General features: G+C 40.5%; 3 protein-coding genes across 10 annotated transcripts; 2 read left to right on the top strand and 1 right to left on the bottom strand.

Moving 5' to 3' along the window:
* Nucleotides 1-58,184: 58,184 nt before the first annotated feature.
* On the top strand, nt 58,185-439,786 carry NCKAP5 (NCK associated protein 5). 8 transcript variants are annotated; one of them, XM_077181704.1, is made up of 21 exons: nt 58,189-58,324; nt 84,982-85,097; nt 104,396-104,524; nt 201,287-201,360; nt 239,713-239,776; nt 264,515-264,648; nt 308,168-308,258; nt 322,285-322,434; nt 345,436-345,504; nt 352,392-352,430; nt 357,742-357,861; nt 377,080-377,184; nt 380,610-380,798; nt 381,269-385,113; nt 385,807-385,984; nt 390,130-390,208; nt 408,410-408,724; nt 410,897-411,033; nt 412,342-412,471; nt 415,008-415,195; nt 438,164-439,786. In XM_077181704.1, the coding sequence occupies exons 3-21, from the start codon at nt 104,456-104,458 to the stop codon at nt 438,443-438,445; spliced, it is 6,258 nt and encodes a 2,085-aa protein (XP_077037819.1). In that variant the 5' UTR covers nt 58,189-58,324; nt 84,982-85,097; nt 104,396-104,455; the 3' UTR covers nt 438,446-439,786. The 8 variants fall into 8 exon arrangements, 7 of the variants coding, with proteins under 7 accessions (XP_077037822.1, XP_077037823.1, XP_077037818.1 ...); XM_077181707.1 differs by lacking the exon at nt 84,982-85,097 and having other exon boundaries at nt 58,185-58,324; nt 308,168-308,249; XM_077181708.1 differs by lacking the exon at nt 84,982-85,097 and having other exon boundaries at nt 58,185-58,324; nt 385,864-385,984.
* Nucleotides 439,787-440,636: 850 nt separating this feature from the next.
* LYPD1 (LY6/PLAUR domain containing 1) lies at nt 440,637-457,259 on the top strand. The gene is made up of 3 exons (XM_054636399.2): nt 440,637-440,994; nt 442,078-442,215; nt 455,379-457,259. Exons 1-3 carry the CDS (start codon nt 440,943-440,945, stop codon nt 455,612-455,614), a joined length of 426 nt encoding a protein of 141 aa, XP_054492374.1. The 5' UTR covers nt 440,637-440,942; the 3' UTR covers nt 455,615-457,259.
* Nucleotides 455,983-530,437, bottom strand: GPR39 (G protein-coupled receptor 39). Its single transcript, XM_054636398.2, has 2 exons — nt 529,570-530,437; nt 455,983-456,506 (listed from the first exon to the last, which is right to left on the bottom strand). The coding sequence occupies exons 1-2, from the start codon at nt 530,435-530,437 to the stop codon at nt 455,983-455,985; spliced, it is 1,392 nt and encodes a 463-aa protein (XP_054492373.2).
* Between the last annotated feature and the right edge of the window lie 916 nt (nt 530,438-531,353).

Here is a 531,353-nt window from a genome sequence, read left to right as displayed (position 1 = left end):
CTAGAAAAGGGTACAGAGATTGGTGAAGGGGGTGATGGGTGTAGGGAGGGACAGAGCAAGATTACAGTGTCACTATTCTGGTCTAAAAATCTCCAGTCACTGACTATTTCTTGTCTGCCTCTCCTGGTAAATGTCACTGTGCAGACACTGATCAGACAGTCAAATGCTTAGGAGTTTATTTTGAGTTAATGGGCTGGTGGAAGTTGAGACTGTGCAACATGATAAAGAAAACTATTTTTCTTTGCAGAAGTATCAATTGTCACAACGTAGCTGCACCTCAGGAAGAGAGGAGGTGAAATGAACACAATTTATGGGAAGCCCCTACACACAGTCACCAGGAACAAGGAGCCAAAGGAAAACAAGAGCAACTCTTATTTGGAGAATTGTGTTTTGATGAACCTTCTGCATCACAATGACTGTAGCTCAATACAGAATTGGTTACACCATGCATTTGAAAAGGAACCCCTGGAGACTAGGCATATATTTTTTGGCCAAATGTCCCAAAATACTGTTGATAAGGAACTTGGAAAAAGATTCTATATGCATCTCATCATGTAGGCACACAGTTTGTGGTAATTGGGAGTGGGGCTGGGGCTGAGCCTCATCCCCAATGGGCTCAGCTGTGAGCAGCAGGCGAGCAGCATTGACAGCAATGAGCCATGGAGTGCCCAGGGGCACTGACCAACCACCAGAGGGAACAGAGGCACACAGGTGCAGTGCATCAACAGGAGGGGTAGAAAAGGTTGGGCTAAAGAACAAGAAGGGTCAACACTGGAAGCCTTCTGAAGTTGTGTTCCTCTCTATGGGTTGAAGCCTTCTGAAACTGTATGATGATACTTTGTGTATTGTGGCCATCTCAACTGTGACCTGGGCTGTGAAACCATCCTCCTGAAAGCAATGAAATACCAGTGGGGATAACACAGTGGGAAGTGCAGCCTGAAAGGAGAAAGAACATTTCATTCAAAGCTTGTGAGATCACTTCACTATTTATATTCAGCCATTCCCAGAAAACAGACTGAAGGAGGAATCAAATAGAGTTTTATGACTTCATAACTTTTACAAGTCTCTTTAAAGCTCTTCATTATTATTCACTCTTCAAAGGCAGCCTGTGGCATTACAGAGTATTAAAGGAGCAGCGTGGAAAAAGCAAGCTTTGAGAACCAATTACTAGAAAGTGAGACTACAAAACACTGTTACCTTATCAAGACTGGATAAAGATTGATTTGGAGAGGAGTGTCTGCCTTCACAACATTCACTGCTGATAAATCATTTGTCAGAAGTCCTTGGGGAATCTACCTGTGACTAAAATTAGTGTACACCTCCTGGTACACATGTCCATGGCTCAGGTTGGTGAAAAGCAGTGCCCTTATCATTCTACATCTTCAGCATAAGTCAGGGTAAGTAATATCTGCCTCCATCCCCCGTAGTTCCAGGTTGCTCCTGGATGATGTAGTCTCTGCATAATGCCTTGTAACTTACTCAGCACAAGAAGACCCAAGGAGGACTATATGATATCTTCCTATTTCTCCCCTTCTCAGGGCCAGTGCTCTGCCTGACAAGTTAATGTGGGATATGATTTACCTTTCAGGTTTCAATAATTTAATTTTGTGTATGCTTACTGCAGTGTTCTAAGGTTTCCATTAAATATGCATTTATATTCCCTCCACCTTGCCTTTCATTGCCTCTTGTTATAGGAGTGTTTGTGTCTGGGAAGCAGGGATTGGTCAGTATTGTGGGAGTTGTTCTTGTCATTGAGTGGACTTATTTAAAGGAGAGCTTGTCTTGCTATCTTCTCTAAAGATGCCTGGACCCTGAAGTCATCTAATTTCCTTTGCAATATTCATAGATCCTTCTGACAGAGCATGGTCTATCCTTAGCTCTCACATATGTCACCCTGACTTCTGAAATCTCTATTCTAAGTCAGCCAAGTGTAATACCTTTAAAGGAGAGTTTTTAATAGTAAGAGGAGCGAGGTAAGAATATGTGTGCGTGTGCATGTATGTGATGTGGGAGACAAGGATCAAAGGAATTAAGGGATGTCTGGTCTCCATTAGGAAAAGCAAGCTCTGCATGACTCAGGAGGTACCTTCCAACCCTTCCCATATTCCTAGTTTGAATGGCAGCTCATATTGCAGTTCTTTTTTAAACAAACATTGGCATAAAATGATGTAATTTTTAGCACTAACACATTACCAGCAATCATAGTAGCAGCTCTGTCAAGAGCCTTTGCTGCAGGAAGAGCTGGTACATGCAGTTTGCTGTAGTGGCTGACAAATGGATTGACTGAAGTAAATAAACCTTGTTGGCAAGAAAGAATGTGATGTAGACTTTTATGTGGTCAAGTTATTAACAGCCCCTGGTGTGTGCCAGTGGGACAGGGAAGGCAGGAACAAGATGAGATGGCCCCAGTGAGTACTGGTAGCAAAGCCAGCTGCTGGGCTGTGGGGTGTAAGAGAATTTCTGCCCTGAGATTCAGGGCTAAAGCCCTTGGAATGCTTCTAGGCGAATGTGGCTCAGCTTGTGACCTGTGCAATGCTCTCATCTGGCTCACCACTGCTTCCCTGGAGCAGACAGGGAGCAGCTGAGGCAGGAGGAGCAGCCCACAGGGCTGAATCAGCCCCAGGCCTGCCACAGGGACAGGCACTCGAGTGTTGCTGCTGCTGCTAAGGATGGGGGGCTGCCAAGGACAACTCCGAGTCTCTGGGTGAGGCTGTGGAAGAACAGTATGGTGCTTCTGGGGATCACTGCTAGGAGGGCTGGGAAGGGAGTGCCCTGGGGTGGGAGTGGGCTTTGTGGAGCTCAGGGACAGACAGGTCTGCAGGTAGGTAAGTGGGAAGAAAAAATCTTCATTCCCAGAGCCTTAAGCTGGCCACAGAAGAGATGAAGGCTGAAATGCTCCCTCCAGTATCCTGCCAAATGTGCCTGAGGAGTCAATGTCTTTTTCCTCCTCTTTTTCCATCATAGGGGCTTGTCAGACCAACAATTATCTCAAGTAAAAAGGAGCTCCAGGGGGTAAGTCTTGAATGAGCTTTGGCTTCATAGGACCATTGGTTAAGAGACAGCAATGGATGCTGCCCCTCTGTGCACAAACTGTATGAAATTAGTAGGAATTAAGGATTTGACTCTGCAGGATTGATTTTCTGTGCTTATTACTTTACCACAATGTAGCCAGGTGAGGAGATTGAGCTGCCAGAATAGTTTCTGGGAGGTAGAATCTACATGACTTGGATACAACTCTTGTTTGGTTTCTGAGTATTTTTTATTCTGCTTTGCTCTGCTTGTACTTGCTAAATGCTGGACTGTAATTGTAACAGGGACTGTCACATTGGAACAAGAATTTGAGAGATTCACTGCAGATTTACTGAGAAGTTCTTGTGGACACTGTGCACATACAGAAGAAATTGATTGAGGTAGGCAATAAAAGTTGTTGTTCATTAAAAGTATCAATCCAAAACACAAATGAAAACTTCTCCTCTTCCATTTGCAGGCTTGGTTGGATAACTAAAATTGCTGAAAAAGATTTGTTTTTATCTCCTTATCAACAGCAATTTTTTTAAATGACAGTGTCCTGGCTATTTCACATAATTATTTGGATTTTTTCCCTTAATATTCCCCAAATATTTCTAAACCTTTGAACAAAGGTTTTGATTGTAGGCAAGTTTCAATAATAGCTCTGTACATTATGAACAACATCATAAGAATTAGTCCCATGAAAAATACAGAGCTCTCCATCTATTTTAGATATTACAGACTTATTTACAAAGTCACTCCTAATCCTTCTCTGTGTGTGCACACAGACACACCAAGTGTACATGGGTTGTAGGAACTTGTGTCTATCACCTGGCACCAGAGCAGGGCTGAACCCACAAACACTCAGACACTTGTAGCAACTTCAATCTTTTTCAGTGCATTAAATGGGATTTGAAAAACTTGATCTTTAATCTGAGAAAGGAAGGAATCAAAATTATCCTTGTTTCTCCTTCTTTTTCTCCCTCTGCTCTATCTGCCTCTTTCCAAGGATTGATATTCAGATTGGAACCATAAATGGTTTCATTCTGTCCTCAGATCTCCCTGCCCCAGAAATACTGTGGCAATTCAAAAAAGACTGAGATAAAGTGCTTGCATTGAATAGAGTTATGAATTAGTTATCCATGATCATAGTAAAGAATAAGGGATGTAAAAATGCATGTGTAAACTAGTAAAAATTTTGTAGTTCTAAGCTAAGTCCTTTTGCTTTGTACTTATTTTTTATTTAAACTGAAATTGTTATAGTTGTTTATTTCATGACCAGAATCTGGTGTGTGATTCATAGCACTATCAAAGCAAACAGTACTAACTTTGTGATTACTCCCTACCTTATTAAATAATTTAGAAGCCACTTTATTAACTTTATAAATTAAACAGTAACATTGCCTTCTGCAAATAGCAAAATCTATTTCAATTGCTTTGGGAATATTTCCCAAGAGTTTATCTTTGCTAGTCATTCCATAACAAAAAATGGTCTTTTACTTGGGTCCAGCTGCCACATAGAGAAACACTGAAAGCTGCTTCTGACTTTTCCCAATATTGTTTATTTACCAGTGACTGAGACAAAACAAGTGCTTTTGTGTCTATGTAAAAAAATCCCATTTTAGATCGTGTAGGCTATATATATATATATATCCATTTTACATAACAAAGATACATATTGCCCTGTCACATTTTCTAGGATTCAGACAGTCATATCTCTCCCTCTCTCTCCCATATTTCCAAAGGGAAAGTTTTCTCTGATGATTTAAATAGAGACAGTGTGCTTTCTGTTAAGATCATGTTCACCAAGGCACTAAGAATAAGCATTTGAACAGTTCCTCTAAGTTTTATTTGCACAACACACTTGATTGCTTTACAGAGTAGTTTCACAGTATTCATTTTCCTACATGTAACACAAACTTAGAGATTGTTGTTTGGCTCTTCAGCAGAGGCAATGCATGGCAATAATTTTCATTCCACCAAATCAAAACAAAATCTACTGGAATACAGGCAGTGAAACCAAAGTTTTCCAAGATCACTAGTCCTTAGCAGACCTCACCAGCTAAACTCTTTCAGGCCTGGCAACCCTGAGAATCCAAGCAGGAATTTTTTCCTGAGATCTCTGCATTGGAAAGTTTAAGACCCCAGTTCAGAGTAGCAGTAACATAATGCTACTGGGGGAAGAGAGCTTATATCATATATGAAAAATATTTTGAGTATTCCCTTCCATTAGATCAATTGCATCATCTAAGTCAGACATTCATTTCTTTCTTTGGATTCTTCATTAAATGCTCAGTGATTTTTTTTTTTCCCCTAGTGTCTTAAGTTTGGAATTCTTACATTTACTCAATTTCATGTAGTACCAGAGGGCTAAATGCTGATCAGTGTTCTCGTGACAGTGGTCACCTTATGATCTCTTGATTTCAAAATCTCTAGCTTTCTCTTTAGACAATCATGTTTTTCTTCTCTCCCCTTCTCCCATGACCATGAGCCCTGCATGCTCACCCAAAGCTGTCAGCCTGGGTTTTTCTTTTCCCTAGTGATGTAGAATGGGGATGTTAGCCCCATCCAAGAAAAGGTTGCTGCACTGGCCCTAAAGGTCCAACAGAGGCTGCTGATAACAAATTGGGGTCTTTTCTTAAAGCTGGCTGTTCCCATGCTTCTGTGGAGGTACAGTGCTGAAGAGTGGAATTCTGTCTGCTTAGTACAAGGTGCATTGGGTGTTGTGGTACCCAGTTCCAAAGAGCAGCAAGTGATTTAGTCTGCCAGCTTTCCTCAGCTGTCAAGAGTCAGACTTCTATACAATCTGTGGTGAGAAATAGTCCTGACACGAAAACAAAGCCAGCCAGACGTGGTGCTTAAATTAGGCACTCCAGAAATCTTGTATCTCAGCTCCCTGGTTGTGAAGGGGAGACAAAAATCAAATTCCTGCAGATTTTATTTGTGTTTGGGAGACTGTATCCCTCAATGCATAGAAATTGCAAAGGCGCAGTCTACTTCTGTAGATTGTGCCTTTCTACTTTGCCTTTCTACTGTACTCAGGAGAAAGGTTTGAGTACAGGTTTGTGAAGTCTTCTAAAATCTGTTGTTAAAACATTTTTGAGTATATAATGCAGAGATAAGAACTAAGAAATACTCTGTGACTTGTCATCTATTGTTTCAAGTTCTGGCATCAGTTCTGAAGCTCTCATGCAGGCTGACTTCTGAGAAGTGTGAATTCAAGTTAACTAAATGTAAAATGGTCCAACAATATATATTTAATTCAGTTCTTGAGGGAAACAATGCCACCTTTCCCACTGCTCTGCTTGGTACAGCTGCTGTTGCTGACTTCTAGTGGTATTTTGAGGTGACTTAGAAAAAAAGCAAGGAAAAAGAAGATTAAATTGTACATTAAAATTTAAAATAATTTGAAGGTATTAAAGTACAAATCATTAAATAATACATTCAAGTTTATCTTGAATTGTGCTCTAATCATGGAAACAAATAACAAGTGTGGGTTTGAGAACATCATGAGACCTGTCAAAAATACAGCCACTGAGCAGGAAACAAAAAATCATTCATTCATCAAATCCACTGTGAATGAGCTGCTAAATCACAACTAAACTGAAATTATTGCAGTGTTTTTTCTAATGATTTAGACAGATGTATCTAGAAATGGAAGCTCTATTTCCTTTCTTCTCTAGTAGCATAAATCTGTTAAAGATCCTAATATTGAAATCAGTGAGAATTTTAGTCTTGATTGTAGCAAATTTATGGATTTGCTTCTTGCTGCTCTAAAAGGAATATCAGTACTAGTGAGACCAGATGATAAAACTTCTCAGGCAGCAATGAAATGGAAAGTGGCAGCCCCAGATTTACACAGACTGTGGTTAAATTTTCAGTGGGGAACAGAGCTACAGAAAGCTGAATTTGTCTGTTCTGTATTTGCATCACCTAACCATCAAAGTCTGCTTCATATAAAATAAAGGAACTGAGGTTTGATCTTTTGATGGGGGGAAAACACCAAGCAGGAAACCACAAGAAACTTCCTGCTTAGTTTATTAAAGTGAACCCCCCCCCAAATAAAAACTTATTTCATTTGGAACAGGCCTACAAGAAATTTGTTGCTAGAAGTGAAGTACCATGGGAATCACATTCATAATCAAGGAACTAAAATTTCCAGTTGCTAAAGCAGAACAAGAAGCAGTTACAAGGACTGTGAACACAATGGTATTAAAAATCCTCTTTTGTGTAAGAGTTGTCCAGAATGCTTTCCCAGAGAGGAGAGAAATGTAATTGCCATAATTCCCATGCAGTGCATATGACCCAAATTATTGTGTTGGTGCTGCTACTGAGTGTTTCTGCTGGGAGAGAGTTTAATAATTGATATAGATCCAGTTTAGTAGCAGCTTTTATGATTCTTAGAATGTTATCACCTTGGTTAAAGGTTCAAGCAGACATTGTATAGGTGTGGAGTGAAGCACAAACATTTTAGTAGGATGTGTATAATAACCATCCATTTTGTTGTTTCCCATTAATACTTGGCATTGAGAGGAAGGTGGAATTCCAGGCAGTCTGAGATCTGCATTTATCGCCCAGGACGTTCAACGTCCATACTTTTTAATGGATAACTGGTTCTGCAGGTGTTTTACTGTTTCCAGGCAGACTTTGAGGTTTCCCGGTTCTCTGAAGAACAAACAATCGTGGCTAGAGGGGCTGACACGTTTACGGCAGGGATGGGTTTTCCAGTTGTGTTGGCTCCATCTGACAGTGACATCTGGTGACCAGTAATTTAAGTGCAGGTGCTTCAGGGTTCTGCTCTGCTTTACCTCCACTGTGACAAAAAGCCAGCAACCCGAGCCACTCTTAGTGCCTCTCTGCTCTCATGTCTGATGCCCTACAGAACAGACGTAGCAAATTGGACCAGAGCCGCTGAAGGCTTTCATAGCCTTGAGTGAAGTCTCTGCATTCTGCTTTCATCCCTTGTAGCACCTGTCTGGTGCAAATGCATTAAAGGAGCAGAGGAAAATCCCTGAGCATTTGTAATAATCTTCCTGCTTACTTTTTGTTTATACTGAGATGCTTAGAAGTAGGGACTTGCTCACCTTTTGTTCTGGCAAACATGATAGAGAAGACTATTCCCAATTCCTACACTATAAAACAAATGTCATGAAAAGGTTGAAGACAGTAAGAGCAAGTAAACAGGGAGAATAGTGTCCCGACATTGTTGGGATACAGATGTTTGCTTCAGACAGGCTTTTCTCAGGATAGAGAGAATGTGGATAAAGGCACACATAGGTTACAAACAACCTTCTCATTCAGTAAGCAGTTGACATCCCTTTCCAGGCGGTTCAGAGCCTGCAGTAGCTGCCCAGACTCCCCTCCTGCTCACCAACTCATCTTGCCTGTTCCTTGGGTAAAGCTGGGAGAGGAATCTTGGCTCTTTCTGAGCCTGATCAATAAAGTAAACTGTTCCTGCACTGCAGAAGGGGAGCAGCTTGTCTTTTGAGGCCTGCCTTACATTGCTTCTCCTTTTACAAGATGGAACAGAGAGATACAGGCCTTGACTCCAGTCTCAGATCTGAAAGTTCTTGAGTTTGAGATTTGGGCTGAAACTGAAGCATTCCTAAAGTTCAGTTTCATCCCATGAACATCAGTTTGTTCTTCAAATCAAAATTTTAGTCAGTGTCTGCCCATGTCACTGGTACTTGAGTTTGCAACTATTGTTTATCCCTTTTCCTCTTTAAAAGGGGCAGGTCTGGGAGTGTAAACCCAGCTTCCAACTTTCCACATGTTTTGATTTTTTTTTTTTCTGGAAGTCAATCAGCAGTGGAGCATTACCTGTGAGCAGCCCTGATGATCTCTGCAGGTAACTGTTTTGTCATTAACACTGCTGTCTTGCCATTAAGCATTCAGCTTTTGCCTTTTTCTTTCTTGTCAGCTTTATGTAATAATGCTCAGATTCCAGCAAAAAAATGCTCGTTTATTGCTGCAGGCCTGGCATTGTTGACTTCCCATCTCTGTGACTCTGCACCATAGGTCTGTGCAATTCTCTTTGCATGAAAATTTGTTCTCTTTAATTAGCATTACCTTTTTATTCTGTGTTAGCTAAAACTTCAGTACCATGCACCTTGGACCACCTTCTCCTTGGACCAAGGTTTTAACATACTAAGCAGAGCTGGGATTGACACAGACTAGAAAATTATGTCCTTCTTCCCAGTAGTATAAACAGTTGCAATTGCTGCTTCTTACCTACCTAACAGTTATCCTTTAATCTCAGTTTTCCCACTTAAATAATTAATATCCCTTGAGGCAGTGAAAGCAATTTTTGATTAAGTGTATTGAGATTAGTTCCAATGCATTCAGTGTGTCTAAAAATCCAGTTATTTTATTGAAGACTCTACAGATTACCACAATGCAGTGTGATAAAATCATGTGGAATTTTATCACAGTTTTCATTTATTTTTCCATCCTAGATTTACTCACTCTATAATAATGGTACTAAAGTCTTGCAAAATATCAATAATATCCTCTCAGTTGCTCCATTTAAAAATCCACATAGTATGTTTTCTTTTGCTCTGGATACAGAACCCTAGACAGTCAAAAAGATGTTGCTTGAAAAGAGGCATTTTGTGTTTTTGAGTGTTGAGTGAGTGATTCTGTATTAGTTTTTCATTTGAGCAGGTAAAATCCCAATTTTATAGACTAAAATCTTACCATTTGCTTTACTTTATATTTATATATATGACAAATACATTCCATTCAATTACATTTTAGACACTTAGAGATATCCACAGAAGTTCAATTCACAGGCATCATGTCAAGCCCTTTCCCTTTTAGGCAGCTGTTTGTGCTTCATAAAAGCAACAAAAAAGCAAACAAGAAGGATTTATTCAAACTTTTCAGGCTTCATCAAAACTTCATTTGCTTACTATGAAGTCTCACTGAAACTTTCAGGCATAATACAAATGAAGATAGTGTAGTGTGGGTTCTGACATATTTAAAAATTTCAAAATAAGAATGCAAACTACTGATTAAAGAGTATTTGAAATGTTATTTATTAATTAGCTGTCCATTGGTCATAATATACAAGAAAATTAAAAATTAGCTGAAGGATATTAATTAAAGAAGATTAAAATAAAAATGCTACTTAGCATGAAAGAATAGAATGTGCTCATTGTTGAAGTGAACTTCTAACACTTTAATATGTATATAAGCTTATGATGTGTGTTTCACTCATAATTGCAACATGTGGAATCTGAAACAAGTGCCCCAAAACCGACAATTTCTTACAGGTTTGAGATTCTTCTCTCAGCCACTGCTTTTTGGAGTCGCTAGTCAAATTTAAAGCTTGGACTTTCCAAATGGTTTCTTTAGCTCAAGCTTTTGAGAAAGAAAAGTTCTGTCTTTATTTGTAGTCCTTTAGGGAGATATGTCCGTTATGGTGGGGACAGTTTCTGTATGGGTTCTTAAATGTTACTGTATTTGGTAGCTTTCTGTTTTATAATACCAAGAAATAGCTGGTTTTTACTGTTCAGGAGCAGAAGGTCCCAGACATTCTACACAAGTACCCATTTGATTTTGGGAGGTCAAACAGACAAGGTGACCTCCCAAAGTTTTTGCTCTCTCCTTTTCTGTTCCAGTTTCTCAAAAAAGAAGGTAGTATTTGGAGCATGTAGCAAATGTGTCCTAAGTTTAAAGCCTCCCTGTAATGCATGAATGAAAACATTACTTCCTGTTAAAGGAGCTTCCTTTAAAGCTCCAGATAGTTTATGGGAAGGAAGATCTATTTTAGGAGCCAGCTGTGAGTGGGAGGGAGGAGGAAATGAGGTCTCTTGGGCATCCCTCCTCCATACAGCATTGCTGTAAACTTTTCTGAGAAGAGAAAGATTCCCATTTGTTTTTCATTCAAATATGTTTAAATGATTGCAAGAGTAAATTACCTCTAGTAATAAAATCTAATACCTACTATACCCGTATTTCAACACAAAACTCAAATCTTGAGTGCATTAGATAACAAGAGGAGAAGCTGTGAAATACTTGCAAAACTGTTTTTCTGCCCAGTTGTTTGGTGCTTCTGGAACATATTTGAAACCAGTATGCTCAGATGGGTGATGGGCAGGTCAAGCATTACAGCTTCAGTACTGGTGTGACTGTGGCCCCAGACTCGTGGAAGAGCCGCTCAGGAAGGCTGCCCTGGCTTCACCTGCCTGGTCTGTGGTGCAGCTGTGCAGAGCTGGAGTGTTTGCAGTGCTGTCCTGGATTTGCCTGGGACAGAGGTCACTTTCCTGTGGGAAGACTCAGAAATTGAAGCTCGTTTGACTGATGCTGCTGGTGACACTGCACCAGACATGGCTGCCTTAAAGATGGGCTGTTTGTTCCCCAGAAATATCAGAACACAGCAGAGTGTGTGGGTGAGAGCTGATGGAGGAGAAATGTCTCTGCTAAGCCCTGGCAGGCTGTAGCTGCATGTGTGCAGGGACCACTGCAGTGGGCATGAAGGATGGGCTGCCATGCCAGTGGTGCTCCTTTCTCTACCAGGTGGCCTCTTTGCCTGCAGTGCTGGCAACTGCTGGATGTGCTAAAAGGTTTTGCTGCTGCTAAAATTTGAGAGGAAAAGAAAAAAACAGACTGTAGTATGCAAAAATGCATGTCAGCTCCTTATACTGCATGTCTGCCTCATCCATTTATCTTCCAACATTTGTATGTTCTGGGTACCTAAACACCTTTTCCACCACAGAAGTGACATTTTCCAGCAAAGTGCTGAGAAACTGAGGGAATTGTACAAGGTCACACAAGAACTTGTGATTAAACACATAGTTAAACCTAAATTTCTTGTGTTAGGCTGGAGGTCTAACCAGTGCCATTGATGGAGGGAAATGTCCTGTAGGTATCACCCTCCATAACTTTAGGGGAAGGCACCCCTGAAGACTGGCACCTCTGCAGCTGGTGCTGATTTAAGTGTGCAAACTCATTTCTCCAAATCCAGCATCCCTTGCAGGGTGTGAGTTACCAGCAGTGTACTGAAGGGTTTGCAGTGAAGGAGCTTTCTGGGCTCCTGCAGCTCTTACCTGCAGCAATATATAGAGACAACAGAATGCCTGAAGTTTTTCCCATTTGTCTTTTTCTATGGTAATAAAGGGCTGAGAAGTGCTGTGAATCAAAAGGTTAGCTGCAATCATACAGCTGGCACAGTGAGCTGTTCTGCACCCTGCTGTGCTGGCATTGCTTTGTGCTGGAAGAGTGAGCTGTGATGTGCAGGGACAGGTAAGTGTGTTGTTGCCTCCAAATGAATGAGTGCTAGAAAGTGTGCATGTGCAGGATTTCAACATGTTTCCTGGATTCTCAAGGAAGGAAATGAATGAGCAGTGAAGGAAATATTTCCTACAGCATTTATGGCAGCTTGGAGAATTCATCTTCTCTAATGTTCTTATAATTGCTGTGACCTAGAGCTGGTTGAACATTCACCCCACTGTAATGTTTTGCCACTGAAAGATGTTGATTTCACTAGTCAAGGTGTATCTCTGCTTGTAAGCTTGTCTGTGAAATTCCTTTGAGGTTACTCATTTTGCTATGATTGATGCAAAATTACAGTTATTTGGCTATTTGAATATAGACACTCTCTATTCAGTATTTGGCATGCTACAAATGCTTGTCTCAAAACAAAAATAGAACATTTACCCAAGAATTTGGAAAAGTTTGCTTAATTTTTATGATGAAATTATGTCCTAAAATGTAAAATTTTCTCCACAGATGTTAAGTTCTGCACTTAGAACTTCCCTGTAAGTCTAGATGACATTGCTATGTCAACTCTCTAATAAGAACATAAGCATGGAGAATATTTGGCTTTTCCCAACCAAATGCAGGCTCTGTCTGTAATGCTGCTGTGTTGACATCTCAGAGCTTTGTGAAACACTAATTTGAAAGGTTTTGGATGTCCAGCTCATTTTGGGGCAAGAAGCTCTGTTTTATTTCCTCTCACCAGAAGGATCTATTGCCGAACTGTTTCAAAGCCGGAGAATGTACACTACTCAAAATTCTGCGGTGTTCCGGCTGTTCTGACATTTCCTTCCTCCAAACATGAAAAGCTTTGACAGCCAGCTCTGATCAAGCTTCTCTTTCTACTGACATACTTCATTAGTCTGTGTTTCCTACTTAAATTTTATCAGTAGACTACCATGGCAGGGTATGTTGCATGGTCTCACAAAAGAGGGAATGTGATATAGTGGGAACTCAGGCATGTATTTATCAGCATACCTACGTGTTTGGTGATAACGTGTATTCGCCTGTCTGCAGTTTTAGTTAGGAAGTGGTCTCAGATCAAAGTCTGAGTCTTTAAGCATCTTTCAGTTGGTTCTGCATTTTGGAGCCACTCTGTTCCCTTCCAGTTCAAAGAAAAGCTGGTTGCCTTTAACCATTTGTAGTTTGTACTAAAACAGAAGAGCATATAATGAACATGCAGTGACTATTTTTTGTGCCTATTAAAGTGTACAATTTTTGGATGGAGGCAGGTGTTGTACAGACAGCTCACCACTACAACAGGCATTCTCATTCCACTGCTCAGTACCTCTGTGCTTTCTTAGGAGTTTTCCCACTGTATTGCCTGGAAAGCTGGAGCTCCTCTGGGTGCTAGAGCTGCTGCATGTGTTGCCTGTTGCATTTTTCATGATCTTCCTGCAGTCACCTTGTGCCTCCCATCGAGTGATTGTCTTTCTCTGTCATGTTCTGCCAGTTGGTGGGTGCCTTTCCCAGCAAGGTGTCAATCTGACTCCCCCATGTCTCACTGTAATGATCCAATGTAAATGTTGTGAAGACATATCAATGTCAGAGGAGCTTTCTGTTCACAAAGTGCTTTGATGCTTTTGAAATATGCTTCCTTGCTCTCAGGAGATTTTATTCAAGGTTAAGGAGTTTTAGGAGAGGCTTGGAGCCATTTGCCATCTAGGTTGAAAGAAACATTTATGAGAGCAGTGGCTTCTATTCTCTCCTGGACTGGCCTAGGCTTAATAAAATCTGTACTTCCTAAATTTTAATGTTTAATTCTTAGCAGGATCAACCCCAGTAATTCATCATTTAAAATAATGTGAGACAGCATTTAGGCTCTGAAGGATGATTTTAGGGTTTTTTTCAGCTATTCTAAACTATTTCTCATCATATCTTGTTTTCTTCTAGCTAGATGAATTGTCCTAGTTATTCTGTTCTGACAAGGTCTCATAAATTACTTATTATTTAACAAATCTAGTGTTTGAAGCAATTGCCTTTTAATTTTTTTGGTACTGCTTTCACAGTGAATGCCACTTCCTAAGGCAGGGGAAGCAGCACATAATTCCAGGCTTTGCAGTTGGCAACAACAGACAGAACGAGAGGACACAGTCTCAAGCTGTGCCAAGGGAGATACAGGCTAGAATTAAGGAGGAAGTTTTTCACAGAAAGAGTGGTCAAATACTGGAATCATCTACCCAGGGAGGTGGTGGAGTCACCATCCCTCGATGTGTTTAAAAAAAGACTGGATGTGGCACTTGGTGCCATGATCTGGTTGAGGTGTTAGAACATGGTTGGACTTGATGATCTTAAAGGTTTCTTCCAACCTAGAAATTCTGTGATTCTGAATGTCTCACACAAGACTCCCAGAATGCTAACACACGGGAGCTCATGCCCTGTTGAACGTGTCTCTTTGCTCTCAGCAGCTGTCTTGTACTTCTGTTGCAGCACTTCTGTATCCATTTTTTTTCATGTTAAAAAGTTTGCACAACAGTGAGAAGGGTACAAAATTTATGCAGCAGCAGTGGTAACTCCAGTCCTAAATGAGCAATTACACTTCCTAGTGAAACATGACCAGCTGGCCCAGCCATCTGGGTCTGGCAATGCTTCCTAAGCTTGTTTTGACTGATTTTGAAGGTGTCTCTGTGGAAGTGCCAAAAATGAACACAGACTTTGCTACAAGGGGACTTTCATCACCTGTTTGATTCTTCATTACAAAGACACAGGAACTAAAACAAAGATGGCTGTTTTCACCTCTAATTGGGGACCTCAGTTGAGTCAATCATTGAGGTCAATCATTGGGTAATGATATGAGGCCATCCCAGGCTGATTTGCCACTTACTCCATAGTAAAACCACCAGCAAGTAATAGGTTTAAATAAGAGACTTATCTAACACTGCAGGTGCTATTTATGTCTTCTGCAGAGAGCCCATATTTGTTCTGGCATTGCTGTTTTGCCACAATTTATCCCAGCACTTCCTCTGTGTGTGCATTAGCAGCAATAGAAGATGGGACACGTCAAACCTCTCTTGACAGAAAATGCCTTTAAAAATCTTTCCAGGGAGCATTCACTTTACTCTAAATCCCGTTCTTCCCAGTGAGATGCCTGGAAGAGAACATCATATTTTAACACATTCATCTCTTCTTTAAAATTAATTTTTAAAAGTGGAAACTCCTTGTTTGTGTCTTTGCTCTGGTGCACCTGCACAGCGTTGGATATTTCTTCAAAGTAACATGCTTGAGGGTTTTTCCCTCTGTTTTTAATGTAGCAAAATGCCTCATTTCAGCTCTGATCTGTGCCTTGCCTCAGTGAAATTGCCATTAAGATCCTACTGCTGCTTTTTATCCTAGTGGGCCTCAGACCCTCACAGCTGTGAGAGCTGCAGCTTTGCAGGAATCTGGCCCAGAGAGGAGGGGGGAGGCTCAAAGTTCTGATCCTGGAGAGCGGTGTGTTGGCAGGTCTGTAGCAGCTTTCAGTGATGTTGGACTCATCTGAAAAAATACAGTTAGGGATAATCTTGAGAAAAGAAAAAAATACCAAAAATAGTTTGGAACATTTTTATTTTAATAAACTAAAAGTCTTATATTAGAAACCAGGAAATCAGTCCAGTAGAAAATTCTCAGTGTTTTCCTGCCCTTACTCATAAATTAGCCACCTTTCTTTGATTCCAATTATTTTAACCATTTCAAATACCAAACCAACAGTGGCAGACTACTAGATTTATTTCTTGGTTTTTTGGTGTGTAGAAAAATCCCTTTTCAGCTTTGTTTACACATGTACAGATATTAAAAAAGGAAGTCAGAACTACTTTCCCTTGCCCTCACCCTGCTGGAGCTGTTTGCTTACATGGGGATGGGTCTGCTGCCAACTCGGGGCACTCACCACATTATTCCTCTTGAGTTCCTTGGAAAAGTGCTGCCATTTCTCACAAAAAAAAAAAAAAAAAAAAAAAAAAAAAGGAGACAGCAAAACGGAAAGCTGAAAAAGCAAAGTGTGGTTAGTTTTAAAGGATAGCACGGACAGTAAATGAAAATTGTGACCGGTTGTGAACAGGAGAAGGACTGACACAAATTTATCCTCTTCTAGCTCCCTTCCAAATGAGAAATGGGTGTGAATCCCTGTGTGCGCTGATTTGCACGCATGAGGAGAGGGACTGACTGGGTGAAAAATAACCTGTCCTTCCCACCCGCCACTTGTTGAACCATCCAAAGGCTGGAGGGAGATTCGCTGCCGGCGTGTGTCGGAACCCGAGCGGCTCCTGTGCCGCCGTCCCAGCCGGGTCAAACCCCGCGGCGTCTCGGCTGTGCCCTGTTCCGAGCCTGCTCCCGGCACCCCGGCAGTCGGAAGGGCCGGCGAGGCTCGGGACAGGCCGGGGTTCCACAGGCGGGGCAGGAATTCCGAGCCTGCTCCCGGCACCCCGGCAGTCGGGAAGGGCAGGAGAGGCTCGGGGCAGGCCGGGGTTCCACGGGCAGGAATTCCGAGCCTGCTCCCGGCACCCCGGCAGTCGGAAGGGCAGGAGAGGCTCGGGGCAGGCCGGGGTTCCACAGGCAGGGCAGGAATTCCGAGCCTGCTCCCGGCAGGTGTCAGCAGAGCCCCGCGAACGCCGCGGGCTCCGAGCGGCGCCGGGGAGCGCGGGCAGCGCTCCCAGAGGGAACGCGGGGTCGGTACCGCGCTGAATAACTGCAGTGACACGAGTAACCCCAAATGTTTTCATAGCCTAGAGGCGAGGCGTTACCAAGCTGGAGTGACCCTTGCTTCGGAGCTGTGTATGCCCACTGTAAACGAGCTCTGTAAAATTCCCTGGCATTCTTCCTCGCAGTGCCAGAAATGCTGTGCCGCCTTTAAAGTGCCGTTTTCGTGTTTCCCTGCCTACTTATTCCTAATAAAGCACATGAATTCATCATGTGTATTGAGATAATGTTAAGGTCTGCAGGAAAAAAGTAAAATGGCAAGTACTTGGCCTTTGCTGATAACTTAGTTGGTTGTAAAGGGAAGGTCAAAATTCATATGCTTTACAATGAATTTCTAGCAGCTCTCAGCTGCTTCCCAAACCTTATGTCACTCTAGTTACATGTGATTTTTATATTTAAGTTCTAAACTAAAAAATTTATGAGAGCTCAAAATCTCCCTTTGTTAACCAAGTGTGGTGATGTGCTGTTTTACGGCCATTTAATCCATGGATATCAGTCCATGCTTTTCAAAATCTGTGTAAATAATTATGTATTAGCATAAATGTGCCTATTGACTTTCTGTGACCTAATGAGTGCACTTTTGGAGGCTGCACTGAAACTAAGAAATGCTTTGTTTTAAGAGATGTTCTAATATATGCCTTGCTTGTATGTTTCTAGATGGTTTTAGAATATTCTATTGTTTTTTAACAAGGAAAGCAAAAATTTTACCCTGTACATACAATCAAAACTGTTGAAACTATTTTCAGAAGTTGCTTGGCTGTCTGGAAAGCTGTCTTATTGAAAGGCAAAGATGATGAATAACCACTGTCCTGTATATGCACTTCTGTGTCAAAGCATTTTCCATTTGCAGATCTCAAAATGCTTTATTTTCTGTGACTTGAGCACTTCCCTGATCTGTCTCTTTCCTGGACAGTTCTGTCAGATGAATGACTTCTTGTTAATGGCAGACAGAGCTGGTAAAAAATCCTCCTCATGACACTCTAGAGTTTAGGAAAATAAATTTATCTCTTTTGAAATGCAAGTCCATCTTACCATTGTCCTTAATGGAAAATTTCTTCTTTGAATGTGTTCATGTATAATAAATTCACTTATTTTCAGTGTTTCCTTTTCCCTGACTAGAGCAATGGGGAAACCCTTGGGCATTACAGTGGATTGTCCTCCTTTTCTTCTTGCCCAGCTATCTCCAGCCATGGGTCATGCATTGGAGTGTGGTACACAGCTGTGTGTGTCTAAATGGGGAGTGGTTCAGAGGGCTCCTCTGGGATTAACAAAGTGAAAACAGGCCCCTGCAGGGACAATGTAGATGGGCTGCCCTTGTCCAGGTGCTCCTGCTCTCCCTACAGGGCTTGCTTTCCATAGGGAATATGTAAGAAATCATTTGATTTTGAGATTTTGTCTTAAATTAGAGAAAAATTTGATGATGATCATCTTTGTGTGAGCAACAGGAACAGGACTATAGTCTGCCATTCTCCTGTTCAGCTTCTATATCACATCTACTTCAGTAGCATCCTCAAGCACAATCTCATTTGCCTTTTGTACATATTTTTGAATATTTTTTGCTAAAGAGATTTTCTCATCAATATTTGAACTCCAACAGAGAGTTAGTATCGATTCTCTATCAATTCTCTCCAAAAGATATTTTACCAGTGAAAATGGATTGAATTTTACTGGAGTGGCAGAAGATTTAGAAACAAGATACAATGAAGTCTCAGCCTTTTTTTTTAATTTTAACTTTCATTTGCTAAAATCCCAATAAATTGAGCATAAGTGAGAGAAAGTAAGATGGATAGGAAAAGGCAAAATAATATGGTAGAATTAGTTTCAATTTCCTTTGCAGGGCATGTATGGGTCATTTTGACATCTTGCTGTGTACATTTAGAGAATTGAGTACTCTAATAAGCTGAGCTTTTCCCTCTTCACATTGATCTGCTCAGGTTCAACATAACCTATCACCTGGCCAAAAGCTCATTATTTTGTTAAGTGAGTCAGCTGCATAAGCAGTTCTCCTGCTGAACGTGCTGATCCTATGAAGTTATAAATTATTTAAGACTATTTTCTGTTTTGTCTCAGCCAGAGAAATAAGGACGCCTCATCACTTCTGCAGGATCATGTGTTTCTTGGGGTTCACACAAATCAGTTTATAAATGACAGTGTAAGGGCAAGGCTGGCTTTGCTGAATCAGCAGCACTACCTGTTTGTGCCCAGAGAGGAGCAACAAACACTGTTCCAAGAGCACAGAAAGAAGGGGCAACTTAGCAGTGGTACTGCGAGGTGGGAACAACAAGGGGACAAAAAAATCTACCCCCAGCTTGTGAAACTGTCCCAGCTTGTGACTGGCTCTGGCCACATCTGTCATTTGCTGTGTTTGACCTTGAGCAGCCCTCAGGGGGACGGTGGCCAGAACGTGCAGGGACCTGTGTGCCTGGGCACAGCTGGCACTGGGGAAGGCATCTGGCAGGAGTAGAGGGGCTCCAGCACAGCTGGGCTCTCCTGGCAGCTGCCTGAGCGTGAGGCTGGCTCGGAGGGCAGCCCTCCCACAGCTGTCCTGCTGTTTGCTTTGTGCAGTCAGCCCCAGCCCTGTGCCTGTTGTGCTTCCAGAGCTACAGCATCCTGGCCTCGGGACAGCCTGTGAGCTGAGTATCCTGAAAGCAATGGGGAGTCAGCACTTCTCTAAGCATAAAAGATCTGATAACTGACTTTTAAAGGGCTTCCTGCTGTGTCTCTCCAAAGAATCAAATAATGCCTGATGATACATCAGTTTTCACAGGGCTTTGAGGTAGATAATCACACTGCTCAGAGACAGGCTGTTCTGATTACTTCTGCAGGGAATAATATACATTTGAGCTACCTTTCCACCAAGAAGTTTCAGTGGAGAACTGCATGGATGATTGACAAACTTGTGCCAATGGAAATTTGTAAGACCTTGCCAGGTATTCTGTACAGGACAATGGCATTATTCAGTCTTGTGGCTCCATGTGGTGCCTGCTAAAAATGAAACCCGACTATTCAATTAAAATGATATTAAATGGTATTCTCAGGCAAATGCTTGTCCTAAGCAGAATTGCAGCTAGGGGTCTCTGTGTACTTGTAGGAGGCAGCAGAATGCCAGGCACAAAGTGCCTCAGAACTTGTCACTCTCAGAAGTTTGTCTTGCAGTGCACTGGAAGGAGTTTCAAGTTCCGGGTAGGTAAAATACAGACTTTACAGAAATAAGTGAGACAGACTCACTCCTGCTAACCCCATTCCTTTTTGTGGGATTGTGTTCTGCATCTGCCAGCACATTGATGATTGTTGCAGGCACGTCTCTCTTGGGCTTCTCTGGGATTTAAGGTGCTCCCTCATGGGCTACCTGGCAAGAAAGGCAGGGTGTGGCTGTGTAGCTGAGTTTGTGAGATGCCAACAACAGCTGCTGCCCTCTGTAACTTTGCCTGGGAGTGTTTTACCAGAAAGAATAATTTGACATGAGACAAAGAGCTTGTGTTTAGCACTCTCTTGGTGTAAGCTCTTCCTTTTTGCAGGTCTCCATGTCCTTTCCTCTGTGTGACCTTGCAGGCATGACAATGGCCACAGGTAGTGATGCTTCCTCTAAGAAAAAGAAATTGTCTTCAGGAAAAACTTTGGCTGACCAGAAGTGCAGTATTACTGATTTGGTCCCTTTTTAGCAATGATACACAACATTAAAAAAATGGCATGCACTTGTGTACGATGAGGAGCCCAGCACTGAAGCCATTTGCATAGATCTATGGCACAGCCAGGAACAGAATCTTACTTTCTTAATCCAGATGTCAGTGGGGGTTTGGATGCAGTCTCTCCTGCTAATGTCTGTTCCATAACATCCATGTTTTTCAGAACAAAATGAAAATGAATTGTTAAAAAGTGCCTGCAGTAGAGAATGTGATAAGTACCCACAAGTGAACACAGAAATCATGTAAATCTCCTGGATTGGTTTAGTCCCCAGTGGCTGAGATTTTTTTAGATCAAAGAAATGGGAAAGAATACAGAAGTAGGAACATGAGAGAGCCCCAAATGTGGCTGCCCCAGGTTTGTCATTTTGCAGGGGAACAGACTCACAATGGAGGGAAGAGGTTTCTGCCTTCATTCTTGCTGTATTTTTGGACCTGAAGATAGTTATTCTCTATTTGAAGAGTTTATTTGATAGATTCATGATGAGCTGCAAGTGACTTGTGGAATCAGGGTGACAATCTATATTAATTATGACACTTTTTGCTGACTAAGAGTGTCTTTAAAAACTAATTGGTTGATTAATGCGCATTTTTATTAATTTTATTAATTCTCAGCCTATTTTGTATATGGAACTGACCTGGAAGAAACTTGTTCAAAAAAGCATCAAAATTTCCCAAGTAGCATAAAGTGAAGTAGCAGCCATCTCTCTATTGTGTGCAACCAAAGGAACAATAAAACTTAGCAGAACTGGAAACTTCCAATTCTAAAATTAACAGCAGAATTCTTTTGAACAAAGTATTTGAGGAATAAATGGTATATGTGTAATGTATGCCCTAGCTCATAATAGCAGTAAAAGTTATCCCTTTTACTGGTACAGAATGTATATGAGAAAGTGCTGAAAGAGTAAGAGGGGACCAGCCCATCACAACAGGCTGTCTCTTGCAAAGTGCTTGTATTTCCCCTTTTCACCAAAGTCCACGGGAGTTGAAGGCATGCTGCACTTAGCACATCTAATATAATCAATTTTTAATGTGGCTTTCACTTTGGGGCATCATGCTGTATATGAAAACCCAATCCAGCAATGTGAAGCAATTGCTAATGTTTCTAGATGCAGTGAGGTCAGAAAGTACAAAGTCTTTGAGCACACAGCTCCTTTACTCTGATGACAGCTACTGAAGTTAGCTAGATAGACAAAGTGGTTTGACAATTTTCAGTATGTTAACACTGTTTGAAATTCCCATTTCCAGTTTGCATCAGCAGGGTAGAAAGTAGACTTGACCCTCTTCACACTGGCATCAAAAATTCTTTTGTTCTTGATTTTTCTGAGGACATTTTGAGCCTTGTCTCTGATTTTTCTAAAAGATGAAATTAAGGGACATATATTTATAGGGGGAGGTTGTGGTTGTACAGTTGGACCCCTTCTGTTCACACATCAAAGTACATTTGCAGATTATGGAACTGTATTTTTCCATAGTCAAAGTTTGTTCCCTCTGCACAGTTGGGATATGTCACGTAAAAGTGTTCTCGATGTCCTCAGTCATTTTCTCCTGTGTATGTAGGGCATGGAGAAGTGAGAATAACAATGCAGCCAAAGAGGGACTTGCCACTGTGATCCAGTCCTGCTGCTGACCAGTTAAGGATGCAAAGGTTGCACGTACACGGAGTCAAACGTTAGAGGTCTGAATCTCTTTGGTGTCTGGCTGGCATGGCTTTGTCCTGTGGAGTTCCCTATCCAAACACAGTTTGCTGTTCCAGTTCACTGCTTCATGATGCTTTGAAAAAACTGAAAACAGAAGCTTAGATAATTATGAAACATCTCATCCTTACTTGGTTGTTCATAACTTTCTGGGTTAGCTGCATCTTCCAGCCTTCTTTATTGGTTAGAAAAATATTTGGGCTTACCCTGTATCAGCTACAGTGATTGTGATCATTCCTTGATTTGCAGGCTGCTTCCATAGAAATAAAAAGGGCTCATTTTCCTTTTCCACATCAAAGCACACTAAGCTTCTTGTCTGTGCCTCATCAAAGGAATGATTTCAACACATGTATTTCTCAGAAGATGACAGGAGGAACTAGGAAACAAAATTGAAATGAAACATTAATTTAAAAGAACACAAGCATCCTAATTGGAGCTTTACTTTAACAGATTTCCCCATGTCTGAAAAATGATGGTTGGGAGCATAATCGGGCTTTCAGCAGGCACCATCTCTGAATTGTTCCTAATAACTCCTAAATCCGTTTGCTGTGATTTTAAAATGAATTTAGAAACCATCACCTGAGTGGGTAATCTAAAGGACCACATCTTGATCCTTTGCTCAAGGAAGATATATTCATTAAAACTACTAAAAACAGCAAAGAACAGAAGGCACATCAAGGTCACTGTGATATTCTTATTCTGAAATTACTGCTATAGTCTGTACAGCATAAATCATATCTGGGCCAGCTAAGTTCCCCTGATTCAGATAATGTTACATGAGGGATGAAGTGGAATAGAGTATCACTGCTGCTGTGTGAACCCAAATACAGTGGGTCTCCAAACCACGCTCAGCTCATGCAATTAGAAAACCACTGCAAAAGTGAACATCCCAAATTCTTATCACTAAGGATAACAGTGGATATACAGACTATTCCCTGAGACTGGGAAGTAGGCCTGGCACAGAGCAGTCAGCAAAAAGAAGCTGCCTCTGTGTCCTTTATAAATTAAATAATTGTCTCATTAATATTAACAAAAAATACCCAGCCTCATTCACTGGGATAAATTCAATCAGGTATTGTGAATGATTGAATAAATTGCAGCTTACATGTGCAAAGACATCCAGTACTAATTCTTTCAGAATACCCCAAAGATGGATTTTTGAAGGTTTCTAAGCAAGAGATTAGAAAAGCCACATGTCAAGAGTGAAAGGAAGACAGACACACAAATACAGCCTCTGGGATGGAGGAGCATTTATTAATAAAGAGAGACATCCATACAGTGCTGACTGCTAGCAAGTGATGCACACCCATGGAGTGGGTGTGAATTTCCCATGGAATTAGATTAAGTTCCATTTAATCCTGTTTATTATTTAATTAAAAAGCAGGATAGTGGGAGACCTGCATCTCCTCTGTTGGAGCCCTTCATTTTTTAGCGCTCAACTTTGTGTCAGGCAGTATGAGATGGAAAGCAGCTGCCCAGGCAGTGTCCTGGCTTTCAGGGCACAGTGACAGCACTGTGACAGTGTGTTCATTGAAAGGATGTATATTATTGCATCTTCTTCCTTCATGACTAACACTCAGGAGAAGAAAATAAGGGAGGCAGGCAAAAGACTTTTTGATAAGATGGACATACAGTGTAATCAAATTTTTTTTTTACTGCTGCTTTCAAAAATCTCTTGTCTCACTTTGATTTTCTACCCTTGGGCTATGCCTTGGTCCAGATTTGCTGCCAGCTCTAGATCTGAAATGATGACTGCAGCAAGGCTTGAATGAAGCTCTAAATGATAAAACAATTAGGAAAAGAAAGGCAACAGGTTATCCTGACTCTACAGGAGAAACAGAGGAACTTGACCTGGGCCTCTGGAGATAGACAATAGGTGATGGGATGCATGTGGGATGACAGAGCACAATATAAGTTGGGATGGTAATTCTGAGTCTCCATCTGCTTCTTTTTGAAACTCTAAATTTTCTTAGGGAAAGTGATATTAAATATCTGTGCTCTTTGGTCAGGCTTCTGATTAATTTCAGGGTCTACTGTTTCATAGGAAGTGATTCAGGAATCTTCCTACAAACTTGCTACTACTGCTGCAAGTACTTCAGCAAGGTTTTGCATTAGATTTTCAAGTGTTTGAGTTTAGAAAGTTAGCAAAAGGATTATCTTCAAGTTTAGTCCCTCAGGAGAGCCTGTTGTACAACTTCAGTGTGCATACTACGTCTGTGGTAGACAGCTGTAGATTCATGTAAGTGCAAGTGTGGCAGAATGGAATTTTGGCTGCTGATGGGTGCATTTAGGTCCAACTGGAATGCAAATACAAATAGCAGGATGCTGCAATAGGCAGTGAGATACCTACCTGAGCAGCTGGGTACCCTGATCCATAGCATTCCCCTCAACTATGCAGGCTTGATGCTTTCTCAACACCCAATTTGGAGGCCTGCCTAAAAGCAATCTCTTCCAAAGATTAAGGCAGACTAGGCTGAGATGATGCTAGACAGCAGGAAAATGGGGTGAAAGGGGTATTTTTTTCCAAAGAAATCCCTTTGGTCAGTGAGGCCAGCAGCTTGAGGGGTATTTTCTGTTTGGGAGTGATTGGACTTTCCAGATTCCTAGGGCAGCAGAGGCAACTTGGATAATTGGTTTGAATTTGTTTGTCTAGGAATTTGCTGGTTTTTTTGATGTAGACCATGTGAGAGCTGCTTGTGTTTTGTTTGACCTCAGGGCTGAAGTTATTCTGGGTGACCACTTTTTGTGTGGTGCATCTCTTTTTTTCCCCCACTGCTGCGTCTCTTTCCAAACACAACGGAAAACGATGACTAGTCAGCAGAGCTGAAGCTACCTTTTGGACTGTCTCTCCCTTTATTTGCCCTCTTGAAAGAACATCTGGGACTCTTCTTCCAACACTGCTTTGATATTTTTGCTCAGGAGGAATGGGAGCAGGATGTTCTCTGTGAATCAGTCCTAACCCCTGTTGGTCTGACAAAGCAAACCCCAAGTTTTTTGACCTTTTTGGCAAGTCTTTTCTGTTTATTCATGAATTTTACTGTGGTCAGGACATGGGAAAGATTTTGGCTTTACATGTTTGCACTGGAAAATGCTTCTCCTTTTGTTCATTCAAATGGAGAAAAGGCTTTTGTTCTCCTCCTTGTATTGCAAGTCTAAGAGGAAACTGCCTGTATTGCCACTGCTGTTTCTACATTGCCATGGGAACAGATTTGAAGTGCTGCATCCATTAAGTCACTTAGCTGAAAAGCAGCACAGTTTACCCCTTCAAACTGCACTTTTGCCACTGCTCTGTGTACATCAGGCTGTTGCAACATGGATTTTGCACCACCTTGGTCCCAGAAGAAATATTGCTGCTTTGATGGCTCTTGGCTCATGGTTTGGGGTGGGATAAATGGCACAGTCAGAGCATTGTGCTCAAATAGTTGTGATGCCAGCTCATAACCTTAAAACTTTCAGTATCCAGGGTTCTAACATTTGTGTGAGATGGTTTAGAGATAGTGCAGGTGTCTACACTGACAGACCATGACCCTGGCACAGCCTTGCATTTCATTGCTCAGGACTTCCTCTTAAGACTTCTCACAACTCTTCACATTCAGTCGCCATTTAGTGGCTCAAAGAATTAATATCTTGCCCACTTTTTGTTCCCTTTGAGGTTTTTCTGGGTCTGGAATGCTAAATCAGACTTCATGTTACTGGAATGTTTCTAAAGCTTTCAAATATAACTCTTTTGTGGTATAGTAATTGCTGCTTGTTAAGCATGGCAGAGTCAGGAGAGAGTGAGGAACAAATTGAAGCAAAATGAAGCCTCCTGGAGAAACTACAGTGCTTATGTTGTTGACTGCACAATGCTTAATTGCTAAAGAAATTCTAAGCATATATTAGTATGATAATATCTATCAAAAACTGTATGAAATTGCATATTCTTACATAGTGTTGATTTTTTTTTCTTTTCCCTTTTAAAACCTACTTCAAAAGTGAAGAATAGAGGAGAGTAATTGTTGAATACATTCATATGTCAAATAAGATCAAACTCACAGCCTTTTTACCTCATCTACAGGACCTGCTGGTATGAACATTTTTTATGAGGAATAGCATTACTCTTTCAGTTTTTATATTTGAAGAGACACAGAATGTAGAATATCGATTATAGAAGTTTACAAAGGGAATTGTATGTAGTTGATAAATGCCATTGGTGTTCTGCTAATTTGTGCTTGTCAAGCCTGGTGCAGTAGGTGCTGCAGATAAGATTGTTGGCTGGGTTCAAAAGGGCAATGAGTCTGCAATGGGTTGGAGAAGATGGGCTGCTAGCAAATCATACTGAAGTCACCACAGGAGAAAGGGAAGGAAGGAGTGAGCAGATTTTTTTTCTTTTCTATTTTTTTTTTCCCTCTGACACCTCCATCCTTAGTACTGCCAGACTTTCCCCAGCTGGGGGAAATGTTATTTTGCTTTATCTCTTGCACAGACACATGTAGGCTAGTTTCCAAATACCTGCCAACAATAAATAATTTAAATCTTTGCTGAGAATTCATGATGTTTAAAATCTCTTTAGGCAGTTACTTGACAGTTTATGAAGAGGAAGCTGGGTGCAGATGAGAAGCCAAGTGGTAGTAGCTGAGTATTGGAAAAAAATGAAACAAGTTCACAAGGTTCCTAGAATATAAAAACATTAAAAAATCTAACTCTGAAATGGAAGGTGAAATACTTTTACTCTCCCTACAGTTCTGTGGTAAAAATTATTTTTTACATTGCTTCTAGAGAAAATGGTGCATTTTGAACTGCAAGGAAGGGCATGGTTAAGTCTGAGCTTTGGCATTTGAAGAACAAGGTGCAGGTTAGAGTGACAATATACAGTGCAAAAGACTCCTTTGAGCTTTCTGCAGTGGGTTCTGTGTGAGTGGAATTCTGTTTGGTAGCTGATGAACTGCTCTTCAGGAATCTCTTCCAAGCTACTTGACCCACAGATACTTACCAGTAGCACAAGAGTGAGCATTTGGAATATGTCAGAAAAAAGGTTTTATGACTTAAAATGAGAATTAACCACTTAGCTGAGTCTAAGCCATGCTGGTCTCATTTAGTGAGAGAAGTTCTGGATGTTTTGCTTGCAAAGTGTGTAGAAGATAACCAGGGGGTTCTGTGAATATATTTGGAATAAAGAAAAAAGAACAAAAACAAAGGAAGAGAGGAAATGAAGGGTGAAACAGACAGGACTGGACCAGTCAGTGCCGTTTTTGTTTTGGTCTTAATTAAGTTAATTATGACTAGACACATCATGAAGTTAATTTTAAGAAGGGGATAGTTGTACAAGGAAAGAGTGAGTTTTGTGCTTTCTTGTTATAAGAGCTCAATGGACCTTAGGCTCATTCTAGAGTACATCAGGAGTCCACTGGAGTAATTTTTCAACTATTAGTGTCTATCTGTAAGATTTCATCAGTTATATCCCAAGGGAGAAGAGAAAAATTAGCCCAGCCATTACCTTTTCAATGAGAAAGTGTGGAAGGTCCAGTTGATACCAGAGCAGCCAGTCAAATTTCAGTTCCTTGTGGTTCTGTGTTAAGACAACCCAGGCTTTATCTTGATATAAACTATGGTTGTGGCAGAATAATTGAACTACCAATAGGGTGGAAACAATGTCTTTGTCATCTGAGAGATTTTAAGTACTTTTTAGATAAAGATTTTTTTTTGACAGTCCCAAATGCCATTTCTCATGGCCCATTTAGGTAAGCGACTCTATTGCCATAACAAAATGGCTTTTTTTAAAAATCAACTGTTCATCTGTGTGAGTCCTAAGCCATGGCTTAGTATGGAACTGGGGAGGCTTTTGAAATTGAGGCAGACCAGATGGGTCTGTTGTATGCTGAGTTCTAGTCACCATTTTACTTAAACTTAGATAATGAAACAACCAACTCAGTTACGAAATTTGTTATGACTCTAAATGAAGAACAGGAAGGCAATGAAGCATCCTGAAGGATGGCATCAGAACAGAGACTAAAGTGAAAATAAAGTGCCATTCTATTTTTGGAAATCAAATACATATGTACCACAAGGCATTGACTAGTCAGCTGTGTGCCAACTACTTGATGCAGTTGCTAAAAGGCAAATATAATTCCAGAATGTTGTAGGAGGAGTGTCAAATGTAATTACTCTGCTCACCTCAGTGCTGTTGGAACCTCAGCTGGAATCCTGCCTTCAGCTCTGGGCACCACACTTCCAAAAAGACTTAGAAACAGCTGAGAGTAGAGTAATGAGAACAGCAGGTGGTACAGAATACATGAGATTGGAGATAAGTTCACAGAAAAAAAGGAATTGCTTAAGTTGTGGCAAATATTTGCACAGGATTTGAGGTTTCTAATTGGATTTACAATGTCTGTCTGAGAAGAGACAGAGGCAGAGTTGAGGTGGTGAAGCCTTACTGAAGCACCACAAAGCTCCACATGGGATAACTTTGAACATGCTTCTGAGGAATTTGTGTTGGGTGTTAGTGTGTCTGAATATACTGGGCTAAAGTTTCTGCAGCCCACAGTCTGCTTCCTAAGCCATCCTGAAGTGTGGCTGGGCCTGGCCTCACCACTGCAGTGCCTGGCTGTAACTGTGAAACATTCAACACATTCCCATGGGGAATGGGATTTTCTTGGTGTTATTCATGTTATTCTGAGCTTTATTTCCCCATGACTACTCTATTTTTTTAATACCCTTCTAATACCATCTGACTCTCTTCACTTTCCATATTTTTCAAGCTTTTTGCTTGCTCTGGTTCTGTCAGCCATGTTCCTGGCCTTTCTTTGCTCTTCAAATTCTTGCAGCCCCAGGACTTTTTCATGGTGTTGGTGCAAAGTATGAGAAAGAATTTTCTCACTAACGGTAACAAAGTGGTTGCTTAGACCTTCTAAGTCAACCACTTACACGCTGAAACAAAAGCAGTATAATATGGAGGCCCATTTCACTGTGATTTTGGTGGCACTTTAAAGGACACAAAGCCTGAACAACTTACCTAGGGAAGATATAGTCTTGATTTTTTCCCATGGAAAGATGCCAGGCTTTTCTCAGAAAACATTTTCTCACTGAAATTGTTCAGTACAGTGTAAAAAAGATGTTCTTTAACTGTTTATATGGAACATATAGGATTCATTATATCTAGAGTTTTCAGGCAGTACCTAAATTCAAATTTATGTATTTAACCTGGAAAAGGACCTTGAAAGTGCTTCTCTTACACACATATTTTAGTCTCACTTACCTATCCCTTTAGGCTAGGTAGGCTGGTACTCTTATCTCAAGAGTTGCCATGGAAACAGTTCTACAGTCTCCTTCCCTTTCAGTCTCTCTCCCAGACAGAATCTGTCTTTTTTTAACTGTGGCCATGCTAAAATGGAAGTAATACCTTAATTATTGAATACCGAGAGTTACCTCACCAGCTGATATTGAGCGAATAAATTTCTCTAAATTAGTGAAGCAGTGCCAAATGACAAGGTGAGAAACTGTCCCTGGATTTTTCAACCCTTTCACTCCTCATTTTCTCCAAAATTAAATTTCAAAATGCTTTGGGGTTCAAGCCAGGTATTTGTAAAAGAACGGTCTCTTTTCAATGGTGTGCATGTTTTTCATCCTGTTGCAGCTCCTGGGTAATGGCAATTGCTTATGCAAATATAATTGACAGAAAGTGATAATGATTTTAAGTTTTGAGGAGTTTTCAATGGAGTCTTCAAAAGAAAGATGCTCTCCTTCCAAGTACTGGCATATGGGTATGATCTCCACATGGCAATCAGATAGGAAGGCCATTCACTGAATTAAAAAAATGTCAGAAATGTTGGTTTATAATGTGTATACATCAAAACAATCATACTGAGCAAAACAGATTGAGGTGGATGTGACTTGTCACATCCTCAAAGCTCAGATTTCAATAGGGAAATTGAAGCTAAAATGAAAGAATCAAGAAAGCCTGTATTCCTGTGATCCTTTATCTTGGAGGGGAATTTGTCACTGTCTGATGGAAGAGGCTAAGCAGCACCCCTAGAAAAAGGTTAGGATATGCTTGCAAAGTGAGCTCCTAACTTGGAGGACTAATTGAAAGAAAGGAACTGTGGTAAATGTTACCATCCAGAAAATGTCAGGCATTAGTTCAGTCAGTGCCTGGTCTCAGCAGATTGACATTTATGTCTCATGTTTTCTGACCAGACAGTGGTGGCATGATAGTCAGTTTTAATTTCAAGTTAATGGCAGACAGGAACTCTATCAGCATGTTTCTGAAGTAGTACCCCATGCAGCCATTGCATGGTCTAACAAAAAGTGGAGACACCACAAACAATTTAGACTGAATTTCCTTTTCACAGAATAGAATCAGAGAATAAGCTGAGTTGGAAGGGTCCTCCAAGGATTATCAAGTCCAATTCCTGGCCCTGCACAGGACCATCCCCAAGGATCACACCATGTGTCCAAGAGCCCAGCATTGTCCAAATGCTCCTTGAGTTCTGTCAGGCTTGGTGCTGTGGCCGCTTCTCTGGGGTCCCTGTTTCAGTGCCCAGCTGCTTTCTGGGAAAGCACCTTTCCCTGATATCCAACCTAAACCTCCCCTGGCACAACTTCAGGCCATTCCCTCAGGTCCTGTCACAGTCACCACAGAGAGGAGAATCAGTGCCTGCCCCTCCTCTTCCCCTCCTGAGGATATTGAAGACTGAGATGAGGTCTCCCCTCAGTCTCTTCTTCTCTGGGCCAAACAGACCAAGTGCCTCAGCTTCTCCTTGTATGGCTTGCCCTCAAGGCCCTTCCCCATCCTCATGGCCCTCCTTTGGGTGCTCTTTAATAGTTTCATGGTTTTCATTATGTTCTGGCACCCAACACTGCCCCCAGCACTCGAGGTGAGGCTGCCCCCGTGCAGAGCAGAGTGGGAGCCTCCCCTCCCTTGCCTGGCTGGCAATGCTGGGCCTGAGGCACCCCAGGACACAGCTGGCCCTCCTGGCTGCCAGGGCACTGCTGGCTCATATTCAAACTCCTCTCAACCAGGACCCCATTATTCATTTCAGAAATAATTTTCTAGCACCTTTGAAGATGAGTGGTTGATACAATCCTGGGCTGAGAGTACAAATCATGGTGTAGAGTACATGTAGAACGAGTCTGAATGAAGAGCAGGGGGCAGAGCTGGATGTCAAAAGGGCTGATGAGGTAGGGATGGATACAGGGCAGATGTAAATTGCCATTTATCATTGGGATAGCATTGAGGAGAGAAACTTGAGCTAGGTTTGGGACTGGAGCTCGAGTTGTTACTGACTTCAGAAAGGGTGTTGGCTCAGTGAGGTATCTTCAGGTCATGCAGCCTTTTATGTGAGCATTATTTCAGGCAAACCAGAGACTGCGGCGCTTTTTGAGAGAGTCTGAAGTTCAACAGATCCCTCACAGATGCCTTGTCAGGATGTTGTCAAGGAGATATAAAATAAATCTCTGCCATTAGGTATTTATTTTTATTTCCTTTATGAATCCTTTAATTGCAATGTGACCACTTCGGGTGGTTTGTCTGCAAAAGTATCTGAGCTTGGCTGAAGTCTATTCATTTCAGCTTGAATATCTCCAGTTCTATAGCTGCAGCTGACTTAATTTCTATAAAAATCTTCCTGCCATACCAAATCCTGTAGTGAGGATACATTGAAATAAAACTATGGTAAAAGCTATTCCCACACTCCCTACATGGTAATGAACTAAACATCTGCTGGATTTCAGCAGATTTAGAATGGTGTTTGTGGTAACACATCTTTTAAGGCAAGATGATACAAGTTTTGAGGCCATGTTATGTATTCCTATAAAAAGGGGAATTAAAAATTATTAGTGCAATTAAAGCTTGTCAAAATAATTACAATAATGACAGCAAATATGAGAATTTACCTGCTTATGCATAATATAAATGACAAGAATAGGTAAGAAAATCAACACATGCAAAAATTATAAAAGTTAATACTCTAAAAAACCAGAGGATCTATCATTAAAGAAAGTTTCTTTCATCTTCTTATGACTATGTCTATTCATTTGAACCTGTTTTGTATTATACAAACTCCTTTGTATGGTTCAGTGTGTCTCAATTAGGATTTTACTGCCCTGTCATAAAGCTCATCACAGGCTAAAAGTTTTCTTTTATTTCCCTGTTTGTGAAGCCTGCCAAGTTCTGTATAAGCTGTCACTCACTGTATTACACTCAATGGATGAATAGAAGTTTGTCCACAATGAAGTTGTCCCATATTTCTCAGGGGTTTTTTAGACCATTTACAGTCTATCCTATCTTCCTAAATCCCCTGCACAGAGCCCTGCCAGTCAGAAATGCACCAAAACATCACACAATGGACCTGAAAAACCAGCAAGAATATCTATCATTTAAAAGGTGTTCCTGGCAGGCTTTCTTACAAGTAATTTATAATAAAAAAAGTATGGTATGTTAATGAATAAACTGATTCACCACTTTAAACTGTAAATGTGAAATGTTAGGATTGCTGCTAAGAGTGCTGTGTCTGCAACCCAAGACAAAAGGAGTCAGTAACAGCTCCTTCTACTTGTCATCCTGCTATCACTGCAGTGGTTACTCTCATAATATGCACATGAAACCTGTCACAGAGGCATCACCCTCCCCCTGCAGAACTCTAAATAGGCTGTGCAGTGTCAGGGTACAGATAAGGGACACTGGAAATGTCTGCTTGCTTCCATGCACATAGATAAGTGCCTTGCAGAAAAGCTCACACCAGGTAATAGGTCTTTCCAGTGTCTTTATTTCTGAGGTAAATAGCATTTAGTAATGAAGCCCAGGCTCTGAATGCATAATGGAGGTATATTTGGTGCTGAATTGCATGAAGATATTAAGCATGAGGAGCAATTTAGAGTATTCCTAAAGAATTTGCATTGATATAAAAATGAAAAGATCAGAGGGAGTTTTTGATAAAAGGCTCACAAAAGGTGCTCACAGTTCTCTCCAGCTACAACGGGATGTGAGTGCCTCAGCACCATTGCCTTATATAAAGATGCAAAAAAGTAGATTAAAAACAAAATAGTTTTTCAGAACATTCAGTGTTCAAAAAGGGAGAGAATTTGCAAAGTGTCACCTGCATCTGCTCTGTGGCCTCTATTAAGGTGGATGAGAATGGAAGGAATTACACTTTGCTGACTGAAAAGGATGGGCAATCTTTCTCCTAATGCTGCATTACCTTACTGTACCCTGTGTCCTGAAATAAGTCTTGTCTCTGATCCCTTTATTTTTTTGAGTTTTATTTGGGTTTGCTTTGTTGGGTGCACATATACCATGGGCTAAAATGAATACCCTTACTGTCTAAGTTAAGCCATTTACAGTATTTCTTTTATCAGTTCTCCTTTCCTAGCATTATGCAGAACTGTGGAAAAGAGCTGTTATTGGACTGTTTTGACCTGGCTATCTGTGAATAAATTGAAATATGGTTTACAATTGCAAAGTAACAGGAATGAAGAAGAGTGCTGCAAAGATCATTGCTAAACTTTTCTGAGGCTTTCCTGCTATCTCTGTCTGGGTGAGATATTCTGGTATGATTCACTCTGATTTCATCTGGAGGGCACTGATTTTATTAGTTTTCAATTCTGTAAATCAACTACTTTTAGTATTCGTGATCTTTTTAGGGTAGACCTTGGTGTTGTATCAGTGTCTCAGTGAGATTTGAGCTAAAATCCTGACCCTTCTGAAGTTAAATGGCAGGTTTGGCACTGATGTCAGTATATCCAAGATTTTCATGTGGTGAAAACACTGTTCTCATATTCTACTTAAACATCATGAGGCACAGCCAGATTTCAGAGCTGAGAGCTCATTTCTCTGGAGTTTAGCAGTATGATTTTCAAATTGGAAAGGACCATAATGCTCCAGCTCTAAGGGTTACCTATTCTTCTCCTTTACAGGAAAGACATGAGGATGTGGTGCTGTGCATGTGCTGCTGTACAAACACACACAGAAAGCTTTTCCAACTGTGTAATTTGTTAGCCAGGTCTCCAGGAACTGGGATAATTCTTGGACCTCAGCAGACTGCTGAAGTTTACATGGTGATTGAGGGATGTGCTAAATAAACCAATATTTATTTCTGCAATAGCAGGACAAGATTGTAAGCCCAGCTTTCAGGGACATGCCACACTGAGCTACAGAAAGCCACAGCACTCTTTAAAGAATGAGTTTCACTTGTCACTGGCACTTCCAGCCAATATTCGCAGTAGAAGTAACTCAGTTAAAAAGAACAATCAACAGTAACATTTCACATGCACTCTTCCAAAACAAAACTGTTCTGCTGTTAAATTGCATGTCCTGCCTTTGGTTTTAAATGCTTCAATGTCTCCTCTCTCTGGATTCCTTCCGGAGGAATTATTGGACAATTTATCATTATTTCTGTATTATTTCCCTTGTGAAAATCAAATGCCTGGTCCGGGCCATAAAACATGAGTGTCTTATTTTTAAAGACACCAGACATTTGCTTAGGAATGAGAGCTTGAAATCATTTGGAGAGAGATCCCTATTCAATATTGAACCTTGCAAGCCTTCAGTGAGCCACACCAAAAAACAGCCACGGGGATCCACGCACAGACTTGGAGGATACTTGGGTTAAAGTGGCCAGCTGGGCTTTTAAGGTGTCTAGGTTATATGGAAGCCATGCCATGAAATTCCACTGAGTGAGGGAGAGGTCAGTTCATGTAGGGGAAGGAACATTAACTCTGAGCTCAGGGACTGGAGATGCTTTTCCAAGCAGGCAGTCTGTGTTTTGTGCTCTCTCAGGAGCTGGAGTTATCATCCATGGGGAGTTTGGGATTCTGTGGGGGCAGCTTTGTCCTGGGCTCTGTCTACAGAGGAAATGGTGCTCTCCTTGGCCTTGGGTCCAGGCAGACCACTTAGGAGGGGTAGATCTCTCTGGTAATTCCATCTAGGATGGGAAAAGCTTTGTGAGCTGAAAATGATCCAAAAAATCCTCCAAGATGTCTATAATTATATGTAGTAGAAGTCTACTAAACTGAAAAAGTGTTATGCAGGGTGAAAGGCTGTTCACTGGCCCTGGAAAAGGACTCAATAATTTGGGTGGAAATTTTGTCAAGGAATCCATGTCTTTCATTCAGCAGCTAGAGATCTATTTAAATGCAATTATTTTTATTTTAATTAATGATTATGATAAATGAGAGGCATCTCTTGCTCATTTTCCTTGGGCTTTTATGCTTCTTGAATTACATTTTTAATAGCACTGAAGTACCTAGAGAGGTGCAGTGTGTTACCACTCCCAAATCTGTTGACAGGTCTGAAAAAAATATTTGAAGCTGTGTTTCTTTAGTGGGGGATATATATATGTATGTTTTGCAAGAAAGATGATTTTGCTGAAAGCTGTTGATCTTGTATATCTATGACTTTATTCTAGTTTTTGAGTGTGAAAAATGTGCCATTTTTTGTATTTCCACAAATATCATAAGAGTATAACTTAAAATATTGTAAGTTTTTTTTAATGGCTTTTTCTTGTAATTTTAGTTGTGTTTTGAACACCTTTAAAGAAATTTAAAGGAAAAAAAGCACAGGAAAAAGCTTATCAATAACTAGAAAATGTAACTACCTGTTCTGGAAACATGCAAAATAATGTTTCCACACATCAAAATTCTTAATAAAAGTAAATTTAACCTTTATCATATACAAATCCTCAGTGAAAAATTTTAGAGAGCAGCAGCACTGACATTTTTTCATATTTACGTCTATGGTAGATACAGCCTGCTTTGTCTTTACAGATTTTATGTACAACTGTAATTCTAAAAGTAATCACATTCACATAAAGACAACAGTAGCACCAGAAAAAGCACTGTGAAACACATAAGGGATGATTAAAGTACTTCTCATTAGGTGTTACCTCTCATTTGTACTTCAAGAACACTGAATTCTATTAGTAATAATTCTTTGCTAAAAATTAGGACAAAAGTGCTATTTCTGTGGTTTTTGGCTGCTGAAACTGACTTAGTGTTTAAAGTGCAGCTTTTGAGGAGTGCTGTGAATAGGTTTCCAATATAACATATATTTTTAGAACTCTGAGATAAGAAAGATGATGCATCTTAAATTGATTAGAGAAAATCTTTTACACTTAGAGATGCTGCATGACCACTGTGAGTTGTGCATAAATCTTATTTCTTTTTGGCAATGATTTTTATATGTGGTTTGATTTATGTGATGAGGTGGATGCCAAGAGACGAACAACATAAATCACAAAAATGAAGGAGCCTAATATGCAATAGCTAGTTACAAAATTCATGCTTGGTATTAGATGAAATAAATTGTAAATACTCAGGAGATGATAGAGTGCCTTAATCTACAGAACTCTTAATCCACCTCTGCATGCAGAAACTTGACAAGATGACTGTGTTTGTTCCTTTGGGCAAAGGAACCTTTGGGCAAAGTTTGGTTTCCTTTTGATGTTAATGGCCACTTGTCTTTCCTGATGCCAAGATCTCACCTTGGATCGTGATCCTTCACAAAAGCATTTTAACAGGAGGAGCAGAGAGATGTTGCAGTCCCTCTAACCAGTGGGAAAGAGGGAGCAGAGCATTAGAGAAGAGGTTTTGCACAAAGGCTTTCTGTGGCGAAGATTTTTTATGTTGTGTGGTGCTATCCACCTGTAGCAGTTGGATGTCTGAGGAATCCTTCTCCAGGGTTTATTACAGGAGGCTTTTTTTGCTGTCAGCCTTGGCACCTCTTTCCTGCCCATGGTCACAGGTTATGTTTATTTAGGGTCTGTCTGAGGGACAGGGCTTTGAAAGCACAACAGACTGCGTTCACCAGAAATCCAGCAAGTAGTACAAGCCAGCAAATTTCTGTGTGAGAGTTTATATGAGCTTTTTAGTGCTTATATAAATAAAGAGGAGGCATCTCTATCTATTTTTCTGGTAAGGATAAGGAAGATTGAAATGACAGCATTAGAGGAAATCAAATTTGAAAACATGACATACATGACATACAGGCAAACAAGCATACAGGCTACAGGATTTATGGAATTGTGCAGCTGCTATGAAAGAGCACATAATAAACCTTGGGGATAGAAATATCTATGGAGAGGAGAGGCAATCAAAAAAAAGTCCTGGGATTTCTAATTTAATTTTGAGACTATTGAGGGGGATGAGCCTGGTGGTAAGCCTGAAAGCTGCAGATAGCTAATTCCCAAGAGGATCTAAACAGCAGGCCCTTTTGTGAGGTAGTTAATGAGAGGAAGAATGTGAATTCGAGGAAGGATGATGGAGAAATTGGCCAGTGCAGCTAAAACCAGCTAAAGAGGGTGTGAGTGGTAAAGGCTACCAGTGGTAGGTGATGGAGTGTCATCAAGGAACAGTCAGCCCATCTGAGAATATGAGAGGAAGAAATGAAGGAACTTCTGCAGGCCGTTGTGTACAGAAGCTCAAGGGTGATCAGTGTGAAGTTCCATTTAACATAGTTTTCAAAAATATTGATGACATCCTTTAGGATAAACTAAATAATTTCCCTCGCAGCATATGGAATGAGCAGATGAAATTGTGTGGCCATAGCAGGGATGTATAGTCAGTCTGTAGGGAGATACCTCGGCCTGGTTTTCAAACATTCAGAAGAGGACAGGAGAGAAGCCTTGTGCAAGCACAGACATGTTGTTTTGTACTCTAAAACTACATAAATTCTTGGATTTTGAAAGAAAACTATTTAATGAGATTGAGGCAAGCTTGAATTTGGAATAGCAACAGAAGAAGATGAAGATTCTGTGTAGCTGTTTAGTTCCAACAGTGCTTTTTATAAGGAGATAATTCATACTAAACAGTTTGCTATGTTCATCCTGTCTCTAAATATACTTGAGGTCCTTAGCTCAAAGGACACAAAGAATGACACTTGCTCTGTAGTTAACACTGTTGTTTTTTCTCTGTTACCTGGTCTAAGACAACTGTAAAGATGGCAGTGACACCACACTTACAGAAATGTGCGTTAAAGCTTAGCATAAATACAGTTTGAATGCCTAAGACTTCAACCCAAGTAGGTTATCCCCAACACTAAAACTGTGTCAAATCAACACAGTGAAAATGCTATCTTCTGGATTCCTGCCAGCTCTCTTGTCACATCTTGCTCTTTCTGCTGCTCCACCTCCTTTTAGGGCATAACCTGAAGACTAGTAGCAACTTGAAATCCACCAGACACTAAAGAGTATTTGCCAGACAGAGAGATTTTTCTTTCAATGATGAGATTTCAAATGATGGGTATGGGAAATATCTTCCCCTCTTCCTTTCTCCTCTCTTTATTTATAACTGTTTCATTCCCATTTCACCACTAGATTAGCAGGCTTTGTGTCAGTAGATATATGTTTTCAATATATAAAATTGAAAATACTGTGGTCACTGAATGAGTGAAAAAATACCCTGCATGTGGCATGTGAAGAGCTCTCCATGTGCCTTCTCTGGCTGACCTTGCTGGTGAGACCTGCTAGCATGGGAGCCATTGGGAAGGGCAAGAGACAAACAATTACAGGTTTATGTGCCTAATCTTACTGGCAGACAATATCCTGGAGAGTTAATAAGATGTGAGATCACAAAACATCTGGAGAAATATCAGCTGACAAAACTTACTAGTTCTGATTCATAAGGAATAAATTGTGTCTGACAAATCTGGAGATGGAGAGAAGCTGTAAAAATGAGACATTGGATTGGCACTTTGGAAAGACTGGGAGAGGAGTTGTGGCATTGATGCTATGTGTAAAGATTTGAAAGTAAAGCTGTAGAAATGACTTAATAGCCATGCTTAAGATGACAGGCACTTGGTCTGGAGAGTTCTTTATGAACAGACTATAATTAACCTTTAATTAAATTAAAACTTTAATTCATCTTTAATACACAGCTGATCTGTGCTCAGTGAGCTCTGATCACTTCACATGAACTATAATATTTCTAAGAGGGCAATATAAGAAAATTAACAAGTTAGAGAATGAAGACAATATGATTTTAATTCTTTAGCTGAATACAGCTCTTCATGAATAGGGGCTTTTTGTAATTACTTGATCTTCAGAACAGAACACTTTCCCCACCTGTGCCAGGATCTTTAAAAGTGATCATTCCTTGTATTCCCAATAGTAACAAAATCTTCTCTGTGTATCCGTATCTTAGAAGAGATGTAACTTCGTATAAACCACAAACTTCTAGTCAGAGGAAAAGTTATGTAGCTAAGGAGAGGAGATTATTCTGCTTGTATACAGTATCACATGACAAATTGCTGTTCTGCAACTGGAAACAGTTTAATATTGATGATCCATGTGTGTATTTTTGCAACAGGACTGAAATGAACATTAAGTTATTCATTAATTTGGCTAAGTAGCTGATACTGTACTAGAGGGAATTAACTGTAACCACCTACTTGCTATTTTATCTTCCTAGAAGAGGCTGTGGGAGATTTTCTGCAGTGTCCAGGAACCCACAACACAGTTCACCATCTATTCTGTCTGTTTGTCATGGGCTGTAGTTTATTAAATGCTTTGATACCCATTGAGATTTCAACTGCCGTGCATGTAAATGGGTTAATGTGATCTGGTTTATCTTGTAGTTGTTTGTGGGGAATAATGATGCTGTGTGCAAAGTACTGAGCTGCCTGTATGAAGTTCTAATGCAGGAACTGCAGAAATGATCTGTTTAGTACTGTAAGGAAGCAGTATCACCCTGTATGTTGTCACAGTCATGTTCCTAATGTTGAATCCCTAATTTTATACTAGTGACTTTCTCCAGGTAGCACCTGATTTTGAGCAAGATTTGCTGCAAGCCTGAAGTCAGCACAGGCTGTTTAGAACAGAGTATGAACAGTGGCAAATGTGTATCTGCTTTCTAATTTCCTAATAATTGACAGACATTTGGGAGCCTGAGCTGACTCTCGTGAGAAACTCTTCCCTCCCAACTGTGGTCCTAAATCAATAAAGTACTTGAGCACATATTTAGCCGTAGGTAGGTGCCTCAGCCCTGCAGATTTTCACAAATTCCAAGATTTGTTTTAAACATATGTCTTTTAATTGCAGTTGCTTTCCTCAAGCTACTTCATAAATCCTTGTGTCTGAGCTTCAATTCCTCTTCCACTCCTGGAGGAGACTGGAGTTCATCTTATGCCTGCCAGTGTTATCTAGTGTTTGAGGGATGCCTCCCAGTGGAGGCATCTGAAAGCAGAGCACGATGCTATTTTTTTTTCTAGCTATGAAAGATGAAGGCTTTTCTATAATGATGAAGTTTCTTCCATAAATTATAGTAAACCAGTAAATCTGTTTTTTTTCCTTTTTTTTTCCTCCCAGAGTAAAAAACATCTGCCTATTGTAAATGGTTAGCATAGTTTTTCACACAGGAGAAAGCTTATGATGATGCTATGCAGAGATAAGAAGGCTTTGTGGTATAAAAGTTCATCTATATTTGTCCTTAAGAAAGTCTATGTACATCAGTGTTGGAGAAAGCCATTTCTCATGCATGACTCAGGTGGGTGGTGTTTGAGGATGAATGGATTTTCCCAAATTATTAACAACCTGTGTTTGCAAAGTACTTCCTTAACTTTGGATGGGCAAGGATGCAGATTCAAAAGTACTTGCAGTGGTTGTTCTGAAATCCTTACAGCTATTGTAGATAAACAGCATAAACTGGTGAGTGGGACAATCTCTCAGGGAAGAGTGTAATTTGGGAAGATTGTTTCAGGTGTCATCATCCTTTAGCTCTTCTCTTGGCAAAACTGTTCACAGCAGACAAAACAGAGCTTGCATATTAGAGCCGTTTATGAGGTGTCACATCTGACCCTGTGCAGGCCAGTCCCACAAAAGGTTGTTCCCAGTGACCCTGGCTGGACAATGATTCAGTGCCACGTCACATGTGCACCCAAACACAAGCCTTAATTGTGCTGACTCTGCAGTCTGTGGCACAATACCATTTCAAAAGCCCTCGTTCCTCCATTTTTGTTGGATTTATTCCTGGTTAAACTTCTGCTTCTCCTTTTATCTCCTCATTATTTTTTATCTTTTTTTTTTTCTTATGAGGACAATGGATGTCATTTTGTATTACCATTACAATTTCTCTCAAAAAGGCAGAAATGTCTTTTCTTCTTTATACTGCGGGAAGCCAGCATAGCTATACAGGCCCAGAGCCAAAATAATCATATGCTGATAAATAGAGAACAAAACTCCAATCTGGATTTTTCCCCAAGTGGGAAAGGTTCCAGCAAACAAGGGTAGGCAAAGAACGTGTAAAGAATTATAAATGGGAAGTTCTAGCAAACTGTTCAGTAAGGTGGCATAATGTTAAATACATAAGATATTAACATAAATTTTCTTTGGAAGTTATATGCCAGTGTCAATGATTTTTGATATGAATATCGTAAGATATGAATTTATTAGAAATTTAAAACATTTTGTAACTTTTAGACAAATATGTAGTGAAATAAGTTTTCTCTGGCTTTGTGTTTAAGAATTATTTTTATGAAATGAAAAAAACAAGGTTTCTGCATAAGCAGGGGAAACATAGGAAGAAGGTCTAACAGCTGGAGTCCTTTGACTTTACAGATGAGGGTAAATCAATGTAGATCAGCATCAATCAAAACCTGTGTCCAAATTCAGGCTTAGGCTGAATACCCACAGAACATATGTCCACCTACACATTAAGCACAGTGCAATTACTGATGGGCAAACTGCAAACTTTATAACAACTTGGCTCCTAAATTACTAAGATGTTCAATATTGCACAATAACATCACCCATGAGATGTAGGATCTGCATGCACAGGGAGATTTGAGAGATACCAACACAGGTACCAGAGCAGGGGGAGCTCATTACTGGGAAGGAATTTTTGAGATATATAATGTAGTTTTTTTCATAGAGATAAAAACACAGGAACTGCTGAACCTGTTGAATTGAATCTCCATTTCTTGATGGGCGAAGGAATGACTTTGTGGAAGATATTTGCTAAGTAAGCACATTTTGCTGACTGTATACAGAAGTGAGTGGGTGAAATTCTGGGGGTTTTCTTGTCTTGTTCTATTGTGGTGTGGGCTTGGCGTTTTTTTCCTTTTTTAATGCAGGTGTTAGATGAGATGATCTAATGGTCCCTTCTGGCCCTAAGGCAAAGTGCAGCCTCCACTTGACAATATTCATGGAGCTTTCTAAACCCTTTTTACCAGGCCTTTGGGGAAGGAGGTTTCTAATAGGGAAGAATTTTATAGAGCAGAAAAGTGTTTGCCAGCAGAAATATTTGCTGTTGGCAGTCGATTGTTTTGGGGAAGAGGAAAGGTTTGCCAGGGTTTCCATTTGAAATGTCTTGTAAATCTTCATTAAAGGTGCCTGTGGTAATGCTCAGGCATGTCTTTGTATATTTTTCCCTAGAAAAAATAAATAGCTTTTTCTTCAAGACAGAGAAACAAGAGTTTACATATTATATCATGGCAAAGGTAAATTCAGTCTCACAGTTGTGTGTCTCAGGGAAAAAAAATAGAGAATATGACTAACATCTGTCTCATGTCACCTTCCTCAGAAACAATGCTTTCCAGCTTTATAAATTCATCCATCTCTTCAGTAAACTGTCAGAGATTTAGAGGAGGAGGCCTGAACTTTGGTTAGCTCTGGTTCACCTAAGAGCACTGTGGGCTGCTCACTTTTGAAAAACAATGGCCACTTTTAAAAAGTAGGCCTAGAAACATTTATAAAAGTAGCAAAAGGTAACAATGTGCTTTGTAACCGTGGGTAAGTGATCAAACAAACAACTTGCCAACAACCAAGGTGTCCGACAGGTCATTGCACAGGCTATGCACAGCAGGCGGCCTGCTCCGTGTCTGCAAACAGCTGGGACAAGTTCAGACGGTTTGTGGGCAGGAGCACTGACAAAATGCAAGTTTATCCATCCATAATTTAGAAATGGTAATAACTGCTGCGAAAACACTCTGCCTTGGACCTGCTGCCTTCAGGAGGACCCTGGGAGCAGAGGCCAGGGCCAGGAGCCCATGCTGTGCCGCACAATCTGTCACGGGGCCGCCTGAATAGTGCCCACGACAACCTTTTGTCCCCACCACAACAGTGACAACTGGCCCTGCAGCTCATGGGTGCTGCTCAGGGTGGGGTGTCCTGCAAGGGGACAGATGTCACTAAGGAGAGATGTACAGCAGGCACCGTGGCTTGTGGGGCACACAATGCCTGCAACATCCAAAGGCCATATGTAGTGATCTCATTAGTTCCTTGATTGCCTCCTGCACAGGCTGTTGGAAATGTTTAAAAGTGCAAGTTCAAAAGGGAAAGTGATGTATCATGTTTGGATTTTCTCCTTCAGTCATACAAAACAAACAGAGAACCTCCTGTGTTTGGAAGCCAGAATTTTTAGAGACCAAGGCATATCTTAATTGTGTCTCTGTTACGTGGCTTTGCTTCACACTGAATTTCACTGCTGTCTGCCACAGTCAGAGAGTCCAAAGAGGTATTGAGGATATGTAAAGTCCTTTGGGCATTTTCAACCTGAAATATTTATCTGCTTGGTTCTGTTTCAGTCCCAGCAGTTATTTATCTTCTGTTAGGAATTTAAGGGAGCCATCTGCAGAATTTCTGGGATGTTCATCTTTGGCTATGGCTGTGAAGAAAAACACATGACGTGGGTAATGTTTTACTCTGTTATTTCAGTTTTATTTCTCTGTTCTCTGTTTTAAATCAGTATTATAGGCAGATTCACATTCAGCACCTCAGTCTGGTGGGTTTACCTATAGCCCACTTTGACAACATTGGGACAAGTTTTGCTGTTGGTGCTCAGCAGCACATTGCACTGTCCTCATTCCCTGTTATCATCATTGGGAAGTTCCCTTCTAGTCCCCTCTTTATGCTGTTTAACTATGATTTCCTAGCTTCTCATAAGAGCTTGTTTCTGCCTGAACTAGGCAGCCCTTTTACAGCAAACATCATGGTAAAAAAGTTTTCTGGGCAAGATTTTTAACAGAGGCTATGACTGTTTTCAGAAGGATATATTCAATTACAATTGACAACTTTTAAACCACTGTAGACCCTTTAAACTTTAATTTTTAAACCTAACACAAAGAGATGCTGTTATATTTCTTACCTAAAATTGAGTATCTTTAAACTCATGCAAAGGCATCTTGGATGTTTTGGCAAACAAAGGCATCAGCAAAGATTTTTCTAATCTTACCTTCCTGTATAATTTACAAACTCTCTATTGAAATGCAAACTCTCTAGTAATAAGTGTGATTAGATATTATTATAGAAAATAATTAGTAGGAATTGCATTCTGCAAGAGTTCTTCTGTTTTTCTTTCACTGTCCTGCTCTCTCTGATTTTTTTACTATGGGGTGTAAAAATTAATCTGAAAATTAATCTTGATTTTGGATTCCCAACTTAATTGTTAATTTAACTCCTAATTCCCAGTTCAGCTTTTTTCTGAGCTTTGCTGTCTTCCTAGTTCTGAGTTCAGAATCATTGTGGTCCCAATTGCCTCACATCTAAAATCAATCAGCACAGCCCTTAATTACTCTATTTGTTCTCCACAGACAGTCTTTCCAGAAGGGATCATTAATCCCTTCACCCACATTACAGTGCATTGCATTCCCTCTGTCTCCAATTGAGAATGCCTGTGTAGAGTGAATTTGGGATTGGAACAGGAAAATGGTGTGGTATTAGTGAAAAATGGCAAATAGTTCTCTGCCTGAGGTATTCATCCTGTAAATATTTTACATGACTCTAAACTGTGTTTGCAGGCTACACTGGACTGGCTTTGAAAACCATCACTGTGCTGGGAACTCCTAAAAGGTTTGTGTCTGACTGAATGCAGTGGAGTGTCCAAATCCTGAGGGCAAGTCCACCTTCGTATCTCCCAAGTGGTGGTGGCTGAGGTTGGAGTCATGGCCCTTTTGTGCATATTAGATTTCTGGTAGGATATCCCGGGGCAGCACATTAAAATTGATATTAGAAATTTCCTGGCTGCTCTTTCCCTTTAAGGAAGATACTATCTATGCCTGTGACATAAGAATAAATACTTTAATGTAAATATTTTCCAAGTGGAATTACTCATTATTAACACAGTTCTGAAGGCAAATAAAACCACTATGTGTCAGCAAAAACATTGTTACTAAGGAATTCAGATTCAAACCCCACTGTGATTCATAGAGCACCTGACTGGGTTTTTTTCTTTTTGCTTCTTCTTTTTTCCTCTTCACTAAATATGAAGGTATCTTATGGGACATCAGGTTTTTCAGAAAGCTTGTGGTTGTGTCTGATAAACTGGAAGAAGGAAGGAAGATGCCATGGGTAACAAAGGTCTGGTGAAATTTTGTGGAGAAATGAAGTAGTTGGGGTGATGGAGAAATGTAGTTAAATTATGTTTAAGTAAATTCTGAATTTCCCTCTAGTTCCCCCTCAGTTTTTCACACTGTACTGAGAAACATTCTTGCAGGGACAATTAGAGTTTTGGTGCAGGTCTGAACTTACTGCCAGAGGGATAGAGCAGGACTCCTGTTAAGTTGCTGTTGCTCTAAACTGACTGCAAAGAGCAATTCTGATTTTTATTTTTTTTTCTTCTTTAAGAGTACTTTAAATGGAATCACATCAATTTAGTAATAGATTTTTACACTGTTTGTGATCATCTCTTGGAAGAAGAGAGGATGAAAGATATATAATTAATTGAAAATAATTGAGCTTATAATATTTTAAGTAACTAGATTTTAGTGGATTTAGCTGGTTTTTTTCTTTAATTTTTCATCAAATAAGTCTACTATGCTCTGTACCTTCCTTTCTCAGGTCTCTTAAATCACATCTGAACCTCTTTTATGAGGCCTAAGGGAAAGTCGAAGGTTATGTTCCTTACTTTCTTTTGTAAATATGTTACAGTCCATTTCATCTAGAATCTGGCTCTTTTCACAGCTGGTTGTTGACTCAGTTGTAAAGGCTCTGCTGTGATTAAAATCACTTAATAGCCTGTCTTTTTTTCATATTTTTTTCAAATATGAAGAACACTAATATTAATGTAGTTGAAGATTCAAAAGAGTACACCCTGGAATTCTAAAAGTGTATTATATTTCCTTTGTAGATCTGGTATGTGCAAAATTTAAAAAAAATAGTCTTCATCCTAACCCACATTTAAAAAAAATGACAGCATATTCAGTGTTAAGTAATACTCAGAGCAAATAATTCTTTCACTGCTTAGTTTATACAAAAAAATATACCAAGTTTTACCAGATTCTTTTCCAACTGAAATGAAGCAAGAGGACAGGAATGCATATTAAGATGAATGACACTTATTTCAGAGGAATGGATGACTGATGCACTTTTCATTGTCCAAAACTCATGTTCTAATCTCTGGGAAGTGGTTTTATTCTCTATGCTCCCTCAGACCTAATCAGTAAATCAGCTATCAGAGCTTATGTTGAGACACATAAATTTATCATCCTGATTTTGGTGCAAATTTCATTATTTGAGGAAGTCAGGAGTTTTGTTCTTTTCTGCTTTTTAGTAAAAATAATAATTTCCACAGATTTCACCGGCTCTGTCAATATGAATACAAGCATTTTGTTTACAGAACTGTGTTACAACATTTAAAATCATTGAAAACCATTGAAATAAAGAAGGTAATGAAGTCAATGGAAGGAAACAATACCAGTCTGCTTAATGGGGATATCCCTGGTGACACCTCTGCCTGTGCTTGGGGCTGCTTTCCTTCCATCACAAGTGCACTGCAACACTTGCTCTTCTCTCAGTTGGCCACAATCACTTTAAGGGCTTTGACTCTTGGGCCAAGATCACAGATTTAGGGAAACAACTACATTTCCCCGGCACAAATATAAAAAATTGGTACTTTTGCTGTTTGTAAAACAAAAGGAACACAGGCAAGCCCCATGGGCTTTTGTGTGAGGAATTTACCGATGTTTGTGGGAATGTTCTCAACTTTGCATGTTTTGCTGGCTTTATCTATGAAACTCAAATCAGGATCCTGTTTTATCTGCAGCTGAAGCTGACAGCTGGGAAAGGAGGATAAAAACCTTTGGGGTTTTGGCCCATCATTAACTGCTTTATAGTGAAAACTTTTAAGCGTCTGAGCTTAAAAATGTAATGTGCATCCTCCAGCAGTACATGTTTGTTCTTGATTCTGTGATCTCTCCTTTTCTTGCCAGAGGGGTAGGTGGATTTGCTGTGCTGTGGAAATATGACTAAAACTTGGCCTGAAACTTAACAAATTGTACACTCTCTGCTTATAACTATTAAACCACGGGTTAGCAGATCTATTTTTAAATCAGCAGCAACCCTGAGCCCTGAGAATCCTCTTTCTGCACTAGACATGAATACAGGTGATGGAGCAGAAAGAGCAGAACTCTTCATCATGCAACTCTGAGCAGCCCATTGTTCCTCTTGTTCATCTATCAAAGCTCTAGTTTCCACTCAGGTTTCTGGTTTTTGCTATAGCACTCTTCAGTGCTCCAAGATCTTTTTGTATAGAAAATTGCTTTTTCTTCTCTATCCTCTCCCAGATTGACTTTACTCTTCTATGACTCTGTCAGCTTTCCTGTGTTTTTTTCTATGAAATGACACAAGTACCACATATGTGCACTGTACTGTTCTTATACAGACAGAATAAATAGGAATGATAACAGAATCCCTCCCACAACACAGAATGGAAACAGCTCAGCCAACCTGGAAATCCTCAATATGGTGCAAAGCTGTGGCATTAGTTGTACAGTGATTTGTAGTGCTGGGGTCCCTCTCTGATCATTGACCAAATAAATGCATCCTCCTTCTGCTATATTTTCCATCCAATGTCTGCCTCTTCTATATAAAACAATGCTGAATCTCTGTAAATTCCCATTCTGTACCTGCAGACTACTGCTTTGATGCTGTAGACAAAAAGTATTGCTATCTTGGATGAATGTGACTCCTTATTCCCCTACAGCATGCCCAGTCAACTTCCATCTGGAGATTTTTAATTGGGAAGAAGGAGGTGGCAAATCTTTCCTTTTAATTGCAACATGACAGTAGAATAAAAATAGCATATCAAATATATTTTATCTGCTGGGGTTGTTAAGGCTTACCATCCTCATTTTCAGCTGCCTTCTGAGTCATGAAAAGCAGAACCTGTATGATTTTTCCTTGGAAGAAAATAACCAGAACATGGTGATGATAGCTCAGGAAAGAAGCCATGTGAGGCCATTGAGGCCCTGTGCAGCCCTGTGCCCAATTACAGTGGGGGCTGAGTCCAAAGAATAGTGGCAGAAGAAGGGAACAATGAAATGCTCCCCACGTGCTCCCGAGGTATAGACAAGTCAATCCATCATGAGTGCACAGCCTAGCATCTGGGAGATCCAGATGATACACACTGGAGCTTTCCTGGATCAGCAGTAGTGTCTCTATTGTTGCCTTTTAAAAGCACTTTTCTAGTGAGGCCTAGGGCATGATTGAAATGCTTGTTATTGCAATTGCTCTGCCTCAATCAATCTTCATGTGTGATACAAGGCTCAGGCTCTTTATCTGCCCCTTGTGCTTGCAGGTTTTAAGAATGCACTTACTGAGCTAAGAACTAAAAATTTATTTTATGTCAACTATATGTATCTCATAGTGAACAGAACACGTTCTAATTGTGATTCGAATTGCTCAGAGCAAAAATATTTGTTTTAACTGACTGGTTCCCAGACAAACCTTCATCTTGCTGTGTTTATGGCTGTGTCTTTCTAATGTACATTCCTGTGGATTATTTTGCAAGCCGTCCCATGGGTGTGTAGAGCATCCAAGCATCCTTGCAAACAGTTACTGCAGATTTATAGCTATAATTCAGGTGAATCATCATTCCCCTTGTTAAAGTTTTACAGCAAAATATTTGGCTAAATGCAAATGGGAGAGGTCTATTTAGGGATCAGATTAAAAGCAACCTAGGTTTGTCATGCAAGGAAGAAAATTGCCTTAGATATGCAGTTTATTTAGATTCGATAATTCCACAGCTGGGCAGTATGTTTAAAAGTTAATTGCTGCTCTACTGTCAGATTCTCAGGGTCTGATTCACTGTCAGTGTGTTATCAACACAAGACCCTCATACAGAGTTTCTGGGGTGGAAAGCTGATGTAAGCAATCATTTGCAGGAACCCTCTGCTGCAAGTGCAGAAGGGTTAACGTGACCTCAACACACATGGTGCTGACCTGGGTAGCTGGAGGATGCATTGACTCAGAGCATCACTGCTGGGGCTCTGCAAACTCTGGCTATAAACAAACACCACATTTGTTCCTGCAGACGTCCAGCTGTCCTTTCTCAGTCCTGCACCATGAATATGCTTAAAAGTGCTTTGTCATCAGGAGATGCTTTAAGTAATCCATTATATTATTTTGACCTTAGATAAAACCCATCTGTGGGCTGTGTGGTCAAGGAGGCACAGACCAAAAGCTGTGCTGGCACAAATCAGATTTGATCTGGTGAATGCTTATTGTTATCCTGGAAATAGAAACAGAAGAGCAAATTCAGCTGCCCACACTACAGCACCTAAGGGCCTCCAAAAATGGAGGAGTAATGTGAAGAAGTAAAAAATACCTTAAATCTGAATTTCAGGTCAGAAAATTGAAATGCCAAACTTACTGCTTTGTCCCAGTCTGGCTGTTTTATTCTCATCCTTTTTTCAGCAGCGATTTTGCTTTTTTTCCCCTGTTGTTTGCTGGTTCATTGACCAAAATGCTCTTGTTCTCGTTGGAGTGTTTATATGTGCTCATGTTCACTAATATGAGTAATTGTAAATAGCACCATCCTACAGAGGTCTGTTTGTTCAGAATTCAACCACAATTATTTAGTGGGGAAGAAGTGACCATATCATTCTCTGCTGTGCCCAGAGAGCTTCAGCGGCTTTTGGAGGAAAAGTGAAGCAATTGGAAGATCTTACAGAACTCTGTGACCTGCTTTAATTTTGTGACCTAAGAAAATTTGGATCTGTTTACTAGTCATGCTGCAACTCTTTGTCCCATTCTCTTTCCCATGCCCCTATAAACAAAGAAAATTCTGCTAAAAATCACCTGTGCTCGGGAAAATTTAGTTCGGCAGTGTGTCTAGAATAGATTTTAAAAAGAATGATGTTTCTCAAGTAATAATACAGTGTTCAGCTTCTGAAAGTGCTTTCAGTAGAGGATTTCATAGCTAAGTTCCTTGCCTCTTTCTACTATGGTCATTTGAGGAGAAAGTTATCCCATTCTGCAGAGCAAGGAACAGAAAGAAGAGACAATGACTAATTCTGTGCTGACTGGCAGATGTCCATTCTCTTATTTCCACCTCATGGCTGTGATTCCTGACCCAGCTCTGACTTTATAAACTGGGTTTTGCTTCTGCACCATCCTAGAACCCAAACCAACCCCTGCCTGGTGACTGCTGAGGGCACAAATCCTCTGCACGGAGATCCAGTCACTGGCACTTGTGCAACACCTGGTACAACCATTCAGAGCTCGTCAGCCAAGCCTGGACCACCTGTTATTACACTATTTTAGGTCATGTTTTAACACAGACCAGCTAGCTTTCAAAAGGAGTTTTTTGCCTTGTTTTAGGCCCTTCTTTAGTCCAAGGGAATAATTTTATAACAGCCCTGAAGCAGATGTAAAATTATCAGCTCTCAATATTAATGCAGCTGAGCCTTCTTGGTTATATTCCTTTGACAAAACCCTTGGCCCATGGACAGTTTTACCTGGTGAGGGCTCTGAGCAGGCAGAACTGCCCTTCCCTTGCCCACCTGCAGTGGAGGGGTGGACAGCAGAGACATCCAGCTCACCCCACCTGACTGTAGGGGCCTCTGTGGTAGGGCCCCTGCTGTTGGGGTGGATGTTTTCTGCTGGCTCTGGGACAGTATGGAAAATACTGATGGGTGGCACCTTTCCTTAGCACACTTTACCTTTAGCTCCTCTTTGGATGACACAGAGGAGGAGGTTGGTTCCTCTGGGAGCTTTCTTTGTAAGGCTTTCAGAGTACTTTTATTGCCAAACATCCTTAAGCAATGGAGCACAAATTGGAATAGAAGTAGGCAGAAAGAGTTCTAGAGAGCTCTGAATCAGTGCTTCAGGTTCAAGATGGGTGGAAGTTCAGCATGTGGCTCCATGTGGAGTCCTGACTTCAGCACGTGCTGCTGGTTGGTTTGTTTGTTTGTTTTCTTTGTCTGTTTTTGGTCTCTCCCCATGAATCACACAGGGCACTGAGGCCAGCCATCATCTCAGAGATCTCACACCAGACATAAAGCAACCAACACTGAATTTATACAGGGCTCATTAGTGTGGTGGCTTCTTGGATGCACTGTTTTCTACACCTACAGATGGTAAGTGGTGAGTACTGCCATAAAGAAAACCAGTTGTTAACCAAGAAAGCTATGTACCTTGCCCAAGGACACGCTTTGAAGTGGCTGGTTCCACCCAGGTGGATTTTTGTGGTGCACCACTGAAAGCAATTCAGTTTAGCATGAGCAGAATCACCCATACAATCTTTTTGCAGCAAGCTACAAAACCCAAGTTTTCTATACTAAGCTTAGTATCAGCTGACTACTGACTGCTTTGTTTCAAGGGGTTAGAAATTAGTTCAGATTGAAATGGGAAGAGGTAGAAACAACACTAATTCCCAACTGTCACTGTATTTCTCATTTGCTGAACTGAGAATCTACAATTGTGTAATTGTGAAGACAATCTTAGACTCTTTTGTGCTTGAGAATACAGTAAGTTATGTTTTACCTGTCTGTCTCTGGAGAAGAAAAGCTTTAATTAAGTCTTACTTTAATTACGTCCCATCTATACAGTACCTAAAAGCATTATGAGAACATGTCATTTACTATATCCCTGCCTTCTGGGAAGGTTTAGATGCTGAATCCTCTAATACTGTAAAGAGTTCCAATTGCTGTTATTAAATGGATATTTGAAACAAGTTTATTAATATAGGCATTGTTATAATAATTGCTAAGTAGTGGTGAAAACCTGAGTGATTAAAGTACAATCTGGAACTTTCTTCCACCAGAGGAAAATATTAGAATTCTGTGTTCAAATAGAAATTCTGCAGTGCTGGTGGTCCAGCACTGATGATCTGCTGGTGTGGCTGGATCAGAACCTTATTTCACAAAAATTAGTATTTTACCAGTGTCAGTGGTAACACTGTACAGTACCATTCTGTGCTGTTCCAAGACACACTTTAATTAAAACCACCTGCTCTTTTCAGGTTGTCTTATCCTAATTAAGCTAATGAGAATGTCATAATTTCTGATATTTATAGAAAATAATGTCCTTCAAATGAACTTTTGGGTATTATTTTGTTACAAGCTGGGAGTGCTTCTGAGGAAGATATTATTAGAAATGTGCATAAATAAAACTTTCAGTTCTGTAGAGGTCCTTGATATCCTTTGCCAAGTATCCATCAGTCTTCCTCAACCTAAATGTTAACTTAATAGAAAATTAAGCTGATAAAAGTAATAAGAATGACTAGTCATGGCCTTCCCTGTGTCTTTCCCACCTTTTGTAAATAACTTAATCCTCAGTGAAAAGTCCTAGAATAGCAGTAGGTGTTTTAAATATTTTAAATAATTTCAACAGGGAGCTATATGTTTTCCACAAGATGAGAGTGACACATTGATACCTTTTTAAAAGATATAATTTTCTTATAGTTTTTTTATATTGCTTTTCAAGTTGTCACAGCTTGACATGTGAATCTGCTTGGTTAAAAGGTAAACAAGCTTGCAGCAACTGAAAATGACATTTGTCTTTATGCGTCAAAGTAAATATTGTTCACTTGAGGATGACACATCTCCAGGGCAGCAGACTGACTCCCCTGAAGGTGAATGTGCATCCACGCAGGATGCATAATTTGGATTGTTTTTGCCCCACCCCTGTTTACTTTTGCCCTCCAGTCAGTTATGTTGTCCAGACCTGTTTGTAGTCAGTTGCATTATCCCACAGCCTTTGGTGTCTTCTGCCCTGAAAACTTGAACTCTGAGGCCATGCCCGTGCAAAGGAATGGTCTGGAGATTTTTGTACCAGCCAGGTTTGGTTTTATTCTCCTCCTCATGAACAGATCTCTGTCTTCTCTGACTGCAGCAATTTGCAAAGCATATGATTCCATCAATTCTGGATCCAAACTAATATTTAAAATATCTTTTTCCCTTTTTAAGTGAAATGAGGCAAGAAAGTCATGGTATTTTGAGGGGAAAATTTGAGAAGTTGTGGTAAGAAGCCCAGGGACACGAATACCACAATAAGCTTCCAAATTTATTTTCAGGCTGAATAATATGACTTTACACCCAGCCAATTTTGCTGATAGTATGGATTTAACCTTGGATACAAACTAATTGTTATTTTTTGAAGATTTTTTTCCATATTTAGCACTGAGGCCTACTTAAAAGAATGCAACAGTGCTGGAAATACCTTATCAGAGGAGTGTGTGTAACAGATAACAGAGCAACAATGCATGCAGCTTATCTTTAGGGAACTGATCTATCAAAGGGTGTCTGTCCTTCCAGCTCCTGGTATTCCCTAACACGCCCTGTGTTCCAGGTCCAATCTCAGAGATTTTGTTCCTTCAAGGGAGTCACAGACAGGCGACATTTGAACTCCCAGCACGCCAATGACATGGAAGCATTTCTCAGAGTGCTGCTTGCTGCAAGGGAGGGGGTTGGTTTCTAACATCTCCAAACTCCTTGCAGTTGATCTCAAGAAGGTGAGGTGTTAATGCACAGGGAAAGTGAATGTCTTCCTCACCTCTTCTACTACTGCACAGCATCAAGGCCTTGTAATCAGGTCACCACCATCCAAAAAGCATAAGATATCTTTTGTATAAATTCTTTTGTTTAGCAGGCCTCAACTTTGCTGTTCAGAAGCATAAGGCACATTCAAATTGGTCATGGTTTTGTTGAGTCTTGCTTCCACTGGGGATATGTCAGCATGGATAAGCAGTGCAGTGGTGCAGTGGAGTATAATCTTGCCAGGGACCTGGCAGCCATGCTGTGAGTTTCAGAGATTTTACACAGCCTTCATGAAGATACACCCTATGTGTATGTAGGGCTGAATTGGATCTAATTCCCCAAAGGAAGAGAGCAAGGGATGCAGAACCAGATTTCAAAAGAAGGTCAGGGAAAGAAATGTATTTTAATAAATATACATCCTTTCCCACTTACCACAGCATGGAGGGGAGAGGTGCATGCGCTGTGACACCTTTTGGGTGATACTTAGGAAAGTATTAGAGGTCAGTGGAGCTTAACTCTGCTGTTATCCTACACCTGTCTGTGCAGATTTGGAAATCTTGAAATGTACAGAAGGCAGATGGAGAGGCAGAAAATGATGTAAAATGTACAGAGATAATCCCACTTTGTGAGAGCAAAGGCTGCAATTTATTCTCTGTTTTCCTTCTGCCTTCCTATTTCAGTTAGGACCAGGGTGAGCCTGATCATCCAATTACTGCCCTTCAGAGTGTTTCACATGGGCAGCCTCTGGATAAAAGAAAAAATAATTGAGTGACCAGTGTTCTCACCTGGTTTTCAAGAGGTTACAATAAGCTTCATTTTAATACTTCCACTTCCTGGTTTCTGGCATACAGGCTAGGTGATATTTTATTCCTAGAGTCCTCTTCAGAAACACCATTTTTGTAATTTCTCATATGTTTCACTAGGACTCTGCTGGGCTGATGTTTTAATAAATCCTACATGCTTGTGTTCTCATCCCCCTCACCTCCTTCATTTTCAACCAGGTATCAGTTACACTAAAGCCTTATATGTCTCCTGGAGGTTGTTCTGTTAGACTGGAATCTGGTTCACTGATGCATAGAATTTGCATAAGAGCACACCAGCTTTTCATTCACTGTGGGGTGTCTCCTTTGCCACAGTTCCTTTTTGCTTGTGTGTATGACTGTAATGTGTTTTTTCCCCTCTAGCCTAGCCGAATTGCAAGAGCAGTTAGGGAAGGAAGGCAGCAAAGAATTGCCATTAGGCATGGTGGAAGTATTCTTTACTGTTTGATACTTCTGCATTTGAAGGATTGATTATCTTTCCTTTGATAGCACCCATATTTCTCTCTCTGTCTTCTATTTTTAATAGTTTCTGAAATTCAAAGAAATGCTTTTCCTTTTCCCTGTGCTTAGGGCTATTAACTGTCTTAATAGTAAAAGTGTCTTATGCTTAAGTTTTGTCAAGCCAAGGGTTTCCTTGCAGAGCTGCTACCAGAAAATTAGTTTAGTGTACAGCTTTTCTGAGGCTTATTGTTGCTGTGACTTGAATCTCATATAAGGCTTGAAAATAAATCAGTCCCCCTCTTTAGAAAATCACACCAGTACTGTTTCTTTGGAAACATTTGCCAGTGTCTCACATTTAAATAATGGTGAAGATAGATATTGAAGCTAAATAATGGCCAATTGTCTTCAGTGTCCTGGAAGAGTCAAGGACACATCAGGGCTTCATGGCTGTCACCACGCAGTCCCTGACAACGCAGGGGATTCCCAGAGTGACAGCATGAATAGTGTGCTGACCTTTCTCTTCCCAAGTTTGCTGCTTGCCCCTCAGCAGAGGCAGGGGGACAGGAGCTGGCTGCTGTCATTTGCCTTCCTGCCTAGAACTCCTCTTCATCCATCACACTGTCCTTACTGATACTCCCCTGGAAGTTTACACCCTAGTCCTTCTATTAGGCAGAGAGACTTTGTTTTTTTTTAAGCAAACATGTAAAATCATGTAGGCAACGCTGTGATGCATGAGTAAGGATTCAAATATGATGTATCTTGTTTGCTTGTAATGATACAGGATTTTCTTTTCATTTAAAGCTGAGGTCACAGATAGCTCTACAACTCTTCTTCTATCTGTGTCACCTTTTGAACACAGTTGTAGTTCTGTCATCTGTTTTGATAGGCTACAGATGAGACAAAGGTATGCAGCTCTTTAATCTTTTTCTGCTAGGACGAGGGTGAAAGAATTCTGGATTTAAGCCCCTCTTCTGTTTCCTTTGGCTTTCAGAGAGCTAAGATGCTTCTTTGTGCTTTTCAGCTGTTAACCTGAGTTACCTCTGATCTGGGTTGTGGCCACGAGTGTCTCTACATGGGACAATTATAAATTGAGGAAGGCATGTAGGAGCTGGGATCTTGTCACAGGGTGGTCATAGGCATTGTGCCTTCAAAAGGAGGAAAGCAAGAATATTTCTGTATGTCATGTATATATTTGAGGATGAAATACATTAAGTGAGTGTGGTACACTGGCTTACTGTAATAATACAGTCTGGAGAGCTGTTTGGCCCTCTCCCAGTGAAGTGTTATAAGGTGGTTGAAATATAACAAATTATTTGGCTTCTCATATTTTATCACCTGCTTTAGCAATTTCTACATGTTTTCAGGACTCTCTAAAGTATTTTGTTCTGTAAGTTTCCTTAAGAACTCAGTACACTATGGGTTTCCCCTTAGAAATATAAGCCAGTTAACTATGGAAACTTCCAGAGTTGGATGGAGTCAAATTTTTAAAATATGCAGCTCTTCTATGGTATAATGGTCTCTCTCTGTGGCATTAATCCTTCTCCTTTTCATACAATGCACTTGAAATGCTGCTTTTCTTTGTAGGTGGCAAGTATTGTCATAACTTCACTTGAAGAACTATTCACCTTTTAAATGCAGAAAACAGTTCTCATTGTACTTCAGCTAGAGAATAATCCCTTTTCTTTTGCTCCTTCATCCTCCATGGCACGCTGATGATAAGTGAACTCTCAGGCAGTTACAATTTCACAGGAGCTTTCATGGATTGCAGCGCTCTGGGTTTTTCAGATACCACGCGTTCAATCAGCACCACTTGGAATGTCTCTCTGTTTTTAAATCTGACCTGTTAATGTCACTACATTCATCCTAAATACTGCATTTTACAGTGGGATTTCTTGTGGTTCTCCCCTTAATGTCTTCTCATTCTTTTATTCTGAGCAGCTGTTGGTAGCTCTCCCTACTGCTGTCAACTCTTAAACCTCTGCATTACAAACTGCAGGCCAGGGTGAGCATACTGCATTAAATCAAGGTCTGCAAAGTTGGCTTGCAATACACATTAGGAGCCCAAAAATAAAGAGAAATGGAAAACTGAGCCATTCCTAATGTAATGTCCTAAACTTAGTTTATACTTTGATCCATGAATAGCTAGCAGATTAGAAACTTTTAAAATAATATTATATACAAAAATCCAGCTGGTGACATTCTTGCTGTGCTGCAAGTATAGACACAATAATACCAGTGTTAGGGCCACAGTGCTGCTACATCAGATAGAGAAACAGCACAAGAAAGGCCCCTCTGGAAAGACAGGGATGTTTGAAAACTAATGCTGAGTGCTGTAAACCTGAGAACACTCCCTAAATGCATCTGCTGATAATCCATTCTAGTCCCCAGTACAAGCAAAAACATAGAAGAGAATTATTAATTACATCACCACACCTATATAATAGGGTTCACTGTAGTTATGTAGGAGTTGAGGGTATTCAAGCAGTTTCTTTTGATGAAGTAATCGGGCTGCTTCTGGGGTCTGTTTCAGCTGCTAGGGGCGTGCTTCAAATGTAAATGACTGCCAAATGGATTCCTTCTAAATTCCAGCCAATTAAAATACATTTAAAGTGCAGCTCGTGGAGAGCAAAAGGCTTATAATTGCATAAGAAATGTTTGAGCATGAAACAAATCCCCGAAGTTCAGTGAAGAGTGATTATTAAATACTGCATTTCTGGAGAAGTAGAGCAAGCAAACAAAAGAGCCTTCCGAAAGTGCAGTCAGAGGCAAAGATGACACTTTTACCACCAAGTTAAAAGAGACAAAGCCGGGAGTGTGTTTGTTAGGGTGTCAGTTTTCCACCCTTGGCTCTTTAAACCATGCAAGTTTGGCAGCTTGCCCTATGTGGTGCTGCATACAAATATTGACAGAACAGTGTGGTATTTGTTAAACCCCTTCTTGGGAAGCAAGTGATTGAAACTCTGAAGGAAGATCTGAGAACTGCAGACATTATATTTTTTCTCAGTAGCACTATAATATTTACAGAATGAAACAGAAAATAGTGAATGGGGTGTAATGAATGACCTTCCTTTTCTGCTTTGCCTTGTAAGTAAGGACAGATTTTTTTTGTTTAATGCTTTAAATGTTATTGTAAAAGAGGTTTACAGCTAGTAGCACTGAAAGATGCCATTAACACTTTTGATTTAACCTCATGTTTTGGGAAAAAGCTTGGCTGATAGAACAGACCATGTAAATAGGTGAAAGACTTTGCCCAGGAAGTTGCTGTGTGCAGCCGCTGTGGATAATGTGTCCTATAGATGCAGGAACCTTGCAGACATTTTAATTCACATCTGTATTTCAATGTTGGTGCTTTCCAGACATTTTGTGCTCATGCCTGCATCTGCCTAGAAGTGAGATTTTCAATTATTCTGCCTCTACTCTGCTTTAGTAAAATTTAATCTTAAATCCTCAGTAAAATTTAATCTTAATCCTGTTCAATAGATCATTGTACTGATTTAAGGAATGGAAACAAAATTTTTATAGGCAGTTCAGAGAGGTTTTTTCTATGTAATATTTTATTGCCTTTAACCTTTTGGTATAAAACAAATAACTGAAATCAGGTGAATCAAAAGTGTTCACTATGTTATCTCAGGTTTTTCTTAATTGAATCAGGATTCAATGGAATACAAAAAAAAATGTTTTCCAAAATGAACAAATATTGGTTTCTACCTGTTGTATCTTACCACACAAAATTCACCTGAAATAATTTGAAATTCCAGATTGCTTTCTCTTCTAACATATCCTACTCAATAAGTCTGTTTTGACTTCACTTCTGTGAACTGTGAGTAAAGACTCCTGCAAAGTTTCTGGTGACAGATCACATTGCAGCAGTAGGGGTTCAGTTAAATGTGCCTTGTTAATTGTTAATGCAAAAGTAGCACAGAGCACGTGCCAAAGACAGCCTCATAAGAAATAAGCTTATTGCCAAAAGAAATGTCAATTCAATTATAAAATCAAATTTTAAAGATATTTGTCATGAAACACAAAGACAAGTGCACATACACTGAAAATAACTGAAATTCAGTTAATCCCAAAATATTAAAGAGAAGAAACACAAAAAATCTCGGAGTTGAGAGGTGGTTTTCTTTTTGAAATACCCTTATTGATTGACAATCATTACAGAGAGCAACACATTGAATAGAGTGAAACTACTGTGTTTCATAGTCCAGCTGATTCCCAGTCACTGTTGAAAAATGAGGGTCAATGTTAATAGCAATATGGAAGTAAACAAGTCTGCGTGTTTATGAAATACACAGTATATATAAAAATAATTTTTAGCAGCACCTGGCCTATAGCAGCATTAAAGGTTTGGTTCAAGCCCCACAGCAGTAAGGGTACAGGAAGGTGCAAATGACAGTTAACTGATTGTAAGACATATTTTTTATTAGTTTTGAGATCTATAGACAAGTAATGCAACATAAGTAATTTATTATTACAAAAGACCAAATAACCCCTTTCTAGAGTTGCAAAATGAGGAAGCTGATAACTAAATGTAAACTCACTGAAAAGCCAGCTCATGGTTTTTCTTTTTCTAATCTCAGGGCTAACAAAACTTGTTTCAAACTAAATCTCTGTCTTAAACAGGCTTGACTCAGTATAAATCAAAAGATGAATCTAGGTTCTCCTGCATAATAACATTTTTCATGTCATTTACTTTACATTTCTGCATATGTGCAATGATGGATGTATTCCCTATGCCCAGTGGTCCATGTGATATATCAGTTACCTTAAAGAAAGAGAGAGAGGTGCTTAGGAAGTGATCAAACAAACAGGTGCAGAGGATGCATTAGCCCTCTGAATTTCCTTCTTGATCTCATTGTACCAGCAGTGGGCTGGGGTTTGGATGCTTGCAAATTAGAGCCTCCTTTGCTGCACAATTAATCAGGGTTCGAGTGTCTCTTTGGGGAGCTCACTGGCCTGCAGGAACTGCTGCCTGGGCTCTGGACTTGGGGGAGCTTAGGTGAGAAACCTTCCAAACTGCCTTGCACTTCGGCACAGGTGTGGATGAAACACTTTGGGAACACTTAAAAATTTTTTAGGTGTCCCCAAGGCTAAATATCCTTTGGAAAACTGGCTTTCTGGATTATTTCCCTGGATATTAGCCCTTAAATTCTGCCAAAACACAGGCAGATTTCTATTGGGCTTCTCCCCAGGATGACTTGCTGAAAAGTTGTACAACTTTGGTGTGTGTCCACAGGGAAAATTACATAAGTCCAACCGAAGGGTCGACATAATTTATAATGGCAAGCAGATGAGAACTTGCCTGGAGTTTTCCCCGGGGTGGTTTTACTCAGTGATTCTGTACAGTAAAAGCCACTACTTCTTTATGCCTTTGGCAGGTCAAACTCTGAAATTTTTGGGTATCTGAATATATACCCTCCTTTATTAAAAGCCTCACATGGAGCCTACACTGGTTATACTGCCCATAGGACTGGGGAATGGCTGTTCTGCTGGTTTCCTGAACAGTGAAGTGCACTTTGCTTTCTACATTAAAACATCTATTAATTTTAGGTAGGATTTACTATTCCTTCACTGAAGATTTTTCTGGTGCTCTAGAGAATTCTGGAGGATAGAGCCTGGCTCTATATTTAAGGAAAGTGGTGCAGCAGTGGAGGGCTATCAAGGAAATTAGTGGATAAAGATGAAAGTTTGACCCAACCTGAAGCCTGGATAGTAGCAAAATTCCTCCTACCTGGGCAGAAAGGGGATTTTTTCTAAGTGCATGTTATTCTCCAATAGTTATGAGGATGGAGGCCTCTGTTTTTTACACGGTGCTGCATCTCAATCCTTGATAATGCCCATGTATGGTAAAGCACAAAGGAAGGTATTGGCCTCAGGGAGGTGCTCCCCTGTGTCAGCGCTGGTAGCTCTGAGGTTTGGCCCTGGTTTCTGTGACAGGAGCTGACAGGAGCTGACCTATGTTTCTCTGCCACTGCTCTGCCCTCCACTGTGCTCACTAGAGCTGGTCCTGGGCTCCACAGTCCTCCTGGCACAGGGACAGAAATTAACTGCTTGCAGTAGGAGAGTGTGGGAGGAGTGTGTTTGCTTGGAGTGCTTTTAGTGCACCTTTCACAGTTCTTTCCTAAACTCATTATCACTCCAGCACTCTTGGTCTGTCCTCACAGGTGAGGCAGTAGTGTAATGGAATTTGAATGCCAGCATTTTGCCTCTCCGTGGACAATGGTCTAATGGTCTTTATAGAGATTTTCCAAACGCCAAAATAACTTGGAACAAAATACCTTTAAAAAAGCCAAAAAGATAATGGCTGTCTTCCAGATGAAAAGTGAAAATTGTTGATGCTGATTAAAATAGAGTTTACAGTTTACACCAAAGTGGTGTGTGACAGTTTGCTCATAATCTTGTGACCTGTGAACTGAAAGCAAGTGCAACTACTGCACTGTCTTCATAGAGAGATTGCTGAAAACAGCTAGAACAGCTCTCATGTTTCTTTACCAACATCAAACAGTCAACTTTGCTCCTCAGTGAGGAGACCAATTCTTGCCTTATTTTTCTCTTACTGGTAATTTCTTTGAAGAGTGCAGCTGAAGAACATTTTATGTCCCTCACCGTTGGTATCATAAAGCCACACTGTGGATTGCTCCTGCCCTTTGGGCATGTTTGTTATTACAAACTAAAACCTGCTGTGAAAAGTTCTGGGGTTTTGGGGTTTGCAGAATTTTTAAAAAATAATTTCTCTTTTTTTTTTTTTGTTAGTTATTGATTTGGTTAAGATTTTCCATGTAGGAAAGTTGGGGGACAAATTGTTGTGAGGACAGATAATTGTTACCAAACATAGAAGTTGTGTAATAAATGAATGGAGGAAGAGAAGAAATACTAAAGTAGTATAAATAGTTACACATGGCCAGTGGAAAACTTAAATGAAAGAGTAATGTATACCAGATGTGTGTATCATGCTGAGTAGAATTTTGCTAGACTGATTTCCAGTAGGAAATAGTAGAGGGTAAGCAGGACAAATCTGAGTGTACTGCAGGAGATGTCTTGCTGGCAGAGCTCTGTGAGCACCTGTAAGTATTTGTGGAGCCAGTTCTTTGGTAAACATCCTTATTCCTTGTGCTACAGTTTTATGGCAAAAAGATAGCTGAAATGATCAACTAGTCAAAGAAAAATGATCAATAGTCAGTGATGAAGCATAAACTTACAGCTATCCTTGAATTACCCAAAATATGGGACTGGCTGTGCTGATTCAGGTTGTCCTTCAAATCTAGGAGTTTGTAAGAACTGAGCAGCCCTCTCTCTCTGCAGAACCTCACCACCATGGTGGATCTCTCTCTTTACAATCTTTAAAGAGAGAATTTCAAGCCTCACACTGTCTGTCTGGAGCCTGTGGATAAGCTGACATTAACCTTCCTGGAGTTGCTGACACATTTTGTTGGTGGCACGACAGGCAGCTCTCCAGCCTCCCACCTCAGCAATAAAATCATCATGCACATGGTGAAGTTTTAGTTTTCCAAAACTGGGCAGTTCAGGGCAGTAGTCCAAAACCTGAATTTTGTTGGGGTAACTAGAGGTGATAAATGAGGACATCACACTTAAATGAGATTTTTTAAGGCCTTGATGATCAGTGCAGGTAGCTGTGGTTCACAAAATGGATCCTGGGCCTTAATGAAATTATTGTTCCAGACATATACTGGTCCTGCCTGCAGGACCAAAGTTATTTTCCTGTCCAATGTCAAGGAGTGGTCCCCTTGCTGTCTTCTGTGGTAAGAACCATGAATCAGGAATTCAGATTAATTTTTATATGATTTCTTCTGTGGTAGCACATGTGAATGCTGTCTTTGTTACATCAACCCAGGAGAACTCTGCCTGGAAAGGCACCCAACCTCATTACCGTGTGCTCTGTTCCTGTAGGGTCAAACTGTGTCTCTAGATACCAATTTTTATAAATGTGATTGCTCCAAGGAAGGAATTGCCTTTATTTCTTTCATTTGTTGGTAGAAAAGTAATTTACTTCTGTTTTCCAGCCTCTCACCCACACTGGCTCAGTTTTCTGACTGGTCCTAAAGGAAAAGCCAATTCTTTACTCTTTTCAAATCACCCTTCTGGAGAAAATAACAGTAGCTGTGTAGTTCCTATTCTTTCCACCCCTCTGAGCCCATTGGGGATGTATGCAGAGACACAATCCAAATAGTGCCTCTATTTGAAGTGTTCCTCTGTTTTCAGTCTAGAAAGGCTGTGTACAGCTCAAAAATGAAACTGACCCACTGCAAAAATTATATGGGGGACAAAATGTATTATTGGAACCATGTTCATATCCAGAGCACCAGTTTTACCTTTGGCAACACTCTCTGACATCATGAGGTACAAGGAACAACTATTGCTGTGCTTGTTAGTGCAGGTAAATTTAAAAAAAACACTTCGTAATTCCCTGATTCTGCTGTGGAGAAAGACAGGGATGATTTTTTTTTTTCTTTCTTGCAGTTTTTGTTGCTAACAATTTACTTTTAATATTGCAACATATATTTAGCCTGAATTATTTAACATAAGTACATGAATTGTTATGCAGTCTTGTACCATAGGGATACATGTTACAAGGAATATTTGAGTATAAAATTTCATAGTTTACAAAATCCTGCAGAGAATAATGCAATCCTGCCTTCTTTTGCCATCTAAATCCAGCTGAGCTGTGTAAGTGCTCAGCTGGGAGGTTTGAGGGATCACCTGGGCTGTGCAGGTAAAAGGGGATGTGCTGAGGGGATATCTGTGCATGGGTGGGATGTGCATTTAGAGCTCTTGTGTGAAATGAGGTCTGGTAAAGGGCTTTGTGACTGCCTGGCCTGAGGTGGGTGATACAAATGTGATGTATCCCTATCGACAGTAAAAACTGAAAGGACACTTCATGGACTGCCTCTCAACAAGGGAGCTTTATGAGGGCAGAAAGCACAGCCCTGTGCTGCTGCTTGTCCCCTCAGGAGGCTGTGGTGGAGTGCCAAAACTGAATAATTTTGAAACTGAATATCTTTAAATGGATTCTTTGTTCATTTAAAGGAGATAGACTGAGGAGGACAGAGGCTTCTCTGGGGAATGTCATGGCTTTGTTGTGCAACACAAAGACCATGTTTGAATCAAGATCTGGGTACTTCTAGCTAGGTCTTTTCTAGCAACATGAGCCATGCACTACCATTTCTTCAGAACCCAGTTTCTTACTCTGAAGTTGATATTGGCTTTTTGAGATTGCCTTCTATCTCATCTTCTGAGCTGACTTCTTCTCAATGGAGGATCTGTTATGAGGTGCTCCTTTCATTGATCACTGAGAGCTCCACACAGGTTGTGCTGTGATCAAAGACATTTTCTCTTTTCTCTAATGGTAAAGCTGTTGATTTACTGCAAGGCAGCAGGCTGATCTCTATGCCAGTACACTTAATTGGAGGAATTTTTTGCTCTACAAGGCTATTTCCTTCATACACAAGAAAAAAAAAAGAGGAGATGGAGAGCAGAGAGCAGAGCAAACATGAGTAAATACTTTTATTTTTAATCATTGGAATAGATCCTGCTATGGGATTTGTTGAACTTACTAGCTGAGCCTCAGTGCAGCTGTGACAGTTGGTGTCATCCAAGAATATACTTGAGTGACATACTGAGATGGCTTTAGAGACTAACTTGTTCTTTAGTGTGATGTAAGACATTGGGATTTAGACACAGCTTCATTTGGGCTTTGTTAATATTGACAGGATGCAGCTTCATGCTGCAGGTGCTGGACACAATAGATCTCCCATGGTGGTACTGCAGGTGCTTGGTTAAAGTCCTTCTCCACAGGAGGTTTCATCCATCCCAGCCTGGCTGCTGCTCCTGCTGTTTCCAGTATTAATATTTTGACAGTCAAAATCAACAAACCTGGAAAGAAGTTCAGGTTTATTTCAGAGCACAGATTTGTTTGGTGGGTCAGAGAGCTGCAGTGGTGTGGCCCAAAACTCTGCCAGTTATTGAGTGATGAAGGGAAGAACAAGTAGAATTCTCTAGAGATTTACTCTAAAATTCCTAACACCTTGGATCTTTTCTTTTTCTCCTCTACACTATGTATTTTGTTTACCTCCCTTGGGAAAATCTTATAAGCTGTTTTCCTCTGCAGAACCCCTGTGATTACTGCTTAGTTTTTTTGTACATCGTATTTGACCATTGAAGAGGATTGCTTGGACCAACATGATCCAGGAATAAGTATCCTGAGAACAGTCTGCTGAGACCCCACAGTTTTATTTTATGCACTGCAAAGGCATCAAGACCCTGGCAAATAGTGTTACATATCTCAGTCAGATCATTTTGCCACTTTGCTCAATAGAAAACAATCAAATAATTATTCAGGAGGAATATTTGAGGGCTTGAAGAACTTTTTCTTTACACCAGAGCCATGACCTGTCAAACAATAAACAATGGGAAAGTTTGTCTTAGTACATAATTTAGCAGGATAAAAAAAGCTGGAATTCTTTTAACAAAGTGTGTTCTCTTCTTCTCAGAAATTTTGAAAACTGATGTCACTTGTAATTCTTCAGGAAAGAAAAAAATCCCTGCAGTTTGCAGTACATCAATGCAGGCATTTTTCTCCTGTCTAATCTGTAAAAAGACATTGTATACAAATGTTATTTTCTCTGCCAGAAATGCATTCCTGGAACATAATAAAGGCTTTTCTGTTGTTGTTCAGTAATTTGGATAATAGTTTCTCCATGAAGTCTCATAACATTTATTTACTCCCATAAATGATTAGACCAAGTGGTTTCAGCAGTCAAAGCTAGAATCCCTCTGCAATAAGCTTTCTTATTGAAATAATTCTGTAAACATTATGCCTAAAATAATTTCAAATGACAAATTTATATGAATAACATAATACAGATGTAAAGTAAATCTGTAGACCTCTTTGTATTAAGTACAGAACGTTTTACTGAAGAGTCATCAACCATGTGGATTAAACTAAGCAAAGCTTTTTCTAGAATTATTTTCTAGAATCATTGATAGCCTTGAAGAATTACAAATACTTCTTGTTTGGAACAACTGGATTGCAGTTATTGTGGCAATAGCTTTTTTTTGCTTTCTTGCAGCCCCATGGTCAGCCCTACTGGCTGCAGTTCAACGGAAGGGAATTTGAGGGGAGTATTCCTCTAACATGGTTTGGTGGATGTGGGAGGGAGAAGGAGAGGTGTGCCTCTGCTCACTGTGTAAAATAAATTGTGCTGCACCATGTGTAAGGGTTGAAGGGTCTGACTGTAGCAAGGCTGGGCTGGGATCAGCACTCACAGAGCCAAACTTTGGGAAAAGCACTTGTGGCCCAGCTTGTGTGAATCTGCTACAAGGACACCTTTGCCAGTCCTCATTGTACATAACACACTGGGAGGATGGTGGGACAATCAGCCATGCTACATCCTCTGTCACTAGAGCTGAAATTCTCCTGTCTTTTTTATTTTCTTTGCTTCCTTGGCATCTTGCCTTCACCCACTGGTTCTGCTTTACATTGCTCTTCTTGCATGCAGGAAGTAATAATCACTGAAGGTGACCAGAACAGTGCAAATAAATGTATTTGAATGAAAGCTGATACCTACCTGGTTTGGTTTTTGGGGATCTATTTTATTCTACTATTTCCTAGAGGTGCTCATTTCATCTGAGAAATGAATCATATGGATTTAACAGTCTTCACCAGGGTACTCGGTATCATCCCCCTTCAATGAATTAAAGTTTGAAGTTTAAATTGGATTCAGGAGGCATGAAAAGAGGATTCCTTTAAGAACTAATATATTAGATAGTCCTTGGGACTCTGTGATACGAGAGAAGGGAAAAAATAAAAGAAAGGTGAAAATACCCACAATTTGTGCTGTCTGTGGAGGCACCATTAAAAAGTTTAGTGTGGGGGTCCATGAATATGCTGGGAGAGCCCCTATCCTCTGCCACAGCTGCTTCAGGTCTGGAATTCAGGTAACAGAGCAAACCAGACTTAGCCTGACTCTGGTTTTCCAATCATCTAATGTATCTTATGGCTAGAAATATTACAAGTGTCATCACATATCTCTCACAATGACACCTTTTTTTAGCTGGAAGTATAAATTATTTCAAAGATATTGGAGGGTGAATATGATTTTTTTCAAATTTGCTTTTTTTTTTTTTTTAATAAAGCTTTTGCTAGACTCTCATTTAAGGCATACCTGTTTTTCAGTTTTGTGTTAGTTCAATAATACTGTCCCCCAAAAATACACTTTCTTCCTGAAATCAGGGAACTTCATGGGGATGTTTCATTTTTATGAGTGGCTTTTAGGCCTCACTGGGTCCTACAGGGCTGAGGTCCCTTTGCACTCCTTTGCATCTTCCTGCTGCCATCAGTGGCTGCTGGCTCTTGGAACAAAATTACTCCACGGAGTGCTGAAAGTAGGTTAGGCTGAAGCTCTCACAAGCCTCCCTGGAGGGAGTTTCAGATGTGCAAATCCCAGTGAACTATCATCTCAGCAAAATGTCACTGAGACATCACACAGACAGGGCTGACTCCCTCTGCTTCCTCCTGGAAACTTTTGGAAATTGGAAAAGGATCTGCAGTGTCAAGAGAGGTCAGAGTGCACGTGTAAAGTGCTCCTGTGTGCTCAGCTCGCCCAGCGCTGCTCCTGAAGTTTCCACTGGGACAACGGCTTCTTTTTAGCTGGGCAATTAGAATATGAAACAAAAAAAGGAGGTCATCTAAATAGGGCCCCTTTGTAATTTCTTACATAATACTGTGCATGGCAAGAATGACTTATTGACCCTACTTAGGGCACAGAGGGATGACAGACAGTTCATAATCCTTCCTAGGCAGGGATTGCTTTCAATTTGGTGATGCTGCATTTGTTGAAAAATATGTTCTTTATATGCATTTAGTATGAAGAAAGCTAAGGTTTTGTTAAAGAAACAAGATTACTGAGAAGACTGCTTTCACTTTTGTGAGATTTCTATCAAATCAGTCTAATAGTAATGAAAATCACTGGGAAATTTTGCAAGGTTAAGAATGGGCTTTGGTCTTGTCCTTGGTATGCAGGTCCTGTCACTTAGGCCTGTGTCCTTGGAAAGACTGGGGTATTCTAAATCCCACCTAAACCCCTTCTGGATGCTAACTGCACTATATTGCTTGAATAGATTTCAAATTTTCTTCACAGTGGTGAAGAATTAAACCTTTATTTTTCAGTTATAGGTTTCATTTAAAGTTTTTTTCTAAATATAAAAATTGCAAAATTCTCAGGTTTGGGCTTGTTTAACACACCTGAAGACAAATGACAGAAGAAAAGCCATGAAGTGATACATTTCCACAGCTAATTAAAAAAACCAAACTCTCTCTCTTTTTTTTTTTTTTTTAACCAAAGGAAGTATTTTATTAGAGACAGTAGTGAAAACTTTTGATCACTGAGCATTTTTTGAGTTTTTGGCTCATATCTAGTTAGGATCTTCCTCCAACCAACCACATAAGGATTCAACTATTGCAAATGTGCAGTGTTGACACCCTTTTATCTCTTTTCAACCTTCCCCTTAGTCTGTATGCACACATACATGCAAGCCTCTTTCTGTGGAATCTAGAGAAATACTCAGGAAATACAGTGTCTCATTAGTAGTGTCTCATTCTGCACTGGCAAAATGATGCAAGATCTCTTTGGTCAATCATACAGAGCTACAGGTTTTAATTTCCAGAATTAATATTCAACCAGGTTTGCAAAAGGTTTTTAATTTCCAGCATTATTAGTGGGTCAAATTTGCAAAAACAGTGTCTGGCTTGTCTAAATACCCTCACTGTGATGTCCTCTCGTTCTCCCTGAGCTTAGAAAAATATTGTCCTCTTGGTACTCACTTTGTGATCTATTTAACAAGTAAATGTCAGGGCCAGTGGGGGCTACAGACCTGAAAAGCAGCATTCAAAAAGACAACCCATGGTGCAGTGTCTGGGTTTCCTTTTAACAGTTACAAAGGGCACATTAACACCTGATAATAGAAAATCATTCTGTTTCACAGGTCTGTGTGTAAAAGTAGTGGGGATTCAGCCTACTTTTATTTATTTTTTAAAATAACACGTGAAACGGCCTCTCCCAACCCACCTGCAATACAAATCCCACAAAAATCTTTAAAATAATTGCTTATATTTCAGCCCCACCAGCTTTCATGCGTTTTCCACCTACCTGTAAAAACAGAGCACAAAACCATAATTAATAGATTAAATTCTGACTGAATTTACTGAGCCAAGTAACAGAATTTACTGAGCCAAGTAACAGTTAGGGTTGGTCTGGCTGTGCTGGCTGAAGGCTTTGGAGTATTGAGACTTTTGGAAAAGGACCTAATCTTTCCCTGCAAGGTGCCTGAACCAAACATTAAGGTATTTTGGTAATCAATCCATCATTGTTTTCTGTGCCCTATCAGTAAGTACAATGTACCAAATAACATACTTTTATCTCCAGTACCCTTAAAAATAGTTTTGCTGCAGTTGGAAAAATTATTTTGCAGTTAAATTTCCATAGTCGGAGGCTTTTCATTAGCAGAGCTTCCCATGACATTAGTTTATTCTGCATGTAGTTCAGTTCTATTATGGAATATCATAGCAGTTAAGTATCTAGGTGTACAGGTTTTTGTAATCAGCCCCTGACAACATCTGTCAAAACAATATGGGAAAATCCTGGCTCATGTTGTCATTACAGAATGGGACTGTTTGTTTATTCAATAGAAGAAATAAAGCATATTGAGGGAAGGCCAGAAGAGTCACTCTGACTCAGTTACTGAGACTTCCAGCTTCCAGCTACAGGATATTTTGGTTCCAGCATTTCACATCAATAATAAACAATCTTTATGGGAACCATTGAATGATGAAAATGAGATCACAAATTGAGAGCCAGGCTATATATTTTTGATCTGTTGTATGCTATAGTTTACATTAGGGTCAATCTCAAGATCGGAAAGAGGCAGGTTCTGTACCACAGCATTTCAAAGAAATGTTTGTCAGCTATATGAGATACTGTCAATAATTCATCACTGTAATTCTTCCAAGATGGTCTGTTGATGCAAACTGCCAGAGCACATGGTAATAATATGAGCATTTATGTGATTTACAGTTCTACAAAATGGCAAATAACTAGAAATTTCTTCCACTAAAAGTGTGCATAGGCTCTTTGGATGTCAGAAATAGTGTGTGTGACAGCTGCAGCACGTATAAATCATGGTCAACTGTTTAAAATGTTCTCTGTATATAAGTACATGCACTTATACTGGCATCTTCATAGTCCATTTCCAATATCTAAGTGACAGATTGTACTTTATATAATTGTGCAGTTTCCTATGTTCTTATTAACTCTTTAATCCCCCAATGAGTTCTGTGGTCACAACAGTATATCTTGGTCAGTAGAACTGGTAGAGCTCAAAATACAAACATTTCCCTACCATGCAGCATCGCCAGGGCCCGTGGGCTTTTTCAGTAGTTTGGGTATTTGGGAATACTTTAGAAATAGTATTGCACAAAGTGGTTTATAAAATTTTTGCGTGTGCTCTTGTTCAGAAAGAAACCAAGAAATGGTAATGTGGTAATTTATTTTTGTGTCTTGAAAAAAATTCAGGTGAGAGGCATTCTTTGATGGCAGCTGCATTAAGTGCCAGTAGCAGTGGGAAGACCTTCCTCATGTTTCAGATCAATTCCCATCTTTGCACCAGCCCTGGTTCCAGAGCTGCTCAGGTCTGTATATGCAACAAAGCACTGCCCTAAAAAGTGAAGTTGTTCCCACTTGTTCAAACCTTTCACTTTCATAGACTGATCTTTTATCAGTGCATGCTGATAAAAGCTAGCTAGCTAGTTTTTAACTGGTTCGGGATTTATCAGGCCCTGCACACAACCAGCTCATGAGTGTGTGATTTGGAACCCTGGATTAGAAAATGTATTTACAGTGAAAGGAGTGAGGACTATTGAGTTTGGGGTTTCTTTTCCTTTTTGTTTCTGGAATACTGTGTAGTTAGAGTTGAGCAAAATTCCTCTTTTTAGCACCACTGTGGGAGCTGAGTGCTGTGGAGGCAGAGCATTATCCTTTGAACTGGAAACTTGTGTGCTATAAGGATACTTAGCAGCTTCAAGCATTTCACAAAACAGAATTTCTGTGGGGAAGGAAGCTCCATTCTTCCCAGTGGTATGTCCACTCCACTGAATGCTATCATTCATACTTGTACAGGAGTGAAGGAAGAGAAATGGAAGTAAGGCATTCAGTTAAGGTAGGAGAAGTGGTGATACACTGGATTCCCCGTTGTTTTCCTCCTTTTAACCATATAGCCCCATGAAGGCATTTTTACAGTTATAAGGTGAGTGACTGGAAGCCATAAATGTTGGAAAGATTTGTGACAGTGCACACATGTTTGAAACTTTAAAAACAATCTGTGCAATAGAGTGGCCTACTATAAGACTCTTCAGTGGGTATCAGCGGGGTGGCAATGCCAATACTCTTGGCTCAGTATAGAAGGTAAATTTGGTTTTTGTATGAAGTAAGTTTAATAGCTTTTTCATTTCATAATTTCATAAGGAATAAAACCGATATACAAAAGTTTGGGGCGCTTTGTGCAAGTACAGCCCACCTCACTGCACTGAATGATGTGCAATGGAAGATCCTATAGCAGCCTTTTTCCTGGAAACCCACATGGATGTAACTTCATTTTAATGCAGGATAGCTGTGGCTGTGTGTGCCAGTCCATTTCTGTCCTACCATTTCCCATGGATTCTCTTCCTCTCCTTTTTGAGGTTTCTCAGAAGGGCATGTGTATCATTGTGGACAGATAGAATTCATGTGCATGAGCAGCAGGGATGATTTTCCTCCTGGGAGCTAAGCTGAGTCACCCTGAGCTGTGATAGGGGACAGGGGAGGAGGAGGGAGAGCATTCCTGGGATGAGGAGAGGGACTGTGGCTGCTGACAGCTCCCTGTGCAGCTTTGGGCTTGGTGGAAAGAGAACCAGTGACATGAGTGACTGTGGATTTGTGAAATCACTGCCATGCCTTGCTGCCTCTGTGGTTTTGTCCTGGAACAAACCTGGGTTTGTGTGGCCTCTGCAGAGTGCCATGACTGAAGTGTCTGTCTGCCTTTCCCTGGAGGCAGGGAGCTGCTGTTCTGGAGTCTGAGATGGCACTGCATGGCAGGGATGAGCCACAAGCAGCGTGAGGTTTGCCCTTTGGCTTTGGGTCTTGCTCAGGAGTGCTCTTGGTGGAGGCCTTTCTCCTTTGGTGGTGCTTGGTGTAGTGCAGCTCGTGGTATGTATGCCCAAATCCCATGGAAGTTAATGGATTCCATGGACATTAACAGCTTTTAATTGTGGTGTTAAAACCAGGGACAAGAGGCAGTTTTGTGCCAGTGTCTGTGACACAGAGGCTCGTGAGAAAAGAGCTGCACCCCCATGGGGGTCCTTGCCCAGCCCCAACATCTTGCAGCCTTTCCTGAAACTCTTGGTTGCAGCTCAAGATTTTTCAAAGGAAAGACATTTTGCCTAAGCAAATGTGTCAATACATGCCTGTTGGAAAGCTCTGCTAAATAAATAATTATACTGTTGCTCAGTACAATTGTAGTCTGTCAGTATCTTGCTTTTAAATATGTTTTAGATAGCAAAAAAGGTATAGGTTTTCTTTTGGGATTGTTGAGGGGAAAACCAGCAAAGCTGAAGGCAAAAATCTTGTAGACTACTTTAGGAGGGGTGGCAAAAAACCCGTGAGAACTACACTTAAATATTTATTAAAAATCCAGTGTTTTCAGTGAAGCTGCCTTTAGGAAATACTGTGATTTCATTTCAGTGATGTGCTAAGAAGAAAAACAGAATTTCTGAGCAGTTGTCTCAAGCTTTATATAGGTTGAAGGTTTATGTTCTGCTTCTGTTTTGATAAATTTTCCTTGCAGGCATAATGTGTAGAAACTTTCATTTAAAGCTTAAATTCTCGAGCAAGGAGTAAGTCTTGTGGTAAGGTGCAGGTGCTTGGTTGTTGTGTAATTCCCAGGAAAGATTTCTGTGGAGCTGAGGTGGCTGGTTAGAGGGCTTGAGCACTGGCAAACTCAGATGGAAGATATTTCAGGTGAACATCTTCTTTGGGAAGTGTCTCTGCTGTTGCCTTTCTTCCAATGTTAGTGCTGTTTCCCTCAAAAATGCTTCCAGAGTATGACAACTTGAGGACAGCAGCTTTCTGTAGGTATGTGTAGAAAAGGAATGCATCCTAGTTAGAAGGTGTGGCATTAATCATTCTGAGGTGAGTTCTTGGCATTTTCTGGAGAAGCCAAGTGCCACCCAGCCAGGCCAGGAGGTGTGGGACAGCAGAGTCGGAACTGGAGCTGCACTGCTTTGCCTCTGCTTTGCCATTTTTTGGGAAAAATGCTTTTTTAGTTCATAGCACACTGCCATTCCCTATGGAAGCAGGGCCATTCTTTCAGGTGTACAAGTCATGAAACCATACTGTTCTTTTGAGTAAATTAAACCATGTTGGCTCGAGTGCCTTGGTGCCAGACATCCCCAACCCAGCACACACGGGGCGTCCCGTCCTGAGCTGCTGCTTGGGTAATGAGCAGCTGTGGTTTCAGCTCCTGACAGCAAACATTTCTGAACTAAACCCACTCTGTGGGGATGTGGATCAGTGACCTGGGGTCATTTAGTGTCCCCATATGGTTTGATTTGCCACTCAGTTTAGGGAGAGCTATGCCTGAATATCTAAAATCAACATTCTTCCTTCTCCTTCTTGGGAAGTGATGGTAGGATTTAAATAAATACAGAGAACCTGAGTATGCAGACTAATTTGCAAGATGTATATAAAATGTATGTAACCTTCAAGGGAGTTGATGGACACTGTCACTTGCTGGGTTTGCTCTTCTAGGGGATAAAGTCAAATGGCTGCATATGTATTTAAAAAATTGTTGTGGCTGCAGGGAAAATATTGGAGCCATGAGGACATTTTCACTAGCTTGGAGATTAGAGAGGCCTTTTTGGCAGGAAGAAAATGTACTTTGCTCATAGCACCTGCATATACTTGCATGTCTATGATCTTTCAGTTTTACAGCCTGTGGTAACTATTATCTCCTCGATATACTTGCAAAATTCATATGATCTTCTTCTGGAAGTTCTGCTGGGTGGAGAGGAAATACAGTGCCTAGTACAAACAGTTCCTTGAGAAGGCTACATTCCTACATTTATCTGTCATGTAGAAAAAATGCAACTCAAGAACCTATTTTTAGCACAGTTTCTGACAGTAGTAATTAAATATATTTTTTTTTTAATTTGACCATTTAATAGTAAAGCAACTTCTGTCATTTTATTTACCATTTCTGGTACATAGCCCCCATCAAGTTACAGTAGCATTTACTGTTTATCTTGCCAGCTATGCAGTCATTGAATATTTCTGAGGAGAGGAAGGGAGGAGGGGAAGGAAGATACCAAGCTTATTTACATTAATTTCACTATATTTTAGTATCATTCAGTTCAGTCTTGGTTGTAAGTTTCTCTTTTGTAATGCATCTGGGCAATCCAATTCTGTCTTAATCTGTTTCAAGTGTGATGGTCAGGATGTTGAGTTTGGTGGAAATTTCCAGGTATGTTGGGCAGCAGCTGGAAACCACAGTTAGTGAACAGTCCAATGGATTCAGGAAAGATGCTGAGAGTTATTGCAGGAGGCTCCCAGTGCTGCAGGTAGAGAAAGAGAAAAAGCTGAACTGTAAACTTCAGTGTCATCTTATCATTTGCCCAGAATTGTTAAATATTCAGTCCAATCTTCTAATACCCAAGTAAAAGTTAAAAAATTTCAAGCATTCATGGAGGTCCTGCATGCTGAATAAGCTATAATTGAGTATTAATCTGTGATTATTTTGTAAATAAAGTTTTAAATTGTTGTCATTTTATGTAAAACCTTCTGAAAGGCATAAGCCCTAAAAATAGAAAGCTAGCTTTAGGGTTTTGTCTACTAAAATTAGCAGCAAAACACTACAAAATAGCTATTCTAAACCACTTCTCAGTGCAGATATTTCTAATGCTACATGGTAAGGTTGCACAGAATGACAGCTGTCCTGTCCTGTCTTATTTTACAGCAAAATAAGAGACCAGCCCAAAGCCTGTCTAGCTCAATATAATTACTCTAATTTCTCTAATTTGCAACTGTACTTCACATAAGGTGAAATGCTGACCCTGCAATGGGAGTGAGAAAAGTCTTTTAGAGTAAGCATTTTTTGAATACAGTGGAATACCCAAGTTTCCTATAGAATGACTATTATGTTGATATTGGTTTGGGTAATTACAGTTAGATTATATCATAAAAGCACACATCAGCATTACAGTTCTGGCTGAAATCCTGATATCTTAAAATCCTTTGAGTGGCAGAAAGTCAGTATTAGGTATTAATTGGGCCTCATTACAGAAATAAAAAGAGATCCTGATATGACCTAAGGCTACATAACAGTAATTTCCATCTGCTGAAAGGCATGTGCCAAAGCCAGAGCACAGCAGAAATTTCTCTTGTTCAAACTTCTGGGATATTTGGAAGAGCTCTGAAATGGAGACAATGTGCACAATGGGCCTTATTTTAAATTCTTTGAAATTGTCCATTTACCTGTGGCATCACATAAACCACATAGTACCACCCACTCATATAGAGTAAGACACACTTCTGCATGCTGAGAACTGCTGTAATCTGTAAAATCCCTCCAAAAGGAAGAATAAGGAAACAAGAACTGGGCAGGACAGATGTCAGAGAAGCTCTTCCAGGTGTCTGCCATGACTGACCTCTAGGTCAGCACACAAGACTTGACCCAAATCATTCAGCAAAGCAACCTAGAACATAAAGTAGAGCAAGAATATCTGAGTTAAAGTTGTAAAGGCTTCAAATTTTCAGGATATTCCAAATATTGTAAGAAAGTCTGGTTCTGGCTAGTGGCAGCTAATCCCTGTTATTAATACATGTATATCCATGGGTGTATGCATGTTACTTGGCCTTTGAAAACAGGCATTGCTCACCTGAATTGCTAAGATTATTTGAAATCAAGGGAATGTGGAGCAGACCCCAGCAGTGCTGGTCAGTGTGCACTTGGGTTTTTGCTTCTTTGCAGGCAAAGGCCAGTGAAGTGGCTTGAGCCTTAGCCCTTCATCTATCAAAAACCAAGGATGAGTCTTGCTTCATGCTCCCACAGACCATTTCAAAGGTGGTACTCAACCTCAGAGTGGCTTTTATTCATTCAGTTAAGAATGGTGTTCTAGGATGAATCAAATGAGCTCACACCATGACTAGGAAAGCCTTTTCAGGTTGTGATTTATGCTGTGAAGATAAAGAATTTTCCTGCCTTTTTCTGAAAGCAAAATGAACACTTCTATTACTTCTGTGGTCATAGGGCAGTGTCGTGTGGAGATCCTGAGCTGGCTCTGCTCCTGGGCAGGGGCAGGACTGTAACACTCCCTTAGGCCTCTGCCAGGGTATCTCCTGCGCTGGACTCCATGCAGGGAAATAAAGTGGCCAAGTTGCTTTCCAGAACCAAAGTAACTTATTTAAAGCTGCTTCAAATGTCTCTGCAAAGCCTTGCACAGCCCTGTGTGAATTCACCCAGCACCATTGCCACGTACTTTCCACAGCCACATATGTTGGAACAAGGGGAATGGAAAAAGCAACTACATTGGCTTGCTAGTATGCTACAAGAATTTATCATGTTCAATTCCAGATGAGCAAAAATTTGTCACAGATCTATTGTTTCCTGTTAGTCATGTTTGTGTTTATACCAACATCACTGAGCCAAAGTTGGATCATGGGATTAAACTGAACAGGGACTGACATACATGCAGGACCTGTTGAAGGATTTGAGAAAAGTTCCATGTAAAAAGAGGCAAAAGTTGGACAATTATTTTATTTAGTTCTGATTCACATGGAAGTCAGCATCATCTGATTTTATTTCCCTGTTGGGATTGTTTCTTTTAACCATGAATTCCCATTAAAACAGCTCTTTGACAACAAAATTAGTCAGTCATTTAATTTTAATGTGTGGCATTAAGTAAGCTGGGTGGCAAATTGTCTTCTCAAACAGATTGACTTATTTTACCTGTGGGAAAGGAACAGCTGAACAGCTAGGAGGGAAATCTGCCAGTTCAGAAAATTTACTGTAACTTCCTCAGCAGAGACGAAATTGTTTGGTTTTGAATGCTAGTTTGCTTTTGATGTTTTAATCTAACTGAAGTTTTTGTCATACCATTTGAAATTATCCTCAGGGTTTGAAGCTATCACTGGAACTTGCAAAAGTAATTGATACTTATTCTGTGTTGTTCACTATGTTTATATGACTACAAGATGAGTTTTTCCTCTCTTTATAGCATGCAATAAAATCTTCATCACTGTAGTGGAGAAGGCAGTGTGGTAAACCAGAACAGCTTTTGTTTGATATACCTTTCCTTTTCTATCCAGAGGAACAGGATGGAGGCTTTTTCTTTTTGCAGGAAGACTAAGATAATTTTCTGCTCACAAAAATAATTTTGTGCTTTTCCATCATCTTTTTCACAGAGAAACTTTTGCCTCTTGTCCCGAAAATTGTCTTGCTAGCTGTTATTAGTTGTAATCACAGCATACTGTTGAAATCCCAGTGTGTGTACTCTATATTAGTACAGTTTCTACAACCCAGGATTCTTCCAGAGAGAGCTGCGAGGCCTGAGGACTTGCACTGAGTTACTTTTGAGTAAGACTTCATGGTATTGTCCAGGACTCCACTGACAGTGCTGGGAGCAGTAATTCCCAGACTTTAATCTGTTGGTGTCTTTTCTTGGGCTTTAAGCAAGCAGCTTAACCCTTGAACATTTTACCTGTGACATTGAACAACTTTCTGCAGATTTTATGAGTGTTAAGAGACAAGAATACTGGCAATGCATTTCAGATCACTTCTTCTTGATAACAGTCATTCATTAAAATGAGACAGTTTTTATCAATTTATGTTGTGTGTCATAGTATGGAATTATATGGTATTAAAACCAGGCATGTTGTTACAGCTCTCATTTACTATGTCATCTGCTGGAAGCAATTCTTGCCTGCCCTGCTTTGGAGATGAAATAGAAAGACTCAAAGATAACCTTAAATTATAGTAACAAATCTCAGAATGGTTTGGGACTGTTTTTTTCTTACTTCCTTTAGGACAGGATGGTGCTGGGTGCCAATTATGGTCACTCTGGATATGTGTGGCCTGGTGTGGTTGGAGCCCATGGTGACATTGCTGTATTGTTTCCACAGGCATCATTTTGGTCACTAGAACTGATTAACAGCGCCTGTGTGTGTGTGTGTTTGGCAAATAGTGGGTGATAGGACAGATCAGCTTGTTACTAGGTCCTCATCAAGCCATTAATGGAACACACCAAGGGAGATGGCAGGGAAGATTTGTTCCCTCCTGTCTCTGTGGCAGGGGCAGGAATTGGCCTTTTTGTGTATTGTCTCTCTTCTGGTGAGTGTGAAAATAGGAGTATTTGCACCCCACAGAAAGAGCTTCAGATAGTAAGCACAAGAGCAAAGAGTAAAACCCTGCCAGGGGAAAATGTGGCCTGTCCAAATCAGTTCATTACTTATTTTCACTCCACAAGCAACAGTACATAGGAAAAAAGGAGAGACAGATTATCATTTAGAGTGAAAAGGTGGAGGTGGCTTACAAATGGCTGAGAGGCAGATGACAGCTTTTGATTTTTGTGGTATCCCTGTGAGAACTTATTTTTAATACTGCATTATCACATTAGGTGTTAGTAGTGCCATGTGTTCATTTATTCGAGGAAATTACTCAGAACTGCTCGTTATGTTGTGGATTTGCATAATATGTTTAAAGGCAATTTAAATAAAATTTATTTCAGATTTATGGGACCTTCTCTGAAGATTTTTTTCTCTCAGTAATCTGATATGCTGTTACCTCTGTGCCACACAGTGTAAGGCTAAACCTTCCAGCCAGATTCTTATCTCCATCTGGTGTGTGCACATGGGAGGACAGTTTATAATGTCATCTGAAATAAATAAATGGTATTTCTTATTTGATCTGAATTCTGTCTTTTGTACAAAGCAGGAGCTACGAAATCCAGGAAATCCTATGACTAAAGGATGAAGGATGCTGTTCTAGTGTTTGCTTTCAGTTTGGGAAGACAATGTTGGTGTGTTAGGTGTCAGGACGAAGCAGGACAAGGTTAAGCATGGAGTCAAGAGTTCAGGGCTGTAGGGCTGGCAGTCTCTGGGCAAAAATCTCTGCTCTGACATGCACAGAAATGTGGCTGATTACTCCCATCCAACGGCCAGTTCATTGATTTAAAGGGCCAATGGGCTTCCGTCCAGGAGTGCAGCAGGAAAACAAACAGCTAGGCTGAAAAACAAGACTATTTAACCATCTGAAAGAGCATGGGGCCATCCCAGCTGCTGCAGAACCTGTCACGACTTGGCTGCCAAGAAGCCAGATGCTTGCATCAGAGGAATGTGTGTTTCACAAGGCGCTACCTCTGCTGCTGACACACAGCGACATGTCCGAGGAGGCAGCAGCAGAGTGCAAATTAGTCAGCCTTGCCATTAGCTGCCAGCCCTGCTGGATCACTGACACCTGTACAAATACATGCTTTCATCAGAAATAGATTATGGGAATAACCTTGTCCTCATAATAGAGACCACTTTCAATATCCAGCAGGGACCTCTGTCCATATGTGAAGTTAAACACTGCAGGACTGATTTAATGGTTGGATCCACTGGAATCTGAATTTGCAGAGGTTTACTCGTGTGATTAAGGATATAAAAAGCCCTTCAACATGCATTGGTTTTGGGTCTGCTCCAGAAGCCACTAATGCCATTGATTTCAATTAATTCCAGATAAGGTCACTGGTGGTTGAATCAATTGTTTGATTCCAGAAACAACAGGAAAAGCAAAGAAGGAATAATGACTTAAACCTTTGGAATTAAGGAGACCCAGTCCTATTTTGTAATCATATTTACAATATTTCTGAGATTTCTGAGTTCCCCTGTGATTCAAAAATTCAGCTTCTGCACACTGATTCCAGTTTCAAGTGGCAAACACTCAAAACAAACTTTTTATGATTTGCCTATCATCTTTTACAATGAGGCAATTTGTAGTGAAAGGCAATGTCCTTTAAAGACATCCCATCAATTTTCTCCAATGAATGCTTTTCATAGAATTCTACTGAAGCAAAAATTATGGAACTGAAAAAGATTTAGAAATTGATTGCAAATCACTGCTGTGTCAGGAGCAATCGTATATGCTCATTTTAGCTCTCAGCTCATCTGAAAAGGCTAGATTAAACATTTCATTTTAGACTTTCTTTTTCCTATGTGTCAGAATTGGGTGTCAAGGCTTCATGCTGACACTTATGGACAGGATTTCCCATAGTGTGGGATGTGAGTTAGAGTAAAGGTTTCCATATAAAGGTGCCCTTCCAGGAGGTAGAATATCATATTTTTTATCTGCAGCAGTGACAGGGACTGGGGAGCAGGCAGGTTGTTACAGAAGCTGTCTGGGAGCTCCTGGAGAGGACAGCAGGGCAGTGCCAGGCATGGAGAGCACAAGTGGCAAGGACAAAGCAGACTGATGATAGCTCCAACCCTGCATGTAGCAGAATGGCCAATCTGAACACAGTTACTGTTATATGTTATTTGTTGCTTTCTCTGAAGCTTAAATTCATAAATGTGACAGAAGAGAGAGCTATAGTTTGTTCCAGCAGTAAAACCTGCCTTTGCTAAGGACCTTTCCCCTATTCTTGACATGCAGGGGAGGTAAAAAGCTTTGAAAAAATCACCTGGCAAGGTTAAAAACCAAATTATTGTTGTGATCAAAAGCTTACCAGCCAACCAAACTGCTTCAATTGAAGGCCAGTTTTTGACAGTGAGTATCTGAGGAGATTCATTTACTGCCATCACATCCTTCCTTTTATTCTCTCCACTTTTGTAAGCTTGTCAGTTGTTTATCTGCTTGGCCAGCTACCCCAGGAAAGTGTTTACTGTGTTAACTTGTGGCACCTCACGTTCTTGTAGGTACATGTTTAGTAAGACAGAGCTGTGTTGGTAAAAGTGAGCATAATAGTAATTTTCAAAGAACATTTTGCTCTTCAGTACACTGGAGAAATTTCCATGATATTTTAGGAACCAGCTCAACACTTCCAACCATGTGCAACTCCAAAGAGGGCAAATTCTGCTGCCTACAATTTGTTTAATTTTTTTAAATTTATACTCCTGTGATCTAAGTATTTACTGTGGGATTAAAATATAAGACATAAGGATTTTATATTCTATCGTATTACAATCTGTTGGGATTTTAACATCCTGCAATTTTGCCCTACACTAAACTGCTCTTCAGCCTGTCAGCTTGTCTGTCCTTGCCCCAGCAGTGGTTAGAGATAAAACAAGGCTTTTACATGGGCTGGTTGTCTGAGGCTGCACTGAACCACACAGGACTCTCAGCACTCTTGGAAATCTCTCAGGCAAAAAGCTCTTAGCTCTTCCCACCTGCCTTTTAACTCTTCAGGCTGTGGGGCTGACCACCTCTGCTGCAGCTTTAGGGGTCTGTGGTGAGAGACTGAACCCTAAGACACCTGGTCCGAGCTGTTTTTTGCTCCTGAGCTGATAAGAAGTGAGCAAGCACATCACAAGTTCAGGGATTCTGGCATGCTTCAGTAAAGGTGCAGTTTAGGTGACTCAATCACAGCCAATTATTGCATTTTCCAAGAAGATGTCCTTGTTTTGGATTCTTCAGTGAGGAGGAACTTTTTAAGTTAATAACAAAGTAAAGTCAAAATGTGGATGGCAAACCTGAAGTAGCATGGAATTTGTGTTAGTATGAGACATGGGGTCTTTAAGAGATCCTGGCCATACTGTGAGAGGTTAATTGACAAGCTTTCCTAATATCTGTGTGTCCTTAGATCAGTTTGTGATGTCTCATCTTACCTGTCTGCTCATCAAAAATGAGGCAGTAGGAAGCTGAATTATTTCCTCAGATAGAAGAAATAATCCTTTCCTCAGTTCAGCCTACTGCACATCAGGCCAGGAGTAATGACTGCAGCCCACGACTTTGACTTCTTTATCTTTTCACTCAACCTGCAGCTAGTCAAGGACTGAATTCTGCTGTTAATTTTGTTCTACCAAAATCCATGGCATTCCTGCCAAAAATAAGTTGTATCTGCACAGCCAGCAGCTATATCTTATGACTTAGAATAGAAATTAGATGGATAAGTGCACTGACAGGGTGAGCTAATGGCCACTCCCTTAATAAGTGCTGTAATTTGAAGAATGCAAAATCTGTCTGTCCACCCTCATGGCAATTCTCCTCTTGGGAAGAATAAGTTGCTGGTTAAACCCACAGATCTCAGCACTCTTTTTGTTGTGTATTTATTTTTACAATAACCACACTTCTGAAAAAGTCAGAAAAAACTGCTTTCAGGCAACTCAAGTCAGTGCCTCTGCAGTGCTGCCTGACCAGAAACATGTGAGGTGTGTGTGCTGTCCTGGTCCTGCTCACTCAGGTGTGCTCAGCCTGGAAATGCATTAACAAACCCTAAGAAATGAAGTAAGTGCTAACTTTTGCTAAATAATATAAATTCTTCCTGGGAACAGGCTGCAATTTTCCTTAAGGCTTGTCCTTTTTTATTTCATTAAGCACTTGGCTTTTTCAATTAAACCAGTGGTTTCCTTCTTTTATGACTCTATACTCTCTTCCTTTCTTCTACACGTGTTTGTCTGAATTAGTGTCTCAGAGAAAACCAGTTTGGTCATCAAGAGAGCTTCTATGTAACCTTCAATGTGTTTTGAAATTTTATAACAACTTCTAATGGCAGAAGAAAAAAATTAATTTCATCCTTTGTCATGGATTAAACAAAATCTAACTCTTCTGCTAATCTTATGGGCTTGTTTCTCATGGAAAAAGCTGAAGCCTTCTGGAGCTGTGTATCCAAGCACAGGGCCTTGCTAATGTTTGCTTAAATGGCCCTTGTGAAGCTGCAACTAAAGCTCTATGGTTTGAAATTGATCTGATTCAATATGATGTGTTAGTACTTATTACTCCCACAGCCCACTTCATCCTCACAGTATTTTGAAGACTTCCTGGATCAGACTGGCAAGCTCTTAATGAGAAAGATACCTTGCTGAGTGCAATAGAAGAGGAGCACAGCCCTGTGTGTTTGAGCCAGGGAGGTAAATATAACCCAGAGTTACACAGTGTGGTGTTTCTCACGTGCTAGAGGCTGATTAGCCACAGGAATAAATGCAGGGGATTTACAAAAGATCTCCATCAAAAGTACAAACTTATATTTTAGAGGCAGCAAGTGGCAGAGGTAGCAATTGCCTGCATGAGCAGTTGCAATGAACTCAGCACCACTGTGCCAGCAGGGTATTGCTGCCACTCAGGGCAAGCACCAAGAAAACCAGGCACTCTGTTATTAAGGTCACACAAATGTTTTTAATGGCACTCTTTCAGGCTAAAAGCAGGATTTTAGCTTGCAGCTGACTGCTCTTGTTCAGGTGTGTAATTGCATCTAGGCTGATTTACAGCAGCTGAGGATCTGACCCAAGATTGGTTTTCTCTCTGTAAATACAGGCAGAATTTGGGTTGAGGCTTTTATGTGTAGCAATTAAAAAAGCAGTGAAAACTTGGCTTCTGCTCATCCCTGAGCTCAAGTTTCACTTGTTTTGTTGTTTGTGGAACAGTTTAGGGTGTTTAGATGTGAGTGGCCAGGTGTTTCCAATATTGAACCTCTTCGTGTGGAAACGTGCACAGATAAGAGAGCTCCGTCTGTCACAAGCCTTGCTGGTGCTCTTTCAGCGTTTGAAGTTCTGACTTGAAAGGACTGACTTCTGAGAAATCGAGGCACAGAGTCCCAGCCCCTCTCTTTCAGCAGGAGCTCTGTGACAGAGATTCACATTAGGAGCTGGACCAGTTCTCCAGTGAGTGCCCCGTGCCTCGCTGGGAGCTGAGTGTTTGAGCTCCACAGTGCTGCTTGGGCTTGCACCTCCCCTCTGAGAAGGAAAGGTCAGTATTTGTGCCCTTAGCACCTTGTGAATAATCATGTTTGATGCAGTTTCTTGCTTTCTTGTATTTTCATCTTTGGAAAGTAAGAGGGTTTTCTTCAAAGTGTGTTGTTACTGAAGTTGAGCTGTCTTAAGTCTTGCAAAAATTATAGTTTGTAATTCTGTAACTTTTCAAGTTTGGAATGACTTGAAACTTTTATTTCAACCTACTAAAGTTCTCTGCTCTGTGCTTTAAAATCCAGGGAGGTTTGTACCCCTATTATTAAATAAACAAAAGAATTAGGAGAATTCAGTGATAAATTGTGAAAAAGGCAGCTCTGGTGTTGGCTTTTTTTTTTCCTTTTTTTTTTCTCCCTGTGCTCTTCACGTGGTGAAGCTGTTTAAGTTGTTCTTACTTTTCTGCTTTCCCTGCAAACACTGTTTATTCATTCTAGAAAAACATCAGTTGGGTAAACAGAAGTATTTATATGTGTAGCACTGCAACTCCTACTAAGATGCAAATCGTGCTGCAGGGAAGATAGTTTGGGCTTTTCTTTCCTCCTCGCTTTTCTTTTTTGACAGTCGGTTAATAAAGACTCAACAATAAGCAGCTGCCTGTGATGTCATTTGGGACTTTGTCCACAGAGCTTGTATTTACAAGTACTGAGCAACTACACAGCAGCAGCAAACCCCAAACTATCAGCAAACTTCATGTCTGCTGTTACTGAAAGACTTTGGTGCTGTGCAGGGTGTAGAAAGCTAACTCTGTTCTTCTAACCACAGACTTTTAAAGCTTGGTAAATAAACACTGGATAAACTCAAGAGAATTTCTGGACTGCAAAGACTTCTTACGGTTCTGAGTTCTCCAGGGCTGGCATGTTTTGACTGAACTGCTGCAAGTAAGGCTTTTGCTGTTTTGGTGTTTTTATCATCTCTGTAAAGCTTATTTTCTCTAGGAGTGTGTCAGCATTGCTATTTGTAGTTTTGTTTAATTAAAAGAGCAGCAAGTATGTAGTTGTTAGGAGTAATTACAGCCGTGTATCTGACGGTGGTTAAGGACAAATGAAAACTTCACTCTGGCTTTTGTTTGTATGAGATTGCACTGAAGTGGCTCTCTCTTAATTTAAGTGATGAAACTTTAATATTCTTAAAAGTCTCCTGAGTGCTGTCATTAACTGAACAAAACCTGGACTGTCTGAAGATTGTTCTCTTGTAATTTAATTATTTTTATTTGAATATTCTTATATTTATCTGAATATATTTATTTGAATATATATTTGATTTTTTGATATAAATTCCTTGTAGTTTTTAGTGCAGTTTTCTTTAAAAATGATTTAATTTCTTATGCAGGCATTTATTTTGAAAAACAACTTGATCATTTTTCACTTTTAGCTCCTGTTCAAGTTCTGGAGGTGTATAAGTTTAAAAGAGAGAATCATACAGTGCTTTGAAATGTGATACCTTTTGGATAGAATGAATTCTCAATTATATGAGAAACTGTATTTTTTGTTTTGAGTGTTTATGTCACTGAAATAGCAGAAAAACTACTATTCTGGTAGCTTCTGTGAAAAAACTTTGTGCTGCCTGCTGTTTGTGGGACACACCTGTGTTTCTGACTAGAGATTAACTAATTTTCAGGACAACTAGCTGTGGTTGGCATGGAATTATCTGTGTTTGACAGAGGAATAAACTGGTCCATAGATGTGGTCTATTAAAATATAATTTACCCACTTCAAAAGCTGGTAACAAACCCCAGGTCTCTTGCTTCTCATTTCAGTCTTTCACCAGAAGCCCATTCTAAATTACCGTAATTTCAGTTGTAGAGGCTTTTTCTAGGATGTAACCTAATCACAGTACTGTGTATGAGGAACTTTTTATTACTGTTTACCTCTGTTTAATGATCTGTCTTTGTGAAGACAAAGCACATTTCTGAGGACTGAAATCAGAAAATGATGATTGGCAAGTGTATGAGGGTAAGTCAGTACAAATCAATCAGATAGGAACTGAAGGATTCCTCATGAATTATCACTGTTTATTTTGGTGTGCTTTGCTTGCTACTGACTTTATTTACAAGGCCTCTCAGTCCCACCCAGCAACAGATTTTTTGGGGCTTCTTACTAAGGTCAGCAGGGCTACAACTGCAGATGCCCCTCTCAAGTGACCCTGTTTCTATAGCAGATCAAAACTGTCCAGCTCTTCTTTTTTGATGCTATAATGTGGCTTGGCATGTCGAGATACTGTGCAATTCAGGAGCTGTTGTTCTGCCTTTGCAATGGAAGCATATTCTCCTGGGGGGTGGAGGGAACCAACCTAAATTTAGCTCTGCATTAATACCATGGGAATGGCAAAGGCTTTTGGTGTTTCAAATGGGTGTGTAAATAAGACCTAACTTTTATTCCTCAGGTGTTCATCCTCATTTTTCAGAAAAAATATTTAAAAAAATTATATGATCTTTAAAAGATGCTTTTGTAGCTCAGAAACTTCCACCAAGTGCAGGAGTGAAGAGCAGAGAGTTGTGATAGAGGCTTTGTTTTGGGGAGATGGAATGGGTTTGATTATTATCAGTGAGAGCAAGTCTTTCCTTTCCTCTGTTGCCTTGTGGTCAGTAAAGATGATCTACAGTTGTAAACTGATTATTTACACTTGTGAAGTTTATTTATATTGTTGGCAAATATACAAAGAGATTGTATAGATCTCTTTGTATATTTGTATAGATTGCACATATGCAAAGTTTTTTAACAAAGGTATTGTTGGCAAATAAACAGCCTGTGAAATCTTAGAAATAATTAGAACAAAGTGAGACTAAAAATCCCTACTTGGGTTCCAGTTATCCTTCTCACTTTAATTTTAAATGCAAATTCTAATGTGAATTTTACTGCTTTTAAAGAAAAATTCATGGGTTCCTCTGGTATTGTTTTTGTACATGAATTGTGTATAAGTGTTTAGGGGGTTTAGATTTTGGAAGTAGAAATCCTGCCCCAGTAAATGTAAAGTAGGAGGGTACAATTCCACTTTAGTCCTGAGCTAATCTTCAGCTAATTCCCTTAAAAGCAGAAGCAGACACTCAAAACCTGATGAACCCGTGGGCATCCAGTTTTCATTTTCCTCTTTTGCATTTTCCTTCTCACATTTACATTTTCTTTCTTATATTCCGATGTAGCAAATTAGGATATAGATTGAGCTCTCTTTTCAGCCAAGGGATCCCCTGGTTGGATTCTTCCTGAGAAATCTGCCCAAAGATACAGAGCATAATCTGATAATATTCTGGGATGGCATTAAGAGGGACAATTGCCAAGGGAATGTCAATTCTTTGGGCTTTCTCACCATCTGAAAAGAAATGGAATAAGAGCAGACTCCAGCCTGTAATCATCTGACAAGTGGGATTGGGGTTGGATAAAAGCCAGGGAACAAAGGTGTCGAAGGGAATCTCAGCTGGCTGAGGAGCTCAGCACGGTGCAGCCAGGGCCCAGTGCAGCAGGATGCTCTGCAGCTCGTGTGTGCCTCTGCACGTGTTCAGCTCCTGGCAGGACTGCAGTGATGCTGAACAAAAATCCATGCCAAAGCTGCCAGAATACCTTCAGATGTTAAAGCATGTAATATGCTGTTTTATTACTGAAACAGGATAAATGTACAATGTAAATAGAACATGAGCCATTAACGCTTGTAATTCTCTGTTCTGTAATGTTTACTGATACTGCTTGTGCAGCATGCAGGAACCTGAATTACATTAGGTTTCCCCTGATGGTTACATGAATTAGTCATGATGTTTTCAGGATGAAAAGTTAGATAGCTATTATGTGAAAAACACTGAGAAATCTTTTTTGTGCCCATTGTTTGGCATTGAGGTGGATCAGATAAATGGGGTTTGTACAGTGGCAATGGCTTCTGGAAACGGGCTGTGACATTGCCTATGGGCTATGAATAATGAAGACCCTGAAAAGCAGGTTGGATTATAAAGCAGTGGATAAAAATTATGTTGCTGAAATATGGTCTATTAATATTGACACACAGCAAGAACAAATGCCACTGTTAAACTGAATGTTTGATAAGCTTTCCACAGGACAACCCTATTTGTTTTCAGAGCCAAACCAGCCTTGGATAGTGTGTGCACACAATAGGTCTGGACAGAATCAAATGCATGTCACAAATTATTTTCTTTGACAATGCTAATTGATTATTATAATTCATCGTTATCTAAATTGTTAAATTCAATACTTTACCGTATCCTTTTGTTTCTTTGTTGCTCAGACATAATACAAAAAGGAAGAGTTAATTACCACATGCAACAACAGAGGCAAATTTCATTGTCTGCTTCACTTTGATTGAAGCTGTATTGAATCACCACTGTGGATTTTCAGCAATGGTGGAGAAAAGAAGGAAGCAGGAATTCTTTTGCAGTGAAGTTGCTTTTGGTGGTATTTAGCATTTGTGTTTCAAACAGTATCCTTTTGGCAGCTGGGCTCTATTCTGCTTGTTTTGCCTATACTAAATATTACCTAATAGTGCAAACTGAAATCACATGGATGCATCAGTCCTGTGGGGAATCAGTGGCAATCCTTGAGGAACACAGCACAACTTGACACAAGTAGAAGGATTGCATTTGTTTCTAAAATTACTTACTCCTCTAGATATGAGCACTTGGCTTGTTTTTTCAGTGCTCTGTTGATGGCCAGAGCTGCATCTGGTGGGAAGTAATGCTCTCCTCAAGGGAATTCTGGAGAGATTAAGTGATGACTTAATTTATGCAAAGTCCTAAAACTCTGCTCTACTCTATCTTGTAAGATTTGGTTTGACTGCTGTAAAATTCAGGATCTTTTCTGCTGCTCTGAAGTGATCTGATGAAATGGTACATTGTGGTAAGATTTCGGGGGGTTATTTTGCCAGTAGAGGGCCGTGTTAAACTGAATAAAACACCTCCCTCTTGGACTCACATTTTCAGTGAGGAACAGCTTAGAGCATATGGTTGTTTTCAACAGCAAAATGAGTAAATAATTAGATCTTTTAGAAGCTATTCCATGATTAATTATTTAAAATCAGAATCACATCACTTTTACAGTGTGATGCAGTTCTATGTCAGTGTAACCAGACTGAATTCTGGCCTTTAAAATACATCACACCTACCTGTTTATTCTGAATTGTTCAAGGTTGATAGATAGGGCCCTAATAAGTCATTAAGCTGACGTGATATACAGCAGCAGCATGTGCTTTTGCCATAATGACACAAATGAGAAAAGAATTGTTTTTCAGAGGTACAATCACGTTTGGTTTTGATGTGGCCCATAAACTAGAACTTTTATTCAGGCTCTAGTGCTGCAGGAGTTGACCTTTGGCAAAATATTTTGTTATCCTCAATCATTTATACAGGCCTTTTGTGAACTCTGCTCAGCTCTCATTTTGCTGATTGCATTTAAAGTCATTTATTGCACAGTGTTTGCCCTTCTAGCAGATGTTAAAGGATTCACTGCCTCCCCCTTAAAGGCTACTCCTCCTCAGCATCTAATTATAACCTACACAAAAGATTAACAGATGTTATAATTGTCTTTACTCATTGATTAAATAGTTTCTGCATGATTTGCTCTCTCTTCCTCTCATTGCTGATTTGTGAGGTCTTTCTGGATGAGTCTCATGCATCTGCAATTTGTTAACAGTGCTGTCTTCAGTTTTTAACTTTTTGTGAGTGTGGCTCAGTTTGAGCAGGTTACTGCTATTCTGCTGGACAATGTGATAGAAAAGAGTTAAAAACAGGTGCATGAATACTTGCTTTGCACACACTCCTGATCTTCCTCTTCCTTTTAACCACTCAGTCTAAAATATATGTAAAATGCAGACTCATTTTAATGGATTTAAACTGAAGGCTGGAGGGGTAAATGCTGAGTTGCTTAGCAGTGGTTTTGTCCCTATATTTCAGTTGCCACTTGCAGAGGAAATTAGTAGCTGAGAAAATCATTTTAAGAAGACAATTCCTAGGAGGAAATTGCTAGTAAGACTTTCCTAGTAGGACCATTAGAAAACTGTAGGGGTTTTTTTATGAGGTTCATCTCTCTCCCTTTTTAACAAAATTATTACTTTGTTATTGAGCTAATTAATCTCGTCTGTGTTGTGTTCCCATGTTGAGGTGGAGGCTCTGTTCTTGGATGGATCCATAGTCCTTCCCCTACAGCACAACAGTGCCAACTTAGCAACTGTTGTTTTATGTTCTTATGAATCTTGCAGCATCTTGAACAGGGCCAGTCCAAATAATGCTCCTTTTCAGAGGGGTGAAACATCTCGCACTGGGGATTGACTCTACCAAAGTGTCCTTCCCTGTTTGGATTCTGTACAAGGTTCTCCTACTTTCCTTCATTAACAAAGATGTGAATAAATGATTACTCCACCAAAGCTTCCATGATAGTCTTGGGAAGTCTCAGTTCTGTGGAGCTGCATCTGCCCCAGGGCCTAAGCCTGAAGAGCTTTGATTTGCTTTGCTCCAAACTGGTGGAACAAGAAAGAAAAAAAGAAAATGAATGGAAAATATTTTGTCACGTGTTCTCGGACAAAATCTCTGAATGGGTTAAAGAGAAACAGGTTAAAGCCTTGAGGCTTGAATTATGGGCTTGGTTATTCAAAAGCCATACAGTATTGTGATGTTTCCCCAGCCCATCCCCCAAATCCTCCTCAAACACAAAGCTCTTTCCTTGATTCCTAGCCAGAGAACCACCTCTTTGTGAGGTTGGGCTCACCTTCTCTGGCCAAAAACATTCTAGCATTTTTTACTACCAAAAATACTTGAGTTCTCTGTGGATGTCTGGGAATATTGATTCAATTATTGTTGGTTCGTGCATATGTGGGACACCCTGTATGATTCTACTTTGTTGGCTCTGTGTGTACTCTTCTCTTTACAGTGAACACCATACATGGTGCTGGCTGGGAGATTTTGATAGAGAACCTACAGCACTTTAGGTTTTTATTTGGTTTTTAATGCTGATACCTAACACGTAATTAATGAATTTTAATGCTGTGATTGATAATCTTTGCACTGCACAAAAGCATTTGTCCAGGGACTCAAAACTGCTCTAAAAACAGAAGCACTTTGTGAGATTAGTAAAGAACACTGTATTCCTCCTTGTCTTTAAATGACATCTCTGTGCCCCTGAATACTTTGAATTTATGAGCTGGGGGGAGCAGATTATAGATTCTTAATAAGAAAATTCCAGGGTGCCAACTGTGCTTGCAAAGTGTATTTTAATCATATAGACACCTGTCCACTACCAACTTGTAATATTTCTCAGAGGTCACTGAGCAGCCAGCCAGCTGATGGAATCACTTTTATTCAATATCAACCTTATCTGAGTTTGAAACACTAATCCAGAGGTAAAATGCTAAAATCCCAATTATCAATAGTGAAACCTGTCTAATCCCCATATTGTGCTGGAGGTAAAAGGCCCAGGTTCTCATTGTAGTTACATATGAGAAAAACTCTAGAAAATATTAAAAGTTCTGCCAAGTCATTAAGGATTTTTAACACCTGCTGCTATGAAGGAAAGCATTAAAATGAAACCTGGTGTAACATTTTAATAAACAGCTCTCTGTTATGTCACTGCCTATTAGCTCTAACTTTTGAGACCAATATCTTCATTTGGATTTTGAGGCTGCACAGTAAATGAAAGAGAGCACCAAAAGACTGACAAGGGTAGCACAATCTACAAGGCCTCAGGTAGACCATTCTGCTTGCCTCTCTTCCTGACAATCTGTAGACACATCTGGAATTTCATGATGTGCTTTGCTAAAACTAGTAAATTCCTTCCCCTAAGCTGGAATTCTGTCCTGATGTTATTGATTGGGAATGCATCCTGATGTTCATGACAAACCAGTTCTGGCATTTATAGTTACCAATTTGTCTTTAATCAAGTGAATTGCTTTTCTTTTTGATAACCAGAAAATTCTCCCATCACAAGAAAAAGCTTTAACAAAACATTGCCAAGAATTTATCACCTAGATGATAGTTTTGGGTGCAGGGCTGGGAACAGAATGGTTTGTAAGCCACAAACCCTAGGCAGGGTTTTCCTTGCTCCTGGCAGGGAGCAAATCTTACTGATGGGTCCTGTCTCCCCAGAAAAACACTGAAATATCACTTTTACCCACTGGCTGTTTGTTTGAAAACAAGTTATTCTTTACCTGCTTTACTTATTCCTTTTTCCCTGAATTCCAGGTTTGGATCCTATGTGTCACTGAGGATTCTGAGCCTGGATGCAGAGTTCAAGATTTATTTTTCTGGGAAGCAGAACTGAGACCCCTCCTGAGGTCTCTGACTTAGCCAGCCCCAGTGAGGGTGGATCCCTTTAGCTCCTGCCATGCTCAGCTCTGATGTGGTGGCTCAGCCAGATGTCAGGCAGAGCAGAGGTGGGGATTTAACTCACAGGATCCTCCTCCAAGAAGGGAGGAAGGATGGGAAACTTGTGTGTTTAGGGCACACCTTTAGGCAAGAAGTCCTGTGAAGGCCCCACCTGGCTTCTTCTTTTCTTTTTTCTTCCCTTTCCTGGAGTCCCACTCAGAGTTTCTCTTCTCTCCAGTAGCTGCAGGTAATATTCATGTGAGCCAGCAAGGAAAATCAAAGGTGAACAGCACTAAAGACTGCAGCAACCTACTTAATTCCCCCACTATTAAAGAAAAATATGGGCCTGCCCTAATTATTTTTTTTTAATGCTGCTTTAATGCTTCCTAGTTTCTCCTGCAGGGAAGATGGGTTTAAATCTGTGGAGGAAGTACAGGATATCTGTCTCACCTATGTAGCTGCTTTTGGTGGCAGAATCTTTTCTTTGTTGCCTTTAATTCAGTTCTAGCTGAATTTCTCCCATCAAATTAATTTTGACAGAGCAGCAAAGATGTGAATGAAAACTGAGTGAATTCCACTGCACAGAGCTGAGTTTGGAGAGAGGATTATTCCCCTGTTTCAGTTTATAGTGATGTGCACATCTGGTAGATAGAGAAGAGTAATGACACAGAGAAGCAGCACTAATAGAAAGTTTCACTATTAAAGTCTTTGACAAAGAGGATTTATTCAGTAAATGACACATATATTACTACCTTCACAGGGCAGTGGAGAAACAGAGACAGGAGAAGTCACTGAATTTTCTAAATCTCCAACTTAAAACATGGGCAAACATTTTGGGTTTTCCTGAAATGAACCAAGCAGATCCCTTTCTTCCTTGCTAATACTCAAAACAGTTTTTTTCCCAATCCACCCTGAATTAATAAACTTTATGTAGAAAAATCCCCAAACTTTTAAAGGTTTTATTTAGTCTTCAAATTCACAGTGGATCATTTAGAACATGCAAGTGTATTAACACTTTTCCATGCTAATAATACTTTTTATTTCCCAGCTGAATTTTGAGCTAAATAGTAATATTGAATAACTTTGGTTATTGTAAGCCTAGAAAGGTGCATAAAGGCTTTATTTAAATCTGTATAGCATTACTTCCAAGAAATAATCTAGGTAAAAATTTTCCACTTGGAGTCATTGCTTGAATTCTGTAGAAAAAAATGGTTGAAAAATTCTGTGCCAACCCAACTGTTGCTTCTAAAAGCAAGGACATCTTTCAGATTTTAGTGAATAACTGACTTAAAAATTGCCAGTAGTTTTGGTTTGGTTTGTGTTCTTTTGTTTTGTTTTTTTCTTTTTGTAGTTGGACTGTTTTTATTTTGCATTCAAAACGAACAGATGCTTGAGAGAGAGATTAAGGAATCCTAATACTATAGCTCATTTCTTTCTAATATTTTCTGGATAGTATTGTATCCATAATCTCAGAGTGCTGGATTATTATCTGTGATGGCAGTCTGTATTGGCACTGACATTTCACTTGGTAGAACTGAGCACAGGTGAGCTAAAGACTGAGATAATGACATAAAACATAGAAGAGCTATGAACCTTTTAAGTAGGAAATTCATTATTTTCTTTTAATTTACATTTTTATTACATTTCTGGCAGACAGAGAAATTAGAGATCAGTGTGTGACAGTCTTCACACTGAGGAACTGGAATAAGCACTGCCAGCAGCTGATGGCATGGGGAGGAAGGATGGAGTAACATTTTTTCAAATGCAAAAGCCCTTAATTGTCTTTAATGTGGATGAACTACAGCAAAGTACAGAGATGTTGAGAACAATGGCTTTTCTTCCTCATCAGGTTTTTGGACATCTCACTTCTGGCAACATTCTCACTTTCAGTGATTTTTTTTTTTTTTTTTTGTACTTCATCCTGCCCAATTTTTTTCATATGACAAGTGTTCCTTTGATTCTCTACATTGGATTTCACTTTAGGTAATTTATTCACGTACTCAGCATCATTTCCCCTTTATTCTTTTCAGCCTACTGTCAATAAACCTAATCAATTTCTCACTGTCCCTACTGTTAATATATGTCCCTCAAACTCGTGTGGATGGTCATTCCTTGACATTTTAGTCTCCTCTTTGTCATTGTTTAAAGCTGCTGTGAAGGGACTGGTTATTCATTCCCTACCAAGTCAATACTTTAATCATCTTTGCTGCAATTGTATGAATTCCATAAAGTTTGTCTCTATCCTTTTTGCTCAGACTGAATTCAGCAACAGAGATGAGATTGTTCTAAAATTGCAGGGATAAGAGGTGGAGGGCTGTTTGGTATGCCAACACTGTGCACTGTTCTGTCACCATTAAGAAAATATGCATGAAGACAGAACATCATTCACTTTTAATGTTTCCATGATAGTTTTTTTGGCCATAAGCTGAAGGTGGATTTAATCAATGTGTATCAATTCCTTTCAATTTTATGGTCTTGATATCCCACAGTCCTACATGCTCTGCTGTGTAAGAATAAAGTGAACTTATATTGGCTGGGATATCTCCCTGGGGTTTTTCTTTATGTATTCTCATCAGTGTATAGAGAATACATCCCACAAAAAACCTGAAGGTGGTAGAGCTGACTTGTACCCTGTCACCTTTCTGCTGTGACCATGAGGCACAAACACTGCTGAAGCATGCATGAGAGTTGGAGCTGAATTCTTTCAGGTCATCCTTAGGTGGTGTTAGGTCAGCTGAAATGTGAATGGTCTTTTAGCTTCTGCAAAGGCTCAAAAGGTGGGCAACCAGCTGAAGGATTTCTATGTCCATCCTTATAGGAGCTAGAATAGTTCTGGCACCTCCAAATTCTGCCCTGGTACCACATCTCTTGTGTATCTTGTCCATGGCAGTGAACAGAGATGACTGCAGAGTCCAAGGACCTGTAGCTGTCCTAACTGCACAGATTTACAGAGCTCTGAAGGCATTTGCACAGAAAAATAAGTAATACATGATTTTTTCCTGATAGAAATATGCATGGTGTTCGGTGTGGGAAGCACCTGGAGCTGCTCAGCTGACTGGGGCTGTGTGTTCTTGCTATGCTCCCTGCTCGTCCATCCCTTCAAACCAGGGGCTCAGTTCTGGTCTGGCTGGAAGAGATCAGTGCTCTTTCCCCTCTTGTTCTTCCCCAGGGTGGACTTAAGTCATGGTGGGGTGGAGGAGCTACTTTCACATTATGCAAATAGTAGTGGAGCCCTTTCTCAGCTGCCCCTTCCCAGGTCACAGAGGGTTGACATGCATTTCACTGTACATTATCTTCCCTTGTTTTTCACAGGACAGAAGGGGATTATGAGCTTGGTTCACCTTCTTTTCTGGGCTGTTATTGAACTAATACCTTCATCATGAGGTTATTGCCTGTAATGTAAGGACAGCCCCTGGCCCACTGGGAGTGTCTGTACAGCAAGGTGAAATGTGAGACGCTGTGTTACAACCCACAAAGCCCCAGATTCATTAGGAGCAAATTCTGCAGCCTAGACACTGACATTTCCCTCTGATGCAAATGAGTTTGGTTATCTAAGGATGCACAGGGCTGGATACTGAAAGTGTTACTAGTAACTAAGGAAACATTTTTTACAATACTTACTTTCTACAGGGAGTTTTCCTTTGAGCCATGTGAACGTTTTGAAGTGTTACCCAGTGCTCAGAGGAGTAAAACCAGATGTCTGAACACTATGTTAAGATGGTTTAATAATTCTTCATATCCTCTGAGCTGGAATACCACACTAAATAAATGATCTTTTATTCCTTTAATCTCTTCTGGCAAGGAGGACCAAAAGGAGTTGCATTTATTTGGGATACTGTGGCCATCACAGACACCATCATCTCTTTTAGCAGTGCAGGTGGAAGGGGTGGAGTGCACACAATGAACTGATGATTTTTAGTGGTCCCTCTGGACTATGATTACAACAGATGGGCAGGCAAAAGAGATGCTGACTGAAGTGCATCTGCCTCAGAGAGGGAGGGATCTTGAGGCACGTTTCAAAAGCTCCTAGTTCCAGTTTCAAAAACTGAATTGGCAATCCACCATTGCTTGCAACAGAGACCCTGATACAGATCTTACATGTAGGTCTGAAATTCTTGGACTTTCTTGAGCAGTGCCTTTATTTATACCAATAAAAGAAAAATGAGAAGAAAACAAAAATCAAACTGAGCAAAACTTAGAGAACTTGACTATGTGTTCTAAATTCTTTTCTCCATCTAGTTGTCTATCAAAATGATTCAGACGCTGGATTTAATTTTTCTGAGTATTGGAACATATTAGATGAACTGGATGTCACTGTCTCTAAAGAAGATTTGTAATTCAATGTTTGATGAGATTTTTGTTGAGTCTCTGCTGCCAACCAGCCACTTTACCATGAGAAATAACTAACCTTATTAATGATGCACTAGGTTAGAGGTTACATCTAGTTGATGTCAGAGGAGTCTTTATTGGGATATAAATGGGGCATTTGCTTTTGAGCCTTGAAATCACCACATAACCCTGTAGGTCTGTGAACAGTAACAGTGAAATTTCCTCTGGTCCTGGAGTTCAGCTTCTGCGGGTGGCTGGAAGTGACTATTTCTGACTAAGCTCAGCTGTGGTTCCCAGGGGAGACAAATGTGTGTTGAAACCCCCAGAGGCAGCTGCTGATGTGTTCAGACCATGCCTTTTGCAGGTTAATAGCCTTGCATTGCTGAAAGAGGCTCAGTGACTAAGGGAGTCCGTGTTTACCACATAATAACCTATTTCACATATTTTATAATAGTATTTGGTAATAAATAATATATAATAATAGGTGGTTAGAAGCTGAGCCAAGAAATGGGAGCTTTGGATCTAATGTTTCTTTCAGCCTGAATAGCCTCAGTCATGCTTGGATATCTGTCTTGGTTACAGGTCTTACAGTGTTCTGAAGGGTTTGATTTCAGTGCAGAAGCTAAGGATACAGAAACACCATTGTCATAATCTGTTTTTTATTGATGATAACACTATAATATCTCCTTTTTCTTCCCCTGCTGTCCTGACTACAGATTCATGCATTCTATCTACTTATCTTTCATCATTTTTGTCTTGATAATTTTATTGCATGATATGAATGCTTCATATGTCCCATAAAAGCAAACAGGGAAGGGTAATCCTTTGACCTTTCAACATTCTTTGGTGTAATTTACTGGCGATTCCTCTCCTCCCTGAGGCATGGCCCTGAAATCCTATGATAAAAATGGACAGCCAATCCAAATAGAAAACACTGAAAAGGTTAAAGCTTTGATTATGTTAGTCTATAAATGTTCATAGTCTTTTTTCTTTTCTGCCAGAAAGAAAATGAGAGCTGAAAATGGCAATGGATGAATCATGCTTATTACAGAATCCGGAAATGATATTGGTTCAACCCGTTCCTGTTAATGCTGAAAGAATATAATCTTGAGCCCTCTCATTTTATGTCACTGCAACCCACCTTATCCTCTTAAATGAATGCATGCATCCATTTAATTAACCTGGTGAGATACTGAGATATAAATCTTTTAAATGCTTCTCATGCAATTCATCTTGACAGCTGTCGTAGTAATAGCATCCTTAATGCCACATTCTTTATTTTCTCATGTATTGAAATTCCTGGTATTATTTTGAGCACAGTGATAGGTTTGCTGGATTTAAGCCCTTAATCTTAACTTGTTTAAATCCTCAGAGCAGTGCAATAGAAAGCTTTACTGGTTGTTTAGTTTGCTGAATAAATGAAAGATTACTTTTCACGAAGAAAGCGTAAATACGTTTTGCAAACTGTGGCTGAAACGTGGTGGAATTTGGAGCTGGCATGCTTTCTTTCAAATGTTTCTAGAACATGCTATTCAGTCTCTTCTTTGCTGCAAGTGATCACCAGTCAAAAATTGCATGAGACCATCCTATGTGCTCTACTGATTCCCTTCTGGGGGACGGAGTCAGGGCAGGAGAGATCGTTTGGCTCTGAAATGAGTCCACCCTTTGTAGACTGCCATGTGTCAATGTAATTGTACTTCATTAAAATCACAAAAAATCAAAGAATCTTGGAATAGTTAGGAGATCATCTAGTTCAACACCCTGCCGAGGAAGGATGAAAGATGATGTCTAGCTCTGGCCCTTCCCACACTTCTTTGGGGGGCTCCTTTATCATGGCCTGGTATATGATGGGCAGATAGTGGTAGGACAAGGGGAATGATTTCAAACTAAAAGAAGAGAGATTTGGGTTAGGTGTTAGAAATCCTTTACTCAGAGGGTGGTGGATAAGTTGTGGTTGTCCCATTCCTGACAGTGTTTGAGGCCAGGTTGGATGGGGCTTGAAGCAGCTTGGGTGGGATCCCTACACATGGTGTGGGGGTCAGAACAAGATGATCTTTAAGGTCCATTTCAACCCAAACCATTCTGTGATTCTATGACTGCTGGAAAGTTTTCAGTCAGAACTATAGGACTACTGGATTAGGGAGTGTTTTGGGTCACAAAATAACTTGCAGGGCACAGTTGACTCTGGGTGCTGCCTGTACAGTTCCTATAAACTTTTTAAGAACTTTAGAGACTGTAAGATATTTAGGGTGTATGAAAATTAATTATTTCACAGAAAAAAAACCCAACAAACAAACAAAAAAAAACCCAAACCAAACAAAAAACCCCACAAAGAACTGAAAAAGAATATTATTCTGCCCAGATATTTCAGAACTACTTGATGAATTTTTTAATACAAGATTCCAAAGCCAGTCAATATCTAGGTATATAGGCAGAATGGTACAGCAGGGCTTGTTTGCTGTCTTGTAATTCCCATAATATTTTACTCATCTAAGCATTTTAGCTTCCTGCATTGGAATTTTTCTAATTAAATTAACTCATTAATGCTGGCACATGGCACATTCTCCTTCCCTGTCTGCAAAAATGCAGCTTGTTAATCTAAATAGCAACCTAATCCACTGGGTGTGAGTGCATGACATGTACATTAGTGCTAATGAACTGCTGACCAGCCTCAGCAAATACCTGGCAGTATTTGGCATTAGGCAGGGCCTGCCCACAGTGCTGCTGTGAAATACACTGGGCACAACAAAAGGCATTTAGCTAAGTGTCAGGTTGCAGAAGTGCTGATGTTGCTTCAGTTTTCTATTTCCCAAGAACTGAATTTTGAAGCACCAACTCAAGGGAGAATTTAGGAATTATTTTTCTGCTTTGTCACTTAAAGTTGTGACCAAGCTAAATACCACGGTGGGGACAGATAAGGGTGTGGAAATGAAACCATGTTCACAGTTGCCTTTTAATGACTAGGCAGAATGGTTTGAATACTCTGCTATTAGAGGAAGAAAAAAACTGACCCGACCCCCCCCGCAAAAAAAAAACCAAACAAAAAAACCCAAACAAAAAAAACCCAAGGGAAATAATCAAATTCACTAGCATAAACCTAATATATTTTTACTGGCCTATGCCTAGCAAGATAAATGTAGTGATTTTATAGAGCTGGACATTGATCTGTTAAACAAACATCAACTCTAATTCTGGAATCTTTTTTTTTCCTCCCAGTTCTGGGAGGCCCTGATAAACTATACTGACTATACCTTCCCTGCAAAGACCACAACAAACACCAGTGAATGCACATTGATGTTAACATCAGAGGTGGCAAAAGAAACCCAGCTGCAAAATGACAGACTCAATTCAATTAGGTTACTAGGAAACTGAATCACTCCACAGATTGGTAATGAGATATAAAATCTTTCACCTTTCGGTTACCTGTTCATTCAACATTTGCTTTGATGGCAATCTTTACTTTCTCATTGCTGCTTCCTGACCTATGCCAGTGATATTATCCTCTTTGCTGAGGGATAATACCAGTTCTGGTTGTTTTCTCTCAGTCTTAAAGTCTGGCTGTCAAGCAAGCAGGGCTAACAGAGTAGAAAAAGCATTTAAAGATGATCACTGTATAACTCTGGCCTCATTCTGTTACCCAACAGTTAGATTTCCACAAACCACAAATCCTCTCCTCTTGTTAACACCTGAGAAAGACAAGCTGGCTGCTGAGAGGGAATACCTTGCTGCCCCAGGGGTGTTTTGCCTTTTGGCAGCATTAAGTTGTGCAAAGCCAAGAGTGGGGAGGCTGCATTGTATCTACCCTGAATTTAAACAAAAGGGTGCTGGTTTGCAGAGATGTCATTTTTGTCATGTGTCATAACTGTTAAATTTATACATGTTTGTAAGAGAAAAATAAATACAGTCCTTTTCCAGTTACCAAACAGATATACTGCATGCTAGTTCCCAGCTGGCATATGTTGGCATAACTCTGTTGAAATGTGACTGCAGTTTCAAACTGCCCGAAAATATCTTGGATGCTTATCCGAGGAATATGATGTTGTACGTTTTCATCAGCTAAAGCAATATACATCAATCATCCTTTGTTACTACTAGAAATGAAGAGGGTATTATAATCCAAGAAATTTCTCTCATAGAATCTAGAGAGTGCTTTTCTGTGTTAATCACACTGTTTCTCCAGGGCATACTTTTCAAGCCATCTCCTGAAATAATGAACATTCTTGTACTGAGTACTAACAATACTGCACTTTAGGATATATATCAAGCTGATGCCTCTGGCTTGCTGGCTTCCTGAGCAGTGAGGGCAATATCCTATTGAAGCAAGATCACACTTGGGTCTTCCTCTGAGAGTTTTTTCTGTGTCCAAAACCTTGAGCCCTGAGCTCAGTGCAAACACTGGGCACACATCTGGGACCTGCATTCTCTTAGCCTGATCCTCATACACTTCTTGGGGATACAGCCTTCATCCCTGAGTGCTCTAAACCAAGTGCCTGCTCCCATATGTTGAACATAGATGAACTTCCCCTTAGGGAAGAGTCCTACAGCAGAAACACTTCCTGCAGCACAAAGAACTGGAAGATGAGCCCCCAAAGACTCAGGGATATACACATCTGAGTGCAGTATGGGTGAAGACACCATAAATCAGATGTGACTTTGAAATAGTTCACAGTTCCACCAAGTTAAATGCGACTATCAGGGTCTGAGTGCTGGTCACTGGGGTCTTTGCTGTGAACATATTGACAAGCAAATTGGTTAGGGAAGACAGGTAAATTTCTACCGTCTGTTCTCTTGCTAGTACAAAAAGAGTATTTCTGATGTTTGGGCAAACTGGTTCTCAGCACTTTGGCATTCCAAGACTGTTCCATCTGGACAGCTGTTCTCTTCTGCTGAGCCTCCCAGTGGACATGTTAGCTCAATTTAGAGTTTTTGTTAGTCTTTTGTTTGGTCTCAGAGGAAGAGAGATTTACTTGGGAGGGCCATTTTTTTCTTTGTGACAAGCAGTATGATGCACAAAAATGACCATTCCAAGATGGAAACTTGCTCTGTTTTTCCTAAGTGCATCACTCTGCTGATCATTTTTCTTTAAAGGCCTCCTGAGATGGGTACTTTGAGGCATCAACATATGTTGGTACAGGTGATGTATTGTATTATCTTGTCTGATAATTACCTGTGTTTCAAAACGTTGTGTGCGTAGCCTTAGGTGGTTAACTCTTCAGAGAGATAGATGTGTGACAGCCTGCTCAAGGTAATGGGCAGAGCTGGGAGCTCCCATGGTGTGTGTGGGGGAAGCAGTGGAGACAGCAGGTCTGGAGTTGCTGCACCAGTACATGAGCAGGTCCTTGTGCTGTGCTAGTTATGGCTACAGTAACTAGCACTTCAAGTGCCCAGGGCAACCTATTAACTATAGGAATAATTTTTATAATCCTTCCTGCTTTTACTTCTGAACTAGAATTTGGGGTGGCTCCACCAAGTACCTGCAGACAGAAACTTCAGGCACTTAACTCATATTAAGTACTTGACCTTCCATGGGGATTACTGGCTCCAGCTGTAGCTCTCACTAGCTCATTCCTGAGTGCTTCTGTGCTCAGCAAAGTCTCCCTTGGTGGAAGTCATGCTCTTCAGGCATGATGCATGCTCAGGAGAATGACATAATGATTACATAAGGTTGTTTGCTAATTTCTGGCCTAATCACACAAACTGTGTAATACATTGTTGCTGTTTTTGTTTAAATCTATTGCAGTGTTTCTTTTGCTCGCTAATAAGGAAACAATAGGAATTATGTGATATCACACCATTGAGATTCCTTATTAGCTGAATTAAATAGCATGTGTCATTTTAGGGTTGGAGCTATAAAAAAAGCAAGCAAGGGCTCGTAAGTAAACCTGAAGAAAACCCCAAAAGGCTGCAATGAGCATGGTGAAGTAGCAGATTTTCTTACTTTTGTAGGCACATGTTCTCATTGCATGTGTTCCTTAGATGAATATAGAGTAGTTAACTTTTATCTGTTTGGGAGAAAATGCCCTGAATTCCGGTCTTGCATGAGCATAAACCAGAAGTACAAAAGAAGTGTAGGAACCACCAGGTGCTGTTCAATAGAGGGCTGGATTCAGCACTGCATGGTTTGGTAGCTGGAGCACCCAGGGCTTCCCCACAGGAGGTGCTTTAAAACAGCAGTCCCAGTGTGATGCCCACGCTGTTCCCAACGATCCCAGTGTGCCTCTGGGAGCGCTCTGGATTCCAGCTGGCTTCAGCAGCTGGGCCTGGGGCATCCTGCTCTCCTTGCAGGCAGCCTCTGCTTGGCCCACGTTCAGGCTCCCGTGTGCCCTCATGGCAGAGCATTTGGGGTCAGCTTGAGGGACGAGCTGTGAAGGTTTTATCCGCTTGATATCCCCACCGCGACAGATGGGATCGTTCACAGGTGCGTGAGAAGCCGAGTCTATCCACAGGCATGCAAATGTGTCTGGAGGGCATGTGTGAGGCTGCTTTTGGGAATGCCAGCTGTGCTACCCTGCAGCAGAGGTATCTGCATCACCTGGCTGTGTGTGACCCAAGGTGATGCTCACAACAAGCACAAAGGATCAGAAACACACACATCTTCCCTTCCAAGTCTCGTTTTTCAGTCAATGGGACTGTGATACAGTAAATAGAATGGCTATGAGATGCAAGAGAAAACTTCTGTGCATGGTTCTCTATAAGTACATCTGCCTGCCTTAATTTAGGCTAGATTCTGATTTATCATTTTACTACTTCTGTACATCCCAAATAAATTCATTATATTTGCCCATATTCCTGTATCACAAACAGTACATGTCTTGAAATACAAGCTGAAACTTTCACATAGCAACAAGAACATCTAGGAAGAGAACTGGTAGTTATTACTTGTAAGCTGTGGCTTGGCTTTAGTAGAAACCACTGGCCAGGAATTACCAAACCCTACAAAACTGGAAAGATTAATTCCCTCTGTGGTAGCTTTATGGGCTGAGTTCCCTGGCTGTTCTGTACAGGCAGTGGGACTGTCTGATTACTACAGCGGAGTCTTTGACCTTAAAACGTAAGGCAAGTGCTGAGGGCATTTCTCTCTCGTTAAGGATAATGGGAGTTGAAAGCTTTTAGAACTCTTCAGGATTAGGTCCAAAATTTGTACATCCCAGTAGCAGCACAGATGTGCCAAGAAGCAGGGCTTACTGAGGAGTGCAATTAATGTGAAACAAACTGTTTCCCTCCCCCTGCCCAGCCTCAGGTAATTCATTGGCTCTGCGAATTCAGCTCCCTGCCCAGTTCAAAAGACTATGGAAACATGGGTGTAATGCTAAAGGCAGTTGTAGCAGACTTTTTTTTCCCCTTCTGCCTTTGAGAAGTGACCCAAACATATTGGTAATATTTCTGTTTGGAGAGTTTAGATTTTTTGCCACAGAACATTTATTCCTGGAACACAGCCTACTAGAAACACAAAGTTATTAGCTGTTGGGTTATTACAAAGTTAATGATGAAAGACAGTAACAGTTTAGTAGGGTATTGGAATAAGCATTTAAATATTTTAATTTTTTTTTCTTCCAGTGATGCTGAAAGCAGCCTGACATTTCTAGTCGATCAAAAGGAAAACAAATAACTGCAGCTATGGAGAAAAAAAGACAGCTACAGAAAAGGGAATTTGGGAAAAGACTTTCTCTGGACAGCAGTCTTGTGGTAAGAATGAATATTTGCTGCATTTACTGAATATATCTTGTCATAAAAATATAATATTAAGAGACAATACTCACAATTACATGTATTTTAAAGGTGTTTATCTTTTCATCACAATATCACAACATTTTGTGATTATTCAGATTCTCCAACAAAACGTATTGGAGCAATTTGACAACATCCTAGGTAGAAACTTGTCATCATTTAGAAACATGTCCCTGAATTGGCACAAGGAAGGAATCCAGACAATTATAATGGATTTTTTATTAAAATACTACTCAGATTCTGTGGGATCATCCTGTGTTGCTTCATACTTAGTATATGAGGGCTGTAAGTGCTGAGGTCCTCTGTCAGAAATGTTTATCAGGATATCAGCACAAATGTGTTCACCATAGCAAATCTATAAACTACTCTAAAATCCACTGAAAGAGAAGCATAAATGCCACAGGCTGTCAAACATTTGCTTTTGCTTTACCTAGGATTTAAATTCATTGGAGATTGTATTCTAGATTTATTTTTTAGTTAATATTTTCAAAGGATGACTGAGACAAACAAGGAGTTTTTAGAGCTGTATGCTGAAAATGCTCATAGATGCCAGAAAATGCTCATAGATGTGGAAGAGTTGTGTATGAAGATAAAAGTGCCCATATCAGGTATTTAGCATGACAATCTGCAAATACTGAAACAGGCAAAGCTGAGAGATCTAAGGAAACCTGTGCCTTCTCTTTGACACTCATAGAGGTGGTGACTGTGGGACCCCAAAGCCCAATGCCTGCAATGCCACACCTGTGCTAACCCCATTACCTGAATTTTACACTGTATTACAACTAAGTTGTTTCCTTCATCTTATGCTAAAATTGTGGTTTGAGATTTTTATCCCCACAAAATATAAAGCCCACTGACATGCCAATAGCAGTGAGCATGGACTCAGCAGGTTTCAGTCTATCCACTGATGCTCTTCAATCACCTGCTCTGTTCTTTATTGGGGTCAGCAGAGCAGTCCCACCTTCCCAGGTTTCCACCCCTTTAAGGGCTCTGCTCCTCTCCCTCAGGCCTCAGCTACAAGGCACATCTCAGGTAATGTCAGGTGGCTGCTGAAGAAATGTGCAGAGAATGTTTAAAAAGGGCTCTGCCCTTTTCTTGGCACCATTTCTTATGCTGATGAATTACATCCCTTTTTTCAGAAAAATATAATTAATTGGAGAGAAATAAAAGTAGTGAAGAATAGTGAATTCTCTGAGCTGCTCAGGACCCTAAGGAAGAGCTGTTTAAGCTTCCCCTGTTCAGGCCATGCAGCTTAGGGCTCTGATACTGAGACGTGACTGTTTTCAGGTTGTTCAGCCTGCAACAAAAGCTCGGCTTGCATGCACTCAGCAGGTCAGGTCGTGCTCCCAGCACTTTAAAACTCTTTCTAGCTTGTGGGCAGAGAAAGGAGGTTTGGTATGAACTCACAACTTTATATAGTACACCTGGAGACAGACAAAATCTGAAAGGTTTTGTAGGCTCAGAAGTCTGTTTAGTCCCAGGGCCTAAACCTCTGTTATTGGTTCTAGGCATACACAGCCCCAAGACAGACTCCAGCCTAAATCCTGCAGCTAAAATGTACTGCTGTGATCCAAACAATCGACCACAGACTGTCAATATTTATCTGGAGAAAAGAATGTTCAAAGAAAATGGGTACTGAAAGCTAAGGGAAATGCTAGCAGTTGTGAATTTTGCACAAAGACATTGCTTAGTGTACTATTCTCCCCTAAATGTTCTCACTGATGTAATGGACTAGATTTAGCTTTACTAAATGTATTAAGATAGAAACTTTCATTTCTCTGAGGTGACTGTAATGTGCTGTGTGGATGGCAACAAGGAACCAGATATTTCTGGCTTCCAGTCCCACCTAGTGGAAATTTGGATTTGATTTATAGCCAAGGTAGGGGACTATGTCTAGTTCTTACCCTTCGCTGTGAGTACGAGGAGAGTAGAGAGAGACATTTGTCAATGACATAGGAAATACTGTGTGTGTGGCACCATCCAAAGTGCTTTGTGTTATAATCAATGCTATGTGCATGGTGAAGCACCCATAAGGACTTCATTGGAGGAGAAACAGAAACTGTGGCTGTGTGGGATGGTGATACTCTCTCCCTGCCCTTCAGGAACGGGTAAGTAGGGTGGGAGGTTGCACACAGCTGAAATCAGTCTTCAAGCACTGGCTTGAGGTCAGTGAATTAGTGCCAACGTGTGGCAGCTGAAGTTCTGTGGCTGATTTACCCGTATTGGTGTGAAAGTGTTGAAGGAAATGTATTGAGGGAAAGAAATATTGCAATACTTCAAAATTTTGTACGTCTAAACCCATCATGCTGTCATCACCATTGTAAAGCAGTATCTTTGGCTACAGGTGGCATTTACAGGTTGTGTCACCTGTTGAGTTTCAGGGCACACATCCATTTGCTGTACTGGGGTGTTACAGGTCTGTGTCTGTGAAGCTTTTCATTGAGTAGAACATGTGTAACTATATCCATACCTTTAATTAGAAACTTTTGAGTTCTACTTTTGAGTCGCCTACTCCCAGCTATTATTTCATAACAAATTGGAAGAGACATTCTGAGACTCAAGTGCCTTCAGAAGCCTGTAGTAAATCACATGGCTGCCTTGTGACTCCATGAAATTGAATCAGGAAAGGCAAAGCCCCTTGTTGTCCCCAAATTCTTGTTCTAGCATACCTCCTCTCAATTGTTGCCTCCATGTATGTTGCCTCCTCTGTCTTTTTTACCCTGGTATCATCACATTCTGTTTGAGCATTGTGCTTTAGTCCAGTCCTCTGCTCATCCAAGTTCTTGGGTCTCTCTTGTCCTCTCTCTCTTCCCAGATGTTATGTGTTTAACCTCTCAGGCATTCAGGGTTGGACACTCTGCTTGGGAAATCTGGCCTTGATTCTCTCAAATCCAGCTTCTCCTTGTTTGGTGGAGAGTTTAAGCATTATCATATCTCAGAAAGAATTCTAACTTCTGGGTGTTTAAAGAAAATATGTTTTTACTTTTGCGCTCTGGACCATGAGATACAAATAGGCGTTTCTGATAACATTCCTTACCCTGCCTGGCTCTGCTGCTTTTCCCATCTGCATCAGATTGTAATCTTCTGGAATGTTTTTCTCCATGATTTAATCTACAAGTATTGCATAGTGATGTTAAAAAAACCAAAAAAGGTCCTCTTGCTTCCTCCACTCTTAGACTCTGAATATAGAATCTGTGAAGGTATTTGATGGAAGAGTGAGAAGAAGAAAGAGGTATTTTGAAGAAAAGACATTCTCTCTCCTTAGGAGATGGATCTGGGCCTTCAAAATATGACCATAAATTCCGTCAGTGTTTTGTATTCAGGCCTTCCCATCAAACAATGAGTTTCAGGCTTCAGATAAGAAAGATCCATGTTAGGGACATCCTTCAAACAGGGAACAATTCCATAGCTATTAAACCACTCTTCCTTACACCACAGGCACAGTAACTACTTTTGGATCACTCAGATAAGCAGGGGTTCAGTTTTATTTCCTGTACTACTCTACCACTCACAGGTGGTGTCTTGGGGAAATAAGCTTTACAATGAGAGCAAATAAACATTTTAAAATTAAAAAAACATAAGTGCACAAATATGTTCATAAAAAGTCTTTCATAGGGCATAGTTTTTTAGTGAGTGATAATTAATATTTTCCTGGAAGTTAGTGGTTTGAAACCATGGAGTTTAACAAGCTCCAGAACCCTACCACTGTAAAGAAAAGCCAGAGGAATTGCTACTACTGCTGCCCAGGTCAAAGGGATATCTTGCTGTTAGCTTCAATTAAATTAGATCTCTATCAGTTTTTAGTCATAATATCACAGGTGATATTCCAGAAATCTCCAGTATAGCCAATGGCTGTTACTGCTCTGTAGGTTTCCAACACTGGCACCATGCTGAAGATTTGTTATACACTCACTTATTTACATTTGCAGGCAAATCAGGTAAGCCTGCAGTGACATTGATGTTTTATGGCTTTGTATTCAGGTGAAACAGTTAGAAAATATTAACTTCATAACAATTCTCACAGGTAATCCTATGAGATCAGTTATAGAAAATAATATCTTTGTAATTTCTGCCTGGCATTTAAAACCCAAAGCATACCATCCAAGGAGGATATACCTTTTACAGTTTCAATATAGTTTTATACTACCTTATTGTCTCATCTGTTGTACAAGTACTGCTACTGTATTTTGAGTTTATAAAGTTTTCTTCTGCAAATTGATTCCAATCAAAACACCACAACTCTAAAAATTGAATTGGCTTGAGAAAGGAGAACTAAAGATTGAATCTTTTTTGTTTTAAATAACAGATCTGCATTTGTCATGTTTTTATGACATTTGTAAGGATATTTTATTGTATATGTGGTTATAAGATGATAAGATAAACAACAGTTGAAGAATAAGGTGGAACTCTGTGTCCTTCTGGTTTGCTGTGCGAGAAATCAAGACTAAAGTCTTTGCTGTTATTGCCACAGCACTTCTGTTTAGCATGAAAACAAACTGCAAAATTCAGAATATTGAAGGAGTGCATGTGTTTGGAATATGTTGCTTGGCTGTCATGTAACACCCATGTCAGATTGTTTTCTGTTAAAAGAGAAACAGTTCTCTCTGAAGAACATTTTGCTTTGTGTGCCTTAAATCCTTAAATCCTTTAAGTTTGGTTAAATAGAGCAGCTTTACAAAGAATAAGAGTGTGAATATTTCATGGGTTTGATTTTTTCACAAATAATATTTTTCCAGTTGAATCTTGCATTTAAGCATAACTAGTTGAAAATAACTGGTGAAAGAAACTAGATAAAAACAGGAAGGAAAGGGATTTTTCTGTGTCTTTTATTCATTTCAGGTTGGAATATACAAAAAAAAAAACTAATACAAAAATGTAATGTACTTTGATAGAATTTAGGCACCTATTTTTTTTAATATGGGTAAAATGAAGACATATGAGAAGATTTCTTTGTTGATATTTGCAATTTATTATTTGGTATGTGAGGGAGGTAGCTCAGACAGGCAATGGTATTAAAAGGCCTCATGAAAGGATTGATTGTATTTCAGGTTTTCCCTACAAAAGTTCTTAAACAAAAAGAAAAATGGAAAAATCCCAAACCATAAATAGACCCAAAGCCAAGCTTTTAAGTAATTTGTGTGGGATGAGGGGAGTGTTAGAACATATCACTGCCACCAGGGCCACGTTGGCTACTCTATTCACTGGGGTGTTCTTTGAAAATAATAAAAGCCCTATCCTTTGCCTGATCCAAACTGTCCAGTTGCCTCCCAGGCCCTTTTGATCAGGAAAAAGTCAATGTTTCAAGCTGTGCTCTTTATTTATGTGGATAATTCCCAGCCTGACTACACACATGGTTCACCCTTACAGCTGTGGTGGCATTTAGCTGGGGAGATTTGAGAACAGAATATCTTTTTGAAGCAGCCAGCATTTATCAAAGCAGAAGTTTTTGTTTTATTTAAAATGAGGCTTTTGCTTCTGAAAGCAAGTTGTGGTAAAGTGCCTCAGTGGTGGCTGGTGAACTGTGCCCTGCTGCTTTCATTCTGGTCACACGCTCCTGTGGGGCTCTGTAGGATGGGCTTTAATGGCACCACTTTGTTGTAATAAGGGCAGAGTGTAATGTAATGAATTGCTCTGGGGCGTGGGAGGAATACCTTCAGCTGCCTGCAGCTGGATTGGTGGCATGGGCAAAACCACTGAGTTGAATTAGAGGCTGCTGAGAAGTGTGTATGTGTTATCCAGGGCTGGAGCCAGGAATTCAGGGGTTAAGTCTGACATCTGTCACCTCTAATCAATTCCTAACTCGGTTTAATAAATTTCTAATTCAGTTTTCTCATTAACAAAACTCTGATTCAGTTTTCTTGTCAATAAATTGGGTGTTATAGTAATTTCTTACCTCATAAGTATTCCAGGAATAGTCTGTTATTAGCGTGAGTCTGTGGCTTGCTTTGATATCTCCAGATGAAAGGTGTCACAGAGAACATGACGTTGGAGCAGAGCTGGGAAAACTGCTGCAGCAGCAAGGCAGGAGGGGAACCCTTCATGTCTGGGAATTAAATTCTGGGAATAGCTCTGAGTATTTTTTTTGCTAGTTGACTGTGACATTCACAGTGTGTCTGACATCACTGTGTGCCATAACATAATCCAGCATTTCAAAGTGAAAGGTGGCATTAAAAATATTGCCTTGTCAGATGTCGGCTGGCGCTCTAACTTTTGTAGCCTGAATATTTTTTCCCACCTAAAAGCTGCTGCCAAATTCCTTTGGAGTCTGCAAATACTTTCAGTCCTCTCAAAACTCGGATTTTGATTTGTGTGCTAATTTATAATGCAGAATTTTGTTCAGCTGGGTACACCATCATAGAAAAGCCCATGCCAAGGGTTGAATCTGGCACTGCAAAATTATGGTTCAGCATAGGAAAATGCACACAGAATGTGAGCCTCAGACAAATAGTTTTTGGTGTTTTTCAGAGGCAAGGTAAAGCATGCCTAACATCCAGTGCATCCAGGGGGAGAGTAAGTCAAGGAGAACAGTTTAATAAAGGTGAGCAGTGGAATTTTGAGCTAGAAGACAATGCAGGGAAGAACAGCAGTGAAGCACAGGTTGTGTTGCTGCCTGTAGAGGTGAAGGTTTGTACATTCATGAGGAAAACTGTAAGATTTGGAATTGACATAAGGGCTCAGTAAACAGAATTCTAAGGAAAATCTATTCATAGCATCATAGAATGGTTTGAATTGGAAGGGGTCATAAAGATCATCTTGTCCTTCCTGATGGCAAGGATAGTATCACACAATTCTGCAAATCTGCAAATAGATGTCAGTTAGGACATCTATTCCACAGACTGGGCAGATGAAGTGCTATCAACCATCTGCATAATAGACAGTCCTGGAATCTGACAGGAACTTTGTAGAAAAAGAAAATCCCAGTGGGGTCCGAGTGTGTAAAAGCTGTCTAAACAGAAGGACAGATTCTGTTGTGCACACCCAGAGCCTTTAGCACCTGGACTTTGAGAAAACTGAGCTATCTATAAATATAGTGCCAAGAGCACAGGCTGCTCTGCATTTGCATTTTTAATAAAGTGAAAATTGAGACAAGAGCTCTGGTGTGTTAGGCAGAAGAAAAGAGCCAACCAAATGGGTCAGTTTACAGCAGAAACTGCTGAGAGGTGAGGAGAAAAGAGAAACCACTGATATGGGACAGCAGTGTTTAGGCTTGGTGTTAGCACACCAGTAATACAAATAATGTGGGGAACTGTGGTCTGCATGGATTTAAGGACATCACTTACCAGCACAGCAGCACATCTCAGGTGCTAGGAGTAGAATCTACATCAGCTTGGATAAAGATCACAGTCACTAGTTACACTAAGAGAGATGGTGGCACTTCCATGTAGCAGTGGTGGAGATGGCTGGATTGGATTGCATTTGCAGAAGAGGGATTTGAAAATGAAGAAGTGTGTAGAGCACTGAACTTCTTGACAGCAGTTGGTTACTGTAAGTCTCATTTTTAAACTCTGGAGCAGCCTGGCAAACCTTACATCAAAATTAAGAAACGCAGGGGCTGTGAATTCCAAAGGACTCAATGAACCCAGGGAATGATTTTAGAAGTAAGTGCCAGGTCTAACATGAAGAAATGGTTCTGTTAGGTATTAGTGCCACAGAAAGAACTGAAACTTGTTCTTGTGTTGATATGGACAGTGGCCTATTGCTTTGATTAAATCTTACACCAATAGAAACCAGTGATCCTTTTCAGGAACTGGAGAGGTGGATAAACAGTGAGCAGTGGAGAGATGTTTGAAGAGAGACTAGAAACAAAAAACTCACAGCCCTGAAAACAAACAGTGCATGGAGCATGTTGTTCCTGAGCAAAACTTCAAATAATATTCCTACTGGAATATACCTCAATGGTTTATTGATCAAAAGCACTGACTCCAACACAGGCAGAAGTGCTCTCTGAGAGCGGAATTGTTTACCATTTGTTGCTGCACATCAAAAGTTACATCAATAGGTGTATAGGGTGACATGGTGACAGCTGAAACAGTACCCACATCCCCAGAGATCATGCTTTGACAAACTGCTGGCTTTTGCTTTCTCATGTCTTTGGCACATAAACTTAAAGTGACAAACACCAGGCTTGAAGGTTAAAATAGAAGCTTTAAAGGAAATTTGTGCAGCTGATCTACCCTTGTTCATTGTCACAGAACTGGATGCAAAAGTGAAGGAAAAGTAAGAACAGAGAACAGGAAAGATGGTTTTACTTGGGCCTGCAAATTAGCTGGCAGATGGACTGGGAAAAAAACAGAGGGCAGTCATATTCTGTTGCCATCTAAAAAAGCTGGGAAATTGGCCTATGTTGCTGCAGAATCTCAGTAATTTCACTGTCAGACTTTTGACATTAAAGTATTAAATTCTCAACAACTCCTAATAAGCTTTTAAAGACACTGATTTAGCTGCAGAGGAGGAACTAAAAATGAAAATGAAGGAAAAGGCAAGAGATAAATGCATGAATTTTGAGAGTTATTCAAGAATGAAAATTCAGCACGATACAATAGACAATTTGGGTGTTACAAAAAGAAAGGGTGTTAAGTGTTCAAGTTGACAAACTCTGAACTTTGAAACTGAACTTTGTGAATTTTGTGATAATTTATAGTTGCAGATGTCAGGGCTTGGAAGAAAAAAGTTATAGTTTTATCTTGGTGCAGGGGAGACAACTGTGCTGAGACTTGGCTTTGCTCTTTGGGACACATTAAGGAGGAGTCTTGCTGTGGAACTGCTTGCTGGTGGATTGTTATTTGAATGGAACCCCATGTTTTGATTTGGAGGAGTTTGATGATTTGCAGTGTGCACACCAGGCTCTGCTCCCCAGGGTTTTTGGGAGGGGCTGGCAGGTGCCTGCCCTCTGGTCCAGAGCCAGCTCAGCAGCCTCCTCCTGCTGCTGCCTTTATCCCTGAAGCACAGGGCTGCAGGCAGGGGACAGCAGCTCCAGGGCTGTGAGCAGCTCCTGGCTGTGATCTCAGGCTGCTCTGTCCCTTTGCCCTGCCCCACCAGTTACAGAGTGGGGCTGTGACAGATGTCAGCCCGGCCCCTGAAGAGGGGAGCTCAGGGAGAGCTTTGGAGTCAGGGGGAGTGTGCACCACGCTGGGTGTGTGCCACACAGTGATGTGCCTCTTGTGACATGAAGGCTGTGTGTCATCAGCCTGGCCAGGGATAAGCAGCCACCAAGGGAAATGGGTGTTCTGAGGACTCTTATCTAGCTCTGGTAAGCTCCCAAAGCAGCAGTGGAATTGGACGCTTTGCCTGCCCAGATGTTAAGAGCAGAAGGCTGCCTGTAACAGGAGATCTGAAGAGATTGGGGTTAACTAAATAGGGATTTTATTGACAAACCTTTTCAAATGCTTCATGCCTTCAGCAATTAAGCAGAACACGTATCCTGAGAAGCACAAGTCTCCTCTGTGTCTCCCAGTTGCCTGATTCAAGTGGAATACAATCCTAGGGAGAAGAGAAAGGAAAAAATTATGCCCTGTGTTGTTTTATTGTGTTGACATAATTCCCTACCCTGCAAGACCAAGAATGAATAGAGAATCTACCTCCTGCTAGGTCAGTTATGGCATCCACTGAAAAGTCCTATTTTGAATATTGTTGCATCCATAGAGGAATCTAAATTTCTTTTCACAGGCTTGTGTGCATGCCAACATACAAAGGAAACAAAAGAAATCTTTGCAAGGAGATATGTAGGCATTTCCAGGTTGTTTTCTTTTACAAGTAGGTATGGCCAACTTTCACTCATGTTCTGAATTTTGCTAATTTTGTCCACTTACAGTGAGTATGAGAAAACCTCAAGTCAAAATTATTGCTCTGAGTTGTTTGCAAACCAGTGTTTCCAGCCTGTGCTAAAAATTTTGAGGCTTTTATATTTTACTTTCAGCTGGAAAATTCTGGCTTTGTTCATATTTTATTTATATATATACATACACACTTCTCTTTTGTTCTTATATATAAATGTATATATATATATACACACACACACACTTTTGTCCCCTTACTCATTTAATTGCATAGCTGTGATAGATGATGCACACTAAAACTGATGATGTACAATGTTTTGCTTCACAAGTTTACAATTTTGATCTTTAGATAAAGTGTGCCTTACTGAAAAATTCAGTTAAATCGCTGTGTGTTTTGCCTTTGTGGAATAAGTGTTTCCTCATTAAAAACCAAGCTGCCAAAGAACAGGCTAAATCTTCCACATGGAAAATGTTCTGCTTCATGCTGTCAAGAGAGCCATGCAAAACTCTGCAGTGTAAATATGTATTTTGCTTGGGACCCCTGGAGGCAGGGATATTTGAGGGTAGGTACCCCGATTCCAGGCATTTTTCTGCTCTGAGGAGTCTGTAGGTGCTTGTTGAGCTCTAATTGCTGGGAATGGCTCTGCTGGCAGCTCATTCCCTCCTCTGCTCCTGCACCTCTGAGCCTGCCTGTGTGCTTTGGCTTGCAGGGCCTTGTGTGACCCAGATAGGAAATGAGCTGGGATCATTGCAAGGCATTTAAAATAATTGGGTATCAACAGCTGGCTTTATGGGAAGCTGACAGTGTAAATCCAGAGAGTTTTTATGATTTCAATGGGTATTTTTCCCAACGTATAAAGCAGATCCAAGTAATTTTGGCTGGGAAACAGTTTCCCAACTTATTTCTATAATGATACCTTAGAGTTTTTCATTATAGTGAAAATCTCTAGTAGGTCTGTAGGGAAAAATTACCTCCACTGTTTCCAGACACCCAATATGTTTTCTCTGTGCTTGAATTTATGAGTTTTGGCAAAGATAACTCACAATATGATCAGGTTTCAGGGCAGTGGTTTCTTGCACTGAATCCCAAACAAAAGTGTAACTGTTCAGAAGGCTCCAATGTGTCTTTGGTGATGTAAAAATACAGGTCATTGCTCTCCAAAATCCTGCCAGTCTGTTTTTTGTCTTAGTGTATTATTTACTACACGGTGTATTGAAAGAGCTTTCTGAAGCACAATTTAATTCTCAACTTCTTTCAAAGTTTTTACAGCATAAATTGCAGTCCTTGTCAAAAAGAGCAAGATATGACTGTTGAAGACACTTATTTTGTTTCTATTGCTTTGTAAGTAGATTCAAATATACCTGTTCATTAGAGATCTTTCCTGGAAGACAAGTGCTTGAATTAAATGACTGAAAGGTGTAGTGCAGAATTCCTCTTGGACATTAGACTGGATCAGAACAGGGAAATTTCCCAGGAATTTTCCATCCTGGGAAATTTGTTTCAATACTTCGACATTTTGGTCTCAATTAAATTTACATTTTTTTTTAATTTATAAATGTTGAAAATATCTTCTCTTAAACTGAATTTACTTTCTCCCCATCTTTGTTGCATCTTTTATGGCCTTAAATGCACCAAGCTTGAGAGTGCAAACAAAAAGTTTCTGATTCATAGTAAGAATGGGGGTGTGGGTGTGTGCATTGGAGTAATGTGAGTTGTCCCCAGAAATGAAAACTGTTCTGTTATCCCAAAGGAAATCTGTTATTTTTTAAGAATTACATTGTCATTGCCCTTCAAAAATTCTGATTTTTCATGTGTAAACTGCAGTCTCCTCTGGAGTAGTCTATAGAAAGTTCCTGAACAGCTTTGCTAAAGCTGTAAGAGATGCTGTTTTTACCTTTAGCCAGCCTATCTGTTGCCTTACTCCACTAGGAAGAAACTTCAGTGCCACTGATTAGAGAGATATTTCAGACAGGAAAGTGCACACTCCACGTATGTTAGGTGATAGAATCTGACATAGCAAGTACTTGCATCTTATCTCATTCATGTCTCTGACATGCCTGGAACTCTGGAACTCAATGGACTTGTTCTGATGTACATTTATATGAGACAAAAATCAAGCTAATGTCCTCCATTTATTCTGTAGGTATTTCCATTCAAACACTTTTTTAGTTATCAGCTAGTGTGTCCTGCCTGTTTCTCATGCTCTTACTGAGGGTTGGACAGGAGATTTCTCTCATGTTGTGTCTTTGTAGATTGGATTATCTTGTGATACTGAATCATGCTGGTTGTCACTGGCAAAGCAGCAGGTTCCTCCTAGCCCTTTTCCCTGTGTGGTTCTGTTTGATGGGATTCTTATATACTTTCCAACCACTTTGTAATCTCAGTTTCATCTGTGACTTCAAGCTTTCCTTTGAGCACCACATCAACTACGTTGTCAAGGCTTTCTTTTTTTTTTTTTCATCTGTATAGGAATCCAGGAAAAGCTCAGGTCTTGCTGTCTCAGCAGGACACAGAGGGTTTGATTTATGTCTGGATAACAGCACAGGTTGAATTATTGCAGTGGCTGGTTCACAGCCTCCTAGATTGGCTGCTACATGGTGTTCTTATGTTTGTGCAAAATTCACTCTATGTCCTAAAGGAGATCCAGTTAAATGTGTCTGAAATCAGCACACCACACCTGTACAAGGCAGTGAATTATGGTGGAATGTGGCATTGTTTAAACCTAAAAGGTTGTAACTGTGCTTCCTTCCCCATATGCCCATATCCTGGACTATCCCAGTGTCTGTGTGAGGTATGAATGGATTTAATGAATGTAGCACCTCACTGCTGAGGTTGTCTCACAACCCTCCCTCATTGTCCTGGAGGCACTTGGGCACTGCTGGTGTCCAGTGTTGCTGCTTCCCTCTGCTGCAGAAACTCTGATTTCCTTCAGAGTCTGTCCTAAGTGACTGGGGAATTTCCTTTGACAGAAGTTATGATTTTCAAAGGATTTTTTTTCTTTTTGCACTCACCAGTTTTATGATCATAATATTTTGATTTATAATTGCTTAGTTCTGCTGGCTGTTCATTGACTAACGACAGATGTATTACTTTGGGCATTCCAGTTTGGGTACTTTATTTACAGGAATGTTGGAAATCTTGAAACACAGGTCCCATTAAGTTGGACACTGAAAACTTTCAAATATCTTGAGTCACCAGTTCCTTTGAAAATCTTAACCAGTGTGCCTTCACTTGTCCAGAAATCTCATTTACAAAGATGTGCTTGACAGGGGGTTTGCTAGCTGCAGAAATTCAGCCTTACCTATAAAACTGAAGTAAAGATTCATAATTATGCACAGATCAAAGTATTCTTCATCTGTCAAAACTTTGCTAATGCAGATATAATAATTAAAATTACTTTTCTATCTATAAAGAAAAGTTTATATAGCACCAAAATTACAACATCTATTCTTTGAGTAGAGAATTAATTTTCTGAAAAGAGCAATTATATTAGTTAATGCATTTAAACATTAAGATTAATTAAAAACAGAATCCTTTAGGTATTTTAGAGATGTGAGATGATTTTAAAAATAGTTTAGAGGAGGAATGGTATTAAAATTTTAAAAAGTTAGGTTTACAGTAAGTACATTTAAATTCTTTTCACACTGTTTTTTGTAGCTACAGGTTTCTTTTTCAGCAGAGATTCTTCTTTCTTCCAAATGGTAATTACATACTCCATATTCTTCCATTTGCACAAAGGAGAGAGCACCGGTGCTTTCTTGAAAACTGTTCAGAGTAACTGTTAAATCCTAGGATGGGAGGAGACTGGAAAGATGCTCAGTGTTTATCTGAGTCTCCGCTCCCTGCAGAGGGTGGCCAGGGCAGGTGGTCAATCCCAGCACCCCTGGAGCTCACAGTGCTCTAAGGGCAGAATTAGTGAGGGCATCATGTGTGTCCATCTCATGCACAACACCAGCCCTTTCTAAGGAGGCTGCTGTGGCTGACTTCGCCTATTCCTGACTAGAGGTGTTGCTGATATTTGGGTAAGGACAGTGTCACTCACTGCTCCATCCTGCTGGTCAGGAACAATTTTAGGCCATGGAAAGGGAAGTCTAACAGAGGCTGCAGCTTTCTTACCCACTGTGTCCTCAGTGGCACTCAAAGATGTGGGCTTCTCTCAAAAAAGTCTTTTACTCCTTTGAGGCTGATTTCAAGATAATACCCTGCACTGTAATATGTCTCAAAACATAGAGCTTTGGAGATAGGCGTTTCCAGTTTCAGCCCAGAGATGCATATTATCTAAAAGTAGAAGGAAAAAAAATTGCAATTTTGTTACAAATAAATAAGGGGAAACCTTGTAACTCTTGTTTGCCTTGTTTGGACTGTGTGAGTTTGGAATTTCAGGACTGGAGACTGATAGGTACTTTTATCATTGCCTGTAATGCTCATTAAAATACAAAGCACACTTCTTGGGCTTTGAACTTGCTCTTATTTGCATTCATGTACAAACATAGGCAAAATTTTATGAAAATGTCAATCCCCACAGGCAAGATAGGGAACATATAAAGATGTGTTTAGACATAAGCCTGCAGGCACACACAGATGTTTGAGGGATGGTGTGCTGCAGAGTTCCTTCAGTCTGCTGGCTCTGTGGAGGTTAAGAATGGAGATCCAAGAGGCAGCAAAGGTACAAGGGTTGGGGATGTCCAAGAAACCATGAAAATGCCTGAAAATGGTCAGGTAGAAAGGTGATGGGATCAACAGTCTCTACATTGCCCACAGGCAACAAACAGGAGGAGATGGGAGCCACTGTTCAGCACCAGTGTGGCCAGCAGGGATTATCCCCCTGTACTTGGCACTGGTGGGGCTGCACTTCAAATCCTGTGATCACTTTTGGGCCATGGGCTAAAAGAAAAGTCTTGGGGTGTGCCCTGAGGAAGGGCAATGGAGCAGGTGAAGGGTCTAAAGTACAGCTCCCCAAAATGTTTATAAAGCACTGGAACAGGCTGCCCAGGGAAGTGATGGAGTCACCTCTCTTCCCTGGAGGTATTTAAAGGACAAGCAGAAGTGGCATCTGGGGACATGGTGGACTTTGCAGTGCTGGGTGGACAACTGGACTTGGTAATCTTAGAAGTGCTTTCCACCCTAAGGGATTCTTTGACATAATATACATGTATAAAATCCCTTTTAGTGTGCCCAGGGGCATCAGAAGCAACTGTGAGATCACATGCAACCTGAACTAGTGATTGTTTATTTGGAGAGTGGGTTAAGTGTTATGGTAGGATGAGACATGCAGAAGGAGGGAAGGACCATAAAGTTTAATGCTAACTAGCACACATCTTCTCTTGCTAATGTACATATTACAGAAGAATTTTTCTGTCAGTCTCCTTTTCAAAATTAAGCTTTCAACTTGAAGCTTCAATGTAAAGGAGAAACAAAACCTGATTTCACCCCCATATGCTTCAGAGTAAATCAAGCATCACTTTAAGAAAGTCAGTGAACCAAGCTCTTATGTGACATAAGTTGGCACTGATGATAATCAAGCTATTTCAGTTTATACTAAGTAAGAATCAGATGTAATTAAGAGCTGAACAGTCAAGTAGGTGTGACTAAAATCAGGTCAATGGACTAGAAACCTGAAATATTTCCTTTTGCTGAAGCTCTGTAAGGACAGCTTTGAGGCATTTCCATGAAGGGCAAAGTGGTGAGGTTTCTACAGATTGATGCTGGTCTGAATGAAGGCAGGAGCTTGTGAAATTTCTGTATTTTGTGAGTGGAAATCTCATCAGCATACTCTTTTCTCTGGTTTTCATGGATCTCCATCAGAGGAAGAAGTGTCAATAGCTTAAGCACTTAAACCTTTTCAGTGTTTTGAACAGATTGCTTGGTTTGTATAGCAACTTGAGAAATCAAGTGCTCAGTGTGAGTATCCTTCCAATCATCCTAGGGATTCAGTCTGGATTCAAATATCTCATAATCTGTAAGTATTGTAAGTCCTCTCATGTATCAGTCAACTGAGAGCAAGAATATTTTCATGCCTCAGTTCATGGCTACACCATTCTCATAGCAACTTATGGTATCTTATCTAAACATCCCTTCCTCTGATGTATGAGGATGAGTATCACACAAGATATAAAATGTGTTGTGTTAAAATTCCATTTCCTTGAGGGAAAACTTATACAGAGTGAAAATTACTCATAACCCATTTCTTTAACAACTGTAATATTTAACTAAAACTGAGGAGATTCCCTATAGTTTATTGGAGGAAAGCATTTATTAAATTAATGGTGCTAGGTGAAATCTGCAAAGTTGCTCCCTGATTTTTTTGTCTGCATTGGAAGGACATGCACTTGTTGGATGGTGCTGTTTTTCTTGACCAAAAGCTTGGCCTGACAAAACCATGTTCATGTGCAGTTTGCCAGCAAGGCCTTCTTGGGCTCCTGCAGGGGTAAAGAGAGAGATCTGTGGTGCTCTCACTTCCCTCAGACATCTCCCCTGCAGCAGTTTCACTTGTCCTGAGAGCCTGAGAGTTCCCAGGGTGGAGCTGGGAGCTAAACAGATGTCATGCTTTCATAGAACATCACGTGTTTGCATTGATGGGGGAAGCCTATTCCAAGGCTCAGAGGAATAAAACTCTTTTTGCTTTCTAAAGTTCACTTCAACAAGGCTGAAAAGTAAAGGAATAGTTAACTTCAGACAAGCTGTTTGCAGAACTCCAGGCACTGGTGTTGCTTGGTTGCTCAGTTGGTGTTAAATTTTCCCAGATTGGACACAGGATGTGTCAGAGCCATGTGGCAAGGAAGGCAATCAGTTGTGCAGAGGAGATAAGCCATGAGCTGGTGCTCTTTGTGTGTACTTAGGGAATAGCAAGGTACGATGTGTGCTGCATTTCCACCTGCAGTGCTCCTCAGAGCTGCTAATTTCTGTGTGCTTGGTCTGAAGGGTTCCTGAAGAGCCAGGCTGATTTACAGGCAGCCTGGATTTTACACATTGCATCAGAGAGGGAGTTTGCACAGACTGAAAGAACAAAGCACAAGGCTGTGCTGGATCCACTGAGCACAAACATGCCTCAGTGAATAGCACTCCCTAAGCTTATTTAGCACCATGTACTGCAAAATGCCCTAAACAAAGAACAAATTGCTGCTTTAAAGAGCTTCCAGACATAAGAGTCTGAATCCATATGATACAGTGAATAATCTATGCCAGATAAGCCTCCTAGCTGAAATGTTCAGAAGAAGTTCTTAATTGGAAGGAGCAAGGGGATGTAAGTGGGAGTTATGTGTATATCATTAGGAAGAGAACAAATGTCTCCAGCTTCAACTAATGTTGACTACAATAAATTCAAATAAAAAGGAACAAATTGACACTTGATTTGAAGCCTGAGATGAGTGTTAATTAGAATTTTCTTGATGTACATGGCTTGTTTTATAGTCTCGAGATTACTTAATTGGACACTTTGTGCTTTTTCATTTTAAGATATGTAAGGTTATTAAAAATTACAGAACAAAACAACAAAGAAACCCCAACCCTAAACAAAATAAAACATCAAATCCCTTTCAAGTCAGATACTGTTAGAATTTGATATTCTGTGACTCTGAATAAGTTTTGACTCACCCTATCAAACATCCCCAGCCTAGCCTGAACTTTTTTTCTATTCAAGCATTGCTTTCAGCTCCTCCTTCAAATAAGTTGCTGCTGATGAGTACCCTGTGATGCCTCTGAGGTGAAGATGTTTTTGAGGGTGACTTGCTGCCATGGAAGTTCAGCTTTTCAAAACTGCAGAGTGGGGTGGGGGAGAGGATTTGCTCGCCTGAAACTTAAATGCTGGTTGTTGTCTTAGGAATGTGTATATTCTCATTTACTGATTCTCAGCTTTGATGGGAGGGAGAGTTATGGAAGGCAGGGAAGGGAAGGCAGGGAAGGCAAGGCAGGGGAGATATATTTGAATTTGAGCCCAAAGTCTTGACTCTACAGTGGTCAGTATAGCATTGTATTATTGTGCTTTGTTGAGACATCTCAAGAGCCTCTGTGGCAGTGCTGCTTAGGCACCCGTTGGAATCTGTTTTAAGGAATGCCAGAGAAATGATAAGATGAATTATACTCAGTGAAAGTACAAGGATAGACCACTCAGAGTTTGCTTTTTCATATTCCAGTCAGGTAAGAAACCTCATTTTCTAGTGGGAAATAGAATTAACTTCTCTAAGACCTCTTGAAATCTCTTGTTCATTTAAAGTTTGTATTGTCTCTTCCTAATTTAGTGCTCTCTCATGCTGAAGTTCCTCTCCTGCTGTGGGGAGGAAAATACAGTATTTAGGGACAGAGACTTTAGATTGACTCTTAACTCTTTATGTTTGGGTAATTTGCAGGTTGAAATGCTGCCATGTGTAGTAGCCAACATTTCTCATCTCAGGCTTTTTCCTCACTGGAGCTGTTCTTACCTTTTCACCAGAACACATATTGCAATCATGCCTGATTGTGGGTATAAATCTCATGGCTGCTTTTCCCATAAGTAATCTGAGCAACTTGAATGTAAATAATGTCAAAAATGTGACCTTTGTCCCTAATCCTGCCATTTTGAAAAAGTATTTTGGGGCACGTTTTTAAACGCAACACTTCAGTATCCAACAGCATTGTCAAATTTTCAGTTCCTTGCTTCCATAAACTTTTAAAAGCAATAACATTGACAGTTGAAGCAAGCAGAATTATTCAGTTCTGTGCAGCTGCTGAGAGTCAATGAAATTATGATGTCAGAAAGATTCAAGCCATGCTTTAGTTCAACCAAAAATATTGACAGAAAACAAAATTCAATTTTTCTAGTGAACCCAGCCATTTTATCTCATGCATCTGAGCGTTCCTCTTGGACATGACAATGTGAGTTAAGAACATTGTTTTATCAAATACTATTCCAGCTGTAGAATCCCATACCCTGCTATTGAAAACACCTTTAATGTTCTGGTTTCTTGCAGTTTTCTGTGATGCCCACTGTAGGAAGTATTCTGAGGTAAAGAAGCAATAAACCTGTCACTGAATGAATTCTGTTTGTTCAAGGAGACAATGACTGTCCTTGCAAAAGCTGTACGTTCAGTTTTGCAAAAGATGGAACTGCAGAAAGAGAAATTGCACTCAAAATACATTTCTGTGAGCATTTGTATTAAAACTGAGTTTTTCCTCAAGTGTTTGTGACAAGTACAGCACTTTAGAATATTTTTTCTCTAATGATAGAGTAAATAAGTTAATGAGCACAGCTTGAAATTTGGAAGCTTTTCGCATCTAATTTATTTAATGTATTTATTTAACGTATCAATGTATTACATCTAAAACATGGAATGCTTGATGGAAATTAGTATTTGGATTCAACGTGCCTATAATTCAACTGGAATTGATGAGGTTAAGCCATATTGTCAATAAGAGCCATGGGAGGGCAAAATGATAAAAATTATGCCTAAATCCATCTTGTAGAGACAATGACACTTATTTGCCAGTAATTCTACTACAGCTTGAGAAGATATATTTCAAATTGAGCCTATTTTTTAAAAAGTTTTCAAAATATAAATTAAGTAGGGATTATTTGGAGAATGAGCTTCATTCTAAGGTGCACAGATGGGCTGGCACTAGAGGTTTTTAACACAAACTATTTTGCAAGCAGAGGTGACAGGTTGGCATGGGCAGCACTGAACAAAGCAGGCACTTACACATGCTCCTCACCTGGCATGCTTGGTAAGAGTTTAGGTGTGTGATATTTTCATTTAATCCATCAGCGTGTGGTTAACAGCTTCATGTGTGAAAGCAATCAGGATAAGAAAACAAAGCACCCAGCATCTGTGTGGGGCCTTTCAGGCAGCAAACAAATGGCCAATAAAGCATTGACCCAAACCAATTGCTGCCAAATGGGCACACACAGGGGGCATCTGCACAGCACAGGATGGAGAGAGGAAAGCCACCTTTGTCAAGCTGCAGCATTTCCTCACATATAAAGAAGGAGGGAACTGCAGTATTTTAAATATCATTAAGTTACAATTTCACGGAGGAGTACAAGCCTGTGAGTTACACAGGAGGCACATTTGATATGGGGGAATGTATCGTTTGGTCAAATTAGGATGCCTGGGGCATGACCAGTTATCATCAAGGCCCCTCTGAAAAGAAGTGAAATTAGGTTTTCTCAGGAATCCCCTGAGAAAGTAGGACTGTCAGAGGAACCACCAGCACTATCAGGAGTGGGACTGCAGGAGGATGTGGGACACCATGAGCCATGGGGTTTGGAGGATTTTGGTGCCTGGGCAGAAAAGGAGAGGTGAGAGCTGTGGGATTGTCTTGATTTCTTGTGGATATCCTCATGGTAGCTTTGGGATACATGGGGTGTTTTGGAAATGGACCCCTCTGCTGGTCCTGTAGCCAGCAAATGTCCCCAGCCTGGCCACGGTGCAGTGACTCAGAAGAAGCCCTCCAGGTGGGAATTAGGAGAGCTCTGCAAGAGAGGCTCAAAATTGAGGTAGCATCTGTTGCAATGGGCTACTGTTCATTTGCTTAAAATGCAGACAAATTGCAGCTTGTGGTGAAGTTCTCATATGATAAATTGGCCCTTGTTCTGGATAGTTTGGCACTGACACTTCTTTCATGTATTTTCCTGAAGGAAGGAGATAATGCTGTGGGTTTTACTGTGATTTCTCAGCTGTAAATTTGATGCTATTACTGTTTTCTTGTTTTTCATTCTGCTCATTTGGCATTGTTGAATTCCGATGAAGTAAGGATAAAAGTAATCTTAGAAGCAAGTTTTAAACATTGTTTTTCCAGTACTTGAGATACAAAAACCATACTAAAGTTATTTTCAGACTGTTTTCTTTCTCTTTGTCTCCCTTCCCTACTGATGTTTCTAGGCAATATGGAACTGTAGAGCAGCAGTAAGAAAAGGCAGTGTGGGCTGCACCCCCAGCAATGTTTTGATCTTTTGCTTTTTCTGTAACTGTGAATAACACACAGTTTACTTTGGTTGATGACAAACAGGCACCATGAGTTACCCTGGAAAACAGACAGGTGTTGGGTCTGGCCTGAGCACTCTGATAAACACTCCTCTTTATATGGCATTCTCTATGAGATCTGGAAACAGAATTAAATTCAAACGCAACTGTCAGGCAACCTTGCATATTCTATCAGTCCCAAACTGCCAAACAATGTCAGGAATTAGAGTAATTCAGAATGTAAGAGTGAATTCATAGGGCAGCTGGTCTTTGTCTCTGCACGAGGCTAACCCAGATTTCACATTACCACTTGAAGCTGAGATGCTTCAAGTCATATTAGAGATTTCTAACATCTTTATTCGGACCTTGCATCTCTATCAAAGATGCTTATTTGAATGTGGCCATCTGTGAATTGCTGACAGACTTTCTGAGCTCACAGCATATGTTTGTGCAAACAAATATAAAATAGAGCATGGAAAAGTGTGTATTGGAAGGGGGATGGTGAAATCATCTCTTGGTGAAGGCTCCAGGACTGGGCTCGGCTGTGGACTTAGGTTTGAGCAAATCTTCTGTAGAGCTGGTCAGAGCTCAGGGCTTTAGGGCAATGGCTCTGTGCATGTAGCCTGGGAGAGTTGATAAATGAGGAAAAGGGCTTGTAAGCAAATTCTGCCCATTTTTAAATATGGACAGTATAGAGTTAACCTAGCTTTTGCTGTCTGGAATGGAGCAGCCAGCAGATATCCTCCTTTTAACCTTACAACTGGTCTCAAGAGCTACTTCAGCAGGCAGAATCAAGCACCCCTTTTTAGTTCCCTCCTCTGACTGGATTACTGAATGAAATTCTGTGGCCTCCATTATTCAGGAGGTCAGATTTGAAGATAATGGTGGTCCTGCTGCCTATGAAATCTGGTACTTCTGCAGTTCTAGAGGGTTAAGGATCAGGAGCTGGATTTTGGTGTCATGCCCTGGCATTATCTGTCCTTGTTATTCAGCTCTGTAATGCTGTGAAGCCACACTATTACCTGTGTGATTCCCAGAGGGGAAAGCGATTTGCAGCATTTTATTATTCTTTGCAAGCCAATAACCAGAGAAAGCAAGATTTGGCATAAATTTTCAAAGATGATGGGCAAAATGGAAGTGAAAAAGGAAATCTGGTAAGGAGTGGTTGCTTTCAGTGATGGCTGTGTGTTTTTAGGGTGGCTATTTCTGTGTCTCAGTTTTTTCAGCCTGATAGTTTATACTTTTCCTGACGTGCTTTGCAATGCTGTGAGAGTGCTCTGGAGGATAGGGTATCATTATGGTGTGTCACTTCTATTTTCTGGGTAGAAGTGACTACCAGTAGTTTGACAAACTTCCATCCTCCCCAGTGGAAGGAGTGTGTGCAGAAGAGCTGAAGCAGCAAGTGGAACAGCATGGAGGGAAGCAGGGCAGTTCAGGGGAGAACCCAGGCACAATTGTTTCACCATCTGGGGCAGCAGCCACGTGCCTTGAGCTGCTCTCCTTTCCATGGCTTATGGGATGGAGGGAAGAGCTGCTGTACTTTTAATAGAAATGTACCAGCTTTACAATTACTTTGCCCTTTTGGCCAGAGGAATATGCTGTACTCCAAACACTAATTTAAAACCAAGAATTGCTAAAAAAAAAAGCATGAATAGTATGAATGAGAGGGCCGTTTCAAAGAACAAAGATGCTTTTATATTTATTTTGGGTTAAGCTTGTTTGTAGAAAATCTATCTGTTCCTGTTCTCTCTGGACTAATACATCAGACTGTGACTTGTCTTGTCTGCTTGCATTAATAGCACTGCTTTCTGATAAATGTTATAACACAGTGTGACTCAGATGAGTTTCCTCATGCCTTCAATGCAGGACTGTCACAATGAAACCTTAAAGGATGTGCATCTTTTGATTCACCACTCCATCAGCACTGAGCTGATCCTCCAGCCATTTTTAGAGCTATTTGTTTTATCTTTGCCATGTATTGCTTGGCTTTTGCTTTTAGAATCCCAAGGGAATTTTCAAACTGATCTATCAAAGGCCAAGGTGGTTTGGTATGAATAAAAGAAAAGAAATAGGAAGAAGAAAAGTGGGACATTCGAAACCTGTCATATTATTGTATCATGCTCTTCACATTAGGGCCAAAACTCAAGAAGAAAAGTTTTATTTTTAACAATGGTTTTTCCAGGATGAAGAAGTATTCCAAAGAAGACCTGGGAAACTCTTTCTGAGAACTGTCCCAACCAATGCAGACGACATTATAAATAAGTCTAAGAACAATGTCTTTATCTTTTTTTTTTTTTTGTATCCAGTAGAATAAGAAAATATAATTCCCTAACTCTCTCATACAATATAAAATACCAGAAAATTTTCTTGCTAAAATTTATCAGATTTTTATTTAGAAAGGTCTCTGGCATTTCCTAGTTCAACATAGGAAAATTCTGAAATGTGTTTTGAGACATTTCTTGCAGAATTCTGTTTGCAGTATTTACATTCACTGTGGAATATCTTGGATTGTGCCACTTACACATAATGGGGAAATTGCCTTTCTCTAGAAGTGGCATAAATGGTGGAACATCTCCTGAAATGGGAAATTTCTTCAAAGAGGAGCTATAGGGCATGAGTGGGGTGAACAGAGAAACAAAGCTAAGAGCTTGTTCTAGCTAGAACTTTCATATCCCAGAAATAGTAATACTTAACCCACCAGGATTTTTGAATCATATTCTAATGAAATTGCAATTTATGAATATTGTGCCAAATTTATATTAGCTATTTTGAAGTTATACATTTTTTATCAGCTAAAGAGTGCTAAAATTGTTCCTGATCTCCTGCCTGCCTGTTTAATTTTAACTAATGTTGACAGCAAGAGCTGGGAGAAGCACTCTGAATTAAATTAAAAGTCAGTACAGAAAAAACCCCAAATAACTTTTGTAAAATAATTAATTCATTTTGTTGAATGGACTCCATTTGCAACACACTCTAAGTCCTGTTAACAAAGATAACAATATAGTAGATCTCCACAACATCCAGACACCTGAGGCAGGCATTTCTTTCTAAAATTCAGGGACTAAACTGTCCTCTCATATTCTATCTCCTTCACTTTCTGTATGTACACACAGACATATAATTATAAATGACACATCATTTTTTGAGGGCAGAATTTGGTTCTGAGATAGGTACAGTGTGTTTGTTGAACTAATAGCTATAATATTTCTTTTGAAATGTTATATTCTGTCTCCTGTTTCTATTCTTTTTGCCCTCTAGGTAAGCAAATCCATTTATGGTCAACTGATATCGAGTGAGACATGACTGTAGTGATTGTATAAGTTAGGAAAACTGAAAGTTGGAGTTAAATTTTTTAGATTATCCTCTGCTCAGCAGTCAGTGCATGTACTGTTGACAAAAGAAGAAATCACTCTGCAAAAGGAGAGACACATATTTTGGTTAAAGATCTTGTATACACACAAGGCAAGCAATGAAGTGGCAAAGAAATTAATTTTAGTAGCAAAAATAGTAGTTTTGCCACAAAAACTTCAACATTGAAGTGATACCATTGCTCAAAAATCCTGTGTGTTAGACTGATAATGTTTCAGTAGTAATATCTAAGGCTGAAATGAAAATCAAATGCAAGTGTGTGTGGAGCCACTCTAAAGATCTTTTCCTGAGTGTGTTAGAAATGTGATTCTCCACATACTGAGGAAAATACACACCAGTGTCATTTCTGGTGCCCTTCATGCACTGAGTGTTACAGTGGGTAGTAAAAGGTCTCAGAACTGGCTGAATAGAAAATTCTCTTGTGTTTTACAGTCTTTGTGCTCTTCCCACTTTTAGATACAAGAATAGGAGAGATACATAATTAGAGAAAGAGAAACCAAGGGAAATCTTGGTTTCTTTGGGACTGTATGGCTCTGGGTGTCCCTGTACTGTACTAGTTATAGTCCCCATCTGCATCTGGGTGTGCTGCCTTTTGTATTTGTGCAGGCTAGAACAGCAAGTCACAAGCTGCTGGAACTCAGAAAACCCATTTTGGCACACTAAGTAAATGTGTTTTCTCAAGTGGAATTCAGCTCACAAGTGGAAGGGATGCCAGGCACTTGGAGATACTGTTCCCTGAATCCTTCTCTCCCCAGCTGTGTTTCCTTCAGATGAGTGTGGGACTAATCCACAGCACTGTGAGAGAGGAGCAAAGCATGTGTATGAGTTATGAAAAGTTCTTACTGTGCCTTTGAAGGGTGTGTGGAATCTTGTGCTTATCTTGACCTGTCCAATTTATTTACCAGATCTTTAAAAACTAATTCAGCATTACTTAGATCACTTCTCATTTGTGCTGGAAATGTCTGCATTTGCATTTGATGTATTTAAAAGATGTAAATCCATTGAATGCAGCAGAGTCTAATAGAGAGAGATGATTTTGGAATCAAACTTAAACCAGTCAAATATATTTTTTTCCTTCTTTATGATTATTTGCCTCCCTGAAAGTCCTTTTGTATGCAATAATTTGTAACTCCTGTAGAGATACACTGCCCATTGCCTGGGAACAGAAGGCAGAGTTTAGCAGAAGAGCACAGGCTGCCATCAGAGGCAGTGCAGCTGACAGCCTGATGCCAGGCCAATAGCCTGGGAGGCTAAACCTGGGCTGGAGCCTTCCAGGCCAGGAGAAGTCCTGGTCCTGCTCGTGTGTGCTGTGGCAATGATGTGCTGCTGCTCTCTGTGCTGAGGAATCCTCTCAGGGATTCAGGGGCTCAAGGCAGCAGCCATGATGTTGGCTTGTTCCCTGAAGGATAAACTCAGTCCCACAAAATACCACAGAAGCCCTTGTATTGGATTGGAGGCTTTCCACTGGGGTCTGTCAGAACTTTCCAGTTTCTTCCCTGTGGCTAAATATCCCACAGTGGGGTATTCCCTCAAAGAAAAGGAAATAGGTTTTGGAAAGATATTTTGTGTTGGGGGGAAGCTGTCCTTGGCACCTCAGCTCCAATGGCTTTAGGCTCCGTAATGATAAATTCAATGCCAGACCAGTACACACCACATTCACCTTCACTATCCAAATTCCTCTCTTTTAAACTCAGTTTGTTTAGGTCTTCTTTTGTCCCCCATTCTACTGAAAGATTCTGCATTTCAGAACCAAAATGTGTCAGGGGATGCCACTCCTGGCTTTTGCCCAGGTTCTTCACTCAAGTTCCTTTCTCTGTCTCAGTAGAAGGCAGCAGTGCTGTGGCTCCTTCTGTATCTGATATAAATTTTATCATTTTTGTTGCCTAGTACAGAATGAAAAGAAGCAACATGAAATACAGCAAATCTACCTCTTTCTGTTTCACTAGGAAATTATTTTGGAAAAAGCTCATTGTTGCTTATAAGAGAGGGGTAATGATTTGGTTGGAAAGATGCTTTTGACTTGTCATTTAAAAAAATCTCAAATTAACATGCATTTGAGAAACCCTTATTTTTTTATAATTTATTTTCTGCTCTGGATACAGATCCTGATACCATTGTTCTATTACAACATCATCTTTGTTTGGGAGATGTCAAGCAAGATATTTTAAATCTATATTGTATAACTCTTTTTGATGAGAAGGTGAAATGTGTTTTCTAAACAAATTTTTCTCTCTTAGATTTTATTTCAGTCGAGCCTACAATTAGGCAAACTATCTGCTAATTATTCTCCCTCCTGTGGGATTCGTTTCATACAAAATCTTATTTGTATTCAAATAGTAGCTTCTGGTGTATCATTTTTACAGAGGATTAAACTTGAATTATTAAGCCTTGGACTGTGAGAACATACATTTGAAGATATAATGCTGTAGAAAACTCCTACTTTAAAAGATAATTCTCACAAAGCTTCCCTGTAATAATGGGTGATATGCAGGACTCATGGAATTATCTCAGATCTAGAAAATGCAATGCCAAATGCCCTGTTTTTGTTACCTATCCTAAGATCACACAGACCAGGGAACACAAAGTGTGTTCCCCTGCCTACAGTCCTCTAAAGCTCCCTTCCCCCAGATTGCTCAGTGGAATGACAATATTTAATAATATTTAATACTTTTGCTGCTTAAAGATTTCTTCCTCTGGAGTGACAGCTTCTGTTTCCTTGAACTGCTGGTTAAGCCATGCCTGCTCAGCCTCCCAAACACTGATTTGGCTTGCAGGCTGGAAACCAGGGGGCTCTTCATGGCCTGGGAGGCTGTAGAAGAGGCTGTGCACAGGTTTAGCGATGCTGGGCATTGCTCCTTCCTGCTCTCTGGGAGGACAGGTTCTGTGCAGAATTCCTTGACACCCCCATGCAGCCCATCACAGCTGCCAGAGCTGCACAACCATGGACAGAAACTGGGGCTCTGACTTGAGAAGAGGCTGTCAAAAACATGGTAAAACTGCATTATTTTCAGAGAATCAGACTCAGTGAGGGGTCTGGAGCTGAGCTGAGCCATAGACTTCACCCTCCTGTGGCTTTCAGTAAACTCCCACCGAGGTTCTCATCACCTCCTCGTGTTTCTGATGCCTGGGTGAGAGGGAAAATATTGTTACAGAATAATGTGCTGTAATTTTTAAAGGAGAAACTTTGCTTTAGGACAGGGTGTGACATAATCAATAGCTCTGATGCACAGACTTCCAGATGATATACAGAGTTTCTGGAGCTGTGTTTGTAAAAAAGTGAAGGACTTGTGTGAGGAAACCACAAGGTTTAGAAACTGTATGTTAGAGGGGTAGAATACAGAAAAGCTGCAAAGTCCTGTCCTTTATTTCATTATACACAAATTTCAGGGGTTTACTCAATTACTTAAAAGAAAGGCAACAGTAATTTTAATTTGTAACCCAAATGGGAGAATGTTGTAAATTAGGCAAGATTTGATGTATGAAGAAAAACATTTCATTCAATTGGTGCTATGAAAAGCAAATAGCTTATTAGGGAGGAGAAATTACAGGAACCAATATTTAAAAAGAATACAAAATTGGAAAGCTTATAATATCTTTTCAGCTGAAGTCAGAATGAATCAAGCAATGGCCAGGAATTCACAGACCCATGGCAGATGTAATTTCTGGGTCAATTTGTAAAAAGATCAAGCTGGAAATGTGTATTAGTTTTGTGCATTTTCTATAATGGAAAAAAACCCCAAACACTGAGGACTTGCATCATCTCTAACCTGCCAATACAATAGTTGTGAGTGATGGGATTGGTTTCTAGTGAGCCATTTATTCATTGCAGGGACAGTAGCTGCAATTTTCTGTGGTTTATGACCTCTAAATACTCCTCTGCTGGCATTATTGGGATCTATTCTTCACTCCAGCTTAGCAGTTCTTATTTCACATGAATTGAGTTGCTCTTATGATCAACCCTTTTACTCTTCTTATTTAAAACCATATTCAGTAATTTCTTTGTAAATAGATTCAAAGCAGGAAAGCAGATGATATCTGAGCAGCTTGCAATATTGATTTAGCAGATTCCTGGCACAGCCACAGCTTGAGCCTGTGGTTCTGCTGGTGGCCATGGCTTGAAGGCAAGAAACACTGACACCAGTTGAGAAGGAGAGTTTGTTGAGCCTGATATTTTTTAAGTCAAGGCAGTTTATTTCAGAAATATTGCCCAAAACCTGATAAGCTTGAAAACCCATTTTTGCAAGTGAGCTCTACAGGATAGAAAGACCTGAATATTTTAATGAGCCTTTCTGTGGTATAAAATAATTGTGGAGAACTTGTGAAGAACATCACAACAATCTTTGTCCAAATGTATAAATTATCAACTCTTGGCACATAATTATTAAAAAAGTAATTGGCCAATGTAATTTTTATGGCTCTAGGGACTCTTCAAAATTTGTGAGCATATCAAATGTCATTAATTATCTCTGTGAACTCCTGGGACCTCAGCTGCTCTCGTGTCTGCAGGAATAGACTTCTAAATCTGACTGCTGCAGAACCAGGAAAACATATTATTCTTCAGCCTTTCACCCCAGTTTCAGATCAGTGTCTCCTAAATGTTTTTGTGTTATGGTTTAAAAAAATAATAAATAAGATTGATAATATAATTCTTGGACTCAATGCAGACTCTTCCTCCCTTTAGTCATTAGGAAAATATTTTCTCTAACTGATCCTGTTGTAAAACGTGTTATTTCAAACCACAGATATTGACAATTATTATAAATCAAGCTGGACAGACATAATTAAAATTTAATTTTAAGTTTGTCAAGGTCTTTGGAAGCGTATCCTACGGGCCATCTGTGTCTGGCTTGTGGCTTGTTTCCAGCTGACTTTGGGCCAAAAGTTGACATTGTTGTTGAACCCCCTTTCAAAAACAATTCCCAGGCACTTCAGAGGGTGAGTGCCTGTTAAGCTGAGTGAAAATTAAATGGAGTTTTCAGAATTTGTCATTGAATAGGTGTTGTGGGAAGAAATGGTTCTAAGAACTGAGTTACTTTTAATCAATATTGCTGCCTAATTGCTTCTGATTTCCTCTCCAGTGCTGACAAATTCAGTGTCTGGCGTTGCCATCGTGAGAATGATGACCCATCAGAGGGCCAATAGGACTCTCTGGGGACCTTGGACGTGTGCCTCAGCTTGGTGGTCATGTGGAAAGAGAGTGAATCTGTATTTGAGGGCAGGTTTGCATTCTTGAATTTGCCATGCACTTGTGCCATGAACTCATGCAGCTTTCCCGCTTTGTTCTGAACAATGAGGTTTACAATGTGTCAAATGCTCTCGAAGTGCACCTGGGAATGTACATTTCTAGTGAATACCAAAAATCTATGAGGTGAAAGCAGGAGGCTCTCCTCCTCCAAATCCTTATCTATATTTCACTTTTTATTCATTGTGTCTTTTCTCACAGACCTCAGCAGCCTGTTTGCAGTACACAGCAAAGCATGTGCTGCAGTCTGCAAATTCAAGGCTTTACTGACTCCAGCATAGTTGTACAGATATTCTGAGCAGGACTGGCACTAGGTCAAAAAAATACTCAAAGTGATTCATTGTGAGATAAGACCTGAGCTGATACAGCCTCAAGCTAGTATAGGTACATGCCTATGTCGTTACTATAGTGATTTATTTATGAAAATTAAATAAAGTCAAAAACCTTGACTACTTTCAACTGCATGTTTACTCTTGTCAAGCTGGAGTGCTGATGTAAATTTTCAGTATGAGTTTGCTTAGCAACTCTTACAAGATAGAAGTAAATTAATATTATTGTTCTTTCTTTTAATATGGGCACAATCTGACAGTTCTGTTAAAAGGAATTCTGCAAGCAGAGCAGGGAGACAATTGCTAATGTCAGTGCACATGACCAACAATATTTAGCAAGTCATGTCTTAATTATTTTTTTAACTTTCCTTTTGGTTATCTTATAATTGTTTATGACACAGAGTCAAAAAGCCAGGGATTACCCATGAATTAATAATTCTAATGACCCTGTTGTGATTTTGGTGGATAAAAAGCCACCAACCTCAGAAACCAAAACCAAATCCTCGAAATCCTTCGAATATCTCTGTCTTTTTGCTTTCAAATGTCTGAAAGCATCCAGGAGATCATTGGATGTATTTACTGCTCAGCTATATTTCATAACTGTATTTTAATTTTTTAAATGATGATTGCTCTAGGGCTGGTGATTAGATAAGTGTTCAATATGTTCAATATATTCAGATGGGAGCTAAGTACTACTGTTCACAGATGAGCCATTATAGTTACTATAGATAGTTTAATGAAAATGTCAGCTCAGTTTTCAGTAGCACTCAAGGAAGAAAATTGAATTTAGGAATTACTGGAGAAGAAATTGAGACTAGAACTGTCTGAAAGTGTTCTGTGAAAGCATGACAATATGCTTGCTATCCTCTTAACACTTTCACTTTGTCAGCTTCTGTTGGCCAGTTTCAGAGCCCTTGATCTGACCTAGTTTGGCTGTTCTTTCCTTTTCTGATACTTGAAACTCAGACTGTGCTTTGTCACAAATCACATTGCTCTAAGGTGTTTTTATCATATGGTGAAAGATTTTCTCTGGTTCTTTTTTCTTGATCTATTAAAAAAAAAAGATAAAGAATGCTGAATGCAAGGAGGAAAGGGGATATCTCTTCTTGAAAACTTATTCCTAAGTATCCTGTAGCAATTCTGGAAATGAAAAGCAACAATTGAATGAGAAGATAATTGTACTCTGTAATCAGCCTGGTGGAAGTGAATGAAACTTTTCCAGTGTGTAATGTTTGGCCATTGCTTGGATGTCTGTAGCTGCATAAGCTTGTAGAATGCTTTTCAGTTACTCACAAATAGTATTATATGCTGTTTAAATGAATTTGTGCACATTTTGTAGGCAGCAAATATATTATTAGCTGGGAAGTCATCTTGTAGTGATGAGCAGTCTTTACACTTTGCATTTAGATGTAAGTGCAGCATGAAAGATGCTCTAAAGCAAATGCTGAATTGGTTCCTTACACCCTGACTGTCCTTCTGCCCTCTGTCACAATCTGTAGAGCAGAATGTTTTTGGTAGGATGGGGTCAAACAAATTACCCTTAGAAGATTATACTTTAATTATTTTGATTGAAGATGAAGATTAACTCTACCATAACTCCAATTGTGTTTATTAATTGTGATAAAATATCATGTGGGATTAGGAACCAGTGGCTGCTTCTGGTTCTGAACCAAAAATAATGACTGAGTACATATTTGAAGATTGATTTCATTAATAATAATCGGTCACCAGTTTAGCATTAATGCTTCAGGAAAGTGAAATTGGTGTGGCACAATATGACTTATCCTGCATTGATAAGTGTATTTGTAACCTGAGAACTTTGTCAGCAGAATTGGCAACTTGTAATTACATTAGCATGGCAATTGGAGTGTTTGAGTGTCAGATGATTAGAATTGATGAACCCTGATTAATGAAAAGCCCTGAAGGCTAGTCAGTTGTATTTATATAATTGAAGACAATCTCAATTAACTGATAACAGTACTTTTATTTTTAAATTTCATTTTATTACTCAGTTAAAGATAAAAGTAAGTTTTCCCTTTTGTTTTCCATTCAGTGAAGAGTTTTATTTAGGTGGGATCAGTGAATTAGTGAATTTGACACTGTTTTTCACTCTCTCAGTCATCCACTATAGAAAGTTTGATTATGTCCTTGCTTATGCCATGCATCACAGAATGATCACCCTTGGACTTCTCTAGCTTGATGAAATTGTAAGTAAGAATATGTCTTCATAATAAGAATCCCAAACACCATATTAGCACAGCAGCTAAGCTGGCTGTCAAAGCATGGGGGTGTTTGAGGCATTTCATTTTGTTAACTGCTGCTACAGGAACAACAGACATGGAGACAGTAATTTTGGCAATTAGGATGGTCTGTATGTGAAGTGATTCATAATATGCTTGTTTGTATCTCATCAAAGCAGATACTGGGTGTTATTATCTATGAATGCTAAACACAGTGATTAATTACAGTGATGTACAGGAAAACAAGATAACTTGCATTTTCATGATAAGAAAATGCTGATTCCCTTTGTCACTATAATAAATGGTTCTGTCTTCCTTTGCTTGCCTGTTTAGATGTATAGAGATAATACTAATTACTTTATAATTAGCTATGTGTACAAATGAATATAGCCCAACAAATGCATACATTTCAAAGAATTGCATTTCAGTCTGCAGGGAGCAGGAATTTGGAGCTATTAGTCTGGATTCATAGTGAAAGAATAGAGAACCTAATACTTTTCCTATGGTGCACAGACTCCTGGCATATAATCTAAGCCCCTGAATACTGGAAAAATTAGAGACAGAAAAAATGTAAGCCACCTCCTGTCTTTCATTAAGCCGTTTAGAAGTGTTAAGCTTTAATCACTTTAATCCCAGGGAGCTGAATCCAACACAAAGTACCAGATACTTGTGCCAGGCTGGCAGAAGGCCTCTCCAAGGACCATTTGGGAAATCTGGGCCCTTCAGGCTTTTCTAGAGCTGCACTTTCACAACCAAATTTCCTGTGACTGAGGTAGTTCATGCTGCCATTGTACGGGGTTGTGCAAGTTCTGCAGAACTGGCTGGGACACTTGTGGGGAGCTAAATTATCTGGATGGGGAAAACAATTGGCATGTCTCTACTAAAGAGATTATGGGCCTTGTTAAATGTTCACCCAAGGAAGGGTTATTTTATTTTCCATTTCACACTGATACCTCTCAGATTGGCTGTTCAGCCTTGGCAGCCTTTGCCATGCAGTGGGAGAGGAGCAGCCCAGGCTGTGCCCATCAGGGTGCTGCACAAAGCCTGCCCCACACAGAAAGGGGCTTTTTGCAGCTGCAGTTTTGCATACTCGTTAACCGTGTAATCTTTAATTTATCCACCCTCTACTTCCTTTAAGAGGAATATGTACTCGAGCTGGTCTTTGGAAGGAATGCAGTTAATTCTATTCTCATGCATAATTGTGGATGTCCATGGGAAGCACTTTCATTTCTATTCTTGTGGCCAGATATGAGTTGGATGATTTTTTAGCAGCACATTGTCTGTGGAGGCCAATGTTCCTCGGGAAAGTGGACACTTCAGAATTTCATTGTCTCTTGGAAAGCAACTGTCTTCCATGCACATCAGTTTGAAATACATCTGAATCAATGCTGATCTTAATAGGCATTAAAACCTCAATTTTGGTTTTATAACTATGAAACTGAGGGGAACAATAAAGAAGCACCACAAGCAGCAAACAGGCTATTTTGGAAAGCGTGTGATGTGAGCATGTTCTGCAGACTATGTCAGGCCTCTACTGAAGATAAAATGTTTTTTTCAAAATATTTCTTTTAAAAGAGAGAGAAAATTATGCAAATGAAGTCTGTTAGCAAGATGACTAGCTACTAAATGCATGCTATCAATTTCTATAAAATATATGTATAGATTTACCATAATATACTTGCACTTGCAATAAAAAATAGAGTAGCCTGAAAGATGACTGAAAATAGAATATGATTAGGGGAGTTAAACCCTGACTTTTAGATGCACTAAAAAAATGTAGTGTATGCTCATTTATGTGCAAATGTAATGGAAAAAGGCTGTAGGTAAAGTGGCGAAAGCCTAAACAAAATAAACACTTAATTTTCTTTTATTGTACTTTGTGACTATTAATAATATTACGATACTAAGGCAGAAACATTAAACTAAGCAGGGGACCAATAAATGTTCCTAGACTGTGCAATGCTATTGATATTAGTGGCTAATAGCTCCAGAGTTCACATAAAATGCAGATTGAAGTACAAAGAAGATGTTTAGTGAAGTCAGCAGTGGCAGTGAACTGTTTACAGGTGAAACTAATAACCAGAGGGCAGGCACAGCAGGGTATTTTCTGCTAAAGATATTGAACAGGAACTTTTGGAAGTACTCAATCAGACTGTCTCTGTCCTCAGGGAAGAGATTTGATAATCCAAATTTATTTCTCTTCAAAACTATCTTCTGAAAGCATTAATTATCATGTGCCATGTTTCCATTTATAAATATCCTGAAAAACGCAAGGACTATAGGGTATGCTGATCTAAAAGAAGTTCACATTGATTTAAGAACATCATGCTGAAGTTATGAGAGATGATTTGATACCACACTGTTGGGTACATGAATGAGAAACTGGATTTGGAGTTAATGAACCGTAATTAAGTTCACTCACTGTGACACACAGAAGAATGTAAGACTCGGCAGTAGTCACACTGTGCTTTGTTTTGCCTTGCAAATCCAGACACAAACTGTTTCCCACATCTTTATCTGAGAGATCATAAAGAAAATACTGACTGCAGAAGAAATAAATAGCTGTATGTTTAATTGAAGAAAGGAGATCTCCTCCTCTCCTGTGCCCTGCATGCTGAATGGCAGGGGACAAAAAAGTACAAAGCTGACAGTGTTAGACAATGTGCATCTTAAGAGTGATGCATTTTACCAGTGTCAGTAGAAGAACTAAAACGAGGATGGGTCCCTAATTATATTAATGTGGAATAAGATTGTTCAATCCACAAAGGAAAAATAAATTTGAAGAAACATTTCTTTTCTGAAGTGTTTTTATTCAAAACAGTATATAATTATTTTCATTATTATTTTATTGTAAAATATATTCTGCATTTCTAGGAAAAGTTGAGAGATTATAGTTCTTTTGCCTGACTTTGATCAGCTTATATATTTATCTAATTCCCCCCCCCTCCTTGATTTGATTTATGATCGGAATAATATAATAGGTTAGCAGAGTTATTAAAATACCTTGTTTGTGTGCACATGGCACAGTAGATAATCACTGATTATGGTATCTCTCCAGGTGTCTGTTTCTTCAAGACAAAGAATATAGTTTGGGGATGGGACAACTAGCAATAACTCAAACAAGAATGAGAAAAAAAGAAAAAATTGTACTGTTTATTTATGGTTCTACCCAGTTCTGCAATGAGCTGCTCTGCTGGGTTTCTCAGTGCAAGAAGGGAGCAGAAGCTCAAGCAGGGGATTTCTTCAGTGAACAAAGAGCCAGGGTGCAATTATCCTCTTAAGTATCTCTGTCTGCATTCACATCTGTCTGGGAAGAATAAGGAAGACTGCTGGTAGTATTTGGCATATTTTTATCTCAAGGGCTAATTAACCTGGCTTTACCCAGAACTAGATGTGGATAGAAATCTTTTATTAAATAAATTGATTATGTTTTAAGGTACTGAAAAATTCTAGGCTTCTTCTTTCTGCTGTGGCATTGAACCTCAGGGTAAAACTGCAAGGCTTGTCTCCAGAAGACAATCTCAGAATTAACTTCTCAGGAACCTGAGACTCTCCCTTCCAACAGGAGCCATCCCCCTCAAATTCCTGAGGATCTGCTCTGATGGCTGAGCTATTGAGCAAACTCTCAGCGTGTATGATGGTGAGCACCCAGTAAGAGAGTAGAATGTGGGAACTTGACTGGAAGAGTTTTCCCTAAGCTGGTCAGAGCATGCAATGAAGGCCAACTCTGCTTTTCTTCAGTAACCTATTACCCCAGAACCATAGGATCTGTTAAGCAGGTTGGATGTAAACACCACTATTTTAACTCTGTTGAAGGGAGAGACTCATTTTCCTGTCTGCTCACTTGTCAGGTCATCTCACTTTGTGATCCTGTATTACCTCACCTTTCTTTCAATGCATTTTAGGAAATTTAGCTTTCAAGCCTCTTGTGAAGAGCTGATTTGGCCTCCTGACCCACCATTAGTATAAACTCACCACTCTGCTTGAAGAGGTGTCAAAAGACATTCTTACTATTTCCCAGGTCTTCCTCACTCTTCAGAAAAATGTGTCATTAATAGCAAAAGATACTGCTCTCCTTCAAAAACCTTTAAAATACATCATTAATGCACTGTGTATTAAAAAAGAAAAAGGGTAAGGTGACTCCTATTCTGAAATCCCTGCTTATTCTCCAGCCCCAAACCCACATTCTACAGAGCATCACTAAGTTGTCCTCCTATATCAAAATCCCAGCAAGAAGAATTAATTGTAATTTCATACAGCAGAAATGGAAACAAGATTCTAGATGGTGAGGGGAAGGATTCCCATCACTTTCAAGATCTGGATCAGCATCCTTTGGAGGCAGCAGTACATCCTGATGATCAGTGTTTAGTGTTTCTTTAGTGGCAGGGAACTCTTCCCCCCTGCCTTTCAGAAGGTGCTGGCTGCCATCCCTGTACCTCATGGTACAGCTGCCATCCATTAAGTTTTTCCAGCAGGGTAGCACGTAGCCTCTCAGAGCTTCCTTACATGTCCTGGCAAAGTTCAGTTGCCTGGAAACTGCCTGTGAATTTGGGTCACATTTTCCTTCTCATTTCAGGAAAAAAAAAAAAAAGCCAACCAGCAAAAGACCTCTATTATTGAGGGTGAAGGAGATGATTTTGTCCTGCTTTTATGAGGTTCAGTTCTCTCCTCTGCCTCGAGAGCATTGCAGCCTCCGAGCAATAGGTCATTTTGTTGCATGGGGCATTCACAGTCCCTTTTGTTGACTCTTTTCTACTTTGTATAAATAATTGACTGTCCACTGGTACAGGAATAGGAATCTAAATCTCCCACTACAGAACAAAAAAATCTTTCTGCCTAATTAATTATTCTGTGCAAAGTGAGGAAGCTTCCACACAAAGGGAGGGAGAGACCCATTCAGGAATCACTTATTTCAGACTCACTCAAACTGGCAGCTCCAGTGGCACCTCCTCAGTTCATAACTTTTGTCCAAACCACACTTGGGTTCCCAAGCATGGGATGTCTCCAGCATTCTGGATGTTATGCTTTCTTTTATTTTACTCAGGCTGTTGGAATGAATTTCTAGCCTCACTGTCTGGAGAAATGAGATGCTGACAGTTGTAGGCAGCTGTGATGAACTGTCACATCAGTACAAGAAAAACCCGAGTAAAATGTAATATTCAGTGAATATTCAACTGAAAAGCAAGTTCAGCTTGGCCAGCACTGTACCAAAAGACACTTCCTCAGGTCCCAGAACATGTTATGTCTGAATGAACTGGAAGCTGCTTGGCCTGGTATAGCTCAGGATTTCCGATGCTGTCAGTCTTAAAGAAACCTGTGAGCTTTGCAGTTTTTTATGAGCATATTTATCACCACATACAAACCATGCCTTTCTCTAGGTCATTCTTTCAGATTACTGAAATAATACTTTACGAGCAATGACTTGACTCTGCATTCATTTATATTCTTAAGCTATAATCCGTCTGGTATGGTGTATTTTATATCTTTATTTTTAAAATACCTTCTTATCCTGGTTGCATGATAGCACTTGAACTGAAGTATTCATAAAACCAGGAAGCATTCCAAGAACATTGGCACTCAACACATTACAGGTTACAGGTTTTGATTTTAAGCCAAACTGTTGTTTTGGGCAAGTGTGCTTTCCCCTGAACCTGATGCATTTGAAATATTGATGCAGAGGAATTAACTGTGGGGATCCAGATCAAAAGACTTATTCTGCTGGATCACCTGCCTAGAGGTGATCCTTCTTTTCTTATCTCATTAATGATGCAGGGCTTTCATGCACAAGTCAAGAGTTGCTTTGACTTTCTTTTGCCCTCAGCAGTGCACACTGAATTTGTGTAGAATCAAATGGGCACTCCATGTGAAACATAGATATTAACACGCTATTTCTATAAATGACACAAATACTGATAAATTTTAATGCATCTAGTTGTGAAGATAAAGCAGTGGTGCTTGTAGAGCTCATTGCATTCTGATACTCAAGCAAAGGATTCATATCTATTTCATCACTGTTTTCCACCATCAATTTGATCCTTTTGACAGCCTCCACAATAAATCGAATTTCAGAGCTGACAAATATGTGTCTCTGCAACAGGGACAAAAGCTACAGTTAAAATTTTTTTAGCAATTTTTTTGGTCTTTCAAAGAGAACAAAGTGAAATTCTTTCCTGAAGGACTGTTGGCCCAAAGAGTTAAAAATAATAACATACTTTTTTCTCAATAACTTAGACAAATGTGACCTGAGATTTAATAATTTGATAGGTAATTCTAAACAATGATTCTGATCATGAACCTGCACTTAGTTGAAACTTCTGTCCTAAACAGCTTTAGTGCATTCATTTCCCAAGTGCTCTCCAGGACAGAGTTTTGAAGGTATTTGACCAACTATAGAAAAAAGATAATTTGATTGTCTATTTGATACAATATATAGAGCCTAACAGAATAGAAAATTTGGAGAACAGACCTTGATTCTTCTTTTGTTTATGTTTTCATCTTGAGTCAATGTATTCATCTCTGAGTCCACCTGTCCGGTGCAGCACTTTGAATCTATAGGTGCACAGCTGTGTTTGAAAGTTAGCACAAGTGTGATTTAATATTTATTATCAGGTACAGTTTCTGTTGGATCTATCTCAGAACTGAAAATAGGTAGGAATGGAGACCAAAGCTGTGGGATATGACTGTGCTGTTTAAGTGAAATTCATCCCATGGTGAAGATGAGAGGTACAATGTCCGTGAGCCACTTACACCCTGCTGCTATTCAGATCTGAGGACAGAAGGGAGAATTTAAACACTTTCCTGCTGGCTTTTGTTATCATTCAATTTCTCGCAGCTGTGGACTATGCTGAACACGTTCATCATTTGGCTCACAGCTTCCCTCTCTACTGAGGCCTCTTATAATACCAACTGCAAGGAAAAGCACCAAGGGGTTAAGCATCAAAGCAGTGCAGTAGAGGAGGAGGAGGAGGAAAGAAGTCATGTTGGAAATTACAGATGACTGGAGCCTGGAAGAATGAGACGTAGCAGATTATTTATAGTTATGCAAAACTGGAAGTCAGAACATCCAGGACTCTGCTGTAGCTGGCTAGGGAGAAAAACAGGACCTGACCCTGCCTGAGCAGAGCACAGGATCCCATCACTGACTGAATTAATTCACATTTCTAGAATGTGGGCTGGCTGCAAAGTCTTTTTTAATTTTGCTCTTGGCTCTTGTGATGTCTTATGAGTCACAAGTCTTTTATTGGCCTTGTTTTACAGATCAGAGAGCAAGGGAGCCACAGTGTTTACCTGTCTCATAAGGAAAATGTGAGGCTTAATTAATGTTTGCAGAGACCTGGTGGATCATCCACCAGAAATGTTACATCTGTGCTGTGTTTTTCTTATCCATTGCAAAAAGTTCTACTTCAACCTTTTCTCTCCTTCTAATGACCTTTTAAATCCAAGGAAATATTATTGCAAATAGCTCAGGGCTTTATTTAATATGGATTACATATTTTTCAGGGCCAATGATTTGAGGACTTATGTCACTTAGGTGCCCAGTCAACTTCCCTTATGGTGCTTTCTTAACAAGTACCATAGGTTGTCCAGCCCTGCATGAATTGCAGGATGACACTTGGAAATGAGGACACAAATTTCAGGAAGCACAAACCTGTGACTTTGGGCTCACAGTGTACGAGTTGGACTCCAAAGGCTGTGAATGATAAAAGACATGTTTTCAACTCCTGATGTATCAAGGCTGAGCTTTTTTTTCCCAAAGCATAGTAGAAAACAGGAAATTTTCATTGATGGGAAGAAATCCAATTGACATTACTGCTATCTCGTGGAATGACTTGAATTATTTATGATGGTAAAATAATTGTTTATATTTAATAACTGTTTATATTGCATGCACAAAATGAAGGCAAGGAGGAAATATGAAGAACTGTGCTCCCGATTAGACACAATTGCCATCTATTTTTAGGGTTATTTTTAAAACTCAAACCCACAAGGTCTTTATATCTAAGCTATATTTATATATCCACATGTATGGCTCAATGCACTAATTAGCAAGCTCAGGAAGTGATGCAGAAGAGATAGGGATAGAGATGACTGTATGAAAAACCTAAAAATAGGGTGAGCTACTCTCTATACACTTGTTGGTACTGTACAGAAAGGAGAATTTTGCTCTTTTTTCGCAGCTGCTCAGTTTGGAATGCACATTCTGGGTATTTGTGGCATTCGGTGTTGTATCACAAGATTTTCTAAAACTCCCAGACCATGGTTTCCTAACCTCCAAACATCCCCCTTCCCCAGCATGAAGTGTGTCGATTTTGGATGTCATTGTGCTGTCATTAATTACTGTGTGGGCTGGGAGCTGGTGTTTGCCCACAGCCCAGTGACCAGAACCTAATTACATTCACTCTGCACAGAGCGGGGCCAGTGCCAGGGCTGCGTCATGTCAGTGCAGCTGAAAATTGTATCTCTCATGGATGCTGGAGTGTGAAACTCTTTTGTTACCAAGAAAAGCTGCCTAAACAAGCTGAGGGCAGGGCTGGTTGAACCCAGCAGAGGAACCTTCAGACAATGAAATTAAGCTCTTCCCAAGTGTTGTTTTTTTGTTCTGGCCTTACCAAGTCATTCCCCGTGACTGAGCAGCTAAAACCACTGGATTTGTGATCTGCCTCTGTAAATACTTGTATTGCAGAAGTCAGCCCTGCTCTTTTTTTTTCCCCCTAAGTGAATGAGCCCTCTGGTCCATCTCCAACAAAGCTGCCTGCGAAATTATTGGACTGTAATCTTTCCAGCTGGTTCTATGAACTGCAAATCTGTGAACTGCATCTCTGTGCACCTGCGTGTGGGCACCTCGTGTGCCCAGCTGGATTTGGGTGGACAGTGGAAGATGGGGAGCCCTCTAAAGCTGCTCCTTCCCCTCTGGTGACCTTGGGCAGGAGGAGCTGCAGGAAGGCACAGCCTGCAGCTTTTTTCTCTTTATTTTAGGTGTGAGCCTGTCTAATCCCTTTTCTCAAGCAGACTTCAGCCTTTTCTTGTCTTGTGGCTCTTCTCCAGGCATTTGTTGCCTTTCTGTGTTTTTCTTATAAGTTAGCACATCTCCTAAGACAAATGCAAACAAGTGGCTTAAAAGGGCACAGGTATAATAAAATAAAGACCTTTAGCTGAATCCATGTAAATGATCACTGCTGCTTTGTATTATTTAATAGGAAACACAAGAAAGGGTGTCATGGTTACAGACTGGGGATCCTCACACACTCAGGAGACCAAAAGAGAGTGCTGCTGTGGGGATGGGATTGCCCATGGACCTGTTTTTCCAAACCCTGAAAAAAGAATGAGCATGATCACACATTCATAGATTATTTAAGCAGATTCCCCCTGTGATTTACAAACCTCTCAGAAAGTTCTGATAATTAATAAGCTTCCAAAGAGAAATTGAGAGAAGTATCTGCACAGTGTATGGCACTTTTCATTATCCTAGTATTTCTTGGGATGTGAATGATGGCTTGCTTTCAGTGAGGAGCCATCAGAGATAAATTCCTCCCATCTCTGTGAGAAAGAGCAGAGTCTGTTAAGTAGAACTTCATTTCCCCAGAATGGCAATAAGGGCGTTTATGAGCTAATCAAAGGCAATGCATCTACTGCCCTTTATTGAAATCCTTGATAGCCTTGCAAAACAGATAAATTTTTCTTCTCCTCTTCATGACACACATTTTTCCCCATCCATTTGATGTAGGCAATTTCCCTCAGCACAGATGGCACTCTCTGAGTGTGTCCCCACCGGCAATGTCCATTAGGCTGTGTCCAGAATCTGGGCTCTGAATGAGAGGCTGACACACTCTTACTTTCACTGCTGTCACTGCTGGGTGAACAGAAAGGACCTCATCACGGGCAGATATAGCAAACTGGAAATGGGAGCAGAAAAATGCATTTTTTTATCTTCTATTGGAAAAAAAATCCCAATGTATGTGGCTGCTGTCAAACTTGGGGCTAATGTAGCTTTTGTCCTTTTGGTGGGGTAACCCCTTAGTAAATGGAGGCTGGAATTTGGTGCACAAGAGCACTTAAGGCCAGAGTTAAGTAGTCAAGGAAAACAGCAACAATAAAGGTTGCAGATTAAAAGAGGTGATTCTCTTTTCTGAGCCCTGAGGACTCATGATCCCAGTCTGTACTCATTAGGATACATCACAGTAAGAATTCTCAGTGAGGAACTTTGATCTGAGGAGGTTTTGATGGCCTTTGAATGAACAAGCAGTATTACAGCTAACAATAACATACCTGTCTTCTGTGATCTTCCAAACACCCTCTAAGGAAGCAAGTAATTAACCAAGACCTTTTGCCTTGGCTACAGCAGTGAGTGAGACATGATGAGAGCAGAGGATGGTACACTGATGAGCTCTAAATCAGAGTATGCAGCAGCATATCACTGACAGAGCCTGCAAAGGAGCAGAGTTCAATCCAGAGGAGCAATTCAGAGCCAACAAGCTCAGCATCAGAGAAAAGAGGGCAATTGCCCAGGATAAGATTTTTTCCAAAATTTGCAGCAGAGCTGGTATGCTGAAAGCAGAGTATCAGGATCAAGAGAGAACATGTTTCAAAGACAATTCAGATTTTTGGTGGCTGTAGAGATGAAAATGGATTGAAGAAATTAAATTCTTAAGTAAACATTTGTACTTTACTGTGCTTGTAGTCCCGGAGTAAGATTGATCTTATACATTTAGTGCAGAAGATATTTGATGCCTTCTCCTTGGTTACAGAAAAATCCTGTTACTATTTTAGTGTTTAAAATATGCAAATCTTGCACATTTTGCCATATTTTTGAAAGAATTTGACAAATGTTTGTGATTTGCCTTTTCTTCCTAAGTTCCTATAAAGCATACTTAGTTGGTCAAATAAAACACAAAGCTCTCAGAAGAGTGGAAGACAATTTTCACTTCAGGCATAGCAGTAAAGATTGATTTCCATTTCCTGAATCAGATAAATGACTTGTTTTTTGAGAGGAAAATGATTCTTAAATATTTTGTCCAGCTTTAGGTATGACTGCAGGGAATTTTATTTCTTGCATTTGTGGAGAATACTTACTAGTTTGTATGTGCTGCAGCAAGCATGTATAAAAACCAGATATTAAAAACCAAATTTTAAAGCAGCTGAGAAACCTTTTGACTCTATTCCTCAGTAGTCTCAAATAGAGCTGTCAAATTTGATCACATAAAGGTTGAAATGGAGGCCTTCAGGTGCTCTAAACTCAACTGGTTTGGGAAATGCCTCGTGAAAATTCTTGTTTAGTCCAGGAGGCCAAACACTGAGTCAATATTTAGACTGAGGGCTGGGTCTTTTGCTGGCACAAAACCACTTCTTCCACTGATGTGAGCTGGAGATGGGCAGACTTTGCAGCCACTATTTCTTCTGGTTTTGTTACTTGCCTTGTGGTGTTGGGTACAAGATTTTCCTTTCATTCCCTGTAACCCAGACTTGGGGAACTACATGCAGTCTCCATTTGCATGAAGATGAAGTGTGACTAAGTCTCTTGCCTCTCTGATGTTGGAAAAAGCCTGGAAAACAATAGCCTGGAGGCTCTTAAACTGTAAGGCAAAGAAAACAGAGTTATCATTTCAAATAGTATGGTTTATACAATGATGTCAAGATTTTTTCAAACATAGAGCTAAAGATGCTCTAATTTATCCCAGCGGAGAATCTGATCCTAAATATTAGTCAGGAGACAAAAATGAACTGTTTATGCAGTAGGGATAACCTCCCTCTCTCTTTTTCACTCTCTGTGTGTCTCTGAGCTGACTGTTCCTATGGAGATCACCAGTCCCTTCTACAAGCTCATCTTATATTCTGTCTTGGATGGCTACTTACAGTTGAGATCCACAGGATGCTGGCTCGTTCCCATTTGCTTTGGAGACAGCAAATTTTGGCAGCAGAACAGCTTCCAGTGCCAGCTGGCATCAGGCTTGACACAGCTGTAGTAGTGGGACAAGAATTTACTTACAAACAAATCTCCCTGTTTGAACCCTGTGTTACCATCCTGACAAACTGTGAATGCACTGAAATGTGTTTGCTGAACTCAGAGGATGCTGCTGAAGCTCAGGTTTGTATGGTTCAGAGTCCAGGAGGCTGCCAGTTAACTGCATCCCTTCTCCTCACTGCCCTTGACAGCCTCTACTCAATTCCCATTCCCCCACACAACGCCCTTCCAGCTTGCCCAGTGACCAGCAGGGAAACTGGGTGTTTGCTCCATGCACTTCTGTGGGCTCCCTACTGGAGGACTGGAAGAATCACAATTTCCTTCTGATCTCAGGTGCTGCTGCTCTTAAATATTTATGAGTTACTGGTAGGACCTGCAGGGGAAGGTGGTGCATTATCAGGCTTTGCCTCATGTGGCTGCATTTTGCTGTCTGACTTGGGTGTTGCAAAGAACCTGAGGTTTAAAAACAGAAAAGGAACTATTCCTGCTTAATTTCAAAGAATGAAATGTGGAAAGCAAGGATGCAAGTCCATACATGAGTGATCAACAAAAAGGCAAATATTTCCTTTATTAAAGTCAGTTCATATTAAGCTTGCTAAGTGTGTTCAAAAATAAATATCTGCTTTACCAATACTGGTATAATGCATGTATTTTCATTGCTGTGGATTTATCTCTCTTCTGTTGGATTTTCTTCTAGAAACAGGAGATTAAGAGAATACAGCCTTATTTAAAACCAATTCCCAGAGCTCAATCTGCCCCTTCTGCTTTTGCCCATTGGAAAAACCCTTTGTAATCTGGTAAAGCAACAAGAGGGCCTAAGCAGGGAACACTTTTTGTGTAAAACAGTATATTCCATCCTCAAAGCTTCTGTAGCTCTCAGTCATTAATCACTTTCAAATCAACCTTTTTCTCTGACTTTACAAAGCAACATTCCAACACCCACTTCTTGACGTGGTGGAAGCAGTCGTGCTGCAAATGTTCTCTAGAGATTTGCAAAAAAATAGAGTAGAGCCTCCCAAAAAGGAAGACAACAATAGAAGCTGAAGTATTTAATAAAAAAGGGTTCAAATTTAGGAGAACTGGATGGATTAATCAGTTTTCTACTGTATATCTGCATGGACAGGATGAGGAATAGTGATATTTAACATTACCATGCCAAAAATTATAAAATTTTTCTACGAAACATTTGTCATGTGTGCCTTGTTGCTCAGACCCTTTGTGCAGGGATAGTTTTATGTTTGCTGAGTCCTGAGAGTCCCAGATACTCACGTGCCTCCCCAGGAAAGCAAGCAGAGAGCAGAGAAAAGGCAGCTGTCACTACCCAGCTCCAAGCTAGGAATGATGCCATATTTGTGACGTGTGCTTCCTGTGGTTTTAGAAAATAGTTTGGTTTCAAAGTCTTCAAAGAGTTCTGAGTGGTCTTGATCTACGCTGCCATGGTAACAATAGTCTGCCAGCTGGAGCCCTTTTTATTTTTATATATTGGATATGCTAACAGGGAGACCTGTCAAAAGTCTGTCTAATGGAGGTCTAGTGGTTCCTCAAGTCCCAAGAAGCCCATTTAAAACTCTGTTTTACAGCTTCTTGATTCCCTTCCTCCCAAGGGCAGCCTAATGGTGAATGTGAAGCATATAATAATGGATGTTTTCCTTCAAATCCTTCAGCTTTAAATCCTTTCTTCCCCTAATTCTAGTGTGAGTTCATCTGCACTTCCCCTTTTGTGCTCTTGTCTGCTGTCTGTGGAGACCTAGATTTGATCTAGTAAGAAAGTGCTGTGTGTCACAACAGATACTTTACACATCCTTTAGGCTTCTTCTTGGCAATAAACAAATAAATAAAGTCAGCATCTGAAAAAACTTTGCAGACAAAACCAGCACTATTTTGCTTTCCTTTTAAGTTTACAAAGAAGCCAAAGAAGATAGTGCAATAGCAATATGTTCATAAATATAAACTGTTCATAAATATAAACATGAGTATTTATGTGAATGTACTGAATTTGGTAATTTCTGCATAGAGGCACTTTTCAGACTTTCATACATTTTTCCATCCTTCCCTGGGGCCAGGTGTAATAGATGCTTCTCAGTTGGCCAGTTTTGGACTTTTATGGTCTTTCCTACTGTTTGCTAGCCACGAAGGAATATTATTTCCCTGATAAAGTGTGAAGGAGTCACAAACTCAAACACTTTCCAAAGAAACTACTTTGTCCTCTAGCTATTCAAGTGCATGTCAGCATTTCATTTTCTGTAGCTATCATGGTGATTTTCAGCTCTGACCAAGAGGTTCAGCCTCCCTGAGTTTGTTTTGCTAGCTTGTAACGTTAAACCAATTTACGAGGTAGTGTTTATAATCTTTTGTCTTAATTATTGGTACAGAAGGCATACCTTGGTCACAGGCAATTTTGTCATGGATTAAATGTCTTTTTCTCTGTTTGATTTAAATCCAGCATATTTCTACTCATCCAGCAGTGGAGATGAGAAAAAGATTGGTATTTGTACTGCCAGCAAGCCTGTTTTGGTTCATGCAGGAGACAATGGTCCACTTTAGCAGATCTGTTTATTCAGAAGCTGTTTCATCCCCCAGTGACCTGATATGCTGCCCAGCTGAGGGTACCTGCACTGAGGTACTGCAGAGCCTCCTCTGCTGCCTCAAGGAGCTGAAGCCTTGCAGAAACAACCTCCACATCCCCTCCAGCTCTTGTCAAAGGTGACTATTCACAGTCAGCAGGCAGCCCTTTGACAGGAAGGAGTTTCACATTTCTTGAGCTCAGCTTACAAAAGCTTGCAAAGGATCCAGAGCACTCTAGAAAGTTTGGCCCTTTTATCATGTTTGTGCTGTGAGTGCTCTCTCTGGTTGCTGGGTAAGTGATATGTATTGACAATAGTCACTCCAATCAACAAAGAGTTTTTGTTGTTGTTTCTGGTAATTTATAGTCTGTTACTGCTTTGCTTGCATCGATCGGGCTCACCATAATACTCAGCAAATCCATTCTCCTTTTTTCAAAACAAAATATTTTAAATCTGTGTGGTTTCCTCTTAGTCCACCGTACCTCCTGCTGCTGAGTATCAGCCTTTCAGAGCAGCCTAAAGGAGGACTAAGGGACTTTCTTTCTTTAATGACCTTCAGCTGACCAATGTTTGATTTAAATTTTATGGGTATAACATGTTGTTAATCGCACAGCTATTTGCATTTATGGCCTGTAGCCATCCTTCCCTGGGCTGTGATCTCTTTCAGTCTCACACTGAGCCAAGTTTGGCTTGCCAATATTTGGATGTTAGATTTTCCAGCATTTCAATCTATGGATAGCACGGGAAATGGTGTTTGTAGCTCTTGGGTGACACACTCACCTCAGACCCACTAGAGAACCCCAAAATGAGCCAATACCCACTGCACTAGCTGGGCTGTTATCTCAGGCAAGATAAGGGAACTATAGGATGTATAGGGTGAGGCACTGAGGAGATAAGATTTTGCAAGGGCTGCTGTGACTGCTCCTGGGAAAGAGGGAGAGAGGCAGGGGAGAAGGGAACAACAAATTTCCTCTTCATTCTCCCTTGGCATCCATGAATGAAGAAGAACTGAAGGTAAGGTCAAAGGAGGGTCTTTTCTGCCTCAAGAAAGTTAAGTTGCCTTCTTATGGAAGGCAATGAAGGTCAAAGATTAAAAGAAGTTTCCACTCCTCAGGTTATAGCTTGGGGCAGGAGGCAGCAAAAGTTTGGAAGGGACATGGTGATGCTCTGAAGAGAAGTTGGCAGAAGAGGAAAGCAATTTCCTTGTTTTCTCTTCAGTTAAAAAAAGCTTAGTGACCTTGTAGCAAATGTCCTTGTACAGAGGGATGACCTTCAGGTCACTGGGAGCTGCACAGGGAGAGTGTTCCCACTCATGGGAGGGAATGCTGGGCTGCAGGACTAATTACCCTCTCCACGTTGTGTGCTATCAGTTTTATTAACAGTGCCACATTCAAAAATATTTGATGGTTCAGAGACCTTTTGTTTCTTTCTGAAAAGATCCAAATAGAGGATACAGAGAAAATTTATTTCTGGAAAGGCTGAACTGCTTAGCGCATTCTGTGAAAAGCAGGTATTTATTTTTTATCCCAAGGCCATAGCTGTGTGTTGCATAGTAGTGAGGGTTTTGAATTCTTTCATGCCTAAAATAGTGAAGTATTGTTGTCAGAAAATTCTCTAAACAAGATATTGGCTGGTCCTACTATAAGAAAACCAAAATATTTAGTGTATGTGACATGTAGTCAGTGTAAGTGATATTTTCACTTATGTGTTTTTTTCAGCCAAACATACTGAAAAGAAAACTTTAATAATTGATGAACATTTTTATTGTTTCTCATTAAAAAGTCATGTCTGGTTTGTTGTGTGATGGGGCAGACATGGCAGTGGTGGCCTGGCAGTTATGTCAGATTTTGTGTGCTGTACACTGTTCAAATTTTAATGAACAATTATAAGACATTCCCAGGCAAAGGAAAACATTATGAGCTTATAAAAAAGTTGTATCTTCTCATTCAGACTGTGGCACTGTACTCAATTTATTTAAGTGACACTGAAAAACAATTGCATTCCTTGAGTCTCTTCCAACATCTACTGCAAAAAATGCGTTGCCAATACATGCAATGGGAGAAAAAGGTTTATAACAGTGCCTGGAAAAGTATGTTGTCTGATATGTAAAACCTGCATACTTGGATCTAAAAATGCTTAATATGAGTTTAAATCTGTTCCCACTGAGGTCAATGGAAGTTTAATCACTGACTGATTTCATTGGGAACAGAGGCCAAAAGTAAGCACCTTTTACAATCCCACACAACAATTCCTGGCACACAAATGTGGCAGCTACCAAGACAGTTCATTTTTCACCCAAACATAGAGCATGGCCCACAGTTTTCTGGGGTTTTTAAATTTAATTTTGGGCAAATTTCCACTGGGGGCAATGGGAGTTTGACAGAATTAGCTCAGGGGTCCTCTCAGGGGTCCCTGAGAGACAGTGAGACCTCAGCTGACATGTCTAAGATTCAGAATGAATCTGTGAGTTCCATTTGTTGCAGTGTGTACCAGGAAATGTTCCCCTTTGCACATGCAAAGTCCTGAATGTGCTTAAGTGGGTTTCAAGAAAAGCATGACAAATTTTCACTGAGATCTAAAGGTTGGAATTTAGTCTCGTTCCCCAAAGAGTGCAGAATTTGAGCAACCTAAATATACCCTTTAAGGTCCCCATTTCACTTAAAATGCTATTTAAAAATGCAAAAATGGAGACTTGTGATGGAAGCAGCAGGTAACTCCTTGGTGAGCTGTGGCACAGGCAAGTTTTGGAGAAAATTCCCAGAAGCCACATGACCACTGAAACAGCTGCTTTATTCTGTGCTGAAGTGCTCCACAGACCCATTTATTAAAGAGCTAATTCTGCTCTATGTGAAATTTTTGCTCTTCAGCTCTGAATACCATCAGGGGAGACATCAGTTGGCAGCAGATGTGGAAAGCTATTCATGTTGGCAACCTGAACAGCTTGGCTGGGGAAATTCGTGCAATACTTAAATAAATAAATAATGGATAAGGAGTCAGAATTGCATTAAGTAAACAAAGATTTTCCTGTACCAGGTTTGTAGCATTTTCTTCTAAGGTGCATTGTATTTATATTACTTAAACTATTAGGCAGATTGTGATTATTCTCAGGTTTTCTGCACTCCTCTTTATGTTTGCAAACTTTGAATCTATTTGTTTTCAAAAAAGCAGAAAACACCCGAACTTGAACACAACCCTGAAAACATGAAGGACTTCAGCTTCATAGCAAAAACCCCCCACATTCTAAGCTTAAGAATGTAGTCTTTTCTAAGGACTTTCTGATGTCTAGCAATCTTGTTGAGACCTGCAGATTTCAGTTATTAAATATTTTTCACTGAAGTTACATCCAATGACAGTTTTTTGAAAGCAGTAACTCAGTCACACCGAAGGTGACCTCATGACCAATCTCTGTGTGTTATCTTGTAATCCCTGCAGCCAGATGAGCTCTGTCACACAATATCCCTGTGACAAAACTCCCCTTACTCAGTATCTGCTTCCTCCCTCTGATTGTGCTGACAGAGGTGAGTCTGCAGAGTTTCCCCAGTGAAGAATAACAGTTAATAAGGCATAATTTGAATGCTTCCACTTTTTCCCATTTTAACCAATTAAAAGGATGTTAAGAGCCGCATTAAAATCTTCTGTCAAGTGATCCCCAATGCATTTCCTCCTCTCCAGGCCACAGGCAGTAATCCTGTGCTTGGTGATCTTGTACTGGGTCTGAGCAGGAGTTTTGCAGTGGGATCCAGCTCACAGCCCCCAGCAGCTGAGTGCTTCTAATGATAGTGTCAGGGAAAACTTCCACTAGTTATGAAATATGGGTCAGCTGCTTTGGCTATGACTATTGCATGTCAGTTAATATTTATCAAAGACCAAAATATCTTGCTGCAAGAGAGTAGCATTTGTTCCACTGGTTTCAGAGGCCAGTTGTGCGTGGTTTGGATTTCAGAGTACGAAATTGCTTCTGACTGTTTGAAGCTCAGCATCTATTCCAGGGCAGGCTGAGGGTTTCAGAGAGCACTGGGGAAGGGGATGGGGAGTTAAGTTGCTCAAGAGATTGTATATGTAGGTTAAGAACCCTTTTCTATCTGGAATAACCATCACACATATGATTTCCCTGGCTGATAACTGTCCCCTGAGGGTTTGTGCCCATCAGGCTGAGAGGCAGATGGGAGCTCCTGCTTCTTTTGGTGATCTGAAATCCTGTCATGCCCTGTACACTGACCTGAAACAGAGAGCTTGTTCTCTTGGAGACAGAGGTATGGGAATGGAGCTAAGCAGCACTGAGTGACTCCTGTGCTTGTGTGCTGGTGGAGCCTGGCCCAGCCTGCAGGTCAGAGAATGGCAGGAAATCTTCCCGATTCTTCATCGGCCTTTGTGTCAGGCAGAGTGATGCAATGATCTTGATCTGATAACTTATTATGGGAACTCACTGTGTACATCCATGTGTACAGAGATATTTTCAGATCTGAATTAGTCATTAATAATAGCCAGGTTACTTTAAACAATGTCACAGGGATGTAAATGAACTGTATTATCAAAGACGTGGGAAAAGTTACCCAGCAGCCACAAAATTCCAGAAATTCACCTGGGGAATACAACTAGGCAGATTTCACCTCTTGTACCTCTACTGCTCCTTGCAGTAGAGTGGTGGGAATCTCCCATCATTTGCTTAAACTGGTTTCTTTGGCTCCAAATATAATCTTTTTATTTCTTTTTTCTTTTTTTTTCTTTTATTTTTCTTTTTTTTTTTCTTGTGTGAAAAAGCTTAGAGGGAGGACAGGGAAAAGAGATCTGTGAGGAATATTTGTATTTATTATTTTGAAACCTGTAGTTTTCTTCCATCCTGTCTTCTTTTGGAAAGAGCAAAGTTTATTTTTAAAAGTCAGCATTCCCTGCCCCAACCCAGTCCTCAAAAACCTCCCAAACAACAAAACACCAAACTAAGACATTATAACATTCTTTAAAAAAATCTAACTTCTGAGACAAAATGTTGCAGTGAACTGGTAATAATTGACTTTTTAATGTTAACTACTGTAGCTTGAAGCACTATACAGGTTTTGCATCATTGTTTTTGCTGCTTGGTATTATTAGTACCTCTTAATTTGGAAAGCAAAATTGTGTTCCATTGAGAACAGTGTTGGCAGATTGCCTGTGCCTAAGAGACACTCTTAACGTGCAAATAAATGTACATAAGTGGTGCAAAACATGAATTCATACGAGCTTATTCACAATAGTGGGTGGCTGCAGCTCCAGCAAGTCCAACTGAACTGGTTTGTTTGCAGACAGCAAAACCAGCTCTGGCCATGCTGGAGTAGCTGCAGGGAAAAGGCAGCTGCAGCCACATCTGAGGGTGAGATCAGCCCTAAGGAAGCACTTCCTTCAGCCTCTGCTTAAAAAAATGCCTGAGAAAACACATTATTTTATACTAGCTTGTTGAAAAGTGTGTATATATTGGAATTCCTCTCATTATTGGGAGTGATGTTCCCATTCTGCGGCCAAGAGTGATCGAGAAGTGCTGAAAATCCAACAAAGCCCTTGTTTTCTGTGGGTGTTGCTGTGGAACACAGAAATCATGGCTGTTTGTTCACCATGGTTGTTCCTCTGGTTTCTCTGGTGCATTGATTTGGCAACTGCATCACCTATACATGAAAATGCATCCAGGAAGAAACCTTCCAGGCCAAACAAATGGCTTTGATAAGATATCAATACATGACTAAGAAGCTGCCTTGGAAGCACACCCACTTCGTTTGAATTAAAGGAGTAGGATTTAGGACAGGAGATATAATCCAACTTGACAAACTAGTTAAATATTGACAAGAAGCAGAAAGGCAGCAGTGCTTGTGCTGAAGAGAAGAACACGCTTCTGCTTTTCTGATTGAGCACAGCCAGGATTTTCATGCCCACAATGGATGGCTGCAGGAACCCAAAAGATCCAGCCCAGTCCAATGCCCTGCATGGTTTATCATTCCTCCAGTTGTTAAAGGTAGGTTTGCCTTCCCAGGAAGCTCCCACCTTGTGAGGGAGCAGGGTGGGGACCTCAAAACTGCTTTAACTTCAAGGGGGTATTTTTATTATGGGTCACACAGTTGCATGCAGGCTTACACTATTGAAAATTTAATGACTGAAAACCAGACAGTGGAACATAATGCTGTACATTTTCTTCTTTGTAAATCAGAATGGTTATGCATGTGTGTATTTTAAAATGTTTATTTAGTTGGTAGAATTATTATAAGACTGTTTTAAACCAGCTATTAGCTAATGGAGAGACCTCATTGCCAGGGATATTAGGAGATTATGGCTTCATTTACCATAATGCACAGAGATAGCCCAAGTGTTCTGCTTTTTATTTGTGTTTGTTTAAATTTATATACATACTTTAACTCATTCCATAGCATTTTGTCTTTTGACAAAAATCCTCCTATAATCCAAAAGGTTGAGCAGAGATGCTGCTTCACATGATAACTGAAGAGCTATGTAAATAAAACCTGACATATTAACTGCCTTAGATTCCTGTAACTTCATATTTGGAAATAAGAAAATGTAGTGTAGATATGAGAAACAGCCATGTTTGCTTTTCCAAGGTAAATTAGTCAGCAGCTGGAACTTCTGAAACAAAAATACTGGAGCAAATCATCTCCTCTGTATTGCCCTAGCAGCAGTGAAATTAGGGCACGGAGGAAAATAAAAAATATGGTTGGGTTATTAGCACAAATGGTTTTATAAACAAATAAAACATAAACCAAATTGTAACAAGCACAGGAGAGAGAGAACAATAAAATATTGACTGTTTATTTTAGCATGTGGTCTCCCTGGGAGACATTTCATAAACACATGATGATGTACATGTCAGAAAGTGATTGTTCTGTACCCCCATAACTGCAGCATTGTTCTGTACAGTTCCGGGGAGCCATATGGCCTGAACATACCATACAATTCATTAGTGAACATATTACAGCTTTATATAGCCTCAGAGAAATGTGGCAACACGTGATGTAATGCTCATGGACAGTAGTTTGTTGGCTCATTTACCAGTGCTTTAAATAGAACTATGCTGGGCACATTAAATTTTATGGCTTTGCTTCTAAAGCTGGGAAAGTCCCTGCACTCTTTCTTGCTAGCAGTTCCTCTGTATGAAGTGTTGCAGGGAAAGGGAATTGTGGAAGGAGGAAAGCCTAACATTTATATGCAAGCTAATGTGCAATGGACATGACACTGGGAGCCATGCTGAACCCTAGTTGTGTTCTTAGACAGAAATCACAAGCACATTTTTGATAAAAAACTTGGATCCCGGACCATGGTGCTATAGCCAAGGTACCAAACAGAGAAGAAAGCCATATGTGATACTGTTTGATTAAGGATTAATATGCTGTGGCTTCATCTAATCAGGAATATTTAATCAATTTTGCCTCCTTACAACGTGATAACCTTTGGTTTCCCAAATACCTTCGTGTCCCGACGTGTATGGATCACTAACATTGAAATCAGTTCTCTGATTTTTGCTCTGAATGAGTTTTTCAAGTGTACCTTGGTATGCTGAACTGCTGTTCTGCAGAGTAATGCAGCCAGCATTTGGTAAGAAATGAAAAGCTTTCATTGATTACTCTTTGGGCACATCCAGAGCCCTTCCACATGCAGAGCTGCCTGGGTGTGACTCACTTTTGCATTACTGGGGTTTTCTGCTGCTGCAGCTTTATTGAGATCAGGGGAGTTACTGTGGCTTAACCCAGAATTGCACAGCGGTGACATCAGCCTCGTTAATCCAGGAGGGAATTCTGCACATGGAGAGGCATCCAAACTGAATACAGTTTTTCAGAAAGGAAAAATGGAGCTATGAATCCAATCCAATATAAGGAACTGAGATTATTGCATGTAGCACATAGTGGAATGGTATCTGGTCTACAAACAATTCTGTGAGAGAGAGAACATTCCTTCCAAATAGCACTTGATCGTTTTAGATAAATGGTTCAAATTTGCAGGCGTGAGGTCCAAATCCCTGTTTCTAAATAAAGGTGATTAAAGCAACAAAGGAATCAAGAGTTCACTCTGAGTTTGCTAGAAATGAAGGAAATATCAGGAGATTTGTGTCAGAGCAAGAATCTCACAATGAGCACTGCTAGGAACCTCATTCCATGCATACTTGAACGTTAGCTCTGATTTGGCTTTGAATCTGAATGCAGACTTCGTTCTCATGCTGAATCCAGAGCCCAAATATATTTTCTCTCTCCCATTTGTTTTCCCAGGCCTTGTTAATTAATAAGATCTGTGTGCATTCCAACCCAAGTTCCAGATTTTGACATCTTAAGGACTTCAGCTATTTAAAGCACAATTCCCATGCATAAGTCATAGTAAACAAGAGTCAGCAGGAAGTTATCTTTCGTTGCTCAAAAAAGTAGTGAGTGCTAAATTAAATAAATAGCATGTCTTTTTAATGTTCTGTCACACAGACTAAAATCAGATAGAGCTTTTATTGAATCTGGCCCAGAGGTTACAGAATAAAATAAATATAATGAAGTTGATTGAATTCTCCTGTTTGTTTCACTGTAGCTGGAGGAAATATTTGCCTATGGAGGGAACAGTTTGAACAAATTCAGAAATACTTTTATTTTGCATCTCAGAAACTTGTAAGAAGGTGTTGTACTGGGGAGGAAGTTTAACTTTGAATGATTAGACTTACATTATTTTTCAGTGCATTGTCACTTAATGTCATACTCCTATTTATGCAGTGAAACCCCTGCAGCTACTCTGTGTGATTGAGCTAAACCAAATGTTTGGCAGGAGAATGGGGATTTTCAAAATTAGAAGTTGCTTCTTTTGGTGTCTGGTTTTGTTTAACTATGGAAACAGAAGCTTAAGGGGAAGAAATTTTGCCATGTGATTAAATGGCTGGAAAAAAGTGCCATGTTAAGTCTCCTCTATGAAGCAAGGTAGCTGAGTTTTCATGCTAGTTTGAAAAATAATACATCTGTTCTGGTCATGGGTTTTGTGGTATTTTTTTATCAATTTAAATAAAAACCAAAGAGAACAACAAAGATGTAAGAACAGACTTCTAAGCCAAGTTCACAAATTGGCTTTAAAAGTGATTAATAACCACTCAACATAATCAGGCAGTATAATGTAATCACACTTGGGAAAGAATGAGGAGGTTCATCAGGCTCTCTCTGCAAATGCTGCAGAAAACAGTTGTTTAGTTACAGTTGTTAAATTTTGTGTTTCTGGTGAAGCTCCCTTTAGCAGGAAAGGAATTTTGCCATGGAAAGAAACACAGAATTATCCATAAGGCAGTGTGTGATCCTCATTCAGAACCTGTCACCTTCCCATCACTAAACAGGGATGTTCCTGGTTCTTTGGCAGTAATACAACAGTGATCCCGTTGCTGCACTTGATATTCCAGCACTGTGCAGTTCTCCCTAATGATAATATCTCTGTGTAGGATATACTTTCAATTCAGGCTGAATTTTGAAGAAAGAATCTTGCAACCTATATTTTCTTTGGATTGTGTTCTGATCCTTGGCCCTGCCTAGGACAGAATTGAAATTGCTTGGCAGCTCCTCCCTGAGACTTGGGCTTTAAAATCCAATTTAGAGATTTTAGATTTGAAATGTGACTTGAATCCTTCTCAAACTTCTTTACCTACTGTGTTCGTTTCTCTGTGTAATCCACTCCTCAGGCTCCAAGATGTGATATAAAATGATATTTTTAAAGACATATTATGTGAATATGTTGAATGTCTGCAAAGGATATTAATAGGAGAATAAATTCTGGAAATAGTTATGTGTTTATGGAATCAAGGACACAAATACAGTGTTTCATCAGTGTATAGTAAAAAAATATTTCTAAAAATAAAAATTATGGAAGATTTTATTTATTTATTTATTATTTGTAAATAAATCTTAGCTTGTACTATGGAATGACTTTGTGAATTATGGTCTAGTTCATGGGACACAATCAAGCAGCACCTTACAGGTACAACTGTTGTACAAACAACAGGCAGAGCCTGCCTGACCCTTCCCTGTGCTCACCCTGGATACTCATGTCCTTCCCATGTGCAGTTTGCTGGGATTCCATATGGTTCCTCTGCAGACTGCCAGACATGTGGGAAACGAAAAGCTTGGATTGCACACAGGATGACAGGCCAGCTAAAGCCTTCAGATATTCTGCTCTAAGGTCCAGTTGGCTCAAAGGGTTTGTTTTTCTCCCTGTGGCATTTGAACGTGCTGATGGTCAGGTGAGCACTGCAGGCATGTCCAGCCCCATCCACTCCTTACTGAACTTTTCTTTTTAATTCCTAGCTATTCAAAAAGCAGAGGAGTTATTTATAGTATACAGCCACAGGCACAGGAATCAATCTAGTTCCCCAATAATTTTAAACAAACAAACATCTGTTTGGCAAAATATTTACTGGTCAACGCCAGAATTTAATAAGGCACATACAGAAATCACTGATAGAAGGAATTAAAGGAAAAACAGAAGGAAAAAAGACACTCGGTGAATGCATCTGCTAAAAGGTGGATATTCCCTGTAACAGCTACTGGAGGCTGGAGACAGGATTTTAAATGTGTTTTGGTAGCTGGCAAATTGTCTTAAGGGTTCTGCTGGATTCCTGCTGGATGGGACTCTGTGACCACTGGTGCCTTCAGGAACAGCAGTGCTCCGTGTCCTGTGTGTGCTCAGCTTTACCTGCACTTAAGTATGTTACTTTTTTTTTCCTCAAAACTGAAATTTTGCTTCACATACTATATGTACATGTAGTCATGGAATTTGGTACCAATACTATTAATTTTCTAGTTCCTTCTACCAGTAGCAGTGGTTTTCAATTTTGTATGCAGTAAACTGAAGTAGTGTGAGGCACAAGTCTGTTCTACAGAAGCTTGGAAGTCCAGAGGAAATAGGTCAGGTAGAGAGACATGATCTGGGTAAAGGAACCCCCTAATTTAAAACATTTTTTAACTAGGAGAAAAAGCCCTTTGCTGGCATGTTTGCTGGAACAATGCTCAAAAGCAGACAAGTGTAATGCAGACAGGGAAATCTCCTCTGAATTATTTTCCGCTCCAGCCCTGACATGCATCTAAATCCTGGATTTGTTGCTGCTTTATAAAATGTGTTCTCAAGAACTTTGGTTTTTCTACTTTTCTGCCCTTGCAGTGTAACTTTCCCAGTGCTCCCAATACCAGCAGTTGTACCCAGACCCTGCTGGGTTTCTGGGTGTAGCAGCAGGGACTGCCCAGCACTTCCAGCTCCTGCTTCAGACACCTCACTTTCACACTTGGCATTTGCTCTCTTTTATCTCTCATGCTGTTCAATACTTTATGCTCTTTATTTTCAAGGACTTGGCTGCAGTTCTGTGGGATTGTTTTTAAAATTTGACATCCGTAAGTTACATTTCTGACATCAACAAAAACTCTTTGCCCACTATCACTGTCCCCACCATTAGCCACCAACACAGAGAGCTATGTGTATTTCTGTGAAATATTTTGTCATCCTAATCAGAACTTCCACATCTTTCCAGGGAGGTATTAGGAAACCCAGCAGATCTGCTGTCTGGGTATTGTGTTGTTTGAGAGATGAGTTACTGCAATGGCTTTTTAAATGTAATGACCTAAATACTCCTTCAGCTGACTGTAAAGTGAATGGAGAAATGAAGCACATTGTTGTTTATACTTCATTGTGTAATGTTTTAATAGTCTGTCATGCTTGGTGACAAGGACTTCATCTTAACCCATACTTTTGATGACTTTGTTGGAAATCTTAAATAGAATTTTATATTCCTGAGGAAAATCTCTCAGGTGGCTGGTTTGGGTTTTTTTTTCCCCCTAAGTTCTCTGAACCTGCCCACCTGTGGCAAAAGTCAAGGTAAAGAGCAGTTTGCTGTGCTGTGCAGTGCTCCCCAGTGCTTCTGCTGGGCCAGGGTAAACCAAAGCTGAGCTGGAGCTGCCCCTTTCAGCTGGCTCTCAGCACCCAGTGTCACCTTTCTGCCACCAGCCTAGGATGGTGTATGTTTGCTCTGCTGGTTCCTGGGCTAAAAACCCGACCCTCAAGAAAAGCCCAGCAGTGTTTCATGTCTTAGGTAGGGAAATGCCTTGTTCAGCTCCTGTTGCTCCCTGAACCAAGAGTTCAGCCACAAGATCCTACAGGGATTCATGAGGGCAGGGCAAACTCTGTTGGGTGAATTCTGCTCCGTTCTCCAAGCTCATAAAACTCTCCATGGCAATGGAGCCCAAAGCCTGGCACCCCAGGGGTGGGTGCTGCCTTCCTGGTGCATTTGGAGCCTTCCCAGAATATTTATTAATTTCTGCCAGTATGTAATGGGTACTAGGTACATTCTAGCTTGGCTTTGGAGTGTTTTTAAAATTCTGTTGTTCTCAAGCAAAGACTGTGGTCCACTCTATGCAGCAGAGCATCCTCCAGCTTAGGTCCTGCCAAGACAACCGTGTTGCACACCAAATTATTGTCAGACTGAAGATTCTGGAGAGATTGGTAGTTTGTGGGTTCACCTGTAAGTTTTAACCTTGGTAAATGCCTCATGGATTGTAGTGAGAGAACAATTGGTGTAAAAACTGTGGAGTTAGGGTCCTGCAAGAAAGATTTGTGTGAAGTTCAGAACTTCAATTGGAAAGTTAAAGATATATATAGCTATAGCTAATGCACAGCATTTATTGGAACATGCCTCAATAAATCTTCCTTTTATAGGATAATTAACTACAAGGAGAAGGGAGAGTGGGAAAATTATAAGTGGAAAGTCTTTTATTTGCCAAAGCTCTGTGTTTAAGACATCTTACATAGTCAGTTATATACTGTGCAAAGACAGACCAGGGATAGAAAATCCCACTGGCATCACTAGGGTTTTCTGTTCTTGCCTGACATTAATCTCTGCTTTCCTTACACTCTGATTAACAGTTTTCAGTTACTTTTTGTGGTTGCAATGTGGAATTAAATGAGACAAACCATGTTTAAAAATCAGAATGCATTCTGGCAGACAGATTGTTGGCACTGGTTACTCTTTCTGTGCTGTGCACGAAGCTGTGCTCAGGATCTCCAGTGAGCAGAACTAAGGCCACAAGTGGATCTGTGCAGAGGAGGATGTGAAGTTGAAGATACTGCTGGTTTAGGACCAGAAAATAACATGGCATATTAATTACATCATTTCATATTTTATTAATAGTTTCCTTGGTTCCCTCTTAATTCCACAAAATAATCACATGTTTTCTGATCCCCCACTCTGCAGAGTAACTTACAGACATACACTCTATTAGACTTCTTCAAACTCTGCTTCAGGAGTAAACAAATGGTGGCAGCTTTATAAAACCCTTGACACTGTTCCAGGGTTTAAAACCTCTGTTTATCCAGGATTCAGCAATGACAGAAATGACTTTCATAACAGAACTCTAGTAATGCTCCCTGCTAAAGCTCGAGTCCTTGAGATATCATTCATTAGCTCTCAAATTTATGTTTACTGTATATTGTCTGCAGGCAGAATAGTTCTCCTTTTAATGAAGGAGAACTGGATTTTGCTCCTTGATCCATGTAAGTCAGCATCTGATGTTATCTTGGAGATAACTAACAAACCTTGAGTTTAAAATAGAAGGGCAATGAGCTGCTCCCCCTGTGTCAGGAAGCCCTCCAGATCTTCCCAGGGTGCTGCTCTGCACCAGGGGAGGAAGGAGGGACTACACTTTGCTGTGAATGTAAATATATCCAGGGAATTATAAAGAACAGGAAGTTTGAATATAAACAAAATAGTAAAAACAGCACAAACAGCACAGTGAGCTACCAGGAAATGACAAAACTTCCGAAGAGAATTGGAAGGAAAGAGATGGAGAGGGCACAGATGAGTGCAGTGTGTCAGTGGACACGAGTTCCTCTGGGAAGAAAGGACAGGGTGGGATGGGAGCACTCACTCTGACCCTTCTGCCCTGCCCATTCCAGTGAGAAGCTCTGCACATGGAGCACTCCTGGAAGCCTGCATCCTTGCATGCTTTAGAGAAACTTGTTTGGCTTTGTTTTTACCAAGAGAACCCTCAAAAGGATGTGAAATGAAACCCTACGTAGTATCAAGCTCACAAAGTACAGCAGACTAAAATGAAAATCACAATTTATGGTTTTAGTTTTTCTTGGTTTGGAAGTCATCAGCCTCTTGCACATTTGGCAGTGGTTTTACCTTGGCTGAGGTCAAGGGCCTCACTGTAAGGACCTGTGTGTCCTGTCATTGCAAACACAAAATGGGATTCAAGATTCTGAGCTAACAGAATTGTGAGCATATCTCAGAAAGAAGAGATTCCACACTGAAGAACAATTACTACTTGTCATATTTCTCCTCACAGCTTGTATTACACTCTCAGTATTTTGCAGAGCTTGAATTTTTTTTGGCCTACAATAATTTGCAGTTTTTCTAACACGAAGGACAAGTGATAACTTACAAGTTACCTAATGAGGAATTGCCTTATCTGCATCCAGGGATTCAGCTCTTGCAGCTTCAGATTGCTTAGACCAGTGGGTTTGGCCACGTGTTTAAATTAATAGAATGTGCTGCTTTGGGTGGCCACAGATCCTCAGTGCATCACTGACTGTGGCAGTTCTTCATCCACCCAGTAAAGGAATTAAATACCAGGTGTTGTGTGACTGTAATAATGAATAACATGTACCAATTCAGATTAAATACACAAAGCTTGATTTGATGGAATATTTGGGTAGTGAAAAAGGAGCTCTTTTGTACCACAGAGTGTTTTGAAATGTGCCTTTACATGACTACCATATTGATTCATTAAAACATATGTTTTTATTATAGCAAGGGATGTATTATCAATCCATCTTTAAAAGAGGCACATTTACATATTACCAAGAGTTCTAACTCATGGACAGTGACTTGCTGACATCTGTTGAGCTTGTCTTCACTCAAGAAAGGGCATAACTAAGGTTTCAGGGCAGGCAGGCTTTGCTCTGGCAAAAAAAGGCACATCTGGATGTCCTGGCCATGTTTATCAGTTCACTGATCTGTTCTACCTGGATAAGGAGAGGGTACAGAATTAGACTGTCTTTTATAAAAATAAACTACTCCCTGATGAATGGATTCTCCCTCCTCCCGCTGTAGATGAATGTCAGCACAGTATCTGCAGCATATCTGTGTCAGTAAACACTTTACTGATGACATCCTATGGAGGCACTCACTGAGTCATCTCTGCACCTTTTCAAGCAGTATTTCACACACAAGCAGGCAGTGTAGTCTGTGTTACTGAGTCAGGCTTGGTAGATTATTTTCTGGAGTAAATCAATTAGACTGCACTGATCTGCAGATGAATTGTCATAGTGGGGCCTGTCTTAAGCAAACACTACAGGGAGAATCTCCTGGAGTGTGTTGTTGTCTGCACAAAAGATGAGACCTCCAGAGGAGCACAACAGCTCCACTGAATTTATTTAATCAGTAAATTTAATCAGCAAGCTCCACTTGCTTTTTTAATCTGAATTAATGTGACCAAGTATACAGGTACACTGAATAACCACGTAATACTCTCTTAAAAAGCTGTGTGCAGGTTTTGTCCAACTCATTCTCGTGTAGGATAGAGGAGGCACATTACTTTGGCTGTTCTTTGTGCCCTGGAAAGATGCTCTGAGAAAGCAGGTAGACAAATCAGAAGTGTGACAGAGCTTTAATCCAAATGCTGTTTGGATTTTTATGTGAAAAAAAGTTTGATTGGCTTGGGGTTTTCATTATTTGTGACAAACAAAGCTCAAATGCTGTAGTATCCTGCAATTGCTTGGCTGTCTTTATAGGGACATTTGTGAGCTTGGCACATCTTTCATTTCAAATGAAGTAGAAAATCTCCAACACTGTGCCTGGTTGGATTTCATCACATAACTTTTGAGCAACCATAATCTACAGTGAATTTTCACTAAAATAAGGTACATGTTTCCTCAGATTTAGTGAAGAGAGCAATAAAATGTGGATTAGCTGCTGAAAACTCTTATGAAAACATATTTTCAGTATGTGAAAGGGGAAGGAAATTATTTATCTGTCTTCACAATGAAATGGAGAGAAATAATTTTAAAATCAGCTCAGTCCCTTCTCACTGTCTAACATCTATGATGCTCCATGCCCTTTGTACTGGTGTCAGATAGAGAAAACTCATGAATGATGCACCTTTGTAGTCACAGCTGCAAGAGCTTCAGCCCTACACGTTTTCCTATGAAGGTTAAATAAATAAAACAAGCAGTCAGTAGGTAGTTCTTGAATTCCTGCTGAAAACCAAGATTTAACATCCTTTCAGCAGTGTAAGGTTGAATTTATTGCAAAAGAACTCCATGATAAAAACTCTCAAACTTTTCTCTGAACGACAGAAAATCAACATTTTTCAGTTTCTCAACTTCTTTTAAAGTTCTTGTCCATCTTCAGGAAGCACTGGGCAAGGTTCTGTGTTTCAGCTCCTTTCAGTTTTTTAGGAGATGTTGGATTATATATTGCACCTACCAGTTGTGGTGATGGTGGCCACATGGCATTAAAATAAAGCAGCAGCTCAAATCTGGGCCATTTCCCCTCACAAATCAGGTGTCAATCTACAAACAGAAGGTGAAAAGCCCTACTGAAATTCTTTCTCCTTTTCCTGTAAGGTTTTGTGGTTTGTTGTTTGTTTTTCTTTTTTCCTTTTCTTTTTTTTTTTTTTGTCCTAAAATCTCACAAAGCACTTCCCGGCAATGACAATACAGTTACACCACACTTGTGTGGAATATCAGAACAATATCACCAGACTTCTGTGTAGCCTATCAACATTTCCTCAGTACCCCTTTACACTAATTATCTCTGCTAATTCACTCCAAAGCATGGAATAATTGCACATTTCCGTGTGTCCTGATGTTATAGGTCACTACAATGCTCTTCTTCTCCCCAATGTGTTTATTAGCCCTTCAGCTCTGTTTGTGAGCAAATTGAACTTGTATCAAAAGAAGAATTCAACAAAGCTCCTTGGTGAAGCCCTCACTTGTTGTTTGTGAGTAATGGTTGTGAGCATCCCTGCACTGCAGCCCTGGCACCCAGAGGGCACAGAGGGAGCCTTGGCAGGGCTGCTCTGCTGCAGGACTGATGAATGCACAATTGATGCTCTTTGCAGCAGCACCACGACCTCTTCTTTCAGTTATTAGGGTCGATGGCTTTAGGACTTTGATTGTGTTTAGGGTGAGGAAAATGGTTGCAGTTATTATAGCGTATAGGTAGAAGTTGAGGAGGGTAAGTTTAGGGTTGTAGATGATAATGATTGCTATTCAGCCTAGGTGGGACATGGAAGAAAAAGCTAGGATTTTTTGGATTTGTGTTTGCTTGAGTCCTATTCATCCTCCCAGGGCTGCTGAGCAGGGCTGCTTTGTGCTTTGTGGGGAGGGCTTTCTAGCAGCTCATTTTTGAGCTTCATCTCCAGGCAGTGCATAGGCTGCCACCAAAGCTTTGGACAGTGCAGCTGGCCTAGGTGGTCTGAACATCCATGAGTCAAAATATTGATTAGTGCAGAACATTACATGCAGGAATGAAGCTGGACAGTGGAGTCTCCACTCCACAAGTGGAGTGCCAATCCACACAGCACCAGTATGAGATTGTGGGCATTATCCTGGTTCTCTGCTCCCTTTGCTGAGTCTCTGTTGAACAGACAGATCAGTGCAAAGGCTCAGCCCCTCATATTTAAAAGCCATCAATTGACTGGCTCCTGATACCTTTGAGATCTCTTCTCCTCCTTCCAAACACCTGCATCCCAAACAGACTCCAAGCAGCTGCATTCAAAAAAAAAAAAAAAAAGAAGATACATTTTACTGTGGGAAATAAATTTTTTCCCAGAAGTTGTGTAAAGTAAAAAGAATATAAAATAAAGAAAATATCAATTGTTTCCAGAAATGATGGTCAGATTTAGACTTACATCAATAATTCCATCCCAAATGTAACCTACTCTGCTGGCTCAGTTGAGTACACAAATGGACACACAGTAAATGGGGCTATTTCTCCTGTAGAATGAGAAGGGAAAAGTAAAATAATACTTTATTATTTCTTCTTTTATGTGCCCTAGGTTTCTTGGATAAGCTGATGGAGTGGACCATGTAGATTGCAATTTAGGGAAGAAACAGCTGCAGCTGGGTGATTTTCTTGATCCTACCTGTCAGTGGGCATATGTGCATGTTTGGGATGTGAATAGGAGATACTAATGAGTCTCAGCAGTTTGTTAATTTTCTCTTTTGTTCTTTCTGCTTGCTGTGATGAAGCAATCTGGCCTGCATCACTGAAGACAAAATTATCATGCCTTGCAAGTGAACTATAAATGTAATCTATTAATGTTTCTCAATTAACCCAAAAGACTGAACCGTGGCAATACTCTCTCCTGGTGACATTGATCCAAGAATACCACTACAGTCCTGACTAGCAAAAAATCTCAGTTTGGTTAGAAAATATTTAATATTTTCTCATCAATAAGATCACTCCCCTCAGATCCTCATCTCTGAGAAGTGCAGGCAGGAATCAGCAGGGCTGCCACCTCCAGGGTAGCAGGGCTGCCTATCACCAGCTGCTTGGTGCCACACTGCAGCTTCATGAGACTTGCTTTGAAAATGCCAGTCTTGGCAGAGTTGCCACTCCCAGAGATAATTCTGTTTGATATAAATATACCTGTATGAGGTAGGAACACAAAAACCCATGTGATGGGCGTGTGATGAGTTCAGTGGAGCTCCAATGTCCATTTTTGGGTTGCTGTGTTAGAGCTTTGCATAATTCAGTTGGAAACAGAGGTAGTGGGTGCCTGCATATTTTGAAAGTAGGGCGCATGTGTGGTGTAGGGCCTTGGCTGAGCTGGTGTGGCATGTGCAGTTTTCTTTGCTGTCAATTTGATACTCTGAGCCTTGGAAAGCTGGTGCTGAGGGAAGATGATCTATCCCAGAGTGTTTGCTCTGTCATGAACAAACTAAAAGTTACAAGATGTTATTAAAAGCTGTGATCACTTCCAGGTTGACTTTTATGCAAATGCAATATGATAGCCAAAACCTTTAGCTCCTCCTTATTGTGCTCAAAGCACTGAGCTGTGAAATAATGCTTAGAATTAATCACAGATCCATAACACAGTCCACCTAATGTGATAAAACTCCTTTAGGTATAAGGCACAATTAAACAGAATCTGAAGGCAAGCACATGATGTATGTACTTTCTAAATTGTATATTAAATTATTGTTCATTTTTACTTTAGGACTCTTTTGATATTCACAATGTCTATAGACATTAATGGAATAAATGTAGTCTGAAGGTGGAGAATATTACAGCTTATTTTGGCATAAATTTCTTGATTATTGGAAATTCCTATTAGAACTTCCTGTAAAGCTCATTTATGGAAGTAATTAGAAACAAACTCTTCAGATCCACTTTGCCAGACTAATCTCCTTTACAAATTGCCACTCCAAAGTAATTGGTGTCTCTCTGTTCTGAGAAACTTTATCACAAGTAAGAAATGCAATACTAGGTTTGAAAATTAATACACAATAATCTTCTGATAAGTGTTGGACAGCACATAATGAGCTTATGCTTTTGCAAGCAACTGAGTGAGGAGAATATTGCTGAAATGGAGGAGAGCTGGGATGGGTATGAACCTTTTGAATTAAATTTCTTAACTTAGAGGATACACAGAGCTGTGTTATTTGGTTAGCAGCTGGACAAGGCAAAAAGTGTTGTGACCCTTTGGAAAGGTATATTCATTTTTAGGGAACTGGGTTTCAATAGAGACAATCAGGAGTAGTTATTTTAGAGACTTGAAACAATACTAGAGTGCTGTACCCTGGCTCACATTGAGGTATGATAGAGCTGTAAGTGCAACATGAACTCTTGTCATCTGGCAGAAAACCTCCACAAAAGCAGCTAATTGGAAATGCTGGAAATGTAAATGTAGGAATTAAGTTCACAGACTTTGCCATAGAGGGGATGCTCATCAGCAATTTCTCATTTCTTACATTTTCTTAAATATCTCTCATGGTAAATAATTGCCATTTGCTGCACAGCAAAAGGAAGAGATCTAATATACTTCTTGACTGGAAGAGTTTCAAATATAACTGAATATACCTCTTGAGGGGCAGAAAAAATCAGCAACCAATATTGTTGCTCTGTGCCTTTTAGAGAATTCATGAATCTGGGAGGTCTCTCCTTGTTAAAAGAGTGGGTCTGTGATGGATGTCAGCTGGTAACATCACTGCCACTTGCACTGCAACTTAAAACAGACATTGCCAGGGGCTTTTAAATGTCATTTCTGCAGAGTCAGATCATGAAGCCCAATTCCTTGAAGGATAGCAGGTTGCCCTCTTCACTCAGCTCTGGTACTGTTGCAGTGTAGCTACTGTAAATCTTTGGCACTTCAAATTTAATATTTTGGATTTTTCCAAACCAGAGTTCACTCAACAAGAGATAAATATAAAATCCTGTGCAATTTGCAAAACATTTCACAGGTAAAGGTGCTCCAGAACCAAAAGCAGCCTCATATAAGTGTGCTGTCTGCTGAGACACACCAAGAGGATGGCCCAAAAACCTGAATTCACTCATCAGAGATGAGTGGAAAACTGAAGTTATCAATACACCTTAAATACCAGAGTTAAAAAAGGTGATGTGCAGGAACATTCCCCACACTGCCTCAGTTCAGACCCTCAATAAAAAGCTCACTTGCTCCCAGGGCTGAAGTGAGACCTCTCTTTTCTGGCAGCCCCAGTATCAGCAGTAAACAACCTGTGTGAAAACATTATTTGTTCAGGGAGCAAACACTTTGCAGAGCCACAGAGCAAATGGGTCCTGCAAGGTCCCCTCGTTTCCCACCTGCTGATTTCTGGTTTATCCTGGAGGCATTTGCCTTTCTGTCCTCACTCAGCCTGGAACAAACTTTGGAGCCTGGACAGCAGCTTCCCTAGAAGAGCAGAGGGTGAGGCTGTCCCTCTCACTTTAACTGGAAAATACTCCACCAAATGAACCTAAAGGGGCACTGAGAAAGTGGATGGGCCACAGCCTTTACCTGAAAATGACAACAAACATTTTCTGCAAACAGATGTTGGTGCCAATCCACACAGTTTTCTTATTTCCTAACTGTAGAACTACCCACAATTTGGGTTTCATTATTTCTAACCATCTGTAGATGCCTCTTGTTTCATAACTTTATTTTCTGCTCACAACTTACTCTTTTAATTATCTATTCACAGACTTACTCTTTTAACCATCAAGTGACCAGGAATTACTTGGAAATGCACAAATAGTATCTGCTGCTTAGAAAGAAGTGTAGGAGAATTTTAACTCATTACTTCATTTCTCCATTGCTTACATGAACGTGCTAAGGTGTAAAAATATTCTGAAGATATGTATATACAAGTTGGTTCCCTTTTGAATATTTATTTAACATTTGGCCAGTTATGAAGCTTTTCCTCAAGGATTTTTCAGTCCAATAAAATGACAATAATAGGATCTGAGTACTGGAAACAGTAGATCCTTCTAGCAGGCTTCCATGGGCTGCAGGGACATGTTTCTCAGTTGGTACACATGTAAATGATGGCTCTGTGCTTCTTAAAGGTTTGTGTATTTGAATCACTGAGTACTCTGAATGAGAAATTCACAATACAGTTCTAAAATCCTGAAGAAAATACAATTTTCCATTAAATTTCATGGTTTTTTCCAGAAGAGCTCATTTCTTAAATGGGGAGCAGGTCAAAGGAATAAATAGTGAAAGGGAGCATTAAGACCTCTTTAGAAAATTAGACTTCACAGAATCAAATATACATTAGTAAAACTTTAAATTGGCTTCATTAACTTCTCTAAATTATGCATGCATTAATGGGATTCTTATTATTAATTCATGCAATTGTTTATACTACTTTTTTTGATAGGGCTTTATTTATTTTTTTATTTATTCCTGCTATTCCAGCACTGCATTGATGAGACTCATTAAATGTAATGGCATTTGGCAATTTATCACACAGATTAAAAGCTCTTTCCAGATCACCTCTACTCACCCTTTCTTTTGGACAACATTTTTGGCATATATCTGGGAAGCAATGAATTGCACAATTTTCTTGTATGCAGCATTTCAAAACTTGCATGTCTGAGCAACATAGTTGAGTTTTTAAGCATCATTCTTTCATTTTCTCTCATTTATTCTTATTTTAAAATAAATCTTTCAGACTTCAGTGTTAATTCTAACCACAAAAAATATGCTTAAAAATGCATAGAGTAGTATAACAGCTTGGTTAAAGTCAATAATGGGCTTTACTTGACTGTATTTTATCAACTACATTCAAAAGGTGCTGTGTAGAAGAGCTTTTCAAATACTAAAAAGCTCTATTATTTAACACCATTGTAACATCAGCAATATATAGAATAATGTATTCCCAGTAATGCATAATGAGGCTGTAAATTCCTTCAAGGGTTCTGGCAACATTATGAACCACCAGAGCAAACTTGGATTTTAATTTTTTTTTTTTGTCATCAGAGTCAGAGCAATCAATTGATGCAGCTTTTGAAGCAGATTACCCCTTCAGAGCATGGTGGGACAGCAACCAAAGTGTTGCAAACCCCAGCCAGGCTGGATGGCAAGGGGGCAGTGCAGGGGATGGGAGATGTGAAAGAATCATCCAAAGTCCTGTTGCCTCTGAAATGTAAACCACTGAGTGAAAGGGTGTCAAGTGGATATTTTTTTTCAAAGGCTCGGCTGTAATAGTTTCCTACTGAAAGTCAGGTTTTAATTAAAGAGTTTCCATTTCAGATATATTCCTGTGCTCACAGGCAGCAGTCCTGAGCAGTAGGTTAATACAAGATTATGTGAGGAAGCCAGCATCAAGATACATATACCTCAGGGTGTGTTTGTCCTTCTGTTACAAGCTCATCTTAATGTTTTTCTTCTATTACTGGTGATTTGAGAATTGCTTAGGCCAGCAAAACATTCATCAGTAATTGCATAAAAGTAAAATTTACAAGGTGATCTGTAGAAGGGTAGTAAAAATGATGAGGGTCACTTATGAGGAATGAAAGAGTGGCAGAGGATGATGAATGTTTTGAAGTTTTTTAAGATCTAATTATTTTTCTTCCTCTGTAGTTTTTGTCCCTTCCTTTCCATCCAGCATTAGCAGGGTAGTAAAGGACATCACACCTGCACCTGCCACACAATGATGACCTGAACTGCAGAGTCTGTGACTGTCCAAGGCTTTAGATTTTATTTTGGAGATGTCACATGAACAGGCTTTTCTAAAACAGCTCCTTGGATTGCAGTTTCCTTATGAACACCTTGTTTCTATGAGTTTGTTTCTTTGCTCCCTGAATCTTGCTGGGTTTGTGCTCTGACTCTGCCTGAAACAGGAGGGATTTTCTACCAAATCCCTGTGATTTCTTTAGTTGGATCTTCCATGGCAGAAAAGCTTGGCATGTTCCTCTTTTCTTGTCCACTTGTTATGCAAATATGTGTGTTTTCTGGGACAGTCCAAGCCTGGGGAAGGAGGGAAGTTGCTTGCTGGTGTGGGGAAGGGCTAACCCATGACCTTGGCTGAAAGCTGTGTTAGCCCCTGGTTATTGTTCTCCAGGCTGGATGGGCTGAATTGCTTGTGACAGATGTGCAGTGATCAACCACAGTGAGCTTGCCCAGCTCTGAAAAGGACACAGAGCTAAGGTTGGAGAAGTTAAGTTTCAAAGAACTGTTGTCTACATAATTTTGAAAGTGCTGTCCACACAATTGTAACTTGTTTGAATTTATACCAGATCAGATCTCCTTCATGGGAAATCACAAACATTGGCTGGAGGCATTTTCGACAGAGGAACTTTATAGAAGCTTTAAAAATACCTCTGATTCATTCTTCAAAATATCTACATCAACATCATCCTGCACCGTTTCATATCCATCTGCCTAAAAGAGGGAACAACCTTGTCCTGTGTGCAGTGCACAAACTTCTGTGTTTATAAAACCTGTTTGGTTTGTAAAATCCGGGCAGGTACTTTCTCCTAATCCCTGGGGCAGTGGAGAGGAAAGATTCAGAGGTTACTATTGTGCAGAATTATCTCAAACACAATAGATTTTCCTCATGACAAATCACACATAATCTCCATAGCAACCACACATAATTATGCACAAGATTTCAATGTAGCAACAAAAATAAGTGTGGCAAGAATTGTAAAGAATAGTTATATAGTGTGAGACAGATGTGGGAGTAGATTATATATAGAAGACTGAAACACAACTGTTCTCAGATGTAAAAAATGAACAAAAGACAGAAAGATTGCCTACTTTGTGTTTTGGAGTGTGTACTATCAGTGTACTATCTGGAAATTGGAGATGATGGGCTCAAATATCTCCTCATAATATAGAAGTTCCTGGTAGTGCCACAACAGTTTGAGGAATGCCAGCAGCAGTATTATCCCACTTTCATAGGATTATTATAGCTATAAAAATGATCTCTGAGTTGTGATTTGGCATGCAAGAGTTAAACGTGGTAGGGTTTGGTTGTTGGGGTTTTTTCCCAAATTTTGTTTCAATCTGTTTGTACAGATTTATTAAAAGGAGTTTAAAAATATTATGGACAGTTTTGTCATCACCCTATTTATTTATCTACATTTATATAATCTATGTCTAATCTATTAATCAATCAATCAATCAATCAGTCAATCAATAATGAATCTATTTGTTATCTATCTGCTCTTTGGAACTCAAAGGCTGGTGATATCTACCACATGAGCAGATTTCTATGAAAGAAGGACATTCACAGCTTTTGTTTTCAAAACTGCACAGGGATTTAGGGAGAAAATACGGAAACAACTTTTAAAATATTTTATGCCTCATGCAGTGTTTTTTATTTCTCCCAATGCTCCTGGTACTTTGTACAGAACCCTAAATTAACAGCCAACCCACCTGTGAGCACATTAGCAGTGTAAATGCAACACACAGAGTATATATTCTGCTTATATGTTCCCATGCTGATGAATCCAATGATCTCATTGTTGGAGCCTGTCCATGTCAGAAATGGGAGCATCTCAGAGGCCCTGAGTATTTTGAGCTTCAATGGTATTCGAGGATACCCAGCAGCAGATTCAATAATTAAATTCACACTTCAAGGGCAATAATTCTGTGTCAAGACATATCTATGATTAAATCATTCTGATGGTGATTTTCTTTTAATTATCATGGCCTGATCCAGAGCACCACATTTAACCTGGCTCTTTTGAACTCAGTCAGGTTGTCTCCAGCTGATTTTGACTAATGCCACAAAAACACTGATATAATTACATTAATTAAATGTTCAGCAAAAAATATGGGAGAAGAAGATATATTAAACCAATCCATAAAATTTAATTCAACTATTTGTATTCAGTTAATGTTATGTGCTTTATTCAAATTCAAAGATTTATTTTGATACGGAACAAATTTAAGCCATAGCAATGGAGAACTTCTTACTTTCAATATTTTATGCAACTTCATTTCAAGTCTATCTTCCTCAAATACCAGATTCCATGGATAGTAGAGATAGGTTTGGTATTGCCAATGGTGGTTTTGGTTTTGCTAATGTGCCTTATTGAAGACTCCCAGTTTTGTTCATAGATGAGAAAAGATAGACCAAGGTCTGATCATCATTCCTAATCCATGAGGTTTTTTCCCCCTGAAACATTCATAATTTTTAATTGGAATAGTTTCTAATGTGACATGAAACTCCCAAGACATCTCTCTGCTCTTGTACCTTCCAGAGATATCCTCTTTTCCTCTTTGGATCTCCTGGATCTTTCCTTTATTTAAAAACTAAAAGTCTTGTCTTCCAAGAGCTGATAAATATCTCCACTGTCCTTCCTGGCTGATGGCAGGCCGTGGGACATCATTTTGGGCACCTCAGGAAAAAATTAGGGCAAAAGTCTGTGTGTTGTGATTCCTCCTGCTCCTGAGAAACGAAAGGTTTGTAGGAGTGAAGTGTGCAGTTCACAGTGGAATGGCCTTGGCTTGCCAATGATGAGCTCTGCTAAATCTAAGCAAGGTTCATCCCAGGAGTCTCTGGCTTTTGAGTGCACTGACTTGCACTGATGTAAATTAGTTGTTTAGAATCATCCTCAATAGAGCATTCAAGATTATATTACCTTCTGTTTTTAATTTATGTCACTGCTATTCAATTGGTTTTTTAATGTTAGGTATTAATGAGTTTTAGATTTTTTTCCTGCATTCAATATATCGCTTTTTCTTACAATACAATTAAAATCCTTTTCAAATGAAGCAAAGGTGACTACAAGAAAATAATTGAAAGTTTGACTAAGATTTTCTAGAAACAAGGAAGCAAGCACTGCATCCTGTTGAGGTCTATTAACATTTCCTACCACAAGATGTTCTGTCTGCTAATATAAAACATAATAAGATGATTTGTCAGTAGATATATGCTGAACTTCTTATCCCACTCTCAGTCCATTTTATTTGCATATAAAGTGGCACATTTAAACTCAACAATAACTAGTCCTGAAGGAATGATATTTAAGGGGAGAATATAATTAATCTATTCAGGTCATAAACATTTTCTTCAGGGCAATGGGCAACCATCTAAGACAACATTTATAATCATTCATGGACATTACTAAAACACTTTAGAATGAGCTGGCAAAGCTGAGCATGGGCAAAATATTGCCATTTTCTTCCAAGGACATCTTTATGTTTGTCTTATGCAGCTTTTTGAGGATTATATTAACGAAAAAATCCTTTCTATTTTTTGTATTTGGCTTTGTGTTGATGCTGCATTGTGTTCCACAGAGTGCTTAAACATGATGCAGTTATTGTGTTTCCCATCATTTTATGTCAGAACTCAAAAAAAGCATACAGGAATTTTGCTATTTTTCAAATATTATGACCACCTTAAATGGAAAATAGTTACAGAGCTTTTCAGCAGGTCTGCCAAATAAGAAGGCATTTTTCAAGTACATTTCCATGCTACTTTATCTTGGGTGTCTTGCCACATATTTTTATAAATTTCAACTATTTCAGAATTCTTTGAAACCTACCTGGATGGAAGAGGAGAAGGAGGAGAGGAGGAAATTGGACATTGTTTAAGGGAAGACTCTGGTCTGCTGAATATTGTAGCACCAGGCAGGATTCTGCTGTCCACTGAGTGTATTAACTGAAGGTGCAAGGGGGGGTTCACGTTGGTACCAAATGAAATTCAGAGGATGATGGTGGGTTAATATGCAAAAGCAGTGTGAGAAAATGTGGGGGAGCCTGTCCCAGCTACCTGAGTTCACACGTGCACTCATTGTGGCACAGTAATTTTCAAAAAATGAAAGATAAAAGGAAAACAATCCTAAGCAGTCACAAAAGGCCAAAGTCAATAGCATCTGCTAAACCACTCTATTGCTGTGGCATAGGCTCAAGCCTGTCTACTCAGCTCCTTTTAATACCAATACATGTTTTTAAGGCAGCTTTATGAAATAAATGTTTTATGTAAAAATATATATATTTGAAATTAGTTTTATTTTATTAGACGCAAATGAGCCAACAGATAATGTTCAAGCCTAGAAAGGAAGTACACTGAGACACTTCTGAGGCATGGTATTACCCTGATATAACACACACAGATGTCACAGAAAAGTAACAGTCACAAGAGAGAGCCTGAAATAATTGGTAATTACTGATCACAGTACAATGCAAACCTTTCTTATGTTGATTAACTGTAACTAATTTATGTGAGTTTATCATCTTTATAATTGATTTTATCTATTTTGTGGATGCTGCTAAAGAAAACAACAGCCCACATTTACAAGGAAGGAACCACTCAGTTATTGTAGGTGCAGCAAGTGATTCAATTTGGTCTTTAAAGTCCAGATTTGCTTTAATCTCTGCTTTAATTTGTTCCCAACAAATTCCAACTGCTCATAGAGCAGTGTCAAAGGACTGGCCACAGCAGATGATCAATTTGTCATGCTCTTATTATCACTGCACTTCAACTTGGAGGAAAGCAGAGTTTGGTTTGATCTTGATGGACAGAGGAACCAGGAGCTGCATATCTCTGTCATAAGGCAGATGGGTTGGTGTCAGTGTGTGCATTTTGCTCTGGGAGAGAGGGAAAAACTGTGCAGCCACCCTGCATGATTCACAGCATTTTCCTCGAGATTGGATTTTTAATAGTCAGACATCTAATTGGCCAAGCAGACGGCTGCTCAGACAAAAATGAGAAGGCTGTAAGGGCAGAGCTATCTTTCTGAAGGCCACACAACTATTTGGGATTTAGGTCTTCTCTGAAAATGTGTTTCTAATTTTGTCATATCTGTGGGAAAAAAATTCTCAACCTAGGCGGGAAGGAGTGAAATATTTTACTTTATATACATATATATATACATAGAGAGAGAGAGAGAGAGAGGATGAGAGGGTTCATGGCCTTAATGGCTTTTAAAAATGTAATCACATTTATCCTGTGAGCTCTTCATGTTTCCCCAATTTTGGTTATGTACTGAGAGCTGTTCAGCTGCGTGCTCAGCACCTCTCCCCGAGCAGGTGAGCAGTTCTGACACTGCTGATTGCCACCCATGGAGGGACTCCCCTTGTCTCATCCTCTCTCTGCTCTGCCCTCTGTGATGGGTTTTACCTTCCTGATGAGAAATCAAGCTCTCAGAGTGAATGCAGTGGGGTGGGTTGCAGGGAGCAAATGGCAGAGCTGGCAAGGAGGGGGTAAGAGGATTTTCCATTGGCTCCAGCTCTGCAAATTTCCACTGGGATAGAGAGCTGCAGCAGCAGTAAAATTCATTGCATCTGGAGCAGCTCTGTGGAAGGAGGCTTTCTGTCTGTGGTGTGACAGGAGAGGCATGGCCTGGAGAAAATCAATGATGAGGCAATTGAGAGCAGTGAGCTGTTCCTACAAAGTGCAAACTTTTCAATCACCATTGTAGGCAGGTAATAAGAATCTTTTCATTTATACTGTAGAAACATGTTCAAGGCAGCAGCAGAAGTGTAATAATAGACTTTGCTTCTGGAGCTGACAGCGGGAGATTGAGATAATCCTCAGGCAAATACTGGACTCTGTGATTTCCCCTTCTATTTCATGAAAGGTCCTATTTCTTTCCTTAAATCTGAGTCCTGTTTGAGCTTCCTGAAATCTGGAGCCTTCAGTGAAAGAGCTGGATGGAGCCAGGAGTTCAGGCACCTCCTGCCTAAAGCCTAAGCCTACCCCCCATCACTGGCAGTGACAGAGGTTATAGAAATGGGATTTTAGAGGAAAAGCCACCTCCCCTTTGCCAGCCCCAGCTCCCTGGATGGCAGCAGCACAGGCAGATCCAGTGCTGCATTCCCATCTACCCTGTTCTGGTCCTGCTGGAAAGAGACAGCAGTGCACTGTAATGAACAGAAAATGTTAAATGCTTGGATAAAAGGTAAAATTCACCTGTATTCAGTCTACCTTTTAAACATCATAAACCCTGAGAGAAATTGAATGCTTTTTTAAGGGACTCAGGTGTTTCCCAAAATTCTGCAGTAAAACTTATCTTCTGCAAGACCAGCACCACTGAAATGGGAGGACCCTGAGTTCTTCAGCTCTGTTCTCTCTTCATCACCATCTTTAATGGTTTTTTCCTCTGGAGAAGTGGGAAGACATTATCTGGTACATAATACTTTGGGAATGTAGGAAGAATAACTGTCAGGTTATTCTGCTTAGAAATCTGGGGACAGCCCAAGATTAAAAGCCTTCCAGGAGAGGTCAGCTGTGAAGGGTGTGCTCACTTGTAATGGGGTTCTCTTGAGAAAGATAAAGTCCCTCCTGGGACCCTGATGATCTGCCTTCAGTGTTTCCTTCTGAATGCCTGCACTTTATTACCTCCTAAGGAGCTCCCAGGGCTCCCAGTGAAATTTGTTCAAGTGTTTGCAATCACACCAACCCACCCACCCAGCCAGCCCCATGAAGTCATGCTCCAAAACTGCAGGATGTCAAGTGTCCTTGGCATTCCTTCATTGCCTCTGGAGCCCAGGATCCTCCTGCTAGCCCTGACCCCAGACCAGGCTTATTTATGACTTACAACTACAGCAATGTATGTGGTTTTTATTAAGCAAAAGCCCAGGGGACCAGCTTTTAAATGAAGCAAAAAAAATGCACAGGAGCCTAAGTATCAGTCATTTCTGTAACCTACCAGGCTCTCCAGCAAATCACAATGCAATTGATGCATAGCACAGTTTGTGCTACAGACTAATCATGTCAAGGTGACTGAAATGGGCTCTTCATTCATTTACAGCCTTTTCTGAGTTGTCAAGGATCTAATGCATTCATTTTAACTATAATAAGGATGAAATGCATAGTTATTTTAAATGGAAACCACTTTTATGTAATCAAAACCCTTTTGATAAAGTAAAAATTTTGAAGTGTTTATGGTCCAGATGAGCTGCATGACTATTACTACTGGTCTTGCTGTTTCAACCACTTTACTGACAGTGGCTGGTTACTCTTGCAGGTAGGAGGCTGCATTTTGCCTTACATCACTGGAGTTCACTCCTGGACAGTTAATGATAAAAATTTTACTGCAATAACATTGTCACTTGTAAACTAACAGAAATGTTCTAAGTAACACCCAACATCATGTGAAGGTTTGAGGTTAAGCACCCACTTATTTTAATAGCTTTATTTGTTTCATTTAGCCCCTAGAAGCCATCATTGACACTGGACCATTGCTTTTAATTGCCTCAATTAAAGAGCACATTTCAAAGTCTGTAATAGTTTATAGGGTTCATGATTGTTAAAACATTGGTTGTACAACTGATATGAAGAATTTTGGGTTTTTTTTACACTTTTTGAATTTTCAGCCTGGCAGGTAACAATAGGTAACACTCAAGTGAGCTGTCCCACGGAAAACACATCTCATAGTCAGTTTTCTTTTGCAGGGCAGAGGCAGAGAATAGCTGGGGAGTCACTGGTATTTAATGTGAGCTGGCAGGAGCACAGCTGGCCCTGACATGTGTCACAACACATAGAGCCAGCACGTGCATGGGAGGCAGCTCTAGTGACTGGGGAGGTTCAGCACTGAAACAGCCCTTGGCCTCTTTATTCTCTCTCTGTGCATCTGCTCTGGGCATGAAGGTGCTTTTAGTTCCCTACAGAAAGGGCTAGGATCCTTTCATGAGCATATTTTCACTCACTGCTCTGGGACATAGTCATCTCCTTCAGGACAATCCTGCTTTTTTTTCCCAGCAAAATCTATTCCCATACAAACCTGTACATAAACTGCCTTCATTTAGATACACAATCTCTAATCATTTTGCTCTGTCTAAAGAAGAATAAGTTTCTTTAAATAGAAACTTGTGTTTACAACATCTTGGATAAACTCCCTGCTTAAAAATCCCTACAAAATACACTGAGGTAATATAAACTTTTTCATTTCCATGAAATAATGCAAGTGGAAATTTCTTGATACTCAGTGTCAGGCATAAAATGCACTGAGGCTGCCAGCTGTGCACCTGCATCCACAGAGGACACCTGTGGATTGCACAGCCACTGAGATATGTCACTCCAGCTTTCTGTGGAATTATTTCCCCCTTCCTGGTACATGGAAATTCTGTTGACATCTATAATTTTGTGAGTGTTCTCATTTCAGTCCCTGCTCTCATTACTTATCACCATTTATTTGGGTAATTTAGCAGTAATTATGCAATGAAAATGGGTGCACTAGGTTCCATGGGTTGGGACAAGGGCACATTGACTGGGGACACAATTATCCTGAACTGGTTAACAAAAACCTGCCAAACACCAGCAGCAGGTTCTTGGCAAGCAGAATGGAGTATGGAGAACCACAAGGATGTAATTTATCCATGGCTTGTCTTCACCCTCAAAGGTGGGGTAGCTAGCCCTTGGTAGAACCACCATGAAGGTGAAGTTTGTTCCTTATTTACCCTGTTCTGGGCAGTCAGGCAACAGGAGGTGTGGTAAGAAATCCTCCAATAAATTAATCTTCACTGGCATAATGCTTCCCTGCTCTTTCATTTCTCCTCCCCTTTGCAGCCTGCTTGTTTCCATGTATGCAGAAGAGAAGCATTTATGAAATGTAAAACTCATCAAAGCTCATGCACTCCGTTGCTTTGGTACCTCAGACCACTAAATGTTTAACAAATAACACTGTGACACTGGTTTTTTTTTCCTTTTGGAAAATAATTATTAGAAAGTAAGTTCTGGTGAAAAGTCTCAGATATTTTGATGGACCAATACTTATAAGGTAATTTAGAGATGTAAAGAACTGTATACATTCTAAGTGTTATTATTCATGACTAATCAACCGAACAATTAACAGAAAGAATGGCAGTCCTCTTACTTGCACTTTTGATGTTAAATGAAGGGAGACCAATAATACATAATGAATGAAGATAAAGCCAAATGAATTTCTGAATTTTGTTTGTAGATGAGTACATACATCAAACGGCCATCTGCCCACAGAGAAAGGATTAGAGGTCTGCTACCACTTGCATTCACAGCTGACAAAGGAAGGGAAATACAGTATTTCTCTTCTGTAGTCTCAGTACAAATCTGTTGTAGATATGAGTGTGATACTTCTTGGGAATCAACATTAGAAGGCCATAAAAAGTTAGAAATTGAGGATACAAAGTGCCATTTCAAAAGCCATTGGGAACCTCATGAACTTTCACAGGACAGACTCAAAGGTCTGTGATTCACTGATCAAAGTGGGTGTAATACTGACTCTGGACTTAAAAGTCAGCTTTTCTAGAGAGTTTTAGGGAAAAAAAAACAGAAGAGAGACAGAATAGCAACAATGAAATGAAATGAAATGAAATGAAATGAAATGAAATGAAATTAAAATACATCCATATGCTATAGATGTTGGCAACTCACATCCAAAATGATTTGGAATGGAGAAAGCCTTGCATGCACATTATCACTGAATCTTTTGGTACATCTCAGCAAAGACCATATGCTGTATCACAGTTTAGGAAAGATTTTATAGGTCAAGCTGTTAAATAGCAATTTAGTTCAAAGGCTGCAATTTGGAACAGTTACCTCTGCAGAGTGTTCAATGTCATTAAAAAATAAAAGCCCTTGTTTCTAGCAGATCACATGAAGGAAAACATTTAGTTTGTTCTGCAATGTTCCTTCTTCACCTCAGATAAATTTTTGGCCAGCAAGAACTAGTGTATTTGGGAAAGTGTACACTGAATGTTCCTGCAACACTGTGTACACTTGTGGTAAAACAAAAGTGAAGAAAGGCTGTCCATGATACAAAATGGGATTTTTTTATTTTAGCAAGTGGCACAACCCTAGTTTTCTTCACACAGTTTTCCTTGCATGTTTTTTGTTGTATAAACAGATTTAAATGCTAAATTGCAGCCCACTATGGGTGCTGTACACTGTGTAATCCATGTCACCTGCAGCCTTCAGAATGGAGGAGGATTCAGGTCCTTTCTGAATCCTGCCAAACACTATCAGCAAGTGAAAAGTGTTTTTGTCTTCACCACTGAAGGCATTGCAACAGCAGGGTTGATGAGGGACTGGTTCTGAGCTGCTGCTGAAGGAGCAGCCTGCACACTGGGTCTGAGTGGGAAGGTGGTCAGAAATAAGGTCACTTATTTTGGGAATATTTGATATATATATTTGAGAATATAATCTCAATCTCTCTCTTCACTGCAAGTGCACTGGGTTACACTTTCCTAATGTTCATTCATTGAAAAATTGTTTTTTGTTAAGATAATAGAAGATGGCAAAAGAGTGAGTATCATTACCTGAGTAAAGAGATTCCAGACCCGTGTGATCTATCCAACATGGCTTGCATAAGACAGATACTTAGAAAATGCCTATAAATTGAGAGTTTTCTTCTAGTATTTTCATATTTTTCATTTGAAAAAATGGCTTTGCTGCTTGCATGCTTTGTTAGAAATAAAAAGATATATAAAGGTGTGTTTTCTTCTAAAATCCCACAGTTGCATAGACAGTGCCTCCTAAAGTGTTGGTAGATGATCCCTATTTTAAATGTTAAGTAACTGTTTAATTTATGTTACGGAAAATAATTCTTCTTAACTGTTTTTATTATTATTGGCTGGGATGATATTGTAAAAAAAAATTGAGAACCCTTTTCTTTTAATTCCTGAAATAATGCCCAGTTACTGAGACTGCTGATCCTTTCCCTACAACTGATTTGAGATCCTCTTCCCTAAATCTTAGGATGCTGATCAGTACTGTTAGAAACTTCCTTCCAGAATTAGTGGAAGATCAATTTTTTCCTTAAATTTAGTCATAACTCTGCCCTTTTCCTTTCAAGGCATTATATATGTTTTCTTCACTTCTGTGGGAAAAAATAATTTTTAAATAACAACAGACTCATGAGAAACAAACTTTGTATATTAAGAACTACTGTCTCTTAGCATGCACCTCTACATCCTCTTGTGTGTGTATATCTATATTTATATATTTATATTTATATACAGTTTGTGAGTTTGTTTCCTTCATTGCTTTTGGCCAGCTGCAATGTAAGAGTCCAGTTGTTTTAATTCCCATTTTGATTCTGAGGCTTTTTCTGTTTGATAACTGGAGATTGCACAGAGAAAAAGCATCTGACATTGTGCAAATAAAATACCTGTCCCTTTGTCAGACAGGTTTACAGCCACATAAAAACACACAAAAGGAGTGAAAACAACTGCTCAAATGTAGAGCAGACATAAATCTTGTTCCAATAAAGCTGAAAAGTATTAACTGACTCCTGGAGTAAGGGGGGAGAGGGAGAACATAATTTTTTGAGGTGTCCTGTGCTGGAGCTGAGCATTGTTCTCTTTTAATTTCCAGTGATCAGACACAGTTATGGGAAAGGCACTGGGGTTTGGCATCTTTCCCTGTGCTTAGCAGGCACTGAAGGTGACATCCAGGGGGATCCCAGCTGGGATTCTGAGTGTCTAACCACTTACACTGGCACTGGCAAGGATGTTTATATTTTTAAGCTCTAAAGCTCTACACAAATAGGCCGAAGATTTAGCGAGGACACAATAATTGCTTTTCTTTCAACAGCAGGTGACATATTTCCCACTGAGAAAAATATAAGCCTGCTGCTTTTAGTCATAACATGAGCAACAGGAGGAAAATAGATGAGAAGGTGGGAAATGTCACCAGTTGTGTCTTGGAAAACATATTTGCAGGCACAAGCGAGCCTCTAAGTGCACAAAACTAAAACATTAAATGACAGGTCTGTGTTTATTGTTCATGAGCCAAAAGTCCCACAATTTTACCATTTAATAATAATAATTACTTGAAATTTTTAGATTTCAGAGAATGGTGGGAATTTTTTTTTTGTTCCTTTTCCTTGCTGTGTGTAGCACACCTTGACTGAGCAGGGAGCATTTTTGTGTGTCTTGGGTGGTGTGAGGACAGGGAGCAGCCCCATGGGCTGGTCCAGGGAGGGAGTGGGCTCAGAAAGGGCTTTGGTGCTGCTCTTCATGTTTAGCAGTGCAGACACATCCTGCTCTATCATCCTCTCATGCTAATGAATAGCCATAACACTGCACTTCTCTTACTGAATATCTGATATTTGTAGCACACTGCATCCCTTTCCCTGCCATTTGCACTCCCCAAACTTGGAGTTCATTCACAAACTCAGTCCTCCTTGCAGCCTTGTTAGACTGAGACTTCCCTCTGACTTTCCAAGGCATGGACAGTAGGGTAGCTGGGCTCCACATCTGCCTGCCTCTCTGGGAGCTGATACACAGTCATGTAAAGAATTATATAAATTGGTGGTAGAAATGGTGAAATCCAGCCTACAATTGTGCTCAGGTGTCACTGGCATTGCAGTGCTATCCACTACAAAACTTTCCCAAGGCTTTAAGGGCATACAAATAATCATTGTGAGACAAATTAGTGCTCTCTTTAGATTATAGGTTAGTAAATGCTTCTGAGTTTGCAGTCATGTTCAAGAATTTCCTCTTGATGGATATTAATATGTGCCTCATGTCTTTTTCAGATAAAGCAGTTAGAGCATATTAGTGCCATAAATTCAAAATCAGATGTGGAGGAAATCCTCAGATGTCCCAGGAGAATAGCACATCTCCACATTATTCCAAATCCAAACTGCATTTATGATGTACTCTATTGGCTAAGAATTGAATGCTGCCTTTTTTAAAACAAAGGTTTTCCCCATGTAGCACTAATCATGGCTAAATGCATAAATATTGACTTGTGGAAATCAGAAAACTCTGCCATGATTAATAACTAAGTATTGGATTTGAAAGCAGAGCTTTAACCAGGAGCATTTTAGGAGACTAATAATCTAAAGGTCTTTTTCAGCAAAATTTGAAAGACAAACCAATTCAATATGACTTACCAGCTGATACATATTGGCACAGGAAATGTAATCTGCCAAAGCAGCAAAAAATCTCTTGTGCCTGAGATGTCTCTGGAGCTGATTGTGTGACTCCCTCATGGGAAGGGCCCCTCCAGGTTTCAAGGCTGTAAGATTAGGTCACAGGATCTGAACTAAATAAACACTTTTTGAAGTAGCTGTTTTTGTACATATGTGTGTGTGTGTGTAATGCACAAGCACACCTGGCATGTTTAGGATGTTGGGTTAGGATGTAACCAGGCTCAAGGACCAGAAGGACTGAGCTTGTCTTGTTTTCACCCATGGTCCTGCCAGGGTGACTCAGAGAATGGGACTTGTTCAGTGACTCAGTTTCCCCCAGTATGCAGATCAGTCCAATAATCTCTGTGAACTTCTTAACTTTTTTTTTGGCATTGCAAAAGAGCCTGAAAATTTTGCAGTCTGAAACAGCAGACTCGTTTGCCTTGTCTTAATCCTCCTGTGCACCATATTTACTTTGTGGCTAGACAGATACTCTCATATTCAGCATGTCCTTCTGGCCCCAGGCATGTGATGCATGAATGCAAAGTAATATAAGGGGGAATTCTGCTATCCACACAAGTGATTGAGTCTTTCAAATATGTACAGAGGGAATTTTTCTTCACCTTATTCAGTATGAATGCAAGGAAAGGAATTTATAAGCTTGGCTTCCTTGCCCTCCTCCTCTCAGAACAGGAGAAGCAAAGTAGTGGGATACACAGGGAGGAATGGGGAGACAGTTTTTAAAATTTACCAAAAAGTCAAGAGGCATTTCAGAAATCTCCAAGGAAGCAGAATGAGCACATTCCCATTAAAATCTCATCAGGTGCCTATCTATGTCTTTAACTGTTTAAATGCTCCATTAAAACTGTGTTGTTTTTATTCCTTTGTGATTTGTGCTTCTCCTTTCAACAACTGGAGTGACACAGGCAAAAGTGGCTGGACTGAAAGACTCAGGCCATACTGAGCCCTAAGATTTGTTTGTTTAAGTAAACACTGCAGGGTTAGGCATTGTCTGAAATCCTACCCCAGCATCCTCATCAGGAGAGGCTACACAGGAGAACTGATCAGGATGTCAGGTCACATCACATCCCAGGTGCATGGGGACCTTTCCTTTGAGGCTCTGTCCCATCACTGCTGCACAAAAACCTTTGGGTGGAACAGCTTTCTTTTACAAGACTCGGTCGTGAAGGGTACTTGGAAGAAAGGGAGGTAAGACAAGAGAAATGGCTTTGCTCACCTGCAAAACTTTTGAGTGCTTCCCTACAGGTCCTTGACCATGAAGTGTTGAGGCACCTTCCTGCTAAGAGCTCTTGCACTGCTCTCAGTGTGCCACTGTCTCCACATCCAAGCAGTGACTGTAGGACACGTGTTTGTCACAAAATGTCCACTGACTCCCAAACATGATATTAGTGCTGTCTAGTGAGGTGTTTGGTCTAAACTAAAAAAAAAAAATTGGAAAGGAGAAGAGAAGAAAGGTTGGTTTTCAGTGTAAGGACTTTTTCTTCAAGAGAGAAATTGCAGAAGTACCCATGATGTGCATTTATATAGAAGTAATTCAAGAATTTTACACTGACTAGCTTGCTTTTCTTCTTAAAGCTTTTGTAGATGATTTATGAAAAGTGTTATTTCTATTATTCAAGCATATGAAAAGAAGCAAATTAACTCATTGCATTATGTGGACAGTCAAAAGAAGAGTTAAATGGACCATACGACTTTCCCTTAAAACATTAATTTTCTTGTGTTGTCTTTGATTTCCTTCATAATAAAATGTTCACAATAGCCACTGGGTATTACTGTATGAAAGATAAATTAGATCATTCCTATTAGATGTAAATCCTTTTCTAGACTTGTCATCAGGACATGATTATTGTAAATTTCTTTATACATGTGAAATGTCTCTCCCTGAACACATTTCCTGTTGGAAAACAAGAGATTTTCTGAGTCTTTTCATTTAGATACTGTCAAGTTGATGGCTATGGAAATGCTTTTTAAATGAATGATTAAGGACTGTATCTAAAGTTTTGAAATTGGTTTTTCTCCCCTGAATAAGTTTAATTCTGCAGCATCAAGGAGACCTGCAGATGCTCAACACTTCTCACAGCAAAACCACACAACATTACACAGGCACAGCTCAGTGGGGACAGCAGCTCAGTTTTATGGCTTTGGATGTGTGTAACACCTGAAAACCACACTTATCTGGTGGGCCTCTCCTTATGTGAGGAGTGAGACGTGAGAAATTCCTACCCCTGTGATTTCTGATGGGAGCTGGGCATCTGGGAGACCTGCCCTGCCTGAGCTGTGGGGCAGGGCAGAGCCTTCCACTCTAATCAACCCTTTCAAAAATAACAGTTATGAAGGGCATGTTGGTGTAGATGATGCAGATTTGAAAGGGAAAGAAGCACAGCTGGAACCTCTCTTAACTGCTAAAGTTTCTTGAAGCTGTTGTTTTGGGGTTTTTCTCCTCTGATTTAAAGTGAGGTCAGAATTTCTGATCCAGACTATGCACGCAAACATCCTAAGGCTTAGGAAATGAATCTAAATCATTAACTCTTGTGAAAATCATACAATAAACTGCCTGTGAGTCATGCATGGAGCACCTACACAGTTCAGATGCAGAATTTCAGCCTTTCTGTTGTACATCAATTATTGACACTAGTTTTGAATACTCAGAAACATGAGATGCTTAACAAATGCTAGATAATAGCAGAGGCCAGTGCATTCCAGAGTGTTTGTGTACAATAATTACTATCCCAAATGAAACTTTTTAAAACCAGTGTTTGAAAACCTTTTGGTCCAATTACTCTAAAAATCATCCATTAACAGTAGAGAGTGAAACCTGATTACTTTCAGCATCTTGTCTATGTTCATTTTGGACTGATGGTGGCTTCAGTTAATTCCCTGATGGTCAGAGTGATTCCAGCTGAAGCTGGCCCATAACACCCTTACACACTGGAAATGGGATGCCACCTTCATGTGAAAAAAATGCTTTTAGGTACATGATTGATACATGGTGGGCTTTTTAATTTGCTCTCTCTGCCCCAGAACAATGAGAGCCAATGCTTCTGCAGGAAATTGTGTCTCTGCCTCTGGGTCCCAAGACAGAGACACTGTCTAAACATCACAAATTTGGCAGTAGAGTAGTGGGTAGGCTAGCAGGACTCATCACTGGTTGCCATAGATTTTCCTGTTGATGATGGTAAAGTTCTTTAAAATGTAATTCAGTTAAATAACACAAAGAACTTTTCCAGTAAGCTTCAGTTAACGACAAGATTGTATTACCAGAAATATAAAGATTTATGCTTATATTTCCAATTTTAATTCCTATTAAGTTTCCTGCGGATTAAAGATTCATGTGTAAGAAATGTGGACAGCTAAGTATATCACTTTGTATAGCACACATAAAATTAAAGGCATTTTTAAAGTTACATTTTGCATGCTAACTGGCAAGATGGTGTATAAAACAAAAAGCTATCATGTAATCTGAATTGTGTCTATATATCCTGCGTAGCAGCCAACAATGAATATTTATCTAAGCAAATATTTTCCAGCCTTTCATGCTACAGTTTGTGTTTGTTTCAGTCTGATTTGAATAAACAGAATGCTCTGCAATAACTGTAACTAATATCTTTAGGCACATAACATTTGAGATGGATCTGCAATTCAGTGCAGAAGTATTCAATTGCAGAAAAATTATTAGCATAAACCAGGAGGTAAATTACAGCTCTGATTTCACTGCTATTGCATTGTACCTGTGAATTCTTTAATGCTGAATGAAATGAAAGTTTCACTTTAATTTTTATGAAAAGGAAATAGATTCTTGCTAAACTGAGCAGCATCATTATGTTTGTTTAACATCTACCATACATGGCATAATGGAGTAACAAGTGTTCAGGAGACAGAGCATAATAGTGCACCACATCACTTATAAAAGCACAAGATAATAATGGTTATTAATACAACCATAGTATACAGGATTTGAAGAGGGAGCTTTTCTTTGCATCATAAGTTAAGGGGAAAACCTACCAATTCCTGTTTTATGAAAGGCTTTGTATTAGGCTCAGTTACCCCTACACATTAAATTCAACAACTGGCATTCAAATTCACCCCAGGAAATGCACCCCAGGAGCTCTCCTGCTGCCATTGGGCATCTCCCACTTAGCCCCTGGGTCTTTTAAATGTGCCAGTGCAAATTGCACCATCCCAGATTGTACCTATGGCTGGGAGTTTTTACAGCCTTGGTGGGGATGACAGGGTTGGAGGTACAGCCCAACAAGAAATTGTCCTTGCAGTGCTTTTGTTCTTTCTGTTCCACACAGATTTGACTTGGAATTAGTGTCTGTAACCAAAGGCACTGCTTTGGCTTAAGTAATTAACAGGCCTACACAACATAAGTGAATGCCTGTGTGCTGCTTGCTGACACAAATATTCCAGTTCTTTTTTCCTTTCTGGGATTTTACTGAACCCTCTGCTTATAGCTTGCCATTAAAGTGAAACATTTTCCTTCCACTAAATCCACTTTCACTAAATCCCTGATACACTAAAATTTTATCTCCATCCAGGATCACATGATGCTGTCTAGCCTACACACCACTTAGGAAATGCCAAACTTCTTATGATTAATCCCCTGACCCAGAAAGTCAGGTTCCATTGTGCTGCCTGCCTGTCCTGCATGGGGACTGTGAGCTCCTCACAAGAATCTGCTTTGCAGAACAGTTCACCTTCCTCCCATATGGAACTGAATAGTTACTTGCAAGAAAATATATTGAATGTTGCAGAGGTGTTTTTTTAAAATTTTCCTACCTTCAGATATCTACGAGCAGGGCCAACCCTGTTGCATTAATGAATGCTTTTATTTTCTTGGATATCTCATGAAAATCAGTCCATGAGTTGGACTTGAAGGGTTGAAGAAAAAGTGTGATCTGGGCAGCAGTTCACAACTGATCCATGCCTAGAGTCAGTTGTGTTCTACAATCAGTCAATACCCAAAGCTGAACCTGATGCAAGTCCTGGAAGTGACAATAAATATGTTCCAGGCAGAGCTGACAAAGCTCCCTCTGAGCACAGCTCCTGCTTTGTTTATAATAAACTATGAAAATTTAGAGGTATATTTTTGTGTTAGCTTCAGATTAATTTCTTTTTTTTTCCGTGCACAGAGTGAAAAATGAACATGGGATGTTTAGGAGCATATTTATTTGCATGTTCCATCATTTTTCTGTGTGTTTGTGTTTATGTACCATGCAGATGAGATGGATGGATGTAAGTAGTCCCAGTAAATTCAGCATACCAAGAAGGGGTGGAGTGCTGGAAGCATCTTCTGATATTTTCTGAGCAATGTCACATTATTAACTTAGAGACAATCTTTTCTTGACTATAGATATGCGCAGGCAAGGCATTGCAAACAGAGCCATCAAAACAGAGATTAATTTTCAAAATGTGCTATAACCAGTTCCCTCCTCTGTGAGAAAATATTTGTGGTTAGAGCAGAGCACTGTAGCAGGTGGACAAAAGAGGGGTGGTTGGTGAAAGCAAGTGAAATCTGTTTGGAAAAGAGGTCCCAGCCTGTGGTGCTGTACATCATCTGCTAATCTCCAGATTCCCTGCTTTCCATCCAGACAAAGGTAATTTGGGGTTTGCTCAACCTCAGGTTATCCTTGTCCTTAGAGTGGGGGTCAGAATCTAGAGATCCTCAGAACTTTTCCTCACCTTGTTTTGTCCACTGATGTTTGGACACATTTCAGCATCATGAGATTGATGTGCCTGTAACATTGTGTTGGATTTCCAACCTTATATTGAGATATTTTATATGTGGGAATGGAGCCCACAAGAAAGACAGAGATGGCCTTCTTCCAAGAGCATGGAGTGACAGGACAAGGGGGAGTGGATTCAAACTGAGAGGGTTGAGATTTGGTGTTAGGAGCCCTGGCACAGGTTGCCCAGAGAAGCTGTGGCTGCCCCATCCCTGGAAGTGTTCAAGGCCAGGCTGGACAGAGCTTGGAGCAACCTGGGCTGATGAAAGGTGTCCCTGTCCATGGCAGGGGAGTTAGGACTTGATGGTCTTCAAGGTGCTCTTCAAACCAGGCCATCCTATGATTATATACAGTGTACACTTTATAACTTTTGCTATTGACTTAAAATGATTGAAGGAATGAGCATCCACTCTGTTTGTTTATTAGGTTGTTTTTAGTAGAAATGAAACCATATGAAGATAGGCTTGACTTATGTGTATGTACATTGTTCCTCATCAGAAGCTGCCAGAATAAATGTGAGGACAAGTGATAACAAAGGAATTACAGAAAATGGTAGAGAAAACTTCAGGTCCTGAAGTTTGTTGTTGGATAGATGGCAGTGGTTCTTCCAAGAGAGTTAAAAAGTCTGATGCACTCTGAGAATGAAGCATCTTTATCTGTGAATCCCAAATGTCCCTAATACCCTCAGAGTTAAATTTTCCCAACTCTGCAATAGATCCCATGAATGTTTTTCTATCCTTGTTGTAACTCCTTGTCTTCTTTAGACAGTGGGAGTCATATGCAAGTGCCATATGTCTACATAAGTCAAATGCCTCCCACCAGCAGTTCTTCCATGTGTTGTGGTTGATTTATATTCATAAAAAACATTCAAGAAATGATTCAGAAATTGTAATTACTCGGTAATGTCAGGAATTGATTAATTAAATGCTCCAGTGTTTACTCTGCATTTTTAAGGCTGCTAACATTTCTGGGCATTTTCTTACAGCATCAGAGTGTTTGCTGGGTGAAGTTTATTAATGTAAATTGGATTTGACATAAACAAGAGTACAGCTAATTATTTCATGTAAATATACACACTGTGTAGCAGCAAACTCATAAAATCTGCACATCTTCCTGCTATTTTTTTTAAACTCTGGATGTCTGTTTTAGCTAAATAGCAAATTGTCTGTTTTAGCTAAATAGCAAATTCCTGTTGCCTTAAATAACACTGTCACCTTTTCCTTCATGGAATTGCTGGGCTATAAGCATTTGTATCTCTCTGACACCTCCTTAACTTACACATGGTCATCAATAACTTCCAGCAAGCAGGAACTCTTACATGTACCATTATGCTAAGCTTCACTTTCTCTGTTCATTTTCTATTTCCCTGTACAGAGAGATTTTATACTCAGTGCGGACAAGAACTTTCCATAAGCTGCAGTAATTGGGAGAGCAGCCCCAAACCTCCCCAGGAGAGACAGCCAGGATGCTCTGACACAACCTGCTTGTCCGTATTCATTCCTCTTCCTGACCAAAAGGCAAATTTTTCCCGTTTTCTGCTGAAATCTTTGGCTGATCCAATGGTCTTGTTGACTTTTTTGGTAGGCTAGAAGCTCAAAGGGTTCTTGGTGGTTTTTTTCCTCTGGGACAAGCACTGATGAGTACTCTGCACCATCACCTGCATCTGCTGCTGTTCCTGCTCTGTCACTCAGGGTCAAGCCCTACCCAGCCTCTAGAACCTTGGGATAGGAGGGTGTCCATGGAGGTTTGGCCTTTATGGAGACAGTTTTGGCTCCACATCCAAATGAAGGACATCCTTGTGTTGATGCTGTAGGGATGTATTGCTCAATGTCTCTGCTCATGGGTGTTAAAAGCTCCACAACTTAGAAGATGTAAATGCAAACTTTCCCACTATGATATCATCCTTTTCTATTTCAACATTACTCCAGTAAATTTCACGTAATGCTTTGTATTTGTTTTCACTGATTTATACTTTTGGGGGAAGAAAATCAGCCAAAAGCAGCATTGATTTGCCTTCTGGACAAAATGTCCAGTTTCCTCCTCTTCTACAGCTAAATGGAATGATTTGCTCAATATTTAGCAGAAATGACATAATTTACATAGCTTGCTATTTGCATAGGAAAAATATTCATTTGTCTGCAACTACCCAAACCAGCCAAGCACCTGGAAATCTGACTGGGGGTAGTGGTTCCTACCAAATCTGTTCCTCTTATGGTTTACTGGTCCACTGAGCCAGGGAAGAGCTCTGGCAGAATACTGGTACATACATGAGACAGGAGATTTGCTCCTAGAACATGTCTTACTGGAAAACAGAAGGGTTTATGAGCTGATGGAAAAAAGCATAAAACTGCAGCATTCTCTCTCCCCCCACTCTCTTCCCTGTGGGGAAAGAGCACCAGCACCAGTGTGGTGAATCTGAACAGCATCCCTCTGAGAGCTATCCCTGCCCTCAGAGAGCACAGGGTGCAGAATCTGCCTATCAGCCAATGAGCTTGTGCTATTTCAGGTTTTATTAAACTCTGCTGTGTCTGTGGATGGTGCTGGGTAATAGGGTGCAAAGTGGAAGCCAAGCAGCAGCAGGAGGAAAACCCAGCTGATTGTTTATGAAAACAACTGGCTTCAGATGAATTGGTAAATCAGTTTTAATCACTGCAGCTGAGATGTAATATGAACTGTTCACTGAAGCTTAAGTGATTTTGAATAATTAAGAAATTTGCTCAATATATTTATTAAAATAATCATTACTGCTTTTTCCATAATGGTGTAATGTGCACAAGGGCTCTTGCCAGCCCCCTGCTCCATTGCAGAGGCTCTCAATGTACACTTTCATGCCAGTTGTTAATAAAACTGACAATTAAAATATTGACAATTAAATCAGCAATAATGGCAGTTTTAAAAGATATTATTTTCTCTAAGCCACACGGTTTAGCTTTCATTGTTATTTAGGACCAAAAGTAAGTAGTCTAGCCAGGTATTGAAAGGAGTGAAAAATGACTAATCCTAAAGGGTTTTATTTTTTTATACCTGATTTCTTTTTAGTGTGCAACAGAAAGCTCTCTCAATTCTCATTGCTATTGGATATGAAAAACATTGTCTAGAGAAGAATACATATATATAAAAATATATATGTGTGTCCTCTTAGGCTGCTGGAAAAAAGTCTATTTTCTTTCAAGGGTTTATGCAGCAGGATGAAAACAAAAATAAATATTTTACAAAAGTTATAATATTCTCTGAAGTCACTCTCCCTAGATTTAAAGCTTTACCCTAGGGCATTCTTCCAAGATCCTTCAAAAATTACTCATGTCTCCACACTCAGCGTAACAGCTTAGATGTCCCCCTTGTTGCTCTGCTAACATCATTTCCTAATTGCAACAGTCTGCTGTTTAGCTGCAGACAGCTTTGTTGTTGTTTGATTTCTAATAACCTTTCCCTGTGAAAATGTGACTTCCTGAACTGCAGCAGATGATTGTGGGCTCTCCATGCAGTTCCCTGTCTCCAGGGCTGGATGGCTCCAGACTCTCAGAGGAACTTGTCTGGGCCCTTATCCCGTTGTTCATTTGGTTTCTCTCTGCTCCCCAGGGACCAACATTCTCCTCTGTGGAGCCCAGGAGCCGAATCCATGCTGAATCCTGCCTGCTTCCAAACAGAAATATTAGGGGAATCAAGAGGAAGTGTTGTGGAAGAGTGGGCTAGGGCTGTGTGCACAGAGTTTGTTCCAGCTGAGCCAGGAGTGCAATTCCATGTGCCATGTGCCAGGGGAAAATGGAAAGCTCTGGGCTGTGCAGGGCTGAATGTGATGTTTACCTCCCAGCCCTGCTTCAAAACTGACCTGCAGGAATATGAGTGCCAGCCTAGTCTCTGTCCCAGTTTCCCTGTTTCCTGCACAGCTCAGGCATCTCAGCTGTGCCTGAGGCCCTTTGCTGGGAGCTTGCTCAGGACAGGAGAGCGTTGGCAGGGGGACAGTGGCTGTGTCCCCATGTGCCTGGCTGAGGTGTGTGGGTTTGGGGGAGCTCAGCTGGGGTGTCCATGCTGCAGGAGGGGCCAGTGTCATAGCTGAGATGGTCACAATACAAAGCAACACTCCATTTTCAGAAGACTTCAAACCTGTTTTTATTACAGCATGCATGCTTTTTATACATTCTTACAAAACTCATAAGTTTACACTTCACTCATTGGTCATGAGAGACAAGCAAAGTGCTTATAGACAGTTGCAGGTTTCTCTTATTTATCCTCCTTCCTTTCTTGGTTTCTCTGTCAATGACCTTGCTAGAAAATTCTTTCAGGGGTAAGCATGGATCCTCTCATCAAACTTCTCTCTGGCTCACAGAAGTTGCTGTAAAACCTCTTCCACAGGCCAGTCCCACCCACGGCCCTGCTGCCCAGGGCAGCCCAGGCGAGCTCCTGAGTGGCCCTATTGAATTAAGTACGTAATCAAGTGATTTGCTGGTATCCTTAATCCTTTTCACATCTCACTAAGCTCATTAAACTCTCTTTGATATCAAGCTGTGCAAGTTCCTTAAGAGAGGCAGAGGCTGTGTACTATTCCTTTGGCTTGAATTTATCACCTCCAGCTTCCAGCCAGGGACTCCTGTGCTGGGAGCCTAAGGTTGCTTGAAGGGCTTGCTCTGTAACAATGGATGGGAAAATGTTCTGTGTGCAGGATAATTTTTGATACCCTGCCCAGCACAACAACAGGGATATGCCAGAACAAATACCCAAGTAACCAACCAAAATACCGAGCAGTGGATCCCGGGCCTCAGTGGAGGAACTTCATTTCCTTTCTCTTCTCCGTTTTTTCCTGACAGCCATCCAGCTAACAAAGAAAAGAAAGATAAAACCCTAAAAAAACTAGCAAAACAATTCAGCATTGCAAAGTGAGATAGTTAGTTCTGTCAAAAAAACCATATTTAGGTGTGTTTCTAGGCTTGTGCTTCAAGTCAAATCAGCAATAATCTGGGTGAAGCAATTCTCTAATGCTCTCTAAATTAGATGAGCTGTGTGTGACATTTGCATGCCATCTCCTCCTGCATGCCAGAATACATGCAGCTGCTAGAAAGATTTTCTACTGCATTTAAACATATACAGAAGGTTTTGTCCTTAAAACAGTGCCATCACAGGAGGATAGAGGGAGCAGTTAATTTCTTATGACTACAAGGCAACTACATCAGAAGAAAAGGGACAGGTTTCACTCATTATTCTGAAAAGAATTTTAAATTTTTGTTTGTTTAAATCTTGAACTTCTCAGTAATCCTGGAAGTTGTGAGGAATGGCTGGAGGTAGGAGGGGGACTCCAAGCAGAGCCAGCAGTGCAGGCTGCTGAGGTCTAGTCCAGGTGTGGACAGCAGCAAGGATGGCAATTCTACCACCAGCACAATTGCTATATAACAGTATCAAATGTACATAAATACTTTGATTTGGAGTCTCCAACTTCAGATTAAAAATGCTGTGTCATTTCAGAAATATTGGCTTGGCCTTACACAGCTTTATGCCCTCCTGCTCTGCAGTGTCCATTGTTCTAAGGTGAGCGGGAAGAATTGTGACCCCCTTTGAAACCCTGGGACAGCTGTGCTTTTACAGCCTTTCTCTCCCATTTGATTGGTCTGTCTCATTAGTATCTATTATGAGGACCATCATGTCTGCCTAAATGATTTTTATCCTTACATCAGAAAAGGAGGCTTCACATAATCTTTCACACTCCACAGTTTTCTGTGCTACTCAGAGCCTGCATGGCACAAGTATTCACAGGACAGAGCTCCAAGGAAGCCACAAAATACTTGTATTTCCCCTCTAGGTGTGATCTATTGGGCACTGTGAAGTGCTTTAATGAACTGTATACATTGTCTTGTTGAACAAAAAGTCAGAGAATCATTTAGGTTGGAAAAGACCTTTAAGGTCGTTGAGTCCAGCCATAAACCAGTGTGATTACTTTGGGGTTTTTACTCACATTTTCTGCTGTCACTGAATGTGCCAAGCTATTCTAAATCACGAAGTTGCTCTAAATCTCAAGTGACTGTTTGCTATTTCCTTCACACTGACAAAATGATAACACTGGGTCCTGATCCAGGGATGGCAGAATTTATCTTATTGGGACAGTTGATAAGAGAAGAGAGCAGAGACCTGGGCTTGGGGACAGAGGCCTTGTCTGGAGCAGATGGCTTGCTGCAGACACAGCTGGCACATGAATGTGCCAGGAGAAAGGAGGTGCTGCTAACCACCATCAAATCATGGCTGATTTTTTCACATCACTTTTGCACACTGACAAGATTACATACTCCCAGGTTGCTGGCTTTTAAAGAGAAACAGAATAATAATTCTGATCTGTCACAGGAAAACCTTAACATTAAGTCAGCAGTCATATAGGATAACCACAGGGTTTTCTTTTCCCCATTGTCCTTATTTCCAGAAAACAGTTTTAAGAAAATTGCTTCAGACTGAGGTTTTTATATTATCATGGTAGAATTTATGCAGAATAAAACTGCTGATCCCATCTTGCCTGTAGGGCAAAGTGCACTGATGAATAAATCAGGAATATTGTTTAATATTACATTAAAAAGATGTAAAGGTACTAATTTATGCCAGATTCATTGTAGTAAAAAATATAAACTAAAATAGGCAATTTGTTTTAAAGAACTTGGTACTGCAACTAATCATCATTATATATTTGTACAGTATATATTTGGTGAACTCTAATATATGTGTATTGCAGAATTTACTAGAATTAGCTTAGAAGAAGCTTCCTGTTTAATTGCCACTGAAGCTCATGACGTTTCTCAGGATTTCCATTATTTAATGTGTTCTGAAAGAAACAGCTATGTAATGCTTCTATTTACAGCAGTTAGAATGAAATTTAAACTTGGGGCAACCACAGAGTTTAATGGAAAGTTTTGCAATACCCAAAGCTTTTCAAGCCATGCAGTTTGAACAGGATATGGCTGAGATGCTTTTGCAGAGGCTCCTTGGGAGCTGAGTCCTACTCTTGCTTACTGTGGACAGAAACATGGAATCACTTGGAACAATTCCAGTCCTGAAAAATAAAAATGTACATTTATATATAAATTATGATCATTAAAATCAGCTAACACTTATCTTCACCTTGAGGAGACACAATGATGTACAGTCTCTGTCTCATAGTCCTGGTCATGAAGATAAATGGCTCAGAAGAACCAACCACTTTGCAACAAAAATCCATATTTGTACACAAAAGAAATAACAACAGTAAAGAGACAACTTCTAATACAAACAGGAACCTCACAAAGTGGTTCTGTGATGAGTCCAAAGGTAAAACAGTGGAGCTATAAAAATGGAGCTTTTGTCTCCAGAAAGTGAAGATGGATTCTTTACTCCAATACTTGCAATTTCCTGCAGTATGAGGTTTAAGGCATATTTTTGCTTTGGTGAGATATTTCAGGACAGTTATATTATTACTGATAGACTTTCAGAATAATAGTAATGTGACTGTGTTGGTACTACTGTCATCCAAATATATTATATCATGTTATTCTGTGGGCTCATTCTGAAATATTTGATATAAATAACGCTGATGTTGCCTTCCTCCTGGAAATGAGGTGGTGTATTTCTATTACTGACAGATTTCTCTGCTGAGAGTAAACATCATCTCTTTGCATTGAATTAAAGAATAGGCTTCAATAGGAAAAAATCCAAATTTTTCATCTGGTCAAGATTATTTATCAGAAGTTCTGTCTAGACACAAGTACAGGAGCTTTCATAGAGCTGATATTTCAAGTTATTGCCTCTGCAAAAGTTGGACTGGAAAATAATATAGGGGCTGAGTTATAGCTTCATTTTCAAATAGGGTGCATGCTGTAGTATTTTTCATACTGTCCATAAAATAAATATTTGAGTCAAATATTCAGTTCACTTTGATTAATATCTAAAGTAAACAAAATGTGCACCAAAACCAATGACTGCACTGCTGGGCAGTTATTTTTCAGTCTGGATCCAGAAATTATTATTCTGGGCTTGGAATATGGATATGAATTTATATGTAGACTAATTTATTTGTGCTGCTTGTGTATCCTCAGTGCCTCTTGTCTTCCCCTCAAATAATCTCTGAAGTGTGCATTAGGCTACTGCCCTGTTCATGTCATATAAATCCAGATGTGAATTTAATCTAGATTTTTACATCACTGTGATTTCTGTGTATGTGGGATAACTTTGGGAGCAAAATCAAAGAGCACGCCACAAACTGACTCTGACTGCTTTTTACTCAAAGTTTTACAAACCCTTAGAACATTGAAAAACTAATATTGTAATAATTTTTCCTTTAGGAATATATGGACTCCAACAAATACATAGAGCATTTAGTGACTCAGCTGGAAGAACAACGCTGGAATTTATGGAGGCAAGTACTGTGCCACACGTTTATTTATGTTGCTATTTTGGAAATGATACTGCAATCCACAGTTTCCATTTTTGAGTTCAAATGAATGATTGGCTATTCAGTTTCTCCATTTTTTAATTCTTTGCAGACTACCAAATCTTAGCTCATGAAGTAGCAGGGCAGCACACACGAGTGGAATCCTGCCTTTGTTAATCAGGGCAGCTGCACACATGCACAGGTTTATTCATGTTACAGTTTCTAGGCAGTGGATGCTAACTCTACTTCAGATTCCTTCAATTGGACTGAATTTCAGAAATTGTCTTATATTCTTGAATATAAATGTTTTCATTGAATGACACACAAAATCTAGCCTAAATACCACCATAGTAGCACGACCAATTGAGAGTTTGGAAATTAAAATAAACACAGGTTTACAATTTTGCTCTTGATAGTCTGGATTTTCTACGTCTTCTCTGTTCATGCTGCCCAGACTTCACCCTGGTTTAAGCAAAGCAGGGATTGCCACATGCTGGTGGGTGTTTCTATGCTGCCTACTGCAAATTTGGTAGCTGCTCAAATCCTATCTAACATAACATTTAATACAAAGGAAATGGAATAATAGCAGTGGTATAATTCCTTCAACATTCAGAGCAATTAATGCAATGTTTAACTTTTTTTCCTGAAGACATATGAACAGTGACAGTCTTTTAAAACACAATCAAATATAAATGTATCTTCAGGGAATAATTTAATGTTCATAGACTGAAACCTATTTCACCTTAGTTCTGATCAAGTGAGAAATAATGATCTGTCTGATTTTCCAGGTGAATGCCTCTCATGTACAAAAAAGGAGTAACTTTGCACATGCCAGTATTAGTTAGTCTGCACCTCACAAATTTCTTGACCTATACTACTATAAATTAGTACCACAGCATTTCTAGCTTATGATATTGACTCTGACTTATAGGCAAACTCCTAAAGTTTTTGCTTAATTCCCCCTTTTCTTAAAAAGTAGCCAAATATAATTGGCACAAAAAGTTGGAGTTTTCATTTAACATTACAGAGTTCAGGAGACTAACTTTGTAAGAATGAAGGTGATAACATTATATGCAGATGACACTACTGTGATTAAATATAAATGAATAATAAAAAATTAAAAGATTTAAAAGTCTTTGAAGAGTAGCAGGGGTAGTGTCTTTATTATAAACAGACATACAGTTGTGTTCTGAAAATTCAGTGGTTTCGAAAAACCAAAACCATTAATTTATTTTTAACATTATTTATTTTTATTATTATTTCTATGGTGTGTTGGCATAAAAAGTTAAGACTGGTAACGAGCACTACAAGAAAAACCCTTCTGGTTCAGCCAGTCTGCTTTGAACACTTTATTCCTCCCTTTTAAATCTCGGAGAAGTTTCATGGTGAGGATTATGCTAATAGCTGGCACTACACAGGGGCAGTGCTGGGCTGTCTACAGCCAGACAGATGTCCTAATAAATCAGCAGAGCCCTCTCCTCAGCCTTCATTATGCTCCTGATTTGTGACTGCATGCTCTGAGCCCAGTGGGTCAGTGGGCGCTGAACCTGACGTTGACCGATGACCCCGCGGCTCCAGGGCGAGCCCATCAACCTGACACACACAAATCCTGCCCATTTGGCTCCTGCAGCCTCGCTCACAGCCAGCACAGATTGATGGCCCAGGCTGAGGCACAGCAGACTAAACCCACTGCCATGGTGTGCATATCAATTTTACATTTCCTTTACATCTCCGCACGTACAATGGGACCCTAAAAGACATGTGGGGGCCAAAATTTCCTTTCAGTTTAGGGGACAACTGTTTACACACGGCATTAGCATCTGCTGTGGAACATTTATTGCTGTAATTGCTGTCCCAGGAGGACTGGCAATGGTTAGGTCATGTTTTATGGCTTTCCACTAAAGCAGACCTCTAATCCAGCTTCAGATTCCTTCTTCTTAAAACTTGACTATACCACAGTAGTTTGTGATGATGCAGATTTTATTTAACACAGCTTTTCTTATACTGAACATTTTACACTAGTAATTTTCACATTACTGGTAGCATATTTGACTTGTCAAACCTATTTCTCAGGTTGGAGCTCAACACATTTACCCAGTGGGAGACAAATTTGACCCCCATCAATGTAAATCACCAACATTTACCATTGGAGGTGATGCACAGTAATGGTTGTGCATCTCCATGTATCAGTTAAAAAAAAAAAAAGAAAATATTATATTGGATTTCTATGCCCTATCCTGTCTGAAAATAGCTTTAAACAGGACAGAATTGGGACAGGTGAGTGGAATCCCCTTGCAATATTGTTTTCTACTAGTCATTTAATGCTTTAGTTCAGCTAATGTATAATCTTTATGGCAGAATCACATGGACAATCAACATGAGAAGCAAAAATTTGCTCCTGCAGTCTTTGCTAATTGATTTGATGGTAGATCATAATTTTTAAGTCTTGACACATCGATCAGTGGCAGCAATTACTAATTCTCTTAACAGCAGAAAGAAGTCATAATTCAGCATAGGATGCTTGCCTGAATAAGCAAAGGTCAGATCCTGGTCTTGAGAACCTTTCCAGGGAATTTTATTTGTAGTGCTACTGGAACTGGGACCAACACTTCAGTCTGCCCTGGTGAAAGCCTGAGGACATGCTGCAGTTCAGACATGACTAATATGTAATAAGTTAATGAAGGTCAAACAGCACTTCCCCACCTTACTACAGAAATGTAAAAAACAGAGGGGAGGGACCAGAACTGCACATGAGGATTGCATTGCATTTCTCCTATGCTGTATATTCAAACCAGAGTTTGTTAAATAGATCTGCTCTGCTTTCATCAGCAGCATTAGCATGCTTCTGTGCTCCTGGTTTTAATGGCTGTGTACTAAAGAGGTGCCAAGTATTAAACAGGTTGCCTTTGCTGTAATCATGAGCTTCCATTGGGAAGCCTTAATTGCGAGCAAGCAAAATAGCTCAGTGAGAATTCTTAATGGTGAGCACAGATTAAAATAACAACCGTGATTAGCTTAAAACTGCTTGACTAGAAAAAGACTAATCTTAGGGGAATAAATTGCATGGCACACAAAGGAAAAACCCTGTGTATGATATTACAGTAATGAAGGCTGAGAAAAAAATCAAGTGCTACCCCACCTAAATAAGGTCATGCTCTGCAAAAGCATCTTTTTCTTGCCAGGGCTTAGTAACTTGGCCTGAGGGGAATGAAGGTGTAAGTAGCCAGGTCTTGGGGCCAAACCCCCATTTTAACCCATTCTGCAAGTTCTCATACAAACATTGCCTCTGGTCTATGATGCTAATGTGAGTTATAGGCTGTATTTGGAAAGAATTATCTTCCTAAATTGTTGCTGTAGTCTATGATTAGAGGTTGGTGTGGTGTGGTGAGGTGTGGTAAGAGCATGAGGCTTCCTTCTACTTTGCTTCTTGATCCACCTGTCTGGTCATACCATCTTGGCAACACACAAAGCCAGGAAAAAGGTGTTTAGTGCTATTAGCCACTAAAGCCTGCCTCTTGTCTCTTCATCAGTCTTTGGTTTTGCTGGGGTAGTGTTTACTTGTTTTTTTCCCTACATCTCTACAGCACTGCTAGATTCATATGATAAACTTGTAAAACCCCTGCAAACATTGATTCCTTTTAGTTTCCTTAGCATTTGAATGAGGTAGAGTAGAAGTGAATTTGGCAATTAGGAGTCATTCAGTCACCAGGTACTAATTCAGGTTCTTCCAACTAACATTGTAACATACATATCTCTCTAAAGCTGAGGTTCTGATTTGTGACCTTATGTGTAAAAAAAACACACAAAAATGTAGATAAAAAGCATGTAAAGCTACAAAGTTATGTTAAAGAGCTCACAGTACTGCTTCAGATGAGCATTTTAACAGAGGATTGGTGTTTAAATATTCCCATAAGGATACCAATTAAAAATGTATTTTATTTTTGGCCAAATGCGCTTTTCTGAGTATAAATGTGGATGGTTCAGTGAGCAGTGCAGATGTGGTTACAGGCCACAAAAAACACTGTCACCCTGTTATCTGTGAATGAGAACCCCTTGCTTCCTCTGGCTCCCCAGTACCATGCCCATGTCACACCACAGCTATCAAAAGTACTTCAGGACCAGATTGGCTGAGAGCCATCTGAACAGTGAATATAGAGAAAAGCAAGGTTTTTACTGTTTGCCTTTTAGATTGTGTTTTTAATAGGGTCATAAAAAAGTAAGAGAGGATAGTTTAAAGATTACAAATGAACCTGATGGACTATGTAAATCCACCATAAATTCTGAATATGTAAGCACAGGAAAGGGCTGAATAGCTGCTAGAACTCTTGTTGCAGTTGCAGTGGAAACAGTGCTTATTTGAGGATTGATCTCAATGTTCAATCAAGACTGATCACTGTCTTTCAAACAAATATAAATGCTTCACAGAAGTTTATACCTGCTCAGATTTTTTATTAGTTCCACTAATTAGTCATATAAAATAATTGTCCTCATCTGATTAAAGTTGATAGCAATTTTATGTGCAGCTCTTTACCAGATCAATAAATAAATCTCTTTCAGCATTTTAACTCCAACAGGGCATATTTTGGAGATGTATTTACTAAGCTGACTTAAAATTAAACTCAACTTGATGGGCCCTGGTAATGAGAAAGATGATTGGCATTATATATTAATAAAAGTATTAATTTTAAAGAACAGGACTCTCAGCCTGTTTCCTCTAATTGGAAAAAACTCCCATTAACACTGCTCATCAGTGCTGCATGAGTCAGGAGTGAAGTGTCAACCCTCAGTATTGAAGTCATTACATAAAGGACTGAGAACCATCTGAACAGAAAATAATCTTGATACAAGCAAATATCTCTGTATCTATGCTAAACTACCCAGATTTCAGAACTGCATGCAAAAGATGAAAAAGTGGTCCATAAAAAGTAACTTCATATGGCCGTGTTTATGAAATTAAATAAATTAACCAATGCTAAATTATAAAATGTTAATAACATTCTGTAATTAATTAGGGATTGGAGTAGTTTTGCACAGATGTATACTTGTCATAATAGCGAGACTGCCAGAGCCATGAATTGATTTTGTTTCTCTTAAATTATAAACTAGAAGGCCTTGAGCAAAATATATTCTTTAGATATATTTGGTTGAATAAGGATCACAAATGTTCCCTACCAAGTTGAAAGGAAAAAAAACTCCAGCAGGGAAGTATGTGGAAGGTCTATTTGGCATATGGATGTTTGTTAAAAGCAAAATGCATGAACAGCCCAGACTAAATTAGCTCCTCATTTGTATGCTGGGAAATGAAATGTATAATCCCGGCATGGTTCTGCATTTGTTTAAGATTTTTCCTAAGAACAAACTCTTTTGTGTATGCAGATATACATATTACAGTAGTGGCTATTTAGGGTTAGGGGAAAAAGAAAAACCCTGCTGTGAAGTGGTTTTGTCTGACACTAAGCGCGAGTGGCAGGGTTCTGTCTGTCCCCTGCAGTGCAGCCTGGCCCAGGTAGCAGCACTGGGCGCTGCACAACTGCTGCAGCACTGCATGGGGGAACAGCACTGACCCCAGCCCAGCCCTGCAGGGAAACCTCAGGGCAGCTGCTCCTGGAGCCAGCACCCGGAGGGGAAACCCAGATCACACCCACACAGGGATCCAAAGAAAGGAATACGCAGTTATTGGGTGCTGGTGCTCTGAGATGACCTTGTTCTTCTTCAGAAATCAAATGTTTCCAAAAGGAAACTGACCCCAGTCTCATTTTATTATTTGGAGCTGAATTTACTCTTCCACTAATGTCTGCACACAGCCATGGTTAGTCAAATTGAATCATATTTCACTCTTCAGATAATCCCAATTATGTTATTGGCTTTATTCACAGAGCAAAGAATAATTTCAATGAGTAATAGTGGCATTTCCCTGAAGTCTTCTCTAAGACTGAACAACTTTACACAGATCCCTGGCTCCTATTTGGCAGAGGAAAACCTATAGATTTACATCAAGGCAACAACTGAGAATTCAGGTCCTTATAAAACCAGGATGTCAAAATGTATTATAGAAATGAGTACTGCACAGTCACAGGCTATGAGATAGGGTTTTAGATGGCATGGTGGGTTTAAGAAAGAAAAGGAAAACTCATTAATTTTAAAGGAATGGTACCTTACTGATCTGTTTCACTGATGAACTCTACAAATAGGGCACTGCTGATGGCAGATGTAGAAAAGGTCAAGGAGAAATTGTAAATGAAGTTATTCAAGTCAGGTTAGCACCTTTCCTTGTGAAAGAGAAGTTAAGTAATCAAGTTTTGCATTTCTATTTCATTCTTTAATGCTCAACCTTTTTTTTCCCCTAAATTATATTAAAACAAGAGCTTAAGTCCCCAATTGAGAACAGGGCCTCATTGTTCCACACTAAGTGTGACATGGTTTTCATCTCCTCAGCCCCAAGGATGCAACAAGAGATAATATAATTCCCTTTTAACAAAGAAAATTAATGGAGCTTGTACAAGAGATCCATGTGTAAGGCAGAGCTTTGCTGTGCTCAGTCACAGCACTGTGCACTGTCTGTGCACTGTCAGCCTGTTCAGTCTGAGGGATGAAGTTCCTACATCACTTCTTGAATCTTTAAAAAACTCTGTGGCCTAAAACACACTTGGTGGCAGCCTTTTCCCATGCTGTGCAATGGGAGAGCATTTTCTTGTGTTCATACCATGATGAGGTGAGGAAGAAGTGACCTTTCTTTGGATGTCTCCAGCCCCTGTCCTTGGCCCTTGCCACTCCACAGCATAAACTACATTATGTCCCCTCTCAGGGGATGGGCAGTGGCAAGGGGAGCAGAAGAGAAGGGCTCTGACCTGTTCTCTTCAGGCGGTTCATTTTAAAGTACATGGATGTCCTGTGCTGATGAAACCATTGGGTTTTTCCCATAGAGAAAACCATGGATGTAGACCCTGTGTCATGTGGCTGGGCCTGTTACAAGACAAATATGGCTTGAATTGTAAGCAGGACACCTGTGCTGCTGTGACACCACTTATTCCTGCTATTTAATCATGTGCTGATCCATCACTATCGTCTTCCTGCTTTTTTCCATGACAGTCAGCACCTCTGACTGCAGCTCCAGGCCTTGTGTCACTGGCACTTGAAGATCCAGTTTCCCTAAATTCTGTAGGACTTGGCTGATTTCCAGTTCCCATGTGGTGCAGAAGATTCAGGGTACATTTTCAGCAATTCTGCCTGTTGTACGAAGGCCTTTTTTGTTAACAAATTATATTTTTCATTGCTTCATTTGTTAATAAAAGGGCATAATTGTGCCTATAGCAATCCAGATTCTGGGATATCACCCATTCACACTTTTTTTTTTTAATCAGGAGTACATTCCAACATATTCTGCTGTAGGGAAAATATCATGCATTTATAGCATGAACCTGTATAAACATTATTGTAATAGGTTCCACTGGGGACAAGGTTTCAAATATAAAGCAGCATTCATCACATATTAAAGACATGAACATAGTTCTTTCTTACTTAAATCTGTGTAGCTCACAATTTGCTAACTCTTGCTTATGTAGATACTCCCCGGAGATTTTCAAAATTTAATAAAAGCTTGCAAAATGCAGGGCTCTTAGTTTTATTACCACCTGATTAGCTAAGCAGAATTCAGAAAGTATAACTCAAACAAACAAAAAATAAAAACCCCAGACTGAGCTCCACCAAATGCTTTGCAGTAAGGAGATGCCAGCTTTTGCAGGTTGTTCAGTTTGCTGTCATTTATGTAGCACCTTTAAAGATGGCAGAGGGAGAAGCTGATCTGCTTCCACACCCTGCCAGAATCAGTAAGTGCTCCTACTGCCCTGTACTGAGGAAGTTTGATACTACCTTACAATTCTTCCCAGTCCAGTTCTTGATGGTGCTGTAATAAATCCATTAGTGTTCTTTATTCAGTAGATTCTTAGTCCTCTGTCAGACAAGCCAAAAGCCTCTGAAGCCCTTTTGAAAGTCATAAGTACGTATGTTGTGGCTCCTACTTCCTGTATTTTTATGATCTTCCACTCCTCCTGGTTGGGAGATCTTAAATGCCAAGGAAGTACCTATCTTCCTGAAGAGCCCCGGGAGAAACTGGCCTAAAAACACACCAGAGGTTGTAAACAGTATCAATTCCCCTAATAACAGCTGTAAATTTTTGAAAAAATGGCCAAATGCTGTATCCTTGCTGTGACAGTGAAGTCATGACTTCACTTCTGTTCTGCAATGTGGAAATGTGCAAGTGGCAGCACTTGACCCTTTATTCAGCCAATTCAAAAGACACTCAGAATTCCCATGAAGAATCTACATTCGAACTCCACTGAGCTCCAGAGAAAACTTTTATGGAATCCTTTTTGGTTTGAAAGTCCCCCTTAGCAGCAGGAGCTGATGCTAGCACACATCAGCACGAGGCAGCAGCCAGACTGCCTTCCTGGGAACTGCCAGCATGGTTACTGGGGACCACTTTGTTCTGCCACCTCTCCTCCAGTGACTGAGTTTTCCTGCCAGGACAGGGCACTCCTTGAGTGTCCCTGTCACTCCTGTTGCACAGCTTTTTGTGCAAGAGCCTGGCCTGGCAGTTTCCCCAGGCGTGGAGGCAATGGTCCCCAGAGCTGAACTGAAGTCCTCAAAAGGGCAGAAGTGCCCCAGGTCTCGCTGAACACTGCCCTGTGTCAGCCTCAAAGTGCAACTGTTTCCATTAATGATGTCAGCTCACATGATTTCTACCCTGCTCGTGTTCAACAGAGCTCCAGAACACCACTGGTGTAACCTTGTGGTAGAACATCTGAAAATCTGGTCCTACATCACCCATACACAGCCTCAGTCCTGTGCAAGCAAATGTAGAAATATTAATAGAAGGACAAGAAATGAGTGAAGTTTAATAACTGCATTTTGGGAGGTTTCTTTCCCCTCCCAGATTTTTGACCAATGAAGTTTCTCTGTGAAGCAGACACTGTCTTAAAAGTTCCTTTGGTTGTTTTGGCATTATTGACTACTGTGCAAATGTGTCACCTCCAACCTGCCAATATTCCTGTTCTTTCCCAGGTCTCTCCCATTTGGAAGAGCTGCAGAATGCAGCAGTGAGCAGAGGTACATCACCTCCACATAAATGCACATTATGCCAGCTGAGAATCAGAAATCATTTTAGGAAGCATCTGTCCCTTCAATGGTAGCTTGGTGTCTCTGAGAAAATGAAAAAAATCCCCCAAATCATGCATTTGCCCATGCCAGTTATTAGGTTGGTTAATTTAAAACTATGGCTAGCAGCAGTGTATTGAGCTAATGCTATCATCTACTTCATTTTAGTTTTTTAAGTATGAGCACTGCAGTTTTTTGTATCTCTCAGAAGCAATGGTGAGCCAAGTCGTGAATTTTGTTTGAAGATTGGTGTATTATCTTGTAAATGCCTATGCTAGACAAAAATGTGCAAGCCTAGGGACAAGAAATAATGATTTGGAACATATACTTGTTGCTGTGTATGAAACTGAGATACTACTAATCTTGAAGAGACATAGAAGAACAGTATCTCAGCAGTCAGATACAGTGCAGCTCCATATGCATAAAAAACACTTTCAAGTTGTAATTATAGCTTTAAGTTGTAGATAAATATTGGTTCTTTTCAATTCTAAATCACTTCCAGTTACAGAGGAAGAGACCAAGTCTGTCACTCTTGATTTCAGTGAATGTAAGTTTAGGCCTGAAAATAATTAACAAATGGCAATATTTTTATTTTTTTTTAATCCCTCTAGCTGCTGTTCGGTGAAACTATTCCATGTTTTCACTAGGAATTCAGGAAAGGAGAATCATGGAAAGATGAGGTCTTCAAATAGAAACTTTGTATGCAATAATTTGCAGACTTCATAGAAAGACTTGACCCTGAGTAGGATAATATTTTAAGATTAGCAGTACCACCCCTAGGAAGGGACCATGATGATGCCAGTGATTTTACTACATCTGGAGTACCAATTGCAGCTCTTGTTCCCCACTTCAGAAAAGGTGCAAAAAAACTGGGTAAGTTCAGGGGAGGACAGAAAAGGGTAATCATAAGCAGGAGTTGGTCTCCATTCATGGAACAGCTGGGACTGTTCAGTCTGAAACAGCAGGAACACAGGCAGGGGAATGACAGATAAAATGTGAGCAGCATGGAGAGGAGCTGCTTGTCCACTGCTTCTTTCAGTGCAAGAAACACAGGCTGTGGGATGAAAACAGGCAGCACATTGAAAAACAAATGAAAGGAAGACTTTTCATCTAAGCAAGCATCAGAGCATCTGCAACATGGTACCATGGATTTTAAGTGTCTGTGGGCTCAGTTAGGGGCTGGACAGCCACGAAAGGGAGCTAGTGAGATGTACTGAACACACACAGGGCAAGCTTGGGTCAGGAGATCCCTGAGCTCCCAGGGGGCTAGAGAGAGGTGAAGTGCTGGGTCTCCCCCTGGGTATTGGGCTTTGCCAGTGAAATGACACTGAATTACACAAACTTTCTGGACAGATCCAGTGCAGTCACTCACGTTAGCCAGGTCTCAAAAACCACACTGCATTTGCAGTCTCAATCACTAATTAGAAAGGAGCAACAGGCATTATCGGGTGATTACATTTTATTGGGTTTTTTTTTTATATTTAAACAGAAAATTAACATATCTTCTACTCAGTAGGCAAATTGGCTCTTACAAGAGTTGCTCAAGGTGTTTTTCTACACTACAAAGCAGTTAAAACACATCAGCAGACAGGATCATGGTTTAAATGATGAAAACATGTTTGAATGGAGAATAACAATCTTTTTGGAGACCCCAAATTCTACTGGATTTGGAGAGGACCTCTTGTATGCCATGATGCTTAGTTCCTGTCCCATGCTACTTTGCAGCTTTCTGTCACAGAGTTTTGCAGTATTTAAGAACATCACTGTATCATCTACTGTGATTCACAGTGTTTCACCTCATTACAGTTAATTAAACCCAAGATCTTTGACTAGCCCAGGACCCTAGATCAGCCCTCAGAGAATGGATCAATTGCGTCTTATTAGAAGAGATTAAGGTGTATCCTGGAAGGGACAAACTTACAGGTTTGACAGATTCAAGTAATTTTGGAGGTTCTCATTTCACATTGGAAAAAGGAATTGCCAACTTGGAAGAAAACCTGCATTAAGAGATCTGGCTATGGATTTACTCAAGACACCATAGCAACACATTTAGCTGAAAAGACTGTTTTCTGTACCACCACAGGAAGAGATTTCTTCTCAAACTTACTGCACTGTCTTCAGCCACAGCTAATTTATTAAGTAAAATCTGAGCATAATGCAATGATTTGTTCTTCTGAGATCCTCTGCTAAGAAACCTCCAAATTCAAAATCCAGAAAAACTCCTGCCACCTTCATTTTTGAAGTTCTGCTTCTCCACTACTTGTCTTTGATTCTGAGATAGAGCTCTACCTTTTCCTTCTTGTCTCAGCACCATAGATGAGGATTTACTTTGCACCCTGGTTCTTGCAGTCTCTTCACTCCAGTGTACCCACTGCCTCTCATTTGCATTAGGTCAGTTTTTCTCACCCTATTTCCATGATCTGTCACTTTCTCTCTTTAAACTGGGAAATCCTGCCTGAACTCTTGCTCACTGTTCACTTAGGTTCTCTCACATTTGCCATATCTTAGGTTCTCTTACACACACCATGTATCTACAAATAACTGGCTCAGGTACCACTTAGGTTTTCTTCTAACCAGGAAAAAAATTTGACTTGCTATTTTTGGATTAACAGATGCCAAAGATTTCAGCAATTTTTTTTGGAACTGCATTTTCCTATACCACGAGGTTTAAAAGCGTGCGGTGCACGCCTGTGAGTCTCCATCCATCAGAACTCTTTCACCTGTGTGTCACACACCGGGCCCTCAGCAGCCCTATGGGCACAGCCGCTGCCCTTTGGCGCATCCAGCTCACCCCTCTCTGCTAACTTTCGAGGATAGCTGGGACGGCATCAGCTCCAGCCGAGCATTGCTCCCGGGGCCGTGCGGAAGAAGAGCTTTCCCCAGGATGTTCCATCCCGCGGGCAGCGCAGAGGCAGCGCTGCCCGGCCGCGGTGCGGCCAAGCGGAGGCTGCGCGGCTCCCGGACACCCCGGGCGCCCCGGGCAGCCCCCGCCCGCCGCCCCCAGCCCGGGGGCACCCGGGGGCCGCCGCAGACAATGGCCCGGCCTCCCCCACCCCCCCGCCGCGCCGAGCCCCTGCTGCCGCCGCAGATTTGCCGGAGCCATTCAGTTGCGACCGATTGCGATCGCGGCAGATGGGCTGGATCTGACAGCCCCGCTCCTCCGCGGGGCCGGGGGCGGAGGGGCCCGGCCGCCGCGCTCCCCGCCCCGCCGAAAGTGCCACCCCGGGCAGCCGCCCGCCCGCCCGCCCTCCCCAGGCACATGTTACGCGTCCCGCGGCTGCGGCGGCAGCGGCAGGAGAAGCCGCCGCGGCGGAACAAAGCGGAGCGGGCGAGCGGCGGCGGCGGGGCGGCCGGCCCGGGGGGCGGCAGGCGCTCTGCCCAGGCGGGGGGCGGCGGCGGGGGGCTCCCCGGCCCGCCGGGACGCGCGGCCCCCGCCCGCCGCAGGATGCGCCACCGCGCCCCAGGTAAGGAGCGGCCGCTCCCGCGCCCCCATCCATCCATCCATCCATCCATCCATCCATCCATCCATCCATCCATCCATCCATCCATCCATCCATCCATCCATCCATCCATCCATCCATCCATCCATCCAGTCTTCTATCCCTTCCTTCCTCTCTCCCTCTCTCCCTCCCTCCCTCCCTCACCTGCCCGCCGCGCCTCCTGCCCGCCCCGCCGCCGCCGTCTCCTCCCCTTCCCCGGCGCCCCGCGCCCGCCCCGGCGGCGCCCGCCGCTCCCCCGCCCGGGCCCGCGGCGCTGCGCGGAGCCGGGCGCGGCCCGCGGGCGGGGGGAGGCACCTGCAGCCGCCGCATCCCGCCGCCGGCCCGGCCTCCTCCCCGCCCCGCCGGCCGTGCCGCAGCCAGCGCCGGCGGGAGGCCGGGTCCCGGAGCGCCGGGATGCTGCGGGCAGCGGGCGGGCCGGGACGGGACCGGGCCGGCCGGAGCCCGCACCGCCCCCTGCGCGCCCGGCCCCGCCGCGGGGCTCAGCCCCTCCTCGGCACGGGGGAGAAGGGCAACGCTCTTTTCTTGCCTTTTCCTCCCTGATCGGCATTCGAGCCCTGTTGCTTCAGAGGCAGGAGATTTTGCTCGCGTTCTCTGCCTCGCAAAGGAGCATCCTAATGAGTTTTATTTCTGTTTTAATTTTATTCCTGATTGTTTAAGGCTTGACCTCTTCACATTGCACTGATGGCTGGATGCAGACTGTCCCCATGGAAGAAGTCTATTAGGTAGAAAAGAAAATGAAGTGAAACTCGTTTCTGAAATGAGTTGAAATACACAAAGCTGTAGGGCGTGAGGTAAACACAGAGTGTTGAGTGACCCACTGCTGGCCATGAGGCTTTTAGCTGTTGATTCTTCTTTTTAGCTGTGGTAGGATATTAGCTCCACTATTTGTCTGCCGAGATGGGCTTACCCAGGGAATGACAGAAATAAGGTGGAATAAGTGTGAGTGGGCCTTGCAGCAGGAAAAATGCAGAGCCACATAAATACCATATTGTTGCAAACTTTATTTTGCATGTTAACAACTTTTTTTCTCCATGTAACCATGGAGTCCCTTTTTTGTCAGTGTCCACTGCCCATCCCTTAAAACCAGATATTCCAGATAAGCCCCCTGTTTATCATTAGGAAGCTAGCAAAGTTTTAACAAGGGAAGTATCCTGAAGTAGAGGAGTGATTTACATCGGAGGGGCTGGCTGTATACATTACTGGATTGCAGATAAGCTATGTAAGTAAACAGAAGCACAGTGCTCTGTTATTGTGCATGACTATGGAGATATCATGGGACTCTTTTGCTAGTTAATAGCATAAGGCTTCGTGGGAACTGTTTGATCTGCAGGACTTTTGCTTGGCAGTAGTTTACTTAAGGTTATTACACTCTGTTTGGAGACTTGTATTTGTTAGCCATTATTGCATTCTTAGCTCCAGGCTTCCCAGAGTGGCAGGTTAGTAGGTCAATAAAAATTGCACTGAAATGCTGGAATGGGCAGTCTAGAGTTTTAAATGTGGTTGGGGAATAACTAGCCAGTAATCAGAATGCTGAGGATTTTTTTGGTACATTTTTATGCTGGTCATTGGTGGTGAACCAAAAATACTTTTTTTTTTTTTTTTTTTGCCATGAATACCACAAATGCTTTTCCATTCCTTGTTAAGAGAGGAAACAAATCATATAAGCTAAATACAGAATTCCTTTTCAGCATAAAGCAATGAGTGCCCTTGGTTGAATTTACCAGGACTTGGTTCCTTTAGGTAGTGAACAGTGGGATTAATGCCACTGGCATTACATGGGGCTTGCCTGTAGCAAGAATAAAAATGTCATCAGGTTTCTGCTGCTATGGATTTACATGTTTCTTTTAGAACCTGCAATTTGCTGTGCCATGGAGGGAAGCAGTATGGAAAAGTACATTTGTGTTGCAAATGCTCCAATAAAATTTGGAGCTATCCAGGTTACAGAGCTCGTTGTGACCCGCTGGGTTCTGGGTGTGCAGAACGAGACTGAGCGGGGCTGGGCTGCCCTCTCTGAAGCCCTGCCTGTTCCCAGAGCATCTGCAGCCTGTGCTGTGATCCCCATTCCCACCAATCCTTGGGCCTGGAGGTTGCCTGTGTCAGTGGAGCGGTCCCACTCGTGTCACAGCACACAGTTTGCAGAGTTAAAGTGAGCCATGTGGTGTGTCCCCCCACCTCACTGGTGTGCTCATCAGGGAGGATGGATTGGATGGTCAGGGCAGAGCTCTGATGGAAAAAAAAAAAAAAAAAAATAAAATGTTCACAGTGATTTCAGCATCTCCCACGGACTTTCCCCTTTCACTGAACATCATGGACAGGAAGATTATATACTTTGGCTCACATATACTGTACATTATTGTATACATTTGTATTGTATACATACATATTGTATATATTGTACTTTTTGGCTTTTTCAGTCTGGTCTCTTTTCTAGAGTATTTCCTAGGACATTTATTCTCATCTGCATTTTTCCAGTTTATTGCATGTAGCATGCTCTTACTGACAGTTTTTTCTTGTTGATGTTTAAATGGATGCTTTGTAGCACTTCATGTCACACTCTTTCTTTAGCAAAAAACTTCCCTTTCTGTAATAATTATTAATGGTTAACTCTTCTATGCCATGTAGAGTTGATTACAACTGTTGTAGAGTGTTATTGCTACACCACTGCTTGTCTCCACCAGATAAATCCCTACACAGATAAGCCCAGCAGCAGCAGCAGCCAGGTGTTGTGCATAAATCCACTTCTTACACTAATTAATTTTCCTTTTAAGACCCTGATTTTGCCACCAGTTAGACACCTGCTTAACCTTGGAGTTACAGCACTGAAAGAGATAGGCTACTCTGCATGCAAAGCTAAGTGTGTGTGCTCCTGTTCACTTGTACCTTGCAAAGAGGTGCTGTACAAAAAAACCCCCACAACCCAATCCACTTTGCTTTGCTCTGGTTCTTAGGAAGTGCAATTCAATAGCTGCTGTTGGATTTAGCTAAAACATAATCCCATCAAGTGATGGAACTGACCTGGGACTGCTATTTAAGACACGAGAATGGTGTTTCTGCTCTTGGCTGATGTTTCCATGGATGTTCAAACCCTCTTTTTCCAACTGAAACTGCACCATGGTGAAATTGAGGCTATCGAAGCAGTGATACAGAATTTCCACTGCTCAGAAAGGAGAGAATGAAAGGGCAATTTTAAAAATATTTGTGTAAAAACATCAACCAGAAGGTTGATGGTAGGATTTGTGTTTATGCTTTCATTCTGAAGAAGATCTGAAGGGATTATTACAGCAGCAAAATTCCGTTTCTTGGTTCTAACTATTTGATATTTAGATGCCATATAATGGAAACTCCTAGGAATTATGAAAGAATTGATAGTGTTAGAACATTAGGTGATGGTTACAGTCTCAAGCTGATGTAAATGGAATTTTAAAGAATATACATAATAGTTTTGATATATTCAAATGATTTAAACCTTAAAAGAAAGTTATGCAGCAAGACTTATGTCAGAAACCCTCAAATTGTCTGTTTCTTTGAGAATTTATTTTTTCTTCTATACTTATCATTTGAAATGAAAATAGGAAGCTGCTTTTTTTTATTTTTTTGCAGAGACAATCTTGAAAGTACAGAAGTTAATGGCTCATAAAGGAGAATCAAGTACTTCTGCATCTTGCTGTGGTGTGTGCACTGACAGTTTGCATCTGAAACATAAATTATTCCTCAGAATAATCAGAATGAAAGTAAGATCATGAAGGAAAAACCAATATGTGGGGAAAAAAAGTTTGATATATTACAGAAGCAAAGTTCTCAACACTGCTGTGTGCTGTGAAAGAACAAAAATAAGTGTTCTTCTTTTCCCTGTCTCTCTTTATAGGATTTCTCTTAAATCCATGTGGTTCCACGTGCCTGAGCCAAACATATACCAGTTGCCATCCATGTACATCTTTTTTCCACCTTCTAATAACTTCCCTTGCTTTGTGTATAAACCCCTCTAAAAAGGCTCTTGGCTCCTGATGGCCTGTGTTGTTCTAAATGGACAATGCAGCTGCTCTCTCATTATGTCCACTTGAATCCTCTCAGTTCTCCTCTGTGCCAAGGTTTTACCCATGCTCTTGATCTGAGCCACTACAGGAAGCTAAAATCCTTATCCCATTGTATAGTTGATGATGATAAAGTAATTTGTGCCTGAGTATACCACATACTTGTTCTGAGTGGGTTTTTTTATTCTGAAGATGAGGTATATGCTTTAAGCATTTCAAATTATAATTTCAGGTTTCATTGCCATAAAGAGTAATTTCTGTGGCAAAAGACATCGATCTTTACAGAACTTTTCTTCCATTTCTTTCCCTTTTTCTCCCCTTCTTTGAATTGGCTGCCTGTGTACCTCTTCTGCATGCCCCCTGTGTATGTGTGCATTCCAGTGGATGTTCCCAGTCTCAGGCCCAGGGGCCAGCTGGCATTTGTAAAATGATGAGCTCAGAGACTTCCTGCACCCTGAAGGGCAGCAGTGTCCTGACTGAGAACACACCTGTGTGACATGTGGTCAGAGGGGAATGTAGGCCAAACCCAGTGCAATAAATGCATCTTTCTGTTGAGTTTGGGACAGGACCAGAGCTACCAGTGGAGCCACAGTAACCATGTGTTGTGTCCTGGCCTTCTTGGCATCTGCAATAAAGTGATTCCTGGTGGCTACTGAACATGAGATTGAATTGCAGTCATTCCTGGTGGTGTTAATGGGAATCTGACGTGCCAACCTTCAAGCATATAAAAATATTTTTTCATGTAAATAGCACATGTGGTAGTAGAGAAGACTGCTGGGAATGCCTCTGGTATCTAAGCTCTAGATGGGTGTTTGTAGTTCATAACACAGGGACAATTTGCTCTAAGTTTTGCTGCAGGGCTCTCTCTCAAGTAACACTGGCTTTACTCCTACTGCTAGAGCTTGTATCCTGGAGATGAGTAAGTTATCAATTTTCAATCTTACCTAATGGAAATGAGCAATTATAGTGGCATTGTATATGGCTATGGTTTGATTTTTTTTATTTTTTTTTAATGCTCACTCTTGTTAAATAACTTTATTTACATTTGCTATGGCATTGTAGTAGAGCCCAGACAAGGAGTATTGGTATTACCAACTGACATGGCACAAATGAGAAAAAACTTGATTATTTGCTGTGATCCCTGGTGGGTCCAGGACCACACCTCCAGTTCATCTCCCAGCTGGCCCAAGAGGTTGCACCAGCTGCTTGTCCTGGGCATGCAGCAAGGAGTCAGCTGCTGGAGACCTTGCTGCATCTGTGTTATATCTGGGGTGCTGAGGGTGCTGTCCTGGAGCACAGCTGCAGGGGGAAATCAAGGCATGCTATCATGAATGGTGGGCCCAAAACCTTAAGTGTCAACACACATCAAGTTTTTACTGAGAAAATGCCCCTCTTTACATTAAATTGGTACTGCAAATGCACCTAATGTCTTAAAATATGATCACAAAGAATGTCTGTCTCCCAAACTTGACATTGTATGTGTGAAACACAGCTCAGCACATGATGAGAGAGTTAGACTGCAGGGTACAAAGAAAAATGAGGAATTGTTAGTCAGAGAGCAAGAATAGATTTGTTTTGATGTCAGGGTTCTATTTGTTCTCAAAGCCTGACATTCTCACTAGGCTGGGTATCTGAAGAGCTGCTTCAAAACTGCTGAGCCTCTGTGGCTGGCACTGTGTCTTACAGGTCCAAATGTGACTGGTGGGTAACAGGAGACTACAAATGCTGATGTCTCCTGGTAACCTTGGGCTGCCTCTGCCCAAACTCCATATCTGAAACCCAGGAAGTCCCAGCACATCCCAAGATTTCCTCTTCTGGACTCTGTAAAGCAACTCCTGGTTTGAGAGGAGGAGGAGGCTTCACAGCTCCCTGGTGAGGAGTTAGGAGTTGGTTCCTGACATTGCAATTCACAGAGGGTCAAACTCCACTTCTGGTATTTTGGTAGGAAAGACATGGAGGAAGGATGAGGATGAGTGGCAGTGTAGTTGTTCAGTGTTCAGAGAATGAAGTAAAGTCTAGGATGTTTTTTTTTTAAGCCAGGAAAGACTGTAATAGACCTGTATGGCAAGGAACTGGAACCAGGGACAGCAGAACTCTAAGGGAGAGTAAGGAGACCAGGTGAGAGGAGGGACTGAGATATCAACATGATCTTGGCAGGTGAGGAGGAGGTAAATTACCTTCTTGAATTTTGATTTGCTTCCTCTTGGAAGAAAATGGGAAGTTGTGTTCAGGAAGAGAACTGCAGGTTTGCGCGCATTAATCAAAGGCAGAAAATACTTAACTGCAAAGGGATATTCTATTAAGTTTGAAAAGCTGAGTTAGGAAAGTGTCAGAACTAAAGGAATAAAAAAAAAATCAGTGGAACAACCTGTTCAGTCTCGAGATTCATGATACAGGTGTTGCAAGTTGTGACAGAAGGTGTGGAGAAAGATGATAAGATCTGCAACAGCATGCATTTCAGTGAGGGGTGAAACCAAACCATAAAACTGTAGGGAGAGTAAGTGTGGCATTAACAGGTGTTAGAAATCTTTTATTTTACTGTGATTTGTTTTCTAGGGTAGAGCTACTTGTGTCAAAGAAAGAATCAGATTTTTCATAACTACTTAAATATTTTTTTGTTAAACGCCAATGCTCTTAACTTACTGGTGTACTGTGCACTGTTAAAGCAAATGGTGGCAGTGGTCCCTGATGGATTTATTTCCTAGAGTAATGAAAACATGCTTCATTATTTATTGTGCATTTTTTTGTCTGATTCTGGGTTTTCTGCAAGGGTGGAGGTTGGGTAGTTTGGGATGTATCACTATGTGAGTTTATCTCTCCCTTGTCATATAAAGGCTTTTCTAAGAGAGATATTTTTAGCAATAGTTAGATAAATATTATTAGAGTCTGGATTAATCTCCTTAACATCGTCACTCGGCAGCGCGTAGCTGTGATAGTCTTAAGGACAGTAGGCAAGACAAGGTTTTCAGTCATGGGTGTCTCTGATGGGATTAACACAGGAAAAGATTCAGGCTTTTGGCACACAAACCCTATTGTCCCTCCTTTCAGTTCTGTTAATCTCCTCTTTTCTGGTGGCAGCATGGACCACGTATTTTTGACTCAGATCCAAGTTAGCTGAACCATAACTTGGTTTGTTTAGTAGTAGCTGGATCAAACCAAGTGTGAGGCATGTAATAAATAGTTCTGGTCTGTTTTGCTGCAATTTTCTGCTGATATAACCAAGTAAAGGTAACAGGTGAATTAATGAGAGCTGTTGTTAGATCTAAAATATAACCCACAGTTCCAGCCAGGCATGGATTTATCGATGGCACTGGGGGATCTAGGCATGGCATGATCCTCCTCCCTCCAGTTACCCCAATCAATATGTCAGATGCAGAGCTCCTCCATGACAGGATGAAATCACAGCCCTACAGCTGGGTTTCTCTTCCCATTTAAAGCAGTAGTGAATTTCCCTCTGGCTGCAGAAAACTTGCCCCTTTTTGTTGTCGGGTTATTGTTTTTGTTTTACAGTGCTATTACAAATTATCCCATCGGTGAGGTCTGGAGAGGATGTGTGAACGCTCCTTTTCTAAATGTTGAGGCACTCAGTCAATCAGTGAAATAGTTTGGATTAAGACTGCATTGAAGGTCTTAATTTATTTCTTTGACTGCCTAATAGGTAGTGTAAGTAAATACATATTTTTGAGATGCTGCATCTGCTGCTTTATAGAGAAAGCTGCTCAACACTGCTAATTTATTAAAAATAAGGAACAGGCATGTATTGTTAGATCTGCAAAAAAAACACAGCTTAGACATCTTCTTTTCTCTATAAGAGAAAAAAAACTTTGACCTGTAGAAAGTCATGCAGCACTTGCAGGATTGTTGAAGGTTGTGACTAAGGTTACAAGAAGACAGACCAGGGTGAGTGGAAAATAATGTTTGGGCTCCCCTGGGGCTGCCCCTGTGCCACCTCACCTAGTCAGCACAAAAGGTGAGGCTGTACCACCCTGATGAGGGACCTGCAGGGGTCAGGATTGGATCATTTGTTATGAGCAAGAGAAAATGCAGGAGAAAACATGGTCTTGACCCACTTGCTATTTATAGTAATTCACATTGGTTTAAAAGCCTGAAAATCACTTACTTTGCTTGAATTTGGGGTGAGCTGGGCAGTGGAGTTGTTGGGCAAAATGGGGCTAGAGCAGCACAGGCTGCTGTGAATGCAGCCTGCCTGCCTGGGTCCCAGCTCTTAGAGACAGATCCTGGTGAGATGAGGGGGAGATGGATCACAGCTCCTCAGTGGAAGCAGCAGCATGGGGATGCAGACATAGCTGAATAACAGCAATTGAATCCGTGTGCTAAATTGAATTTTAAAGTTGTCTAAATGTCATGTATTTTAGTACATGCCTTATTTTTTAGTTATTTTCTGCCCAGAGGCATAGACTTTTTTGAATGAGGCCACCATTGATTTGTGTCTGCTCAGAGGTTACCAGGATAACAGGCTGACAGCCCAGTGCCTCAGACATGCTCATGTTTGGTTTTGTAGTGCATGTCAAGGTCCCAAGGTTTCAAGTCAGATCATTCAAGAGGTTCCATTTGCAGAGCCCCCAGCAGACCCAGCCAGTGCAGTGTGGCACTGGGCAGAATTTGGCTCTTGACTGGACATAAACCTGCTCTGTAAACTCTGCCCTTCCTGGGTAGTCTCCATAAACCTTTTAAATAAGAATGGCTGGTGTCAGAGGAGGAGTTTTGCAGAGAAACTGGAGAAAGGGATCCACAGGGAGAGAAATTATCCACTAGAGAATGCCACAGAGTCACAAAATTGTGTGGTTGAGTGAAATACCCATCTCTGTGTATATACTTGATGTGTATTTATACTCCAGCTTTCTTCCTTATAAGTAAGTTTCTTATTGACTGAAATTTTCCTGCTTTTTGAGTACTGTTCTGGCTGGAAGACATATTTCTTTAAAGGTTTGAGTCTTATCAACGACCTGTGACTACATTTCCACAGGAACTCTTCTGTGGCAGGCAGTGAAAGTTGCCACATGCATTGGCAATAATGAACCTCTGGTTCCTTTGTGTCTTACCTTTTTAGGGAAAAATCCTTCATAATCTCTCAACATTCATAAAAAATGATGATTTTGTCAGACTGTATTAGAAATCACAACTTCTGTTCATGCTAGCTATATGGGATAAAACCCTTCAGAAAGGAGAAGTTTCAGTTAATGAAATGTGACAGTTAAATAACATCATTAGAGATTTCCTCTTCATCTGCAAGTATTTACCTGGGTATTTCTATCATAATAAATAATACAACATTTTCTGTTAAGTGATTGGATGGTTTTCACATGGATATTTTAGACAGCTATTTTTACATGTTTTTATGCAATTTTTGACAGGTTATCATAATCAGTATGAGGACAGTTTATAAGGCTCTGTGTTATCCAGATCTGTAATAGTGGTATAATATCAGCTTTGCTCCCAACAACATCAACCAATATTTTGCTGTGGCTAATGTGCAGCAACATCATAGATGTTGATAATTGTGACTGGTGCCACTGACTAACCCTCTAAAAGTAGCATTTTGATTTTTTTGTGCTGCACTGGGATGGCGGCCAGTTGGCCTCTGAAGATAGTTTCCATAGCTACTGTCCTACAGAGAAAGAAAATGCTGCCACAGCATTTTTCCTCTGCACCTTTATAGTTTTTATGCAAGCTGTCAAGACAATTAATTTTCATCAGATGTATTGGTTATTAGCTGTTGAACGCAGGGGGGCACGGGTTGGTACATATGATGAAAAAGAGCATTGAACTAAGTAAAACATCAAGAGATTTCTTTATGTACACAATATGAATGCATTTAAGATTTACAAAATCCCATTACTGCAGCATCTGATATGCCAAAATGCAATCTATGCTCAAATGACAAGGTCCTGAGACTGCTCAGCTTTATTTCTGAGAATAAGCAAACCTGGCACTGACTTCCACTGTTGTTTGTTGTTGGATGTTATGATCTAGATTTTTAATTTCTTTTTAAAATGAAGTAAAAAACAAAATCCTTGCCTCTCAGGAAAGCTCTCAAACTTTGCCTAGTTTAAAATAAAGACAATGTTACATGCTTCTGTACATAGAAGAGCATAAAAAGGGCAGTAAATAACAGAGCAGTATGGTGTGTAACTGAGCATTGAGTATGAGATTATTTCTTGGTTGGCATGGGTAATATCTTCATTTCTTTCTGCAGTGAGGCTCAAGGCACATAGTTTCAAAGTTGGGCTGGTTCTGGGAGTCATTAATGTGGTTCCATTACCACCTCAAACTGCACATTTCCTGTAGAGTGCTGAGGTAGAAATAAGTGTTTGAGTACTCAAATTGTAATATTTGAGCAATTTGTGAAAATCTGTGACGCCTTTTTTCATTTTGTGTAAAATAACAGGATCGGCTCTGTCAGTGTTCTGCAATTACTGATCCTGCTGCTTTAATCTCTTCAGAGATTGGAATGTTGGCTCTCCCCAGGTTTGTCCTCTTCTGTGATGTCCAGGGACAGTACACAGATGTTCCTGAATGGCTCTGTCCATAATCATTGACTTCAGGACCAAACCAAGTTTGCTTAGGAGAACCAGCACCAAACGTGTGTATTAGAGCTGGTGAGAACTCATTGACTTCAGCAGTGTTAAAACCCTAGTGAAAAGCAGAGTGCTTTGTGGGAATACAGAAGGGGAGGATGTGGAGGGAATTAATGCAGGTATAGAGAGGATGGGCATTGGGGGGTACAGTTAATAAATAGGTTAAAGCATGGCTCTTAAGTGGGACTGTTTGGTGGTTGGCCAGGGAATTCCTCTGAGCATTGAGGAAGGAGCAGATTTATAACCTAAATGAAAAAGTCCAGCCAGAGTGTGACAGTGGCTGGAGGTCTCTACTGAATAGGCTAAAAGTCTGAAGACTCAGAGGGAATTTTGCTTTGTGGCAGGGACACCATTTAATTCCCCTCCCTTTGCAGCAGATCTCTCCCTGTGTGGCTTTTGGCTGGCCAGCTGGGCCCTGGCAGAGGGATGTGTGTCCTCCAGGGTGGCAGGAGGTGGTGGAGCAGAGGGACTGTCATTGAAAGCCCATCTGGGGGATTGTGGCTGGCCCTGGAGGAATGTCCTGCAGGTCCTGCTGAGCCGCTGGGGCTTCCAGCAGGTGCCTGAGTTGTCCTGCTGGCACAGGGAGTGGGGCTGAGCCTCTGGCCTGCCAAGGGCTGGTGAGCCCCTGCCTGAAGTAATTTCTAAACCTTGCTGGTCTCCAGATCCAGATATCCCACTCCATCATTGTCCTGCCCTTAGAAATCCATGCTGCTTGTTTGTCTGGGGTAACTCAGCTGATTAAATGCATGTCAGTGGAAATGGGCTGACTGAAACCAGCCATCTGGCTGCCTGTTTAAAGTGTTAAATTACTGCTTGGTATGATGGGCATCATTTTCTAGTGGTCTTAAATACTCTTCTTCATGAATACTTTTGACTATCAGTACTTGTCTGCACTGAGAAACATTTTCCTTGTAGAAGAAAAGTTGATTGGTATTGTTGCAGGTAATGCTTCAAAAATATTGCTGCTTTTAAAGAAAGTATGTCTTTGGGAAACTGTGTAGACTGTGATCTGTGTATAGGGGAGAAGAGAAATTATTCCCCACCTATCTAGAAAAGAAATTGTTTCTTCTATCTGTCACTTGCAAGTCTGAGAAACTGGAAGCTCAGGGTTTTTAAACAAAGCTGTAGTTTTTATAGGTGCATACAGAAGCACTGTCTACATGAAGGCACCATTTTTCATAATGGTTTCACAAGACAGTGCTGGGTGAAAATATCTGTTGATAGACCTCATATACCTTGACAGTTTATCCTTTCCTTATCTTTATCTGAATCTAGGAAAAAGCAGCAGTATGCTAACTAAAATAAATTTGAATTTAGCATGTGGCTTTATTGCCATCTAACACACTGAGCTTTGCAAACAGAGGCCAGGGAAGTGCTGCTGGTGCTGGCTTTACCTTGGTAGGGTAAAGGCTTTGGCTAAGGGCAAGGCAACACCTCTGTGTCTGGATCATGCCTGCTCACCAAAAATGTTTGATGAAGGGATGAATATGTGGGTATTTTGTGCAGAAAGATATCCTAGCATTTCATTTCCATGTGAAATTAGATGATAACAGCTTTCAGTGTCAGCTGTGAGAACTGTTTTTGTGGGATGTGCAGTAATGAGCAGGTATAATAGGGAAAGATACACAACCTAAAAACATATGGGCTTTTTCTGCTTCACTAAAAAAATCCTTAACTTGTCTTCTAGATAACCTCCAAATGGCAGATGAAACTAATTAAGACAATATCTTGTTAAGGAAAATATGTCAACATGGAAGTGTCTCAGCGCATCCAGGTCTGGTGGTTCTTGCAGCCTAGTGAAAAAGGAGAAGCAATTCTATTTGGCTTTGGGGACTTTTGGGGAAGAAAGGGAACCCAAACATCTCTTGGATATTGGTCCCCTGAGTTCTGACCACCTGTATAACAACTTAGACCATTAGTAACATATATTTCTGTACAGACAAGAGCTTCCAGCTCTTTATGCCCTCTTGTAAATACTGTGAAAAGCCACAGTTACAATTTTTCTAATGAACCCAGAGAATGGAGGATTTTGTTCCTGTTGGTTTTCTCCAAGACAATTGCTGGTTATTGGGAATGGATGTTGAAGTAGGTGCTGGTTGCAGCCTCATTCTGACCCTTTTATTATTAAAATAAGGTAAGGAAATTAAGGTAAGCTTAGGTTTAAGCAGAAAAACCTCTAGGTACTGATGTATGAATTTTCTGTCAGTTTTGATCTTATCTACTAAAGGCATGGCCATGATGTGGGAGATTGACCTATAGAATTAATTACCTGTTTTATATGTGTCTGTTTTAATTCCTACTCTAATAACCTGGATACTTAAAGTGTAGTTCTACTTTATGATCTCTAATATCAAAGAAATTTAAAATCAAGATTAGGGTCACTTACTTAATTGGAAAATGCCCTTTATTGGATTTATTTTCTTGCTACAGCTTTTGACTGTGGGATTAAATTCTGAAATAATCAATACCTCGATTTGAAATGGAGCTTTTCCTGATTCTGTAAATGAAGTAATCCTTGTGGTGATGCTATGTGAGCGCTGTGTGATTTTTATTTTGCTTTCTGCCAAAGGTGATGTAGCTGGCTGTGGTGATGACTGTAATAAGTTATTTCAGAGCACAGTTCATTACCCAGATACAATGCATCTGCTGTGGAAAATGGCAAAGAGCTTTATTCAAACATCAAATGATTTCAAAACATGCTTTTTTTTGCTGAAACTGGAGAAATGTGGAATTGCCTAAGTGTCTGGTTGACATTTGAACTGCTGAAAGCATTTCTATTTTAATACTTCAGACAGTTAGTATTTCTTAATATACATTTAATATGTTTGGAAATGCCTGAACACTAACACATCTTAATCCTTATTCCTCCGTATCTTTTAAATGACTTGTTTTGTTTGCTGAAGTTGAACTTCCATTGAAGTTGATGCTATTTGAGCTCTGAGAAGCTGGCCTCATTCACTGAGCAGAGCTGGCTGCTGTCTTTGGGGAAAATGATTTAAAATGCCCCAAGAGAGTTTCATTTGTCTGGGGTTTCTTGAAGGTGTTTGCTTCCCTGATTCAGGTTCTAAACAGAAAGCCTTTTTTTCTAGATTGTGTTTGCTTGGAAAAGGATGACAGTACACTCTTTTGTAATAGCATTTTCAGTCACATCACAAATAAATGAAAAAGTTCTAAGTAACAGTTCTGGCCCAGCTTTGTTGAGCTGCTAGCTGGAAGGACAGACATAACTGGGCTTTCACCTGATAATGTTTTGTCATTTAATATTCAGAGAGCAGGGCTTGAGATGTACTAAGGCAAATTCAGGGTACCACATGCTGAATTTTTTAACTGAGCTCAGTAAAACAACTTGAGCAACACAAGTGGATCTTTGTGCCTGTTGTGCCTGTTGCTATTCAGTCTTCCCTGTTTTATTCCTAGTTGTGATTTGACAGTATGTGAATTTAAACACCTTCATAAATATAGGAATACTGCCATCACCCCACTGATATGTCTGGATTTCATTTTCAGTGTTGCTAAGTGTTACACTGGTATATTATGTGGTAAAACTGTCATTGATAACTTAGTTTCTCCATCTCTACTTGAACATGTTGGGAAGTGTTTTGCATATATTGCCATATGCTGCTTCCATTATTTAAAGTGACAGCTGTAATTTCTCTGTTGGAATTAGGCTGTGTGCAGGGCTGTGTGCTCACTACAAACGCTGCTCTTTGAGGAGAGCTCTCAGGCTGGGCTGAGCTCCCTGTAGAGCCATGTCCTTTCAAAAGCAAAGCTTTTCTTCTCCTCTTCCAGCTCTACTGAGACAGCAAAGCTTGGGTTTGAGGTTTCAGTTAATCATCTAATTTGTCAAAACACGTAATCAGCCAGAGGCCACTGCTTTGACTTTATCTAGTCTTCTTTTATAGACAGAATGATAGAAGAAACAATTATATCATTAGCATGGAACTGATTTTAGTGCTATAAGGCTGCATGAATATGAATTTGTGTGTTGGGTTCCTGAAGGATACTTCAAAGTGATTTTCAGCATACTGCTTGTTTTCTTTCTGGCCTGGTGAGATGTGGTGTAGAGAACATTATTTTTTTAAGGCACAGTGAAACTTAGTCTGGGGGAGGACAGTGGGAAGTCCAGCAGTTTATAACTTTTTCCAAGGAAGTTTGTGTTACAGCATCACTTTAAATTAAAAAAAAAAAAATCCTTATTAGCTTTCTTCTGTTTTTCTCTTCACAAAACTGTAGCTTATCCAAGTCCACAGAAATTGATACGAAAGTCTGAATTTCTTTCTCGTTTGAAATCTTTGCATTCAATAAACAGGATCACATTCCTGAAACTGAAAACTAAGTGGCAATTATTGCCTGTTGATAGATCTTTAATATGTTTGATGTAGACATTTAAGAAATGCTCTCAGAAAGTAATTATTTCATTTATTTTATCTGTCACTTGCTGAGAATCCTATTGGAAGGCACCTGCAGGCGCTGTATCAAAAGTGCTGTATTCAAAAGTGTAATCTCACTGTTCAGATTATTTCATTTTCTGTATAATGATGTGAGAAGAAATTCTCTTGTATCTCAGGTGGGTTGGTAGAGGAGAGCAGGGATGGGCTACAACTGAAAACACTTTTCCAAGGGCCTGATCTGAGTTTCAGCTTCTTTGGCCTTAAAATGTAGACAGTTCCCAGCAGAAACCTGTCCCCTGACTGAGTAGTACTTCTGGGTCTTACAAGAACAGTATTCTTGAGGGTGCAAAATGAGATTACAAGAAAAAACAAAAAGAAAACAATAAGTAAAGAAAATTATTCTCTCTGACCATTACTCTTTTGTATTTTTTCTGTGAGTGGAAGGTCATTGCAGATTTGTTAGTGATTTGTACCAAAATATTTAACTATTGAACAATTGTGTGAACACAAAAAAGTCAAGAGAAAGGGTTGTGAGCAGAGTGAGCAAAGCATAAAAATCACTTTGGTCTTGTTTCTTATCCACATGGTTTTTACAAGGTATTTCAGTGTTCAGTTAGAACAGGACATGAGTGACATCCAGAAGGTTACAGAGTGTGCAATAAATTTAGCTCAGAGAGAAAAAAGACATAGCAGATGCAGCCTGTTAAGAAACCCATAAGTCCTCATGCTGTGGGCTTTCTGCATGGATAGAAACACATCACACTGTGTAACACCTTCCTTTAAAAAGAGATTACAAAGGATAGCAGGAATTGTTGTGATGATCTGGGAACAAAGGAGTGGAAAACAGAAGTAAGAGGTCAACCAGTAATGAAGCAAAATGAGGTGTATTCTTTGAACTGTAACAGCAAAAGTGGAAAGCTTTGTAGAGAGCAGGGAGGAAAATCTTTCTGAGCATTCTCACAAACAAATGAGATCTGGGTGTATTTCTTGGGCAGAGCCAAAGGAAAGCTAGTTATGAAGAAAGCAGTGGGATCTAAAAGTTTGGTTGAGCTTAGTATCCAACACAATGAATTTGGGGTTTGTGCCTTACACCCATTTTCCTTCAGTGTTGGGTTTCATCCTTTTTTCTTTTTTTTTTTGGGTGTAAAAATGTATTTCTGCCTTTATTTCCTTAACATACAAGAGGTGGCTTAGGGGTGTGTTTCTGGGATCTCTGGTTTACAGACCCAGTTGCTTGTAGTCTTCCTCACTCTTTAGGAATTTGTTGATTTTCTAAATATGGTAATTTACTACCAGGATGTGGAACCAGTACTTTGCATGCATGTTACCCACAGAATGTAAAAGTAATTTAGATTAGGACCAAGCAAATTCTTTCTGGTTCTGGTAAAAGGTTTGTGTGGGAGGAATAGGTGCTGTGAGAAGTCACAGTAGTGTACTGACATTTCTTGCTGTTAGTTTATAAAAAAATGTTTCCATGATTTTCAGCTTTATGTGAAACAAGAGTTCTGACTTCATTTTCATAGAGGACAACCATATAAATTTCAGCTAACACCCTCTCAGACAGCCTCAGGGGATAAGACGGAAGGAGTGAGAATTCTTCCGTGCTTTGATGCATTGGTTGGGAAAGTTACACTCCTGTTAAGTGTGATGCATTTTATGTTAATAAACAAAAGATCATTAACTGAAGACTGAAGTGCTGCCAATCCTGAATCTTTCATGAGCAATAAATTCTCATTAAAAACCCCTTAGGGAAATGTATGTCCTTTCAAAAGAATTTCCACAGCACATCATCTCCATGTGACAAATCCCCAGAGAAAAAATTTATATGAGGAAAAGTGATTGGGGGGAATTTGTTAGCTCAACTTCCGAGTCCTTTGCAATAAGAAAACCTTGTTTGCTTGTTTCTTCATTTTTCATTTTCCAAGGTCGCCTTGTATCCAGGCTCAGTGAAAAAAATTATTCACTTCTTTTAGAAATGGCTGGAGGGGTTTGGGTCACAAACCAAAGAATTCATCATATAGCAGGAGATAGATATCTTCTGGATTCTAAATAGCTACTTAAGAAAAAAGCCCCAAAACATAAGTAAACCATACAGTAAAAATGGTATAAATCTGTATGCTGTAAGGATCTGACACTGCAAACTATCCATAACACCCCAACCAGAAACACAAGGACTGAGACTCTATCTGGTCTAGAGAAAGGCTTGACCCAGATTAAAACTGAACAGCAGACAGAGAGAGGAGAATTTACACATTCACAAGCTGGGAGACACTGCTGAGAGCAATGGCACTGAGGAGGAACAGCTTTGCTTGCCCAAACAGGAGTTCTGTGCATGACCTGCAGCTGTAGGCTGGTTTGAAATCTGGAGTAGAGCAGAAGTGCTGAACGATGTGCTCAGGGCAGGCAAGATGGGAGAGCTGCCCTTATAGAGTGGTTCCTATCTGGTCCTTGCTCTGTCTCTTTTTTCTTGAATGTGCATTAAAAAATACACATTAAAAAAACAAATCTTCTGATAGCTCTATGGGTAGAGCTTCTCCATTCACATATATGCTGTTGCTTTCGGTGTCACCAAGGCACAGAAATAAAAATCTGCCTCATCTAAAAGCAACATCTGCTTCAGCAGCACCTTCCTTGTGTTGGTGGCTGATGTGTCACCAGGCCCATGGCAGCTCTACTGAACAGCCCAATGTCACCAGCTTTGGTACTTCCAGCAAAGAGAGCAGGTGGTTTTGGGGGTTAGGACCAAAAAAAGCATCTTGTGGGCGTGTGAAATGAAGAGTGGCACTTTGTGTGTGTTGGGAATAAGAGGGATTTGAAGGTGGTGACTTACACTGTTGTCTCTCTCCATGGGCAATGACCCTGTGCCTCTTTCTTAACCCACTCTGAACTCAGCTGCACTATCAAGCTAAACTGGGAAGTTTGGAACAACCTGTATGGTCATAGCATCCCACTTCAAGAGCTGGAGCTCCTGGACCATGGACTGCTGAGGGAGGATCAGGTGAATTCGTCATGTACCAGAGGGACAATTTGCTTTTCACACTCACCTGTACTGGAGAAAGTCATAAGAATAATGTGGTGGCTCTGGAATGCCATCAAAAAGCAGATAAACACTACAATATGATTTAATTAGAAAAGTGCAAACTGAAAGCCTTGTGCTGTAAAAGGATTCTCAGGAAGAAATTTGGTACCATTTAAGGGCTTTGATTAAACATGCTTTTATTAATGTACAATATTTTTTTAAAAGTAGCACCTGAGACAAAGAGCAAGCAGTAATTCCCTTAGAAAAGAATGGGGATCTCTGTGCAACAGCTGCCTATATTGTGATGTAAAGTTTTCTTTTGCTGAATTAATATTCCATACTGACCTTTATTAGTCCTTTCCTTCTTTTTTTCTTTTTTGAATGCTGAGGTTTTCAGTGATGATAATTCTTTGAGAACTTGGCAGCTTGCCTAATTGTACAAGTTCCCACTGTATGCTTCTTGGATTGCAACTTATTGGCAGAAATAATACAGCATTAAATATAAATATTACTGTTTATGTAACATTAAAATTGATAAATCAGTCACTTAGGTCAAAAAATTCCAAACTACAGCAGTGTGAATTTGTCAGATTGCTTTTGCTCTATACTTTAAGGTGTGTATTTCAGAACAGAAGCAAAAAGGTTTATGGTTAATGTATCACTTTTGATAATAACGAATTTTGTGTGATGGACCCAGTGCCCGTTTATTTTTAGCAGTGAGTTTTAGTAGTTTTGCTGGAATATATTGAATCAAAAGGTTTAAACAGGGAGCAAATCCATGCACAACTTGGCCCTGCTAAAGCCTTAACTTTGCTTTCTGGTAAATGCAAGGTGTGTATAATGCATGGACTATTTAATTTATAATGTGAAAACTTGTACTTTACATGTATTTCAGGGTTCAGTATTTTGGTGCTGTTTACTTGGTGTTTCTTGGCACTTGGGTTTTGATGTTTCATACTTGAGGAGGTTGCATTCAAGTTGATAGCCAGGTGTAACTCCCTTGCCTGCTGCAGTTTACTGCTCTGTGTTGGGGCTGTTTTTTAAAATTCAGTAAGTATCTCTCACTACTCTCTGCAGACTAGACATGGTTAGAAAAATGGGGGGTATTCCCTCCATTTTTGTATTTCTTGAAAAACTCATTTTTGTCTTCTTTGGTCTGGAATCTCTGACCAAGAGAAAGGCTTCAGAGGAATATATCTGAAAAAAGAGTTGCAGTTGAATGCATAATCTCATGAATATTGGTCATGAAGTGAGATGTTCCAGGAGATTTGTAAAATGCTTGGTGTAATTCATAATCATCTCAATGATTTGGCATTGTATCACACAGACATTAGTCTTTTATTCTCCAACTGAATATGTACATAATGGGGGGGGGAAAAATCATTTTCTTCCTATTGTTTTCTTAGTCAAGAATCTGCATTGATTGTGATGGTTGATACCACACCCATGTCTTGCTTGGTGGCTCTTTTTCTTGTCATTCTAATTATTTTTCAGTTACTAATGAAAGTTATTTATTAAGCTTTTGCTCTTCACTTGATGTTTTTTCTGCATCAGCAAGGTTAAAAACCATTTCAACGTTCAAAAGAAAAAAACCCATTTTACAGTTTGGGTCTAGACCTCCTTAACTGTTTTTTTTTTTTTTTGCCAAAATAAGTACAAATTTTAAAGGTGGGCAGTATTGTGAAGCCAGTGCTAATAATGAAAGAAGACACTCCAACATTAATAAATAGATAGAGATATTTATAGATAAATAGATATATTTAAAATTTTGTCTGAAATACCAATGAATCATTAAAGTTTGCTGCCTTGCACTCATAATTTCAGTGCTGGAGAAAAAAATCAATGAAATAGTAAAGATTGCTGGTGTGAGAGAGGAAGCTTGTGTTAAAAATGCATTGCTGCCTGTTCCCATGCCCATGCTCAGAGGAGGGGGATTTCCCTGCTCAGGTGCCTGTGCTGGGAGAGCAATTTGTCATGGAAACAATTCAGGGATGATCTGCCATGGATTCCTGATAACCTTTCCTTTCTAATTTCTTTGTCATAACTGTCTCCCTTTTTAGCCAAAGACAATGTTTTTGCTTTTATAACGAAGGCTCTGCTCTCATGATGTTCCTCTCTTGGCCTCCCCCTTTCTGACCTGTTCTCCCCTGATTTCTTCCATGACATTACTTTTGTATTTGGTGTCTTGTTTGGATGCTTCTGGGAAGTGACTAGATGGTTGTCTTTGAACTTCTTCAGATTAATGTACATGAAAATCCACTGGAAATTGGTGAGGACCCCATGAGGATTGCTGATCCTTATTTTAGATTATAGTTATCATTTTCTTTTTTCCTGGCTGTTAGTGTCACCCAAAGAAAATACAGTTAAAGTAAGTTACTACCTGTTTTGCATGACAGAATCATGTCTTACAGAAGAGAAATTTAATTGTAAATTGTATTTTCTGTAGGCTTATCTTTTATTACCAATAAGTTAGCAGTGAATAGGAGCTGCTCCTTGCTGGTGGCTCATCCTATCTTTCCTGCTTCTGCCTGACAGCATTAGTGCTTCCATTATTGTAACTCCAGTCCCTGCGATTATTGTAAAAGCAGTTAAATAAAGCCTGTACTTCGCTCAGCTTTAAATTTGCAATGAATATCTTTTTGTTGGGGATGACTCCTTTATTGGCAGACCTGGCTAAGGCACTGAGGCTCTGGAGCCCAGTTCCACAGTGCTCTGACATTTGGAGAGCAGCGAGGAAGGAGAGGAAGGAGAGGAAGGAGAGGAAGGAGCCTCGCTGAGCGCCGCGCCCGCGGTCGGAGCTGGAAGAGGCGCGGGAGTTCACTGCAGCCATTCCACCCTCAGCTCTTCCCCTGTCACATCTCATCCATCCCATGGGGTCAAGCCTGGTCAGCACTCAGATGGGAAACTCCCTGGAAAACCAAGAGCTGAGGGAGGCTGGGCACAAACTGCATCTCTCTGCACAAAGCAGCACCCTGCCCCTGGGTCAGTTGTTAGCACTGTGCTATGTTTAATCCGTGTTTGATGGGGTTTAGTTGTGTTTTTTTTCTGGTTCATTGGAAAAACAATGGTGTGGCTATAAATAATGATATAGGGGGAAAAAGTTAAGGAGAAATTATTTTGATAGGTGGTAGATAAGGAGTGGTTACAAGGCACAAGGAGGCTTTGCAAATTCAGGTTCTAAGTCTCTGTCAGTCTTCTGCTTGCTTTTTCTCCATGAGAACAAAATATTTATTCACCTTCTGAATCTCACAGCAATAGTGTAGAGTGGAAACTTGGTTGGGATTTCTCTGCTCCAAAATAGCCTCCAGAAAGTATGGAAGGACTCGCTGGAATATGGCTTGGCCACTGTGCTTGGCCACAGTCAGCAACAATAAAACAAATGTTCGTTGTATTTTCAAAGCTTGACTTTGTCAGTGGTGATTTTATGGCTTTTCAAATAGTGAAAGTTATAAAATGACAAAGAAAGGTGGGCTTCACTTTGTGATGCGTAATGCTTCTAAATGAAATTGCTTCAGAGTGAAAAATTCCAAGACAGGATGAAACACGAAGAAAACACATTCCTGTTCTTGAATAAAAAAAAGTGGGTAGAGAAACAAATTAGTCACTTGGGAGCTTCATACCTATTGAATCTTGTTGTGCAGAGAAAATAAAAAAATTACTTAGAAAGTAGGGAAAGTTTGAAATCTTCATCAGTGTTGACACTTATTGAAAGTGTAAGAGCTGTCAATGCATGCTGGAAGGTTGTGGAGCTGATCAGGACAGGAAAGGACAATGTCAGGGTAGATGGAGCCCCTCTCCCAGGGCATCATAGGGCTTAAAGTTTGCTGAAGCATTAACTTAAATTTCAGATGATGGTTCTAAAATATTTCCCATTCTTTTTGAGTCTTGGCTGTGTTCGTCATTAAAGATAAAATTACATTTCATCAATAAAACAGTACTTAATTACTATTTACCACTGAAAATACATCCTGGTTCTGTATAGCTTAGGTCTTGGCAAATGGATATATTTCAGCACAATTTTACTTTATTCAGAAGCTAATTTAAGTAATATCTTTCTTTGTTAGATGGAGGTGCAAAGCCCTATATCTGGGGTTTTCTGAATCTGAGGTTTCCAAATAAAAATGAAGATCAAAGTTTGGGAAGCTGAAGTACACTGCTAGAGTTTTTGGGTTTATTGTATCAATGTACAGAAGCAATACAAAGAGAACTGAGAAAAATGGAGCCTTTCATGGACCCAGTGTGGCTTTTATTGTGCTGCTTGATCTGAGGAGATGTGTTACCATGTCAGGAAGAGCATCAGCATTTGTTCAGAATCAGGAGATAATTATTCTGATAATTAGGTAGGGGCTTGGGCCTGAATTGACTTCCCTGCCTCTGTCCTGGTGGATGGGGAGAAGCTGGAGCAGAGCTCTGTGGTGGAGCCCTGAGCTGTTACTGCCACCTGATACAGGCTTTCTTTTGTCTGGCAGTTGAATGAGTCAAACCTGGTGAGAAAGGAGAGTGAAGAAGGAATTTTAGTCTAAAGAGAATTCCAAATATGCAGAATTATTTAGCACATTTGTGTTTTTCTTGGACTAAATGGGCTTTCCTCAAACTGTTGTTTTTTTAGAACAAGCTACTGCAGTATCTACCAGTGATACTGAGATTTGAAATGTATCTTTCTTCCATGCACACACTGACTACTTTTGTGCTTGGTTCCATCTGGAAAGGATATAATTGAATCCTTGTTTGGCTTCTTTAATTATTTCTTTGCAAAGTCCTTGGCTGGGAATTTTGCCACTTACAATGCAAATATTCAAACCTAAGAGCATAAACTGTACTCTCAAAGAGCATTTTTGTAAACCTTTTATCATTTGGAGGTTTTTCAAAAGAGAACATGAGACCTCTTCAATGAACATGTTTTAATTTTTTAAATCCCCAGAGAAGATTTTGTTTCCTTGTGGGTTGGCTTTAGTTGCTAATTAACTTTGTTAATTAAACATGCTATAGGGATGAAACATGCTTGATTAAAAATAAATAAAACCATATAGCAACAAAGTGATGCTACTGTTTTTTTCCTATTTAAAAGCTAAGATTAAAAAATGAGATTAACTTTGAAGCTGCATGTCAAATGTTCTTTGCATTTGAAACATCTGAAAGGCTAAAGCAGCTAAAACCTTATGGTTTTTGCAACTCATCATAGTAAAATGTTTATTCAGTCGTAACACCATGTTAAAAATGGGGGCTGAGAGTAGTCACTGAAGGTGCTGCCTTAATCAGAACTGACTGAGATGGGGGACAATAACCAGAGGGTGTATTTGGTCATCCTTAGACATGGAGGTCCTTGTTTTTTCCTGTCATCTATCTCATATGGAAACTTCCAACACTGCAGATTAGTTTCAAATGCTGTACAGGGAGTCTGAGCACGTTCCTTGCCCTGCACACCGGCGTGTTTGTGTGGAGGTGCTGGGGAATGGCTCACAGCAGGCAATGGGCCAAGTGCATCCCTGACAGAGCTCAGGAACAGCCTCAGGGATGCCTGTGGTCCACAGGCATGCTGAGCTTCTGCCACTCATCCTGCCCAGAGGAGGGAAATCATCTGATGGTCTGGCTGTGAGTCCACAGCTCCTTCACCTGGGGAGTGCAGGTGGGAGGGGGAAGCAGGAGCACAAAGTTTGCTTGCCTCAAAGCTGACTATTTGTAGACACTGTTGGAAAAGTTGGCTCTTCTCTACCCACTATGGCACCTGTTTTTCCCCGTCCTCTACATAATAGTCAGGTTTCTTTTTCATTTTCTGCTATTTAAAAGTGGTTCTGTTCCTAACAGCAGCAATGCTATAAACAAAGTTAGAGAATGCCAGTCTTTGCCATCCTTCACTGGGAAAATTGCTAAGAAAACCCTTTGGGAATGTCAGCCAGGATCTTCACCCAGACAGGGAATACCTGGCATTGATGGAAGAGCCTCCTTTGTGAATGGACCTTGAGTGAAATTTATTCTCATAAAATTCCAAAAATGTGTAACTGATTCCATGTTGGAGTTAACATGGAGTGAGGGAAGTAGGAGTATTCCTGATGTAGGAAGCATAGCTAAATAAATCTCTCCAGACCACTGGCAGGAAGTGTATGGAGGAGTGGTTTGTGGGGGGGTTTGTTTATTTTCCCCAACCCCCCACATATTTTCTCATAAAATATCTTTAGGCATTTGTTTTGCAATTAAAAGGTCAAAACCTCCTCAAAGGGAATACTTGCTTTTTCCACTAGAACATATTAGGGCACTGAAGCAGTGCAAAAATGCAAGGGGCTATTTCCAGCAGATGAACTAAACCCTAAAAATAGGATTAACCAGTTTTATAATTTGCCTGTGATGGTATCTGAGCAAGGAAGGTGGGAAGTGGTACGTGTCTTTTAGAAGATGAGTTTAGGACACCTTTGTTAAGGCTCTTGACTAATGGCACTTCTCAATTTTCCGTAATTTTTCACATGTGCCAAAGAAGGTCTTGATATCACACTGGAGAACACAAACACAATTTCTACAAGGCTGTGGCTGTATCATCTTCAACTTTTGCTGACATTCAGTGGTTTCAGCATCATCCCTGTGTACAGATCAGGATTTTGGCAATGCCTGGTACCTGATACCCACAGTTGTTGGCTGTATGGGGAATGCTGAGGGGTGCTCAGTGGCAGAGACTCAGCTTAAACAGCACATCTTCTGCTGAAATGGAGAGGGGGCCTGGTGCACTGACCCAGGCATACCCTGAGCTGAGGCTGAGTGACAGGAGAGCTGCCATTCCACAGGAATTAGGCAGGCACGTGCAGATTTTTCTCATCAGGAATGGTTCCTGAGAAAAGGTTTAAAGGCTACCTTTTTTTCTGCAAGTTTGGGAATGAAATACCATAGAGCAGTTAGTTTTCCATGCTGGATGAGACTGACCCATTCAATGATAGGAGCATTTTCCAAGCCTGGGTCCTACTTCTGCCCTGGCTTGGCACTTCTGCAGGTTTTTGGGGGATGGAGTTTCCCCAGGCCATACAATGGGAAATTATCTTTCCTTTTCTATGTATGCTAATCACTACCTTTCATTTCTTTCTTACAACTTTTCAGTGTACTTGAAAATGTGTTGTTGTTGCCAAACCCTTAATTAAACAAATTAACTATTAGTTGAGTCGAGCCAAATATTTGTATAAGGATCTTATATGAAGAAAGGCTAATTAAAAAAAAATCTAATAATTCAGTAGTTGCAAAATGCATCACAGTGTGTTAATATATAGAATAGACGGTTTTAATTTCAATTTTATGCATATATTTATTGACGATGCAATAAATCTGGTGTGTGTTAGTATGGTGCAGAATAAAGCTGATGTGCAGGGCTATAGGAAAATAAATAACACAATCTGATTTGCACAGTCTGTTTCCATATCACCAGCATGATGAGCTGCTTTGTTGTTTGAATGAAGCAAATGATGTTTGGATTCAGCTGATTTATTGACAGCTCTGTCAAACTGCCACAGAATGAAATAATAACACAACCAACCAAATACTGCAGGGGAGCACAGGGAGGAGACTGGGGCCTGGTGGGGGTTACCCCAGCGATGTGCAGGAATGCAGATGCAGGATGGGGGAGCCAGGGGAGAATGAACTGCTGCTCACAGGCTTTTCTTTCCTCAGGGAGAAGCTGTGTGTGGCTCGGCTGCAGCGGGAGGTTGCCCAGAGTAAGAGCGAAGGAGCCATGGTAAGCTGTGCCTACTCACTGCTTTGCAATCCTTGTCTTGCTCACCTTTGGGCTGGCTGAAGGTGCTCACCAGAGCATCCATGTCTTGGACACAACAAAGAGTTGGCATAAATGTGAGGAAAATGTTCATAAATGTGAAGGAACTCAAGGCTTGGTTTCCTTGGAAAAGCCATGGGGGAGGAAAGCCGCTTCCATTCCTCACTGGAATTAGAAGCAAGGCAAGCACAGAAAGGCAATTTCAGATCAAAAAGTAGTAGATTTACTTGCCTGTTAAATCTTAGCTAATCACAGAAAAATGAAAGAACACAAGCCTGGAAGCTTAGAAAAACCCCTCAATCTGATAATTTTGTAAATCTTGTAATGCTCCTTGTGTCTTCATTTTTCGTGTACCAATTCATGAGATTAGCCTTGTGAGCAAAAGATGAAATGGCAGATTTTTAGTTGACCACAAACCTCAATTTATAGAGTGCCTTATCTCTTCAAAACAATTTTCTTTGGGAGCCAACATGTGCTGAGTGTGCTTAATTACTTAATATCTGAGGAACTGTTTCCATCTGTTAAGGCGTTTGTTTGTCCCTGTCTTCAGACAAAATGTCTTAAGCTTCCTTGGGATAAAGCAGACTTGTTCAAAAACCTTAAAACCCAAACTATCCCCTTGAACATACGTGGAAGTGCCACTGATCTGAGTGATTGCACAGTTGGCTGTGAAAGACTTTGGTGGTCCCAAGTTTGTTTAACTTCGTGGGGAGCAGCTGCAGCAGGTCTCTGGGGAGGGGATGCTCTGTGAACTGCGTGATGCAGGGTCCTTAATTTCCCACCTGCCTCCAGTGAGTGCCATTGATAAACCCTTAGTGATTAACATGGTGAGGTGAGGTTTGGAGGGACCCAAGTGACAGGTGGGAGAAACCAGCTCTGGGTTTATTGCTCTCACCACAGCCCCAGATGTGCCCAGCTCAGCTGTGAGAGCCACTGCCCTCTCCCATCCCAGCACCACCCCCTGTTCCTGCCCTTGGGGTCTGCAGCGTGGCTGGGCTGGCCACAAGGAGACTTTGAGATGGGGTTTAAGCAGTTGGGAAGCCTGGCCCATGGGTAATTTATGACAATGGGCACAGAAGTCCTGGAGGAGCTGAGGAACAAACTTTTATCAGGTAAAGTTGCTACCCAGGAGTCCGTGACTGAGATAAAACTCCTGCTGTCTCCAGCAGGAATTTTGCCTCAGGAAGAATGGCAAAGATCAGGCATTGGATTTGCAATTGCATTTTAGTTTTCAGAGTAAATAAATGTCAAAATCTGGGAAGAGCTGTTTACTCTATTTGAAATATTTCCTTCGTTTTTTTTAAAACTAACATTCCCTTGGAGGTATAGCAGTAATATAATATATTGAGTGTAAAATATACTTAGTGGGATAATCCAAGGCTCTATGAAATGAGCAATACTGATTAACCTTCTAGAGCTGCTAAGGTTTTTGGTATGTGCACCCATGTTGTGGTCTCCTCTCTTGCCTGTCAGACACTTCTTGTGCTTTTCACTATGGGTTTGTGCATCACTTCTCTCTGTTACCAGGGTATAATTTTGTATAATTTGTTGAGAGGCCAAGTGTTGTAACCCATTAGGAACTGACAGGTAGCTCTCCGGGGGTGCAGTCTTCCCCCAAGGTAAATACTGGGTCGTTTTTTCCCTCTTCCCTGAGGGTAATATGCACAATTATCCCGAGCTAGAGCCAGCGCGCCTGTAGAGACGATTGCTTTGAAGCACTTGATGTATGGAAAGTTCTTTGTGTCTCAGAGCTGGTGATTTTAATATGAAACACAGCAGTCATTAATTAACATTAATGAACTTGCGGGGCTTGGAGCAGTGTGAGAGCAGCGAGAGTCCAAGAGCTGGAGCATTTGAGCCCGGGGGAGGTCAGGGATTAAGAAAGTCGTGGAGCCGCGTTCCCAGGGCGAGGAGCCGGCAGCGCATCCTGGCCTTGGAGCAGATCCTTTCCAAAGTAGCAGATCCTTTCCAAATCCTTATAGCCAAATTTCAGCGAGGGATTGTGAGCCAGCAAGCCCTTGGCAAGCGTGGGGGCTCCCTCCCTGCCAGCAGCCTGCCCGCAGGGTGCCCAGCCCGTGTGCTGCTCTGTTCTTGGGCATCCCCCGGGGCCAGCGGGCTGGGCAGGGCCACCAGCCAGCCACAGGGCCCCCGAGGGCCTGGCCCTGCTGTCACCGGGATCAAAGCAATGGCATCCCCCAGCCTCCCTGCCAGGGACAGGCCACGGCTTTATTTAATCACTAATTAGCTAATCGCCTTTACTCGCTCCCGTTTGCTTTTTGTTTGCTGTGCTGGTTAGATTGGCGTGGAGGTTTTCATGGAAGCAGCTCCTTCGTTTGGGAAGAGCGCAGGTGGCAGCATGTGGCACCTTCAGTGGCACATCCAGTACCTTGCTGGGTCTCGTGGAGGGCATTTCTTGCAGTGGGAAGCAAGGCAGGGAGCACAGGGAGCTGCCCTGTGTCCTGGCAGCTGTGCAGGGCATCACACAAGCCTTTGGGAGGCTGGCACCTCATGTAATACCCACTAGCGTTTTCTGCTTCTTTAAAAAAAAAAACAATTATTTGCGTTTTGCTGGCACAGATAGGTCAGAAGGGTAGGAAGTGCCCACTTTATGTAAAACTCATAAGGGTGTGTGTTTGTAAGGCTCACTGGCTGGACAGTGTTCAGGCAGAAAAGGATCTGGGGGTACTGGTGACACCCGGCTGAACATGAGCCAGCAGTGTGCCTTGGTGGCCAAGAAGGGCAATGGCTCCTGGCCTGGATCAGGAACAGTGTGGCCAGCAGGAGCAGGGAGGTCATTCTTCCCCTGCACTTGGTGAGGGCACACCTGGAGTGCTGTGTCCAGTTCTGGTCCCTAAGTTTAGGAAGGACGTTGAGATGCTGGAGCGCGTCCAGAGGAGGCAGCAAGGCTGGTGAGGGGCTCGGAACACAAGCCCTGTGAAGAATGTTTGAAGGAGCTGGGGCTGTTTAGCCTGGAGAAGAGGAGGCTTAGAGGTGACCTTATTGCTCTCTACAACTTTCAAAAGGGAGGCTGTAGACAAGTGGGGTCGGTCTCTTCCACCGGGCAGCACTGACAGAACCAGAGGACACAGGCTCCAGCTACATCAGGGAAGGGATAGGTTGGATATTAGGAAAAAATTTTTCACCAAAAGAGTAATAAAGTACTGGAATGCTCTTCCCAGGGAGCTGGTAGAATCACCATCTCTGCATGTATTTAAAAAAAGACTGGACATGGCACTTGGTGCTATGGTCTAATTGAGGTGTTAGGGCATAGGCTGGACTTGATGATCGTAGAGGTCTCTTCCAACCTCATTATTCTGTGATTCTGTGATTCTGTACAAGTGAGCAGAGTCAGGGAGGGGGAACGTGTGCCCTGTGCCTGTGGGTGCTGGAGGGATGGGGTGCAGTGGGTGTTCCCTGTCCTTCCCACTCGGGTTCACCCAACACCCAGGAACCACAGGAAGGTGGACATGTACATAAAACTAGTGACTAATAAACACACAGCATGTGCTGTAGAAGCTGCTTACACTGGGGTGGCTTTGCTCACTAAATGGGTCTGTGCATCTGTAAACATCTGGTGAGTGATGATGGAAAGGATGTACACAAGGAGAGGTTTTCCTGAGGCTGAAGATCAGTCAGGGTGTGCTGTGTGGTACCAGCGTGTGGGACCCACAGTGCTCTCCAAATAATTGGGTTTTTGATATGTCCCAGAGTTACAGTTTTCCTGACTGATTTGTTACTGGAAGGAACTACAAAAGATGAAATGAAGATACTTGCTTTCAAGACAAACATCACCAAAGCCATACAAGTAATATTTTTTTTCCATATGTTTGTATGGAAAATCTGATACCTCGTATATTGGATGATGTGGATTTATGACTTTAATTGTGAACTGAATCATTCAGGCTGAATACCTGACAATTGCTCAAGTTTCTTTATTTTATGAATGACCATCAGTAAATATTGATTGCTCACTATCAAAATGTGGAATTATTGCAAATCCCTCCCTTGAAAGTTCCAGCAGCACTGACCCAGGATTGTTTGGCTCTTTCTGTCACTCATGGTCTTTTATTTCATAGTCTGCATGTTCACAATTTTCTTAGTCATGTCTCTTCTGACTCATCAAGGATGACTCTTTGTAAAGGAAATTGAGATGATCAGTTCATCTGTGTACACTTCTCACTGCATTTGATGGGGACTGTGCAGGTGTCTGTAGTGACAGAGATCCCATTTTTAAAATAAGCAGCTTTCAAAGCAAATCACAAGTTTATTCCAAAACATTCTGAAGACTGAAAACCACGTTAGTCATCCAAGTATTTTTTATATCTTTGAAGTGCATGAATTTGCACCTTTAGACACAAAACATGACGAGGAAAAGTGTTCATTGTGAAATTTGCTTAACAGTAAACAATGCCAGGTTAGGAAAAATATGAGAACAGTAACAGTAGAGCTCTTGTGGTAGAGTGTTGTTTTAGCAGAAACTAGTTTAAAAGCCTAAAATGAACCAAAAGGATATACAAGTACATTTTGATAACTTGAATAAGTTTAATAATTACCCGGAAAAAAGTTACATTTTTTATTTCATACCTTTATTTATATCTGTGCTATACAGTTTCATTTGTTTGTTCTTTCCATCCAAGTCCTTTAGTTCAACTCTGTTTTCCATTAGTTCAGTGGCCTGTAACCTACATAAAAGAAATTGTACCACTCTGGCAATTTATCTGAAGGTTAAAGTGGGATGCTTCTGCCTTTTATATCTACATGGGTTTCACTTAGGCTGGGCCCTAGGCTCTGATTTACCATGTGTCCTGCTGCGCCTTTAAGTGATGCAAAGTGATTATCATGGGCTCTTCCTGGTGCCCATCTATTCCACACCTGCACCCTTTTGTTGAAAACACACCATGTTAAGTGAATGTGAGCTCCCCACTGAATAGGTTTCCACCCTCTGGTAATCCTTCTGCATTAGATTGATTTATGAATGTATCAGATTCTTTGTTAGCATGTAAACCACTAATTAATTTAAAGCTCTCTGTGGAAAAATTAAAGCCCTGGTTAAGGCTTTCAACAGGCTCAGATGGTGCTAATAATGGAAAAACAAGTTATATTAATGAGTTTTGATGTGATCAGCACAATTCTTGCTTTACAAACAGTTTTTGCAGTAAAACAGTGGAGACTGCAAGTTTTTAAATAAAGAGTGGAAGAAATAAAAAAGGCTTAACAAAACTCGCAGAGTCAGTAACATGTCCCATTATTGTAAGGAACTGAGTCACTTCTGCTTGTTACAACTTTCTTAAATGTAGTGGATTTAGATATATGTAACAGCCTTCTCAAATCCACGGGAAGTGCAAACCACTCTGGTTGCCAGATTGAAACGTAAATTGTAATCAGCTTTGAGAAGATCTGCCTCTTCTCATCAAGCACTGCCAAACTGGAGCGTTCACATGGAGATGGATGTGTTGAAGTGCAGAAAAGGTCTTGACTGAAATGGCATTAAAGTCAGTTGAAAGTTTGACTGTGTTCTCATCTTTCCCAAATTACCTGGGGGTTTGTATGCATTTTCAGTTGTTTGCTCTTTACTCCAGTTCAAGCTTTTAGCATGGTGCTAGTTTTTGGTGAGAAGAAGAGACCGTACCCCAGCTTGATGGTGCTGTGAGTGAAATGACGATAGAAAGCAAAATTTCTTTTTTTTTTAATTCCTTGTAGGAAGCTGAGAGTTGGAGAGGCAGACCATGATTGTAAGAAATTGTGCCACTGCTGGGAGCTGCATTTACCCCTCGTGGTGCTCAGCTCTCCCAGGGCACGGAGACTCAGCCACCACCCCGGCGCTGTGCTCAGCTCCGCAGCTGACGATGCTGCTGCCCCATTCAGCAGCTGCAGGGTCAGCGTGCTCAGAGCTCCCAACATCTGCACTATGTACCAGGTTTTTGGGGAGGAGGGGAATGCTCAGGCTGCTCTGGTGTTGCAGATGGCAGCAGAATGTCCTGCCATGAGCACAGAGGCACTCGCTGTCACCGGTGTGATGAATCCTGCCATCCCTTCCAGCCGTGGGGGAGGCTGCTGATGCAGAAGCACCTGGGTCATTTAAAAATAGAGGATATTTAGTAATAAATGAAGTGTTAAAGATGAGGTACAAAAGGCTAAATGTTCTTTCCCACCTTCTGGGTCCTTATGTTCTAGGAAAGCGTCTATCTGTGCTTTAATTAGAAAGTAGCAGAGAGAGAGCACAAGTAGCTGTTTTGAAATGTCTCATTGAATATACAGTATCCTAAGCCAGAAAGAAGCAATCTAACCCTTGTGCTGCCCTCTCTGTGAAGCTGTGTATTTATGCACAGACAGCCCTGCTGTCTGGCTCCTTTTCCCCAGAAACTCCATCATACAGCCCTCATGGAAGCTCAGTGACATTAGCAGCAGCTTTAGCATCAATAATGATTATCGAAATTCTTTACAAGCCTGATTTAATGCTCCTGGACCTCATTAGTTTTTCATACTTCATTAGGCCAAGTGTCCTCATTCACAACTTTGCAGTTTTATCTTCAGTGGTTTTAAAATAAAACCCCTTATGTCCTGTATACTTTTACCCAGGACACCCTTATGTCCTGGGTACCTTTTGTTGTTTGCTTCAAATTTGCAAATACGCGGATATTTTGAAATTCTGTATTTTAAAGGTATTTTGAATTTAGCTATTGTCTATGATTTAAGTTGCTGACACTTCCAGCAGTCGTTTTCCAACGAGAGCCCGATTGCCTCTGCTGAGAAGCGGCCGCTGTTCGAAGCAAGGGTCGCTCCGGGGCTGGCGGTGAGTTCCGAGCGCGGTTCGTCCCGCAGGTCCGCGCTGAGAGCGAGTCCCGCGGACCGGCTCCGGCCGGGCGCTCCCCGCTCCCGCCAGGAGAGGGCGCTGCAGCCACGGGAAAGGCGCCCCCGGAATTCCCGGGCTGCGCTCGGATCGCGCCATTCCCAAGGCAGCGCCGCTCCCTCCACCCGCAGCGTTTCCGAAATCACCGGCACGGAAAGACCAGCGCTCCATCCAGAGAGGCGGAAATAAGCTTTTCCCCTTCAGCTGGAACTCACCGAAGTGGTGTCTCTCTCTTCAGCAACTATTTAGACAACGTAACAAAAAAAAGTCAAACAGAGTTATGTAAAAATCAGTGAACACGGAGAAAAAAAAAATACAACATCAAAATGCATTTATATAAGGTCTGGAAGTAAAACAGAGGCAATGTGTAGAAAGCATGTCATGTTGGCTAAAGTGCCCTCCAGTAGAAATTGCCATTTATAGATAACAAAGGCAGGGGATGTGCAAGTACAGAAAGGGCAGGGGCAGTCTCAGAGCATCCATGGGTGGATGGAGTATTGGAGTGGCACTTGGCTCCAGCGTGAAGCAAATCCTGCTTTGTGACTGGGAGCAGATGGATCCTGCTCTAGGCAGTACCTCACTGCCTAATGGGAGTGATGTGCCCATGCACTAATAACAGTGAATTGCAGACATTTTCATATCAAAGGTTAAGCTCTGCAATCCCGAGCTGCTCCAGGCAATGGCAGGAGTTGACTCAAGTAAGCCACACACTCGCTGGATTAATATTTTTGCAAGGGTGACCTGAATAGGGCCACCAATCTGCAGGCTGAAAAGGCAGAACATTTCTGGTCTGGTTTTAGCTCATGCAAAAAAGGGATCTCAGGTAGTACTGAATCAGTCACAACATCTAAGGATGAGGAACAGGAAAGGTGAATGTGTGCACTGGGCCAACAGTTTTAATTTTATGCAAATTAGGAAGGTAAATTTATACTGATTAATAGTAGTGAAACTGCTGTGGTATACTTGGTGTTGCAACTTTGTTCTTGAAGTACCTGGCGAAATTAGTGTGTTACAAGAAGCAAAAGAAGTTGCTAGATTTTTGTTGGGCTTGGTTTATTTTTGGTGGCCATAGTTAAACTATTACTGTAGAATTTATAATACCAGAAATTGCTTCTGTAAAATGTGTGTTTCTGTTGTTAATTTGGGTAACAGAGAGAATTCCATTAATTTATCTTCTTAAGACTTCTTTTAATATTTTTTTTAATTAAAGGTTTTGATTTTTTTTCTCTGCATGGGGCAGAAAAGGTTACCAGTAAGGAGAGAAAGTTCCTGTACAAGGAAGGACAAAATTTATATACCAAGAGTCTCTCAGTTGTGCTGCTTCTAATTATTTCCCATTTATTTAAATTCATGCAGTGTTCTTGGAGCTTGTTCAGTGAAGTCAGTCAGTGCTGACCCCTGGAACGAGTCAGCTCAAGCAGTGCTTTAAATTGCAGTGCTTTAAATTGCATGTGAGAGTGCAAATTCCTACTGCAACAAGGCTTTGTTCAGCACCCAGCCCATGGAGCCCTGATCCATAACTGCTCCACAGCACCAGGAGAGCAGGGTAAGGTTCTGCTGGCTTCTCAGCTCCCTCTGGGCAGTGACACAACATAGGTTTATTGAAAATAATCTGCTGAGGGTAAATAAAAGGGAGACAGCAGAAACTGGGAAAAACTCTTGGCCCAATTCTGTCCACTGAACACTTTGCAAGTAGACAGGAAAACTATTTACAGCTCATCTGAAAGAGATTTGTACTTTATATTTTGGACAATATTCTTTGTGCCATTAAGTCCCATGAGATTTTTTGTTGTTTTTCTCTTGGCAGAGCATAATCACATCTCTCTGCAACTTCTCTCCAAGATTTAAAAGAAATATTAAAATGTAGTAAGGAAGTAATGTCTTCCTGTACTAAACCTATTTAGCTTTGTACAGATTCATATAATTTGGGCAACTGTGATTCTTCCTGTCCTTTCCCTCCCAAGTCCAGTTCTCATAAACTTTAATTCAGTTTTTGCTTTGTCAGGAGTTTGCTTTTCCATACTTTCTGTTTGTTTTGGCTCCGTGTCCATTGCATTGTGATAAGGCATCTTTTGATATTCTACGGGATCTTTCATAATGGAGATCTCATGACACAGTTTTCCAAGTCTGGAGCTGGTGATCAGACTTGCTTGCATGTCCTGCAAGAGGAGACTGTCTAGACTGTGGGAATGACTGTGATGTTTGGATTGTGTTATTTCCATACCGCTTGGCATGATGCACTCTGTAGTTAGTCTGGAAATTAATGACAGTGCCAGGCCTGGTGCAGGGCCTTACCTGGCTGTGAAGTGGCTTTTCTTCCTTCTCCAAACTACATGGAGAAGTTGTGCTTTCCATGTAGTACCTTGCTGTGGGACTAAATAACCAGGTGCTTAAACCCCTTCTTCAGTACATTCATTAATGGTCATGTTCTTTAACTTTGGTGTCCTACAAGGCCTGTAATTACCTTTGCCACCTAAATCCTTTATAATCGTGGAAAATATTAAATTTCTGATCTGATTTGCAAAACAAGCTTTGTTCTGACTCTTCTGCTGTTTGTCTGTTTGCCTGTGTAGGTAGTGTACTCTTTGGGGAAGAGGCAGGGTCTTCTAAATAGTGCTGGTTGGTGCTTGGATCCTGGAGTGCTGGTGTGCCATGAACAGTCACAGCCCTGGGGCTTGGAATGAACAGTGAGAGGGGATTTGGCTCAGTGTGTGCTGTTCACACCACTGTCATTGTGTAATTACATCTTTATGATGCACATTGTGATTGGCATCCATGGTGACATTGCTTATTTAGAAATACTTTCTGAGTGTTGGGGAAAAATCATTATCTCTTGGGAACATCCTCTTCCTGGTGGTAAGTATTAAAAAGTGCCCTGTGGCAGTGGCTGGCACAGTTTTCCATTTAAGAAACTTTTTCCATGGATGTCTCCAGAGGAGCAGGTCAGAATTTCCAGGTGCTTGTTGGAAATCTTGAGTTGTGTACTGCTTCCTGATGTCATTCTTAATTAACCACCCAAAAAGGGAAAACCTGTGATGTAGGAGATATCGTCAGAAAATACATGCACTAACTGAGAAGTTGAAAATTATTTTCATACTAAAACTAGCCTTTGAGAGTTGCCAGCTCTCATAGTCTAAAGGCAGGTGTACAGTGCTTGTATCTTCCATCAGTGGATAAGGGAAACCTGTTCACAAATAGGTGGGAGGAGATAAGTGGAAGTGAAGGTGTGAAGACTGCAAGTGATCTAACACACATCAGAAGGAAGAGCTTGAGAAGGAGCATGAGCAGGTGAGCAGAAATACTCTTGTGAGCCACAAGAAACAAGAATATCAGCTCTAGAAATGTGTTTAATGTGTGAAGGGAGACAGGAAGGAGAAACTTGTCTTAGTTTTACTCTCTCCATGTAGCTACTGGCTTACAGCTCAGTGCTGGGCAGGAGCAGGAGCAGCAGTGCTCTGATGCTTGGATCCTGGAGTGCTGGTGTGCCATGAACAGTCACAGCCCAGGGGCTTGGAATGAATGGTCAGAGGGGATTTGGTCCCTGTAAACCCACAGCAGCTGAAGCTGAACCAAACCCTTGTGCACCTGATTCCCAGGAACCAGCTCTGCTTGCATGGTCATTTGCAGTGTGGGTGGTTCTTCTCAGCCCCATTTAGATAAATTTCTTCATAATTCTCCTGTATTGAATTTGATGTCAAACTTGATGGCTTGAGTGAGTGACAGGAGTTGTTTGTTTTAGTAATTTATTGCAGGAGTCCCCAGAAGCACTGGGGAAGAGAGTATTTCCTGTTCTCTAAATGTGCAGCAGAATTTATTTCTTGCCAAAACTGAAAGACTATATAATTACAAAGAGTTTGCTAACCCACTGTTCATTGTGCCCAGTGGGCTGTACCCAAACTGGCATGGCTGGGATTCAGGAAGCCTCTAAAGCCTCACTGGGCTGCCCTGATTCAGGGCAAAGGGGTCACTCTCCTGCTTTTCAAGTTTCTGCCCCAGTGAAAGACAAGTGAGCTACGTGTGAAAGTGATCTGAAAATTTAGTGTGCTGGCCAAAACGTACTAAAAAAAATTCAGAATGACTCTCCTGACTCCTGTTTCAGTGCTCTGCATGGTAGAAAATGTTCATGCAAAGTCCTGAGTTTTAATTATGTGATTATGTGTTTTATTGTCCAGGAGCAGAACTTCTGCTCAGTCTAATAGCTGCTGATTTTTTTTTCAGCTAAGTGCTGAAGGTGGAAGTGGCAGAAGAGGGTAGAGCTGCACTACTTGGTTCTAGTAGTTACTTTTTTTCTGTAGAAAAGGAAACATATTTTTCTCTTCAGGAATATCGAGCTAACACTTAAAATTGTCAACACTCACTATTAAGTTGAAAAAAGCCAGATTGTTATTTTATGGCTTAAATGAGATGTGTGCAGTAAATAGAGGAGGATAAACTAGGGTTAAATCCAATAAAACAGATAATCCTGCATAAAAAGATTAATGTGGTAATGAAGACCAGAGAAGTAAGTGTCAGACTTTTTATATCTGTTTCTGACCTTCAGCTGTACAAGTGTATCCAGGCTACTTGTGCTAGTGAAAATGGGACTAAAGGAGTAAAGCCTCTAAAGGCTGGCACTTAAAGTTGAGCTGAATTTGGTCTCTGGAAACACCAACAGAAATTCATATGGACCTATTACTGAAAACTGATAGTGCAAAATTATATCAGGTGGAGAAAAGTCTTTCAATTATTTCATTTTTACCAGCAAATGAATTAGAAACTGCATGAAAAATTGCTTGGGTTTTGTTTTTTTCATGTTCTGCCAGGTACCAGACCTTTAAACTCAGGCTGGCCCCTGAAAGTTGAGTCAGTTCTTTTGAGTGTCTGTGTTGTCAGCACTTATAAAGATTTTGTAGTGGCAGCTTTGTTAAAAATACCACAGATGATGTGCCAGCTAACAGAAAAACCACAGCATTTCCCTACTGCCTATGGCAGTGCCTGCAGTGCTAGAGGGGTAAATATGGAAAACAGGCATGTTTGTCAGAAAATGAAAGCAGTAGGTCTCTGGAATCAGTGCAAGGAACAGCTGAGTAAATAAGGCACCTTTTTTTGCAGTTACTTACCAGCCATAAATGGGGTCTGCAAGTGGACACAGAAAAACTAATAAAATCTGACATGCTCATGAGGAATGCTGTAAAGAGCCCGAGGAAAAGAAATGCTGTATGGAAAGATAGCAGCAAAGTAGTGATGCCAGAGGTGTTGAATGTGTCAGCTGAAAAGGCAAATAGAAGAGTGTGTGTGAAAATGAAATTATTGTTTTATCCCAGATCTCTGGGGGTCTGATGTCACTGCTGACTGCTCTGAGATGCTCTCTGACTGGCATGGTTAAGTTCTACTTCTCTCAGCCTCATAAATATTCTTTAACCTTAGATCTATTTCAATTAACTCCTTGACATCCTATTTGCTAGCAGGAAATACAAACACACGAATGAGAAGTGCAGAAAGTGAAGAAGCCCTAACACTCCCCAGCACCAGGGCAAAATACCACCCACTATCCTAGACTGTGAGTACATCCCAGAGCTCCCTGGCGCAGCAGAGTTCCTGTGACCAATCTGTTCAAGCCAAATAAAACTCTCAGAAGTGTGTTTTTTCCTGGTTTTATCCTGCTGCCTGAACTCCTATCTCAGGAGCACAGATCCAAGCAGGAAACGCTTGATTCAGCCCCGTGCCCGTTTGTTGTGTGAGCATTCAGTCCTTTGGCAAAGAAAGCATTTCTATCATCTGAAGGCCACCTTGGGCAGTGGCAGAGGAGGCACTGAAGATAAGCAGGGGGCATTTAGGATGTGGCTGTGTCCCTGCTGGGGGTTACTGTCAGCCCTGCTGACTGGGGGTTACTTCTGCTTCATCCCAGGTTACTTCAAAGCCCGGCTGGGGGCTCAGCTAAGCCCAGCCTTGTTGCTGTGCTGAGCCTCAGGCAGCTCTCTGCTGGCTGGTGGCCTCCAGCTGCCCATCAGGAGGGATCAGTCTGGGGCAGGGGCCTTGCCTACCAGCACAGCTGGATCTCCCTGGGGGCTGGGCCCTCCTTGGGGATGCTGTCCTTGGTCTGTGTCCCCTCCCTGCACACTGCAGGGAGTGGAGCAGGGAATGCTGCATGGCTCCATGTGGATTCCAGGTTAAAATCCAGCCCAGGTGTGCAACTGTACCACGAGTGACTCATCAACTTTCTTTGACTTTTTTACCTGTCCCTTCTCTTCTGCCCTTGCACAAAATGGTGTTTGATTTCTGCTGGGCACTATTCTGTAGGGCAGTTGAGGGGTGTTTTAAAAGATTTTATTCCATTATCAGTCTCAATGAAGGGTGAGACATAAGAGGTGTAAAACTCAATGCCACTCCATCAGGAGCCAACCTATTTCCTGATTACAATACATTATAAATGTTTTTCAGCCCATTAGCCTTTGTCACACAATGCTGCTATTACTTCTAACACTAATCATCTATATTTTGACCCTGTGTGGTCCTTCTACAATGCATCTTTCACATTTCTAATTCTCTAAAATATCTAGTATTTTTGCAAAGCTATATTTTGAAACTTGTTTAAAATAGTTTCTACTATTCCATGACCTTCCTAAGTCCAAGTTCTTTTAAATGGACAGGCATCAATGTTTGAGAAATCAAAGTCCAGCATGACTATGAATTCATTCTTCAATTCACTTCTCTCCCCCTACTCTGTCTGGCCTTCATGGCCATTTGCAAGTATGCAAAAAATACTGTTCTGTGGTAATGTTTACATGGTGTCTTATCAAAATAAACCTGGTTAAAAGAAATTTAAATAAGTCTTCTGAGCTGACCACAGAAACCAACTGTTTGCCACAGTTGATGGAACTATCTTCTATAGACACTCCAAACAATGAAGACAGGACCTGGAAAATACATGAATTTTTAAAAACACTTTTGTAAATCTTACCTGTGGGACACCCTGGTTTTCAGACCTCAAGGATTCTCTTCACTCCTTCCTCCTGAAGTCTGTGTCTAGGCTGAAATTTCATCCAAACTGACAGCAAATACCTGTTACTTAGCTATAAAAGAAACCAGTGCCACATCAAAAATTAAATATAACCTCAGCAAGTGTGGCAATTACCCTAAATCATGTGGCCTGAGGCTCATCTCATGCACCTACACAGAGCACAGCTGTTGCTGTAGGTCACAAAAAGTGCAAAGAACTTGTACTGTACTTGAGAGAACTTCACACAAATCTTCTGGCCCTCGCTGCAAGACTTCTGATCCAAGAGGGAGTTTCTGCCTGCCAAATATGGACAATGTCCCATGAGATCAGGCATATTCTTGAACCTGGATCCTTCTTGGATAATTTATTTCTTATCTTGGGTTAATTTATTTCTTATCTTTGTGAGTGGGGAGTTCATCCCATGGCCTGTTTGTTCTAATAAATCCACTAGAAAGTGGCTGAGAAGCCTGCAGTCTGTCACCAGCACAACATTCAGCTCTGAACTCTCAGTCTGTGAGCATTGAGATGGATGCATTTTAGCAAATGCAGGCTATACCTGTGTTATAGTTCATGTTTTGGTGCCAGTTTTATTTATTCACAGATACAATTTTGTTCTTAGGATAAACTCAAGTTCCAAACCTCAGTTCTATTTCTGTGAGCTGGAGCATTTGTTTTGCCAGACAACATTTTACCTTCTGTTTTCTGTGTTGCTACGTTGATATCCCTTCAGGAAATGTTTGAGAATTGCAGATCTGATAGAAAATTGTAGGAGAATCAAACAACTGACACTGAATCAAACAACTGACACTTTGCTGGCCCAGGTGGGTTGGTTTTTGCAGCTTACCCTCTGCACACACTCCTTTGTGCTGTTTTATGGTTCAAACACCATTATTATAAAACTTCTGGAGTCAAACAAGTGGGAAACATAGAGACTGGGGATTTTTGCTTGTTTGCAGCTGAAATAGACAAGGCTCTTTGTAAACCTTGATTATATAACATTGGTTCAAATTAGAAGATATTGTATATACCTGGTATAAAAAAAAAAACCTAAACAGCTTTATGTCTAGTTAGAAATCTTAATGTAATGCAAGTCACCTTACCAAAAAAGAAAAAAAAAACATGTAGCAAAGGGCTTGAAATTATAATTACACACTGTAATCTAAGATGTTTCAGGATTTTTTTTCTTTTTTTTTTCCTTAGCAGTGCCACTCTTTCTGATTTTGTTATTGACAGAATTTTTTACATCACACTTTTGAATACTAGGTGTTCATATGGATTATATCTATCTTAATACAATTTGCAAGTTTTTATTTGAACTTGAAAAATATTTCATTATGTTTAATTTAGAAAAATGAGATTTCTTTAATTGCTGTCTGTAGAAGCTATTAGAAGCTCAATTACATTTGCAAATTCATTTTTAAAAGTGTTATCATTTAAAGATTACTAATTAAAAAAAATAATCATGACCTGACTGTGTGGGACTTCAGGTTTACTAATAGTATTCTCTCTACAGCATTCAAACTGTAAGAAAATGACGTTTAAAATGGAGACATGAATTATGCTAAGAAATGAAGCAAGTCTTCAAAATTGGGCTAGCAATTGTGAATTTGAGTAAATACCAATAGTTTTATTAGGGAGACAAGATTTTCAAAATATCTATTATATTTTTAATATGTAATAATATAAATATAATAAACACGTAATATTTATATAACATATAAATATATAATATAAATATATAATATACAATATACAATATATAATATATAATATATAATATATTATATATTATATATTATATAATATATAATATATAATATATTGTATATTATATTTATATGAAATATATTTATATAGAGATTTTTACTTATATATATATCTATATGGAATAGAATATGTATTATAATTATATATATTATTTGACTCCATTCAACACTGCAAATATGACTGAGATGAGCTTTAAGGAGCTGAGAGAGTGATGGCTGCTGGGTGCAGGTGTTCCAGGGGTGTGGAGCCCACCTGTGCCTCTGCTGCTGCCAGGGGCTGTGTCTGCAGCTGCATCCCCAGGACACAGAGCTCACTTCAGTCTGCTAATTCCTCAAAGACTATGAGGGGCATTTTTTTGCTATTTAATCTCTTTTCCCAAGGTGACTCTGATATTTGGTGGCCTGTCATTGTGTGTTTCACAGAATTCAAGAGCTGCTGGGCAGTCAGAGCTCCCTTTTGGAGCAGTGGCTGCTCACCACAGCTCCTGGAGGGGATGGGCAGGCAGTGGTGCTCACTATCCAGCTCTCAGCCAAAAGGTTTTATGAGCTATTTAATTTTTTTTTCCTTGTAAAATAAATGTTATCACAACTCCAACTATATATACAGTACTGCTGGGGTAATAGCCTGCCTAATTCAGATTAATTGTAGGCTTGCAATGATAAAGGAGCTTCAGCACAGCAGTTATTCTGTCGCACAGATGCAATTAAAACCATATCAATGCAGTATAAATAATGCTAAATTAAGTTGCTGTCCCTCCACATGGTGGCAATTTTGAGCTAGTGCACAATGAAATCTAGCATCTTATTTTGTTCAGAAGGAGTAACTACACCAAGAAACAGTTTCTAATTTCCTTGAGTGGCTCTGGAGCAGCTTTATCACCCAGCAGTATGAAGTGTGTAAACTGCTGTCACCAAAATATCACTAATAATAATATTGAGCATTTCCTGCTTTGTTGTTCATTGTAGAGGTAAGAAAAGCTTGAGGTTTACATCTGAAAGTCATGGGATACCTGTGTTAGTCTGAGATGAAGCTAAAGAGACAGATATGCCAGCAAAAAGACATTTCATAGTGGAAAATGCATGATTTGCTTCAAATTATTTAATTTTAGCTGGTTTCAAGGCATTTTTAGAAAATTCTGAAACAAATTATTTAATGTCAGTTAGATTTTCCTCTGGTTTTTTTGGGCAGCCTGTCACTTTTGGAGCAGAACGCTGTTCTCAAGAGCCATCATTTTTTCTTACTGGTATGAAAAAGCTAGAAGATACCAGACTAAAATTAGGATACTGCTTTTTTATACTATTTATATCTTACTGTTGCAAAGCTGTAGCAGGAATAAGTTTAAGAAAAATGGTTACATCATAAAATGATTGGGGGGAAAAGTAGAGATTTAATATAAACCAAGGCAATGTCTTTCTTAGCCTCTGTAGTACAAATCTGTCAGGTGAAAGGTGAAATGAAAAAATTAATTTTGACTGCAAAGCAGCCACAGAACCTCACCATTAACTTTCTTATATTGAAGAGACCTGGAAGTAAAGCTACTTCTCCTTCCATGAACCCTCCAAGTGTTTGTTATTGCTGTTTTCACTTCAGTGCTTCACTGTGCTTTAAATACACCTGTAACTTCATCCCTGGGAAGGCTTTGGATGCTTCAGTGTATTTGTCAGTATTCCCAGTGTAGCTGAAAAAGGTAATGAGGGACAAAGGCATATTGACTGCCACTGTTGGAAAGCCCTGCCTCCAATAGCTGATTAATTTAATCAGTCTTTCTTCAGTAAAATAATTCAGTTTTAAGCAGCCCGTAAAAGTTGAAATAAGCACAATAAGCAGTGCACTTCTTTTCTCCCCATTCTATGGGGGAATGTTTTTTCATGCTGACAAAGTCCACTACAAGGAATGCTGCAATGTTCTGCAAAGTTGTTTGTCAGTGCCTGGGTTTATTTTTGCAGAGAAGTATTGATTACAGAATGAGAAACATTTGGTTTAACAGGGATCGATGAGTGGCAAACAAAGGACACTGAAGTTTGACTCATTTTAATTTGAGCAAAAATACAGTACCCAGTGCAATTCGTGATGAAATAAAAAATGGTACATGCTCTCTGGTTTTTAATCACATTTCTTTCCTGTCATTTGTGAGTGAGATAGGTTCAAACAGGGGACTGTAATAGCCTGTGTGCTGGATTTGGGACCAGGTTGCACGTGAGGAGTTTGGGGGGAGAGCACTGGGCTTTGCAGGAGGGGGACAAGCAGGTCCACCTGCCTCTGGAGAGGGAGGAAAATCTCACCAAAGGGATTCCACCCTCCTTCTGTGTAAGAGAGATGAGGGAGAACCACCTTGATCTGCTTGATTTGCAAGGCCCAAACACAAGCTCTTACAAAATACCTGTAACACAGGGAACATTTGTACTTCCCTTTCCCCAGCTGCTTGGGCCATGAGCAGCTGGGACTCAGGTGTATTTTGTGGCACTTGAACAAATACCATTTGATCACCAGGCATTTTGTTGGGAGAATTAAAGATTCATTGCATCAGAAAGAATGAGTTACTTTGTTAAACCAACTGGGAGACCAAGTTGCAAATCCCAGTTTCTATTTCAATTAATATTTCATAACTGATTATTGAAAAATGGAACTGCTTCACCATTCCTCTCTCATCTCTTGTCCCAGGCTGTTCTATGGCTCCTGCCTGCAGCAGTCTTTCAAAAGGGCATACAAGGGTGATAAAATAGTGGGATTGAATACTTTGAATGTGCACATTTATTCATAAGAGTATTGGCATTGACTTTGCTAGAAAAACTAATTTTAGTGTGCTTCTAGTAGCTGCTATTTGTTTGCTTCATTCAGTTGTCTTTGTTGTCTACTCTGTGTCTACATTCTCTCTGGCTCGTGGGATGTTGTGTTGTAAACCAGGCTATGAGTCTGTTAAATTATGACTTTTATGGCAAGGTATCAGAGAAACAGCATCAGAAAATGCATTAAAAATAAATACATAAAAACTCAGTTTGGGTTTGCAACGACTTAATTGTACTTCAAACTGTAAACCAAAAAATATTTTAATCTTTTCTTCCCATCATTTAAATTCATTGCAAAGTATCTGTTTGAAATCAATATTAATTACACAGAAATTGTGACCCTCTTTAGCAAATGCTTTAAAGTAGTTGTTAAAAATTTAATGTGAAGGTTATTAGCCTGATTTTGGGCAACATTAAGCCTGTGCTAAATATTGTCATGTAGACTTTTTTTGACGAAATATTGGTCCCATGTTTGCATAATTAGCAGCACCATAGTAAGCCCTTTCTTATGATGCACAGAGGAAGCAAAGAACAAATTCAAGACCAGAGGATTCTTATTTCTACTTAATCAGTAGCTCTTTCCCCTACTTATAGTATAACCTTAACGATAAGATTTCATGTGTGCCCCTTTTAAGACATTTTTGATATTTGAACTAATCAGTCAGGTTATATCTAGCTGTTCTGAAGAGCTGCTTTTCATAAGAGCCAAGGATAAGCTAAACAGAAGGAGGAGAAAGCAGTTCCTAATGGAAGTGTTGGGCTGTCCCTGATGGATTGCAATGCCCTGTACAGCCTGCATGGTGTGTGTGGTACCCCACACCTCTAATTCTTCACTTGCAGTCATCTTGACACACAGACACATTTTCCTTTAACTTATAGATAAAATTATTGATTATGATGGTATGATTTTTTTATGTGAAAGATAAATTAACAGCTTAAAAAAGAAAATGCTCTGATGTGGTAGGCTGACCTTAGCCTTGGTTCAGCTTTGCTTCTGCTTCCCATCCTCAGCAGGACATAGGGTGCAAAAAATTACAAAAATGTTTGTACACCAAGATAAAGTCAAGGAGATGAAGAATTAAAAATCTGCTTGAGTTACTAAAATGCTTGACCCTAATGAGGAGAAATCACCAAGTACTTCTCTGAGAAGTATTTTCATGAAGTTGGTCCTGCCATTCTGATGAGGCATTTGATGAATTTACCTGCAGTAACAGGTAAAGGAGGTAAAACTCCAAGTCCCTGACTTGGAAGGCTTTAGTGTCATCCATGTCTAGGTTTAAAGTTAACAATGAAATAGCCCTGAAATGAAAAAGAGGTAAGACATCAGCATTTCTGTGCCAAACCCTGCTGTGCCCCACATTCCCTCTGTGTGCTGGTGTCAGGCTGTTCAGAAGCAAAGGACCTGTTGTGCATCCCTCAGCCCACAGCACCATGTGCATGTCTGCCTTCCAGGCTGCCACCTGCCCCATCCACACTCACAGTTCCTCCCTCTCCACACCAGACATTTGCACTTTGGTAGAACGTGGAAGAGCCGGGTGCTGCCTTTTGTGGCACATCCCAGGGTAATTAAGGGAGACGCAAATGGTTGAGCTCCTCTTGGCAGACACTTGTAGCTGCACAGGGGTAGTCCTTAGACTGTGAGCACAGCTATTAACCAGTGACTCTGAGAATAAATGGTGCCTCTTGGTCTCTTCATGGAGTGCTGAGGAACAAATCCCATTTTTCTGTCAAACACACGCGTTCCTTCCAATCTAGTTATAAATAGTTCTCACGTGTTTTGTTTTGATCGCGAGTAGCTCAGATTGGATTCCTTCCTTAACTTTTAGAAGATGACTTAACATGAGGTGCATGTCCCTGCCTGGGTGAGGAATGAAACATTTTGACACGAACATTTCCACAGCTACACAAGAAGGATAACTTGCTGAAGTGCAGGCTCAGGAGCATAATGAGCAGCCCCTGAAACTTTGTTCAGTGCTAAAATATTCCGGTACTTGCACGAAAGTATCAGTAGAGTTTGCTAACACTGTCTTTCACTCTAGTTTGTTCACATGAATTTTTTGCCTGTTTGGAAGGTTATCAGGAATTTGACTGGGTGGTGTGATGAAAGTCAGGCTCTCTGGGGAGGCTGAAAAGGGGAAGCAAGAATCAAGTAAAGGTTATGTTTCTAAGAAGGGAAGGGTACAGCTGTGCTGCAGAAGGCAATGAGGGGAAGCAGGGAAAAATAGTTTGAGCAGAGCTTGTGGAAAGAAGAATCTGCAATTAAAGAGATAGGGGCAAGTGGGAATATATAACTTCATTGGAAGATGGAAATGATTTTTCTAGTGTTAAAATGAACTGAAGCATTTCACATGACACTTTTTTTATTCAACCTTTTCTTCACATAGCATGCTAATTCTATTTCTTTCTATTAAACTTATATTCACTATAAAACCTTTAACCAGTTCTGTTTATTTCTTCTCTCACACCTTTTTTTTTTGCACAGGAATAAAGTGGGGTTAGCACAGAGGAGCCTATGAAGTTTATTATGTCAGCACAAAATTCCTGCAAAGTTCAGGGATATTTTTTCTTCTTCCAGGAGACAAAAAAAATCTAAAAAATCTCTTTTTAATCCTGGCCTTTCTGTATGTTAGGCTCACTTCTCTCTTCTGACACTTCATTATGGATTTTCTGAGTTTGAATAAAAATCTAGTTCTCTTTTCTGGTGGATAAGGTCACTACTGCTGGGAGCTACTTTCTGTGTGTAGTATACTTTAGTGTTTTGTGTCCTGCAGACTGAAAACTTCCCAAGTGTGGGTGGTCTCTTGCGCCTTTTTCTCCCCACTTCACAGTATTTACTGTCTGTGATCTGGCTGAAAGCAGATCTGCTTTCTGCCTGCAAGAAATGGCAGAAGTGCTACAAGGTTGCCAATGAATTCCTGTGAAGAATCCTGGCAGTGAGGGCTGATGGTGTTGTTGCTGTGCAGGTGTCCTGTGGGCAAGTCTTGGCCCCATTCATGCAGGAGGGTTTTGGTAGCTAGGAAGAGAACTCAGGGTTTCAGGGCCATAGGTCAGTGCTGTTGTTTCTGGTCTCATTGCCCTGTGACTAGTTTGTTGTTCATCCCTAAACCTGAAAGGAGCAGGAGTTCTGTACAGCAACAGTATGTGCTCATATAACTAATAATGTGTTGTAATTCTTGCCCATGAGGTGGCTGAATTGGAACTGGACGTTTAGCTCATTCCAAAAGTTCCTATTGTTTAGGGATTTCATTCCTGAGATGTTGTTGTTCTTGGAATGCACATGTGTTGCTCGTTTAAAAGTACTTTTCTTCAGGTAATTCCTACATTCTTTCTTCTTAAGAAAAAAGTCCCCATGTGGATTTGCTGATCTCTTTGTGTAGGATGTGTGTTATCACACACCCTTCCCCATGTGAATAGAAGGAATAAATGGCAGCAACAGCATTCTCTGACCTATCAGCAAGAAGTAAATGAAACTTAGAAATAGCTTGTACAGCTCTTTGACCTGTAGGGAGAAGTTTGGGTTTGTGAATCTGTGCTGTCTATGCAGTTCTCTTCCAGAAGGTGAGGGTTTGTGATGAGCAGGAGCGTGGCTGTAGGTACAGCACAGACCTTCTGCAGGACAGAGCAGGAGACTCATCTGCTTTTTAGAGTCTCACTTTTTGTCTGTCCTCCCTGTGGAGATCTGGCTTTGTACATCATGTGGGAAGATTTATTTGGGGACCAGAGCATGGTCAGAATAGCAGACATGCAGAGGTAGTTGCTGTGTAGGTACATACTTTGTGGTAATTGGGAGTGGGGAAGGCCCAGCCTCATCCCCAGCCTCATCTGTAAACCATGTAAAACATGGTTTTACAGCTGTGAAAGGCAGGAGAACAGCATTGACAGCAATGAGCCATGGAGTGCCCAGGGGCACTGACCAACCACCAAAGGGAACAGAGGGCCCACAGGTGCAGTGCATCAACAGGAGGGCTGTAAAATGTTGGGCTAAAGAACAAGAAGGGCAGATGCTTGAAGCTTTTTGATGTGGTATGGTGTTACTCTGTTTGGGTGAATGCCTAAAGCCTTCTGAAACTGTACGATGATGCTCTGTGTATCATTGCTGTCTTGACTGTGGCCTGTGCTGTGACATTGCTGTATGTATAAAATCATTGTGGCTGATAAGATCCTTGTGATGCTGACTAAGCCTTGAAGGTGTGGCTGAATCTCTGGTTTGCAGTCCACTGTGGTAGTTTAGCTTTACAGTGTCAGGTTTCTCAGGCACAGCCTTGGGTCAGCTTGGCCACTCAGGTGTTCATAGTAGCACCTGAGTTTCCTGCTAGGTGGCTTCTCAGTTCCTGAAGGAGCAGCTGCATATTTGGTTTTAAGCATAGTTTCTGTAGACACCAGTATCTTCTGAAAGCTTTTCTTAAGTCCTAGGTGGTAGTTCTATATTTCTTTTATGTCATTTTCCTTGTTACCCACTGATTTGGGTGGTCCTAGATGCCCCTTTAGCAGCAGTGAGACTTCCCTACGAGAGAAGATGCTGACAGCATTCAGCAAGAGTTCCTGGAGCAGGATCATTTTGAAGTTGGCATTGATGGGATCTAAGCTGGAGCAATACTGACTGCTGTGAATATTCCTCCCAGATCATTAACCTGAGTTATCCTCTGTGAGCCAAGTGCTGTCTTCTGCCTGGTGCTGAACTCTCTGCTCTTTCTCCTGTGGCAGAAACTGAGGATTACTCAGCACCTGGCAGGACGTGGCTATGTAACACTAAGGACAGTGATTAGATAATTCAGTTAGAACAATGTATTTATTTGCCAGTAATTTGTTTCTTCTTGTGCAGTTTTCCATTTTCCAGGCATTACATATGGCCAACCAGACAGAACCTCTCTGTTCTCTGAGTAATTCCCCCTATTTTTTCACAAGCATATAGATATTTCATTTAAACCTTTGCAGCCTCCCTTTGTGGCATCTGCTTATTTATCACTGTCTTTAAGATCCGTTTTCCACTTGGCAATGTTCATATTTTTGGTCCCCTGGTTACTGCTATTGTAAATTATTATCCAGTAAGATTTATAGCTGTGAGATTTGTACAAATAGCCTGTCTCTCCCATTTAATGGCTTCTCTCTAAGTTACCTCTGTTATTTACTAATGAAACTGTATGGTTAATTTTTATATACGCTTTAGCAGGTATGCCATGAAAATTGAGGTCAGACATGGAATTACATCAGGCTGTCTGACAGGCTGCAGATCTCGCTGCACCATAGGCACGAAGCAGATGGGTGGGGAACCCACTGTAGCTTTACAGTGACCTAAGCTGTTCCTGGACATGGGAACCCCACCACTGACAGAGAATAATGTAGTGCCACGTAAAATCCTTGGGGGTTTTATTGATTTGTTTTCTCATTTAAATTCACAAGGAGGAAATTTAATTTCGCTCCATTTCTGTTTAACAGGGGTCACATGGAAAAGCCTATAAATACATTTTTTTACATTGCAGTAACATTTTTAATAATTTTAGGTTAATTTTTATGCTCCTCTTAAATCATATTTAGCCACTATTGAATTAAGATTTTAAAATCTTTAGGTACCCTTTATATGATGATTTTTTTTTTGGTTTTTTGTTTTTGTTTTTTTTCTTTTAAAGGGTTAGGCCATGACATATGTAGATTTAGGATGGTGTGGGTTGGGTTTTTGGGTCCTGTGTTTTAAGAATTAGCAAAACCCATGTCCTACTTGCCTTTGAGAGCTGTTAGTAACATTAATGACACTTTTATCACTCTTGTATTGGTTTAATTTGTACTCAGATTTTAAAAACGTATTCATTATCGTAGTATTTCACTAAGTAAATTCAAATAAACTCTGTTCTGCTGATAGGGATCCTTCTCTCAGCCAAAACAAGAAAAGCAGTGGCTGCAGAATCAGGTTCATTTGCTCCTTGTGAGGTTGAAACATTCAGGGATGGGTGACAAGTTGACCTCTTGATTTGTTTCATTCTTCCTATGTCTGCATTCAAGAAAGATGGGTCACAGACCTCAAATATAATTTTTTTGTATTTATTTGGAATGGAAGTAAAGGAAAAACACTTTGAAGGAGAGGGTGGGTGTTTGTTTTTCAATATGATGACATCCATGAGTGAGCTGAGGAAGGGTAGCTCAGTGTGGTGGGATATTCTGAAAAAATTCTTCCCTCTGTAACTTTGCTGTGCAATAAAGATGGCACTGGATTCGTAGGGTGATTGTTTTGATTTTATGATGATTTTTACCAAATTAAATCTAATTTTTTTTCCTTAAAGTGTGGTTTGTGTAAAATTAACGAATAAATTTTTATGGCATTTCAGCGTGAGAAGCTGATACATGAGTTGGAGGAAGAAAGACATTTGAGGCTGGAGAGTGAGAAAAGGTTACGGGAGGTGACGCTGGAGTCGGAGCGGAGCAGAGCCCAGATGCGGGGGCTGCAGGAGCAGTTTTCCAGGTATGTACCACCAGGAAACTACATCCAAAAGATGGCAGAAACATCCTCTGGTGCAGGTGGTTTCTGCCTTTCTATGGTAGAAACATCCTTTTCCAGACCTGTTCATAACTCAAATGGATCTAATCTAAGGCAAAACCTGCTCTCCCTCAGAAATTCCATGAACATTACAGCCTCTTGGCTAAATGATTGTTGGAATACTTAAGAGGTTTATGCCCTCATTTTATGGGGTGGTGAAAATTTTCATTTCTAGGGATTTTGTGTTTGCTAGAATTCCCAATAATTTTCTAAGTGTAGGTCGTCACTTCTCAAGAAGTGCATGCCACTGGTAAGTCAGCATGTGGCTGTTTGTGTCTTGGAAGCAAGAATGGGTTTGATCAATCTGAATAAAGAGAGGAAGAAAAAGTAAAGCCTTTGGGCAAGCTCATCCTGCTTGGACCTGCTTCAAATCTTTTCCTGCATCTTCCTGGGCCAAAGCTTTGGGCTAGAACAGAGCTCCATTTACAAGAGAACCAGCTTAGAACAGAGATTAACACAAACCATTCGTATGATAATAGCAAGGATTTGAGTTATTTATTGTTTTCATGATGCATGATGAGATCTTGTACAGCCAATGGATTTTTTTTTTCATTGTTTTGGTCATGTGCACAGAAACAAAACAATCCAAAAAATCAAAAGAGACAATGGAATTTCATGTATATTTTCCATCAAGGCTGAATATTAACTCCTTCCCTTAGCACCAAAGTGTTAAAAGATCAAGTTCAGTTAATTAAGGTGAAAAAAACTTGGAGGGTTTTTTTTTATTATTGGTTAGGTTTCTTGGGGGTTTTAGAGTTTTCTGCTTTGGGCATTTTTTGTGGTTTTTTCCTTATTTCCTCGGTGTTTGTCATGCTGCTCCTCTGATTTGAATCTGGGTTTCTAGGCAACACTGCAAAAACCATTGACAGCATTAATAAAATTTGTTCTCCTCTGTTATTTTGTGTTTGGAAAAATTTGCATTAATTCTCTGCAGAATTCAAAAAAACTATTTCAAAAATCCTTAGTGTTCAGTTAATTCTGAAATCTCCATTAAAAATGCTAAGGATATTTCTTTTTTAGTTTTCTGTTTTTCCTCTTCATTGATCCTCGGTTTCAATTTTACTTATTCTGATGAGACTCCTGGAGTAATGTACACAAAATAAATCCACCCCATGAGTATTCTTGGTTAGAATATTTTGCTCTATAGTATATTAATCTTTGTTTAAGGAAGAATTTCCTGAGGTCTTGATTTTAGAACAGTATTATTGCTGCAATAGCTAGAAACCTGTGAAATTAACTTTGGAGGTGATGGACCCATGGTTAAGAAAAGAAGGGGTGAGGGAGAGCCAGTCTCCAGAGTGATGCTCCCAGTACCTTCATAAAATTTTAACTGATGCATATTCAGATCTTTTCAAGAGAGCTCGTCATTACTCCTGTGGAACTGCAGTGGTCTGATTCATTTCTACTGTGTTTCTGAAAAGAAAAACTATTTTATTAGTCAGGATCCCTGAAGTCCACTATCTTCAAATTAATCCATTCTTTTTCTTTCACTTCTATTTGCAGTTGAGCGTGCTTGGGTCTATCGAGAAGCAGAGGGACACAAGTTCTTAGAATTAAAGTTGTTTGTCTCTTTATGTCTGTCCCTCTGATTTAGATAAAGGTGAAGGCCCTCTAAATCAGCATTATGTTCTTTTTAAGGCTGTCTGCACATTGGCTAAACTGTTTGAAGGCAAACTTAAATATCATCTTTCATTAATGGCAGCTTGGTTAGCCATGTTATTCCAGTGAGGAAAACTCCTGCTGGCCTCATCAGGCTGTGGCTTTATTTTAGTGTAGGCCAGATACTAGGAAGAGAATATGTCACTTAAATATTTTGTTTTATTTTACAACATTTTATTATGATGAATTTTAAGGGTTATTTTTGCTGATTTTTAGTAGAATATTAAGATATTTGCTTACACAAACAGACTTTCTCTCTAAATGAGTCTATTTTTTCTTATCCTGTTTGAATAAACAGTGGAACTGGAAGCTGGATAATCTTGTGCTGCCTAGAGATTCTGTATTGTTTGAAGGATTTGCAACCTTTGCTTAATTTGAGCACAATTAAACAGGACAAGACAAATGATGATGGGAGGAAATGTTAAAGCCAAGTGAAGAAGATGACTAGAGAATAAAATATTTTGGACTCAAACATTCTGTCTTTCAGATGTGGATATGTAAGAACATATACTACAGCATAAATCTTTTAAGTATGTGTAATTCCTGAACTGAGAGGATTTACCTAGACATTTCTACATGTTTTCTACATATTTCTTTACATTTCAGACTATTTTCTTTGCATGATGGAAAGAATGAAATATAATAGTTGGTGGTAATCTGTAAGTTGACTTTTGTAATCAGGAGAGCAACACTCCCTATTCCTAAATGAAATTGTGGGGAAACTCTAATCTGTCATATGAGCATATGGTTTGAGATGGAGGACTTCAGAAGGTGAGGGGTTTCTTATTGAATGAAGTTTCTCTTGTTACCAAGTAAGCAATATTTCAGCCTAGTAGTTTGAAATAAATCGAAGTTCTCTTTCTTAACACCTGCATAAATCTGCCAGAGCCTTAATGTGACACAGTAGTTAGCTTGATAAATATGTGACACCTGCTGAAAGAGCTTTTAAACTGAAGTTTCTTTTCCAGAATTGTAACGTGTGTCCATGTAGTTTTAAATCTGCGTTTTAATTTTATTAGCAATGAAATATGTTTGAGGTGTGGAGAAGCCTTGCAGGAAAAATATTTAGTGCTCAAGTTGGGTTTTTACACTGTAGTTGGATGCTGTTATCTTTACATTGCCATAGTATAATCTCACCTTGAGTTGAAATACTTGATGTTTTCTTTCTTAAACCCACTGAGATCTGTTGCTTCGCTGCTGCTGTTAAATTCCATAAGGTTCTTTTTGGCATGGCATTGTACAGTTCTTAAATGCACAGAGATCTACCCTATAAAAAGAAATCAGCCTAGTTTCTTCCAAGACAGTGCCATGCAGTCTGAGTTTCCCATTTTTGTTGTTGTACACTGTGTCTCATTTACCTCCTTGTTGCTGGTTTCAGCTGTGCTTTTCCTGCTTTCAGCATTTTCCTGCAACAGTAGGAACAGAAATGCAGCAACTCTGCCCACAGCAGTAGGTGTGATTTATGGTATCATTGTAAAAAGCACACTAATAGACACAATATAAATTGATTGCATTTCCCTGCTGTACATCAGTAAGCAGTAGAACTTGTTGTCTGTGGAATGCATACAGTTCAGGTGACTAAACTGTGATTAAATGTTAGAGCAGTAAAAGTAGCTTTACTTAAGTTACTTTGATCACTATTTTGGTCTGAATGAAACAAGTTCAATAGACACTATTATAAAGTGTATTTGGAAACAGTAATTGAAGATCCCATTATCAAATCTTAAAATCCCTTTTGGGTAAATTTCAAAAACTATTTCAGTTAAAGTTGTGTTGTTTATTGGTACCAATGTCTGTGACTGGAAAATTGCCTCAGGCTTTAAGATGTTATTGGAAAAGTAGGAAATGATCCTTGTTTGATCTGCCAGGGCCCTGTGAATGGGATGAGTGCAATTCTCATTAGACTGTATATTCCCCTCCCTTTAGTATTGAGTGTAGGGTTAAGCCTGTTGCTTCTGACAAGGGAAAAATCACTGCTACAACATTTGGCATAAAAGAACAGCGTGGTTGTAGGTTTAGGCACATCCTTCATGTATTTTCCAATTATTGTAATTCCCCTAGCTCCACTCTGTCTTGTCAACAGGTGAGTGGGAATGATAACTGCTTTCCTTGCAGCTGTGATAAGGACATTTTTATGCATTGCATCAGCATGTTGATGTGGAGGCATCCCATTGTAATTTCCAGGATCTGGAGGTCACACCTGCTTTCACCTGTGTGCCCTTACTGCCATGGCTGGTAACCCACACCCAGCTGAGGCCGTGTCTGGGAAGTACACACCAGCTGAGCTCTTTGGTCACCTTGTCTAAAGTCAACCATTAATAACATTTGATTCTAATTTCTGGGGAGATTAAAATGCTCTCCTGGCAGCCATGGATGGCATTCCTTTGATTCTGTCATAGCAGGGGTGAGTAGGTGCTCTGTCCTTTTCTCGGAGGGAGATTACAGAGGAAGTTGTCTGCAATTCTCCTTTGTGTAGCTCTGCAGTGGCCTCCTGTCATTCTCCCTGCATGGCCTGTGTGTAGGGGTGTTGTACGAGAATTGGCCCAGAGATGGAGTCTGTATCAAGGGCTGACCTTGTCATCCTGCCCTGTGGTTTTAGGTACCACTGGATTTTATGAGCTGATGCTGTATGAAATGTCATGAGGAGGAGAACTGGTGAGTGAGTGTGACACACAAGTGAGTTCTCCATGTCTGGGGTGTCTCTCCTGTTCATCTTCTCCTGCCTTGCTGCCAGCTGCAGGATGGGCACTGTCAAACATGGGGAAGGCTGGCCCTGAGTGGCTGCCAGGTGCCCACCCAGCCACTCCCTCACTCACTGTCTTCAAGAGAGCTGGGGGAGAAAAGAACAGCAAAAAAGAACAGGAGCTCACTCACCAGTTACCATGAAGGGGAAAGATTTGACTTGTTAAAGATTAATTTAATTTATTGCTAATTAGATATAGTGTAGGGTAGCAATAAACAATGACAAAACTAAAAACATTTATTCCCACCCATACCTTCTTCCCAGGTACACCTTCATTCCTTCACTCTTGGCTCTTCCACCTGAGCAGCAGGGTGGGTGTCAGGGTTGTGGGGGAAGCTGCTGAGCTCCACAAGCCTCAGGACATGGTGTGCATGCTGCTTTGCTGGGGCTCTGACCTACTGCTTATTGAAGGTATTGATCTTACATTCTGATTAGAATTGACAGAGTTAAAGAATGAAGTTTCTTTTAGATTAACACTGTTGGAGTGATTACATTAGAATTTTTATTTATGTGCATCTACAACACTTAGGTACATATTTCATCTGTAACAGTTACTCAGAACTGTCAAGAACCATTCTAAGATCCAGGAGCTTTTGTGTGAATAGTTTTCATCTAACAGAAAATAAAGGAATGGCTTTACTAAACTTGTGAAACTAAGCCCAAAGAGGAGACTGTCTGAAGCTTTTATGGAGTTTGACCCCATCAGTTTCTGGGCTGCTTTGTACTAAATATGCTGGTTTCCTGTTGTTTTACCAACAAAATGTAAAATGAAAATTTTGTCATTTTTGATACTAGACCCATTTTTTTCCACTCTTTAGTTCAGTGTATGAATATTTAGTTCAGTGTATGACGGTTTTGAAAGTACATGCACTTGAGAAATACCTTCAATGAGTGTGGTGGCTCAGTTTTCTTCAAAAACAAAGTTGTCATTCTCATATTAGAAACCATCAGGTTGAAATAATACTTTCATACTGAAACTGAGAAAGAACAAAAGCAATGAGCTCAGAGTGACTGCAGAGAGCAACTGAAGAACCAGGGTAAACCTGAAACACAGAACTCCTGCCAGGACCAGAAATTGTAGCAGATTTTATTGCCTGCAGTATATTGACTCGTGTAGCACTTTGAGAGAGCAAAGGATTGCTTTGCTCCAGGTGTGATTCAAGATGCACAGGAAGGGACCTGCAGTTCTCCATTTTCTGTGGACTCTGAAGGCACTGAGGCTACATGAAGAGCCAGCCCTGTTTCAGTACCCAGTGCACTGGTGAATCATGTGTGGTATTTCCTGACAGCCCTTAGCTGCTGAAAGCTTCTTGCATGGGACCAGGGAAATTGGTAATTTTATCTTCCAGAGGCAAAAGCACGGTGATCTGTGTGCTCAGGAAATCCTGTGTCTGGCTTGTGTTTGTCTGTGTGCTCACTAGATGCATCATGCTTATGTTTCTGCAAGTTTGCATCTATTGCCTTTTACTGATTTCTCAGACATGAAATAATATTCTGCTTCCTGCTTCATTGGGATAGAAGTCTTCAAGTGTAGTTTATTAATGTAAAAATCAGATCCATCTTTCTGAACCTGAACATGGGAAATTCCCTACTTTAGACTGTGTACCTTTGTCTTTTGAAAAATAACTACATTTCATAATACCTGTATAGCAAAGAATATTAAAGAGGAAATGGAGGAAATACCAAACAGTGTGGTGATAAAAACCTTAAATCGTTACAGTGAAATAATATTATGGAGAGTCACCTTTGAAACCTTGTTGTCATTTACCTTTTTGAACCCAGCAATTCAAAGAAATCTCTGTAAATAGAAATTATGTCCCCATAAATTGATTAGATTTAAACTAGGTAAGAGCAGGTGAGAAAAAAGGCCAGCAAAGAACAAATGTTCTCTTAGGCTCTGTCATGGATGACTGCTAAAATAAAAGGCTGTTTGTTTTTTTTAAAGCATCAGTCTGGTTTGAGCTACAGGATTGTCCAGCAGAGTTTCTTCTTACACCAACCCAGTAATACCATGTCTCTCTGCCTTCTTGTCCTACCCTTTTGTGTTGTACAATGGCACTTTTTATTAATGATCCCTTCCTGATATGGAGGTTATGGAACAGTTTTCAAACCTCCATTGCACAGTCTGGGGTCTTTCCTATGCTCTATGTGGACACATGAGATGTCCACACTTTGATTTCTGTGTCCACACTTTGATTTCTTCAAAGTGAGTATTGGCCCTGGAGAGTCAGAAAGACACACACATTTAAAATCAATATCAATAAGACTGATCCTCTGATTTCATGATTAGCTTTAATTGCTACCCAAACAACATGGATTCATCCCATTTTAGATCACTGATCCTCTCAGACTTGTGGTTTCTTTTGTCAAAGGATTGAAAACCCATGCTCAATGTGAAATTTGCAGATTATAGACTGTTCCTCTTTACTAATGGATCAGAGAGAAATGTGAGTTCATGATCACAGTTTTTATGGTTGTTTTCCTGCTCGATGCTTGTGGTGGCTTGTTTTAGTAATTTTTCTGCACTATAAAACTTGTAAACTGTAAATGTAACATTAATGGGCAGTGGTGTGCATTCAGATTGATGGTGGTAGGCACAGAGCAAATTAAACCATGAGTGAATAATATGATTAAAAAGCTGACATAAAGTCAAATGATCTTCATAGTTATACTTCTCTTTTATGAACATGATTGGAATCTTCAAAGGTTCATTGGTTGACTGAGTCTATGTTTTACCATTACAGTTTTACATCAAACTAAACCAGGGAGCCTACATTCCCATTTTAATTGCAAGCAGATAAAAATCTGATCCTGAAAAGTGCTCATCCTTTTTAAGATTCTGGGGTGACTTCTGTGATTCTGATCTAGTGGGTGGCATCCCCTGTCCATGATGGGGGAGCTGGGAGTAGGTGATTTCTGAAGTCCTGTCCAACCCAAACCATTCTGACCCAAGCCATTCTATGATTCATCTCTCATTAAGGGCAGAAGGAAAAGTGTGTTCCAAGCACTTTTGGGAGTTTAGTACCTTAAATAGTTGTTTAGTACATTAAATAGTAGAAAGATACCAATTTGTGGGAAAGAGGAGAAGATCATGAAATCCTGACTGTTGTCTCTCTGAGTAGAGTAATAGAGGAACACTTAGTTTTGTCTCAATTTGTAGCCAGGTTTTGGAGTATATATGAGGCAGGGAGGAGAAAAGGCCTTTCACAAAAGTACTCTAAAGGAAAGTGGTACAAGAACAGTACAGGAAAATGGGCACAAAGGTGTCCCTGTCTGGATACCACCTGTTGTAGCCAAGGTGGGCTCTTTGGACTGGGACTTCTGCTCTCCTCAGCAAGAAACTTCTGTGGAATCACATCTTTACCACAGTTTGCATAGCTGGCTTTCTAATGCTGGTAAAGAGCTGGTCCTTGAATGTGACCAATACATAATCTGCAAATATAATCAGTTTTTCATCCTGCTCTGCGTAACCTTTTAAGTATCTCCACTAAGTAATGAAAATAGAATTATTTATCTGCCTGACTTGAGGTGGTAATGCATTTTTTCAACCTAGTAGCAATTCGTAGTCTGCATAGATTGGATTGTTTCACAGGAGAATTATTATGGTAATTTTAATTTTATCTTAGAACTTGTAATTATTCCACAGTATTGTTCTAATGTAACAGGTTGTGCAGCAGTTCATTTGTTTTTAAGTGCTCAAATTTGGACAGGGCAACTTAAAAATTTAGTTTTAATCTTATTCTTTTACCAAAACATTTTGGGTCTGTTTGCCTCTGTGCACACATTTCAATTATCATTATTAAAGGTTGCAGTGACTATAGTTAGAGCTGAAAAGATATTGTGCTAGATGCAGACTCTTGTGGAGTTTTGCTTCTCAGGGTATATGATAAACATTAAGAGAACAGGATGGAATTTTTTTCCTTATATTTATTGGTTTATAGACCTAGTTCTTCTAATTATTCATGCCTTACTCTGATACTACATTTTCATGGTTACTCTACAAGTCTGTCCTCAGGGATTTATCTCCTGAATGCATAAGGAGTTTGTTTCAGCTGCACGGATGTTGCTTGTTCATTTTCTTGACATATATCATATAGAGGAGAAAATGGGATTTGAAAAAGAAAAGATGCATTGTTTTAGTCCATCAGTATCAGCAAGGACAGCTGTGAGGTCCCTCCTTTGATTCTCCCAGATTTAGATCTACACTTAGTAGAGGGAATGTCCCTGGGAAAGAAACAGGCAAGAATGAAACACTGAGGGACAAATTGAACAGTTTTAAGTCATCTGACATGATTCAAACTATTCAAACAATTAAGGAAGATTGGTGGACCAGATCCCCACGAGCTCCTGAAAGGTGCCAGGTAATTGCACCAAAAATGTAACAATGAGAGTAAGGTATGTCTGGCTTGTGGCAAAAAGGCATCTCAGTAATTACTGTGGGCTTTGCCTGTAAAACAGTTAATTGCTACCATCTTGATCATTTTTGCAGTATCATTAATCATCCTCAACTTACATAACTAATATTGCTATAACTCCTAACTCTACAGGGATTCTGTCACCATTTAGTAACAATAACTGTCTTCTATTTCAGATAGCTTCTATTGTAGAGCATTGCCAAAAATCTTAATGTGATTATCTTTGGTCATAATGTGTGCTTCAGTTTGCAGATACTGTAAGCAAATGTAGATTGATTTGAATGATTGTTTCAGTTTAATGTGGCTTTAATTCTGTGTGTAGTGCCCGCCCCATAATCTCAAATTTTACCAATTGGGCACTACTCTACCCTTCAGTCAAGCTGTGTGTTAAGTATCATTAATTAAATATGTATTTCAGAAAACATCCATCTTCTAATCATGCAGTGTAATAACTACAGATAGGTTATCCTGAAAACATTGTCAAAAGGATGTCAGTAGAATATTGTATTGCATCAAACAATGAGCTCCTCTTGTGACAACCAGATAATTAGGGATATGCTGCAAAAGGATGCAGAGAAACTGCAAATCCAGTTCAGAACAAGTCACATTGTAGAAAACACTTTTAGTTCTTTAGGATGTTGTTGCATACTCTTGGTTTACGTTTTACCTTAGAGAAGATTTTTCTTTTGCTTCATTTTGTTCCATGATAATTGAATCCCAGTTCAATTGCTTTCTAGGAAGATAAGGGATTTTACTCTTCTTGGTTCTCACCACCACTCCAGATAGGAAGGAAGTGGCATGCAAGGGAAGAGCTGCATTTGTCATGAGAAAAGGGGTTAGGTGGAGATGTGGGATCATGAGACTTAATACTGCAAGGAACAGGGATTTCTGTAGTCTTGTTTGGCACAGGAGGTTGTGCTGCATTTTAGAACTTGACATACCTTTTTCTGCAAGTGTTTCTGTTCTTCAATATCTGTGGGATTTAATTGTCCATTTTTCCATGTCAGTACATAGCAGAGAAAGGTGTGCATCATGCCAAAACTGGAAATCCAAGCCAGTTGTGTGTTTTCAACTGAGCCTTCATTCTCTAGGAGTACAGATTAGATTATTAAACTGTAGTATCAGTGTCTGCAAGCTGCAGTCTATTAATTGAATGAATGTGGCACAAGTCGAGACACTGCCTCATCTGATCAGAAGGAAACTGAAAATTTTCCTGTCTTTAGCTGTAAGTTTCATCCTTCCTCCTAAAGCCTTTTTGTAGGCACTGAGTTGATTATGCTTTTATTGCTGTGCACTGTCTTCATCTGGAAGATTCCTTCCAGTTTGTGTCTACTAACCATGAGAAAGCTGATCCTTTATAGGTCACATATTGATTATAAGCAAGTAACAATGCCCTTGTGTATATTGCTCTTTACTGGAAAAATCAGTAACAAAACAAAGTTCTGACCAACACTACTACTTTAGGAAAGGCAGGTAAAGGCAGAGCAAGGTAATCAGTAGATTAAAAAGCCAGGGACTTGATTGATTTAATTACAGTCAATATTACAGCACATCAAAGTGAGTTTGTGTTAAAAGTGGTCTGCAGTGGAGATCCCTCCCATTGGCTTGTTGAGTGCAAATGTATCTCATCTTATGAATTCTGTTAAAGGCAAAGTATTTCTTTATCTTCTCAAGTTCTCCAAATGTGTGCTGCTGCTATGCTTTTATTCTCAAACTGTGCAGAGAAAAACCACAGAACAATCCAGCTGTCAGTGTCTTCCTTAAGAGGCAAATGTCTCTCAAATTCTATTCTTACTTCATAGTCCTGGCTGTTCACTGAGAAAAGAGCTTCTTTTGTCTAAGCCTAGGCAGTAGTGTATAGTGGGAGGGTCTCTTATATTGGTGTGAATTTACTGTAGAATGTTAAAAAAATGCTGATTTTCAAACATTTGGATTTGTTTCCGAAATATTTGTTGACAATTTTAGTGTGTACTGGGGAGAATAATGGGTCACTGGTTTCACTAGTTTTGTACTTGAGTGTCCTTGTGAAAATATTTAAAATAGTCTGGGTTTCATTCAGCTGAAATTTGTAGCATTGCAAAATAATGAATGATATTTTCCTGTTCTAGACTTGCCTGTGTTTCACTTTGAGCCCTGTGCTGCATATTTTGTGACATATTTAGTGTTTATTGCAGTGCTATATGTGTATTCTCAAGCAGTGTGTAATAGTACAATTATACTGGCAACTGCAGTGTGGAACACAGGCACCAAGATCCATTGTAGTGCTGGCAGGATGAGAAATGTCAATTGAGGCTGTCATAAGAGGTTTCCTAATCCTGCTGAAATAAAGAGTGAGATTCTTTCTGAATCATTGCCATCTGGAGTATATGAAAATTTGAAATAACCTTTTATCATAAGGTTGGCACATGCTATAGAACAGTATTGGCATTGATGGAGTCCTAATGAAATGAAATACTTTGCTATGAGAAAAATTCACTGCTTCATTATTTTGTCTAGGTTCTTCAAGCCCTCCCCCCCCTCCATTTATGAAGGTTATTGAGTAGTTAATAATGTTTTGAATCTAAAAGATACAGTCTCTGTTTACAATAATCTGGCATTTTAATGTGGATATTAATCTAGTTACAAATACAAACCAACGTGCCTGTGGTGGAGAACAATTTGTAATTCATACTATAACCAGGTAATTTAGTTCACTTTCTGTATTTTCTTGACTTGCTCTACTTATTTGATAGGTGTTTGTTGCCCAGAAATTTTTGGGCCTAAATTAGGTCAAGAAGCTTTACCTTGTCAGGAACAATTGTGGCACATACTCCTTCCATGGTGTCTCCATGCCTACTGTAGAATATTTGTGTCCAGCTGTTGCACACCTGTTCTGTACTGAGCTCTTCCTATTTGTAGCACATATAAATACTGCTCAGTTTCTGCTCTTCTATCAGGTTCTTTTTACAAATATATACTGACTAACACCCAGCAGAGTTTCTGAATGGCCATTTTTCTAATTCTTGCATTCAGAACAATCTGATATTTGCTGAGTTTGTGCTGTTTGGGCATGCTCTTGTGATTAGTCCTGTTTCTGGTTAAATGTACTGATGCAGTGTTGGAATCTTGGAAGCTTCTTCTTGAATCTTTGGTCTGTGCCTTGATTCTCATTTTGAAGGGTTAATCATCATGTTGTTCAGAGAACTAGATGATGGTCCCCCTCACTGTTCAGATTAAACAGTATAAAATCTGAGAGTTAGTGCTGGATTTAGAACATGAAGGATTAGGACTGTTTAACTAATTCCTTTGAGGATGTGATTTCATTCTGATGCTTAAGTTGAAGTGGGCCAGTGGTTTTTTTATCCCATAAATATAGTAGATAAGAATATATTTTATTTTAAGCATCTTGTTTAGTCTCTGTATATTCTTATGTAATTCTAACCGAAATTTGTGTCTGCAGTATTGAGATTAATTTAATGCTTAAAGAGTGCCAGCCAATTCTTGTGCTAGTTCTGCTTATTTCTGCTGCAGAGACAAATAACCCAAAACATTGCTGGTTATTCTGTAAATTATATTGCTCTTGATTTCATAAATGCATTGGGATTAAATTTTAAAAAAACATATGAGTATCATCTTTTATTTCCTAATGTTTTGTATTCAAAATTTTAGTTAAACCTCTAAATGTATCTGCTGTTGTGTGTACATACCAGCAATGGTAATGCAAGTAATACACAAGAGTACATTTTAGTTATTCTGAGCGTTTACTTGATTCACCTGCTTTGTTATAATTTTCCAAGACAAGTGCAGGTTTTACAGTTAGCTAATAGCCTGTGAAGCTGCAGAGATAAATTAAAAAAGAAAAACAACACTCCTTCTCCCACCAAAATATTTCAGGGTAAGTCCAGATTGGGGTGGTAGCTGATGTGTGAGTGTTCATTGAGTGACACAGCACAGAACTGGTGTCTGCATCAGTGTATCCTCCATTCCCTGCTCCCCCAAGGAATATTCCCTGGACTGCAGGGAGCTCCTCAGTGCAGGGCTGCTGCTCAGGATTGACACCAGCTCCCTGGTTGTTTGGGCTGCAGCACTGCTTGGGGTGAAGAGGATGCAGATCCTGCAGAAATGACACTCAAAGCATGTTGGGAAGAGAAGCAGTGCTTTCAAGGAGAGATAATCTCACTGTCTGAAATTTAAAATCTACATTTGAAAAAATTTCATAAATGGTAATAATCGCTTCCTTGCCCTCCTGGTTCGTGGAAATAGAGATTTGTAAAGGTTGGTTGTGTTTTGTGTTGCAGAAGCTGATACAAGTGTAATAAACAATATGATCTAATAATTCAGAATACTCGTAGCTTAAAATTTTTTGTTTCTGACCTGAAGGAATATTTGTGTAAGCATGTTTCACTCTATTTTTCTGTTCCTAAATCAGTTGGCTTTAAAAGAAGATTATGAAAATGATTCAAAATCTCTTGGGATTTGTTTCTCTGTTGTCTTCTAAATGAAAATAGTGACGTTTCACAGCTAAACAACAGATAAATTCTGAACAATTCACTAACTACTATTGCTGTGAAATTATATATGGAATTAAGAAATAGGATGGGAAATATTTAAACAGTGAAAGAAAACCTTGATAACTGAAAATCTGGTCCATCTACCAGGTGAAAAAAAATGCACAAATGAAAAGACAGAAATGAACTCTAAACAGATGTCGAGTCTTTCACAGACAGATTGCATTTAATGGAAGCTATAAAAATGTTTCAAGTGGCTACTGACCCCATTATTTCTAACCCCATGCTCAGTGGCTGATCATCAGACCTGATGTCTTTGAGAGTAGTTGTACATGGATGCTTACATAAAATCTGCCTTGTGGACCTCTGGGGTAACCCAGCATGTGTTTTGGTGTTGTGTTCCTAATGATGAGTGGGTAACAAAAAAACACAGTCCACCTGAATCTGGTGTGACTAATCAAAATTGTGCAGTTATGGTATGGAATGGGATCTGTGGGCAGAGACAGTGATTATAGCACAGAAAGTGTGTGCCTTTGCTCTGACCCAGCCAACTCACTCCTATTGAAATAGATCCACAGCAGCCAGTGCTGAGGAACTGAGCGGGGAAAGGAACAGCTCCTTTTGTCTTGTCTCCCTCTCCAGAATCAAGAATGGTAAATTCAGGTAACTTGTGCTTAGTGAGGAAGGAAATACTGCAGTGCTTCTTGTCAGGAATTTTAAATGATATTTTAAAAAGCACATTTGGAATATTTATTACAGGATTTTTGGGTTTCTGAGGGTTCTTTTAGATTTGAGGTGTTCAGAACGGGCAGAAGTGCTTCCTCAGGAGTTTTACAACAAAACTAAATTCCCCAGTAGGATGTGGGTAGAAACAGCTCCTCTCCTTTGAGAAAATAACCTCATAAACAGGCCACCTGATAAATCTGTGTGTTTATTTTTGAGGGGGAGTGGCAGAACAGAAGGCTTCATTTTGCCACCTTTTTTATGAGTGGAGTGCAAGGTTGAGAGGGAAAAGTCTTGATTTCATTACAGCATTGACTGGGGGCCTCCCTTGCGTGGGTTTGTGATGCAGGAGGTGTCCCTGGGGCCTCACCAGCAGCTGCTCTGGGTAGCTGAGAGCCAAATAACCCAATTTCTGAGATGAGGATTTCAGTCACCTTCTTCATGCATCCTGTGGAGGCAGCCAAAGAAACTACTAGTGAAGGAAACCAAATTTATTTGTCATACATTTATGTACATTTTTATACATGAGACTTCTCATCTGTAGAATTCACAATGTTTTGCAAGGTAAATCCTTTTTTTTTTTCAGTAAAGAAATGTCACACCTGAGACAAAAGATCCCAATCTTGACTCTGATGGACTTCATAAGGTGTGTAATAGGATTGAGTTCTTCATCAGGCATTGCCTGAAAAAGAAAGGGAAGTAGCAGTTGATCAAGCCTATTAAGCAGCATTGAATTAATATTAAAAATACTAAAAAGTATTAAAACTGAACATGAAAAATGGGGTAAATAGGAGAGAACACTGTCGGATGTCAGGAAAATGTTTTTCTATCTGAATTTCCAAGCTCCATGGTCTAACCACCAGTATGCTACTGATTATACAAGACCTTTTACAAATAATTTTCTAAAGACCCTAAATTGAAAAATACCTGACACATATTTCCAAAGGTGCCTGTCCACTGAAGTTTTAAGTCAGCACCGGTTTTCTCACCAATCAAGAAGATGAAAGCTCTGCTTACCTGGTCTAAGTCTGCACGCTTCCAAATCGGATTAAGAACCTTTGGAGAGCGGAAAAAAAAATCAATCCACTGTGTAAGTTTGGGTTTCAAAATTCAATGTGGCATAGATGATGCTATGTCAATAAACAACTTGCAGGTCCAGTACAGAATATTACTCACTGCAAGCACGTTCTGATTGAGTTCTTTAAAGCTGATTTAAAAGGTTTATTGTATTAAATACTGCAACAGAGATACCTCGCTTCCTGATAAACAGAGTAATGGCAGATCATATCTTTTTAATTTATGAACACAGTAAATTATTATAAATGTCATTAATTTGCTCTGATGTATTTTTGCAAAGAGGGAAAAAAAGGATATGAAAAAAAGGAGTTGAAGAACAGGAATATTAATGAAAGGTGGGGGCAGGAATAACGCTTCTTGTCACATGTCTGGCTTTCCTGTTTGGGGTTTAAGAAAGTCTGGCTATTAGGATGTGGATTAGTGGAAGATTCATTCTTCTTCCTGATGTAGGTCAGACACTGGCTAACATGTGGTGAAGAAAAAGCCTGATTTCCCCAGCAGCAAGTGGGAACAGGAGCTCTGCTGACTTTGGAACAGAGCACCAGACAGAATGAGTGGCTCTGATGTCCCGTGTGCTAATGGAACAGATTTGAAATGTATGAGTAATGAAGGCTTCATGCAGAAGAGTCTCTGCTCAGTGTGGGGCCACGTTGATGCTTTTTTAGAAAGCAGCTCAGTTGCTGAGTAGCCCTTTGTGAGAAGTCATTTGTCCAAGTCAGAAAAAGGAACCGGCAATGTTCCGGAACGTGCCACAGAGGAGTGTGCCCAGCAGAGCCTACTCACTGGAGCCTGACTTTAATTTCATGCTAAGAGAGGCTGTTTGCAGGTATTGCATCTTTCTGGAGAAACTTTTCTTATTGATTGTCTTAAGTCTGAGAGAATTTAAGATGAATGATACGGTAAAGTTCATAAAGCTGATTATATACTGAAAGAGTTCATACTTGTGTGCAATCAATTTTAAGGGGTCTTTAGACCCCTTTTGGAGACCATGGAATGTTGGTCAGAGGAGCTGTTCCTTCTTTGTGTTTTATGTGAAATCTCATAATTTTTCATGCCATGGAAAGCACATAACTCTGATATGTAGCAATGTGTGATTTATGCAAGCCACAAATTAAATTTACCCATGATTTAGATACTTTTATTATAATAATTTTTTATATTTATCATGGGCTAGTTCCACTGCAGCAAAAGTGTTCTGACAGCTTTCTTAATCTCATTTGCAAGTTGTGATAATGCTATTGTTGACTTAAAAACTGTTATCCAAGTTTTACTCATCTTCTGTCTTTCCTTCCTCACCATTTTAGTTCAACTTTTAAAATTTTCATAATTTACAAACTTGTCATGGTAATGACTTCTGAGAACTGACTGCATATAGACCACATCTGTCTCATGTGCATCTCAGACTGGATCTTTGAAGGTTTGTCTTCTTTAGAGACAAATTTACAGTTGTCATTAACCATCTATCTTATAATTTTAAGGTGTTTTTGCTCTTAGAGTTATATTTACATTTTTTAGAGTTTTTGCTGCTCAATTACAAATTGCTCTATTAAGGACTAGCATTTAGAACAAAGAAGAAAGGGAGAGCATAGCTGTAAACAGTTGGAGGAAAACCTTGCTCATAAACCCAGTATTAGGTATCTTTCGTCTTCTTTCTTTTTTAATTTCTAGTTTCCACTGTCTGAGTTTCTCAGTTTAGTCATCATAGGAGGAGAATAGAATTGCAGAATTCTTTTTGTGCAGTTAAGTCCCTGAGTTTTTAAGCTTTGATATCAAGAAAGACACTTGGTGTATAGGATGAGACAGTGCACAGGTTTTTAAAATGTATGGAAGGATTACTAGAAAGTGAGAAGTTCTTGATACAGTGCAGTGCTATCTCTGTAAAAAGCAGAAAATCTGTTGGTTTGGAATTTTTGTATTTTTCAAGCAGGTTAAATTTCCAGCCCCAGTATACCATAAGTCTTGAATTGCAATACTAATTGAAACTATTCAGGGTCAGATATGAAGTCATCATTATTATTTTACTTCTTTGGCTTCTCTAGCACCTTTTGGATGGATGCCTCATGAAAAAGACATAAATAGATTAATTAAGAAAAAAAGTATGATTTTAAAGTAGTGGATTGCATGTTATCAGTTTGTTAATCAAATTTGTTGGGCATTGATGTTGCAAAAGCAATGACTTAAATATCTTTGAAGACTCCTTGTGGGCATCTCTTATTGTAGAACATTATGTCCATGAAATAGAAGTGTTCTCATTTGCAGGTGATACACCTGGCTGTGTCTGTTGGAGCTCCAGTGGGCTCCCATGGCATGTAATTCCTAAGAGGTGGCTGGAAAATGTGTGCATGCTGCAATGGAGTTACATCCATTGAGGTGAACTGAGTGCCTTTGTTGTGCATAACTGCAGGCTTTCCTCTTGTCAGCTCTTCTTTCAGATTTCAAAATTATGCTGGCTGATATCATTTTAAGGAAGTTCACAGTGGAAATTTTAGTAATGGGAGTATTGATTATATGTTCAAAGCATGACACTTGGAATCGGATCTTTAATTCATTTCTAAGGAAAGATTATATCTGCCCCCTGTGGGCATTTTAGTAACTAATCTGGATAAATCAAATTTTTTCTGCTGGGTGTAATTAATTTTTAGGCCAATCTAATGTTTTGTAGGCTGCTTGTTTTCTGTAGATCAGTTCGATTGCAGTGAGCTGTGAACTGCAGAATTTCCTTCTGGTTACATCAGCCAAATGAAGACATCCATCCGTCTATCTATCCATCCATCTATCTATCTGTCTGTCTATCTATCTATCTATCTAATGTTTGTATTTTCCTGGTGATCACACCAGGAATGTTTTCCACACATTTTTGTGAACACTTGTCTCTTTATCCTCCTGTCAGTCTATTCCCAGTACTCTGGGAGAAAAGATTGATGCAGAGATTTGGAGTATTTCCTTTCTTTGTCTTGCTAGCATCTTTCTGAGATGATTCTATTGATAAAATTTTTTTTTAAAAACCCCATACAATACCAAATTTTGCTCATATAGAATATCTAGGGATATTGAAAATAGTTTGCATCTTTTATTTATGTCTTGCATATTTTATCCTGTGAGATGGTGAGAAGTTTTAGACAGGCTGGAGTTTCTTTCCATTTATTAGGCAGGTTTTGATGTACAAATACATAATAAGATTTTTAATTCCAGGAATTATATTCTTCCCCATCAGTCCCTTCAAGTACAACTCGTGCAGTTAATTTAATACTAAAGGCAATTTTGGTCACAGAGCAGCTCTAACAGTGCTGCTGACATGGGTATGTTCCACCCACCTCGTGTAATGCAGCTCTAAAATGGGAATATTTCTCTACAGGCATTTCTGTGTGTCTCAGCACTGCTGAAAGACCTAACAGAGAAATTCTGTGCTAAGTGTGCAGCCCTCTTTATAAGTGGTGAACTGTATTCCTGGGGATTGTTTCAGCAAAACAGTGGCTTTTTTTGGCAGGTGAAGTTAATGGTTTCTGACAGGAATCACTGTGTAGGCTTGTTTGCTTCAGTTTGAGCTCTCATGTGTTAAGCTTTGACATGTCAGACTTTAAAGAACTTATCTGTATTTACAACTCAAGGACATATAAATAGAACAGATACCACCATTCTAAGAAAGTTTTATGAATTTTCTGGGTTTTGGTGTTTCAAGTTTTCATTTCAGTTTTTTTGCAGTCTGTTATCTCAATCATTATTTAAGCCTGCATGAAAATTGCTCATTTCTAAACCTAATTCCCTCGATAAATTTTCTTGTGCTTAAAATATCATGAATATCTTTTGTTCTTGAAGAGGAGCTACCATGTATAAAATCTGGTGTTTAAGCATTGCATAGTGCAGCACTGTGCTCAGGAGATTCTTCATTGACCATAAGCCTCTGTCAAAACACAACTGATGGTTTTCAGCTCCAGAAATGAGGAGACTATATGGGGGAAATCCAAATTTATCCAATTACTCATACAAAATCTTTCCCAGTTATTCAGGAAGTCTGCTTCTATGACTCTAAAAGGCATAGCTAGTAGAGACGTCTTTGGAGAACTATTTTAATTGGAAGGGTAAAACCCACAAACCAAAAGCAAATGTCAAGTATCACATTTTTTTTCCCATGCCTGGGTATATGACACCTGTAACTTCTAATTGCTGAAATATGCACATGAGAAAAAAAAGGAAAAAGTTTGACAATACTGTTTGTGCATATAATTCCCAACTTCCTCTTCTGAGTGAAAAAAATAAAAATATTTTATGTTACTGCTATAAAGTTTTTCTTCAAATTTCCTACCAATATAGAAAAAGGCAAGAAGAAGCCTTTGTTGCAGTTCTGCAGGTAAATATTCTACCTGTGATTCTAAACTGTGAGGTTTAGGATTAGTGAAGTATAGATGGGCAGAGTCCTAACATACTCAGATTTTGTGGAGGATTATCAACTTGTCCAAAGACAGATACATGCCTGCATCTGTTACTGAAACCATGTGAAATTAAAAATGGAATTTGCCTCATTTATAGTTTCCAAGAAGAAACATACAGGGAAGTTATTTGTTGATAAAGGAAATGAATGATAGAATCACAGCACCACTGGAGAAAAATAAACCAAGATTCTTAATGAGCAAATATTGCTATCCCACATTTCACAAGGAGCTTTTTTCTTGTGGTGTTGCTCTTATGGATCTGATAAGTTATTAATCTAGATTGAAAATCCCCCTATACTGGAGTACAAACCTCTTTTGCCAACAGACACATAAAAGCAAAAAGATGTGAAGCTACTTAAGAGCAGTCAAAACCTAAAATGTGTGAATTGTGGCTGTCACCTTTCTCCTGTGAAGCCACACTGAATGCGGCTTCACATTCATAGAATGTGAATAGAGGTAGGTAGATATTCTATGATATATTTTTTGGCTCTCTTTGCACTTACATAATTCATGGGCATACATTAACATGCACATAAACCAACCTTTCATAATACTTCAGAATCCTGTCTTTGTGCTGAAAGACATATGTGAATATAGATTGGAACAGTCCCTGTGGCTATGGCTGAAGGGAGGAAGTTGCAAGTGGGGAAAGTAGATGTCTTCCAGCTGAGGATGAATGTGGCAGCTGATGTTGGAGTAAGTTATGTTAATACATAGTTAACATTTAATTTGCTGCCTGCTGTCATTCTGTTAGGGGTTCTTAACCAAAAGCTTTGCCCTGTACAAAAAAATCATATCTCAAATACTTCTTGTGATTTTGCACATGAGCCTGATATCAGTACTAAATATCTGATATTCTTCATTCTTTACTGTTGTGAAAAACCTCACACTGATTTCAGCAGAGCTTCATATTTGTCTTGTGCAAGTTCTTCTCCTTGGCTGGTTAAACTTGTAACCATCTTGCTGGTACAATTAAAATTACAAGAATTACTTTTACTCAAATTGGCCATTTAAAAAACTTTTAAATTGGCCATTTAAAAGATTTTCAGCAGCTTTTTGATCTCATATTTCTTATGACAGCCAAGTATTGAGATAAGATCTCTTCCAGTAACCTGGATTTGCTCATTGTAATTCAGGCCCAATGCCTGCCACTGGGTCTGTTCCATGGGATGGCAATATAGTTATGTAGGGAGAAAGTCAAACCCTATTTTCTTGTTTTGCTTTTCAATGAGAACTTCTCTTTGCTTTTATTGGAAGAGGACACTTTGTCCTCTTAGAAATCTGATGTGATTGATTTGCTAGTGATGGCTCCCATACAGCAGAAATCCCCAGCAAAATAAACACCAAGAGAACATGTGGTAGTCAGGGGTGTTTTTACTCAGCATGTTCTTTCTAATATCTTAATTTGTTCCTTAAATTTTTACTTTGCTTTTCCTTTTAAAATCCTTTTTTTTATTTTTGTTCATCCTTTAAGTTGCATACTGATGAACAGCATCTCCATGCTTAAAAAAAAAACCAAACAAACTGAACAAAGCATAAAAATACACTCCTGGGAGAACTTTAGTCTTAAGCTCATCATTTCATATGATGCTGTTTAGTAATAAACCAACATAAAGCATAATTCTACTTTATTAAGTTGATTTTACTAGTGAACGTGTACTACTGAGCTTTGTTACTTTATTATGTGATTTTCATGTGTTTTGGGCTAGTGACAATTTTCTTAAGATACCCCAAAATTTCATGTCCTATCTTCTGGGGATGTGTAGCTCTAGCACTTGACAAGTGTATTTCTTTCCACAAATTCTGCCAGCATCTAAAGAGAGGTTTTTGCCTTTTGGTGTGGTAGATAAACCTTGTTCTCCACACACTCTCCTTTTGCTTTATGGATACTTTATTTGTATCTCTCCAGCCAGCAGTGTCTTAGCATGACCATCTTGCCTTTTCCATACCCCTCTCCAAGCTCCACATGGGTTTGTGTGTCATTCTTCCATACAAGGGTAAGAGAAGAGGCAAAGTTATGCAAATTACATATGAAAATATGTCTACAATAGTATCTTTGAGTCTTTATCCTATTTATTAGCTATTTATTCTTCTGGAGACTGAAGATTGAGCCTAGTTTTCCATTTTAACAGCTCTAGGAACCTCTGAAAGTGACAGGGAAAGAAACTGGTTGCAAAATTTCAACAGACCAATGTGTGCTTGGGCATGGAAACTGGTAACTCAGGCAAACTTTATCTCCAGAACTGATCAGTGGTTTTTGCCTGCTCTCTGAAGAACCTCACATTAGCATCTTTCATGCCATAATTGGCATTAATAATGTGTTGTGATAGAACTGAAATGCCTCACTAAGCTGCATGCTCTCTAAATTTTTAGTGAGTGTCCCATCCCATTTGCTGCTGGAAACTCCTAATGGCTCCATGGTGTCTCTGGGTCAGTCTGAAGGAGTTGCAGTCCTAGCACAAGGTCACTGCAAGAATCCTGTACCCATTCCTCTTCCATTAGTATTTCATGAGCAGGAAAGGAAAAGAAATGAAATGTGTTTCCCAGCTTATTAGAGCTGTGAAGGGAGTTACTATTAATTACTGGAGCAGAGTGATAATATTAATATCTTTGCCTGGCTGCTCCTGCATGTGCAGTATCATATTAAATGGAGTAAGAAAGCATTTGCTGTCTTTAAAGAACACAGGCATGAATTTGTTCCACTTTTTCTGGGCTTCATAAATCTGTTGTGTAGCTGGAATTTAATATAAAAAAGTAAAGGAATTTCTAGTGAAATAGAAATATACCTTCAGAGGGAAAAAAAACCCCAAAATGTGGTGCACAAGTTCCCACTATGAGAAAGGTGCTTCTGAAGGGTGATTAAAAAGGTCTTTATGCTGAGTGAAAAAGCAGCCAGAGCTGAGGATCAGACTGTGTCACTTCCTAGAGCTCATGTGTGTAAATGAGTGCCACAGGTGAACTGCTCAGAATTTGTCTTTTAACTGTTTGGAAGAAGAAATGATGGTGTATGGGATGCTCTCTTCAGACCCCTCAGTGAAAGCAGCACCTGAGTCAGAGCTGAAAGACACAGAGTCCACCCAAGGCTTCAGGTGAGGCTGTCTGCCTGCTTTGCTGTCCTTCAGGAGGGTGTCCCCTGGCTGGCACTGAATGGCCTCCTCATGGGAATATTCCCTTTTCCCATAAAGCTGGTGTCCTTCTAGAATTAGTTCCTTTTGCATAGCTCTGTGTAACTGTGCAGTCACTGGAAAAAAATTGCCCCACATCCCTGCTGCAGTTGGTAATTTTGAGACTCTTCTTGTCATTCTTCACAGTGGCCATGGCCAGCCAAGTTCCAACTGCAGCACAAAAGGTCAACATCACCTTTCTCTCCTCACACCATGTGGTTGTTGTGACAGTGATTTAAGACACTTTCAGTCCTTGGCAGGAGGTGATGGTTGAATTCAAAGTGCACCCACCAGAGCTTGATGACCCTAGTGCTGCTCTCCGCCCTTCTAAAACCACACTCAGCTCTGTCTTGGGTGCTCACTTATGAATCCAGTTCAGAATGGTCTTACTGATGAGGTTCTAAATTGTCCTTGGCATGGCTGAACTATCTCCTCTATGAGTTGAATTTGGCCAAAGGTGTAAAGAAAAATTGCTGCAGTGTTCCAGCCTTCTGTATTATTGTGTACAAGCCTCATTCTGTCATGACTGCTGATAGCAAGGAATACCTTTTTCTAAGTTGTTATCATTATGGCTTATTAAGATGGTTTATTCATTCAATTGTAGCCATGTACTAAGGGAGACTAGTCTCATAATACATTTAAACTGCAAAAGCAAATAGTATTAAATTATTAGGAAATAAGTAATATGTAAGAGTATGCAAAGCATTACCAAAATGAAGACTTTTAGAATGTTAAACCAAGGTATGAGCAAAAGAATTTGAAATTTTTTTTTGAAACCTACCATTTAGACAGCTTAGACAATGCAAAATTATCATTCAGCCAGGGAGAGTTTAAATAGCAAAGAAAACTGAGATAAGATTTACCAGTCAATTGATGGTCATGGCCTGATGCCACATGGTCCTGACAGAATGCACAATTAACCTTTTTGTTTTAGTGAGTCTGCTTCAAATACCTGCAGGGTTATAATATTACCCTGGGAAAATGAATCTGAGTGAGCTACAGCTAAGTAATGACATGAATAGTACCAAGAGATGATAGGTGCAGGGAGGAGATAAGTATTCCTGCTCACCCACAGAACCTCATTACCTGTATATGTGACAGTGTTCTTGGGGCAAGTACTTGGTTAACATCTCCTTATTTTCTCACAGTTTGTTACAGGGGGTAATGTTAGAGCTTCACAAAAACCTTACTTGGGTACACTTAGCCATCAAACAAAATTAAAGCTGTTGTGTTTCTACTTGGCAGTGTGTTGCTTCCTAAAAGTATTACAGAATTTTCATGTGTAGCAGTGATGCAGATTTGGGAACATTTTTTGAACTTGTGATCTGTTACTGTTCCTCATAACTCCCCATGTCATTGGGGAAGATGCAATGTCTGGATTTCTGCCCATAAGCAGTGGAGAAATTGCTGTAACTATGTTGCCTTTCTAAAATACTTTTTTTTTTTAATTTTTGTAAGTTGAAAGACATCAACTCATATCACTTTCCTCTTCTTTTAAGTAGAAGTTATTGCTGTTGCAAGATATTTGCCTTGGTAGTGAGGTTACATCACTTGAAGCATCAACCTCAGCCTGGTTGTGTCCCACTGAACTGAGTCAGACCCCCACAGTTTCCTCACCTGCTCTCAGTGTCTTTTCCATGGAAAAGACTTTTCCATGGAAAAAGGAGTGGCAGGGCAGCCTCTCCTGTGAAAACCAAATGCCTCCCTGACACTTTAGCAGGAAATGGCAAAAACAGAACGTCAGTAATGGCTCCCAGCCAATGACTCAACTAATAAAAAGTGAAAATTGAGGATAGGAAAATGAGCAGAGAACTTCCAGACAAGAGCTGGCCAAATTGAGATCTAGGGGCTGGGTTATACAGCATGTGGGCATTGCTGATTTGGAGGAGCTGGTGACCAACTAATAAGAGTGAAGTATTCTGGGATAGTTTTGTCTTACTGTTTATTTTGTCTTACTGCTATGTGAATATTAGTCTGAAAATAAAATAACTGTTTTTCTTGGGGTTTTTTTAAGTGAAATTTCCTTATAGCTGAATAGATGAATAATTTTTTGGGAAGTGTCTGTTGCACCTAATTTAAGGAAGCACAACACGTGGGCAGTGCTGTTGGCGATGCTTCTCTGAGGGAGAATTCCCATTCAAAAGTTGGTGTTACTAACATTGTGTTTTAAATAAGGATTAAAAACAAGGTTTCCAGATATTGCTGATTTCTTTTTCATTTGTTTCCTTGGAGTGGAAAGAGTTCTGTGCTGACTGCCACTGAACCCAAGGATTTAGCTTTGTCTGACTTCCCTGATGTGCTTTTCTACAATGGGCCCTTGCTCGTGCCTCAGGTCTCATTACAATTGCTGTCATTGAACCAGCAGATTAAATATGGTAATGATTGTGATGTTCCAAAGATATCCCTGGCAGTGGAAAAAGAAGCATTTTGCCTCTTCAGGTACCAAGATTAAGTGAAAAACAATCTATATAACTGGTGAAAGTTTTCCCTTAATCACATTAAGGTGTCACAAACACTTGCTGTTTATTCTGTAGCAGTTTGTTCCTGTGTTACAATAATTACCAAGAGAGAGAAACGGTGTTTAAGTTAAGGATAGGAAGATGTAGAAGAGGAAAATATAACAAACATGCATGAAGAATTTTGTTGTGAACAACATTTGATTGTATTCTTGCTTAGGGTAAAATATAAAGACATTGCTGTTTAATGTATTGCAGATAGGCAGTCTGTCAACCTGTTGATGTTGAGGTCAAAATATCTTTTTTCTTTTTTATTGCAGTAATCTGCTTCTTGTAGCAGTCTAGAGAACTTAAATTTCATTTCCTTTGAGGAAAACAATGGGGACAGCATCCCCACAAGGTAATGTGCTATTGTGAATAACAAGAAGAAAGCAGGAAAGGAAACAAATTTCCAGCATCGTCTTTCTCTTGTTTGGAAGATCAGATCTTCCTGACCTACAGCTGCAGACCAGTTTTATTCACAGTTCTGCAGTGTTTTGAGTTGGCTGTAATAACTGATTATTCTGAACCCTTGGAGTGGATGGGCAGCCTTTGTGATGCCTCATCATAAATGTTGACTTACAGGTCCCATTTGAAAACAAACTGCTGAGCCATCTTAATGAGGCTGTCCTGCACTGTGCCCATGTTCCAAATAATAGAATTAAATTGAATATGAGTCCTATGTAATTACAAGAGAATTTATTTGATTATGTTCCCTGCAAGGAAGGTAGATACAAAAGGTTTCAGTAATTTTAAAGCTCCTTGCAGTTTGTAGTTTTTATGTCTCTGCTGATTGTGAGTTTTGGATAATTATTGATATTGGAAGTGTTTATAGAGTGCTTATGCCATCTTTTATCATAGTTTTTGGCAATATTCACTTAATTCCTGATCCTTTTCTGAGGGTGTTTGTGTACAGTGGGCCTGGGGAAGGTTGTGTAGCAACCTGTGACTGCAGACTGGGGATGGACCAACATCAGGCAGCTTTTTCCTCATGCATTTGAGATCCTGAACATTTTTAGTATTTTTTTTCTTACCATTCAATAAATCAGTATTTGTTTATAAAAGTGAAGGCTGAACAGAGAATAAAAGGAATCACCCTCCTAGTGCATTTTTGTATTGGTCATCACTTCTGCAGGGCTCCTTTATGGGTAATACTTGCAGATTTCTGTTCAAAATGAGACATATGGAACAAAATGAGTCAGAGGTTAAAGAAGGCTCTCAATGCAAAAAGTTGTAAATTGCTGTTAAACTGGTGTGAGTAGTTGATTAAATTTGTGTGAATGTGTAAACTTTGAAAATTTGTACTCCACTGATCATTGAACTGGAGCCATAATAATGCAGTGATCAACAAAGTGTGATACAGTGATATTCAAAGTAAAACTTTAGGATAATGCAGAATAGGCCATCAGAGCATGTTACTTAAGTCTATTAATAGATTTTTATTAAGTCTTCCTAAGTAACATATGTGTGCATTATCTGGTTCTAAAGTTAGAAAAACATGGCATTAAGATCCCCAATCTTGCTTTTTATAGTGGTGAATATGCTGTTAGTAACTTAGATAAAGAGTGCAGCAATAAGTTCTTGTAAAAGTAATGCTAATTCTGAGATACCATTTTCTTAGCTGTTGGAATAGAAGTAGCCAAAATATTTAAGGAAAGCTGTCCAGAAGAGTTTTTGAAATTATATTCATGGGAATTCCTTCTTTCCTATTTTTTCCTTTAATTGAATATTAAGTTCACATAAAAATTTGGGATTGCTCTGGATTTGAGTAGATGAAATCTGCCCATCATGTCTGTGGCAGCATCAGCACTGGACATAATCTGGCACAGGACTGAGCTTCTGCAGAGATTTAAAAATAAGGCACCAAGGAGGAAGCCCTGGAGCCACACTGCTTATGTGCACATGTAGTGGTGTAAATAAAATTCAGTCAAAATGACAATGAAACTTGATTGTAGCAAAGGTAAAGTGAAAAGATTCTTCTTTAGAAAAACAAAACAAAATGAAAGCACAACCCAGCATCTCTTAACTCTGCTCAAATGCCACCAGACTGGACCCATTCAATCATCCAGCTCTAGCTTTGAACATTTTCCCATTTAAGAAAGCTGAGGATGTGATCTGAGCTTTTCTAAGATTTGTGTTCTTGGAGGTAGCCTGAATTAAGCAATTACATTAAAAACCATAATGAGTGGTTTTCTCTGTCTGTTATTCTTGTTGCATGATGAAATACAAAGACCTGAATGCAGACAAGCTCACTAAAAAAAGTAAAACAAAAAATTAAATCTATTTAGTGAAATTAAATTGATTTTCTTTTTTAGTAAATTTTTTTTCTGAATGGGTTTATCTGTCAGTTTTGATATATGCCATGGATGATAGAATTATTTTACACTGGCACAGGAAGGCTGTCATCTTATAGTGCTGAGCACAGGTACCTGCTGAAAAGCAAAAAGTGACAGAAATGGACATCACTGGGTCAATTCCTACTTATTCATATTACTAGGTCACACAAAAAGTCTGTATACAAACAGGTTTGGAAATTCTATTGAAAGGCCTTGGCTCAGAGGAGGATTTCATGCTTCTTTGGAGGATGGAACAGTTTCAGCAGCTGCTGAAAGAAGCATTTGCTTCTGATGGTACAGGGTTTTGAGAAGTCCATGCAAGAGTGATTTGCTGTATTTTTTGTTTATTTTTTTAATAGGCAGTTTAAATTCCCTGGCCATTGCAGTTCTGGTTGTGATTCACAGTGCTGCCCAGATGTCAAATTTATCTTGCAGAAGTGAAGCACTACTGACCTTGTGTTTGTAGTTCGTAAAACTTTAGCTATCAATCGTTTATATATTTGGCATTTTATCTCAATTTTATGCAATGTGTGGGTAGAAATATATAAATTTTATATGAGATGACATTCATTAGTATATATACTTGAGAGTTTTAATAAAGCATGAATGTTGTAATTCAGTGTAATCTGTGCAGGCTGCATGGCTTGAAAACCTCAAGCAAAATTTTTCATCCCAAAGTAAACATGAGTGAAAAAATAGACATCGATAAATTTTTTCCCATGGTATTTTAAAAATAATTAACAGTTGGAACTGGCTGTCCTCTAGCAAAGTTTAAGTTCAACTTCAATAGCTTAAATAGATTGCAATTTTAAGAATATTTTTCTTTAAAATCAGACTTGCACATTTATAATACTTCCACATTTATGTATTACTAGACATTCATATAGAATGAGTAATAATATTTTTTAAAATAGATTTTATATATTATTTCCTATAATTATGTTTGGACTGTGAAGGTAATCTGGTTTATTTCTACTGCCAAATGAAATATCTTTATGATTGTTACAAAGTGAAATTTTTTTGCTTATATTAAAATGCAAGCATTTTAAACCCAATATAATGTTACATCATAAAATAGTCAGTATCTTAGATCCACATTTATTATAAATTTTCAAAGCTCAGTTCAGAAGTAGATGATAATTTTTTTCTCCCAAACAATCATAGTTGGTGATTCTGTATTAATTTATTGGAGAATGGTTGTATTTTAAATATTGGGATTACAGAGCAAAGTTTAAACCAAACCAGGGAGTTTGTATTGTGTCTAAATAAAGCACTCAGATGTAAAACAATGCCTTGAAGAAAGTAGGAGGCTGAGTATACTTGGTGTGGTTTGGTAACAAAAGACTGAACTGGGGTGCTGGGTTTTGTTCTGACTAAATTATGAAGTTATTAATCCATCCAGGTATTGCTTTCACTGAAACCTGAAAGGAAGTTTGAACCCTTCTGGCTGACTGACTCTGGGCAAGTTATCCACTTTTCCTGTGCCTTTTATTTTTACCAAAAAGGAGAAAGTTTGAGGACAAAACACAGAATGTAGGAAGTGCCAGATGATTTTGGATGTCTTTTTTTTTTGGTTTTCCAACATTAAGGCTTTAATACTACCAGGTATTTTACAGAATACAGGAAAATGGGATTTTTATATTCACAGTTGAAAACTGTTGTTTATTAAAGGCATGTTTGTGCTGGAGGTACATTCTCTCTTCAGATTACTGTTAATACACCATCTCTTAGGTCTATTAACCATTTTTCAGCCCTTAATGCTAACATTTAAATTCCTCCAGTTTGTATGTGTTTTGATAATGTTTGTAAGCAGGTGCTTGGAACAACTCTCTTGACAACAGCAGCTTCTGATAAATAATAAATAATAGTCACTAGTAAAATGAGTAGATTAGTTATGTTTTAAGCTAACAATAGCTTTTTTCTCTCGCTTTAATTTTTCATCAGTGAGAGACTGAAAGACTTGTTCCCAAATGAATTAAAAATCCAGGAGCTTTCCACTTGTTCAAAGAGTTGTGAATATAATCTGTTGATTAAATTGGTGTGAATGTGTAAACTTGGAAATCAAGATGTATTTGCTCAAATTCTAAAAGATTTGCCTTTAACAAACAGTGTTAGGAGTCAAACAGTGTAAGTGATCACCCCAGCAGTTAAGGATTTGTTTCTTCTCCTCCCATAAGACTGTTTGTCATTTGGAGATGCATCAGTGTAAATATCAAAACAAAAAAAAGCCTGTGTGAAAAAGAACATGGCCTTTATTGCAAAATGAGTTACCATATTCCTTCAGCAATTCCAAATATTGTTGGATTTATAATTTTTACATTTGCAAAGAGCAAGTTTGTTTTATTAGCAGGTTTAATTTGTGCCATTTGCAGCCAAGCAATTTCTCAGAACATGCTATGTATTTAGTGGCTTCAGCAGTGAATTAGGGTTTGAGATCATGAAGATTAAGGAAATCTATTACACTTTATTGTAGTATTCTGAAATTACTTTCAAGTAAATCATTAGCAATGAGCTTAACAAAGGTATAAAAATACTTGTCTAGCACTGTGTTAATAAAAAGATTGTCGGCATCCTTATTTTATAAGAATCTTGAAATAAAAATGCTGTTTAGAACACACTAATACAGACAAATATGAACAGACAAAATAGACAAATATGGATCATTTACAAATTGCTATTATAGCAGTTATTTTAAAAATAAAGTGAACATGGGTGATTTAAAGTAATTCAATTTCATTTTAGTTTAATTTTACACTCAATGTCAGCATTGGATGTTCTCCAAGATGACATTGCTTGCAATTGTGTCAGGCAGGCTTGTCTCTGCTGTGAAGGCAGATTGTCCCACCCTACAGCCACTGCTCTGGATGTGGCTTTTTGCAGGGATGGGGTTTTTGCCCACTTGCTTTATTCTTCCCTTTGCCTCCTCTTGGCTGACATCTCTCTAAAGCCACATAGGCTGGAAAGATCTGTGCTTCCCTGAGTGCAGCCCCCCTAGGGAGGTCTGACCCATCCTGGGTTCTGTCCACCCTCTGAGCCCACCCTCCCCTCCAGCTCAATTCTGTCTTAAAAATCTTTTGTTCCTTATAACGACAGAACTTTGAAACCTGAGTGAATTCTTATAATTGTGTCATAAAAGAGAGCTTAAATTAACAGAGCAAGCAGGAGTCTGAGATGTCTCCCGTGCCCACAGGTTGGGTTGTTTTTGTGTAATTGCCTGAGAGTCCAGCTTTTCCACCTGCCTAGGTATTGCATTTGCAGGGAAGCCCTGATGAAGGCAGGAATGATGCATCTGACTCCATGTTCTCAGAAGGCTAATTTATTACTTTATAATACTATATTATATTAAAGAATACTGTACTATACTCTACTAAAGAATACATAAAGGATACTTACAGATTGCTAAAAAGATAATAATGAAAACTCATGACTCTCTCCAGAGTCTGACACAGCTTGGCACTGATTGGCCAAAGAGTGAAAACAACTCACAGCAGAATCCAATGAAACAATCACCTGTGGGTAAACAATCTCCAAACACATTCCACATGAGCAAAACACAGGAGAAGCAAATGAGATAAAAAATTGTTTTCCTTTTCTCTGAGGCTTCTCAGCTTCCCAGGAGAAAAATTCTGTGTGAAGGGATTTCTTTCAGAGAATGTGAATGCCACACCCAGCTATGGATATAAAAGGACCTGACAAACCTTCTTCTCCCATTATGGCAATTCCCCTGTCATGCACAAGAGGTCCTGTCCTATGCAGCATTTTTGCTCATGATGAAGGTAAATGGTCCTTCCTTTCTGGAGAATAAATGGAAAATTTCAAGTTTTAGCAATGTGAGGTGCTGCTGTTCAGTGCTTGACATTCATCCCCAACATGTCCAGCCCAGCCTCTCTTTCCTGTATCACTGTGACTTTTTTTGTTGTTATTGCCCTTTTCCCCTCTTTGGACATAGATATCTAAATTGGTTTGCTAGAAATCAGTCTCCAGCATGGCAATAGTGGGCTATAAGATAATTATCATTTTCTTTCAACTTTTTATAATATTTAATTAAGGATGCAAAGGGATCTTTTTTCTTTGTGTTGATTCTTGCTTAGAGGGGAAAAGAAGTCCCTCAGGAGAACCACTAAATAATTTCTTAGCAAGGCAGGCTTGTGAGGCTTTGTCTCCACCAGATCAGCTAAAACACAGCCAGGCTGTTCACTTAAGTCACAAAGGCTCTGACTCTATGGAATGAACTCTTGAGTTCAGTGGAATGACTTGTGCTCAAAGTTAGGCAATTTTGCAATAATTCATGCTGCTACAGTTTGAAACTGGTAGACACAGTAGTTTCTAGAGTCATCTAATTTTTCTGAATTCCTCTGACATAAACTCAGAACCTTGCAAAATGCTGAACCTTGTGTTTTACAGATATTTCTTGAGGTTTGCATATTAGACTGCCATATCTGGTATCAGTTCTTGTATATCCAGGAAAAAGAGTGCTAATCTAGTTCTTAACATAAGAATTTTATTTGCTGAGTCAAATTTTGAGGTATTTTAACATAAATGTGTTTATTCCTGTGGTGATCTTACATTTTTGAGGTAGCACAAATTGCAAGGGTAAGGTGACAGTTTGTAGTAAACTTGTGATGTTAATATTCCATCTAATACTAATTTCTGGGGCTAGAAATATGTGTTAAATATGCTCTGTTTGCTGTTCCTTGGTTACACCTTTGCCTGGTGAATTTAGCAGACTTTTCTCTACAGCAGAGCTGTTCCACTTAGCAGGTGTTCAAAAGGCTGAGGATCTGTCCCTTGTAATGGAAGTGCCTGAAACTTTCTGTGTTTTTTATTCCAAGGGATGATGAAATATGATCTGCTGTTTGGGTGCATAAAAGTTGATTAAAGTTGTGTGCTCATGGATCTGTTCTGAATGCTGCTTGTGAAAGCACAGAAATGAAGTTCTTGTCTTTATAGAGCTGGATGGCAAAGATTTGCATTTCTCAAAGCTTTCAAGTTATGTCAGACCTGATCATGGAAACAGCCTTCCTCTTGAAGGGAGAGAAGGGAGTTCATATTGAGGCTTTTTTCTGATGAATCTTTGATTAGTGCTTCACTGGTATTTATAATCATCATAAAGCTGTTATGAAATAGAAACTGTTAACTCAATTTTCAGAGGGAAATTCTGAAACAAAGCCACAGAGGTATCCCATGACAGTGGGAAGTCTTGAAAAGAGGCTTCTTGAAGCATAGGCTGATGTGTTAACTGCTGGATCTTCCTTTCTGAAGCAAATGAGGTTTGAGTTGACTTTGTTCTCTGCTTTAGATATTATGAAAAAAAAGAATCCTAAATAGTTATGCTAAATATTTTTACAGTGGAAATAAAATCCCTATAGGAAACATTAATGAGCTTTGCAATAAATACTGCTTTTACAAATGACCTAACCTTTGCTTCATTATAGTCATGTCCTATGAGAAGTAAACAGGGTAATGTTCAACTAGTGCATTATTTAGAGATTTTTGGTGTACATTTTGAAAGCCTCATACTGGGCTGTGCCCACAGGATTCCCATTAAACACAATGGGAGCCGTGTGGCTAAAATCCTGCAGAGCTGTTTGAAAATGGATCCCATGCTGTGCTGAAGATAAATGATTAAAGAATGAGTGCTTGAGAGTGGAGGAGGGAGTGATGTTGTGATTCCCCACTTAGGGCTGTAGTTGGACTGAAAATCTTTCTCTAAGCCCTTCTTAAATGATCTCCTGTTTCTCAAAAGAAATACCAATACAGTACAAATGGTTAAACATTTGCACCTTAGAGATGTCTAGACATCTTTTCACTTCTCTTCTCTTTACATTTAACTTTTTTGTTATACTTTTCTTTATCTGCCGCCTTACTTCTTGCTTAAATTTTTCATGTCTTTTTTTTTTTTGTTCTTCAAGTTCTTTTATGCTATGTTGTCTTTATTTCTGATCCTCATGTCTTGTATTGTTCTCTTCCTCTCAATTCTCTCCTTTCTTTCTTCAAATGGGAGCAGGCAGTTGTGGAAGCCCATCCATGCAGCAAATATTTCTGTGCATTTCAGTGCAAATCCTACTTACAGAAATATTTGCCTGCATTTACCCTGTTCGTCTCCAGGATAATCCAATTTAAAGAGAAGGGCTTCAATAGGTCAAATTTGGCATTTTGAAGCTGTGTACTCCTTTTGTTACATCATACAATGGATAGTGGCTATGACAGAATACTGTTTGGAAAGATGGTAGAGTGCTTTATGGAAATTAACTTGGAGGCATAAAACTGTCTCTACCTTTTTTTGTTTGTTTGTTTTAATACAGCTGTTCCTTTTTTCCTCTTGCATTTCATTTGTATCTTGATATTATTCTTTTTCCCTTCTTATCTTCTTTTGCTTTTGACAGGTTTGCACACATACAGAAGGGGAGAACATGAAAAGTTATTAATGACAAAATACATATCTTTGATTTTTTTGTGACCAGCTCACAATTAGTTTCGTGCAGCTCTTGTTTGTTGGTATCAAAGCTGATGGTGCTGTTTATGACACTGCTGCAGCACTTTTCTGTGTGCACTGTCATGTGTTTTTATTGCCTCATTATCAACTGCTTGGTTGTAGAAAAGCTGTCAATATAATTTTAGAGAGGCTACCACTACCTAATGACACAGGTAATTAAGCCCTTGGAGACCATTATTCTGACCATCTATTACTTGTTCAGGCTGGTTTGCTCTGCTGCTGTGGTTTGGAAATCTAAAGCCACAAGGCTTTTGTTCTGACATCTCTGACATGACCTGCTCTTGTGGGTGTTCTCTAACCACCTGAACATTAGACTGCAAGAGTAATTATTTGTACATCTGAGGTTTCTTTAATAGCAGATCTATATTGCTGCTTAGTGCATCTGTCCTGCAGGAGGATAAACTCCCTTTGAGCTGGGCACCCGTGGAACAGGAATCTGTGCTGTTCCAGGCAGTGCAGCAGGAAACCCACCTGGATGAAGGCATTCCTTATGCTCAGAAGAGCATTCCCTGTCCTGGCAGTTTGGATCTACTTTGAGGCAAAACACGTTGGAAGCATTTCATTTATATGTTTTTCATTCCATAACTTTGTGATTTGGAGAGTGTAATGTGGAGGGTTTGTTGTGTGAGCTGTTCCCAGTCACACAGAGGGGACACCAGAGCATCAGCTGCTCCTGATCTCAGCTGGCCAGCCCAGAAGTGCCTCATACCCCCTGTTTGGAATATACCTGAAGATCCAAAGCAAGCTCTCTGCTGAGGAAAAGCAAAGAAAGACAAATGTTAGATATACTTACAGCAGCACATTATCCCCCTTGGAATTAAAATATCATATCATTATTTGTAATGCAAACATCATTTTGGATGTTTGATATTCCTATACATTTCATCCATCTTTGCAGATCTTTAATTTAGAGGTTTTCAGGAAGTCACAGCTGATGAGAAAATCTCCATTTTTTACTTTCTTTATTGTAGTCTTTTTGAGCTGAAATTTGGAAAGGCTGAAGTCAAAAAATTAAAAAGAATTTATATTTTTTAAGACCGCCTATTGTCTCTTTAAAAGTACTTTTAAGCAAATCTCATGGTTGGGAACCAGAGCATTGTTTCTTGATGTTCTTTGTGAACATCAGAGATTATTTGTTTTGGGGGAATCTAAGTTCAAAGTGGGAAGTTTTCTCTTATAGCTGGGTCTTGTACAGTTACATGTGCAGGAGTTTGGGCCTTTGCAGTTGGCTATACAATGTCAGGAAGGGGCTGGAACTGTCATATGAACTTGATTTTTGATGTAAAATTTAGATTATTGACTCAAACTAGAAACGGTTTCTTGAATTTCTCTTTTTTTTCTTTAGAGTCCCATTGACTCCATTGGTAGTTAGTTTTTCAAATTCCTTAAATTCACAAATAACATTGTGACATAATGCAGAAATTTTTGCAGCTGTGTGAGGATGGTCTTGGTACCACCTCAAAGCTGTGACTCAGAATTGAACAAGAGCTTTTTAATTTTGAGTGGCTGTACAATTCTGTAAGTAGTGGTTGGTCTGCACCAGTATGCAAAATGAAATATGAGTATTTGGAGGAACTGGTAGATATAACTTTCCATCCAGCTAAACATTTGCAAATATGGAAAAACAAACACTTGTTTAAAGTGTAGAAAAAAAGAAAAAAGTAAACCCCTACCATTATTTGAAATTGGAAATATTTCCAGTCTGTTTGTATAGTTGCCTGTAATTTTTTCTGAAGCTTTTAGTTGTGACTATTTCTGGTGCCTCCAGCATGAATATAGTTTGAACTTATGAACATATGTTTAAGATGACACAATAATTAACTTTCTCTGTGTGCCTGGTTCTATCCACTTATAGTTAATGAAAATATCTTCTGTCCTAAGGTCCCAGATATGCTACTGGGGACCTGTAGGAGGGACAGTCCTTGCAGTTCAAAAATCCTTTCAATTGCTGGTGAGCAGTTTTTCTGCAAGGCTTAGTCTTGGGCTGAATTTTGTTCTTCCATGCCTGTAACTTCCAAAATCATACACAGGGCTGGTGATGGAAGACACCCATGCAGTCCATATGGCATTTGTCTATCTGTCAACACAGAAATAAACATTACCACTGATTTCTATTGCTGTTCAGAAGCTTTTTGCTGTAGATAGGAGTTTGATGAGTGAAATCCATATGACTGAGAGAGACAATGGAAACACTTCCAACATTTCCTGGCTCAAATGGTAGTTAGAGCAGTTTCAGAGAAATGTCATTCGTGATAACAGAATTCAGACTTGTGTGGGAGCAGTGATGTGCCAATGCTGAGGTCTTTCAAAATCCTACCCTACTTATCTGGTGCTCAAAACATTCCTGTTATTTTAAGGATACCTTGAAAATTTCCACTGTGATCAATGGCCAGTGGTTAAACACAGTAAAAGTTGTGTTCAGGTTTTTCAGTTCTGTGCCATTTGGAGTGATGGCATGGTCTAGGGGACAGAGAACCTGACTGGGCTGTCTCAATTGAGTAGAGGATTCTCTGATTGAGTAGAGGATCCTCCTCTATTGTGTGACTGGAGCTCAAGGCCTCTTTCACCCCAGCAGGGCTTTGCAGTCATTGCCTTCATCATGCACAAGATACTGGAGATGCTCCTCATCCTCAGAGTGCCCTTTGGGCAACAGGTCAGATATGCTTTGAGTGCTTTGGAAAGAGGGGTTTGTATGAATATGTGAAAGCTGCATGGCTTGTGCAGTTTGGAAATGCCACAGGGCTGTGGTGGGGAAAGGGTGGAGATGGTGCTGCAGGAGGAGGATTTGCCTGGATATTTCTGGATTGATAAGCACCTGTGCTGATGAACAGAAAGAATAAATATAAATTATACATTACGTGTGCATCTTTCTGCTGCTGTTATGAAGGATGTTATTACTTTATTTTCCAACTGAAATATTAAATGGGGATATTGAGCATTCTGCTTTGCCCAGCTCACTGCTATCAGGCTTGTACCAGTGCTGTATCCTAAGCAGAGCTGAAAACCCCTTGGGGTTTAAAGCCCCAGCATTTCCCATCTGTCAGTTCTCATTTTAAGTTTATCACATGCCCATTTGCACTTCTCTCTCTCTTTTTAATCCATTTCCAATATCTAAATTCTTTGTAGACATTTGTGTTTGTCTCCTGGCCCCAGCCCTTGAAGCCATGGGCTCACATCTGGCAGGAGGGGCACAGGGGACAGCAGAGCTGGGGACCCCACGGGGGTGGCTCATCCTGGGGACCACCATGGCTCACACATGGGGCTCTTGGGGTGGCTGCAGGACCCTGCACAGTCTGAAGAGGAGCCTGCAGAGCTGAGGAGAGCAGAGAGCCATGTCTGCTCTTAATAGGAATCCCTGGAGACAGAGCGCACAGCCACTAATTTAATTGAAACCAGGTAGAGGGAGAGGCACTCCTGCAAGGATGTAGTGAACAGGAACTGCTGGTGATGAGCTTTTTTTTCTTCTGTTACATCTTGTAAAGCCACTTTGATATTTTCCCTGTTTAACCTGGTCCATTGCAAAGCTTTGAATGGAGTGGTGAGGGAAGTGAGATGCAGGTAAGCCCAAACCTGAAGTTCAAAATTACTAACAAGTAGGGAAACAGATTTGTCTGGGATCTGAGAGAAGCTCTTTGTTTGGTTGGATTATGAGATTGGAGAGGGAGCTGGGAAGCTTGGACAGAGGCACAGAGTTCTGTCACAGTGCCAGACAGAATGCAGTCTCCAAAGAGACAACCAAAAGTCCAGCTGGTGAAAATACCATCTGGTTTGCAGGTGAACAGGAGCTAAAAGAGCTGAGAAACCACACAGGAATCTGTTCCTTTGTCTGTGGTCAGGTGGTAGAAAGGGCTGAGACAGCTCAAGGAGCTAAAACCCAGACCACATCTCCAGGAAATCTATTACTAAAAAGAGAAGTTAGGAGACTTAAATAGGAGAGAGACAGGAAGCTTCACTCTTTCACAGATAAGAGCTGGAAAAAATATCCTCCTGAGGATTTTAACTACACTGAAGTAACAAGCTGAAGATAGAGAAAGATCTGTTATTGATATTTCTCTCTAAGACTAAAAAATTATCCTGCACCTTGCATGACATGAGAAAGAAAAAGCTGAAATATAAAGCTCAGCAGCTGCAGTGGGATTCTGTAGAAACCCTTGGATACATCTCTGTAACACTAAATCAGAATCAAGCTGAAGGAATTCTTGTGACATACATTTGAAATAGCCACCAAGTAACGTCCCATCAGCTTGAGGATGATGAGGGTGGAAGGTGATAGCACCTAGCAAAAAGCAGCTGCCAGCCTGTGGAAATCTGGAAGGAAATAGGTCAAGGAGGAAGGGGTTGAATCTGTCATCAACCTTCTAGTGCTGAACAGCTCTGTGCTGCCTGTCCCTTGGAGGGAGAGCTGCACTGGGGGACAAGGCTGAGCAGAGTGTGGGTTGGAGAGAGGGTTTATTCATGGCAGAGGCACAAAGCAGCATTTCTGACCATGACACTGCTGTGGGATGGCACAAAGGACATGCCTGCCTGTGCAAGTGATGGTCCTGAGAAAACTGGTAGGGAATTTAGGACTTTAATTGCTCAGTAATGATGCATCAACCTCAGCAAGGTCTGTCCAGCCTGGCCTGGCTGATGCTGTGCTCTGGCTCTTGCAGGGAGTGGCACCAGCAGGGCCAGGCAGGAGAGGGAGGCAGCAGAGCTGTCAGAACCACATCATTGAGAAGCATTAAAAACAAGTCTCTGTAGTTCTTCTATTATTTCCAGAGTCCCATATTGTTGTTATTAGATTTCTAAAGTCCATACCTCTTGGGTGTATTCTCATGGCTGCAGATCTTTGCTGCACAGACTCCTTCTCCTGCACACTGTTCTCTCTCAGGTCAGGGCTCCTCCAAGGCTCTCCCTGACTGGCTTACCCGCCCTCTTTTATCCCGGTCATCTTCATCAGTTACAGCTGCAGCCCAGTTAAGGACATCGCAGCTGCAGCCCATCGAGGGCAACCGGGACCTCTGGGGCAAAGCCTCTATACACATATTCAAATACATTTCCTCTACTATAAGTCTCCAGCAAAAATACAGCAGCCTTGGACACATGAGCATCTGTGTGCTGCTCCCTGGGCAGGGAATGATGTTTCCTCCTTTCCATAGGTTCCTGTCTCCCCATTGCCCAGAAACACACTTGGAGAAAAAGAAAAAATTACTGTCCATTGCAATTGGATTAATTTCCTGATATTCCCTCAACAGCACAGGACAAATTGCATATTTGAAGTGTAGGAGTGATTTTGGGTCAGGAGGAATAGCAGCAAGAACCTGTGGATCATAAATTCAACTTCTTCACATGATGTGTAATTAATTTTGTAAATGAATCAATTGTGGCTTAAAACTTTGTATTTCTCATCCTGTTACTCTACCTGGCAGGCTAGTTCAGAGTCTCACTTTTTAAATTATTAAAAACATCTTAATTCCAGCCTAAATGTATTTGTAACCATTAAATACAACTTGTTTTTCAATCATCTGCCTTAGGTTGATGTAGTTTTCTTTCACAGTTTACTTTTTTCCACTGATTCTCTTGTGTAAGTCATACCTGGCTGCTTAAACCCTCTGTCTCAGAAGTTTAGCAAGTCTCTTGTTTAGTCTCTTCTTGTGGCACACGCTGTCATTTCAACAGCTTCAGAGCAATCCCTTTTGTGGAATCCTCTCTGGATAAGCCACTCCCGAACACTTGTGGTTGTAATTGTAAATATCTTCCTCATGGATTCTTGACAGTGCTTTCCACAGTAGCATTAATATTTCATGTTACTTAAATTCTTATATTTCAAGAACAGATTCTGGTTTCTGAATGCCTCATTTCTTCTTCTGTTTTGTTCTTTGAGATATTTATCTTTACTTTAGGACTGGTGGGGATTTGTTCCCCTACACTAAACTGGCATTTTGTCAGGAAACTTAAGGAGCTCGTGTTGAACATGGTTTTCATTTACTTTCCCCCCCAAAAAAACCCCATAGATTTATTAAAAAATAGAAGCTGAAAGGAACACTTGAGTTTTAAGAAAATGACAATTCAAATGACAGATGTAACAGAAAATTTAATGGCGCTATGCAAGATGCTTCAGGTGACTAGACAGTAAATAAAGTACAAAAGAAAGGGGAAAATAAATGTTCTTAAATAGTGCTTGAAGAATTTAGACTCAGAAGTGGTGAGCTTTAGAGGCTGATTTTTCAGATTTTAACAGCTTGCTAGTTACATAAGATACAGAGAATCCTTGGCAAAGCAGTCCAGCAAGAAGGCAGAATACACATGTGGGGATAACTATCCTAAAAATAATCTGGAAGTGCTGGATGTTGGATTGGGTCCAGCTGAGATATTAGAATCAAAACCAAGAGCAGATAACCTTTTGTGGTTACCAGAAGGAGAAAAAATATAGGTCAATGTGTAGAAACAGCCTTTCATGAAGCTCATAATTTTTCTGCTTCACTTCCAAAATTTTCATCCCCTTTGGTGGCCTTGTTCAGGGAGAAAAACATGGGATCCCAAACTGAATTTATAGAGGCTCCATTATTTTTGCATTCTGTAAATAGGATTTGTAGTAAATTGCTCTGGTATGTGTTGTCACTGAGGAGAGTTTTATAGATCATAAGGTAACAATAGCTTTTCAATTAAGGTGCCATTAATTCATGCATCAAAAACTCTCATTCATAAGAAACAAGTCTTAATTATTCTCCTGTACCATATTTGGTCCTAAAAATGGACAACTGGGATGTGAGTGAAGAAGCAGCAGCTCACAAACTGCAAGAGCACTGGCCATCAGAGCTTTGCAGTGAATTTGACTGCAAACATAATTCACCTCCTTGTTTTCTCCTAGTTGTTAATTCTTTTTCAGATATTCCATGGCTACCCAAAGCTGGTAATATCCTCCCAGGGCTGGTTTGATGGTGATGTGACCACACATCACAGTCTGTAATGTCTGTGATTCAGCTTAATAGCTGTCAGCTCTTACAGACTTTTATAGTAGCTGCAAACAACAAAACCACAGAAGTTTCAATTGTCCTTAACTGAGCTCTTGCTCATGTTGCAAAAATTACCCTATTGCTTAGAAATCTGAGTGCTGATGGGAGCTATTTGTGATTGCCACAAAAAACTGTCCCTGTAAGGCTGTTCAACAAGGCAGGCCTGTGGATTATCTGAGTTTGACTGAAGATTAAAGGACCTATTGAATTTATAAAGAATTCATAATTTTCCTGAGCTGGTTTAAGTAATCATAATAATATGCAACTGGACTTTATTTTCATTAATACTCTTAGTTCTAAATTGAAAAACCGTGATTTAGTGCTGGTTGAATCTATTCTTTCTCCCATTTTTGTTTGTTTATTAATTTGGAAGAATGTTGTGGAGGACTAGCACTGGAACTGCATTTGCATAGATAAACACAATAATTAAGAATGCTATTACACCATTAATTTAAAATTGAAATGGTGGGCATGTTAGGAAATGAAATCTTTCTGTGAGGACTGCACAGGAATTTATGGTGTGAACCAAAATGATTTGTTCTTTCATGTAAAAGGCATCTGATTAAGGTCAGCCTCTGAGCAGAAATGGTTCCAATCTGCAACTGAAAAACTGCACCACTGTCTGCACTAGAGATTAGAGCTGGCTTGATTTTATGCACATTTGGTCAACAGATGGTCAAACTATTCTGTGGGCATTCTGGCAGTGTAGAAGTCTGCACATCAATGACAAAAAACCATCACAGGAATAAGTAGAATGTCAGTGTTCATCTGAGTAGAATGAGCACCCAGTGTCAGCTTCTTGAAAAGTAGCGTAGTGGGCTGACTTGGAAGGAGAAAACCTGGAATAACATCACATTGTTGCTTAATTAGCCAATGCCATTCATTCTGATAAGATTGAAAGAACAGAAAGACCATGAGGCTCATATAAGAGATAATGCTGTTGGCCTTTGGCCAGAGCAGTTAGCGAATATTTTCTGTCTCGCTGGATTGTTACCTTAGAAATAAACAAATATAAAGATATGCTGTGAATAATTCTTCTGCTCAATTTCATTTGGAAAGAATACTGCAAAAAAAAAGTCATGTTTCTCTAAACACAGTAGAAATAAACAACAGCAGGCAGTTGCTGCTCTGATATGCCCAGGAATACTGGCACCTTCTTCAAGGTCACTGTTTTAATATACAGTGTATCTGGCAGTATGAGCTAAGGTATTTCTCTCTCCTGCCTTTGCATCACCCTTATGCCTGTGCCACAGCAGTTTTCCCTTCTCCAGCCCCTATTCCATCTGGGCTGTTTTTCCAACTATCTCAAGGGACTGAGACTGCTTGAAAGGAAAAGAACAGAAAATCTGAAAGGGAGAGAGAAAAACTGTTACAACACAGCTGAAGGAGAGGCTGTACTGGGGTGAGAATCTGTGTGGGACATGGGGAGTGGGGAGAAGTGTGAGGATCTTTGGCTGGAATTTTCACCATTTTTAGTTATGAAACCCAGTTTCCTTGTTGTTGTGTCCATCACTGCTCCTCTGATTTTGATCCTTTTCCTCCTTTACCCATAGCTGAAACCAGCCCTACTCCCAGCCCTGCTATTTGAGATCAGCCTTGGTTACATCTAAGCCCATGGGATTTAATTTCTGACCCACCTTGAATGGGGCAGTGTTTCATAGGTGTCTTCCCTTTTTCCTATTGTGGGAAGGAGCAGAATTCCTTGTGAGCAGGCTCCATTCATCAGGGTTGGTGTTACCATCAGTTTAACTTTCTTGATGAATGTGTGTAGATCAAAGATGACTTTTGATGGTGCCTGTTAACAACCTCTAAAACAGAAGTGCAGACCTTCCTCCTTTAACTGCTGGAGCTGAAGTTGATTGCACTGTCCTGAGGTGAGGTGGTGGTACCAGAGTGGAGCCTGCCCTGGTTTTGGCACCTGTTTGAAAGGGCAGAGAAGGTGCAGGTGTTCAGCTGCTGTGCCCCCATGAACCAAGGCAGTGGCAGAGGCTGCCCCATAGCAGAGATGCCCTGGACAGGCTGTCTGAGCTGCACAGACCCCACTGTGGGCTCAGAACACGGCTGTCTGGGGGGGCTTTTAACCTGACTGCTCCTAAATGGCAATCATCTCATCGTGGTGTTGTTTGCACTGTTAACAAGGTGATGTCTTTTGCACACATTTGGTTTTAGTTTAGTGAAAGAGCTTGGGTAGGATTTAAACAACACAACTAATTACTGTGCATATTCAAAAGATAAAAGAGTGCCCTTAATGTGTTATTCATAACATGGAGCATGAGAACATTATAAGGCTAGGATTGTCTTTAAATATTAATTTCATTAAAGCCATGGATGCATTAGGCTCTTGTAAAGAACAAAAACACTGAATGCAACTCTTATATTTTTTCCATGCAGCTGACTTTTATAAATATTTTTATTCTCTAGAATGGAGGAGACAGTGAGAAATCTGCTGCAGAGCCAAGGATCCCCAGGCCAGCATGGAGAAGGAACTGTCAATATCATGAAGGTATATCAGGTATTAGTGACTTATTACCTGTTTTCTTCTGAGAGAAAAGTTCTTTAAAACAAAAATCCCACTACTTAAACAAATATCTGGCATCGTTTCCTCTATTTGATTATTAATTATGAATACTTGTAAGTGGTAGCTGGTTCAACCTACATTTTCCCAGGTGTTCTCTCAGCAGAGTTGAATGTTTTTCACTTTTATTGTCCTTGTTTTATCTGCTGTTGTTGCTCCTCATAGTTCACAGAGGACAAAGAAACTAGTTTTGAAACCTTTATTAAAGCACTTAATATTTTAACTCATATGTTCCAGTGTCTCTAGTAAACATAGGTGTATTTGACAACTTGACCTTCAGATTGTGATGGATAATTTTACCACTCATGTTCTTATTGGGTGTGGGGATCCCTATCAAGCTTCACAGTTTCATATCCCTGCTTGTGGCAGGTGCATTTTATCAGCCTCACCAGGGGTAGAGAGAGTGTCTCAGGACAGAGTTTAGGAGAGAAAGATTTCAGAGGTTTTTCAAAGGGAACCAGGTCTGTTTATAAGACAGAAGAGTTTTACATTTTCCTAACAGACTGTTGCATTCTGGAAACAGTGAACCTAAGATGGTGGAAAACCTTTTAATTTAAGTGTCTGGAAACAGAAGTGAGATACATCTCAGTTAATCAAATATCAGGCACATGAATTCTTAAAAATATCACTTCGACTTAATGAATTCAGTCCTGTGCTGTGTCTTTTTAAACAGAATAAGCATTCTTATAAAGTACTGAAATAATATATTAAAGTCTATACCAGGTAGTGATCCATCAGATAAAACACTTTTCAAAATTTTGAGTTATATTAGTTCATTCTTACAGCTGATGGATCAAAAATACAGCAGTATAGCTAAACAAAAATGTATATTAAAGAGTATCTATCACTGTAATTACATTTTCATTTTAAGCTTGGGTTGAAGAGAAAGGAATCTTTTAGTTTAACCTTCAACATAATCAAATTTTCTTGTTAAAATGATAGCCTGTAAAATTTAATTTCAGGACAAATTAAATTGTTTTGTTGAAGTTATAATAGAACATAGTTCTTTTAGAAACTGTTGACAAAGGCATCTCTATTTTATGCACTATCTTTTTGGGGTGCAAAATTGAAACTCAGTTCCCTTCTGTTATTTCTTTATGGCTTTAAATCCATACATGCTGCTCACTCCTGTCACCACACCGGCGTTGTTCTGAAGTGGGCTTGATATCAGTCTCTCCTCAAGGTGGATTACTTGTCTGCCCCTGTCTATTATAACAGACATCTGGGATGATTTTATTATCTGCTTTTCTCTGTGCTGGTCTTACTGTGGAAACCCCAGTAAGGTGGCACCACAATCAGGCTTCAGCTTCTTGGGGTTTTGTTTTTGAACTGTCAAGAAGAAAAGCAAAAAAAAAATGCTGCAGTTTTGTTTCATAGAACTGAGGGTTTGGGGGTTCTTTATTTTTCTTTTGGGCACTAAACTGGAAAAAAATTAGCTATGTGGTCTTTGAAATTGGAGATTTTGTGTGCTGCTTTCCTAGAGGGGAGATAAGCCAGTCATTCCAATTTCACTGCTTGTATATTTCTGTATAGTTTTTTTCACTATCTTTATTTAGTTCTTAATTTTTTGGAAAAAAAAAAAAAAGAGAATTTGAGTATGGTCTTGGGTTTTCTTCTCATTCTGGGCCACACTGATATAGATATTCATTGTCTCCAGCCAGGCAGGAGAGTGGGCACTGTGGTGTGCTTTGTGTAAAATCACACAAGGTTTATTTTCTGATCAGCAAAAGAACAAGGAAGTTGTGCCCAGATGCAAAAACATTTCTTCATTTTCCTTCAGCTCTAGCAAACAGCCCCCTCTACTTAGCAAATGGACCCCTTTTGTTCCCTTCTTTCAGGACTCAAGGTTTTGTTTGAATTTGGTGGTTGATCCTTTGGGCAAATTCCTCAAACTGGAGCTTTTCTTTCTTTCGGAGTGAAGCTGTTTCTGTCCCAGGGCCTTAAAACACCCATATTCCTGTGTCTCTGGGGCTATTTTAGTGCATAACACCTTCCTTCCTGTCCTCTTCTTGTTCCTGGGAACATTTTCACTCATGATATCTCTCAGCTTGTTTTTTAGCCATTTTCATTCCTTGAATATTGCTGGTATGCAATCTTCCTTGCTTATGAATTTCCTCTCCTAATCCATGACTCAGAAGCAATGGGTTTTCCTCTCCTGGAGGAATAGCTAGGCTGCTGCATCATACACCAGTCTGTGGCTGGTAAAACAGGTCAGAAACACTGAACACTGTTGTGTTGTGAATGTTGTGGGGTTTTTTTACTGAATGTCTTTTTGAGTCATCCATCCTCAGATCCCTTTTGTTCACTTTTATGGAAAATGTGAAGAAATGGCTTTTTTTTGTAGGAATTTCAAGGAATGGCTGCGTTGCCATGCCCTGGGATGTAGGTTAGAGATGGGGTCACTGGGTGTGTGCTTGTTACAGTCACACAGTGAAAGCTGGGCAGTGACCACGAGTCACAGCCACAGCTCGTACCTGAAAGGCTCCTCCAAACAGGTACTTGGCAAAGAATCCCTGGTCTGAAATGTTCACAAAGCATTTTAATATTGAGAAATATATTAATGAAGCTTTCTATGAATTGTTAATATGTTATTGAAACCAGCTGTGTGGAAATCATGGACAAACATACCGTTTAAACAGATGATGAATCTTAAATAAGTGCTGTGTCCAAATTCAGCAAGATACATCAATATTTCAACAAAGACATTTCATTTGTATTCCTCCAAATACAAATGAATACATGTACTCAGGCAGTTTTTTGATATATTTATGACCATAATTCACAAATAGAAATAGAACCTGCAATGTAAAACCCAGGTAATATTCCTTAAAAACACCAAATGTAAAACCCAGGTAATGTTCCTTAAAAGCACTGATGTATTCAGGTTTTTGGGAACATGATCATGATAACTGTATTATCAACCTGTATTTGTGAAGGAAGTTTAAATGAAATTTTGTATGTTATATTCATATGCATACAGAAACCTTATTGAATGTCTAACTACTGACATTGTTCTGAAAGCCATCCTCTACAATCAGTTACCTTATGGAACACATCCTGAACCTCACATTTTCTCTCTGATTAGTGTGATATCATCAAAACTGTACGATCAGTTGGTTCAGTAGAGTAAGGGATTTTAGTGCAGATTCAAAACTCTGTGTTTCATAACAAATGGGGATAAATTAGGTGATTTCCAGTGTGACTTACCAACATATATCCCATATTCTTTGACACGGTGGTGACTTAGTTTTAGTGTGTGAAGTTTGTTGGAGTAAATATCTGAATATGATGAAAGATAACTCTGTGCAATAAATGCTTTTGATCTACTGAACATTGTCTATACAGGGTTTTTTTAACAAATAGAATTATTGTTCTGGGATGTATGAAATTGAGTTATTATTATAATACCAGTATGCCTGACTCCAGAATAAATATTCTTGCTAATGAACTTTAAATGTTGCATAGTGATAATGTTAGAATAATAACAATAAGGTGGAGCCTAAAGCATGAAGTGTTATTGCAATATTTTGTTAGGTCTTGCCAGTATTCTTACTTAAAGCAAAATATTCTAACTCTTTCCATAGAGCTAGATGCCCTATGGGATTTTAATTTGCTGGACTTACAGATGAGTTATGTGATTTCTTTTGGGTAAATGAATTAAGAAGCAGGATTGTAAATAAAATTCTCCTTTGTTATAATTTTACATTATAAAAAAGGGAAAAATTATAATGAATGCTTGCATAATGTAGATAAGAGTGCATGTTATTTGAATAGCCTTAACCACCATATTTCTTACTTTAAATTTTATTTGACTTAAAGACTCTACTATGCATTAGCTTAATGGTGTTTCCAAGAGACATTCACCACCTAAAAATGAGATCATGAAGGGCCAAACCAAGAGCTGATGTATTTCCCAGAAATAACTGTGTGCAGTTCTTGAACCCCAGACTTTAAACCAACTACCCCACAGGCTTTCCTTCCTGAGTTTGCCCTTGAGATTTGGATATCAAAAAATTGTCCTGTTTGATCACAATGCTGGATGCTCTAAGTAGAGTCTTACCTGATTACAGATCACCCAAAGACCTGGAGTTTTTAACTCATTTTGACTTTATGTCAATCTACAGTGATTGAAATAGATGAGGAAGAGAATTTGTTATAAGTTCACGATTTAATATCATTCTGAAATTGCCCATGTGAGCACTAAAGCTCAGGACAGACATGGTACAGTCACATTGGGGAGGTAAAAACATACACAAGTGATACAGGCACACTTCAGGTGGCCACCATAAATCCCATTTTTTGTCTGCATGCTTTTGTGTTACTCCAATGTGGAACAGTTGTTGTGGCTGTCACTTCTAATTTGCACAGCCGTTGGTGTCAACAGCTCTTTCACGAGAGAAAAACTGTAACCATTGGCAATATAATTTTATCTTAACACAAAATTATACAAGCTTATTGTTTAGGCCATTGGTATGTGACATTTTATAGATGGGGCCATGGCCATGAATTGAAAAAAAGGCACTAGTTGAATTCCCTAGCTGAAATCCATGTAGGATTTTTAATGCTAATTCTATTGCAGAAAGAGGATGTATATCCTTAAACATCTGTCTCTGGAATGGAATTGCCCACAGGGGACTGCATGAGCCAAGCCTCCTAATCTGCTAGGGAGTACATTACTAGGCAAATATTAGCACATTTGTGTCTCCCAGAGAAGGGCAGAGAGGAGCCATCCTAACTCTTGGGAGCTCCACTGGAAATGCTGGGATGTCAAGGACACAAGCATTTGCTGTTAGACTGCTTTTCCATGCAGAGAAATCCAGGGCAAGCTCAGCAACAATTTAATACCTTATGGCTTTTTGTAGATTTGCACCATTATGCAAAGATTTTGGTAAATATTTAACCAAAATGAGTTTGGATTCTCTACCCCCAAAAGAGGGTGATTGTGCTCCTGAGCACAAAATTTCAGTTTTGTTGCAAAAAGTTCTCTCTTTTTTTGCTTGTTTGTGATAACGAAGTACAGCAATGGAGTTTTGTTTAGCACAGCAAAGTCTTATAAGTGAAATGTGCCATTTGTGCGCCTGTTTTTCAGAAAGCAGACTGTTCTTTCCTTCCCAGACTCATGTAGCCACAACATTTCTTGTTGGAAGGGACCTTAAAGATCATCTCATTCCACCAAATTAAAGAGAAAGGAAACAAGGATGTCCTGTACTGACACAAGAGTTATCCACATATTTGATTATAGCCCATCACCCACAGCTTTTGTCTGGCCACCTTTCTTGCCATCAGGAGTTGAGAATGCATTGCCAGTCCTTGAGGTACCAAGTCTGGTGAAGGACAGATGAGGTCTCCAGATACAGATCTGCATTTTCACAGTGCACAGGTGCCATTATGCTACCACTTTAATCCATCACACATCCTCTAGATATCTACAGCATCAAGAGGCCAAGATTGACTGATTTGATGGTACTATTTTGGATTATGCTGTCTATAATTCTAGTTTACGTTTCCCTCTTCTATATAGTGTTTCTATCTTTTGCTGTATCTTACTTCTGTTTCTGACTTTGGGAATGAATCCACAAAAGTCACCCATTGCCTGAACATGAATGTTTCACTTTCCCCAAATGGATGAATTTATATATGATCAAGTGGATTGCTCTCTCCCTACTTCCCCATGTCCATAAAAGATACTGTTCATTCTGCATTTTGACATTATTTCCTTGATATTTTCCAACCAGCAGAAAGCAGCACTAGTTATAAAATTTTAAAAAGTTGAAAAAAAAAATCTAAATTTTTGCTTATTTTCTAAGACAAAAAAAGGATGATTGTGCTGAATTCACAATCATTCTGTCTTTGAAAATTATTTTAACAAAAGCACTCACTTAGCAGTACGCCAATAAATTTATTTTGGAAAGAAAGTGTTCTTCTGATCGGGAAAAGTTAAGATAGTTAATCTGAATTCCAGTAATGTACTTGAAAAGTTGAAGTTTTGATCTAATCTGCAATGATTCTTCCTACATCTTATTTTTGCATGAAGATGAATTCTGATTTTCTTTCAGAAGTTTTCCTTACACGGCTGGGAGACATAAAACTGTTCCCTGGCACTTACAAAAAAAAATTATCTGGTAATGGAATAATATACCAGGTTTTTTCTTCCTAATCCCAGAGGTAACTTCTTAGGTCAGTTTCTGCAATTGTGCTTATGGTGAGAACTACTCAGCTAATACACTGATCTCATTCCAAAATACTATGGAAGGAAAATTGGCTTATTTCTAGCAACTTAAATCCAGAGGAATTTTTTTTTTTTTGCCTGAATTGCTGTTACATAAAATTTACTGAATTTGAATTTCAGAATAGTTTGGCTTATTTCTAGTTCAGTCAAAGGAAGGTATTTTAATACTGTACCTTTAGTCAAGTATAGTTACTATAATACCTACAAACCCCTTCACAAAAGATTAAATGGTACATACAGCTTTCCTGAAGGAAAGATTATTACTTTAAGTATGATAGTATAATGAACCAATTTCTAAGAGAATATCTGCGTGAAAAATCACACTGAATATGATTTATTCTCTTATTACCTTATCTAGATATATGAAGAAGGAGCAGCTGCTTAGAAAGGTTCTTTTTTCCCTGCTGGTGACTTTGCTAATCAGTGTAACTGAAGGTTTCCATTTTGAGCAGGAGCACAGGAGCTCCTGGACACTGCCCTGCCCCTGCTGAGCCTGAAACCTGGCCTGGGGTTTCAGTCCTGATTCCTGCTCTGATTCCTGGGGTTTCAGTCCTGATTCCTGCTCTGGCAGTGCCAGAGGTGGCTCTTGGGGATGGCAATATCCATTCTCTAAGGACAGGAGCTGGCACTGGGACCTGGGGACAAGAAATTCCATCCTCTCCTGCTGATCTGAGGAGAACACTTCATCCTCAAGTGCACTCTGAAGGTTTTCTGCTCTTACACTCCTTTGCAATCTGAACTTTTTCAAAAGAAATATGTTTTTGATGCATGGAGCGGCCAATAAAAGCATCATTGGGAAATTTATTAATGCTGCTGCAGAGCTGTTCAGCAGGGATGATAGCTTGTACTGGTGGGGAGTGTTCTGAGTGGAGAATAATGTGGAGAACAGTTAGATTGATACAGGGGTGGAGGGAGGCACATATCAGAAACATAAAGTATGAACTTGCTCCTCTTATCCATCACAAGTGTTTAATCTAGGCAACGCTGCTGCTCGCTCTGCTTACTTTGGAAGTGAAATCCAGAGATGAAAAAGGAGAATCTAATATGTTTTTCTGACAAGGGTAATGTTAAATCATGAACTATTTGGGATGTTGCTGTAAACTTTTGTGATATGTTGCATTCCTTTGTTTTCCTTCAATTTTGGTCAGCTTGTTCAGAACAAAAGCTGTTAGCTAAACAAAAATATATTATTATTACACTTACTGATGTGCTGTCTAAAGCAAAGCTATATTTTAGTTTCTCCTTCCACTGGGAGAAAAGAAAGCAAGAGAAAACAGCTGAATATATAGATAAAAGCAAGGAAGGTAAAGCAGAAGTCATTTGTAGCCTTATACTCAAAGACAATTCCAATTGCATATAATTTTAGTTGCATTTGATTTTTTTTTTCATGTTGTATTTTGTTTGCTCAGTTCTGATTTAGTTTGTGTTTTTTCAGGCCCAGGTTATTGTGTTTCATTGGATTCCCATCAGGAAGTAAAGAAAAATTCTTTTAAGTTGTATATTTTAAAAATGTATTCAGATCACAGAGATATCTCTGGTTATTCCTATAATGAGAGTCCTTCAGCACACACTTACTTCACTTTAGAGTTAGCATATGTCTTTTACACATCTCAGGTTTTGCTAAATGAAAATGGTTATAAAGCATATCAGAAGATACTGCGAATTTTCAAAGGGTATATTTAGGAAAAAGAGGCCATGGTGGGGGAGAAAGAGGAACAAGGTGACACTGGAAAACAAATTTAAACTTGTTGGAATGTTAAGTCTGAAGTGCTTGGAGCAATTTCTGCCTTTTTTCAGCTTGTGCAGTCAGACTGAGCTATTTGTGCATAGCTTGAGGCTGCTTTTTTAATGAAAGTACAAATAAACCCTCATCTACAGCTTTTATCTTCATCAACAGTCTAGAAATTCTTATTTTATAGTGCTCACAGTGAATGGTGTTGAGCACTAGGAGGTCTGCACTGGAAACAGTGCTGAAAAAACATCATCTGAGAATGCATCAAGACTATAGAATGGTCTTGCAAGGAAAAGTGTTCACACTTTATAAATACACTGTTGTGGTTTGACTGCAGCTGGGAACTAAACCCCACACCCCACTCCAGCAGGATGTGGAGAAGGAAATCAGGAGGGTGAAAGTGAGACAGCTCATATATCTGCATGAAAAATCATGCTGAATATTATTCTCCTATTACCTTATCTAAATAGAAGAAGAAGGAACAGCTTGTTAGAAATGTTCTTTTTTCCTGCTCATAACTTTGCTAATCAACTGAAGCTTTTAATTTTGAGAAGGAACCAGGAACAAAGGAGCTCCTGGACACTGCTCTGCCGCTGCTCGTGGGTTGAGAAAATAATAGTTTAGTAATGGAAATGGTAAAACAACAACAGCAACAAATTGTAATGGAAAGGAAAATATCAAAGAGAAATAAACCCCGAGAAAGAGAAGTGATGCAAATGTAAACAACTGTTCACTCCCTGGTGTCCAGCAGTCCCTGGGCAGGGGAGCCCAGGCAGCCTTGCCCCTCTGTACTGCTGAGCAGGATGCCATATGCTCTGGGACATCCCTTGGGTCACCTGGGGTCAGCTGTCCCTGCTGTGTCCCCTCCCAACTCCCTGTGCCCCCCAGCCCCTCGCTGATGGGGCAAGGAGCACAAAAGCCCTTGGGTCCATGTGATGTAGGCACTGCTCAGCAGTAATGAAATATCTTGGTGTTGTCAACACTGTTTGCAGCACAAATCCAAAGCACATAGCAGCTACTGTGAGAAAAAAGAGCTGTAGCCCAGCCAAAAGCAGTGCAAACACAAACAATTCTGTGTGTGGATTGTAAATTGCAGTTTGGGTTTGGAGGGAGTCTGCCTTGATTGTAGGAAGTGTTAGAGTGTGGTGTAGTGTACTCAGATCACCACATTCAGTCCCTGAAATCTAAGATATCTGTTCAGAAAATATCTTATTTGGAAGGTCCTGTGGAAGCTCTGGGCACGCCACAGAAAGCACAAAAGTGTTTTGAGGTGTTATCAGCATAGTTTGGGTTCCACATAGACTGGATTCCTGGATGCCTGTTACCACTGCCTCTCTATAAGAACAGCTACATTGTGAATATTTTTGGGTTTTTTCCTCAGTTAATTAGATATGAGCAATCCTAAGCACTATTTAATTATATATCATATCCTACATGTATTTTATTCTTGGTCGATTAATGTGTGATTAAAGTGTGGTTTTGGAAAATTGCAGGCATGACTCTCAGAAGAACTTGAATTTGCTACCATTGTAAAGCCTTTGTCTCTAATAAATTTCAGAGTTGAAGAATTAAAAGGAATTCAGAAAAGATCCCACTCAGGCATCACAATCTGACACCCAAAATTGAAATAGAGATCTTTTGTATCTGAGAGGTCCTTACTGAATTGCATCTGAAAAAATTCACTTCTCTGAAGGACCTGTGCTTAGCACATGAAAATGATCTTTAGCTTCTACAAGCAAAGATGTCATTTCTAATTATTACTTATCACTTTCCAGACAAGCAATTCATGTCATCCAACACTCACTAGGAAAATCAGCATTTCAAAGACGTTGATCTTTTTTAATTCTTGTTTGGTTCAATCAGATTTTTGTCACGTGTGCTTGTGAAAGAGTACTTGTTTATAATCAGTGCTCTAGATCCCAGATCCAGTTATATCATTATTAGATTATGCTATCTTGTATTATTATAGCCACTTGTCTAGTGCCTAATCATAGTTTTCACCATAAAAAAGAAATTCTAGAATAATCTTTCCCAGCTACTTTTTTTTTCTTTGTGTCTTCTGACGTTTACTCTTCTTGGTTTGAAATTTTATAGCTGCAATTTGAAATATTTTTAAGTGAGCTCTCCTTTTTTCCTCTCCTTTTTCCATGTGTGTAGTGTTATTCCTAGAAAGCATCTTAGAAAGAAGAAAGGGCTGGTGGTACTACCAATAAAACTTCTAAAGTAACGTAATTTCTGAAATAATAGTTAAGAAATAGCTGGCTAAGTATCCCTTCAACGCTTCTGTCTTCCTTGAGGAGGTGACAGTTCTCAGAGGAAAGACATCCCAATGACTAATTGTTAGGGTTAGCAGCCTTTTGCCTTTCTTGGGATGAAGAAAGAGGTAATTTCTGAAACAGGCAGTTTGTTCTCTTATCTTCTGAAAGCTTCTCTATGATCTTTTCCATCACTGTAGTTGCTCCCTGTTAATCAACAGTGGAAACACTTTCTTGTTCAATATTCTGAAAGGTAGATGGAAGAGAGAAGAGAGAAAATTGGCTTTACATTCCACAGTTTCCAGTAAATTATCATTTGCAATTTCAGGTGGATTTCCTGCTGTCTTAATTTATTGTTCTTACTTTATTTCTTAGTGGAAAGAGGGAATATTATACTGTTCTTTCCTAGTTCAGCTAACTGAAATCCAGCTTTCTGATAAGTCTCAGTCAGGCCACTGCATTGTCCAGCTTCATAGATCAATGTCTTTAGTGATTTATATCTTTCCATTGATCCTGGATGATGGTTGCCATTCCTGGGCTGCAGGGACTGTTTCCATCCCTTGTTTTCTATGGGCCATGGGGCCCATGGTGTTTCATCAAAGGGTTCATCATCACTGGACTGCTTGTTTGATTTATGGAGCAAACTGAATACTTAGAAATAATGGTCAGGGCATGATTTGCAAAATGCTGTTGGTTTCAGCAGAGCAATGGCAGTTTAAACCAGCCTGAGAAGCTTACACAATGTGGGACTCCATTGTAAGTTTCTCATTAATTTCTGTGGGAAAGGGTCTACAGTGAGCAGCATAATCCTAGTTTCAGTAAGATTTGAATTTTTAATATTTTTATTTTCTCTTTGTTGACACAGAGCATTAGAGAAGTAGATGAGCCTTTACTGCAGAATTCTCATCAGGCTGCTGTGTTAGCATCCTCTCATGGTACAGACATGTATCTTAAACTCATTGGTCTGGGGAGACCCAGAATGGAGTAATTGCTTTTTCTTCCTCTTATTTTTTTTTTAAGCTGTTTTACTTCCAGAACACCATTTCCAACTGTTACCTTTTCCCAGAAATTAAACTGCACTGATCAGCAGGACAGCACTTACTCTGCCTTTGCTGGGCTTTGCACCTGGGGAGGATTTTGTTATTCAGTTTGAACACAGCCTGCCTGTGACTGTGCAATATGTGAGGCATGAGCAGAGACTGCTCAGGAGTGGCAAAAGAGGCTCTTTATTTGAGATAACACAAGAAGTGTAGGACTTCAGGGAAAAAAGGAGTAAGCTGCTTTACCCCATTGTTTGCTGCCTTCAGCATGCCCACTCCAGAGCCCTCTGTAGGATTTGTCCCACATCCCCCAGGAGATGCACATTTCCTCCCCCAGCACTCAGCTCCTTTGATACTAACAGATTTTGCACACTCAAGAGGTTTCTGTCGTTCCAAAAGCCTTTGTCACTTTAGGGATTTGACTTTTAGCACAAAGGGTGCTTTACAAATCCCTGCTTGCTTTCTGGAGTGTGGATTTTCCACTCTGCCCTCACTGGACATCACCCAGGTGGAACTGGTGAATGTGATGGGGCAGACCCCTCAGCACATGGTTTAAGCACAGTTTCTAAGGTTAGAAGTTTTTCCTCTGTTCTGCACCTTTTCCATGGCTGAAATGCTGGAACTCATTTATTTTTGCTCAGTAGTAAACTACTTTTGGAACTATGTGAGCTGTACTTCAACACCCAGGCAGGGGCAGGGGTAACAGCAGTGAGCGTCATGAGGTATTCAAGTGCACATCAGAGTGAAATAGGATGTGTGTTCTGATTATGCCACTAGTGTGCAAAGTTCATCTAATTTTGTAATTAGAAGATGAACAGGTTACTTTTTTGTGTGGCTGAGATTTACTCTGAGAAGCTGCATTACTCCACTTTCTGTAATGAAATGTCATAACCTGTGCTTTCTTCTACTTGTCCTTTGAAATTGCTGCCCTGAGTTTGTGCAGGAAAGGTGACCCTGTGCATATGTTTATGTTTTCTTCTATTGTTAGCCACATCTGATTCATGTCACATCCCCTCCTAAAAATAATAGTTTGTATTTGAATTGCATCAGAGATATATACCTTTGTCATTTCTTTCCCCTGAGTTCACTGAAGTGTTTTATCTCAATGCACTCCTTAGGGCAACTTGAAGCAAAAATGGTTTAATGGCTCTTTTACAGGTACTTGATTGTTGCATCAGTGGGTAGCAAGAGCAAAAAAACAAAGCCCAAGTACTATATTTATGATTCCTTTGTGATCAGGGTAGCAGTAACGTTGGAAACCTGATGGAATAACTCTTTAACATTTATGTTTTGGGGCTCAGAATGAGATATTTACACATGGTTTGTGTAAGGGTGTTTATTAATTAAGCCCATAGCATATAAAACTAATTCTTGATTAAAGTTTTAACATAGTAATAGTCAATTTCTAAGCTAGTTAATATTTTAAAAAGACATTGTTGTGAATTTGATCCAGACTGCTGATTTTTAATTCATTTACCTATATGGGGTTTAGTTAAGACAATGCTTTGCTATTAACTCTCAAACAGTTGTATTTGCACATTATTCAAGCAGGATCAGTTCTTCATGAAGATGCACACTTTTATGCTTGGACAGAGTGCATGTTGTGTAGTATTTATGGGCAAAACATCTCACTTCTGGGGTCACTCAAAGATCATGAATGTCTGAGCTTTTGTACATAATTATCAGAAAGGCACACAAAGACTAGATGCTCATTGAAGGAATTCTCTAGATTTGTTCTGACACTCGGTATTTAATGTTGATTTACCTCACATTTTCCATTCTCAAGCTGCTCATGAGTTGTCAGTCTGCATCTGCTCATGCAGGTAGAAAAGGTGGTTTGCAAGGTAGAGCCAGTCCCTCCTGTGCTGTGCTCTGATGATGGGTCACTCTCAACATCTGTGGAGTTCTCTTTTTTCCCCTTATGCTTGCATTGTCATTTTGGGCAATGTTTTACATTGTCTGCTTGTAGTCTTGGTGTTTTCTTTCTCTGTCTCACTCTCTCTGTGGACAGAGAGCTTGGACAGATAATTATTGGAGTTAAGCAGGACTCACTGTTCAATCCTATGAATTCTAGAGAGCTCTGGTAAAACTCAGCTCTGGTAAAACTCAGCAGCCTCTCAGCAGCCTCTCAGCAGCTGCAGCTGGTAAGAACTCAGGCTAACTGACTGGAAATAGACTGGGACACTTCTGAAAGTTTTGTTGTCAGTCTCATTCTCTCCAGTTATGTGTTAGAGCAGATCTTAAATCAGTATTCATCTGGTAGCAGCTTGATTCTCAGCCCATTATTTAATAATTCAAATATTAGCTCTAGATGAAGAAAGGTGAAAGACATTAGGCGTGAACATATGTTAGTTTTCCCTCAATAAACTGCTTTATCTTTCAGTGGCAAAAAGCTGCCACTGAAAGCTGGTATGTTCAGTGTTCATTGCAACTTTTAAAGAAGAAAATGGAAGTTATTAAAGAAATGACAGTTCTGAGTTTTAAAAATCTGAAGTAGAAGTAGCAGTTAAGTTGTGCATACACTTGCAGAATTGGCATAGCATGTGTCACGGAGCCTTCATGACTCCACTTATTTAGCACTTTAATCATGTCACTAGCAACTTCCTCTGTCTTTTTTTCATTCATATACAAGGGAGGATTGGAGATATTTGCATAGTTAACTTCATTTGCACCTGTGAGTAATGACATTTTAAAAAAATCTTTGCAGGAAAAGCTGTCAGAAGACAGTAGGAGATGTAAAGAAGGCATGGAAAAAATTCGCACACAGGCAGATGATGATTCAAGAAGTGAAAGCAGCAGCACTGAGGAGGAAAAGGAAAAAACAAAATTGCTCTTGGAGCGTTTGAAAGCTCTGGAGGTAAGAAGCACAAGAGTTTCACACATAAAAGACCACCCTTCCCCCTGCCTCATTCATTTATTGGCACTGAATCACCCTGTAGTATTAATCTAATCTTTCACAGTTCACCTGATTTCGTGTTATGGGGTATTTTTTTCACAATTCATTTACCAAGGGTGAACAGGAAGCTTAGAACCACTAAAAGGATCCCTCTCTAATGCTGAGCATCACATATCTTTAAAAGGAACTTAATACATTATTTTAATTCCTTTGAGACCATTTAATAAGAAAAATTGCTTTTACTCGTTTTGTTTCAATTATTAATATTGCAAGACTAATATAGGTGGTTTAACAACTGTCATAAAACTAGTTTTGCTCCATTGTAGTTTATTGCTCAATTTTTAATTGCTGGACTGCTTGCTTGGGAGAGCTCAGGCCTTTTTACTGCCAGGCTATGGAAAATCTATTTCCTTGTAGACCTCATGGAGAACTGCACACTCTACATTTTGAGTGCATTTCTGGAAAATTAGGATCTTCAAAACAGTACAGCTTGTGGCAGCTTCTAAGTAGAGGAGAAGTTTCAAAGTTTTCTAAGGCAGCCATGGACAAGGTGCAGGTAAAACTTTGACCACAATATACATGAGCTTATTTTGTGCTTCTTGATAGAAGCATGATCTTCAATGTCTATGAAAAAATAAGATTGCATATTTAAATCTAATTTTTAATTACTAAAAAGTGCATTTTTCACCTTTCTAGTGTTTCCTCCTTTCTCTTCTGTTCAAGCATTTATGTAGCATTATAGGTATGGGTAGATGAATGCCTTAGAATGATCTGTGTGACATTTTGCCTGTGTAAGGTGTTGGTAGACAATAGATTCATCACTATCCCTATATATTTTTGTTTAAGTGTGAAGGCCCTTTCACATGATAATTTCTGGGTTGAGTTGTACTCTGATAGATTAGGACTCTGGGTTTTTTGTTCTTGAGGACCTTGTTAAAAGTAAAATATGAACAGTCACAACCAGTCCTGTTTGCATCTAAATACAGGATCTGAAATCTCAAAGGTGTACACAGTTTCTTTAATTTTACTTTAAAGGCTTAGACTGTTTGTGAAAGAAACACATGTAATATTTAATAACTCTAATTTTGCCCTGGGGATAAAAACCACATGCTACTAAGTGTTTAAGACAGTAAAACTCTAAAAAAAGTGTACAGTTTAATATAGTCTTGCTTTATCTGTTGATGAAGAATGACTGTAGGTTCCTTGTTGTCTTTTATTTCCAAAACATGCATGATTTCTCTTTGCTTGGCCTCATCCTTAACCAGTCTGCATGACATTTGCAGTTCTTTATGTCCTCAGTTAGTAGGGAGGTGTTCAATAATGTCACAGCCTGTTGCAGTGAGTTTTTACACTTTGTAATAGTTTGAACTAGTTTTGTTTTGTATCCCCATATTTTTCCCAAATGGTTTATCCCAGACTGTACCTCCCTCCCTTTACCTGTGTTATCCCTCTCCCTTGCTGAGATCATCCCCAAACCCCCACCCTGGCTCTCTGTCAATCACTCAGCCTCCCATCCCCTCCATCCAGAAGTTTCTGTCCAAGTCATCGAGTGATGAGCCAGAGGCCAGGGGTCAGCCCCCAAGCCCTGCCCCATTCACTGTCCTAAATGTCCATCCCCCAGTACCCATCCCTTAGGGTCACTCATTGGTTGGTGAAATGTTTTCTACTTTTGGTTTCCACCTCCCTTTAAATGTAACCTTGGCACCTCTCCCGGGGCTCTGGGCAGGAGGCCCCTGAGGTGCAGGAGCTCCTTTGGGACTCCTAGAATAAAACCTTGGATTAACCCCTGCTAAGAGTCGGCCCTTTGTCTTCTACCCATGTCTCTGTGTCTCTTGTGCTGCACAGGCGACCAGCCCAGGTGCCCTCAGCACCCTCGGGGCACACACAGACAGTGTCTCCCCTCAGCCCAGGTGCCCTCAGTACCCTCGGGGCACACACAGAGAGTGTCTCCCTGCCAGCCCAGGTGCCCTCAGTACCCTCGGGGCACACACAGAGAGTGTCTCCCTGCCAGCCCAGGTGCCCTCAGTACCCTCGGGGCACACACAGACAGTGTCTCCCTGCCAGCCCAGGTGCCCTCAGTACCCTCGGGGCACACACAGAGAGTGTCTCCCCCCAGCCCAGGTGCCCTCAGCACCCTCGGGGCACAGAGAGTGTCTCCCTGCCAGCCCAGGTGCCCTCAGCACCCTCAGGGCACACACACAGAGTGTCTCCCTGCCAGCCCAGGTGCCCTCAGCACCCTCGGGGCACAGAGAGTGTCTCCCCCCAGCCCAGGTGCCCTCAGTACCCTCGGGGCACACACAGAGAGTGTCTCCCTGCCAGCCCAGGTGCCCTCAGTACCCTCGGGGCACACACAGAGAGTGTCTCCCTGCTGCCAGCCCAGGTGCCCTCAGTACCCTCGGGGCACACACAGACAGTGTCTCCCTGCCAGCCCAGGTGCCCTCAGTACCCTCGGGGCACACACAGTGAGTGTCTCCCCCCAGCCCAGGTGCCCTCAGCACCCTCGGGGCACACACAGAGAGTGTCTCCCTGCCAGCCCAGGTGCCCTCAGTACCCTCGGGGCACACACAGAGAGTGTCTCCCTGCCAGCCCAGGTGCCCTCAGCACCCTCGGGGCACACACAGAGGGTGTCTCCCCCCAGCCCAGGTGCCCTCAGCACCCTCGGGGCACACACAGTGAGTGTCTCCCCCCAGCCCAGGTGCCCTCAGTACCCTCGGGGCACACACAGTGAGTGTCTCCCCGTGTCGGCCATGTCGGGCCTGCCCCCGGTCTCTGCCGACTCGGGACTGGCCCAGGGTTCCTGAGAGCTCCCAGAGGGACAGAGACCAGAGCCCTTATCAGTTGTGGCAAATTGCCCAGAGAGAGAATGTAGCACTAAGGACAGGCAGGACCTGGTTCAGGAAGGGCAGTGGTGTCAGTGCTATGCAGTGCCTTGCTCAAAACCACACGTTAGAGAATGCCAATACTTCAGGGATTAATCTACACGTGGAGTGTAAGGAGCTATCAAAGGAGAAATATGAACTCCAGGGCCAACATTAATTGTGATCCAATATAATCAAAACAGAGTGTTGTTAACTCTGTGTTGTTTAACATTATGCATCTTTGCTGTATTTTTCTCTTGAAGAATATAAATTGTAGTGTCAAAGACTGTAGGGTTTATTAATTAAGAGACTTTTTTAAAAGTTGTATGCAATTAGCTGTTCTAATTCTTTACTATTTTCAGACTAATTATTCTAAATATTTTATTAGTCTATCTAGAAAGGAACAAAAAATTACTGTTTGTTAGTTTTTTGTGCTGTGGGTGTCAGGATCCTTAATCTTACTTTACATTATTAGATGTTACTGAATTAATGAAATCAGAAGGGCTAATAAAGTGCTTGCTAGAACTGGTCCTCCATCTGTCCTACAGAGTCTGAACACTGCCTATAAACAGAAGCTGTTAAAAGTAATAGTCAGAGTGTGTGACCTAATCCATTAATGCCTATTAATATAATTTCATTAATATCATCAGTGGTAAGAAAGCTTTTGATGTCTCTTCCTATTAGTTTGTTCCTCAGCTGTAGCACATGACAAGCTGGTCTGTTGGGGCATTGTAGAATTATTTCATCCTCTTCCTCCTCAGCTGTGTTCACTTTTATATTATATGTTGCTTGGCACATATAATATAAATTTACATTTATTCACATGTAGATAAATGTATTTGACAGTGCACATCCAAGGAAAAGTGAAGTTTTAATTCTATAGAAGTTTACATCCAGCAGGTATTTTTTGTTCTGGTTAATGCCTTCTCTTGATTGCTCACATAAAAAGTTGGGTAAATCTGAGCTAATTTTCCAGTGAATGAAGTACCAAAAGAGAAAGGCTATCCACCAGCTCAGGGATAAATAGGCAGCTTCTCCAGATATAAGTGCAATATAACAGATTATTTAGTTTCTTTTGTTTGGAATGTCTGTATGGGAAAATAACTTCTGTTCATACATAGAGGAAATTGTTTCTGCCCTTCCTGGGCTACTGACCTTGTAGATGTGAGATGGTTTCCTTCAGGAGTTTCTGTGGATGGGAAAAAAACTGTAGTCATCCTGGTCAGCTGGATCTGCAGCAGGAAATCTAAGAATAAGAAAAGGGACAAGGCTTCATTTTCACAGGAAACTTTATTTAAATAGCTTCCATATCATGGGAGTTATGTTTAAAATGTCTTCTTTTTTTTTTTTTGCTGTCAATTGTATGGCCAAATAAATTTCAGTAATACCTTTTATGTTTTATTAACTGCTGTTTATCCTAGAAATTTTCTCACTGAACAGTACAAATCAGTATAATAAAGTATCTTTGTAGCCAGCCCAAGTGAAAGCTATCATATACTTTGATAAGAGATATCTACACATATTCTCCCATTGCTCCTTTTGCCTGTAATTTTTTTTGCATCCTTTATCATTTACAGCAAATTCTATTTCCACTTTACTGACTGATAAATACCATAAGTTTCTAATCAAATGGAACAGATGACAAATAAATGGTTCACACCATCTTGTGTCCCGTTTTACATAGTTGAAATTAATTGTGATTTCCTGGATATCAAAATTCCTTTATGCCTTCAGCATTTTTAGTTGGCTGCTCTTGAAATGCCATTTAATTTACTTCAGTAGTTATGATCAAATGCCTTCTAGCTCTTACAAAGAAAAAAAACCATTCTCTGATATCTTCTCTGTGTATCTGGAGAGCTGCAAAAAATGAAATATTAATGAAATATGGTTAATAACATATGAACTCCGTGGTGGAATTTCCTTTTTAAAATTCTGCTTTCATCACCAGAAGAATTGCATTTTTTTTAATTGTAGCCAGAAATATACAAAAAGTATAATTTATTCTGGACATGCATCAACCCCCATACAGCAGTTCCAGATTTTTTCACCATTTTCAATTACAGTAAAACAATAATATTATATTTCCAAAGTCACATAGATACAAGTTAGAGATTTTTCACAAAGCCTTAATTTGCTCTCCTGGGTATGTTAGGTGTTGTATGGATTTTCATTTCAAGATTGTCTACTATTTCTTTTTTCCAGCAAGAACAATTTACACAGTTACAGTCCACAGAGGGAAGCTTTAAGAATATTCTATATTAGACAAACAGTGTCTGTAAAGGCCCTAAGAGTGTCCCAAAGCTTTGTTATCCAATATGGAGCCACGGGTTCTCTGCCCCAATTTAGCCTCAAATGACTGAAATACAAGCACCAAGCACCTGCATAATTGAAAGTGATTTAAACTGATCTACAGCATTAATGTCAGTCTTAATCTAAACATGTCTGTAAAAGCTATAGTTACTTTGATTTTAAAAATTTAATCAGTGATAAATACTGTGTCAGCTTTGAAGGCTTATTAAAGTCTGTCATTTGCACAGACATTTTTGCAGGGAGGGTAATTCAGTATGAATTAACTGTGTCTGACTCTGTGAAATGTTCCAGCTCTTTTGAATGCCCTTCTCTGCAACTGCAGTAGTGCAACTTGATTAGAAAGATTTGCTTTTGGCTGCTCATGAAGTGACTGGGACACAGCACAGCTAACACCTTGTTAAAACCACAACATTTGCATTCAAAATGAAATAAACAACATGGCATGGGCAACAAAGAGGAGATTCCCTGGTTTTCTCAGTGTCTGCTTCCCCAGCTGCAATGGGCACGAGTTCTTTTGGCCTCAAAAATACCGACTGAGGGCTGCTCCCAACCTTGCGTTTTTCAGCAAACCACTGGGGTAGCATTAGATTGTAACCTTGGAGTTATTGAATGAAAAGCCTAATTCATGTGTGAAAATCTCATTGCTTGTGGGTGAGTGAGACTCAATGAAGGTTTCAGTAAACCAAGCTGCAGTGGAAGCAGTATCTGCTGGGGTAGAATCATCAAACCACTCCAATTTTAATTAAAGAATTTTGCCCTCTTACCCTTTGCAGTTCATCACAGAAAGATGTGTTTTGTTTTAATAAATTGAGCTTTGGGAGAAAACTCACTCAGGATAATAAGCTAAGTGTTCAAATATATTAGAGGAGTCATTTCCCTTTTATCATCACCATTAAACAAATGAGGAAGTATGTCAAGTATTTCCGATATTATGTTTTTACTACTCTGCAGAGGAAGAAAGACATGATAGCAATGAACTATGAACTATAAAATAGAAATATGAGAGGACTACATAATTCCTCTGGGTGGATGGAGAAGATAACTTTGAATGGGATGCTGCTGGTTTTTATTTTGCTCATTATTTTTTTTCTCTTCTTTAGTTTTATTTGAATGATTTTCCATGTACTGCAAGGTAAAATGGGAAGAAAACTAATAATTATTTTCTTTTCCATGAAAGAAACACACCATATGCAGAGGCGAAGAGCCTGAGTTTCTGAAAATATCTGTGAGGAAAGTCTTCTTGTTTATTGCAAGTCAGCTGATACACTGGAGTATAGGAAATGTGAATCACTTGACTTAGATGCATAGAAAATCATGAAACTTTGAAATATTTTGTAGCAACATTCTAAAAATTTTGCAGCAACCTGTCTTGTTCCAGCCAATGTGTTTAATCTGATTCATCCAGAAGCCTCTTCTTAGCCCAATGCCTTGGCCATCCACACAACTAGATCCATTATGCTGATTTGTCACTGAAGACCAACCTACTTAATTCTAATATTTGGATGATTTGACTTCTAAATCTTTTCAGTAGGAGACTTTTATAATTTGTTTTCTGAACTGTGCCTAAGAACTCTTTTGTTTTTTTATAGCAAGGGGATCAGACAATGAGGCAGGGCAAGTCTTATTTCCCACCTTACACAGTGGTGAATCAGCACAGAATCACATCATTGCTTTCAAAACCAGCCCAGTTTATTCTAGCTCTTTCCAGATAACAGTATTGGCAAACTGTTGCAGCTTTCCAATAACTGAGTAAATTCTAAATTAAAACTGAACGAGTACCATCAAGCTGAATGTTTTCTATAACCTGTTGATGCTTGAGCTGATCTGCTGTAGGTGCTCAGTGGCTCAGCTGGTCTTTGGGAAGCAAATCTCATGGCTGCTACCTGTTTCTCCTTGCCTTTGTGCCCTGGGGTGCTTTCCTCCTTCTGTCTGTCCTCCCCTGCTCTGGCTGAAGTCCTCAAAAGCTCATCCCAGCTTTTGTTTGTTCCCCCCCTGCCAGTTCACATCTCCCACTGTGGCTTTTCCAGCCATCCCACAGGGGTGTGAGGCTCCACAGTTGGCACAGAGTTATCTGTTGGGATGTTACTGGAAATAATATCCTCATATGGATAAGGATTAATAGAAACCTCTTCTGGGCAGACAGTTTAATTCAGTTAGAATGTGGTGAGTATTTAAGAGAAGAGGATGTATTTCCTGCAGACATGTAAAATATTTATCTTTCTATTTTTCTCTCTCCCTTTATTTTTTTTCCCCTAAGCCAGTTGAAATTCATGGCAATTTCTCTTTTGGCATAGAAAAATCAAGATGATCTAGCAGGGATATGAATTTACAACAGGGGTGTTGAAAATAGCTCAGCCCACTGGATGTTAGAAGAGCTGCTCAGATTTACTCTGTCATTGCTGTAACCATTTCCTGCCATCATTAGAGACAGATTCCTGATCCACTGTTCATCTCCTGAAATGGGAGAGTGCCTGTGTAAAAATTACTGTACATTAAGTCATTGTCTCCGTGGTCCAAGAGAAGGCCATGCTTATCTGCATTTTTCTCACTATTCAGTTCAACAAAACCTTAAAATGCTTTCTAAAATCAACTGTGGTGCCTCCTGAGTTACAAACAGTATTGTTTTCTTTTCTGATTGAGTTAAAGGGAAAATAAAAGAATTTGGAATTGCATCTCATGACACACCATGGCAGTGGTTCAGAAGTTGAATGTTTTGGGTCACAACATGCAGAGCTTCTGAGGGTTTAGCACTTGTTGTAAAGGTAAAAGCTTCCAGATCAGCTCGGTTTTGTACTCTGGCATACCCACAAAGCAGTAATATATTGAAATAAGCTAATGCAACCAAGTGCTCAACAGAGTATGCTTCAACTCTTATTCCTGTTCTGCTGTGTCTTAGACCAGCATTTAATTGTTTTAAGCTTGTCATTGTGTCATACCCCATCAACTACCTGTGAATTTTGCTGCAGATCAGGATTTTTCTCCTTTAGCCTGCTCATGCAGTAAACAGGTTTTAATGAAAGTTACTTCCCAGCTTCAGTGCTCATCACACACATCAGTGTATCCCAGTGAGGTACAAGTCACATACCACATACCACATACCACCATTGTGCTGTTCCTGATTTCTTCCTTCTCAAGACAGAATGATATAAAATGCTCTTTTCCAGGACAGTGAATCCAACATCTGGCAGGGGGGAGGAAATGCAATATATGCAGATGTCTTATATGCAATTTTTTTACTACACATTAATATTTCAGTCAGGATGCTGTTTAACATACCCTTTAGTTCACCTACAGTGGTGATTTTTTTTTTCCTAAGTTTTGGTGCATGCAGTTGTAGAAATTATAGGTATCCTGTAGAATCCTCAAGACAATATATTGAGAACTGGAAATTTTATTGAAACAAATGAGATCATAGATAAGTATTTAATGTTCATTTTACTACAGCCAAATGAAATTACCTATATTACAAATTAATCGTTTTCTGGGATTTTCCAAGTTCCAGTCCAATGGCACTTTTCTTATAGCTGTGTACCACACAGAAAGCTCTGTGGTACTTAGCTGGCTGACATAACAGCAATCTCTAAATAGTTCAGAGTATTGAGTATGGCCACAAGAATAATGATTTGGTGCCAGAAGGTCTGAGGAATAGGTGTAGTCAGTGAAGAAAAGGTAAGTCACAGAAGTCAAGGAAAATCATCTCGGTTTTATTAAACCTGTCAGATTTTCTCTATTGTAATGAATGTTAACTGTATTCTGCACGCAGTCCTTGTTAAGTTGCAGTGAAGGAATCTGCTATTTCTGTCTGCCTTTTATAATCTAATGATAGTTTTTCAGTACCCTTCCTTCCAAGTGCGATGCCTTCTTGCAGATAATCATCATTTACTGTAACTTACCTTTTTCAGCAATCAGGCATGTGCTACAATTGAGAATCCACTCTCCCCATGGAATGGAATGAGATTTTCCAGCACTGTGCTATAGATCTAGGTGGCTGTGTTTATCCCCACACATCCATAATTTCAGAGAGTGAGACTCAGTAATTTTTTTTAATAGTTTCTCTCAGCTGTGCACTCTGGGCCTGGCTCTCCACAAGCCCTTTCTGTGAGCCTGCTCATTACTCACAGTGGCCCTTGTTTCAGAGGAAAGCTTCTATGTGACAGAGATTTTTAGAATCACACCCTATATTTTTAATATACATGCTAATGCATGCAATTTGGCTGTCAGCAATGACAGTTCTACAGTTCATAAACTAAATAAATAGTTGCCGTTTATTTCAAGCTAACATTATTTTTAAAATCCCAGTATTTTGTGGATGTTCTCCACTGGCTGCATAGGAAATCCCAATTAATTTACCTCAGCTGTTTGAGATGAATCCCTTACAACTCTTTACTTACAACATAATAAAATAATTTATCTTTTAATTTCTCCTTACTATCCTTGAAAATGCTTGAACAGTATTGAAATCTCATGGTGATGCACTTCTTCTTAATTTGATAGTGATTTCTTTTTTGTTCATCTTGTAGAAATACAGCATTGGAGATTATAGAAGGGATTCTGGGCAGGTATATTTACACTCATACACTGGAATTAGGGGCACTGTGCTGAATTCTAGTCTGTAAGGGTTGGCTTCTGTGTTGGGAAATGCTTAACTACACATGTGAAATCGGTATGATTAACATATTCTTGAAATTCAATATTCACTGGCTTTATTATGCAGCTAATTTGATAGTCCACAGCAGAAAATACCCAAACGATTATTTTTAAGTCTGCTTAATCTGTCATGGTGACAAGCACAGATTTTAAGATTAGTTATAAATACATAGAGAGGATAGATAAATCAAATGTGGAATAGTCTGACATTGGTCCATTATGCATGGAACTGATTTTTGCTGATGGTTCTGTAGATACCTGATTATCTTGAAGTGTTAAATTTCAGTGTATAGTCAAAAAAGCTACACATGGATGCATTACAGCCTCATGTGCATGGATGTGGATAGCTACATGCACATTTTAGTGTACATTGTCTGTTTCAGAAGCTATTAAATGTCAAGGAGAGTTTTGTTTATTTATAAGGACAATCTTCTTTTTTTCTGGTTTGGTTTTGGTTTTTTTATAAATTTTCACATATTGCCCACCTCTCCCAGTTAAGTTGCCTTTCCCCGTATGGGGTCAGATCCTCCCTTTTTTTTTCACCTTAGTCTGAGCACCATTCCTGTGCTTCCCACCTGGCAAAAGCAGGTCTGTGCCCCTGCTCTGCCCTTCAGGAAGGTGCAGTTCTCACCTCCCCACAGAGAAGGGAAGGTGATCTTCCCTTCCTGACCCCTGGGCCCATGTTTCCTGTGCAGGTGGAGATGTGGTCACCGTGCCTGGCAGGGCTCCCCAGCTCCATCTGGGATCTACAGGCACATAATGCCATCTAGAGGGCAGAGCTTCTTCCCTTCCCACAGGAATACCTGGGATCCCTGCTGGCCTTCTTCCATCACCTGTGGTGACAGTGCTCTCCATCTTTGTGATTCATGGTTTTCCTATTCCTCTTCTGGGTATTTGTACTCAGAAAAGGCCAATACTTGGAAATTATTTAGAAGTGCTCAATTGGTGATTACAGCTCTTTCCCTTTAATAAGCCTCCAGGTTTCTTTCTTGTCCTAGTCAAATGAGCTGTTCATCCAGAAATACCCTTCTGATTTTGTGTTCTGGGTCTTAACATTTAAATTATTCAGGAAAATGTTATTTTAAATTGAGGAACAAAGTAAGACCTGAATATTTCATTCAGCATTTTATTAAACTCTAAGAAGTACTTACACAATTGGCTACTTTGCTAGACAAAATCCTCTGTAAAGTTATAGCAGCAACAGTTTCAGATCTGCTGAGAAATGGGTGTGAGGGTCATGCATTATGTGAGACTGCTGTGTTTAAACAGGAGTTTAAGTATTTTCTTCTATTGCATCTCTCCTGCTGCAAGACTTGGTTAGCATTTCTCTTAACAGTTAATGTTAATCTGGAAATGAGCGGAGGCTTCTCAGCATTGAGGTCAGGGGGCTGAAACAGCTGATGTTTCTCCTTAATTGCCTCCAATAGCTCCTCCTTTTTCATCTTTTGAACCTTACAGAGTTTGCCCATTCAGACCTTAGATGTGTCAGAGAAAAGTCTCTTGCACCCTCCTTGGTAATTTCCTTCAGTTTTATTTGATGTCATTATACTTCAGCTGCTGTTACCAGTAGTGACCATTATAATATTCTTTTTATTGAGTAACCATGAATGTGCTTTCTGTAAGTTAAGTCTGATCTGTATCTCATAAAAAGGATTTTGTAACACATTGTAGTGTCTCCCCAGTGCTGTGCAGAGATTACTGTTACACACATACATGCATAAATTTGATTCAATTAAGGTAGGAGGTGTGAAACAGAGAAAAAGGCTCTATTGCAAGCTTTATAAACAGCATCTTCTTTTTATATAATGCCCTGCCATGCAAAGTAGTTCAGGTAGCAGAAGCAGTGTAATTGCATGGAGCAGCTTTCATTTCAGCTAATTAACTCTTCCTGAGACCCAGAGTATTGGCCCCAGAAGAGCAATGCAGGAGCAACCTGAGCCAGCTTTAGCAGATCTTTGCAGTGTTGACATAACTTCACTTTTAGGGAAACAGTCTTCCTCTTGGCTCCTCTTGCTGTGGCACAATATAGGTTTTTTCCATTCCAGTGATGGTTGTCTTTTTACTCTTTTTCTCAAATATTTTGCCCTTTGTAGTGACCTCAGGGTAACTATTCAAAATTTTACCCATTTAGATGAGTAAAAATAGGTATTAGCTCATTGTAAAAAAAAGCTTTGCTAGTATTAGGCTAAACCTGTACTTTTCACAAAGACATTGAATAGAAATAAGAGATGAGAATTGCTTCTCTTTTTTGAGCAAGTGATTTGCCTCGCTGGTGACATCTGCCAGGCAGGAATATTTCCCAATTGCAGGCCAATCTGACAGAGCAGTAATGTGATCAGTTCTAGGTATATCTGACATTGCACAGTATTTCATACATCGATTTATTTTTGTTCTTTTCTCTGCATTTTTCCTTTAGGCCAATTGATTAATCACTGATCCTGCTCTTGAACAGGAGCTTAGAATAATATAGCAGCAACGTTTCCTCATCTTTGATACTAATGTTATTTTATTTGGCTATCAAATTTAGACAAGTGAAGGTGGGTGCAGTTCCAGTGGCTGCACTTGAGCTGTGTTTAATTATGTGTGATGTGAATTTGGCTCATTCTGCAGATCAGGGCTGCTGCTGCTGTGCTGTTCACACCTGAGCTTCTTACTGGGGCACCCCTGAACCCCATCACCTTTGACCTGAAGTGTGTGCCATATGAGACTGCAATTTTCAGCCAAATCTTGTTTTTTTAAGGACTTCTGATTTGCCACATTCTCCCAAAATTGTGGTCTAAGGCATTTCTTGGACCTCCTAGAATTTATTTTGCCCACAAATGCAAGTATGAAGAACAAAATCTGAGACAAATTTTATATGCTGAAGAGCAAGGTTAAGTTAATAATTGAGAAAGAGTTTAATATAACACAGTGGCACTTAGTAATATACAATTACAATGGAATTTGATTCCATATAGCTGGCTTGAATGTATATATTTCTGTACAGGTTTTTTGTTTTCTGTTTTCATAATGTACAAAGCTATAAAAATATCCAAGCAGAAAAACTGCACTGGCACATCTCTCTTGTGTGCAGGGAAAAGTTCCCAACAGGCTTCTCTTTTTTTTTTTTTTTTGTATTGTTGGATACATTTTTGTCCTGGCAGTGGAATTCCTTAGGGCTTCCTTATTAATATTAGAATATATCCTGTTATAATTGTGTGTGCCTTGGGAATGGTGTAACAGGAGCAGATCTTCAGACTCGTGCTGTGTACATTTTTGGGGAGTCACTCTGACTCCAGGAGAGCCCAGCAGCAGCTGCAGTTCCTGTTCCCATTTCCTGTAGGAGAAACCCATCCATTGGATCCAAGGCCACACCACGGTGTGAGCTGTAGCCTGGTCAGTGTGATGATAAGAAAAATCACTGGAGATGAGGACACCCACAGCTCATCCAAGCCAAAAAGCCAATGTGGATGGCCTGATGTCAGCCAGCTCAGTAGGAGACATTTCCTATAACTAGTTAGGGTCACAGTTTGATGCTGTCACATCACACAGTTTCCAAGGGGTCCTTATCCCATCTTCTGTAAGTGAGCACAGTCTGCATAGGGCAGAAAAAAAACCCAAAAAAACAATAAAAACCCTGTACTCTGCTGAATCTTTTAAAAGACAGAATTTGAGGCCTGAGCTCTTGTTCTTCCAGGCCAAATACAGCTACTCTGCAAATTCACTCTAAAAGATGAAAAATGAAATGAATCAGAACTTTCAATTTAACAAATGTCAGTGCAGAAGCCACGTGTTGCTGTGTGGAGCAAGGGGCATTGCCCAATTCTTGCTGTGTGCCTCTGAGAACAAAAGAGAGAAATGTTCCAAGCTCTCAGGAGAAACAGGGTGATGTTTGCAAATAGAGTTTCATTTCAGCTAGCAAGAAATGAGCAGTAATTTTGTGATTCAGTTATTAGGAGCTGGCTAGTGGCTACAAAACAATTGCTGCATGTGCTGTGGCATTTGATGCTCTCCACAGCACAGCACCAATGCCTGTCCTGCTCCACTTGGCTTCACAGCTCCTTAGCTGGGAGGGACAGAAATAACTGAAGCCATCAAGAGAAGTTCATTCTGAAATACCTGGGGAGGTTGACTTATGGGTGACTTCTGATGGAGAGTGTGGAATTGCAGGAAACATTGCCTTCAGGAATAACTCAGTGCTCCCATGTAGTTAAAACAGAAAAACTTCTTATAAATTTATGTGGGGAACTGTGAAACAGGTGACATTAATAGCTTATTGTGGTGGAGAGCTTTTAACTTGAAGTCTTTAAAGGGAGAAAGTAAAATGATTCAGCATAGGAGGAGGAAAAGAATATATTTTGTTTAAAAATACTTTGTGGCAGTATCAATTACATCATCACATAATTTTTAAATCTATTGCATAGTACAACAAAGGAAAGCCATTATTTTTCTTGGGATTCAAATTAAAAGAAGCTCAAGGGACGTTTTTTAAAGTGGAAAACCTGTTGTATATTATTTTTTACATTTCAGAAAAACTCATAGATGTTTCTTTGGTAAAAGAAAAAAAAAAAAAAAGAAAAGAAAAAGATTTTCCCATTTGCATAGCAGAGAACTGGTATGAGTTTCCCATCACCCAACCAGTGAATGTGACATTCAAGAAAATGGAATCAGTGTTTTCCAGACTGTCAGTTTAAATCATTTCATTTCATAATTTCATGATGTTTGAACTAAATAATGGAACTTAGGATAAATAATTAGGAAAAAATATTTCTTGATAAATATTCAACATCCACTTTCTCTGAAGTCAGAGCAAAACATCTGTTGTTTTACCTTCCAGTGAGATCCAAAATAATTGAGTGTGGGATAAATTTGTGTTGTAGGTTATGCATTAAATGAGGAGACAAAAAGCAGGAAGGCAGTAAAGTCTGAATATTTTGTTTCTATCATCAGCTCCCATGAGCAAACTCAATTGTAATTTCCTTGGGGGAGTGGAATGGATAAGTGGGGAGGTGGTTGGTGTTGCTGTCCCTTGAAGATGGTGCCAAATTGAGCTCCAGATTTTTACTGTTTACTATGATTTAATAGCAGCCCTTCAGTTCAGGTGCATTAAGCAGCCTGGAAGCACCAGTTCAGGCATTACAGCAATTTTTTTCGCGCTGACCTGTGAAATTATATTTTATTTTCAGTCCAGTGTTATTAGGAAAAAAACAGAAAAGCTACTTTAGAGGAGAAGAGCTGTTCTTGATAGATAGAATTTCTAGAAATTAAAAAAAAAAACCTGAATGTAATGTATGTAATCCTTGTCTTCCTGATACTTAATTTCAAGGTTTTCTACCTGTGAAGGCATTTTGTCCCCTGGTCTTTTTTTTTTTTTCATATCCACTTCCAAGTGCCAAGAATGAGCAGTAGTATTTCCATATTTTCTCTGAATGTCTCAGAGACAAGAGGGGGAAAATTAAGAAGTGTTTCTGCTGGGATGAAGTGGCCCAAACATTAATTTTCATACACAGATCTGAAATGCCCTATTCTTTTCAACCTCCCCATTAGATGAACCTTGAAGCTTTGTGTGCTACTCAGGTGTGGATAATGAAATCACAGCAAGTACAAAACTGTCACAGTGTCAGCGAGCTCATGGTCAAAATTGCCCAGCTTTGAAGGATAACTCATTTACAGTAAATTCTGAAGTGCTCTCTATTATTGCTTGAAAAACTGTCTTAAAATGCATTAATTTTCTTCAAGATCTGAAAGTTTTTTTAAAAAATGAAAAATAAAAACTACCTTTAGAAAACTCTTTTTAAAGGTTGCCATATGTACAATCTCAGAAGGATTCAACCCAAAATTTAGCTACTGGTTTCAGTGTCACTCCTAAATTTGATAAGTCTTCTCCAAAATGCTTCCTTGCAGAGCAAAGCAAATATTTTCTTTAAAAATGACTGCACCAACAGTTTTTTATTGAGCTTCAGCACTGGGTTAACAGATAGTCAATGGTTTTCAACTAATCTTTACTAATTTCAAATAATTACTGTTCCAAAGAGTTAGAATTTTGCTTGGCAAGAAAAATTGAAACAGATGCAACTGACCAAATCTGATATGATTGGCTCCTAGAAGAGTTTTCTATGCAAAGATCCTTAGGTATGTGTCACATACAAGTTGATATTAAACACAAAATGCCATTTTGGATTAATCAAGTCTTCACCACTTCCCTTTATCTGTCTGTGTTAATTGTAAGAATCTTAGTTTGACTTAGAATTTCAGGATCTCAGAGCTTTTTTCATGGACCAGGGATTTTTATTTCTTTGATAGAAGAAATAACTGCCTGTGAATATTACATGGGGAAGCACAGTAAGTCTGTCAGAGTGAAATGCACTCAGTTCTTAAGGAGAGCAATTCCAAAAGGTAACAAATCACTTAAAACAAGAAGGGAGGGGGGAAAAGAATGGGATGGGAATCTTGGTGAGGCTTTTGGCTCTCCATCCTTGTACTTCTATGCTTTATCAAGTGCACATGTGTTACATAGACAATGTCTTTTGGAAATACAGTTGTATGCTGGCTGTCTCTGCTTCTTCAGATCTCTTTGACTCCTCATGCTCAAAAAATGTTTTATATGGGATCATTTGGAAAAAATCTTTTTGGGGAAAAGAAGGCATCCTTCATAATTTTAACCCATTTGTACAAAGGCCTGTATTGACAGTGCTTTGCCAGTGGAAATGTTGAGAGTCTATTATTATCTCTGTAAATACTGGTAGAATTTGCTGTTTTCTACCATTTGCATGCAGGTAAACATACAACTCTATTATTGATATATCTGTTAGCAGTAGCCTAGGTGATTATTTGCTTGAAGATAAGCCTGTGCTTATAATGCAGTCTGTTTTGCTAGATCTATTCCCAACCTTCTTAAAATGTCAACTCCAAACATTTCTATGGTGTCAGAAGGGAAAATGTTGAAGGTTTTAAAGGCTTGTCATTTTTAGTTACTTTAGAGTTAATCAAAAGGATAAAAAGACAAATATTGCCATTCTTGAACCAGTTGAAAATGTTCAGCCCCAGATTCTGGGGGAAAAAAAAACAAAAAAGCAAAAACCAGGTATTTCACAGAGGAATTCCCAGGAATATGAGTTTTGCTTTAGTCATTTTTAGAACACAGTCTCATCAGCAGTGTATGAATCTCATTTGGTTCTGGTTTGTTGGATTTGAATCCTGAAGTTTGTACATTTATCCAACATAAGTAAATTTGGAGGAATAAATTCCAGTTGCACTCTTCTTTCCAAAGGTAGGCTTCCTCATTTAGGCTGGACACCCATTGTTTCATCTGGTGTGAGCTGGGAAATGCTCAGCAGACAGGAAAAGCTTTCTGTGGTTATGAGCCCCATCCAGAACTGTGGGTGGGAGTCTCTCCTTGCAAACTGCTAAAAATCTGAATAAATGAGCAAGTTCTGTGTTCTGATCTTTGACAGTGTGAAATCAACACAAATTTTAAAACTGTTACATAATTTCTGCTGTAAGTTCATGTTTAAATACATGAATCTGCTCATCAATAATTAATTGGTTAGGCATCATAGGAAGCTGCACAGACCTTGGGCTGCTTTTTGTTCACAACATTTAAACCCAAGGGGTTTTTTGTAACCTTAAGTGGTTCTTTTCCTGATGTTGAATAAATATCTTCTGATTTCTAGCATACATCAGAAGGTTGTACTGCTTTCTGTGAGTCTGCAAACCCATGGGCAGCACAGCTATAGCAGAGCATGTCCTGGGAGATACACTGCTTTTGAGATTTAATATAGTCTTGTAACAGTAAAAAATTTTAAAAAAACATTGTTGAAGCTGTGAATTGCAAGAATGATCCCCACCAGTGCTGCCCAATAAGGGCCTTTTTATAGACAGAATTATAATTGACACTTGCATGGTTCTGTGTTTATTATTTAACGTTGCATATGTATTCCTTCCATGCCATGTTTTAAGTGAATGGAAATTAAGCACTGGCTGAGTACTTCAGATAAAATATGTCAAATGTTTTAAGTGGGGTTAAATATAACAGGCCATTAAAAAATAAACCAGAAAATGATACTGCTGAGAAGGCTAAGTGTTTTGAAGCAAGGGTGAGAAGCTTGGCTGTCATCATATCATTGATTTGTTCTTTTTGGTGTTTTGCTTCTTTTCTCCCATCTCCATGATCCAGAAGAAATAGTTAAGGCTGGGACATTTAAATAAAAAAGCACTTTATTTAAGTACTTTTCCACTAAATTCACTGATAATTTCATCAGTAGGTAGCACTGCCCAGTGTCAGTGTCTGGAGGCTGTAGGGCCAGGGAGCAGAGCTGTTCAGCAGGAGATGCTCCATGGCTGCCCAAGCTTTCATCTGTTGTGGAAAATGTGTAAAGGACAAGGTGGAAACATCCAAATGTTGACAGGTGGCCTTGAGGTGCAGTTCTCATTTTACTCCCAGCAAAGAGTAAAATGAGTTGTCTTTACTAATATAAAAGGCTCTGGAAGGTGGCCAGTGGAAATGCTTTTATAGTGCTAGAATTAAATTAAAGCTTTTGTTGCTACAATTACATTGATTTAAAAGCAAAAATGCAATTTTCAGCTCTTCTGACCAGCATAAGTATGGTGTTAAACTTTTCTCTGACAATTTGTTGGATTAGTCTTTCAAAGGACAAATTCTCTGCATAGCAGGGACAGAAAAATGCAAAAAGTTCCCTGTGACCAAAGACACAGAGGTGGTTCAGGTGGTAAACTCCTCCTAGAACAGCAGCTTAACAAAAATGCTCCAAGGACCTAAGGAAAAAATGCAACAGCATCACTTCTTACTGTGCCAACAACAGGGTTTGACCCCTCATGTGCTGTAGGAAGCTGTGACCACAGAAGTATACAAAATCAGAGGCTGAAAGCAGGAAAAAATTCCTGAGTACATTTGAAGTGCTTGGACAGCTCTTAATACACTGCAGTGGGCATGACAAATGAATGTCTGTGTAAATCAATAAAGCTTTCTATAAATGGACAAATGGTTTAGAGTGAATAACAAAGGAGTGCACATGGTAACTGTGGGGCAGCATTCTGCCAGGGATTTTAAAGTTCACTGTCATAACTTTGTTCCCCTTGACCTTTATTGATGATACCTTCAGAGCCTGCTGAGCTGCTAACTAGATGTGCAACCTTTAGACCTTCACCTCCTGCCCATGACTGGATGATCTTTAAAGGTCCTTTCTGATCCAAACCACCCTATGGTTCTGTGATCTCCTCTTCCCTTAGTGCAAAATGCATATCACTTCCTGATTTCTTCTTTCTTCCCCCTCCCATCCTTTTGTTTTGTCTCAATTCTGACAAAAGTTTGAGTAAGGAAAACAATATTGTACATAATTCCCTTTTAGTCATGCTTCTCTTTTATTTGTGCATTCTAGTAGAAAATTCGATTAATTTTAATAGTTAATTAATAGCTTTAATTAATTTCATTGTCATTATAAAAGTGCAGAGGATTGTCTGTTGAAGCATCAGGTGTGTGGCCTTTTATTATTTTTGAAACTGTGCAAAACAGGAGAAAATATCTATGGGAGAGAGAGAATTTAGCTGACCCAAAGAAGTTTTGTCATTACCAGGGCTATGTTTTTTTGTCCTGAGGAAGGAATTCAAATCAATTGACAAAGTCTCTGATAATGACTGTATGTTAGCAATGGTACCAATTCAAGGCAGCCTGTTTTGTTAAAGTGGTCTGAAGTTTTACCTTACAAACTCCATCTCACAATTCAGAACCATGTTGTCTTTAATTCAGGAAGTTGAAGGTGGCTTAGCATTATCCAAGTCATCTTTAAATTTTCCAATGTTGGGAGAGACTCTAGTGCAAAATACTTTCAAAATCAGATTTGGGAGGGATATCTATGTTGACATTTTAGGATCCTGTAATGATCCAAAAGCAGCAGGTACTGATGTTGCATTTAGTGGTAAGTGGTGCCACAGTTACTTTTGGCTGACTGAATGCTGCTGTCCTTTGTGAGCTGTCCCCCAAAAACCAATGTGTGTGCCTGAGGTGCTGGTGGCAGGCCCTGAGTGCTCCATCCTTGCTGGGCTGCATCACTTTTTGTGTTAGCAAGGCTGAGGGACAGAGAATGATTGTTCATTTCTATGTGTGACATGAAACATGCTTAAGTTCCTAGAGGACAGCCATGACTAAACTGGGAATCACTGCAGAAACCAGTGGCTATCTCAGAACGTGCTGCTCTCAGGACTCTCAGCTGCCTGCTCTCAGCAAGCTCAGCTCTCCCTGCACAGTCCCTGCCAGGTCATGGGTGGGATTAGAGCTGGGGTCAGCACTGTCACTGCCCCAGGGGCCTGCAAGGCTGCAAAAGCTTTCCAGCTGTGAGAATAGAGAGAGGCTCCTTCCTGCAGTTTAGCCCTCTCCAAGTGTGGCCTGAAAATAAAAATGGAAATTTAATAGCAGTTTCCTTCAAGGAGATGTACTCTGCTTAACTGGCAAAGGATGCCCAGAATATACAACACGAGAGGAAGGCAGATCCTTTGGAGAAAAAATTGAGCAGCCTTACAATAACATCAAAACCAGTGATTTCTGTTAAATAAATGAAGGTTTGGATTGGGAGGCAGAGTTTTGAGGCTGTAAGTGCTATTACAAATTTTCCAAATGAACACTTTTGGGGGAATGAGGATTATTATCATGTATTTGGTTGCACTGTATAGTGATTTAATATATCAAGTACTGGTTTTCTCATGTTGTGGGAACTGGCACAGATTCTAAAGCAAAGTCAGTCAAGTGTTCCTTTCTAGTCTAGTCCTTATTACAAAAATGCCAAATAAATAGGCATGATTTGCTTGGCAATCAAGAAGCACAAAAGTCAAGCTAACATTGACTGCCTTACATCCTTTCACTGCAATTTTAAAACCAGTGGTGTGAGAACAGGTTTTATTATACAGATGTTTCCACTGTGGATTGATAAGAGCTGAAATGTAGCATTTATTTATAATGCTGTCAGGTTTAGATTTCCTAATTTTGGTAGCCTGTTTGTTATGGAATAGCTTGCTGAAATCAGAGGTTCAGTGCACAGATCCAGGAAGATTTAACATTCCATTTTACAGCATTCCAAAGCATGGAGTGAGAGAAGCATGGGGAGCTCTCTGTATATTTCATATAGTACAAGGGTGTGCTGTAGTTCTTTTACAGATTTCTGTGTGTAAGCAGTCTGCCCAAACTATTTTAGGATAAAATCATACAATGTATTTTTATGTTAATAAAAATGAAAATTAAAAATAAAATCCATAAATATATCAATTAGTCTGTGCAGACTAATCCTTTAGTGATTGCTTCAGAACAGTAAGAATTTATTTTGGATGGCATTTTAGGGGGGTATACATAGAGAAAATGTCTGAAAATCTTTAACTCGGGAATATTTTTATGTAACAAACATCTCTTTATTTTATCAATCAATCTGCAAGAATACGTCTGTAAAATCAAACTGTGGCCTCTTCAGTCTGGAGGACTATTTACATTCCAGCTTCTGATTTTTTACTGCTGCTTTTTCAGCTTCTTCTTCTACTTTGCTCCTTCTGCTTCTGCCACTTTTTGCTGCCTCATCTCACAGTGCTCTCTGCAGGATCACCCATAGACTTTTTATAGCCTTATGTTGAACCCATCCATAGGTGACATTGTGAAAATATGATGCAGAGCATTTTACCACCTTTGCTGGCTTTAATTGTACCCTGGAGATAAAGCACAGATTCTCTACACTTGCTTATTTAGACTTTTAAATAAGTAAACTCTATATGCCCTTGTTTCTTACCACACTTTTACTCTTCAATCTCTTTCAAGATGCTGGCTAATAGTGTACATTTGCTTTTGCTTCCTAGCCTTGCTTTTATGATTCAGCTGAATTTGAAATGTTTATTAATGAATCAATTTAATAGACTTTGGGATTCTTATTTTGTTGATTCATTGACTTTTTTAACAAAGACAACGTGCATCTTTCACAGTCTTTCCATGCAGCACATTCCATTAATTTTCCTCTAAAACTGCAAATGTTAACTGTATTTATCACTGTTGTTTTGTGTAACCACAATTCCATTGAAACAGCACTTGTTTAAGTTTTATAGAGGAAGGTTAAAGTAATGCAAGTACTGTAAATTGCATAATAGTTGTAATTATGGAAAGGAATTGATTTTGGTGTTATGGTTATGTGATGGGAAGTTATGCATGGGAGGCAGAGAGATTTCTAGAGCCAGTTTTCACTCTCAGATTTTTATATATTTTGTTTTAGTTTCTCAGTCTCTAAGAGAAGACTAGTTGAAACTTGCTCTGATGAAACTGCATCACACTTTAGAGATTTTCCTCTTCCCATACTGTAGAAATTCTTAAAGTCAAATAGATATATAGAGAAAAATACTTTAGTTTACTGTGATTTACTTACCAGATTGTGCTATTTTTAAATTTTCACTCTGCAAAAATGTGAGCATAATGAAAACTAAAGACAGATGAAAGGCCCTATTGCACAGGAATCTTTATCAAATTTAAAATTACATATGTGGGAGAAAAAATCTGACTTCAAGACTACATTTAGATGCAGCAAAATATCTCTCACTCTTAAATAATCAAATTTTTTTGTGAGTAAAGACTATTAAATTTATCAGGGTCAGTTAAAGGATGTAAAAATTCACCAATTAGCTGTAGAATGACCTGTGCTTGTGGGGTTCCCCACTGCAGGGCCAGGCTTGAGAGGGGCTGCAACAGTTAAAAGTTGACATGATCTTGGCTTTTGCTTCCCTGTGGTAGTGGCTGCCTCTGTTTGTGTCCAGGTGGTTCTTAAGTAAAAAGTTCCCTCTAAACTGAAAAGGGAGAGGAAGAGAAGAAGATATGTCAATATCTTTTATAGTGTTTCATTACCAACTCTATTGCACCTGACAAGGTGAGATGGTGGACGTACATGGAATATCTGCTATGATATTGTTCTAAACCGTAATGCAGGGTGTGAGTAATCTCATAAATGAATGTCACTTCTGGTTTTACTCAAAGCACCAACCTGCAGCAAAATAAATTGCACAGTGCATTTTATTCTGGATCTTGAAGAAGCATGGTAGGTAAGCCCCCCGAGGATTTTTATGAATTGTCATGTGGTGAAAGATATCCTTTGCTAAATTTACATATTTACTTATTTATTCCCTTTTACTGTAGGCAGAGAATTCAGCACTGGCTCTGGAAAATGAAAATCAGAGAGAACAGTATGAAAGATGTCTCGATGAGGTAAGGTGGATAAAAAGGTTGTTCTTACCTGCTACTATAATTAAGTTAATACAAATTAATCTCTGCCTCTCTTAGAAGGTTGACATTGTTCTGCAAATTTTGTATTACCTCATTCTAATTAATTCCAAGAACATGTGTCTGGCAGTCAAAGGTGTTGTTCTCCACGACCTCTGCTGTAAATCCTGTTTTGACCACAGCTCTTCACTGAAAAGTTGATATCCCTGTGACCAATACATGGAACTGGCTTGCTTTCATAAAGAGGAGGAGATTATAATTTGCCTGTTAGGTGCTGAGCACTCCTTTTCTGTCAGGTGGAACACGTGTGGATCAGGAGCCCCTCAGCCTTCCCATGGGACACATTCCATCACCCCACAGCTGAGTCTCTCAGCTCCCCCTTAGGGTTGCACACACAGCTTTTAATGCTGTTTATTTTTCTAGCTGCTGGCTTGATCAGAGCTTCCAGTTACAGCTGGAATATAATTCACCCCTCCCTTACTGTCTGAGCACTGCAGCAGGGGCTGCATTCCAGCAGTGCCCACTGTCTCCTGTTGCATGGAGCTTCCTTCACTCAGGTACTGATGCTCACTTGCTCCTCCCAATAAGGCTCTCCAGCATGGCTCAGAGTTTAAAGCAGTTTGAAAGCTCTCAGTGGCTCCAAGAGTTGCTTGTAGAAATCATTTACCTATTCCATAATAAGGATGTGTCATGGCATAAGTAATTAACTGCCATGCAAACAAAACAAGAACTCCAGCTGTACCTTGGAGAAAAGAGTGCGTGAGCAAGCAAACCACCCAGGGCAGATGACAGCTCCAGTCTTCACTGCAGCTTTTTTAATTTTTAATTGGCATTTGCTGAAGTGCTAGAAGCCTGAACAATACGACTCTGGTGCAAGAAACCTACAGTTTAGTGCAGATTTTCATCAGCAAATCCTCCCTTTTGCCACTGTGGCAGATTTTTTGTCAGGAAATTTGCAGATACACCTTCCCTCTGGGTGTGCTCTGCCCTTTCTGGGGCTCTGGGGTCCAGCAGAGCCTTTGTCTGCAGTGGCCTGAGTCACCCTCAGTGCACACTCAAACCATGCATGGACATCTTGGTGATAAGGATGAAATTACCATATAATTGCTAACTTCATTTTAAATTACGGAGCCTGACTTAAAATTATTTTCTGATTGTCTAGGACAAAATCTGCTTACATAATTAGTTTTGGAGATGAGTGAAGCACTGTAGCTGTCCATTTCAGCAAAACACTCCATGCAGATTATAAGGATAGAAAACATGCTTTTATCCTGTTTGAAGTAGGATGGTGGATTTCCAACCCAGGATTGTTTTTCACACACTATTCCAGTTTGAAGATCATATAATTAAATCAAGCTATGCTCTCAACTTTATTATCTTCAACATCATGTTGGCTGTTTCCAATTCTTCTGTATTGTCACAGCTGTGTCCATCTTCTCTCACTGTGTCAACTTTTCCAGGAGAAAGTGCTTCTCACCACCTGTGGGTTGGGGCTTCTCTGTTTTGTTGTTTGTTTCTTTTTTTGTTCATCTCATTCTTTTTTTCTGTGTTTCACAATGCTTTGGCAGAGGCACTGTAACCAGCATTGTTTCAGCTGACACAAGCTTGGACCTAATGTCCTCTGGTCACTGGGGTGAAAAAGTTGTTGCCCATGACTGAGACAAGAAAACCTCATTTAATAGTTGCAAATTTTGCAGGAGTCCCGGGTCAGTGTTCACCTGAGCACATTCCTTTGCTGGAGCTGCCCAAGAAATCACACATCCTCACTCTCTTTCTTTAGAGTAACAATAAAGGGAATAGGAGATGAGACAGAAATTTAATTAGTTAACAACAAAAATTCCTTTCCAGACAGGATTGTTATTGGAGATCTTAAGCAAATAAAATATTTTCCATAAAGATTGTTTTAAAAAATTAAAAATATTTGAAAATATTTCAATTTTAAAATTTCTTAAGGGCTTTAGGTCTGATGATTGCTCTGTTCATACCTCATCTTACACCAGCCCCTCTTCTTGAAGGTGAGAATTTCTTCAGCCCTTCCCTAGTGTGGCTCTCAGAACCTGTTCATGTTTTTAGGAGCAGATGTATTTCAGGAGCAGCCTGTGTCTGTGTGTGCTGCAGCCCCCCTTTGCCTCAGGGGCACCTGGCAGGTTTGGAGTGAGGAGCAGAGCTGTTCTGGGAGCACAGGGCTGTGATCACACCCCAGCCTGAGACACCTGGGGCTGCCACTGAAACATCTGAGCAACTTCTACAACCGTGGCTTTAATTTTTTAAATTCTGCCTCTGTAGCCAAATTAGTTGTGAGTGCAATGAATTTTCCTGGGCTGATGCACAAGGAGTGCTTCCCTCCCAAGCCACCACCTGGCCATCCTGGCTGTTCCATGTCTGGGAGGCTTGGCAGCCCCTGGGGAGCTGAAGGAACATCATTGGGAACGACTGGGAGAACGCTGCCATGTCTCCCTCATCACTCAGAGCCTCAGAGGGCAGCTCCTCTGCCCTGGGCACGGGCAGACTCTGCTCAGGGCACTCCAGCCCCATTGAACCTGGCCACCCTGGCAGGGGGACCTGCCTGCTCCCTCGGGGTCACAGCCAGTGACACCTGCAGTGCACAGTGTGCTCTCTGCTCAGGTGTTGCTGGCCATTAAGCTGAATATGAAGGAAGTAAAAATAGCCACTGTGATTTTCCTGTCTGATATACCAGAGCTGAGTTTTTAAAGCTATGCTTGCCATTATTGTCTCTCTTTTTTTTTTTTTAAATCAGTTATTTTACATATTTTTCATTCATATAATGCCCTACATTTAATATTGTATAAATGCCTGCAACTGTGACATAAAAATGCATGCTCTGTAATCATTTTCATGGTAAAATTCAGTGAAACTCAAATGTTCAGAGAGATTAAATCTGAAAAGCATATGGGTCAAGCTGAGCAGAGTCCTTTATGAATTTTAACAATTATTCACTGATTTTAAAATAATTGTTCATCTCTGAAGTGTAAATGTAAAAACCTTGGAACAGTTTTTGGAAAAAGGTGTCATTGAAATATTCCAGTACTTGATAAATAAGAAAAGAGCTTATTTAAATTCAGACATACTCCATAAATGTTTCTTTCTGTTGCTGAAAAATTTAATGCAAAACCCAGGATTGTCTTCCTGTACCTTTGGGCTTTGAGGTTAACATGCTTAATCTCAGTTTCCTATTGTGGAATTCAGCTGTCAGTTTACTGGTAGGTGGCAGTGTCATGGTTATTCACATCACTGTGCCAACTGAGATTTCTGTCAAAGCTTCACCATATTCACGTGCAGGAAATTATGCAACTTGGGGTAGTGGATATTTTTTGCTGATGTTTTAAGAATTAACTAATCAAAAACGCAGAGTTATTTTTTTAAAAAAAGGCATTCTGTTTTTAAGATTTGAATAAAAGATAAATCTTTTATTTTAGTACACTTGGAATGTCTTTGTGCATATGGGATTATACATTAAAGGCAGCTGTGTAAAATCTCAGTACTTGTAAAAGGCATAACAGATGTTGCATTAGGGTCTCTTTTCTTTGATTCATTCTTTTTATACCTTTTCTATTAAGACCACTTTATGACATATATTTGTAAACATAATTGCCTAAGGAAAAAGTGAAGCCGGATCTTTTATCTCTTTTATTGCAATCCCAAAGAGGAATCATCACCTAAAGATCCTGCCTATTAAGTTCAGAGGAGAGGCAGGTGGTGTGAAAGGAAGGAGTGTCACCTTCTGCAGAACAGCAGACCAAGGAAACCAGCCAGCTCTGTTCTACTCCTTGTTTCACCTTGATTAACTGCAGTTATCACAGGTCAAGTACTTTTACAGCCTGATTTTTACTGGGATTGAGCCACAGTTATGTCTCATTCAAGTGAGAACTTCACATTTTCACATTTTCTGCATCTCAGAAGTCAATTCCTCTGTCTTCAATGATCTCAGTTGCCACAGTTTTTGGTAGTAGTGACTATCAGTTTTGTGGAACTGGTTCATGTTGTTCTTCACATCCATGGTGTCTCCTGATACCTGTAAGTTAAAATGAAGTAGACTGGTGAGTTTAGCAGCTTATTTCTATATGCTGTAGGAGTAGAATGGCAACCTCATTTGAAATGCAAACATTTGGCTATGATTCCACTTATTGAGTGCTAAATTAATTTTAGTAACTGCAGAACATTTCACTGAAGGCTTCCCACCTCTGTTCCTGCTGAATACCAAAAATACAGACCTGAAAATCTTGAATGGTAACAACAACACAGTTTGCCAAGTTGCTAGATAATAGAAAAAAAATAGCCATATTTTTCTAAAGAACCTGGTTACATATCTTTCTTATTGAGTTCCATGGGAGCTACGGATCACTGGCAGGTACTTCCATTTAGATACCTATCTTCACTCAAAAGCTGGAAAGTTTGTCATAAATGCATCAGCAAGTTCAGTTTTTTCCCCATTTGGAATATTATGCCATTTACACTCCTCTGTACAATATGTAATGCTGTAGGAGTCATTTTGTAGGCTATGCTGTTGTGAGTGACTAGTGCACACTTCAAAGAACCTTTTAGTTCTTCCTTGGTAAAGTAACTCTGTGTCAGAAAGTAAAGGAATAATGTATTCTCTATGGTTTGTTCAATTTTCAGGTAGAGCAAACAGCCCTTAAAGTACCTGCCAGAAGGAGCAGTGTCAGTGGAGAGCCTGAGAGCCTGCAGGGCAAGGCACATGGGCTTTCAAACCCTAGCATGTTTACTTCTGTTGGTTATTACTGTTCTAATATTAGTCTGTGTCTTCTGTTAAATCATGTAGAGAGCTGTTCTTTTGGAGCGTGGTTCCACAGGCTGCCTGAAGTTAGGGACCAGTTTGGGAAAAAAATTTGATACTAGGCAGTTTTATGAGTAGGAACCAAATGTAGCTTTTGTATCTAGCAAAAGTAAATTATTTACAGAAGTGAATTAGCTGCTGCAGCTCTTTACTCCCCACTGAGTGTGCATCAGTGTTGGTGGGGGTTTTTATTTAATTTGCCAAGAGTAACAAGAATCAATGCAGATTATTTAGTGATATCTGCATAAATTTTTACTTTAATTTCTGTAAGCCAAAACTAAATCAAAAATCTCTTCTTTCTACGAGAGACATCTCTACTTGCTCTGCCTAAATGCAGGAGCAAAATGATAAGTCAGCACATTGGGTGATAATATGTGCATATGTTAGCATTCAGAAACACACAATCACATAAGCTGTTATATGCAGGTGCTTTTATTAAGAGCTCTGGGTGTCAGGAGTATTCCACTCAAATCTGACTCTGACCATGTATTCGAGATGATTGTGTTCTTATATTCTATCGTTATATAACTTTCATGTTAATTATTAAACTTATATTGTTCTATTGTATACATAGATTTCAGCTAAGCATAGCCCCCTTAAATTTCCAACATAGTTTCTCATTATTCTTCTTATGATTATATAAAAATTATATTTAATTACTAAACAATCATCATATCTAACAATTATATCATTTATCATACTGCTTACGCAGGTGCAGTGATCTGAGAAAACACAAAGCCTAACATTTTCAAAGTCTATCTTTAACATTTTCCAGGGCTCCACTATCACATATATGGTGTTGAACCTTCAAGTTAGACAGCACCAACAGAAAACCTTACCTCAGTCTTTCTTTCTCTCCCTCCTTCTTCCTCCTTACTCCCCCTATCCTTCCTGGTAAATATAAATTAGTAAGGATGTATAAAATAAATAACTTCATAAATTCCCAGTTGAATATATAGTTCTGCTAATCAATGGTGTGTAATCTCATTCAAGTCAATTGTGCTATGTGGGGTGAATGCCTTCCAACCACATTTCAATGACAGTAGATACTTTAATTTTCTGTGCCACTTTATGGTTCCTGCTTGTCATGGTAGATGTACCATTTTGTCAATATTTAATCAAGAAACAATTAAACTTCATGAAAACATTCAGGCCTCCATCCTTGGCTGGTAAAAATCTGCTCCAGTGAATGCAGTCAATCCATGCTGATGCACACCAGCCACATCTAGAACTGTGAGAGTTTCATCTACTGCAGAGAAGAGATGACAGAAGTTAACCAAATCCCCCTCATGTCACACTGCAATTGATACAGTGCACATTTGCTTATAATGAGGACTAGCACAGAAGTAGTTGATGTGAATTTCAGGTATTCTTACTGGTATTATCTGATTGAAATAATGAAAATGCTAGAAATGGTGGTGGTTGTAGATGGAAGGTGGAGTATAAAGCCTCTGACAACTGTGAAACCCTTACAGTAAATGTTTATAACAATATTTTAACTCACTCTGGTCTGATCTGTCCTTAACCCTTTGGGCCTCACATTGTGTGCCAAAAAATGATTGTGATGGTTTTAAGCCCAGATGGAGATGAAGGAACTCACAGCTGCTTGCTCAGGTCCAATAGAATGGGGAGAAGAGTCAGCATAAAACTTGTATGTTGAGACAGGAACAGTTTCCTTCCTGGCAACTCCCCCAGGTTATATCACAGGATGTTCTGTGGTGAGGAATTTCCCTTTGGCCAGTTTGGGTCACCTGTCCCAGCAAAGCTCCCTCCCAGTTTCTTTTCTGAACCTCCTCACTGGCAGAGCATGAGACAAGATAAAAAAATGGTCATTGATTTAGGATGAACACAACCTAGCAAAAAACCAAAACATCAGTGTGTTATCAACACCATTCTCATTCTGAATCCAAAGCACAGCACTGTAACAGGTACTGAGAGGAAATTAACCCTGCCCTAGCTGAAACCAGGACAGGCCACAAAAGAAGATATTGTTATGCATGCACACACATATGTAAATTCATAACATATGTAACTTCATTTACATTTTTTCTTTCAGGTGGCTAATCAGGTTGTTCAGGCTCTACTTACTCAAAAGGTAAGTTGTGATTTGGGTATTTTCAGTGTAACTTAAAGCTTGCAGATAGTCATTGTTTATTTGAGAGATATTCTTAAATAGTATACATTTTTAAACTACGTTCACACATTCAGTAAGCAGGGTAAGTACTGCACAGGAAAAGTACTTGTAGGATAATTGCAAACCTGGCACAATGAAAAGATTCACTGTGGCTTCTACAGAGATCTCTACTGCATGAAGTCATGTCTGAAATTCCAATTTTCTGAAGTGGTCTTTGAGTTAAACATGATTTCGTTATTTCATTCTGTCAGGGGGAGAAAGAGGGAAAGACAAAATATAAAGTTCTATAACAATAAGCTGTGAGCATTTCAATATTCATGCAATGATTCTTTGTGAGGTCTAGACCACTTGATGGATGTGGCATTATTAAAATGCTCTGGATCATTTAGTTGTAAAAAGATGATTCGGAAAGAGACATAAATGCAGTCTTTTAAAGCAGATAGTGCAAAGGAGAATATAAACTGTCTTGTCTACACCTAATGACAGGACAAGTAATAATGTTCTTAAAATGCAGCACGAAACACAAAGTAAAAATAATCAAGAAAACTCTTGCCACATGCACAACAGTGTTCTATATGCAAATAGTTTTTGAGCACCAGTTCCAAAGCCTCCCTTCATGGACATCATTCTGCCCAGCAGGGCATCATTCAGAATTCCCTGCCAAGGGAAGAGTGGGGGCAGAGGGGCCAGGCTGGGTTGAATGTATCATTGCTCATCCCACGATTTTTAGATGGACAACAAATGTTTTTACTCTGGAAGAGGAATACTGCCTTCCAGCAGTTGGAAGTTGCAGCTCAGAGGTGATTTGTGCAAGCCACAACATCCAGGGAAGTTTGCCCTGCTGCTGTCTGTGCTGTGTTTCTCTGTTTACACGTAGGAGTAGGGTCTGTGCATCATCAGAGGACTGCAGAGCTGTTTCTGTGACACCTGCTAGAAATATAACTTGAGGTATTTTCTAAAAAAATCCCAAATATGTGTTTCAGTACAGTTTAAATGGAAATGGAGGTATTTTTTCATGTTAATATACACAAAAACCTCATACACATTTTGTGTGATGAAACCAAATGTGGTGAAATACTCACCAGAGGGTTAATCTCAATATATTAATCTCTAATTTGGGAATATTCTGATGGTTTCCCAAATGGAGAGAGGAGCTGGCTGATTTCCTTTGCAAAGGTGTCAGACATTTTGATGACTGCATACTTCCTCAGTAATTAATCCTTCCAAACCCATAGGAGCCAAGGAGTACCTAAGGATACAATAAAAACAGATCCAAATACATTTAATAAAGTGATTTACTTAGGGTTGATGGGATTTAACAGCTGCTTACCTATTACTGAGTAATAACAGCTAATTTAATATCCATAGAAAGAGGAAAGAGGGTACTTTTCTAAATGCTAATGAATATTAAATGTATAGTGCTCCTGACACCGTTCATACAAGTCCTTTTATAAGAAAAGACAGGAACACAATAGTGTACAATAAAGAGGAAATTGCACTCCTCACACCAGTCCCAAAAGGGTAGATATCAGAACCCAAATAGTGGCTGGTAAACAGATAAATCTACCATCATGCAGCTGAGCAGTAAGGCAGAATCAGTCATGCCACTGAGAGATAACAGCCGTCAGGAGCAGAGCAAGACATGGAGAAAAGCTGAGAGCTTTCACAAAAGGGAGAAGAGTGGCTTTGTACAGCAGCACACACTGCGTGGGCTTGGCTGTGAATTTGAAATCATCCCTCAAGGACTAATTTTCACTTAAATGAAGTACACGCTGTAATGGAAGGAGTAAAGCGCTGTGTGCTTGCTGGGATGTGCAAAGACTGTGATCCCACTGAGAGATTCTGGTGACACAAATTGAGTGAGCAAAGCTTGAGTGATTTGTCAATGTCACTGAATCCTTGAAACGGAATTACAGTCTTAAACGTTCCCTTTTCAAGTATGTAATTTGTTACAATACATATAGAATTTCTCTAACATGAGAGACTTTTTTTTGATGTGACTGGAGAAACGATGTTAAATTGAATTTGTGCTGAGTTAGCCATGCAGCATAATTTCACAATTTTATGTAGCAAAATTCTATGGATTTCTACCACTTACTAATAGAAAATTTTGCCTCTAGGAAATTTAAGAAGTCAGATATCCAACAAAATTAACTGAGGCAAACCTGTATGCTATAATACTGAAAACATCCATTCTTTCTCCTTCCACTCAAAGACTTGTCATATAACATGAGCTGATTGGACTGCTGATAACTGGATTTTTAATTTTTTTTTCCATGTAAGACCTGGATCAGCAGCTTGACATTTGAGCTAAACCATTCAATTGAATAATTTTGTGCCCTGTTTATCTACTTCTTGCATTGTAATCTCCTCCATAGGAGTGTATTCAGGAGATTACTCTTTTTACTCTGGGTTCTATTTGAAAGTCATATCTCCATTTTCATCAATTAAATAAAAAATAATAGAATTAAGTGGTAATTAAAGCAGAAAGAAGCATGTTCAGAGGGAGAGCAGTGTTTTTCTGGAACCTCTGCTGAGGCCATTGGATCCCATTTTGGAGAAGAGTGAGTCTGGTTCACACTGAAGAGATAAAGCAAGACCACAGAGATGCTCAGATATCATTGTACTGGAACCCTAGGAGTACTTTAAATATTTGGGAGATTGCTACCTTAATAGCTAGTTGTTTTGCCCACAGGAGAGGAATTATATGCTTCAGACATATGATAGTTGTATTAATTGGTAATTTTAGGACTGCAAGTTTCTAAACTCAGACTTTATTTTACCAGAATATTGCTACTTTTATGTGCCTCATTTCTCCTCTGGGCTATGTGTGGCATTACCATTGGCAGGGTTTATAGCATCTGGGTGGGTAATCTACTATCTTATATTTCACTTTTTTACAGAAATTCTGAAGTTTGAAGCATAAATCTTATGGTTTTAATGCTGTAAGATAGGAAAGTTTTGGGCAGAGGCCTTGCTAAGATTTAATTTTTTTCTACACTGTTAGTTTCTGTGAATCATTTTTCCTTTCCAGTGCCCTTAGTAGTCTTGAAATGTTAAGCACTGTTATAACAGCCAAGGCTCAGCTTTAAATTCTCTGATTTGTGAAAGACAGATAATGATGGGTCTTGATGCTTGCAGTCTCTATTACTAATCGAGATTCTTGTGCAAGACCAGGGATAAGAGGTCTCACTGACAGGAAGCAAAGCTTCAGGGCTTTAGAAATCATCAGCCTCGAGATTTTTTGAGGGTCGTGTTGGAAGGCTCTTGCAATTTCAACTGAACAGCCACTTGACAGGCACCTAAAACAAATGTTATAAAACCATCAGGAGAGAACAACTGCATTCATCCAGTATTCATAAAATCTGATACATATGCATAAAAAGATGTTTACAGTTTCCTGGGAGTCTCAAGATGAACATATTTTATTGTGCGTTCACCTCTTATAACCTCAGTGCTGGTTAGAGCAGAGACTAGAGTAACTGTAGGCAAGAATTTAAGCTACATCTGAATACAATTTTCCCCTCTGACTTGTTGTCTCATCAAGCCAGGTCATCATGTTGTTAATGGTATAGACAGGACAGCATATGGGGGTGCTGAGGCCTGTTTCTCCACCTTCATATGGTGGGAAGTAATATAAGCTAGGCAGTACCACAGGGCAGCAAATGGCCTAAATTTAAATAATGGTAAGTATTTTGGAGATGTAAATTAAAAAACCAAACAAACCAACCGAGATATGGCTGCAACTTATTATTTTTACATGTAATCTTTATTAGAAGACTACCTTTCCTGCTTTGTGAAGCTCTCTTACCTCAAAAAGGGCAGCTGCACAAAATATTGCTGAAAAGCTCAGTGTCAGATTCTGCACAGTCTCCAAAATCCTCTCTCTAACAGAATCCTGAGTTCCTTCAGGTGACCAGGAAAAGCAGGTTTTACACTGAAGATAGATGGATAGATAGATAGATGGATACAGAGATAGATACAGGGATAGATACAGGGATAGATAGATAGATAGATAGATAGATAGATAGATAGATAGATAGATAGATAGATAGATAGATAGACAGATAGATATTAGCTGTATCTGAAAGACATTATTGGCTTGACTGGTTTTACACTCCATCTCTGCTTCTAATGGCCAATTTTAAATCTTTTTCATAGAATCATAGAATTGCTTGTATTGGAAAGGACCCTCAAGATCATCAAGTCCAACCATTAACCCAGTGCTGCCAAGCCCACCAAACCCTGTCCCCAAGTGCCACATCTACTCAGCTTTTAAATCTTAAATCCCTGCAGTGGTGATGACTCCACCACCTGTTCCAATGCTTGACAACCCTTTCCATAAGAAATTTTTCCTAATGTACAACCTAAAGCTCTCCTGGAGGCCATTCCAGAGGCCCTTTCCTCTTGTCCTATCAGTTGCTGCTTGGAAGAGGCCGGTGCCCATCTGGCTAGAACATCCTTTGAGGAAGTTGTAGAGAGTGAAAAGAGCCTCTTTCTTTTCCAGGCTAAACACCCCCAGCTCCCTCAGCTGCTCCTCATCAGGTTTGTGCCCCAGACCCTTCCCCAGCTCCACTGCCCTTCTCTGCACTCACTGCAGCCCCTCAGTGTCTTTCTTTAGTGAGGGGCCCAGAACTGAACTCAGCACCTGAGGTGTGGCCTCACCAATGCCCAGCACCGAGGGAAATCCCTGCCCTGGTCCTGCTGGCCACAGTATTTTCATCCTGCCAGGATGCCACTGCCTTCTTGCCCACCTGGGCACACCCTGGGGTGTCTGGGAAGACACAGCCCATCCACATCAGGCACAGCAATGCTGACTTGGTTGTTCCAGGAAAAGCAAGGAAGGGATCAGACTTCAGAGGAGCACCTTGAAGGCACTTTGAACTTCTGCCTGGTTTGGTGTAGCTTATGCATTTCACTCAGCTCATGCTTATGACAGCATCCATCTATTAATTGCTGCTTTATGCTTTGTGTCAGCTGCAAGATGGAACACATTGCTAGCAAAGTCATTTTTATGCTAACAGAAAACTCTGAAAGGGGGTGCCAGGTAGCTACTGTTCTTCATGACAAGATTTTCTTTAATGTTATAATGGATGATCAAAGGACCAGAGAAAATGAAGTAGCACGTTTTTCTGATTTATACTACTTGAAAAGTTGTGTGTTTATTTGTTTAAAAGTTGTGTGTTGTATGTTTATAAAAACTCTATCATTAGAGTTTTTATGTGCTTCTGTTACCTGCTTCCTAATCTTATTGTTTTCCCTTGTGCTGCAGGGTCTGAGGGAGGAATGTATAAAGCTGAAAATGAGAGTTTTTGATCTGGAACAACAGAATCGAACTTTAAGTGTGCTTTTCCAGCAAAAAGTCAAACCAGCTTCAGACCTCCTCCTTCAGGTAGGAAATGGCCTTTGTAGGAAGCAAGCTAGGAGCTTTATATTTCTTAAAATTATACAATATTTCTCTTCTTTTCAAGGCTATGTCAGTAAGTGGGAAATGACAGTTGATAGATTTAATATATTAGAAGAATAACTGTTATCTGTACTCTGATCCCATTGAAACTGAAAATGTGTGCCAGTGAGCTCTGATATTGCATGGAAATCTGGAGAGAGGAGCACACCTGCAGAGTAACTTACTTTTTTAGATGATTCTTCTCTATGATAAATGGAATGATATGGGTTCATTATCCCTCTGCAGGGGAGAAGCTCCTATTCCTTAACATCCTGCTTGATGGTGAACAGTGTAATTTCCTGTGAGAAGACAGCCCATTTATTTAACTTTTGCCATATGTGGTACTGTCCTGGTTTCAGCTAACTTGCAAGGGTTTAAGTACATCTTCACAGGCTTAGAGTGATTTTTTTTTGCCAATGTTTTATGGGAGGATGTAGCTGAGAAACCAATTGACCCATGTCTCACTCATTTCCCATTCTGGAATACTAAGAGGTGTTCCAGTATCCTTCTTCATTTGGCAATGTCTGTTATTGTGAATGAACCCATCTCTTTGTCATCCTTTTGTGGAAGAATTGCTTTGCAGAAGTTCCAACAAATCTGACCATGAGCTAGGAGAACAGCAAATGAGGACTAATTACAACCTGCAGGACATGTCAGCTACATAAGTGATATTAAATGTGTATGTTAAACCCTCACTGCTGTGCATCTGTAACTCAGAGGAAGATGTGGCCCTTGCTCTGTTGTCCAACAGCTGAGGCTGCTGACTCTGCTCAGGGTGGGCTGGGTTTGTGCAGAAACACAGAAACCCAGCACAAAGCTGGGTTTGTGCAGAAACACAGAAACCCAGCACAAAGCTGGGTTTGTGCAGAAACACAGTTTGCTCACAGCTGATGTTAAAGGCAAGGGGATCTGCATGCTAAGGGCAAGTACTGTGCTTACTGAGGGGCTCTAAAGCACAGGCAGGGTGGTGCCAGGTCACCATCACAGGGATCTGGGTTCTTGAGTTTTCTTCAGGCTCTTGTTCCTCTCTTGATTTTGTGTTGATTTGAGTGTTGCTAGGTCAGCACCTCCTCTATCCTGGTTTCCTGTCCCTTGTCTCCTGCTTCCTTTCCCAGTTCATCCTTCAGAGACCCCTGCACAGAGGTCTGATTTATCTTTATCCATTCACAGTTTTGACACATCCACCACAGCGTGGATCTTCATTGCTCGCTTCTGCTTTTGACAGTCTCATCAGCTGCTCCTTCTTCCCAGTTTGGGGTGGTTTTTCTTTCTTTTTCCTGTTTCCAAAGGGTCTGAGTCCAGCTGATGTCAGCTTGGGGTTTGATTGCACAGAAGTCACATGCTGCACATTCATTATTGCAGATGCAGTTCCTATTCCCAATTCCTTGTGTGGCAACAATAAAACCAGGTTATTCTGGGAATGCTACAGAAGTGTTGGATAACATCTGAAGAGTGGGATCAACACTTTGACTTGAGATCCTTGAAACTGGATTGTGCAGCAGCTCTGAAAAAAAGTTGAAAGAGATGAACCTGCACCAGGTGGAAGAAAGAACCAAATGATCTAACATGTTTCCCTGAGGGATTAAAATTATTTTACATCATTGTTCTTGCCGAGTTTGGCAGGAACTAATGTTCATAGATTTTCTTTTCCCCCGCTTTTCGCTTGATTTGTCATTACTGGCTGAGGACAAAAGGGAATTAAGCTCATTCAGAAAGTCCAGATCTCCCTGGAGCAAAATTTGCTGCTATGTCTGTTCTCTTGCTATCAAAAGGTTTTAACTCACTAGGTGAAAACAAACCAGAGAACAAGTGGCAGTGTATGTTAGAAAAGGAAGAACTTCTGCTGAAACTCTTCATATGTCCTTTTTTACCAAGGAAAAAAAAAATCCAAACCAAACAGGAAATATGTGAGTTTCCAGAATTTTAATTATCCTCTAATTATACTCCAGACTCGAATGAATGGCATGTAGTCTGTGATCTTGCTGCCTGAGAGACAACATCTGAAGAAGGCTGTTTTCTTAGGACTGAAACTGAGCAAATACTGTTGTGTGCCTGCATAAAATTAAAGAAAAGTTTGCATTATGTCTTCTTGGAAGTGCACACAGCCCAGATTTAGAGCAGGAGGTAAATATTGGTTTAAATGTGTCACTCTACAGAAAAGTTATAAATGTGTGATAAGGACATTCCTGTTAGACCATGACCCCAGTCAAGGGAATGGGCAAATTCTGCTAACTGGGGGTGGGGGCATGGGGTGTTTTCACCTTTCCTGTACTCCCTGATACAATCCAGTTCAATTTTATTTAATGCTGATCTCATCCTAGGACTAGCCACACTCAGTAAAACTACAAATTTTGAAGAATGCCGTGGTAGAAGGCACAAGCTAAAAATAAGTAATGTTAGCTGCTTTTCCTGCATATCAACTCCTGTGATTTCATTGGATATTAGCATAAAATTATTCCATATTTGACATGAGGAGACTCTTGTATTACACAGTAAGCTTATTTTTAAACTGTAAACATTTTGACTTCTCAAATTTCAAGAGAAATATAGATTTCTTTTTTTAAAACAAGATTTAAAGGTAAGTGTAGATTTCACTGTTGCCCTAGGTTTTTGTGTGTATGATTGCAAGCAGATAATTCATGATTGATGTGTCTTAGATATCAGATCATTCACATTTATTTTCTAGTGAATAGATTGGTACAAATCTTTTAAATTTGGCCTGCACACTGCACCAATTGCCCATGTTGGTTTTGCTCATGCTTCTCACACAGTTCAAAAGAAACACTCATTTTACTACCAATTAAAAAACAATTAAATTCATGTAGTACAGTTTCCATGACTGCCTCAGGAATCCTGCATGTAGAAAAGGTGTTAAAAGTGTTACTTTTTCATGCATTTACATAAAATGTGAGTGCTTAGGAAGTTGAAGCCCCTAATTTGAAGCAATGTGTGTTGAGTTTGGGATTGTGTGTGTTGCCATGTAAGTTCTCTGCTCCCAGGAATTTTGGTGTGCTTACTGCCTGCAGGGAGGGACACAGATGCTGTCTTATTCCTGTCATGAAAAGATAAGTAATGCAGTCTCTGATGCAAAATTTTAGCAGGATAAAAAGATAATTCAGGCTTTTTTCTCTTCACCTCTGATACTGTAGGCAGTTTATGAGCTACCCTCTCTTTCTGGGGGCATTCTTTGTAGCTGAAGTGTGTGATTTACAGAGGCAGTACTAGAATAGATAAATAAGGAGAAGGCTGATTACTTTTTTTTTCATTATTATTTTATAATTCTCTGAAACAGCTTTTTTAAAATGATGAAGCCTTGGAAAAGTGTTTTGTGTCAGCACCATCTGAGAAAGAGCAATAGTTATAGTTAAAACCTAGCACAAAAGAGCAGATTCTACCAAAGCAGCCTTCATTTTCCTCTGTCAATGTGGTTGCTAGAAAGATATTAAATTCTGCCTGTCATAGCAAGAGGGGCTGGGAAAGAAAACCAGGAGCTCCATTTTAGTGACCCACCTTGTTCTTCATCTGCAAATGGGACAAAGTGCTGGGGATAATAGTCAAAGATTTAAAACTGAGTAGAGGAAAACCAATTAGAAGTGAAGAGAGAAATCTGTGGAAGTGATTTACAAGAGGATGCTGAAAGGAATAAGACAGGGATCAGGGGTTGCCTTCTTATAAATATCTCTTTTTAAAAATTTTTTAATATCATATAGCTCTGTTTACATAAATTCAAGTTGTTTGCTAGATGAATTGTTCCCATGGGAGAAGTCTTGCTTTCACTTTTCACCCACAAAGTCGTTGTCATGAGGGTTTTTTATAAACCATGCAGGATTTTTCAGGGAAAAGGGATAAAAAAAGTGGCAAGCAGCAAAATTTATTGAGTTGATTTATTTGATTAAATAAGTAATAAAATTTTCATAGTTGGGAAAGTATAAGATAATATTTTTAATCATAAGATTTACAATATCCCTGATCTTAAACTATATTTTCATTGCCATTTTATTTCCATCATAAAAATTCTACTTTATCAGCCCCGGAACCAGGCAGGGAGGTCTCCTGAAGCATTTATTTTCTTCTTGTGTTTCTCTGGCTGAATTACTTATATTTATTACTCATGGACCATCCACACTGTTTAATTTCACACCTAAAATTTTGCCCAAAATTCTACAGCACAGACTGTTGAATTCTCAGGTGGTCAAGGTAAATAACAATTACTTTGTGATGACTGCATTGGTATGAGCCCTTTTAAAAACCTGATGTACAAGAGAGAGTGTGGCTGTACAGGCTGTGATGGAACCTTGCACAACTTAGCAGGAAGGGGTAAATTGCACCAAAGACATTATTATATATGGGAAGAAGAAGAGGGCACTTAATTGCCCTAAGAGCTGCCAAAAGGAGATGGAATGTCTGGGCTCAGAGCCTGACCTCTGGAGCACACATCAGAGGCATGATGAGGTCTGAATGCAGGAGGTAAAAAGTGAAGTTGCATTGCTTCACAGCAAAGAGATCTGTGTAATATGTAAGTGTTTCAGAAAGAGGTGTTTGAGGGCTTGAAATGAAACCTAAAGATGGTCCCATACTGTTAGGGAACAGTTTGTCAGCATCCCAAGGTACATTTCAGTGTTGTTATATGCTGGGGAGCAGTAGGATTTCCTTCTCACAGAAGTCAGGTGCCTGCAGGCTCTCAGGGGAGCAGGCAGACTTGATACCAAATCAGCAAATTGTTTTCAAGTTGTGAAAGTCCTGCAGCTGACCTGCTTATTTGCTTATTTCACATTTATTCCTCTGTATCCATCAGATTGTCAGGGCACTCCTTTCTGCAAATCTTCAGGAAAGTTCCAGCTCCAGAACAAACTCTGTTCTTTTCTCCTCTGTAAACATATCAACATAAATAAGTTGTAGCAGCATCTGTAGTGAATATTTCCTTACTCAGAAATCAGGACTGGTGGCTTGAAGGAGAAATTAATTCCAGATCTGCTAATTTCTTCAGCAGTAATTAAATACTGCTTGCAAGTTAAGACAATCTCCAGGGCTGTATCAACAGAGAAGAAGGTGATCACATAAATGTAAAGCATGTTTGAGATATATTAAGTTTAAACTAGTACATTAACCTTTATCCAAGAATTACATTGCTAGCAGAACCTCTTTTAAGAAGTATAAGAGTGGATTTTACTCTATTTATGGTTCTCAAAAGATTTCAGGCCATTGCCTTGCTGGATTGATTCCTGCAGGTCAAGGCTACCAAAGTGCACAGTTACAGTCATGAAGATCCATCCCCAGGGTCTTCATGAGCCTCCAGCCTTGCAGCCAGGAGAAATTGTAAGAATGTTTCTGTATAACAGGAATCAGGACAGTGATCTAGTATGGAACACTCAATTTTTTTGAGACTTTCAACAACAAATTAAAGAACATTCTACATGTGAGGATGGTGATGTCATTATTTCCAATCTTGCATTATCTCAGTAAACTGTTTTCTAATTACTATTTGTTCCGTGTCCTCACTCACCAATGATACCTGAGAAGACAGAAATATAAAACTTTGAATGTCTGTACTTCATCTCAGCTTAAATCATCAACATGCAATAATACATTATAAACCATATTTATTACTTGTCCTGTTTGCAGCTGCAAATATATGCTGAAGAAATATTACAGAGATAAAATATTTAGGAGAGCCAATTGGTTAGATAAATGGGTGACCAAAAAGTCAGTGATGAGGGGAAGAAAGGAAACATCCCCCTTATGGAGAAACTCAACCTAATCTCCCTAAACCATATGATTTCTAGTTTTGAATGCACAGCAGCAGCACAATGCCTGAAAGAATTTGGTGGTGTATCTGACATGCAGGCAGCCCTGGAAGGAGCTCCCAGATAGGCAGGCTGAAAAAGGAACACAAAAATGTTTGTTAGAGATGGTGGAATGAGAGGAGAGGTAGGGCAAGATCCCTCACAACAGACCAGACTAAAGCAAGGCACAGTGAAAGGGTCACTGGAGCAGCATTTCAGTAAAAGGAACTTAGATCAAGCAACCTGATAGGCCTGCTCCATCAGTAATTTGTGTTTTGGTGATTTACCTTCTTGTCAGACTGTTGTCCCTTACTTCAGCAATTCAATTCTTACCAATTTGCTCTCAAACAAAATCAAAGCATTAACTTAAGCTCCCAGGGCATGTAGATCTGATGAGAATGATAATGCATTTAAGAGAAAATTACCCCCAGCTGCTCAGCTTTCCTCTGTCCAAGTATTTTAACCAGCCTGGAGAGGTTCCACAGAAAACCAATGTCAACACAAACATGACATTCTGTGATACAATTTTAAATAGATAAATTTCAGCTACTGAGTCTAAAAATGAGCCATTTCCATTATCCTGATAAAAATAAATTGCTACAGCTATAGCAAAACCAGCAAATCAAATGAGCAAATAATCTTCAGGAAAGCCACAAGTGATCCTTGGTGAAGTATTTATGAATTATTTTGACTGAGGAGAGCAATATTTTTCAAGTTTTGAAGAAATGTAAAGGCATTATTCAAGAGCAAAGAGAGTATTTCAGGGTAAGCACACGTCAGGAGAATGGTGGGGCTGTACTGATGTGACAGGCCTGGACAACAAAAGTGAGATTTTGCTGCCAATTTTTAGACAAAGAAAAATAAGCAACTGACACTGAGTCAACCAACAATTTTTCTTTATTCTGTGCATAGATTTTTATTATCAGTGATGAGCCACATGATGGCAGGAATCCAATATGGCATTTGAAACCCTAAGCAAGTTTGTGGACAGAGTAATTAAGTACAAGAATACTGTTCATGTTTTTTCCTTTATTCCAGGTATTCCATATGGGAATAAATTTTTAAAAGGAAGGAATTCCATGATAGGAAAGAATATTGCTGTATTCCTTTCCAAACCTGCCCTGTGCTTCACTCTTAATAAACATTAAAAAGACATGCCTTTTTATTCCATGCAGTTATATTTAACCCGCAGTGATGCTTACATTGTGGTTGCTCTTTCTGCCAGTTCTGTTTGTTGAATATACTAACAAGATTTATTAGCAACTTTCCATGTGAATCCCTGCATAAATGATCAAGTGTAAGTACAGAGGCTGCTTAGAGACTGGTTGTGAACTTAGTGAAAACTCTGAGTTACTCATATGTTTCTGTTTTGTGTGACCAGCACATCCATGTGTTGTCTGATATGTTTCTAGTTTTGCAGTTTGAAATTTATTTATTTTAATATGTGCTTGTTGTATTTAAGCCAAGAGTCACTCATTCAGATTTCCTTTCTAAATGGAAAAAAAAAAAAATTATCATGGACATTCTGATAGCAAAAATTAGCATGGATTTGTTCCAGTGTTATCACAGTTTGTGATGTGGTACCTACAAGCCACATGTTACAAGTAAAAGTGCAAGTTCATATCATCAGGTCAGCTTTTAGAGCCTCCCCCCTTTTGGATTTCACAGTGGAATAAAATAGTAACCTCTGCAAGTCCTGCTTAAAGGCAGTGTGCTCAAACAACAGGTGTGCAGGTAATTGTTTTCTCATCATGGTGCATATTTCACACTCTGTAACTCTCAAATGGAATACCAAAAGAATGTAAAAAATTAATTCAAAGATTTAAAGGGCTCTGTCTTGTGGTAAAGTGGGAATCTATTGAAATTCTAAAGCACTACAGAATTATAACCTTTATTATTACAGATCTATGATTTTCGTTTTATTGTGCTAATGGAGCTAAGTATGTAGTTCATTTTTATTTTCTTAAAACTTTGAGATTTAAAGAAAGGATTACTGTGCAAAAGCATTTATGAAACAAATAATAGATAAAGGATGAATTTCATCTGTTATTACACTCAATACATATAAAACCTCATTTATATTTTACTTTATTACTGTGGTTTTGTTACTGTTATTTAAGTGCAGTGGCACTTTGAAGATGGGAAACAATATAGAATCATGGCTCTTTTTACAGAGAAGTAGGTGTGCCAATAAGTGATCTGCTTCATAATATTTCAACTGTTCAGATTATATCAGGCCAGTGTGAATTGCTAGTAATGTAAACTTACACATTCCATCAAATGAAACAAACTGACATTATGCTAAGTGGGTTGAAGCACATAAGGTTACTCAATAGGTATTTTCTGTTGCCATCTGTTATGGAAAAAATAATTTTCCTTTGATATACTTTATATTTTTTTGTATATTTTTACAGATACTGCACATAGAAGAAAGAGCTGATAATTAGAATAAAATGTTACTCATAATGAATCATAATACACCTAAGGAACCAACCCTATATTTTAGTATTGAATTTCACTAATGCTCTCCTTTGTTTCCCAAATGACCTATCTTCTTTGATGATAGTTTGGATACTGGTAAGATTCAAATTCTCATCCAAAGGCCGTGGCACTATTGACTAAATCTCTGTTGATTCGCTGAGAATGTGAAATACTGTATTGCAAGATAAAATCAGCACGAGGTGCTCAGTGAAACTGAAGAGTCCATTAGTGCCTTAACTCTTAAATTACCATCTGTAATCTCTCTTGATAAGGGCGAGCTGAAAGGAAAAGTTACCTTTGTCATTAAATCTTTAACAATGTGATATTGACAGCCTGGAGTTTTTCTGTATTTTTGGCATCTTTAGACTGCATCCCTGCTCCTTTCATTCTCTAGATGTGGGCAGGCTGTGTTCCATTAGTCACCGAGCAATGTCTGGGTGCAGGAAGGGGCAGTGATTTGTCTGTGTCCTGTGTGCATCACAAGGGCATCTTCCACATTATGAATTAAACTCCATCTTACTGCATTAGAAGTGTGGAAAACAGACTGCCAAAGTAATGGCATCATGAATTAATAGCAGTGCTTTAAAAAAAATCTCAAATATACTCCCACTCTTCAGCTCATCTCTCTGGTATACAATTTCAGAAATGAGCTACTTAATTTTGTAGTGTTTTGGTCCTAAATTTTTATATTCAGTTATATTTTAAAAGCAGAAATGCTCAATCATTTTTTTAAGTTTTTGTTGTTTACTATTAACTGTTTTTCTCTAAATAAGCCTTGTGTACTTTTCCTGTACAGTAGATGCAGGAACAGACACAGATCTAGGCACAATTCTTATGAATTATAGATGCTGCAATTGGCATTGTGTTTTAGAGGCTCACTTAGATTTATTTGACTAAATGATCCCTTGGAGATCTTGACAATAATTAGAAATATGGGTGTACTCTGCCCTGTCACCTGGTACTTGTTCCTGGGGGAATAACAAATGGATTTAACCTTTCATTTAGGTCTTCAGGTCCTTCATTCACATGGGACCAGACTTTCAAGAGCTCAGGGATTGTGCTGAGCTCTTCTAAAAACCTAGCTACTCCCAAAATGGGAGCTGATCCCTTTAGAAATTCCTGTATAATACCTCCTTAAGCCCTGCTTTTATCCACAATGAGAAAACAATCAATGCATAAGGGCACAGGTTCCTAGTCAGGAGCTGGCTGGCAGAGACAGCTGCTGAGAGGGTTTGCAGCTCTGAACCACCTGAGCCAGAGGTAAAACTCCCAACCTGGGCCAGGAGAGGGGATTTTCCCATGCCATCCCATGCCAGGCCTAGCCCTAGCCCTGCCAAGGCCAGTTCAGGTCCCAAATAACGCTTGGAGGCTATGGAACCTTTCCTGCCAGGAGCTGTGCCTGGCATTTTCCATCTCCTGGTGTTCCTGCTGGCTGGGGCAGCAGGAGGGAGGTGCAGATGAGCATGGGCAGTGCAGGGCTGTGTCCTCAGGCCACCCATGCACAGTCCTTGCTGGTACCAGCACCAGCTCTCCCTCCTCACCGGGCCTTCAGCCTCACTCGGCCTGCATGGCCGGCCTGGTGGTGAGGTCATGCCAAGGTTTCTCATCCCTCCAGAGTGGGTTGGTGGAATTCCAGAAGGGTACAGCCAAGGTTTGAGCTGCTTTTTGAGATCATCAGGCCTCCAGAGTTGTGCTGGGTCCTACACAAGCGCTGAGATTTTGCTGTTATCAGGATAAACCTTGAAGAACTTGAAGTGCCATCTGGAGGTCCTGTGGTCAGATTTGGGGCTTCCAAGAATGAAATACTGTCACAGACATGTTTTATGAAAAATCCTCTCTTTAAGATTTTTCCTCCTGAGAAGCTGAGAGGCCTCAGGAACAAAATGTAACCAATGGTTATCTGCTGCTGTGGAATGCAACAGGTGCATCTGGGATTGGTCCATGTTGGTTGTTTCTAATTAATGGCCAATCACAGGGAGCTGGCTCAGACAGAGAGTCCGAGCCACAAACCTTTGTTATCATTCCTTCTTTTTCTATTCTTAGCTAGCCTTCTGAGGAAATCCTTTCTTCTATTCTTTTAGTATAGTTTTAATATAATTTATATCATAAAATAATAAATCAAGCCTTCTGAAACATGGAGTCAGATCCTTGTCTCTTCCCTTATCCTTGGACCCCTGTGAACACTGTCACAAAATCCCACTGGAAATGCACATTTATGACCATCTAGAAGCTTTATTTCTGAAGAGCAGTAGAAGTTTGGGAAGCCTATGGGGTAATTCCTGTCCTGGCAGAAATTCTTTTCATTTCAGTAGGAGAAGTGAAGCCAATCATTCCTACCAGCTGGGAATCTACCCACTTATTCTTTCTAAATCATACTTTTAACTAAGTGCTTTGAGGAAAAGGAATAGAATCAAGTACCTTGTATCCAGGTATTCAAGAAAAAAGTCTCTTCTTATTAGAAATTATTCTGTCAGAGACAAAAACAATGCATTAGAGTTGGAGAAAAAATACGTATGTAAAAGGCTTAAACTAACAATAAAAGTAGTTCTTGCAACTCTCCTCCTACTTTTAAACTCCTTTCAATTCACATGACATTTCAGCAGTATTATACACACTAAAAAAAAAAAAAAGAAAAAAAAAAAGGAGGGTGGAGGAATGAAATAACTTTTTAATGCATAATACTGAGGCAAGGAAAATATGGCTTGTTCAACATTAACCTTGACAAATTTGTGCTCTTGTCATTTAAATGAATGAACCTTTCCAGTGCCTAGATTGCTGGACCTTGGAAAACAGCAGTGAGGAAGGATTGTAAAAACAATGCCCATCTCTTTTAAGTTTTTTCTTTTTTTTTGAGTAAATGAATGATTTCAGTGAAATCCAAATAAGGATGAATCTGCTCACTTGAATCCCCCATTCACAGCCAATGAACTTCCCTGTGAGACAGAGCTTGCCCTCCTGGCTTGCCAGGTATTGATCTAAAGCATCTTCCTGAGCCTTCTCTCTCTCCTTTTCCTCCTACAGGCAAAAGGTTAGTGTTAGATAATAGTATTAATTTTCCAGACATCTGCACATGTTTTAATAGCCTTTAGAAGGTTTGAAATGGTTTCTGTTTGACCACCACAGGGCTAAAATGCCATTAAGACTCAGATTGTAGCAATACATAACAATCATAGCCCTGTAGTTCAACCTGGCAATAAAAAAGCTAATTTATTTTATCGGAGATTTAAATTAATGTGATGAACTCCTCTCTCAACAGGAGCTGTAACACCACTCTCACTAAAAATACCATGTCCCTGTATATTTTCAAAACCAGATGAAACACTTGTGACAAACCTCGTGTATGTATTGTGTGTGCTATTTTGGAGTGTTTGCACGTGTGTTTGTGTGTCCATATGAAACTCCTACTGTTCCTGAGACCATTTCTTTTTTTCTGTCATATCTTCATTTTGAGCCTCTTTTCTTCTTCTGTCATCTGGCTCGTAGGCTCAGCAAGAAGAAAGTGATTAATAAGGCAGTCTCCAGTGTTAGCACTGGGGTTTGTTTAGCACCTTGAGAACTGGAACTTCCTTGTGGACAAAAATTATTGCTGCTCAGGTAAATTCAGTTGAAAATAGTGTTTAAAACAGACCTGTGCATTTAACTAGGATATTTTTGAAAATCTTTGAAAGAAAAAGACTTCAGATAGTTATCATTTCCAGCTTTATGCCAGAGGAAAGCTTCAGCTTATCCCATTATGGAGTGATAAAGCAGCATCTGATGGCAGCAGCTTCTGTGATAAAATGATCATGGCAGCACTGAGAACGAATCTAATAAGGGAATTGATCTGTAGATTCCAATTCTGGTGGAGCCAACATTGATCAACATAAATGTCAATAAGAAGATCTCACTGAGGTCTGCCTAATTCCTTTAGATTATTTTGGGGCATAGTCAGAAACTGAATGTGAAAATGGATTTTAAACTGTAGAAATTACAAAGGCAATGACCAATGTTATGTTGTGCCAGGAATATCCCTGCCTGTCATTGTATGAAATGTTGAAATTAGTGAGTATCTTTTAATCATATAAGGATTGATAATGCAATAACTGTTGCAGAAGTAGGACTTCTCTCCTGTGTTTTTATATTAAAGCATTTCTTAAATACAGTGAAATAATAAAAAACCAGCCCACCTTTTTACTGAAGCATAGATAGCATGTGTAGGACATGCCAGAAAAGATTAATGGTATAGTTCTTCACTGTTGCAGGAATTCAGTATAAAGTTGTTTCTGAGTATAAAGTATAAATTCAGTATAAAATTGTTCTTTCTGGCAACACTGAAGTGTTAAAAACAAAATGGTTTTGTTTGTGGACAGTGTAACAACAGCAGGTGTCAGGATGTGCAGAATGTGCCCTTCACTCTTTGATGTTGCCATAATTCACAGCACCCACATGATGCTGGCCCTCACTTAGCACAGTGGAATTGACATACTGAGTAGTGCTAGATCAATGGGAAGACATTTAGAAAAATAAGAGACAAAATACAAATATGTACTTAATAAAAGGCTCCTCTCCTGCACATCACTATTCTCACAGCACGGCTGTTTCACCATACTCCAAGGAGTCTTCCATTTGCAAGCTTGTTGAAAACATTTTTTCATTAATTATTCACGTTCTGAGTAGCTGATTACTGGGTCATTGATATAAACTGTTGACTTTACAGTAATTACAAACCACAGGGAACTTTATACATGCATTTTCCTAAGAAATTAAATTAGCTCATTTTCATATTACTGCAATATTTACAGACTCCTACCATAGTGCTGTTGAAATGAGAAAAACACTTTGGAATCTCAGAGCTTGAAAACACTGGTACACATATAAAATGAAAAATGGGATCAGAGGGGATTACTTTGTGTCTTTCAATGTAACTTTTATTTAAAGCAGTTTATAAAAATTAATAAAACTAAGGATTTGGAACAAGAGTAATTTTAGCCTTACATTAATGTTGTCAACTCTCTGAAGAATACAGAGAGATTATGCTATTGGTGTTTGTACATCAAATGCCTGCTTAATACCTCCCAATTTATACCCTAGAATATAAGTTTCCAGCCTTTGGAGTTACTTTGGGTCTAATTCACTGAGTTTTGCCATCTCTGGATCTCTCAATAGTAATAGAGAGCTGCAAACTTGGAAACTCTGAAAACAAATCAAACTTTGTTTTACTTTCTGTGCTGGAATTGCCTTGTTAGCAGGATTTTCTGATGTTGTTTTAGCACCCTAATCTTCCATACAAATGTTTCTAGTATCATATCCTTGTACTTTGTCTTGGGTGTTGCCTGAGTCTCAATAAACTCACCCAGAGGATTTGCCACCAAACTGAGAAACCTCTGTTAATTCTGGAGCTGGATTTAAAGTCTTGCATCTTCTGTAAAGGCTTTTCAGAAAAGTGTGCCTAGTAGGAGGGAAAAACAACAAAAACAAATGGAAAGCACCAAATTAGAACTTCCATGGAAGTATTTTTATTAGATTAATGGAAAATTTAGATCCACTCTCTTGAAATTTAAGGGCTAGCTGAAAAACCTCCTTTTTTTTCAGTTTTGTACTAAGAACTCATTTAGCTTACTGAAATGCATTTTGAAGTTAATCCTTTAATATTCACTTATGTACAACACATCCTCCTATCACCACTGAGCAGTACTGCACTTTTGTGATTGTGTCCTGTGTTTCAAAGAGCCCAGGGTAGGATCAGTAAAAGTCTCCAACTTTAAGAGCTATCCTGGGTCTCACCTACTGTGTGTTAACCCTTTCTTCCCACCAAAAATACCCTGTAGCAGCACTGTATAATAACCCTGTAGCAGCAGAGAAATAGAAAAGCTGGCTGCATGTGGTGCATTGGCTTTACAGGCAGAAGTTGGATGTTCCTGCCTGTGCAGAGCTTTATTTATAGCTTTTAGAGATCTAAGTGATGAACATCTAATTACTTTGTATTAGGGAGGAGCATTTTAAACAGTCAAAGAGTGTTGGTTTTTCACTCCAGTTTTAGCCTCAGTCCTGTAAATGGTTAAACATGGCCCAACATTAAGAGAAAGACTCATTTTCATAGAATTGTGGACTGGTTTGTGTTGGAAGTGACCTGAAAGCTCATCCTTTTCCAACCTCCCTGCCATGGATAAGGATACCATTCACTAGACCTGGTTTTCATTTACTAAACAGTGTTAGCCATGAAGTTCTGCTTATAGGAAGTGAATAGTAGGAAATAATTCTGAATTTTCTATTAAATAGATAACTTCCACAGCTGAAAATAATTATTATACTTTTGGTTTTGTGATACCAATTATATACAGTAAGACATCAGGCATTTCAGTGTGTACACACTGTGTAGTTGCAAGTATATTTCCTATGTTGGTGATTATTAGAATTTAAAAATTGGAAGCATCTTCTTGCAGCTTTCACTTTCGCCTCATATTTGGCTGGTTTTTGTTGACAACCACATGTTCTACTCTCTTTAGAAAGCAAAATTTCCATATTTCAAAATAATATATATTCCCAAGTCTTATTTGTCTAAAGGCAAAGTTAATTTCTACTTTTGGAGGTTTTATTATTTTTTCCTTAACTATACTTAATTTTGTCCTTAATTCCAAAATATTTAGTGGATGAGAAGGTCACACTTTGAACAGTGCATGTTCTACTCTAAGTAACTTTTGGTGGGATAGGTGAAGGATGTTCTCATCTCCAGCTGAACCTTCCCTGTGAAATGTGTCTAAGGAATACAAATATCAATATTTTTTAAAATGAAAGATTATGCTTCTACATAAACTAATAATATGTAAATGTTTTGCCTAATAATATTTTTTCCTTCTGTGGCCTGCTGCCTTTATGGTGCAATGGAAATGAGAAGGTTTTCCCTGCCAGCCCAATTTCAGTGGCTGGGCTACAGAGGGAAGCAGGCCAGAATGTGCCTGTTCAGGTTGGTGATGCCCTGAAAAACAGCAAAGACAGGAGAGGGCCACACACACCAAACAAACATTTACAGCTCTGGCATGGAGCAGCAGGATGAAAATGTCTCCTTGGTATCTAGAGAGAGAATTTTGTGAATGATAGACTTTGGCTCATGTGAGAAAAGCAAAGCCAATTGATTTAATAGCAATTAACTCATCCAATATTGGAGAGCTGTGTACTCTTTGGCATAATTCATTGAAAATTGTTCTGGCAATGCTGCAGACCATTAGATGTTTAAAAAGGAGATGGGACCTGATAGATATTCTGCAGAGATGGAGTCAGGAGGCACAATGGTTAGGGGAGTCTCTGTAATATTGCCTTGTGCCAGCAGGTAGTAGCTTTCTTTTATCTTCCTAGAAAGTCTGAATAAGAATGCTGCTGGGGGAGGGAACTGGCTTGCTGGTTGATGGATTGGTTACCTGCCTGCCAGATAATTGTATTTCCTATTGCGCTTGATAGAATAGGTTTCCACCTAAATTATCAATTACTTTGTTTTTATTTTTCATGTGGGTTACAGGAGTTAATCTTGGCATGGAACCACAAAGGGCGCTGCCTTTTCTGCATCAGTCTCACAGGTGAAGGAGGAGCTTTGCTGCTATTGGTCACAGGCACCTGCAGAGAAGTCCCCTCTGTTCTGCCCTGGCCTCTCAGCACCCCCTTTCTGGGGAGATGTGGGTCAAGCTAAGATGTTAACAAAGTTTTCAGTCCACACCTGCCCTGTAGTATTCAGTATTCAGTATTACTGTATTCAGTACAGGGTAATTTCCAAGGATGTTGGCCCATTCCATGCTGTTTTCAGTTCCATGTGGATTTTCAGGTCTGCAGCCCAGTGATCCTGATGCTTTTCTGTTTCCAGAGGGGTCCAGGCACTCCCCAGCACCTCTAGTATTGCTCATTTTCCCTTTTTCATTATATAGGGCACCAACAAGTGGGCAGATAGCTTGGATTGATGGTTGTCACTCCTCAGTTTCATAGTTAAGTATTCACTTAAACAGATGTGATCTCTTCCATGGAAGCCATTCTGGACAGTGTCCTGCCTTTGGTTGCATTGTGTCATGATAGCATCAACAGTGATTTTAATACTGTACAATTTTCAAGGCAGCAGTAACTCCTTGGTCTAGTTATGTGACTGCCATCTGAAAATACCCATAAAGGACACAGTACAGTTTGTGTATCTGAGAAGAAATCAGAATCAAGATACATAGCACAATCTGTTACTTGATTTTAAATGCATCATTAATGAGTTTTTTTAACAAATGCTAGAGTTGTCCCCATTCTTTAATTAGGTGTGGAGAAGGAAAAAGAAAAATAAATGAAAGAAAAAAATTTTTTCTTATGCTTTTCTTTTGTAATTGGTTGACTTGCTTCAGTGCTGTGTGATTATATTTAATTAATGACCTCAAACTTTATTATGCTGTTAATGCTAGTCATTGTTCTGGCCACCTCTGTTAGTTTATTTGCATATGTGTGGGGAGGAATATTCCCAATGTGATGATCTCATTTGATACAGAAATATAATCACATTATACATCTTGAGAACACGCTTTCCTTCTTTGTTAATCATTTTAGTCTGCTGATTTGCCTTTGGTACTGCAGTTTTAGAGAGTCACTGAGTTTAACAGTGGCAAAGGTGATTCAAACACAAGCATGACTTCTGTGCAGGGTTACACTGAGCCACTGGGGAGGGATCCCACAACCCTGAGCTGTTTCCAGCTGGGCTCTCATTGATCAAAAATTGTTTCTGATTTCTGCGTGTTCTGACTGATCTCTGCTCCTATGTCTGACACAGATTCTATATTCTGTAAGTAACACTAAATTTCATTGGATGACGTTGTAGGGGAATATTTTGTTTCCCTTATTGAAATGTTTATATGTTTCCATTAAGTAATAAAATGGGAAGGCAGTATTACAATTGTAAAATTCCTTTAGCACTATTTCTAGGATCCTTTTTTTTCTGGGAAAATACATTTTCACCTATAGATGTTCATCCATCTCAGCTGTCCCCAGTCATCAACTCCAAAGCACAGATCTGACTATTGTAACTTCCACTACAATATCTCAGGTGACTGGTTTCCCTGGAGAAAATAATTAATTTGTCTGCAAACCACTTGTTCATAGCACTAGTGACCCTTGGTTCTGAAAACAGTGGGATTCTCTGGTGGCTCAGTGATGCACTTGGAATTATTGTCAAGAGGAACAAATGTACAAAGTCAGTGAATCTGTGACTTTGGGCAGGCATTTTACCTGGAGTTTAAATCTCTAACAACTACCTGACAGTAATAGTAGTGGTGGAACTTTGAAAGGTGCACGCTGAATTACCAGACATCACTCATTTTAAAAACACATAGCCTGGGTGTAGTTAATATTTATAATGAAAAGTATCTTGGGTACTGAGGGCTTGCAGCATTTCATTTAATCTATTCAACAATGTATTAGATAATACATATTTATACAGAATATTGATCATTGAAAATATTTTCCATAATCTCTCTGCAACAGACAGAACCTCCTTAATAAACCTGGATGAATAAGTTACTCTAGAGAAATGACTCCCAAATTCATAATTAGAAGTTTTTAAAAAAATTTCCTAGATTGTCTGGAACAGAAGCCTGAAGCAGAGCATGCAGATAAGAGAGGCTGTAGGAATGGCTGTCTGCTTTGTTCTCTGGCAGATTAATTTCTGCAGTGGGTACCCAGAGAGCAGGCTGGGGAGCAGCTGGGTGTAAGATACTGTGTGACTTGCATTTCAGGGCTCTGCAGAGAGCTGCTGCTACACTGTGTGGAGGCTCTTCTGCCTTCAGATTCTTTTTCCCTCTGTGGCCAGTCTTTTTGGATGGACAGGGTGATGGGGCACTCACAGAGGCTCCACAAAACTCCGTGGTTTGCATCCCTCACAGAGTCCTCTGGCAAAGCACCTGCCAGGGTCTGCACCATTGGTTCCTCCAGGCTGAGGAGGGTAGATGTGGTCTCTTAGGTTGCAAGCCTGGAGAATTAATGGGAAAGTGAAAAGATCCAAAGTCCTTATTTCTTGGGTTTTATTTTTTTAGTCCATTTGCATTGATTTCAATGGACCCTGAGTCAGATCCCTGCTGCCTGTTACACGGTGTGCTGGTCCAGGACTAACAAGACTGCAGACATTTTTTTCTTTTGAAGTCATTGGCTGAGGCATTCACATAAATCATGGATTTTATTGAAACTTCAATTAAACCAAACAAGACTTAATGTAGACTGAAAGCCCTAGAATTAGTGTACAGGTGGACATGGAGGGAAAGGCACAAACTTAGCCACCCTGCCAAGCAAAACTGAGAAAAACTGTGTATATAATCCAACAGCATGTGAATATTAATGCACAAAATCCTCTGAGTCCCCAGTTCCCTGATGCAATTATTTTCTATTCACATTAATTGTTCCTAACAGATGACATTAATGACTTTGAGGTAAAATGTGTGCAGAGGAGGCCTTCAGCAGATCAATGCTGGTTAAAAATAGGGTCACTTTTGCAATCATTCACACAAGGTGTAACAGCTTGTAAATAAAACAACATTAACATGTTGATTGATTTATAAATGTTAATTTTTTAGTTCATTTTTATGCTTTTTTCCTGAAACCTGTCAAACTCTGTGGATAATGGTGGGGCTCATGCTCATTTGTTATTGTTGTGTGTGAAGTAATGATAAGTTGCAAAGCAGTGACTAGAAGAAAAAGTAGAGTTTGTTTTGGATGAAGGATGATCTGTCCTCCAGTCAGGAAGTCTTGGACAAAGTAAGCACAAAGAGCAACATTTCAAATTAGAACAAATCCTCTTTTACCTCAGGCTCTTCATTTCCCTTGAAATTTAACAGCAGAGTTTGGAATTTTAAAAATGCTGATCTGCTGAATGTCTGACAAATGCTTATGCTTTGCTCCTTCCCTTCTGCCCCCCCAGAAACTCCACTCACGCATCTTGGACCTCTCCTCTGGGGATTTGCTTTCAGAAGTGGAACGGAACCGAGGCCTGGTGCAGGCTCCAAGTGCTGATGTTCAGATGCTCGTGAGTGTTTGTGCTGCCCTTGCTCCCCTCATCTGGAACCTCCTTTTCTCCTCTGAAGTCTGGTGTCAGGGAAGAGCCATAAAGCTGATCTCTGAATTGAAACACGGCTGAGGCAGATAACAATGCTTTTACTTCCTTCTGTTCTCTGAAATTCAATATTGTGTCCTCGGTTGATATAGTGAGCAGATAGTGTCACTGTGTGCAAAAAAAGAGTAAATCTTAGCAATGTCCCCCATACACCTTTTTGGGTATTGATTACATCTCAGAAGCTCTGAGAAATGGTCAAGGAGCTTTTTATTAAAGCCCGTGCCCCGTATTATTCATCCCACTTTTATGATATATTATGTATGAACTTTTAAAAATTCATGGGCTCTGCATTTTTATTTTTTTTTTCAGACGGAGTGAGCTTTGTGCTTATTTGGCAAAACGTTCACCAGCGTGGCTTTCATGTTTCATTGTCAAAGAGAAAAGTAGCTTAAAAAACAAAAATCACATACAGGGAAACAAAGAGTACAAGAACAGAGCATTGAACCTGCTTGTGCCTTTGATCTTGAAGTATAGTAGTGTCAACAAAAATGTAATCTCCCTTGTAATACCTACTTTAATGAGAAGGCATTGTTTCGAAGGTTCACAAAAATGCTAACAACATTTTGCATCATATTTAATTAAGCCTTCAGGTTAAGTTGCTCTAATATAGTTTTGTGTCTTTAGTGGTCTGATTATTTCAATTTTCTTTGATTTCTAGTGAAAATTACATTTTTAAACTGTAATACTACATTCAAGCCTTTTTACTCTAATTTCATTAAAGGTAATGACTAAAAAGTCATGATTACAAAAATTAAAATTTCACCATGTCAGTTAATAGACCCATATGCAAGTTAAATGTATTTAATTAATGCGTCATAAACATGCTATTCAAAGTACTTTCTTGAATAATTTAGAGTATAAAGGCAAATTGAAGGGGAAAACTCCACTCTCTTAAGTGATCTGAATATGCTATCTAGAAATTGAGTAGCTACCCTACTTCATAATCTGGAGTGACATGATATTTTTTGCACATTTTCTCCTCTCTTAAAGATGATTGCAGTAATATACTGTTCTTTTGCTTTGCTTGGATAGCTCCATTTTTTTCCCATTGCTGAAACAGTAGGACCAAATGCCTTTCTCCTCTTTTAGGTGCAAAGGAAACAAAGTGAGAGGTTGGAGAGGCTCTCAGACTAGCTGAAGATGACAGGAAGGCAATACTTGTCACTGTGCTGTGATCTCTTTCCTCCTGCAGGAGAGGATTTGCAGGCATCCTTCCCCTGAATGCTGTGATGGCTGGGACACAGCCCAGTGTAAAGGGCAGAATTCCACATGATGTGTTTTCCTAATGCCAGAATGCAGAGGAATAGCCAGAACAAGCAGCTGCTGCCCTTGGCCTCTGTGCAATCACCCTCCCCAGGAGTGACACTGCCACAGCTGAGGAGGCTGATGGCAGGGGGTCTCCCAGGGGAACCACAATGTCAGAAATAAAGACTCATCTGTCAACAAAACAACAAAATCCGCTTCAGAGCCAAAAACACAGGCATCAGCCTGCCTGTGATGCTGAAAGAGGTATTCTTCCCAGAGCCACTGGATTTAAAGGCTGCTCCTCCTGCATCCATTTGACTTCGTAGGAGAACATGTACCAATAATTCCCAGAGGTGAAATGTGCTCTTGGTGCCTCTAAATGATTTTCCCATTCCTAGGTTTTGCCTGTGATGAAGAATAATGATTTGCCCTGTAGTTACGTTTGTCAAAACCTGAACATTATGATGTCAGCTGAGCCATGAACAGCTGTACTGATGAACTCCTCAGCAGTAAAAATCCTGCTCTCTCCCATTCAGCTGAAAAAAGGTTCAAACCCAGTAGTAATAAATGGGAGGAGCATGGGGGAATAAATGGAAGAAATTAGCAGAAGGCCAACAAACATGTCAGTGCCTGAGAAGTGCCTACAAACTGAGTGTTGTTCCAAAGATTTCCATGAAGAAGCCGAGTCTAGGGCATACACAGCCTCGATATTTTTTTTATGGATTCAATAAGTTTAGATTTCTTGTTTCTTCCTAAGTGTAAATTCTTCATTTAAGCAAAATTCATTTGAAGTATATCTACATACAAAAATCAATAAATATTGTTTCAGTTTGCCTTAATGAAATCCAAGGGAAAGTTTTGTGAAACGAAGGCACAGAATCACAGATTCGCTTTGGATGGAAAAGACCTTTATGCTTAAGATCATCAAATCCAACCTTTCATCCACCACTGGGTGGAAAGGTCCCTTGAGATCAATCCCATCACTAAACAATGTCCCCAGGTGCCACAGCTACACAGCTTTTAAATCCCTCCAGGGATGGTGACTCAACCACTTCCCTGCTCCGTCGCTTGACATCTCTTTTAGTGAAGGAATTTTTCCTAATATCCAATCTCAGCGTCCCCTGGCTCAACTTGAGGCTGTTTCCTCCTGTTCTATCAGTTTCTACTTGGGAGAAGAGTTTGACCCCCACCTCATTACAACCTCTTTTCATGTAGTCATGGCTGGTGTTTCTGGTAATTAAAATGATGTCTGATTCTGTAAGGAAACTGGAGAATAGTGCAAGCACTTAACACTAAAGAAGCTCCAATGCTGTTAGGCTCAAGAATATTAGTTTGAAAACAAATTAAAGGCATCCTAGCAACTCCTACAGAGGTTTAATATTTTACCTAAAGTGCTATCTACTCTTCATTACTCTCTTCCTCAAAGCTGGCACTTAGTCACAGTCAGCTGAAATTGCATTTGGAAAGGGGCGATAACTACACAAGTACTAAAGGCAGCCATAAAGTGTCAATAAATTGCATAAGCAAGAGGCTTCAGCTGTCTGCGAGCGACACGAAGATGGATTGTCCTACGTCAGAGAGTTTCTTAGACAAAGCTTTGAACTAGATAGGAAACCAAAATGAGACTGTAATGGAGAGATTCCATTCTCGGTGGACATTCTGCTCAGGATACTAAATTAATTTAACTTGTCCAGGATGTGCAGCCTCATCTGTTACATTGTGGGGCTATAATGCAGTTGTCAAGATGTACTTGTATTCTTATAACTTTGTTTTCTGTATCTTACCGGAGCACTCTGCTTATGTAGGAAGCATAATTCAAATAGACTCAGAATAATCTTTACAATAAGAAGAGCAGAATACTAGCCCAAGAACAAAGAAGAAAACACTGAGGATTGTGGATTTTTTCCCCCCTGACAAATGAAACTGTTAGCAATTTTAAATTTATTTCTCTGTATTAAATTCACCAGATGCTAAATTGCATGAGAGGAAGGCAGAAGTGGCTTACTTGCTTTTTCTTTGCCATTCTTAATCAAGGGGAAGTTAAATGATCATTTTCTCCCCATAAGATATTTCAATTTCTTCTCATATTTTAGGAATGCCAGCAGAATGTGAAATCCAGCATACCTGTCTTGAAATGCCAGAGTCAATTAAATATGACAGGCTCTAGCCGCCTGTATCCTCGGAGCAGCTGCAGCAGCAGTGAACTCTCCCTCTCAAGTGCTTGCAGTGAATATTCCAGTGGTTCCTCCTACACTTGGAATGATGGAAAGACAAGCAAAAGGGTAAATCAAATTCATTTTCTTCATGTTTTAGTTTAAGTTAATCTGAAACAAGATTAATTGAAAAGCTGCCTGTTTCAGAAGTTTTTTTACTTTCCTCTCACTTTTATATTGAAAGCAGTTGTCACTAAACTGTTACCCCCCTATTTAATTTTTTTTAGTGATTCCTTTATCACTCCAGCTTACTTACAGTCTCCTCATTTGTTGAGACATTTATCCTGCCTTTCATATTCCAAACTTCTCTTCTTTTTTATCTTAATCCTTCTATTCATATTGTTCTTCCTACAAGTTTTTAATGCACTGCAGCCTTCATACCACTGTAAAATTCTTTATTAAAAAAGAACTTTGCTTTAAATAGAAAATAATGGAATGGAATGCCCTTATGCAACTCCTCTATCTCTTTACCAAAATGGTAACACTTTTATTGACAGCACTTGTGAGTAACACAAGTGATTTTTATTTTCCTTTGACAGTCATCCGTGAGATGGGATAAAAGAATAAGCATTGGTTCTTCGCTCCCAAGCAACCTCTCAAGTCCTGCAGATGATCTACCTCCAACTCGTATCAAGGAAAACCATATCTTAGAAGGGCTGAAAAAATTGCAGGAGCAAAAAATACTACTTGAACCACCTTCAGTAATATCAAAATGGGGTTACAAAGATTGCATGAACTCCAACGAAGGAATATATTCCCCTGGAATTAAGTGTGGAGGCCATAACGAACAGACTCACTGTAAGCCAATGGAAATGGGAAGTGTTTGCATTGAGCACAACAAAACTTTCTCTTATGATTCAGATTCCCATGATGATGCAGATGATGACTCTTCATCCTTACTGTTGCTGCAGGAAGTTCCAAGCAAAGACTGCAGGACCTATTGTAACAAATTAACTCATAGCATTTCTGACAGTCTCTTTGACTGGGATCCTAACAGGAAACATTTGCCAGAAAGAAGTCCATTTTTTAATTCAAAGGAAAGACCTGAGAAATTGACTAGTTTTGTCAGTGGGTTTCAGGCAGAAGTAAAATCATGCACCAGAGCAAAGCTGCCTGAGTTACAGTTAAATCAAAGCCATTCTAATATAGGCTGGAAGGACTTTAATTTTCAGCTTTCAGACACTGATGACAATGAAGTCTTGGATGAATTGCATATAGAAAGCAGTGATGAGAAAAGTCCCTCAGATTTATTAGCAACTCCCTTTCCTGAGAAGTATACAAAGACCTCTGACTTGTTCAAAGTCACGGAGAATTCTCAGTTTTTATCTACTGACAAAGAAGAGAACCAGATACCTGTTCACCCAGACATTAGGCCCAAGCCATGTAATTTCATTAAACAACAAAAGGTTATAAAGAAGACCTCTTCTGAAGAGTGCATTACAGTAATATATGATGCTAAGGATGGTGAGCCAATTGAATTCAGCTCACATCAAACTGGAGTTGTCACTGTAACAAGAAATGAGATTTCAATCAACCAGCCACAAACTACGTCCAGTGCAGAATACACTGAACTTATACCTCAGGGAAGAACTGATATGCAGCCAGGACCCAATGCTAGAAGCTACTCTGCTTCAGAAAGACAGGAAGATGAAACTGGGAAAAATACTCCTGAAGATAATGCAGGGAATAAAAATACAGCTGTCCCCCTGACCTGTGGGGAATCTTCACGCTGTGGGAGGGTGACACAGCAAAATGCTTCACGACAGAAGCTAGTGAAGCCAGTGTATGATGCATCATACAAGGTCAGTTCAAGCTCCACTGTGCATGCAGGAATCAATCAAAAGCCAAATGTCACTAAAATACCCAGCAGAGGTAAATTTTCTCCCCAAAAAACTCTGATGACTGAGAGTGGGGAGGCACCTGTAGCTCTGTCAGTGGGCCCCACAGCCCTTGAGAAATCACCTGCTCTGCCACCTGTAAAGCTTTCAAGATTCAAAAAGGCTCAAAGCCCACCTCGTCATTTTGATTCAAAAGTCGAATTTCAGGTTCCAAAGCCCCCTGCCCATGCCCTGCCTGACTTGAAACGTCCTGGCAGGGCCGATGGGGCAAAGTATCCAAAGAGTCAGAGTCCAGCATCACCACTGTTGCCTCAGCACCTTATAGAGCCCAGTAGCTATGGGGAACCTCCAACCAGAGACTTTCATTGTGATTTAGCTCCTGTAGAAGCCCGGTCTCCATCCCCACCCCTTCCTCCTGGCAGGTCAACATCCCTGTTGATTCGGCCTAATTATGCTAATTCTCCACCTCTAGCAGTAAAGTTAGGAGGAGCTGGTCCCACTGAAACAGCAAAAAATGTACTGAAATCATCTCCATTAAAAGGAACTGTGAACTCTGGCTTTCATAATCAATCTAGTCATGAAATGCAAGCAAAAAATGTATCTTCTGGGGCCAAAATTGAATTATCTTACCTTCAAGAAAATGCAGAAGGAATTATGCAAAATAAATGCACATCTCAGCAATCCCACAGTGCATGCCAAGGACTTTCCAAAGTTTCCACAAAGCAAGTCTGCCCAAAAAACCCTAATCAGGTGGGTCTCCACAGGAATCGTGAGTATTCCAGCACAGATTTTCAAACAGCCAGGTCCTTTTCTCTAGGCTGTCCATCACTGGAAACAACTCCTTCACAAGACACTTATTCCAACAAAAACAATATTTCCAGTGACAGTGGGTTGGATCAGCTACAAAAGATGCCAAACATTCTCCCCACAACTCCTCAGTGTCACACGACGAGCACAAGTGAGCCTCTGCTATCTCAGGTAAACAATTTCCCGTCAACGCCGCTTCATGCCGGCAATGCTGCGCACGCCTCTCAAAACTCTAATGAGAGAGGAGTGAAAACCCGTCTCCCTGTAGGACTGAAATTATTTGTCAAATCTCCCCAGCTTCTCCGCAAGAGCTCTACTGTACCAGGGAAGCAGGAAAAAGACAGCATAAATGCAGCTTCCAAAAGCAGTGGGAGCTCCAGTAAGTACAAGCAAAGTGAGTCTGTGTGTGTAAGCACCAAAGGTGCAATGGATGTGGAATTAAAGGACTCCAGGTCTGACGCTGAAGTAAAAAATAATTGTGCTGTGGGGCTTAGTATGGATACAGCATCAGCTCATTCAGATGAAAGCTGCAACTTGGTGGTAGACAGAGGAGATGGATTAGAAAACAAATTAGTTAAGAGGTCTGTTTCTTCTGGCAGCAAGTCGCACCTGAAGCCGGCTCTGGGCATGAACGGAGCGAAAGCTCGCAGTCAGAGTTTCAGCATCCACACAGGGGAGAAGCCGTCTGCCCCTGGGACTGAAGGCCTGGGGAAAGTACGGACTCAGATCATCACAAACACTTCTGACAGAGGGAATTCTCTAACGAGGCAGAACTCAGCCGTGGAAGGGCTTCAGATCAAGGCTGCTCCTGGGACAGCAGTGACACCAGAGGCTCTTTTATATACTAGTAAACCCACAGAAAATTCTTGTCCTAGACAAGGCTCTCTTGGAAATATGAGTAGTTGCAATAGCCAGCATGGAAGCCCAAGCAAATTGCCCTTCAGATCATCTCAAAGAGTAGACCAGTTTCACAGCACATCAAAATGTGATGGAAGCAAACCATTTTCTCAGAAAGATGCATGCAGTCTATCTGTGCAGAGTGAAAAAAGCACTGAAAGTTTTAAGCATGAAGCTCTAGGTAAAAAAAGTGTTCTTTCAGCAGAACTGGAGTTAGAAGCCTCGGCTACTGTATCTTCCAAACAAATTTTGTCCTTCCAAGGTTTTGATGGAGTAAGGTGTCCTCATAAACTGGAAGCAACAAGGTCACGAAGACAGCAAATGTCTTTAAAATTAGCAGAAACCTCTGAGAAGGTTAATGCTCTTTTGAGTTCTCCATCTCTGCAACCCACCATAGAGGAGAAAGTCATGTTATGCATTCAAGAAAATGTGCAAAAGGGTCAGGGACAAACCAAATCCCCCACTGTGGAGACCAAGCAAAAGACTGGGCCTTCTATAGCCAGTTGGTTTGGCTTCCGAAAGAGTAAGCTCCCAGCACTGAGTAGCAGGAAGACTGATGTTCCTAAAACTAAGGTGGAAAAAAAGGATATAAAAGTTTCAGGATTTGGAATTAAGCAGGCAAAATTAGAGAGAAGAAAAGAAAAGAAGAAAACTGAGCAGCACTGTGAAATAGAAAATCAGATTAACAGGAAAGCTGACAATGGTGACATTTTAGCCACGGAGAGCAAAATTGTGAAGCCTTCCCAAGACTCTCCTGGTGAGATGGAGTGTGAACAAGTCAGAGGTTCTACCACAGCTGCCTACTCACCAAAAGACAGCTTCATGAGAGAGCTTTTAAACAGGTAAAACTCCAGAACACAATTTGGGATGTGTTGATGTCCGTGTAGCTTTACAGATGCCCAGATGTGAAGTTCATTGTATGTTCTTTTTGTGCTAAGAATGCACAGTAGCAAAAAGTAGGTGCACAATTTGGACTTTATTCTCTACAGGAAAAAAAGAAGCATTCACAATGAGATGATAATTTTGTTCATGTTACTTTAACCAAGCCATTGGTCTTTGAAATTAAAGATAGGAGTGTTACATCCAAGCTGATAATTCAAATGATTCCAGAAATCAAGAATCTAGGCAGATGGCATGTAAATATAGAGGGTAATTAGGTACATGTTTTAATGTATTCCATCTTCCTGTACTGTAACCAGAAAACACATATTTGGTAACTTGTCAGAATTAATTACCTTTCCAGCTCTCACAACCTTTGGTCACAGAAGAACTTAGCAATGGGTATATTATTTTCATGTTTGCCCCGCAGCAGTCCCAAATATAATATAAATCACCACATGTGAAAGGCTAAATTGATATACTACCTGAAATTGCAAGTGACAGGTTTGATCAAGGCTAGTTAGAAACATTTATCACTCAAAGGTCTAGAGACAGAAAGATACAGAGAGGTTACTTTAAACATTAAAGGAATGGGAAAGTAGAGTGATTGAAGAAGGGCAATGCAATTTATCAGAGGAATCACTCTCTACCTGCAGAGTTGATAAGAAAGCAGCTCAGCAGACAGAAAGTGGATCAAATAATGTTTCCTACAGGAGTGTGTCGAAGGGCAGCTCCCAGGGCTCCTCTCTTCATGGCAACTCTATCAGCTCTCAAGGAAACCACAGGAAAAACAGCAACACAAAAGCTGATATGGAAATGCAGAATCAGACCCTGGTAAGTGCTTCAGTACATGAAAACATTATTACCTTCTTTTTAACTTCTGGATGTGTTTCCTATTGCCATTGTGGGCAAACAGGATAATAACTGTTTATATATAAGATAGAAGGATATTGTGTAGCTAGAGGATTGTGAATTAATACAAAAGTTGGCAGCTTGGCTGTAGGCCACATTATACAGATAGTCATGAAGATTCTACTGCTTCTGCTGGCAATTCAATTCCTGTGAAGATACATGCACAATGATGCTATAATCATACTGTAGTGTGAAATGATAGGACTATTTTTTTATTTTATTTTTAACTCTTTCCCTTAAAATTGCATGCCAGTATTGAACATTCCTCTGAACATTACAGAGGTCATTAAGCCTAAAAAGTACACTGCTGATGTGGAAAAGGCAAATTATTTGGCCACATTTGGGAATATTTGTCATTTAAGAGGAAATGTTCAAAAGCAAAAACATACATTGGACATGCATCTCACTTTGTGCCATTAAAAATCTCCCTGTTAGGGGCCTGTAGTTAGTTTTATACTTCAGTAAGGTACTAACTGTACCTGATAATTTAATTTACTCAGAGAGAAGGAATGTTGTAACATAGAAGAAAAATAATCCTGTTTTCTGTTAGCTGCTGGAGTCTAACTTTACTGCATTGAGAAGTGTTCACACAGAGTCCAGGACTGTAACCTAAAGTCAGGCTGAAGGGGTGCCCTTCCTGGTGAAGCTTCTTTTAATTAACCTTAGAATTTAATGAGCAGTGTCTTGCCTAGCAAGGACCTTCCCTGTGATGTTTTAAAGTCCAGCACAAGGAGAACAGAAATGCTTTAACCCTATTCTTTCCTCATTCCTGAGATAGCTGCCTTGTCCATATTATTATGGTTATTATTAACTATAACCACAATTTTAACAAACAGCCAGAAAACTTGTGTCAAATATAATACTTGCTCTGAAGCTGAGGCTGCTCCTTTTGTTGTTCTGATAGAACTGAGGTACTCAAGTGCAGCACACACAGCTGGGGGAATCTCAAATACAAATTCTCTGGGAACATTGCAAAAAGCTTTGAAATGGGAAATGAAAAAACTCTTAGCTTAGGGCTGATGTTAGGGATGCTTGAGGTCAAGGCATTCCATACATAGTTTCAAGACATTCCATACATAGTTTCAAATTCAGGCATTTTCTTTTCTTTTTTCTTTTTTCTTTTTTTTTTTATTTAATACAGATGTCTTTGCTGAGAACATATGCAAGGTCATTTTTTTTAAAACTTACAGGGAACATATGCAAAATGAATGTGTTGGAAAACTTTCCTCCTGACTCCTCTGGTATCATCTCTTCTTTGAAAATGTAGATGTCTCCTGCATTATAAAACCACAAATTATAAGCATATCTAAGGCTGTCCTTGTAGTGTCACTGAAAGGAAAGAGAGAGAATGAAAGTCTGGAAATGTGCAGTATGCAGGAAATTCAATCCAACTGATCTAGAACTCAGATAGCAGAGCAGAGCCCCTTATCAGAGCCACTCAGTTTAACTATGCCCCATTTAATATGGTCCTGACAGCTTTCTTCACTGTACAGAAGTACAAAACCTCTACACATTGCTTCTACAATTTCATTCTAACTTATTATTTTCTAATGCTGCAATAATTTGCTGTGCTTTTTGTCTGTCATTTTGTGAAGTCTTTCTAAATGCTGCAATAATAGTCTTTGAAGTATATCTTAAAGAAACACACTTCATTTTGTGAAGGAACTACAAAGATTGTTCTTAATGTACATAAATAATGGAGAAATGCTAATTATACTATTTAGTTTTTAAGGACATGTTGGTCATGGTGAAAAGGCATTACTTCTGCTACACCATACACTCTTTTCTTACAAAGTATTTTGTGTGGTTTCTGAAGATTAAGTTACATTTATATATTTCATTTTTTTGAGTTTCATATTGTGTTTTCTGTGGCACTTAATTCCTGAAAGAAATATCTAGTGCCAAGAGACTGATGACATCCAGAATAAGGAGATTTTAAACGTGCTTACAGTTATTAATGCTAACTTATGAAAGAGATATACCTTAAGATTCCTCAATATGTGGTATTTCATCTTGTCCTCCAAACTTCTAAAAGAAAAACAATGCAAAGTCTTTAAATTCAAAGTTCATGAATCTTATTACTATGATTTCCAGTTATTCTTTGGTGTCTGCTTACTTTGAAGCAGATTGCAAAGGGCTGGGAGATAGCTGTGACTGAAAACAGACACATCCAGTAGAATGGCCTGTTGTGCATTTTTTTTTTCCTCATAAAAAGACAAAATTAATGCTTTTGGAGAAAACAGCATAAATCTTTTTAAAAGCCCTAAACCAGGAAGATTTCTTTTCTTTTCTGAACAATGCAAAGTGCACTCAGTCATATGGTTCAGTGCAGAAGCTGCTGTATTTCCAAACTGCTTATCAGATATATACTGCTGCTTTAAATCCTGGCCAGAACAGTTTCTAACATTAATTTTCTAGCACAATCTTTTCCTTTAAAAGCTATTTAATTTTTGATGATTAAATCACTTTTCTTATGATGTGCCAGGTAAAGGCTTGAGGCACTATTACACCGTAACATATGCACCAATTACCTCTGATTTCTGTTCATGCAAAGGATGTTATTGCTGGGCTGCCACAGAATTTATGGAAAAAGCAGTGTTCCACCACTGGTGGCCTTGTGCATTCACCTTCAGAGGGATACACTTCCCGTTAGTGTTCATCAAAAAAGCACTTTGCTCTAAAGGCCAGCCAGCAGAAATACATAACACTTCAGCCTACACCAAGGATATTCCATGTTCTCCAGTACTTTTTCATGTCCTTGGCTGGAGCTTAAGGTGAGATACAATCATTTTTGTGCTGCACTGCTTCATTTCATCTTTGTGATTTTATTGCAGCCCAGTGTGATTTAGAGCAGCCACAGGTTTCAGTTTGTGAGGTAGAAATGTGGCACCAAACCCAAGGCACCAGGAGCTGTGTGTGGCACTCTGTGTGCTCAGTCTGTGTGTTTGGGGAGCACCCAGGGATCTATCCCAATATTGTGAAATGTCACAGCAGCACCTGACTGTGCTCTGTGCAAATGTGAGAAACTTCCACCTGGACCTGGGTGCCAAATGAACACTCACCTCCTCATTTTCCACAGCCTGAAGAGAGGCATTTCATAAGAAAGAAAAGATGTAATCAAATGCCTGGGATTAAGAGATGATGAATGCACTTATAAAAATCTGGAGAGCAAGTCTTTGGTGTTATACTAAGGCTGCTCACAAGAGGTCAACAGGGCTACTTGTGTAACCCAGCCAGCAGGATTTACATTGTGATCAAAGATATGTCATGCAAATGATGATAAATTCCAGGGGTTTAGATCACAAAATGTGCTCTTGTTATCGTGAGCATGCTGTAAGCAGTTTAAAACAGCAGAGAGTGATTAGCAAATAATTTAAGATCCCTGAGATATTGAAAGCAGTTTTTTCTGTGGTGCTGCCTTTTCTCCTCTCATCACCATGGAAGTATCTTTATTCCTGTTTGATTTATGGAGCATGGCAGAAAAATATGTCCTTGAAACTGAATGGTGGCCACTGATGGCACATGATGGAGGGAGGGGGATTTCACTGTGTGCCAGGGAGGGACTCAGATTATCTGTACACCTGGGAAATAGGAGTGCAGAATGACAGGGCAAGGATACATCTTGGAAAAAACCCATGATATCTGAGGGGTTTGAATTACACAAACTTGAATGCCACACAGGGGCTCTTAGAGTGCACTGCATTCTTAAATGAATTTCTTCTCTCTGTCTAGCTAATAAATGCTTTTAAACAGAGGTGGAAATAAAAATGCCAAAGTTCAGTGTTTGCAAACTGAACTAAAGAGATACCACACCATATATTAGGTTTTTCTTTTGAAGAAGTGCATCTTCCAAGGGTATTTTTCATTGCTGCATATTGTGATTTTGAATGAAATTAAAGTTGTTATCGTTGGACATTAATCATAGAATAAAGCAGGTTATATATTCCATTCTCAGCTGCCATGTAACTTTACTGTGATTTATTTCTGTAAAACATTCTGTAGTTGTCATGAAGCAACATAAACAGAGTCACAGATGTTCTTCACTTTTGTTGTTGCACTGTGTACAGGCTAAAGTAGTCACAGAAAACCTGCAAGAAGAAGAGGAGGACACCATGACAAGGACTACATGTCAGAGTCATGTGATAGGTACAGAATTATATTTTACGCTGGATTTTATTGCTGTCAGTTCTTGCAAAAAAGACATGTTTAATTCTCATTACTTTGTTTGTTTGCCCCCTTATGTCAGCTTTAGCCTTCATTTAGCTCCTAAACAGCCAGATTTCATCAAATACATGAGATGAGTACACACCATTACAACTGTGGGTCAATGCAATGTTTGATTGGAGGGCCTTGGGTTATGAAAGATCATTTCAGCCTCCAAGAGCAGTGGGTTACACACAGTGGCTTAGCATAAGGGATGTTGTGCATGGCACTTTCAGTGGGAATAATACTGACATACTGTAACTCTGTCATCTGGCCTTGAACTAGTAAAATTCAGGATAAAATTTAAATAGCAGAATAATTGCTGTGATAAACTAAACCACAAGGAGCAGCAACAGGTGTCCGTTCAAAAGACCTTAAGCTGTTATTGAAAATAAAGTTGACTTTAAAGCTGTTATTGAAAATAAAGTTGCCTTTGCTGTGGAAGGGCAGCACCATCAACCCTGCCTTGTGACTGGCACATAGCAATTTTTAATTTTACTACCTGTCAAAATATCTAATAGGCAATGGAGGACAAAACAGAAATGTGAGGTTTGTATTACAGCAGTGTGTCACCAATATAAACAACTGACTGAACAAGGAAAAATCACCTTTAGCAAGTTCCCTTTGCAGATAGAGGCTGCAATAAAAAATTTCATTAAAAAGTTAAAAGCTGATTCCATTTTTTCTTGCCAGAATCTCTTTCATTTCACTGGTACTGCCAACCCAGCAGGTCCAAGCAGAGGTATCATGTCAAAACACATTTCTTGTGGGGGCAGTAGGAAAATGTTTGCATGCTTCATTGACTTGTACAGCCCTTTCAGTCCCAAATTCAGACAAATAAACTCTGGCTGTGTTTCCTGAAGGAGAGATCCCTAAACTCTTCCCTCTCTGAGAACTCAGCCATCACCTGGCTCCATGACAACAGCTGAATAACAAGAACTTTGTACAGTGTAGGACTCTGAGGGCATTCTGTCAGTGGTAGGCACCAGCAGAAATTCACAAACAGAAATTCATGCCTCTCATGCTGTACATAAAGGACTTCTTTTGTGTTACCAGAAATTGCCCAGCAGAGAATGCCTCACCTAAGATTGTTCAAAATTATTTTTTTTTCATACTGAAATAATTACTTTGCCTCCATACCAAATATGCTCAAAGCTTTTACTTTGAATTATGTGAAATGTTTCAATTTTTTAATCTAGATACTGAAAAAAAAAAAAAAACCAAACAATTATTTGCAGAGTTTTTGGGGTTTTTTTTTCTGTAAAAAGACTCCAGAGTATCCTTGTTGTTCATCAGTGTAATTGGTGGTTGTGGCTGAGGCCTAAATGCTATATTTTGATATTTTATTTGTTATTGCATCCTGTAATAGATAGTTCTGGTGGCTTCTGAGAGTATTAATATTTTGCTCCTCTCACAGAGACCAAATCCAAGTCTCTGACAGGACATAGTGGTTATGGAGCAGGTTGTCAGATGCGTTTAAAATTCCTTGATAGAGGTTCTGGCATTTTTCTGATACAAAAGTTTTCATAGGAAGATACTGATTTTTTCCCCTGCTGAAACTCTATGCAGCCACAGCTTCTCTCACTAACCTGTTTCATGGCCTCACCACCCTTATAAGTAAACAATTTCTAACTAATTCCTGAATCCACTCTCCATCAGCTTAAGGCCATTTCTCCAGAAAACAAAGTTTGCTGTGGGTTTTTTTGCTGTATTTTAATGCATTTATTCTACTGGGTTTTATGAAAACAGACTTAGAGCTGAATGGATGGTAGAAAAGCTATCATTAAGCAGGGAAAATGGTTTTTATGCAGCAGGAAAAGCATGTGTTTCTGTAGCTGTCACTAAAATAACTAAACTGACAGCAGTCCTGCCCAGTTAACCAATAAACAAGGTAATAACAGTGCTCTAGGTAGGTGCAATGTGAGACAATTCTGGTTCAGCACATTCTAACCGTGAGATACTCCTGGGTATGAATCAAAAAATGTGTAAAATACCAGTTGCTAGGCCTTTAATTGTCAGTTGCTGATCTAAAGCAATTGAAGTATTATGCTGGCTCTTCAGATTTGCTCAGTTGAGGGGAAAGAAAGAGTGCCCAGTTATATACAAATTCCCTCCTCATATATCTCAGGAAGACATGATCATTTCCATATGAAGCAGTCATTACATTGTGCTATGTTGTTCTTCAATATATTTTAAACCATTTTGAAAGTGTTTTAAAATGTGTTACGCCCCGGATGCATTTGCTGTGGTGTCAGTGAGGAAGCAGAGATGCTGCCAGTGCTGCCACCCCCATGGACCCAAGGACCCAAGGACCCCTGAGGATCCCTTTGAAGCCCAGTCATGCTCAGAGCTCTTCCCTCGAGCCCTGTGCAGTAAAGCAGTTGTGTTTGAAAGTGGGAAATGCTGAAGTACCTAAGAGGAAAGGCATGATGAAAATGTTGACTTCCTCTTCATGTCATGGCAGACTCCCCAGCTCAGACAGGTACAGCAGCTCCTGACAGCATTGCACCCATGTAAACATTAAAAAAAGGTACTTTCATTTCACAAAGAAAAAGAATCTGTTCCCCCCAAGGGAGTAGAAGTGTCATTATTTCTCTTGAATTTCCCCATTGTCACAATGACCCAAAAACTTACAAGACAGTTACAGATGACTCCTTTACATAGAGAATATAATAATTAGACATCTTGAGAGGAACAAAGCAATAAAAAGTTCAATATTTCATATTTCAACTACTGTTTCAAATTAGCAGCTACTCCTGGAAAAGTGTGATTGTATTAATTAAAATGCATTCAGAATTTTCATTGATAAACAGCTTCAAGGGAAAAGTCAAAAATCCATGGCACAAGCAAACAAATGCTAATTACTGAAGAATTCATTCTTGCAGACAACTTCACATGGGAATAGTAGGGTATGCAGCAACAGTATTTTTGAGTACACAGAAATTAACAGGCTGTTTTCTTTTTGGGAATGTATCTGTAATGAACAGGAAATTTAGTTGTAATTAATCATATCATTCTTCAGTGTTGGTATGAACCTCTGCTGAGGCTGAAGGGAAAGACTGAATGTGCCATTTTCTCAGATAGCAGCACTTTGGTGATTTATCAAACCCCAGTTTGAAAGTTGCATGATAATAATAATTTTTTGGGGTCTAGTTTCCATTTCTGTTACACCAAATGGGTGAAATTTTGCTAGAAGAGCAAGTCGGGATGGAATAAGCTTTTTGCTAATGATATACTCAAGCTTTACACAAAACACAGCCTCAGCTTAAACAGGCTGATGAGAAGTGTCTGAGAAAGTTTCAAGTCTGTTCTTAAATTTACACTCAGGTTTCAGTAAAAAGAAAGAGGGTTTCTTTTTTTGTCACAGACATTTCAATGTGTGAATGTGTTTATTTACCATTGTGGGTTTCCAGCAGGCATTTCATACTTAGCAACATAAGTGAATCAAACTCTTCTGGTCTAAAGCACTGAAATTCAGTGGAAGCATGGGCAGTTCATCTGAAGGAGTTGTTTTATTGAACTGGAAAGCTTCTGGTTTCAAATGTTATGTTTAATATGTCACTGATAGAGCTAAAAGGCCAGATTCATTGTATAATAAAAGCCTGTTGAGTTTGGATATCAGGGGCAGCACTGCAAGTAGATTTTTTTCATCAAAATAACATCACTGGTAAGAATAAAATAGATTTTAACAATCTGAATAGACCTGAAGTTTCTTGTGGGTTCTCTAGAGAGAAAATACTTGATAAGAGGAGAATTGGTCATAGCAATCCAAAATCCATCTGGGGTTTTAGGTACTGCCTGCTCCACTGGAAACACAAGGCACTTCCTACTGAGGCTGTGTGGGGAGTTAAATCCCTGAGGCAGCCTGGGGTTTGAATACACAGCAGAAAGATTCACAGTTCCTGGAAACAAATTACCTAACTGTGCATTGACCCTGTTGTTTGGAGAATTCCAAGAGAAATTCACAGCTGGGCAAAGATTATGAAGATGAAATGTAGTCAGAATTCTTGAAACTTTGAAGTAGGACTTGGAACTAATATTTGTCAAATTTTCATTAGAGGTCCAGGTCAGTTGCTCTAAATTGATTCATCCAGTGTTAAATGGGAACCTTGATAATACAGAGCAAATGTCTTGAGAGACTTAAAAGGGTTTTGAAAAGTCTCTGGCTAGGTAAAGGGCTGGGCTTTCACACTATTAAAGCAACATTAAAAGTACACTGTAGGCTTTGGTGCTTTGTGCCAGAGCAAAAACACACACTGAGGTCAAGGGATTCTTTTGTAGCTCTGCTGTGCTCAAATCCATTAAAGTTCTTGATAATCATCTGCCTTATGGCAGGTTCGATCATCATTTTTTCTGCTTTCCAAGAACAAACATTCAGAAGGGTTTTGCAGTGTAATTTAAAGGCAATCTGGTCAGAAAAAGGAAGAAACTTTTTTTTGTTTCTTTAAGAAACTTTTTTGAGATTTGTCTTCTTTAGGGAGCATTTGGTAGAATTCCTTAGATGCTTCAAGTTCCAGAGAGGAAGTATAGTGAGTGTTTTATATGTTGCATTGTGTTTTAAAATCCCCTCCTTTAAGTTTTATATGCAGCAAAGTGATCAAAGCCCATTTTCAGTAGAAACCAGGAAACTCCTTCACAGCAAGTTTTATAGATAAGCTGCCAGCTCCTTGATAGCAATTTTACAGATATATTGATAGCAAAGAACATGTAACTTTGCAGATAGAGGTGGGTTTGACTTAAAATGAAATGTCTGTTAAAATTATTTGTATTGGCATCAAATACTAAAGATTGTAACTTTGGCTTTTGTATTCTGATATTGTTTTATTCAGCACACAGTAGCCATACTATGGAATTATATATAGGATAATAAGAAAACACACTTCATGAGCAGACTTTTCTATGACAAGGGCCTTCATCCTTTGTAGTGCTCCAGATAAATTTTTTTCTGCTCCTCTTTTCTTCCTGGTTCTTATGTGTGTTTTTCCCACAAATAGATCCATTTTCTTTTCTCAGCTTTCTCCTCATGTTTGTTCACCTGCATCATTTGAAACTGGTGGTCACTGCTTGTGTGGACAAGCACAAATGCAGACTACTATTCAGAGCCTTTCTGTATCCATACCAATAACCATTTCTAACCAACAGATCCTTGCTCCAGTGCCATCTGTCTTTTTTTTTTCTTCCCTCTTGGTTTCTTTCTGAAATCTAGATCTGATGAACACTGGAATTGAAAAATTATGTTTCGCATTTCATTTCTGAATGTGCCATTTAATGTACATACTCTTAGTGCTTAGTTACATAAATTAATGTCTTATTCCAAAGTTTGCTGAAAACAATAGCAGTCCCTCTGCTTGTAATAAGGTTGTTCCAGGTTTCCAATGAGAGAAAAAAAATACTGGACACCCTCCTCTGCCAAACCAATAATTTTGTCCACCATTAGGCAAACTACTAAAACTGGGTGTTTTTACTGGGGTAATAAGTAAACAGCTATTAAATTCATGTTTTCTCGTTCTTGGGGAATTGAAATAGATGTGAAGGAAACAATCCTGATTAATGTGGTAAATACATTAAATGTGACATGCATCATCCTAAAGCATGTCCATTAAGGCTGATGTATTTGAGCAAACCCATTTACATTAAGGAACCCTCAAAACCTGGAGACAGATTATGTGAGGTCTGTAATGGATTACTGAGATAAATGCAACAGGATGAGAGAGGAGAGATGGTGAGCAACTCATTGTGTTATAGCCTGTGCATTCAGCAGAGAGAGGTGATCCACATCACTGTGGAGAGGCAAAGGGAAAAGCCACAATTTGCTTAAATGCTCAGCAAATCATTGGATGCCTCCAGTGCATGTAATGAGGAACAATATTCAACTGATACGGTGTCATCTCACCTCATAAGAAATCCTCTCCTGCCATGAAGGCTCAATGCCTGAGAAAACAATTTGTCATTGTCAGAATGAATTCCTTTCATCAGGCCATTGATAGAAGTTAAGAACCATTTAGCAATCATAACTGATATAGCAGTTGAATCATTCATTTACACATTTTCAGATAAAGGGAAATTGTTTGCTTTATCTTCCCCATCACCACTCAGCAAAGCTGTGGAATGCCTAGAAGTCTCTACACCTGAGGTTGTCCATAAAAGTCATCAAGCAAAACCAGTTATCACTGAATCCATTTCCAGCCTGGGTTTGTTCCTATTTCACATCTGCAAAATGTTCCATTTTGATATAAGTTGTGATAAGGCATTAGATTTTTCATGAACCCCCTATATGACCAATAGTACAAGGATGCATGGATTTATTTGCACATCATTACAAAGCTGTTTCCCCAAGCCCTGTGTGCATGTGGAAGGTGAGAGGTCGGTGTTAGATCTGTAGGTGCTGTTGTATTGCTTTGCAAGTGTGCTAGAGCCCTGAAATGGGAGTTCAGCATAGCAGGCAACTTAAAAATCTGCTCACTTGCCACATCTAACCAGCTCCCAGCTTGGCTGTTAATCCAAAGGGCTAGGCTCCCAATTGCTAGAACAATGATGAATTGATAAATAGTAAAATACATTGCTTGCCTCTAGCAATGCTGGGATCCAAACTTGTTCATTAAAAAAATATCAAAATAAAACAAAAAAGCCTCAAACTCTAACACCATAAGTGTCCTGAAAGATGGGCGAGACCATCACAATCTTATCTACCATGGTGTCACTTTACAGACAGGAGGAATGTTTGAATGTGCCCAAACAGAACTGAGATCATCTGGATAAGAAGCAGTTTCATTTGTATTTTGGCTTACCAGAATACCTCAGTCAGTCTCTCTAAATTTACGCCATTTGCTGCCTCCATGTAATATCCCCAAAGCATTTACGTTTCCATGCAATTATCAAGCACTATTCTTCCCCTTTTGTACTCCAAAATCTTCATTTTCTGATCCTTCAACACCATTGGAATGACCTGTAGCTGTTGTTTACTTACTTTTCTGAACCAGAGCAGCTAAAGTGAGTCATCACTGATGGGAAATCTGGTTTAATAACTAGTAGGCATTGCAAGAACAATGACTGTCCTGTGTTAGAAGCATCCCCTTAGGTTGCAAGTCCTGCTCAGGGACCTCATCTCAAGTTTTTTAAATCTTCAAGGATATTGTTCTACATCTGTCCCTGACCAGTGTGCCATCTCTCTGGGAGACTTTACAGAGCATTCAGCAGTCCCATGTTGCTGTGCTGCAATATTTGTGTTGCTGAAGCTGTGCTGTGGTCCTGCTGTTGAGTGGCCTTCCAGAGCAGTGTGCAACTCCCTTAATTACCATTCCAGGTGTTGCTCATCACAAATACTCACCCTGGTGCATAAAGCTGACTAAATATCCTGTCCTTCTACTGAGTTGCTCTGCACATTCTCAGTGGAACTTTATTAAAATAAATGTCTGCTTTTTTGTGTGTGGTTTTCTATGGGTGAGAAGGTGAACAAGCAGAGCAGACAGCTGAGAGAGGAGTGCCATTATGTGTTTGGAGCACTAGGAACAGGATGAATAGTGTCAGCTGTGCTGTGTTCTTGACCTGTTTGGCATTTGGGCATTGCTGCAGGGGTTGATTTTGAAGTGATGGTCTGGAGGAGCCTCTGATAACAGGGTGAAACTTTCTGTGCATTTTTCTAGTTGATACTTGTATTTTCATGAAGATGATGGAGAACCTTGCCAATGTGAATAATAAGAAACTAACATCCATTAATGTCTTCTAATTTATGTCAGCTTACCTTCCTCAGAGTCTGGCAAAGACAAATCATTTCTTTGTACTTTAAAGATAGTACACATAGCATTTGTCTAATTGCCAATTCTTCTACAGCTCTGCTGCTGCCTACTGTCTGGCTTGTCTTCCCTCTGTGCAGAGAATTAGTATTTTGGCTCAACACTTCCTTATTAGCCACAGTGATTTGCTGTTAATTTCCTTCTTTGTCATTACATCTACTCTCCCAGAAATACCAAATTTTATCACTAGAATGAGAAGTGTGTCTCTTTATGCATTATATATAGGATACAGTCTAATTATTATTCAAGATACTGAGAATCTGCTGGTCTCATTCAGGCTTAAAATGTCAATTAAACAGGATGGCCAAGTTCTGCCACTCTGAAGTTGGTGCTGCTGTGTTGATTTACAGTATTTTACAGTCTGGCCCAATCTATATTCATTTTTATCACTCAAATCAGGACTGTGCCTGATTATCCTACCTCTTACAGGATAGCACACACTGGTATTCTCTATAGCAGTGTGAGTCCTTCTGTTTGAAACTTTTTTACTTTACATGTTTTTTTGCTCCGGGCAAGGGCCATCTGTGGATGTGTGTATGAAACTTCAGTCATGCATTTCCCATTAATTCATATAGCTGAAGTACAACTGAGCAAACTGAAAAGCATTTCTAGTGAGGATGTGTTATTTTAAACACGTTTCATCTGTGCTCACAGGGACTTTATGCTCCTTTTCTACAGTGAAATCTGGTATAACTTTTATGAAAAATACATTTTTACCTGAATTATCAGTTAAGTTTGAGCTGTATTGGCATATGCCTTTCCAGATTCTCACTCTGAGGATAGGATGCCTATTGCTAATTTTTTTGCTGTTTTTAATTGAGTTTGAGCATTGATTCATGTCTTCAGTCTGACACCTGAATTGTTGACATATGATTATGCAATTAGTCATAATTGGAGACCATAGAAAGACAGAGTCTTCAAAAAAAAATCACTCTAAGAGAGAAATAATACCTATACAATTAGTGCATAGTTTTTAATACTAGATTAACTCAATATTTCAGTGTTTGGACAGTTCACTGTTAGGAAAAGAAAAGGAAATCAATCAATATATTTACAGTGAATAATTTCTTTACTTCCTTTCTTTAACAAGCAGAGGTCCAGTATGTTGTTTCAAAGCTGTCATCCTAATGGTGTTTTTGTAGCACCATGTAATGTGGCATGCATTTTTTGCAAAAAAACAGAATTCCTGAAAAAAAATCTGAGTTCATTCTTCTGGCTTCAAATCATGATGGTTTCTTACCAGCTCCTGCTTGCCTGCACTTAGTTCCACATTGATTCAGCTGGTTTGGAGGAGCTGAATTTAGGTACCAGAATGGAAGGATTCTAGTGCACCTAAAAGTTACTTAAAGCTTTGTGCTCTCACTCTGTTAATAGTTTTTCATTAATTAAGAAATAAAATCAGGGTTTTTTTCAGGTGTGGATGTATATTTTAAGTGATTGTTAGCAGTGCCCTTAAGTAAAGCCATCTGCAGGGCAAAACTAAAAATAAATTATTTAAAGCTTCATTTAATATTCATGTGGCTTTAATTTCAGTATTTTTTTGTACTAACAAACAAAAAGCAGTGATGTTACAGAATAAATATAGCATGTTCTGTAGTGCATTTGCAAAACCCAGAGCTTCCTATGCACTTAGAAACCGGTGCCTGTTTACCAAAGACAGCGTTTTTGCTTAAAGCACTATCCCTAGTCCTATCTGTTGGGAATAGAAAATCAAAGAAAGTATCTCACTGTGAGTGAAACCAAACTCCAATTTATAAGAGAGTTGCTTAACAGCAAGTAAATCAGTGCTTCCATCCTGTTATCCTTAAATGCCTGCAGCCCAGTCACCAGTGAAAGCAGCCCTACATGGAACAGCCAAATGCTCCCCTGGGCACTGTGTGCAGCCCGTGTCTCTGAGATGCTGTGTGACCACTTCTCTAACTGTGGTTTAATGCAGTTATTCTTAAAATAAACCAGCTGCCTCTAATAATACCAGCAGAACCCCAGTCTTAATGCTTCTTGTAAGTATTTTGTAGCTGGCTGTTAATTCCTGAACAAGCTCCAGAAAAGCTGAGTGGAGGTATCTGTGCACAAGCATTATTCATGGCAGGCACTGCAGGTTGGTTATGCTCTGACTGCCAAACATCCACGTCCTTTATCCTCGTGGCAGCACTCCAGGGATGGAGAAGTGGGATTAGCTCTGTGTTTTAATGGGAAGAACTGGGGCATAAAGTGAGAGAGATGAAGGCCTGTGGTGACATGGGAAAGGCATGGCTGAGGCAGCCCTTAGCACCTGGGTAGATAACAAACCATCCTGTCTGGGGCTTTGCTGTTACAGGCAGCATTTCTGAGAGCTGGGATGTGTCCTTCCTGTTAGAAGGGGAGCATCCACCCATACCTTGAATGAGCCATCCCCAGGAAGGTGTTCCTGACACTGTGCAATTGCTGGGTCCCCACCTTCACATTTCTGAGGGAAGCAGAAGGATCTGCTCAGTGAAAAAGCCTGGGAAAGCTCCATTCCTGCATGGCAGCAGACCTGTTGCTTACCGTGGATTCACACCTTGCTTGAGATGTGAGGACTTCTCCTTCTTCTCAGCTCTTACTCATCTGTAACTTTCTCAGAGATGGTTGCAAAGTTGTAAGGCTGATTGGCAGTGTAAAGCCAAAGGGGGATATGCAACCAGAAAAGAGGAATAACTCCACAAAGAATTTCTAGGCTGGCCCCATCGACAACCAGGCTGCACCCAGTCTTCATTTAATTACCTTTTACACAGAGCTTCAAGCTGCTCTTCAAATGAATTATAAGTCTCAATATATCTTTTCTAGTAGGATTAAAATAGTATCTATTCCTAATATCCTGTCTCCTGAGAACAGTGAGAAGATTTTTAGAAAGAAAATATAACAGCATAATACAAGAGAGATAATTCCAGGTGCCATTGGCTGTGAGACTTCCCCAGCTGGAAAACTGCACATGCACCTTTTGTATTTAATAGACACTTAGAGATGTGGAGTAGAAAATTCAAAAAACTACTTCTCCAGCTCATTTTGTCCTCTTTAACAGCACTATTCCACATAGCTTGCCACCATTACAAGCATGCAGGGACCAGACCTAAATGCCTGGAGGAGGATAGGAAGCATTTGTTGAAAGAAAAAAAAGTCCATAGATAACTGCTAAATTGGACTACAAGATCATTAGTATTCCCTAATAATTAAAGCTAATCTTGACTTACTAGTGGAAATGTATTTTAAGATGGGACTGGAATTATAATGAGGCAGCAATTATCTGTTTCAACTCAGAAAATACACTTCAGATGGGATTGTGGTCATGGAAAACTGTGAAGACAGCTGACAATTTATTGGATAAATGACATATTGAAGTTTGTGAATTTTGCAAAATAAAGCGTGACTAGGACAAATATAGAAAAAACACTGAATAAGTTGGTAAAGGCTGCATTTATTTAGTTTATTGTTATTATAAATAGGCATAAATTGTAATCCCAGATTCAAGTAGCCATGAATGAAGTTCCATCATTTGAAAATACACAGCACAGTCCTCCTCCAATGTATCCTTCCTTAGTATATGTTGGAAATAATCCCATGGCTCCAGTGCAGTGCCCATGGGAGTGTAGGGCTGTGAAAAGTTGAGTCTTTTCTAGTTTTACCTTGGATAGCCTTTGGGTTTTTTAATTTTGCACACTGATTGTACCTCAGTTTAGATAGAAAACAATAATGCACTCATCTTTGATCAGCTGGATCAAATTATAGTGTAAACCCAGAAGGAATAATCTACTTTAAATTGACATCGATTTGGCAGAAATGCTTTTTCTTTTTTTTGTGGTTGCTTTAGCATTGCAGATGAAGAGAAGGATGTGCAAATAAAGAGATCTGTTTTGCCATCTGTAGTTTAACTTCTTCCTGCCAATGCCACATGTAGCTTAAAGATGTTTATTAACTTCTGAAAGAATTTTGCAGGGACCTATCAACATTAGAAATATTCTTCTAAAAAGAAAAAAAAATAAAATCTATTAATTTTTAATTTGACATGTTTCAAAATGCTAGGGGAAACTATACTCCCTGTGTGTTCCAGAAGAAAGCCAGTAGATGTTATCTGGTTCCCCATGACAGCTTAGTGGAAACTCTTGAACTTTCTAATGCAAAGAAAGGTAATTTGTGAGAATTTGTTTATTCTGTTACTGATGGGAACAATGGCCTTCCATTATTGATGTTCTGGATACCTTTTTGAAGAAGGCATATTCAGTGTTATTTACCTCTCAAAACCTGTCAAGGCTTGAGTCTGTACTTCTGAAAACAGCTTGCTGGAAATTTCCCAGCGAAACTGTTCTTGATACAGAGCTATTTTTGACTGATTTTTTTTTTTTTCTTGAGAATGCCTGCTTTCTGTGGAGAATTCTGGTTGATACTTAAAGATTTCAGCTGAAATTTCTGTCAATCATGTACAGTTTTGTAGGCCAAAACTTGAAAATTTATGTGAGGAATATCTCAAACCAGCTGTAGTGGTGAACACAGGGGAGGTTTCCACATTTTTCATGAGGTGGGATGCTTCTTTTAAAGAATATATGTCCCTGTGCTACTAGTCTTATGCCTAGAAAGCCTGATGCAAGCAGAACTACCTGTGATCTTTCTGACATAAAATACATTTGTCCTCTTTGTTGCTGTTTATTTTTAATGTTAAGATAGATTGGCCATCGAAGATAAGTAACATAAAGCCTCCAAATAGAAACTGTTTATGTGTCATTTGAAGTAGAAATAGGGTCTGTTTGCAGTAATTGCATCTGGTAGCCATCAGTGTGTTTCATGGTGGGGAATGGCTGAGGTCATTCTGGAATTCTCAGTCCCCTCAAGCTGCACTAAGAGGCAGCTGCCTTCTGTCACTCGTGGCAAAGTGGGCAGAGAGGCAGAACTGCAGTTACAGCACACCAGGACCTGTAATTATTTCCTCTCCAGCCTGGAAGTCCTTTCCTCTGTGCCACCATCCAGGAATGTGTCCTCTCGTTATGTAATTCAAAGTAGGGGAATTGCCTCACCATTTTGAGTGATGCTGTATTTATGCACAAGTACCTGTTCAGTAGAACTGCTGATTGATGCCTTACTTTAGCTCTGTGGGTAAAACTTGGCATCTTGTGGTTTCTGTAAAGATTTTTATGGATTTTTCAAGAATCATAGAAAAAACTCACATATTGTTTTAAATAGGTGGTCAAAATAACCATGAGTTATTTTATAGACTGCTCAGCAGTGTAACAGTCCCTGTGTAAAGCAGGACTTGTATGTGATTTGTGAATAGACTGAGCATCTGTGAAACTCATTTAGGATGCAACATAAAAAGACTTTATTAGAATGTGAATCTTTACTTTACCTGAGGAGACATTATGAAACACTCCCCAGTTATTCAGTTAAAGGTTTGTTTGCAATAACATGTGGCATTATGTCCCCCTTAGCAAAAGCATGTTTTCACATTATTGAAGAAAAGTATAATCAGAAGCTTTGTTCAAAAGATATGTCACCATCTTATGTCTTCTCTTTTATGAAATTCATAAAACCTCTTCATTATGGGCTAGGACTCAACCATAGGTTCAACATTAGAAAGACTAACACATCCCTAATGTAAAAGTGGGATGGATTTTGCTCCACTGCTTGTTTTAATACCCTATTTTGCAACCATCAGTGTAGAACTTAATCAGGGCTGGACCCACATTTCTTATGTTGTGCTGGAAGCAATTCCCTTCACAGGAGCTGTTCTATGCTTCCTTTTATTTCCCCCCCCCCCCCATTTATTTTCCTTTCACATGCATTGTATGAAAAGAGGAGCAGAGGAGGGTGCTGTGAAGCAGCATAAAGCAGCATGGTACCAGCTCAGAGGGGAGCTCCTCTCAGCCTCACAGTGACCCAGAGCAGCACTTCTGAAGGAGCACAAAGCAGGGTCAGCACTCACCTTCCCTGGGTATTCTCTTCCAGGCTCCAATGAATGGTACCAAGGATGCTTTCTGAGATGGAGCTGATGTGTTTCTGATATCTTTGTGGCAAGTGTTTCAGAAGAAATAAAAAAGAAGTTGAAGAATAATTAGGTTTAATGATTTGTTGCTGGTATTTAAGATGCATTTTTAAATTATCTACGCTCAGGAGAATGCCCTAAAATACTTCAATTAATTCTAAGCTGTCAGTTCTTATCAGTGGGGTATGTTTACTTCCAACTCTTTAATTTTTGCATTTCAGAGGAAAATGTAAAAAAAACCCTACAGAATGAGCTGCTAGAGCTGTTTTCCCCTGTGCTGATCTGATTTTTAGAATTCCTGATACCTGCCAGCCTGAGTGTATGTCCCTTTCCTACTCTCCTCTAGTGCAGATCCTCAGAGTGGTGCAGAGTTTTCACAGATCCTTTTTATTCCACCTCTACTTTGGGTGCTGACTCTGTGTTGAAGAGACATTGGTGACCTACTGACAGCAGAAAATGCTGGTGAAGCACCAGTGATGATGCAATATTGCAAAGCATTGTCCAGCTGCACAAATTGCTGTGGTGTCCAGCTGATGGAGCACATGAACTGCGCGATCGTCTTGCACGTGAAAATATTAAATTTGAAAATTATTGAGAAGTAGTTCAGAAAACTTTCAGAAAACTTTCTATGCAATGTTAACTCCTTTTTTTCCTGAGTTTAAGAGGCTTCTTAACATTAAAGGTCTCCCTCAAATTTTCCACTGAGCTCTTACAACACCCTGGCATCAAGAGGGTCCCATGCAGTCAGGAGTTTCTTGACCTCCAGGAAATATAAATTCTTCCTTGTTTCTGTTTTCAGTTTGGAATTGTTCCTCTACAGTAGGACTTCCAAGGACTTTGTTTTAGGTCCAGACTCAAATCCCCATGATGAGAGAGAGGGGAGGGGTTATTTCAGGCTTTTGATTCTAGTCTGATTATTCAGAGAAATGGCTGGTGATGAATCTATCCACTATAAAGCCAATGTAGATGTCCACTATAACATCAATACCATTCTGTGAGCTTCTCTCTTCCCTGGCAAAGAAAGAGGAAGGAAAAAAAAATCAGACACAGGCAAGGAATTTGGCTGGTATGCCAGGAAGAATTCTCAAGCAAAAGTAATTAAGCTCATATATAACTCTTCCCAGACTTTAATGTTTCACGGAGTCATTTTTCATCTACTGAGTGGTACTGTCACAGCACCAGAGATTTAACTTTTACATATTTTCATTATGTAGTCTTGTGCAGCTCTTGCTGATAACAGTAATTTGAAGTGTCAGTGCAGCTGATGAAATCAGATGGGCCATGAAGCTGTTTGAAAGCTGTCACTGGGATGTATAAAGTACTTTTTATTTTGCAGTTGCTTCACAAAAATTTTTTTAAAACATAAGCTAATGTATATCTATTCTTTCAGTAATACAAATTGTTCTGAAAGATATTTTTTATTTTTTATTATATAGATTTAGGGGTGAATTAGTTAGTTTCAGTAATGAAAAATAAAAATCCACAAAGAATTTTGTGGTTTCCTCTGGATTTAGGACCAGGTTTTTGAGGATTGTTCAATATAGCTAAGTCACAGAATTTTCAAAAAAACCATCTCTAAGTGTCGCAATGGGAGCTGCCAAGCATTGAGCACTTTGAAAACCAGACCCTTTTGTGGTTTTTCAGAACTAAAAATTGAGCTGTGTGAGGTGCTTTAAAAATCTTTTTTCCACCTGGTATATTTCCTCTATCATGGATAAAGTCTCTATAAAGGAAGAATATAATTGATTAAAACTTTTTTTCCTTTTAATTAAATGTGATACCACTGGTGTGCTCCTTCATCACTCTCCCAATTATTTTGGAAACAGCAGGAGACTGTACATCTTGGAAGTCTGGCTCTCACTATTAATTTCTTTTTATTCTCTGCCATTGTTTTCATGGTCCATTCCTAGATGTACACAAGGTAGTAGTGGGCAAGAGAAATCCATGTGTCATTTCAAAAAATGCCCTCAGAAAATAAAAATTTCCATCTTCCAGTTCTCCTTCCAAAGGCTGCAGCTTTGCTTTTTGATATACATTTTGATCCTCTTTAATTTTTCTGTAATAATTTTGAGGGAATTACTTTTTCATTTCTTAGAGAATTGTAAGAAAGGACACAGCACTAAAAGATCCTTCAGAGTCCCTGTGGAAATGGGCTCCAAATCAGGTCTCACATTGACCATACAAACAGGAGAGGGGAGACTCCTCAGACTTCTGTGGTTTTTATGTTTTTAGTTTACTCTGTGTCTCTCTGCCTCACCAACACAACCAGGGTTGCTCAGATGTCTCTTGGTTGAGAGGCAGATAACAGGAATCCTTTTCTATTCCATATTTCCCTTTTTTGCTAACTCTCTCACCAACAGTCCTTAGTTGAAGAATTGCCTGTCCATGAGCTAACATGCTGTTTCAGCTTGATTATCTTCAGAAAAATGGCAAGGGCAACACCTGGCATTTTAAATTGCTTTTCCACACTCCCACTTCTATCTAGGTATTTTGCTATTCAAAAACAAAAAAACAAAAAAAAGTTAGAGTAAGTGTAGCTGAGATCAGAGGGTTCAGTAGATGGGATACCTCCTTTTGATGCAGCAGAACCAAATATAATACTTTTTTTTTATCTTCATGCTTCCTGGAAAACCTTCATCAACTCCAAAAATCATTATGATACATTAATGCAAAAATGTGATTGAAAATGCAGGTGCTAGCTAGGCATGGCTTCCACACCTTATCTCCTTTGGAGAGAAATTATTGGCATGCAGTAATTGCGTGAGGGAAATCAGAGTCACTTATTGCCCTTTTAAAAGACAATGCAGAGAGACTTTGCCACTGCAGCTCAGCCAGGCCCTGTAAGGTGCAGGTGCTCAGTAGGAATTCCAGTCCTTCTTTGATCCTGAGTGATGAGGATAAGGCAAGGAGGACCACATAAATATAGGCTGCTTCTCCTTTCTCAAGAACCATGAAATAGAAATACATATTTAATGTATCTGTAAGTAGTTTCTTACTTGTTATCAAGAAAAGCTCATTGAGATGAAGATATTTAACAAGAATGACTATGGTAATGTTCTTAGTTCAAAAACAAATAGGCAAAACCCACAGGGGAGAAATATTTCCAAATTTTTGAGAGTATTAGAAACACTGCAGAGGAAAAAAATAATGAAAATTAGTTGAGAGAGCACTGCCAACTACAACTGACTTAAATAACAATTGGACATATCATAAAAAAAAGTCAATACTCAGAAACATGTAAAATAGAGATGGAGAAAATATATAGGGCCATGTTCTGCATCTCCTGCTAGACTACAATTGTTCAGTGCAGTATATCTTTAGCCTAGTGTAGCCTTAAATTGTTCAAAGCAAATTCCTTTGCTTCCTCTGGGATTGTCTGCCACAGACTTAAGATCTTGCTGTCAAGGGATGTTTCCAGACATTTAACCTAAATTATGCTCATTTTCCAACCATTAGTGCTGAAGTTCCCTCCTTGGTGTTTATAGCTCTCAGAAGGACCTTGCCATCACAGGCTCTTCAACATTGTTCGCCCCTTTTAGAAACAAAAGGGAATTCTCTGGAAACTGATAGAGAATGAGAGGGCGGGGGGTTGCCTGTACATCCTGGTTGCTCAAATTGCAGTGAGCACACAGCTACACCTGAACCTGTTCCATGGTTTGTACAGCATCTTTCCAATAGGATGAATAGGCCAGAGGGCTGTGTGGGACCACAGTGCTTCCAAAAAATGTATTAAAGGTATCCCTGCCTGGCATTGTGGACACTTACCCAAACTGGGATGTGCAGACCAGAGTGTGACGAGGTAAACAAAGGCAGGGCTGTGCTGTCCAAGGTTTGCAGGATGCTCTGAGAGATGGGTATCTCTAAGAAATTCTCTAAATCTTCATTTTGTGTAAGAATACATCATACATCTTGATTAACACCTTCTTGTGTGAGAAGCAATTAGCAAAACACAGGTGCAGAGAGGCCAAACCTTTGTGGAGAATGGGTTGATGTTGGAAGGAATATATTGCACTACTCCATCCCTCACACTGGTACTCTCCAAACATTCTGTGGGCTTTCAAACTAAATGATTTTAAAATTTCATCTGTAATTGCTTTCCAGGACCTGCCTCACTTAGCCATTGTCACACTGTTGCTCCACAGCAGGCCAGTGTCAATGCTTAATTTCACTGCACCTCAACAGGGATTTCCTTGTACTCAGTTACACAAAGTGTCAAAAGCTTTCTAGTGACAGGTAACAGCACACTCACAAAATGCAAAATGTTTCCCTTCCCTTGAAGAGGCCCTTTTTTCCCCCTAGGTCCTTTCCCTGGCTTTAAATACCTTTAGTTCTATCCCATCACACCAATCTCCTGTGCCTTAGAGTCTTGCTGCCAGATGAGGACGCTGGACAGCGGCATTGGAACCTTCCCCCTGCCGGACTCGGGGAACCGATCAACTGGGAGACACATTTCTAAGCAAGAGTCACCCCTGGAAATGGGAATCTTTGCAGCACCTGAGCAAGTTCCTCTTGCAGCTCCTTCAGTAAAAGCCAAAACTCTTGAGAGAGAAGTGCCTTCAGCAGCTAAGAGCCAGGAGTCTGTGGAAAGTGTAATTAGTCACTCAACATCTGATCCGGCCATGACTGCCAAAGGGATACGACCTTTTCAAAGTCGCCTTCCCAAACCAGCCTCCTCAGGTAAAATGTCAATTACACTGAAAATCATGTTATTTCTGCCTTGGACTCTGTTTTGATTAGCAGAAATGCTGTAATAATGGCAATTGATAAGAGAAATGTTAAATGTGGAGCAGAAGATACTCTCTTTATGAATGCGTAAGGTTAACAAGTTTGTGACCTGAGCCGTATGGAAATTTTGTTATACGAAATGCTTATCTGAGAAAGAAAAATTAGTTTAGTACTTAAAGCCTTTTCTCAAGAAACAGTACTTGAAGAAAAAAAGCCATATGACAGCCTTGGAAGTTGACTTGAAAAAGAATATGGATGTTCAGCAATATTCAGGATCACACTGTACAAAGTACAAAGCACAACCATGTTGTGACATAGAAAAGACAAATTCATAAAGACTTGCTTTTGATACTGGATTTGAGCTAAAGACTCATTTGGCCTCAATGCATAAATTCTGTCCCACTGAACATATGGCCTTGACCTCAAACAAGGCTCTCATTACTTTACCACATCATACAAACACATTTCTGTGTATGAACATAAAGTACCTGACTCTCACTTATGAGCTACGTGTGTGTCTAAGCTGTAAAACAAGAGCTGACAAAGGTATAAAAGGACTGGCAACATATCAAAGCTCCAGAAAATAACTTTGTATTGGTAAATAGTTCCATTGAAGCCTGTGCATTTTTTATAAAAAAATTTGAATATTTATATAAGTTTTTTGAAGGCTTTGGAGTTATTAATATATATTTTCATAGCATTAAAAATCATGTAACATTAACAATAGGGAAATTTTCATAGTCAGCACAACAGATACAGCAGAAAGCACAGTAAAAGTGATTAGTTTGATGGAGAAGGGTATTGCTTTATCATGACCAAATGCAATGTCACTCATTTATTTGGGTCATGGTGATTAGCACTTTGTCAGTCCAGTTATTGCTCTTGTAGAACTTGTGAGTATTTAACTTGTATAAATCTGTATCCCTCTATAAGAGAGATTCTGTGTAATTAGCATGTAAGGTTAAATATCAAGTTTAGCTTAGTTTAAGGCCATCAAATATATGTTCTCCTAAATGAGCTGACATATATTGAACCTAGGAGGAGAGAAGCCTCTCTTGTATGTCCATAGGATGCATAACAGAAGGTTTCTAATTAAACATCTTAGAATTCAGTTGATTTAGCAACATTCCCAGTGCAGTATTGTAGTGGTATAACAGGCTGCAAACACACATTGTATGCTTTATTGCAGACTCCCTTGCTTGTTTCAAATCAAAGCTGAATAAAAGATATTTTAATACTTATTACTTTTAAAAGAAGTGTACTGTTAATTAATGGTCCAGCTAAGAAGGATTCAGAAGAGAAATCTTAGTTATAGATTACGTGCTGCATGCTTGAATGGCCACATGTGTGACCTCAATTCAGCAGTGTGTTATAGAGTAGAGCCCATGATTAAACACTGTCATTATAACAAATTGAACAGAAACTGCAAGCATTGAATTGCTTCATAAGAAGTCAGTAGCAGTAAGATTGTTCTGATCTTAATGCTAATATTCACTGCACCAACCTTGTAAGGTTTGTATCTTAATTAAATTGTCATGAAGAGATGTTACAAAAAAGTAGTATACATCAGATGATGGGGTCAGCTCATTCTTTACCTAGACTATCTTCATTCAATTCTTCTCTCCCTCACTTTTTCATCCAAATTACAATTATCACTTTATTTCATATGTACCATATATCTTCTTTGATGTTTTGATTTTGCATAGTGCAAATATAGCAAATAAAAAAGCTGGCTTTGTGCTAGAAAGGTACTTCCAATTATATTTATATTAAAAGATTGTTCTCTAAGAACATGAAATAGCAGAGGAGATCCTACAATGCCTGGAAGTAGTTACTGAATGTTGTTTTGTTGTTGAAAGGGTATATGTTTTATACCTAAGGAAAGGATTTAAATTCATGGCTTCCTCTTCTCTTTTTAACTGGAAAAGGATTTGGATGAAATTCTGCTACTTTAGTTAGAACTATTCCAGTAAGTTAGTAAGTTCTTCCTTAGAGTAGTAAAACATTATTGGACATAATGAAAGTATCACAATTTGCCCCCAGCTTTTACTGAATTAGAATTGACACACTATCATGAAGATGCTGATGAGACCTAGAATTTAAATAATGTCTCCCTTAATTCAGGAATAATTAACCTTGCAAAGCAAAGTGAACAAGAAGCAAGTTCTGTGACCTCTGCCTCATTAGACCACGCCGAAGAGACTGTAGAAAATAGAGAAGTTCTTCCAGAGTGTACCCCCAAGAAAACTACTAAACCAAAGGTATAAAATAAGTAGTGGCATCTCTTAAATGAGATGGGTACTGTGGCCAATGTTGAGTATCAGTGTTTTAATGGCCAGTGTTTTGATATGGTGTGAAGAGTAACTAACAGTCTAACAGCTGCAATTACTTCCTTACCCTTCATTCACTCTCTCATTATTTATCAGTAATAATAATAATACAGCACCTAAAGGTTCTTTGTCCTCCTGGTTATAAACATGTTTTAATTAAAATCCTCTCAGGCACTTTTAGAAAAGGAAATTGAGAGTTTTTACCCCATTCTTCTCTTCTAGAGAGTTGATCTTGTTTGTTGCTTTTCATGAGATTGGGATATTTTTTTCCCCAGGACTAGATTTCCTTGTCTGTAAGGCTGTATTGTATGAGAGTTTGAGGGGTGCTATGGAAGTATTGTGAACAGGAAAATACTCTAGAGTATGTTCCCAACACTCTTACAGGTTTCTGTGGGGTTTTGGGACTACAGCTGACTTGCAATCTCTAATGCTGGGCATTCCTGGCTGCATGCAGGTATCCTCAGCTCTGCTTCCCTCTCCACAAGTGGGTGATTCCTATCAAAAAATGTCCTTCTGCACCAGTTAAAAACTGGAGCATGGATGGAAAGATGGGGAAATCATTATCCCTCTTAGAGAAACAGAATTCAACCCTCACTAGAGCCAGCAGAGTAGGGGCAGGGGGTGGTGTTTGTAGATGCCATCACCCCAACACTATCAGGCCTGGAGGGTTTATTGTACTGAGCTGCTGCTCCTGCATGCTTTGAGCCTTCAGGCCTTCCATGATTAGAAGCTGTCCAGAGCTGTCAGTGTTCCTCTTTATTCCCAGAAGAAAATCAATAATACTGCTTCCTGGAAAGAGCTGGCAAAGGAATCACCTGGGAACCAAGGGAGAGTTGCTTGCAGCAAACTATTTGTGGTGTGATAATTTTGCATGTTACAACTAGACTGTATTAAACATACTTGAGAACTACTAAAATTAAACTTGCTGGATAAAATTACCCAAAGATGCTGGTGGAATCAAAAAAAATGTTACATTGGGGGGAAAAAAAAGTTAAAATGTGGATTGTTTCTGCCAGACTGTCTCAGGGGATGTAGCAGGACAAGAATGGATTATTTCCCCCACATCAGACTGATGAGTACTTACTTGAAGGAGTTAGGCTGGTAATGCAGACTTTCCCAGTTGAACTACCTGTTTATACTGCATGATGAATATAAAATCTGCTGCTCTCAGTATTATCTTCAGCATTATTTTGATATATTTGCATTTTCTGACTTGCTGCCATACCGTTCTTTGTGTAGGACCCAGCTCTAAGGGTGTGCACGTACTCAGCGAGCAGCACTGACAGTGAGCCAGAGCCAGAGTACAAATCCAGTTATTTCAGAGCTGCAGAGGAAACTCTTGTGGAGTTAACAAAGAGCAACAGACAAGGTAATTGAAAATTGGTACATAAAGATGTATGTCCCTCATCTCCACACTGACTCAGCAGCAGACGGTGTCCTTCATTGAACTTTCTGTCTAGATTTCACTTTCTAACCCCAAATCTTTCTTCAGTCTAAAATTCCATTAACTTTTTATTACCTTTTTCTTTTTATTATGTGTAAATTCTTTTTCCCCCTCTTCCACAGTTTTTGCTAGTGCGGGCTTAACTTGTAGGTTTTTATACATAAACCTCTGCGGTGCAAATAAAAATAATTACATTATTACAAAATTGAAAGGTGACTATAAATATAGTTTTCTTTTTTTTTCTTTTTTTAACTATACAGCCAGTTGAAATAATGCAGTGATGAAGGCCACAGTTTCCCAACCTCTGTGTCAAGGTGATGTTGGTTATGGTGCCACAGTGAACTCTCTCTCATTTTCCTCTCTGTATATATTGCAGCTTTCAAGTAAGAAAGCTTTTAGTGAGAATTGATGGCAATTCGGAATTTACTGAATTCCAGTAGATAAAAATACATTAAGTGAACTTCTTGAGATAATAGTTTTCTGTGTGTTTAATAACCTGGGAAATTGCTGCCTTGTCTCCATCACCAGCCTGCTGTGCTCAGAGCCACTTTCCAGTGCAGATGTGTGCCCTGGGGAGGGGAGGGCAGCTCTGTCCTTGTCCTTGCAGCCCAGGGATCCCTGCAGCTGGGGAATTCTGGCCAGAGCCTGGGAGCTGATGCCCTGAGCAGCCCCAGGGCTGGCCTGGCAGAGATCAGCACCTGCAACACCATCACCAGGTGATGATGGCACAGAGAGCAGCACAGCTGGCTGCATGCTGGGCTCTTCAGTGTCTCCAACATTTGGCATTTTCAGAGCTATTCCAGTGCTTTTGATTCCATGGGAGCAAGCAGAATAGGAAGCTAGGACCATTTATTTACATTAGTGCTGCAGCTTTGTGGGTTTAATCTGTAGAAAATATTGCAAGTCATTTTGGTCAGCCCATAAACACTTCTTTTTACAAAGCATATTTTAATGCAATAAATGTGGTTTTTTTAAAGAAGTAAATAAGCTTTTTCCTTTCCTGCATTCATCACAATTTGCAGAAATAAAACCCCTATTTTTATCATGTGTTAGCAGTTGCTTTAAATGGCAGCAGATTCCAAGTTTAATGATATCTAAGCATGACTTGGGGTGACCATCTTACATAGAGATTCATTAATTTTGTGTAAATGCCTCCCTTTTGAGCCAGTAAGAGAATAAATACATAATTGTGATTGAGGCAAATAGAAGATTATGACACATTATTGCAAAAGTATTTCTGCTGTGCTCATTCCTTATAGGCAGGGTTTCTGTTCTGTGCTCTCTAAATGCTGTTCTCACATGGAATTAACAACCATACTTTATCCCATTCTGTGTTCAGAGGTCTCAGTGTCTTTATGCACTTTTGATATAACCTCAAAACATCCACATGAGGCTGGGGCAGGGGCTCCAGCAAATCCACAGAGAATATTTCTATATGAATAGATAATTGCATTTATTAGCTAAATCCCCAAACTCACCGGTTGCACAATTATAATGTTGGAATGATTTTCATTTTCCATTTATGAGCAGGGAACAGAAAGACTGAGTGCCCAATGCAAAGGCTATTAAAAGTCAATGATAAGACTTTTGTTGATTTAATGGGCTTAGCATGAGATTCCCAGTGCATTGCCCAATGTTACAGAGAAGGTCAGTAGAGTAACAGGGAATATGCCAAATATTCCAGATCCTTCTCTTCCAACCATGAAAGTGTCTTGATTTCAATATTATAAATTTGTTCTACCCTGATGTGGTTCTGTTAGAGGCATTGGAGGCAGACCTTCTCCTAAGGCTGTAGGTTATAAGGCAGAGTTGAAGTTTGTGCAACAAGAATTGTGAGGAAAGAATTTAATGTTCACATAAACATCTGTCTCCTGTGTGCTTTCATGAAGCTGCAGAAAATTCCCCTGGTTTTATTTTGTTCTTCTGAATGAGTTTTCAGCCTTGGACTTCAGAAACCAGGGCTTTATTCCTAATGTTGTTGTGCTACAGCAGACTCTGGAACAAGCACCACTTTCTTACCTCACTTGGTGTATTTTTTATGCTGTTGTATTCATTAACTAAAAATGTAGTGAAAAGGAAAAAACTCCCAAGTACATCCAAACTGAAGGGTATGCTAAAGGAACTTAGCACATCTGCCATGTAAGTCTATTAAAAGAGAAGAACAAAACCTTGCTGCAAATAATTAAGTGGGAAGATCCCCCAAATTAACCACCTTGTCTATAATTTGAAAAGAAAGGAAATTAATCGTGTCTGTCTCATACTATCTCCTCCAGCTCAAACATTAAGTGTGAGCAGTCCCCTGTATATGCATTGGAGAATTAGAAGGTAGTATTTTTAATGTTTCTATTGCATTGAATTTCATATACCTTAAAAACCAATTTAAATATATTTTAAAATTGTAGAATTACATTAAAATCTATGTAGACTGTCATAATGATATTATTTGTTACATCTCTTGCAGCCGTGCAGGAAAAACAAAGTCAAAGAAGGTCGTTTTTGGGGAACCCAATGTCAATTTTGGATTTATACCAACACAGTCTCTATGGCCACTTTGGAGAGGATGGACCTGAACAATTAGCACATTACAGTTTAATTGAGCAGCTGAGTGGAGCTTCCAGTAAAGACAGCAAGACCAAGGAGAGCCCAAATGTGAGTTACTGTAATTTTTATATTATTTCTCATTTTGCTCATTACTATTTTTACTTCCCTTTTGGTTTTTTTTCCCCAGTGTGTTGATTGATTACTAAAACCAGGCAGACTTGGAAAGAATGTGACCTGCAGAAGAGTAAAGATCTGAATATTTTTAGAACAGAATGTTACATTTGAATGCTCACCTGTCACAGAATTAGACTTACAAAATTGACAAGTAGAGACAGGCTAGTGCTTGTACTCCACCATTAGTGAGGAGTTGAAATTTAAAGCTAGCAAGTAAACACAGGGTTTATCTTTTAAGGCTGCTCCTCCAGATATAATTAGACAGCTTATATAGAACAACATGGATTAAATTACTTAAAACTCTGGAGAAGTATTCCTGAAAATTCAAATGAAATAATGCTATGGAAATCACCTATATTCTGGTTTCTCCTGAGATCTTTGTGTCAGATTTGATGGTTTTAAACATTATTTTGATGAAGACCAGTCCTGATCTGATTAGTTGACCTTAGTGCTAAACAGAAACAAATTTGTTTTCTCCTCTTACTTCATGTGAATCCACTCCCTTTTCTGTGTCTGTAAGTACTGAACTGGCATCACACAGTCTCAGCAACCCTGAAGAGGAATTTCCAACCTGTTGTTTTCCTCCTCTGTTCTCATGCTTTCTCCTCTCATCACTCCCTTCCCTCTCTCCTTTGATCTAACAAGCCAATTTCTTTGAAAGTGGAGATGCCCAGTCATGATCCAGTGCAATCATTTTGCTTCCATGTTCAGTCTGTTTCCCCAGCTCTTCTTTTCAGGCACAAGCTCTTTTATTTCTGTGTGTAGCACTCAGCACATTTTGGAAGTGTTACACTATAAACAAAGGTGGTAGCAGAAAGTAAGGAATGAGCTGCTGGTTTGAAATTTACTGGTGTAGCGCATAAATGAAAAAGAATTTTTATCTCTTCCCAGACCCCAGTTTTCAGTTTCAGGAAATGACTGTGCCTTGCAATGTCAGAGGTGATTAACCAAAGTTAGAGTCTTGGAGCTTTCAGGAATCTGGGCCAAATCTGCAGAAGGAATATGAAGAACAAAATGGCAGTAGCCTTATTTATTCCAACCCTGTTGGCATCAAAGTCCTGCTTAACTGAATATTAAATTGACTACAAACTTCAAAAGAAAAATCCTGAAATGTATGTGCCTCATTTCCCAATCAACCCAATTCCATTCGTACCCAGAATATGATTCCATTTTAATATATGTGGGTCATATTAGAGAGAACAATTTTAAATAATCTGACTTCATAGCTGGGAAGAAAAAGAAAAGAAAAAAGGGCAGCAGAAGGGTGTTAAGAAGGATACGTGCAGGAAAATAATTTGAGCATCCACTTAATTCCTCATCTTGAACATCCAGAAATTCAGAGCTTAATTATGTGTAGGAGATGAATTACATATGCATGCATATATATATAGATATATAGATATAGATGTAGATATGTGTGTATATATATGAAAAAATACATAAAAATCAGTTCTGCCTTCTGAAGGCCAAGGTCTTTTGCTATTAACAGAGCAATTAGATTTGCTTCCAGTATAGAAAAGTGACTCAGAGTTGCATCTACTTTTAATTAATTCTTTTCATGCATTTATTGTATATGATGTCTCTGCAATGTGCCCAATCAGCCTCAAAACCTAAAGAAAGCCATTGAACAGGCCTTAGGATCCTGTAAAACTCCATCCTTTAACCAAAAGGCATCAGGTGTAGCTCAGCCAGCACCAGCATTTTTCATGCATCGTGTTGGGGAGCTCTTGAGTTTGCTTTTTAAGGATCTGATATAGCTCTCCAAACAGCATTGCCTCTCCCTGAACAGCAGAAGCTCAATAAAGCACTAGAGATTTGCCTATTAGTATTAAACTTTTCAGAATGACAAATGAGGGGAAGTAACCATGAAAAGCAGGTTGCCCTGAACTCCCTGTTTGAAACAGCACAGCAGATTTTTCTCAGCTGTAGTTTGTCCAACAGGAGAAGATCTACAGTCTGTTTAAATCAGAGCTGTGTGATCTGCAACATTACCCACAAAAAGAGGGGGACAGCAGAGACAAAGGCACTTATGGCCCACAAATTAAAAAATCTATAAATTTTGGGGGGGAAATAATGCAGCTTTCATGCATAGTATTTGGTATTTTGAAACAGGAAGTTGTACAGGCTTGGAATTTAATTCCCAAGTGGCATTTGTCAAGCCTTGGGAAAAACCAAACAAAAGATGTGTGTCAAAAATGCCTCATGATGGGCAAAATGAGTTTACAGTGCTTGTCTGAAGAGCAAGCTGACTGTGCTGAGCCAGTCTCTGAGCCCATTCAATGGGGCTGTACAGCTCCAGGATGGCAGAGGTGCAGGCTGGGGGCTCTAATGAGGCAGCCAGGAATCTCTCTTAGCCCAGACTTGGCATTTGATTTGTCTCCTTCCCAACCAGTGCATCCTCCAGGATTGCCTCCAGAGTTTATACACAGCAAATTTCATCAGCAAAAAAAAGTACTGTACAGGAGCTTCAGAGGAGAAACAGCTGCTGGGCCATTACTGTGATAAAGGGACACTGCAGGGACAGTTTAAGGAATCAAAAAGTGCTTTTAGACATTGAAAGGAAAAATACTTACTGTTACTGTCTTAAACAGCATCCTGGTTAAATTCTCTTGGCATTAAGACTAATTTTATGTTACTTTTATCTTGACCTGAAAAACATATTCTGAAATTATGTCATCCTTTGGCACACTGCAGAATTTTGGATGAGAAAAGCAAATCACAATTTCAAAGAAAGGAATAAAATGCATTGAATCATCAGCAGAAAACTTTCACTTAAATTAACAAGCATGGTGTATTTTCCTCATGTAGGATTTTCCAAACAACAAACATTCATTTTAAATATCTCAAAGGAATTCTTTCTATTTGAACAGTAACTTCTCTGGTTGAACACAATGTATGCAGCACCTGATCTGAAGTCCACTGCAGGCAGCCCATGGGAGACACCCTGTCAGTGAAACTTCACTGAGCCCTGCATTAAACAGCTGCTCCTACTCCTTGCACCCTGGGAGTGCCCTGAGCACTTTGCCAACATCATGACCATGTTTATGCAGTGAAAAAATTATTTCACATTTCATCAGTTAATTTACTGTTTAGACTTTATAGCTCAAGTGACTTTTTTCTTACAAGAATTCAGAAAACAAGATGAATTTCCCTTCCCCAGGCCCATTGTTTATTAACATATTTTATAATCAAACAGGAGCCATTTGGAGAAGTAACTGAGTTGGTCAAAGATTTTATTACTTAATCATCCTTATGGTCCCAAAAAACCATGGAAAATATGTTTACTTCTCTGTCCTTAACCAACCATCACATGCTTTTACTCTGTAATACAGCCCTTCTTGCTCTCTCTTGTCCCTGTTTCTCAATTTATGTCACCATCAAGGCTTGCTTGGGATTTCAAGCACGACTTGAGAACTTTAAAGAAAAGATCCCTTATGGAAGGAATGGGTACCCATCAGAAGTTTCTAATTCCTCTTGTTTTCCCCAAGTTGTGATAAGATGCATAAGAAATCTGACATTTCTGGCACAGTTACCTTGTTAATTGCACGGGCCCTTGAACTGGGGGACTCATTTAACAAAAGAGTTTTTTCTGTGCAGTCTGAGTTATGGCCACATCCACCACACAGGGTTTGGGTGTGTGGAACAGATGATTCATGAATGAGATCAAATCCCTGTGCCTGGAAATTCAAGTAGACATTAGAGACAGCTGGCAAATACAGGCCAAGGAAAAATTAGAGATGTTGCTGCTGTTTGGGCTGCACTTACAAATAGGACTGACCTGGCAGCATTCCCAGATAAACTCAAGGATTTTACAGCTGAGTGAGCTGATTGGGAGCTAATGCTGTATGATTGACCTGTTGTGCTCACATCCTCCTATTAGCAGAGAGAATACCACTAAAGGACTGGAAACAAGAAAAGTCTGGTAATTGCACAACACTTGCCATCCTCCAGGATCTCTGAGCATTAAGCTGATAGCAGAGAGGGTGTTCAGGCCTTGCTGAATTACAGCATCACTTAGAGCAGCCCTGACACCTCTGCAGGCTGCACTAAACAAGAGTGAGGGGGAAATAAAGAAAGGCCTGAGCTGCTTCTCCTTGTGCCTCATCTCCTACAGAGATCAGTAAGACTTGAGATGGGTGTGAGCTGACAGCACTCTGGGTACTGTTCACCTCTTTGGGTAGATCTTGGAGAATGTGCCAGAAAAGTTTGTGTGCCTGATTTGGGTTCTTTGAGCCCCTTTCTGAAGGTGCTTTGCTCGCTCTGAGAGAGAGAAGCTCTTCAGCTCTTGAATTAAGTCTCTTTTAAAAAGGGCTCTCCATGTTTAAGTATCTGAAGTAATTCTGAGGAGACCATGTATACTCTGCTTTCACAGAGAATTAATTTTTTTCACATTATCAGATGTGCTTAGGGAGGGATTCTACTTATCACATGTGGAAAAGCCTAAGATAATGATTTTGGTCCAATTAGCACTTGGGAAGAGCTGCATCCTAAGACTTTAAACTGGAAAGGAGGTATTGCCCTGGGGAACTACTTTCTTCCTTTCCCTGACCAGCAGCTGCCTTATCCTGAATACCAGACTTTCAACCCAAAGTTTAAAATATGAACATTGCCCCACCCTTTCCTCGGTGGGAAACTTAATAAAAGTCAACTATTACAGTTATCATCTGTATTTGAGAGTGAAACCACATCTCAGGGCACACTCTGGTGAGCATTAAATAACTTCTTTCCTTTTACCTTCATATAACATGAATACCTGCAGCTGGGGCAGCCCTGGGTGATATTTTGCTGGGCCAGCAGGATCTGTTTTGCTGTCTGGAAATTGGTGACAGCAACACCTCTGTCATGTTACAGCCAGAAGAAAACAGCAAATGCTCCTGAGGACCTTGGTCTTGGCTTGTTTTGTACAATGTGTGGGTTACTGCAAATATAGAGTTTGAAGCAGCTCTTACAAATTATTATACCAGAAAGTAATAGAAGGTAGAAGAGGTCCCTTGTCAGTGAAAGAAATAATTCTAATGGGCTGGATCAAATACAGAAACTAGGTGATAGTAGGTTTCTGAGTCCTAATTGCATAATTCAGTTTACTTCATATCAAGCACAGAAACCTCACCTCCTCTTTGCTATTTTTCTTGTCAGCCTTAAGAGAGAGGAAGATGATGAGGTGGGGAGGGAATCAGCTTCATTTGCTTTCCTAGCCCTGATGAACCTGGGATATTAAGGAAGAAACTGCCATTGTACAATCTGTAGATGGGAAAGAAGTCTGCAGCCTCATTTATCCATCTGTGGTGTTTTAAGATCTTTGCTTTTCTTTCAAGTAAGGAATGAATACATCAGATCATTGCATATGTTCAGAGAGGTGATCTAGTACTGTAAACATTTGGTGGCATCAATATTCAGCACCACCATGTGATCCCTGAGTGTGGCCTCGTGGGGACCTTTGAGCTGCACATTTCCCAATTTTGTCAAAATTGCCTCAATAGGATTTTGCCACTGACAGGCTTGGGGCTGCAAGATTTCCTTTCTGTGTAATCAGAGGGGTTTGATTCTCAGATGAGTGATGCAATACTTGTGCCATCAAAGCAGGGACTGTCTGAGTAATTGCCTGAGTTGATGTAAAACCCATTGTCAGGGGAATTATATAAGAGTATTTGACAACCTAAGTGACAAAAACCACAGGAGCATGGTCTGATAAGAAAGCAGATTTGACCATACCACCCATGGGAATAATGCAGAATTAAACATATTTTTTCTAAGCTAAAGTCTGATTTGCTCATGTTAAATTAGAAATAGGCTAAGACATCTGCAGGCATCAACAAATCACTTGTATCTGCATGTTTTTCCCCCTCCACAGGACAAGTTCACATTCTAAGATCTGCTTCCAAGCCTTATATTCCCAATGAGGTCTTTATTGTTTCTAATACCTTGCCATCAAAGTTGGCCCCAAAAAATAAAGTGAAGAGACAGCAAAACAAGCAATTTGAAGCCTGGCTAGGCAGTCTTCTGGGACCAAAGCCTCACTTGACACACATCACTTAAGAGAAATGTTGTGTGGTGTGGAAGAACATCCTTGCAGCCAGCCTGAGGAACTGGCTTGGCAACAGTAAAAAGCTGCAGTTATGGGAGACTCATTTCTCTCCCTATGCCTTCTAGGTGAAACTGCTGAGGTTTCTTATGCTGCTGAGAGTTTTAGTAAAAAATTATGCAATGGAGAGTGGTTCAGCAAGAAGGTTGATAGCATTCTCCATAACTTCCTTAAGTTTTTAAAAGGCTTTGGCAAGAGAAAACATTTGGAATGCAGTGTCCACAGGAGAAAATAACTTTTTAATGGTATGCAAGGGACATTTTTAGGGAAAAGATAACCCTAAAAAAAAAAAAAAAAAAAAACCTGGAAGCTGCTGAAGCAGTTCTGCTTCGAGCATTAATGACCTCAGTAGTTTTAGTACTGTGCCACCAAAGCCCATTCTGACTAGCCCTCCAGCTGGTACAAAGGCTATTTTGTGTTTGGGTAGTGTATTTATGGGCATGGGTAGGTGGTGACATTTTAACTCAAATATCTTTTAGCACATAGTTTTAAGAGTATTTGGGTATCAGTGAGGGACAGAAAGTCTTTGGCATAGGAGAGCAGGCTGTGTGGCATTTAAAACACATGGTGTGCAGGGCTAGCAGGAGAATGGGTTGGATGTGAGAGAAGATGAGAGAAGATGTGGAGAATTGGGAACAGAAAATCCAAGGGCTTCAGGCATTGCTGGGCAGGTAGGTGCAGTTGCAGTGCCACTGGCACAGTGTCACCAAGTGCTGAGCTCCCCAGTCACTCACAGCACCCAGTGATCTGTGTCTGTGTGGCTTCTCAGCTGCCAGGTGGAGATGTCTGGGCTTGTGATTTAAAGTCAAGATGTGCTGTGGCCACAGCTGCAGCCTTGTGCTCACTGAACCCCTTTGGCCCTGTAAGGAGGGGAGAACTTTGCCCTTTCTGAGTGGAAAAGCTTGATCACTGGAGCAGAAACCATATCCCACCATCTCAGCAAGTAATTTCAAATTACAGAGAGAAGCTTGTCTTTCCAGCACGTGGGAGCTGCATAACCACCTTACCCACTGGCCCAGATGTCACAGAAAACCCTGTAGCTCATTTGCCAGAGCCCCTGAGTGTTGGCCCAAAGCTGCTCAAGTGCAAGTGCCCAGAGCAGCACAGAGCAGCTGTGCAGGGCTGTGCATTTGCAGGGAGTGTGCCCTGGCACAGCTCTGGTGGCCTGGCTACCCCAGGTCATTTCTCAGCAGGGCTGAGTAGCTGCATGAGCAGGGTGTGGATAAGACCCCAACACATTCGGTCCCTGCCCACACCCCTGCCCACTGCAGAGACATCCCCAGCACTCACTGGAGTGCCTTTATAGTCCATTTGCCTTTATAACTGGAGATTACATCTGGATTTCATAGGCACAGGGGCTCTTAGGTGGAAAGCAGGAAGATCCTTTAGTCTAATAAGAACCAAAAGTACATACAGAATAAAAGGATAATTTGCTGGTGATTTCCCCGAGTGGAAAATGTTCTGGGCTGTTTTTCAGAGGTTTGACAGATGGAGCTGATGTGATTTGCAGCATGGCCCAAAGTGCACTCATGTTTCTGCCATTTGTAACCAGGCATTCTTCAGTCCCCCATCTCTGGAAATAAAGCTGCAAGTTTCATTTCTCTCACTGTGGAATAGGAATATTATTATAACACTGTGGGCCAAAATAGAATTCAGGAGTCACTAAAAGCATCAAATTATAAATATTAGTAAGCATGTGAGATAGTGTAATTGTTGTAATGATATTAGTAATAAAAGAAAAAGCTGAAAAATAGATTGTATACAATAAACATTGGATTGACTCAATCAAGATAAGAGCAGTAAGGCACAGAGGTGTGTTCAGTGAGCTGTTTGTTTTCTGAAGCTGGAAAATATTTTGACTCCAAGAGGACCATGTGATTAGCAGAGTTAAATGAGATGAATAAGGCTGTAATATTTTTGTGAATTGTTTTTCCAGCTGAAGCTTGCCTTGCCCATCTATAACAGTGATGTTTTGCATAAAGCACTCAAACATCACACAGAGAAGGGTGGGAAATGACTGATCTTATATGTGAGAGTTCTGTACCAAGGAGAGTACATGAGGAATAAGTTACACAGATGATGGTAGCAGGAACTGTGGCAATATACTGAGAATATGTTGGCAAATTATTTCTATTTTTAAGAGGATGCTTTTTCTTTCCATATGCACATGACAATAATATCCTAATCAACGTGGTATTTTATGTCAAATATTGACAAAAAACATATTGAAATCATTTTTTTGGTGTTTATAGTTTGTTTTACCAGCTGTTTTCCTTTCCCAAAAGTGATTTGCCTTTTATTGAAATGAGAAGTTATACTAGATTTTGTGCACTATGACCCATGGACTCCCAAAACCTTAAGGAAAATATTGGTATATATTTATTGCAAGTTCAAACTTTCTACTTTATAGCAGGTCCCAAAGTGTAATATTTTCTCTCTTTCTATATTTTAGGCCCCAATACATGACTTTCAGGCTTTTGCAGCATTCATATTAATTTAATTAAAAGTAATGTTTGTATTTGATAGGAGAAAAAACCATGGTATTGAGCGGATTTAGTAGCAAAAAGTGACAGAGGGAACATTGGGAAATTCACAAGATGTAGTTACATAATTCAAATGTCTAATTATCCTTCACAAAGGCTAAAAGTGATGCAAGTTTCCATAGCACATGTCAGAGCCCTGGCAGCCTGAGCTGCTCGTCCGTCCCTCGGTGACTGAGACACAACCTGGTGGCTCTGCTCCCATTAGTGCCACCTTCCCTCAATCTCTCCATCCTTTGCCTCCTCATTAATAGAGGTCACTAAAAATTTTACCTACTGTAAAAAATTGTAGCCTGAAGAACTTCTCTTAGCTACTCCAGTGTTAATCTCAGCAAGTCAAACCCCGAGCGATTTTTATGTAAAAATTGCCAGTCAAACACTTTAAAGTGATTTTTCTGACATCCTATTACATATGCACATATCCTATGGGTTACTGAATGCTCTGTAAAGCAAACTGTAAAACAAGGTCTCAGATGGGTTTGGGAGGATGAAGAGTAAAGCAGAAGCGGGTGGAAAAGAAGAAATTAAATATGAATAGGGTGTGTTGCTGTGGATTATAAAATTAAAATATTTAATAGGCAGTAATAGTCTATGATACTTCTTCTAACAAAAAAAAAGTTACCAGATTGGGAAACTTAACACATATAATAAGACAAAAAGCAGATTTGAAATGTAAAAGATTTCCAGACAATGCCTGAAACTGAGGAGCAGAAGTAGCAGAGCAGACAGCACATGCTTGCTGGTTGCTCTTGCAAGAATTATTTTTCTCTGCATAGACTAAGAGAAGACTTTTTTATGTCCTCTAATCAGTAAAAATAAAGGTCAGGGTTTCTTCAAGCTTCTCTTCTTAATGGCTATGCCTACATGGATATTTAGACACTTAGCTGCCCAGTTTTCAAAGGTGCTACAAATCTGTAGCTTTTGCTGATGTCTCTGACCAATTTATGTTATTGGATCCTGTGAAAATCATGGCATTTATAGAGGTGCTTGAAAATTGGCTTTGATATTGTCCCTCTAACTGGCAGAATTTTGGTGTGTAACATCCTGCTGCTGTGGGCAATGACATGGAACATCAGCAGACATTTCCCCCAGGTTAAAAGGAAGGCCAAATACTGTGCATTTCTAATCTGGTCCTACTGTGCTCCCATCAAGATCATATCATAATGAAATTCTTCATCTTCTTAAATCCATTTTTTTATTGCATTTTCCATAACATTAGCGTATGGGCAGCTGGAAAAAGCTAAAACTTTCATTTGTATCATTTTACAGAATATTTTTACTATCACTATTATAGGAACATCATCCTATCTTTTAATGTTTCCTCCAACCACTATGGCAAGGCAGGGTACAGAGAGCTCAACATTTCTACTACAGCATTTCTACAAATAAAATCCATGGTGAAGACATGGAAGCTGTGTTATGACATCATTAGTAGCATGGTGTGGAAAATAGAGGCAGCAGAGCAAGCCAAGGACAGCAGCCACCATTTAGAAGCTGTGGGATGTGAGGGCTGGAGCCTTCCTGACTGACTGCTGAAAACTAAATTGTCTTTGGAGCTTCTGTTTGTTTGTGGCAGTTTCATCACTTGTCCTGGTGGCACGGGAAGATGAAGTCTCTGGATGGGCAGGGAATTTAGGTATGAAGACATTTATCTTTTTGTCTTGTTCTACAAGGCAAATCCTGCTGGGTTTCTCCTCCCATTCCACAAAAGCTGCCTGGCTGCCCAATTCGTGTGCTTGGGAAGAGGAAAGGGGGCTAAGGCTGATGTCACCCACAGGCGTCACACGCTCTGCTTTTAGCTCAGCGCTGTCCTTCTGTTCCTGTGAAAGTGTTGGGGAGCCCACTCTCTCTCCTCCACAGCCAAAAACTTCCATACAAAGCAGGGACTGGGATTTCAGCTATCTCGTGCCATTCCTGGCACAGATATCTGTGGGAAGCAGAACTTTTGCCTCCATATCCTGTTTCTCTGGTTGGCACGGAGTCCGGATGTCAGAGGATAGAAAAATCCAGATTTATGAATGCAGCATGATGTGGATAATTACCATTCATATTTACTCAGGGGCAGAAACCACCCAGAGTCCACAGGCCCCAGGGCACAGAGCATGAAGTCAAAGATCTCCATAGGTTCCATAGGCTCTGGACAGCACAAAACCCTGGGGGTTTACCCAGGGCACTCCAATAGGAGTGAAATCATCAACAACTCCAATTAATACATCATAGCCTGCCTTGCCATGCAAATTCTAGTTCTGGTGGCACTAGAATTTGCTAAGCCAATTCTGTGAGACAGTTGGGAGTTTAACAAACGTATTTCAAATTGTATTTTGGAGAAATCTCAAGCATAGGGGGAACTGGTCATGTTCTGTTCATTGCAGCAGATGGCATCCCATTTGGTGTTTGTTAGCTTTGTTTGCAGCTCAATATTTTGTTTCTAGGGGAACTCAGTAAGTTAAATAATTTATTTCTCTAATGCATCAAGATTCTGATCCAAACTCTACTAAAGTCAGTGCAAAACATTTGATTAACTACCATGTTCAGTAGATTAAATGCCAGGTTCTGTATGTTGAAGAGTATTTCAGCTGCTCCCTAGTGAGAACCTCTGTGAGGCCTCTGCCTTTTCACAGAGAAATTTCTGCCTGCAAATAAAAAAATACTCAAATACATTCAAAAAGCTTAACAGACATGAGTGCAGGACTGTGGAGATAGGGATGATGTTCTGGCTGAATGTCCAAATTGCTAAGCCTCTCTTGCTATTAAATTCCCCATTTTTTAAATAAAGAATATAAATAATACCTTCCAGCTGCATTTGGAATTTAATCTAGCACTGTTAGCAGGCTGCTTTGAGAGCTTTGAAGGCCCCATAGCAGCACTAAGCAAATAATCATTATCACTTAATATTCTCATTAAGCATTCTTGCTCAAGATGGGATCTTGCATTACAAGGGCTAACCATAAACACATTGCTCCTCTGATGAGGAATTTTCTGGATGTCAGAAGCAAATTCACACCCTGATCCTGCAAAGAGTTTTGCATGGGCAGAACTCTACCACCTTCAGCAGTCCTGCTGTCCATACAGGGCTCTAACCATGCCTGTGCATGGAGGAAATTTTTTATTCCATTGTTATGAGTATTTGAATCCTGAATAATCTAAGATATTGAAGAAATTAACACTTAAAAGGGTTTTTTTTGGTATTCTAGTAAATATTAAATGCCAGCTCATTTTCAGCAACATTTTTTCAGATTATTCATTCACTAGTAGGGCCTGGCAACTGCTTTGTTCTGTATTTTCATCCTGATTTTCTGTTTGTGTCATCTCTGGGCATTCAAAACATGAGTGTGCATTAGCTGTACAGTGTGTCTGCATGAATTCCAGTTGTATTTTAGTCCTCCTAGTGGCCTATTATATTAGCAATATTACAATCTGTGCTTAGGCATAGGAACATGTTCTGTATCACCAGTACCTCCCTGCAGTTGCAGCATTGATGCTGCAGTAACACTTCTCCATTGCTAAAGTCAATAAATCTCCTAAAGCATTTGTCCAACGGATCCAGTCATGTGGCAGCTGTCACTTCACACACTTCTCTTTTTATACAGAAATTGCAGTGAAATCAATGCAAAAAAAAAAACCCTAATATTATTGCCCTGCAGGAAGCCCACTGTGGGAGCAGGAGCCAATGCTGCTGCTGCTTCACACCAAATTCCTTCTTCAGTCATAGCCAACACAGGTTTTCCCACAGCCACACAAGGGGGGTCAGAACCCACAAAACCAGGGTTCCCAAAATATCTTTTCACTGTGCCTTCTTCCTCTGAGAAAGCCTAAAGAGCCTTGCCAAAATAAGGAAGGGCCTTTTACAGCCCAGGTGGGCTCAGCACACAGAGCTGCCTCCCTTTCAGGTCCTGTTAGATGCTAAGCTGAGCTTTGCTGGTGTCCAGGGAAGCTGGAGGTGGAAAGGCAAAGGTCTGTCCAGCACTTGTGCTCGAGTTTTCTGTCTCAAGGCTGTGCCCCTCACAGTTTTCAGCCCCTGATGGCTCCTGCCAGGTCCCAGTGGGACACACTCTGTGTGCCTGGCTGGGCCACCAAGGAGGAGAGAGCTTCTCACCACCAGAAACAGATGTACTCGTTTCTAAAAGATGAAGTAAACACATCTAAATCCATAAATTACCTAAAATTCCCCTCGGATCACAGCCAGATGATATGCATGTTAATCAAAATGGATATCACTGCTTTAATTCAGTGAGGAGGCAAGTTCAGCATTTATAAATCTCCTGGCTCCATCTGCAGCTGTAGCAGTGGTCATCTAGGTGCCCAGCATTGCTCTGCTTAATTGTGATCATTTCTAATCATTGTAATTCTTAATTCTCCTGATAATAGAGAAACAGTGTTTGGTTTTGAGCATCCTTTAGAGTTAAAAAGGGGACTATCACCTGCCATCAGCATATCAGACATGACTTGCCTGTTCCCTGCACGTACCCCAATGTGCATTTTGTACACACAAAGTAGGTGCTGTAAGAGTGTCAGTGGCTGGCCCCAGGGTCAGAGCAGCCACAGAAATCTGCAGGGAAGGGAGCAAAGGTCCCAGAGCCCAGTGGGCAGCTCCTTGTGGCCACGTGCATGGGAGCATTGCTGTCATCCCCTCCTCCTCAGCACCTTCAGCCCCAGGCAGGCACCTGCAGCTCCCCAGGAATCCTGGAGCCCCAGCCACAGGCCTGGCTTGGAAAAGCTGTCCTCCAGCACATCTGAAACTCAGCATTAATTCCTTCCCTTTCAAATTGCATTTTTTACCTGATTAGCTTCCAAAAGGTTTTCTAAATTCTTGATTAATTTTGGGGTTGGCTGTTTAATACAGTGTTTGGTTAACTAATTCATGTAGTTGTTTATAATTATTGCCTTGCTATAAAATCATCTTAATAGAAGGTTGGGGGGTTTTTGTTTTCTTTCCAGTAGAATAACAAGTTATTTTATTATTCAAACAAGGCTTACTTCCTGCTGTTTTCAATAAGATTTTTAATAAATATGTAAATTTAAAAATTAATTTACTGCATACGTTTGGCAGCATGATTCTTGAACTGACAAAAGTTTGATGGATTGTAAAATTATCCTCCATAAAAATCATCAGTCACAGTAAACAGAATTTATCAGCCTCTGGTAATTCTACAGCTTTTTCTTCATCTTATCTCCTGTTAGGAACTCACTTAAAATTGATTATAATATAGTATGTTTCTAGAAATGTAATTCATTTATATATTAATTAGATTTTAGGTTAATATCCCATCATGGAATAGGACATGAGCCAACAGTGTTTTCCTGTTGTTGCAGAACTGCAGTAGAGAACCCTTGATTACTGTTCCCATGTGGTTTTACCACCAGGACTAATCACTAATCAAATTCCAACCACATAAAATGGAACATCCTTCATAGCATTTATTTTCTAGCTGACTTATACTATAGGCTTTTTATTGATACAACTTGCTGTACTGAAATGAACTAAAAATTGCAAGAGAGGATTTATCCTTCTACTTTAATTTGGTTCTGCAGCCTGTGCCTGAAACTCTGTCTTGGGTTTTTGTGCGTGTTGTGCTGCTGTCCCTGAAATCCTCTGGCCTACAGCAGAGATAAATTGTTTGCATAAATTTAGAAGGTCCATGTAGATGACTGTACTGTTATGGAGGATTTGTTAGCAGATGAACTTCAAGCATAGGTTTCCATCTGCAATTCATGCTTTGCTTGAATCAGTGCTGGAGCTCAGCTCAGAACATCAGCTGGAGAGGTGACAAGCACAGTCACGTAACCAGCATCATTATTTGCATCTGTCCTGTCCCACTTTCCTCTGACTACAAAGGAACTTCTCTAGTCTCATTGCACAGTCAGAAAACAGTGTGCCTGTGCTTCAGGCTGCTACAGATTGACTGGGAAGGCAGCCTGGGCTCTGCCCCATTCCCCTGCTCCTCCAAGAGCATTGATCCCAGTGCAGCATTTATCCCAGCCCCTGACCCTCACTTAGGGAAGGTGCAGAGGAGGGCACACCTAGTGGGTTTCTTTCCTTAGTGCCTTTCAGAAGCCTGGTGTCACAGAAGGGAAAAGAAAGGGCAGTGGGTTTTAGTTAGAATCATTAGAGGTAAAACATCTCTGCTATGTAGAGTTGATTAAAATCAGTAGTGGAATGGGAAATGTCAGCTTCAGGCTCCTAAAATAACCTATGCTTTTAGACTGGGATTTAAGCAAGCTAACTCAGAATTTTTTAATAATGAAGAAGGCCCTGTTTCCAAATTCTAAAATTTTGACCTCTGTATTCCTGGTGAGAGCTTTAGTTCTGATGTATGTGCACCATGGACATGAAGGCTCCCTCTGCAGCAGCTGAGCCTTGTGTTCACAGAGAGGGGAACTGATGGCTCTGGAAAGATTGTTTGTCTCCTCCCAAATTTCCTTCCTCCTCAGAGGCTAAAAGTAAAAAAAGCCCCATTTGCTGTGGAACTTTGTTTAAATCACCTCCCTGAATCCTTCTGAGAGCTTGCAAGAAGGGGCATTCCCTCTCCTTCCTCTGCAGGTTTTCCAGCAGAGGTTCATGCTCACTGAACTCCCTCTCAATGCCCACCACAAGCCAGTCTTCATAGCTGGGAGAATTATCCCTACATGCTTTTGTCATCCTGCTTGATTTCCTCTTGATCCTGCCACATAACCTTGCTTCTTCAGTGGTTGCACTCAATGATCTTAAAGGTCTTTTCCAACCTAAACAGTCCTGTTATTCCATTATTCCCCTTCTACTGCTGCTGTCTTTTTACCCACAGGTCAGCTGGATGGTCACAGGTTATGAATCTAGTCCAGGGCACAAAAGACAGGATTACTAGTGAGGAAAATCCCTACCCACTTGCAATTACCTTTTGCAGTACAGTATTGGAGTGCAATTCCATTTTTCCAGTTCCAGTGTTGTGGATGAATGACACAGACATTACAGGCCAGGAGCTGAGGCATCACTAGGGAGATGGGGGATAAGTGTCTTTGTAACTACCAAAATGAATTGTCTTATTCAAAAAAGCCAAAGGTGGAAGATGAAGACAGGTAAGAACACAGCTAAAACTCAGGAACAGTACTCTGAGAATGGTTCAGCCATACAGAAAAAATTACTCTGATTACTGAAAATGTCAGTGAGATTATATGTTATATGACTGCAGCCCTGCATTTACTGAGTTTGAGAGGATTTTTTCTCATCAGTCAAATGGGATATAGAACCTGTATCTTTAAGAAATGCATTTGGTACTGGATTTTTTTTAAAAAACCAACAACTTCAAGCTGTACTTTTTCCCCCTCCTGGATTCAGATCCATGTAAGTATCCCAATTAAAAAAAAAAAAAAATCAATCAAACCTCTAGTCTAGGATAAAATTGTAGCCCCTTTTTTGTACAAAGCCCCTTCTTTATTGAAGCAATCAGCCATACTTTCATCAAAAAAAGGGTAACTACTTTCATTCAGTAGGACTAACCTCTATATATTTAAATTCTGTGAGGTGAAATATAGTGTGATGAAGACTGAAACAGTGAAGTTACTTAGGACTGCATAGTTCCAGTACCATTTGGTTATCACTGACAACATAACCCTTCATATAATTCTGTCAAGGAAGAATACTGACCTTCAAATGGTCAAGTTCAGTCTCTTTGTCACCAGTCTTACCTTTCAGTATGATTTTTTTCACTGCTGTTTTTTTCAATCACTAGAAAATCAGGAAAATTTTGCTATTTAACTCCCTCTACAAGTAGAGCTAAAAGGATCTCTGAGAAGTGAAGTGAATCCTATACATCTCTTGTTCTTTTTCAGTCCATCAGGTTCTAAAAACTGAGTAACAGCTTCCTTTCTCACCATGGATATTTCTTCCTTAATGCCTTGTGGTGAGCTTCTGATTGCACTAAGCACTGCTTTTAGTGGGCAGATTCCCTCTGTGAGAAGCAAAATTGGTGATTCTGCCAAAGTGAACAGAGCGAGGCTGTGCTTTGCCTTCTGGAGAAAGTCCTGGTGTTTAATTGCTTTTCTTTTTAATACATTGCCTCAACACACTTGGCTGAGCACCAGCACCATTATCACTTTCCAAGGTATTGCCACTTAGAATTGTATTTTCTTATTCCATTTTAAATAAACTTTGTCCATGCAGAGTTGGTGCAGCCAGTGGCCATTCTGAGGCACTATGAAAAAATAACATTTTTGCCATTCAGTTTGTACCTGAACAAAGGCAAAAAGCCTGGGAACTCAGACCTCGACACCCTGGTCTATTAAATTATGCCATAGTTCAAAGAGGGTTGGTATAAACCTAATCAGGTCAAACAGTCTTGTCATGTCAAGGAAATATTCATGTATGAGGATGGTAATCTTGGCATTACAATGCTGAACGTACTGAGTCATCTCATCATTTTATGAAAATTCTGCTTTTCAAAGCATAAGCCCCAGCTCACTAAACTAAATTCTTTTATTTCCTTTTAAACCACACAAGAATTCAAGCTATAGACAACATAAGTCTCAATTCCTCAGTTCAGGAGGCAATAGCTGTTTTGTCCAGATCTGCAGCTATGGATTATACACAGTTTGTGCTAATCAGCTGCTTTTCCTTCAAGGTAATTCACTTACAATTCAGGATCATGAGAAGTGATACTGAAATATATTTGTAGGTTTTTATACTCTGAAATACAGTAGGTAAACTTGGATTACATAGTCATTGTTACATTACCCATAATGCCATCAGGGGATGATGCATACCAATGTATATCTGGCTTTCCTATCAGCTGCTGAACATACTAATTAACTTAAAAATGCTTCCTAGCAATGCATTTTTTTAACACAAAAAGAAGCTGGCACTTATTGTTTATCATTGAAATCTGATGTGTGTCTCTGAGAATGTCATTATCTGCTACAGCAAAATAATTTTGGGATTTCTGCTCAAGTAGAAAAAAGAAAAATGATTCATTATTTCAGAAATTATTTTACTGTCAGTCCAGAAAATAGATGAAAGCTTCTGACAATGCACAATGGAGAGCAAGGCTTATCTTATTATTTAAAGTTATGCTTTAGAGAGAAAGAGGTTCAAACATCCCATTTTTAGCTCCGCTGTAATGCAGCAGAGGTCACGCAGTTACAGCTCTCACCTTTGTAGTTTGCTGGATGGGGCTGTGTAACTATTTTCACTGCAGAGTGTTCCCTGTTCACCTGATGTTCAGTGGGATCTGGAGATTGTTCACTTTGCACAGAGAGCCTGCATGGCATTCTGTCCTGGCTGGGGGACAGACAGCCACTGCCAGCCCTTTTCATGGGGCACCTTCTACTGCAAAGGGCCCTGGGACACCGGAGAATTCAGTGAGAAGTTACTCCTGATGAGACCAGCACATCTCTGGCCAGAAAAGTGCCCTGTATCTCCTTGCTCTACAAGAAGCTGTGAATGTATGAAAATTGTCCCCCTAAACAGGTTATGTATGAGCAGCCTATGGTGCTGCAGCAGCACATCCCACTTAGACCTCCTGTGTCGTAAATACAAAGCAGTTACAGGAGTTAGAGGAGAGCTAAATTGGAAGAACTGTGAATTTAAAATAAGAAATAGTGGCTCCTGGGATCAAGTTTACCCTGAGCATATGCAGACAGAGTAACAAGCAATTTTTAAAAAGTAAAATCTAGAAAATTGTTTTCCCTTGCAATAAAGTTATGAGCAATAACTAAAAAAACAAAAGGGAACATGTTTTGTATCTTCTATTAGAGATCAGATCTGAAACCAAAGACCTTGAGTTATACAATTAAGTATTGATTTTGCTGATCTATGTTTAATTCTCATAGCAATTTTGTTGGTTTTACCCAATAGTGTTTTGCAGTTATACTTCACTTGAAACAATGCCCTTCCTGCTTTTGTGTTAATCTAAAAACTAAATTGCCCAATGCATGAGTGACATAAATAAAGTTCACTTTATTCCTTTTTGTAACTGATTCTGAGCTCTTTAAAGTGCTGGTTAAGTAAACTTAGACAGCTGGAAAATACATTTATCCTGCAGAATGGTTCGTTTCTATTTCTGGGCTCTGGGACTCATAAGCACAGCCTGACCTCCAGATAACCAAAGCTTCTGTGTGCTACCACAGTAAGAAATGGCCTTGCTGCTGCTCTCCTTCCTGCACACGAGTGTGGGTCCTCTGTGCCTATGAACAGCCCATCCTTCCCTCTCCTCCTTCCCACTACACCTGAGGAATCCTGTGCAGCTCTTCCTGCTCCTTGATCACACAGCTCTGAAAAGGCATTCTACCCACATGTAACTCTCATTTTTACAGTTTGGAGAAAATCTAATTTGATGTATTAATGTAGGAATAACACCTATTTATAATGTATCAGTGTAACTGCAGGCTAGTTTTGTTTTCCTAATTTGCTGTGCTTGAAGTGACATGCCAGATTTTATTACATCACTAATGGGTTTTAGTTATTCCCTTTAGGATGTTGCCAGCAAGGAAACATTATTCTGATTCATGACTCATGGATTTATTTCAGTGATGTGGCTGGTGATGAATGTCTGTGTATGTCAGGAGGAGTTTCTGCTCTTCTGACAGCTGCTCACTGCTCCCAGGTGGTGCAAGGCTCCCCATGCTGGGCAGGTAAGGAAGCTCCAGCTGTGGGGAGCTCTGCACCTATACAGTGGAGTAGAAGAACAAATGCTCCCCATACCCTAAGGCCATAATGGTACAGATTTTCCATACAAAAATACATTTAGGTTAAGTAAAAGAAGCTAACCATTGATCTGATTTAGGGTGATGGGCCAGAGCTGTTACAGAGGCACTGTGAAAATTACAGATCTTGTCTGCACTGAACCTTTTTTTCCTGTTTTTTCTATTATCTGTCTCTTGTAGACCAAAATCTCTGACTACATGTTTTTGTCTTTTCCCTTAATTAATACTTAGAGAAAACACAGAGAGTCTGCACCAAATGCAGCACTCACCTTGTTCACAGAACAGATCAGAACAGTCAGCAGCCAACACCTGAGGGCTGAAATGAGAAGGATCCTGTGTGAGGGCAAGCACAGGCTGCTGGTCCATCTTGGCTCTTGTAGCAGCACTGAGCAAAATCAGGAGTCTTTCTCTGTGCTGTGGTGCCAAAACCACCTGTTCACTACACAGAAAGCCACTCATGGCTGAGAGGTTGGTGCTCTGTGCACTCCTCAAATCTCACCCAGCCCTCCTGGGTGCAGGGCACACCCACCTCGTGTTCCACTCTGCAGGAGCAGCTGCTGAGTCACTGCAGTGTGACTCTCAAATGCATTAATGAACTAATTACTTTAAAATAAACAATGCTAACATCTTTGGGTTAACCCTTGTTCTTTGTTAGAGCTGTGACTCTGCTGCAAATCTACATAAAAATAGCAATAGTCAATAGCAAATCTACATAAAAAAACCCAAATTTACTATGTAACCACATGCACAATTTATCAATCAAATTCTAACAATAATTGGTTTGCTTTTTCCTTTTGTTTCATCTAGCAGCTTTTGAGACTGCCATGAATAACAAGAAATTTATTCAAGGATGAAGCTAAATAAACACTCTTTGGTCATTTTTTACAAGCTGTATTTATAGTAACTAGAGAAAAAAATTCTTAACTTAGATTAGCATTTCTGTTCTGACACACAAGGTTAAAGAAATGACCAGTGACTTTTCAGTTCTAGGAATGTACATAATTGTTTTATTGTGAGAGAAAATGATTTGTTGATTGTGCAGATTCTTACATTAATATCTCTGCTTAAAATTTTATTTTTGCTTATGAGTTTTCTTCTATGTGTTAAAGAAAGGAAGCTTCAGGTTTTTTTTCAGAAGGATGTAACTGGGCATGAGGACACCTAAAAAGGACAACTCTTTATCCAAAAAAATACCCATTACTTATTTCTGAATTGTTTCTTGTTTTGGTAATAAATTTTGCTGCCACTGTTAGAATTAGTTTTCCCTTTAAGCCCTGCTGTATTGTAGATGTACTGTTCACTACCCAGGATCTTTTGCCAACAGGTTTCTCTGATGGGCTTCAGTTCACTTCAATTTCACTTGATTCAATGTCTTTGCTAAAATTTTTAGAGTACTTTTGCTCCCTGCAGTTTCTCTAATGTACTTTATAAAATAAATGAGAAACCAGGGTGTGATTAAAGTAGGATTGTAGCCTAGGTTGTGCTTGAAGGGTATAAAAAAACTATTGATACTGCATATATGCAGAATATACCAATGAGTTCAGTCTAGTCTGTCCTGAGGTGTAAATCCATCCTTCAGTAGCATAGCCAAAATCCTCTGATTGTGATGCCTCACCCAGGCTGCTCTGTCCTGCAGATTCTCCAGGTGCCCCTCCTGCCCAGGAGTTGAAATTGGCTCCATTTGAATCAATAAGAGTTTTTTATCACAGGCCTTGCTGACTGCAGTATTGAGTCCTGCAGTCCCAAGCCTGTGCTAACTAGTCACATTCCATTTATCTAAAGAAAAGCTGGGAAGTGGGAAAATTAAAGACAAAGAAACATCATTTAGTCTGCCATATAATAAAGTATTTTAGGCTTAGCACTGTGAAAAGCAGAAAGTGCTAACATGTGTTATTGATGCCATGGCTGAGAATATTCTCATCTGGCCTACAGAGAAGTGAAACAGCTTTTTCAGTATTTCAATTGAGGGCAAAGAGGAGAGCATTTTAAGGTGAAATTGTGAAAAATTTCTGTTGTAGGGTCCTAAATTTGTGTTCGTTCCCATTACCAAGGGTTATATTCCTCTATCTCAGAAAACATTTTAATTACAGATATTGAAGACATTAGTTTTAACTGTCATCTAAAATTAGAATCCAACACAACATTCCCTAAAACCTTTTAGACTCAAGATTAATTAATGCACCAAACAGAAAATGTTCATTTGCTAAGACTTTAGGATCTCCTGTTGCTTTGCTTAAGTTTGTTCAAAACATTTTCCAAAAATAGTAATCTAATCCATGCATTGTCATCTTATGAAATGTGACAAAATCAAAGCAAAAACAGTCATCGGACTGGCATTTCAATTTTTATCTAAGTAGCCATCAAAACAAGCAATCAAACTATGTAACAATTTGTCTTCCCCTCGCCAGAGATTTCCAAGGAGAAGCAGCACAGCGTGCACAACATTTCACTGACTTGAAGCTTGAATTCTGCAGAAAATTCTAAGGACCCTTTACAACTGCACATGTAATGACCCAGAGCATCCACACGTCTGCCCAAGCTGTATCTTCAGTGTGCTTAAAGTGCCACCTCATTTTCTAGCTAAACAAAAATGTTGATGCCTTGGATTTACAGTAATTTACTGATTCTGTCTTTGCCATCTGATGGGAGTACCAGAAATGAGGAATGGCTTTGCACTCTGATGGCATATCTCAGAATGCCTGAATCTTATCTGCCCAGGAGGTTATTGAATGTTGATTGTAAAATGTCAAATGCTATCCCATATATCTCTGGTAACATGATCTGTAAGAGGAGTTAGTTACTCACTCAGATTTTGAAACACTCTGTATATGAACAGCAGGTCATTTTTATTGAGCTGCTCCCTACACAGCTCCCTAATGATTCCTTGGTCAGATCTCTGATTGAAAATACCAGTAGCTAACAAAGGGATACAATTACTCTGGTACAATCCTACTGTGTGTTTTTAATATAATGTGCTAATACATTGTCCAGTGTTCCCACAGAATTACACCACTTCTGTGAGAAGTCCTGACCAATATCTGATTGATTCTGGTCTGTGGGGATTGGCCCAGTTCAGTGCAATTTCCTGTCTTGTTGCTTTCTTGTCTATTAGAGAGGGTTTGGGTTTGTGGAAATCAATAGCCTTATACATGCAAAATGTGAAGCTATTCCCTAGCAAGTTTCATTTGCATCCGTAATTTATGGAAAATGCTCTTTTCTCCTCTGCACTTTTCTTTTTTTTTTAACTCTACTTAAACAAATACCTGTTTAAACATACCCCCCAAAGCATTCATGCAGGAGAAGATCTGAATTCCTGTGAGGATGCTGGAGATGTGTTTAACTCATGCATAGCCAGGGTCTGCTGCTTAGGACATTAATAGCACTTGAGTGTTACATAAATGGAGTTCTATTTGTCTTAGAAGAATCATTAAAGTTATTCTTTATCCTAAAATGGACACTAATGCTCTATTTAATCATAACAGTTATTAAAGCATCTAACAATCTATTTCCTTTAACCCTGTGAACTTTAGAAAGATGGTAATTAATGGTGTACAATAGGATAACTCTTAAAGGAATATGCTTCCAATATTTCTCTCACTTTTACAGAAATTGAAGCTAACTGAAGAAACAAAAGAAGATTCCCAGAATAGAGTCCCTAAAATTTCCCTGGAGTCTCTCAATAAATTTAACAGCAATAATGTACTTTTACTAGAACAAGAGAAGAACTGTCTGAACAAGGTTGAAGGACAGAAGGCAGAAAATGGAAAGAAAGAAGCAGCTTCCTTGACCAGCTCGGGTCGGCAGGATGTGGACAACTTGGAATCCCTGAGTGATTCCCTGTATGACAGCTTCTCCTCTTGTGCCAGCCAAGGCTCCAACGACGTTTAGGGACACTTCCCACAGGCTGCAGCACGGGGTGGAGCTGAAGGTGAGCGTGGAGAGAGGAGGGAGAGGAGACTTTGCTTGGCAACTCCCCCTGGAGCTGGCTGTGCTCACCTCGGGGTGTTCTGAGCTCCCACCACACGGCAATAACACAGGGCAGCATCACGGTGGTGCAGGGGACTCAACACACCCAACACAGTGAATACATAGAATAAAGTCTTAATTTTGCACTTTTGTGAATATTTGTACAGTTGTAAATACCTTGGGAAAATATATTTGTAGGGATACACGACAGCAATAAATATTAAATTGGTGCTATGCTCCTGTAATGGCAGATTACTAACTTAAAGATATTGGTGTGAATATTAACAAGAAAAGCTGGTAGATTTTTTTAAAAAGAATTATAATTGTCCTAGTCTTAAAACTGTATGTAGAAACACTGCATTACCATAAACTTGAGCCTACCAGATTGTCTTTAATAAACTCTCGTGGACTCCCTTTTAGAAAACATATTTTATTTTCTCTTCTTAGTGCAATTCCATACAGGTATTCTAGGGAAACATGCATTTCAGTTATTACAACTTCACAACAGGTGTCTTATTTCAGAAGGGTTTTGACTTTTGACATGGCAAGAAAATGAATAGATTAAAAGGCCTGATACTGCTGGCATTGGCTTCATCAGTCATGCACATAACTGTTTGAAGGATCAGGGTCAAAGCAATTCACTGCTGACACAAACAGGAGTCCTGTAGGGAAGAGAGCCACATAAACCACCCTTTACTTCTGACTGCAACGTGGCTTCTCAACTTCCACCTCCTCTGTACTGTACTCATTTCCCATCAAATTAAAAATGTACCATGCTGTGTTATCTTTTCTAGTCTCTGTTTGGTCTTAAGTAAATTCTGAACACTAAAATTATTTTTTAAAAAACAAAACAACTCCTGTTTGTGACACATTAAGATGTTGGTGCTAACCAGTACTAGTTCAAACATATCTTGGAGCAGGGGGATGGGGCTGTATTGGGTGTTCTTGTTTTTTTTCTACAAAGGTTGTTTATATGTAAGGGAGAGTCTATTTCAAAGGTTCTGTGTATTTTTTCTAGATGTGAAGTATTTATAACTGCTTTTTGTACAGCAATTGTAAACTAGATATATTTGGAGTATTTCTAGACTCTACAGTTTCTTTAGCACATGCTTGTTAATCTTTGAAATATTGTATGATCAGTGTTACTATTTTGTGCAATTTGTTATATTTTAATTCATTTCTGCCGTATACTTGCATCGTCTTTTTCAACTTTTAAGAGATTTTCATTGAAACATCTTTGGTAAATAAAACTTCTCTTGCCTACCGGTGCCTGCTGAGGGGTTTTGGGAAGGGGGATGCTGTGACAGCTTGGGCTGGGGTCAGGGGGTACCCACCGAGCCGCCCCCGCTGCGGGACAGCGCACACGGGCGGGCAGTGCTGGGAGAATTCGTGACACGGGGCTGTTAAACAGCGATTTCAGCTTAATTAACTCTTCCTTGGAGCAGAGCTGTGAAACGATCACTGGGAAATAATCCGGAGAGGAGGCGATGCACTGAGACGGTCCCAGGGGGGACTATGTGGGGGCAGCCCCTGCCCTTCCCTCCCCACGGGCCCTGCCCAGCCCCCGACGGCTCTCGCCGCCCCATCCTGCCCTGTCCCATCCCATCCCATCCCATCCCATCCCATCCCGCCCTGCCCCATCCCATCCTATCCCATCCCATCCCATCCCATCCCCAGCTCCTGCCGCCGCATCCCGCCTCCCCCGCCTCCGGGCCATCCCGCCGTGTGTCCGCGCAGGCTGCAGGCTCTTTCCCCCCCGTTTTGTTACGCTGGAATTCCCTTTTAGGGGGCTGGCAGGAGGGAATGGCGGGGCCGCGGGGTGTCCATTGGAGCGGGGCCCGGCCCGTCGCTCCCCGCGGGCGCGCTCCGGCTGCCACCTGTGGGCTCGGCCGGGCGGGGACACGCAGGGACCGGGGTGACACGGCGCGGGCTCTGTGCCGAGTCGAGGAGCAGGGCGGGGATGCGATGTGCTGCGATGCGATGCGATGAGCAGCCCCGGCGGGCAGAGGGTCGCGGCAGCGCCGTGCGAGACGGAGCCGGAGCCGGAGCGGGCGGTGCGGGGCTCCCTCCCCTCCCTCCCTGCCTCGCTGAACTTCGCCCGTGCCCGAGGCGCTCCCGGCGAGGTGCGGGGATCCCCGCCCCGCTCCGCCGGCATCACATGGTGCTGGGGGAGGGAGGGGGAGCCGCCCCCCAGCCCTCGCTTCTCCTACAGTTTCTTCCAGTCTCAGCGCTCAACTCTGGCGAGGCTGGAGCGCGGCGCGGGGCTGGGCAGGGCGGGCTCCGCCGCCGGCTCCCGGGGCGCCGCTCCGCAGCGGAGGCGGCGGGCAAGCGGCACAGGAGCGCGGCGCCTCCGCTGCATCCCGGCTTCTGATGCCCCTTCGCGACTGCACGCCAGCCCGGCGGCCGCGGCTCCGGGAGGATGCGGCTCTTCCTCCTCGCTGCAACTTTCTGGGGATTGTGCCTGGCGCCAGGTAAGGGCTCCGCGCTGGCGCTGGCAGCCTCCGTCCCATCGTAGCCCCTCGACGGAGCTGATTTAGCCGGGCGCTAAAACCAACGGAGCGGCGGAGCCCCCGTCCTGCCCGCGGCTCGCAGAGCCCCCGCCGGTGTCCCCAGCGCGGGGAAAGGCGCAGCCCCGGTGCCTCTCGGTGGATGCCGCCCGCGGATGCCGGGCCAGGGGTCGGTGCCAGCGGTGCCGGGGGTCGGTGCCAGCGGTGCCAGCGGTGCCGGGGTCGGTGCCAGCGGTGCCGGGGGTCGGTGCCAGCGGTGCCGGGGGTCGGTGCCAGCGGGCGCTGCCGCCGCCGCAGCGCTCCCAGCGGAGATCGGGGGGCTCGGGCCGGGGGTCCCCGCCACGGGACGAGGGGTGCGGGATGTGCCGGCGGAAGCTGCTGGCGAACTGCGGGAGCCTCGTTTGCATGATAAAGGCGGCTGGCGAGGGATGCTCCGCCGCTTTAATTGTGCATGGCAAAATAGTAATTAAATCATTTGTAATTAATTAGTAGCTAAGTAAACCCGTCGGCACAGATAAGACCGGAGAGTATCTGTGAGCCGCGTTGCGCTCTGCGGGGCGCGGGCGGCTTTCAGCGCGCTGTGCCGCGGGGCGGGCGATGGGCAGCGGCTGCGGGGCTGCGCCGGTGCCGGTGTCGATGCCGGTGTCGGTACCGGTGCCCGTCGCCTCCTGGCGGCGGCGTCTCCAGCGCCGGAGCGGCCGCCCCGCGGAAAGGAGCATCAGCAGAGCCGGCAGCGTTTCCTTTACTTCATATTTGTCAAAGGGATACTTTGGCTGAGCTGTTGAGGAGCCAGGAACAGCCAAATGCGGGAAGGGGAACGATAAGGAAGGTTTCTGGCACGTGTTGGTTGTTTGGTTTTCTTCGGTGTTTGGTTTTTGTTTGTTTTGGTTTGGTTTTTTTAATACTATTTAAGGGCAGGTTAGATGGGGCACGCGGTTTAGCAGGTGGTGTCCCTGCCCATGGCAGGGGCTTGGAATGAGATGATCTATAAGGTCCTTTCCAAAAGAAAGCGTTCTGTGGTTTTGAACAAATCTCTATCTGTTCCAGGTTCGGGTTTGCAAATACAGTGTTACCAGTGTGAGGAGTTCCAGCTAAACAATGACTGCTCCTCTCCAGAGTTCATTGTGAACTGTACAGTGAACGTTCAAGATATGTGTCAGAAAGAAGTAATGGAAAAAAGTTTTGGTAAGAATTTAATCATTATTCTTCTGTTTATCTGCTTTAGATAGCATTTGTTGCTTTTGGCTCCACCCATTCATGGTGTTCAGCTTCATATGAATCTCGTGCTCCTACCTGAAGGGACTGGATTCAATGCCTTATACTTCTGAGTGGCTTTGCAACTCAATGAAGTTAAACATTTTCCTTTAAAACTGAAGGATGCAAGCCAAATGTTGATAAAGCTGGTTAAGACACAGCCCTTATGGGTCTCTGATATAGTTTCCCAGCACTGGGAAATTAATAACAACAAGTTAATTTAATCTCATTACAGTTAATTACATGGGCTTTTTCCCCAAGAGATAGAAGAGCATTAAATTAGTAATTCCCTCCTTTCTTTTATTTACTCAAGCAATTTATATACACTGAAGATTCGTCTTAAGAGATGGAAAGTGTGGTGATCTTTGCTTTCATCCATTAAGGAAACCATCAAGCAAAAGGGAGAAGGGATTTTTTAAAAAAGGGGGGGAGGGGTTTTTGGGGGGGAAGAGAAGGGCACAAATGGATTTGTCATACCAATTTTTAATTTTTCCCTTACAGCAATTAATATTTAAGTTAACACATTAGCACAGCAATGTGTGCAAGAGGGAATCAGCTGTGATTCTGCACCTTGCCTCTATTGCCTCTTGAGCTGTTTTATAAAAGGCTGGGTTTTGTACAGCACCGTGGAAGGCATTTGAGATTTAGAGGGAACTGTCAGGTCTTACACTGCTGTGCTGCTCTGTAGCTTTTCCATGTGAGCAGGAGACAGGAACTCTGCTGGGGACTCTGGGAGAGATGGCAGGGAGGGAGCTGGAGCTGAGAGGGGGTCGGGAATTGGAATGGACAAGGAGCAGCCCCAGCCTGGACCTGCCCCCTGTGCCAAGCCTGGGGAGCAAAAGGGAATTTGGGGCTTCAGAACCCTGACTGAAGGGAATGCTGCTCTCTGGGATTGCCCATCTCACAGCTTTGGGGTTTTGCTGTTCATGCAGCCCAAGGCACAGCCTGTCCTCTCCCAGCAAGGCCTCCAGGAGCAGCAGGAATCATCTGGGTGCCAGCGTGTGCAGCCTCCATCCTGAGCAGCAGCAACGCCCCTTGGGCTGAGCAAACTCCTCTTCCTCCTCAGTCAGCTGGCCCCACCTGTGCTGCTGATCTCAGGCCACTCGTTTGTGTAATCAGCCCTGCATAAACAATAATTGTTGTTACATGTCAAAAATAGCTGAACTGCTGACACACTTTCATCCTGGGTAACACCATCCACTGCTGTGAAATACTTAGAACCTGTCCAGTGTAGGGGAAAAAAAACTGGTTTTAAGCTGTTTAAAGGAAGATTAGTCTCTCTTAAGTTATTTTTTTACTGGAGTATTTTATCTCAAGTTTACTTGAAAAGGGTGGTGAGGGTGTGTGATAGTTACAGCTTGCAAGGTGCCTTTAAAATCTTGAGTATCTCTAAATGACTGCTTGAAGGCTTTGCTATCTCCACACCACAGCTTCTGTAACACCCTGTCTAACCTCACTGTCATGAGGTTACACAGGATGTTGTGGTGATTTGGAGGGCTCTAGATGTGGTAGCAGACACAGACAAAAAAGTCAGATTTGAACTCTTTTCATGGATGCATAACTTGCCATTATTCCTGTGAAGAAATTGCAGTACAGTAAATAAGCAGCTCTTAAATTGCTTGGTGGGGTTTTTTTCTGTGCAATTTTATGTTTTTTTCTGAGTAGATCCCTCCTTGTTTTTTTTTTTTTTTCTTTAGGAGGTTATTAACATGCTCTGCATAGCAGGTGCCACTGTTTTATTGTATTTACTTCTATAAATGCATTTCTTATTAATTTTAAGTTCAGAGATTGTAAATTTCAGCCAGTTAATAAATTAAAATTCTAACCTATTTCAAATTGAATGAAATTTACATTGCAAGCTTAGTTTCTGTTACCCTCAGTCAATTTTAGAGAGGGTTGGTTGTAAAACAGAGATGATTCAGTTCATCATCCTTTATTGGTTTTATTCCTAATTGATATTTAAATGTGTGCAATATAAATGCCTTACTCTCTCAAGTTTTATTTAATAATTCATTTTACTTCTACCAGTATATTTCATAACCTGATTCTTTTGGTTGTTGCTTATTACTAAAAGCTCAAATGTTTCAAGTATTGATTTTAATTTATAATAGACTCGAGTTTGAGCTTTTAACCCAGAAAGTGAAAGATGGAAATTTTGCATTCATTTGACAGCACAATCTCCTAATTAGAGTTCTTTCCTCCTCAATAAAAGCAGTCAAAGGAGTGCAATTTTTGTAGGTTAACCCATTTTTGTCAATAAAAGTAGCTGTGTCAGTGAGCAAAGTGCAGCAAGTTATCTCAAACTTGATTGAAAAGTCAAGCCCAGTGTTCTGAGACAAAGCTCGTGGTGGGAGTGTTGAGCATCCTCTGGGGGAGCCACCCCTGCCCTGCAGGAGGCACCGGTTTGGGCGTTTTGCTGCCAGGGGCTGCTGGCTCAGGCTCTGTGCTGGGCACAATTCTGTGCTTCCTGCAGGGCAGCCCCAGCCTGTGGCCAGGGGCTCTTCCAGCAATGGTTGTTGTGCTCAGGATAAAGGCAGATCAAGTTCTCACTCAACACTGAGATGCTGCCACGGCAGCTCTGTGGCTCAGCTGCATTTCTGTGTTAAACCCCCTGTCCTGGAGGGTGGCAAACGAGAGCCCTGGGCTGCTCTTCCCATTTCCCTTGCACAAAGCTCCTTACGCCTGTTCACACTCAGCTCCTCCTCAGCCTCCCGAAATTCAGTGCTTCAGGTGTCACTGGGCTCTCTCAGAACCTTGTCTCAGCTCCTGCAGAAGCAGCTTCAGGTGAGAAACAGCAGCAGCTCAGGCTTGTTCCTAACCCAGAGCTTAAAAAGTGGCTGTTCCTGTGGCAGCCTCTGATGGGAGCAGCTAAGAAAGCAGGTGTCATAACTTCTATTTTGAATTGGATCATCAGGCATCTGATCTCAGCTGTTTGTTGTATCAGGTAGACATCTGCTCCTCTGGACAGCTGAGAATTGAGCAGCAAATAGCAAAATATTTTTCTCTCTTAAGGCTGAGTTGTATTTAAAAATTTTGCCAGAAAAAGTTTAATGATTGTTAGAATTCTGTTCCAGTGGGAGATACAGGACAAGACAGTATTTTCCCTGTGATAAAGAATCTTACTAATTAATTTGTTAATTAAAAAGAAAAGAAAAAGCCTTCTTTTAGAGGGAGGAGTGATGAGAATGGAAAGTGGCATTTAAGACTGTACCACAAAATTTTTTATCCCACAGAAATTAATGTAAAGGATAAGTTTCTAATGCATTCAACTGGATAAGCAGGTGTTTGAAAACTGTGTAAACTGAATGTTTGACAAAGGATCAAAGTTTTTACCACAATTCTACTTGCAGATACCTTGTGGAAATACCCATGGTGGATTCCCTTCACTTGCCTCTCTCTTTCCACTCTATGGACTTTTAAATTAGACATGTCAGTGCTCCTTCATTTTTAGAATATATGTAGCAACAAAGAAATCCCACAGTATATTGGAATCAAGTGAAACATCTTGGTGATAGATAGATGAGTATACAGTGTGTATATGCTTTTATATATATTATATATCACAGAAAACATACTGGTAATGATAGTCTTGCCTTTTACTGAGGGGAAGAGTTATCTGAGCATAAAGGCTGATCTAAAACCTACTTAGGGCAAAATGAAACTTGCCATGTGAATACATCAGTGAGGGATAAAGCAGGAGGGATGAGGCAGCCAGCCTGTAGCCACTCTCAATTTCTTGGAACTCTCTGCAAGCAAACCTGCCCACGAGCATGTCTTGAACAATACACCTTCTGTTCTAATCTAATTGTGAATATACTTTTACTAACTTTTGCAAGGAGAAAAAAATTACTCACTGTAGCAATGCCAATACCTGAAAATATCGAGGATTTTTCCTTTTGCAAGCAAATTGGGAAGCAATCAGATTATTGTATTAATCTGCAATAAGAAATTTTGCTTATTTGTTTGGTTTACCATGGTCCTTTTAATGTATTTAATTGGTATATAAGTCTGCAGTGTAGTTAAAGAAATTGCTGTGATTGTGTGCTTAAAAGCAGTGCATGGAAACACCATGAGCAAGATCAGCATCTCAGTGTTCAATTAGAACTTTATCTAGTTCTTTGCACTCTTTCCAGTACTGGTTTTCCCATCATTTGTTTTATCAGTGGCTGTGTTGTATGATGAGTTGGGATGTGGTGAATTCTTTACCTGTGGTTATTACTTGGTTTTGCCATGACTGAGTTGTTCATGTGTGCAAGGATTACAGAACCACAAACTTTTGTCTGTGTTCATGTATAGAATCCATTAGTACTAATATTAATTGCAAATCAAGGAGAAATTATCAAGGATTTATATCAAGGGGAAATTATGCTCTTTGCTGTTTTAATCACTTTTATTGACAAAGTAATTAAAACAGCAAACAAAGTTTAATGTTGCCAGAATTACTGTAGGCATTAAAGCTTTATAGGAAGTTGTTGCCTCCCCAGCATCCATTTAGAAACAACCACTAAATTGGTGGTGGATTTTTATTTTTTTTTCCTCTACACTTTTTTGGCCAAAGGATATCAACATAACTCAAGAGAATTTGTGGTGTTTGGGGGTTTTTTTGTTTTTTACTCAAAGCAAAGCACGATATAATAAATCTTTATTGACAATTTTAAATAAAAATTTTGCATGGGACAGTTGGTACCTGTAACATCCCATATTGTGCTACCAGGTGCCAGCAAAATGAAGACATAATGCCAATATTGGAAACACAGTTCACTTTTGATATTGAATAAAAGACTTGCAATGGACATTGTTAATTTGCACTGTATGCTGAACACTTGGATCTGTGGATACATTTCCATTCAGAAACACTTTTTCTCAAATGTCAAAGCCATTTCCTCACTTGTAATTTTTTCCAATCTTTGGGTCTCTCAGAAAACTTCCAGCCACTTATGGAATGCACTGACTTGAGTGTGTCAGCTAAGGAGAAATGATGAGACTGTTCAGCAGCTGCTGCTCTGACTGCCTTTCAATAAAGAAAAGCAGCAGTGGAGTTAACAGTTCAAGCAGTTTATGACTTGAAAGTCATGACAAAGATCCAAGTGCAGAGTGATGAAGGCTGCATTATTTTAAGGAAGATGGGGTATCTGGTCCAGCGAGTTCCATCTTTCACAGGATGTGGACAATAGCTTTTTATGTTATTCTATTTCTCAGGCTCCTATGAAAGATATACAAATGAATTTTGTGATGATACAGTGCCCACAGCCTGGTGTCTCTGAAACCTCCCCTGAGAGTTTCCTATTGCATTTCACACACAAATGAGTTTGTGTTTCCAAACCCTTTTGAAGCCTGACCCTGTCACTCCTCTTAGCTCCCAGTGACCTTATCAAATCATTGGCAAGAAGCTTTAATTAATCCAAACAGTTTTCATTTCCATTTTTCCTTTGTAGTCTGGATGGGTTTTTTTGGGAAACTTGACAAAACTGGACTTTGCCAATTTACCAGTAAGGCTTTGAAACTGGAAAAAGCCATATAAAACCCAGGAAAATCCTACTGTTAAGTTGAACAGGCTGTAAAACTCTGACCATGAAAATAGCTAAAGATTTAAGAGCAGAATGAATTTCCAAAGTTCTGGCATGCAAGTGCCAACATCTGAGCCATGCCACTGAAATTGGTAAGGACATCAATTAGGGATGCAGCAAGACTATTCATGTGTAAAATTGTTTCTGTGACTTTTTGCAAGGATGTAGCATTTTAACATTTGTAAAGGTGAAAGGCTTCCCTTCAGCTCAGAATGTAAGGGTTGTCAAGAAAAATCCTCATACAGAATTCTGAAAATTGAGTCCAAGTCCACCTCTCTCTCTACAAGATGAAGTATTATTTAGATCTTGACTCCTTTGTGTCAGGTAGGAGGAGAGGATGGGAGGCTTTGTTGGGAAGATTGTGTGTTGTAGTGCTTGACTGTACATCCACACTGGTGAGCAGGGAAATGAATGAGAACAGTAGGAAACCAAAGAATTATTAGACATGCAGGTGAAAGCTGAGCTTTGATCTCTCATTTGTAGCCTCCTGTGGCTTTAAAAAATATTTGATAACACCACCATTAGCAGTTGTGCTTCACTTTCCCAGCCTATGCATTTTTAAGCATTTCAATGCCATGCTTCAGCTTTGCAAGCAGTGACAAAGACTTTTTTGTTATTTTTTTGTTGTTGTTGTTAACAACACCATTTTGAGTCACATTTCAAGCACCAGAATTAGAAGGCACAACTTACAAAAAGATATCAGGGTAATCTAAACCCTTGTCCTCTGTCAGCTGACAATTGTCCAGTTTTCTCCTGAGCTGACTTAATTTCTGCAAGGTGCCATGTCAGGGTCAGAAGGAGAGTGATGAGGCCAGACTTTCATTGTCAAAAGCTTCCTGTTAGTTTCTGGAAAAATGTGCAACTTTTTAAAAGTGCCAAATGTATGGAGGGTTTGTGATGATATTAGGTTTTCATACAAAATCACAATTACAATATGCTAAGTGAACAAGGTGATTTGTTTTCATTTTGCAGGGGGGGCAGAGTGGGCTGGGTTTGTTTTATTTTTCATAGAATTGTATACTCCCTAAGAACCTAAAGGCATGAATGTGCTTTTATCTTGTCTATAGAATGCATTAAAGGGAGGACCAGGATGAAATAGCTGCAGTCCTAAAACACAAGATTAAAAATCAGGAAGTGTGTGCATAGCTTTGCAATAGATTTCAAGGCACGTACTTTTTGTGCCTTGGGGGGTTTTTTTGGTCTGGAAAACATCGACCATGGTATCTCACAGTATTTAAGTAGCTGTTTACAAGGTAATTAGAAAATCTTGTGATACAATTCTAGCAAGGTGCAAATTATTTAAACCACTTGTCAACTTTCTCTCTAGAGTACACAAGGATAAGAATTTTTGTGAAGTGAAACTTAGAGGAGGTGGATATTGTCATATTTTACACTTGCTCAAATTGTTTGGGGTTTTTGGGAGGGTTTTTTGTAACAATAAATTTCTAGCCATAGCTGAAATTCTGTGTGTTGAGCTTAATTCATACTTTAAACCAATAAAAACATGATCTGAGTAAAACTGCAATTGTTGAGGAAGAACAACCTCAAAAGAATGATTGATTGCTCTTCAATATTCAGTCACCTTCTACGATATTTAGGACCTTATTAGATAAAATATTTATAATCACTCTCTCTAGAAAACAGCAAATCACAATAGGACCCCTGGAGTCTGTCACTGTTTCATGTATATGAACAGGTACAAGCTGAGGAACTGATAATTATCATAGCAAAACCACTGAAGCCATAAAGAGATGGACATAAAACCTAATACAGAACTTAAAACAAATAATTTGCAAACCTATTTGTGTATAGTCTGAATGCAATTTTTGTAGCATTACTGATACAGTAAAATGCAGAAATAATCACATTTATATTTTATGTTCCATAGAAGGTGATGTTCACCTGTTTACGTGTTATTCTTGCACTAGTATAAATTCTCATTTTATTTCCTGGCAGACATCAGAAAAGAGCTTTTGTAAGTCCTGAATTTTGCTTGAGTGCAGGGCAAGCTAGTGAAAGTTTAGGGAAAGAAATACAGAATGAAATTTATGAATGAAATCACAAAGCCAGCATGGCTAGGCAGAGCACACATCAAGTCTATGCACAATGAGAGGGAAAACTTGCAGATTCACCAAGAGCAGAAAATTGAAAGTTCTGGTGAAATAAGACAGCTGGAACTATGCAGGATGTTCAAAGAAAGGAGTATTGGTACATAAGCACAGTCATCAACTTTTCCCTATGAGCAACAACATTGAGAGAACACCCAAACAGATCCTGTGCAGTTCATGCTAATGTAAGAGCTGGGACAAGCCTGGGGCTCCTCCTGAGATCTGTGTGCTATACTGTGAATTATCCACTGCTGGTCAATTTCCCAGCTTTTGCTTAGAAGAGATGGGCAAGATTTAAACACCCCATCTAAAAGAGTTCAGTGGAGGTTCTGTCAAAATTGTAAATGTACACCTCAAACTTGCCTTGATTACCTGCTGGCTTTCTCAGCTACTTTAAGATACAAAACTTTTCTGCTGCTCTTTTTTCGCTTCCAGCACCTGGTGCAGCCTTGAAAAGGCTCAAGGATGCTTCAGTGCTGGGCCCTAGTTGGACACAGACTTCTTTCTAAGCTCCAGAAGATTCATGAGGCAGCTTTGCTCAGAGCACGTGCAGGGGATTTTGCTAAAACGCTCTTTGTGGAACGAGCTGCACAGGACTGACTTTCACACCTGTGCCTGTGACATTGGTTATATGCATATAAAATATACAAATAAAATGGTGTAGAAAAACAAGTGGAGTGTCAGTGACAGCCCACAAGATCAGAGAACATCTGGCTTGGGAAGCTCAGTGTTGGGCAAAGTGACACTGTCCACTTGACTGAGGCAAGCTTAGAGAGGAGGCGTTTGTGGCCATCAGGTCCTGGGGTGAAGGGCAGGGCTGTGATTTCCTGCTGAGCTGTGCCTTTGCAGAAAGCAGTTTCAGAGTAGCTGGGTCATCACAGGAGTGGGAAGGTGACTTTTTTGGAAATTAGCTCACTGATCTCAGAGGTGATACCCTGGCTGCCTGGTTTGGCTCTGTGCATTTTGCTGAAGGACGCTCCTGAGAGTACAGGTGCAAAGTGCAGTTGCACAATGCTTGGATTGTGCTTGGCTCTGAAAAGTTGGAGAGTCATGCTTACACAGCATCTTTTTTGTCTGCACCTCCTACAACAGAAGAATCAGAGGTGTCTAATAAGGTTCTTTTCAATCAGTAAGACAAAAACCTTGGATCTTCTGGTGCCTTCTGCATAAAGCCAGTGTAAGAAGTAGGTGTGATGTCACCTTTTTTGGTTATCCTAGTAACAAGTTAAGCTGTTATTCAAGGGAAATGCACTGGGCTGTGCAGACAGGGTAGATGAAAGAACACTCCCTTTTGGACTGGAATAAATTATTGCTCAAATTGTTTGTTAAAATCAAGACAGAATGCACTTGTGTGTGGACAAGTGTCCAGGGTGCAGATTCACAGGACTAGACTGGATCCAGCTGAGAAAATAAATATTGCAAGCAGGAACTGTAGAAAAGCCTAAAGATTTACACCCATCCCTTCATTGCAAGGAATAAGGCAGAAATATTAGTTTGGGCTTTGACACTGTCTAAATATGTGATGATTTGTGGAGCAGAGAAAGGTGTAACCGTGGGCAAGTTGCTTAGTGTAGAAATAAATTTTCAATGCCAGATTTGAGACAAAATTTACTTTAAAAAAACCCTGAAAACAAACATGGCTGTTGCAGGTATATGTGACAGGAGAGGGTGTGGGATACAAGCACATTATCACACAGCTGTTCTAGCTCTGTGCACTCCCCTCTTTTCTTGAAATTTCTTGATCTGCATCCCACAAGCCTTGAAGCCAAAATAATGGAAAATCTGTTGGTCAGTAATGGCTCCTTCACAGTAAAACATCCTTATAATACCTAAACTGCTGTTGGGGGTCTGCTGAATCCCTGAAAAAGTACAAGTTACAAACTACATCCATCAAATAATTGGGCAATAAATATACTAATTGAGTAGCTGTAAATATGCTAATTGATCACTGGTGTCAATTGTTGGGGGTGGGTAGCTGCGAATGACCCCATCCCAGTAAAAGCAGAGTGTAAAAAGTGAAATCTCCTTGCTTAGCCAGTGACTCAGAACAATCTGAGGTAGAAGAAAAGCTTCCAGAAAGGTTTGCAATTATTTTTCTGGGTGATGTGTTAATGAATGCATGGGGCTGATTGCTCAGGCAAGAATACCCAGTAATTAGCAGTTATGTCTGTGCTATGAGTCTTGTGAGGCAGATAACCACTTTGAAGATCTGTCTGCAGTTCAGCCTGCTGGTGGCAAATGATTCAGGGAGATCTTGGGGATCATTTGGAACTGGCTCAGCAATGCTGCAAGGGAGGAATTTGAGGAGAGATCTCAGGGTGTAACTCAGAGAGGAGGCTGCTGTCCTGGCTGAACTCGGGGTGAAGTTTCTGGGACCCATGAACCTGTTTGCTGGAGTGAGAAGATGGTGTCCCTGCCATCAGATCATAAAAGTCAGTTGTACTCATGTATTTCCTACCAGAATTATGATAGGAACAAGGTTTAGGAGTAAGTGAAGTCACAGCACAAGTGTTTTAAAAATGTCACACCTGCAGTGCTAACATTCCCTCTTTTTCCACCAATTTCTGTGCCTGTTTGCATTGTGTCTTCCTGTCAAGATACTGCAGAACCAGAGACAGAGAGAGAGCACAGCCTTTCCATGCTGAGCAAGCTTCCTTCATACCTGATGCTTTGTAAAAAGCACTCAGTGTGACAGCAGCTGGTTTGTGAGATCAAGAGACTCTATCAGTACTCACAGGAAAAATCTTGGATGTGAAGGGCATGTTGTTAGCAAAGGAGCTGTTAAAAACCTCATGGAAGTGCTGAGTTTTTAAAGTAAAAAAATCTTTCTAAAATTTGGATTACTAGAACGGGGAATGGGAATAAACAATCATTTGGGTGTGAAATTTCCTATTGTAAGGCATTTACTGAAAAGCCACTGGAGAAGCGTTACAAGGGGATTTTGCTGCTAGTCAGATTATTCTCCCTATTTAGGTGTGAACATGGTCCATCTGTTCATGAGACTTTGAGTAGTAAAATTTCAGTCTGTGCAGGAATATTGTGTTTTGACTTTAAAAGAAGCTCAGGATTGTTCTATGGGATTGATCCTGGAGAACAGATCTGTTGTAAACACATAGAGTTAAGCTGCAGGACTTTGATTTTTTTGTAGGAGGGTTTCCTAGAGTTTTCTGGTGAAAACTATGCCTCAGAGGGCATCATCTAATTGTTCACAGCAATGAACAATTCCAGCCTCCTAATCTATGGGAGGAGTGCAAAGTGTGATATTTCCAGACTATAAATTATCCAAACTAATAAATCACTAGTTCAAGTTGTGAACAGAGCTTTGCAGGAAACTGTGAAAAGGAAACAGCAGGAAGAGAGTGATCTATAAAATGATGGGAATAAGAAACCTGCCAGGGTCAAAAGCTTTTTAGAGGCTTGGTCTTTGAGGGGAAAGTCAAATTCACTGCTGTTCATATGGAAGACTGAGGAATGGCCGAGTTTGGTGGGTGTTGGTTGCTCAGGGAAATAATCTGTGATGGGGAGATGTGGGATCAGGGAATGGAGAACAGTCATTGTGCTTGGTTTAACTGAATACAAGAGTCCTTTCTCAAGAGGGAAGGGGAAGGAAAAACATTAATTGTAGCCATGGGAAGGGTCATGTCTGCCTCTGCTCTGGGAAGGCTGCAGGAGGAATATGGCCAAAGCACCAGGTCTTTTTGGGGAACATCAGCTGAGATTTTGGTATTGTAAAGGAGATCAGTGGCAGCACCACTGAGGCTCCTTGACAGCAGTGGTTTGTCAGCAGAGACAGAACTCCCTTCTTCTTGCAAACTGTAGTAATAAAGATTGCATTGCTTAATCTGTGTGCCTTTGCTGTTACAGGGAGAACAGCCCACAGCTCCTCTTCCTTCTTGAGAAAAGGCTCTACCTGCTGTGTTGATTGATTGAAGCTCACTGGAGACAGAGGAAGATTTAACACTCACTTGAGGGCTCCTCTTCATAAGTTCAATGAGATAGATAGCCTAAAAACACATTTCAGAGTTGAGATTTGCAGAGGGAGAGCACAAAACAAGGAAACCCCTGCATTGTTGGGATGGCAGCAGTGTTGTGACAGTATAAAAGAATTGCTTTAATTAAAAGTCTCTGAAGACAGGAAATCCTTCTTTCTGAGCACAGCCCAAAGAAAGGGTGTTCTGCTGCTACTCTCAGCACTCAGAGGTGCAGTGGCTGATGCCAAATTACAGAGGTTTCTCCTGGACCATGGAGGTGCTGTAGTGGTTATTAAGTCTCTGGGGATTGAACAAATATCTGCAGGCACTGTACATCCAGCACCAGGGTTATATTCCCTCCTCACTCCCTCCAAAAAAAGTCTCAGTCACTGTGCATTTAAAGACATTTTGGGATCATGCCACAGGATGTAAAGGCACCATTCTCCAAGGGAATCATGTTCCCTTGCTTTTCAGGAGGAAAAAACTAAAAACATTCTGAAAATCCCATATTCAAATCTGTTTCTATTATGTCTATGTTTTTCTAAGACAAAATTTCTACTGTATCACTTGCAGGAAATTTTTGGAGTAATGAGGTGGGGAACTGCCCATAACCATTTTCCACTGTGACAAAAGAAAATACAACAGTGTATTTTACAGCCTTTTTAAACCATGTTAAAATAGCAGCTAAAATATATGCATCAGAATGTACTTTTTTCAGTCAAAAACAATCTGAGAAATTATAAATTAGCTTATTAATTAAAATTACCTTAAATTACATTCAAAAAGGGAAGACTTTCAACTCAAGAAAGATGCTTCTATAGAAATGGAAATTTTTGTTATTGAGGGTATTAAACTTCAAAGATAAGCAAGAACTGAGATTACCTGGAAAAGTACTTCTAATTCTTCTTCAAAAAAAATTTAAAAGGGGAGGGAGGAGGATGAAAGTTTTGCTGATAATCATCTCCTTTTACTCCTAGTTACCTGTCTGTGTGTGGCAAAGGAATGAGAAAAGGAAAAAAAAAATTCTCAAAAGACAAATGAAGAGCATAGAAAGCTGTAATTACTTAGACACCTTAACTCAGACATGTTCAGCAATAGAAACAAAACTAATTTTCTCACTAATTGCATTTCAGTTATAGCTATTCAAACAGTTTATTCTGAAAGATGAAGAATTCCAGCTATAAAATGCACCATTTGATATACATTATGCAAATTAAGTCTGTCATATTTTTGGTTCCAACCAGGATCGAAGTACAGAGAAATCCCAGGCGGAGCGACCGCGGTGCTCCGGCAGCGCAGGGCTGTTTGTCCTGTCACTGCTGGGGTGTCTGTCCTGAGCACCAGCAGTGCTTTGGGGCACTGAGAGCTGGCTTTGCAGCTGCTTTTGAGCAGGAATCCTGCTGTGAGGTGTTCCCCTCAAACGGAGTAACCCTTGTTGTGTGTCGCAGGGATCATGTACCGCAAGTCCTGCGCCTCCTCGGCCGCGTGCCTGATCGCCTCCGCCGGCTACCAGTCCTTCTGCTCCCCTGGCAAGGTCAACTCCGTCTGCATCAGCTGCTGCAACACTCCCCTCTGCAATGGACCCCGCCCCAAGAAGAGGGGCAATTCTGCTGTGGTGCCCAGGGCACACATGATGACCACTCTTCTGCTCCCTAAATTGGCTCTGTTGTTTTTGTACTGCTAAACTTCAAGCAAATTGGTTTGTTTGGTTTGTTTTTTCTCCCTGACGCAATTTGTTCTGCATCCTTCTTTCTTCAAAGACGCTGCAATTATTTTCTGTTTGTTTCCAAATCCCTGTCAAGAGCAAGGGAAGTTCAGTGGTTTTGTGGAGAAGAGGGGCTGATATTTTTGTCAGCTAATGAGTTCATTTAGCAGATTGAATTTCCAGTGTGCGCTTAAAAATCCCAGCAGGACACAGAACTCCTGTTCCTTTTGCATAACTGGAAACAAATCCATCTGTGTTATTCCTTTTGCCATGTTGTCTCTTTCCTGGGTCATTTCAATTTCCATCTTTTTAAGCTCATTGCTAAGCAGCAACTTTGCCTTATGAGGTCACACTTGATGCTCACAGAGGCCGTTCTGTGCGCCCTGACCAGGCTCTGAGCCGCTCTCGAGGGGCGTCGCTTCCGGACTGGGATCTGAGGGTGCAGAACCCGTCTCCTGTGGGCTGCAGCCGGGCGTGGGCTCCTTCTGGAAGGTGCTCAGGAAAACTTTGGCGTTGCCCTTGGTGGAAGAGCCGTGCCTGGAGGACGTGAAGAGCAGGGGGCGCAGGGAGCGGCTGCTCCGCGCCCCAGAGCTCTGGTTGGCCCTGAGGAACCTCTCCCTGTTGGCGTGCTGCAGCGTGAGGCGGCAGCACAGCACCTGCAGGAACACGCTGCGGAACTGCTGCGAGGAGATGTTGTACAGCAGCGGGTTCACCACGGAGCTGAGGTAGAAGAAGATGTCGGCGATGGGAAGGAGGGTGACGTAGGCTTTGAAGTAGGGGTAGGTCCAGTCCTGCTTGGGTTTGGCGGCTGCCATGATCCTCCTGACCTGGTTTGGCATCCAGCAAACCGCCAGAGTGGCGACGATCAGTCCTGCGGGCACAGAGAGCAAGAAAGAGGTCTGCATACGTGGGGGAAGACACATGAAATACCATCAGTTCTGCACTTACTTGTTAGGAAATGGCACCAATTTTTCAGTGTTTTGCTTGACAGCTTTTTCTGCCAGTAGCATTTTTTATTTGTTGTTTTTAATAACTGTTACAAGGTCATTGCGGCACATGCTCAGACAAAACACTGCACAGTGCTTGGATGGTGTTTCTTTGTACCTGTTGTCATTTATTGGTTTTCACAGTGTTCTTTCTCTGATCATCTGTGTCTTTGGAAAGAATATGGTTTTAGTTTGGTTTCTGCTCTTACATTTCTTCTGTCTTTCCCTTTACTTTGAAAAACAAACACAATAAATAGAACCTATAGCCATATTAGATCAGGCAATACCCAGAAGAGATCAGATTCTTGTTTGTACTTTACAAAAAAAGAAAATGTATGCATAATAATATATTTCGTGTTATTTTTGGTAGATTTCCTCTTACAGAAGCTATTTTTAAGTAAGATGTGTATGGATCTTTTTATGGTAATTAAGATATGTTGGGCTTTCTTAAAAATCAAATTCCAGTGGAATTAAATGATGAATGTAAATGAGAAAAACCCAAGCCTAGTCATGAAAGTGTAAGCAGTTTCAGATTGTAAATTACGCTTTAAAATGTGGTATCTGACCATTTTGTATTTATATGTAAATATAAATACATGTTGCTGCATCACTAATGGCATTAAAAAGGGGTGGCTGAAGTCTTGGATGTCTGAAAATTCTGCCTGCGTGGATGGAGTTCTGCAGGGTGCAGCAGCCCTGCAGGAATGTGTCAGTGATGGAGCTGGCTGTGCCCAGGCAGGACATGGAGCAGGAGCAAGGCACCTCATGGCATCCTCTATTTCTCCTGTGTGCTGGAAAGAAATCCTGCCACCCTGTGTGACATCCCAGGTACACAGAGTCACTCCTGCTGCTGCTGCTCCCCCAGCAGTGCTGGCTCACAGGGCAGCCTCCACTTTGCTGTCCCCTCTTTGCCTCTCTCTGCGCAGGAGCTGTGCCTTACACCAGCTTTGGAGGGAGCAGAAGCTGCAGCCTGGCTGCTTCCCTGGGCAGGGAGTGTCCTGGTGGGGCAGTTCTCATCCTGTGTCACCTGTGAACCTCATCCAATGCCTGACCTCTGCTCCCAAAAGCAGCACAGAAGCTGTTTAATTCTTGCTTCTCTAAGCTGAGTCAGATTTCCCCCACTGGACAGGTCACTGTAGCAGTGCCATTCGGAAATAGCAGGATTTTGAAGCCAGGAAAAGGATACTTCACTAGCAGGAAGATGTGAATGTAGCAGGGAAGGGAGGCAGGAAATAGAATAAAGATTTTTCATAACTTTGAAACTGCCAGAGCTTCATCAGGCTCTGTCCAAGTTCTCACCACCAGTACCCCCAAAGCAAAGAAAAGGTATGAAATGCCTTTTAAAATAAAGAATTTTATTTTTTTTCCATAAAAAGGATAATTACTTTAATGAATCTATTATCTCCCTGAATGAGCTACCAAATAAAAGCTGTCCTTTGGATCCCTTGCTTCTGTAATCATTCACTGTCACAATAACTTTGTTGGGATCGGGAAGTAGCAGATCTTAAACCTACAGCACTGGCTTAAGAGCCCTGGAGGGCTGTTGCTGGCAGGCCAGCAGTAAATCCATCACCAAAACCTTTGCCATTTGCAGTTCTTTGCCTACCAGAACTCTCCTCAGCCACTGTTTCTTTGCTCTCAGTCCCACTGTCCCCTCCCTGCCCCTGATTTTCCCCTGCCACCTTGCCTCACTGTTCAGTACCTGCTGTGCCTCTGTGATCTGAATTCTGTATTAATCCTGCAAATGTTTGAGGCCTTCAGTGCTCTTCTCCTGCTGTCAGCTCAACAACTATAGGGTGTCAGTCCTGGCATGGCCCAAAAGAAAAGAAGGAACCTTGAGCAGTGACTTGTGATGAATCTTATAAAAAGGCAGTGGAAGGGTTTTATTGCTTCACTGGGGCTTTTTCTCTGGCACAACTTAAACACAAAAGTTCACAAGCCCAAATCTGTGGAATTCTCATCAAATTTTACCAGAAGATCTCTCTCAAGTGAGAAGAAAATAAGCTGTATTGTACAATTTTATTTTATTTTTTTGTTCTTGGTTAGAAACAGGATACTTCACCATGCTGATTAATAGTTTCCTAAATTATGAGTGCTGCTGAGAAAAACTGTGAGCAAACAATGCATGCATTCATTTTTAAAGCCTAACTACATTGCTCTGAAATGTCTGATTTTTTTTTTTTTTTGCTTCTATCTGAATTCCTTTGGCATTGACCTTTCTTTTTAATTCAAACCACCAACTGCTTAAGGTACCTCCTTATATTCTTCAGACCCTTTTGTTCTGGAGAAGTGAGTATCTGGTAGTGTGTACAGCAAGTGAAAAATGAGCTGCCTGTGCCCTTGTGCAGCACAGGCAGGTTTGTCTCTCGGGGGGCGGGAGGGGACGGCTGCAAAACTGTTGTTTCCCAGGGATGACTAATTGTTCATTTTCACACTTTGAGAAGATGCCTGTTGACTCAAAGGAGATGCACCATGCAAATAAACATGCTGACAGACTCACAATATTTTTTCCAGCTTTCACACTTGGCATGGCAGTGTGGAGTAAAGGGAAGCACAGCAGAAGAGCACCTCAGGTGTGATGGTGTTCACAGGGGTCCGAGGATGAGGGAAGAGACAAGGATCTGACTCCATGTTTCAGAAGGCTTGATTTATTATTTTATGATATATATTATATTAAAACTATACTAAAGGAATAGAAGAAAGGATTTCATCAGAAGGCTAGCTAAGAATAGAAAAGGAAGAATGATAACAAAAGCTCGTGCCTCTCAGAGAGTCCGAGCCAGCTGACTGTGATTGGCCATTAATTAGAAACAACCACATGAGACCAATCCCAGATGCACCTGTTGCATTCCACAGCAGCAGATAATCAATGTTTACATTTTGTTCCTGAGGCCTCCCAGCTTCTCAGGAGAAAAAATCCTAAGGAAAGGATTTTTCAGAAAATGTCATGGCTTCACTCAGGAAGCCTCTGAGCTCAGCACTGCTGCTGTCAGGCTGAGCCTGGACTTGGGCTCCAGGAATTTGTGCTGTGCTGCTGTGCCAGAGGTGCTTAAACAGCCTCAAGCAGCTGGAATGGAAACCACACTGAATCTTAGACCAGCACTGATGTATTTTTCCTGTGAGCTTGCTGTCTGATGGGAATAATTCTCCACATTTCAGCTCATGTCCAACTTTGCCTTCCACTCCTTCTTATTAAATGGAGAAAGATCAGTGGCTCTGCTTTTTCCATCCCATTTTCCTGACCACTGCATGAAAGTGACGCAGAGCAGAGCTTTATGTTCCATGGAATAACAATATTTATAAACAAAGTAATGCTGTGGTTTTGCAACCTCCATCACTGGTGCTTGAAATTTCCAACTCACATTTGAATTATTCCAGTTCAATCATCAGAAGGGCATTAGAAAAATGCCAGCAGAAGCCAGGAGCCCTTGTGTTACATTCTGTAAGTAAGAATATCTCAACCTTTAAGTAAGAGCAGGAGCTTAGAATTCATTTAACATTGATTTAGATATTTCAAGGTAACAAACAAAACAAAACAAAAGACATGAAAAGGTCCTTGGCTAAAACTACATTATAAAGTTAAACCATAAACAAGCCACAAAACAGTTTACCCCAAAATAGGAATTACCACATCCTACTACTGTTTGAATCTGAAAAGAGCCCAGCCCAAGAGTCTTTACAAACAAAGCATACAAATTTAACAACACTTTAAATTTGGTAATTATTATTCTAACTTCCCAAAACTCAATCTCACAGTATTAATTCTTAATATGTAACAAAGGATCATTTATGTAGTAAAATAAACCTAGCATTTAAGTGCCAATAGTATAAATATTCATTGCTGGCAGAGAATAGGAGTTTGGCAGTCATCTATCCCTTAGCAATACTTTTTTATTACTCAGAAAATTCCTCTGGGCCATAGGGGACTGAATTAAATTCATTATGAACTTTATTGGGAAGGATTTTAAATATGTGCAGATGTCTGGTAGAGAGGGCTTCCTTCTCCACACTTCCCCTTGTTCTTCTCTTGAATAGATTTTTGTCTTTTTTTTCTGTACCTAAGCACTTAAATCTTTCTCCTTTTAAAACCCAGTGCTTTGCCTCCATCCTGGCTGCTGCCAGCCATCCCAAAAAGCCTGAAATTGTCAACAAGATCATGATTGCCACCAGACAGTGCCAAGAACAGGTTTCCTTTGGCTGCCACAGCCCCTTAGCTGAGGCTGTTGGTGACCTCAGGTACAGAATCCTTTGCCTGTGCACTTCACCCTGACCATCCTGGTGGGTCAAGGTCTGCCAGACTCTGCTGCTGCTCTGTCCCAGCCAGCCCAAAGCACAGCCAGACCCAAAACTTTGCCTCTCTGGGATCTGATTAATGACACAAAGGCAGGCTCCCAGCATCTGCTTGTAAACTGACATTTAAATGGCAATTGTCAGTGGAATATAAGCATATGGTTACTGAGCTGTGAGTCAAGTGCAGGCAGGAATGCAATTGGTTCAGAGGAAGAGCTTTTTTTAGTGTTGGTTTCACTTTTGTGTACTTGGCCTGTCTATACTCAAAGGCACAACATGACACTAATGCTTAGTCATAAAGTCTTCAAACAGTGCATCAGAAGTGCCAAAAAGGTCCCAACAGAGGAAGAAAGGCCACCTTTAATTATTAAGTTTACCATCATAAAGCAATGCTAATTACCAGGAAAGCACTTGGTCCCTACTGGATTCTGCTACAGGCTTTGAAAACATGTGCAAAGATAACTTCCCACTAATCAGGGTCTCAATGGTCTCAATATCAGCCACTGATAACTCAGGAGAAGGGAGAAAAAGCAAAGACAGAAGTACTAATTAAGAATGCTGCTTTCAGGAGGTGGGGTTTTGGCTTGTATTTGTGTTACATTTATTTTAACCATGAGAAAAATCTTGCTTTTTGTTAGAAATAAAGACATAAGGCACTAGTTTATTGTCTTTCAAGCTTCCAGGAAGAGTCAAGGCATGAAATGCAGCCTTCAGGCACTGAGATGACCTTCCCAACTGCAGATCAATGCAGCAGCATCTGCAGCTGCTCCGTGCCTCTGCTGCTGCAGCTCCCTGCATGTCAGGAGGCAGCTGCCATATGCTTCCTGTCTCCTGACAATTGCCATTGAAATGTCAGCTTACAAACAGCTGTTACTTTCACTGCTGCAAGTCTGGCCTGTGAGTGCAGCAAGGACAGCAGGCAGAGTGATGCTTGAGTGGCAGCTGCCCCTGAGCACTGCAGGCTGCTCTGCCTCTGCTGGGAAACTGAGGCAGGCTGCAGCACCTCAAGCAGAGGGTGGTTTTCCATGCTCTCCAGTCTCAAGGATCTCCTGTTGGTTCTTCTTTGGACAGGGGAGAGTCTGGAGCAGTTTCTCTGCTCCTTGAGCAGCTGGGTAGAATTTCAGACCCAAGCCTGCAGCTTATAACAGCTCCTGGTGAGTACCTGGTGTCAGCCACTGTCCAAAAAGTGCCTGGACCCCCTCTCTATCTCTGACCAACAGCAATGAGCTGTTGATGAGCAGAAGGGTGTGCAGGAGGGTGGGAAACAGCAACACAGCTTCTCCTTCTGCTCCCAGTCCATCATTGTCTCCCCCCTTGTCTCCCTTGGGTTTAAGGGCAGAAAGTTTAAAACCAAGATGCACAGAGGAACTGCAATGTCTCTTCAAGGCTTCTGGGGAAATTGCAGTGTTTGTGCCAGAGCTGGTATCTCCACATAAAAGGGTCTGTATAGCACAAATCATGTGCTAGAAGGCCTTTGTATACCCTAAATTAGTCTTGTCAGTGCTGTCATGCCTGCATCCTTCTTGTACAGCCTGTCATCTCCCCAGGAAACCTCTGCCTTGCTCTCTAAGATCCAGAATATGGGAAAAAAGACAACAGGACAGACCTGAGGGGTAATCCTCCAGACACAGAGAAATGGCCACACTCCTCCTGCCCACACACAATTGCAGAAGGCCCAGGCAGGCTGCTGGGCTCTCTGTGGCCCAGGAGTGCCCACAAACCCAGCTCCAGCTGTGAGATAAGCCTGCCACAGGGCCCCCATCAGATCCAGCTGTGTGCCCCTGTCCAACACCTGCACATCCTTGTCTGGGCAGAGATTCCCAGCTGGGTCTCAGATCAGCCCTGTCCCTGTGTCCCTGCTCTGTGTCCCTGTGGGCACTGAGGCAGCTCCTGGGCACAGAGTCACTGCAGGCAGCACCACCAGGCCTATGAAACACCAGGGGTGGTTTCACTGCCCTTACCAGGGTACTCATGACCATTCATCTCCCATTTCCCAAAACCCCACCACCCAATCTGTATTCAGTGCACAATGCCACAGCCATCAGTAAGGGTTTTGCTTGAATGAGGGCTGCACTGTGCTCTACGGGCAGGATAAACTTCTAACAAAGATTAAAAACAGGAAAAGAATACTAATACAAACTTCTCCCTTGCCCCTCTCAACCACATGCAAGTTTCTTCTGCTGAAGGACAAACATTATAGTAATAATAAGCACATATTGATGCATGTTGAGGAGAATATAAAATGTATTAACCTGAGAGATAAATATTGATATTGCTTTGTCCATGTCAATATTTAGTTCAAGGGACAATAAATTTTGATATTCACTGAAACAAGTCAATACATGCATTGCCATATGCATTTTCTATAAGCTCAAGTTATTCAGAATCTGTGGGTTTTTTTATCCTCAACTTTCAGAAGCACAGATTTGCCTCTCAGAAATGCTTCTCTGTAAGAGAAGAAGCAAAGAAGGAAACTAGCCCTACTCAGGCAGTAACTAAGGGAGAAAAAATAACAATATATGGCCAGTGTCTATCTCCCAGGGATTTCCCATTCAGTTTTTCTAACCACCAGGGAGACCCTCAGGCTACGTGTGGGCTCTGACACTGGATCTGGGCTGGCTGCTGTGTGCAGCCTCCTCAGAGAACAGGGATTTCCTCATGGCTGCACATCAGCAACTCTCTGCCTTTGCTGAGGGGCCACCTCACTAACAGACCACATACACAGTGCTACAGGCAAAGCAAAACTGAGGTCAACCCCTGCCCTGCCTCTGCTGGTTCTGCAGGGGATCCAGGGACAAAGGAGAGAGTGAGAGAGCATCTTTGTCACCAGCACAGACAGGAAAACCTCTAAGTGCTCACAGAGAGGCTCTGGCAAACAGCCCACAGCCCTTCTCAGAATGGGCTTGAGCTGCACAGAAGCCAGCAACAAACTCGTTATCCTTGTGAATGCTGCTGGAAGGATTGAACATATGGCCTGGGACAAACGGCTGGAAACCAGCTCCATGTACACCCCATCAACAGCTTCCAGCAAAAAACCAATGGACCAGCAAGTCCCAGAGCCTTCAGAGGCATTTGGGTCCATCTCATGCTCCTTATGCTCCTCCAGCTCCAAGGGTGCTGTGCAGTGAGGCCACGTCTCATTAGCGAGCACACCTGGGTGACAGGACAGTGCTGTCCCACGAACTGGAGCAATAAATGAAAGGCACTGAGGAAAAACCAGCTGCCTCTTGGGGCAATAAATGAACCAAACCTGCAAGATTTTAATAAATATATTGCTGTTCTGTTGCACATAAAGTTGTGTCTCTTCCAACTGAGGAGTATCACTAAACCCCAAATGCTAAAGTGATGCACAAATTCTTCCTGTAAGGGGCCATGCTCTGCTCAGAACAGCAATGGGTTCAGGTGTGGGGCACTGACAACAGAGGGAGTCTATCTTTTATTTTATTTAAAGCTTCTGTAGGTAATTGGAGTTGCCAGGCATATGAAGAAGAATTGCACACAGTATTTGCCCCATGGCATCAGAAAATCACCTGCTGCTGCTTTTGACACTTAATTTCACAGGTGACTACGTAAATCATTGCTGAGGCCCAGCAGATGCTGCAGAATCCAAAATCTCACTTGGACTGGACTAACTCCCCTGCCTTAAACCCTCTAAAGGGTGCTATGAGACCACAGGCACCAAGCTGGCTTCTCAGAGCTTCTGGTCAAGAGTCATGGAGGGAAACCAGGGATACAAAAACAAGCCCACAATCCCTCTCTCTGCCTTAAACCCCAGCATCACCCCACAGTTTGCTCCATTCAGGTCCTCCCTGCCCTGCCACACACATTTCCTCTCTTGACTGGCAACAGAGAGCTGCTCTGGGCTGGCTGAAGCACAGCAACATCCCATCAGTGCCTCACTGGCAAAGAGTAAGGCCAATTTTGTGTTTCCAGAAACCTGACCTTTAAGAGAAGCCAGTGCTGAAGGAACCTGCCCAGAAGAACACTTGACCTTCCTTGCAGAGGTGCTGATGATGCTTCAGCGTCCTGGGTTGAGAAACACGAACACTGCCAATAAACAGGAAGATTATGAGAGGTTTACATGGAGCTGAAACAAATTTTGTCTGTGTATCACTGATCCATACATCTGGGACCTGCAGGGCACTACAGCAAAATCTTTTCTGCAGCACTGGAACATAAGTGGATCCCATCACACACTTCTCCACAAGCAATGGCAATCATTGCTCTTCAGAAGAATTAGCTATTTTTACTTTGCACCATCATCTCACAGCCCACAGCCCTTAGAGTGGAACCAGAGGCACCAGAAGTTGCCAGGGGAACACAGATATGCAGAACATAATTAGTGAGGACACAAGTGTTAACAGTTTTACTTCTTAGCAATTTAAAATGTCTGACAATTATCTTCAGTTCCTAGCAGGGTCAATTTTTGCTTCTCAAACATTTTTAAATACTGTCATTTCTCAGTACAAACAGCAGGAAAAAACCTAAAAGCACTGGAAAAGGCTTCACGACAGGAGTACCATTACCGAATGTCAGCAGACGCTTTGTGAAACACTGATTAGAGTCTTGATATGCCTTTAAAAAGCAGACATGGTCATGGAGAACCAGAGGGAATCATGCCAGTTTGAATGCTCTGTGTTGGGATTGCATGTCAAGGGTTTGGCAGTGGGTGGCTGCAGAGGTGGCCTGTGTGAGAAGCTGCCAGAAGCTTCCCCCATGTCCAGTGGAGCCAATGGCTCCGGGATGGACCTGGCACTGGAGGTTTATCCTGCTCTTCAGAGTTAATCTTACAATATCAAACTCCATTTTAGCACTCCTCATCAGCTACAATTCAGTCCTAAATGTGCACAACATAGAGATGATGCTTTAATCTCTGATAACACTGGATAATTCAGTGCTAAGGCTGCACCCCCTGAGAGCGGGTTTGTCTTTCAGGTCACTCACCAACACACCACAGCCTTTTGCCTGGGACCCCAGCTCTTTGCACAGAGCCAAGGCTGCCCCCAAACACAAAAGCCAGCAGAATTTCCAATGCTCCCTTGCCCTCTTGGGTGCTTTCCCTCACAGAGGTGGGTAAACAGTCATGAACATACAATAAATACCAACTTGGCATTTGAAGTGAGAGTTGACTGTTCATTTGTGCAGTCTGTCAATAAAAGACAAAATCCAGCATCTGCTTTTGAGCCATTCACTGCCCTTCACAAGCACAATTTGCAAGTAAAACATAAAAGCCCCTTTAAAATCAGGGCTACTTTGGTGAAAAGAAGATCAAGAATGTTGGGGAAATATTCACTGACTCAGCAGCAGAAGACATAACAGGGTAAAATAAATATAAAGTGCTCACTTTTAGAAATTTTAACATTTCAACTGTCAGGAAAGACACACTTATTGGAAATTGTTATTTCTGAACTGAGAAAGTATTTTTAAAAATCACTAATATGGACTGAAATGTGTAGAAGGGAAGAGGTTTAGTTTTTATTGATGTTTCTTTCTTGCAAAACAAATTCTTACCATGGTTGCTTTGATTTTCTTTTAGAAAGACTGAAGACCTGTTTTCCTTCTGCATTGGCGAAACAATGGGGAAAATACATCTTCCATATAAATCTCATTTAAATTCTGCATTCTAACTAGCAAACACAATTTGGAATTGAGAGGTTTTTTTGTTTTTACATTACAAAATGAGCCGTTGCAACATTAAACAGCTCATCTATTGCAATTCAGCAGGAGAAATCATTGAACAATCAACTGCAGAATACAAATACAGAACGATGCTCTATTAGCTCTGCAGATACATCAGATACTTCAGTGAGCTCTGCCAGAAAGACAAGCTTTAAATATATTTTATATGGAACTGATGATCATGGGGGGATCAGCAAAGCTCTCCCTAAATGAGAGATGTATTATCAATACACAAGTCAGATTTTCGTACGAAAAACCTGCAAATGAATAAAACTTGCTTTATTTTAGCAAGTGAGATGAAAATGGAATTATTGATGCACAAATGGTAGCACGATCATGCTTGCCAGCTGCTCTAAAAAACAAATGCAATTGGAGTTTATGTTCAGCAGCCTAAGTGAGAAGAGAAACCAAAGCAAATTGCCATCAAAATCATGTGTAGTTATCCAAACTCCACCAACCAAAATCTGCAACGGGAAGCAGGAGCCAGGGAATGGAAAAGCAGAAATTCAGAAGGCAGCTGTGGCACCCCTGGCATGAGGCTGACAGCTCAGGGGCTCAGCTTTCAGACTGAAGGGCACTTCTTTGTTCTCCTCTGTCCCTGAGAACAGTGATATCATCACCTGCAGGAGGTGAGGACTGAGCTGTTTGGTGGTGGCAGACAGGAACCTTTGGGAAGGATGGGGAGAGGAGGAATCTCTGATTCAGCCACCTCCAGTGGCAATCCCAGCCCTGCAGGGCTGATTTCCAGTCTGACTCTGAATTGTGTCCTGGCTGGCATGTCAACGGGGGAAACAAAGTAAATGCTAAGCAACAAGACAGCTGTATTTTCTAAATTGGGCCTAACCTTTGATTATTTGGATCAAACCCCTGGGCAGTGGCGAAGCTCCTTGAAATCACTCTAAGAAAAATGTGCCAGGCAAACAGGGCTTGTTTGCAGCTTCCCTCCAAGAAGGCTGTTCAGGGAGCTGTAGTATTTTGATTGCAGCAAAGTTTCTTCTCTGCTAACACCTGACTTTCCTTTTATTTACATTTTGGAGCTGTCCAGAGAACTGTAATGAGTGCAAACCTGTCAAAACCTCCTTTCTCAAGCATTTTCAAGGAATATATATGCAAGACAAAGAGCATTCTTCCCCCTCACCACAGCCTTGGCAGCAGCCTAATTCAAAGTTTCCCAAACCAGGCTGGAAGGCAAATGTGCCCTGCAAATGGCATTCAGGTAAACACCTGGGCATGGATTTGCCCAGCACATGGACACTGTCTGGTTAGAGAGCCTGCTGTCTGTGCTGTGATATTTGCACTTTGCTTCCAGAAGCTGCTGGGGACCTCCAAAATATCTCAGGTGGGCAGCTCACAGCAGACATCAGCCAGTGCTTCTTCCTCTCCTCCACAAACCCAACCTCAGCCTTGCACCTCAGCTATAGCAAAAGATGTCAGCTCATGTTGCTGCCTATAATCTAGCTGAAATAATCTCCTTTATTTAAAGTTTGGGAAAAAAAAAAAAAAACACTGTATGCTCCTTTCTTTTATCCAAGCTCTACAGGGTACATTCTTCTGGCCTTTTAACTCTCATTTATTTCCTTGGGGCGAATCCACAGCTAACGAGAGTATTCCAGGTGGAACTGGAGCATGCAGCTCTCTCTATCTTTTGTAGCACCTTTCCAAGAAACAGTAAGAGCCATAAGATATTACTGCAGACCTGAGAAAACTAATTAAGCTTGAGCTCCAAGTACCCAACAGCTTGCTCTGTCCCTCTCTTCCAGAAAATGAAGGAATAAAATGGTGCTTTTTGAAGGAAACTCTATAGACAAATGGCAAGAATCAAGATGTAGAAATGCATTCCATTATGCCATTTTTAACATAAATTTTGGAATCCAGTGATAAATATGCTGTTTTCTGGAAAATAGTGAGGATACAGAGGATTCTACAAAGGACTAAATCTACCCTACTGTAAATTACAAAATGTATTTCTTCCTCCAGCCTCATGCAGTTGGTTCCAACAGTGGACACATAGGACCCATGTGAAGAGAAAAGACTTCTACAATAACCCTTTCACATATAATAAAAATATGACTGTGAAAGAGAGAAAGAAGATCATTAAATATCAGAATTCACAGCAACTGAGAGGGTGATTATAAGCATTTGGGAACTTTCCTATGCATTTATATAGCACTTTAAGTTGAACTGCTGGACTTCAGTTTGACCCAGATCATGACAGAAATAGATAATCCTATTGCTTCTGACATTGCTACATAATTTAGTAGCTGTTCTGCCCCTCTTAACACAGCTATATCCACTGGACTTTCATTTCTGGTCCTCCTTCCAGAATGGTCTCTTCCTTTGAAATAAGTTTTTCTACTGAGAACTATCATCTTGGGAAGAGATTTTCAAATACTTTCTTTTGAACTTTGTAAGGTTTCTACCTACTAATGAGTGAAACCCTAACTCCCAAGAAGTGATAGAGCTAATTTTTCTCAAAGTATTCAAGAGATTAACCCAAAAAGTAAAAATCATCTTCCCATATGGCAGGAAACTTCTTTAACCGGTAAGTCACAGAGCAAAGGACAAGCAGCTCTTTCCTACAATACCAGAGCTAAAATGGTCTCTTCTCTCCTCAAATTCAGAGAGCCAAGAGCCAGGACTTGCTGCTCTAGTGACCCCTGGGTAGCTGTGAGTGGGTGACCCTTCCAAACCCTGCCTCCCACCTCTGAAGTCAGGGAAAACTCCTTTGGTGGCTGCACCTTTAAAGCCTGTTAGAGCCAAAACAGAGCATGGGATCTGCTTTGGGGCACTGATGGGCTCCTCCACCTCTTTGCTAAGGCAGCTGGAACACAAGGGCCTCCAATTTTACCCCAAGCACCAAGTAAATAACGTCACCTGATTTGCTACAAGAATATTCCATCTACAGCATCCACCTAAATCCAGAGGCAGCATCTTCAAAACCCAGGCACTCCTTTCCTACTGCTTTCCATATACCAAGTTAATTTATTGGACAAAAAATCCTGCAGAGATGGAAACTAATTCCAGGTAGGTAAAAGCAATCATGTACACTGGTAAACAACAAGAAACAACACAGAGGAAAACCATATTTTAAAAGGCTGGTGCATAACACTGGGATTGCACTTGCTCTGCTACCCTGAGCCACCTCATTACCACAGTGATTGCAGAAACCCTGCTACACTCACTTGGAACTTCACAACAGGATCAGGGGCTGAATGCAGCTGAAAACCTGTTTAATTAGCAGCTGATCACAAAAACCAAAATGTACTTACTTGCATCTCCAGATAACAGGAAAAGCGTTTCAATTTTTACTGCTGTAGCCACATTTCTACATTAAACTGTATTATTTTTTAAATCTTGTTTGCAGTCAATCATATTAGCATGCCCTATGGGAGTTTTTTGTGAAGTACTTAAAAAAACCCCAATGGACACAGTGTGGAAAAGCATCTCAGCATAGTATAAAGACCTGTGCTTAATTTTACATTCTTTTTTTGGCAAAAATAGTAGTTGTTCTGCACTGAAATTCGTATTTGTAATAAAAGCCCCACTCAGCTGCTCATATACTAAAGAAACAATTCATGGCTGAATAATGTACCAATTCAAAAGCAATCTCTCTAAGCTACAGGAAACCTCTTGAGTTGCAAGTCTGAACAAAATGAAGCCTCAACAAAATGAACCACTTTGAAACTAAATGAAAATTTAGCCAATTGATCTGAACGAGAAAATCCTATGTACAATGCATGTTTTTTTTTTATCCACACTGGAAAGACCTGCTAGGAATGATGTTTGGGAAAAAAAATCACACCGATAAATCAAAAGATTGTGTTGTTGTTTGTTGCTTTATTTTTCTAAAGGATATTTCTTTTTCTAATGGGATAGTGGTTTTATAACTTCGTGGTTAAATAGCACCTGGCCAGCGCTGAAAGAAAAAAACACTGGATGGTGTCTTAAGAGGGATGCTCTGTCTTCCAGCTTTAATTTTTAATTTGCCTTTTGGTGCGCCTGGCTCCTGACAAACCTCTCAGCTCCAGAGTTACTTTGAGATCAGCACAGCAGGAGCCAGCCCCGGCTGAAAAGAAAGGGAGGGTTTGGTTTGTGCACTGCCATGAGCTACTGGGGCAAAATGATTGCAGATCAAAATTATCAGGCTGCTGGAGCAATTTAGGCTGGCAAGATGAAGAGCAGAGGGAGGGACACGATGCAAGTGCTGGATGTGCAGCCATCCAGCAGTGCTGCAGGAGTGTAAAGGGTAATGGAAGAAGGGATGCTAAGAGAGGAGGGCTGAAGGCACTGATTGTATCAACAATATCTTGTTTTTTTGAAGCAGCATGCCACAAGAAAATGTTATTCCCACTGATCCAGTAAATGAGTCTGTTTTTCATGGAGGCGGCTTAAGGAAATCAGGGGTGGGTAGAGGAGAAGGTCCAGTCATGCAAAAGCACAATCTGCAGTTGGAAGCGGGTTTTGAACAAGAGTCAAATGAGAACACCTTTAGGGAAGACACACAGCTCAACCTCATCTAGGACTACTGGGACATAAAAGGGCAGTTACACAATTACCAGGGACAAAAGGCCTTTTTTCATTAAAAAATAAATAAGTATGGCCAGCAGGCTCAAAGGTGGGTTAAGAGGTGTCAGTGCTGGTGGACGTGCCAGCAGCAGGCAGGATTCTTTCCCAGATTGAGACACATATTGGGTTGGGTTTAAAAAAAAATCTCCTTCCCAATCTGGTCCCAGGGACAAAATTAAAACTCTGTTGTAACAAGATGAGCAGCAGTGTTAGACATGTGGGACTCAAAAGAACATTTTACCCATCTGAAGCACTAAGAGAAAGGATTTGCATTGTACATTTGTACAGAACAAGGGAATTTTTTTTCCTAATTAAGTGGTATTGAAATATGGAAACAGTGAGCTGCTCACTCACTCTGCTAGAATTAGCGATTTACAGTGACAAGTTTACCTTTAGTTCCACACCTGGAAATAGGAGATAAATCAAGTTATCAGCTGCCAACAGTGGTCTCAAAATGGAGAGCACTTTACCCAAGAGCTCCTTGCAGCTTGCTGAGCTGGCACTGCATTAGAGCAGATCCAGTAAGATTTTCCATTAATGCCAGCAGCTGAAGGCAGGTACAACAGCATAACAAACTCCACTGGTGCACACTCTGCCTCCATACTTTAAGGGGAGAAGGAGCAAAAAAAGCTGCTGCCTTCAGGAGGTGTTTCAGGAACAAAAGGACTCAGAGCATCTCCCCGGGATGAAGAGGAGCTGCTGGCACTGAGTGATGTGAGGACAGGAGCACACATGGCTCCTGTTTGGTACCTCAGCCCTCCTGGGCACCCAGCACTGGCTGGAACCTGGGAATAGGGACAGGGACTGCAAAACCTCTGCCCCCAAAAAAGAGCCATTTTCCAATGTCTGCAGCTGTCCATCCAGAGGGACAGCTCCCTGCACCACCGGCTGGCAGAGCTCAGCAAGGATCCCTCTCCCACATCTCCAGGGAAGTTCCTGTCCCCCAGCCAGGACAGGGGTCTGAGGATCTCTCTCACACACTTACACCATATCAACAACATCCTGGAGAAACAAAGGAGCATCAGAGCTGGGAGAAAACTAAAGCACAATAAAACCCTGAGGCCAGAAAACAACACCAGCACAAAGGAACCAGTCTCAGCGCTGAGGATCGACTTCTGTCTCAGAGAAACAGTTTTAAGAAAATGCCACCTCTCATTTGTGCTGGGTTTCACTTGCCTCCACCAGCCAACTTGGCATCCCCCCTGACAGAGTGCCATTGGTTCCCAGTGCAATGTGTCTGGGAAATCTAATTGTTTCTCCAGAAGCATTTTCTAGCTCGTGAAGTTCTTTAGAGCTGCCATGCTCCGTGGCAATCAAAGTGTCTCAATAAATATGCAAAAGCGTGCTCAAGCCAGAAAGCCTTCCAAGGAACCAAGAGAGCTTTTCCCCCTGCCTTTCAGCAGCAGCTCAGAGTTGCTCACAGTCTGTTTTTGTCAATAGCAGTCAGGCAGCAGAGCACAGGCACTGCTCAGGAGGGTGCCAGTCTTACACTCCCGCAGGGCGCCAATCCCACGGGGTGACACCAGGGACACTGCGGGATGAGAGCAGCCAGGAAACACTCACACACTCACACACACACCATTCAAGCTGCTCTAGCTCACAGCTCGTGGAAAAACCCCTCTCAGCACTGTGTGCAGCAATGCCTGATAGCTGTAAATAACTTTCTCTGGTTTTAATTCATGTATAATGAAACAGCAGTGAGCAAATGTGGCTCAGCACTCAGGAGAAGAGGCTGCTCAAGCAAATGCATCTTTGAGCCTGCATGGCAGAGCCCTCTTGCTGTGCCACAGGCTAATGGATTCCAGTGCCAAAAGATGAGTGTTGCACATTTAAATATTAGAATTGTTACGCAGCTTTAAAAGCAGAGCAGTTGTTCCCACTTCCAAGCAGGAAGGTCCTATAGTCCTCAAGTGAAAGCGCAAACTCTGAGCTCACTTTTGGTTAGAAAAACAAGGCCAGTGTAACACTACCAGTGATAGCTGCAGCTTTTGGTCGCTCTTTTTTAAATGGATTTGAAATAGGAAGATGCTACAGGTGTTAAAAGATTTCCTCAGCATCACAGTGAAAGCACTGTCCCGAGGCAGAGCATCAAACAGATGTGGATGTCCTCATGGAATCTTTTCTTCTTATCTCTGCTGTCTTCCTGGACAAATTTACCAGCCAGAGCAATGGCAGAGCATTGCTTCAGCCTTTTCCCATGATTAACACATTCAGACTATGCTGCAAATCTTCCTTTCATACTTTTTTTTTTTAAATAATCAAGATCTTACTGCTTGAGAGAAAGAATCCCAAAAATCCATAGTTTGCAGAAGAATGTATCCATATTTGTTATATGTTAATGCTTTACCATGGCAATTAAAAGACTGGAAAACAAACCCAAGTGACGGGTATATTTTTCAAGATCACTGATCTTTCAACTAGGGAGAAAAAAATCCCACCTTTAATTGCACAAAGCTGCATATCATAGTTCCCTCTCTTGAGATTTCATTATAGGCCTGAAACCAGAGAATTGCATTGCCAGCTCTTGCCTGCTCTTCCAGCTATTTCTGGTTTTTAATAATTATTCATTAATTGCACACTATGATAAGATCCTTGCTGTTTTGAAACATTTTCCCTCTGGCCCCCATACTATTAAAGACCCTGATTGCCTGCCAACAGCGTAAAATTAAAAATCAAAGCACTACCTCTGAAAGGTTTAATATGTGCCACATTGAAAGAATTTCTACAGCTTACAGCCATGTAATTGCATCACCAGCTAACTGCACCATCTCTCTCAGTGTTTGAAATGTTTTCCTTTGAAACATCAGCCAGCTGGGAGCAGAGGTTTTGTTTAACACCCTGATTTACTCTATGTGCATGCCAGAGTTCTTTTATGTCTCCTGTCTCCATCCCTGCTGTCCCTTTGGCACGGCCACCTGGACAGAGGCACCCTGCTCCCACTGGGGAGAGGGATTAATGAGGGAAATGAAGAGCCAACAGTTCAAGGAGGAGACTAAAACCAAGCTGAACCTCCCCCACTTAAAAACAGGTGGGGTTTTGTGCCTGTTTTGTGCCCCTTTTACAGACCCACCTCTCTCCTTCCTGTGCTGCTGCTCCCAGCTAACAGCAGCCCCTGACACCTCCCTCCTGCCCTGGGCTGCCCAGCCTGCTCAGCCCACAGTCACAAAAAGAACTTCCCTCAGCCATTTCCTCATGGATTTCCTCTCCAAAAGGGGTGAAGCCCCCACATTTTGCCAGTGAAGGAGCAGGCACCCCGTGCCAGTGGCTGGAGCAAACCCAGCAGCCCCAGTGACAGGCAGCGATTCACAACCAGGTCCTTTCACTGATCCACCGAGATCAGAATGATGTTTCTTCATCTAAAAAAATCTCATTTCTTCTTCATAAAGGTCATGTGGATAAGGACAGGTGGCCAGTGACCAGCCTAGGGCACACACCCTCACTGCTGAAGGAGCCTGGAGAAATTTGTGCAATTGAGTTGATCAAAGCCGGTTTAGACAAAGAAAACCGTGCAGATGTAGCTTGCATTGATCGAACTGAAGTCATGATATGCCAAAGGGGAATAAAGATGCCCTTCACACAGTTTGGCTTCTTTAATGATTTCAATATTAACAGTGCTCTTTCCCAGAAAAAGGCAATTTTCTACCTTCATTTTTTTTGGACCTTGTGATTATTACAAGTGCCAAAAACTGTTTAATGCTTATAAAAGCATACCTTAGAAAGATATTACTCCTCTGCAAGCCCTCAAATGAAGAGGCTTTGGTTATTTTTATCTGTTTGTGCACCAATACACACTTTTAATTCAAAGTCTTGGTCCTGCCTGCGCTGTAATCTGGTTGTCCTTCCAGTTCATCAGGTTTCACTTTCACAGTACTCTGAAAATCAGGCTCCTGCAGGCTCTGTGGAGCCTCCCTGGAAAGCTGGGTGCCTCTGCCCTGCTTACTCCCTAACCTACAGGCTGGAATTCTTCTCCTTTAATCCCATACTATCATTGCAACTGAACACACAAACACTGTAGATAACAGTAGATGGCTTGCTAAGACAAAGTACATCTCTCTTCACAGTGGCTTTAGGGAGCCAGAAAAGCAGCTGTTTGTTTTCCAAAGTGCAATTTAGAGGTTATATAATAAAATGTGCACTTTGTTTTGCAGAGATTTTCTGTGTTTCAGGCTGTTCCCTGAAGAGGAGGAACGCTGCTGGTGCCAAGGCATTTTTAATGCTGGTGCCTGTGTGGGGGCAGGACAGGACATGGGGGGATTTATGGAGGGGCAAATGTGAAAATGTGGATTCAGGCTCACAACATCAGGTACTGAGACCTTGGGCTGACTCCATCCTAAAGCTTGGGCCTTAGAGTCTAATTTAAAACAAAATTCATGTGTCATGGTAATAATCTTTTTACTGGAATTGAACAGATTGATGTTTGAAGGAAGTTTCTGGTCCAGAAATTCGAACTGCAGACACAAAGCGCACTTCCCCCCAGATTTGTAAGAATTTCCATGTAAATTCGTGCTCTGTAGGGCATGTTCATTTGAAATCCAGAGATCATGAATAGAGATGAACAGCACCACGTTAAGGACAAAATTATTAAATGATAAGTCCTCCAATATATATAAAATAACAAAGTGCTTTCATCCAGGATCAGCCTGTGTTCCCAGAGGGAAGCCTGTGTGGAGATGGAGCACAGGACTGTGCCAGGGACTGCAGTGCACAGGGACATCCCCCTGCAGCCTGTCACCACCCCATGGGTGAGGGGCCATCCCTGCAGGGTGACAGGGCAGGATCAGAGGCTCTGAGAGCCCACAGAGCCAGCCACCAACCATGCTGGGAGTGCTGCAGCTCCTGCCCCATTCCCACCCGGCCCTGCATGCTGCCATGGGACAGTCCCTGCTGCACAACTCCCCATGTGAGGCAGGGGAATTTGCATCTCTTCCTTTCTGAGCCCCTCTCTGATTGTGTCTCTTCTGCCTGCACCCTCCTGGTGTTGTTTAGACATGCTTCCTCCCCTGGTTTGGCTCTGCACAAGCAGTGCCAGAAGGAACCTGGGCTGTGCCAATCTGCTTTGCACGTCCCCACCTTTCCCTGCACCCCAGTGCAAGCCTGCAGCTGCCCCTTCTCCCCGAATTCCAGGAATCCCAGGTCTCCCAGGAAACTCCAGTCTTCCCAGGAATCTCTGGTCTCCCAGGATCTCCCTCTGCACACAGGGACAACAGAGATGACAAAACCCCCCACTCCTGAGATGGTGCAGACATAAAATCCATTGTGCATGGACTGCCAGGCACAGAGATATTTTTGCTGTCTAAAAGGACAGCACACTGACTTTTATGCTGCCAGTGCAGATGAGAGGCACCGAGGGGAGACAGCTGCCTGTTCCTGGGCCTGGGGCAGCAAGGAGCAAAGGCACAGTGCTGCCCTGAGTGCTTCTCAGGGGAGAAAAGCACTCATGGAGCTGCAGGAGCCCAGGATGACAGACAGGGAGCAGAGCAGGGGCTCTGAGACCACGAGAGGATGGGCTGCTGAGCAGTGGGATGGTTTCAGCAGTTACAGCCATGATGCTCAGGCAGCCACTGTGCAGCATCCTGCTGCACCAAATTCACACAGCCACTTTGTGTGCCACCAATTAGCTCATTAAGGAAAGTGCTGATTAGGAGGATGATGAACATGATCTACACATGTTGGCTATTCCAGATGTTAAAATGTTCTCATAAGCATTATAGACAGATTTTTTTTCTTTCTCTCTTTTTTCTTTCCTTCCCTTCTTTTTTTACTTCAGTTTTTTTAATTACTTTTCAAACACAGAAGGTTTGGACTGTTCACATGCTAGGTTGGTACACACTGAACAGGTAATACACACCTGGAAACACTGCATCTGCCTTGTCCCACAGCTCATGTGTTCAGTCCTGTGTCACTCTGCTTAGCAGCAAGGAACAAAAGCCTGACCCCACAGGAAGGTATTTGGGCTGAATTACATTTCCTTGTTTCTCCCAATCCCAGCATTTTACACAAATTAATGGCTGGAATTAAAACCTGCAATGAAAGGAGAGGGACAGCACTCAGTGTAACACTGAGGCTGCTGTGGGCACTGAATTACAGATCTGGCCATCAGCTCACAGCTGGTGCCATGTCAAAGGCAGCACATCCCTCCCACAGGTTCTCCTGCTGGAACCATGCTCATTCCCCTGGTTCTGCATCTGGGATATGATAACCATTAGCTCAGGGGCAGTGCTGGAGCCAAAGGTGCTCACTTTATCTCTGAAAAGCAAGCCCCTTGCATTGCACAGGGAAGGAGGCTTTATTCTGACTTGTAATGTCAACTTTTCTGTACTGCAATCTGGCCTGGCTCACACAGACAAGCTGGACATACAGCAACAAAGCCAAGGAGAGAAAACGGGGTTCCCAGCAGGATTCACAGAGGAGGTTACACTTTAAAAGGCACATTTGTACCTGCAGGACAGGCTTAAGAAGTGCCCAGGAATGCTGCAGTTCCCACAAGAACAGTAATTGCTTTCTGGGGCTATTTTAAACTAAGAACAACATCCTTTCCTACTCTCTCCTGCACCTTTTTCAAAAATCAACAGTGAAACGTCTCTAACTTTCCAGTGTTGTAATGCTGCAAAGGCCTCTCCTGTCCCTCTTAGCTAGCAGCATCTTCATCATCATTATTATTATTGTTACGATTCTTTTTCAAGTCCACTTAGAAAAGGACAAAGACTTGTGTTCTACAGCCCCGACTGCACCATGCACCTCCCTGACAGACCTGCTGGGAGCAGACAGTGCCTTGGGCTGCCCTGCCTGCTCACATCCCACACCAGTGCACAGAGCTCTCTGTCTGTCTGTCTGTCTGTCTGTCTGAGGGCCGCTCATCACTGCTGGCCACATCACCTGAGCTGCTGACACCCCACAGGGCTGAGGCTGAAGAGAAGAATCCCTCCCTGCCTGTCTCTGCCAGCTCCATGCTCACAGCCCTGCAATATCCAAACCTCCAAGGAGAAGGTGTCACCAATGGGCACCGAGCACAAGCTTGGAAAGATCAGATTCCACCACCTGGAATTGTACTGCATTATTTGTCACACAAATAATGACACACGGTGATCTGCATTCAGCCCACAAACCATTAAACTGCTCAGTTTCTCATGCAGAAAGGATCTGGGGGTTGTAGTTGCCCTACAAGTAATCTCATTCATAAACAGGTTAATGTAATCTAGCTCCAGCTGCATGTTTCTGGGTTGCAGTAATGCCAAGTCTTACCCACAGAGTCTGCAAGTGAAGCTAATGGAATGGCTCATCTGCTAAAAATATGTTAAATACCCTTTTTTTGCAAAATTATTGCATAAGATGATGATACAGATATAAGTGAGGAAAGGCTGCACCGTATTTTTCCTTTACTAGTCACATGGGAACAATAGGCTTAATCACCTGAATAAAACCTGGATTGCATGCTGCCCAAACAACAATCTGTACAAACCCTTCTGCTGTACTGAAAAATTCCTTACACCTTAAACATATAAAAATTCATCAAAAAATATGTTTCTGGCTCATGCAAATATTTCTGTTCAATTCTATAACCCAAGGAACTACATTGCTCTCTGGTCACATCTCTGATTAATGACATTTCAATGAACCCAGAAAAAATACCAACAGCTGTAACGTCACAGGTAATAGCATCTTTTCTCTTTTTTTTTTAATGTGCTTGGAAATTAACTTGAAAGATGTCACTATCTTAGCAGAAACCATCTAATGGGATGTGTATGCTCAGGGAACCAAGCAGCACAGTTATAATTAAAGTTGCATCATCATTTCCATTAGAAAGTAGTTTCCAAGGGATTTGATTCCACAGTAAAAATCGGCTCCATGACAATGCTTGGGATGCAGGGTCCCAGGATGTGTCAGAAGCAGCAGGAAATTCCTGGCATGCCGCAGTCCAGAGGGTGTTTTTGGCAGAGCTCTGTGTGTAGGGTGGTGTCAGAATTCAGGACATCCCTCTGGCTGTGCTGGATTGCCAGGACCCCTGCCAGGGGGCTCAGAGCCCAAGATGCCCTGTGATTTTGATTATGACCCATGGAGCAAATGACCAACCTTATATGAGGACCTGCAAGCCACAAAAGTCTAAGTAGAATAATAATTAGTTGTCATGGGGTGGAAAACTAGATTGTTTGGGTTTTTAGAATGGGGGCTTAGGGGGCAAGATGGAGGAATCTGGGCGTGTCCAACCTTTCTCCTTCTTCTTCTTGGCCTCCATCTTCTGCTGTGATGTTGGCACTTTTAGGTTGGTTTAGAGTAGAAGCTCACTGTCTAACATAGGTGATAGGTATTGGAAAGTAATGATAAACATTGTACATGTAGCTTTTAGTATAAAGACATAACACCACCCTGGGGGCAGGCAGAGTGCCTGGAACTGTCCTGCTGGATGGACATCAGCTGGACAGGAGAAAGAATTTTATAGATAAGATACAAGAAACAACCTTGAGACCGAGAAATGAAGAGCTCTGACTCCTTCTTCGACCGCCAGGCTGGGAAAGGAGACTTTTTAAAATATCTCGGGGTCAATGTGAGCAGCCAAAGCCCTGAGAGGGTGGGCAGGGAACCCAGCCCAGCCCCTGGGCAGGTCCCCTTGAGAGCAAAGGTCAGCACACACCAGGTACACTCTGGTGAATATTCCCGATATACCCCAGGGGCACAGGACGGGGTCCTGGCCCTTGTCTTAACTTGGCAATTACAGAGCACAGAAAGAGAATTTGAAACATCACTTCTTTGTAAGAAAGTGAGTGCGCACAAGCTGGGTTGCAGCTGTGGCATGAGGGAGCTGTCCATGCAGACTGATGAGGGAGATCCAAGCCTTTTACTTTGGTAAGTAAGTAGGAAATCCCCCGTGAATTTCATTAAGCAAACTCATTCACCCGAGCCAGAAAAGCACATCGGTGTCACTGGGGAATTTGCTGTTGGCTCAGTCGGGGTTGCCTCTGGCCAAGCCCTCTCCTGACAGGTTGTAAGTAAAGTGATGCTCAGAGCAGGAGTGAATTTATGAAAGGAAGGAGCTGAGGCTTTCCACACCCCTCTCCCTCCTGAAACACTGCAGAGAACCTTGAGTTTTGTCACCGCACCATGGCCCCAAGGGCACTTTTCAGTCACAGCAATACAGGACTGGCAGCACAAAGAAACACCGTGATACCAACACACAACAGTGAAACATTCAAATGTGAAATAGAAAGATATGGAGGGGGGAAAACTGCCCAGTGCTGGACCAAACACTTTTCAAGTCTACAATTCTGGAGTCACTCAGCTGTGCTGTGCATCATCTTGGTGTGCAAAGCCTCAGCGGGTGAGCAGAAAGCAGAATTTGCAATGGAGATTGGCATTCCAGATAAAAGATCTGAAAAAACACTTTTGAGGGGTGAATTGCTTATTAGCTCAAATAAAATTAGCTGAAAGCTTTATCAGATTAAAAAAATAATTGAAAATGTATCAGTATTTAACAGAGACCATGAGCAGGAAAACAACCCCACAGTAAATAGCATGAAAAATTCACAAGTTCCACCATACACTGAGGCCAGAAGTGAAGATTTATCCCATGTGAATAAGAGGAGCCTGGTGGTAATACTGCAACCGGGCAAAGAGACCGAAAACCTATTTTAGCTTTAAGCAGTTCATACAAAATTAATATGTCACTTATTTATGTGTGGAGAGGTGCCCATTAGACAGTATCTGAGCATGATGAGTGTCCTGAGGCACTGAGACCACCTTTCCCACCAGAAATTAGTCACATTTACAAGGTACCATATAGGAAACCTTTCCATCAAATATCAACACTCCTTTTTAAATTACTCAATGTGGTTAGTCCTGCCCCCTCCACAAGCATTTTCTGTGGCAGAGCTGTCCCAAAAAGGCACAATTTGCTAATGCCACATTGATGTGATTTTAGTGAGTGGGAAACAGGAGTAGGGAAGCTCTTCTGACACCAGGCACCAGCCAGGCACCCACATGTGGCCCTCCTAAAGCCGCAGGAAAAGGACACAAGCAAAGCAGCCTAACAGGTGAAAATTAAAAAAAACCCTATCACCTCAGGTCCCAGTTACACCTTGCATGGTGGAAACACAGAAATTCCCAGCCAGCTGGATTCAAATGGGCCACCACATATGCACAAACCTGCAGCACTGCTGAAACATGAACAGGCTGCTTTTCCTGCTGACTTTGGGCATTTCTTTCAGCGCGGCCAATGCATGAAATGCTTTCCCCAGGTACCCCTGCGGGGCCGCTCCGGAGTGTTTTGGGGCGGAGCAGCCAGGCACATCATCCCCCCGGTTCTTGGAGAAGCTGCCAATTTGTCTGACTCTCCTCGGGGTTTCCAGCACAGCCCAAGGTGCGGCTGCACCTCCTTTGAGCACAGAGAGCCCGTGGAAAGGTGGGTTCAGGGCAGCCAGGGCTGTGGAGGTGCCAGGCTGGCAGGGCACAGGGGCAGGCTCGGCTCACCTCCCTGAGACATTCCCCTGCTTCCCTTGTCGGCGGAGCACTTTACAATAGATCTCCCTGAATAATTCATTGAATGGCTCTTCGTGTGTGCATAGCAGTGTTTGATTTTCCAACTTACTGCACTAATCTATAAATACCCACTATAAACATTCCGAGCTGATAGCTTTATTTTATACTGCACTGGTATAGCTTTTTTTTTTTTTTTTTTTTTTTTTTCCTTTTTAAAGCGTAGATATTTTACTGTCGGCGCAGATATTTTGTGCCTCCCCGCTCGAGCAGGAGCAGCGAATGCTCCGACATTAGATGTGTTATTAACATCTGCCGGAGCCGCTCCCGCAGCTGCTCCCCGGGAGAGGCTGCGCCAGGGAATCGCACAGCGCTAATGAGAGCCTTAATGAACTTCCCGCAGCTGAGCGCCCAGCTCCGACACGGCCACTAAGAACACATCCTTGAAAACCCAAATGGTTTGTGGCGGTTTGGTTTGTTTTATTTATTTATTTATTTTTATTTATTTATTTGCGCGCTCGCCATTCGGTGCCAACATCGCTGCTCGGCAAGGGGAGCGCGCGTGAACAGAGAAATGTCGTGTCGCCATCCCGTCTGAATTTAAACGGGAGAATTAAGGTTAATTAGGGAACATATTCCAGCTGGACTTTTGCCAGCTCCGCTCTGCCCTGTAGAGGGCTGCCAAGCCTTTACTTGCCTTTCATTACCTATCTTCCTGCTCACTCTTCCCTCTATTTTGTCATCAATAAATTGTTTCTTTCATTTTTATCACTTTATTAATATAGTTTGTTAGTACTGCAGAAGGTATTGTCTTTGCAATTTAATTAAAACTACATTCCAAAAGTCAATTGCTGCTACTTTCTATAAAAATTTCTCCTACACTTCAAAATATTTAAAGGTAAAAATAACTGAAGACCCAGGAGAAAGTGATTAAAACAAACAAAAGTCCTCCAATTGGACTAGGAATTGTTTCCATGGCAGTCTTCAACTGCATAAGAGAAATATAAAAAACATTCCCTAAACTAATGCTGCTGGTAGCCTCATATGTGTCTTTATGAAAGAGAACATAACAAGAGGTCTAAAAAAAAATTAAGATACTGTAAATAAAGACAGCAGTGGGCATTGTTATAGAAAAAACCCTGCAATCTTCTAGCCATGCAGCCATTAGGTGAATAATGAAAGTTTCATTCATTTTCTGCTCATATCCACAGTTCTTACTGCTGCTCAAGTGACTGCTGTACACAGGTTTTCCTCCTCTCCCTCTTCTGTAAACCAAATGATCACAAGGTAATTTGGCAACATTTTTGCTTCAAGTCTTTTTAATTATATGGCAACTGTGCTGGGTTTTGTGGCAAGGGAGACCTAAGCACTCTGCAGCCCTTCCAGGCAATCATGCCAGCACAGAAAAATAGGATCAGAAGGAAAAATGCTAAACAAATCTGTTGTTTCCTGTTGATTTCCTGGGACGGACTGATTTGCATGCAAACATCTGGGTTTCTGTGAATTCCTTCCTCTAAGAAATAGCTTTGAGAAGATAATGATGCTCTAAAGACACAAGATTTGGCCTAAAACTCGCTTGCAGCCTTGTCTTGGACTCTGTTGTCCCACCTTTGATGGTGTTTTCCACCTGTCAGATTTGGAGACCCCAGCACCAGGAAGTCCCAGCTCAGTCCTGGCACAGCCCTGCTAGCCCAGGTGCCTGGGGTTTGCCCTGTTTATCCAGGAATGATGGTGGGACTCTGCAGAGATGTGGGAACCCAGGAGATTCCTCTGGCTGCCTTGGAGGGCTCAAGACCCTGCCCAAGGGGCTCCACGACCTTGGCACAGAGCCCAAGACCCCTGTGCCTTTGCTTTAGCCCTTGGAAAAAACAATTACCAACCTTATATGAAGAATTACAAGCCACAAAAGTTTAAGTAGAATGATAGTGAATTTATCATGTGGTGAAAAATAGATTTTTTGGGGTTTTTAGAATGGGGGTTCAGGAGGCAAGATGGAGGAATCTGGGCATGTCCAGCCTTTCTCCTTCTTCTTCTTGGCCTCCATCTTCTGCTGTGATGGTGGCACTTTTAGATTGGTTTAGAGTAGAAGCTCACTGTCTAACATAGGTGATAGGTATTTGAAAGTAATTGTAAATAATGTACATGTAATTTTTAGTATAAAAAGATGACACTGCCCTGGGGGCAGGCAGAGTGCCTCTGACTGTCCTGCTGAACAGACCTCAGCAGGTCAGAAGAAAGAATTTTACAGATAAGATACAATAAACCACCTTGAGACCGAGAACCAAAGAGCTCTGACTCCTTCTTCAACCACTGGGCTGGGAAAAGAGACTTTCTAACACATCTTGGGGTCACTGTGACCAGCGAGAGACCCCAGACAGAGACACTGGAGCACTGCCTCCCTCGCTGTGTGCGCTCCTGCCCCGTGCATTAGCAGCTGCTGTGGGAGTGGAGCACAGGGTTTAGCATCCAGACACCCCACACAGGAGCCCAGCACGCTGCAGCTCCCCACCATCCTTCATTCCCCTGCCAAACACAGCAGGGATCTCAGGGTGCAGGTGTGGGGAGAGAAAACCTAAGGCAAGCTTTGGGAGGGCTTGAAGGGCTGCAAGCTCAACACGCCACTGCTACAAGTGTCACGACAGAATGGTGACAAATACACCTCCTGTCACTTTCTCTCGTTTTTACTTTAGAGCCCCGAGAGGAGCAGCCTGGTGGCTTGCATGCAGCTGCTCTTTGGTCTGGCAGAACTCTGTGATCCTTGCCCCCCCTGCTAATGCATCCATAGGCTTTGATGTTGGACTGCAGTATTTGCAATAGGGCAATGGTTGGGAGTTTCACCAACCACAATATTTTCCTCCTCCACTTTTCCAGATCCCACTCTATGAGAAGAAAAGCTCCAGAGGGCATAAGCAGCCTGCCAAGCTTGCTGCAGGCACCCTGGCACGAGTGAGCTGAAGATAAACAATCACAGGAGCTGGTGTCAACAAATCAGCTGAAAACATTTGTTCTGCAGCTCTGTTTTGAAGTTCTGTCCACAGCCCTTCTATCAGTGCCATATTGTTTTTGCTGATGATAGCAAAGGGCTCTTTGGTGGCAGGGTGTATTTTCAGGTTCGCACACTCCTTTTGGATTTTGTGTCCTTCTATCAAGTGCGAAGCTGTTGGTTATCTCAAGCATGCAAAATTGCAAAATTAATATTTTCAATCCTACAGAGTTTTCTGAAATGGAAAATGGTTCCCACCCCCAATTAGGTCAGCCTCTTGGATTTTTTCCTGCTTCGTTTAATCACCAGAACAATTCCTCACTCTCCTTCCTCTAGGACTGCATAGATTGGTGAATAGATTGGTTCTTGGTCCCCCTTCTGCTGCCAGCACGAATTTAGCTGCCATTTCCATGCTGACAACTCAGATCTGCCTCTCCAACACCGACCTGTCTCAGTAAGTCCCAGTGAGAGGCTCAGCCTGTCTCCCTGATCCCTACCTGGATGTCCAGCTGTCAGCTTGTGAACAGTTTGGATGGCGCAAAAATTGAAGTCCCCCCTCTTGCCACCACTGATTTTCCTGATCTTTTCCAGACCTGCTCATCTCCCTGGCCCATAGTTCAGCCTCCTGTTCTGCCTACAGCAGGGCTGCTCATCCTGGGTTTCACCCTCACTGATTGCCTGTGACCCCAGCACTCATTATGCAGCACACTGAGCTCATTTCTTCTTCAGCCTCAGCAAACTTTGCTCTGCTGTGTGTACATCCATCCCAAGGGCTCAACAGAGCTTTTTACTGGGGTGCTGAGATGGAGCAGCTTTTGCCCCTCTCCCCTCTGCTTCTCCCTTCCACCAGGTGAGAGAGGGGATGCCAAGCTGGCACAGAGTTTGCCCTCTGCCCCTACTCAGCACTGATTCCTCAGCAGCAAATGAGACCTTGGAGCCCACATGTCCTCTGGCTTCCTTGCATTCCTCTTGGTTTTCATTAGCTATTCCTGCTCTGTCCCAGGCATCTCCTCACATTTACCATCTGCAAATCCAAACTCAACTTACTCCAGAAATCTTTCAAATCCCCACAGAAATTCCCGTAGTATTCAGTTGCTTACATTCCTTTTTTAAATTCATCATTATACCTACAACATGGCACCTGGTTATACAGCCAGGGCTGCTGTGAGCTTCAGTGCTGCACATTCGTAATACTGCCCCTTTTTACCATTGAAATGAAAACAGAATTCATGTCCTCCAAGGATGTGGGGTTTAACTAGAGCAACAGCAACCCAGAGGACAGTGCCTCCAAGGAGAGATGCTTTACAGCATTTCCTGGCCATCCTGAAGCATTTATTTCCAGGGGCCTGTGCCCAGGTGAAATCTTAGCCCCTCTCTGCTCACTCTCCCTCTGAAAATTAAAATCCCAATGCAGTTTTCCAGGATGGACTCCTTACTTGGGAATTTCCAGATGTGGGGCAGAGCAGAGCTGTGGTCCCATCCTGCAGCAGCACCTCTCCCCACAGCACCCTCAAAGCAATGCTCTGAAACCCTCTCTCTCCCTTTCCTAACAAGCCTCTGCCAAGGGACAGGGAAATTCATTGCAGCAGGAGACTGCTCCATGGTAGATTAGTTCAACATCATGTTTTTCAGAAATAACTTCTTGTGTCAAAATCCCTCAGCTGGGCTCTTACACAAGCTCAGTTTACTGTTGTGGGAGCACCAGGCTGCAAAGGGCACAGAGCAGATACTGAAGGACTCAAGAGTAGTATCAGCATCACCAAACAGAGATGCTCAAACACATTAATTTGGTCTGGCAGGTAATGAAATGAGATGTGCCTACATTAAAAGATATGTTTATGGTTTGAGAGATTACTTTCCATTTTGAGTCCTAAGCATGCATCAGTCTGCATTTCCTTTCTTCTGCTGGAAAAATGGAGACTTAAAAAAAAAAGGCAAAAAAGCATTTGCATATTAAAACTACTACAAACTACATTTTATGAAGTCATTCATACAGAGAATAAGAGCACCAAATGAACTGCACTCCAAATTTCAAGTCCTCCAAAACAATTTAGTTTGGGTTTTCCCTCCTAACACTTCCCCATGGCTAGAAAGAAAACAGACTCCAACATCAAAAAATTGTGATTTGGTTAAAGGGACTAGAACATATAGAAATCTGGGGCTAATCCCCAGCCGTTGCAGGAGATGTACTGATTCACTGCACTTGGACAGCAGATTACTGCTCCTTCCTGCTAATGGAAGTGCTAATTCAGAGTGCTCTGAGCAGCATCCACTGCCAGCACAGCCCAGCCCAGCAACCCCCACACCTGAGCAGAGCAGTTGCACTGTGAGTGCTGCAGAGGCGATTGGCAGACATGTCACAAACCTGATGAATCACAGCTCTGTCAAAATTTGAGGCAATTATCAACAGGAGACACAAAATAGATCTGACTGGTGCGAGTGCTACCCCTGCACTTTCACACCTGCCAGCACCAGCAGCTCTTTGCCACGCCGCGCTTCCCACCACACCGGGGTGCAAAGCAGAATTCAATGATCAAATGCAAAATGCTTTGTTACACACAAAAGTCAATAAGCTGCACAGAATCCTTTAAAACCTACACAAACAAATTGCATTTCATAAGTGCAAATCCTCCGTGCAGAGGATATTTTCTAAACCTGTGTGCGGTTCTGTTTAGATTTCTTTCTTCTCTCACATTCTTTGATCTGCTTATTACACCTTTTTTAAAAATAAAAATGAGGTTTGAGATCAGTATTAGGCTCTGCTGACAGTCACAACCAAAGCACTCTGTACAATGCAAAAAAAAATTACTCCCTCAGACTAGTTGTTTATAATGTTTACACAGTAATCATTGCTGGAATTTCAGCATTATGGTATATTCATCATAGCTTGACTTAAATTCTGAGACCTCTTACCCTAGGAAGAGCCAGGCTGTTGATTTGCTTTTTGGCATTTCAGAAAGCAGCCTCAGAATACAGAATTTGTTTCCTGTCATTTAGCTGTTGTTGAGAAGCCTGAGAGATGATGAATAAGGGAAAAGAAAATTATTTTTGCAAGGTGTCGGTTTTCTCCCCGTCAGAAATGGAGGTCTTTCCTCTCCTCACTGTATCCATGGCAGATGCCAGTCACATTCAGTCAGACTCACAGGATTCATTTTAAAACTCACATTCCCAAGTACAAAACCAGGGAGAGGGGTCTGGGGCTTTTTTTTTAGCAGCCAACTCCTTTTTCCATTGCCATTGTCAAACAGCCCATCAGAAGGGAGGGATCCAAGAGTGGCAGTTCCAGATGCCAGAAGGAAAACCAGTAAACCAATTTTTAAGTAAGAAATTGCTCTCTCTATTGCTTGAAGTGTCTACCACCATGGGAAGTAGAGGAGTAATGATCTTTTTGTGGACAAGGCTGTTCTAACACCTAGAGTATGTGATGGCAGCTTGCTGTCCTTAATCACAGAGTAACCTTGAATATTATATATCCTCTACCACTTCCAGTCCTAAGCAGCCAATATTTTTTGGAAGCACAAGTTTCAGAAATTAAATTAGCAATGGAGTGTGGAGAGATATGGCCAATATCCTCTGAGTGACTAAAGCCGTTTAGCACCTGGGTTTCATTTCAAAGGAGGTTAAATAAAAAGGTACCCAGCACTAACCTCATCCCTGTGCCTTTACAGTCTGATATGCTCTTTGAAAAATAGCATTGCATCAGAAGAATGCAGCATTTCTCTGTGCTCAGTGCACGTTGGCAATTCAGAGGGAATCACTAAATATAACATGTAGGAGCACAGCACTGAAGGGATGTACAGGTCAAGGAGCCCCATCCCTTGATATTAGAGACAACCACATCATACAATCACATTAATAAATTGATTAAGATCCATCTGCAAAATAGGTAGGGTTTTGCCCTCAAAATCCCAGTGAAAGGCTTTTCCAGAACCTCACCTTTTAACTGATTAGAAAGCTGCTTCTAATTTCCATCTCAAATTTATTCACGGCCAGTTTATTACCAATTTGTTCTCATGCCAGCACTGTCCTCTAGCTGAACCAGCTCCTTTCCCTTCTATCCCTGGTGTTTACTTCTCTGATGTATTTACAGACAGCAATTCACATCCCCTCTCCCCTTTCATTATGCTGGGATAAGTATGGAGGCAGTCCTGATGCTCTGATGTACCCAAACTGCACCATCGCTGTGCCCACCCTGACATCATTTCCATGGGGGTTGGTTTATTGAACACTCCCAAAGTCAACAGCACACTCCAGAGAAAACCCCACTGCTACAAAAAGGGACCATTTTTCAAATTTCTTGGGAGCACTCATCTTGGATCACATTTGCTTCATTGCTCAGAAGCCTGAAGGAAACCCCTGAGGCTCTAGGAAGCTCATCTGCACTTCTGCCTTCCACAAGTCATAGATTTCTGGCAGAGATATTTGTCTTGGACCCCTCTATTTTCTCAGTGTAAGAACCAAGTGCTCAATTTAAATCCAAAATTTTAATTCCCAAAGATTGTATCTGTCAGACTTTTATCCAAAAAGTCCTGGGGGAGCTGCAAGTGAAGGCCTCTCAAGCCTCTAACACTCAATGCACAGGAGCTGCAAAGCTCACCAGGCATGGTGGGACACCAAGGGACATCACAGGCATGGTGAGACACCAAGGGACATCAGAGGCATGGTGGGACACCAAGGGACATCACACATGGGAGCACTTGGGGCACCATGGGTTTACCTTGACTCTCCCATATGAAATGAACTGGGCTCACATCCAGGGACTCAGTTCCTTCAGCACCCAGGATGGGGCTCTTCCTTTCATCCAAAATCCTCTGAGGAGGTGAATACCAAAGAACCCCTAAGCCTTGGTGCCTCAAAACCCACAGTGCCAGATTTTTCCAGGTCTCACTGAAGGGAACTTGGAAAAATGGAGAACTGCAGTGAGACTTGGAAAAACATAGTTTTTGTGAGGCATTTCTCCTCTGCCTGGTGGTGCTAGGACTGGCTGGGATACAACGTTCCCTCAGTTAATTGTGGGGGTTCCAGCTCACAGTGCTGCCATGGGGAAATGAACCCACACACAAACCTTTCCAAGCTGAGTTTCCACAGAAAGCTGAGATTCAGCAGGGCAGGAGAGCTGCAGGAGGAGGAGGATGGGCTTGGCCCTGTGGCTCCTGTTTACCAGGATTCAATCACAGCTTGTGGCTGATGCTTCTGTATTATTAGATATAAAAGGGTGTTGATTGTTATCAGACATCAAAGGATGCAGCACAAATCATCCCATCAAAGCATCCAATCTGAGCATTACCATCTGCACTGCCACTGCTTGCAAATCAAACAGGCTGTTTTCAGCCCTGTCAGGACTACCACCTATATTCATTTCTCTCTCATCTTCCATCCTGATGGTGCCCATAGGTCAGAGCTCAGATTCCTGTCATTCTGCACATGCTTTTTACTCAATGGAGATGTACTGTAAAACTTCAGGAAGTCCACCTAACTTCACTCTTATTGCTCATTTCCCTGCTAGGAAAAGGAAAAAAAAAAAGGAAAAAGAAAGGAGGAAACTGCCTTTCTGGTCTTTACATATCCTTAACTAAACCCTTTGTGTCCTGTCACTTTCCCTTTTCTCTAAATCTTTAATATTTATAGCCTCTATCACTGCAATCTTTTACAAAAATAAAGCCAAGCTCGATCAAATGAAGTCAGTGACCAAGACAAAAGGGTCATGCACAGTTTAAATGGACTCTTAGACTCCTTCCAGTGCTTGTAACTGAAGAGGCCTTCAGTGGCCTTAGGACAAATTTATGCTATGACCTCCAGGCCAACAGATAAACAGGGAAAAAATGAGCTGAAAGATTTAAGGGGTTTGGGACACATCCTCACACACTGGGAAATAGCTGCTGTGCTGCACTTGAGGGGACTGCAGCCTCTCAGGGAGGCTGTGGAGGTGAAAGATGAGACAGTGGAAATTGGTACAGTGACAGAAGGAACAGCTACTCCTGGGAGGATTCCCTCCACTCCCCCTGATTTCAGCAATGCAGCCCCATAAATGTGAAGGGCAGCAGAGCTCACCTGCACACGAATGCTGCAATTCATGGGTGACACCTTTAAAATCACCACTCTCTGAAATATTATCTGCTATCCACACATTAGTTGTCTGAGGTGGTCTGGATTTGGGGTTTATTTTTTTTTTCATTTTTTTTCTCAGTGGTATTTCAGATTCATAACTAACTGAGTAAGCAACAAAATAAGTTGTTTAAAGTATAATAACAAAAATCACATTAAACAGGTCTACATTCCCTGAAAATAACCTAGGCCCCACTGGGAGCAGAACTCCAGAGAATTCTCTATCTGAGGTTTGTTTTCTCCTCTCCTGACCTTGGAAAAAGCATGCATTAAATGTAAGTTTTTATAGAAATACATGAATAGTTTTAAATGAAATTTTCTCCAGGAAAAGACTGTCCAGTCACAGGGGAAATTTCTGATGTAGCCAGAGAGACTCAACCTCAAAATAGCCAATAATGTGGGAGTTCAGACTAGGTCACAGCCTCTGCTGTTTATCTTCAACAATACCCCCATCATCAAATTACTCATAGAGGAGGGTTTCTTTTAGGGGAGTAACAAGGGGGGGGATATGGAGAGAGCTCATCCTAGTGCAGAAGAGGAGAAAAGCACTGATATTTTGAAATAGAAGGTAAAAGGGGAAAAGGTTTTTAATCTAGCTACACCTCTTGTTGCTGCCTACTTTAGAACCGAGTTCAGTTTCAAAGCTTCAATCAAAGCACCCAGGCCTGAAAAGGAATGTTCACATAAAAACATGGTGTCATTTGGTCCTCCTGTGCCAATTCCATGTCTGTCACAGAGTACTACTGACAATCAAACACACCATAATGTCACATGTTGTACCAGATCTGTCTGCTGAAGTCTCTCTGTTCACTTTCTTCTCAAGCACAGACACTACTGCTGAATATTAATAGCCCCAAATATGTAAAATTCTCTTTTCTTTTGAATAAATTACTTTTCAAGCCTTGTTTTTCTATTCCCCTCAATTTACTTTCTCTAGATAAAGATGAGACAACTACAGCTTCTAATTCACGTCCCTTCCTACTTTGAATAAAAGCATTCAGAAGTAAAATTTCAGTCCTAACAACTTGCTCTAAGAAGTTCACCACAGCAGGAGTTTTGTGACCACAGTAGGTGACCCTGCACACTGTTGGTGACACTCCACAGTGCCTTCAGGAAATGCTACCTGTGCAGGAGGCCAAACAGCAACATTTCAGGGAAAACATTAAAATATTCACCTTGCAGCCATTAACATCAAAGGCATTTCAGTGTCAGAGCCTGGCATTTCTCAGTAATGAGGAAAAAAAATCAGAAAATATTCCTGTTGGGAGATGGACACAAGCAACAGCTGTTTGAGGCAATGTGCCAGCTGGACTGGATTCAGTCTCAGTAATGTGCTCAAAAGAAGAGTAAGGTTTTAAAAGTGATGGGGTTTCTTTTTGCATTTCTATGCATTAAAAAACAAACAAACAAACAGAAACAAAAACAAAAACCCAAAACACCCCACAATAATACAAGTTGAAAGACAACTGAGGTTTCATTGTCTACTTCCTTACAGCTGTCTCCACTAGGCAGAGCCCATCAGCCCTCTAAAACCACTTCACATCTCTGATTGGACTGGAGGAACTGTCTCCCAGAGTTGTACAAATAAATAAAGACTAAGGATTTGTTACTTTCCAGCAATGTCCCCTAAGAACATGTTTTCCAAAACCTGTAATATGCATCTCTAGATTAAACATCTTCCATCTAGATGTCCCTCACCAACCAGGATGTGGGAATAGAAACTGGAACATCCATCAGGTCCAAAAGAAAGCCACAACAAAGATTATAATATCAATATTGAACTTCACAGGCTGCCATGAAAATTCCAGAGAATGACCCCAAATTCTGGATGAGAACTTTGATACAGAGAGGCTACTCTTAGTCAAGAGAGACAATATCAGCTTTGATGTTTGCATGCTAACACCTTTTGTAAGCACTAAAAATCAATGCTTAGCATACATAGGGAGGAATTTCCATGGGAAAACTTCCAGTCGAGCTTTGGGGTTTTTTCTTCCTAGCTAGAATCACTTTAAGTAACTTTGATGCTTCAACAATGCATTTTCTAAACAATTTGCTTGATCTAAATTGGAGGCATTATGTTACAGACGAACCCAGTGATTCTGATGTAACTGATACCGTTTTCAGGCATTTAGCTTTGTTAAAGCCCAACTCCCTCCACGAAGCAATTAAGGCCATTTGTAAACCTGAAGAGCTAATGTAGAAATTATAAAATTAAGGCTAATGGACTCAATTATAATAAATGCATGGGTCAGCGATTGCAGCAATTTCTCAGCCCTTTCTTTATGCCTAGGTTCAGCTTAATAACACACTCCATCTCACAGTGCTGATGGCATGGCAGAGTCTGAGCTCCAGCGAGGCTGAGAGGGCTGGGAGAGGCTGGATGGCTCCCTCTCAGCCCAGGGAGGGTCCAGGGCCCCAGCAGCAGCCCACAGCCCCAGCTGCAGGAGCTGCAGGAGCTGCAGGAGCTGCAGGAGCTGCAGGACTGCTCCTGGGGGAGGCACTCTTGGGAGCACACACACACCTCCTACTCCCTCACCTCCTGCTAATTTTAGAGCATGTCCACTTACATTGACTAGGGGTAGGTTTTTTTCATTTCTTCTCCTTCTCTTTCCTAGAGTTTCTTTGTAGTTCCAAAGACCTTGGTGATTTCATTCTCCTAAACACATCTGCTATTTCCCAGACTGAAGTCCTCAAAATCTTTTTTGCAATGTCACACTCGGTTACTTGAGAGTGTTTTGAAGTGAATAGAGGGGTTTAGCTTCAGAGACTGAACAGCAGGAGATGATTAACACTTAGGGAGCAAAGCTGTTTATTGTGTTTTAAATAGTGCAGAAGAGTTTGGTTTTCAAATTGGCTCTAATTAGTGTAATGTACTTGTGCATGTGCACACCTGATCTCTACTTCAGGAGCACCGAGGTCCTTATCAGCCTACAGAACAAAAGCACCAAAATCCACAGCACGAAAGAACAGCTGCTTTTTCCTTCTACAAATGCCTGCTCAGGTGGTTTGCATGGGTGAGCAGGACACAGGCACTGAGCTACCCTCACCAGCTCTCAACACTCATCCATCCTCAAAGGGAAATGCAGGCATCAGGCTACATCTCCAGTGGGTGCTGGCAATAGCACAAAAACATTGATTGAGCCTGGCTCTTCCATCCTGCTTTTCACACTTGCTCCTGAGGTGCTTTCTTTACAGGATTTTGAAGCACTATTTGCCTCTTGCTGCTCTTAGTAACACGTGATGCAGCAAAACAAAAGAAAAGCTGGGGGCTTCAGTGCTCCCCGCTCCTCCAGCTGCCTCCAGGAAAGACATTTCAGGATGCAATTTGCTTGCAAAAGGTGGCCCTGGCTGAGGAGACAGGCAGGAGAGAGCAGGCAGCTGGGACACTGATGGTCACACCCAGTTCTCAGCTCATCTCCTCTGCTCAGGAAGGGATGCTCTGTCTGCAACTCACAGCTGAGACTGCGCACCACAAATACCCCGAGAATCCCCCAGGTGAAGGTGACTGGGCCATCCTTGGTGTTACTCAACAGGCACTTGCTCAAGATGTTCATCCAATCCTTTCCTTACATTTCACAGAAGTTTCTGGAAGATTCAGAAGCAAAACCCTTACCCAAAAGAGCTGCAGGCTGTTTGTTAGCAACAACATCTCTAACCTCCACTAGCACAGCCATAATGAGAGGGATATTGCAATATCTCACCAACAATAATCCATGGGGCTTAAATGAGATCTGTCCGTAAGCAGCACACCATCAACTGTATCTATTAGCCCTACAGGTACCTGATAAGAAGCAAATTAAAATAGTGGAGATCAAAGAAATGGGAAATTATATTTAGCTGGCTCATATTAAATACATTTCTTTACTCAGGCTCACTGGAGACTGATGCTTAAATTGCTACAAATGGAACTGCCATAAAGACAAAAGAGATTATTACATCTTTGTGCCAATCATAGGGATATAGGACCAGAGCTCTGCATTTTGAAAGCATCCTTCAAGCCAGAGAGAGAGTGAGTGAAAGATATGAACTAAATCTAACATTAAGACTTAAAATACCTTTTGGTGTCCATTCAAATCATCTGGAAATCTATTTCAGAGACTCTATCCAAAATGACAACAACCTTAAAATATACCTTTGAGAGAAGGAGGCAAAATCCACACAGTGCAATCTAAAATTTTGTATTGTAACATGACAAAGCAGCCATGACTCTTTGAAAAAAAAAAAAACAAACAAAAAAACAAAAAACAAAAACTGCATTGAAGGTTTTAAATAAAATCACCAGCATCTAGATTTCTCCAGAACTGTCAGTGGTCATGCAGGTATAACTCTCACTCAAAATGTGACCCTGTGGAGGGCACAGCTATCCCAGCCTGGAGGTGTGGGTGTGCAAGGTCAGTCCCAGTGTCACACCTGCCACACCTGGGAACAGCTGCACAGAGCCACCCTTTCCATTTCCTGGAGTAAAATATGACAGGTTAGACAGGGCTGTGTAATTCAGGACTGATGACCACAGGCTGAATAGATGTAAGAGACAAAAAGGCAAGTTGAAATTCAATGAGAAGTAACAAGTGGCAAGAGCTCATGGTTTTATATCTCTGAGTCCAAATACTGGGAGGGGGTAATGGAGCAAGAGAAAAATTACTGATTTTTTTAGAAGAAAACACTTTTTTAACTTGAAAACAAAGAAGGAAAAGATATTCTGAATCTGGCTTAATGAATCCCTCCAAGCTTCCTGTATGCTACAGAAATAAAGTAGACATCAGAGATAGGACTTGACATATGTTAAATTTCCTCCTTTGACAGAGACCTGAAAAATACAGAACATCTGCACAGCTTTATAGTGATATTATCCTATACTCCTAATGGCTGCTAATTATCCTAATGATCCAGTCCTCTCTGTAGATTAGGCATGCACTACGTGATTAAGGTATGGCTGAAAAAGCCATCCTAAATTGAAATTAAGAGCCAAAAATAATGCAGCATATCATTTCACCATCACCACTGCCCAGCACAAATACAAAAAGGCAGCTTTTAAACCTGAGCAGCTTTATTGGGGAAATCTTGTTCCTGGAGACTCACTCTGGTGGCCAACAGGGAAAGATTCTGGAGGTGACTTCTCTTAAAGGAAAACAACTGTAAAATCCTGATTGAGCCTTTTCTGGCATTCCTTGGTCTCTTCTCCCCACCCTGCTGGAACCCTCTCAGCCTTTCATGGCTCAGCATCTCCCCATGGTGGGAGCACACCCATATTTTTTGGAAACCCAAATCACACCACCACACACACAGCTTCTGGGATGGTGAGCACAGCAATTATTTATCCTGTGGGCCCTGAATGATGTACAGAGCAGCACAGAGTGCGTCATGCAGCCCAGCACTAATCATAAATCAGACTAAAATAAATTAGTGCTATCTTTTCAACTGTATCAAATGTGTAGTTATTCCTTTCAGATACACCGTAGGTCTTTTATCCGGGGTAGCATCAAGGTTAAAATGATTAAGTAAGTAATTTCATTAGCAATGATAAATGTTAACGATGATAGAGAGTGATTTTGGATGCATTTCACAGAATCACAAGATGGTTTGGGTTGGAAAGGACCTTAAAGATCATCTTGTTCCAAATCCCCTGCCACAGGCACCTTTCTCTAGACCAGGGTGCTCCAAGTCCATCAAACCATGGGGCATCCACAGCCTCTCTGGGCACCCTGTGCCTCTGCCTCATCCCTTCCCAGTGAAGAACTTCTCCCTCATATCTAATCTAAACCTGTCCTTTGTCACTTTGCACAGAAGCAGGTGATGTTTATGTGCTGTCAAAATCTGCTGTTATGTGCAAGCACCAAATACACCCACCACAACTTCAAGAAACATCTTTCCAAGCCAAAGTTCAGCTCTCAGATTTCACATTAGAGATGCAGCACATGAACACAGCACAAAATTAGATTACTTTCTGGACATGCAGATGCAGCCACTTGAGTTAAACACTGCAGAATAAAGATGTTTCCTCAGGGATTGGGAGCAGGTGCTGCAGTGGGCATGGACAGGGACATGCTGTGGTGTCCAGCATCCATTGCATGCCTCTGTTCCCCTCAAATCCTGAACCCCAGTCTCCCTGGGATGTTTCTTTGCTCTTACAGGAGTTTTCATCAGCTGCCTCAAGCCTGGCATTCCTTTTTCCTCTGCCAGCAGTGATCCTCCCCTCTTTCCTCACCCCTTCCTTTGGGGAGGAAAGGGGCAGGACCAGGCATCAGGGCTTCCACTCAATGTCTGGCACAGAGCAGTGAGGTGAGGAAGAGAGGGAGAGCCTTCAGCTCCTTTGCTTGCCACCTCTCTGGTGAAAACAGCTCTGAGTTGTTTTGCGCCATTAGTGGTCCCTATCAAATTTTGTACCACCTCCTGCTTGCACTGGAACACAGACAGGGACCAGCTTAAACAGAGGAAGGAGGAAATAATGTGTGCAGACATAGATAAGGAGATGCTAAAATCCAGAAGATCGTTCTCCTGAAGCCCAAGCATCCCTCTGGAAGAGGCAGTGCTGCCTGGGAGGGGCAGGGCACAGCCTCAGGAGGAACCAGGTCTTCACCTCAGCAAAGCTCTTTGGAAGCAAGGAGGCCAGGGACTGCTAAAAACCTGTAGGAGGAATTTATAGTTAGGTTAATTTGCTTATTTTTAGCCTTTCCAGAGTTAACATCAGCCAATAGTTGTCCAAAGCAGGATCTGTACTGTCACAGACATCTTTTATGAAAAATCCTTTCCTTAGGATTTTTCCTCCTGAGAAGCTGAGAGGCCTCAGGAACAAAATGTAACCAATGGTTATCTGCTGCTGTGGAATGCAACAGCTGGATCTGTGATTGGTCTCATGTGGTTGTTTCTAATTAATGGTCAATCACAGCCCAGCTGGCTCAGACTCTCTGTCCGAGCCACAAGCCTTTGTTATCATTCTTTGCTATTCTATTCTTAGCCAGCCTTCTGATGACATCCTTTCTTCTATTCTTTTAGTATAGTTTTAATATAATATATATCATAACATAATAAATCAGCCTCCTGAAACCTGGAGTCAGACCCTCACCTCTTCTCTCATCCTGAGACCCCTGTGAACACTGTCACACTTCCCCAAAATCAGGAAGGCATGATGGAATGCATCACTGCACTGAAAGCACTTAGAGGTTGCTGTGCACCTGTTTGATACTGTGTGCTACAGAGCATAACAACATTTAGCAGCTGCTGTAAACACTGTGGCAGAGGTCTTTGAAACAAGTCCAAGCCTTCTGAAAACTCACCATTTCCCATGGTTTACACTGCATTAGAAACACTAGGTTTGCATTATTCAAGATTCCCCGCTGCATCTTGCCTCTCATACACGTTTATTTAGAAGGAAGAAAAGTGTGCTACTCTCTGCACCCATGTGTGACCAAAGGGCTTTAGCACTTCAACAGAATGTAAGAGTCTCCTAGCAATGCATGCTTAAAGGCTCAGAGCTGATTCAGGTTAAAAGCATCAGGGGAAGGAGAAAAAAAATCAAACAAACCCCATCTAATGTGTGTACATGAAAACGCTGACTTCCAGAGCATTCAGAACTCAAAAGCACGGAACCAATTTTCTCCAAAAAACTTGGAACTCCCCAGTGAGAGCTATAAACAAGCTAATTTGACATTGCTAGCTCCAGCCAGCTTAGACTTATGAGTGTGCACATATTTTATTCTGAAGTTATGGGAAAAACATATTTTCCCCATGCTTGCATAAATCAAAAACAGCTGAACCAATTTAGCTTAAATTAGAAGGAGAGAGAGAAAGAGAAAAAGAGAGAGGGGAAGGAGAGGTGAAGAAGGAAGAAAGAAAAGGGAGGAAAGAAGGGAAAGACTAAATACAAAATCTTCAACCTATGGGGGAGGGTGAAAAAACAAATCCCTAATAATCAGGAAACTTTCAAGATGCACTCAACAGCTCTGTCTGCAGTCCCACAGAACTGGCAATTGAATGTCATTGCACAGTACCTGGTGATGGAGATTTTCTATGCTCATTTTAAACAAAAGATCCCATTAGTGATGTAACTCCAATGCTAGCTGGAAAGCAACAGCAGGGAGAGGCTGAGCTTTCCAGAGGGATTTGTCTGCTGGCCAGGGCAGCACTCAAACCACACACTGCTGCCTGCAGGGAAGCATCAGGGACAATGTCCTCTCAGGAATTTTAATTTTCCTTTCCCTATTTTTGGTGTTCTGTTCCCACTCCCAGCTCAGGTTCCCCCCTCAGGAAAGCCCTCTGCCCCTCAGCTCACCCAGCACATCCTCCTTCCCCCACCAGGGCCACTGCAAACTCCAAAGGAGTAAACACTGAGGATGAACTGCAGAGAAATGCAGAGCTCAGTAAGAACCAAAATAAAGTTTAAACATTATCAAGCCATTGCCCTGTCCCAGCACAGCCCCCACCAGCAGGTGTTACGGCCAATTTCAAGTTTCTGAGATGCTCCCTGTGTTGCTGTGCCTTCTTCACTCCCCGTACAGCTTCTCCATAAAAGTCTGCAGTGCTGCTTCAAATTCTGACTCCTGCCCTTCCCTGAGCCCTGCCCAGCTCCCCAAGGGATGTGGGGATGCCGCCTGCTGTGGTCTGTCAGTAGCTCTGAGCACCCTGGTGCCCTGCAGCAGCTCTGGCTGTGCTCTGCACGTGCACAGGAACAGCCTCTGGCATGTCAGCCCAACAGTTATGGTCATTTATAGCTCATGTCTGCAGCATCTGTTTAGCTAGTTTGCTTATAAATAAATTTGGAATATCCACACTGCAATAATCCGCCCAGATTTGAAGGAATTTAATACACAAAATGCAAATCACAGAGTAAATGAAAAATTAAGTGACCGTGAGAATCGGTTTTTACCATGCAGAGCCAGCTTCAAAATAAAAATGAGAATCATAATCCTACTTTACATATAATTTTCTGCAGGGTTGTGTAATTTACAACTTACACAAAGCAACAGGAAGATTAAAGACATCTTTTGAATTAAAACTAAAGCACTGGGAAGACTCCCTGCAGTAAGAGTTTATTACACCCTATGCAGCACTGAGGAAGCTAAAGTGTGTTTGTCCAGGGAGCCCAGGGTGGTGTTTCCAACACATTTCCTTGCAGGAAGCACAAGCAGCAGGTAGAAACCCTTCCCAGTGATCCCCCTGGGTGCCTTCCAGGAGGATGCCCCGGGGTCTCACCCCTTACAGGCTCTGTGCCTCCTCCCCTTTCTCTGCTCCCTTTCCCACCCACCTCGGGAGACACTCGGGAAGGAGGGGGACCTGCAGCACCTTGTGGGATGGAAGTGCCCCCATCCCAGTCCTGGGAATGCCCTAAAGCAGCTGCTCTGCAGGGAGCTCTTCTCCCACTCACCATTCCCACTGTGCTCTTACACAGCTGCCAAGAGGAAAGAGGCACTTTTGAAAAATTCCAAACCAATCTGTTAATGTTTCTGGAAAAAGTGAGACTCTACGAGATCACGTAGCAGAGAACAGGCTTCTGTGGGGGCTTGGGTAATTTCTCTTGGTTAATGGCTTTTTTTTCTTTTCATAAACAGATGTTTAGAACAAAACCATAAGAATAAAGTGCCATCAATATGGCAAATTCCTCTGACTGATGAGTTAGGGGATACCCCAATTCTTTCCTCACCAATGCCTTCAAAAAGCTGGTAGATTAAAGAGAAGTCCAAAAGATAAGAAGTCCAAATCTGGACATAAACCACACAAAGTTTTATTTTTAGCAGTACTGTGACTACTCATTGTAAAAGAAAGCAAAGCATTAAACAATTAGTTAAAAATAGAATTCCATACAATGAGCATAAAGGGTCCAAGATATACATCAGAGATCCCCAGTGATCCAAGAAAAGTTACCCAGGATGCAGTCTTAATTCCACTGAATAACCTGGTTTCCATTCCTTGTAGCCCTTTTATCTCAACCCCAGCTTTAGGAGCCCTCATAAAAATGCCTGGGTCTGCACATGTATGTAAAAAATTGCTTCCAGTCTAATTCCTGCTCTTGGTGAATTTCTCCACGTGTTCCTGAAAGTCCCTCTGTGACAACAAAAATTGCTTCTGCTGCACCTTCTGGGGATGTTCCCTGTGCTTACACAGTCCCCATTGGGGGAAGGTGTGCACTCCTGAACAGGGTCCTAAAGTTATTCCAGGTATTCCAGGTAATTCCAGGTTTCATGGCAACTGCAAAGCTTTCTGCTGGAGCAAAGCATTGGAAATGAGAAGCCTTCCCACTGCTTTTGAGGGCAGAGGAAGCACAGCACTGGCACAGGATCACTGAGGTGTTCTGTGCAAACTCATTTTCCCTTCCCATGCTTTGCTCCTCACAGCAGCAGGTTTATCAGCCTGTGCCACATAAACTTGATTGCTGTTATTTCTCTGGGTTCAGAGTCCTTAAACTATACTTTAAACCTACTGTCAATGATTTCACTGTATTGCTATTCCATAAGCCATTAATCACTGGGAATGGCAGTCTGTTTGATGGAGTGAAATGCCTGCAGACACTTCTCTCTGTGCAGCTTGCACCTCTGCTTTTCCAGACTTTTTCCAGGCTTTCCACTCTTCCAGGTGGTGCCTCTGCAGCCCAGCTCCCCAGGGCAGGACAGAATAGAGGACAGGAGAAGGGGGTCCCAGCTCCTACTGCTCAGCCCCAGCTCCAGCAGCAGATTTGGCATTTCCCTGCCTCCTCTAACAGCCCACAGGTTGTAGGAACACAGCACAGAAACACACACATATTAGGATACTTTTCTGTGGGCAGGCTGTACTGGAGGAGGAAACCAAACCATTTACCAGCAGTTCAGTTCCAACACAAATCATAGTCCAGTAAAAAATTTTTACTGGACACAGCAATTTAAAGACATTGCTTGGATACAGAGAGTGAAGGCACTGTTGCTAAGCCCTTTATTTCCTTGGGCTGGGAAAAATCCACATCATCCTCCTCATCAAAACCTGGGGATGAGGAGGAGGGAGGGAGGGAGAACTAATAAATACATTGAGACAGGCCATTCAGAGTTTGGGCCTTCAGTCCTCATCATTTATTACACTTTTTTTGCCAGTCTGAGTATTGGACACAATCTGTAGCTCAGGCAGAGCACTTGAAATTACACCTCTTCTGTACCTACTTCATTTTCCCCTGTCCCTCGCAAAAGTACTCCATTCCTAAGGAAGCATATCTTAAAAGACAGGCACAGTCCTTAATTCAAACACAGTGCAATTGTAACAGCTCTTTAGTATTCATAATTAATTTTTGGAAAAAAAAATCATTCTATTATAGATATACACAGAAGAGTAAAACCTATAATATGAATGAGGACACAGCACATTAAAAATGTAAATTAAGAATTAAATAGCAAAACAATGGAGCACTGCCAATATTTTTATAACCATACAAATTGCTCATCAGTATCCAGTGTCATGTTGGCAGATTTGTTCAACAGGGAGTATAAAGCCAGAGACAAGATGATAGACTATCCTTTCCAAAGGATGTACTCTCAGAGCTGTCCTGCCTGTTGTGCATTCTGTGCTTTAAAAGAGAGAGGTGAATGTACTTGGAGCATGAGTGATGTGTTAGGAGAAGGAGGCTTTTTTCCCTAAGTCGTGAAAAATTGGGTTCTCCTACTTCATGCACATCCATCTGTAAGCTTTTTTCATCAAAAAGTAACACTCACTGCTGCAAAGCCTCCCAAAAAGCACTGTTGTCAAAACAGAACTATAAAGTCCTTTTTGTTTCAAACCATGTGGAGTGTAGTGAATGCAGCATTTTTATGCCACCACCATCATACAGAGCACTTAAATTTCTAGACCAGAAGATCAGAGTTCACCAGTTAGATCTGTATGTGGTGTATTCCTGCTTTCAAATCTCCCCAAGAAATTATTGGGTGCACAGGATTTTGACACTTTGGGTGGAACACCTTGCACTGAGACTGTAAAGGGGATGATCACCTCAGGAGGAAGGCCAGCCCTCCTCCCCATCACACTGACACAGGCTGGGACTGCAGCCACAAGTGGGGTGAGGCTGGGAAGCTTCCATTTGGCTGTTCCAAGGAAACCAAGGAGAGGAAAGGCAGCATTTATATCTAAAGATTTCTATGTATAAAACAGGAATTTGCTTAGCACCCTGACATATTCTGTCCCCATATCACCGGTGTAACAAAAACCCCATTTTCCTGGAGAGCAGAAAGTTTGGGATTTTAGCTGTGTAACTGGAGCCTTGACATGACACAGCTCTGCACACACATGCCCATTTCCCCTTATCTAGGAATGAACAGCAGAAAACCATTTTATGACCCAGACACTTTGTCATCAGCACTTTTTCACAAGGGTCAGCACTCAGTCCTAAGGGCACAGTGTGTCCTTGCCACGTAGGATGATATCCTGATCACACTGGAAAAAGGTGCCTTGTTTTAAGAAATTAAATAAATTTAAATGTGAACTACAGCACATATCCAGGTGCTCAGTACAGATTTGGTGTTTTAGTGCTGACTGTCACCAATTTATTGAGCAAGCCACGGGTTCCCAACCACAGCCATGGCCACGTGAGGAAAAAAATGGGATGGATCCCACTACTCCTGGAGTGCTTCCATCCATCTCCCTTCAAAGTGCAATGCTGTTACTCAGTGACAGCGTGCAGAAGTCTCACCCTGCCCTGGGAAATGTCACTTTCTGGCAGATTGTCCCTCCCTGGGACCCCTCCTGGCCCCCCCATCTCTCAGCATCCCTGGGACACCCAGTCAGAAGGGGTTTGCACCCAACCAGCCCATTGTGACTGTGATCAGTAGAGAGGGAAAAATTGGGAACATTCACAACATGTGACTGCTAAACAATTCTCTGAGATATACACTGATGACATTTTAAACCCCAATGCAAACACTACAAAATTCACAATACTCACTACATCAAAGCACACTGGAAAATGGATGTATTGCTTTTCTCTTGGAACTCAAATTTCTATATTATTAAAACAGTTTTGGAGATGCGAGGACGAACCTGATAGATTTAAGGTTTATACTTTTCTCCTAGTACATTGCCAGGAAGATAAAATATTTAGTGGCTTCATATTCCCTAACCATATTTTTGACAATATGCTTCATGCTCTATTTGCCACAAAAGTTGTGACACTGCAGTCAGTCTTCAAAGAATAAAGTATGCATTTGTCATGGCAAAAGATCCAAAAATCTCATTTTTTATTACCCTGCCATTGGTTAAGTCAAGCTCTGATAATTAGGATATTGGATATTTATGAGGAGCTATTCTGCCTTTATTACTGCTTTAGGTGCCTGTTGACAGATGCAGCAAGACAATTTACATTGATGTGTGAATTTGCCAGTATTTCAGTAATAATATCCAAGTCTAAGTCTATTAGAAAAAAGGTCCGTATCTCACTCTTGGAATATATATTTCCAATTAATTCTGGTTTTGTAGCATTTCCTCTGGCATGCTGTCATTGAGGGTTTCTATCATTTGTTTGCTCTCTGATCGAATAGTAGCTCAAAATAAAGTCCAGAGGGTAACTGGATAAAAGCAGGTTATTAGATTAGAAAAGCAGAATGAACCACTACAATCTCCTGATGTGACCCGCTCAATAAACACGGGCTGGAGGACTCTCCCTCTGAATTGATCCCTGCTGCCATTACAGCATGGAGGAAGGAGGGGAGGGAAACTCCTTCCCTGCACCAAACCAGGCCATGGTAGAGACAGAGAGCAAGGGGACAGAGAGCAAGTCACCAGGGCTTGGGCAGGTGAGGAGGGAAGGTGCAGCTCAGTGCCAGCCTCTTTTCACAATGGGAAAGTTTTTTCCCAATGGGTGAGTTTTTTCACTTCTGAAATTTCACATAAACTAGGACTGAACTCTGCTTTCAAATATTCACTTCAGTTTAGGGGATGCAGGCTGCTGTATTTCTCACACCATGCCCCCTCATCTCCTTGCAACTGCAAACAATTGTTTTTTTCCTTTATCCTAAAGATTCAGTCTTACTATTGATGCTCTGTGATAAAAGGGCACTGGTCCGTTCCCAGTTAATCTATGTCTATTCTACAAGCAAATGGTTCAATACTTCCTCTAATGATCTGCACATTTCAAATCTTCTTATGCCTGAGAAAGCTCCAGCAGAAGTTTATGGTAGCAGAACCATAAAATCAAGCATGGAGCAATATATAATTGCAGGAGACTATATGCTTGAGACCACTGATTTAAGCAGAACCGAATAAAAACCTCGGTGCCTTCAATTGCAGGCACTTGAAATGTCCTGCCTGTCTCAAGCATTTCCAGAGAGGAATGAGACAGAAGGGAAGCTTTATCATTGCAGCCTTGGCATTTATTCACAACAACATCATACACCTCTCCTGCTTATTGCCAACAACACTTCAGTGGCTTCTGGAAGTGTTTCACCCCCAGAGACAAAAGGGAAATTTGACCCCTGCAGCTGAAATGACTCAAGGACCTCATATCACTCAAAAGGAGGCTGGGGAAAAGAGGAATAAAAGTAGCTTACTATTGTGCTGAGTCCTCAGTGAACCTCTGGAGGGTTTGCTAAGGAGGGAAGGGTGCTGCAAAAGGAAGGTGAAGAGCAGCAGTGCTGGCTTCTAAAGTGGGAAGTTCAGGGTAATTTATTCTAGCAACAGCCTCTCTCTCCTCTTCTCCCCTTCACCAGCTCACCATTAATCCGCCAGGTCCTCCTTACTCAAGGTGACAGAGGGAAAAGAAAGTTTTAAATCACATGTCCTTCCCCCAGCAAGGCAAATGAAGGCCAACCACTCTAAATTACTGTGTTTTATTAATAGGATATTTACAGCACTTAATGATGCTTTGGCATTTTTCTGTAATGGTCAACACATTTTTTTCCCTGGAAGACTTTTAAATTAAGCCACATTTTTTGTTTTGCTCTGGCTTCCACCTGAAACACTCCTCTGGGTCAGAGATATTTACAACATGGATGGTTTAAAAACAGCTTAGAAGGAATAGACAGGTGAAGAATAACACTTCTTCTAACCTGAGCTTTAATAGGTTTTCAGAGGGCTTTAATACATTTTTCCAAGTGTGATAGTGAGTATGCTCCTTTGGCCTTGCTGACACCGTGCTCTGTCAGGCAAGGCAGGTGAAAGGGAACAGAGACAGAGAAAGCAAAGAGCACCCTTTAACCTGGCCATAAAAGTCATATTTGAATAAGCTTTCCTCAGCTCTCAAGTTCTATCAAGTCCTCAAAGATTCTCCAAGAGGGAGAAAGGGCAGAGAATGTAGGAAAGGAAGACTCACCAGGAGAAAGCCCCAGTTTAAGTGATTTGGTTTATTCATAACAGCCAGCCCCACCATGGCCATACAAAAGACAATGTAAGGGCTCTCTTATTGCTGCCTCTCTATAATATACTTATTTTAATTAATTGTCGTGATCACATAAGTTATCATAGCAAGATTTTGCTCTTATGCTGTCTCTCCTCCCATTGACAGGAATAAGATGGGCAAGTCAGAAGCTGTGGCCAGTGGCAGAAAAAGTGTAGTCACACCCAGGTAAGCCCTTAACCAAGAAAACATCACAAAATTAGTGAAAAAAGCACATTTCTTGTGGGAGCTGTTAGAACCCAATGATAGTGCAGCAAATGCATTTCAGAGATCATTAATGGACAAATTTAGGTGACACAAAGCAAAGCATCACCACTGGGACTCTGTCTGCCTCCTCAAGGCTGAAGCACCCATTAACTGCAGGGCTCAGGAAGATGCCCAGTAACTTTCCCGTGAGTTACTCCTTCCTGAGGTCCATGATATTACACATTAGGTGCCCAAATTGAAGGGAGACTGGAATGAGGTTAAGGTATTAAGCTTCAAAGATATGGGAAAGTCTATTCACAAATCTGGAGGAAGAGCAGGAGAAATTAAAAGGAACAGAGTAGAAGTTGTTTCCTATGAGTTTCTCTCCTGCAGAAGTACCTGTGGAAGAGGAGGTTGTAAAGGGTCCCTCTAGTTGGCAGACAGGATTTTTCTCCTAGTATGAGAAAAACCAATATAAGACATGTTTTTAAATAAAGTAATTGATTAAAGCTAGTTTTCCTTTTACACCTGATTAGACCAAAAAGCCACATCTGAGAGAGGTTCGACAGCGCTCGGATCTCATGAGCAGCACATCAATTGGCTGCATGTTAAATTTGACAAAACAAAGCCAAGTTCAAAGCTCTGCAGACATGCACAGCAAGGAGCAGGGCTGCCAGAACACCACCTGTGGGTGAGCAGTCCACATCCCTGTGCACACAGCACACCTGGGAGCCAGAGCAGCACTCTGCTCTGCTGAGCCTCAGCACGTGCAGCCCACAGTGCTTGTTTTGTTGCTTTTATGCAGGCAAAGATATACATGGCAGTAATAGCTAGAGATTAACTTAATTTCTCAGTATTCAAGATTGCTGTCTTATGGCTCCCAGCTTCCAGAGGAAACTGAGCCTGCAGCCATGAGATATGCCAGAAGCAGTGGATTTTGATCACATTCCCAATATTCAGGCACGAAGCACTAAAGTCTTCTTATTCAGTGAGTATGCCATCCTTTGTTGTAAAATCCTAACTTGTGCTTATTCAACACATCTGTTGGACACTTTGTGCCCAGCCTGATCCCACCCAGTGGGAGCACCAAGGGCACTATAAGCCCTGAAGAGCTCGTGCATAAGAGTTTTTGTCCCTAATTTTGTGATGTTCTCTTGGTTAAGGGCTTATCTGGGTGTGACTACACTTTCTACCACTGGCCACAGCTTCTGACTTGCCCATCTTATTCCTGCCAAGGGGAGGAGAAGAGACAGCATAAAAGCAACAGGGGATGAGCCAGCAGGTGCCTCCTGCAGGCCCCCAGGCTCTGCAGAGCTGCAGTGGTGACAGTAATGCACTGAGGGCTCCAAGGCAAGCTAAACATCCAGCCCTTCCTCCAGCAGGAAATCTGAAATCCACCCTGCAAGGCATGGGGCAGAAACTGCCTCATTCTGCAAGGAGACTCAACCATTGCTGGGAGGTGCCAAAATTGAGCAGCCAGAGCTCAGGCTGGCTGCTGCTGGAGGCACGGAGGGAGGGAGGGGGGAGCAGCAGCCCCAGCTCAGGCTGTGCTTGGGATAATGTCAGCGTTCGCATTTAACCCCTTTCTGACCTCTGTGTAAAATGAAGGTGCCTGGAAGCAAAGCAGAAATGGTAATGAACCAGTTCATTGCTCAGTTCCCAGTAAGCAAGGACATCAGAAACTTTCACTAGAGAAGGCAGCAGCTACAGTCAGATCAGTCTATTTCATGTTTGAATTAGAGGTTAAGGGCGGAGGAAAAGGAGACTCTCGTTGTTTGTGATAAAACTCATCCTTCTCTCTGGATACTGCTAAGCCATCCCTGGCAGGGATGGACTTTCATCCCTGGCTCAGACTTCTGAAGAACAAATCTTTTTGCACTTTGAATGCACCAGATGGTGTTCCTTTACAAAACTGGCCTCCAGGGAAGATACCTCTAAAATCCCTTCCTGCAAGGACTTCACTCTCTCCCGCCTCCCCCCCAAATTACTCAGTCCAGGCTCTGTGTAATGTGGGACAGAAGCATCTGCCTTTCCTTTGGCAATTGCATTGTGTTATGCTATTAAGAAATATGCCCAATCTGCCTTCTTTTCAGCTCAGGATATTGTACTTCTCCTAGATTGATGGATACCTCAGACCAAATAGTTCTGCATGGCCTAGGCTGGGGTAATTGGATTACATTTATGTGAAACCCAGACATTCTCAGGGGTGATTTTCTTTTTCAGACTGCCATTAGAGTCCCAAGGAAACCAAGTACAAAAGCCTAAACTAATCTCACATTAAACGGGATTTTTTTTTTGATCAAGTTGCACAGGGCAGTTGACTTTTAATAAGAATTCCACATCTAAGAGACTGAAAAAATCCCCAAATTCCTAACCTCAAGGGAAGGACTTCAAACCATGAGAAATGAGGAAATCTGCATTAATGCCCACACAAGTGCTCGGGCTCACCCTGCTGTGCCCATGGGTGCTGGCAGCTGGTAATTCATACAGTGGCAAAATCCAGGGTAATTGACTCTACTGTAACAAATAAAACACACTTCTAGAGAGTCTGAAATGATTATCACAATGGTGTGGAAGTGTCTGAGGCACAGGGAGAAGGCACAGCTTGAAGGTCACTCAGTGAGGCCACAGAGGAGCTGGGATCAGAGCCTGAGTCCCAGACCAAGGGCAAATGCATTCATGGCTGGCAAGAGGTGCTGGGAAGGTAAGCTGGCAAGGTACTGGCAAATCCACTGTTCTAACTTTGCTGTGGCAGTGGAGGAGGAAAAAGCCTCAATCTTGAACATAAAAAACAAAGATACTTGTGACATATTTTGAGTGAAATATTGTGAATGGCTGCTGTGGCCAAGGATTCATTTGGATGTTCCTGCAAGGACACACAGGGCACAGCCAGTGAGAAAGTGCAGCACTCACTCCTCATTCCCAGCAGAGGAATATCCTCACAGCACCTGGATCTGCACCCTGTGCCTGGCCCAGGACCAAAGGGATTTCTTTGAACTCTGTGATTTCCAAAATGTAAATAACCATTTTGTCCTCTGACAGGATTTTGTTAGTATTTCCCAAGGGAGAGGATATTCTTGCTCGAAAATACAATTCAGAAAACACTTTCAAGGCTACTCTGAAGCAGAGGGGAGAACATTCTTTCACAGACATGAGGGGTATTAACTATTTTCCATTATCTTGCTAATTGTCTCATAACATCCCAGCAGTGTTTATTTTTCTTAGTGCAATGCAACTGAATTACATCTGAATGGGGAGTAATTAAACTAGTTAGCTCTTTTTATTTTGTCTCCCTTGCAGACACAGACCTAATTTGGGTTCATCTTGAATGCTGTTGCTATAATATGAGCTGTACTTGGAGCTGAACAACAGAGGACGTGGAGCAGTAGTTTAACCTGCAGGGCAATTTGGGAAAAGAAACACAGAAAAATCCCAGGTAAATGGAACGAGAAAGGCTCCTCTGATTGGATTAGTATCTTTTCCTTCAGAGCACAAGACCTTCAGCAGGGAAACTATGGATTGTGTCTCAGAAATTAGCTGATTTGTAGGTTTTTTGCCTAGACCAGAAGCAGTGCTGGGAACAGCTCTTCTCCTTCATCTCCCCTGTGACACAGAGGCACTTTCTGGGTGGCTGCCCCAGCACCCAGGGACAAATGAGCCCTCGGTGCCTGCCTGTGCTGGCTGAGCTGCCCCACTTGCCCACACTGAGTTTTCCTGGTAGGGCTTGGGGCACCCCCAGCACTCTCTCAGACTTTTCCTCGTGAGGATGTGACATCTTTCAGCCTGGATTTCTTTTCCCTCTTGGCATCACTGAGTTTGTCACTCAGTCAGTGGTTGATGTCATTTTTATGTTGGGAGAGGAAATTAGTCAGAGCTCAAGGGTAACACAGCAGTGATTGCTGGTACCCCACAGGTACCAGAGAATGACATTATTGTGTATTTGTGGGAGCTAAGATGTGTCACCACGGATGTGCCACAACCCTGAGAGCCCCAGAACGGAGCTGTGCCCTCAGTTCTCCCTTCCCTCTGCCCTGGATGAGTTTGCTTATTTATGGGGTGGGAGGAACAGGGCACACCTCTGCTGTTGATTCTGCAGATGAGGGAATTGGCTTTATCTTCTTGACATACCTGAGGCTTCCTTTTCCCAAGTGATGAACTATTTTGTGACCAAAATAACTAAAAAACAAAATGGTTGGCATAAATACCTCCTGTTTGGTGAGGAAAGAAAGTCCCTTTCCAACCCCTATCTCTTTCCTTCCTGCTCCCTCCCTATAAATTCCTGGTCACCCCACACTCAGCCCCACTTCAGATAATAACAGGCAATGGAGAAACAGAGGAAGAAGGACAGGATGAGAACTAAAACACTGAAGAAATGGAAGAAATTACTTCTTTCATCAGGAGATTTTCTACCAAAACCAGAGATTTTTTTTTCTTTTTTTGGTTTTAAGGACAGCCCTTGAGCTCAAGCCTAGAGCTTAAATGAGAATCAAGAAGAGCTGGTTTTAAATCAATCTGCTAAAATCCATTCCAGAATAAGCTGCTTACATGGTTTGTACAAGTCATGTATAAGTGGGAAGAAGGAAAATCTAGCACTGGAAGTCATAGAAGAAGCTTGTTGGACCGTGCACACCTTATTAAAAAAAACAGGATGTAGAAAGTAACTAGCCCAGCAAATTACTTTTGGTTTAAATGTGGGGTTCTAAATTTGCTCCAAACTGAAAAACCCCTGTTAATTTAAAACATTCTTCTTAAAACCAAGCAACAAATCAAGCTCAGTCTTACATGGTAAAGATATATAGCTTGGTATCATTAAGAATATTTTCTGTAAGAAATAGAGCAATATGACAGTGAACATATCATTGACAAATTTACCTATAGATCTGTATTATGACAAGCATAAAAATCTATCTACACTACAATACAGCCCTTCATAATAGGTTTTGATAGCTGAATATATAGAAGCTGTCATGAATACAAATGGAGGGAAACCTGCTTTCCAGCTATTCTGCAACACAAATCTTTTTGTGTGTCACTGAAATAATTTCTGCTGCTTTTTAAAAGAAAAGAAAAAGATACTGGGAATGTACTTCTTTTTCCAGCTACACCATTTGAAGCTCTCATCCAATTTTTCTATAGCAAAAGCACAGAGAACCTGAGGGCAGAGTCCCTGAGTCTAAGGGCTACAAATTTAGCAAAGTTATGGCTAGTAAAATGTTTATTTCACAGGGTGTAAAGAACAAAACTTATATTGTTAAATATAATTGTAGTGATGGTGTCACTGGGACAGAGCAACTTAAGGTAGGGGCCGGGGGAATTAAATTTAATTCTATTTACTCTTTATTTTGGGTGAAGAAGGAAGAAAAGAGTTTGCTACTACTGAGCACTGAGAAAACTGCTGCTCCATAACTGTGAAGGGCTAAAAGTAGCTATCTTTTTAGAACCCTAATTACAAGCAAGTTAAATAAGAAATCAGCCTGGCCATACTGTAAGCAAAATATATGCATACACTTTGGTGTGTGGTGGTGAGGCATGGAAAAAGTGTTTTAAAAAGAAAAACCTTCACTGGTTCTCCAAAAGAAACAGAGGCAGCTGGACAGCAGGATAAAAATCTGAAGTTGTAAAAGCTTTAGTTGAACTCAGAATCCAGACTTATGAAAGGAATAAAATCTTTACTATGCTGTGGATGGGCAATTTCCCGTAAAGAAAATCTTCTCCTGTCCAGTGCTTTAATACTTACTGTGTTTCAGATTATCTTCATCTGTAACCCTTTAGAAGTAACACAGCTTTATGAAGCTGGCACCTCTTTCTCTAAGCAGAGAATTAAAAATTCCTCTTAGGCTGGGCTCCAGAACCAGAGTGCTGACAATATTGGCCCTTCCTCAATCACACTGTGCACACACCTCTGGTCAACAGACTCAGGGCTGTTTGCAGCCTGCTGAAAATGTCCTGCCTGCTGGAGGAAGAGCACAAGAGCCATAAAAAACCCTATTATGGCTGGGATGTAAGAGAGAGCCATAGATTTGATGGCCAGAATATATTCCTGGCTTATAGAGCTTTATAAGCTACAAAGAGGATGCTGTCTTTGAAGCATAAAGTGGTGGACACTTGGCAGTCACTTTTGGTCTTATGGGCATCCAAGGCGAAAACAACCTCTGTCAAATTGAGTTGGTTGTCAACTGGCTGATGAGAAGCTCAAAATTACCCAAAAATGTGGGTAATTTTTTTCCAGATCAGAAGGCCCAAATCCCAGGCTGCATCAAAAGAAACATGACCAGCAGGGCAAGGGAGGTGATCCTGCCCCTCTACTCCACTCCCCTGGGACCCCACCTGGAGCTCTGGGGCCCCAGCATCAGAAGGATGTGGAGTTCTTGGAGTGATTCCAGAGAAACACACAGAAAATGAAAGCATTTTGTTTTTCTCTGTAACCTGGTCTAGTGCTGGGCATCCCTGCCTGTAGAGGATAGTTCAAAAGAGATTGTCTTTGAGGTCCATTACAACCCAAAACATTCCACAACTCTATGAAATCACTGCCTACATAATCACATTTTCCACAAATAAGCTATTAAATTAAAGGCAGGGAAGACTTCAAAGAAATTCCCTGTATTATCTGCAGGTACATATCCATACACTGCTGTTCAGCCAGCTGGGGAGAAATAGAGTGCAGGTAGGGAAAAGGGAAGATCAGTCTTCCAAAATTGTTTAATTACTCATTTTTGGACTCAAATCAAGTGCCATGAGTAAGCTGCATGCCTTTATCCCATTTAGAGATCCCACGTGTTTGTTCATTGCTGATTGACCCAGAGCTGGCACTTTGGTGGGAGACAGAGAAAGGAGGGGAAAGGGGAGAGAGGTTTCAGCTTAATTTCTTCACACATGGATATCATGGGCTCAGAAAACCTGCACTATCAGCATCAGATGATGGTCTTTTCAAAAGTCCAAAGTATCTGTGCAGCAAGCACATCACTCCCAGAGGTGGCTGTTCCTGTGGAGTGAGCTGTGCCTGAATTAAACTGTGTGGTTTCTCCACTCTCTTCATTCCATAACATTCCTTTGCACATGAAACTGCAGATTAGAAATTATCCAACTCAGGAGACTCTGTGATTCTATGATTCCATAAGGCCTACACATCCACATGCCATGGGATGTTTACCCTCCTAAATGCATCAAGTTCAATGCACCAGTGTGTCTGAGTGTGCAGCTCTGTGAACAAACAGAGCTGCAGGCTCTCCCTGCCTCACTCCAAGAGACAATCAGACAAAACATGACTCTCACCCAGGAGAGCTGCAGTCAGTCCATTTGGAAATACAACTGCCCATCAGTGACAAACCAGGGACTCTCTAAAGCAAACAGCTGGGCTCAAGATGGAAAAAAGAAAGCCTCCCAACAGCTCCATGCTCAAATGAAAGAGAGGAAGTGCTTAAAGTGGAAAAGTCCCATATCTAAAAGAGATAAAAATGAAGACTCTTCAAATGCAGATCAGGGAGAGATGAGTTTTTGTAACACTGCCAAGGGAGAAATACAAACAGGCTGCACTTCAGGGCCTCAGCACAAGTTCTATTAAGGAGTTTTCTGCAGAGAAGCAAAGCCTTTGTCTAGTCTAATCTGCAAATACACAGAAGTTATTTTTCCTGTGAGCAGCTACAAGCTGGTGCAAATAATCCTCTTCATCTTCCAACACCAGCAGCAGAGGTGGCTGACAATGAATGTCTGCTAGCAGCATTTCTTGCTACTCAAATCCATCTGCCTTTGACAGCTTACTGCAGCTCATTTTCATCTGGTAACCCATGATCAACATCTTAAAAAATGCTACACATGTTGGAGCTCCTCGTAATCATGATGTCTTCAAACATAAATAATTGTTCTTACAATGAAGATTCTTGCATGTGCATTTTCAGGAAATGCTAAAACTTGCTACACAGATGTCATGGAGCCTCTGGTTCTCAGAAGCAGCTGGGCCACTTTTCTATTGCAAATAAACATTTCTTATCTAGTTTCAAAATATTTGGTACATGCACTTAAAATGTAACTGCTCTGTTAATAAACGTTAGAGGAGACCAGCTTTATATGTCAAATTTCCTTCTCACCATTCTTTCTGGCTCTGTGTAGATTTTGTACATTTTGACATAGAAGTTATTGGTTCTTGTCTGCACAGTGCATTGACAGCAGGACCTGGTGTCAGATTGGGCTCCAAAAGACTGTTTTGTGATAAATAAACTTCAGTTACATCACTGAAGTACCCACATTTATATAACTCAGTACTGCTCCTGCTAATTCAGGAAAGGCTGCCCAATGTCATTGTTCTCAAAGCTGGTGGTTCTACATGAGGAGCATACAGGTGCTTTGAATTTGTTTAACTTCTTATTGTGACCTAATAGGTTGCTTGCAGACTTAAATTTTACTCATGAATTTTCTGCACACCTGCAAAATGTAGAAGATTTATTTTAGCTTGTCTTTTTACAACTGGTCTGAGGATGAAATGCAACTTTGCCATAAAGTTCACCAGCTGCAGAATTTTTCCTCTTCAGCCCCATAATACTCCTTAGATGAGGTTCAAGTGCATTAGCAGGAAAGTTTCAGAGCAGATTCTTTTTTTATTTTCCCCCAGTTTTTAAGTGGTGTGTGCTCCTCCCTGGGTACCTACACAGAACTTGCAAATACTAATGAAAGCTGCGTGTGTGTTCCTGTGGGAAGGTAAACCTGAAACTGAAACTCTGCTCTGCTAGGTGCTCATATCAACAGTTTCATTTGTTTTGGCTGGAAGTGTCTATGATTTAGTCATTAATCCCAAAATAGAATGTTCACATTCTGAAGTGATAGTTAATCTAAAATGGTGCTGCTACATTTAAAATAATAATATTGTGTTTAAGAATCTCATAGTTTATTTTCCTCCACACAAAATTTTACGTGCCTTTAGGGACAGCTACCAAGCATGAGGAAATAAAGTGTTCCCAGCCCAAAGAATACTCCAATTGTACCTTAAACTATGTAAACCTAGTGAGTAACTTTTAACCAGGTTAGAGGTGTCTCTGTCCAACAACCAGCTTATTAAAGTTTTTAAAAGGCACAACAAGGAACAAGCCTGAAAATTCTCCACACCCTCACAGCTCCTGAGCACCTCCAGCCGCAGCCAGAATCAGTTCCCCTTTCTGCCTCTCTTTCCACACCCTGAGGACAAGTGGTTGGAGAGAAAAGAAGATGCAATTTTTGCAAGGATAGAGCTAGAGAGAGCAACTTAACCTGCTTGGCATTACTAACAACACAGCCTCTACAGGCAAGTGGGGAATAAATTCTCATTAACCCAACATAACAGGTAAGGCTAAAGCACACAAGTCACTTTATGATGATCTGCTGGAGAATAACTGTCAGCCAAAGCACCCTGATCCACCTGGCGTCACAATAAAGCAAAGTGCCTTCACCTGTGTTAAATTTTATATGAAAAACTGTTTTGTTTTGCTCAAGCTATCAATTTCTAATTTAATTATGCTGAATATTGAATTCTACTTGTGTAAACACAAATTGTCAATACATTATTTCGTGCCTAAGGATTTTAGGTCCTTTCCTGTAGGACCATGCATCACAGTTTATTGAATATCTATAGCATTGACCAATTTTTCTTTGCCTGTATACCAGAACTACTTATTGTAAAAAACTTCATTTAAAACTCAGATGATGACAAAGATATGTCCTCAATGTTATTTCAAGGATATGCCTTAAAAGCCCCCAAACTTTTAGTAATAAATAAGTTGCGTGTTCATAGGATAGAAAGAAGAATAATTACTCAACTGCTTTGAATAAATTGTGGTACCCTAATGCTAATCAGCTTTAGTAACCTCAAAAAAAAGGAAGTGAATGTACATTCATTTATATTCATTAACTAGGCAGGTTTTCTATTTCAGGAAAGCAGAAGGGTTATCATGAGACTTTTGTTTCTATTCCTCCCATAGAACATCAGTCTTTGGATCAAAAGCATGATGTTTCACTTTAAACAGATTTTTTCATGCCTCAGAATTTTCTCCTCAAAACCACATTGAGCAAAAATGATCAGAACCATCGATACATTAAAATAGTAGGAAAATTAAATAAAGAAGATTTGAACCCTAGGGACACTTGGATTTCTCAGTGCTGCTTCAAGGGATAAAGAATTTGAAAATCGTGATGTAAAGATGGCAATTATTCCTGACCTGAAATGACTTGAAAGCAGAGTTCAGTAGAGTTCAGTCAGCAAGATTTTTGTCACCCAAAGTCTGAAATGCTTTTAGTCCCACTGAATTCAGTGTGGTGCTCTCCAGTAAACACTGCCAAGCGTGATGTTTGCCCCACTCTCCAGGCTCTTGGGGCTTTTGCTGGACAAGTGTTTTCCCAAAAGGTGCCTGATTCTGCTTAAAGACTGAACCAAACAAGCCAAAACCCCTCCCTGCTGCTCAGTGAGAGCAACCTGCCCTGAGACACGGCAAGAGGATTGGTGAGAATGGCTACTCCTATTCACTCAAATAATGTAAATATGTAATATATAATGTAAATATGTTTATATACACACATCTGAGGTATCTGCAGACACACTATTTCAGCACTCCCTGGTACCAAAAGAGTCACATTTTGTGGCCACATGAACCCTGAGGCATGCCAAGGTCAAATACCACAACATGTATACACTTAAGGGAGGGTTTGCTAATCAGTGCCAGTCAGAGAGTAAAATATTCCTTCAATGCAAGAGGAAAATCCAGGTCATCTTGGCTTCTCTTGAGCCATTCAGTTCTGACCAACTGCTTTCTTCTGCAGGACAAGCTAGTAGGCAGCAGAGGCAAGGAGCACACCATAAATTCACTTTCAGAGTGAGAAAAAACCCTTCCCAATGACAATGCTTTGTGTTCTAAGGCAAAGGGAATGAGAAAATGAAGCATCAGGAGATATCACAGAAAAATACATATTTTCCTCTTGTCTTTGTGGTTCTTAATTTGGGGGGGGTGGAGGGGTGCTTTGTTTTGGTTGGTTCATTTGGTTTCATTTTGGGGGTTTTTTTGTCATTTTTAAGGCAGTTCTTCATTAGAATGTAGCAGAGCATCCTGCTATGGATGAAGCACAGTGGCCAAGGGGTCAGGCTATCAGTTTCAAGTAATATAAGACAATTCAAGTGCAAAGTGATGTATCTGAAAGACAGAAAAAAAAAATGCAGAGCTTTATTACCAAAAAGGTGAACCAGAAAATAGCATACAAAGAAATACAGGTAATTCAGTAGTAAGGAGAGAGGGAAATTCACCTAAGCACTGCCATGACAGGAGTCCCAGCAGGGGCTCAGGCTACATAGTGAGAAGGACTATTCCCTAAGACTACTTGGACCAACATCAAATACCTTTAATTTTCACTGGTGCCTATTGAATTGAATTAATGCAGTGGAGCTGTCTGGTACCCCAAGAGGCCCCTGGCACAAGTGGCAGCTCCAAGAGCAGAGCATTCCTGTCTGGTTTCCATCCCAGGCAGAAACATCAGTGTCTCATGGAAGGCTTGCAGGAGCCCACTGTGGCACTGGCCATGCAGTGTGGGCAAGCTGCCTTCCTCCTGACATCTTAAAAAAATTCAGGAGCAATTCTTCACCTTGATTGTTAAAGACTAAAACCAAAACAACCGTAATCAATTACAGCATTCAAGGCCCAGGAGGAAATTTAAAAAGGAGCTCTCAAGGTCAGGGATTCAGTGGAAATAGGTCCTTGCTGACAAGAGGCAGAGCTTCCCTGAGCTGGTGGCTACATCTGCAGGACAACTGCACCAGGTGCATTTTCAGCATGCCAGGGAAGCCAACAGGAGCACATGGAGCTGGTTGGCAGCACACAGAAGGGTTAATCCTCAATTCCATGACAGAACTTAACCCAAATAAGGTCTATGATATCGAGTCCGGAGGGAAAAGAAATCAATTCTGGTTCCCACGGGTAGGATTTCACCACTTGATTAGAGAAAGAAATGAATCTTTAAAGCATACTTACAGGAAAGGTATTTTCCATTTGCATGAAAGATGGGGATGGCTGCATCCCAAGTTAATGAAATCAAGTCTTCTGTGCCTGTTTGAGGATTTCATCTATTTGAATTATGCAAATATCAAATATAGCTTCATTGTGTAAAACTTCAAAATGAGAATGCTATCCATATTATCCACAGGGGCCAAAATTATATCCCCAGTTCCCAAACTTAACATTGTTTCACTGAAGGCCAGAAAGAGGTTGTGAGTTTGTCCTACAGCATTGTGTTCCAGCTATGACAGTCAATTTAGAGGACATTCCTGCCTGTCAGCAAATAAACATTTAGTCATTTCAAATTTCACCTCCATTTGATAAGGTTAAAGCAATTCTCTCGTGGAGATAGGGGCTCAGAGGAGGGTTTTGAGTGGTAGTCATCAGGCACAGGGGGGCTGACAGCCACGTGGGTTTGGAGGAGGGCACCAGGGCAGAGGGAGCTGGGCAGCGAGAGGAGGAGCAGCACAGGGATAGCTTACCCCTGATTCAGAGACCAGAACATGCAGGAAATGATTCCTCCACCTCCAGGCAGAGATCTGGATGTGCACCAAGAGGGACTTGTGTGGTCCCAGGTCACATTTCTCAAAGTTTCCTTTTGGCAAAAGGTATTTGAAAGGTATCTGAAATGTTCAGCTTGCTTAGGCTTGCTGGACCTTGCAAGTTCAGCTGTCTCCCAAAGGAGGATGCAGAGCCGCACAGGCCACACCAAGGAGCACCAAACATGACTTTTCCATTCCAACCTTTTCCTTCCAAACCAGCAGTCCTTGGCTTTATGACCAGAAATCTGTCCCCCCTCCCAGCACAGGCTACCACACCACAACTTGCAGAAATGATCACATTCTGTACCCAAAAACTGAATGAGTTCAGTCTCAGTCTCTGCTTGGAAAACTGTCCCTGGCCATGTCCTTCTCATGATTAGAAATTTTCTCATTTCTGTCTGTACTCATTCATGGCCCCTATAGACCTATTAGTTCTTGTGCCAATGCTCTCATTTAGCTCAATGCAGAGAACATGGCAGTATTTTGTAATATCAGAGTGTTTGCACTGTAGGACAATGTTTCCTAAATTGTCAATATGTTCTTAGTAATAGAAAAGAATGCATTCAGATGTTGGCTTGGACCAGGAGACAAATAGAAAGGGGACATTTAAATTCCAAGTTGCTATCAAAAAGCTTTTTAGAATTCAGTAGATGTGTATATGAGCAGGAGGCAGGAAAAGGGAAGGGAATCCAGCCAATGGAAAGCTTCAGTCTCCAGACATTAACTTTAAACAATGAGTTCCCAAGGCTGCCTCCAAGTACACCAGGTGGGGAAAAATTTCCAAGAAAGGGCACAAGGGAAGCACTGAAGGCAAGAAGAGGAATACAGTCACAAACCTCCACAGGCACAGACACTGCTCCAGCTGAGGGGGGATGGCTCTTTGTGCCCACCAGACCAGCAGTTTCAGAAGAATTTTCTCATTTTGCTCTTCTACTACTGTTTTTTAGTTGGTTCTTTTTATAGCAAATCTATAGTCAGCATGGATTTAAAGCTCTTTAAATGTGCACTTAATCAAGGGTACTACAACTTTCAGACTCCAATCTCTAAGCTGGAGAGGAAGGTGTGCAGGCTGGAAGGAATATTCTTGCTCTGCAGCTGTAGGCAATTGCAAGCTGCTTGAGATAACCTGACTTAAACAGGCTGGGCTCCTTGGGCAGTGTCTGAGCATGTTTAACCTGCCAGGCTTAACCCAATGGACAGTGAGATCAGGCTGATTGTGCCCAGTCACTCTGCATACAGCTGTTTCTCAATCCCTTTTGCAAGGCTTTCAAACCAGATCTTCCTCTTTCACTCACCGCCCCACTGTACTTACAGATAACTCAAAGCCAGCTGTATTCTTTGTTTGCTACAATAAAAAATGCAAACTCTTTTTAGCTCTTGTTAAAGATCTGTCTCCCCATTCTCCAGCCACCTTGGGAGCCTTTTTTTCCTCCAACCTCAATATGGGTAGTTACACATGGCATTTTTTCAAAAGTTCAAGTTTAAAAGTAAATCTATTGTAAACCATCAAACTTCAGTAGCTAAGTTATTCCTCTAGAATCATCATCCAAGATTTCAAAAGTTTGTGTATGTCTGAAAATGCCAATACATGCTTTCACACACTCTGGCAGAACCTGATGCCATCATTTACTAGCACTAAGGCTTAGGTATTTTGGCTTTCAAGACAAAACAATCCTTTAAACACCATCTCATGAACACCTGTAACACAACCCATTTCACCCATTTTAGACAAGCATTTCTTTCAAGCAGTCAGAAGGGTCTGTTGAGTAATCCTGTGACAGAAAGTCAGACAGCTTTTAGCAATTTCACTGTCTGAAGGACAAGGGCAAGCACCAGCCTGCTTGCTTTTGACTCCTGTTTGACCTTCATCACACAAGGCTGCTTCTTATCTCATGGTTAAAACCTGACATGTTAGAAGTTGTGTTCACAAGAAAGGCTGTTTGAATATCTGTGTGCTCTGCTGCTGACGTACTGCAACCTTTAGCTACCTTAAAAGTTTTATTCTGATTCTTGGTTCAGTCTTAGCAGATTCAAGAACTCTCTTCTATAGATGCCTTTAAGCATTACTAAGGGATTCAGCTGGTGAGGAACTTCATTTTCAGTGTCTTTATGGGACAAATGTCAGCTTTCTTTTCAAACTCAGCTCAAAAGTTGTCTTTGTTGGAGAGAGAGAGAGACAATGTGAGGCACAGGAATTATAACATCAGCAAGTACTAGAGCTTATCAAACAAAACACATTTTGGTGTACACACAACAGAGGTAAGTAACACACCCAGAAATTAACACCTTTCTTTTCTTAAAAAGTTTACATTTTAGGGGCAAAAGGATGCAGCGAAAAATAAGCAGAATTTGAGGCAGAGCATTTCAATCCTTTTTTGTCTCTTGTCTACTCAAAAATTTTGTTCTACCATCTTAAAAAGCTCATGCTCCTGTTCCTGGCTGATGGCAGACAGATTACATGCCTGGTTTTGCATATACAGAAAGTTTCATATTGAAAGCAGACATACTGGGACAGACCTAGGACTACCCATTAATTTCTCTCTGTGATGATCCCACACAGAGATCTGCAGGAGAAGGAACCAGGGATTTTCCTGTTCTATTCACACCAAGGTCTTGGCAGTCAGCAGTATCAGGGGCTTCTAGAGTGGAGATTATATCTTGTTCTTGTCAGCACTATCCTTCAAGGTTATATTTAACCTCTTTTAGGATCTCATTTTTACATCTGGCCTCCACAACAGCGAGTTTCACAATTTAAATTGTGTGCCTTATGGTAAAAGGACTATAACAATTGCAGTTACAGCAATCTAATAGAAGGCATAGGTATATACTGAACTCCAGGGGTTTAGTTATGAAGGAGCAATCAAGAAAGCCTTCTAATATTTCTTCAAATCAAAATCACCTTCAGCAGCACCATACCAGACATAGCACAAAAAATCTGGGCATGAGGTGGCTGCTGTTTTAGCTGGGTAAGACAATCATTACACTGAACAGAAAACAAGCTGGCAATAATATATGAAAGAGAAAATCAAGGTGGATTTGCAGAAATAAGCAAATGAGCAAGGACAAGATATTTACACTACCCTCTGAAAGGGGCTGAGCTGTTTTGCAAGGTTCAGCTAGAGACTGGAGCAGATGCTGCCTGATCAAACATGGGAAAAGAAAGCCATTTACACCGAGGACAAGGATGGATGGCTAAGAAATGTTATCTTCTCTAATGAACCCCTGTTGTTTTTATACTGATGATTAAAGTTTAGTTTCCTGGTAATTGTTACACACGTGCCCCTGTTTGCAGGTGGTCGTCAAGCGCTTTCTGAGCACTCACAGAACTCTCCCTGCATGCTTCTGTAACAACATTCACCTGCTGATGGATCCCCAACTCTAACCTCATATCTGCATTTCAACTTAAATTCCTTATTCTAAAAATTGATCAAAACTGAACAAAAATGCTGTGTGCTTTTAAGAGGGAATTAATGCAATGAGAAGCTTACAGACAGCTTAAAAGGAAACATGGAAAAGTTAGCTCATCACAGTACCAGACCTCTTTCTCAGTTTCACCTTTCCTTGAAAGTCACAATTCATAAGATTAAAAGGTTCTTGGCAGACTCATTTAATCTATAATATTCTGGCCTTGATATTACTCATCCATGAACAGCAGAGATCAGAAGGATAACTGCTTTCTCACCTAAGCAGTATAAGTTTATGATACCCTCAAAAAAAGGCTGGAAAACTGCTACAGCACATTGTGCCAAATAAAATCTTAAATCTTCTCTGTTTGTCTTCTGTGGTTTAGGAACTCACCTGCTGCAATGAAAGGGAAGTCTTTAAGATATTGGTCAGTTCTCAGTTTCTTACACAAATGTTGCCTCTAGTAAACCAAGAAGTTATGTAGGAAAATCACAGAACCATAGAATGATTTGGGTTGGAAGGGACTGTGAAGCTCATGTTGCTTCAACCCCCTGCCTTGGACAGGGACACCTTCCATCAGACCAGGCTGCTCCAAGCCCTGTCTAACCTGGCCTTGGACACTTGTCCAAGTCCCTTTGGAAGGCATCCTGTTCTTCAGGTGTGTCAACCACACCACTCAGCTTGGTGTCACCTGCAGACGTGCTGAGGTGCACCCAGTGTGACACTCTGTGTTGTTATGATAATAAACAACAAATTTGAAAGCCTCACTAACAAAAGCACAGATATTAAAGTTCTTCCCCATTAAAATTCACAGGCTTGCAATCATTGTTAAAAGATAATGGCCCCAACATCAGATAGGAAAACAAAAGATTTAATTACAGGAACTGTAGTATAATTTGAATATGAAACAACAGAGGATTAGATAAGGCATTTAGCTTTCACAGGTGAAGATTCCAATAAATTATCTGTGAACTTCCCACAAATGACTCCTACCTTCTGAAACTGGGGAATTGCAAGAGCCATCTACATTTGAGATGGCATCTTACTCAGAAGAGAGAGCAAGAAAACAGAGAAATACTGGGAAATTAATGCTTAAGGCAATATTCTCTTGACCAAAGAAAAAGGCCAGTACAAGTCAAGCCACTTCATACCTGTAGCAACATCTGTATTTCTCCACTTTGAGAGAAATAAATCTTCCTGCTTTCTTATCCACTCTGAAAAAAAAAGACATTTCCCAAGGCCTCTACTTGTAAGAAAACATGTCTTGGATTGCCATGACACAGAGTGTGTTTTTCAGAAGCTGAGGTGACACAGCCTGTCCTGCCTGTTTCTTGGCTCAGGTTGCACAGTGAGGGATATTGCCTGAACTTCCCTAATTCCTTCTCTTAGCATTTACCTAGGAGTGCCAAAAGAACCAAGGGCCACTAGGTTTATTAACTACAGCTTGTAAGAGAAAGAGAGAGAGATTAATAATATTAAGTTTAAGGCCAACACGGGTAATGGTCCTTAATGAGGCTTAAAGACTTTGGGCAGCTGTAAGTACAGGGCAGAAGTACTTCAGGAATCTTAGCTGGGCACTTTTTCTCTGGGCAGCACAGATGCTGAGGCATAAAGAATCAAAAGCTGCAAGTCCCTACAGACCAGGTGAAATCCCAGCTTCAGACCAGGTGAAATCCCAGCTTCCTTGTAGGCATCAGGTGAAAGACAGAAGCATGGCCACAACTCTAACAAAGCACCCGGAAAGCATTCACTGTCCTCATGGAAAACCAGCTCTCAGGCGTCCCCAGAGACCCCATCTGCCAAGGTATCATACATGGGGAATTATGTGAATTCCATTAGTGGTGAATCTGCTCCTCTGACTACAGTATTTGCAGGGTGAGGTTGTTTTCAAAGCTGCAGACTTTTCATGCTGAAGCAATTTTTAAGTACTCTAATGCAAAGTGTAATCACACATTGATTTTTCCATTAAAACTACAAAAATCTTAAATACCTTGGGGGTGCTGGCCTCAATTAGTCCCTATTCTTCGATTCTATTTCTCTTGTTGTTGTTTTGCCATCCCTCAGTGTAGGAGGGAAGGAAGAGTGTCCACTTATGCTGAAAGCACAATCTTCTATTACATGAGTCCAGTTAAAAGCAGGAGTAGATAAATTGCTTTCTGTACAATAGGGAGGAAAATTATGCTGGGCTCTCCTCATGTTCCTTTTTAAATTGCTGTGTGGGAAACCTGAACATAGAGATGTCTGGATTTTGGAAGTTTCCATTGAGTCTATTTTACTGTGGGTTTGTTTTTTTTTTTTTAACTGACAGAAGTTCCCCCGCTCTTCAAAGGAGATTATTTGTACACAATTGCCCTGAGAAGCCATCATCCCTCAATGCAGCCTTTCCATTGTCACCTGTTGAATAGCTGAGCTTCAGTTTTGTGCTACCAGCATTCAACAGCACTGATTGGTTTTGCCACTGACACCAGGTTAATGCTTTTGCAGAGAAGGGGAAGACAAATTTTACCCAACACCAGCAGGAAAATAATTTGCTTTTATCACTTTTCCAAGAAGCAGGACCTGGGAAAAAAAAAAAAAAAAACTTACTAGTTACAGAGGGTGGATGCCCCAGACACCAGAGTGGCCAGACCCTGGTCTGTTGGTCTGAGTGCCCACCCATTTCAGTGCACTGAGCCTTCTGCTTGTCTTGTGGAATTCAAAGCCCTGCTCAGGAAAACCTATGGATGGAACCACCATATGAAACACAGAGAGATTAAAATCAAATCCAGCCTACAGGGTAGTCATCTTCAGACATGTCTGCAGCAAGGTGCCTGAAGAAAGGCAGCTTGATGGAATGATTAAAGAATTGAACCCCAAGGAGTCAATGAAGCTGAGTTTAAAGAACGTGGGCTGGAGCTGCGTTCTGGAATCTCATCAATTAGCTTATTCTTTTCATTTTTGTTCTATCCCTAACCTTTAGCTTTTTCAGTAGGGAAAAACCCAGCCAAATTCCAGCCTATGAAGAAGCATCTAATTTTCCTGTACCAGAAGTCTGTTGTCAAATTACACTGTGCCTGAGTCATACCTAGATGACAACCATGCATTTTTCACAACTACTTGAAGTACTCTGAAGTAATTTGCCTTCTGAAATTTTCCAAGTGCCTTACAAAATACACTTCTTCAGTGATCTTTGGAGAGGCCATTCCTACACATAATACCTTTATTCTGAGCAGAGCATTAAGCTGCCAGCAGTAGTATATGGCAAGAAAATGGTGCTCCATCTGAAGTTCTAAGAGATCCTTTGAAGCTGTGAGTCAAGGTTTTATCTAGATTCAGCTAATGGCTCAGTAAAGCTGGTCATGGTGTTCACAGAGGCTTTGGTGCTGTTATAGAATAGCCTGGCATTGCTTTAACAACAGCCACCAGCAAAGTGGCATGGCTTTGGTCAGGTCTGACTTCCTCCTGCCTAGCTTTCCAGCCCTTCCCTTCTGCCCATTTTCTTTTTGGCTTTGGATGGGTTTTTTTTTCAACTTAGAGACAGGGATTCTCTTTCATTCCATGTCACTCACCAGTGTCAGCAAAGCCTCTGGCTGCCCTTGCCCTGTAAAGCAGACCTGCCCTGAAGCTGTCTCTACCATACCACATCACAGGAAATCACCACTGCCATTGCCTTCAGGTTTACACTCAGTGTATTTGACACACTTAAGTGTTATACCCCACCAAAAGAAAATTAAAAACCTCCACTACGCTGCCTTTCTCAGATGAATGCACAGCTGTAGGTTATAACAAATTCTCTTGCCTGCTTATTAAAAGAGCTGCAGGATATCTGCTGTCCAGGAAAAATTCATCCTACGTCAGATGGCCTCAAAGCAGAAAAGTTGCAGCTCTGTAGAGGTGGGAAAGAGAGAGCAGTGGGAATTTCCTGCCCCACATGTCCCAGGGGAGCTGATGGTGCTGAATGGTACCAACAGGATCTCCAGCTGGGCAGGTCCAGCATCAGCTCTGGCTCCTGCAGCCTGCTGCAGCTACAGCAGTGCTTCAGTGCACCTCCACCAATACTTCCATAGCAGCCAGACCACTTGGATATTTCTCTTTTCTGGATGGAACACCTCAGGAAGGACAGATGTTTCATCATGGACAGGAGACAGAAGAATGCTGCCCAGATGTCAACTGGCAAAGCACCCACCAAGCCCAGCAGCCCCACTCAGTGGATCTGTGGAAACAGAGGAATGCTGCTCCAAAGGGCCAACTGGAAGTGTATAATACAAAGAAAGAGGATGTAGCAGCACAAACAGACCCTTATTTCAATGTCTGTACTGTGGTAGGCTTGAGGCTGCTTTATGCAAAATGATCAAGGCTTTTAGCAGAAGCTCAAACTGAAGCTGCCAAGGGAAACATCACAGAAGCTTTAGAACCGACTCCTTTTTCAGCTGGGATCATCAGAACTCACTTTGTTGTAGAGTCAGGTCCAGTGTGATGACAAACCACACAGCTGGTTTTGTACAAATGTGCTTCTGGACAGTGGCCAGGTTGGTGTAGCCATGGCCAGGGAGCAGGCACTGCTGGTGGTGCTTTCCCTCCAGGAGCTCATGTGGAGGCTCCTCACATACTGCTCCCCTCTCCCAGTGCTAACACTTCCCAAAGACTCTTAACTTACTTTCCTAGGGATTCTTAACTTACTTTTCTAAGGATTCTTAACTTACTTTCCTAGGGATTCTTAACTTACTTTCAGCTATGGAAGTGTTCTTTTTGTAATATTTATAATTATTGCACTAGTTGGAGCTGTCTTTTACGGAATCCTTCCTTTATATTCCCTTTCTCTGTTTGCTGCAATCCACTTATAACGTTTATAATTATAAGACATATGCCCTCCAAACCCACCCTTTCTTGAGAGCTCCTACAGCGTAGGGCCTCAGGTGTTGGAGCAGCAAGAGGTCCCAGTGGCACCTTGTCACCATTTAGGTGGTCACTGCCTTCATGGCCATAGGAGAAAGACAAGATCAAGTAGCCACAAAGACTAAATTGATTCCTGTCAGGGTGGGTCAAGCATATTAAGAGGTTTTAAATACTGTTAAAAGCTTGCATTTCATGAAAGAGCCATCAGCCAAGTGTTTTCAGACTTATTTCAGCTACCCAGTTTCTGCAGTGGTGTCACCCCTCCTGCAAGTATCAATACCATCTATAGCAAGTAATCTTTCAACATTTACAATTAATTTCCATGAACGTTCTCGAGTGCCACACAATAACATGACACTAAAAAAACATTATTTCCTCCCAGTGTCATCCTCTACTTAGCTTTTTCTCATAGTCAGATTTATGATTTTAATCTCCATTTTATAGAACTTATCACTTTTAACAACCAGAAGAAAATGCTAAATTGTTTTTATTGCTGTTAGATGTACAAAGACACGATGCTATATACTGTCATTTACATTTCACATTAAAAGTGAAATATGCCGTGAATGCGCAAGTATTGGTTTTAATTTGACCCATCTGTTAAATGAAAAACAAAGAGGACTTCTAAATCACAATATTTAAATTCAGCAATTTGTAAACAATTTATATGTTCATTTCTTCTGGGTTAAAACTGCCCTAAAGCATCACTGTTATGAAATCTCCAAATTAAATTGCTTTGCATTGTTCTCAGAAATGCAAGCCAGAGTTTCTTCCTCCTCAGTTTATTAATTTATTCCCCAAGCCAAGTAAATTAGCAAGGCTTGTATTAAGAGTCTTGCCACTAAAATAATTTTGGGGAATTCACACAAGTATCTCCTGTCTCCAGAAAGCTGAGAGCACAGTGGAAGTGTCAGATACACAGGAGGGCAAATTCCCTTATCATAAAGGTTAAAACCAGTTGCTTTTGTTTATTCAGCACTTCTGCAAGCAGCATTGCATCTCCTATTCCATGCTAGAGTACCAGGAAGAATCATCAAGAAGGGGAGGAAAAGCCATGGCAATTTACCTTCCCCTCTCAGCCCAGCCAGGATTTGGATCTCAGGTTTGGCTTTAATGGGAGGGAGAGCCACACATATCTAAGGATCCCCCAGGCAGCCCTTCAAGAGCAGATCCCTTTTTCTGCTTTGTGCCACAGGTGTGTTTAGCTCCACTGCTGAGCCTGAACTCTAGAAATCTGTACTGTCACTGGAGTGAGAGACACAGAGCCCTTTTAATAAGCCACAGATGGGGCCTCTCCACTCCTTGTGAGAGGAGATGATTTCTTCATTTCATGGCCTGACACAGGCCATTGCAAGAGCAGGACTAGATGAGGAAGGAGAGGATCCTCAGGGGAAAAAAAAACATTAAAAAGGAGGAAAAAAGTAATACAAAATCTAATCTACTTAAAGTTGTAGAAGTGGACAGATGCACAAATTTCAAGTCCCTCTCTGTCATATCAGTCAGAGCACCAAAAAGCAACACAGATACTGGGTGTACTGTGCATTTCTCTTCTAGATGGTTCATTTATTATATCCAGCACCATAATAAGGGACCCAACAAAACAGGAACTAACAGTAATGCTCAGGACATGATTGAGGGTGCCTATAAGACTATCAGCAAACATGGAGGCTGCATGGATCACTGCCCAGAAAGATTCCAAGCTGGTGGAATGACAGCTCCATTAGTTTTTTGTCTGATGAATGTGGCGAGAGAGATCAGAATCAAACATAATTTCAGGGTTACAGGCTTTCAAATAAAACCAGAGGAAAAAAAAAATTCAAAGAGGGCAACCGCAATTTGTGAGACCAAATCAGCTCTCCAGTCCAGCTTCCTTAATGCTCACATGCAACACAGCCACAACTGCTGAGGCTGAGAACTCTCCAAGGAGCATCCTGAATTAACAGGGAAATGCCTTCAGAGAGAGAGACAAGCTTGAGAGCTGGCAATACAGTCTTCCCTCCCATCAGCAGCCTTACTAAATACACTCATATTTGTAATTTAGTGGGAAAACATATATAAATATATAAAACACATATAAATACGTAAAACATATATATAAATATAAAATATTTATAGATAAATATATTAAAACATACATAAATATAACATACATAAAGTAGAGCTACTTTATAGCCAGGCAACTGTTGCCTATTGCTACCCCAAAGGTCAAGCTGCAACAGCCTGTCACTCATATTGCTGCATGTAATAAAATCCAACAGAAATAGCAGACAGTGATTGGATTTTTCCTTGTTTTTCCTTCCCACCTGTTCTAATGACAAAAAGAACCAAAATGACAGAGAAACATCAGGCTTCTTGAAATGTATCATTGCAACCAAAAGTATTATCCCTCATTTTGTACCACTTTCAAACCCTTTGGGAGAGCTTGGTGAGATAAAACCAGAGGTTTCTGGGCTTTCTTCCCAAGTGGAAAGGGGGTAGGGAGAGAGGGGAGGCAGAGCAGGACATGGCTCTTACCCAGGAATAAAGTGATCTGTCTCCTGGAGCTCCTGCCCTCTGAACTTTCACTTTTCCTCAGGTACTGCTCCTGGTGCTTCAGTCCACCCTTCACTGTCACAGCCCCCTTCTTGTGGATCATCAGGGCTTTCATCATGCTGTGGCACATGAAGGTGACAGAGCCCAGCACGATGATGTACACAGCAAAGGCGCTGAAGATGCTGGCTTGGAACAGAGCCCACCTGGAGGAGAGGCAGGTGCAGATGGTCATGTTGTGCTTCAGCTCAGGAATGTAGTGCCTGGGAGTAGGCTTGACACAGGAGCTCGTTCTCTCGTAGCCCTCGATGGCCTCCAGGGGATATTCTGTGCCCATGGCAAAGAGCAGGGGCAGAGCCACAATGAGGGATGTGCCCCAGACAAAGGCAATGAGCAGCTTCACCGTGCGGGGCCCGGACACGGCCTTGAACTTGAAGGGGTGGCAGATGGCCACGTACCTCTCAAAGCTGAGCGTGGCCACGTGCAGCACCGTGGCGTAGCTGCAGGCCTCAAAGAGAAAGTAGTAGAGCTTGCAGGCAATGTTGCCATTGGGGGTGGAAAAGGGACTCCAGATGGCACTGAAGAATTCCACGGGCATGCCCAGCAGGATGACCAGCAGGTCGGAGCAGGCCAGGCTCACCATGTGGTCAGTGACCTCCTTCTGCAGGTAGCCTTTCTTCTGCAGGATCCTGGTGACTTTGATGGTGATGCTGTTGCCCAAGAGGCCCGCGACAAAGATGCAGATGTAGACCAAGGCCAAGGTGATCTTGACCCACAGAGCCACCTCAAACTCCGGGACGTGGCTGTGGTCAATGACAGGAGAACAGTCTGAAGCGGGTGTCTTTCCTGCCATGAGCAGTCCCAGGGTGGAGGAGGTGCTCTCCTGCCCTCTCCAAGTTTCAACTTCACAGCAAACAGATTCTCCTCACTTTACCCCTCTCCCCGAGCCACACATGTCTGAGCAGTCAGGTATAACGAGTGTGTCTCAACCAGCCACACCTGTGGGCTTTGTTGGTTTGTGAGCAACAGTCTCTGAGTCAGTAAGTTAAACAGGAAAGTGTTTCAGCTCTTACCTTTCTTCATACCAAACACCTCTTGCTCTTTTTGGATTTTCCTCCTCCTTTCTCCATGGGGTGAAGCCTCTGTTCTCCAGCCCTTCACGGTGTGAGCTGCTCTGCTTTCCACATTTGTCTGTTCCCCAGCAAGCAAAGCAGCTTTTGGTCCTGGCCCCAGCAGGAGGAAGTCAGAGTCTGTGTGCTAACGTTACTCTGTTAACCATTAACCAAAATCTTGGCCATCCTTAGTCACTGGTAGCACAGCAGGTTTCGAGAGAGGGAAAAAATAGACAAAAGCGAGCCCCTCATATCTGAAAGTCACTTCCTGTTATAAGCAGAGGTGTTTCTCCTAAAGCTGTGGTTTGGTTGTCAGGCTGAGTGTGTGAATGGTGCTGAAGAGAAAGTATCTCCTCATGATAATATTCCCTGGGCTCCAGATTTCACTGCAGTGTGTGTTACTGCCCACATGCTTCACTACTGCACATTTCCTTTAACGGAGACCTCACATCTGCAGCGCTGGTTATGGAGCCTGTGCAGCCACGGACTGATTTACATCAACAGGAGGTTCTGGTTTTCAGCTTCTGCTAATGAACTGGTAGCTTCTTAAAATAACTGCTTAGACAGACTCTAAAGAGGCTTCTTGGAAGTTATAAAATAAGATGAGCTTAGATTTAGACACGAGGATTCTTTCCCTTCAAATTTCCATCTTCTCAT

The sequence above is a fragment of the Agelaius phoeniceus genome, chromosome 7 (genome assembly GCF_051311805.1).
Source record: "Agelaius phoeniceus isolate bAgePho1 chromosome 7, bAgePho1.hap1, whole genome shotgun sequence".
Taxonomy (NCBI): Eukaryota; Metazoa; Chordata; class Aves; order Passeriformes; family Icteridae; genus Agelaius; species Agelaius phoeniceus.
Note: the sequence above shows the minus strand (reverse complement) of the source record. Positions and strands in the feature narration are given on the sequence as shown.

Coding starts and splice junctions, on each gene's coding strand:
- NCKAP5 (XM_077181703.1), top strand. CDS start 104,456: ATGGAGAAAAAAAGACAGCTACAGAAAAGGGAATTTGGGAAAAGACTT. Junction 385,114..385,806: donor ATGAGAGAGCTTTTAAACAG/GTAAAACTCCAG, acceptor CTCTACCTGCAG/AGTTGATAAGAAAGCAGCTC. Junction 415,196..438,163: donor AGACCAAGGAGAGCCCAAAT/GTGAGTTACTGT, acceptor TCACTTTTACAG/AAATTGAAGCTAACTGAAGA.
- LYPD1 (XM_054636399.2), top strand. CDS start 440,943: ATGCGGCTCTTCCTCCTCGCTGCAACTTTCTGGGGATTGTGCCTGGCG. Junction 440,995..442,077: donor GGGATTGTGCCTGGCGCCAG/GTAAGGGCTCCG, acceptor TATCTGTTCCAG/GTTCGGGTTTGCAAATACAG. Junction 442,216..455,378: donor AGTAATGGAAAAAAGTTTTG/GTAAGAATTTAA, acceptor TGTGTGTCGCAG/GGATCATGTACCGCAAGTCC.
- GPR39 (XM_054636398.2), bottom strand. CDS start 530,437: ATGGCAGGAAAGACACCCGCTTCAGACTGTTCTCCTGTCATTGACCAC. Junction 456,507..529,569: donor ACAGATCACTTTATTCCTGG/GTAAGAGCCATG, acceptor CTGTGCCCGCAG/GACTGATCGTCGCCACTCTG.